This window comes from Cetorhinus maximus, chromosome 13, assembly GCF_964194155.1.
Source record: "Cetorhinus maximus chromosome 13, sCetMax3.hap1.1, whole genome shotgun sequence".
NCBI classification, from domain to species: Eukaryota; Metazoa; Chordata; class Chondrichthyes; order Lamniformes; family Cetorhinidae; genus Cetorhinus; species Cetorhinus maximus.
In genome coordinates this window covers 76,704,162-77,280,877 of record NC_135891.1, presented here as the reverse complement: position 1 = coordinate 77,280,877, position 576,716 = coordinate 76,704,162, and the positions used below count along the sequence as shown (strand labels likewise).

At 42.8% G+C, this 576,716-nt stretch overlaps 2 protein-coding genes and 1 long non-coding RNA gene across 25 annotated transcripts in view; 1 reads left to right on the top strand and 2 right to left on the bottom strand.

Moving 5' to 3' along the window:
- Positions 1–164,298: 164,298 nt before the first annotated feature.
- On the bottom strand, positions 164,299–554,135 carry eps15l1a (epidermal growth factor receptor pathway substrate 15-like 1a). 19 transcript variants are annotated; one of them, XM_078555611.1, is made up of 27 exons: positions 554,011–554,094; positions 546,147–546,273; positions 471,560–471,601; positions 466,812–466,972; positions 456,402–456,493; positions 430,651–430,698; positions 430,472–430,567; positions 427,207–427,272; positions 423,814–423,939; positions 417,730–417,789; positions 411,818–412,048; positions 405,526–405,680; positions 403,789–403,945; positions 396,385–396,447; positions 386,208–386,293; positions 371,986–372,058; positions 369,577–369,738; positions 359,810–360,007; positions 353,258–353,428; positions 351,212–351,338; positions 351,038–351,091; positions 346,287–346,432; positions 337,810–337,864; positions 301,120–301,199; positions 270,777–270,924; positions 207,029–207,234; positions 164,299–165,278 (listed from the first exon to the last, which is right to left on the bottom strand). In XM_078555611.1, the coding sequence occupies exons 4-27, from the start codon at positions 466,954–466,956 to the stop codon at positions 165,132–165,134; spliced, it is 2,892 nt and encodes a 963-aa protein (XP_078411737.1). In that variant the 5' UTR covers positions 466,957–466,972; positions 471,560–471,601; positions 546,147–546,273; positions 554,011–554,094; the 3' UTR covers positions 164,299–165,131. The 19 variants fall into 19 exon arrangements, 18 of the variants coding, with proteins under 18 accessions (XP_078411737.1, XP_078411734.1, XP_078411732.1 ...); XM_078555608.1 differs by lacking the exons at positions 466,812–466,972; positions 546,147–546,273 and adding an exon at positions 552,370–552,445 and having other exon boundaries at positions 456,402–456,491; positions 554,011–554,135; XM_078555606.1 differs by lacking the exons at positions 466,812–466,972; positions 546,147–546,273 and adding an exon at positions 532,379–532,463 and having other exon boundaries at positions 456,402–456,491; positions 554,011–554,135.
- Positions 374,327–489,147, top strand: LOC144688728 (uncharacterized). 4 transcript variants are annotated; one of them, XR_013578466.1, is made up of 5 exons: positions 374,327–374,538; positions 450,625–450,708; positions 456,373–456,547; positions 459,057–460,363; positions 488,723–489,147. It is a non-coding gene; the product is annotated as an uncharacterized LOC144688728 (long non-coding RNA). The 4 variants fall into 4 exon arrangements; XR_013578467.1 differs by lacking the exon at positions 488,723–489,147 and having other exon boundaries at positions 456,385–456,547; positions 459,057–461,816; XR_013578465.1 differs by lacking the exon at positions 488,723–489,147 and having other exon boundaries at positions 459,057–461,816.
- A 22,265-nt stretch (positions 554,136–576,400) lies between the features above and the next one.
- The window catches only part of LOC144688725 (UV excision repair protein RAD23 homolog B-like), a 53,224-nt gene continuing 52,908 nt past the window's right edge, over positions 576,401–576,716 (bottom strand). For both annotated transcript variants that reach the window (XM_078555604.1, XM_078555605.1), the window contains exon 10: positions 576,401–576,657. In XM_078555604.1, coding sequence (XP_078411730.1) covers positions 576,544–576,657 — 114 coding nt within the window. In that variant the 3' untranslated portion in view covers positions 576,401–576,543. The remainder of the gene's footprint in view (positions 576,658–576,716) is intronic.

Below are 576,716 nucleotides of genomic sequence, written 5' to 3'. Positions count from 1 at the left end.
AACTCCATACGGTTAGACAGTGAGTGACCCTCACCCTGAATAATAAACATTCACTCCGTACGGTTAGACAGTGAGTGACTCTCACCCTGATTATTAAACACTCACTCCGTACAGTTAGACAATGAGTGACCGTCGCTCTGATTAATAAACACTCACTCCGTACTGTTAGACAGAGAGTCACCCTCACCCTGATTAATAAACAGTCAGTCCGTACCGTTAGACAGTGAGTGACCCTCACCCTGCTGAATAAAGACCCACTCCGTACGGTTAGACAGTGGGTGACCCTCACCATGCTGAATAAACACTCACTCCGTACAGTTAGACAGTGAGTGACCCTCACACTGATTAATAAATAGTCACTCCATACAGTTAGACAGTGAGTGACCCTCACCCTGATTAATAAACAGTCACTCCGTACGGTTAGACAGTGAGTGACCCTCACCCTGATTAATAAACACTCACTCCGTACGGTTAGACAGTGAGTGACCGTCACCCTGATTAATAAACACTCACTCCGTACGGTTAGACAGTGAGTGACGGTCACCCTGATTAATAAACACTCACTCCGTACTGTTAGACAGTGACTGACCGTCACCCTGATTAATAAACACTTACTCCGTACGGTTGGACAGTGAGTGACCGTCACCCTGATTAATAAACAGACACTCCGTACAGTTAGACAGTGAGTGACCCTCACCCTGATTAATAAACACTCACTCCGGACGGTTAGAGAGTGACTGACCCTCAACCTGATTAATAAACACTCACTCCGCACGGTTAAACAGTCAGTGACCCTCACGCTGCTGAATAAACAGTCACTCCGTACGGTTAGACAGTGAGCGACCCTCACCCTGATTAATAAACAGACACTCCGTGCGGTTAGACAGTGAGTAATCGTCACCCTGATTAATAATCAGACACGCCGTACGGTTAGACAGTGAGTGACCCTCACCCTGCTGAATAAACACTCAATCCGTACAGTTAGACAATGAGTGTTCGTCAACCTGATTAATAAAAACTCACTACGTACAATTAGACAGTGAGTGTCCGTCAACCTGATTAACAAACAATCACTCCGTACAGTTAGATAGAGATTGACCCTCACCCTGATTAATAAACAGTCACTCCGTACAGTTAGACAGTGAGTGAACCTCACCCTGCTGAATAAACACTCACTCCGTACGTTTAGACATTGAGTGACCCTCACCCTGCTGAATAAACACTCACTCCGTACAGTAAGACAGTGAGTGACCCTCACCCTAATTAATAAACAGTCACTCCGTACAGTTAGACAGTGAGCGACCCTCACGCTGATTAATAAACACTCACACCGTACGGTTAGACAGTGAGTGATCCTCACCCTGATTAATAAAAACTCACTCCGTATGGTTAGACAGTGAGTGACCCTCACCATGATTAATAAACACTCACTCGGTACGGTGAGACAGTGAGTGACACTCACCCTGATTAATGAACAGTCACTCCGTACAATTAGACAGTGAGTGACCATCACCCTGATTAATAAACAGTCACCCCATACTGTTTGACAAAGAGTGACCCTCACCCTGATTAATAAACAGTCACTCCGTACGGTTAGACAGTGAGTGACCCTCACCCTGATTAATAAAAACTCAAACCGGACGGTTATTGAGTGAGTGACCCTCACACTGATTAATAAACAGTCACTCCGTACAGTTAGACAGTGAGTGACCATCACACTGATTAATAAACACTCACTCCATACGGTTAGACAGTGAGTGACCCTCACCTTGATTAATAAATAGTCACTCCGTACAGTTAGACAGTGAGTGACCCTCACCCTGATTAATAAACACTCACTCCGTACAGTTAGACAGTGAGTGACCCTCACCATGATTAATAAAATCTCACTCCGCACTGTTACACAGTGAGTGACCCTCATCCTGATTAATAAACAGTCACTCCGTACAGTTAGACAGTGAGTGACCCTCACCCTGCTGAATAAACTGTCACTCCGTACATTTGGACAGTGAGTGACCCTAACCCTGCTGCATAAACAGTCACTCCGTACAGTTAAACAGTGAGTGACCCTCACCCGGATTAATAAACAGTCATTCCGTACGGTTAGACAGTGAGTGACCCTCACCATGATTAATAAACAGTCACTCCGTACGGTTAGACAGTGAGTGACCCTCACCCTGATTAATAAACAGTCACTCCGTACGGTTAGACAGTGAGTGACCATCACCCTGCTGAATAAACACTCACTCCGTACAGCTAGACAATGAGTGACCGTCACCCTGATTAATAAACACTCACTCCGTACTGTTAGACAGAGATTGACCCTCACCCTGATTAATAAACAGTCACTCCGTACAGTTAGACATTGAGTGACCCTCACCCTGCTAAATAAACACTCACTCCGAACAGTTAGACAGTGCGTGACCCTCACCCTGATTAATAAACAGTCACTGCGTACAGTTAGACAGTGAGTGACCCTCACCCTGACTAATAAACCGTCACTCCGTACGGTGAGACAGTGAGTGACCCTCACCCTGACTAATAAACACTCACTACGTACGGGAGACAGTGAGTGACCCTCACCCTGATTAATAAATACTCACTCCGTTCGTCAGACGGTGAGTGACCCTCACCCTGGTTAATAAACAATCACTCCGTACGGTGAGACAGTGAGTGACCCTCACCCTGATTAATAAATACTCACTCCGTACGGTTAGACAGAGAGTGACAAACGCCCTGATTAATAAATACTCACTCCGTACGGTTAGACAGTGAGTGACCCTCACCCTGGTTAATAAACACTCACTCCTTACGGTTAGACAGTGAGTGACCCTCACCCTGATTAATAAACACTCACTCTGTACGGTGAGACAGTGAGTGACACTCACCCTGATTAATAAACACTCACTACGTACGGTGAGACAGTGAGTTACCCTCACCCTGATTAATGAACAGTCACTCCGTACGGTTAGACAGTGAGTGACTCTCACCCTGATTAATAAACACTCACTCCGTACAGTTAGACAATGAGTGACCATCGCTCTGATTAATAAACACTCACTCAGTACAGTTAGACAGAGAGTCACCCTCACCCTGATTTATAAACAGTCAGTCCGTACCGTTAGACAGTGAGTGTACCTCAACCTGCTGAATAAAGACCCACTCCGTACGGTTAGACAGTGGGTGACCCCCACCATGCTGAATAAACAGTCACTCCGTACAGTTAGACAGTGAGTGACCCACACACTGATTAATAAGCAGTCACTCCGTACGGTTAGACAGTGAGTGACCCTCACCCTGATTAATAAACAGTCACTCAATACGGTAAGACAGTGAGTGACCCTCACCCTGATTAATAAACACTCACTCCGTACGGTTAGACAGTGAGTGACCGTCACCCTGATTAATAAACACTCACTCCGTACGGTTAGACAGTGAGTGACGGTCACCCTGATTAATAAACACTCACTCAGTACTGTTAGACAGTGACTGACCGTCACCCTGATTAGTAAACACTCACTCCGTATGGTTGGACAGTGAGTGACCGTCACCCTGATTAATAAACAGACACTCCGTACAGTTAGACAGTGAGTGACCCTCACCCTGATTAATAAACACTCACTCTGGACGGTTAGAGAGTGACTGACCCTCACCCTGATTAATAAACAGTCACTCCGTACAGTTAGACAGTGAGTGACCCTCACACTGATTAATAAACACTCACTCCGTACGGTTAGAAAGTGAGTGACCCTCACCCTGATTAATAAAATATCACTCCGCACGGTTACACAGTGAGTGACCCTCATCCTGATTAATAAACAGTCAATCCGTACAGTTAGACAGTGAGTGACCCTCACCCTGCTGAATAAACAGTCACTCCGTACATTTGGACAGTGAGTGACCCTAACCCTGCTGCATAAACAGTCACTCCGTACAGTTAGACAGTGAGTAACCCTCACCCTGATTAATAAACACTCACTCCGTACGGATAGACAGTGAGTGACCCTCACCCTGATTAATAAACAGCCACTCCTTACGGTTAGACAGTGAGTGAACCTCACCCTGATTAATAAACAGTCACTCTGTACGGTTAGACATTGAGTGACCCTCACCCTGCTGAATTAAGACTCACTCCGTACAGTTAGAAAGTGAGTGACCCTCACCCTGATTAATAAACACTCACTCCGTACGGTAAGACAGTTAGTCAACCTCACCCTGATTAATAAACAGTCACTCCGTACGGTTAGACAGTGAGTGACCATCACCCTGATTAATAAACAGTCACTCCGTACGGTTAGACAGTGAATGACCCTCACGCTGCAGAATAAACAGTCACTCCGTACGTTTAGACAGTGAGTGACCCTCAGCCTGATTAGTAAAGAGTCACTCCTTACGGTTAGACAGTGAGTGACCCTCACCCTGATTAATAAACAGTCACTCCGTACAGTTAGACAGTGAGTGACCCTCACCCTGATTAATAAACAGTCATTCCATATGGTTAGACAGTGACTGACCCTCTCTCTGATTAATAATCACTCACTCCGTACGGTGAGACAGTGAGTGACCCTCACCCTGACTAATAAACACTCACTACGAACGGTGAGACAGTGAGTGACCCTCACCCTGATTAATAAATACTCACTCCGTGCGGTGAGACAGTGAGTGACCCTCACCCTGATTAATAACCAGTCACTCCGTACGGTGAGACAGTGAGTGACCCTCACCCTGGTTAATAAACACTCACTCCGTACGGTGAGACAGTGAGTGACCCTCAACCTGATTAATAAATACTCACTCCGTACGGTTAGAAGTGAGTGACCCTCACCCTGATTAATAAATACTCCCTTCGTAAGGTTAGACAGTGAGTGACCATCAGCCTGATTAATAAACACCCACTCTGTACGGTTAGACAGTGAGTGACCCTCACCCTGATTAATAAACATTCACTACGGACGGTGAGACAGTGAGTGACCCTCACCTTGATTAATAACCAGTCACTCCGTACAATTAGACAGTGAGTGACCCTCACCCTGATTAATAAACAGTAACTCCGTACGGTTAGACATTGAGTGACGCTCACCCTGATTAATAAACAGTCACTCCGTACGGTTCGACATTCAGTGTCCATCAACCTGATTAATAAACACTCACTTCGAACGCTTAGACAGTGAGTGACCCACACCCTGCTGAATAAACAGTCACTCCGTACAGTTAGACAGTGAGTGACCCTCACCCTGATTAATAAACACTCACTCCGTACGGTTAGACAGTGAGTGACCCTCACCCTGCTGAATAAACACTCAATCCGGACAGTTAGACAGTGAGTGACCATGATCCTGATTAATAAACCTTCACTCCGTACGGTTACACAGTGAGAGACCATCATCCTGCTGAATAAACACTCACTCCGTACAGCTAGACAATGAGTGACCGTCACCCTGATTAATAAACACTCACTCCGTACTGTTAGACAGAGATTGAACCTCACCCTGATTAATAAACAGTCACTCCGTACAGTTAGACATTGAGTGACCCTCACCCTGCTAAATAAACTCTCACTCCGAACAGTTAGACACTGAGTGACCCTCACCCTGATTAATAAACAGTCACTGCGTACAGTTAGACAGTGAGTGACCCTCACCCTGACTATTAAACCGTCACTCCGTACGGTGAGACAGTGAGTGACCCTCACCCTGATTAATAAACACTCACTCTGTACGGTGAGACAGTGAGTGACACTCACCCTGATTAATAAACACTCACTACGTACGGTGAGACAGTGAGTTACCCTCACCCTGATTAATGAACAGTCACTCCCTACGGTTAGACAGTGAGTGACTCTCACCCTGATTAATAAACACTCACTCCGTACAGTTAGACAATGAGTGACCGTCGCTCTGATTAATAAACACTCACTCTGTACGGTGAGACAGTGAGTGACCGTCAACCTGATTAATAAAAACTCACTCCATACGGTTAGACAGTGAGAGACCGTCACCCTGATTAATAAACACTCACTCTGTACAGTTAGACAGTGAGTGACCCTCACCCTGATTAATAAACAGTCTCTCCGTACAGTTAGACATTCAGTGACCCTCACGCTGCATAATAAACAGTCACTCCGTACAGTTAGACAGAGTGACCCTCACCCTGATTAATAAAAACTCACTCCGTACAATTAGACAGTGAGTGACCCTCACTCTGAATAATAAATACTCACTCCGTACGGTTAGACAGTGAGTGACCCTCACCCTGATTAATAAACACGCACTCCAAACGGTGAGACAGTAAGTGACCCTCACCCTGATTAATAAACACTCGCTACGTACGGTGAGACAGTGAGTGACCCTCACCCTGATTAATTAAAACTCACTCCGTACAGTTCGACAGTGAGTGACCCTCACCCTGATTAACAAACACTCACTCTGTACAGTTAGGCAGTGAGTGACCCTCACCCTGCTGAATAAACAGACACTCCGTACGGTTAGACAGTGAGTGACCGTCACCATGATTAATAAACACTCACTCCGTACGGTTAGACAGTGAGTGACCCTCACCCTGATTAATAAACACTCACTCCGTACGGTTAGACAGTGAGTGACCCTCACCCTGATTCATAAACACTCACTACGTACGGTTAGACAGTGAGTGACGGTCACCCTGATTAATAAACACTGACTCCGTACAGTTAGACAGTGAGTGACCCACACCATGCTGAATCAACACTCACATCGTACGGTTAGACAGTGAGTGACCGTCACCATGATTAATAAACACTCACTCCGTACGGTTAGACAGTGAGTGACCCTCACCCTGATTAATAAACACTCACTCCGTACGGTTAGACAGTGAGTGACCCTCACCCTGATTAATAAACACTCACTCCGTACGGTTAGACAGTGATTGACCGTCACCCTGATTCATAAACACTGACTCCGTACAGTTAGACAGTGAGTGACCCACACCATGCTGAATCAACACTCACATCGTACGGTTAGACAGTGAGTGACCGTCACCCTGATTAATAAACAGTCAATCTGTACGGTTAGACAGTGAGTGACCCTCACCCTGATTAATAAAGACTCACACCGTAAGGTTAGACAGTGACTGACCCTCACCTTGATTAATAAACACTCACTCCGTACCGTTAGACAGTGAGTGACCCTCACCCTGATTAATGAACAGTCACTCCGTACGGTTAGACAGTGAGTGACTCTCACCCTGATTAATAAACACTCACTCCGTACAGTTAGACAATGAGTGACCATCGCTCTGATTAATAAACACTCACTCAGTACAGTTAGACAGAGAGTCACCCTCACCCTGATTTATAAACAGTCAGTCCGTACCGTTAGACAGTGAGTGTACCTCAACCTGCTGAATAAAGACCCACTCCGTACGGTTAGACAGTGGGTGACCCCCACCATGCTGAATAAACAGTCACTCCGTACAGTTAGACAGTGAGTGACCCACACACTGATTAATAAGCAGTCACTCCGTACAGTTAGACAGTGAGTGACCCTCACCCTGATTAATAAACAGTCACTCAATACGGTAAGACAGTGAGTGACCCTCACCCTGATTAATAAACACTCACTCCGTACGGTTAGACAGTGAGTGACCGTCACCCTGATTAATAAACACTCACTCCGTACGGTTAGACAGTGAGTGACGGTCACCCTGATTAATAAACACTCACTCAGTACTGTTAGACAGTGACTGACCGTCACCCTGATTAGTAAACACTCACTCCGTATGGTTGGACAGTGAGTGACCGTCACCCTGATTAATAAACAGACACTCCGTACAGTTAGACAGTGAGTGACCCTCACCCTGATTAATAAACACTCACTCCGGACGGTTAGAGAGTGACTGACCCTCACCCTGATTAATAAACAGTCACTCCGTACAGTTAGACAGTGAGTGACCCTCACACTGATTAATAAACACTCACTCCGTACGGTTAGAAAGTGAGTGACCCTCACCCTGATTAATAAAATATCACTCCGCACGGTTACACAGTGAGTGACCCTCATCCTGATTAATAAACAGTCAATCCGTACAGTTAGACAGTGAGTGACCCTCACCCTGCTGAATAAACAGTCACTCCGTACATTTGGACAGTGAGTGACCCTAACCCTGCTGCATAAACAGTCACTCCGTACAGTTAGACAGTGAGTAACCCTCACCCTGATTAATAAACACTCACTCCGTACGGATAGACAGTGAGTGACCCTCACCCTGATTAATAAACAGCCACTCCTTACGGTTAGACAGTGAGTGAACCTCACCCTGATTAATAAACAGTCACTCCGTACGGTTAGACATTGAGTGACCCTCACCCTGCTGAATTAAGACTCACTCCGTACAGTTAGAAAGTGAGTGACCCTCACCCTGATTAATAAACACTCACTCCGTACGGTAAGACAGTTAGTCAACCTCACCCTGATTAATAAACAGTCACTCCGTACGGTTAGACAGTGAGTGACCATCACCCTGATTAATAAACAGTCACTCCGTACGGTTAGACAGTGAATGACCCTCACGCTGCAGAATAAACAGTCACTCCGTACGTTTAGACAGTGAGTGACCCTCAGCCTGATTAGTAAAGAGTCACTCCTTACGGTTAGACAGTGAGTGACCCTCACCCTGATTAATAAACAGTCACTCCGTACAGTTAGACAGTGAGTGACCCTCACCCTGATTAATAAACAGTCATTCCATATGGTTAGACAGTGACTGACCCTCTCTCTGATTAATAATCACTCACTCCGTACGGTGAGACAGTGAGTGACCCTCACCCTGACTAATAAACACTCACTACGAACGGTGAGACAGTGAGTGACCCTCACCCTGATTAATAAATACTCACTCCGTGCGGTGAGACAGTGAGTGACCCTCACCCTGATTAATAACCAGTCACTCCGTACGGTGAGACAGTGAGTGACCCTCACCCTGGTTAATAAACACTCACTCCGTACGGTGAGACAGTGAGTGACCCTCAACCTGATTAATAAATACTCACTCCGTACGGTTAGAAGTGAGTGACCCTCACCCTGATTAATAAATACTCCCTTCGTAAGGTTAGACAGTGAGTGACCATCAGCCTGATTAATAAACACCCACTCTGTACGGTTAGACAGTGAGTGACCCTCACCCTGATTAATAAACATTCACTACGGACGGTGAGACAGTGAGTGACCCTCACCTTGATTAATAACCAGTCACTCCGTACAATTAGACAGTGAGTGACCCTCACCCTGATTAATAAACAGTAACTCCGTACGGTTAGACATTGAGTGACGCTCACCCTGATTAATAAACAGTCACTCCGTACGGTTCGACATTCAGTGTCCATCAACCTGATTAATAAACACTCACTTCGAACGCTTAGACAGTGAGTGACCCACACCCTGCTGAATAAACAGTCACTCCGTACAGTTAGACAGTGAGTGACCCTCACCCTGATTAATAAACACTCACTCCGTACGGTTAGACAGTGAGTGACCCTCACCCTGCTGAATAAACACTCAATCCGGACAGTTAGACAGTGAGTGACCATGATCCTGATTAATAAACCTTCACTCCGTACGGTTACACAGTGAGAGACCATCATCCTGCTGAATAAACACTCACTCCGTACAGCTAGACAATGAGTGACCGTCACCCTGATTAATAAACACTCACTCCGTACTGTTAGACAGAGATTGAACCTCACCCTGATTAATAAACAGTCACTCCGTACAGTTAGACATTGAGTGACCCTCACCCTGCTAAATAAACTCTCACTCCGAACAGTTAGACACTGAGTGACCCTCACCCTGATTAATAAACAGTCACTGCGTACAGTTAGACAGTGAGTGACCCTCACCCTGACTATTAAACCGTCACTCCGTACGGTGAGACAGTGAGTGACCCTCACCCTGATTAATAAACACTCACTCTGTACGGTGAGACAGTGAGTGACACTCACCCTGATTAATAAACACTCACTACGTACGGTGAGACAGTGAGTTACCCTCACCCTGATTAATGAACAGTCACTCCCTACGGTTAGACAGTGAGTGACTCTCACCCTGATTAATAAACACTCACTCCGTACAGTTAGACAATGAGTGACCGTCGCTCTGATTAATAAACACTCACTCTGTACGGTGAGACAGTGAGTGACCGTCAACCTGATTAATAAAAACTCACTCCATACGGTTAGACAGTGAGAGACCGTCACCCTGATTAATAAACACTCACTCTGTACAGTTAGACAGTGAGTGACCCTCACCCTGATTAATAAACAGTCTCTCCGTACAGTTAGACATTCAGTGACCCTCACGCTGCATAATAAACAGTCACTCCGTACAGTTAGACAGAGTGACCCTCACCCTGATTAATAAAAACTCACTCCGTACAATTAGACAGTGAGTGACCCTCACTCTGAATAATAAATACTCACTCCGTACGGTTAGACAGTGAGTGACCCTCACCCTGATTAATAAACACGCACTCCAAACGGTGAGACAGTAAGTGACCCTCACCCTGATTAATAAACACTCGCTACGTACGGTGAGACAGTGAGTGACCCTCACCCTGATTAATTAAAACTCACTCCGTACAGTTCGACAGTGAGTGACCCTCACCCTGATTAACAAACACTCACTCTGTACAGTTAGGCAGTGAGTGACCCTCACCCTGCTGAATAAACAGACACTCCGTACGGTTAGACAGTGAGTGACCGTCACCATGATTAATAAACACTCACTCCGTACGGTTAGACAGTGAGTGACCCTCACCCTGATTAATAAACACTCACTCCGTACGGTTAGACAGTGAGTGACCCTCACCCTGATTCATAAACACTCACTACGTACGGTTAGACAGTGAGTGACGGTCACCCTGATTAATAAACACTGACTCCGTACAGTTAGACAGTGAGTGACCCACACCATGCTGAATCAACACTCACATCGTACGGTTAGACAGTGAGTGACCGTCACCATGATTAATAAACACTCACTCCGTACGGTTAGACAGTGAGTGACCCTCACCCTGATTAATAAACACTCACTCCGTACGGTTAGACAGTGAGTGACCCTCACCCTGATTAATAAACACTCACTCCGTACGGTTAGACAGTGAGTGACCCTCACCCTGATTAATAAACACTCACTCCGTACGGTTAGACAGTGAGTGACCCTCACCCTGATTCATAAACACTCACTACGTACGGTTAGACAGTGAGTGACGGTCACCCTGATTAATAAACACTGACTCCGTACAGTTAGACAGTGAGTGACCCACACCATGCTGAATCAACACTCACATCGTACGGTTAGACAGTGAGTGACCGTCACCATGATTAATAAACACTCACTCCGTACGGTTAGACAGTGAGTGACCCTCACCCTGATTAATAAACACTCACTCCGTACGGTTAGACAGTGAGTGACCCTCACCCTGATTAATAAACACTCACTCCGTACGGTTAGACAGTGATTGACCGTCACCCTGATTCATAAACACTGACTCCGTACAGTTAGACAGTGAGTGACCCACACCATGCTGAATCAACACTCACATCGTACGGTTAGACAGTGAGTGACCGTCACCCTGATTAATAAACAGTCAATCTGTACGGTTAGACAGTGAGTGACCCTCACCCTGATTAATAAAGACTCACACCGTAAGGTTAGACAGTGACTGACCCTCACCTTGATTAATAAACACTCACTCCGTACCGTTAGACAGTGAGTGACCCTCACCCTGATTAATGAACAGTCACTCCGTACGGTTAGACAGTGAGTGACTCTCACCCTGATTAATAAACACTCACTCCGTACAGTTAGACAATGAGTGACCATCGCTCTGATTAATAAACACTCACTCAGTACAGTTAGACAGAGAGTCACCCTCACCCTGATTTATAAACAGTCAGTCCGTACCGTTAGACAGTGAGTGTACCTCAACCTGCTGAATAAAGACCCACTCCGTACGGTTAGACAGTGGGTGACCCCCACCATGCTGAATAAACAGTCACTCCGTACAGTTAGACAGTGAGTGACCCACACACTGATTAATAAGCAGTCACTCCGTACAGTTAGACAGTGAGTGACCCTCACCCTGATTAATAAACAGTCACTCAATACGGTAAGACAGTGAGTGACCCTCACCCTGATTAATAAACACTCACTCCGTACGGTTAGACAGTGAGTGACCGTCACCCTGATTAATAAACACTCACTCCGTACGGTTAGACAGTGAGTGACGGTCACCCTGATTAATAAACACTCACTCAGTACTGTTAGACAGTGACTGACCGTCACCCTGATTAGTAAACACTCACTCCGTATGGTTGGACAGTGAGTGACCGTCACCCTGATTAATAAACAGACACTCCGTACAGTTAGACAGTGAGTGACCCTCACCCTGATTAATAAACACTCACTCCGGACGGTTAGAGAGTGACTGACCCTCACCCTGATTAATAAACAGTCACTCCGTACAGTTAGACAGTGAGTGACCCTCACACTGATTAATAAACACTCACTCCGTACGGTTAGAAAGTGAGTGACCCTCACCCTGATTAATAAAATATCACTCCGCACGGTTACACAGTGAGTGACCCTCATCCTGATTAATAAACAGTCAATCCGTACAGTTAGACAGTGAGTGACCCTCACCCTGCTGAATAAACAGTCACTCCGTACATTTGGACAGTGAGTGACCCTAACCCTGCTGCATAAACAGTCACTCCGTACAGTTAGACAGTGAGTAACCCTCACCCTGATTAATAAACACTCACTCCGTACGGATAGACAGTGAGTGACCCTCACCCTGATTAATAAACAGCCACTCCTTACGGTTAGACAGTGAGTGAACCTCACCCTGATTAATAAACAGTCACTCCGTACGGTTAGACATTGAGTGACCCTCACCCTGCTGAATTAAGACTCACTCCGTACAGTTAGAAAGTGAGTGACCCTCACCCTGATTAATAAACACTCACTCCGTACGGTAAGACAGTTAGTCAACCTCACCCTGATTAATAAACAGTCACTCCGTACGGTTAGACAGTGAGTGACCATCACCCTGATTAATAAACAGTCACTCCGTACGGTTAGACAGTGAATGACCCTCACGCTGCAGAATAAACAGTCACTCCGTACGTTTAGACAGTGAGTGACCCTCAGCCTGATTAGTAAAGAGTCACTCCTTACGGTTAGACAGTGAGTGACCCTCACCCTGATTAATAAACAGTCACTCCGTACAGTTAGACAGTGAGTGACCCTCACCCTGATTAATAAACAGTCATTCCATATGGTTAGACAGTGACTGACCCTCTCTCTGATTAATAATCACTCACTCCGTACGGTGAGACAGTGAGTGACCCTCACCCTGACTAATAAACACTCACTACGAACGGTGAGACAGTGAGTGACCCTCACCCTGATTAATAAATACTCACTCCGTGCGGTGAGACAGTGAGTGACCCTCACCCTGATTAATAACCAGTCACTCCGTACGGTGAGACAGTGAGTGACCCTCACCCTGGTTAATAAACACTCACTCCGTACGGTGAGACAGTGAGTGACCCTCAACCTGATTAATAAATACTCACTCCGTACGGTTAGAAGTGAGTGACCCTCACCCTGATTAATAAATACTCCCTTCGTAAGGTTAGACAGTGAGTGACCATCAGCCTGATTAATAAACACCCACTCTGTACGGTTAGACAGTGAGTGACCCTCACCCTGATTAATAAACATTCACTACGGACGGTGAGACAGTGAGTGACCCTCACCTTGATTAATAACCAGTCACTCCGTACAATTAGACAGTGAGTGACCCTCACCCTGATTAATAAACAGTAACTCCGTACGGTTAGACATTGAGTGACGCTCACCCTGATTAATAAACAGTCACTCCGTACGGTTCGACATTCAGTGTCCATCAACCTGATTAATAAACACTCACTTCGAACGCTTAGACAGTGAGTGACCCACACCCTGCTGAATAAACAGTCACTCCGTACAGTTAGACAGTGAGTGACCCTCACCCTGATTAATAAACACTCACTCCGTACGGTTAGACAGTGAGTGACCCTCACCCTGCTGAATAAACACTCAATCCGGACAGTTAGACAGTGAGTGACCATGATCCTGATTAATAAACCTTCACTCCGTACGGTTACACAGTGAGAGACCATCATCCTGCTGAATAAACACTCACTCCGTACAGCTAGACAATGAGTGACCGTCACCCTGATTAATAAACACTCACTCCGTACTGTTAGACAGAGATTGAACCTCACCCTGATTAATAAACAGTCACTCCGTACAGTTAGACATTGAGTGACCCTCACCCTGCTAAATAAACTCTCACTCCGAACAGTTAGACACTGAGTGACCCTCACCCTGATTAATAAACAGTCACTGCGTACAGTTAGACAGTGAGTGACCCTCACCCTGACTATTAAACCGTCACTCCGTACGGTGAGACAGTGAGTGACCCTCACCCTGATTAATAAACACTCACTCTGTACGGTGAGACAGTGAGTGACACTCACCCTGATTAATAAACACTCACTACGTACGGTGAGACAGTGAGTTACCCTCACCCTGATTAATGAACAGTCACTCCCTACGGTTAGACAGTGAGTGACTCTCACCCTGATTAATAAACACTCACTCCGTACAGTTAGACAATGAGTGACCGTCGCTCTGATTAATAAACACTCACTCTGTACGGTGAGACAGTGAGTGACCGTCAACCTGATTAATAAAAACTCACTCCATACGGTTAGACAGTGAGAGACCGTCACCCTGATTAATAAACACTCACTCTGTACAGTTAGACAGTGAGTGACCCTCACCCTGATTAATAAACAGTCTCTCCGTACAGTTAGACATTCAGTGACCCTCACGCTGCATAATAAACAGTCACTCCGTACAGTTAGACAGAGTGACCCTCACCCTGATTAATAAAAACTCACTCCGTACAATTAGACAGTGAGTGACCCTCACTCTGAATAATAAATACTCACTCCGTACGGTTAGACAGTGAGTGACCCTCACCCTGATTAATAAACACGCACTCCAAACGGTGAGACAGTAAGTGACCCTCACCCTGATTAATAAACACTCGCTACGTACGGTGAGACAGTGAGTGACCCTCACCCTGATTAATTAAAACTCACTCCGTACAGTTCGACAGTGAGTGACCCTCACCCTGATTAACAAACACTCACTCTGTACAGTTAGGCAGTGAGTGACCCTCACCCTGCTGAATAAACAGACACTCCGTACGGTTAGACAGTGAGTGACCGTCACCATGATTAATAAACACTCACTCCGTACGGTTAGACAGTGAGTGACCCTCACCCTGATTAATAAACACTCACTCCGTACGGTTAGACAGTGAGTGACCCTCACCCTGATTCATAAACACTCACTACGTACGGTTAGACAGTGAGTGACGGTCACCCTGATTAATAAACACTGACTCCGTACAGTTAGACAGTGAGTGACCCACACCATGCTGAATCAACACTCACATCGTACGGTTAGACAGTGAGTGACCGTCACCATGATTAATAAACACTCACTCCGTACGGTTAGACAGTGAGTGACCCTCACCCTGATTAATAAACACTCACTCCGTACGGTTAGACAGTGAGTGACCCTCACCCTGATTAATAAACACTCACTCCGTACGGTTAGACAGTGATTGACCGTCACCCTGATTCATAAACACTGACTCCGTACAGTTAGACAGTGAGTGACCCACACCATGCTGAATCAACACTCACATCGTACGGTTAGACAGTGAGTGACCGTCACCCTGATTAATAAACAGTCAATCTGTACGGTTAGACAGTGAGTGACCCTCACCCTGATTAATAAAGACTCACACCGTAAGGTTAGACAGTGACTGACCCTCACCTTGATTAATAAACACTCACTCCGTACCGTTAGACAGTGAGTGACCCTCACCCTGATTAATGAACAGTCACTCCGTACGGTTAGACAGTGAGTGACTCTCACCCTGATTAATAAACACTCACTCCGTACAGTTAGACAATGAGTGACCATCGCTCTGATTAATAAACACTCACTCAGTACAGTTAGACAGAGAGTCACCCTCACCCTGATTTATAAACAGTCAGTCCGTACCGTTAGACAGTGAGTGTACCTCAACCTGCTGAATAAAGACCCACTCCGTACGGTTAGACAGTGGGTGACCCCCACCATGCTGAATAAACAGTCACTCCGTACAGTTAGACAGTGAGTGACCCACACACTGATTAATAAGCAGTCACTCCGTACAGTTAGACAGTGAGTGACCCTCACCCTGATTAATAAACAGTCACTCAATACGGTAAGACAGTGAGTGACCCTCACCCTGATTAATAAACACTCACTCCGTACGGTTAGACAGTGAGTGACCGTCACCCTGATTAATAAACACTCACTCAATACGGTAAGACAGTGAGTGACCCTCACCCTGATTAATAAACACTCACTTCGTACGGTTAGACAGTGAGTGACCGTCACCCTGATTAATAAACACTCACTCCGTACGGTTAGACAGTGAGTGACGGTCACCCTGATTAATAAACACTCACTCAGTACTGTTAGACAGTGACTGACCGTCACCCTGATTAGTAAACACTCACTCCGTATGGTTGGACAGTGAGTGACCGTCACCCTGATTAATAAACAGACACTCCGTACAGTTAGACAGTGAGTGACCCTCACCCTGATTAATAAACACTCACTCCGGACGGTTAGAGAGTGACTGACCCTCACCCTGATTAATAAACAGTCACTCCGTACAGTTAGACAGTGAGTGACCCTCACACTGATTAATAAACACTCACTCCGTACGGTTAGAAAGTGAGTGACCCTCACCCTGATTAATAAAATATCACTCCGCACGGTTACACAGTGAGTGACCCTCATCCTGATTAATAAACAGTCAATCCGTACAGTTAGACAGTGAGTGACCCTCACCCTGCTGAATAAACAGTCACTCCGTACATTTGGACAGTGAGTGACCCTAACCCTGCTGCATAAACAGTCACTCCGTACAGTTAGACAGTGAGTAACCCTCACCCTGATTAATAAACACTCACTCCGTACGGATAGACAGTGAGTGACCCTCACCCTGATTAATAAACAGCCACTCCTTACGGTTAGACAGTGAGTGAACCTCACCCTGATTAATAAACAGTCACTCCGTACGGTTAGACATTGAGTGACCCTCACCCTGCTGAATTAAGACTCACTCCGTACAGTTAGAAAGTGAGTGACCCTCACCCTGATTAATAAACACTCACTCCGTACGGTAAGACAGTTAGTCAACCTCACCCTGATTAATAAACAGTCACTCCGTACGGTTAGACAGTGAGTGACCATCACCCTGATTAATAAACAGTCACTCCGTACGGTTAGACAGTGAATGACCCTCACGCTGCAGAATAAACAGTCACTCCGTACGTTTAGACAGTGAGTGACCCTCAGCCTGATTAGTAAAGAGTCACTCCTTACGGTTAGACAGTGAGTGACCCTCACCCTGATTAATAAACAGTCACTCCGTACAGTTAGACAGTGAGTGACCCTCACCCTGATTAATAAACAGTCATTCCATATGGTTAGACAGTGACTGACCCTCTCTCTGATTAATAATCACTCACTCCGTACGGTGAGACAGTGAGTGACCCTCACCCTGACTAATAAACACTCACTACGAACGGTGAGACAGTGAGTGACCCTCACCCTGATTAATAAATACTCACTCCGTGCGGTGAGACAGTGAGTGACCCTCACCCTGATTAATAACCAGTCACTCCGTACGGTGAGACAGTGAGTGACCCTCACCCTGGTTAATAAACACTCACTCCGTACGGTGAGACAGTGAGTGACCCTCAACCTGATTAATAAATACTCACTCCGTACGGTTAGAAGTGAGTGACCCTCACCCTGATTAATAAATACTCCCTTCGTAAGGTTAGACAGTGAGTGACCATCAGCCTGATTAATAAACACCCACTCTGTACGGTTAGACAGTGAGTGACCCTCACCCTGATTAATAAACATTCACTACGGACGGTGAGACAGTGAGTGACCCTCACCTTGATTAATAACCAGTCACTCCGTACAATTAGACAGTGAGTGACCCTCACCCTGATTAATAAACAGTAACTCCGTACGGTTAGACATTGAGTGACGCTCACCCTGATTAATAAACAGTCACTCCGTACGGTTCGACATTCAGTGTCCATCAACCTGATTAATAAACACTCACTTCGAACGCTTAGACAGTGAGTGACCCACACCCTGCTGAATAAACAGTCACTCCGTACAGTTAGACAGTGAGTGACCCTCACCCTGATTAATAAACACTCACTCCGTACGGTTAGACAGTGAGTGACCCTCACCCTGCTGAATAAACACTCAATCCGGACAGTTAGACAGTGAGTGACCATGATCCTGATTAATAAACCTTCACTCCGTACGGTTACACAGTGAGAGACCATCATCCTGCTGAATAAACACTCACTCCGTACAGCTAGACAATGAGTGACCGTCACCCTGATTAATAAACACTCACTCCGTACTGTTAGACAGAGATTGAACCTCACCCTGATTAATAAACAGTCACTCCGTACAGTTAGACATTGAGTGACCCTCACCCTGCTAAATAAACTCTCACTCCGAACAGTTAGACACTGAGTGACCCTCACCCTGATTAATAAACAGTCACTGCGTACAGTTAGACAGTGAGTGACCCTCACCCTGACTATTAAACCGTCACTCCGTACGGTGAGACAGTGAGTGACCCTCACCCTGATTAATAAACACTCACTCTGTACGGTGAGACAGTGAGTGACACTCACCCTGATTAATAAACACTCACTACGTACGGTGAGACAGTGAGTTACCCTCACCCTGATTAATGAACAGTCACTCCCTACGGTTAGACAGTGAGTGACTCTCACCCTGATTAATAAACACTCACTCCGTACAGTTAGACAATGAGTGACCGTCGCTCTGATTAATAAACACTCACTCTGTACGGTGAGACAGTGAGTGACCGTCAACCTGATTAATAAAAACTCACTCCATACGGTTAGACAGTGAGAGACCGTCACCCTGATTAATAAACACTCACTCTGTACAGTTAGACAGTGAGTGACCCTCACCCTGATTAATAAACAGTCTCTCCGTACAGTTAGACATTCAGTGACCCTCACGCTGCATAATAAACAGTCACTCCGTACAGTTAGACAGAGTGACCCTCACCCTGATTAATAAAAACTCACTCCGTACAATTAGACAGTGAGTGACCCTCACTCTGAATAATAAATACTCACTCCGTACGGTTAGACAGTGAGTGACCCTCACCCTGATTAATAAACACGCACTCCAAACGGTGAGACAGTAAGTGACCCTCACCCTGATTAATAAACACTCGCTACGTACGGTGAGACAGTGAGTGACCCTCACCCTGATTAATTAAAACTCACTCCGTACAGTTCGACAGTGAGTGACCCTCACCCTGATTAACAAACACTCACTCTGTACAGTTAGGCAGTGAGTGACCCTCACCCTGCTGAATAAACAGACACTCCGTACGGTTAGACAGTGAGTGACCGTCACCATGATTAATAAACACTCACTCCGTACGGTTAGACAGTGAGTGACCCTCACCCTGATTAATAAACACTCACTCCGTACGGTTAGACAGTGAGTGACCCTCACCCTGATTAATAAACACTCACTCCGTACGGTTAGACAGTGATTGACCGTCACCCTGATTCATAAACACTCACTACGTACGGTTAGACAGTGAGTGACGGTCACCCTGATTAATAAACACTGACTCCGTACAGTTAGACAGTGAGTGACCCACACCATGCTGAATCAACACTCACATCGTACGGTTAGACAGTGAGTGACCGTCACCATGATTAATAAACACTCACTCCGTACGGTTAGACAGTGAGTGACCCTCACCCTGATTAATAAACACTCACTCCGTACGGTTAGACAGTGAGTGACCCTCACCCTGATTAATAAACACTCACTCCGTACGGTTAGACAGTGATTGACCGTCACCCTGATTCATAAACACTGACTCCGTACAGTTAGACAGTGAGTGACCCACACCATGCTGAATCAACACTCACATCGTACGGTTAGACAGTGAGTGACCGTCACCCTGATTAATAAACAGTCAATCTGTACGGTTAGACAGTGAGTGACCCTCACCCTGATTAATAAAGACTCACACCGTAAGGTTAGACAGTGACTGACCCTCACCTTGATTAATAAACACTCACTCCGTACCGTTAGACAGTGAGTGACCCTCACCCTGATTAATAAACACTCACTCTGTACGGTTAGACAGTGAGTGACCCTCACCCTGATTAATAAACAGACACTCCGTACAGTTAGACAGCGAGTGACCCTCACCCTGATTAATAAACACTCACTCCGTACGTTTAGAAGTGAGTGAACCTCACCCTGATTAATAAACAGTCACTTCGTACAGTTAGACAGTGATTGACCCTCACCCTGCTGAATAAACAGACACTCCATACAGTTAGACAGTGAGTGACCCTCACCCTGATTAATAACCAGACGCTCCGTGCGTTTAGACAGTGAGTGACCCTCACCCTGATTAATAAACACTCACTCCGTACGGTTAGACTGTGAGTGATCCTCACCCTGATGAATAAACAGTCACACCGTACGGTTAGACAGTGAGTGACCCTCACCCCGATTAATAAACAGTCACTCCGTACGGTTGGACAGTGAGTGACCCTCACCATGATTAATAAACACTCACTCCGTACGGTTAGACAGTGAGTGAACCTCACGCGGCTGAATAAACAGTCACTCCGTACGGTTAGACAGTGAGTGACCCAGACCCTGCTGAATAAACAGTCACTCCGTACGGTTAGACAGTGAGTGACCCGCACCCTGCTGAATAAACAGTCACTCCGAAAGGTTAGACAGTGAGTGACCCTCACCCTGCTGAATAAACAGTCACTCCGTACGGTTAGACAGTGAGTGACCCGCACCATGCTGAATTAACAGTCACTCCGAACGGTTAGACAGTGAGTGACTGTCACCCTGATTAATAAACAGTCACTCCCGACGGTTAGACAGTGAGTGACCCTCACCCTTCTGAATAAACACTCACTCCGGACAGCTTGACAGTGAGTGACAAGTCACCCTCATTAATAAACAAACATTCCGTACGGTTAGAAAGTGAGTGACCCTCACCCTGATTAATAAACAGCCACTCCGTACGGTTAGACAGTGAGTGACCCAAACCATGCTGAATAAACACTCACTCCATACGGGTAGACAGTGAGTGACCGTCACCCTGATTAATAAACAGTCAATCCGTAAGGTTAGACAGTGAGTGACCCTCACCCTGATTTATAAAGACTCACACCGTACAGTTAGACAGTGAGTGACCCTCACCCTGATTAATAAACACTCACTCCGTAACGTTAGACAGTGAGTGACCCTCACCCTGATTAATAAACACTCACTCCGTACGGTTAGACAGTGAGTGACCCTCACCCTGATTAATAAACAGTCACTCCGTACGGTAAGACAGTGAGTGATCCTCACTCTGATTAATAAATACTCACTCCGCACGGTTAGACAGGGAGTGGCCCTCACCCTGATTAATAAACACTCACTCCGTACGGTGAGACAGTGAGTTACCCTCACTCTGATTAATAAACACTCACTACGTACGGTGAGACAGTGAGTTACCCTCACCCTGATTAATAAACAGTCACTCCGTACGGTTAGACAGTGAGTGACCCACACCATGCTGAATAAACACTCACTCCATACGGTTAGACAGTGAGTGACCGTCACCCGGATTAATAAACAGTCAATCCGTATGGTTAGACAGTGAGTGACCCTCACCCTGATTAATAAAGACTCACACCGTACGGTTAGACAGCGAGTGACCCTCACCCTGATTAATAAACACTCACTCCGTACCGTTAGACAGTGAGTGACCCTCACCCTGATTAATAAACAACCACTCCGTAATGTTAGACAGTGAGTGACCCTCACCCTGATTAATAAACAGTCACTCCGTACGGTAACACAGTGAGTGACCATCACCCTGATTAATAAATACTCACTCCGCACGGTTAGACAGGGAGTGACCCTCACCCTGATTAATAAACACTCACTCCGTACGGTGAGACAGTGAGTTACCCTCACCCTGATTAATAAACACTCACTACGTACGGTGAGACAGTGAGTTACCCTCACCCTGATTAATAAACAGTCACTCCTTACAATTAGACACTGAGTGACCCTCACCCTGATTAATAAACAGTCACTCCGTACGGTTAGACAGTGAGTGACCCTCACCCTGATTCATAAACAGTCACGCAGTACGGTTAGACGGTGAGTGACCATCACCCTGATTAATAAGCACTCACTCCGTACGGTTAGACTGTGAGTGACGCTCACCCTGACTAATGAACAGTCACTTCGTACGGTTTGACAGTGAGTGACCCTCACGCTGATTAATAAACACTTACTCTGTACGGTTAGACAGTGAGTGACCCTCACGCGGCTGAATAAACTGTCACTCCGTACGGTTAGACAGTGAGTGACCCTCACCCTGCTGAATAAACAGTCACTCCGTACGGTTAGACAGTGAGTGACCCTCACCCTGAATAATATACAGTCACTCCGTATGGTTAGACAGTGAGTGACTGTCACCCTGATTAATAAACAGTCACTCCGGACGGTTAGAAAGTGAGTGACCCTCACCCTGCTGAATAAACACTCGCTCCGTACAGCTAGACAGTGAGTGACCGTCACCCTCATTAAAAAACAATCACTCCGTACGGTTAGACAGTGAGTGACCCACACCCTGATAAATAAACAGTCACTCCGTACGGTTGGACAGTGAGTGACCCTCACCCTGCTGAATAAACACTCACTCCGTACAGTTAGACTTTGAGTGACCCTCACTCTGCTGAATAAAGAGTCACTCCGTACAGTTAGACAGTGAGTGACCCTCAACCTGATTAACAAACAGTCACTCCATACGGTCAGACAGTGAGTGACCCTAACCCTGATTAATGAACAGTCAATCCGTATGGTTAGACAGCGAGTGACCCTCACCCTGATTCAAAAACAGTCACTCCGTACGGTTTGACAGTGAATGACCCTCACCCTGATTAATAAACAGTCACTCCGTACGGTTAGACATTGAGTGACCCTCACCCTGCTGAATAAACACTCACTCCGTACAGTAAGACAGTGAGTGACCGTTCCGCTGATTAATAGACACTCACACCGTATGGTTAGACAGTGAGTGACCATCACCCTGATTAATAAACAATCACACCGTACGGTTAGACCATGACTGACCCTCACCCTGATTAATAAACACACACTCCGTCCGGATAGACATTGAGTGACCCTCACCCTGATTTATAAACTGTCACTGCGTACGGTTAGACAGTAAGTGACCCTCACCCTGATGAATAAACACTCACTCCGTACGGTTAGACAGTGAGTGACCCTCACGCGGCTGAATAAACTGTCACGCCGTACGGTTAGACAGTGAGTGACCCTCACCCTGCTGAATAAACAGTCACTCCGTACGGATAGACAGTGAGTGACCCTCACCCTGCTGAATACACACTCACTCCGTACAGCTAGACAGTGAGAGACCGTCACCCTCAATAATAAACAATCACTCCGTATGGTTAAACAGTGAGTGACCCTCACCCTGATAAATAAACAGTCACTCCGTACGGTTAGACAGTGAGTGACCCTCACCCTGCTGAATAAACACTCACACCGGACGGTTAGACAGTGAGTGACCCTCACCCTGATTAATAAACAGACACTCCGTACGGTTAGACAGTGAATGACCCTCACCCTGATTAATAAACAGTCACTCCATACAGTTAGACTTTGGGTGACCCTCACCCTGCTAAATAAAGAGTCACTCCGTAGAGTTAGACAGTGAGTGACCCTCACCCTGATTAATAAACACTCACTCCGTACGGTCAGACAGTGAGTGACCCTAACCCTGATTAATGAACAGTCAATCCGTATGGTTAGACAGTGAGTGACCCTCACCCTGATTCATAAACAGTCACTCCGTACGGTTTGACAGTGAGTGACCCTCACCCTGATTCATAAACAGTCACTCCGTACGGTGAGACAGTGAGTGACCCTCACCCTGATTAATAAACAGTCACTCCGTACAGTTAGACAGAGAGTGACCCTCACCCTGCTGAATAAACAGACACTCCGTACAGTTAGACAGTGAGTGACCCTCACCCTGCTGAATAAACAGACAATCCGTAAAGTTAGACAGTGAGTGACCCTCACCCTGCTGAATAAACAGACAATCCGTAAAGTTAGACAGTAAGTGACCCTCACCCTGATTAAAAAACAGTCACTCCGGACGGTTGGACAGTGAGTGACCCTCACCCTGATTAATAAACAGTCACTCCGTACAATTAGACAATCAGTGACCCTCACCCTGATTAATAAACACTCGCTCGGTACGGTTAGACAGTGAGTGACCCTCACCCTGATTAATAAACACTCACTCCGTACGGTTAGAAAGTGAGTGACAATCACCCTGATTAATAAACTGACACTCCGTACGTTTAGACAGTGAGTGACCCTCACCCTGATAAATAAACACGCACTCCGTACGGTTAGACAGTGAGTGACCCTCACCCTGATGACTGAACATTCAATCCGTCCGGTTAGACAGTGAGTGACCCTCACCCTGATTAATAAACAGTCACTCCGTACGGATAGACAGTGAGTGACCTCACCCTGATTAATAAACACTCACTCCGTACGGTTAGACAGTGAGTGACCATCACCCTGAATAATAAACAATCACTCCGTACAGTTAGACAGTGAGTGACCCTCACCCTGATTAATAAACACACACTCCATACAGTTAGACAGTAAGTGAACCTCACCCTGATTAATAAACACTCACTCCGTACGGTTAGACAGTGAGTGACCCTCACGCGGCTGAATAAATTGTCACTCCGTACGGTTTGACAGTGAGTGACCCTCACCCTGCTGAATAAACAGTCACTCCGTACGGTTAGACAGTGAGTGACCCTCACCCTGATTAATATACAGTCACTCCGTAAGGTTAGACAGTGAGTGACCCTCACCCTGCTGAATAAACACTCACTCCGTACGGTTAGACAGTGATTGACTGTCACCCTGATTAATAAACAGTCACTCAGGACGGTTAGACAGTGAGTGACCATCACAGTGATTAATAAACAGACACTCCGTACGGTTAGAAAGTGAATGACCCACACCCTGATTAATAAACACTCACTCCGTACAGTTAGACTTTGAGTGACCCTCACCCTGCTGAATAAAGAGTCACTCCGTACAGTTAGACAGTGAGTGACCCTCACCCTGATTAATAAACAGTCACTCCGTACGGTAAGACAGTGAGTGACCCTCACCCTGATTAATAAACACTCACTCCGTACATTTAGACAGTGAGTGACCCTCACCCTGATTAATAAACAGTCACTCCGTACGGTAAGACAGTGAGTGACCCTCACTCTGATTAATAAATACTCACTCCGCACGGTTAAACAGGGAGTGACCCTCACCCTGATTAATAAACACTCACTCCGTACGGTGAGACAGTGAGTTACACTCACTCTGATTAATAAACACTCACTACGTACAGTGAGACAGTGAGTTACCCTCACCCTGATTAATAAACAGTCACTCCTTACAATTAGACACTGAGTGACCCTCACCCTGATTAATAAACAGTCACTCCGTACGGTTAGACAGTGAGTGACCCTCACCCTGATTCATAAACAGTCACGCAGTACGGTTAGACTGTGAGTGACCCTCACCCTGATTAATAAACACTCACTCCGTACGGTTAGACTGTGAGTCACGCTCACCCTGATGAATAAAAAGTCACTCCGTACGGTTAGACAGTGAGTGACCCTCACCCTGATTAATAAACAGTCACTCCATAAGATTAGACAGTGAGTGAACCTCACCCTGATTAATAAACACACACTCCATACGGTTAGACAGTAAGTGACCCTCACCCTGATGAATAAACACTCACTCCGTACGGTTAGACAGTGAGTGACCCTCACACGGCTGAATAAACTGTCACTCCGTACGGTTAGACAGTGAGTGACCCTCACCCTGCTGAATAAACAGTCACTCCGTACGGTTAGACAGTGAGTGACCCTCACCCTGCTGAATAAACACTCACTCCGTACGGTTAGACAGTGAGTGACCGTCACCCTCAATAATAAACAATCACTCCGTACGGTTAGACAGTGAGTGACCCTCACCCTGATAAATAAACAGTCACTCCGTACGGTTAGACAGTGAGTGAGCCTCACCCTGCTGAATAAACACTCACACCGGACGGTTAGACAGTGAGTGACCCTCACCCTGATTAATAAACAGACACTCCGTACGGTTAGACAGTGAATGACCCTCACCCTGATTAATAATCAGTCACTCCGTACAGTTAGTCTTTGGGTGACCCTCACCCTGCTAAATAAAGACTCACTCCGTACAGTTAGACAGTGAGTTACCCTCACCCTGATTAATAAACAGTCACTCCGTACGGTGAGACAGTGAGTGACCCTCCCCCGATTAATAAACACTCACTCCGTACAGTTAGACAGTGAGTGACCCTCACCCTGATTAATAGACAGTCACACCGTACGGTTAGACAGTGAGTGACCCTCACCCTGCGGAATATGCTGTCACTCCGTACAGTTAGTCAGTGAGTAAACCTCACCCTTAATAATAAACAGTCATTCCGTACGGTTAGACAGTGAGTGACGCTCACCCTGATTAATAAACACTCACTCCGTACGGTTAGACAGTGAGTGACCCTCACCCTGATTAATAAACAGTCACTTCGTACTGTTAGAGAGTGAGTGACCCTCACCCTGATTAATAAACAGTCACTCCGTACGGTTAGACAGTGAGTGAACCTCAGCCTGATTAATAAACGGTCAATCCGTAAGGTTAGACAGTGAGTGACCCTCACCCTGATTAATAAACACTCACTCCGTACGGTGAGACAGTGAGTCACCCTCACCCTGCTGAATAAACACTCGCTCCGTATGGTTAGACAGTGAGTGACCCTCACCATGATTAATAAACACACACTCCGTACAGTTAGACAGTGAGTTACCTTCACCCTGATGAATAAACACTCACTCCGTACAGTTAGACAGTGAGTGACCCTCACCCTGATTAATAAACAGTCACTCCGTACGGTTAGACAGTGAGTGACCCTCACCCTGATAAATAAACAGTCACTCCGTACGGTTAGACAGTGAGTGACCCTCACCCTGCTGAATAAACAGTCACTCCGTACGGTTAGACAGTGAGTGACCCTCACCCTGCTGAATAAACACTCACTCCGTACGGTTAGACAGTGAGTGACCGTCACCCTCAATAATAAACAATCACTCCGTACGGTTAGACAGTGAGTGACCCTCACCCTGATAAATAAACAGTCACTCCGTACGGTTAGACAGTGAGTGAGCCTCACCCTGCTGAATAAACACTCACACCGGACGGTTAGACAGTGAGTGACCCTCACCCTGATTAATAAACAGACACTCCGTACGTTTAGACAGTGAATGACCCTCACCCTGATTAATAATCAGTCACTCCGTACAGTTAGTCTTTGGGTGACCCTCACCCTGCTAAATAAAGACTCACTCCGTACAGTTAGACAGTGAGTTACCCTCACCCTGATTAATAAACAGTCACTCCGTACGGTGAGACAGTGAGTGACCCTCCCCCGATTAATAAACACTCACTCCGTACAGTTAGACAGTGAGTGACCCTCACCCTGATTAATAGACAGTCACACCGTACGGTTAGACAGTGAGTGACCCTCACCCTGCGGAATATGCTGTCACTCCGTACAGTTAGTCAGTGAGTAAACCTCACCCTTAATAATAAACAGTCATTCCGTACGGTTAGACAGTGAGTGACGCTCACCCTGATTAATAAACACTCACTCCGTACGGTTAGACAGTGAGTGACCCTCACCCTGATTAATAAACAGTCACTTCGTACTGTTAGAGAGTGAGTGACCCTCACCCTGATTAATAAACAGTCGCTCCGTACGGTTAGACAGTGAGTGAACCTCAGCCTGATTAATAAACGGTCAATCCGTAAGGTTAGACAGTGAGTGACCCTCACCCTGATTAATAAACACTCACTCCGTACGGTGAGACAGTGAGTCAACCTCACCCTGCTGAATAAACACTCGCTCCGTATGGTTAGACAGTGAGTGACCCTCACCATGATTAATAAACACACACTCCGTACAGTTAGACAGTGAGTTACCTTCACCCTGATGAATAAACACTCACTCCGTACAGTTAGACAGTGAGTGACCCTCACCCTGATTAATAAACAGTCACTCCGTACAGTTAGACAGTGGGTGACCCTCACCGTGACTAATCAACAGTCTCTCCGTACGGTTAGACAATGAATGACCCTCACCCACCTGAATAAACACTCACTCCGTACGGTTAGGCAGTGAGTGACCCTAACCCTGCTGAATAAACACTCGATCCGTATAGTTCGACAGTGAGTGACCGTCAGCCTGATTAATAAACAGGCACTCTTTACAGTTAGACAGTGAGTGAACCTCACACCGATTAATCAAGAGTCACTCCATACGGTTAGACAGCGAGTGACCCTCACCCTGATTAATAAACACTCAATCCGTACGGTTAGACAGTGAGTGACCATCGCCCTGATTAATAAAAACTCACTCCGTACGGTTAGACAGTGAGTGACCATCACCCTGATTAATAAACAGTCACTCCGTACTGTTAGACAGCGAGTGACCCTCACCCTGATTAATAAACAATCACTCCGTACAGTTAGACAGTGTGTGACCCTCACCCTGATTTATAAACATTCATTACGTACGGTTATACAGTGAGTGACCCTCACCCTGATTAATTAACACTCACTCCGTACGGTGAGACAGTGAGTGACACTTACCCTGCTGAATAAACAGTCACTCCGTACAGTTAGACAGTGAGTGACCGTCACCCTGCAGAATAAACACTCACTCCGTTCAGTTAGACAGTGAGTGACCCTCACCCTGATTAATAAACAGTCACTCCGTACGGTTAGACAGTGAGTGACCCTCAACCTCATTAATAAAAACTCACTCCGTACAGTTAGACAGTGAGTAACCATCACCCTTATTAATAAACAGTCACTCCGTACGGTTAGACAGTGAGTGACCATCACCGTGATTAATAAACAGACACTCCGTACGGTTAGACAGTGAGTGACCCTCACCCTGCTGATTAAACACTAACTCCGTACAGTTAGACAGTGAGTAGCCATCACCGTGATTAATAAACAGTCATTCCGTACGGTTAGACAGCGAGTGACCCTCACCCTGATTAATAAAGAGTCACTCCGTACAGTTAGACAGTGAGTGATCCTCACCCTGATTAATAAACACTCACTCCGTACAGTTAGACAGTGAGTTACCCTCACCCTAATTAATAAACAGTCACTCCGAACTGTTAGCGAGTGAGCGACCCTCACCCCGATTAATAAACAGACACTCCGTACAGTTAGACAGTGAGTGACCCTCACTCTGATTAATAAACACTCACTCCGTACAGTTAGACAGTGAGTGACCCTCACCCTGATTAATAAAAACTCACACCGTACAGTTAGACAGTGAGTGACCCTCTCCCTGTTTAATAAAGAGTCACTCCGTATGGTTAGACAGTGAGTGACCCTCACTCTGCTGAATAAACCCTCACTCCGTACGGTTAGACAGTGATTGACCATCACCCTGATTAATAAACAGACACTCCGTACGGTTAGACAGTGAGTGACCCTCACCCTGATTAATAAACACTCACTCCGTACGGTTAGACAATGAGTGACCCTCACCCTGCTGAATAAACAGTCACTCCGGACGGTTAGACAGTGAGTGACCCTCACCCTGCTGAATAAACACTCACTCCGTACAACTAGACAGTGAGTGACCGTCACCCTCATTAATAAACAATCACTCCGTACGGTTAGACAGTGAGTGACCCTCACCCTGCTGAATAAACAGTCACTCCGTACGGTGAGACAGTGAGTGACCCTCACCCTGCTGAATAAACACTCACTCCGTACGGTTAGACAGTGAGTGACCCTCAACCTCATTAATAAAAACTCAATCCATACAGTTAGACAGTGAGTAACCATCACCCTTATTAATAAACAGTCACTCCGTACGGTTAGACAGTGAGTGACCATCACCGTGATTATTAAACAGACACTCCGTACGGTTAGACAGTGAGTGACCCTCACCCTGCTGATTAAACACTAACTCCGTACAGTTAGACAGTGAGTAGCCATCACCGTGATTAATAAACAGTCATTCCGTACGGTTAGACAGCGAGTGACCCTCACCCTGATTAATAAAGAGTCACTCCGTACAGTTAGACAGTGAGTGATCCTCACCATGCTTAATAAACACTCACTCCGTACGATTAGACAGTGAGTTACCGTCACGCTGCTGACTAAACACTCACTCCGTACAGTTAGACAGTGAGTGACCCTCACCCTGATTAATAGACAGTCACTCCGTACGGTTAGACAGTGAGTGACCCTCACCATCATTAATAAACACTCACTCCGTACAGTTAGACAGTGAGTGACCATCACCCTGATTAATAAACAGTCACTCCGTACGGTTAGACAGTGAGTCACCCTCACCCTGCTGAATAAACACTCACTCCGTACAGTTAGACAGTGAGTGACCATCACCCTGCTGATTAAACACTCACTCCGTACATTTAGACAGTGAGTGACCATCACCGTGATTAATACACATTCACTCCGTATGGTTAGACAGTGAGTGACCCTCACCCTGCTGATTAAACATTCTCTCCGTACAGTTAGACAGTGAGTAGCCATCACCGTGATTAATAAACAGTCACTCCGTACGGTTAGACAGTGAGTGACCCTCACCCTAATTAATAAAAAGTCACTCCGAACTGTTAGAGAGTGTGCGACCCTCACCCTGATTAATAAACAGTCACTCCGTACAGTTAGACAGTGAGTGACCCTCACCCTGATTAATAAACAGTCACTCCGTACAGTTAGACAGTGAGTGACCCTCACCCTGATTAATAAACACTCACACCGTACAGTTAGACAGTGAGTGACCCTCACCCTGATTAATAAACAGTCACTCCGTACGGTTAGACAGTGAGTGACCCTCTCCCTGATTAATAAACACTCACTTCGTATGGTTAGACAGTGAGTGACACTCACCCTGATTAATAAACAGTCACTCCGCACGGTTATACAGTGAATGACCCTCACGCGGCTCAATAAGCAGTTCCACCGTACGGTTAGACAGTGAGTGACCATCACTCTGCTGAATAAACCCTCACTCCGTACGGTTAGACAGTGATTGACCCTCACCCTGATTAATAAACAGACACTCCGTACGGTTCGACAGTGAGTGACCCTCACCCTGATTAATAAACAGTCACTCCGTACGGTTAGACAGTGAGTGACCCTCACCCTGATTAATAAACACTCACTCCGTACGGTTAGACAATGAGTGACCCTCACCCTGATGAATAAACAGTCACTCCGGACGGTTAGACAGTGAGTGACCCTCACCCTGCTGAATAAACACTCACTCCGTACAGCTAGACAGTGAGTGACCGTCACCCTCTTTAATAAACAATCACTCCGTACGGTTAGACAGTGAGTGACCCTCACCCTGCTGAATAAACAGTCACTCCGTACGGTGAGACAGTGAGTGACCCTCCCCCGATATATAAACACTCACTCCGTACAGTTAGACAGTGAGTGACCCTCACCCTGATTAATAGACAGTCACTCCGTACGGTTAGACAGTGAGTGACCCTCACCCTGCGGAATATGCTGTCACTCCGTACAGTTAGTCAGTGAGTAAACCTCACCCTTAATAATAAACAGTCACTCCGTACTGTTAGACAGTGAGTGACGCTCACCCTGATTAATAAACAGTCACTTCGTACTGTTAGAGAGTGAGTGACCCTCACCCTGTTTAATAAACAGTCACTCCGTACGGTTAGACAGTGAGTGAACCTCAGCCTGATTAATAAACGGTCAATCCGTAAGGTTAGACAGTGAGTGACCCTCACCCTGATTAATAAACACTCACTCCGTACGGTGAGACAGTGAGTCACCCTCACCCTGCTGAATAAACACTCGCTCCGTACGGTTAGACAGTGAGTGACCCTCACCCTGATTAATAAACACTCACTCCGTACAGTTAGACAGTGAGTGACCCTCACCCTGATTAATAAACACTCACTCCGTACGGTTAGACAGTGAGTGACCCTCACACTGCTAAATAAACAGTCACTCCGTACGGTTAGACAGTGAGCGACCATCACACTGATTAATAAACAGACACTCCGTACAGTTAGACAGTGGGTGACCCTCACCGTGATTAATAAACACACACTCCGTACAGTTAGACAGTGAGTGACCTTCACCCTGCTGAATAAACACTCACTCCGTACAGTTAGACAGTGAGTGACCCTCACCCTGATTAATAAACAGTCACTCCGTACAGTTAGACAGTGGGTGACCCTCACCGTGACTAATCAACAGTCTCTCCGTACGGTTAGACAATGAATGACCCTCACCCACCTGAATAAACACTCACTCCGTACGGTTAGACAGTGTGTGACCCTCACCCTGATTTATAAACATTCATTACGTACGGTTAGACAGTGAGTGAACATCACCCTGATTAATAAAGACTTACTCCGTACGGTTAGACAGTGAGTGACCCTCACCCTGATTAATAAACACTCGCTCCGTACAGTTAGACAGTGATTGACCCTCACCCTGATTAATAAACAGTCCATCCGTACAGTTAGACATTGAGTGACCCTCGCCCTGCTGAATAAACAGTCACTCTGTACTGTTAGACAGCGAGTGGTCCTCACCCTGATTAATAAACAATCACTCCGTACAGTTAGACAGTGAGTGACCCACACCCTGATTAATAAACAGTCACTCCGTACAGATAGACAGTGTGTGACTATCACCCTGATTAATAAACAGTCACTCCATACGGTTAGACAGTGAGTGACCCACACCCTGATTAATAAACAGTCACTCCGTACGGTTAGACAGTGAGTGACCCTCACCCTGATTAATAAACAGTCACTCCGTACTGTTAGACAGTGAGTGACCCTCACCCTGATTAATAAACAGTCACTCCGTACAGTTAGACAGTGATTGACCCTCACCCTGCTTAATAAACAGTCACTCCGTACGGTTAGACAGTGAGTGACCCTCACGCTGATTAATAAACACTCAATCCGTACGGTTAGAAAGTGAGTGACCCTCTCCCTGATTAATAAACAGTCACTCCGTACGGTTAGACAGTGAGTGACCCTCACCCTGATTAATAGACACTCACTCCGTACGGTTAGACAGTGAGTGAAGAAATCCTTGATTAATAAACAGTCACTCCGTACGGTTAGACAGTGAGTGACCCTCTCCCTGATTATTAAACAGTGACTCCGTACGGTTAGACAGTGAGTGACACTCACCCTGATTAATAAACAATCACTCTGCACAGCTAGACAGTGAGTGACCCTCACCCTGATTAATAAACAATCACTCTGCACTGTTAGACAGTGAGTGATCCTCACCCTGATTAATAAACACTCACTCCGAACGGATAGACAGTGAGTGACCCTCACCCTGATTAATAAACACTCACTCCGTACAGTTAGACAGTGAATGAACCTCACACCGATTAATCAAGAGTCACTCCATACGGTCAGACAGTGACTGACCCTCACCCTGATTAATAAACAGTCACTCCGTACGGTTAGACAGTGAGTGACCATCACCCTGATTAATAAACACTCACTCCGTACGGTTAGACAGTGAGTGACCATCACCATAATTAATAAACACTCACTCCGAACGGTTAGACAGTGAGTGACCCTCACCCTGCTGAATAAACTGTCACTCCGTACTGTTAGACAGTGAGTGACCCTCACCCTGATTAATAAACAATCACTCTGCACTGTTAGACAGTGAGTGACCATCACCCTGCTTAATAAACATTCACTCCGTATGGATAGACAGTGAGGGACCCTCACCCTGATTAATCAACACTCACTCCGTACGGTTAGAACGTGAGTGACCCTCTCCTTGATTAATAAACACTCACTCCGTACAGTTAAATAGTGAGTGACCCTCACCCTGATTAATAAACAGTCACTCTGTACGGCTGGACAGAGAGTGACCCGCACCCTGCTTAGTAAACAAACACTCTGCACAGTTAGACAGTGAGTGACCCTCACCCTTATTAATAAACACTCACTCCATACGGTGAGAGAGTGAGTGACCCTCACCCTGCTGAGTAAACAGTCACTCCATACAGTTACACAGTGAGTGACCGTCACCCTGATTAAAAAACACTCACTCCGTACGGTTAGACAGTGAGTGACCCTCACCCTGCTGAATAAACTGTCACTCCGTACTGTTAGACAGTTAGTGACCCTCAACCTGCTGAATAAACAGTTGCTCCGTACTTTAAGGCAGCGAGTGACCCTCACCCTGATAAATAAACACTCACACCGTACGGTTAGAGAGTGAGTGACCATCACCCTCATTAATAAACACTCACTCCGAACGGTTAGACAGTGAGTGACCCTCACCCTGCTGAATAAACAGTCACTCCGCACTGTTAGACAGCGAGTGATCCTCACCCTGATTAATAAACAACCACTCCGTACAGTTAGACAGTGAGTGACCCTCACCCTGATTAATAAACACTCATTCCGTATGGTTAGACAGTGAGTGACCATCACCCTGATTAATAAACACTCACTACGTACGGTTAGACAGTGAGTGACCCTCACCCTGATTAATAAACACTCACTCCGAACGGTTAGACAGTGAGTGACCCTCACCCTGCTGAATAAACAGTCACTCCGTACTTTTAGGCCGCGAGTGACCCTCACCCTGATTAATAAACAATCACTCCGTACAGTTAGACATTGAGTGACCCTCGCCCGGCTGAATAAACAGTCACTCCGTACTTTTAGACAGCGAGTGATCCTCACCCTGATTAATAAACAATCACTCTGTACAGTTAGACAGTGAGTGACCCTCACCCTGATTAATAAACTGTCACTCCGTACAGTTAGACAGTGAGTGACCCTCACCCTGATTAATAAACAGTCACTCCGTACAGTTAGACAGTGATTGACCCTCACCCTGATTAATAAACAGTCACTCCGTACGGTTAGACAGTGAGTGACCCTCACCCTGATTAATAAACACTCACACCGTACGGTTAGAAAGTGAATGACCCTCTCCCTGATTAATTAACACTCACTCCGTACGGTTAGACAGTGAGTGACCCTCACCCTGATTAATAAAGAGTCACTCCGTACGGTTAGACAGTGAGTGACCCTCTCCCTGATTAATAAACAGTCACTCCGTACGGTTAGAAAGTGAGTGACCCTCAACCTGATTAATAAACAATCACTCTGCACTGTTAGACAGTGAGTGATCCTCACCCTGATTAATAAACACTCACTCCGTACGGATAGACACTGAGTGACCCTCACCCTGATTAATAAACAGTCAATCCGGACGGTTAGACAGTGAGTGACCCTCACCCTGATTAATAAACAATCATTCCGCACAGTTAGACAGTGAGTGACCCTCACCCTGATTAATAAACAATCACTCTGCACTGTTAGACAGTGAGTGATCCTCACCCTGATCAATAAACACTCACTCCGTACGGATAGACACTGAGTGACCCTCACCCTGATTAATAAACAGTCAATCCGGACGGTTAGACAGTGAGTGACCCTCACCCTGATTAATAAACAATCACTCCGCACAGTCAGACAGTGAGTGACCCTCACCCTGCTTAATAAACATTCACTCCGTACGGATAGACGGTGAGGGACCCTCACCCTGATTAATCAACACTCACTCCGTACGGTTAGAACGTGAGTGACCCGCTCCTTGATTAATAAACACTCACTCCGTACAGTTAAATAGTGAGTGACCCTCACCCTGATTAATAAACAGTCACTCCGTACGGCTGGACAGTGAGTGACCCGCACCCTGCTTAGTAAACAAACACTCCGCACAGTTAGACAGTGAGTGACCCTCACCCTTATTAATAAACACTCACTCCATACGGTGAGAGAGTGAGTGACCCTCACCCTGCTGAGTAAACAGTCACTCCATACAGTTACACAGTGAGTGACCGTCACCCTGATTAATAAACACTCACTCCGTACGGTTAGACAGTGAGTGACCAACACTCTGATTAATAAACAGTCACTCCGTACAGTTAGACAGTCAGTGACCCTCACCCTGATTAATAAACACTCACTCCGTACGGTTAGGCAGTGAGTGACCCTCACCCTGATTAATAAACAGACACTCCGTACGGTTAGACAGTGAGAGACCCTCACCCTGATTAATAGACAGTCACTCCGTACGGTTAGACAGTGAGTGAACCTCAGCCTGATTAATAAACAGTCAATCCGTAAGTTTAAACAGTGAGTGGCCCTCACCCTGATTAATAAACACTCACTCCGTACGGTGAGACAGTGAGTGACCCTCACCCTGCTGAATAAACACTCACTCCATACGGTTAGGCAGTGAGTGACCCTCACCCTGATTAATAAACACTCACTCCGTACAGTTAGACAGTGAGTGACCCTCACCCTGATTAATAAACAGTCACTCCGTACGGTTAGACAGTGAGTGACACTCACCCTGCTGAATAAACAGTCACTCCGTACGGTTAGACAGTGAGTGACCATCACACTGATTAATAAACAGTCACTCTGTACAGTTAGACAGTGGGTGACCCTCACCGTGATTAATAAACACTCACTCCGTAAAGTTAGACAGTGAGTGACCTTCACCCTGCTGAATAAACACTCACTCCGTACAGTTAGACAGTGAGTGACCCTCACCCTGACTGATAAACAGTCACTCCGTACAGTTAGACAGTAGGTGACCCTCACCGTGATTAATCAACAGTCTCTCCGTACGGTTAGACAATGATTGACCCTCACCCACCTGAATAAACACTCACTCCGTACGGTTAGGCAGTGAGTGACCCTAACCCTGCTGAATAAACACTCGATCCGTATAGTTCGACAGTGAGAGACCGTCAGCCTGATTAATAAACAGGCACTCTGTACAGTTAGACAGTGAGTGAATCTCACACCGATTAATCAAGAGTCACTCCATACGGTTAGACAGTGAGTGACCCTCAGCCTGATTAATAAACACTCACTCCGTACGGTTAGACAGTGAGTGACCATCACCCTGATTAATAAACACTCACTCCATACGGTTAGACAGTGAGTGACCATCACCCTGATTAATAAACACTCACTCCGAATGGTTAGACAGTGAGTGACCCTCACCCTGATTAATAAATAATCACTCTGCACTGTTAGACAGTGAGTGACCCTCACCCTGCTTAATAAACATTCACTCCGTACGGATAGACGGTGAGGGACCCACACCCTGATTAATCAACACTCACTCCTTACGGTTAGAATGTGAGTGACCCTCTCCTTGATTAATAAACACTCACTCCGTACAGTTAAATAGTGAGTGACCCTCACCCTGATTAATAAACAGTCACTCCGTACGGCTGGACAGTGAGTGACCCGCACCCTGCTTAGTAAACAAACACTCCGCACAGTTAGACAGTGAGTGACCCTCACCCTGATTAATAAACACTCACTCCATACGGTGAGAGAGTGAGTGACCCTCACCCTGCTGAGTAAACAGTCAGTCCATACAGTTACACAGTGAGTGACCGTCACCCTGATTAATAAACACTCACTCCGTACGGTTAGACAGTGAGTGACCCTCACTCTGATTAATAAACAGTCACTCCGTACGGTTAGACAGTGAGTGACCCTCACCCTGATTAATAAACAGACACTCCGTACGGTTAGACAGTGAGAGACCCTCACCCTGATTAATAGACAGTCACTCCGTACGGTTAGACAGTGAGTGACCCTCACCCTGCGGAAAATGCTGTCACTCTGTACGGTTAGTCAGTGAGTAAACCTCACCCTTAATAATAAACAGTCACTCCGTACGGTTAGAAAGTGAATGACGCTCACCCTGATTAATAAACACTCACTCCGTACTGGTAGACAGTGAGTGACCCTCACCCTGATTAATAAACAGTCACTTCGTACTGTTAGACAGTGAGTGACCCTCACCCTCATTAATAAACAGTCACTCTGTACGGTTAGACAGTGAGTGAACCTCAGCCTGATTAATAAACAGTCAATCCGTAAGTTTAAACAGTGAGTGACCCTCACGCTGATTAATAAACACTCACTCCGTACGGTGAGACAGTGAGTGACCCTCACCCTGCTGAATAAACACTCACTCCGTACGGTTAGGCAGTGAGTGACCCTCACCCTGATTAATAAACACTCACTCCGTACAGTTAGACAGTGAGTGACCCTCACCCTGATTAATAAACACTCACTCCGTACGGTTAGACAGTGAGTGACACTCACCCTGCTGAATAAACAGTCACTCCGTACGGTTAGACAGTGAGTGACCATCACACTGATTAATAAACAGTCACTCTGTACAGTTAGACAGTGGGTGACCCTCACCGTGATTAATAAACACTCACTCCGTAAAGTTAGACAGTGAGTGACCTTCACCCTGCTGAATAAACACTCACTCCGTACAGTTAGACAGTGAGTGACCCTCACCCTGACTGATAAACAGTCACTCCGTACAGTTAGACAGTAGGTGACCCTCACCGTGATTAATCAACAGTCTCTCCGTACGGTTAGACAATGATTGACCCTCACCCACCTGAATAAACACTCACTCCGTACGGTTAGGCAGTGAGTGACCCTAACCCTGCTGAACAAACACTCGATCCATATAGTTCGACAGTGAGAGACCATCAGCCTGATTAATAAACAGGCACTCCGTACAGTTAGACAGTGAGTGAATCTCACACCGATTAATCAAGAGTCACTCCATACGGTTAGACAGTGAGTGACCCTCACCCTGATTAATAAACACTCACTCCGTACGGTTAGACAGTGAGTGACCATCACCCTGATTAATAAACACTCACTCCATACGGTTAGACAGTGAGTGACCATCACCCTGATTAATAAACACTCACTCCGAACGGTTAGACAGTGAGTGACCATCACCCTGCTGAATAAACTGTCACTCCGTACTGTTAGACAGCGAGTGACCCTCACCCTGATTAATAAACAATCACTCCGTACAGTTAGACAGTGAGTGACCCTCACCCTGATTAATAAACACTCATTCCGTACGGTTAGACAGTGAGTGACCATCACCCTGATTAATAAACACTCACTCCGAACGGTTAGACAGTTAGTGACCCTCACCCTGCTGAATAAACAGTCACTCCGTACTTTAAGGCAGCGAGTGACCCTCACCCTGATTAATAAACACTCACTCCGTACGGTTAGACAGTGAGTGACCATCACCCTGATTAATAAACACTCATTCCGAACGGTTAGACAGTGAGTGACCCTCACCCTGATTAATAAACAGTCACTCCGTACTGTTAGACAGCGAGTGACCCTCACCCTGATTAATAAACAATCACTCCGTACAGGTAGACAGTGAGTGACCCTCACCCTGAATAATAAACACTCATTCCGTGCAGTTAGACAGTGAGTGACCCTCACCCTGATTAATAAACAGTCACTCCGTACTGTTAGACAGTGAGTGACCCTCAACCTGATTAATAAACAGTCACTCCGTACATTTAGACAGTGATTGACCGTCACCCTGATTAATAAACAGTCACTCCGTATGGTTAGACAGTGAGTGACCCTCAGCCTGATTAATAAACACTCACTCCGTACTGTTAGAATGTGAATGACCCTCTCCCTGATTAATAAACAGTCACTCCGTACGGTTAGACAGTGAGTGACCCTCACCCTGATTAATAAACACTCACTCCGTACGGTTAGACAGTGAGTGAACCTCTCCCTGATTAATAAACAGTCACTCCGTACGGTTAGACAGTAAGTGAAGAAATCCTTGATTAATAAACCGTCACTCCGTACGGTTAGACAGTGAGTGACCCTCTCCCTGATTAATAAACAGTCACTCCGAACGGTTAGACAGTGAGTGACCCTCACCCTTATTAATAAACAATCACTCCGCACAGCTAGACAGTGTGTGACCCTCACCCTGATTAATAAACAATCACTCTGCACTGTTAGACAGTGAGTGATCCTCACCCTGATTAATAAACACTCACTCCGTACGGATAGACAGTGAGTTACCCTCACCCTGATTAATAAACAGTCACTCCGTACGGTTAGACAGTGAGTGACCCTCACCCTGATTAATAAACCATCACTCCGCACAGTTAGACAGTGAGTGACCCTCACCCTGATTAATAAACAATCACTCTGCACTGTTAGACAGTGAGTGACCCTCACCCTGATTAATAAACAATCACTCCGTACGGATAGTCAGTGAGTGACCCTCACCCTGATTAATCAACACTCATTCCGTACGGTTAGAACGTGAGTGACCCTCTGCTTGATTAATAAACACTCACTCCGTACAGTTAGATAGTGAGTGACCCTCACCCTGATTAATAAACACTCACTCCGTACGGCTGGACAGTGAGTGACCCGCACCCTGCTTAGTAAACAATCACTACGCACAGTTAGACAGTGAGTGACACTCACCCTGATTAATAAACATTCCCTCCATACGGTGAGAGAGTGAGTGAGCCTCACCCTGCTGAATAAACAGTCACTCCATACAGTTACACAGTGAGTGACCGTCACCCTGCTGAATAAACAGTCACTCCGTACTGTTAGACAGCGAGTGACCCTCACCCTGATTAATAAACAATCACTCCGTACAGTTAGACAGTGAGTGACCCTCACCCTGATTAATAAACAGCCACTCAGTACAGTTAGACAGTGAGTGACTATCACCCTGATTAATAAACAGTCACTCCTTACGGTAAGAAAGTGAGTGACCCTCTCCCTGATTAATAAACACTCACTCCGTACGGTTAGACAGTGAGTGACCTGCACCCTGATTAATAAACAATCACTCCGTACGGTTAGACACTGAGTGACCCTCTCCCTGATTAATAAACAGTCACTCCGTACGGTTAGAAAGTGAGTGACCCTCAACCTGATTAATAAAAAATCACTCTGCACTGTTAGACAGAGAGTGATCCTCACCCTGATTAATAAACACTCACTCCGTACGGATAGATATTGAGTGACCCTCACCCTGATTAATAAACAGTCACTCCGGACGGTTAGGCAGTGAGTGACCCTCACCCTGATTAATAAACAATCACTCCGCACAGTTAGACAGTGAGTGACCCTCACCCTGATTAATAAACAATCACTCTGCAGTGTTAGACAGTGAGTGACCCTCACCCTGCTTAATAAACATTCACTCCGTACGGATAGACAGTGAGGGACCCTCACCCTGATTAATCAACACTCACTCCATACGGTTAGAACGTGAGTGACCCTCTCCTTGATTAATAAACACTCACTCCGTACAGTTAAATAGTGAGTGACCCTCACCTTGATTAATAAACAGTCACTCCGTACGGTGAGAGAGTGAGTGACCCTCACCCTGCTGAGTAAACAGTCACTCCATACAGTTACACAGTGATTGACCGTCACCCTGATTAATAAACACTCACTCCGTACGGTTAGACAGTGAGTGACCCTCACTCTGATTAATAAACAGTCACTCCGTACAGTTAGACAGTCAGTGACCCTCACCCTGATTAATAAACACTCACTCCGTACGGTTAGACAGTGAGTGACCCTCACCCTGATTAATAAACAGACACTCCGTACGGTTAGACAGTGAGAGACCCTCACCCTGATTAATAGACAGTCACTCCGTACGGTTAGACAGTGAGTGACCCTCACCCTGACTGATAAACAGTCACTCCGTACAGTAAGACAGTAGGTGACCCTCACCGTGATTAATCAACAGTCTCTCCGTACGGTTAGACAATGATTGACCCTCACCCACCTGAATAAACACTCACTCCGTACGGTTAGGCATTGAGTGACCCTAACCCTGCTGAATAAACACTCGATCCGTATAGTTCGACAGTGAGAGACCGTCAGCCTGATTAATGAACAGGCACTCCGTACAGTTAGACAGTGAGTGAATCTCACACCGATTAATAAACACTCACTCCATACGGTTAGACAGTGAGTGACCATCACCCTGATTAATAAACACTCACTCCGAACGGTTAGACAGTGAGTGACCATCACCCTGCTGAATAAACTGTCACTCCGTACTGTTAGACAGCGAGTGACCCTCACCCTGATTAATAAACACTCATTCCGTACGGTTAGACAGTGAGTGACCATCACCCTGATTAATAAACACTCACTCCGTACGGTTAGACAGTGAGTGACCCTCACCCTGATTAATAAACACTCACTCCGAACGGTTAGACAGTTAGTGACCCTCACCCTGCTGAATAAACAGTCACTCCGTACTGTTAGACAGCGAGTGACCCTCACCCTGATTAATAAACACTCACTCCGTACAGTTAGACAGTGAGTGACCCTCACCCTGAATAATAAAAATTCATTCCGTGCAGTTAGACAGTGAGTGACCCTCACCCTGATTAATAAACAGTCACTCCGTACTGTTAGACAGTGAGTGACCCTCAACCTGATTAATAAACAGTCACTCCGTACAGTTAGGCAGTGATTGACCCACACCCTGATTAATAAACAGTCACTCCGTACGGTTAGACAGTGAGTGACCCTCACCCTGATTAATAAACAGTCACTCCGTACTGTTAGACAGTGAGTGACCCTCAACCTGATTAATAAACAGTCACTCCGTACAGTTAGGCAGTGATTGACCCACACCCTGATTAATAAACAGTCACTCCGTACGGTTAGACAGTGAGTGACCCTCACTATGATTAATAAACACTCACTCCGTACGGTTAGAATGTGAATGACCCTCTCCCTGATTAATAAACAGACACTCCGTACAGTTAGACAGTGAGTGACTATCACCCTGATTAATAAACAGTGACTCCTTACGGTAAGATAGTGAGTGACCCTCTCCCTGATTAATAAACACTCACTCCATACGGTTAGACAGTGAGTGACCCGCACCCTGATTAATAAACAGTCACTCCGTACGGTTAGACAGTGAGTGACCCTCACCCTGATTAATAAACAGTCACTCCGTACGGTTAGACATTGGGTGACCCTCACCCTGATTAATAAACTGTCACTCCGTACTGTTAGACAGTGAGTGACCCTCACCCTGATTAATAAACAATCACTACGCACAGTTAGACAGTGAGTGACCCTCACCCTGATTAATATACAATCACTCTGCACTGTTAGACAGTGAGTGACCCTCACCCTGATTAATAAACACTCACTCCGTACGGACAGACAGTGAGTGACCCTCACCCTGAATAATCAACACTCACTCCGTACGGTTAGATAGTGAGTGACCCTCACCCTGATTAATAAACAGTCACTCCGTACGGCTGGATAGTGAGTGACCCGCACCCTGCTTAGTAAACAATCACTCCGCACAGTTAGACAGTGAGTGACCCTAACCCTGATTAATAAACACTCCCTCCATACGGTGAGACAGTGAGTGACGCTCACCCTGCTGAATAAACAGTCACTCCATACAGTTACACAGTGATTGACCGTCACCCTGATTAATAAATAGACACTCCGTACGGTTAGACAGTGACTCACACCCTCATTAATAAACACTCACTCCATACGGTTAGACAGTGAGTCACCCTCACCCTGCCGAATAAAATCTCACTCCGTACAGTTAGACAGTGAGTGACCTTCACCGTGATTAATAAACAGTCGCTCCGTACGGTTAGACAGTGAGTCACCCTCACCCTAATTAATATACAGTCACTCCGAACGGTTAGACAGTGAGCGACCCTCACCCTGATTAATAAACAGTCACTCCGTACCGTTAGACAGTGAATGACCCTCACCCTGATTAATAAACAGTCACTCCGTACTGTTAGACAGTGAGTGACCCTCACCGTGACAAATAAACACTCACTCCGTACAGTTAGACAGTGAGTGACCCTCACCCTGATTAATAAACAGTCACGCCGTACGGTTAGACAGTGAGTGACCCTCACCCTGATTAATAAACACTCACTCCGTACGGTTAGACAGTGAGTGACCCTCTCCCTGACTAATAAACAGTCACGCCGTACGGTTAGACAGTGAGTGAGCCTCACCCTGATTAATAAACAATCACTCCGTACAGTTAGACAGTGAGTGACCCTCACCCTGAATAATAAAAATTCATTCCGTGCAGTTAGACAGTGAGTGACCCTCACCCTGATTAATAAACAGTCACTCCGTACTGTTAGACAGTGAGTGACCCTCAACCTGATTAATAAACAGTCACTCCGTACAGTTAGGCAGTGATTGACCCACACCCTGATTAATAAACAGTCACTCCGTACGGTTAGACAGTGAGTGACCCTCACTATGATTAATAAACACTCACTCCGTACGGTTAGAATGTGAATGACCCTCTCCCTGATTAATAAACAGACACTCCGTACAGTTAGACAGTGAGTGACTATCACCCTGATTAATAAACAGTGACTCCTTACGGTAAGATAGTGAGTGACCCTCTCCCTGATTAATAAACACTCACTCCATACGGTTAGACAGTGAGTGACCCGCACCCTGATTAATAAACAGTCACTCCGTACGGTTAGACAGTGAGTGACCCTCACCCTGATTAATAAACAGTCACTCCGTACGGTTAGACATTGGGTGACCCTCACCCTGATTAATAAACTGTCACTCCGTACTGTTAGACAGTGAGTGACCCTCACCCTGATTAATAAACAATCACTACGCACAGTTAGACAGTGAGTGACCCTCACCCTGATTAATATACAATCACTCTGCACTGTTAGACAGTGAGTGACCCTCACCCTGATTAATAAACACTCACTCCGTACGGACAGACAGTGAGTGACCCTCACCCTGAATAATCAACACTCACTCCGTACGGTTAGATAGTGAGTGACCCTCACCCTGATTAATAAACAGTCACTCCGTACGGCTGGATAGTGAGTGACCCGCACCCTGCTTAGTAAACAATCACTCCGCACAGTTAGACAGTGAGTGACCCTAACCCTGATTAATAAACACTCCCTCCATACGGTGAGACAGTGAGTGACGCTCACCCTGCTGAATAAACAGTCACTCCATACAGTTACACAGTGATTGACCGTCACCCTGATTAATAAATAGACACTCCGTACGGTTAGACAGTGACTCACACCCTCATTAATAAACACTCACTCCATACGGTTAGACAGTGAGTCACCCTCACCCTGCCGAATAAAATCTCACTCCGTACAGTTAGACAGTGAGTGACCTTCACCGTGATTAATAAACAGTCGCTCCGTACGGTTAGACAGTGAGTCACCCTCACCCTAATTAATATACAGTCACTCCGAACGGTTAGACAGTGAGCGACCCTCACCCTGATTAATAAACAGTCACTCCGTACCGTTAGACAGTGAATGACCCTCACCCTGATTAATAAACAGTCACTCCGTACTGTTAGACAGTGAGTGACCCTCACCGTGACAAATAAACACTCACTCCGTACAGTTAGACAGTGAGTGACCCTCACCCTGATTAATAAACAGTCACGCCGTACGGTTAGACAGTGAGTGACCCTCACCCTGATTAATAAACACTCACTCCGTACGGTTAGACAGTGAGTGACCCTCTCCCTGACTAATAAACAGTCACGCCGTACGGTTAGACAGTGAGTGAGCCTCACCCTGATTAATAAACAATCACTCCGCACAGCTAGACAGTGAGTGACCCTCACCCTGATTAATAAACAATCACTCTGCACTGTTAGAGAGTTAGTGTTCCTCACCCTGATTAATAAACACTCACTCCGTACGGATAGACACTGAGTGACCCTCACCCTGATTAATAAACAATTACTCCGGACGGTTAGATAGAGAGTGACCCTCACCCTGATTAATAAACAATCACTACGCACAGTTAGACAGTGAGTGACCCTCACCCTGATTCATAAACAGTCACTCCGTACAGTTAGAAAGTGAGTGACCCTCTCCCAGATTAATAAACAGTCACTCCGTACATTTAGAAAGTGAGTGACCCTCTCCCTGATTCATAAACAATCACACCGTACAGTTAGACAGTGAGTGACCGTCACCCTGCTGCATAATCAGTCACTCCGCACAGTTAGACAGTGAGTGACCCACACCCTGATTAATAAACAGTCACTCCGTACGGTTAGACAGTGAGCGACCGTCACCCTGTTTAATAAATACTCAATCCGTACAGTTAGACAGTGAGTGACCCACACACCGATTAATCAACAGTCAATCCATACGGTTAGACAGTGAGTGACCCTCACCCTGATTAATAAACACTCACTCCGTACGGTTAGACAGTGAGTGACCCTCACCCTGCTGAATAAACAGTCACTCCGTACTGTTAGACAGCGAGTGACCCTCAACCTGATTAATAAACAATCACTCCGTACAGTTAGACAGTGAGTGACCCTCACGCTGATTAATAAACAGTCACTCCGTACAGTTAGACAGTGAGTGACTATCACCCTGATTAATAAACAGTCACTCCGTACGGTTAGACAGTGAGTGACCCTCACCCTGATTAATAAACATTCATTCCGTACGGTTAGACAGTGAGTGACCCTCACCCTGATTAATAAACAGTCACTCCGTACGGTTAGACAGTGAGTGACCCTCACCCTGATTAATAAACAGTAACTCCGTACGGTTTGACATTGAGTGACCCTCACCCTGATTAATAAACAGTAACTCCGTACGGTTTGACATTGAGTGACCCTCACCCTGATTAATAAACATTCATTCCGTGCGGTTAGACAGTGAGTGACCCTCACCCTGATTAATAAACAGTCACTCCGTACTGTTAGACAGTGAGTGACCCTCACCCTGATTAATAAACAGTCACTCCGTACTGTTAGACAGCGAGTGACCCTCACCCTGATTAATAAACAATCACTCCGTACGGTTAGACAGTGAGTGACCCTCACCCTGATTAATAAACACTCACACCGTACGGTTAGACAGTGAGTGACCCTCTCCCTGATTAATAAACAGTCACTCCGTACGGTTAGACAGTAAGTGAAGAAATCCTTGATTAATAAACCGTCACTCCGTACGGTTAGACAGTGAGTGACCCTCTCCCTGATTAATAAACATTCACTCCTTACGGTTAGACAGTGAGTGACCCTCACCCTGATTAATAAACAATCACTCCGCACAGCTAGACAGTGAGTGAGCCTCACCCTGATTAATAAACAGCCACTCCGTACAGTTAGACAGTGAGTGACTATCACCCTGATTAATAAACAGTCACTCCATACGGTAAGAAATTGAGTGACCCTCTCCCTGATTAATAAACACTCACTCCGTACGGTTAGACAGTGAGTGACCCGCACCCTGATTAATAAACAGTCACTCCGTACGGTTAGACAGTGAGTGACCCTCACCCTGATTAATAAACAGTCACTCCGTACGGTTAGACATTGAGTGACCCTCACCCTGATTAATAAACTGTCACTCCGTACTGTTAGACAGTGAGTGACCCACACCCTGATTAATAAACAATCACTACGCACAGTTAGACAGTGAGTGACCAGCACCCTGATTAATAAACAATCACTCTGCACTGTTAGACAGTGAGTGACCCTCACCCTGATTAATAAACACTCACTCCGTACGGATCGACAGTGAGTGACCCTCACCCTGAATAATCAACACTCACTCCGTACGGTTAAAACGTGAGTGACCCGCTCCTTGATTAATAAACACTCACTCCGTACAGTTAGATAGTGAGTGACCCTCACCCTGATTAATAAACAGTCACTCCGTACGGCTGGACAGTGAGTGACCCGCACCCTGCTTAGTAAACAATCACTCCGCACAGTTAGACAGTGAGTGACCCTCACCCTGATTAATAAACACTCCCTCCATACGGTGAGACAGTGAGTGACGCTCACCCTGCTGAATAAACAGTCACTCCTTACAGTTACACAGTGAGTGACCGTCACCCTGATTAATAAATAGACACTCCGTACGGTTAGACAGTGACTCACACCCTCATTAATAAACACTCTCTCCGTACGGTTAGACAGAGAGTCACCCTCACCCTGCCGAATAAAATCTCACTCCGTACAGTTAGACAGTGAGTGACCTTCACCGTGATTAATAAACAGTCACTCCGTACGGTTAGACACTGAGTCACCCTCACCCTAATTAATATACAGTCACTCCGAACGGTTAGACAGTGAGCGACCCTCACCCTGATTAATAAACAGTCACTCCATACCGTTAGACAGTGAATGACCCTCACCCTGATTAATAAACAGACACTCCGTACTATTAGACAGTGAGTGACCCTCACCCTGACAAATAAACACTCACTCCGTACAGTTAGACAGTGAGTGACCCTCACCCTGATTAATAAACAGTCACTCCGTACGGTTAGACAGTGAGTGACCCTCACCCTGATTAATAAACACTCACTCCGTACGGTTAGACAGTGAGTGACCCTCTCCCTGATTAATAAACAGTCACTCCGTACTTTTAGGCCGCGAGTGACCCTCACCCTGATTAATAAACAATCACTCCGTACAGTTAGACATTGAGTGACCCTCGCCCGGCTGAATAAACAGTCACTCCGTACTTTTAGACAGCGAGTGATCCTCACCCTGATTAATAAACAATCACTCTGTACAGTTAGACAGTGAGTGACCCTCACCCTGATTAATAAACTGTCACTCCGTACAGTTAGACAGTGAGTGACCCTCACCCTGATTAATAAACAGTCACTCCGTACAGTTAGACAGTGATTGACCCTCACCCTGATTAATAAACAGTCACTCCGTACGGTTAGACAGTGAGTGACCCTCACCCTGATTAATAAACACTCACACCGTACGGTTAGAAAGTGAATGACCCTCTCCCTGATTAATTAACACTCACTCCGTACGGTTAGACAGTGAGTGACCCTCACCCTGATTAATAAAGAGTCACTCCGTACGGTTAGACAGTGAGTGACCCTCTCCCTGATTAATAAACAGTCACTCCGTACGGTTAGAAAGTGAGTGACCCTCAACCTGATTAATAAACAATCACTCTGCACTGTTAGACAGTGAGTGATCCTCACCCTGATTAATAAACACTCACTCCGTACGGATAGACACTGAGTGACCCTCACCCTGATTAATAAACAGTCAATCCGGACGGTTAGACAGTGAGTGACCCTCACCCTGATTAATAAACAATCATTCCGCACAGTTAGACAGTGAGTGACCCTCACCCTGATTAATAAACAATCACTCTGCACTGTTAGACAGTGAGTGATCCTCACCCTGATCAATAAACACTCACTCCGTACGGATAGACACTGAGTGACCCTCACCCTGATTAATAAACAGTCAATCCGGACGGTTAGACAGTGAGTGACCCTCACCCTGATTAATAAACAATCACTCCGCACAGTCAGACAGTGAGTGACCCTCACCCTGCTTAATAAACATTCACTCCGTACGGATAGACGGTGAGGGACCCTCACCCTGATTAATCAACACTCACTCCGTACGGTTAGAACGTGAGGGACCCGCTCCTTGATTAATAAACACTCACTCCGTACAGTTAAATAGTGAGTGACCCTCACCCTGATTAATAAACAGTCACTCCGTACGGCTGGACAGTGAGTGACCCGCACCCTGCTTAGTAAACAAACACTCCGCACAGTTAGACAGTGAGTGACCCTCACCCTTATTAATAAACACTCACTCCATACGGTGAGAGAGTGAGTGACCCTCACCCTGCTGAGTAAACAGTCACTCCATACAGTTACACAGTGAGTGACCGTCACCCTGATTAATAAACACTCACTCCGTACGGTTAGACAGTGAGTGACCAACACTCTGATTAATAAACAGTCACTCCGTACAGTTAGACAGTCAGTGACCCTCACCCTGATTAATAAACACTCACTCCGTACGGTTAGGCAGTGAGTGACCCTCACCCTGATTAATAAACAGACACTCCGTACGGTTAGACAGTGAGAGACCCTCACCCTGATTAATAGACAGTCACTCCGTACGGTTAGACAGTGAGTGAACCTCAGCCTGATTAATAAACAGTCAATCCGTAAGTTTAAACAGTGAGTGGCCCTCACCCTGATTAATAAACACTCACTCCGTACGGTGAGACAGTGAGTGACCCTCACCCTGCTGAATAAACACTCACTCCATACGGTTAGGCAGTGAGTGACCCTCACCCTGATTAATAAACACTCACTCCGTACAGTTAGACAGTGAGTGACCCTCACCCTGATTAATAAACAGTCACTCCGTACGGTTAGACAGTGAGTGACACTCACCCTGCTGAATAAACAGTCACTCCGTACGGTTAGACAGTGAGTGACCATCACACTGATTAATAAACAGTCACTCTGTACAGTTAGACAGTGGGTGACCCTCACCGTGATTAATAAACACTCACTCCGTAAAGTTAGACAGTGAGTGACCTTCACCCTGCTGAATAAACACTCACTCCGTACAGTTAGACAGTGAGTGACCCTCACCCTGACTGATAAACAGTCACTCCGTACAGTTAGACAGTAGGTGACCCTCACCGTGATTAATCAACAGTCTCTCCGTACGGTTAGACAATGATTGACCCTCACCCACCTGAATAAACACTCACTCCGTACGGTTAGGCAGTGAGTGACCCTAACCCTGCTGAATAAACACTCGATCCGTATAGTTCGACAGTGAGAGACCGTCAGCCTGATTAATAAACAGGCACTCTGTACAGTTAGACAGTGAGTGAATCTCACACCGATTAATCAAGAGTCACTCCATACGGTTAGACAGTGAGTGACCCTCAGCCTGATTAATAAACACTCACTCCGTACGGTTAGACAGTGAGTGACCATCACCCTGATTAATAAACACTCACTCCATACGGTTAGACAGTGAGTGACCATCACCCTGATTAATAAACACTCACTCCGAATGGTTAGACAGTGAGTGACCCTCACCCTGATTAATAAATAATCACTCTGCACTGTTAGACAGTGAGTGACCCTCACCCTGCTTAATAAACATTCACTCCGTACGGATAGACGGTGAGGGACCCACACCCTGATTAATCAACACTCACTCCTTACGGTTAGAATGTGAGTGACCCTCTCCTTGATTAATAAACACTCACTCCGTACAGTTAAATAGTGAGTGACCCTCACCCTGATTAATAAACAGTCACTCCGTACGGCTGGACAGTGAGTGACCCGCACCCTGCTTAGTAAACAAACACTCCGCACAGTTAGACAGTGAGTGACCCTCACCCTGATTAATAAACACTCACTCCATACGGTGAGAGAGTGAGTGACCCTCACCCTGCTGAGTAAACAGTCAGTCCATACAGTTACACAGTGAGTGACCGTCACCCTGATTAATAAACACTCACTCCGTACGGTTAGACAGTGAGTGACCCTCACTCTGATTAATAAACAGTCACTCCGTACGGTTAGACAGTGAGTGACCCTCACCCTGATTAATAAACAGACACTCCGTACGGTTAGACAGTGAGAGACCCTCACCCTGATTAATAGACAGTCACTCCGTACGGTTAGACAGTGAGTGACCCTCACCCTGCGGAAAATGCTGTCACTCTGTACGGTTAGTCAGTGAGTAAACCTCACCCTTAATAATAAACAGTCACTCCGTACGGTTAGAAAGTGAATGACGCTCACCCTGATTAATAAACACTCACTCCGTACTGGTAGACAGTGAGTGACCCTCACCCTGATTAATAAACAGTCACTTCGTACTGTTAGACAGTGAGTGACCCTCACCCTCATTAATAAACAGTCACTCTGTACGGTTAGACAGTGAGTGAACCTCAGCCTGATTAATAAACAGTCAATCCGTAAGTTTAAACAGTGAGTGACCCTCACGCTGATTAATAAACACTCACTCCGTACGGTGAGACAGTGAGTGACCCTCACCCTGCTGAATAAACACTCACTCCGTACGGTTAGGCAGTGAGTGACCCTCACCCTGATTAATAAACACTCACTCCGTACAGTTAGACAGTGAGTGACCCTCACCCTGATTAATAAACACTCACTCCGTACGGTTAGACAGTGAGTGACACTCACCCTGCTGAATAAACAGTCACTCCGTACGGTTAGACAGTGAGTGACCATCACACTGATTAATAAACAGTCACTCTGTACAGTTAGACAGTGGGTGACCCTCACCGTGATTAATAAACACTCACTCCGTAAAGTTAGACAGTGAGTGACCTTCACCCTGCTGAATAAACACTCACTCCGTACAGTTAGACAGTGAGTGACCCTCACCCTGACTGATAAACAGTCACTCCGTACAGTTAGACAGTAGGTGACCCTCACCGTGATTAATCAACAGTCTCTCCGTACGGTTAGACAATGATTGACCCTCACCCACCTGAATAAACACTCACTCCGTACGGTTAGGCAGTGAGTGACCCTAACCCTGCTGAACAAACACTCGATCCATATAGTTCGACAGTGAGAGACCATCAGCCTGATTAATAAACAGGCACTCCGTACAGTTAGACAGTGAGTGAATCTCACACCGATTAATCAAGAGTCACTCCATACGGTTAGACAGTGAGTGACCCTCACCCTGATTAATAAACACTCACTCCGTACGGTTAGACAGTGAGTGACCATCACCCTGATTAATAAACACTCACTCCATACGGTTAGACAGTGAGTGACCATCACCCTGATTAATAAACACTCACTCCGAACGGTTAGACAGTGAGTGACCATCACCCTGCTGAATAAACTGTCACTCCGTACTGTTAGACAGCGAGTGACCCTCACCCTGATTAATAAACAATCACTCCGTACAGTTAGACAGTGAGTGACCCTCACCCTGATTAATAAACACTCATTCCGTACGGTTAGACAGTGAGTGACCATCACCCTGATTAATAAACACTCACTCCGAACGGTTAGACAGTTAGTGACCCTCACCCTGCTGAATAAACAGTCACTCCGTACTTTAAGGCAGCGAGTGACCCTCACCCTGATTAATAAACACTCACTCCGTACGGTTAGACAGTGAGTGACCATCACCCTGATTAATAAACACTCATTCCGAACGGTTAGACAGTGAGTGACCCTCACCCTGATTAATAAACAGTCACTCCGTACTGTTAGACAGCGAGTGACCCTCACCCTGATTAATAAACAATCACTCCGTACAGGTAGACAGTGAGTGACCCTCACCCTGAATAATAAACACTCATTCCGTGCAGTTAGACAGTGAGTGACCCTCACCCTGATTAATAAACAGTCACTCCGTACTGTTAGACAGTGAGTGACCCTCAACCTGATTAATAAACAGTCACTCCGTACATTTAGACAGTGATTGACCGTCACCCTGATTAATAAACAGTCACTCCGTATGGTTAGACAGTGAGTGACCCTCAGCCTGATTAATAAACACTCACTCCGTACTGTTAGAATGTGAATGACCCTCTCCCTGATTAATAAACAGTCACTCCGTACGGTTAGACAGTGAGTGACCCTCACCCTGATTAATAAACACTCACTCCGTACGGTTAGACAGTGAGTGAACCTCTCCCTGATTAATAAACAGTCACTCCGTACGGTTAGACAGTAAGTGAAGAAATCCTTGATTAATAAACCGTCACTCCGTACGGTTAGACAGTGAGTGACCCTCTCCCTGATTAATAAACAGTCACTCCGAACGGTTAGACAGTGAGTGACCCTCACCCTTATTAATAAACAATCACTCCGCACAGCTAGACAGTGTGTGACCCTCACCCTGATTAATAAACAATCACTCTGCACTGTTAGACAGTGAGTGATCCTCACCCTGATTAATAAACACTCACTCCGTACGGATAGACAGTGAGTTACCCTCACCCTGATTAATAAACAGTCACTCCGTACGGTTAGACAGTGAGTGACCCTCACCCTGATTAATAAACCATCACTCCGCACAGTTAGACAGTGAGTGACCCTCACCCTGATTAATAAACAATCACTCTGCACTGTTAGACAGTGAGTGACCCTCACCCTGATTAATAAACAATCACTCCGTACGGATAGTCAGTGAGTGACCCTCACCCTGATTAATCAACACTCATTCCGTACGGTTAGAACGTGAGTGACCCTCTGCTTGATTAATAAACACTCACTCCGTACAGTTAGATAGTGAGTGACCCTCACCCTGATTAATAAACACTCACTCCGTACGGCTGGACAGTGAGTGACCCGCACCCTGCTTAGTAAACAATCACTACGCACAGTTAGACAGTGAGTGACACTCACCCTGATTAATAAACATTCCCTCCATACGGTGAGAGAGTGAGTGAGCCTCACCCTGCTGAATAAACAGTCACTCCATACAGTTACACAGTGAGTGACCGTCACCCTGCTGAATAAACAGTCACTCCGTACTGTTAGACAGCGAGTGACCCTCACCCTGATTAATAAACAATCACTCCGTACAGTTAGACAGTGAGTGACCCTCACCCTGATTAATAAACAGCCACTCAGTACAGTTAGACAGTGAGTGACTATCACCCTGATTAATAAACAGTCACTCCTTACGGTAAGAAAGTGAGTGACCCTCTCCCTGATTAATAAACACTCACTCCGTACGGTTAGACAGTGAGTGACCTGCACCCTGATTAATAAACAATCACTCCGTACGGTTAGACACTGAGTGACCCTCTCCCTGATTAATAAACAGTCACTCCGTACGGTTAGAAAGTGAGTGACCCTCAACCTGATTAATAAAAAATCACTCTGCACTGTTAGACAGAGAGTGATCCTCACCCTGATTAATAAACACTCACTCCGTACGGATAGATATTGAGTGACCCTCACCCTGATTAATAAACAGTCACTCCGGACGGTTAGGCAGTGAGTGACCCTCACCCTGATTAATAAACAATCACTCCGCACAGTTAGACAGTGAGTGACCCTCACCCTGATTAATAAACAATCACTCTGCAGTGTTAGACAGTGAGTGACCCTCACCCTGCTTAATAAACATTCACTCCGTACGGATAGACAGTGAGGGACCCTCACCCTGATTAATCAACACTCACTCCATACGGTTAGAACGTGAGTGACCCTCTCCTTGATTAATAAACACTCACTCCGTACAGTTAAATAGTGAGTGACCCTCACCTTGATTAATAAACAGTCACTCCGTACGGTGAGAGAGTGAGTGACCCTCACCCTGCTGAGTAAACAGTCACTCCATACAGTTACACAGTGATTGACCGTCACCCTGATTAATAAACACTCACTCCGTACGGTTAGACAGTGAGTGACCCTCACTCTGATTAATAAACAGTCACTCCGTACAGTTAGACAGTCAGTGACCCTCACCCTGATTAATAAACACTCACTCCGTACGGTTAGACAGTGAGTGACCCTCACCCTGATTAATAAACAGACACTCCGTACGGTTAGACAGTGAGAGACCCTCACCCTGATTAATAGACAGTCACTCCGTACGGTTAGACAGTGAGTGACCCTCACCCTGACTGATAAACAGTCACTCCGTACAGTAAGACAGTAGGTGACCCTCACCGTGATTAATCAACAGTCTCTCCGTACGGTTAGACAATGATTGACCCTCACCCACCTGAATAAACACTCACTCCGTACGGTTAGGCATTGAGTGACCCTAACCCTGCTGAATAAACACTCGATCCGTATAGTTCGACAGTGAGAGACCGTCAGCCTGATTAATGAACAGGCACTCCGTACAGTTAGACAGTGAGTGAATCTCACACCGATTAATAAACACTCACTCCATACGGTTAGACAGTGAGTGACCATCACCCTGATTAATAAACACTCACTCCGAACGGTTAGACAGTGAGTGACCATCACCCTGCTGAATAAACTGTCACTCCGTACTGTTAGACAGCGAGTGACCCTCACCCTGATTAATAAACACTCATTCCGTACGGTTAGACAGTGAGTGACCATCACCCTGATTAATAAACACTCACTCCGTACGGTTAGACAGTGAGTGACCCTCACCCTGATTAATAAACACTCACTCCGAACGGTTAGACAGTTAGTGACCCTCACCCTGCTGAATAAACAGTCACTCCGTACTGTTAGACAGCGAGTGACCCTCACCCTGATTAATAAACACTCACTCCGTACAGTTAGACAGTGAGTGACCCTCACCCTGAATAATAAAAATTCATTCCGTGCAGTTAGACAGTGAGTGACCCTCACCCTGATTAATAAACAGTCACTCCGTACTGTTAGACAGTGAGTGACCCTCAACCTGATTAATAAACAGTCACTCCGTACAGTTAGGCAGTGATTGACCCACACCCTGATTAATAAACAGTCACTCCGTACGGTTAGACAGTGAGTGACCCTCACTATGATTAATAAACACTCACTCCGTACGGTTAGAATGTGAATGACCCTCTCCCTGATTAATAAACAGACACTCCGTACAGTTAGACAGTGAGTGACTATCACCCTGATTAATAAACAGTGACTCCTTACGGTAAGATAGTGAGTGACCCTCTCCCTGATTAATAAACACTCACTCCATACGGTTAGACAGTGAGTGACCCGCACCCTGATTAATAAACAGTCACTCCGTACGGTTAGACAGTGAGTGACCCTCACCCTGATTAATAAACAGTCACTCCGTACGGTTAGACATTGGGTGACCCTCACCCTGATTAATAAACTGTCACTCCGTACTGTTAGACAGTGAGTGACCCTCACCCTGATTAATAAACAATCACTACGCACAGTTAGACAGTGAGTGACCCTCACCCTGATTAATATACAATCACTCTGCACTGTTAGACAGTGAGTGACCCTCACCCTGATTAATAAACACTCACTCCGTACGGACAGACAGTGAGTGACCCTCACCCTGAATAATCAACACTCACTCCGTACGGTTAGATAGTGAGTGACCCTCACCCTGATTAATAAACAGTCACTCCGTACGGCTGGATAGTGAGTGACCCGCACCCTGCTTAGTAAACAATCACTCCGCACAGTTAGACAGTGAGTGACCCTAACCCTGATTAATAAACACTCCCTCCATACGGTGAGACAGTGAGTGACGCTCACCCTGCTGAATAAACAGTCACTCCATACAGTTACACAGTGATTGACCGTCACCCTGATTAATAAATAGACACTCCGTACGGTTAGACAGTGACTCACACCCTCATTAATAAACACTCACTCCATACGGTTAGACAGTGAGTCACCCTCACCCTGCCGAATAAAATCTCACTCCGTACAGTTAGACAGTGAGTGACCTTCACCGTGATTAATAAACAGTCGCTCCGTACGGTTAGACAGTGAGTCACCCTCACCCTAATTAATATACAGTCACTCCGAACGGTTAGACAGTGAGCGACCCTCACCCTGATTAATAAACAGTCACTCCGTACCGTTAGACAGTGAATGACCCTCACCCTGATTAATAAACAGTCACTCCGTACTGTTAGACAGTGAGTGACCCTCACCGTGACAAATAAACACTCACTCCGTACAGTTAGACAGTGAGTGACCCTCACCCTGATTAATAAACAGTCACGCCGTACGGTTAGACAGTGAGTGACCCTCACCCTGATTAATAAACACTCACTCCGTACGGTTAGACAGTGAGTGACCCTCTCCCTGACTAATAAACAGTCACGCCGTACGGTTAGACAGTGAGTGAGCCTCACCCTGATTAATAAACAATCACTCCGTACAGTTAGACAGTGAGTGACCCTCACCCTGAATAATAAAAATTCATTCCGTGCAGTTAGACAGTGAGTGACCCTCACCCTGATTAATAAACAGTCACTCCGTACTGTTAGACAGTGAGTGACCCTCAACCTGATTAATAAACAGTCACTCCGTACAGTTAGGCAGTGATTGACCCACACCCTGATTAATAAACAGTCACTCCGTACGGTTAGACAGTGAGTGACCCTCACTATGATTAATAAACACTCACTCCGTACGGTTAGAATGTGAATGACCCTCTCCCTGATTAATAAACAGACACTCCGTACAGTTAGACAGTGAGTGACTATCACCCTGATTAATAAACAGTGACTCCTTACGGTAAGATAGTGAGTGACCCTCTCCCTGATTAATAAACACTCACTCCATACGGTTAGACAGTGAGTGACCCGCACCCTGATTAATAAACAGTCACTCCGTACGGTTAGACAGTGAGTGACCCTCACCCTGATTAATAAACAGTCACTCCGTACGGTTAGACATTGGGTGACCCTCACCCTGATTAATAAACTGTCACTCCGTACTGTTAGACAGTGAGTGACCCTCACCCTGATTAATAAACAATCACTACGCACAGTTAGACAGTGAGTGACCCTCACCCTGATTAATATACAATCACTCTGCACTGTTAGACAGTGAGTGACCCTCACCCTGATTAATAAACACTCACTCCGTACGGACAGACAGTGAGTGACCCTCACCCTGAATAATCAACACTCACTCCGTACGGTTAGATAGTGAGTGACCCTCACCCTGATTAATAAACAGTCACTCCGTACGGCTGGATAGTGAGTGACCCGCACCCTGCTTAGTAAACAATCACTCCGCACAGTTAGACAGTGAGTGACCCTAACCCTGATTAATAAACACTCCCTCCATACGGTGAGACAGTGAGTGACGCTCACCCTGCTGAATAAACAGTCACTCCATACAGTTACACAGTGATTGACCGTCACCCTGATTAATAAATAGACACTCCGTACGGTTAGACAGTGACTCACACCCTCATTAATAAACACTCACTCCATACGGTTAGACAGTGAGTCACCCTCACCCTGCCGAATAAAATCTCACTCCGTACAGTTAGACAGTGAGTGACCTTCACCGTGATTAATAAACAGTCGCTCCGTACGGTTAGACAGTGAGTCACCCTCACCCTAATTAATATACAGTCACTCCGAACGGTTAGACAGTGAGCGACCCTCACCCTGATTAATAAACAGTCACTCCGTACCGTTAGACAGTGAATGACCCTCACCCTGATTAATAAACAGTCACTCCGTACTGTTAGACAGTGAGTGACCCTCACCGTGACAAATAAACACTCACTCCGTACAGTTAGACAGTGAGTGACCCTCACCCTGATTAATAAACAGTCACGCCGTACGGTTAGACAGTGAGTGACCCTCACCCTGATTAATAAACACTCACTCCGTACGGTTAGACAGTGAGTGACCCTCTCCCTGACTAATAAACAGTCACGCCGTACGGTTAGACAGTGAGTGAGCCTCACCCTGATTAATAAACAATCACTCCGCACAGCTAGACAGTGAGTGACCCTCACCCTGATTAATAAACAATCACTCTGCACTGTTAGAGAGTTAGTGTTCCTCACCCTGATTAATAAACACTCACTCCGTACGGATAGACACTGAGTGACCCTCACCCTGATTAATAAACAATTACTCCGGACGGTTAGATAGAGAGTGACCCTCACCCTGATTAATAAACAATCACTACGCACAGTTAGACAGTGAGTGACCCTCACCCTGATTCATAAACAGTCACTCCGTACAGTTAGAAAGTGAGTGACCCTCTCCCAGATTAATAAACAGTCACTCCGTACATTTAGAAAGTGAGTGACCCTCTCCCTGATTCATAAACAATCACACCGTACAGTTAGACAGTGAGTGACCGTCACCCTGCTGCATAATCAGTCACTCCGCACAGTTAGACAGTGAGTGACCCACACCCTGATTAATAAACAGTCACTCCGTACGGTTAGACAGTGAGCGACCGTCACCCTGTTTAATAAATACTCAATCCGTACAGTTAGACAGTGAGTGACCCACACACCGATTAATCAACAGTCAATCCATACGGTTAGACAGTGAGTGACCCTCACCCTGATTAATAAACACTCACTCCGTACGGTTAGACAGTGAGTGACCCTCACCCTGCTGAATAAACAGTCACTCCGTACTGTTAGACAGCGAGTGACCCTCAACCTGATTAATAAACAATCACTCCGTACAGTTAGACAGTGAGTGACCCTCACGCTGATTAATAAACAGTCACTCCGTACAGTTAGACAGTGAGTGACTATCACCCTGATTAATAAACAGTCACTCCGTACGGTTAGACAGTGAGTGACCCTCACCCTGATTAATAAACATTCATTCCGTACGGTTAGACAGTGAGTGACCCTCACCCTGATTAATAAACAGTCACTCCGTACGGTTAGACAGTGAGTGACCCTCACCCTGATTAATAAACAGTAACTCCGTACGGTTTGACATTGAGTGACCCTCACCCTGATTAATAAACAGTAACTCCGTACGGTTTGACATTGAGTGACCCTCACCCTGATTAATAAACATTCATTCCGTGCGGTTAGACAGTGAGTGACCCTCACCCTGATTAATAAACAGTCACTCCGTACTGTTAGACAGTGAGTGACCCTCACCCTGATTAATAAACAGTCACTCCGTACTGTTAGACAGCGAGTGACCCTCACCCTGATTAATAAACAATCACTCCGTACGGTTAGACAGTGAGTGACCCTCACCCTGATTAATAAACACTCACACCGTACGGTTAGACAGTGAGTGACCCTCTCCCTGATTAATAAACAGTCACTCCGTACGGTTAGACAGTAAGTGAAGAAATCCTTGATTAATAAACCGTCACTCCGTACGGTTAGACAGTGAGTGACCCTCTCCCTGATTAATAAACATTCACTCCTTACGGTTAGACAGTGAGTGACCCTCACCCTGATTAATAAACAATCACTCCGCACAGCTAGACAGTGAGTGAGCCTCACCCTGATTAATAAACAGCCACTCCGTACAGTTAGACAGTGAGTGACTATCACCCTGATTAATAAACAGTCACTCCATACGGTAAGAAATTGAGTGACCCTCTCCCTGATTAATAAACACTCACTCCGTACGGTTAGACAGTGAGTGACCCGCACCCTGATTAATAAACAGTCACTCCGTACGGTTAGACAGTGAGTGACCCTCACCCTGATTAATAAACAGTCACTCCGTACGGTTAGACATTGAGTGACCCTCACCCTGATTAATAAACTGTCACTCCGTACTGTTAGACAGTGAGTGACCCACACCCTGATTAATAAACAATCACTACGCACAGTTAGACAGTGAGTGACCAGCACCCTGATTAATAAACAATCACTCTGCACTGTTAGACAGTGAGTGACCCTCACCCTGATTAATAAACACTCACTCCGTACGGATCGACAGTGAGTGACCCTCACCCTGAATAATCAACACTCACTCCGTACGGTTAAAACGTGAGTGACCCGCTCCTTGATTAATAAACACTCACTCCGTACAGTTAGATAGTGAGTGACCCTCACCCTGATTAATAAACAGTCACTCCGTACGGCTGGACAGTGAGTGACCCGCACCCTGCTTAGTAAACAATCACTCCGCACAGTTAGACAGTGAGTGACCCTCACCCTGATTAATAAACACTCCCTCCATACGGTGAGACAGTGAGTGACGCTCACCCTGCTGAATAAACAGTCACTCCTTACAGTTACACAGTGAGTGACCGTCACCCTGATTAATAAATAGACACTCCGTACGGTTAGACAGTGACTCACACCCTCATTAATAAACACTCTCTCCGTACGGTTAGACAGAGAGTCACCCTCACCCTGCCGAATAAAATCTCACTCCGTACAGTTAGACAGTGAGTGACCTTCACCGTGATTAATAAACAGTCACTCCGTACGGTTAGACACTGAGTCACCCTCACCCTAATTAATATACAGTCACTCCGAACGGTTAGACAGTGAGCGACCCTCACCCTGATTAATAAACAGTCACTCCATACCGTTAGACAGTGAATGACCCTCACCCTGATTAATAAACAGACACTCCGTACTATTAGACAGTGAGTGACCCTCACCCTGACAAATAAACACTCACTCCGTACAGTTAGACAGTGAGTGACCCTCACCCTGATTAATAAACAGTCACTCCGTACGGTTAGACAGTGAGTGACCCTCACCCTGATTAATAAACACTCACTCCGTACGGTTAGACAGTGAGTGACCCTCTCCCTGATTAATAAACAGTCACTCCGTACGGTTAGACAGTGAGTGACCCTCACCCTGATTAATAAACAATCACTCCGCACAGCTAGACAGTGAGTGACCCTCACCCTGATTAATAAACAATCACTCTGCACTGTTAGAGAGTGAGTGATCCTCACCCTGATTAATAAACACTCCCTCCGTACGGATAGACACTGAGTGACCCTCACCCTGATTAATAACCAATCACTCCGGACGGTTAGATAGTGAGTGACCCTCACCCTGATTAATAAACGATCACTACGCACAGTTAGACAGTGAGTGACCCTCACCCTGATTCATAAACAGTCACTCCGTACAGTTAGAAAGTGAGTGACCCTCTCCCAGATTAATAAACAGTCACACCGTACAGTTAGACAGTGAGTGACCGTCACCCTGCTGAATAATCAGTCACTCCGCACGGTTAGACAGTGAGTGACCCTCACCCTGATTAATAAACACTCACTCCGTACGGTTAGACAGTGAGTGACCATCACCCTGATTAATAAACACTCACTCCGTAACGTTAGACAGTGAATGACCCTCACCATGATAAATAAACACTCACTCCGTACAGTTAGACAGTGAGTGACCCTCACCCTGATTAATAAACACTCACTCCGTACGGTTAGAAAGTGAGTGACCCTCACCGTGCTCAATAAACAGTCACTCCGTACTGTTAGACAGCGAGTGACCCTCACCCTGATTAATAAACAATCACTCCGTACAGTTAGACAGTGAGTGACCCTCACCCTGATTAATAAACAGTCACTCCGTACAGTTAGACAGTGAGTGACTATCACCCTGATTAATAAACAGTCACTCCATATCGTAAGAAAGTGAGTGACCCTCTCCCTGATTAATAAACACTCACTCCGTACGGTTAGACAGTGAGTGACCCTCACCCTGATTAATAAACAGTCACTCCGTACGGTTAGACATTGAGTGACCCTCACCCTGATTAATAAACTGTCACTCCGTACTGTTAGACAGTGAGTGACCCTCACCCTGATTAATAAACAGTCACTCCTTAAAGTTAGACAGTGATTGACCCTCACCCTGATTAACCGTACGGAGTGACTGTTTATTAATCAGGGAGAGGGTCACTCACTGTCTAACCGTACGGAGTGAGTGTTTATTAATCAGGGTGAGGGTCACTCACTGTCTAACCGTACGGAGTGACAGTTTATTAGACAGTGAGTGACCCTCACCCTGATTAATAAACACTCACTCCGTACGGTTAGACAGTGAGTGACCCTCTCCCTGATTAATAAACAGTCACTCCGTACGGTTAGACAGTAAGTGAAGAAATCCTTGATTAATAAACCGTCACTCCGTACGGTTAGACAGTGAGTGACCCTCTCCCTGATTAATAAACAGTCACTCCTTACGGTTAGACAGTGAGTGACCCTCACCCTGCTTAATAAACATTCACTCCGTACGGATAGACAGTGAGGGACCCTCACCCTGATTAATCAACACTCACTCCGTACGGTTAGAACGTGAGTGACCCTCTCCTTGATTAATAAACACTCACTCCGTACAGTTAAATAGTGAGTGACCCTCACCTTGATTAATAAACAGTCACTCCGTACGGTGAGAGAGTGAGTGACCCTCACCCTGCTGAGTAAACAGTCACTCCATACAGTTACACAGTGATTGACCGTCACCCTGATTAATAAACACTCACTCCGTACGGTTAGACAGTGAGTGACCCTCACTCTGATTAATAAACAGTCACTCCGTACAGTTAGACAGTCAGTGACCCTCACCCTGATTAATAAACACTCACTCCGTACAGTTAGACAGTGAGTGACCCTCACCCTGATTAATAAACAGACACTCCGTACGGTTAGACAGTGAGAGACCCTCACCCTGATTAATAGACAGTCACTCCGTACGGTGAGACAGTGAGTGACCCTCACCCTGACTGATAAACAGTCACTCCGTACAGTAAGACAGTAGGTGACCCTCACCGTGATTAATCAACAGTCTCTCCGTACGGTTAGACAATGATTGACCCTCACCCACCTGAATAAACACTCACTCCGTACGGTTAGGCAGTGAGTGACCCTAACCCTGCTGAATAAACACTCGATCCGTATAGTTCGACAGTGAGAGACCGTCAGCCTGATTAATGAACAGGCACTCCGTACAGTTAGACAGTGAGTGAATCTCACACCGATTAATAAACACTCACTCCATACGGTTAGACAGTGAGTGACCATCACCCTGATTAATAAACACTCACTCCGAACGGTTAGACAGTGAGTGACCATCACCCTGCTGAATAAACTGTCACTCCGTACTGTTAGACAGCGAGTGACCCTCACCCTGATTAATAAACACTCATTCCGTACGGTTAGACAGTGAGTGACCATCACCCTGATTAATAAACACTCACTCCGTACGGTTAGACAGTGAGTGACCCTCACCCTGATTAATAAACACTCACTCCGAACGGTTAGACAGTTAGTGACCCTCACCCTGCTGAATAAACACTCACTCCGTACTGTTAGACAGCGAGTGACCCTCACCCTGATTAATAAACACTCACTCCGTACAGTTAGACAGTGAGTGACCCTCACCCTGAATAATAAAAATTCATTCCGTGCAGTTAGACAGTGAGTGACCCTCACCCTGATTAATAAACAGTCACTCCGTACTGTTAGACAGTGAGTGACCCTCAACCTGATTAATAAACAGTCACTCCGTACAGTTAGGCAGTATTTGACCCACACCCTGATTAATAAACAGTCACTCCGTACGGTTAGACAGTGAGTGACCCTCACTATGATTAATAAACACTCACTCCGTACGGTTAGAATGTGAATGACCCTCTCCCTGATTTATAAACAGACACTCCGTACAGTTAGACAGTGAGTGACTATCACCCTGATTAATAAACAGTGACTCCTTACGGTAAGATAGTGAGTGACCCTCTCCCTGATTAATAAACACTCACTCCATACGGTTAGACAGTGAGTGACCCGCACCCTGATTAATAAACAGTCACTCCGTACGGTTAGACAGTGAGTGACCCTCACCCTGATTAATAAACAGTCACTCCGTACGGTTAGACATTGGGTGACCCTCACCCTGATTAATAAACTGTCACTCCGTACTGTTAGACAGTGAGTGACCCTCACCCTGATTAATAAACAATCACTACGCACAGTTAGACAGTGAGTGACCCTCACCCTGATTAATATACAATCACTCTGCACTGTTAGACAGTGAGTGACCCTCACCCTGATTAATAAACACTCACTCCGTACGGACAGACAGTGAGTGACCCTCACCCTGAATAATCAACACTCACTCCGTACGGTTAGATAGTGAGTGACCCTCACCCTGATTAATAAACAGTCACTCCGTACGGCTGGATAGTGAGTGACCCGCACCCTGCTTAGTAAACAATCACTCCGCACAGTTAGACAGTGAGTGACCCTAACCCTGATTAATAAACACTCCCTCCATACGGTGAGACAGTGAGTGACGCTCACCCTGCTGAATAAACAGTCACTCCATACAGTTACACAGTGATTGACCGTCACCCTGATTAATAAATAGACACTCCGTACGGTTAGACAGTGACTCACACCCTCATTAATAAACACTCACTCCATACGGTTAGACAGTGAGTCACCCTCACCCTGCCGAATAAAATCTCACTCCGTACAGTTAGACAGTGAGTGACCTTCACCGTGATTAATAAACAGTCACTCCGTACGGTTAGACAGTGAGTCACCCTCACCCTAATTAATATACCGTCACTCCGAACGGTTAGACAGTGAGCGACCCTCACCCTGATTAATAAACAGTCACTCCGTACCGTTAGACAGTGAATGACCCTCACCCTGATTAATAAACAGTCACTCCGTACTGTTAGACAGTGAGTGACCCTCACCGTGACAAATAAACACTCACTCCGTACAGTTAGACAGTGAGTGACCCTCACCCTGATTAATAAACAGTCACGCCGTACGGTTAGACAGTGAGTGACCCTCACCCTGATTAATAAACACTCACTCCGTACGGTTAGACAGTGAGTGACCCTCTCCCTGACTAATAAACAGTCACGCCGTACGGTTAGACAGTGAGTGAGCCTCACCCTGATTAATAAACAATCACTCCGCACAGCTAGACAGTGAGTGACCCTCACCCTGATTAATAAACAATCACTCTGCACTGTTAGAGAGTTAGTGTTCCTCACCCTGATTAATAAACACTCACTCCGTACGGATAGACACTGAGTGACCCTCACCCTGATTAATAAACAATTACTCCGGACGGTTAGATAGAGAGTGACCCTCACCCTGATTAATAAACAATCACTACGCACAGTTAGACAGTGAGTGACCCTCACCCTGATTCATAAACAGTCACTCCGTACAGTTAGAAAGTGAGTGACCCTCTCCCAGATTAATAAACAGTCACTCCGTACATTTAGAAAGTGAGTGACCCTCTCCCTGATTCATAAACAATCACACCGTACAGTTAGACAGTGAGTGACCGTCACCCTGCTGCATAATCAGTCACTCCGCACAGTTAGACAGTGAGTGACCCACACCCTGATTAATAAACAGTCACTCCGTACGGTTAGACAGTGAGCGACCGTCACCCTGTTTAATAAATACTCAATCCGAACAGTTAGACAGTGAGTGACCCACACACCGATTAATCAACAGTCAATCCATACGGTTAGACAGTGAGTGACCCTCACCCTGATTAATAAACACTCACTCCGTACGGTTAGACAGTGAGTGACCCTCACCCTGCTGAATAAACAGTCACTCCGTACTGTTAGACAGCGAGTGACCCTCAACCTGATTAATAAACAATCACTCCGTACAGTTAGACAGTGAGTGACCCTCACGCTGATTAATAAACAGTCACTCCGTACAGTTAGACAGTGAGTGACTATCACCCTGATTAATAAACAGTCACTCCGTACGGTTAGACAGTGAGTGACCCTCACCCTGATTAATAAACATTCATTCCGTACGGTTAGACAGTGAGTGACCCTCACCCTGATTAATAAACAGTCACTCCGTACGGTTAGACAGTGAGTGACCCTCACCCTGATTAATAAACAGTCACTCCGTACTGTTAGACAGTGAGTGACCCTCACCCTGATTAATAAACAGTCACTCCGTACTGTTAGACAGCGAGTGACCCTCACCCTGATTAATAAACAATCACTCCGTACGGTTAGACAGTGAGTGACCCTCACCCTGATTAATAAACACTCACACCGTACGGTTAGACAGTGAGTGACCCTCTCCCTGATTAATAAACAGTCACTCCGTACGGTTAGACAGTAAGTGAAGAAATCCTTGATTAATAAACCGTCACTCCGTACGGTTAGACAGTGAGTGACCCTCTCCCTGATTAATAAACATTCACTCCTTACGGTTAGACAGTGAGTGACCCTCACCCTGATTAATAAACAATCACTCCGCACAGCTAGACAGTGAGTGAGCCTCACCCTGATTAATAAACAGCCACTCCGTACAGTTAGACAGTGAGTGACTATCACCCTGATTAATAAACAGTCACTCCATACGGTAAGAAATTGAGTGACCCTCTCCCTGATTAATAAACACTCACTCCGTACGGTTAGACAGTGAGTGACCCGCACCCTGATTAATAAACAGTCACTCCGTACGGTTAGACAGTGAGTGACCCTCACCCTGATTAATAAACAGTCACTCCGTACGGTTAGACATTGAGTGACCCTCACCCTGATTAATAAACTGTCACTCCGTACTGTTAGACAGTGAGTGACCCACACCCTGATTAATAAACAATCACTACGCACAGTTAGACAGTGAGTGACCAGCACCCTGATTAATAAACAATCACTCTGCACTGTTAGACAGTGAGTGACCCGCACCCTGATTAATAAACAGTCACTCCGTACGGTTAGACAGTGAGTGACCCTCACCCTGATTAATAAACAGTCACTCCGTACGGTTAGACATTGAGTGACCCTCACCCTGATTAATAAACTGTCACTCCGTACTGTTAGACAGTGAGTGACCCACACCCTGATTAATAAACAATCACTACGCACAGTTAGACAGTGAGTGACCAGCACCCTGATTAATAAACAATCACTCTGCACTGTTAGACAGTGAGTGACCCTCACCCTGATTAATAAACACTCACTCCGTACGGATCGACAGTGAGTGACCCTCACCCTGAATAATCAACACTCACTCCGTACGGTTAAAACGTGAGTGACCCGCTCCTTGATTAATAAACACTCACTCCGTACAGTTAGATAGTGAGTGACCCTCACCCTGATTAATAAACAGTCACTCCGTACGGCTGGACAGTGAGTGACCCGCACCCTGCTTAGTAAACAATCACTCCGCACAGTTAGACAGTGAGTGACCCTCACCCTGATTAATAAACACTCCCTCCATACGGTGAGACAGTGAGTGACGCTCACCCTGCTGAATAAACAGTCACTCCTTACAGTTACACAGTGAGTGACCGTCACCCTGATTAATAAATAGACACTCCGTACGGTTAGACAGTGACTCACACCCTCATTAATAAACACTCTCTCCGTACGGTTAGACAGAGAGTCACCCTCACCCTGCCGAATAAAATCTCACTCCGTACAGTTAGACAGTGAGTGACCTTCACCGTGATTAATAAACAGTCACTCCGTACGGTTAGACACTGAGTCACCCTCACCCTAATTAATATACAGTCACTCCGAACGGTTAGACAGTGAGCGACCCTCACCCTGATTAATAAACAGTCACTCCATACCGTTAGACAGTGAATGACCCTCACCCTGATTAATAAACAGACACTCCGTACTATTAGACAGTGAGTGACCCTCACCCTGACAAATAAACACTCACTCCGTACAGTTAGACAGTGAGTGACCCTCACCCTGATTAATAAACAGTCACTCCGTACGGTTAGACAGTGAGTGACCCTCACCCTGATTAATAAACACTCACTCCGTACGGTTAGACAGTGAGTGACCCTCTCCCTGATTAATAAACAGTCACTCCGTACGGTTAGACAGTGAGTGACCCTCACCCTGATTAATAAACAATCACTCCGCACAGCTAGACAGTGAGTGACCCTCACCCTGATTAATAAACAATCACTCTGCACTGTTAGAGAGTGAGTGATCCTCACCCTGATTAATAAACACTCCCTCCGTACGGATAGACACTGAGTGACCCTCACCCTGATTAATAACCAATCACTCCGGACGGTTAGATAGTGAGTGACCCTCACCCTGATTAATAAACGATCACTACGCACAGTTAGACAGTGAGTGACCCTCACCCTGATTCATAAACAGTCACTCCGTACAGTTAGAAAGTGAGTGACCCTCTCCCAGATTAATAAACAGTCACACCGTACAGTTAGACAGTGAGTGACCGTCACCCTGCTGAATAATCAGTCACTCCGCACGGTTAGACAGTGAGTGACCCTCACCCTGATTAATAAACACTCACTCCGTACGGTTAGACAGTGAGTGACCATCACCCTGATTAATAAACACTCACTCCGTAACGTTAGACAGTGAATGACCCTCACCATGATAAATAAACACTCACTCCGTACAGTTAGACAGTGAGTGACCCTCACCCTGATTAATAAACACTCACTCCGTACGGTTAGAAAGTGAGTGACCCTCACCGTGCTCAATAAACAGTCACTCCGTACTGTTAGACAGCGAGTGACCCTCACCCTGATTAATAAACAATCACTCCGTACAGTTAGACAGTGAGTGACCCTCACCCTGATTAATAAACAGTCACTCCGTACAGTTAGACAGTGAGTGACTATCACCCTGATTAATAAACAGTCACTCCATATCGTAAGAAAGTGAGTGACCCTCTCCCTGATTAATAAACACTCACTCCGTACGGTTAGACAGTGAGTGACCCTCACCCTGATTAATAAACAGTCACTCCGTACGGTTAGACATTGAGTGACCCTCACCCTGATTAATAAACTGTCACTCCGTACTGTTAGACAGTGAGTGACCCTCACCCTGATTAATAAACAGTCACTCCTTAAAGTTAGACAGTGATTGACCCTCACCCGGATTAACCGTACGGAGTGACTGTTTATTAATCAGGGAGAGGGTCACTCACTGTCTAACCGTACGGAGTGAGTGTTTATTAATCAGGGTGAGGGTCACTCACTGTCTAACCGTACGGAGTGACAGTTTATTAGACAGTGAGTGACCCTCACCCTGATTAATAAACACTCACTCCGTACGGTTAGACAGTGAGTGACCCTCTCCCTGATTAATAAACAGTCACTCCGTACGGTTAGACAGTAAGTGAAGAAATCCTTGATTAATAAACCGTCACTCCGTACGGTTAGACAGTGAGTGACCCTCTCCCTGATTAATAAACAGTCACTCCTTACGGTTAGACAGTGAGTGACCCTCACCCTGATTAATAAACAATCACTCCGCACAGCTAGACAGTGAGTGACCCTCACCCTGATTAATAAACACTCACTCCGTACGGTTAGACAGTGAGTGACCCTCTCCCTGACTAATAAACAGTCACGCCGTACGGTTAGACAGTGAGTGAGCCTCACCCTGATTAATAAACAATCACTCCGAACAGCTAGACAGTGAGTGACCCTCACCCTGATTAATAAACAATCACTCTGCACTGTTAGAGAGTTAGTGTTCCTCACCCTGATTAATAAACACTCACTCCGTACGGATAGACACTGAGTGACCCTCACCCTGATTAATAAACAATTACTCCGGACGGTTAGATAGAGAGTGACCCTCACCCTGATTAATAAACAATCACTACGCACAGTTAGACAGTGAGTGACCCTCACCCTGATTCATAAACAGTCACTCCGTACAGTTAGAAAGTGAGTGACCCTCTCCCAGATTAATAAACAGTCACTCCGTACATTTAGAAAGTGAGTGACCCTCTCCCTGATTAATAAACAATCACACCGTACAGTTAGACAGTGAGTGACCGTCACCCTGCTGCATAATCAGTCACTCCGCACAGTTAGACAGTGAGTGACCCACACCCTGATTAATAAACAGTCACTCCGTACGGTTAGACAGTGAGCGACCGTCACCCTGTTTAATAAATACTCAATCCGTACAGTTAGACAGTGAGTGACCCACACACCGATTAATCAACAGTCAATCCATACGGTTAGACAGTGAGTGACCCTCACCCTGATTAATAAACACTCACTCCGTACGGTTAGACAGTGAGTGACCCTCACCCTGCTGAATAAACAGTCACTCCGTACTGTTAGACAGCGAGTGACCCTCAACCTGATTAATAAACAATCACTCCGTACAGTTAGACAGTGAGTGACCCTCACGCTGATTAATAAACAGTCACTCCGGACGGTTAGATAGAGAGTGACCCTCACCCTGATTAATAAACAATCACTACGCACAGTTAGACAGTGAGTGACCCTCACCCTGATTCATAAACAGTCACTCCGTACAGTTAGAAAGTGAGTGACCCTCTCCCAGATTAATAAACAGTCACTCCGTACATTTAGAAAGTGAGTGACCCTCTCCCTGATTCATAAACAATCACACCGTACAGTTAGACAGTGAGTGACCGTCACCCTGCTGCATAATCAGTCACTCCGCACAGTTAGACAGTGAGTGACCCACACCCTGATTAATAAACAGTCACTCCGTACGGTTAGACAGTGAGCGACCGTCACCCTGTTTAATAAATACTCAATCCGTACAGTTAGACAGTGAGTGACCCACACACCGATTAATCAACAGTCAATCCATACGGTTAGACAGTGAGTGACCCTCACCCTGATTAATAAACACTCGCTCCGTACGGTTAGACAGTGAGTGACCCTCACCCTGCTGAATAAACAGTCACTCCGTACTGTTAGACAGCGAGTGACCCTCAACCTGATTAATAAACAATCATTCCGTACAGTTAGACAGTGAGTGACCCTCACGCTGATTAATAAACAGTCACTCCGTACAGTTAGACAGTGAGTGACTATCACCCTGATTAATAAACAGTCACTCCGTACGGTTAGACAGTGAGTGACCCTCACCCTGATTAATAAACATTCATTCCGTACGGTTAGACAGTGAGTGACCCTCACCCTGATTAATAAACAGTCACTCCGTACGGTTAGACAGTGAGTGACCCTCACCCTGATTAATAAACAGTAACTCCGTACGGTTTGACATTGAGTGACCCTCACCCTGATTAATAAACAGTAACTCCGTACGGTTTGACATTGAGTGACCCTCAACCTGATTAATAAACATTCATTCCGTGCGGTTAGACAGTGAGTGACCCTCACCCTGATTAATAAACAGTCACTCCGTACTGTTAGACAGTGAGTGACCCTCACCCTGATTAATAAACAGTCACTCCGTACTGTTAGACAGCGAGTGACCCTCACCCTGATTAATAAACAATCACTCCGTACGGTTAGACAGTGAGTGACCCTCACCCTGATTAATAAACACTCACACCGTACGGTTAGACAGTGAGTGACCCTCTCCCTGATTAATAAACAGTCACTCCGTACGGTTAGACAGTAAGTGAAGAAATCCTTGATTAATAAACCGTCACTCCGTACGGTTAGACAGTGAGTGACCCTCTCCCTGATTAATAAACATTCACTCCTTACGGTTAGACAGTGAGTGACCCTCACCCTGATTAATAAACAATCACTCCGCACAGCTAGACAGTGAGTGAGCCTCACCCTGATTAATAAACAGCCACTCCGTACAGTTAGACAGTGAGTGACTATCACCCTGATTAATAAACAGTCACTCCATACGGTAAGAAATTGAGTGACCCTCTCCCTGATTAATAAACACTCACTCCGTACGGTTAGACAGTGAGTGACCCGCACCCTGATTAATAAACAGTCACTCCGTACGGTTAGACAGTGAGTGACCCTCACCCTGATTAATAAACAGTCACTCCGTACGGTTAGACATTGAGTGACCCTCACCCTGATTAATAAACTGTCACTCCGTACTGTTAGACAGTGAGTGACCCACACCCTGATTAATAAACAATCACTACGCACAGTTAGACAGTGAGTGACCAGCACCCTGATTAATAAACAATCACTCTGCACTGTTAGACAGTGAGTGACCCTCACCCTGATTAATAAACACTCACTCCGTACGGATCGACAGTGAGTGACCCTCACCCTGAATAATCAACACTCACTCCGTACGGTTAAAACGTGAGTGACCCGCTCCTTGATTAATAAACACTCACTCCGTACAGTTAGATAGTGAGTGACCCTCACCCTGATTAATAAACAGTCACTCCGTACGGCTGGACAGTGAGTGACCCGCACCCTGCTTAGTAAACAATCACTCCGCACAGTTAGACAGTGAGTGACCCTCACCCTGATTAATAAACACTCCCTCCATACGGTGAGACAGTGAGTGACGCTCACCCTGCTGAATAAACAGTCACTCCATACAGTTACACAGTGAGTGACCGTCACCCTGATTAATAAATAGACACTCCGTACGGTTAGACAGTGACTCACACCCTCATTAATAAACACTCTCTCCGTACGGTTAGACAGAGAGTCACCCTCACCCTGCCGAATAAAATCTCACTCCGTACAGTTAGACAGTGAGTGACCTTCACCGTGATTAATAAACAGTCACTCCGTACGGTTAGACACTGAGTCACCCTCACCCTAATTAATATACAGTCACTCCGAACGGTTAGACAGTGAGCGACCCTCACCCTGATTAATAAACAGTCACTCCATACCGTTAGACAGTGAATGACCCTCACCCTGATTAATAAACAGACACTCCGTACTATTAGACAGTGAGTGACCCTCACCCTGACAAATAAACACTCACTCCGTACAGTTAGACAGTGAGTGACCCTCACCCTGATTAATAAACAGTCAATCCGTACGGTTAGACAGTGAGTGACCCTCACCCTGATTAATAAACACTCACTCCGTACGGTTAGACAGTGAGTGACCCTCTCCCTGATTAATAAACAGTCACTCCGTACGGTTAGACAGTGAGTGACCCTCACCCTGATTAATAAACAATCACTCCGCACAGCTAGACAGTGAGTGACCCTCACCCTGATTAATAAACAATCACTCTGCACTGTTAGAGAGTTAGTGTTCCTCACCCTGATTAATAAACACTCACTCCGTACGGAGAGACACTGAGTGACCCTCACCCTGATTAATAAACAATTACTCCGGACGGTTAGATAGAGAGTGACCCTCACCCTGATTAATAAACAATCACTACGCACAGTTAGACAGTGAGTGACCCTCACCCTGATTCATAAACAGTCACTCCGTACAGTTAGAAAGTGAGTGACCCTCTCCCAGATTAATAAACAGTCACTCCGTACATTTAGAAAGTGAGTGACCCTCTCCCAGATTAATAAACAGTCACACCGTACAGTTAGACAGTGAGTGACCGTCACCCTGCTGAATAATCAGTCACTCCGCACGGTTAGACAGTGAGTGACCCTCACCCTGATTAATAAACACTCACTCCGTACGGTTAGACAGTGAGTGACCATCACCCTGATTAATAAACACTCACTCCGTAACGTTAGACAGTGAATGACCCTCACCATGATAAATAAACACTCACTCCGTACAGTTAGACAGTGAGTGACCCTCACCCTGATTAATAAACACTCACTCCGTACGGTTAGAAAGTGAGTGACCCTCACCGTGCTCAATAAACAGTCACTCCGTACTGTTAGACAGCGAGTGACCCTCACCCTGATTAATAAACAATCACTCCGTACAGTTAGACAGTGAGTGACCCTCACCCTGATTAATAAACAGTCACTCCGTACAGTTAGACAGTGAGTGACTATCACCCTGATTAATAAACAGTCACTCCATATCGTAAGAAAGTGAGTGACCCTCTCCCTGATTAATAAACACTCACTCCGTACGGTTAGACAGTGAGTGACCCTCACCCTGATTAATAAACAGTCACTCCGTACGGTTAGACATTGAGTGACCCTCACCCTGATTAATAAACTGTCACTCCGTACTGTTAGACAGTGAGTGACCCTCACCCTGATTAATAAACAGTCACTCCTTAAAGTTAGACAGTGATTGACCCTCACCCTGATTAACCGTACAGAGTGACTGTTTATTAATCAGGGAGAGGGTCACTCACTGTCTAACCGTACGGAGTGAGTGTTTATTAATCAGGGTGAGGGTCACTCACTGTCTAACCGTACGGAGTGACAGATTATTAGACAGTGAGTGACCCTCTCCCTGATTAATAAACAGTCACTCCGTACGGTTAGACAGTAAGTGAAGAAATCCATGATTAATAAACCGTCACTCCGTACGGTTAGACAGTGAGTGACCCTCTCCCTGATTAATAAACAGTCACTCCTTACGGTTAGACAGTGAGTGACCCTCACCCTGATTAATAAACAATCACTCCGCACAGCTAGACAGTGAGTGACCCTCACCCTGATTAATAAACACTCACTCCGTACGGTTAGACAGTGAGTGACCCTCTCCCTGACTAATAAACAGTCACGCCGTACGGTTAGACAGTGAGTGAGCCTCACCCTGATTAATAAACAATCACTCCGAACAGCTAGACAGTGAGTGACCCTCACCCTGATTAATAAACAATCACTCTGCACTGTTAGAGAGTTAGTGTTCCTCACCCTGATTAATAAACACTCACTCCGTACGGATAGACACTGAGTGACCCTCACCCTGATTAATAAACAATTACTCCGGACGGTTAGATAGAGAGTGACCCTCACCCTGATTAATAAACAATCACTACGCACAGTTAGACAGTGAGTGACCCTCACCCTGATTCATAAACAGTCACTCCGTACAGTTAGAAAGTGAGTGACCCTCTCCCAGATTAATAAACAGTCACTCCGTACATTTAGAAAGTGAGTGACCCTCTCCCTGATTCATAAACAATCACACCGTACAGTTAGACAGTGAGTGACCGTCACCCTGCTGCATAATCAGTCACTCCGCACAGTTAGACAGTGAGTGACCCACACCCTGATTAATAAACAGTCACTCCGTACGGTTAGACAGTGAGCGACCGTCACCCTGTTTAATAAATACTCAATCCGTACAGTTAGACAGTGAGTGACCCACACACCGATTAATCAACAGTCAATCCATACGGTTAGACAGTGAGTGACCCTCACCCTGATTAATAAACACTCACTCCGTACGGTTAGACAGTGAGTGACCCTCACCCTGCTGAATAAACAGTCACTCCGTACTGTTAGACAGCGAGTGACCCTCAACCTGATTAATAAACAATCACTCCGTACAGTTAGACAGTGAGTGACCCTCACGCTGATTAATAAACAGTCACTCCGTACAGTTAGACAGTGAGTGACTATCACCCTGATTAATAAACAGTCAGTCCGTACGGTTAGACAGTGAGTGACCCTCACCCTGATTAATAAACATTCATTCCGTACGGTTAGACAGTGAGTGACCCTCACCCTGATTAATAAACAGTCACTCCGTACGGTTAGACAGTGAGTGACCCTCACCCTGATTAATAAACAGTAACTCCGTACGGTTTGACATTGAGTGACCCTCACCCTGATTAATAAACATTCATTCCGTGCGGTTAGACAGTGAGTGACCCTCACCCTGATTAATAAACAGTCACTCCGTACTGTTAGACAGCGAGTGACCCTCACCCTGATTAATAAACAATCACTCCGTACGGTTAGACAGTGAGTGACCCTCACCCTGATTAATAAACACTCACACCGTACGGTTAGACAGTGAGTGACCCTCTCCCTGATTAATAAACAGTCACTCCGTACGGTTAGACAGTAAGTGAAGAAATCCTTGATTAATAAACCGTCACACCGTACGGTTAGACAGTGAGTGACCCTCTCCCTGATTAATAAACAGTCACTCCTTACGGTTAGACAGTGAGTGACCCTCACCCTGATTAATAAACAATCACTCCGCACAGCTAGACAGTGAGTGAGCCTCACCCTGATTAATAAACAGCCACTCCGTACAGTTAGACAGTGAATGACTATCACCCTGATTAATAAACAGTCACTCCATACGGTAAGAAATTGAGTGACCCTCTCCCTGATTAATAAACACTCACTCCGTACGGTTAGACAGTGAGTGACCCGCACCCTGATTAATAAACAGTCACTCCGTACGGTTAGACATTGAGTGACCCTCACCCTGATTAATAAACTGTCACTCCGTACTGTTAGACAGTGAGTGACCCACACCCTGATTAATAAACAATCACTACGCACAGTTAGACAGTGAGTGACCAGCACCCTGATTAATAAACAATCACTCTGCACTGTTAGACAGTGAGTGACCCTCACCCTGATTAATAAACACTCACTCCGTACGGATAGACAGTGAGTGACCCTCACCCTGAATAATCAACACTCACTCCGTACGGTTAGAACGTGAGTGACCCGCTCCTTGATTAATAAACACTCACTCCTTACAGTTAGATAGTGAGTGACCCTCACCCTGATTAATAAACAGTCACTCCGTACGGCTGGACAGTGAGTGACCCGCACCCTGCTTAGTAAACAATCACTCCGCACAGTTAGACAGTGAGTGACCCTCACCCTGATTAATAAACACTCCCTCCATACGGTGAGACAGTGAGTGACGCTCACCCTGCTGAATAAACAGTCACTCCATACAGTTACACAGTGAGTGACCGTCACCCTGATTAATAAATAGACACTCCGTACGGTTAGACAGTGACTCACACCCTCATTAATAAACACTCTCTCCGTACGGTTAGACAGAGAGTCACCCTCACCCTGCCGAATAAAATCTCACTCCGTACAGTTAGACAGTGAGTGACCTTCACCGTGATTAATAAACAGTCACTCCGTACGGTTAGACACTGAGTCACCCTCACCCTAATTAATATACAGTCACTCCGAACGGTTAGACAGTGAGCGACCCTCACCCTGATTAATAAACAGTCACTCCATACCGTTAGACAGTGAATGACCCTCACCCTGATTAATAAACAGACACTCCGTACTATTAGACAGTGAGTGACCCTCACCCTGACAAATAAACACTCACTCCGTACAGTTAGACAGTGAGTGACCCTCACCCTGATTAATAAACAGTCACTCCGTACGGTTAGACAGTGAGTGACCCTCACCCTGATTAATAAACACTCACTCCGTACGGTTAGACAGTGAGTGACCCTCTCCCTGATTAATAAACAGTCACTCCGTACGGTTAGACAGTGAGTGACCCTCACCCTGATTAATAAACAATCACTCCGCACAGCTAGACAGTGAGTGACCCTCACCCTGATTAATAAACAATCACTCTGCACTGTTAGAGAGTGAGTGATCCTCACCCTGATTAATAAACACTCCCTCCGTACGGATAGACACTGAGTGACCCTCACCCTGATTAATAACCAATCACTCCGGACGGTTAGATAGTGAGTGACCCTCACCCTGATTAATAAACGATCACTACGCACAGTTAGACAGTGAGTGACCCTCACCCTGATTCATAAACAGTCACTCCGTACAGTTAGAAAGTGAGTGACCCTCTCCCAGATTAATAAACAGTCACACCGTACAGTTAGACAGTGAGTGACCGTCACCCTGCTGAATAATCAGTCACTCCGCACGGTTAGACAGTGAGTGACCCTCACCCTGATTAATAAACACTCACTCCGTACGGTTAGACAGTGAGTGACCATCACCCTGATTAATAAACACTCACTCCGTAACGTTAGACAGTGAATGACCCTCACCATGATAAATAAACACTCACTCCGTACAGTTAGACAGTGAGTGACCCTCACCCTGATTAATAAACACTCACTCCGTACGGTTAGAAAGTGAGTGACCCTCACCGTGCTCAATAAACAGTCACTCCGTACTGTTAGACAGCGAGTGACCCTCACCCTGATTAATAAACAATCACTCCGTACAGTTAGACAGTGAGTGACCCTCACCCTGATTAATAAACAGTCACTCCGTACAGTTAGACAGTGAGTGACTATCACCCTGATTAATAAACAGTCACTCCATATCGTAAGAAAGTGAGTGACCCTCTCCCTGATTAATAAACACTCACTCCGTACGGTTAGACAGTGAGTGACCCTCACCCTGATTAATAAACAGTCACTCCGTACGGTTAGACATTGAGTGACCCTCACCCTGATTAATACACTGTCACTCCGTACTGTTAGACAGTGAGTGACCCTCACCCTGATTAATAAACAGTCACTCCTTAAAGTTAGACAGTGATTGACCCTCACCCTGATTATTAAACTGTCACTCCGTACGGTTAGACAGTGAGTGACCCTCTCCCTGATTAATAAACAGTCACTCCGTACGGTTAGACAGTAAGTGAAGAAATCCTTGATTAATAAACCGTCACTCCGTACGGTTAGACAGTGAGTGACCCTCTCCCTGATTAATAAACAGTCACTCCTTACGGTTAGACAGTGAGTGACCCTCACCCTGATTAATAAACAATCACTCCGCACAGCTAGACAGTGAGTGACCCTCACCCTGATTAATAAACAATCACTCTGCACTGTTAGAGAGTGAGCGATCCTCACCCTGATTAATAAACACTCACTCCGTACGGATAGACACTGAGTGACCCTCACAATGATTAATAAACAATCACTCCGGACGGTTAGATAGTGAGTGATCCTCACCCTGATTAATAAACAATCACTACGCACAGTTAGACAGTGAGTGACCCTCACCCTGATTAATAAACAATCACTCTGCACTGTTAGACAGTGAGTGACCCTCACCCTGATTAATAAACAATCACTCCGTACAGATAGACAGTGAGTGACCCTCACCCTGATTAATCAACACTCACTCCGTACGGTTAGAACGTGAGTGACCCTCTCCTTGATTAATAAACACTCACTCCGTACAGTTAGATAGTGAGTGACCCTCACCCTGATAAATAAACAGTCACTCCGTATAACTGGACAGTGAGTGACCCGCACCCTGCTTAGTGAACAATCACTCCGCACATTTAGACAGTGAATGACCCTCACCCTGATTAATAAACACTCACTCCATACGGTGAGAGAGTGAGTGACCCTCACCCTGCAGAATAAACAGTCACTCCATACAGTTACACAGTGAGTGACCGTCACCCTGACTAATAAACATTCACTCCGTACGGTTAGACAGTGAGTGACCCTCAAACTGATTAATAAACAGTCACTCCGTACGGTTAGACAGTGAGTGACCCTCACCCTGATTAATAAACAGTCACTCCGTACAGTTAGACAGTGAGTTACCCTCACCCTAATTAATAAACACTCACTACGTACTGTTAGACAGTGATTGACCATCACCCTGCTGAATAACCACTAACTCCGTACAGTTAGACAGTGAATGACCCTCACCCTGATTAATAAACAGTCACTCCGTACGGTTAGACAGTGAGTGACCCTCACCCTGATTAATAAACACTCACTCCGTACGGTTAGACAGTGAGTGAACCTCTCCCTGATTAACAAACAGTCACTCCGTACGGTTAGACAGTAAGTGAAGAAATCCTTGATTAATAAACCGTCACTCCGTACGGTTAGACAGTGAGTGAACCTCTCCCTGATTAATAAACAGTCACTCCGTACGGTTAGACAGTGAGTTACCCTCACCCTGATTAATAAACAATCACTCCGCGCAGCTAGACAGTGAGTGACCCTCACCCTGATTAATAAACACACACTCCGTACATTTAGAAAGTGAGTGACCCTCTCCCAGATTAATAAACAGTCACTCCGTACGGTTAGAAAGTGAGTGACCCTCTCCCTGATTAATAAACACTCAACCCGTACAGTTAGACAGTGAGTGACCGTCACCCTGCTGAATAATCAGTCACTCCGCACGGTTAGACAGTGAGTGACCCTCACCCTGATTAATAAACAGTCACTCCGTACGGTTAGACAGTGAGCGACCGTGACCCTGTTTAATAAAAACTCAATCCGTACAGTTAGACAATGAGTGACCCTCACACCGATTAATCAACAGTCACTCCATACGGTTAGACAGTGAGTGACCCTCACCCTGATTAATAAACACTCACTCCGTACGGATAGACACTGAGTGACCCTCACCCTGATTAATAAACAATCACTCCGGACGGTTTGATAGTGAGTGACCCTCACCCTGATTAATAAACAATCATTACGCACAGTTAGACAGTGAGTGACCCTCACCCTGATTAATAAACAATCACTCTGCACTGTTAGAAAGTGAGTGACCCTCACCCTTATTAATAAACACTCACTCCGTACGGATAGACAGTGAGTGACCCTCACCCTGATTAATCAACACTCACTCCGTACGGTTACAACGTGAGTGACCCTCTCCTTGATTAATAAACACTCACTCCGTACAGTTAGATAGTGAGTGACCCTCACCCTGATTAATAAACAGTCACTCCGTACGGCTGGACAGTGAGTGACCCGCACCCTGCTTAGTAAACAATCACTCCGCACAGTAAGACAGTGAGTGATCCACACCCTGATTAATAAACACTCACTCCATACGGTGAGAGAGTGAGTGACCCTCACCCTGCTGAATAAACAGTCACTCCATACAGTTACACAGTGAGTGACCATCACCCTGATTAATAAACATTCACTCCGTACTGTTAGACAGCGAGTGACCCTCACCCTGATTAATAAACACTCATTCCGTACGGTTAGACAGTGAGTGACCATCACCCTGATTAATAAACACTCACTCCGTACGGTTAGACATTGAGTGACCCTCACCCTGATTAATAAACACTCACTCCGAACGGTTAGACAGTTAGTGACCCTCACCCTGCTGAATAAACAGTCACTCCGTACTGTTAGACAGCGAGTGACCCTCACCCTGATTAATAAACACTCACTCCGTACAGTTAGACAGTGAGTGACCCTCACCCTGAATAATAAAAATTCATTCCGTGCAGTTAGACAGTGAGTGACCCTCACCCTGATTAATAAACAGTCACTCCGTACTGTTAGACAGTGAGTGACCCTCAACCTGATTAATAAACAGTCACTCCGTACAGTTAGGCAGTGATTGACCCACACCCTGATTAATAAACAGTCACTCCGTACGGTTAGACAGTGAGTGACCCTCACCCTGATTAATAAACAGTCACTCCGTACTGTTAGACAGTGAGTGACCCTCAACCTGATTAATAAACAGTCACTCCGTACAGTTAGGCAGTGATTGACCCACACCCTGATTAATAAACAGTCACTCCGTACGGTTAGACAGTGAGTGACCCTCACCCTGATTAATAAACTGTCACTCCGTACTGTTAGACAGTGAGTGACCCTCACCCTGATTAATAAACAATCACTACGCACAGTTAGACAGTGAGTGACCCTCACCCTGATTAATATACAATCACTCTGCACTGTTAGACAGTGAGTGACCCTCACCCTGATTAATAAACACTCACTCCGTACGGACAGACAGTGAGTGACCCTCACCCTGAATAATCAACACTCACTCCGTACGGTTAGATAGTGAGTGACCCTCACCCTGATTAATAAACAGTCACTCCGTACGGCTGGATAGTGAGTGACCCGCACCCTGCTTAGTAAACAATCACTCCGCACAGTTAGACAGTGAGTGACCCTAACCCTGATTAATAAACACTCCCTCCATACGGTGAGACAGTGAGTGACGCTCACCCTGCTGAATAAACAGTCACTCCATACAGTTACACAGTGATTGACCGTCACCCTGATTAATAAATAGACACTCCGTACGGTTAGACAGTGACTCACACCCTCATTAATAAACACTCACTCCATACGGTTAGACAGTGAGTCACCCTCACCCTGCCGAATAAAATCTCACTCCGTACAGTTAGACAGTGAGTGACCTTCACCGTGATTAATAAACAGTCACTCCGTACGGTTAGACAGTGAGTCACCCTCACCCTAATTAATATACAGTCACTCCGAACGGTTAGACAGTGAGCGACCCTCACCCTGATTAATAAACAGTCACTCCGTACCGTTAGACAGTGAATGACCCTCACCCTGATTAATAAACAGTCACTCCGTACTGTTAGACAGTGAGTGACCCTCACCGTGACAAATAAACACTCACTCCGTACAGTTAGACAGTGAGTGACCCTCACCCTGATTAATAAACAGTCACACCGTACGGTTAGACAGTGAGTGACCCTCACCCTGATTAATAAACACTCACTCCGTACGGTTAGACAGTGAGTGACCCTCTCCCTGACTAATAAACAGTCACGCCGTACGGTTAGACAGTGAGTGAGCCTCACCCTGATTAATAAACAATCACTCCGCACAGCTAGACAGTGAGTGACCCTCACCCTGATTAATAAACAATCACTCTGCACTGTTAGAGAGTTAGTGTTCCTCACCCTGATTAATAAACACTCACTCCGTACGGATAGACACTGAGTGACCCTCACCCTGATTAATAAACAATTACTCCGGACGGTTAGATAGAGATTGACCCTCACCCTGATTAATAAACAATCACTACGCACAGTTAGACAGTGAGTGACCCTCACCCTGATTCATAAACAGTCACTCCGTACAGTTAGAAAGTGAGTGACCCTCTCCCAGATTAATAAACAGTCACTCCGTACATTTAGAAAGTGAGTGACCCTCTCCCTGATTCATAAACAATCACACCGTACAGTTAGACAGTGAGTGACCGTCACCCTGCTGAATAATCAGTCACTACGCACGGTTAGACAGTGAGTGACCCACACCCTGATTAATAAACAGTCACTCCGTACGGTTAGACAGTGAGCGACCGTCACCCTGTTTAATAAATACTCAATCCGTACAGTTAGACAGTGAGTGACCCACACACCGATTAATCAACAGTCAATCCATACGGTTAGACAGTGAGTGACCCTCACCCTGTTTAATAAACACTCACTCCGTACGGTTAGACAGTGAGTGACCCTCACCCTGCTGAATAAACAGTCACTCCGTACTGTTAGACAGCGAGTGACCCTCACCCTGATTAATAAACAATCACTCCGTACAGTTAGACAGTGAGTGACCCTCACGCTGATTAATAAACAGTCACTCCGTACAGTTCGACAGTGAGTGACTATCACCCTGATTAATAAACAGTCACTCCGTACGGTTAGACAGTGAGTGACCCTCACCCTGATTAATAAACATTCATTCCGTGCGGTTAGACAGTGAGTGACCCTCACCCTGATTAATAAACAGTCACTCCGTACGGTTAGACAGTGAGTGAACCTCTCCCTGATTAACAAACAGTCACTCCGTACGGTTAGACAGTAAGTGAAGAAATCCTTGATTAATAAACCGTCACTCCGTACGGTTAGACAGTGAGTGAACCTCTCCCTGATTAATAAACAGTCACTCCGTACGGTTAGACAGTGAGTTACCCTCACCCTGATTAATAAACAATCACTCCGCGCAGCTAGACAGTGAGTGACCCTCACCCTGATTAATAAACACACACTCCGTACATTTAGAAAGTGAGTGACCCTCTCCCAGATTAATAAACAGTCACTCCGTACGGTTAGAAAGTGAGTGACCCTCTCCCTGATTAATAAACACTCAACCCGTACAGTTAGACAGTGAGTGACCGTCACCCTGCTGAATAATCAGTCACTCCGCACGGTTAGACAGTGAGTGACCCTCACCCTGATTAATAAACAGTCACTCCGTACGGTTAGACAGTGAGCGACCGTGACCCTGTTTAATAAAAACTCAATCCGTACAGTTAGACAGTGAGTGACCCTCACACCGATTAATCAACAGTCACTCCATACGGTTAGACAGTGAGTGACCCTCACCCTGATTAATAAACACTCACTCCGTACGGATAGACACTGAGTGACCCTCACCCTGATTAATAAACAATCACTCCGGACGGTTTGATAGTGAGTGACCCTCACCCTGATTAATAAACAATCATTACGCACAGTTAGACAGTGAGTGACCCTCACCCTGATTAATAAACAATCACTCTGCACTGTTAGAAAGTGAGTGACCCTCACCCTTATTAATAAACACTCACTCCGTACGGATAGACAGTGAGTGACCCTCACCCTGATTAATCAACACTCACTCCGTACGGTTACAACGTGAGTGACCCTCTCCTTGATTAATAAACACTCACTCCGTACAGTTAGATAGTGAGTGACCCTCACCCTGATTAATAAACAGTCACTCCGTACGGCTGGACAGTGAGTGACCCGCACCCTGCTTAGTAAACAATCACTCCGCACAGTAAGACAGTGAGTGATCCACACCCTGATTAATAAACACTCACTCCATACGGTGAGAGAGTGAGTGACCCTCACCCTGCTGAATAAACAGTCACTCCATACAGTTACACAGTGAGTGACCATCACCCTGATTAATAAACATTCACTCCGTACTGTTAGACAGCGAGTGACCCTCACCCTGATTAATAAACACTCATTCCGTACGGTTAGACAGTGAGTGACCATCACCCTGATTAATAAACACTCACTCCGTACGGTTAGACATTGAGTGACCCTCACCCTGATTAATAAACACTCACTCCGAACGGTTAGACAGTTAGTGACCCTCACCCTGCTGAATAAACAGTCACTCCGTACTGTTAGACAGCGAGTGACCCTCACCCTGATTAATAAACACTCACTCCGTACAGTTAGACAGTGAGTGACCCTCACCCTGAATAATAAAAATTCATTCCGTGCAGTTAGACAGTGAGTGACCCTCACCCTGATTAATAAACAGTCACTCCGTACTGTTAGACAGTGAGTGACCCTCAACCTGATTAATAAACAGTCACTCCGTACAGTTAGGCAGTGATTGACCCACACCCTGATTAATAAACAGTCACTCCGTACGGTTAGACAGTGAGTGACCCTCACCCTGATTAATAAACAGTCACTCCGTACTGTTAGACAGTGAGTGACCCTCAACCTGATTAATAAACAGTCACTCCGTACAGTTAGGCAGTGATTGACCCACACCCTGATTAATAAACAGTCACTCCGTACGGTTAGACAGTGAGTGACCCTCACCCTGATTAATAAACTGTCACTCCGTACTGTTAGACAGTGAGTGACCCTCACCCTGATTAATAAACAATCACTACGCACAGTTAGACAGTGAGTGACCCTCACCCTGATTAATATACAATCACTCTGCACTGTTAGACAGTGAGTGACCCTCACCCTGATTAATAAACACTCACTCCGTACGGACAGACAGTGAGTGACCCTCACCCTGAATAATCAACACTCACTCCGTACGGTTAGATAGTGAGTGACCCTCACCCTGATTAATAAACAGTCACTCCGTACGGCTGGATAGTGAGTGACCCGCACCCTGCTTAGTAAACAATCACTCCGCACAGTTAGACAGTGAGTGACCCTAACCCTGATTAATAAACACTCCCTCCATACGGTGAGACAGTGAGTGACGCTCACCCTGCTGAATAAACAGTCACTCCATACAGTTACACAGTGATTGACCGTCACCCTGATTAATAAATAGACACTCCGTACGGTTAGACAGTGACTCACACCCTCATTAATAAACACTCACTCCATACGGTTAGACAGTGAGTCACCCTCACCCTGCCGAATAAAATCTCACTCCGTACAGTTAGACAGTGAGTGACCTTCACCGTGATTAATAAACAGTCACTCCGTACGGTTAGACAGTGAGTCACCCTCACCCTAATTAATATACAGTCACTCCGAACGGTTAGACAGTGAGCGACCCTCACCCTGATTAATAAACAGTCACTCCGTACCGTTAGACAGTGAATGACCCTCACCCTGATTAATAAACAGTCACTCCGTACTGTTAGACAGTGAGTGACCCTCACCGTGACAAATAAACACTCACTCCGTACAGTTAGACAGTGAGTGACCCTCACCCTGATTAATAAACAGTCACACCGTACGGTTAGACAGTGAGTGACCCTCACCCTGATTAATAAACACTCACTCCGTACGGTTAGACAGTGAGTGACCCTCTCCCTGACTAATAAACAGTCACGCCGTACGGTTAGACAGTGAGTGAGCCTCACCCTGATTAATAAACAATCACTCCGCACAGCTAGACAGTGAGTGACCCTCACCCTGATTAATAAACAATCACTCTGCACTGTTAGAGAGTTAGTGTTCCTCACCCTGATTAATAAACACTCACTCCGTACGGATAGACACTGAGTGACCCTCACCCTGATTAATAAACAATTACTCCGGACGGTTAGATAGAGATTGACCCTCACCCTGATTAATAAACAATCACTACGCACAGTTAGACAGTGAGTGACCCTCACCCTGATTCATAAACAGTCACTCCGTACAGTTAGAAAGTGAGTGACCCTCTCCCAGATTAATAAACAGTCACTCCGTACATTTAGAAAGTGAGTGACCCTCTCCCTGATTCATATAGAATCACACCGTACAGTTAGACAGTGAGTGACCGTCACCCTGCTGAATAATCAGTCACTACGCACGGTTAGACAGTGAGTGACCCACACCCTGATTAATAAACAGTCACTCCGTACGGTTAGACAGTGAGCGACCGTCACCCTGTTTAATAAATACTCAATCCGTACAGTTAGACAGTGAGTGACCCACACACCGATTAATCAACAGTCAATCCATACGGTTAGACAGTGAGTGACCCTCACCCTGTTTAATAAACACTCACTCCGTACGGTTAGACAGTGAGTGACCCTCACCCTGCTGAATAAACAGTCACTCCGTACAGTTAGACAGTGAGTGACCCTCACGCTGATTAATAAACAGTCACTCCGTACAGTTAGACAGTGAGTGACTATCACCCTGATTAATAAACAGTCACTCCGTACGGTTAGACAGTGAGTGACCCTCACCCTGATTAATAAACATTCATTCCGTGCGGTTAGACAGTGAGTGACCCTCACCCTGATTAATAAACAGTCACTCCGTACGGTTAGACAGTGAGTGACCCTCACCCTGTTTAATAAACAGTAACTCCGTACGGTTTGACATTGAGTGACCCTCACCCTGATTAATAAACATTCATTCCGTCCGGTTAGACAGTGAGTGACCCTCACCCTGATTAATAAACAGTCACTCCGTACTGTTAGACAGTGAGTGACCCTCACCCTGATTAATAAACAGTCACTCCGTACTGTTAGACAGCGAGTGACCCTCACCCTGATTAATAAACAATCACTCCGTACGGTTAGACAGTGAGTGACCCTCACCCTGATTAATAAACACTCACACCGTACGGTTAGACAGTGAGTGACCCTCTCCCTGATTAATAAACAGTCACTCCGTACGGTTAGACAGTAAGTGAAGAAATCCTTGATTAATAAACCGTCACTCCGTACGGTTAGACAGTGAGTGACCCTCTCCCTGATTAATAAACAGTCACTCCTTACGGTTAGACAGTGAGTGACCCTCACCCTGATTAATAAACAATCACTCCGCACAGCTAGACAGTGAGTGACCCTCACCCTGATTAATAAACAGCCACTCCGTACAGTTACACAGTGAGTGACTATCACCCTGATTAATAAACAGTCACTCCATACGGTAAGAAATTGAGTGACCCTCTCCCTGATTAATAAACACTCACTCCGTACGGTTAGACAGTGAGTGACCCTCACCCTGGTTAATAAACAGTCACTCCGTACGGTTAGACAGTGAGTGACCCTCACCCTGATTAATAAACAGTCACTCCGTACGGTTAGACATTGAGTGACCCTCACCCTGATTAATAAACTGTCACTCCGTACTGTTAGACAGTGAGTGACCCACACCCTGATTAATAAACAATCACTACGCACAGTTAGACAGTGAGTGACCCTCACCCTGATTAATATACAATCACTCTGCACTGTTAGACAGTGAGTGACCCTCACCCTGATTAATAAACACTCACTCCGTACGGATAGACAGTGAGTGACCCTCACCCTGAATAATCAACACTCACTCCGTACGGTTAGAACGTGAGTGACCCGCTCCTTGATTAATAAACACTCACTCCGTACAGTTAGATAGTGAGTGACCCTCACCCTGATTAATAAATAGTCACTCCGTACGGCTGGACAGTGAGTGACCCGCACCCTGCTTAGTAAACAATCACTCCGCACAGTTAGACAGTGAGTGACCCTCACCCTGATTAATAAACACTACCTCCATACGGTGAGACAGTGAGTGACGCTCACCCTGCTGAATAAACAGTCACTCCATACAGTTACACAGTGAGTGACCGTCACCCTGATTAATAAATAGACACTCCGTACGGTTAGACAGTGACTCACACCCTCATTAATAAACACTCTCTCCGTACGGTTAGACAGAGAGTCACCCTCACCCTGCCGAATAAAATCTCACTCCGTACAGTTAGACAGTGAGTGACCTTCACCGTGATTAATAAACAGTCACTCCGTACGGTTAGACACTGAGTCACCCTCACCCTAATTAATATACAGTCACTCCGAACGGTTAGAAAGTGAGCGACCCTCACCCTGATTAATAAACAGTCACTCCATACCGTTAGACAGTGAATGACCCTCACCCTGATTAATAAACAGACACTCCGTACTATTAGACAGTGAGTGACCCTCACCCTGACAAATAAACACTCACTCCGTACAGTTAGACAGTGAGTGACCCTCACCCTGATTAATAAACAGTCACTCCGTACGGTTAGACAGTGAGTGACCCTCACCCTGATTAATAAACACTCACTCCGTACGGTTAGACAGTGAGTGACCCTCTCCCTGATTAATAAACAGTCACTCCGTACGGTTAGACAGTGAGTGACCCTCACCCTGATTAATAAACAATCACTCCGCACAGCTAGACAGTGAGTGACCCTCACCCTGATTAATAAACAATCACTCTGCACTGTTAGAGAGTGAGTGATCCTCACCCTGATTAATAAACACTCCCTCCGTACGGATAGACACTGAGTGACCCTCACCCTGATTAATAAACAATCACTCCGGACGGTTAGATAGTGAGTGACCCTCACCCTGATTAATAAACGATCACTACGCACAGTTAGACAGTGAGTGGCCCTCACCCTGATTAATAAACACTCACTCCGTACAGTTAGACCGTGAGTGACCATAACCCTGATTAATAAACAGTCACTCCGTACGGTTAGACTGTGAGTGACCCTCACCCTCATGAATAAACACTCACACCGTACGGTTAGACAGTGAGTGACCCTCACCCTGATCAATAAACAGACACTCCGTACGGTTAGACAGTGAGTGACCCTCACCCTGATTAATAAACAGTCACTCCGTGCGGTTGGACAGTGAGTGACCCTCACCCTGCTGAATAAACAGTCACTCCGTACAGTTAGACAGTGAGTGACCATCACCCTGATTAATAATCAGTCACTCCGTATGGTTAGACAGTCAGTGACCCTCACCCTGATTAATTAACTCTCACTCCGTACAGTTAGACAGTGAGTGACCCTCACCCTGATTAATAAACACTCACCCCGTACAGTTAGACAGTGAGTGATCCTCACGCTGATTAATAAACGGACACTCCGTACGGTTAGACAGTGAGTGACCCTCACCCTTATCAATAAACAGTCACTCCGTACGGTTAGACAGTGAGTGACCCTCATCCTGCGGAATATGCAGTCACGCCGTACGGTTAGACAGTGAGTTAACCTCACCCTTATTAATAAACAGTCACTCCGTACGGTTAGACAGTGACTGACCCTCACCCTGATTAATAAACACTCACTCCGTACGGTTAGACAGTGTGTGACCCTCACCCTGATTAATAAACAGTCACTCCGCACTGTTAGACAGTGAGTAATCCTCACCCTGATTAATAAACATTCACTCCGTACGGTTAGACAGTGAGTGAACCTCAGCCTATTTAATAAACATCAATCCGTAAGGTTAGACAGTGAGTGACCCTCACCCTGATTAATAAACACTCACTCCGTACAGTTAGACAGTGAGTGACCCTCATCCTGCTGAATAAACAGTCACTCCGTACGGTGAGACAGTGAGTGACCCTCACCCTGCTGAATAAACACTCACTCCGTACGGTTAGACAGTGAGTGACCCTCACCCTGATTAATAAACACTCACTCCGTACAGTTAGACAGTGAGTGACCCTCACCCTGCTGAATAAACAGTCACTACGTACGGTTAGACAGTGAGTGACCATCACCCTGATTAATAAATAGTCACTCCGTACAGTTAGACAGTGGGTGACCCTCACCGTGATTAATAAACACTCACTCCGTACAGTTAGACAGTGAGTGACCTTCACCCTGCTGAATAAACACTCACTCCGTACAGTTAGACAGTGAGTGACCATCACCCTGATTAATAAACAGTCACTCCGTACAGTTAGACAGTGGCTGATCCTCACCGTGATTAATCACCAGTCTCTCCGTTCGGTTAGACAATGATTGACCCTCACCCACCTGAATATACACTCACTCCGTACGGTTAGGCAGTGAGTGATCCTAACCCTGCTGAATAAACACTCGATCCGTATAGTTCGACAGTGAGTGACCGTCACCCTGATTAATAAACAGGCACTCCATACGGTTAGAGAGTGAGTCACCCTCACCCTGATTAATAAACACTCAGTCCGAACTGTTAGACAGTGAGCGACCCTCACCCTGATTAATAAACAGGCACTCCGTACTGTGAGACAGCGGGTGACCCTCACCCTGATTAATAAACAGTCACTCCGTGCAGTAAGACAGTGAGTGACCCTCACCGTGTTTAATAAACAGTCTCTGCGTACGTTTAGGCAGTGATTGACCCTCACCCTGCTGAATAAACAATCACTCCGTACGGTTAGACAGTGAGTGACAGTCACCCTGCTGAATTAACAGTCGATCCGTATAGTTCGACAGTGATTGACCCTCACCCTGATTAATAAACACTCACTCCGTACGGTTAGACAGTCAGTGACCCTCACCCTGATTAATAAACACTCAGTCCGAACGGTTAGACAGTGAGTGAGCCTCACCCTGCTGAATAAACAGTCACTCCGTACTGTTAGACAGCGAGTGACCCTCACCCTGATTAATAAACAATCACTACGTACAGTTAGACAGTGAGTGACCCTCTCCCTGATAAATAAACACTCATTCCGTACGGTTAGAACGTGAGTGACCCTCACCCTGATTGATAAACAATCACTCCGTACAGTTAGACAGTGAGTGACCCTCACCCTGATTAATAAACAATCACTCCGCACAGTTAGACAGTGATTGACCCTCACCATGATTAATAAACAGTCACTCCGTACAGTTAGACAGTGAGTGACCATCACCTTGATTAATAAACATTCACTCCGTACAGTTAGACAGTGAGTGACTATCACCCTGATTAATAAACAGTCACAACATACGGTTAGACAGTGATTGACCCTCACCATGATAAATAAACAGTCACTCCGTACAGTTAGACAGTGAGTCACCCTCACCTTGATTAATAAACAGTCACTCCGTACGGATAGACAGTGAGTGACCCTCACCCTGTTTAATAAACAATCACTCCGTGCGGATAGACAGTGAGTGACCATCACCCTGATTAATAAACAGTCACTCCATGCGGTTAGACAGTGAGTGACCCTCACCTGGATTAATAAACACTCTCTCCGTACGGTTAGAAAGTGAGTGACCCTCACCCTGATTAATAAACAGTCACTCCGTACGGTTAGACTGTGAGTGACCCTCACCCTGATTAATAAACAGTCACTCCGTGCGGTTAGATAGTGAGTGACCCTCACGCTGCTGAATAAACAGTCACTCCGTACAGTTAGACAGTGAGTGACCATCACCCTGATTAATAAACAGTCACTCCGTACGGTTAGACAGTCAGTGACCCTCACCCTGATTAATTAACTCTCACTCCGTACGGTAAGAAAGTGATTGATCCTCACCCTGATTAATAAACTCTCACTCCGTACGGGTAGAACGTGAGTGACCCTCTCCCTGATTAATAAAAACTCACTCCGTACAGTTAGATAGTGAGTGACCCTCACCCTGTTTAATAAACAGTCACTCCGTACGGCTGGACAGTGAGTGACCCGCACCCTGCTTAATAAACAATCACTCCGCACTGTTAGACAGTGAGTGATCCTCACCCTATTAATAAACACTCACTCCGTACAGTTAGACAGTCAGTGACCCTCACCCTGATTAATAAACACTCACTCCGTACAGTTAGACAGTGAGTGACCCTCACCCTGATTAATAAACACTCACCCCGTACAGTTAGACATAGAGTGACCCTCACCCTGATTAATGAACACTCACTCCGTACGGTTATACAGTGAGTGCCACACCCTGATTAATAAACACTCACTCCGTACGGTTAGAAAGTGAGTGACCCTCCCCCTGATTAATAAACACTCACTCCGTACAGTTAGACAGTGAGTGACCCTCACCCTGATTAATAAACAGTCACTCCGTCCGGCTAGACAGTGAGTGACCCGCACCCTGCTTAATAAACAATCACTCCGCACAGTTAGACAGTGATTGACCCTCACCATGATTAATAAACAGTCACTCCGTACAGTTAGACAGTGAGTGACCATCACCTTGATTAATAAACATTCACTCCGTACAGTTAGACAGTGAGTGACTATCACCCTGATTAATAAACAGTCACAACATACGGTTAGACAGTGATTGACCCTCACCATGATAAATAAACAGTCACTCCGTACAGTTAGACAGTGAGTCACCCTCACCCTGATTAATAAACGGTCACTCCGTACGGATAGACAGTGAGTGACCCTCACCCTGTTTAATAAACAATCACTCCGTACGGATAGACAGTGAGTGACCATCACCCTGATTAATAAACAGTCACGCCGTGCGGTTAGACAGTGAGTGACCCTCACCCGGATTAATAAACACTCTCTCCGTACGGTTAGAAAGTGAGTGATCCTCACCCTGATTAATAAACAGTCACTCCGTACAGTTAGACAGTCAGTGACCCTCACCCTGATTAATAAACACTCCGTACAGTTAGACAGTGAGTGACCCTCACCCTGATTAATAAACACTCACCCCGTACAGTTAGACAGTGAGTGATCCTCACGCTGATTAATAAACAGACACTCCGTACGGTTAGACAGTGAGTGACCCTCACCCTTATCAATAAACAGTCACTCCGTACGGTTAGACAGTGAGTGACCCTCATCCTGCGGAATATGCAGTCACGCCGTACGGTTAGACAGTGAGTTAACCTCACCCTTATTAATAAACAGTCACTCCGTACGGTTAGACAGTGACTGACCCTCACCCTGATTAATAAACACTCACTCCGCACTGTTAGACAGTGAGTAACCCTCACCCTGATTAATAAACATTCACTCCGTACGGTTAGACAGTGAGTGAACCTCAGCCTATTTAATAAACATCAATCCGTAAGGTTAGACAGTGAGTGACCCTCACCCTGATTAATAAACACTCACTCCGTACAGTTAGACAGTGAGTGACCCTCATCCTGCTGAATAAACAGTCACTCCGTACGGTGAGACAGTGAGTGACCCTCACCCTGCTGAATAAACACTCACTCCGTACGGTTAGACAGTGAGTGACCCTCACCCTGATTAATAAACACTCACTCCGTACAGTTAGACAGTGAGTGACCCTCACCCTGCTGAATAAACAGTCACTACGTACGGTTAGACAGTGAGTGACCATCACCCTGATTAATAAATAGTCACTCCGTACAGTTAGACAGTGGGTGACCCTCACCGTGATTAATAAACACTCACTCCGTACAGTTAGACAGTGAGTGACCTTCACCCTGCTGAATAAACACTCACTCCGTACAGTTAGACAGTGGGTGACCCTCACCGTGATTAATAAACACTCACTCCGTACAGTTAGACAGTGAGTGACCATCACCCTGATTAATAAACAGTCACTCCGTACAGTTAGACAGTGGCTGATCCTCACCGTGATTAATCAACAGTCTCTCCGTTCGGTTAGACAATGATTGACCCTCACCCACCTGAATATACACTCACTCCGTACGGTTAGGCAGTGAGTGATCCTAACCCTGCTGAATAAACACTCGATCCGTATAGTTCGACAGTGAGTGACCGTCACCCTGATTAATAAACAGGCACTCCATACGGTTAGAGAGTGAGTCACCCTCACCCTGATTAATAAACACTCAGTCCGAACTGTTAGACAGTGAGCGACCCTCACCCTGATTAATAAACAGGCACTCCGTACTGTGAGACAGCGGGTGACCCTCACCCTGATTAATAAACAGTCACTCCGTGCAGTAAGACAGTGAGTGACCCTCACCGTGTTTAATAAACAGTCTCTGCGTACGTTTAGGCAGTGATTGACCCTCACCCTGCTGAATAAACAATCACTCCGTACGGTTAGACAGTGAGTGACAGTCACCCTGCTGAATTAACAGTCGATCCGTATAGTTCGACAGTGATTGACCCTCACCCTGATTAATAAACACTCACTCCGTACGGTTAGACAGTCAGTGACCCTCACCCTGATTAATAAACACTCAGTCCGAACGGTTAGACAGTGAGTGAGCCTCACCCTGCTGAATAAACAGTCACTCCGTACTGTTAGACAGCGAGTGACCCTCACCCTGATTAATAAACAATCACTACGTACAGTTAGACAGTGAGTGACCCTCTCCCTGATAAATAAACACTCATTCCGTACGGTTAGAACGTGAGTGACCCTCACCCTGATTGATAAACAATCACTCCGTACAGTTAGACAGTGAGTGACCCTCACCCTGATTAATAAACAATCACTCCGCACAGTTAGACAGTGATTGACCCTCACAATGATTAATAAACAGTCACTCCGTACAGTTAGACAGTGAGTGACCATCACCTTGATTAATAAACATTCACTCCGTACAGTTAGACAGTGAGTGACTATCACCCTGATTAATAAACAGTCACAACATACGGTTAGACAGTGATTGACCCTCACCATGATAAATAAACAGTCACTCCGTACAGTTAGACAGTGAGTCACCCTCACCTTGATTAATAAACAGTCACTCCGTACGGATAGACAGTGAGTGACCCTCACCCTGTTTAATAAACAATCACTCCGTGCGGATAGACAGTGAGTGACCATCACCCTGATTAATAAACAGTCACTCCATGCGGTTAGACAGTGAGTGACCCTCACCTGGATTAATAAACACTCTCTCCGTACGGTTAGAAAGTGAGTGACCCTCACCCTGATTAATAAACAGACACTCCGTACGGTTAGACAGTGAGTGACCCTCACCCTGATTAATAAACAGTCACTCCGTGCGGTTAGACAGTGAGTGACCCTCACCCTGCTGAATAAACAGTCACTCCGTACAGTTAGACAGTGAGTGACCATCACCCTGATTAATAATCAGTCACTCCGTATGGTTAGACAGTCAGTGACCCTCACCCTGATTAATTAACTCTCACTCCGTACGGTAAGACAGTGATTGACCCTCACCCTGATTAATAAACGCTCACTCCGTACGGGTAGAACGTGAGTGACCCTCTCCATGATTAATAAAAACTCACTCCGTACAGTTAGATAGTGAGTCACCCTCACCCTGTTTAATAAACAGTCACTCCGTACGGCTGGACAGTGAGTGACCCGCTCCCTGCTTAATAAACAATCACTTCGCACTGTTAGACAGTGAGTGATCCTCACCCTATTAATAAACACTCACTCCGTACGGTTAGAAAGTGAGTGACCCTCACCCTGATTAATAAACAGTCACTCCGTACAGTTAGACAGTCAGTGACCCTCACCCTGATTAATAAACACTCACTCCGTACAGTTAGACAGTGAGTGACCCTCACCCTGATTAATAAACACTCACCCCGTACAGTTAGACAGTGAGTGATCCTCACGCTGATTAATAAACAGACACTCCGTACGGTTAGACAGTGAGTGACCCTCACCCTTATCAATAAACAGTCACTCCGTACGGTTAGACAGTGAGTGACCCTCATCCTGCGGAATATGCAGTCACGCCGTACGGTTAGACAGTGAGTTAACCTCACCCTTATTAATAAACAGTCACTCCGTACGGTTAGACAGTGACTGACCCTCACCCTGATTAATAAACACTCACTCCGTACGGTTAGACAGTGTGTGACCCTCACCCTGATTAATAAACAGTCACTCCGCACTGTTAGACAGTGAGTAACCCTCACCCTGATTAATAAACATTCACTCCGTACGGTTAGACAGTGAGTGAACCTCAGACTATTTAATAAACATCAATCCGTAAGGTTAGACAGTGAGTGACCCTCACCCTGATTAATAAACACTCACTCCGTACAGTTAGACAGTGAGTGACCCTCATCCTGCTGAATAAACAGTCACTCCGTACGGTGAGACAGTGAGTGACCCTCACCCTGCTGAATAAACACTCACTCCGTACGGTTAGACAGTGAGTGACCCTCACCCTGATTAATAAACACTCACTCCGTACAGTTAGACAGTGAGTGACCCTCACCCTGCTGAATAAACAGTCACTACGTACGGTTAGACAGTGAGTGACCATCACCCTGATTAATAAATAGTCACTCCGTACAGTTAGACAGTGGGTGACCCTCACCGTGATTAATAAACACTCACTCCGTATAGTTCGACAGTGAGTGACCGTCACCCTGATTAATAAACAGGCTCTCCATACGGTTAGAGAGTGAGTCACCCTCACCCTGATTAATAAACACTCAGTCCGAACTGTTAGACAGTGAGCGACCCTCACCCTGATTAATAAACAGGCACTCCGTACTGTGAGACAGCGGGTGACCCTCACCCTGATTAATAAACAGTCACTCCGTGCAGTAAGACAGTGAGTGACCCTCACCGTGTTTAATAAAAAGTCTCTGCGTACGTTTAGGCAGTGATTGACCCTCACCCTGCTGAATAAACAATCAGTCCGAACGGTTAGACAAGTGAGTGAGCCTCACCCTGCTGAATAAACAGTCACTCCGTACTGTTAGACAGCGAGTGACCCTCACCCTGATTAATAAACAATCACTACGTACAGTTAGACAGTGAGTGACCCTCTCCCTGATAAATAAACACTCATTCCGTACGGTTAGAACGTGAGTGACCCTCACCCTGATTGATAAACAATCACTCCGTACAGTTAGACAGTGAGTGACCCTCACCCTGATTAATAAACAATCACTCCATACTGTTAGACAGTGAGTGACCCTCACCCTGATTAATAAACAGTCACTCCGTACAGTTAGACAGTGATTGACCCTCACCCTGATTAGTCAACACTCACTCCGTACGGTTAGACAGTGAGTGACCCTCTCCCTGATTAATGAACACTCACTCTGTACGGTTAGACAGTGAGCGACCCTCACCCTGATTAATAAACAATCACTCCGTACGGTTAGACAGTGAGTGACCCTCACCCTGATTAATAAACACTCACTCCGTACGGTTAGAAAGTGAGTGACCCTCTCCCTGATTAATGAACACTCACTCCGTACGGTTAGACAGTGAGTGACCCTCTCCGTGATTAATGAACACTCAATCCGTACGGTGATACAGTGAGTGACCCTTACCCTGATTAATATACTGACACTCCGTACGGTTAGACAGTGAGTGCCACACGCTGATTAATAAACACTCACTCCTTACGGTTAGAAAGTGAGTGACCCTCCCCCTGATTAATAAACACTCACTCCGTACAGTTAGACAGTGAGTGACCCTCACCCTGATTAATAAACAGTCACTCCGTACGGCTGGACAGTGAGTGACCCGCACCCTGCTTAATAAACAATCACTCCGCACAGTTAGTCAGTGAGTGACCCTAACCCTGATTAATAAACACTCACTCCGTACGGTGAGACAGTGAGTGACCCTCACCCTGCTGAATAAACCGTCACTCCATACAGTTACAGAGTGAGTGACCGTCACCGTGATTAATGAACATTCACTCCGTACAGTTAGACAGTGAGTTACCCACACCCTGATTAATAAACCCTCACTCCGTACGGTGAGACAGTGAGTGACCCTCACGCTGATTAATATACAGTCACTCCGTATGGTTAGACAGTGAGTGACCTTCACCGTGATTAATAAACAGTCACTCCGTACAGTTAGACAGTGGCTGATCCTCACCGTGATTAATCACCAGTCTCTCCGTTCGGTTAGACAATGATTGACCCTCACCCACCTGAATAAACACTCACTCCATACGGTTAGGCAGTGAGTGACCCTAACCCTGCTGAATAAACACTCGATCCGTATAGTTTGACAGTGTGACCGTCACCCTGATTAATAAACAGGCACTCCGTACGGTTAGATAGTGAGTGGCCCTCACCCTGATTAATAAACACTCACTCCGTACGGTTAGAGAGTGAGTCACCCTCACCCTAATTAATATACAGTCACTCCGAACTGTTAGACAGTGAGCGAACCTCACCCTGATTAATAAACAGGCACTCCGTACTGTTAGGCAGCGAGTGACCCTCACCCTGATTAATAAACAGTCAATCCGTGCAGTAAGACAGTGAGTGACCCTCACCGTGATTAATAAACAGTCTCTGCGTACGTTTAGGCAGTGATTGACCCTCACCCTGCTGAATAAACAATCACTCCGTACGGTTAGACAGTGAGTGACAGTCACCCTGCTGAATAAACAGTCGATCCGTATAGTTCGATAGTGATTGACCCTCACCCTGATTTATAAACACTCACTCCGTACGGTTAGACAGTGAGTGACCATCACGCTGATTAATAAACACTCACTCCGTACGGTTAGACAGTCAGTGACCCTCACCCTGATTAATAAACACTCAGTCCGAACGGTTAGAGAGTGAGTGACCCTCACCCTGCTGAATAAACAGTCACTCCGTACTGTTAGACAGCGAGTGACCCTCACCCTGATTAATAAACAATCACTCCGTACAGTTAGACAGTGAGTGACCCTCACCCTGATAAATAAACACTCATTCCGTAGGGTTAGAACGTGAGTGACCCTCACCCAGATTGATAAACATCACTCCGTACAGTTAGACAGTGAGTGACCCTCACCCTGATTAATAAACAATCACTCTGTACTGTTAGACAGTGAGTGACCCTCACCCTGATTAATAAACAGTCACTCCGTACGGTTAGAGACAGTGAGTCACCCTCACCCTAATAAATATACAGTCACTCCGAACAGTTAGACAATGAGCGGCCCTCACCCTGAATAATAAACAGTCACTCCGTACCGTTAGACAGTGAGTGACACTCACCCTGATTAATAAACAGTCACTCCGTACAGTTAGACAGTGAGTGACCCTCACCCTGATTAATAAACAGTCACTCCGTACGGTTAGCCAGTGACTGACCCTCACCCTGATTAATAAACAGTCACTCCGTACAGTTAGACAGTCAGTGGCCCTCACCCTGTTTAATAAACACTCACTCCGGACAGTTAGACAGTGAGTGACCCTCACCCTGATTTATAAACACTCACTCCGTATAGTTAGATAGTGAGTGACCCTCACCCTGATTAATAAACAGTCACTCCGTACGGTTAGACAGTGAGTGACCCTCACCCTCAGTAATAAACACTCACTCCGTGCGGTTAGACAGTGAGTGACCCTCACCCTGATTAATAAACACTCACTCAGTACGGTTAGACAGTGAGTGACACTCACCCTGATTAAAAAACACTCACTCCGTACTGTTAGACAGTGAGTGACCCTCACCCTGATTAATAAATACTCACACCGTACGGTTAGACAGTGAGTGACCCTCACCCTGATTAATCAACACTCACTCCGTACTGTTAGACGGTGAGTGACCCTCACCCTGATTAATAAATACTCACACCGTACGGTTAGACAGTGAGTGACCCTCACCCTGATTAATCAACACTCACTCCGTACGGTTAGAACGTGAGTGACCCTCTCCCTGATTAATAAACAGTCACTCCGTAGGGCTGGACAGTGAGTGACCCGCACCATGCTTATTAAACAATCACTCCGCACAGTTAGACAGTGAGTGACCCTCACCCTGATTAATAAACATTCACACCGTACGGTGAGACAGTGGGTGACCCTCACCCTGCTGAATAAACAGTCACTCCGTACAGTTAGACAGTGAGTGACAGTCACCCTGATTAATAAGCATTCACTTCGTACTGTTAGACAGTGAGTGATCCTCACACTGATTAATAAAAAGTCACTCCGTACAGTAAGATAGTGGGTTACCCTCACCCTGATTAATAAAAACTCACTCCGTACGGTTAGACAGTGAGTGACCAACACACTGCTGAATAAACAGTCACTCCGTACGGTGAGACAGTGAGTCACCCTCACCCTGCTGAATAAAAACTCACTCCGTACAGTTAGACAGTGAGTGACCTTCACCGTGATTAATAAACAGTCACTCCGTACAGTTAGACTGTGAGTCACCCTCACCCTAATTAATATACAGTCACTCCGAATGGTTAGACAGTGAGCGACCCTCACCCTGATTAATAAACAGTCACTCCGTACCGTTAGACTGTGAGTGACCCGCACCCTCATTAATAAACAGTCACTCCGTACAGTTAGACAGTGAGTGACCCTCACCCTGATTAAAAAACACTCACACCGTACATTTAGACAATGAGTGACCGTCACCCTGATTAATAAACAGTCACTCCGTACGGTTAGACAGTGACTGACCCTCACCCTGATTAATAAACAGTCAGTCCGTACGGTTAGACAGTGAGTGACCCTCACCCTGCTGAATAAACAGTTACTCTGTACAGTTAGACAGTGAGTGACCCTCAGCCAGATTAATAAACAGTCACTCCGTACGGTTAGACAGTGAGTGACCCTCACCCTGATTAATAAACATTCACTCCGTACAGTAAGATAGTGAGTGGCCCTCACACTGATTAATAAACACTCACTCCGTACAGTTAGACAGTGAGTGACCCTCACCCTGATGAATAAACAGTCACTCCGTACGGTTAGACCGTGCGTGACCCTCACCCTCATTAATAAACACTCACTCCGTACGGTTAGACACTGAGTGACCCTCACGCTGATTAATAAACAGACACTCCGTACGGTTAGAAAGTGAGTGACCCTCAACCTGATTAATAAACAGTCACTCCGTACGGTTAGACACTGAGTGATGCACACCCTGCGGAATATGCAGTCACGCCGTACGGTTAGACAGTGAATAAACCTCACCCTTATTAATAAACTGTCACTCCGTACGGTTAGACCGTGAGTGACCCTCACCCTGATTAATAAACACTCAATCCGTAGTGTTAGAAAGTGAGTGACACTCACCCTGATTAATAAACAGTCACTCCGTGCTGTTAGACAGTGTGTGACCCTCACCCTGATTAATAAACAGTCACTCCGTACAGTTAGACAGTGAGTGAACCTCAGCCTGATTAATAAACAGTCAATCCGTAAGGTTAGACAGTGAGTGACCCTCACCCTGATTAATAAAAACTCACTCCGTACAGTTAGACAGTGAGTGACCCTCACCCTGCTGAATAAACAGTCACTCCGTACGGTGAGACAGTGAGTGACCCTCACCCTGCTGAATAAACACTCACTCCGTACGGTTAGACAGTGAGTGACCCTCACCCTGATTAATAAACACTCACTCCGTACAGTTAGACAGTGAGTGACCTTCACCCTGCTGAATAAACACTCACTCCGTACAGTTAGACAGTGAGTGACCCTCACCCTGATTAATAAACAGTCACTCCGTACAGTTAGACAGTGGGTGATCCTCACCGTGATTAATCACCAGTCTCTCCGTTCGGTTAGACAATGATTGACCCTCACACACCTGAGTAAACACTCACTCCATACGGTTAGGCAGTGAGTGACACTAACCCTGCTGAATAAACACTCGATCCGTATAGTTCGACAGTGAGTGACCGAAACCCTAATTAATAAACAGGCACTCCGTACGGTTAGACAGCGAGAGACCCTCACCCTGATTAATAAACAGTCACTACGTACAGTAAGACAGTGAGTGACCCTCACCGTGATTAATAAACAGTCTCTGCGTACGTTTAGGCAGTGATTGACCCTCACCCTGCTGAATAAACACTCCCTCCGTACGGTTAGACAGTGAGTGACATTCACCCTGCTGAATAGACAGTCGATCCGTATAGTCCGACAGTGATTGACCGTCACCCTGATTAATAAACACTCACTCCGTACGGTTAGACAGTGAGTGACCATCACCCTGATTAATAAACACTCACTCCGTACAGTTAGACAGTCAGTGACCCTCACCCTGATTAATAAACACTCAGTCCGAACGGTAAGACAGTGAGGACCCTCACCCTGCTGAATAAACAGTCACTCCGTACTGTTAGACAGCGAGTGTCCCTCACCCTGATTAATAAACAATCACTCGGTACAGTTAGACAGTGAGTGACCCTCACCCTGATAAATAAACACTCATTCCGTACGGTTAGAACGTGAGTGACCCAGACCCTGATTGATAAACAATCACTCCGTACAGTTAGACCGTGGTTTTCCCACACCCTGATAAGTAAACACTCACTCCGTACGGTGAGACAGTGAGTGACCCTCACACTGCTGAATAAACAGTCACTCCATACAGTTACAGAGTGAGTGACCGTCACCCTGATTAATAAACATTCACTCCGTACGGTTAGACAGTGAGTGACCCTCACACTGATAAATAAACAGTCACTGCGTACAGTTAGACAGTGAGTTAGCCTCACCCTGATTAATAAACACTCACTCCGTACGGTTAGACAGTGAGTGACCATCACCCTGCTGAATAAACACTAACTCCGTACAGTTAGACTGTGAGTGACCCTCACCCTGATGAATAAACAGTCACTCCGTATGGTTAGACAGTGAGTGACCCTCACCCTCATTAATAAACAGTCACTCCGTACAGTTAGACAGTGAGTGACCATCTCCCTGATTAATAAACAGTAACTCCGTACGGTTAGACAGTGAGTCACCCTCACCCTGCTGAATAAAAACTCACTCGGTACAGTTAGACAGTGAGAGACCTTCACTGTGATTAATAAACAGGCACTCCGTATGGTTGGAAAGTGAGTGACCCTCACCCTGATTAATAAACAGTCACTCCGTACGGTTAGACAGTGAGTGACCCTCACCCTGCTGAATAAACAGTCACTCTGTACAGTTAGACAGTGAGTGACCATCACCCTGATTAATAAACAGTCACTCCGTACGGTTAGTCATTCACTGACCCTCACCCTGATTAATTAACTCTCACTCCGTACGGTTAGACAGTGAGTGACCCTCACCCTGATTAATAAACACTCACTCCTTACGGTTAGACAGTGAGTGACCCTCACGCTGATTAATAAACACTCACTCCGTACAGTTAGACAGTGAGTGACCCTCACACTGCTGAATAAACACTCACTCCGCACGATTAGACAGTGAGTGACCCTCACCCTGATTAATAAACAGTCACTCCGTACGGTTAGACAGTGAGTGACCCTCACCCTGATTAATAAACACTCACTCCGTACACTTAGACAGTGAGTGACAATCACCCTGATTAATACACACTCACTCCGTACGGTTAGACAGTGAGTGACCCTCACGCTGATTAATAAACAGTCACTCCATACGGTTAGACAGTGAGTGACCCTCACCCAGATTAATAAACACTCACGCCGTACGGTTAGACAGTGAGTGACCCTCACCCTGATTAATAAACACTCATTCCGTACGGTGAGACAGCGAGTGACCCTCACCCTGATAAATAAACAGTCACTCCGCACTGTTAGACAGTGAGTGACCGTCACCCTGACTGATAAACACTCACTCCGTACAGTTAGACAGTGAGTGACCCTCACCCTGATTAATAAACACTCACTCCGTACGGTTGGACAGTGAGTGACCCTCACCCTGATTAATGAACAGTCACTCCGTACGGTTAGACAATGAGTGACCCTCACCCCGATTAATAAACACTCACTCCGTACGGTTAGACAGTGACTGACCGTCACCCTGCGGAATATGCAGTCACTCCGTACGGTTAGACAGTGAGTAAACCTCACCCTTATTAATAAACAGTCACTACGTACGGTTAGACAATGATTGACCCTCACCCACCTGAATAAACACTCACTCCGTACGGTTAGGCAGTGAGTGACCCTAACCCTGCTGAATAAACACTCAAACCGTATAGTTCGACAGTGAGTGACCGTCACCCTGATTAATAAACAGTCACTCCGTACGGTTAGATAGTGAGTGACCCTCACCCTGATTAATAAACAGTCACTCCGTACGGTTAGACAGTGAGTGACCGTCACCCTGTTTAATAAATACTCAATCCGTACAGTTAGACAGTGAGTGACCTTCACCGTGATTAATAAACAGTCACTCCGTACGGTTAGACACTGAGTCACCCTCACCCTAATTAATATACAGTCACTCCGAACTGTTAGACAGTGAGCGACCCTCACCCTCATTAATAAACAGTCACTCCGTACAGTTAGACAGTAAGTGACCCTCACAGTGATTAATAAACAGTCTCTGCGTACTTTAAGGCTGTGATTGACCCTCACCCTGCTGAATAAACACTCACTCCGTACGGTTAGACAGTGACTGACCGTCACCCTGCTGAATAAATAGTCGATCCGTATAGTTCGACAGTGATTGACCCTCACCCTGATTAATAAACAGTCACTCCGTACGGTTAGACAGTGAGCGACCGTCACCCTGTTTAATAAATACTCAATCCGTACAGTTAGACAGTGAGTGACCGTCACACCGATTAATCAACAGTCACTCCATACGGTTAGACAGTGAGTGACCCTCACCCTGATTAATAAACACTCACTCCTGACAGTTAGACAGTGAGTGACTCTCACCCTGATTAATAAACACTCACTCCGTACAGTTAGACAGTGAGTGACCCTCACCCTGCTGACTAAACAATCACTCCGTACGGTTAGACAGTGAGCGACCCTCAACCTCATTAATAAACACTCACTCCGTACGGTTAGACAGTGAGTGACCCTCACCCTGATTAATAAACACTCATTCCGTACGGTTAGACAGTGAGTGACCATCACGCTGATTAATAAATACTTACGCCGTACGGTTAGACAGTGAGTGACCTTCACCCTGATTAATAAACACTCACTCCGAACGGTTAGACAGTGAGTGACCTTCACCCTGCTGAATAAACAGTCACTCCGTACTGTTAGACAGTGAGTGACCCTCACCCTGATTAATAAACAATCACTCCGTACAGATAGACAGTGATTGACCCTCACCGTGATTAATAAACAGTCACTCCGTACGGTTAGACAGTGAGTGACCATCACCCTGATTAATAAACATTCAGTCCGTACTGTTAGACAGTGAGTGACTATCACCCATATTAATAAACAGTCATTCCATACGTTAGACAGTGAGTGACTCTCACCCTGATTAATAAACAGTCACTCCGTACAGTTAGACAGTGAGTGACCATCACCCTGATTAATAAACAGTCACTCCGTACAGATAGACAGTGATTGACCCAAACCCTGTTTGATAAACAGTCACTCCGTACGGATAGACAGTGAGTGACCCTCAGCCTGATTAATCAACACTCACTCCGTAAGGTCAGAAAGTGAGTGAAGTGAGTGACACTCTCGCTGATTAATAAACAGTCACTCCGTACGGTTAGACAGTGAGTGACCCTCTCCCTGATTAATAAACAGTCACTCCGTACGGTTAGACAGTGAGTGACCCTCTCCCTGATTAATAAACACTCACTCCGTACAGTTAGATAATGAGTGACCCACACCCTGATTAATAGACAGTCACTCCGTACGGCTGGAGAGTGAGTGACCCGCACCCTGATTAATAAACAATCACTCCGCACAGTTAGACAGTGAGTGACCCTCACCCTGATTAATAAACACTCACTCCGTACGGTGAGACAGTGAGTGACCCTCACCCTGCTGAAAAAACACTCACTCCGTACGATTAGACATTGAGTGACCCTCACCCTGATTAATAAACACTCACTCCGAACGGTTAGACAGTGAGTGACCTTCACCCTGCTGAATAAACAGTCACTCCGTACTGTTAGACAGTGAGTGACCCTCACCCTGATTAATAAACAATCACTCCGTACAGATAGACAGTGATTGACCCTCACCGTGATTAATAAACAGTCACTCCGTACGGTTAGACAGTGAGTGACCATCACCCTGATTAATAAACATTCAGTCCGTACTGTTAGACAGTGAGTGACTATCACCCATATTAATAAACAGTCATTCCATACGGTTAGACAGTGAGTGACTCTCACCCTGATTAATAAACAGTCACTCCGTACAGTTAGACAGTGAGTGACCATCACCCTGATTAATAAACAGTCACTCCGTACAGATAGACAGTGATTGACCCAAACCCTGTTTAATAAACAGTCACTCCGTACGCATAGACAGTGAGTGACCCTCAGCCTGATTAATCAACACTCACTCCGTAAGGTCAGAAAGTGAGTGAAGTGAGTGACCCTCTCGCTGATTAATAAACAGTCACTCCGTACGGTCAGACAGTGAGTGACCCTCTCCCTGATTAATAAACACTCACTCCGTACAGTTAGATAATGAGTGACCCACACCCTGATTAATAGACAGTCACTCCGTACGGCTGGAGAGTGAGTGACCCGCACCCCGATTAATAAACAATCACTCCGCACAGTTAGACAGTGAGTGACCCTCACCCTGATTAATAAACACTCACTCCGTACGGTGAGACAGTGAGTGACCCTCACCCTGCTGAAAAAACACTCACTCCGTACGATTAGACATTGAGTGACCCTCACCCTGATTAATAAACACTCACTCCTGACAGTTAGACAGTGAGTGACTCTCACCCTGATTAATAAACACTCACTCCGTAAATTTAGACAGTGAGTGACCCTCACCCTGCTGACTAAACACTCACTCCGTACGGTTAGACAGTGAGTGACCATCACCCTGATTAATAAACAGTCACTCCGTACAGTTAGACAGTAAGTGACCTTCACCCTGCTGAATAAACACTCACTCCGTACAGTTAGACAGTGAGTGACCCTCACCCTGCTAACTAAACACTCACTCCGTACGGTTAGACAGTGAGTGACCCTCACCCCGATTAATAAACAGTCAATCCGCACAGTTAGACAGTGAGTGACCCTCACCCTGATTAATCAACAGTCTCTCCGTACGGTTAGACAGTGATTGACCCTCACCTACCTGAATAAACACTCACTCCGTACGGTTAGGCAGTGAGTGATCCTCACCCTGCTGAATTAACACTCGGTCCGTATAGTTCGACAGTGAGTGACCCTCACCCTGATTAATAAACAGGCACTCCGTACGGTTAGATAGTGAGTGACCCTCACCCTGATTAATAAACACTCACTCCGTACGGATAGACAATGAGTGACCCTCACCCTGATTAATAAACAGTCATTCCGTACGTTTAGACAGTGAGTGACCATCACCCTGATTAATAAACACTCACTCCGTACAGTTAGATAGTGAGTGACCCTCACCCTGATTAATCAACACTCACTCCGTACGGTTCGAACGTGAGTGACCCTCTCCCTGATTAATAAACACTCACTCCGTACAGTTAGATAGTGAGTGACCCTTAACCTGATTAATGAACACTCACACCGTACGGTTTGAAAGTGAGTGACCCTCACCCTGATTAATAAACACTCACTCCGTACGGTTAGACAGTGAGTGACTGTCACCCTCATTAATAAACACTCACTCCATACAGTTAGAGAGTGAGTGACCATCACCCTGATTAATCAACACTCACTCCATACGGTTAGAACGTGAGTGACCCTCTCCCTGATTAATAAATACTCACTCCGTACAGTTAGATAGTGAGTGACCCTCACCCTGATTAATAAACAGTCACTCCGTACGGTAAGACAGTGAGTAACCCTCACCCTGATTAATAAACACTCACTCCGTACGGTGAGACAGTGAGTGACCCTCACCCTGCTGAATAAACAGTCACTCCGTACAGTTAGACAGTGAGTGACAGTCACCCTGATTAATAAACAGTCACTCCGTACAGTTAGATAGTGGGTTACCCTCACCCTGATGAATAAACACTCACTCTGTACGGTTAGACAGTGAGTGACCATCACCCTGCTGAATAAACAGTCACTCCGTACGGTTAGACAGTGAGTGAATCTCACCCTCATTAATAAACCCTCACTCCGTAGAGTTAGACAGTGAGTGACCATCACCCTGAATAATAAACAGTCACTCCGTACGGTTAGACAGTGAGTCACCCTCACCCTGATTAATAAACAGTCACACCGTACAGTTAGACAGTGAGTGACCCTAACCCTGATTAATAAACAGTCACTCCGTACGGTTAGACAGCGAGTGACCCTCACCCTGATTAATAAACACTCACTCCGTACGGTTAGACAGTGAGTGACCCTCACCCTGATTAACAAACAGTCACTTCGTACAGTTAGACAGTGAGTGACACTGACCCTGGTTAATAAACACTCACTCCGTACGGTGAGACAGTGAGTAAACCTCACCCTTATTAATAAACAGTCTCTCCGTATGGTTAGACAGTGAGTGACCCTCACCCTGATTAATAAACACTCACACCGTACGGTTAGACAGTGAGTGACCCTCACCCTGATTAATAAACACTCACTCCGTACGGTTAGATAGTGAGTGACCCTCACCCTGCAGAATATGCAGTCACTCCGTACGGTTAGACAGTGAGTGACACTCACCCTGATTAATAAACACTCACTCCATACGGTTAGACAGTGAGTGACCCTCACCCAGCGGAATATGCAGTCACTCCGTACGGTTAGACAGTGAGTGACACTCACCCTGATTAATAAACAGTCACTCCGTACGGTTAGACAGTGAGTGACCATCACCCTGATTAATAAACACTCACTCCGTACGGTTGGACAGCGAGTGACACTCACCCTGATTAATAAACACTCATTCCGTACAGTTAGACAGTGAGTGACCCTCACCCTGATTAATAAACACTCACTCCGAACGGTTAGACAGTGAGTGACCCTCACCCTGCTGAATAAACAGTCACTCCGTATGGTTAGACAGTGAGTGACACTCAGCCTGATTAATAAACACGCACTCCGTACGGTGAGACAGTCAGTGACCCTCACCCTGATTAATAAACACTCCGTACAGTTAGACAGTGAGTGGCCCTCACCCTGATTAATAAACACTCACTCCGTACAGTTAGACCGTGAGTGACCATAACCCTGCTAAATAAACAATCACTTCGCACTGTTAGACAGTGAGTGATCCTCACCCTATTAATAAACACTCACTCCGTACGGTTAGAAAGTGAGTGACCCTCACCCTGATTAATAAACACTCACTCCGTACAGTTAGACAGTCAGTGACCCTCACCCTGATTAATAAACAGTCACTCCGTACAGTTAGACAGTGAGTGACCCTCACCCTGATTAATAAACACTCACCCCGTACAGTTAGACAGTGAGTGATCCTCACGCTGATTAATAAACAGACACTCCGTACGGTTAGACAGTGAGTGACCCTCACCCTTATCAATAAACAGTCACTCCGTACGGTTAGACAGTGAGTGACCCTCATCCTGCGGAATATGCAGTCACGCCGTACGGTTAGACAGTGAGTAAACCTCACCCTTATTAATAAACAGTCACTCCGTACGGTTAGACAGTGACTGATCCTCACCCTGATTAATAAACACTCACTCCGTACGGTTAGACAGTGTGTGACCCTCACCCTGATTAATAAACAGTCACTCCGCACTGTTAGACAGTGAGTAACCCTCACCCTGATTAATAAACATTCACTCCGTACGGTTAGACAGTGAGTGAACCTCAGCCTATTTAATAAACATCAATCCGTAAGGTTAGACAGTGAGTGACCCTCACCCTGATTAATAAACACTCACTCCGTACAGTTAGACAGTGAGTGACCCTCACCCTGCTGAATAAACACTCACTCCGTACGGTTAGACAGTGAGTGACTCTCACCCTGATTAATAAACACTCACTCCGTACAGTTAGACAGTGAGTGACCCTCACCCTGCTGAATAAACAGTCACTACGTACGGTTAGACAGTGAGTGACCATCACCCTGATTAATAAATAGTCACTCCGTACAGTTAGACAGTGGGTGACCCTCACCGTGATTAATAAACACTCACTCCGTACAGTTAGACAGTGAGTGACCTTCACCCTGCTGAATAAACACTCACTCCGTACAGTTAGACAGTGAGTGACCATCACCCTGATTAATAAACAGTCACTCCGTACAGTTAGACAGTGGCTGATCCTCACCGTGATTAATCACCAGTCTCTCCGTTCGGTTAGACAATGATTGACCCTCACCCACCTGAATATATACTCACTCCGTACGGTTAGGCAGTGAGTGATCCTAACCCTGCTGAATAAACACTCGATCCGTATAGTTCGACAGTGAGTGACCGTCACCCTGATTAATAAACAGGCACTCCATACGGTTAGAGAGTGAGTCACCCTCACCCTGATTAATAAACACTCAGTCCGAACTGTTAGACAGTGAGCGACCCTCACCCTGATTAATAAACAGGCACTCCGTACTGTGAGACAGCGGGTGACCCTCACCCTGATTAATAAACAGTCACTCCGTGCAGTAAGACAGTGAGTGACCCTCACCGTGTTTAATAAACAGTCTCTGCGTACGTTTAGGCAGTGATTGACCCTCACCCTGCTGAATAAACAGTCACTCCGTACGGTTAGACAGTGAGTGACAGTCACCCTGCTGAATTAACAGTCGATCCGTATAGTTCGACAGTGATTGACCCTCACCCTGATTAATAAACACTCAGTCCGAACGGTTAGACAGTGAGTGAGCCTCACCCTGCTGAATAAACAGTCACTCCGTACTGTTAGACAGCGAGTGACCCTCACCCTGATTAATAAACAATCACTACGTACAGTTAGACAGTGAGTGTACCTCTCCCTGATAAATAAACACTCATTCCGTACGGTTAGAACGTGAGTGATCCTCACCTTGATTGATAAACAATCACTCCGTACAGTTAGACAGTGAGTGACCCTCACCCTGATTAATAAACAATCACTCCATACTGTTAGACAGTGAGTGACCCTCACCCTGATTAATAAACAGTCACTCCGTACAGTTAGACAGTGATTGACCCTCACCCTGATTAGTCAACACTCACTCCGTACGGTTAGACAGTGAGTGACCCTCTCCCTGATTAATGAACACTCACTCTGTACGGTTAGACAGTGAGCGACCCTCACCCTGATTAATAAACAATCACTCCGTACGGTTAGACAGTGAGTGACCCTCACCCTGATTAATAAACACTCACTCCGTACGGTTAGAAAGTGAGTGACCCTCTCCCTGATTAATGAACACTCACTCCGTACGGTTAGACAGTGAGTGACCCTCTCCCTGATTAATGAACACTCAATCCGTACGGTGATACAGTGAGTGACCCTTACCCTGATTAATATACTGACACTCCGTACGGTTAGACAGTGAGTGCCACACGCTGATTAATAAACACTCACTCCGTACGGTTAGAAAGTGAGTGACCCTCCCCCTGATTAATAAACACTCACTCCGTACAGTTAGACAGTGAGTGACCCTCACCCTGATTAATACACAGTCACTCCGTACGGCTGGACAGTGAAAGACCCGCACCCTGCTTAATAAACAATCACTCCGCACAGTTAGACAGTGAGTGACCCTAACCCTGATTAATAAACACTCACTCCGTACGGTGAGACAGTGAGTGACCCTCACCCTGCTGAATAAACAGTCACTCCATACAGTTACAGAGTGAGTGACCGTCACCGTGATTAATGAACATTCACTCCGTACAGTTAGACAGTGAGTTACCCACACCCTGATGAATAAACACTCACTCCGTACGGTTAGACAGTGAGTGACCATCACCCTGCTGAATAAACGCTAACTCCGTACAGTTAGACAGTGAGTGACCCTCACCCTGATTAATATACAGTCACTCCGTACGGTTAGACAGTGAGTGACCATCTCCCTGATTAATAAACAGTAACTCCGTACAGTTAGACAGTGAGTGACCTTCACCGTGATTAATAAACAGTCACTCCGTACGGTTAGAGACAGTGAGTCACCCTCACCCTAATAAATATACAGTCACTCCGAACAGTTAGACAATGAGCGGCCCTCACCCTGAATAATAAACAGTCACTCCGTACCGTTAGACAGTGAGTGACACTCAGCCTGATTAATAAACAGTCACTCCGTACAGTTAGACAGTGAGTGACCCTCACCCTGATTAATAAACAGTCACTCCGTACGGTTAGCCAGTGACTGACCCTCACCCTGATTAATAAACAGTCACTCCGTACAGTTAGACAGTCAGTGGCCCTCACCCTGTTTAATAAACACTCACTCCGGACAGTTACACAGTGAGTGACCCTCACCCTGATTTATAAACACTCACTCCGTACAGTTAGACAGTGAGTGACCCTCACCCTGATTAATAAACAGTCACTCCGTACGGTTAGACAGTGAGTGACCCTCACCCTCAGTAATAAACAGTCACTCCGCACTGTTAGACAGTGAGTAACCCTCACCCTGATTAATAAACATTCACTCCGTACGGTTAGACAGTGAGTGAACCTCAGCCTATTTAATAAACATCAATCCGTAAGGTTAGACAGTGAGTGACCCTCACCCTGATTAATAAACACTCACTCCGTACAGTTAGACAGTGAGTGACCCTCACCCTGCTGAATAAACACTCACTCCGTACGGTTAGACAGTGAGTGACTCTCACCCTGATTAATAAACACTCACTCCGTACAGTTAGACAGTGAGTGACCCTCACCCTGCTGAATAAACAGTCACTACGTACGGTTAGACAGTGAGTGACCATCACCCTGATTAATAAATAGTCACTCCGTACAGTTAGACAGTGGGTGACCCTCACCGTGATTAATAAACACTCACTCCGTACAGTTAGACAGTGAGTGACCTTCACCCTGCTGAATAAACACTCACTCCGTACAGTTAGACAGTGAGTGACCATCACCCTGATTAATAAACAGTCACTCCGTACAGTTAGACAGTGGCTGATCCTCACCGTGATTAATCACCAGTCTCTCCGTTCGGTTAGACAATGATTGACCCTCACCCACCTGAATATATACTCACTCCGTACGGTTAGGCAGTGAGTGATCCTAACCCTGCTGAATAAACACTCGATCCGTATAGTTCGACAGTGAGTGACCGTCACCCTGATTAATAAACAGGCACTCCATACGGTTAGAGAGTGAGTCACCCTCACCCTGATTAATAAACACTCAGTCCGAACTGTTAGACAGTGAGCGACCCTCACCCTGATTAATAAACAGGCACTCCGTACTGTGAGACAGCGGGTGACCCTCACCCTGATTAATAAACAGTCACTCCGTGCAGTAAGACAGTGAGTGACCCTCACCGTGTTTAATAAACAGTCTCTGCGTACGTTTAGGCAGTGATTGACCCTCACCCTGCTGAATAAACAGTCACTCCGTACGGTTAGACAGTGAGTGACAGTCACCCTGCTGAATTAACAGTCGATCCGTATAGTTCGACAGTGATTGACCCTCACCCTGATTAATAAACACTCAGTCCGAACGGTTAGACAGTGAGTGAGCCTCACCCTGCTGAATAAACAGTCACTCCGTACTGTTAGACAGCGAGTGACCCTCACCCTGATTAATAAACAATCACTACGTACAGTTAGACAGTGAGTGTACCTCTCCCTGATAAATAAACACTCATTCCGTACGGTTAGAACGTGAGTGATCCTCACCTTGATTGATAAACAATCACTCCGTACAGTTAGACAGTGAGTGACCCTCACCCTGATTAATAAACAATCACTCCATACTGTTAGACAGTGAGTGACCCTCACCCTGATTAATAAACAGTCACTCCGTACAGTTAGACAGTGATTGACCCTCACCCTGATTAGTCAACACTCACTCCGTACGGTTAGACAGTGAGTGACCCTCTCCCTGATTAATGAACACTCACTCTGTACGGTTAGACAGTGAGCGACCCTCACCCTGATTAATAAACAATCACTCCGTACGGTTAGACAGTGAGTGACCCTCACCCTGATTAATAAACACTCACTCCGTACGGTTAGAAAGTGAGTGACCCTCTCCCTGATTAATGAACACTCACTCCGTACGGTTAGACAGTGAGTGACCCTCTCCCTGATTAATGAACACTCAATCCGTACGGTGATACAGTGAGTGACCCTTACCCTGATTAATATACTGACACTCCGTACGGTTAGACAGTGAGTGCCACACGCTGATTAATAAACACTCACTCCGTACGGTTAGAAAGTGAGTGACCCTCCCCCTGATTAATAAACACTCACTCCGTACAGTTAGACAGTGAGTGACCCTCACCCTGATTAATAAACAGTCACTCCGTACGGCTGGACAGTGAAAGACCCGCACCCTGCTTAATAAACAATCACTCCGCACAGTTAGACAGTGAGTGACCCTAACCCTGATTAATAAACACTCACTCCGTACGGTGAGACAGTGAGTGACCCTCACCCTGCTGAATAAACAGTCACTCCATACAGTTACAGAGTGAGTGACCGTCACCGTGATTAATGAACATTCACTCCGTACAGTTAGACAGTGAGTTACCCACACCCTGATGAATAAACACTCACTCCGTACGGTTAGACAGTGAGTGACCATCACCCTGCTGAATAAACGCTAACTCCGTACAGTTAGACAGTGAGTGACCCTCACCCTGATTAATATACAGTCACTCCGTACGGTTAGACAGTGAGTGACCATCTCCCTGATTAATAAACAGTAACTCCGTACAGTTAGACAGTGAGTGACCTTCACCGTGATTAATAAACAGTCACTCCGTACGGTTAGAGACAGTGAGTCACCCTCACCCTAATAAATATACAGTCACTCCGAACAGTTAGACAATGAGCGGCCCTCACCCTGAATAATAAACAGTCACTCCGTACCGTTAGACAGTGAGTGACACTCAGCCTGATTAATAAACAGTCACTCCGTACAGTTAGACAGTGAGTGACCCTCACCCTGATTAATAAACAGTCACTCCGTACGGTTAGCCAGTGACTGACCCTCACCCTGATTAATAAACAGTCACTCCGTACAGTTAGACAGTCAGTGGCCCTCACCCTGTTTAATAAACACTCACTCCGGACAGTTAGACAGTGAGTGACCCTCACCCTGATTTATAAACACTCACTCCGTACAGTTAGACAGTGAGTGACCCTCAACCTGATTAATAAACAGTCACTCCGTACGGTTAGACAGTGAGTGACCCTCACCCTCAGTAATAAACACTCACTCCGTGCGGTTAGACAGTGAGTGACCCTCACCCTGATTAATAAACACTCACTCAGTACGGTTAGACAGTGAGTGACACTCACCCTGATTAATAAACACTCACTCCGTACTGTTAGACAGTGAGTGACCCTCACCCTGATTAATAAATACTCACACCGTACAGTTAGACAGTGAGTGACCCTCACCCTGATTAATCAACACTCACTCCGTACTGTTAGACGGTGAGTGACCCTCACCCTGATTAATAAATACTCACACCGTACGGTTAGACAGTGAGTGACCCTCACCCTGATTGATCAACACTCACTCCGTACGGTTAGAACGTGAGTGACCCTCTCCCTGATTAATAAACACTCACTCCGTACAGTTAGATAGTGAGTGACCCTCACCCTGATTAATAAACAGTCACTCCGTAGGGCTGGACAGTGAGTGACCCGCACCATGCTTATTAAACAATCACTCCGCACAGTTAGACAGTGAGTGACCCTCACCCTGATTAATAAACATTCACTCCGTACGGTGAGACAGTGGGTGACCCTCACCCTGCTGAATAAACAGTCACTCCGTACAGTTAGACAGTGAGTGACAGTCACCCTGATTAATAAGCATTCACTCCGTACTGTTAGACAGTGAGTGATCCTCACACTGATTAATAAAAAGTCACTCCGTACAGTAAGATAGTGGGTTACCCTCACCCTGATTAATAAAAACTCACTCTGTACGGTTAGACAGTGAGTGACCAACACACTGCTGAATAAACAGTCACTCCGTACGGTTAGACAGTGAGTCACCCTCACCCTGCTGAATAAAAACTCACTCCGTACAGTTAGACAGTGAGTGACCTTCACCGTGATTAATAAACAGTCACTCCGTACAGTTAGACTGTGAGTCACCCTCACCCTAATTAATATACAGTCACTCCAAATGGTTAGACAGTGAGCGACCCTCACCCTGATTAATAAACAGTCACTCCGTACCGTTAGACTGTGAGTGACCCTCACCCTCATGAATAAACAGTCTCTCCGTACAGTTAGACAGTGAGTGACCCTCACCCTGATTAAAAAACACTCACACCGTACATTTAGACAATGAGTGACCGTCACCCTGATTAATAAACAGTCACTCCGTACGGTTAGACAGTGACTGACCCTCACCCTGATTAATAAACAGTCACTCCGTACGGTTAGACAGTGAGTGACCCTCACCCTGCTGAATAAACAGTTACTCTGTACAGTTAGACAGTGAGTGACCCTCATCCAGATTAATAAACAGTCACTCCGTACGGTTAGACAGTGAGTGACCCTCACCCTGATTAATAAACATTCACTCCGTACAGTTAGACAGTCAGTGACCCTCACCCTGATTAATAAACACTCACTCCGTACAGTAAGATAGTGAGTGGCCCTCACACTGATTAATAAACACTCACTCCGTACAGTTAGACAGTGAGTGACCCTCACCCTGATGAATAAACAGTCACTCCGTACGGTTAGACCGTGCGTGACCCTCACCCTCATTAATAAACACTCACTCCGTACGGTTAGACACTGAGTGACCCTCACGCTGATTAATAAACAGACACTCCGTACGGTTAGAAAGTGAGTGACCCTCACCCTGATTAATAAACAGTCACTCCGTACGGTTAGACACTGAGTGATGCACACCCTGCGGAATATGCAGTCACGCCGTACGGTTAGACAGTGAATAAACCTCACCCTTATTAAGAAACTGTCACTCCGTACGGTTAGACCGTGAGTGACCCTCACCCTGATTAATAAACACTCAATCCGTAGTGTTAGAAAGTGAGTGACACTCACCCTGATTAATAAACAGTCACTCCGTGCTGTTAGACAGTGTGTGACCCTCACCCTGATTAATAAACAGTCACTCCGTACAGTTAGACAGTGAGTGACCCTCACCCTGATTAATAAAAACTCACTCTGTACAGTTAGACAGTGAGTGACCCTCACCCTGCTGAATAAACAGTCACTCCGTACGGTGAGACAGTGAGTGACCCTCACCCTGCTGAATAAACACTCACTCCGTACGGTTAGACAGTGAGTGACCCTCACCCTGATTAATAAACACTCACTCCGTACAGTTAGACAGTGAGTGACCTTCACCCTGCTGAATAAGCACTCACTCCGTACAGTTAGACAGTGAGTGACCCTCACCCTGATTAATAAACAGTCACTCCATACGGTTAGACAGTGAGTGACCCTCACCCAGATTAATAAACACTCACGCCGTACGGTTAGACAGTGAGTGACCCTCACCCTGATTAATAAACACTCATTCCGTACGGTGAGAAGCGAGTGACCCTCACCCTGATAAATAAACAGTCACTCCGTACTGTTAGACACTGAGTGACCCTCACCCTGATTAATAAACAGGCACTCCGTACAGTTAGACAGAGAGTGACCCTCACCCTGATTAATAAACACTCACTCCGTACGGTGAGACAGTGAGTGACCCTCACCCTTATTAATAAAAACTCATTCCGTACGGTTAGACAGTGAGTGACCCTCACCCTGATTAATAAACACTCACTCCGTACGGTTAGACAGTGAGTGACCCTCACCCTGATTGATAAACACTCACTCCGTACGGTTAGACAGTGAGTGACCCTCACCCTGATTAATAAACACTCACTCCGTACGGTTGGACAGTGAGTGACCCTCACCCTGATTAATGAACAGTCACTCCGTACGGTTAGACAATGAGTGACCCTCACCCCGATTAATAAACACTCACTCCGTACGGTTAGACAGTGACTGACCGTCACCCTGCGGAATATGCAGTCACTCCGTACGGTTAGACAGTGAGTAAACCTCACCCTTATTAATAAACAGTCACTACGTACGGTTAGACAATGATTCACCCTCACCCACCTGAATAAACACTCACTCCGTACGGTTAGGCAATGAGTGACCCTAACCCTGCTGAATAAACACTCAAACCGTATAGTTCAACAGTGAGTGACCGTCACCCTGATTAATAAACAGTCACTCCGTACGGTTAGATAGTGAGTGACCCTCACCCTGATTAATAAACAGTCACTCCGTACGGATAGACAGTGAGTGACCGTCACCCTGTTTAATAAATACTCAATCCGTACAGTTAGACAGTGAGTGACCTTCACCGTGATTAATAAACAGTCACTCCGTACGGTTAGACAGTGAGTCACCCTCACCCTAATTAATATACAGTCACTCCGAACTGTTAGACAGTGAGCGACCCTCACCCTCATTAATAAACAGTCACTCCGTACGGTTAGACAGTGAGTGACCCTCACCCTGATTAATAAACAGTCACTCCGTACAGTTAGACAGTAAGTGACCCTCACAGTGATTAATAAACAGTCTCTGCGTACTTTAAGGCTGTGATTGACCCTCACCCTGCTGAATAAACACTCACTCCGTACGGTTAGACAGTGACTGACCGTCACCCTGCTGAATAAATAGTCGATCCGTATAGTTCGACAGTGATTGACCCTCACCCTGATTAATAAACAGTCACTCCGTACGGTTAGACAGTTAGCGACCGTCACCCTGTTTAATAAATACTCAATCCGTACAGTTAGACAGTGAGTGACCGTCACACCGATTAATCAACAGTCACTCCGTACGGTTAGACAGTGAGTGACCCTCACCCTGATTAATAAACACTCATTCCGTACGGTTAGACAGTGAGTGACCATCACGCTGATTAATAAATACTCACGCCGTACGGTTAGACAGTGAGTGACCCTCACCCTGATTAATAAACACTCACTCCGAACGGTTAGACAGTGAGTGACCTTCACCCTGCTGAATAAACAGTCACTCCGTACTGTTAGACAGTGAGTGACCCTCACCCTGATTAATAAACAATCACTCCGTACAGATAGACAGTGATTGACCCTCACCGTGATTAATAAACAGTCACTCCGTACGGTTAGACAGTGAGTGACCATCACCCTGATTAATAAACATTCAGTCCGTACTGTTAGACAGTGTGTGACTATCACCCATATTAATAAACAGTCATTCCATACGGTTAGACAGTGAGTGACTCTCACCCTGATTAATAAACAGTCACTCCGTACAGTTAGACAGTGAGTGACCATCACCCTGATTAATAAACAGTCACTCCGTACAGATAGACAGTGATTGACCCAAACCCTGTTTAATAAACAGTCACTCCGTACGGATAGACAGTGAGTGACCCTCAGCCTGATTAATCAACACTCACTCCGTAAGGTCAGAAAGTGAGTGAAGTGAGTGACCCTCTCGCTGATTAATAAACAGTCACTCCGTACGGTTAGACAGTGAGTGACCCTCTCCCTGATTAATAAACACTCACTCCGTACAGTTAGATAATGAGTGACCCACACCCTGATTAATAGACAGTCACTCCGTACGGCTGGAGAGGGAGTGACCCGCACCCTGATTAATAAACAATCACTCCGCACAGTTAGACAGTGAGTGACGCTCACCCTGATTAATAAACACTCACTCCGTACGGTGAGACAGTGAGTGACCCTCACCCTGCTGAAAAAACACTCACTCCGTACGATTAGACATTGAGTGACCCTCACCCTGATTAATAAACACTCACTCCTGACAGTTAGACAGTGAGTGACTCTCACCCTGATTAATAAACACTCACTCCGTACATTTAGACAGTGAGTGACCCTCACCCTGCTGACTAAACACTCACTCCGTACGGTTAGACAGTGAGTGACCATCACCCTGATTAATAAACAGTCACTCCGTACAGTTAGACAGTGAGTGACCTTCACCCTGCTGAATAAACACTCACTCCGTACAGTTAGACAGTGAGTGACCCTCACCCTGCTGACTAAACACTCACTCCGTACGGTTAGACAGTGAGTGACCCTCACCCCGATTAATAAACAGTCAATCCGCACAGTTAGACAGTGAGTGACCCTCACCCTGATTAATCAACAGTCTCTCCGTACGGTTAGACAGTGATTGACCCTCACCTACCTGAATAAACACTCACTCCGTACGGTTAGGCAGTGAGTGATCCTCACCCTGCTGAATTAACACTCGGTCCGTATAGTTCGACAGTGAGTGACCCTCACCCTGATTAATAAACAGGCACTCCGTACGGTTAGATAGTGAGTGACCCTCACCCTGATTAATAAACACTCACTCCGTACGGATAGACAATGAGTGACCCTCACCCTGATTAATAAACAGTCATTCCGTACGTTTAGACAGTGAGTGACCATCACCCTGATTAATAAACACTCACTCCGTACAGTCAGATAGTGAGTGACCCTCACCCTGATTAATCAACACTCACTCCGTACGGTTAGACAGTGAGTGACCCTCACCATGATTAATAAACACTCACTCCGAACGGTTAGACAGTGAGTGACCCTCACCCTGCTGAATAAACAGTCACTCCGTATGGTTAGACAGTGAGTGACTCTCAACCTCATTAATAAACTCTCACTCCGTACAGTTAGACATTGAGTGACCATCACCCTGATTAATAAACAGTCACTCCGAATGGATAGACAGTGAGTCACCCTCACCTTAATTAATGTACAGTCACTCCGAACGGCTAGAAGTGAGCGAACCTCACCCTGATTAATAAACAGTCACTCCGTACCGTTAGACTGTGAGTGACCCTCACCCTCATTAATAAACAGTCACTCCGTACTTTTAGACAGTGAGTGACCCTCACCCTGATTAATAAACAGTCACTCCGTACAGTTAGACAGTGAGTGACCCTCACCCTGATAAATAAACACTCACACCGTACATTTAGACAATAAGTGACCGTCACCCTGATTAATAAACAGTCACTCCGTACAGTTAGACAGTGAGTTACCCACACCCTGATTAATAAACACTGACTCCGAACGGTTAGACAGTGAGTGACCCTCAACCTTCTGAGTACAAAGTCACTCCGTACTGTTAGACAGCGAGTGACCCTCACCCTGATTAATAAACAATCACTCCGTAAAGTTAGACAGTGATTGACCCTCACCCTGATTAATAAACAGTCACTCCGTACAGTTAGACATTGAGTGACCCTCACCCTGCTGAATAAACAGTCACTCCGTACTGTTAGACAGCGAGTGACCCTCACCCTGATTAATCAACACTCACTCCGTACGCTTAGACAGTGAGTGACCTTCTCCCTGATTAATTAACACTCACTCAGTACGGTTAGACAGTGAGTGACCCTCACCCTGATTAATAAACAGTCATTTCGTACGGTTAGACAGTGAGTGACCCTCACCCTGATTAATAAACACTCACTCCGTACGGTTAGAAAGTGAGTGACCCTCTCCCTGATTAATGAACACTCACTCCGTACGGTTAGACAGTGATTGACCCTCTCCCTGATTAATGAACACTCACTCCGTACGGTGAGACAGTGAGTGACCCTCACACTGCTGAATAAACAGTCACTCCATACAGTTACAGAGTGTGTGACCGTCACCCTGATTAATAAACATTCACTCCGTACGGTTAGACAGTGAGTGACCCTCACACTGATAAATAAACAGTCACTCCGTACAGTTAGACAGTGATTGACCATCACCCTGATTAATCAACACTCACTCCGTACGGTTGGACAGTGAGTGACCCTCTCCCTGATTAATTAACACTCACTCAGTACGGTTAGACAGTGAGTGACCCTCACCCTGATTAATAAACACTCACTCCGTACGGTGAGACAGTGAGTGACCATCACCCTGCTGAATATACACTAACTCCGTACAGTTAGACAGTGAGTGACCCACACCCTGATTAATATACAGTCACTCCGTATGGTTAGACAGTGAGTGACCATCTCCCTGATTAATAAACAGTAACTCCGTAAGGTTAGACAGTGAGTCACCCTCACCCTGCTGAATAAAAACTCACTCCATACAGTTAGACAGTGAGTGACCTTCACCGTGATTAATAAACAGTCACTCCGTACAGTTAGACAGTGAGCGACCCTCACCCTCATTAATAAATGTCACTCCGTACGGTTAGACAGTGAGTGACCCTCACCCCGATTAATAAACAGTCACTCCGTACAGTTAGACAGTAAGTGACCCTCACAATGATTAATAAACAGTCTCTGCGTACTTTTAGGCAGTGATTGACCCTCACCCTGCTGAATAAACACTCACTCCGTACGGTTAGACAGTGACTGACCGTCACCCTGCTGAATAAATAGTGGATCCGTATAGTTCGACAGTGATTGACCCTCACCCTGATTAATAAACAGTCACTCCGTACGGTTAGACAGTGAGCGACCGTCACCCTGTTTAATAAATACTCAATCCGTACAGTTAGACAGTGAGTGACCGTCACACCGATTAATCAACAGTCACTCCATACGGTTAGACAGTGAGTGACCCTCACCCTGATTAATAAACATTCACTCCGTACGGTTAGACAGTGAGTGACCCTCACCCTGATTAATAAACACTCATTCCGTACGGTTAGACAGTGAGTGACCATCACGCTGATTAATAAATACTCACGCCGTACGGTTGGACAGTGAGTGACCCTCACCCTGATTAATAAACACTCACTCCGAACGGTTAGACAGTGAGTGACCTTCACCCTGCTGAATAAACAGTCACTCTGTACTGTTAGACAGCGAGTGACCCTCACCCTGATTAATAAACAATCACTCCGTACAGATAGACAGCGATTGACCCTCACCCTGATTAATAAACAGTCACTCCGTACGGTTAGACAGTGAGTGACCATCACCCTGATTAATAAACATTCAGTCCGTACTGTTAGACAGTGAGTGACTATCACCCATATTAATAAACAGTCATTCCATACGGTTAGACAGTGAGTGACTCTCACCCTGATTAATAAACAGTCACTCCGTACAGTTAGACAGTGAGTGACCATCACCCTGTTTAATAAACAGTCACTCCGTACGGATAGACAGTGAGTGACCCTCAGCCTGATTAATCAACACTCACTCCGTAAGGTCAGAAAGTGAGTGAAGTGAGTGACCCTCTCGCTGATTAATAAACAGTCACTCCGTACGGTTAGACAGTGAGTGACCCTCTCCCTGATTAATAAACAGTCACTCCGTACGGTTAGACAGTGAGTGACCCTCTCCCTGATTAATAAACACTCACTCCGTACAGTTAGATAATGAGTGACCCACACCCTGATTAATAGACAGTCACTCCGTACGGCTGGAGAGTGAGTGACCCGCACCCTGATTAATAAACAATCACTCCGCACAGTTAGACAGTGAGTGACCCTCACCCTGATTAATAAACACTCACTCCGTACGGTGAGACAGTGAGTGACCCTCACCCTGTTGAAAAAAAACTCACTCCGTACGATTAGACATTGAGTGACCCTCACCCTGATTAATAAACACTCACTCCGGACAGTTAGACAGTGAGTGACCCTCACCCTGCTGACTAAACACTCACTCCGTACGGTTAGACAGTGAGTGACCCTCACCCCGATTAATAAACAGTCAATCCGTACAGTTAGACAGTGAGTGACCCTCACCCTGATTAATCAACAGTCTCTCCGTACGGTTAGACAGTGATTGACCCTCACCTACCTGAATAAACACTCACTCCGTACGGTTAGGCAGTGAGTGATCCTCACCCTGCTGAATTAACACTCGGTCCGTATAGTTCGACAGTGAGTGACCCTCACCCTGATTAATAAACAGTCACTCCGTACGGTTAGATAGTGAGTGACCCTCACCCTGATTAATAAACACTCACTCCGTACGGATAGACAATGAGTGACCCTCACCCTGATTAATAAACAGTCATTCCGTACGTTTAGACAGTGAGTGACCATCACCCTGATTAATAAACACTCACTCCGTACAGTTAGATAGTGAGTGACCCTCACCCTGATTATTCAACACTCACTCCGTACGGTTCGAACGTGAGTGACCCTCTCCCTGATTAATAAACACTCACTCCGTACAGTTAGATAGTGAGTGACCCTTAACCTGATTAATGAACACTCACACCGTACGGTTTGAAAGTCAGTGACCCTCACCCTGATTAATAAACACTCACTCCGTACGGTTAGACAGTGAGTGACTGTCACCCTCATTAATAAACACTCACTCCATACAGTTAGACAGTGAGTGACCCTCACCCTGATTAATCAACACTCACTCCGTACGCTTAGAACGTGAGTGACCCTCTCCCTGATTAATAAACAGTCACTCCGTACAGTTAGATAGTGAGTGACCCTCACCCTGATTAATAAACAGTCACTCCGTACGGTAAGACAGTGAGTAACCCTCACCCTGATTAATAAACACTCACTCCGTACGGTGAGACAGTGAGTGATCCTCACACTGATTAATAAACAGTCACTCCGTACAGTTAGATAGTGGGTTACCCTCACCCTGATGAATAAACACTCACTCTGTACGGTTAGACAGTGAGTGACCATCACCCTGCTGAATAAACAGTCACTCCGTACAGTTACAGAGTGAGTGAGCGTTACCCTGATTAATAAACACTCACTCCGTACGGTTAGACAGTAAGTGACCCTCACCCTGATTAATAAACACTCACACCGTACAGTTAGACAGTGAGTGACCCTCACCCTGATTAATAAACAGTCACTCCGTACGGTTAGACAGCGAGTGACCCTCACACTGACTAATAAATAGTCACTCTGTACGGTTAGACAGTGAGTGACCCTCACCCTGCTGAATAAACACTCACTCCGTACGGTTAGACAGTGAGTGACCCTCACCCTGATTAACAAACAGTCACTTCGTACAGTTAGACAGTGAGTGACACTGACCCTGGTTAATAAACACTCACTCCGTACGGTTAGACAGTGAGTAAACCTCACCCTTATTAATAAACAGTCACTCCGTACGGTTAGACAGTGAGTGACCCTCACCCTGATTAATAAACACTCACACCGTACGGTTAGACAGTGAGTGACCCTCTCCCTGATTAATAAACACTCACTCCGTACGGTTAGATAGTGAGTGACCCTCACCCTGCGGAGTATGCAGTCACTCCGTACGGTTAGACAGTGAGTGACACTCACCCTGATTAATAAACACTCACTCCGTACAGTTAGACAGTGAGTGACCCTCACCCTGATTAATATACAGTCACTCCGTACGGTTAGATAGTGAGTGACCCTCACCCTGCAGAATATGCAGTCACTCCGTACGGTTAGACAGTGAGTGACACTCACCCTGATTAATCAACACTCACTCCATACGGTTAGACAGTGAGTGACCCTCACCCAGCGGAATATGCAGTTACTTCGTACGGTTAGACAGTGAGTGAAGAAATCCTTGATTAATAAACAGTCACTCCGTAAGGATAGACAGTGAGTGACCCTCATCCTGCTGAGTAAAGACTCACTCCGTACAGTTAGACAGTGAGTGAAGAAATCCTTGATTAATAAACATTCACTCCGGACGGTTAGACAGTGAGTGACCCTCACACTGATTAATAAACAGTCACTCCGTACAGATAGACAGTGGGTTACCCTCACCCTGATTATAAACACTCACTCCGTACGGTTAGACAGTGAGTGACCATCACCCTGCTGAATAATCACTAACTCCATACAGTTAGACAGTGAGTGACCCTCACCCTGATTAATAAACAGTCACTCCGTACTGTTAGACAGTGAGTGATCCTGACCCTGATGAATAAACACTCACTCCGTACAGTTACAGTGAGTGACCCTCACCCTGATTAATAAACACTCACACCGTACAGTTAGACATTGAGTGACCATCACCCTGATTAATAAACACTCACTCCGTACAGTGAGACAGTGAGTGACCTTCACCCTGATGAATAAACAGTCACTCCGTACAGTTAGACAGTGAGTGACCCTCACCCTGCTGACTAAACACTCACTCCGTACGGTTAGACAGTGAGTGACCCTCACCCCGATTAATAAACAGTCAATCCGCACAGTTAGACAGTGAGTGACCCTCACCCTGATTAATCAACAGTCTCTCCGTACGGTTAGACAGTGATTGACCCTCACCTACCTGAATAAACACTCACTCCGTACGGTTAGGCAGTGAGTGATCCTCACCCTGCTGAATTAACACTCGGTCCGTATAGTTCGACAGTGAGTGACCCTCACCCTGATTAATAAACAGGCACTCCGTACGGTTAGATAGTGAGTGACCCTCACCCTGATTAATAAACACTCACTCCGTACGGATAGACAATGAGTGACCCTCACCCTGATTAATAAACAGTCATTCCGTACGTTTAGACAGTGAGTGACCATCACCCTGATTAATAAACACTCACTCCGTACAGTTAGATAGTGAGTGACCCTCACCCTGATTAATCAACACTCACTCCGTACGGTTCGAACGTGAGTGACCCTCTCCCTGATTAATAAACACTCACTCCGTACAGTTAGATAGTGAGTGACCCTTAACCTGATTAATGAACACTCAAACCGTACGGTTTGAAAGTGAGTGACCCTCACCCTGATTAATAAACACTCACTCCGTACGGTTAGACAGTGAGTGACCATCACCCTGATTAATCAACACTCACTCCGTACGGTTAGAACGTGAGTGACCCTCTCCCTGATTAATAAATACTCACTCCGTACAGTTAGATAGTGAGTGACCCTCACCCTGATTAATAAACAGTCACTCCGTACGGTAAGACAGTGAGTAACCCTCACCCTGATTAATAAACACTCACTCCGTACGGTGAGAAAGTGAGTGACCCTCACCCTGCTGAATAAACAGTCACTCCGTACAGTTAGACAGCGAGTGACCATCACCCTGATTAATAAATATTCACTCCGTACGGGTAGAAAGTGAGTGACCCTCACCCTGATTAATAAACACTCACTCCGTACGATTAGACAGTGAGTGACCCTCATCCTGATTAATAAACAGTCACTTCGTACGGTTAGACAGTGAGTGAAGAAATCCTTGATTAATAAACAGTCACTCCGTACGGATAGACAGTGAGTGACCCTCACCCTGATTAATCAACACTCACTCCGTACGGTTAGAACGTGAGTGACCCTCACCCTGATTAATAAACACTCACTCCGTACGGTTAGACAGTGAGTGACCATCACCCTGCTGAATAAACAGTCACTCCGTACGGTTAGACAGTGACTGACCCTCACCCTGCGGAATATGCAGTCACTCCGGACGGTTAGACAGTGAGTAAACCTCACTCTTATTAATAAACAGTCACTCCGTACGGTTAGACAGTGAGTGACCCTCACCCTGATTAATAAACACTCACTCCGTACGGTGAGACAGTGAGTGACCCTCACCCTGCTGAATAAACACTCACTCCGTATGGTTAGACAGTGAGTGACCCTCACCCTGATTAATAAAGACTCACTCCGTACAGTTAGACAGTGAGTGACCCTCACCCTGCTTAATAAACACTCACTCCGTACAGTTAGACAGTGAATGACCCTCACCCTGCTGAATAAACAGTCACTTCTTACGGTTAGACAGTGAGTGACCATCACCCTGATTAATAAACAGTCACTCCATACAGTTAGACAGTGAGTGACCTTCACCCTGCTGAATAAACACTCACTCCGTACAGTAAGACAGTGAGTGACCCTCACCCTGATTAATAAACAGTCACTCCGTACATTTAGACAGTGGGTGACCCTCACTGTGATTAATCAACAGTCTCTCCGTACGGTTAGATAGTGATTGACCCTCACCCACGTTAATAAACACTCACTCCTTACCGTTAGGCAGTGAGTGACCCTCACCCTGCTGAATAAACACTCGATCCGTATAGTTCGACAGTGAGTGACCCTCACCCTGATTAATAAACAGGCACTCCGTACGGTTAGATAGTGAGTGACCCTCACCCTGATTAATAAACAGTCACTCCGTACGGTTAGACAGTGAGTGACCGTCACCCTGTTTAATAAATACTCAATCCGTACAGTTAGACAGTGAGTGACCCTCACACCGATTAATCAACAGTCACTCCATACGGTTAGACAGTGAGTGACCCACACCCTGATTAATAAACACTCACTCTGTATGGTTAGACAGTGAGTGACCCTCAACCTGATTAATAAAAACTCACTCCGTATGGTTAGACAGTGAGTGTCCCTCACCCTGATTAATAAACACACATTCCGTACGTTTAGACATTGAGTGACCTTCACCCTGATTAATAAATACTCACTCTGTACAGTTAGACAGTGAGTGACCCTCACCCTGATTACTAATCCGTCACTCCGTACAGTTAGACAGTGAGTGACCCTCACCCTGATTAATAAACAGTCACTCCCTACGGTTAGTCAGTGAGTGATTCTCACCCTGATTAATAAACAGTCACTCCGTATGGTTAGACAGTGAGTGACCATCACCCTGATTAATAAATACTCACTCCGTACGGTTAGACAGTGAGTGACCCTCACCCTGATCAATCAACACTCACTCCGTACGGTTAGAAAGTGAGTGACCCTCTCCTTGATTAATAAACAGTCACTTCGTACAGTTAGACAGTGAGTGAAGAAATCCTTGATTAATAAACAGTCACTCCGTACAGTTAGACAGTGAGTTACCCTCACCCTGATTAATAAACACTCACTCCGTACGGTAAGACAGTGAGTGACCATCACCCTGCTGAATAAACACTAACTCCGTACAGTTAGACAGTGAGTGACCCTCACCCTGATTAATAAACAGTCACTCCGTACCGTTAGACAGTGAGTGACCCTCACCCTGATTAATAAACACTCACTCCGTACTGTTAGACAGTGAGTGACCCTCACCCTGATTAATAAACATTCATTCCGTACGTTTTGACATTGAGTGAGCATCACCCTGATTAATAAAAACTCACTCGGTACGGTTAGACAGCGAGTGACCCTCACCCTGATTAATAAATACTCACTCAGTACGGTTAGAGAGTGAGTGACCCTCACCCTGATTAATAAACACTCACTCCGTACAGTTAGACAGTGAATGACCCTCACCCTGCTGAATATACAGTCACTCCGTACAGTTAGACAGTGAGTGACCCTCACCCTGATTACTAATCAGTCACTCCGTACAGTTTGGCAGTGAGTGACACTCACCCTGATTAATAAACAGTCACTCTGTACGGATAGACAGTGAGTGACCCTCACCCTGATTAATCAACACTCACTCCGTACGGTTAGAACGTGAGTGACCCTCTCCCTGATTAATAAACACTCACTCCGTACAGTTAGACAGTGAGTGACCCTCACCCTGACTAATAAAGAGTCACTCCGTACGGTTAGACAGTGAGTGACCCTCACCCTGCTGAATAAACAGTCAATCCGTACGGTTAGACAGTGAGTGACCGTCACCCTGTTAATAAACAGTCACTCCGTACGGTTAGACAGAGAGTGACCTTCACCCTAATTAATAAACAGTCACTCCGTACAGTTAGACAGTGAGTGACCCTCACCCTGATTAATAAACATTCACTCCGTACAGTTAGACAGTGAGTGACTCTCACACTGATTAATAAACACTCGCTCCGTATGGTTAGAAAGTGAGTGACCGTCACCCTGATTAATAAACACTCACTCCGTACAGTTCGACAGTGACTGACCCTCACCCTGCTGAATAAACAGTCACTCCGTACGGATAGACAGTGAGTGACCCTCCCCCTGATCAATAAACACTCACTCCATACGGTTAGACAGTGAGTGACCCTCACCCTGATTAATCAACAGACACTCCGTATGGTTAGACATTGAGTGACCCTCACCCTGATTAATAAACAGACACTCCGTACGCTTAGAAAGTGATTGACCCACGCCCTGCTGAATAAACACTCACTCCGTACGGTTAGACAGTGAGTGACCCTCACCCTCATTAATAAACACTCACTCCGTATGGTTAGACAGTGAGTGACCCTCACCCTGATTAATAAACACTCACTCCGTATGGTTAGACAGTGAGTGACCCTCACCCTGCTGAATAAACAGTCACTCCGTACAGTTAGACAGTGAGTGACAGTCACCCTGATTAATAAACATTCACTCCGTACCGTTAGACAGTGAGTGATCCTTACACTGATTAATAAACAGTCACTCCGTACAGTTAGAGTGTGGGTTACCCTCACCCTGATGAATAAACACTCACTCTGTACGGTTAGACAGTGAGTGACCATCACCCTGCTAAATAAACAGTCACTCCGTAAGGTTAGACAGTGAGTGAATCTCACCCTCATTAATAAACCCTCACTCCGTAGAGTTAGACAGTGAGTGACCATCACCCTGATTAATAAACAGTCACTCCGTACGGTTAGACAGTGAGTCACCCTCACCCTGATTAATAAACAGTCACTCCATACCATTAGACAGGGAGTGACCCTCACCCTGATTAATAAACAGTCACTCCGTACTGTTAGACAGTGACTGACCCTCACCCTGATTAATAAACACTCACTCCGTACGGTTAGACAGTAAGTGACCCTCACCCTGATTAATAAACACTCACACCGTACAGTTAGACAGTGAGTGACCCTCACCCCGATTAATAAACAGTCACTCCGTACGGTTAGACAGTGAGTGACCCTCACACTGACTAATAAATAGTCACTCCGTACGGTTAGACAGTGAGTGACCCTCACCCTGCTGAATAAACAGTCACTCCGTACAGTTAGACAGTGAGTGACCGTCACCCTGATTAATAAACACTCACTCCGTACGGTGAGACAGTGAATGACCCTCACCCTGATTAATAAACACTCACTCCGTACAGTTAGACAGTGAGTAAACCTCACCCTTATTAATAAACAGTCACTCCGTACGGTTAGACAGTGAGTGACCCTCACCCTGATTAATAAACACTCACACCGTACGGTTAGACAGTGAGTGACCCTCACCCTGATTAATAAACACTCACTCCGTACGGTTAGATAGTGAGTGACCCTCACCCTGCGGAGTATGCAGTCACTCCGTACGGTTAGACAGTGAGTGACACTCACCCTGATTAATAAACACTCACTCCGTACAGTTAGACAGTGAGTGACCCTCACCCTGATTAATAAACAGTCACTCCGTACGGTTAGATAGTGAGTGACCCTCACCCTGCAGAATATGCAGTCACTCCGTACGGTTAGACAGTGAGTGACACTCACCCTGATTAATAAACACTCACTCCATACGGTTAGACAGTGAGTGACCCTCACCCAGCGGAATATGCAGTTACTTCGTACGGTTAGACAGTGAGTGAAGAAATCCTTGATTAATAAACAGTCACTCCGTAAGGATTGACAGTGAGTGACCCTCACCCTGATTAATCAAAATTCACTCCGTACGGTTAGAACGTGTGTGACCCTCTCCCTGATTAATAAACACTCACTCCGTACAGTGAGACAGTGAGTGACCCTCACCCTGCTGAATAAAGACTCACTCCGTACAGTTAGACAGTGAGTGACCGTCACACTGATTAATGAACAGTCACTCCGTACAGATAGACAGTGGGTTACCCTCACCCTGATTAATAAACACTCACTCCGTACGGTTAGACAGTGAGTAACCCTCACCCTGATTAATAAACACTCACACCGTACAGTTAGACATTGAGTGACCATCACCCTGATTAATAAATACTCACTCCGTACAGTTAGACAGTGAGTGACCCTCACCCTGATTACTAATCCGTCACTCCGTACAGTTAGACAATTAATGAGCCTCACCCTGATTAATAAACAGTCACTCCCTACGGTTAGTCAGTGAGTGATTCTCACCCTGATTAATAAACAGTCACTCCGTATGGTTAGACAGTGAGTGACCATCACCCTGATTAATAAATACTCACTCCGTACGGTTAGACAGTGAGTGACCCTCACCCTGATTAATCAACACTCACTCCGTACGGTTAGAAAGTGAGTGACCCTCTCCCTGATTAATAATCACTCACACCGTACAGTTAGACAGTGAGTGACCCTCACCCTGATTAATAAAAACTCACTCCGTACGGTTAGACAGTGAGTGACCCTCACCCTGATTAATAAACACTCATTCCGCAAGTTTAGACATTGAGTGACCATCACTCTGATTAATAAAAACTCACTCGGTACGGTAAGACAGTGAGTGACCCTCACCCTGATTAATAAATACTCACTCCGTACGGTTAGACAGTGAGTGACCCTCACCCTGATTAATAAACACTCACTCCGTACAGTTAGACAGCGAATGACCCTCACCCTGCTGAATATACAGACACTCCGTACAGTTAGACAGTGAGTGACCCTCACCCTGATTACTAATCAGTCACTCCGTACAGTTAGGCAGTGAGTGACAATCACCCTGATTAATCAACAGTCACTCCGTACAGTTACACAGTGAGTGACCATCGCACTGATTAATAAATAGTCACTACGTACGGATAGAAAGTGAGTGACCCTCACCCCGATTAATCAACACTCACTCCGTACGGTTAGAACGTGAGTGACCCTCTCCCTGATTAATAAACACTCACTCTGTACAGTTAGATAGTGAGTGACCCTCACCCTGATTAATAAACAGTCACTCCGTACGGCTGGACAGTGAGTGACCCGCACCCTGTTTAATAAACAATCACTCCGCACAGTTAGACAGTGAGTGACCCTCACCCTGATTAATAAACATTCACTCCGTACGGTTAGACAGTGAGTGACCCTAACACTGATTAATAAACAGTCACTCCGTAGAGTTAGAGAGTGAGGTACCCTCACCCTGATTAATAAACACTCACTCCGTACGGTTAGACAGTGAGTGACCATCACCCTGCTGAATAAACACTAACTCCGTACAGTTAGATATTGAGTGACCCTCACCCTGATTAATAAACAGTCACTCCGTATCGTTAGACAGTGAGCGACCCTCACCCTGATTAATAAACACTCACTCCGTACAGTTAGACAGCGAGTGACCATCACCCTGATTAATAAATATTCACTCCGTACGGGTAGAAAGTGAGTGACCCTCACCCTGATTAATAAACACTCACTCCGTACGATTAGACAGTGAGTGACCCTCACCCTGATTAATAAACAGTCACTTCGTACGGTTAGACAGTGAGTGAAGAAATCCTTGATTAATAAACAGTCACTCCGTACGGATAGACAGTGAGTGACCCTCACCCTGATTAATCAACACTCACTCCGTACGGTTAGACGTGAGTGACCCTCTCCCTGATTAATAAACACTCACTCCGTACGGTGAGACAGTGAGTGACCCTCACCCTGCTGAATAAACAGTCACTCCGTACAGTTAGACAGTGAGTGACCGTCACCCTGTTTAATAAACATTCACTCCAGACGGTTAGACAGTGAGTGACCCTCACACTGATTTATAAACAGTCACTCCGTACAGATAGACAGTGGGTTACCCTCACCCTGATTAATAAACACTCACTCCGTACGGTTAGACAGTGAGTGACCATCACCCTGCTGAATAAACAGTCACTCTGTACGGTTAGACAGTGAGTCACCCTCACCCTGCTGAATAAACACTCACTCCGTACGGTTAGACAGTGAGTGACACTCACCCTCATTAATAAACACTCAGTCCGTACAGTTAGACAGTGAGTGACCATCACCATGATTAATAAACAGTCACTCCGTACGGTTAGACAGTGAGTCACCCTCACCCTGCTGAATAAACACTCACTCCGTACAGTTAGACAGTGAGTGACCTTCACCGTGATGAATATATAGTCACTCCTTACGGTTAGACAATGAGTCACCCTCACCCTAATTAACATACAGTCATTCCGAACTGTTAGACAGTGAGCGACCCTCACCCTGATTAATATCAGTCACTCCGTACAGTTAGACAGTGAGTGACCCTCACCCTGCGGAATATGCAGTCACTCCGGACGGTTAGACAGTGAGCAAACCTCACTCTTATTAATAAACAGTCACTCCGTACGGTTAGACAGTGAGTGACCCTCACCCTGCTGAATAAACACTCACTCCGTATGGTTAGACAGTGAGTGACCCTCACCCTGATTAATAAAGACTCACTCCGTACAGTTAGACAGTGAGTGACCCTCACCCTGCTTAATAAACACTCACTCCGTACAGTTAGACAGTGAGTGACCCTCACCCTGATTAATAAAGACTCACTCCGTACAGTTAGACAGTGAGTGACCCTCACCCTGCTTAATAAACACTCACTCCGTACAGTTAGACAGTGAGTGACCCTCACCCTGATTAATAAACAGTCACTCCGTACATTTAGACAGTGGGTGACCCTCACTGTGATTAATCAACAGTCTCTCCGTACGGTTAGATAGTGATTGACCCTCACCCACGTGAATAAACACTCACTCCTTACCGTTAGGCAGTGAGTGACCCTCACCCTGCTGAATAAACACTCGATCCGTATAGTTCGACAGTGAGTGACCCTCACCCTGATTAATAAACAGGCACTCCGTACGGTTAGATAGTGAGTGACCCTCACCCTGATTAATAAACAGTCACTCCGTACGGTTAGACAGTGAGTGACCGTCACCCTGTTTAATAAATACTCAATCCGTACAGTTAGACAGTGAGTGACCCTCACACCGATTAATCAACAGTCACTCCATACGGTTAGACAGTGAGTGACCCACACCCTGATTAATAAACACTCACTCCGTATGGTTAGACAGTGAGTGACCCTCACCCTGATTAATAAAAACTCACTCCGTACAGTTAGACAGTGATTGACCCTCACCCTGATTAATAAACACACATTCCGTACGTTTAGACATTGAGTGACCATCACCCTGATTAATAAATACTCACTCCGTACAGTTAGACAGTGAGTGACCCTCACCCTGATTACTAATCCGTCACTCCATACAGTTAGACAGTGAGTGACCCTCACCCTGATTAATAAACAGTCACTCCCTTCGGTTAGTCAGTGAGTGATTCTCACCCTGATTAATAAACAGTCACTCCGTAAGGTTAGACAGTGAGTGACCATCACCCTGATTAATAAATACTCACTCCGTACGGTCAGACAGTGAGTGACCCTCACCCTGATTAATCAACACTCACTCCGTACGGTTAGAAAGTGAGTGACCCTCTCCTTGATTAATAAACAGTCACTTCGTACGGTTAGACAGTGAGTGAAGAAATCCTTGATTAATAAACAGTCACTCCGTACAGTTAGACAGTGAGTTACCCTCACCCTGATTAATAAACACTCACTCCGTACGGTTAGACAGTGAGTGACCATCACCCTGCTGAATAAACACTAACTCCGTACAGTTAGACAGTGAGTGACCCTCACCCTGATTAATAAACACTAACTCCGTACCGTTAGACAGTGAGTGACCCTCACCCTGATTAATAAACACTCACTCCGCACTGTTAGACAGTGAGTGACCCTCACCCTGATTAATAAACACTCACTCCGTACAGTTAGACAGTGATTGACCCTCACCCTGATTAATAAACACTCACAGCGTACAGTTAGACAGTGAGTGACCCTCACCCTGATTAATAAAAACTCACTCCGTACGGTTAGACAGTGAGTGACCCTCACCCTGATTAATAAACACTCATTCCGTACGTTTTGACATTGAGTGACCATCACCCTGATTAATAAAAACTCACTCGGTACGGTTAGACAGTGAGTGACCCTCACCCTGATTAATAAATACTCACTCAGTACGGTTAGAGAGTGAGTGACCCTCACCCTGATTAATAAACAGTCACTCCGTACAGTTAGACAGTGAATGACCCTCACCCTGCTGAATATACAGTCACTCCGTACAGTTAGACAGTGAGTGACCCTCACCCTGATTACTAATCAGTCACTGCGTACAGTTTGGCAGTGAGTGACACTCACCCTGATTAATAAACAGTCACTCTGTACGGATAGACAGTGAGTGACCCTCACCCTGATTAATCAACACTCACTCCGTACGGTTAGAACGTGAGTGACCCTCTCCCTGATTAATAAACACTAACTCCGTACAGTTAGACAGTGAGTGACCCTCACCCTGATTAATAAAGAGTCACTCCGTACGGTTAGACAGTGAGTGACCCTCACCCTGCTGAATAAACAGTCAATCCGTACGGTTAGACAGTGAGTGACCGTCACCCTGTTAATAAACAGTCACTCCGTACGGTTAGACAGAGAGTGACCTTCACCCTAATTAATAAACAGTCACTCCGTACAGTTAGACAGTGAGTGACCCTCACCCTGATTAATAAACATTCACTCCGTACAGTTAGACAGTGAGTGACTCTCACACTGATTAATAAACACTCGCTCCGTATGGTTAGAAAGTGAGTGACCGTCACCCTGATTAATAAACACTCACTCCGTACAGTTCGACAGTGACTGACCCTCACCCTGCTGAATAAACAGTCACTCCGTACGGATAGACAGTGAGTGACCCTCCCCCTGATCAATAAACACTCACTCCATACGGTTAGACAGTGAGTGACCCTCACCCTGATTAATCAACAGACACTCCGTATGGTTAGACATTGAGTGACCCTCACCCTGATTAATAAACAGACACTCCGTACGCTTAGACAGTGATTGACCCACGCCCTGCTGAATAAACACTCACTCCGTACGGTTAGACAGTGAGTGACCCTCACCCTGATTAATAAACACTCACTCCGTATGGTTAGACAGTGAGTGACCCTCACCCTGATTAATAAATACTCCCTCCTTACAGTTAGACAGTGAGTGACCCTCACCCTGATTAATAAACACTCACTCCGTACAGTTAGACAGTGAGTGACCCTCACCCTGATTAATCAACAGACACTCCGTACGGTTAGACAGTGAGTGACCCACACCCTCCTGAATAAACACTCACTCCGTATTGTTTGACAGCGAGTGACCCACACCCTGATTAATAAACACTCACTCCGTACAATTAGACAGTGAGTGACCCTCACTCTGCTGAATAAACAGTCACTCCGTACAGTTAGACATTGAGTCACCCTCACCCTGATTAATAAACAGTCACTACGTATGGTGACACAGTGAGTGACCCTCACCCTGATTAATAAACAGTTACTCCGTACGGTTAGACAGTGAGTGACCCTCACCCTGCTGAATAAACAGTCACTCCGTACAGTTAGACAGTGAGTCACCCTCACCCTGCTGAATAAACAGTCACTCCGTACAGTTAGACAGTGAGTGACCCTCACCCTGATTAATAAACACTCACTCCGTACGGTTAGACAGTGAGTGACCCTTACCCTGCTGAATAAAAAGGTTGTGCAGCACATAAAGGCACCTTGCAGGTAGATTAAATCACAGGAGAGAATAAAAACCAAAGTGTACAAAACAAAGGGTTTATAAATGATTTTCGTCAGTCAAGTGACACAAATCAATCCCATCTGATATTATGTTTATGCTACATCCGTTGTCCAATGAATATCATTGGCTAGCCACAGGTGTGGCAATACGATTTAAACCACATGTGCTAATTTTAGTAGAAAGCCGCCTCAAACAGTGCAGGTAAACATACCTCCCATTTAGTTCACAAACAGTTGCCACCATTCACTAACCTTGAAGGTAAATGGCATCACAATAATGAAAAAACTACTCACACTCTTCTTCTTACTATTTTACTGATGAATGCTTAAAAAGATGAAAATTCAAATTCAAAGGCCATGGGTGTATGAGCATTGTGATCACAGACCCAACAATGGTATCAATTGCTCATTTTAAAATTTTATAATCAGGAATGGAATTAGCCATATCAGGATTTCTAAGTAGCCAAAATGTGGCTAATATTTAACACATTGGACACCACTGTACTATAAGCAGTTTAACCCATACCAACAGTAGTCACCCTAGGCACCACCTAAAAATGTAACTGTCCTGGCTGAGAATGCCCAGACATATTGTACATTAATGTTGGTTATTGTACATTGATGCAATAGCTGAAGATAAAGATTGCTGCAAAGTGAATCCAAAATCCACAGTGACATATATTTTGGCTGGGGCGGGGGGAGCCTGATCTCCATTAGTGCGCTTGCTAGGTCAAGTTTCAACCCCTCCCCTCCCCTCCCCCACCCCATCCATTTAAATAAGCGAGATGTGAAATGGGAAATGTTGCAATGCTTTGGGGAAAAGGCAGGGGTACTGGGTAAAGTGCTCCTTCACAGGACCAGCACAGACAAAATGGGCCAAATTGCCTCCTCTGTACTGTAACCATTCTGTGAAACCAAAACAAGTAAATGGGGTTAAGATAATCAGCCACAATCAGACTGAATGGCAGAACACAGAAGCAACTTATGTTGGTCATTGTGTTTTAAAAATTCCAAACTCTATTAGGATCTGTACGAAAAAAGAAAGGCCTGAACAGGGAATACCTGCTGGTTACTCTTATGAAAACCGTGTGGTAGAGTTTGTTAAAGGCCCATCAGGAACATGGGTACTACACATCTTAAAACATTCTCATTACTGTTACTCCAACAGTAAAAACCCTCACTGCTTTCTCACCTTTCAACAGCAGTGCACCTTGGTTTTAGCGGAGAGAAGTCTTCACTCTGCTGTGTGCTGTCCTGCCTCGAGGTTAGGTGGTTTGTCAGTGACTGGGTGGGATCTGGGCTGACACTCGGATACAGTACTAAGGAAGATAAAGGATGAGTCAGATGAAAGCACGGTCTCTGTGGCAAATAGGGGGTTTCGGGCATATTTCCAATCATGGAGGGTCTATGTATTGTAGCTTATTTGCCCAGGACAGTTGGTCAGTGCCTTATTTTTGGAAGCCTTTGTCATTCTGAAGCCATTAGTCTGTGTGGGAATGAACTGCCACTTAAAGGGTAAAATGGTTCAGTGTTTAGATTTATTTTGGAGGAATCATTTTCTGACATTATGCTCCCAGCAGTGGCCCTTAGAGCATATAGGAAATTCGGATGCATTGTACAGGGCTTGCCCTGCCATTTAAAATGGTCAGATTATCTAGAAAAGAACAAAGAAAGGTACAGCACAGGAACAGGCCCTTCGGCCCTCCAAGCCTGCGCTGATCATATTGCCTGTCAAACTAAAACATTTTGCACTTCCGGGGTCCGTATCCCTCTATTCCCATCCTATTCATGTATTTGTCAAGCTGCCTCTTAAACACCACTATCGTACCTGCTTCCACCACCTACTCTGGCAGTGAATTCCAGACACTCACTACCCTCTGCGTAAAAAACTTGCCCCGCACATCTCCTCTAAAGTTTTCTCCTCTCACCTTAAATCTATGTCCCCTAGTAATTGACTCTTCCACTCTGGGAAAAAGCTTCTGACTATCTACTCTGTCCATGCTACTCATAATTTTATAAACTTCTATCAAGTTGCCCCTCAATCTCCGTCGCTCTAGTGAGAACAATCCAAGTTTCTCCAACCTCTCCTCATAGCTAAGAACCTCTAGACCAGGCAGCATCCTGGTAAACCTCCTCTGCACCCTCTCCAACGCCTCTATATCCTTCTGGTAATGTGGCGACCAGAATTGCACGCAATATTCCAAGTGTGGCCTAACCAAGGTTCTATACAGCTGCAGCATGACTTCCCAGTTTTTATACTCAATACCCCTGCCGATGAAGGCAAGCATGCCATATGCCTTCCTGACTACCTTATCCACCTGTGTTGCCACTTTCAGTGACCTGTGGACTTGTACGCCCAGATCTCTCTGCCTGTCGATGCACTTAAGGGTTCTGCCATTTACTGTATAATTCCTGCCTGTATTAGACCTTCCAAAATGCATTACCTGGCATTTGTCCGGATTAAATTCCATCTGCCATTTCTCCGCCCAAGTCTCCAACCGATCTATATCCCGTTGTATCCTTTGACAATCCTCTTCACTATCTGCAACTCCTCCAACCTTAGTGTCGTCTGCAAACTTACTAATTAGCCCAGTTACATTTTCCTCCAAATCATTTACATATACTACAAACAGCAAAGGTCCCAGCACTGATCCCTGCGGAACACCACTAGTCACAGCTCTCCATTCAGAAAAGCACCCTTCCACTGCTACCCTCTGTCTTCTATGACCATGCCAGCTCCTCTGATCCCATGCGACTTTGCCTTCTGTACCAGTCTGCCATGAGGGACCTTGTCAAAGGCCTTACTGAAATCCATGTAGATAACATCCACTGCCCTTCCATCGTCGATCATCTTTGTCACTTCCTCGAAAAATTCCATCAAGTTAGTGAGACACGATCTTCCCTTCACAAAACCATGCTGCCTCTCACTTATACGCCCATTTGCTTCCAAATGGTAGTAAATCCTGTCACGAAGAATCTTCTCCAATAATTTCCCTACCAGTGCCGCAAGGCTCACTGGCCTGTAATTTCCTGGATTATCCCTGCTACCCTTCTTAAACAATGGAACAACATTGGCCATTCTCCAGTCCTCTGGGACCTCACCCGTAGCCAGTGAGGATACAAAGATTTCTGTCAAGGCCCCAACAATCTCCTCCCTTGCCTCCCTCAGTACTCTGGGGTAGATCCCATCTGGCCCTGGGGACTTATCCACCTTAATATTCTTCAAGACGCCTAACACCTCTTTTTTGATCTCAACATGATCCAGGCTATCTACACACTCTTCCCTAGACAAATCGACCACTAAGTCCTTCTCTTTGCTGAATGCTGATGAGAAGTACTCATTTAGTATCTCTCCCATTTCTTCTGGCTCCACACACAGATTCCCACCTCTGTCCCTGAGTGGGCCTACCCTTTCCCTGGCTACCCTCTTGCTTTTTATATATGTATAAAAGGCCTTGAGATTTTCCTTAATCCTGGTTGCCAATGACTTTTCATGACCCCTTTTAGCCCTCCTGACTCCTTGCTTGAGTTACTTCCTACTTTCTTTATATTCTCCACAGGCTTCATCTGTTCCCAGCCTTCTAGCTCTTATGAATGCTTCCCTTTTCTTTTTGACTAATCTCACAATATCCTTCATTATTCAAGGTTCCTGAAACTTGCCATACTTATCCTTCATCCTAGCAGGAACATGCCGACCCTGAATTCTTATTAACTGACGTTTGAAAGCCCCCCACATGTCAGTTGTTGATTTGCCCTCAAACATCCGCCTCCAGTCTAGATTCCTCAGTTCCTGCCTTATATTGTTATAATTAGCCTTCCCCCAATTAAGCACCTTAATCCAAGGACTCCTGTTATCCTTATCCACCACTACCTTGAAACTTACTGAATTATGGTCACTTTTCCCGAAATGCTCCCCTACTGAAACTTCGACCACCTGGCCAGGTTCATTCCCTAATACCAGGATCAGTATTGCCCCTTCCCTGGTTGGACTATCTACATATTGTCTCAGGAAGCCCTCCTGGATGCACGTTACAAATTCTGCACCATCCAAACCCATAGTACTAAGTGATTCCCAGTCAATATAGGGAAAGTTAAAATCACCCACAACAATCCTATTGCTTTTACATCTTTCCAAAATCTGCCTACATAACTGTTCCTCAATCTCCCTCTGGTAATTGGGAGGCCCATAGTAAACCCCCAACATTGTGACTGCACCCTTCCTATTCTGGAGCTCTACCCATATTGCCTCGCTGCATGAGCCCTCCGATGTGTCCTCCTGTCGTACAGCTGTGATATTCTCCTTAACCAGCAGTGCAACTCCCCCACCTCTTCTACATCCCTCTCTATCCTGCCTGAAACATCTAAATCCTGGAACATTTATCTGCCAATCCTGTCCATCCTTCAACCAAGTCTCTGTAATAGCAATAACATCATAGTCCCAAGTACTGATCCAAGCTCTAAGCTCATCTGCCTTGCCTGTTATACTTCTCGCATTGAAACAAATGCATTTCAGACCCCCAGTCCCACTTTGTTCAGTAATTTCTCCCTGCCTGCTCTTCCTCTTAGTCCTACTGGCCTTATTCACTAGTTCCCAGTCATTTATTTCACCTGCTGACCTATTGCTCTGGTTCCCACCCCCCTGCCATACTAGTTTAAACCCTCCCGAGTGACACTAGCAAACCTCGCAGCCAGGATATTGGTGCCCCTCCAGTTTAGATGCAACCCGTCCTTCTTGTACAGGTCCCATCTGCCCCAGAAGATATCCCAATGATCCAGATATCGGAAACCCTCCCTCCTACACCATCTGTTCAGCCACGTGTTTAGCTGACTTTCTTCCTATTTCTAGCCTCACTGGCACGTGGCACAGGGAGTAATCCTGAGATTACAACCCTAGAGGTCCTGTTTTTTAACTTTCTACCTAACTCCCTGAACTCCCGCTGCAGGACCTTGTCACTCTTCCTGCTTATGTCGTTAGTACCAATGTGTACCATGACCTCTGGCTGTTCTCCCTCCCCCTTCAGAATGTCCCGTACCCGATCAGAGACATCCTAGACACTGGCACCAGGGAGGCAACATACCATCCTGGTGTCTTCTTTCACGACACAGCTGGCATTGATTCCCTGAGGGAGGGCAGAGTTAGAAAATAACCTCTGAGCTTTAAAAGATATTCTGATAAGAGAGGTCTTTTGTGATTGCTGTGTATTTAATACTGTTCAGTTATTTGTTTCTGTTTTATAAAACTATCAGTAGTTTATAGCTTAAGCCACGGACTGTTAGTGTTAATTCTATCACTTACCAAACTCAAGAAAAACATGTAGGATGAGGCGATATATCCAACAGACCAGAATAAAATGATGCTGTCTCTCTCTGCAACCCCTGGACTTATCAGGTCATTGGGCCAAGAGAAGGCCATTCAGCCCCTTGAGCCTGTTCCATCATTCAATTAGATCATGGCTCTTATATACCTTAGCTCCATTTACCCACTTTGGTTTTATATCCTTTAATACCCTTGCTTTACAAAACTTTTAAATGACCTGATAATTTGTTTTAATGATGGTGGTTGAGGGATAAATATTGGCCAGGAGATTTTCTCTGCTTCTTTAAAAATAGTATCAATGAGTCTTTTATGTCCACCTGAGAAGGCAGATGGGGATTTGCTTTAACATCTCATCTGATGGATACAACCTCTGACTATGCAGCACTCCGTCAGTACCCTACTTAATGAGGCCAAGCAAAAGAAAAACACCTTAATATTACATTTAAATCAAATGTAAGGGACATCAACACTTATAAAGACTAGTATTAAGCACCTTTGTTAATTAATTATTTTTTAATTAGGTAAGCATGTTATGGATCCTCATGAGGTGTTGGATACTTATGGTCTGTGAACCATGTCCTTCTTCACCAGAAAAGGAGTGAGAGCAATGATCGTAATTTCTTCCATTTGAACTTGTGAATGACATATACTTTGGCGTAATGATATGAAGGTGCATAGAAACATTTCCCAACAAAATATGAGAAAAGTTACCTAGGACCAGCTTGGTATATGGAGCAAAATTCTATTGACCTCACATTCTGGAATGCAGTCATGAGAGTCTATCCTTTGGTTCCTCAACTTCAGTGTTTCAAAGTTAAAGGTTCATTTCCATGGTTGACCTTTGGCCCTGTGACTATTGTGAAGGCTGACAAATCTATGGGATTTGCTTTTCACTATTCATAGATCCCCAAGCTCTTCTAGCTGGAAGATCAGCGCCTCATCTTCCAATTAGACATTTTACAGCCTTCTGGACTCAACATTGAGTTCAACAACTTTAAACCATGAACTCTGTCCTCCATTTTATTCCCCCCCCACCCTCCAAGTGCCAGTCTGTATCTTGTTCTCATGTTTTTGCTCTCAGACTGTGCTGACCCCTATTCTGCTATTAAAACCTACTCTGGACCAAAATAATACTATCATAACCATTCCCTTTGTCTTGTGTTCCATGACATCTTTATCATTTAATCTCCCCTGTCCTCTAACCTATCCCTCACTTTTCCCTCTTGTTCCATTTGACTCCCCACCATTTTTCAACAGCATAAAACATTTCTGCCTCTCCCCAGTTCTGAAGAAGAGTCATATTGGACTTGAAACATTAACTGTGTTTCTCTCTCCACAGACATTTCCAAACTTGCTGAATTTTTCCAGCATTTTCTGTTATTATCTCTTCTAGATGGCATTGGCCAACGGGGCTAGTAACATTGATTAAGGTTGCCCAGTCAAAACCCTACATTCAGACCAGCAGCAGTCATTTACTTGAAGCTAACGTGATATTGACTTGATTTGGTTTGCTTTAAGCAGGGCTGCAATGTGGCTACTACTCACATCAGTCATGCTCAAACCAGCACGCAGAACTTTGAAAAACAACTCAAACAAAACTCCACCATGGTCAAAACCTAAGACCATAAAAAAAAAACTTGAAAGTGTTTTGAACTAAGCAGAGAAATTTTATCTGATTGTGGGATCTTACATTGATAAACCAAAGTAAAAGAAACAAGGGTGTGGCCCAAAATAAGACTTGTACACAGAACATCAAAGAGAACAATCACTCCCCACCCCATTGCTACCCTATGTTCGGCATACTTTGCTTAAAGGGATAGTGTCCTCCAGAATATTTCCCTCTCATAGGACAAATGGGAAGGGAAGGCACAGAGTTAGGGTTAGAAAATGAAAACTGGTCACGAGTCCCTGAAGCTGGGAAGAATCTGAGGGAAGAAGGTAAACCACTCACCCAGTTTTAAGGATTTTGAAGTCAGCTTACCATAATGGGCCAGGAAAGTGAATAAAAATGAGGATTGGGGTTACCAACAGAAAGACGACCCCTCCCTTCTACAGTCCTGTATTTTAAATAGTCATCCCCACGCCCCAATCACCGCCAGAGCAGAGAGTTTCTTCTGACAAAGATCTGTTGGCACAAGACTGGTGGCATCTGGATAATTTTAATCCCAGTCCCCCTGAAACTTCGACATAACTCTTGGAAAATCCTGCTTTGTGCCAAGGTTCTGAAATCTCCCCTTAGCTCAATTACTCACCAGTGACCAATAAACTCCAAGAGCAGCTGATTAAATACATCAGCCTCCACGATGATTAACATCACCAAATAACTGGCAAAAGGCAATCTGCACAAAAATATTCAATTTTCAGTTCATTAAATTCTTTAAAATGTCATTAATTTGCAACATATGCTGTGTGAATCAAATGGGAGATTTGGTGAATCTGTGCCTCACCCAAAAACAGACCCATTACCTTCACATTACAGCCAGTTATCTGCTTCCTGTCACAATTCACAGAAAATTATTCCATTGTCATTTTCACCTCGACCAGAAGCTTATTTTATAGGGTTTTTTATCTTCTTGGTCTTCCATGTGTTCAGGCTCAGTGCTGCGTTTTGTTTAAGTCCTACTCAACTGCAGCTCTCAAACAGTGATCACATCAACTTGGACAGTTGGAGAGTTTTGCTGTTAACCAATATCTCAGGGAAGCAGAGAGGGCAGAGAGGGGCGGTTGGGGGGGGGGGGGGGGGGCGCGGGTTTGGGGGCGCGGGGCGGGGGCGCCTGCGGTGCAGATGACGTGACACCAGTGCCTCTATACTCTGGGAGTAGATGGAGATGCAGAGCTGCAGACTTGGTCTAAAAAAAACCTCAAGCCAGATACAACTGTACTCTGGGAGTGGATTGGGTGTAACAGCGTGAAAACCTGGTTCAAGTACCAATATGCCTGAACTTGGCAGTGGATGGCACTCCAATGTTTACTTGGCCTAGAAAGGGAGATCACAAAACCCGTGCAAACAAGGCATGCCTGTCAAAATAAAGAGAGACATATTTAGGATGCTGCACTCACTGATAAGCCTCTTTTTCCTGTTCTCCCTCAAATTGGTCCTGACTTGTGCACTCCTCTTGATCCAAAGCAGCTGCCACTCTCCTTGCAGTCTGAACCGCTGAGGCTCAGTAATAGCACTTTCAGTTCAGAATTCAAAGGTCATAGACTCAAGCCGCATTCCAGGACTTGACCACATGATCTAGGTTGAAAATTCAGTGTAGTACTGAGGGAGTGCTGCAGTGTGGGAGGTGTTGTCTTTCAGACATTAAACGGAGGCGGACTCCACCTGTTCAGGTGGACATAGCATTCCTGGAAAAGCAAGGCAATTTTCTTGGTGTCCTGTACAACATTTATCCTTCGACCACCAAACAAGATTAACTAGACATTTATCTTAGGGCTGTTTGTGGGACCTGGCTGTGCGCAAATTGGCAGCTTGGTTTGGCTCTATAAGTCCTGTACCTGCACAACAACATTGCCCATGATCTAATCAGCACATGGAGAATCATATACTGAGATATCAATTCCGATCAATGTGTGATGTGGTACATCAATCCAATATTCATAGCAGTAGTGCAGCGTGTTGTACATGGGCTACATTAAGTCCATTAAGATGAAAGAAACTGGTGCAATTCACTGATAACACTGCAGTGTTATCTATTCTATAATTAATTTATGACAATGGAATTTGCTCCCTAAACCACTCCACCTCTCTCCTCCTTTAAGATGATCCTTAAAACTTAAATAAAATAATAAAACAAAAAATGCTGTAAACACTCAGCAGGTCAGGTAGCATCCCTGGAGAGAAAAAAGTTAACATTTCAGATCGATGATCTTTCATCAGAACTCTTTGACCAAGTGTTTAATCACCTGTTCCAATGCCTTGTCCTTTGACTTGATAGCAAATTACATTTTATTAAACTCCTGTGAAGAACATTTTATGATGTTAAAGGTGCTATATAATTGCAAGTTGTTGTAGTGAGGCTCCACAATCTTAGTCATCATTGGAAATTTGCAACAACAATCTCAGTAGATCACTGACAAATCAACATAAGGTGTGAGGTCAGGGACAGATGGGGACAGAAATTGCACACTGTCATGTCAGCATGTAAAACTCATTTCCAAACTGAATCCTCCCAAATCCATGACCTCCACAGTCTACAAGGGCAGCAGGTGCATGGGAACAGCATCACCTCCAAGTCAAACACCCATCCCAACTTGGATCTAGATCACCATTTCTTCACTGTCACCGGATCAAAATGCTGGAACACCCTGCCTAACAGCTCATTGGTCTTTCACCACAAGGAATACAGCAATACACGAAGACAGCTCAACCGCCATCTTTTCATCTAGGATGGGCAATAATTGACTGCCTTGCCAGCGACACCCACATCCTGTGAATGAATTAAAAAAAGAATTTGCAAGCACAGCTGTAGAATAGTTTTTCTTTAATACTTAAAGGGTTTGCCCAATTGGACGTCACCAGAATTTCTCCCCTAACAATGAATTACTCCCAAACCATTTTGAAAGGTAAGGAACCCCCAACTGGTAGAGGCACCTTCCCACACAGGGGTCTCGCTCACTTTGCTGTACCCTAAAAAAACACACTCAGGATTCACCAAGGCTGCTAAAGCTTATGCTCAGGGCACAGCCAGCCACAAGAGACCCCATTTGTCAGGAGCTGGCTTCACCGTCACGGGTCTCGTGAAATACACGAGCTGCTTTAAGAGTAAGCAGGGTTTCAAAGTTTGCAACAACTACATGTGGCTTTCATAGCAGGAAACAACAGCTTACACATGGTTGGGGAGGAAGTGTGTGAGTGCCTGCAGTGTCTGTGAACAGAATTTACTTTATTTGAACAGGTTATATAAAAAAAAAAGTAAAAGTCAGGGATGAGGAAAAACAAGGTCAAGCTCCAACGTGCCCCCTAGCCACATGTTCAACATTCCCTCATGATTTTGCCACCACTCCCACCCAACACTTGCAGCTCCCTGACAAATTATTTCAATATGTTCACACCCTTTAAGATTGACTTGCCACATTTGCGGCAGTGATTTGCCCACTAATTACAAGCAGGTCGTCCCCTGGTCTTAATGGATGGAAAATCACAAGTAGCGTGCCCATGATTCCAAAATGCATGGCTGTCAGGTGAAACACATTCCCACCACTTAAACTGCAAACTCGGTGATTTCCCCACTTTGGGTTAAGAAGTTCTCGAATTTAAGTTTAAAATCTCTGAACCTACTTTCATAAATTAACTTTAAGGGCTGCATCTTCCGGTCAGCGAGTGGGGGAGCGGGGCCCGCTCACCGATGCGTAAAATGAAGCGGGCAGGTGCCCCGACGTCACCCCGCATCATTTCCATTTTCAGGCCGGCAGGGGCACAGCTGAGTCAGCTGCTTGCCCGCTGACCTGTCAATGGCCTATTAAGGCCATTAAAAAAATAATTAAAATCATTAATAGATCTGCCCGTCCAACCTTAAGGTTGGCGGGCAGGTCGGGAGCCCTGGTGGGCTTCTGAAAAAACATGAAACCTCATCCACTTTTGAATATCCTGAGGATACAAAAGGCACTATATAAATTACTTTAAAAAAAAATCTGGGTTTACCTTATGCATAATTTACAATTCTACGTAAAAAAAATGGTGGAAATAGCAGGTCTGACAACATCAAGAGAAACAGAGTTAACGTTTCACGTCAATTAGTTTGCATCAGAACAGATTAATTTTTTGTATATTATTTGAATTAATTTCATATTCTTTAATAAACCCTCTAATCTCAAGAACTTTTATTTTTATAGCCGTTTTCACAACCATAGGAGATCCAAAAGTGTTCCAGTCAATTAATTACGTGTGAAGTGTAATCACTATTAAAATGCGGAGAAATACAGCACAGCAAGATCCCACAAATAACAATGAGATAAAGGACTAAATAATCTGTTTCAGTTATTGTAATATTGACCAGCACATTGGGAAGAATTGCCCTGCTCCTCTTCAAATGGTTCCATGGCTTACCTTACATACATGAGGGGGCAAAGGGGGTATCTGTTCATTGCCACATCTGAAAGATGGCACCTTTAACAGTGCACCACTAAGCCCAGCTTGATGAGTACTGCCAGACAGCACATGTACTTAATTCAGAGAATCTGATGAGTGAGGGAAATTTACACAGGGATGCTGTTCTGGTCTTTAACAGAGAAAGATGTCCGAGAGAGGTCCGAGAGAGAGAGAGAGAGAAAGCAAGAGAGAGAGAGAGATCCGAGAGCTGAAGTTCAGACACATTAACCAGGTAAGCAGGTAGGTGATTGCTTCGTGAGTTTTAAGCTTTGAAACTTATTTTTCTAAACTGGGATAGTTGTTTAAACTAGTACCGGGGAGATACAAGTGCTGTATTAAATTTATAGCTTAGCCAGTTAAACTATTTGACATAACTACCAATAATCGGAGTGAAATTTCTAAACTTGAACTGTAATTATTTAAATAAAATACAATACAGAAGATAGGGCAGGTGATGTGTTGCAGCATTAGCAGGTGGGAGCTGGTGGACAACAGCCTAATCCATGGCAACCATATCTGCAGTGTGTTTGAAGATCCAGGAACTTGGTTATGGAGTACACTGTGATGCATCAGAGAGGGGCAAGTTACCTGGAAACTTTATTCTAGGGAGTAGACACACCCCTTAGGCTAGACACTTAAGGTTTGGTCTGTAGTCAGGAAACAGGAGGATGTGCCTACAGATGAGTCAGGAAGTGAATTCAGAATATGGCACTTGAGGAGCAGCAGCTCTTCTGGTTGTCCAGCAGGTTCGAGGTTCTTGCAACCTGCGTGGATGAAAGCAGGGACTGGAGGGAGGATGAGCAAACTGACCTCAGCATCACGGGGAACCACTCAAGTTGGGGGAGTTAGAAATAGTGTAGTTGTAGTGTAGGACAGTATAGTTAGGGGGATAGATACTGGTCTCTGCAGCCAAGAGCACGAGTTCCAAGGGCTGTGTTGTCTGCCAGTTCCAGGGTTAAGGGTATCTCCTCTGGGCTGGAGAGGAACTTGGAGTGGGAGCTGAAGGATCCAGTTGCCATGGTCCAACTGGGTACCAACGACATAGGTAGGACGAAGAAAGAGGTTCTGCTGAGAACATATGAGTAGCTAGGGGCTAAATTAAAAAGCAAAGTCATAAAGGTAATGCTCTCTTGATGACTATCTGAGCCATAAGCAAACTGGCATAGGGTAAGATCAGAGAGTTGAATGCGTGGCTTAAAGATTAGTGTGGGAGAAATGGGTTTTGATTCACAGGGCACTGTCACCAGAAATGGGGAAAGAGGGAGCTGTACCGTTGGGACAGCCTTCACCTGAACCACACTGGGACCAGTGTCCAGGCGAATCATATAACTAGGGTTGTTGAGAGGGCTTTAAGCCAAATGGTGAGGGGTGGGGGAGGCGTTCACATGAGGGTCGATTTAAAAAGCTAACAAGAAAGTACAAGGAAATAGTGCAGGGTAGCAATATGGAGAATGATAACCAGTGTGTGATAGAAAGAAACAGAGCATACAAACATAAGAGTGCACCACGAAATAAGGCCAGAGCAGGGGAAAATCGTAAAAAGACAGAAATAAAGGCCCTTTATTTGAATGCATGCAGCATTTTTAACAAAATGCATGAATTAATTGCACAAATTGAAAGAAATGAGTATGATGTCATAGCCATTACAGTGATGTGATTGCAATGTGACCAGGGCAGGGAGCTGAATATTCAAGGGCATTTGACATTTTGGAAAGACAGAAATAAAGAAAAAGGAAGTGGAATAGGTCGGTTAATAAAAGATGAGATCAGTACAGTTGTGAGAAATGACCTTGGGTTGGAAGTTCAAGGTGTTGAATCAGTTTGGGTGGAAAAAAGAGCAATGGAATGGGGTCACTGGTGGGAGCAGTTTATAGGATTCCTAATAGTAGCTACACTGTAGGACAGAGTACACATCAAGAAATAATGGGAACTTGTAAGAAAAGCACTGCAATAATCATGGTCAATTTTAATCTTCATATAGATTGGAGAAATCAAACTGGCAAAGATGGCATGTTGGATGAGTTCATAAATTCCATTCAGGAGTGCCTTAGAAAGCTACATTCTGGAATCAACTAGGAAACAGGTTATTTTAGACCTGGAAATGTGTAATGAGATAGGATTAATTAATGATCTTATATTAAAGAATCATTAAGGCAAGAATGATCCTAAATGCTAGAATTTCACATTCAGTTTCAAGGTGAGAAACTTGGGTCTGAAACTGGTGTCTTAAACTTAAATAAGGACAATACAAAGGAATGAAGATAGAGTCGGCTACAGTGGACAGGGAAAATAGGTTCAAAGGTAAAATGGTAGATAAACAGTGGCAGACATTTAAGGAGATATTGCATAACTCTCAAAAGTGTTATATTCCATTGACTAAGGAAGGCTCTATGGGAAGGATGCATTATCTGTGGCTAAGGATAGTATCGCAGCAAATTAAAGAAAAGATGTACAATGCTACATAGATTAATGGTAGGCTAGAAGATTGCGAAAATTTTAGAAACCAGCAAAGGATGCCTAAAAAGAGGGAGAAATTAGAATGAAAGTGAACCAGCAAGAAATATCACAAGAGAAACAGTACAAGAAAAACTAATGAGACTGAAGACTGACAAGTTCCCTGGACCTCATGGCCTGCATCCTTAGGTCTTAAGTGGCTACAGCGATAAGGGATTCATTGGTGTAATCTTCCCAAATTTCTTCAATTCTGGAAAGGTCATAGCAGATTGAAAAACTGCAAATATAACACCACTTTTCAAGAAAGGAGAAATAGGAAACTATAAACCAGTTAGCCTAACATCTGAGATTGGGAGATTGTTAGAATCCATCATTAAGGAAGTAATAGCAAGACATTTAGAAAATCATAACACTACCAAGCAAAGTCAACATGGTTTTATGAAAGGGAAACTGTTTTGACAAACTTATTACCGTTCTTTGAGGATGTAACAAACAGTAGATGTAGTCCAAAAGGGATTCAATAAGGTGTCACGTAAAAGGTTATTATACAAGCTAAGAGCTCATGGTGTTGGGGTGATATATTAGCATGGATAGGAGATTGGCTAATAGGAACAGAGAGTCAGGATAAATGCATAATTTTCAAGTTGGCAAACTGTAACTCATGGAGTGCCACAGGGATCAGTGCTGAGGCCTCAACTATTTACAATCTACATTAATGACTTTGATGAAATGACCGAGTGCACTGTAGCCAAATTTGCTGGCGATATAAAGATAGGTAGGAATGTAAGTTGTGAAGAGGACACAAAGAGTCTGCAAAGGGATATCAATAGGTTAAGTGAGTGGGCAAAATTTTGGCATATAGAGTGTAATGTGTGAAAACTTGAGGTGGTCCACTTTGGCAGGAATAATAGAAAAGCAGAATATTATTTAAATAGACAAAGGCTGCAAAATGCTGTGGTACAGAAGAATCTGGGTGTCCTCATACATGAATTATGAGAAGTTAGTATGCAGGTACAGAAGGTAATTGGGAAGGCAAATGGGATGTTGGTCTTTATTGCAAGGGGTATGGAGTATAAAAATAGAGAAATCTTGATACAAGTCTACAGAGCATTGGTGAGACCACACCTAGAGTACGACATACAGTTTTGCTCTTCCTACTTGAGGAATGTACTTGCATTGGAGACAGTTCAGAGAGGGTTCATTATGTTGATTCCTGGAGGGAAGGGGTTGTCTTATGAGGCAAGGTTGACCAGATTGAGCCTATTCTCATTGGAGTTCAGAAGAATGAGAGGTGATCTTCTTGAAACATAAGATTCTGAGGGGTCTAAACAGGGTAGATGCTGAGAGAAATTTTCTCCTCATTGGGGAATCTAGAACTAGAAGGCAGAGTTTCAAAATAAGAGGTCTCCCATTTAAGACAGAGATGAGGAGGAATTTCTCTTCTCAGATGGTTGTTAGTCTTTGGAATTCTCTCCTCCAAAGAGCAGTGGAGGCTGGGTTATTGAATTCAAAACTGAGTTAGATAACTGTTTTGATCTACAAGAGAGTCAAAGCTTCTGGGGGCAGGCAAGAAAGTGGAGTTAAAGCCAAATCAGATCAGCCATGATCTTACCGAATGGGGGAGCAGGCTTGAGGGGTCAAATGGCCTATGCCTGCTCCTATTTCTAATGTTCCTTTAGAACTAGATCATGTGCTCAAATGTCAGGATTGGTGTTTAAACCCACGACATTCTGACACAGGGCCAAACGAGAAGACTAAATCCATAATTAACGTTGCTTTAAAAGAAAGAGTCTAAACACTAATTCCACTCCCACAAGGGAATCTTCTCAATACCGCATCTAAAACTCCACATTCAAAATTTTTAATAAATTTATATCTAGCCTCTTGTTCTCAAAAAGACTCACATTTATATAATGTTTCTCACAACCGCCAGATGCCTTAAAGCACCTTACAGTCAATGAAGTACTTTTTTTTTTGAAGTGTAGTCACTGTTATAATGTAGAAAATGTGGCAGTTAATTTGTGCTTAGCAAACACCCACAAACAGCAACATGATAATCACCAGATAATATGTCTTTTGTATGTCATTGAGATAAATATTGGGCAACACACTGGGGACAACTCATTTGCTCCTCCTTGAAATAATGCTATGTGATCTTTTACATCCACTTGTGCAGGCAGAGGTGGCCTTGGTTTAATATCTCATCCAAAAGATGGCACCTTCAACAGTACCGCACTCTCTCAGTACTGCAATGCAGTGTCAGCCTTTATTATTGTGCTCAAGCCCTAGAATGGGACATGAACCCAGAACCTTGTGAATCAGAGGCAAGTGTGCTACTAACCAAGCCATGGCCAACACACAAACTTCTCTCAATTCCAAAAGCTTTCAGTTATTCATGTGTAACTTCTGTAAAAAGTTAACTAAAAATTCAAACAAACTAAAATCAACTTCATTACAGGAGCACCCCCTTGTAAAGTATGTTATTGTAAAACAAATTGTCCTGAGCTACTTCTCCACCAAGCCTTTAGAATGATGTCCAATAATGTAACTATTACAGATGGGCCTATAGTTACCTGGGTTCCATCTTTTGTGAAATAGGTACTCCTTTCACTTCCAGTGAATGTACCCGTGTGAGTTTCTCTCCCCCTGCCCCAAACCAACCATGTGATTTGCTTTGTCCTTCGGATGGAATCCCAACTTGCAGCTTTACAAAGAGGCTTAAATGGTTTCTTCTGCATCTTTGGTCTCCTGCCCATTCCCAGAGACTCAGCATTTATAAAACAGGAGTCAAAAAAATTCCTCCACTATTCTGTGGGAAGAATGAGTGTTCCTTAAATACCGTCCATCCAACTGATTTTGACAGGATTCTTGTTTGCACTTGTCATTGAAGCTCCATTTTGAGGCATTTTCTTCCCTTATGCTTTCCAGTCTCTAAATGGAGATCTCAGGCCATAGCCAGCACTACTAGGAAACTCTGCAGCAGGAGTTTGCTGTTAACTGTTTGGAGTGGCTTTTCCTTTCTGTCAGGAAGTGTCTGATTTTTCACTTCATTCCATTGCTAGCAAGCCCAAGATCAGCAACTGTGTGGACCAAATGGAGATGGGAAGTCAACACAGGGTGATTTTTATCTATATATTATGTGTGTGTGTGCGCAGTGTTCCAGCCCAAGCTGAAGATAAGCCTCTCAACAACAAACAACTTCATAGACCTCCTTTGCTGTAATACAACATTCCAAGGTGGTTCATTATAAAACAAAGTATGACACCAAGCTACCAAAAAGGAGATATGTTAGTTGACCAAAAACTTGATCAAAAAGGTAGAGGTTTTAAAGATTGTCTTAAAGGAGGAAAGCAAGGTTGAGAGGTGGAGAGTTGAAGGGAGAGAATTTCAGAGCATGGGGCCGAGGCAACTGAAGGTGAGGTCACTAATGATGGAGCGATTAAAATTAGGGATGCACAGGGACGAGCGCAGATATCTCAGAGGATTGTGGGGCTGGAAGAGATTACAGAGATAGGAAAGGGCAAGGCCCTAGAGGGATTTGAAAATAAGGATGAGAATTTTAAAATAAAGACATTTCTTGACCAGTGTAGAGTCAGTGAGCACACAGATGATTTGGAAACGGGTCTTGGTGTGAGTTAAGACTCGAGCAGCAGAGTTTTGGATGACCTCAAGTTTAAGGAGACTCAGTCACTAAGTGGGGTTAAATAAGGTGGGCAGGAGTCTTCAGTATCAACATGAACCATATTTCTCCACTTATTTCCTACAGATGGTGAATTATTTATTGTATCCAGAACCACAAGTGCCCCCAAGACCTAGCTGGCAAAGTTGAGGAAATGTTTGAAGTGCCAAGAGAATGGGAACTGGCAAACCCAAACAAAGAGAGCTTCGCTAATTTATTTTAAGAGGAGTATACATTAAAGCAGGCTACATTTTAAAGCTGGCCATTTATTTCACTGTTGTTTGTGGGAACCTGCTGTGTGCAAATTAGCTGCTGTATTCCCTACAACACTGACTTCACTTCACAAGTAATTCATTGGCTGTGAAGCACTTTGGGATGTGAAAAGGGCTAAATAAATGCAAGATTTTTTTCTGGAGGTTAATGGGTGCCTTATTAAATAGTGCAAACAAGGCAAAGTCAGAATATTTTATTTTGAAAAGTTAGACTTTACATATAACCCAAAAAGTTCCAAACCCTGATTCCCCCAGTTTTCAGCCAGGTGGAGTGCAGCTATTTCAAAAGTATTTCATTAGGTGTAAAGCATCTTGGCCCATTCCAAGGTCCTGAAAGATGCTAAATAATTGTAAATATTTCTTGTTTCCCAAAATGAGTGAATCAAATAAGTCTGTTCCCACAGCTATAACATCACCTCAGTGGTCATCCTTCATGTGTGTGTTGACAGAGAGAAACAGCAGTGCATGAGAAAGCCCTAGAAAGTTTAAGAGATTTAAGAGCCACCAAATTATGACAAACAGCAAGGCTGGGAACATGTCAGGAACATAGATGGCTCTCCCTCGCCAAAATTTACAAAACTAGACCTCCAACAACTTGCATTCATATAGCATCTTTAACGTAGTAAAATGTCCCAAGACACTTCACAGGGGCATTAGAGACAAAAATTGACACTGAGCCACCTAAGTACACTGAGCCACCTAATACTGTCCATCGAACTGATTTTGACAGGGTTCTTGTTTAGACTTGTCATTGAAGCTCCACTTTGAGGCATTTTCTTCCCTTATGTTTTCCAGTCTCTAAATGGAGATCTCAGGCCATTGCCAACACTACAAGGAAACTCTGCAGCAGGGGTTTGCTGTTAACTGTTTGGAGTGCCTTTTCCTTTCTGTCAGGAAGTACCTGACTTTTCACCTCACTCCAATGCTAGCGAGCCCAAGATCGGCCTAGACAGCGACATTCATATCCTGTGAAAGAATATATGAAAAAAATTATGGGATTCCTCGTTAAGTCTAGCCTTTTGCACTGTTCATCTAAAGATTTCAATACAATATGTTAAAATCAATTTAATTACTATTATTGCATTCAATTATCTTGCAAATATTACAAACTCTTCAAAAAAACTCCAATTCTACTCAACAGCTGGCACTGTATTAGTGGACAAACATCTCCAGCCACTTCACAGAGGCACAAGGAAAAACTGAGCCAGAGAAGCAGAGGAGAAGGGATAACTAAAAGCTTGGTCAAAGGCATTGGCTTTAAGAATCAGAGATGGAAGGGAGACTTTGATATGGAGAGGATATTGGATTAGAAGCTTGATTCAGATTCAACCAGGATGCTGAAGTTACATGCAGTCTGGTTTAACCCACAACTGTGGCCAGGGACCGGGACAGGGGGTCAATAGAAGGGTATGGAATTTGTGGCTGCGATCAAAGACTGAGGAGAGGAAGCCATATGTCAGTTAAGAAGAATGCCAAAAGAGAAGTTGGACAGTTCATTTAGTGGGATCAGGGCTGAGCGAGCAGTCAGTAGGTAGAACAGGTTAATGGGAGAGAAAGTAGAAATGTGAGAAATCACGTCTATTGTGGAAAGAGGACTAGGGAGTTTGACTTCAAAGGCAATTGAACACATGGTCTCTATCCTGGTGAAGAAGAGATCTATGAGCTTCTTGCACTTGTTATTTGTTAGAGGTGAGTGTTGAGGGACAGCTTAGAGGGTTTTAAGGAGCTGGTGTGTTAGAGAAAAGGTGTTTGAGCTCTACTTTGCCTTCTAGGATGTAATGGGTGTTTTTAGCAGAGGAGAACAAGGTCCAGTAGAACTTGAAGTGGTCAAACAACATCTGATGATGGATGGTTGAACCAGCTATGCATCAGGGAAAGTCAAGTTCGTGCCTTTGGACTTGAAAGGGTGAAGATGGGAACTGCACCCAGAGAATGGCTGGACTGCAAGATGTGAAGGGTTTGCTGGGAAAAGGTATTGAAAGTAATAAGGGAAGAAGAAATCAACAGAAGTATCATGATGAACGAAGAACCAAAAATTAGGTAGTTTGAGAGTTTGGAAGTACAACTTGGGGAGTGACTTTTATCCCCACGCTGAAAGAGGGGGAGATGGCCTGAGCAGCAATCATGTCCATGGGAAAGGCAAGACTGAGGAGGTGGACATAAAAATAGGTACAAGAGTTTATATGTGGTGGAAGGAGAAATCTGGGAAGGACAGGAGCTGAGATGAAAATTGAAGTGTTCAAGGGTTTAAGACCCATTTAGATGGATAGTAATCAAGATCTGAGGCATGTTTCTTGGAATTGTCACACAGGGTGGCTTAAATCTTGATGTTGAGCAGAAGGGGTTATGGTCATGCAATCAAAGTTTGCTGTCTAAATAGCATCACCATGGATTCCCCCACACCAAAATCTTTAATCTCTTAAGGCAGAAGAAAACCTCCACACAGAGCTAAGTGTAAAATCTCTCCCAGCTCATGAAAAGTATTAAGCAAAACTATTGCATTGATGCAATATTAAAGTGGATATGAAACAAGCCTAACTGGGTGTATTATGTAGATGTTATACCCAATGGTCCAAACCGGGCTGGATTCATAGTATTCCAGCCAGCGTTTCACTTGAGCTAAATTCTACCTGTGCTAGTGTAGAAACACTAACGCTGTGGGAACCTTGAAACCTAATAGAACTTTAAAAATTGCTACAGACTCCAACACAACAGATTCAAGAGATGACATTTGCATACCATTGAACACTTCCCATAGTGCTTTAACTTAAAAATCAAACAATTTGAACCTCTACACCAACTGCAACCTTGCATTTTACAATTAAGATCCTTGGTGGGTTCGGGTCTGTGTGATAGGTTAAAACTATATGCACTAACAGTAAAAGACAGGCTGGAAGCATCAAGCTCTCAAAAGCAGAGATGCCAGAATAGATTACCACAAGTTTGATCATATCCATGTGTCACCACATCTAGAGTTCCTTCAAATATCTTGTGTATTATAGATAGAACATGCCAACACCAGAGAGGCCAACTGAGGGTTGCTGTATTTCAACAATCAGGCCATGATTCTGGCAGTGCCATTGTGGAGACTGCCCAGCGGAGTTGACACTTGCCCACAGTCATGGGAAGGATGTCACAGAATCTTACAGCACAGGGAGTGGCCATTCAGCTCACCATGTCTGTTCTTTGAAAGAGCTATCCAATAAATCCCAAACCCTTGGTGTTTCCTCGTAGCCCTTTCACACAGATATATCCATTTCCTTTTGAAAGATAGTATTGATTCTACTTCCACCACCCTTTCAGGCAGCGCATTATTCCAGGTCACCTAGGCCACTCCCTCTTTCTTGCTCATAGGTATTAGCATAGGTCTGACAAGGAAGCTGATGAAAAGTGAGAAAATAAAACAGCATGCCAGAAGCAGCATCGATTATGCCTAAAACTAAGGTGCCAACCTTGTGAAGCTACAATATGGGACCACATGTATGTTTAACAGAAGTAGCATTCAATGGACAGAGTTAAGCAATCCTACAACCAATGGATTAGATCAAAGCTCTGCAGTTCTGCCACATCTAGTCGCAAATGATGGTGGACAGTTAAACTAACAGGAGGAGATGGCTCTGAGCACATCTCCATCCTCAAGTGATGGAAGAGCCGCAGCATGTTAGTGCAAAAGTCAAGGTTTGCAACCATCTTCAACTAGGAGTGCTGAGTGGATGAGCCAAGTCCTGCCCATAGAAAGGTGAAATCCAGTCTGCCAATTATTGTCAGTCCACTCTCTTTCATCAGCAAAGTGATAGAAAGAATAATCAATAGTACTATAAAACAGCACTTTGTTATCAATAGCCTGCCCAACAATTCTCAGTGTGGGTTCCAGCAAGGCTACTCAGATCCAGACTACTGAATTCCAGAGAAGAGGTGACAACAATTGCCCTCGACATCAAAGTAGCATTTGACCAAATGTGGCATTAAGGAGCTCTAGTAAAATTGAAATCAAAGAGAATCAGGAAGAAAGCTTTCCCATTGGCTGGAGTCATACGTGTCACAGAGAAATATGGTTTTGGCTGCTGGAGGCCAATCATCTCAGCCCCAGGACATCACTGCAGGAGTTCTTCAGGGTAGTGTCCATCAAATCATCTACAGCTGCTTCATCAATGACCTTCCTTCAATCATAAGGTCAGAAACGGGGATGAACACTGATGATTGCACAGAGTTCAGTTCAGTTCAAAATTTCTCAGGTAATGAAGCAGTCCCTGCCGCATACAGCAAGATCTGGACAACATTTGGGCTTGCGCTGATTAAGTGGGCAAGTAACATTCGTGCCACAGAAGTGCCAGGCAATGACTATCTCTTACGAGAAAGTCTAACCACCTCCCCTTATATTCAATGATAGTACCATAGTCAAAGCCCCCACCATCAACATCCTGGATGGTGGTGATGATGCGGGGGTAGAGGGTGTTGCAAGGTGGGGTCAGCATTGATCAGAAAATTAACTAGATGAGGGGCATATATATTGTGGCTAGAGCAGGTCAGAGGCTGCAAATTCTGCTGTGAGTGTCGCACTTCCTGATTCCCCAAAGTCTGTCCACCATCTACAAGATAAGTCCATAAACTGTGAAAGGCACCCAAACAGAGCAATTACAATTCTGTCAAGCCTCGGATATGTCTGGTGAGAACACTTGGAGGTGTATGTGCATATAACAGTGTGACATACTGATGCTGGTGGGAGAAGTTTTCAGGTGATGGAATTAAAGATATCCAAAAGAGGCTTATTGGTCAACATAAGTACGTATATAAACAATTTTCATGGCACTTAAACCTAGTTGGTGTGATGGAATACTCCCCACTTGCCTGGATGAGGGCAGCTCCAAAAACACCCAAGAATCTTGACACTATCCAGGATAAAAGAACTGCTTGATTGGCACCCTATCCAACACCTTAAACATTCACTCCCTCCACCACCAGCACACAGTGGCAGCAGTGTGTGCCATATACAAGATCCACTGCAGGAACTCACCAAGCCTCCTTCAACATAACCTTCCAAACCTGTGATCTCTTGAAGAACAAGGCAGTGGTTGCATAGGAACAACACCTCTAAGTTCCCCTCCAGGTCACACACCACCCAGTTTTGAACACTGCCATTTTATGATCGTCATTGGGTCAAACCCTGGAACTCCCTATCTGAGAGCTCTGTGGGATTGTCTTTACCACACAGGTTGCAGCAGCTCAAGGAGAAAACTAAACAACACCTCAAAGGCATTTAGGGATGGGCAATAAATGCTGCCCTTGTTAGTGATGCCCATATCCCATAAATAAACACAAAAACTGGAGAAGCAAAACAATATTGAAGGTGAGAAGGGAGTTGGGAATAAACAATTAAATTAAAAAACCTACTCTATGTAAGTCATGCAGAGTAAAATAGAGGCATCAGACAACTTTTAAGGCTTAAAATTAAAACAATAAATAAATCAAAAACAGCCATGCCCGTTTTGATGAGTCCTCAAAAAATGGTGCTGGCACGAAATGGATCTAGTCCAGCCTGTTCCCAATATTGTGCATGAGTCACACCGAATGTGAAGAGATGTTGACCCTTATATAGAGTCCATGAAGAGAACCTGCCTCGGCAAGCCTCTACACATTCTGCTGCTAGCACGGACCACTCTTATGATAAAATAATTTCTGTAAAAGTGTCATAGAGCAAACGGAATAGAATTCATTTAGCGGCAATTTATCAACATTATACAGGTCACATACACACACAAACCACAGAATCAAGTGGGAGTGAAGTACCTTTTAACATGAAGAGGACTGTAAGATATATACAAAGGAGATTCTGGATCATCACCTTTTACCAAAATTGGACAGGATTTGAAGTACATGGTTGTCACTAGCATTTCAGCAATGTGTAATAGGGGATGGAGGAAAATCACTGCACAATGTCCACAATCTGTGAAAGATCCCTACCAGTGTAATCATAATCCTGCCAAACTCTGGCAATGCCTGATGAGTACACTTGCAGATATACGAGTATGAAGTGGTGATGCTGGTGGGATAAGTTCTCAGTAGGTGAATTAAAGACATTGCATAATAAGCTTATCAATCAACATAAAAGTGTATATATAAACTGCAACAATTTTCATAGTAAATGCTTAAACCTAGAGACAACATTGGCCACACATGAACGAATTGTTACCTTCCCTTCAGGTAGAATTCACCAAGGCTCCTTAGACAGCATCTTCCAAACCCACAACCACTATCATCTGCAAGGACAAGGGCAGCAGATAGATGGGAACACCACCACCTTCTCAAGGGCAACTCCAAGTCACTCACCATCCTGACTTGGAAATACATCGCCGTTCCTTCACTGTTGCCGGGTCAAAATCCCGGAACTCCCTTCCTAACAGCACTGTGGGTGTACCTACACCACATGGACTGTAGCGGTTCAAGAAGGTAGCTCGCCACCCCCTTCTCAAGGGCAACTAGGGACGGGCAATAAATGCTGGCCCAGCCAGCAAATCCCGTGAATGAATAAAAAAGGCAGTAACTCACAGGCAAGTTTTAAAAACATTTGCAGCACTCCTGCTTGCCCCACTGTAGAGGCGTGACACCTGCTGTATTTCCAACGTTAGCAAGCTGTGGTACATATGCCAAGGCCTAGTAGTAATTAAACAAATGGCATATTCATACACACATATATTGTCACTCAGTAACGTGGATGCTTAGCAGCCCAGCTGCTGAACTGCAACAATCTATTAAAAAATGGTCAAACAAGGATTAACCAACAACACAAGTGATTAAGTGACAGGCTGAAAATATTTACATTGTTAATAATCAAGTTCATTGGAATCGGAATTCTTTGTAACTGTTTATAAAGCCTATCATTATTTACTTCACACAACACAAAGGGAAATGTTTTCACTAAAATGTAAAGGAAACCATTCTGGCAGCATTATGACGTGTTCTCAGTGCCGGGCAAGTACATATTGTCACTTTTTGACAGCAAGAGGAATCCATCAAAAATTAAGCTGGAAGAAAAATATTAGTACAAGGTCACATCATGCATGACAAAGGGCAATGTTTTGCATAGGATGCATTATATTCAGACACTTGTTAAATGACACAGATAGCACATAGACTCAAATTGGTTTCATTCCACTTGTGCAGATAGTTTAAACGCAATGCCATACCTTCCCCCTTTTAACTACCTCTAACTGCGGTTCATTGCAGACTATTCCACCTTCTGCACAATTCACATTTAAGTTCCTTCTGTCTCCTAGCAAAAGGTTCAAAATTCGAGGCATATGACATCAGCATGTGAAGTTTTGCAAGAAAAGAATCTGCACAATCTTATCAGAGGCTACAAGAACACACAGGACAGTGAGAGAACTTGGATACCCTTTACATATTTTCATTGTACTACAATCAAAAAATACTGAAACAGTAGGAGCGCGCTGCATTGTCCAGTTGTACAGGAATGTCTCCACACATTTATTATATTAAAGAAAAGCAATGTGCAATGAGTTAAAATCTGATAGATTTTTAAATTACACAACATTCTATTGGACAAATATAACTGACATAATGTACAAGTCCTTACAGGTTAATAAGCTGCACTAAACAGGGTGGTTTCCTGTCCAGGATTTTTAGTTTACTGCAGTCTCACAGTAACACTAAGGCATGTTTGATGGGGAGGTATGGGTGGGTTGTTATAAAACATAAGACAGGACACTGTACATTTAGAGTTTGCAAAAACACCACTTCGGCATTTTGCATCACAAAGAGAATAATAAACTGGGCAGTTTATATATATTATGCATTTGTTTCCTTTAGGAGAGAGGGTGGAGGGGTTTGGCTTTGCTTCTCTCCAATACCGCATTAAAGTTAGTTAGCATCAGTATCAAAGCTTTCAAGTCTTTCATGTGCATAAACACAAGAGCTGAAATTGCTGATTCACTGAGAATGATATAGGTTTCTCTCTCCTTTTTAACTACACACAACATTCTTTGTGCATCACCTCCTGCACCCCCAACGGAGTCCATGCAATTTATTCCACTGGTCCATAAAGTGATTGTTTAGATGCCATCTGGAGAGGAAGGGGGTTTTGTCCAGTACGTTCAGAATATCCAGTGTCCAACCATTTTCTCTTTCCTTCCCATTTCTTCGGCCCTTTAATTTGACAGTTCACATGCCTTTGATTCAGTGGGCCAGGGCACTATTTACACATTTGACATTTCTGCTTTGCTGAGTGCTATGGCTAGCTCTAGGTCCTCTTGTTCTTGCCTTTGTAACCGCTCCAATCTCTCACGTTCTGCTCTTTCACTCTCCCTTTTCGCCCATTCCAGCTGCTGCTCTTCATTACCAAACTGAAAAGAGAAAAACAGGAGAAAATATTAATGCGCATTTAAGAAATTTCCCTCGTGATGTAAACATGCAACATCCCCACCCATCAGCTGAAGCAACTGACAAACACCTGTGTGAAAAACACCAACACTAGTTGAGAGACATTCAAAGTGAAATAGTAGCATCAGAGCTGACTGATGGATTGGCAGAGCTACCCCACCCAGCCTCACTCATTTTTATTGAGCTGTTCAGAAACTATTTAATTAGATAATTTAAACTAATTAAATTAAATAAAAAGACTCTGAAACTAATTTAAAAACATTGTTTTTAATAGCCCAGTGACAGTATCACTACACCACCGCCTCCCCAGTCGGTTGTTGTGTTCTAGCATTTGGCTGTTAGCACTGTACATAAGAAAGGGGAATTCAGCCTATGAAGCACACTTTGCTAGATTGTACAATTTGCCCTCAAACCAGGTAATACCCAGCCCACTTTACTATTGCAGTCAGCCAACTACAATTGATTAAGTTCTCTGAGTTGACTAAGATCTGTAAGCTCTTTCTGACACTTAAACTAATACAAATCCAGATTTTTTTCAACCTTATTTCAACTTTGTGGGGCCTTGCTATGCGCAAATTGTTTTTTTATTCTTTCATGGGATGTGGACGTCACTAGCAAGGCCAGGATTTGCTGCCCATCCCTAATTGCTCTTTGAACTACGTGGCTTGCTAGGTCATTTCAGAGGGCAGTTAAGAGTCAATCACATTGCTGTGGGTCTGAAGGCCAGACCAAGTAAGGACAGCAGATTTCCTTCCCTAAAGGACATTAGTGAACTAATGGTGATGGGTTTTTACGACAATGGTTTCATGGTCATCATTAAGACTTTTTAATTCCAGATTTTTATTGAACTCAAATCTGCTGTGGTGGCATTTGAATCCAGGTACCCAGAGCATTACCTGGGTCTCTGGATTAATAGTGACAATACCACTACACCACCGCCTCCCCAGTCGGTTGTTGTATTCCCCTCATTACAACAGTGACTACACTTCAAAAGTACTTCATTGGCTGTGAAGTGCTTAGGGATACCCAGAGGTAACAAAAGGTGTAATTAAAAGCAGGATTTATTTTCCTTATAACTCTCACCACTCAACTGAGGTAAACAAATACATTCCACCGATTTCTCATACATGGTACTTGACTCTTTCACCACCTCCCCTTTTTTATATTAATGAAACAAACACATTAACTCATATCACTAAGATTTAAATTTGCATATCCAATATTCTGCAGGCTGGGGAAAGAGGGAGGCTCAGTTGCTTATGGTTGATTACATTTTCAATTTGTGATCTGCATCCCTGCAATCAAAAGTCCTCTTTTGATTTTCTTTTCTCAAGTTCAGTTGTTTGCATCACTCTAAATAATGGCCTGAGTGCTAGAATCCTACTGAGCATGCTTTTCTGGACTCCTTGCAATGTGCTTGATTGAACTTAAGTAGCCAAAATCACACATGTACAACTTAAGCATGGTAATGAGTATAACAGGGTTAAAATTACCCTGTAACTCTCATATCCTTGAGGGTCACCCATAATAATGACAAAGCAGCTACATGATTACAGGAGGTTGTCACATGAAACAATGACCTAAAACAGTTATCGATTCAGAGACCATGGGCTCAAATACCAACATTTCCATCTCACACAACCAATGGCTGTGTCCAAAGAAAAGAAATATTGCAGGTTTTTAGTCAAAATAGAACCCATTTAATAATTGTCCAGGTTTCATGCATCCTGATCTAATGTGTAATTACTAGTGTTAAGATCTAGCCACCACACTCTATTCTCACCATTTAATCCTACAGAGTGTCATCAATCTCCCTTACAGCAGTCTAAAGGCAAAATACTGCGGATGCTAGAAATCTGAAATAAAAACAGAAAATGCTGGAAAGCTCAGCAGGGGTCTGACAGCATCTGTGGAGAGAGAAACAGAGTTAACGTTTCAAGTCCATACGAAGAAGAGTCATACGGATTCGAAACGTTAACTCTGTTTCTCGCTCCACAGATGCTGTCAGAACTGCTGAGTCTTTCCAGCATTTTCTGTTTTCATCCCTTACAGTAGTCACCTGGCAACACAGCTTGGTGCCATCAAACTTTGAGTTATTAAATATGTTTGCAATTCAAATATGCATTTGCTTCTACAAATCGCTTCAATACAAGGAACATTCAACTCATGAAACAATAACTGTATAATGATACTTATCCAGCTTTGTTATCTCAATACTCATCTATTTCCATTCTTTGGCTGGCCTTTCAACCTGCATACTCCATGAACATGAGCTCATCCCAATGTCCGGTTCACTCATTATCCCTGTGCTCACTGACCAGTCTGGCAATGCTTAATTTTACAATTTGTTTGATAGCACTCTTGTGGAGCAACTTGGGGCATTTACTACGTTAATAGCATTATATAAATGTAAGCCTTTATTATTGTTATTAAGATGCACATACCAAGTCCTTGCAACCATAGTGACCAGCACCCAAAAGTTTATTCACTGAACTCTGGGTACAAGTGCTCACTCTCTGCTAATACAGCTGCTGTACTCCAATTTTACTCTGGACTGTACACATTTTAAACATGTCACACCTGCGTTCAGTGGGTCTCAGGTAACAGCTTTGGCTCAGTGGTAGCAGCCCTGTCTCTGAATCAGAAATTTGTGGGTTCAAGCTCCACTCCAGAGAATTTGAGCAACTAGGGGAGTGCTACACTGTCAGAGGTGCTGTCTTTCAGATGGGTCGACCCTCTCAGGTAGATGCAAACTATCCCACAATACTATTTTGAGGGAGAGAAAGGGAGTTTTCCCAGTGTTCAGCTCAATAGTTATCCCCCCTCTTAATAGTAAACCATACTTTCTGGTTATTAATCTGTTTGATGACCCATGCACAAATTGGCTGCTGTGTTTCCATCCATTACAACAAAGACTACACTTTAAAAGCATTAAGTGGCGGTGAAGTGCTTTGGAGCAGCCCAGGATTGAGAAAGGCAGGATTAAATGCAAATTTTTCAGTCCCTTGCCAAAGCTATGTTATTTCAGGTTTTCCTTTACTGTTTGGTCAGACAGCTGAGTTCTGATAAACTGGTTTGAGAGATTTTCTTTCAGCCAATATTTTAATAAAAGTGAAGCAGTGAATCCGAAATTTCTTCTAACATCCTCATATAAAACTAATCATCAACCATGTGCAAAGTTGAAAGTTGTTCTAAATATATTTTATGGACTTATTTTGAGTTAATATAAATGAATCATTTGCTACAGGAAATTTTGTGATGAATTCACTGAATTTAATGCTGATATTTGCCAGGATACATTTACTTAGGAATGTGATGCAAAGGGAAAAAATGGGGCAAGACTTGAGACACTGAAAGTCAATGCATGGAAATCAAAGTGCATGGAAAGAGGGCATGACTGTGAGTGAGTAGGAAGGGTTTTAGTGCATTGCAAGTCCATTCAATGGGAACAAATGAGAGAGCATCTGGCCCCTGCAGCTCTATACACTGAGTTATTCAATATTTGAATTAGGTATTCATTCGTCTAAAATTAACTGGAGCAAATTTTAATTCATTATCATTCGCTTTTGCAAATTAATTAAGAAGTAAAGAATGCTCCCGGTCCTGACATTAGAAAGGACAAATTACTGTTAAAGAGTAAATTTAAGATGTAGGTATGCTCATGATCATTCAACATTCTGATATAGATGAATACGCCATTACCCTAAAACAGGAAACCACTGAGCTGCTGTTCCTTGTGTGGTGACATGAGAGAACCATACTGGTCATGTGGTCTTTCTTCTGTGTATGCTGTATGGTGGGTTCCATTCGCGATTATGCCTCAATTCTTTCAAAAGCTTAACATAACCAAGAATTTAAACACACGCACGTTAGGAAGCTAGAAGCACACTATGGAGGCCAAGGCAGAAGGACACTTGTAAATTACAAGAATGAAGGGAACCACCTCTCATGGAGTTAATTATTGCTGTCATTCAATCTCCAGATATAATGAATAATGCAAAATACAATGCAGGAAATAGTGCAGTAGGTGCTGTGACTTAGCATGGGCTAATTGGAAGCTTTGTAGCCCCAAAGTACTTGCTACCAGTTTGAACTGACATGTTAAGACAATGTTGTTGCACAAAGATATCCGAATAGGATCAAGTGAAAACCACTGGATACTGGGTCCCAACATGGCTGCAGTGTGACTATAGCCGTAAGTTTCTTCTGTAGGTGTTGGCTTGAAGGAGGTAAGTTCAGCTAAGGTTTTGTTCCTAAATGCTACAAGATACCAACATGGGCTTAGCTGATTCTACAGGGAATATTCAGGCTCTGTAAATATCAATATTTTGCTAACGGGAAATCAGAGGAGGAAACTTACAGTTATAGTCACACTATAGTCATGTTGGGGTCCTGTATCCAGTGGTTTTCTCTTGATCCTATTTGGAGATTTTTGTGTAACAATATTGTCTTAACATGCCAGTTCAAACTGGCAGCAAATATTTTGGTGCGACAGAGCTTCCAGTTAGCCCCATGCTAATTGACAGTGCCATGATATCTTAAGGAAAGCCTTGGGATAAACTCCAAAACACCTTGTTGTAACATCAAAGGGTAATCTTCTGTTACCCTTGAAAGAACAATGAACATTGCAATGATTAACACTTCAGACATTAGCTCAGACCTTCATAACTTGTGTCAGCAGAGGCAAAGTATTGCAGAGGGGCTGAATTCTTAGAAGGATTGTACATCTACAGTTGTTCCATCAATATCCATTTGCCTTGAATGATAAAACTGGGTGAATCTGAAGTGAGGAACATGGTCACATTAACACAAGTTGTGAGATTACAAGAAACCAGAGGTTTAAAGAGAGGCTGATAGGAGTTTGTGCAAAACATGATTTAAATCCCAAGGTGTCATTTCTGGCGGTACAAAATGTTTAATTTTCCACCTGCTTCTCACAAAACTTTGTTGCTATTGGAAGTTTACCAACTGAATAGGTTAGAATGAACCAGTGGTCATTACTACAGTTATGCAAGGGCAGAATGAGGTTAAACATTAAGAAGTCCTTCTTTTCCCAGAGAATGGAAAACCCGTGGAACAGATTGCTGGTTTATACGGTGGAGACCAATTCTCTGAATTCCCTGTGCAAGGGATGGGTCTCCTGTAAAGTTAATCAGTATCAGGGTAGTGTCCTGGACTAACTTGTTTGTTGAGGGCTTTGGAGAGGAACTTTCAGATTTTCATATTCATAGCACCCCCTGCCCTCCCCATAGGTGAGGTTTTATTTGGTTTTTGACTCTCTTGGGAGATTTCATAGCTCTGGGTAAGCTGGGGAGTGTAGATATTGTGATTCCCAAGGCATTGCAGTTGTGTGAAACAAGGCTGGATGGAGCAGAGGGTCTTTTTCCTGTCCTTTCCTCCAGTAGCCCCAAGCAGTTAATAAACCTTAAAGACTAAATAAGATCATCAGAGTGCCTCACTTTTTATCTTGGCGTGAGTGAAAAGACAATTTATGTAAGTTTACATAGTAATCACACTGGTCAGGCCTCTTTGTTTGCTTTACCTCCTCCCACAAGGATTCCAATTTTGGTGGTGTACAGTGCTACCTTGACCAATTGGTTCCCTCAATGTATGAACCTAGGCTGAGGGTGTCAGCAAGAGAGGGGGCATCACAATGATGCCTGCCTCTCTTGCCCAACTCCCATATATTTACATTTCCTTGCTTCAGGAACGGGAACCACAAACGATTTTCTCAACCCGCCCCCTCCCCCCACCTTTTCAGGATTTTTCTTAGCATCACACTGGATGGTGCATCTATCCAGAAACCACTAAAGGAACCAAAACCACCATTTAGATCACTGGTTATCTCATAATTGGTTTCAATGTTCTGGAAAAATCAACTGCCTCTTGAAGTGTGATAATTGTGATAAGCTGAGCAGCACCCTGCATCAGAAATTGGGCTGTTATGAGCCCCAAGATCTACAATTATTGTTGGAGTTCAGGATTCTGTGCCTTGCTTCATCCTAAATCTGACTACTGGCAGAAAGATTATTCCAAACACTATTTGCAGTCATCACCCATGAATGATGGATCCTAAATGAGGAAGCGGTACCTTCATTATAAGATCAGACTTGCTGACCTAAAGTCTGTGTCACATCTGAACTTGAGGGGCAAGGCAGAAAAACAAGTCATTTAAATTGGGGTCTGCGAGAGGAATCCCAGGATGGTGCAAGGTAAGATGTTTGTTTGTCTGGGTCAGGCAAACCACACACTATAAGGAATGTCTCAACAATTCTGTATTCCATATTTTCAGAACTTAAACTTTACTGTTGCTGATGAAAATGTTTTCTGTAATGAGGGTAGTATTTTCCTTCAGGTAGTTGGCACAGATTTTCATAGGTTAAGACTGGGAGTCCATGGGGTTGTGTCAATATTCGAAGGGCAATGACCCCCACTCCCTAAACTGCCTCCATGTAGGAAACTTTGAAAACTAAACAAACGTACATACTCCAAATCGATGCTTTACATGATTGGACCTTTGGCATTTTTTTGTGGATATCTAGCATCTAAATCTTGAAGTATATTCCCAAGATCTATCACTGCAAATTTATCTCCCTGTTATACATTGTTTTTCTGAATGGAGATCAAAACATTTATATTTTTTAAAACAACAAAGAAGCAGGGGCAACATGTAATTTTCCTGACCTAGGGAAGCTTTCTGCACGCACTGGGAAAACCAAAGTTTTCCAAATCTCGGAAATGGAGTATCAGCCTTAGACAATCTCCCCTACCAAATTCTGACATCATAAAGTCCAGCCCAATAAGGGGAGGCAGTGAGATAGTGGTAATGTCATTGGACTAGTAACCCAGAGGCTCAGGCTAATGCTCCGGGGACATGGGTTCACAGCAGCTGGTGGAAAATAAATTAAATTAACTTCAATTCAATTAATAAAATCTGGAATGAAAAGCTAGTCAGTTACAGTGACCACAAAACCATTGTCATAAAAGCCCATCTGATTCATTAGTATCCTTTAGGAAAGGAAAACTGTCATCCTTACCTGGTCTGGCCTACATGTGACTCTAGGCCCACAGCAATCTGGTTGAATATACAAATTAGGAGCAGGAGTAGGCCATTCGGCCCCTTGAGCCTGCTCTGACATTCAATAAAATCATGGCTGATCTGAAAGTAACCTCAACCCCACATTCCTGCCTACCCCCGATAACCTTTCACCCCCTTGTTAATCAAGACTCTATCTAGTTTTACCTTAAAAATGTTCAAAGACTCTTCCACCACCTTTTGAGGAAGAGTCCCAGAGACTCATAGCCCTCAGAGTACAAAATTCTCCTCATCTTTGTCTTAAATGAGCGACCTCTTATTTTTAATAACAGTGACCCCTAGTTCTAGATTCTCCCACAAGAGGAAACATCCTCTCCACATCCATCCTGTCAATGCCCCTCAGGATCTTAAGTTAAGTCGCCTCTTACTCTTCTAAATTCCAGTGGATACAAGCCTAACCTGTCCAGCCTTTCCTCATAAGACAACCCACCCATTCCTGGTATTAGTCTAGTAAACTTTCTCTGAACTGCTCCTAATGTATTTACATCTTTCTTTAAATAAGGAGACCAGTACTGTACACAATACTCCAAATGTGGTCTCACCAGTGCCCTGTACAACTGAAGCATAACCTCCCTACTTCTGTAATCTATTCCCCTCACAATAAATGATAACATTCTACTAGCTTTCCTAAATATCTGCTGTACCTGCATATTAGCCTTTTGTGATTCATGCACTAGGACACCCAGATCCCTCTGAATCTCAGAGATCCTCAATCTCTCACCATCTAGATAATAAGCTTCTTTTTTACTCTTCCTACCAAAATGAACGATTTCACATTTGCCCACATTGTACTCCATTTGCCAGATCTTTACCCACTCACTTAACCTATGTCACTTTGTAGCCTCCTTACGTCCTCTTTACAATTTGCTTTCCTACATATCTTTGTGTCATCAGCAAATTTAGCAACCATTCCTGCGATTCCTTCTTCCAAGTAATTTTATATAAATTGTAATAAGTTGAGGCCCCAGCACTGAATGCTGTGGCACACCACTCATCACATCCTGCCAACCAGAAAAAGACCCATTTATGCCATCTCTCTGCTTCCTGTTAGCTAGCCAATCTTCTAGCCATGCCAATATGTTACCCCCTACACCATGAACTTTTATTTTCTACAATAACCTTTGATGTGGCACTTTATCAAATGCCTTCTGGAAATCCAAGTATAGTACATCCACCAGTTCCTCTTTATCCACAGCACATGTGACTCCTTCAAAGAACTCCAATAAGTTGGTTAAACATGATTTCCCTTTTACAAAACCATGCTGACTCTGCCTGATTGCCTTGAATTTTTGCCTTGAAGTGCCCTGCTATAACACCTTTAATTGTAGCTTCTAACATTTTCCTTATGACAACTGTTAGGCTAACTGGTCTATAGTTTCCTGCTTTCCGTCTCCCTCCCTTTTTGAATAAAGGAGTTATATTTAGTGTTTTCCAATCTAATGGCACCTTACCCATTCTAGGGAATTTTGGAAAATTAAAACCAGTGCATCAACTATCTTACTAACCACTTCTTTCAAGACCTTAGGGTGAAGTTCATCTGGACCTAGGGATTTGTCAGCCTATGGCCCCAACAATTTGCTCAATACCACTTCCCTGGTGATTGTAATTTTCCCCGAGTTCCTCCCTCCCTTTCATTTCCTGATTTACATCTATTTCTGGGGTGTTACTTCTATAGTGAAGGCCAAAGCAAAATACCTGTTTATTTCATCCGCCATCTCCCTACATTCCATTATCAATTCCCCAGCCACGATGCCTTCACTAGGAGGTTATCAATTAATCCTATCTCTTTGCTCAATACCAGGTTCAGTATAGCCTGCTCTCTGGTTGGCTCCAGAACGTGCTGTTCTAAGAAACTATCCCGAAAACATTCTACGATCTCCTCACCTACGCTACCTTTGCCCATTTGATTTTTCCAGTCTATATGTTGATTAAAATCCCCCATGATTATTGCTGTATCTTTCTGGCAAGTTCCCATTATCTCTTCTTTTATACTCTCTACTGCTGTGTAGTTATAATTAAGGGGCCTGTATACCACTCCCAGAAGTGACTTCTTACCTTTATCATTCCTCATCTCAATCCAAACTGTTTCGACATCCTTGTTTCCTGAACTTGGGTCATCCCCCTCTAATGTGTTAACACCATCATTAATTAACAGAGCCACCCCTCCACCTTTTCCTAACTTCCTGTCCTTTCCAAATGTCACATATCCTTCAATATTCAGGTCCCAATCTATGTCATCCTGTAGCCATGTCTCTGTAATGGCTATCAGATCGTACTTGTTTATTTCTATTTGCGCTATCAGTTTTGTTTTGAATGTTAATTGCGTTTAGATACAGAGCCTTTAGTTTTTTCCTTTTATTATTTTGTAGCATCTAGCCTTATCTGCTTATTTACTCTTAGATGTGTAATCTCTGTCCCTTCCTGTCAAAATCTGTTTATCATTTCCCATATTAATACCTGTCTCTCTTGCCTTATCTCTACTCTTTGGTTTGGCACATCTTCCCAAATATGATCCCTTACCCCCACTATTCAGTTTAAAACCCTACTTACTTCCCTAGTTAGGCAGCTCACGAGGACACCATCCCCAGCACGGTTCAAGTGTAGACTGTCCCAACAGTACAGATCCCACTTTCCCCAATACAGGTGCCAGCGCCCCACAAATCGGAACTCCCACATCAGTCTTTGAGCCATGCATTCATTTCTCTAGTCTTATTTGTCTTATGCCAGTTTGCACGTGGCTCAGGTAATAATCCAGAAATTACACCTTTGAGGTTCTGCTTCTTAATTTGGTGCCTAGCTCATCTCACTGACTATGCAGAGCCTCCTTCCTCACCCTGCCTATGTCGTTGGTACCTACACATGACCACTGGATCCTCCCTATCCCACTGCAAGTTCCTCTCCAGCCCTGAGCAGATGTTCCAAACCCTGACATCGGGCAGGCAACAAAGCCAACTGGACTCTCACTCTTTGTTCCAGAGAACAGTGTCAATCCCCCTTGCTATAATGTCCCCTACTACCACTACATTCCTTTTTGCTCCCCCCACTTGGATGGCCTCCTGTACCACAGTGTCATAGTCAATTTGCTCATCCACCCTGCAGCCCCCATCCAAACAAGCTGAGAGATCCTCAAACTTATTGGTCAATTGAAGAGGCTCACATTCCTGCTCTCTGGGTCCCCTTACCTGCCTCACTTGCAGACACACCCTCCTGTCCCTGGCCACTGACCAAATCAGAAAACCCTATCCTAAGTGGTGTGACTGCCTCCTGGTACAAAGCATCCAGATAACTTTCCCCCTCCCTGATGTATTGCAGTCTGCAGCTCAGCCTCCAGCTCAATGAATCTGAGCTGAAGTTCCTCAAGCCACAAACACTTACTGCAGAAGTGTTTTCCCTGGATCACAATGTTATCCAGGAGCTCCTACATGCTGCAGCCTTGACACATCACCTGTCCTGCCATCCTTAATGTGTTTTAAATAATTACATAATTATATAAATCACTTATTTATATTGCTTTCTTAGATGACTTATTAACTTTACACCAAATTATGTACTATTTTAAACTGTAGGGATAGAATAGAACTTACCCACTTACCAGATACTCACCAAACAACTAGCTCCTTTCCCTGTAGTAGAGCAAGAACCAATTTCTATGGGGTGAGAAAGATAAAAAGAAGAAACTAACAACTCCTTCTCCCCCTTCACTGAACTCCCCTCTCACCAAACTCCAAGTCTTCACTCAGTTAGTTGACTGCACTCCGCTTGCCAAGGCTGCACTAAAGAGCCCTGAATTTATAGTAAACTGAACTGGGACTACAGTAACCAGATTCAACCAGTTAGCTAATTAACTAGTCAGATCCTACAGCTGAGAGTGAGTTTACCCTGTCTAAACTGCAAGAAAGAAAGGATGTAGCCCGCTTACACAGTACTTTCCAGTTACAGCTAAATACAGACTAGATTAGACTTTAAGAGCAAAATTAACACTTAAATTTCCCCTCTCCCCAAACTCCACGTCTACACTCAGTTAGTCGGCCACACTCCGTTGACTCTTAACTGCCCCCCAAAAGGGCCTAGCAAGCCACTTAGTTATATCAAAGCGCTATGAAGTCCAAAAGGAATGAAACCAGATGGACCAACCAGCTTCAATCTAGATACCAGAAAGGACAATGGCAAACACAGCCTTGTTGACCCTGCAAAGTCCTCCTTACTAACATCTGGAGTGTTGTGCCAAAGTTGGAAGAGTTGTCTCACAGAATAATCAAACAGCAGCCTGACATAGTCATACTCACCGAATCATATCTTACAATGTGCCAGACACCACCATCACCATCCCTGAGTATGTCCCATCCCACTGACAGGACAGACCCAACAGAGGTGGCGGTATACAGTCGGGAGGAAGTTGCTTTAGGAGACATCCACATTTACGCTGGACCCCTTGAAGTTTCATGGCGTCAGGTCAAAAATGGGCAAGGAAACCTTCTGCTGATTACAACCTACTACCCTCAGTTGATGAATCAGTACCACTCCATGTTGAATACCACTTGGAGGGAGCACTGAGAGTTGCAAGGGCACAGAATGCACTGGATAGGTGGGGGACTTAAATGTCCATCGCCAAGAGTGGCTGGGTAGTGCCACGACTGACCAAGTTGGCTGAGTCCTAAAGGACATAGCTGCTAGACTGGGTCTGCGGCAGGTGGTGAGGGAGCCAACAAGAAGAAAAAGCATGCTTGACCCCATCCTCACCAGCCCTCATGACATTATTTGTAGGAGTGACCACTGCACAGTCCTTGTGGAGATGAAATTCCACCTTCACATTGAGGATACCCTCCATCGTGTTGTGTGGCGCTACCACCATGCCAAATGGGATAGATTTCGAACATATCTAGTAACTCAAGACTGGGCATTCATGAGGCGCTATGGACCATCAGTATTGTATTCAAACACAATCTGTAACCTCACAGCCTGGAATATCCCCCACTCTACCATTACCATCAAACTAGGGGATCAAACCTGGTTCAATGAAGAATGCAGGAGGGCATTCCAGGAACAGCACCAGGCATACTTAAAAATGAGGAGTAAACCTGGTGAGCTACGACACAGGACTACTTGCATGCCAAACAGCAGAAGCAGTATGCAATAGTCAGAGCTAAGGAATCCTACAATGAATAAATCAGGTCTAAGTTCTGCAGTCCTGCCACATCCAGTCGTGAATGGTGGTAGACAATTAAACAACTAACTGGAAGGGAAGGCTCCATAAATATCCCCATCCTCAATGATGGGAGAGCTCAGTGCAGAAGACAAGGCTGAAGCATTTGCAATCTTCTTCAGCCAGTAGTGCCAGGTGGATGATCCACCACACCGCCTCCAGACATCCCAGCATCACAGATGCAGTCTTCAGCCAATTCAATTTACTCCGTGATATCAAGAAACGACTGAAGGCACTGGATACTGCAAAGGCTATGGACCCTGACAATACTCCAGCAATAGTACTGAAGGCTTGAACTCCAGAACTAGTCGTGCCCCTAGCCAAGTTGTTCCAGTACAGCTACAACACTGGCATCTACCCAGCAAGTGGAAAATTGCCCAGGTATATCCTGTGCACAAAAACCAGGACAAATCCAACCTGGCCAATTATCACTCCATCAACCTACTCTCAATCATCAGCAAAGTGATAGGAGGTGTCATCAACAGTGGTATCAAGCAGCAAATACATTAGCAATGACCTGCTCACTGACACTCAGTTTGGGTTCTGCCAGAGCCACTCAGCTCCTGACCTCATTACAGCCTTAGTCCAAACATGGACAAAAGAGGTGAGGTGAGAGTGACTGCTCTTGACATCAAGACAGCATTGGACCGAGTGAGATATCAAGGATCCCCAGCAAATCTGAAGTCAATGGGAATCAGGAGGAAATCTCTGCACTGGTTGGAGTCATACTTAGCAAAAAACAAGATGGTTGTGATTGTTGGAGGTCAATCATCTCAGTCACAGGATATTGCTGCAGGAGTTCCTCAGGGTAGTGTCCTAGACCCAACCATCTTCAGCTGCTTCATTAATGACCTTCCCTCGATCATAATGTCAGAAGTGGGAATGTTCGCTGACGATTGCACAATGATCAATGCCATTCACAACTCCTCAGATACTGAAGCAGCCCACGTCCAAATGTAGCAAGACCTGGACAATATTCCGGCTTGGACTGAGAAGTGGCAAGCAACATTCGCGCCACACGATGGTCAGGCAATGACCATCTCCAACAAGACAGTATCTAACCATCTCCCCGTGACATTCAACAGCATTACCATCTGTGAATCCCCCATTATCAATATCCTGGGGGTTACCAGTGGCCAGAAACTGAACTGGACTAGCCATATAAATGCTGTGGCTACAATAGCAGGCTAGAGGCTGGGAATTCTGAGGAGGGTAACTTGCCTCCTGACTCCCTAACGTCTACAGGGCACAAGTCAGGAGAGTGATGGAATACCCGCGATTTGCCTGGATGAGTGCAGCTCCAACAACACTCAAGAAACTCGACACCATCCAGGACAAAGCAGCCCGCTTGACTGGCACCCCATCCATGACCTTAAACATTCACTCCCTCCACCACCGATGCACAGTGACAGCAGAGTGTACCATCCACAAGCTGCACTGTAGCAACTCACCAAAGCTCCTTTGACAGCACCTTCCAAACCCACAACCTCTACCAGCTCAAAGGGCAAGGGCAGCAGATGTATAGGAACACCACCACTTACAAGTTCCCCTTCAAGCCACACACCATCCTTACATGGAACCTTCACTGCCAATTGGGTCAAAATCTTGGAATTCCCTTCTTTACCGCACTGTGGATGTTCCTACAGCACATGGACTGCAGCAGTTCAAGGAGGCAGCTCACTGCCATCTTCTCAAAGGCATTTAGTGGTGGGCAATAAATGCTGGCCTAGCCAGTGACCCCCCACATCCCATGAACGAATGAATTAAAAAAAGTTAGCTGTAAAATGGATGGGTTTACCTAACAATCCTTGGGGCAGTACTGGTTATAACTCACTATCCAGAGTGTCTTTCTTCTATTTAAATTGCTTTCTGTTTATTTAAATCAGGATATTATTACTCAGGAGAATGAATAAATACACCTCATCAATATCAGAGGTAGATCCGGCAGGAAAAAACAGAAATTTTGGAGACTAGTTTTAATTTGAGGGTGCCTATGCATCAAGTGTCTCCATACTTAAGCACAGCATGGCCATGAGTTTTCTGAACAACCTTTCATTGAGCACTAAGCTCTTAATTACTTTTAGTAATAGGGGTCTAGCTAATGCTCATCAGATAAGAAATTGATTTTTCCCAGGATGTAGGATCTCTGAAGTCCTGCCACAATGAAAATATGGTAATACTGGGTTTCCTCCATGGGAATCTTCCACATGCTCTCAAGATGGATCTTGGCAAATTTGGCTGAAACAGTTCCAAGAATTCCCAGCAGGATGTGGTTCAAGTTCGAGACCATCAGATTTACAAAGACAACACAACAAAACCTTTGAAAGAAAGGATTGAGACCGTCGAATATGATACCAATGTTAGTGCAGATGAGAGCCTTGGTTACAATGCTGATGCAGGAATTAGATGCATATCCTATGATACTTGGTGTGTCAATGTGACTCCATTTATAACTTGTAAATCACAATATTGCCAAGCATCATCTCTTTTATTTTGATCTTCAGTCCTCCTCTTTAGATATTTTATAAGTGCTCAGTTGGGAGTATTTTCATCCCTGGCTCAGAAAGCACTGGTTCAAACCCAACTCCTGGACTTTTCACATTTGAACACAGTACTGCATTGTGGAGGATCTATCCTTTGAATGGGATGTTCTGAGACCCTGTCTACCAGTTAAAGATTCCATGGGGAGAGTACTCATGATGATGTGGTCAATATTCAACATCCACCACAAACAGTTGTACTGGACATTCACCTCATTTACTGTTGTGCACTTTGTTGAGCACAGATTGGTTGCACTTCACAAAGCAACTAGTTAGCTGTGAAACACTTTGGAATATCCTGAGACATAAGGTGCAATATTACTTTTTTCTAGTTTTGCTGTAGAGATGTGTTTTTATTCACCTCTCCACCTGCCTTTGTTTCTGGTCTTTAGCTTTCCATCTACAGCCAAACTGCTCTTGGTACTTGCATGGCTGTGGTGGGAGCTCTGACCATTTCAGCACAACTCTCCGTTCTGTTCCATGTAACAAAACAAACTTGAATTTGTACTGACTGGAAAGCCAGCCATCCCTCTCAGAGGACTGAATGTTGCTCCTGAAAATCTAGCATTGGTTTAGCCAGAGGCACTCGTTTTGTATGACTTGGAAAATTTCTCTTTTAAATTATTTTGCTTCTAAGAAGATAAAGTCTTCTTACGGTGAGGAATACTAAAAATGAAACACCCTTTCACTTTTTGCATCAAAAACTTCAAATTCAGCAATAGCCATATGAAGCTAAGTGCTCGCTAGCTTGTCCTGCAATATGCCTTGATTGAAGCCTCGGAGCATCTCCCTTTTGAATTTAAAGGCCACTTCCACGTCAGCTTTCCTTATAATCTCAAATCACCACCCCACCCCACCCCCCACACAAGCAAGCATAGCAATTCAAATGCTCATTAATGATGTTACAATTAGTCAAGTTTGAAGGACACAGACTCAGTACATACAGTGCAATCGTGGCACCAATATATGAGGTCTATGTTTTATGACTTGTTGAATGAAGAATGTTAGGACTCCTCTAGGAATTTTAATGTCAGTTTCAGGGTCACTTTGGGAGTACTCATGGAAATCAAAGCTAAGAAATTTATTGTGAATTTATAAGTCCTAAACCATATTTCAGACTGTTCTATTTAAACAAATAGCCAAAACAGCATAATGCAATTAATGGACGATGACTGATTTCATAATTTAACAAGCAATGTTGTGTACACTATAACAACAGTAGAGCGCTACAATAAGTAAACTTGCATTTATATAGTATCTTGCACATCCCCCAGATGTCACAATGAAATGCAGTCACTGTTGCTTTTTGGACAAACGCAGCACCCAATTCGCACACAGCAAAATATATTTAACCTTCTTTGGTGGTGTTGGCTGAGGGCTAATTGTAGGACAGGACACAGAAACCACCCTTCCGCCACCACCCCCCCCACCATGTTTTTCTTTGGTCTTTTATATCAAACTGAGCACGCAGGTTGGGTTTAATGTCTCATTTGAAAGGCAGTGCCTCCATAACATTCCATTCCGGAATGTTCCAGCAGCATTCCATCAGTACCGCACTGGAGTGTCAGACTAGATGATGTGTCTAAGTACCTGAAATGTGGCTTAAACCTATGATTTTCTGACTCACATTTGAGTGCTACAAACCGAACCAAGCCAACATGCAAGATGTGATGGTTGTGTTAAATAGACCCCAATACTTTTGTTGTTTGCAGTTTGACTAATTCTTATTTTAATAAAAAATGAAACTTCTGAGTGTCAAAGCATAAGTGCAATACAAGTTGAAATTCCCTGTCCACTAGTTCAGTTGTGACAGGCAATCTTCCTATGCCACCCCCACTTTTCCAGCCCAATGTGAAGTTTCGTGAATGGTCATTAGGATGAGGTGCTCATGGATCAGTGCCCCAAGCAGCCAGCTAACTGTCAGTTGGGAAAGGAATCCAACTGCAGAGACAGAAGTAATTCCTTGGTGTCACAGGGGACTTTGATGTTGGAATTTGCAGGACTTATATGGAATGGCTGGGAAATTTAATTCAAACTGTATTAAGGAAAAGTGTGTGGCAGTACAGCAGTTATGTTTCTGGACGAGTATTCCAGACAACAGGAGGTCAAATTCTACTCTGGAAATTTGAGAAACTGAATTCAGCTGAAATGAAATGTGGAAATAAAAAGGTTATATCAATAAAAGTGACCAGGAAGATGGTGAGGTTGTTGTAAAAAACCAAATGATTCACTAATATCCTTTAGGAAACAAACCTGCCATCCTTACCAGCCTCTTGGCTCTAGCAAACTGAGAGTTCAGGGCAACCAGGGATAGGAATACATGTCAGATATATCCACATTCCAAGAATGAATTAAAAAATTTAAAAAGCTATTACACAAGGTATTGCTTACCAAGCTAAGTGAAAACAGGCATCTACATATCAAAGTATTTTGCTCTTGACAAAGATTGGATTTACAACTACACTAGTACTGGCATGAGTAATGAAGGTAACAGAACTGCTTGTGAACGAATGCGATACAACTCAGGTCTAGAGTGATGGTGTGTTCCATTTTCTATATTTAGCAGTGGCGTACAGTTATGAATGATACTGGTTGGAGGTGTGATTGCAAGTGAGACTCATTGGATGTCAACATTATGAAGACATTATAGTTTCTTTTTAACATTTGCTGTGAGTGGATGTAAAACTTCAGGGTTCTATGTTGGTCACCTGGAGGACAATAAACAAAAACATTGAGCAGTGACCTTAGGGTCAAGGGACGCTATAAAGATTTCCAAGAGCTGATCACTATCCAGTGTCCAATGCACATGTACATTTATTTGAATTGGGGACAAGACCTGGACTGGCAACAGCTGTGAGACTATTGTGATTGTATAGTTTACTGACACATTCAATTTGAACTCACAATCAACAGCTACCCTTCTCTTCAAGGTGTCAGCCATGGCTTACAGTAACACTCCTGTATTTGAGTCTGAAGGTCATGGGTTGAAATGTCACTTCAGAAACTTGAGCACATAATCTAGGCTGGTCTTAGGTGTTACCCTTCAGATGAAATGTTAAAATGACGTCCTCTCTGCTCTCTCAAGTGGATGCAAAAGATCCCATCCCAGAATTTCAAAGAAGAGCAGGGCAGGCTTCCAGTATCCTATCCAATATTTATCCCTCAACAAACATCACTAAAGTACAGTTTATCTGGTCATTAATTTCATTATTGTTTGAGACTGCCACAAAACCCTACTTTAAAACAGTGACTACAATTCAAAAGTACTTAATTGGCTGTGAAGCCCTTGGGGATGTCCTGAGATTGTGAAAGGTGCTACATAAATGTAAGTTCTTGCTTTTAAAATGTTCTGAATGCCAAGTTTGCCAAAAAAACTAGTTATAATTTAAAAAAATAGTTTCCACTGTGCCCCACGCTCCCAGCCACTGTTGGGAACTTGAACCGCAATGCGCATTATAAATGAGTCAGTCTGAAGTCACAAATGTACATAACAGTCTCGAGTCACCAAGGATAGATATGTACTTATCTCTAACCACCTCACTGCATAGTGTAAACACCAAACTTTCATGCAAAAGATGGCTTGTGTCATATCACAATGAGGTTGTACAGGTATTACCAAATATCAGCTGTATTCTACCACTAGTCCTGATATAAAAATATACATTAAAATTAATTGTCCATAAAGAAGTGGAGAGGGGAGGGAAAGATTAGAGCTTTTGTTTTAATAGATATCAGTGAAGAAAATATTTCAGCCCTCTCCAGCCATTTCAATTTTTCTGTAAACATGGAAAGCCTAAGAGAGAGGTCATGTACTACATAAATTCTTAAATATGCAAACAGAATTTTTTTAACAGTCAGATGTGATGGGTGGGGAACAGTTTGGCTTGAATCCTGAGCAAGTCAAATCTATGGGCTCAAACCTGGACAGACTGCCTAAAGATTTTACCTAGGGGTGTTTGAGGGGAGGCCTTTTTGCTAACCCTTTCTTTCCAGGCAAAAGTTTCGACTGCACTGTCAAGTCACAACAAAAGTTTTTATTTATACAACCATTTACTTCAATATCTTACACATCCTATTAGCCATAGAAGAGATGACAGGAGTCAACTAAGGCAGACATTGAAACTCAGATTGCATTTGTCATAGTCTAATCTACCGTTAATAAAACAGAATTTGTACTATTGGTGAAATGTTGCTGTTATAGACCTTTGAATGTGCAAGATATTATTTTTATTAGTTTAAAACATTGCTCCAATGGCTGTTGCTCCCCCAGCAGTAGTGTATGAGCCCACAGCATGTGGCTTAGTTTAGCACATGGCCACCGTCGTAACCTTACGGAGCAGCACTGTGTGTTACCACACTAGACTGTGGTCATGTGGCCTAATCACCAAACAATTGTGACTTCCAAATGAGATAACAATGACTACGGCCTACAGCAACACAGGAACAAGCTCCAAATATTCAAAGCAAAAACAATGATAACAGATGTATCACTGCAAATGCTGGCCTTTTGTGTAATGAAAGTTCACAAATCTTCTACACACTTGGGTCCTCTAAGCTCATGATATTCCACTGTGTCCTTGATTCCAGCTACTTATATAGGTAAAGTTTCTGGGGCACGGACGATCAAGCTTTGAATTATCGTCACTCACTGATGTGCAAAAAGCGCCCTCGTTGAATTATTCATAGGAACATAAGAGCTGGAGTAGGCCATTCAGCCCCTCGTGCCTGCTCCGCAACTAGATCATGGTTGATCATCTACCTCAATGCCGTTTTCCTGCACTATCCCCATATCCCTTGATAACTAGAAATCTATCGATATTTACCTGGAATATACTCATTATCTGGCCTTCACAGCCATCTCGGGTTCAGAATTCCAAAGATTCATCACCCTCTGAGTAAAGAAGTTCTTCCTCAGTCCTAAATAGTCCACCTCTTATTTTGAGGATGTGTCCCCTGGTTCTCGGCCTCACAGCCATGGGAAACATGCTTCCTATATCTACTCTGTTGAGCCCTCTATGAATTCTTGTCTGCTTCAATGAAATCATCTCTTTTTCACAGTGCTCAATGCGCTAACCATGTATTGATCCTTTTCATGTGGTGGTGGGAGGGCTGAGAGAGAAGGGCACAGATTAATGCCTCCAAAAAAACTTCAATACTCACTTTCTGATAAGGTAAAAAATTCATTGATAAAAATGAGCCTCTAATTTTCCAAGTTTGTATATTCTGCTAGCTGATAAAAATGTACCTTTTGCACACTGTCATTAATGCAAACAATTCTATCAAAAGTATTAGGTGGTAAGAAAAGTTCATCTGAATGAAATTAGCTTGTGAAGCTAATCTTAGCTTCTTATCTTCTAACATTAGACCATAAAACGTACGAGCAGAAGTAGGCCATTCTGCCCATCGAGTCTGCTCTGCCATTCAATGAGATCATGGCTGATCTGTAAATCCTCAACTCCACTTTCCAGCCTTTTCCCCATAACCCTTTGATTCCTTTACTGATTAAAAATCTATCTTAGAATATATACTTAACGGCCCAGCCTCTACAGCTCTCTGTGGTAAAGAATTCCACAGATTAACTACCCTCTGAGAGAAGAAATTCCTCCTAATTTCTGTTTTAAATGGGCACCCCCTTACTCTGAGATTATGCCCTCTGGTCCTAGACTCTTCCATAAGGGAAAACAACCTCTCAGCATCTAACCTGTCAAGCACCCTAAGAATCTTAGCTGTTTCAGTAAGATTGCCTCTCATTCTTCTAAACTCCAGTGAGTCCAGGCCCAACCTACTCAACCTCTCCTCATAAGAAAATCCCTCCATACCCAGGATCAACTTAGTGAACCATCTCTGGACTGCCTCTAATGCCAGTACATCTTTCCTTAGATAAGGGAACCAAAGCTGTTCACAGTATTCTAGGTGTGGTCTAACCATTGCCTTGTATAGTTTTAGTGACACTTCCCTATTTTTATATTCCATTCCCTTTGAAATAAAGGCCAACATTCCATTTGCCTTCCCGATTTCCTGTTGAACTTGTGCAACACGTAACTCATGCACGAAGACCCCAAATCCCTTTGTGCTGCAGCTTTCTGCAGTCTTTCTCCATTTAAATAATATTCAGCTCTTCTATTCTTCCTGTCAAAGTGCATAACCTCACATTTTCCCACATTATATTCCATCTGCCAAGTTTTTGCCCACTCATTTAACCTGTCTATATCTCTCTGTAGACTCTTCGTGTCATCCTCACCACTTGCCTTCCCGCCTATTTTTGTGTCATCCGCAAACTTGGTGATACTACATTCATTTCCCTCATCCAAGTCATGAATATATATTGTAAATAATTGTGGCTCCAGCACTGACCCCTGTGGCACTCCACTAGTTACAGGTTGCCTTACATTAGCTTTATGAAGGATCTAAAACTTTGGGGAAATCCTTACTTCATTGTTGTAAAGCTCCACTCAAAGGCTTGATACTTCCTCATGGAAACTGTTCTCTGGGACAAAAATGGGTCTAGTATTTTAGATCCACAATTTCTATAAGAAACTACATACATGTGCAAGTGTGAACTGAAAAACTTGCATTAAAGTGTTAATAAATCATCTACAGCTCACCCAATGATTCATCATGGACAATAGAACGTGACAGAGTTTCAAAAACATGAAACATCTTATAAAATTTGAGTTACTTTTCTTCTGGTGCAATGGTGAACAAGGTAGTAAATCAAAGTTATACCAAAATTGATGTAAGAAACTTTGTAGCTCTGAGGTCTAATATATTCTCTGTTATGATATTAAGCTATACAGGTTCAAAGTTCAACTCCAATCTTTGTTAAGCTGGCTGATCTCATTGGGGTAGCTTTAGAACTGATACAATTAGTCTCATCACCCATGGGAGAAAAAGGTTAGTATTTCTGGTGTAGAATGCTATCCATCAACCTGTGCTAATAAAAAGTATATGCAAAGAACTGGGTGCAGACAAAGTTCAGCAAGTCTTGGAAAATTCCATTTCACCAAGGGTCACTTATTGATGGCCTGTTGGGGATACAGTGCTTAGTAAACTGTACTTAGTAACCTTCAGCAGATTCAAGTCTTTTTTTTGGTGGGCGGTAAAAAAATTCCTCCTCAGTCTTAAATGGCCCACCTCTTATTCTGAGGGCAGTGAGAACTGAGTATTTCAGCACAATTAATAAGCTTTAACACGTTGAGAAAACTTGCGCATCCATGATTCCCATTGCCCCACAACTGGTGCCCGTGCCTTCAGTTGCCTAAGCCCAAAGCCCTGGAGTCCCCTCCCTAAAACTCTGCACCTCTCTCTCCTCTTTTAAGAAACTAAAGGCTTTTAACCATGCGTCCAAATATCTCTCCATGTGGCTTGATGTCAACTGCTAACACTCCTGTGAAACGCTGTAGGACGTTTTACTTAAAGGTGCCATATAAATGCAAGTTGTTGTTTGTTACCCATAGATTGCACAACACTTGCTATTGAAGGGTTCCTGTGTTTTTGGACATCCTTTTGCATACTGCCAATGTACCAAGCTCTCTCTTCACCGGACATTTCAGCAGAACTGAGTTCCTCTTGCCATTGTACTCATTATACTGCACACTCAATCAACACACCTAAAAAGACTGATACAGATTACATCCATATCCACAATGATACTTTACACCCTTATCTGTGTTACATTGTTTCACTCCTGCTGCCACAAACAAAGGTAGATCTGTCTCAGTGAGGCAGAGGGGAAGAAAAAATATATAATTCCAAATTTTGAATTGTTGCTAGCAATCCCACAGAGTCAAAAAACACACTTAGTAACTACATATACCTGGGATTTGTTTGTCTCAGGAATATACAGATATTTGACTGACAAGGTACCCAAACTTTTTGTCTTCACAAACTGCATAACTGTGTAAAAAAGGCACAAGTGGAGGTCCTGTGATCTTTCAATATGTGCTCCCATTGTATTTATTGTACAGCATAGAAATATGCCATTCAACCCACCAGATCCACACTGGGTGTTTATGCTCCACACAAGCCTCCTGCGAGCCCTCAGCACATCCTTTTATTCCTTTCTCATGTGTTTATCTGGCTTCACCTTAAAAGCATCTACGCTACTTGTTTCAACTATTATTTGTGAGAGCAAGTTGCACATTCTCACTATTTTCTGGCTAAAGAAGTTTCTCCTAAATTCCCTTTTGGGTTTATTAGTGACTATCTTGTATTTATTGCCCCTAGTTTTGGTTTCCCCACAAGTAAAATCATCTCTATGTCTACTATTAATTTGCACATATTTCAAGCTGCTGATATTAATGAAGCTTGTTGTTGTTACTCAGGATTTACACACCAATGAAGCAACAGTACTTGGGTGAAGTCCCTTTTGAACATTCAGCCTCAAGAAATTCAAACCCAAAATAAGCAATACAAGCTGAAATAGGATTGAACAGCTTGGGCTTTGAGGTCAGGATGTGTCCCACAGTTAGACACCCCATACTCTATGTAAACTAACCTGCAAGTCCGTTCAATTTTTATGGTGCATATTTCCTAGGGTAGGAAAGAGGGAATGCACTTGCAACTGCTTTTCTAAAAAAAAGCTCAGCACTTTTGACAAGAGGAGACAGATTGATTCCAAGTATATGACTTGTAAGACAAAAATGAATGTAGAGTCATTGTCCTTACGGAGCTGAAACTACAGTAAGAGTTTAGATACATTCTCTCCCTGCAAATCAATGTTTTAAAAACACTACATTAATAAGTAACAAAATGCATCAACTAGGAAACCTGCATTGTCTATGGTCAAAAATATTGCAGAATATATTAGAAAAAAAGAGGGCTTTTAAGGGTATTAAGTGTTATGAAACTAAGGTGGCAGCTGGAGTTAAGATACAGGTCAGCCATGATCTAACTGACTGGGACAGCAGGATCAATGTGTTGAATATACTATCCCTGTTCCTATATTCATCCCATGATGTGACTCAGAAAGCAGGATTTTCATTACCCAAGGAACATGCAGCGGAGAATGAGGATATTTGGGACCAAACCGCAGCATTGCATAAGTGGATAAATTTGTAGAAATTGTCATATGGTTGTGTATTGCACCCAATCACTTACCTGAAATGCTGTGAAGTCCCACTCCGGTTCCATAAATAGGAATATATTAAAATTTAGTAACTGGACAAGGACACAGAAGTTTTAAATTCCCAACTAAAATTGTCAAACCATCTAAAATTCTGACAAATAATGGGTTACTTATTAACAAAATGTTCAAAATTTTAGATCTTGATGCCAAATATCTGCTGCTCCCCGTGATCCCAGGGGATTAATGCTCTGGTGAGGTCATGGGTTGAATCTCTGTTCAAGCTCATTGCATCATTCAGTGGAAGTGTTAGCATGAAGAGAACATTTTGTTAAATTGAATTTAAGGGAGGATTGGATTTCTGGATGCTGGATTTTAATATGAAACCCATCAGCTGCTGGAATTTTAAAACGCAAGCCACTTGCGATGATCATAACCAGGCTCATTGCTTAATGCCTCACTAGGGTATCACACAGATTATCTAAACTACATTTTCTACATGTCAACATGCACAAACATTCTTAACAAAGAAAAAGCCCCTGACTTTCAAGCATCTAGGAAGAAATTCTTCAAACAAAAACGTTAACTAGAAAAGTGCACAAATTTAACAAGGCTTACAGACTGAATGGAATCACATCCAATTAGTAACATATTGGCCCAGTCCAAAAAAAGAAAATACAAGCCATCAGCATGCTGAGGAAGGCGTGAAGTTTTCTTTTCACCCTTTCAATCAGTTATTGCCCAGCAGGTAGCAAAACAGCTGAAGTTCAGATCAGACCTCCCACCTTCACTTTCTCACCCCTCCACCCCAATTGTTTTTTCCCCTGTTTGTTGAAGGATTTTCTCTTCTTTCTGGGTCTTTGTTGCCTCATGCTTTCTGCTGAGGAACAAGGTAGGTCAATGTGCTCTCAGGACCCTATCTATATTCTTTTAGCACAGGCTACTGTGAAAAACTTGCTTGCTTTACCCTTTCAGCTTTGGATGAATCTTGACTGTGCTCAACAGCTCCTGAGGCAATGTGTGACCAAGGATGCTGTGAGTGCAGGATCATGGGTATAAACTCATTTCTTACACTGACACGCCTTGGTGTAGCATTTTATGGTCTGGCTAAAACTCTCCAGCAGCACCTTGTGCATTATCAATTAAGAGAATTATGTAGCTGCTCTTAAATTTGTTGTAAGGCCCTTGTGAAGTGGGGATTTTGTATATTTCTCACTCAGAGTGTCACACATTTAACTGTGAATCCCTCCCTGCTGAATTGGATAATACAGATTGAGCCATTTCTGATATCAGCTGTTAAAACATTCCATACAAAAGTGAAGAAACTAAAACATATCTTTTTAAAAACCAAAAGAGATTTGAGAAACTTTCCCTTTTGAACTTGGCCATACTAGCTACAGCAGAGATGGATCCAGATTTATGTACAGTCACAGCCAGATTAATGTCGCCCAGGAACCAGATGAAACAACAAAAAATTCTACTTCTTTAAGCTAGCTGTTAAGTCGTGGACCAGCCATGATCTCATTGAATGGAGGAACAGGCTTGAGGGGCTAAATGGCCTCATTCTTCAAACTTTTAGTTCTTTAGTTTCTACTTCTTTAGTTTTCCCCACTCCCTTTCTTTGCCTGAATCAGTTAAAATACAAAGTTAAATTTTAAAAATGACAGCGTGAAATAGAAAATCCATCTGAAGGGTGGGTCAGGCAGATCAGAACTCACTCATCCTCACAAATACGTATTCCCAAAAGCAGTTTCCTTTCCAGCAACTGTCTCTCTTTAGGAGAGAATATACAGCAAGAAGCTTTTTGAAAGCACAAGCTTGAAAGAAATTATATCAAATAATTTTTCTCACAGATGTACAATAACAGTCGAAGTCTATATCCCTCTCTCTTCAATTATCCTTATAAACAGCAAAACATTTCAGCTGATTTACATATCAAAGCTGACAAATATGGCATAATCCCAAGGACAAACTCACAGCATGAAATTAGTACATTGGGGAGGGGGATGTGTACAGATGGATGATGTAGCTTTTAGGGAAGAAGAGACAAATGGGTAATTGCAAAACAGTGATGAATAATGTGATCAAATCAAAACTCTGTCACTGGTGGAGGACATCTGAGAACTATAGTGTGCAAATGATGCACAAACTTATAAGACAATACAAACAGTTGTGGTGTACGCAGAACATACGTATTGGACTCTCATGTTTCGGCCAAGTTTATCTAGTGAGTAGTTGAGCCATATAAACTAGAAAGGCCCCAGGTTTGATGTCCATGCTATGTTAGCTGATCATAAGAACATAAGAAATAGGAGGAGTAGGCCATTCAGCCCTTTGAGCCCACTCCGCGATTCAATGAGATCATGGCTGATCTTCCACTTCAACACTATTTTCCTGCACTATCCCCATATCCCTTGATGGTTTTAATATGTAGAAATTTATCAATCTCAGTCCTGAACATACTCAATGACTGAGCCTCCACACCCCTCTGGGGCAGAGAATTCCAAAGATTCACCACCCTCTGAGTGAAGAAATTCCTCCTCATCTCAGTCCTAAATAACCTTCCCCTTATTCTGAGACTCCCTCTCCTGGTTCCAGACTCCTCAGCCAGGGGAAACATCCTTTGTGCATCGACCCTGTCAAGTCCTGTAAGAATTTTGTATGTTTGAATGAGATCATCTCTCTAATCATTCTTCTACACTCCAGAAAATAAAGGTCCAGATTATTTAATCTTTCTTCATATGGCAGTTCCTTCATCTCAGGAATTAGTTTGGTGAACCTTCGTTGCACTCCCTCTATAGTAAGTATATCTTTCCATAGGTAAGGAAACCAAAGCTGCACACAATACTCTAGGTGCGGTCTCACCACGGCTCCATATAATCACGGTAAGACATATTTACTTCTGTACTCAAATCATCTTATAATAAAGGCCGACATACAATTTTCCTTCTTAATTGCTTGCTGTTAGCTTTCAGTGACTCAGGAACAAGGGCACCCAAGTGCTTTTGAAGTTCAACACTTCCCAGCCTCTCACCATTTAAGAAATACTCTATTTCTGTTTTTTTCTACCAAAGTGGATAACCTCACATTTCTCCACATTGTATTCCATTTGCCAATTTTTTGTCGACTAATTTAGCCTATCCAAATCCTCTTGAAGCATCTTTGCATCGTTCTCACAACTCACATTTCCACCTAGCTTTGCGTCATCTGCAAACTTGGCAATATTACATTTAATCCCCACATCCAAGTCATTGATATAGATTGTGAATAGCTGGGGCCTAAGCACCGATCCTTGCAGTACCCCCACTAGTGTCAGCCTGCCAACCTGAAAATGACCCATTTATTCCTGCTCTGTTTTCTGTCCATTAACCAGTTCTCAATCCATGCTAGTATATTGCCCCCAATCCAGTGTGCTCTAATTTTGTTTACTAACCTCTTGTGTGGGACCTCATTAAAGCTTTCTGAAAATCTAAATATATCACCTCCACTGGTTCCCCCTTACCTATTCTGCTAATAACATCCTCAAAAAACTCCAACAGGTTTGTTAAACATGATTTCCCTTTCATAAATCCATAGTGACTCTGCCCAATCCTACCATTATTTTCTAAGTGCCCTGTTATCACATCCTTTATGATAGATTCTAGCATTTCCCTACTACTGATGTCAGGCTAGCAGTTCTGTTGAAGAGTCATACGGACTCGAAACGTTAACTGTGTTCCTTTCTGCAGATGCTGCCAGACCTGCTGAATTTTTCCAGGTATTTTTATTTTAGGTCTGTAAGTTCCTTGTTTTCTCTCTCCCGCCTTTCTTAAATAATGGGGTTACATTTTCTACCTTCCAATCTAATCAGCAATCAAAATGAATTTAACCCAGATAATTAATTTAACCCACTTATGACAGTAACAATTGAGTGAACTAGGCTTTTCACTGCAGAGAAAGTGAATGCAAATGCACACATAATGGTGTACACACTAATAATTTTGTATTTTTCTCCCCCTCTTAAATTCTCTTCTTCTGATGCAGAAAGTCAACCCTACTGAAGTAAGTTGCCAAAGTCCTTCAGTACCTGGGTCAACTGCCAATGCTTCATGTTTGAACATAGACAATAAACATCAGCAGGTTATTTGACAACTGAAAACATCACAGCCAAGAACACTCCTGTCCTCAAACACAGTTTACGCACATTGATGTTCCAACAAGGTTCACTGGACAGTGATCAGGGGTTTGATCCGTGATTGTTAGCAGAGAGATCAATTGCAGCACTCACAACAGCTGCCTGGCTGAGAGCAGCAATCATAGACAGGATTGAGGTTGGGACCTTTTGATCTGTATGCCTTAGTACTACACTAACTTTACCAAGTAGGTCATTGTGGGAGCTACTTGAAAGTTCTATTATTCTAACCCTTGATGTAGAATCCCTAACATGAGTGGACACCCTTAACATGGTATGCAACTATTTTCACAACTGCATATTGACTCACTTGAGAGAGCTGTAGTCTTTAAACGAACATCAAGCTGCAATAATAGAGTATCTCTGCAGTATTATTGTTACAATGGCTATTAAACATTTGGACTAGAGCCTAAATTGGATGGATAGAATGAAGGGTGTTCAGTAAAAACAACTTTTAATAATGGCATATTTATTTCCACAGGTTTGAGGTGTTATATAAAACTTTTTAAAATTGAATCACGGAACAAAAAATACATTTCTCTTGAATTGCTCAATATGCCTGCAGTCACTTTAGCAGAAGCTGTAGACCAGCTGTAGTCTGTCATTCTCTCCGTGCTCTCAGCTGAAAGGCAGCACATGTACTGAGGCCGCTTGAGAACACCAGAATGCAAGTTTGGGGCAGGGGTTGAATCTTAGATTACCCTATTGCTGGATACATTTCCTCACTCACTGAAAGATGTTCAATTTGCACATATAAACAGGTATTGCCATCATCCCATGAGAGGTTGGGCACAAGAAGTTTGGGCCACCATATGGCTGTTTTGTTACATGATCTTCTTCCACTCCACTGGGTGCAATGGTTTTACTCATAACTGCCTCAGTTCTTTTACTAGAAGAAACAACACTGAGACCAGCAGTGAGACATAGAGCAATTGAATAAAACTACGGCAGCACCAGGTCAGGGAACAAAGAGTGGCAGACTGGAAGAAGACTTTCAAAGAACAAGGAAGGTCATACTTAACGGCAGATAAATGAATATTCTTCCTAGTTTTGTCAGCCTCCAGGTATTGTAACACAACATGCAAAAACCTGACAATAGAACTCAGACCAGCTTGAGGCACAGTGACAAAGGACTTAAGTGGTCATATCTCGAAAATATGATGGTAAAGCATGAAAGTTAATGGAGATAGCTTTATAAGAAACCCTCCACACTGGTTCAAGAGGTACCCACAACATAACTGAAATTGGCTTGAGCTTTCCCTGATGAATCTGCTCTGCCAAGGAATAAAATCAATTCCACACGCTCATCTCCATTTCGCAATGAGTTTGTCAGAGGTCTATTCCTTTTGAAAGGAAGAAGTTCCCCTGGGTGTTGGAAACATTTGGTTTTATCTACATAGAAAGCTAAAGATCTGTGCATAACAAGGCATGACTTGTCTCTGTGGAGGAAATGAGATGCTGGTAAAACACTGGTACCTTCTTGAAGGCGAGTATAAATTCTGGAGATAAATATTCAGTTATAATTTTCAACAAAAGCAATAGTAGATGATGTCTAAAAAATATTCAACTGGTTTTTTGAACAAAGTATGGTGGGATCAAAGTTTACAGTTCTTTAATCCTTTGCACCAATAGAATGATAGATTTAAGTGTAATTACCACATAAGTTTCAAATGCATGAAGTTACTCGAGGTACAATTCAAAACCAAAATGGAACAGCTAGCTATATGAGTAGACAACAAGAGGAGATGTGAACTTTCAACAAGCTGAGTCAGTCCTCTCCATGCAGGCAAAAATCATTGGAATTTCATAGTGTACAGATTTTTTTTCATTATGCAGGATAAACCTTCAGAGTTAAGACTCTTCTGAATCACTGCCAAGACCATGTATGAGAAATCTTGCTACATCTCATGTGCTATACAACTGGGACCTTATAAAAAGATAGGCCCTGTTCTAACAGTAATTAGGTTTACGGTGAAACCTAGCCTGTGCATGCAGCTCATGGTGTGCTGGATGGTTGTCATGACAGAGAGGTCCACAACTAGCCAGTCATCCACTTGAAGTAAACGTATAGTTCAAGGAAAAGCTCATATGGTATTGTCAGAGACCTGAAATGCTGGAGAACACACAACTTTAAATCACAGGACAGGTCCCAAAACATTGGAAAACAGAAACCAGTTCTTCCCTTGCATTTGGTTTAAAGTCATTAAGTATTGCAATTTGTTTCTGGCCATTGCATCTTCCTCCAGTCCCCGGAGAAGATTAATACAGGCCATATCTGTGTGGGTGGCCCGAACCGCTCAGTCTGGAGGCTGACAAAATGGCAGCCTCTGCTGGCAATGTTTGGAATATACTTGACGTTGATTCTGAAGTCCTCGGAGGCAACAGTGCTGCACTGTAGCACTGTAACTGCAGTAATGCTAACACAGTGCAGGTAGAATAAGAAAAGTGACAGCTGGTTAACATCTAGTCTGCTAATGCAATCAAGAGGTCATAAGCTGAATGTCAGTGTGTTCTGGGACATAGACTCATAGTTCAGAAGTAATATCAACTAGTACAAGGCATCATCATCATCATCATGTATATCCCGCCCAAAGGCAGGTCCTTTGCTCATAGTAGTCTTTCCATGTCTCTCTATACTGTGCCGGTCTTTTCATTTGCCAATAAGCCAGCATTGATATTCTCTTCCTTCCTCTTCTTTTTTTCCAAGACAGATACTGGTAGTGCTGGAGCCCTGTTGCCTGTGTCAGCAGGTCACCTTCCCTTCCCCATCTACATTCGAAAGGCTCCAGATGCAAAGGATCAGTTTGAGGCAAATCAGCACCACCTTTGTGTACTATAATTAACAAAGCTGCAATGGCTGACACTGGTGCTAGGATGAGGTTCATGTGGGTCATTGCTGCAGCTCATTTAAAAATGAGACCTTATGGTACTCATCCTTTCTTAAAAAAAAATTTGATCAGTTGTTGGGGGTGAGAGAAGAATGGTGAATGCTGTTCATGCCGAGTAATGGAACACCTACAGGGACTTGGATGTATAGCACAGTTCGATGCAAGGTTTAGCAGCTTCCTCTATTCTGCTTCCAGCAAAATGTTTTTGCCCCAAACTTAGAAGAATGTCCATTGCTGCATCTATGTACAATGTTAATTTCCCATCAGATGACTTCTGAGTGAATTTAACATCAAATTAAGGGCCATTTTGTGCTGTAGGACACTTACAACAAGATGACTTTTGTCTCAGCAGTTCTGGCCTAATTCAAAGCCTGGTCCCAGAGCTGAAAGGCCACGGTCTAAAACACTGCACCCACCAGAAGCCAAATTGAAGCTCAAAGGACACTATATGACAGCAGATACAGCATTCAAGAGGAGAAACCAGAGTCAAAGTCACAAGGTGGAGAATTAAACAGCCTGACCTGATCCTTGCTTGATGTTGGTTGAATTGCCCATTGCTACTTGAGCCTGTGCCAATACCATGTGTCAATGATTGTATCAAAGACAGTGATGACAGCAGTGGAGCACTGGTGGAGAAGTGAGCTTGATCAAAACTGCCATCAGGCAACAATGGAAGTTAGGAGAATGCTGCCATCGAACTGGTCAAAATTAATCCTGAAAGAAGTATAATCTTCCAGAAATCACAAATTGCTGCTCAGTTTACGTGACTTCCCCAGAACATTGTCATAAGGGCTCCATACTGAAACTCAATTATTCCCCAATTTCCAGCTGGTGGTCCATCATAAGGCAAACACGATGAGTAGTGCTGTGCCCGCACTCAGCTAAATTGAGTTTGACTGAGCTTGTCCTCACTGGAAACCTCTAGCAAAGGAGAGGATGGGTGCAATAAGCCTTTTTGCTAAGTTTAGAGTTGATTTCACAATTCTGCAAATTGTGCAGCAGTTGAAGACACTGTAAACAGGTGCTACATGCTGTGTTGTAACACAAATTCCAAAACCACCAGCTTTGACGCAGGCCAAATGTGAGTTGAGCAAAAGCAAACACACCAGGAAAGCTTTAATGGGCTGTACTGCAGCCTGAAAAGTTATCAGCCAAGGCAAATGCACTAATAGGTAAAAGAAAATTCACGAACTTCTCAAAGAGCTTTCTAGGATCACCAGAACTGCACTGATTTACAGTGACAATACTGACAAACTAGTTTTTAAATGATACCATACACAATGAATAGGACCAATGGGAGAAATAACAAGAACTTATTCAGAACATTGCCTCCTAAACAATTAAAATGGGGAAGGGCATCTCATTAATATGGCAACACAGTGAAACTAAAGTCTTTAAATGTGTCTTCAGGTGATTGCTTTTCTCTGTGCCATAAGTTAACTGCAATTCTTACTTGAATGAGGTTGAATAAATGTGGAGGACCCAGAGTTTTTGTTGGTGAGGGAAAAATGAGGTTTCTCATGAACTTTACAAGTCTGGGGCCTGTTTCACTGATGTGTTCACAAATTTAAATAAGGGTATCTATGATTCCAGAGTCTACAAGATGACAGTACTATGTCAAGTAGGTTGGAAAGATGGGGACGTATGTATCACTGCTATAGGAAACTTGGTCTAATAGCAAAGTTGGGAGAATCATGTCATGTGAACATACCCTTTCCCCTTCATTTTTGCATCCTTAGGCTGACTGAGACAAAAGAGCCTTTGGTTCTGTGCACATTATTCAGTGAACACTTTCATAATTCTTATCTAGATTCCTGAAATTGAGTAAACCAGACAATTAAAACACTGATATCTGCTGACAATCAGAAACTAATAATTGAAAATTGAAAGTCAGATTAACAGGAACACATCCAAGATGAAAGATGAGAATGTTAAAAACAAACGCTGCAAATGCTGTGGAGTGGCTTAATACGCTTGTGAGTTCCCAATATTGGTAGCATCAGGAGGAATGTTAAAACAATGGCCAGGTGCTTCACCACAGATCCAGAAGAGATGATTAACAAGGGCCCTTCTCTCAAATGTAAAAAGCAATAAACCCTGGAGCAGCATCGGCAGAGATTCTATGACAGGATCATCTTTCTTTCCCTGCACCTCCTGCCTCCAACCCTTCATGGTTTAACACAATTTTTTTTTAAATTAAAGTGGAAGGAAATTAACAGTCAACTATGTAAATCAGCAGTAATTGGCAAACTTGTTATTGCGTTATCAAACGGTTTCTTTTAAACTGCCCTACTTGTGTGCTGTGAGGTTAATCTGTTGGCTGTTATAAACAGTCCCAACTGCTTTCTCTGATTCTGATCAGGGATCAGAAACACGTCAAGGCTCTAAAAGTCAACCGATTCCCTTTCACTTCAACTTATGCATATTTGGGTTTATTGTACAGAGCATGAAGAATGGAAAAATACAAATAAAATCAGCCTCTAACTGAGCACAACAAAGAAGAGTTTAGTTTTTACTTGCTTGTTTCAGGCCTGCCACACCCAGAGATTTGGTTCCCAGGTAGCTGATGTGGTTACCCTGAAGTAAAAAACCTTTCATGCAAAGGGCAATGCTTCGAAATTTGCAGAAAACACAGGCAGGCCAAATCAAAGCATCTTAACTTTGATCTGTCAGCTCAGCAGTTTGAAAACCATATTTCATTATCTTGTAAACACCTTACTCAGGAAATCTCTCCCCTCCCAAAATACCATCCTTTAAAATTAGGCTGAGGTAACTCCCTCGAAAACTCCAGTGAATGATAGTAACCAAGAATCTTTGAGGTTGCATCATCAATCTGTTTTTTGTGTTACCTGATCAAAGCAGGAATAGCAAAAGGGGTGCTGTAAATGGTCTTAGTGCTTGTAATTTGGGAGAGAAAGCAAGGGAAGGAAAGAGAAAAATGCAATGACTCAGATGATTTATTATTATCCAGTGACCATTTGCTGCAAAAGTCTGCAAGTCAGCAGTGTTTTGGATGTCAGCTATGATGCTGCCTCTATTCTGCCCTTGCACACAGCCAAAAAAGAAAACGTGCTTCAATGAGCTGCCAAAGGGAGTTCGCTACTGTGTTCTGATATGAAAGATTCTCGGAGAGGAGATGGAGGAAGCAAGTCTGCATTATCGTTAGACTTTCACGGCCAATACCTGGATTACCATCTTGCTGATTTCAATAAGTAATGAACCTAAAGCATAATCAATTGAGTAAGAGAACAAGTTGGGTTGGGTATTGTTCGTTATCTATTTAGAACTCACATGAAGCACCAAATATGTAAAAAAGACAGAGGAGTAGATTTTAAAATCATGTTATGTTATAATTAACGTGAACAAGAAGAACTATTTTCAAAAGACAAACACAACTTTCTGAAGAATTTTGGCCTGTCAGTTTCTTATTTAACAGTGGAAATATTTGAAGAAGCTTCTATCTACACTATAGGGCGCACAAATCTGATAAGATCAAATCTTTGCTGGGATCCACCTTTGCTTTGGTTAAAACAGAGTTGATCTCATGCGCTCCTATGTAGGTCTGCACACACTTTGAAAAGTATTTCTTATTACATTTTCATGTCTTCCAAGAAGCATAACTGAATTAAATACCATTTCCTGTTGATACATCAGCCCCAGGGAAATAAAAAAGGCCTGTATATGTTTCTTTTTTGCAGGGGGTGAAGGGGACAGAGGAGCCAGGCATGTTTGGCGCATCAGATAGAGAGCAGGAGCAGCTAGGGATGGAGTGAGCACGGACTGCCTGGCCTAATCATAGAATGACATAGTAAAGAAGGAAGGCATTCAGCACCATTGTGCCTGTCCTGGCTCCTTGGTGCAACTACCCAATTAGGGCCAAACTCCTGCTGACCTTTCCTCATAGCCCAGCAAATTTTTCCTTTTCAAGTATTTATCCAATTCCCTAATGACTGCATTGAGGGCCTGGATCCATTTAGTATTTTCATTAACGTATTACTGAAAATAAACTGCGCAGTTCAGAACCCCAATAAACATGTCATTATTGCCTTTAATGCTTAAACATGCATAAGAGGATGAAGGCTTGTTAGACTGTGATCCAGCACAGAATCAGCTGTGGCAGCACAGCCTTCTAAAACTTACACAACCATGTCTTTGACAACAGAGGTCTCCATAAGAGATCAAAGGCTTCAGTCTACAACACTGTTGTTGTCACCACCCTTCTATATAGCAGTGAGACTTGGGTCATCTACCAAAGGCACCTGTGCAGGCTGGAGAATTTCCACCAGTGTTATCTCTGCAGGATACTCAAAGTCAAGTGGAAAGACAAGCGAACAAACTCCAACATCCTCACTGAAGCCAATTCCTCCATCATCACAACCATGACCATGTGAAATCAGCTCCACTGATCCGGTCACTGCACCCGCATGCCAAATAATTGGCTTCTGAAGCAGTTCCACTTTTCATGACTTAAGGATGGCACCCGATGTGAAGGAGGACAGAGAAAATATTTTAAGGTCATCCTAAAGACCTCATTGAAAATTGGTGCCTGGGAGGAGCTTGCCACAAACCATACCATGTGGTGGCCCCTCATCCAACAAGCTGCAACACTGTCGGAAACCGACTGCATAAACTCTGCTGCGAAGAAGTGACGTAAGCGCAAAGAGAGAGCAGAGCTCTGGCTTCAGAACCCTCCTTTCCTCAGGGCTACTCTTGTTCTTGCTGCCCAAAGACCTGTGGCTCCAGGATTAGCCTGCTGAATCACCTGAGGATCCAAAAATCACAAAGCCTGGCTGACGTCATCCTCTTCTCAATGGACCGACAACAATGAGAAGAGGCTACCCAACCACATGCTAAACAAAGCTCCAATGGTTACACGCTGTTCAACTTTAAATCACCTTTGCAAATAAAGTCCCTGTTTTCCTTCAACGAGACAGAAAGAGAGATCCTCATTCCAATAAGCAGTGGTTGTCATAGGCAGGTGAAGCCTTTAGAGATTAGCCCAAGGAGATTACATCAGAAGAAATTATGCACAGGAGAACTTTTCTTGGAGATGAATTGAGAAGTTAACAAGAGAAAGTTAACCATCACTCTGTAAAATCTTTGTCAACCATCAGGAGGGGCAGATAGGACCTTTCAGCAGCTCACAAGGCACATGCTGCCACCAACCATGCAATAGGGTAAAGGAAGAAACAATTGTAACGTACTGCTGAGCATCAGTCTCTTCAAATCACTTTCTGCTGACACAACTAATCTAATGAAACTCCCAATGTCCCAAGATGACCAGATAAAAGCCAACATAGTTTCTGCACAGCTGTTGTAGGTATAACCAGGGAGACAGATAGTGCAGCCAGCGAGTTGTTATTACGAGTCAGGACAGTAAGTATTGACAAATATTCCAGTAGAGGTGGGATGACATTAAGAGGTATAAGGCAACATCATAGCCAAGCTTGCTGCCGGACTGTCACCACCTGATAATTACTATCGCTCTCAAAATGTCTTGATCTTCCTCGCATATAGTCCCACAGGGATTACTATATAACAATCAAAAAAAAACACCGACTGACTTTTCTCTCTCACCTCCATATATTGAGGGTCCAAATGAAAACAGCCAACAGAGCGAAGAGTCAAACAACAACTTAGGTTTATACAGCACACAATGTAATGAAATATCTCAAAACACTTCACAGGAGCATCATAAAACAATGATACCAAGCCTCATAAAGAGATATTAGGTCAGATGACCAAAAGCTTGGTCAAAGAGGTTGGTTTTAAGGAGTGCCTTAAAGGAAGAAAGTGAGGTAGAGCAGCGGAGAGGTGTAGGGAGGGTATTCCAGAGCTTGGATCTGGGCAACTGGAGGCAAGCCAACCAATGAAGGAGCAAAACTGTGAATGCACAAGCAGCCAGAATTAGAAGAGTGCAGGTATCTCGGAGGTTTGTGGGGTTGGAGTAGATTACATAGATATGGAGGGGCAATCCATGGAGCGATTTGAAAATAAGGGGAACTTAAAGTCAAGACACTACTTGACCTGGAGCCAATGTAGGTCAGTGAGTGCAGGTGTGATTGGTGAACAGCGTGTTAAGGCAGGTCCAGCAGAGTTTTGGATTACCTCAAGTTTATGAAGGTAGAATGTGGGAGACCAGGCAAGGAGAGTTGGAATAGTCAAGTCTAGGAGGTAATGAAGGCATGAATGAGGACTTCAGCTGCAGATGAGTGAAGTCAGGCAATATTATGGAGGTGGAAATTGGCAGTCTTTGTGATAGTATGAATATGACATCAGAAGCTCATCTCAGGACTGCAGGACAAGATTGTGCACAGATTGGCTTAAACTCAGACTGTCGCCAGGGAGAGGATGGACTCAGTAGCTACAGAATGGAGTTTGGAGCAGGGACTGAAAACAATGGCTTCTGTCTTTTCAATATTTAATTGGAGGAAATTTCTGCTCATTCAGTGCCAGAATGTTGGATAGCCAGTTTTATAATTTAGCAACAGTGGAAGAGTTGAGAGCGTGGCGAGGTAGAGCTGGGTATCATCAGCATACACTATACCTTCAGATAATGATGCTGAAGGATAGCAAATAGATGAGAAATGGGGTGGGGTGGGGTGATGTGGGCAAGGACAATTTACTCACTTCTGATCAGTATGGTTCAAAGTCATATCAAATGGTGCACTTATCCACAAAATACATCTAGGTCTAACTAAAATCAATATAATTAGCTCAGCATCCTTCTCCTCTTCTCATTCATGTTGACTCATCTTTCCATGGGAACTGGCCAAGTGACCTTAGTACATCTGTGTGCCTGGATCACAACTTTTAGCAGGATGTTTGTGCATGCATATGTTTTACATGCACAAGTATGTTTCTATTTGTTGAGATGTTGGCAGCCCTGCCAATTTGCATACAATGCCTGCCCCTAGTTGCACTCAAGATTTGATGGTGGACCTTCTTCTTAAAGCGTTGCAGTTCATGTGGTGATGCTGCTTGCATGATGACGTTTGGTAGAACAGTCCAGGATGTTGACTCTAACAATGATAGAGGAACAGCAGCACATGCCCAACTCTGGATAGTGTATGACTGATAGGAGAACTTTGAGATGATGATATAGTCCCATGATGTTGCTGCCCAAGGCACTGTAGATGATCCATACAGAAGTCACAGAACACCATAGATGGACATTGAAAAATGGAATTCATTAGCAGTGGTTTCAATCAAGCTGACTGACTATCCTGAATAGGGTTGAGCTTCTCAAGTGCTCTTGTGGCTGCATCTAATCAGGTAAATGGTGAGTATTTAATCACACTCCTGATTTGGGTTTTGTAGATGGTGGATAGGAAGTGAAGGGTTAGGAGATGAACTACTCATTGCAAAGTACCCACAATCCTCACTACTTGCAGCCACAATGTTGATATGGCTGGAGCAGTTCAGCTTCTGGTTAATGGCAACCCCTAGAATGTTGATAGTAATGGATATAGTGGCGATGTTTCATTCAGGTCAGACAAAAGTGGTTAGACCTTTGCTTGCTAGAGATAGTTATTACCTGGCACATATGTGGCACAAATGTTGCCTGCCATTTGTCAGCCCAAACCTGGATATTGCCCAGGTTCTGCTCTAGACTGCAATGTGCTTTTTTCAGGATTTTGGAGTCGTGAAAGATGATATACATAGTAATTTTTTTTAGCAAATAGCCCCACTTTTGATCTCAATACAAAGGGAAGGGCATTGGTGAAGTAAGTGAAGATGACTAGGCCAAGGACATTGTCCTCAAGCTCCAGGAGTGATGTTCAAAGCTATGAAGATTTATCTCTGATAACCAGTCAATCACTAGAATGCTTTTCATATGACTTCTCAGTTTTGCTAAGGCTCCTCTATGCCACACTCGGTTGAACTGTGCCTCTATGTCAAGGATAAATGCTTTCACCCCCTCTTGTGTTTAGCTTGTACCTGTGTCTGATTCAAGACCGTGGCAAGCCTTAGAGCTGAGTGAATCTGACAGGTTCTTTCCACCACTATGGATTATGGAGAAGAAGCCAATAAAGCAGCAATTGGCCAAGTTAAATGTATTTTTTTAATGCCAGGACATAGCTAGGCAACATCGTCAGGCAGATGCCAATTTCATAGCCATTCTGGAACAACTGGAGTAGATCTAATGCACAGATCTTCAATCAGATATAATCAAGATCCTTGTCTTCACACAGTCCATGTATTCAGCTACTTTTCATCTAATTTCTCTTTGTTTCCCATTATGTAATCATTGTTTTAGGCCACTTCATAACATACTAAATGTCAACCACATCCTGTGGGACTGATTTCAGATGTTGGTCAGGTCACACAAGGGCAGCCTGTTCTCTTCTTTGAAGGACATCACACTCAGCTAGGATTTTACAACAATTGATCAGCTTTCACTTACATTTTCTGGGGTTAGCCCACAAATGACCAGATTTATTGAATTCAATTTCATAACTTGCCATAGTGGGATTTAAACTCAGCCACTAGGTGACTAGGTTCATGCGGATGGGGTGTCCGGTTAAGTTAGTTGAAGAAAAGGCCAAAATTAAGAAACAGTTGGTTGCTGTGATAGAATAATTAGGATTTTTCTGGATTTACTTTATTTGCTCTCAGGACATGGTTGACACTGGCAATGCTGCATAATTTGCCCATCCCTAGTTGCCCTATGGTGGTGGCGGTGGTGGTGGTGGCGGTGGGCCTTTAGTTTGAACAACTATATTTATTGTGCTGATGGTGCTCTCACAATGCCGTTAGGAAGAGAATTCCAGAATAATGATCCAGTGATTTTGAAGTAATAGCAATATATGTCCTATTCAAGATGATGCTTGATTTGGAGTCAATGGTGTTTAAAGACATTGCTGCTTGATCTTCTCAATGGAAGGAGTTGATGTAACCATGGTAAGTTACTACAGCGAATCTGTAGATTGCACACTTTCCAGGCATAGTGTGTCTGTGGTGTGACAGGTGATACTGCATCCAGTAGGAAGCTAACAGTTATCTCCATCTATAGCTATCTTGCGCATAACTATATTTGCCAATGATATATCCACAGCAAAATAACCTACCTCCACTCATTGGCTAAGCTCGGACATACAGATTATTGATATTCATAGATCTGCAGCCCAGCATTTTACTGCCTTTAAAAAAAATGGAAGAAAAATTAGAAATTTATAAGAGGGCGGATGAGGCCATCAGCTGTCAAGATGATCATATTTTAAACTTTCTGAAAAAATGGGAATACCAGCACATCCCAGGCTAAAACTGCTGACTGAAAAAATACTCATCTGCCATCTGAGTTGGCCCTCGGCTCCATTTTGCACACCGTTGTTTAGGATGTTAGAAAGGAAGCAGTACCAGGCATAAAATCTAAGGAGAGCAATTTGCTTCCTTTTCCTGACATCACTACCTGCAGAGTTACATCTCTCATCTGTCAAAGGATATTTCTTTGGGAGCTGTTGTGCACCAATCAAAAACAAATCAAGCAAGCAGGTAATGACGAATGAAGACTTCTCTTTTAGGACAATGCGTTCAATGCTTGTGTTCAACGTTATAATGATATATCATTTATTTTGTCTGTTTGCCTTTTTGTTAAACTTTTGACAGCATGTAATTCAACAAACAAACCACAAAATGCAGCAAACACTACGCTACTGGAACACAGAGCATGCTCTAGAAACTCTGAGGAAAGACAACCTCCAACTAAATGGCAAACATTACTAATAAGTAAAATCTCTTAAAAGAAACAGAGGTACTGAGAACACTTGCAATGACTGAACCAACGTAAAAACATGGCAGGAAATGTCAACAGGAAGGTTTGCATTAGCCTATTGCTGAAGAGCATATAGCAGGCCTAAACCCATTGATGCCTCTCCCATATTTTTCATTGGCTTGCTTCAGTTCATAGTTCACTCATAACATTACACGTTCAACAACTTTATAAACTTAAACATATACAAAGGGGGGACACTGGTGCACACTAAGTTCACACACAATACACTCAGGACTGAGAGCTGAGTAGTGATACTGTTGACACAGGTTAATAAAAAATCCAATTTATCATCAATGCGTTGCATGCACCAGCTGAGTATTACAGGATGAAATTGTACTGAAGTAGAATCAGGTCAATTGCCTCAAGTAGTGCATGGTGGGGAGATGGGGGAGGGTGCAGGGAAGAGGGGTGGGGGATAAGAAAGAAATATTAACACCCAGCCACCAACTAAAGTATGTCTGGCCAAAGACCTTGGTGATACATCTATCCTGGTTGAAGTTTATTTGGAAAGGATTGCCACCTTGGACAGAACCAAAATAAACACTTCAATCCCAGTCTATGACACCCTCAGAACAATCACCATATCCAGCTTAATGCTGTCAGGAATCAGTTAGCCCCTTGCCAATGTACAATTGGTCAGCTGCCAAATGATTACGGAATTACTTTCCCCCCTATGTTCACCTCAAGAATTTTATCTTTGGAAAGGCTGCTAGCTGTCATTGTTCGGTTGGCCACTGGTTAGAAGAATTTTTTTTCTCCACTATGTTAGATAGAAATTGAGGAAAGGGCAAGAGGTATTTAAGAGATCAGTGTTATCATGGAGAAATGGCTAGCATGATTTTCAAAAGAATGGCAAGAGAAGCTGGTGAGGTGTCCAGTTTAGGCTTTTTAGTAGAATGATCATACTAGCACAGATTGGGAGAGGGGGACAGGAGGGGGTGATTGTGGACAGAGAGTATCACTGATCTCAACTTACAGAGCTGAAGTCTGCAAAACCCAAAGAAGAGTCTTTAGAAGTTTTACTTGAGGAAGTAGGCGTGAAGGGATCTTTACCGCTGAATGGGTCACCGAGCCCCTTTTTACTTTGAAACGGGTCACCGTCATCAGCGCCAAAGGGCTGGAAAGGATCGTGGGACTTGACAGAGTCGGCCGAGCCAGGCCTGTTTACAGGGGTACTTTTACCTGGAAAGTTTAGAAAGAACAGAATTATTTCCCACCAGGAGATAAAGTCAGCCTTTAACCCCTTCACCAAATGCACAAGATTCTCATTACTTATTTTTTCCGAGGGGTGCGGGGTGGTGAGATGGGCCTTTGGAATTAGCTGCGATAGACATTTTAGAATTTAGCTACAATTCTGAGGATAAGCAATTCTAAGAGCGGACATAGGCACATTGGGTTGAATGGCCGCTTCCTGTGCTGTATGATTGGTTAAGTGCAGCGCATTGACACTCTAGTGCACTGTGGCAGTGGGATGCAGGTTCAAAACCCCTGGTCCCAATCTCAGCTGTGTGAAACACTAGGCAGAGGTCACAAGTAAGTACACAGGCCATCTTTTCTCCACAGTCTGTTTCTGCACACCTCCTGGTCACTGATTCACAGCAACGTTAATAGAGGGATAGGAATGATCATTGCAGATTATGCAGGAAATCCATATGGAGAATGCCACACAAACACAGAAAATCTTTACTCTTAATGCAAGTTAAAGGGGTTGGGGAAATCACACTGTAAAGCTGATCAGTGTGATCCAGATAGCACATTGTTAAAATGGCGGTGAAGAGGTTAATCTGTCTTTTAGAAAATGGAACCACAGGAAATGTTATTTCCTATTCGATCATACCTAGAAAAATACACCATTTTTAACTGGCTAAATGTTAAAGTTTGAATGGTGATTGCCTGGAGGCAACATTTACATTTTGCACTATGCTACTTCCAGCCAAATCTCACAAGATAACATCTTGAAGACAGCAGTAACTTTCTCTACTGACTTGCTAACTAGAATAGTAGGAATACTGCTAATTTGGAAAGGTATGATCGAAAGGCAATGACATAATTGCACCTGTACTGTAGCAGAGAGAGTGGTCAGCCTACCCATGATTCTCTAGTGCAGTACAGCCAGGCATATGTTATTGCTCGAATCATTCAGCATATCACTTCCGCCAAGATAATGAGAGAATGGGTTCTTACAGCATTTCACACAGTTAGAGAGCGCATGGGCTCTTAGAGGATTCAACACAAGATAAGTGGTGCATAGACTCCTACAGGATTAAAAACAAATTGCGAAAGCGTGGGAAATTACAGAATTAAAAACAGAGAGGACATGGATCCTTATGGATTAAAAGGACCTGGATTCATACAAGATTAAACAGAGAAAGGGAGATAGGACATGGGTTCTTGGGGATTAAATATAGATTGAGGGGCATTGATTCTTACAGGAATAAACACAAGATAGAAAGGGCATGGGTTCTCACAGAATTAAATACAGCTAAGAGAGGGTATAACTGATTCTTACAGGAAGAAATACAAAAAGAAAGGGTATGGGTTCCAAAAGGGTTAAAAACAAGAGAGAAATTTGCACATGTAACTAAAATAATGCATTTTGAAAATACTAATTATCAGCAGGGGCCAAAAGGTGTTAAGTGGATCAATTTCCATTTCCATCTGTTTCACCATCACATGGGCCGGTAGATTCCATCCTTTAAGAGCATTACATTATTGCCAGGGTACACAGCACCATGATAATTCAAAGAGTTGAAATCAGCGAGATCGTCCCAAGTGAGTTACTGCCTGGAATCAAAATGTGCAGCGTCAAAAGAATGAGAACCTCACATACCTCACTTTGGCAAAGGAAGCGACAGTTCTTTTCTACGACAGACAGGAGGGTTATTTAAAAGAAAGAAAAATGACAACACAAAAGAACAGTAATCAACATATTTTGGCGTGAAGGGACCGAGTGTCAATAGGTATGGGCCAAGGTGCTCATCTGCGACATATCACCCAGCACAGGTGAAATGCAGAGGCCAGGGGCTTCCTCCAGTGAAGGGCAAGTGGATGGGGATAAAGTCAGGGGGAGTGATCATGGATGACTCTTATGCATGCCTGCCCCAGTTCAGGAGCGGTCTTACCAGTGGTATACCCAAGCTCCAAATGAAGCTTTGTTGAGCGTTATTGTGGGTAGCTGTGGAATAAATTCTTTAATAAATAATCCTATGTTCTTCTGGAACTTTTAAAAACGAATAGAAGCATTCGCCCAGGCAAGAGTGAGAATTAATTCACTCCCTCAAATGCCCAACAAGTTTATCCAGCTAGTGACTGATGCATAATGAGCACCAAAGTCCAAGGTTCAGTGCCCAGTCAATGCTGATATAGCTGATCTAAGCCAGGGCTACAGTAGGTGCTCAGTGGAATAGGGAGTAAAAAGGCAAGGTCCCTGCACCTGATGGTCAAACAACAACCCCTGCCCTGTGGACACTGGGTGGAGACACGATGGTGCTTAGCTATGAAGGCCCAGCAGTTTAACAGCCTGCTGATGCTCACTGTCAAGGGTTCTAATGTGATTAGCTGTACCACAGAAAATCAACTCCTTCAGGACAGAAGGAAGCAACTTGACAATAAATAATATAAAAAACATAAAAAGTGTGAGCACTGTCATGCTACCTGTGATGCCATGGTATTGGAGACCACCTTTAGGAAGGCAACTGCTATTCACAGTCAGAGCTCTATGGCAGTTTCTATAGTGTCAGAATATTATGGCCGTTGTATAGAAAGGAAGCTCCCAATCATTTTAACAGCATCTTTGAGGTTGCTTTGTCAGGAGTGACTCATTTTGAAGCACACTTTCAGAGAAATTTGTAATGGGGGAAGCAAAACTCAATAAAGAAATGAACAGTTGTTGGGCAAAATGGGTTCAAACAGCCAACAAAGGCTAACCAAAGAAAACAGTTTCCACTTGCATGTGCTCTAACTTTGTGGTCTAATCCTGTCGGCTCAGAGTAAAAACATAGCAAAGATCAATAAAGTTTTACAAGCATTAGCCCACAGCAGCTCAGACACTTAAAGCATGACAATGTACTGACTGATTGCTTTAACTCAATCATCAAACAAGAGTCATTCAGAAAGGCAACATGCAGCTAATGACACACTTAAGTGTTGCTTTTAAAACCAGCCATCTTCATCTACTGCAAGGGGGGAAAATGAGTCCTGGGTTTCTCCAGAAGTCGATCTGTGGTCAACAGTTGCAGAGCCAAAATAATCATGGACAACCATTGCAAACACACAGGGAAATTAAGAGGGTACGATTACCAAACTTGTAACATATTGCCTTGTCATCACAAGTAGGAACACTTCTGAAATGCCAATTGTCTGACTTTTTTAAATTGCAACACAGACTGAACTTGAGCAGATTGCACAAGCTGGAAGTAGCACAAAACATTCAACAAATCCTTTAATAAACTGTGTATTTGTAGATCAGAAAAGAATCATTACTATTTCCTTAGCAAATGAAAGTAGCAGTATTGAGGTTGAATGGTACTTATAGTACCTAATGTAATGTTATAAAGCTGCAGGTAGTTTTAAAATCTCATTGTGAAAGTGGTTAAACTGCTACTGCTTTTGAACTGTGCATAACACACTAGAAATGCAGGTATTCTAAAATAGATAATTTTACCTAATATCACGTTTTTAAACACCAGCCAGTGAAAACAGTAGTAGGAAATATTGTTTATTCAGATCGAAAGAGAAAATTCTGTTAAGATTTTGATTTTGCTCAGTTCTCCACACAGTATAACAGATTAAGATATGACACTTGATCATGAAGGATCATATGGGAGAATGTACTGGTTCAACTTTCTGTTAAGAACCATGCTACAGTAAACACAAGCATTTAACTCACACAGAAAACTTTTTGCATCAGTGAATTTAGACTACAGATCTACAGTTGTTTAATGAAAAAAACTGTTTAAAGCTAACTCTGTAATGATTATTAATTTCTGGTCTCCAATTAAAGTTTAATGTTTAACATGAAATTTAGAGCAAGTTACCAGGGTCCCATCATTGCACATCAAGCTTTAGTAACTTTTTGTAGCTCACTCTGTAAATATCAAATAGCTACTGCTGATTAAAGGACCTAACTCTCCCAGTAACTCAGCAAGTTTTAAATTGGTCTGAGTTAGGGAGGAAAATATTCCGATCAAGTTCCCATTACTGACCTATATTTGATGGCTCTGGCTCAAAGTGCAGATGATTGGACATTGAGTAAGGTGAGATTCACACTCAGTTGGGATGACCCCATAGTCTATAAATACTTACGGAAAAGGTTTCCACATGAATTGGCATCCAGCACTGATTTATCTGTACCCCAACAGTAAGTCAATAATTTCATAACAGGAGAGGGGGGGGGAAGAAAATTAGTTGGGTGGGGAGGGGGGTAATGGGGGAAGAGATAGTGGGGAGAGAAAACAAAATGGCAGGTTTACAACAAAAAAAACAGTTTGTATACAACCCCCTGTAAGACTCACTGTAAGCATGGGTGTATAAGTCACAACATGACACTTTTTTATGATTCTTAATCATTTATACACCTGAAGTCACAGGAACTTTTAACAAAATGCCAACAATTAAGGCAACTTATACACCAAAAATGCCTTGCCCCCAAATGACAAATACTGGGTGAATATGCTAACACCTTGCAGATTGTTCTTTCCTGTACGATTTGCAGATATGGGTATGGGCCCCACTTTGATAAGAGAATGGATCCCAAAACAGTAATGATTTGTTTAGTTAAACAATACAAATCCTCTAATGTGGGCAGCTCCCCAACCTGATTTCTGGCTTTCCAGGTGCATGTGTGTACTCGAGATGAGACCCGAGTGGTGTGCGCACCTACCTGGGTCATTTAAATTTAGGGATGTACCCTGAACCTGTGCATTTTGATCAGTGAAGGTGCCACCTGGCACATCCTGGCATTTGAGCTGGAGTAGGTTTTCACTCCCAACCCCAATAACTCTATATCAGTATTTCCTAATTGTCGTGCTGCTCAATTTGGCACCTTTTATACGAAGTGCCTAGAGACACTTATTTTATTAAAGGCAAGCTACACATTGTTGCAATAGGACAGGAATTTGAGATATATAAAAGATATGAAAGGCAAGACCAACTGGACTATCCCTCTAGTTCCAGCAGAGGTCACAGCAGGATGCACACAATGCATTTTTGCAAGGAATCATTTTGATGAAAGCTGGATGAAATGAGACACACAGACAGTTATTCAGTTTTTATCTTCAATGGTTACAACATGGTGTCACCTTCACTTTGGCCCAGAAAGCACTGCAAGCTCTATTCAAATGCAAACCAGTATCACTGAGGCTGTAGAGACAAAATGAAATACGGCAATTACGTGGAAATATCTAATGTGATAAATGACCATAATTGTGTGGCTTAAAGAGCCAAGAAATATTTTTCTACCAAATACTAGGGCCATTAAATGGTATTATTATCTGTGATGCTGTCTTCAGTTTGTCCCTTACGGACATACCATCGCTAAGAGAAGCCAAAGCTAAGTAGGTCATTGTGTGGTTAACTTTGGTCACCAAGTATCTTGACATTGTCGGAGCTTAAAAGACTTGGTTAACCAATTAATTGGAACACTGCCCTTTAGTGTTGAGATTAAGCTCAAACTGATAGGATGGTCCCATTCCACTGGAAGCAAGAGGTCCAAGGGAAATGATTTTAGACATTCTCAACCTAGCACCATACTGCAAAATGTGTGTAGTGTGCCATATTGATGGTTTGGTATGGGAAATATGAGTGTACAGTAAGGGATACGCCTGAAAGGCTTGGCAGAGGGTGGTTAAGACATTTTGCCAAGTTATATTAGAGGAAACTTTACTTTATTTAACCTGTGCTATATCATGCACTAAGGCAAACAAATAGGGAAGTAATTCATTCGCAGCACATATGTCATGGGCAAAGGAAAAGAAAAAATCACTTCCAAATAAGTATAAAAAGAAGCAAAATATGAAGAAAGCACCTGTGGAGGCATTACCCACCAGACATTTTTATCTTCAATGCCAGTTCCCAATGTGCTGCTAACCAAAGGTAGAACTGATCTTAGGAGCCATCATCACTGCCTCTCCAAAATTCATCGAACACCCACTACCCTCAAACCTGTCTAACAACCCTCACCCAAATAACACCACTGCCTAAAGCCATTCAACCCTCACTGCCCAAAGCCATTCAACCCCCAACCCAATGCTCAAACCCATTCAACCTCCCCTCCACCACTGCCCAAACCCATTCAAACCCCCCCACTGCCCAAACCCATTCAAAACCCCCACTGCCCAAACCCATTCAAACCCCCCACTGCCCAAACCTTTTCAACCCCCCCCACTGCCCAAACCCATTCAAACCCCCCACTGCCCAAACCCATTCAAACCCCCCACTGCCCAAACCCATTCAAACCCCCCACTGCTCAAACCCATTCAAACCCCCCACTGCCCAAACCCATTCAAACCCCCCACTGCCCAAACCCATTCAAACCCCCCACTGCTCAAACCCATTCAAACCCCCCACTGCCCAAACCCATTCAAACCACCACTGCCCAAACCCATTCAAACCCCCCACTGCCCAAACCTTTTCAACCCCCCCCACTGCCCAAACCCATTCAAACCCCCCACTGCTCAAACCCATTCAAACCCCCCACTGCCCAAACCCATTCAAACCCCCCACTGCCCAAACCCATTCAAACCCCCCACTGCCCAAACCCATTCAAACCCTCTACTGCCCAAACCTATTCAAATTCCACGAGTACCCAAACCCATTCAACGAGTACCCAAACCCATTCAACTCCCACTGCCCAAGCAGATTCAAGACCCCCCCACTCCCAAACCCATTCAAACCCCACCACTGCCCAAGCCCATTCAAACCCCCCTCACTGGCCAAACACATTCAAACCCCCCCCACTGGCCAAACACATTCAACCCCGCCCCCCCTTCCCCAACACTGGCCAAACACATTCAAACCCCACCCCCACTGGCCAAACCTATTCAACCCTGACTGCCCAAACCCATTCAAACCCCCCACTGCCCAAACCCATTCAAACCCCCCCACTGCCCAAACCCATTCAAATCCCATTCCCCAAACCCATTCAAACCACCACTGCCCAAACCCATGCAGCCCCCAATTCCCAAACCCTCCTCCAAACCGCAATAAACTTCCCTCTTCAAACCCAGCTAAACTCTCTTCCTCCAAATCCATCTAAACTCCCTTCCTCCAGACCCACCTAAATTCCCATCCTCCAGACCCAACTAACCCCCCACCCAACAAACTGCCCCCATCTAACCCCTACCTTTCCCAAACCCATCCAACCCCTTCCACCCCCTAAAAACATCCAGCCTCCCTTCCCCCCAAACCCATCTAACACCCCAAACCCTGCCAACCCTAATCTTCTCCAACCCTTTTCACTCTCTTCCTCCAAACCTGTCTAAGCCCCCTTTCCCCCCAAACCCATCAAGTTCTCCTGTCTCAAATTTATCTATTTCCTTCTCCCCGAGTGGTCTAAATATAGCCAGCAAAAACACCGTTCTATTGGCAATGTAATTGCGATCAAACATAAGAATCTTTTGGATTGCAATTTGATGGTTCACAGGTAGACAGGCAGCATGCATTGCAAGGTAATGCTCTTGAAAACATGGGCAGTAATATAAAAGCACCATCTGCAATGCAAGAGTTATGAAGAACACCAGAGTTACATTCCATCATGCACTGCAGTGTAAAATGTGGAAATATAAGTCTTTTGTTCGGCTACTGCTAGCTTTGTGTTTGATATGGGCTAAGCCCTATACCTGTTTACATTTATCTCTTAGTGAGGCTGTGAAGGATTCTGTGGTGAAAATGGTTCCAAGGCAGTTTGAGACAGTCTATACTTGTTTGGTGCTTCAGAGAATGCCTGGACTAACTCCAAGCAAACCTGAAAACTTCATCACTGCATTCCCATCAACTCCAGAAGAATACACATCTTGGCCACTGCACAGTGGCTGAAAGTTCAGTTTGGAACCCACCTTTGTCCTCTATTATATGTATTAATAAATACAGAGCCTCATACAAATGAACTCCAACTACGTGGAAAAACAACTTACCTTCTCAAGAAATTGAGGTGTGTGGCTGAGGCATACTTGTGCTCAGAGGCTCAGGCACTGCCCTCTCTGAGTTGAAGTTGGCTCCCATTTGAGATGATATTAAGTGTGTCATTTTCTAAGGCTTTGTCCGATTTCCTTTCAACCTCCATCAGCCCCTCCTCAAAGAAATCCATTCTTGATCCTTTTTGTTCCCAATACTGTCCCATCTCCAATCTTCCACGTGCTGTCACTTCCAGACAGTGCTCATCTCTGCCATAAAACACTGTTTGAATGCTTCCCGCAGCACCAAATAGCTCTAACTAAAGTCTCAAACAGCATATGCTGTGGCTTTGACTATGAAACAGACTATGATTTGGCGGGGAGGCAATGGCGTAGTGGTATTGTCGCTGGACTAGTGATCCAGAGGCCCAGGATAATGCTCTGGGGACCTGGGTTTGAATCCTGCCACGGCATAAATAAAAATCTGGAATTAAAAGTCTAATGATGATCATGAAACCATTGACGATTGTTGTAAAAACCCATCTGGTTCACTAACGTCCTTCAGGGAAGGAAATCTGTAGTCCTTACCTGGTCTGGCCTACACGTGACTCCAGACCCACAGCAATGTGGTTGATTCTGAAATGGCTTACCAAGTCACTCAATTGTAACAAACCGCTACAAAGTCACAAAAAAGGAATGAAACCGGACGGACCACCCAGCATCGACCTAGGCACCAGAAATGACAACGGCAATTGCAGCCCTGTCAACCCTGCAAAGTCCTCCTTACCAACATCTGGGGGCTAGTGCCAAAATTGGGGGAGCTGTCTCACAGGCTAGTCAAGCAACAGCCTGACATTGTCATTCTCATGGAACAGATAATGTCCCGGTGATCACCATCACCATCCCTGGTATGACCTGTCCCACCGGCAGGACAGATCCTGCAGAGATGGCGGCACAGTGGTATACAGTAGGGAGGGAGTTGCGTTGGGAGTCCTCAACATCGACTCCGGACCCCATGAGGTGTCATGGCATCAGGTCAAACATGGGCAAGGAAACCTCCTGCTGATTACCAAGTACCGCCCTCCCTCGGCTGACGAATCAGTACTCCTCCAGTGTTGAACAGCACTTGGAAGAAGCACTGAGGATGGCAAGGGCACAGAATGTTCTCTGGGTGGGGGACTTCAATGTCCACCACCAAGAGTGGCTCGGTAGCGCCACTACTGACCAAGTTGGCCACATCCTAAAGGACACAGCTGCTGTAGCAGGTGGTGAGGGAACCAACAAGAGGGAAAAATATACTTGACCTCATCCTCACCAACCTACCTGCCACAGGTGCATCTGTCCACGACAGTATTGGTAGGACTGACCACAGCATAATCATTGTGGAGAAGAAGTCCCACCTTCATGCTGAGGACACCCTCCATCGTGTTGTGTGGCACTACCATTGTGCGAAATGGGATAGATTTTGAACAGATCTAGCAACTCAAGACTGGGCATCCATGAGGGTGCTGTGGGCCATTCGTAGCAGAATTGTACTTGAACACAGTCTGTAATCTCATGGCCCAGCATATCCCCCACTCTACTATTACCATCAAGCCAGGGGATCAATGACGAGTGCAGGAGGGCATGCCAGGAGCAGCCACAGGCATACTAAAAATCAAGGACTACTTGCTTACCAAACAGCATAAGCAACAAATGATAGACTGGGCTAAGTGATCCCACAACCAACGGATCAGATCTAAGCTCTGCAGTCCCGCCACATCCAGTCGTGAATGGTGGACAATTAAACAACTCACTGGAGGAGAAGGCTCCTCAAATATCCCCATCCTCAATGATGGAGGAGCCCAGCACATCAGTACAAAGATAAAGCTGAAGCATTTGCTACAATCTTCAGCCAGAAGTGCCAAGTAGATGATTCATCTCAGCCTCCTCCGGAGGTCCCCAGCATCACAGATGCCAGTCCAGTCAATTCAATTCACTCTTTGTGATATCAAGAAACGGCTGAAGGCATTGGATACTGCAAAGGCTATGGGCTCTGACAATATTGCAGCAACAGAACTGAAGACTTGTGCTCCAGAACTTGCCGTGCCCCTAGCCAGGCTGTTCCAGTACAACAACAACACTGGTATCTACCCAGCTATGCAGAAAATTGCCCAGGTATGTCCTGCACACAAAAAGCAGAAGATAAATTCAACCCGGCCAATTACCACCCCTTCAGTTTACTCTCGATCAACAGTAAAGTAATGGAAGGGGTCATCAACAGTGCTATCAAGTGGCACTTGCTTAGCAATAACCTGCTCACTGACACCCAGTTTGGGTTCCGCCAGGGCCACTCAGCTCCTAACTCATTACAGCCATGGTTCAAACATGGATAAAAGAGCTGAACTCCCAAGGTCAGGTGAGAATGACTGCCCTTGACATCAAGGCAGCAGTTAACACAGTGTGGCAATCAAGGAGCCCTAGCAAAATTGGAGTCAATGGGAATCAGGTGGAAAACTCTCCACTGGTTGGAGTCATACCTAGCACAAAGGAAGATGGTTGTGGTTGTTGGAGGTCAGTCATCTCAGCTCCAGGACATCACTGCAGGAGTTCCTCAGGGTAGTGTCCTTGGTCCAACCATCTTCAGCTGCTTCATCAATGACCTTCCTTCCATCATAAGGTCAGGAGTGGGGATGTCCGCTGATGACTGCACAATGTTCAGCATCATTCGTGACTCCTCAGATACTGAAGCAGTTTATGTCCAAATGCAGCAAGACCTGGACAACATCCAGGCTTGGGCTGACAAGTGGCAAGTAACGTTTGCACCACACAAGTGTCAGGCAATGACCATCTCCAACTACTGCTCCTTGATGTCCAATGGCATTACCATCACTGAATCCCCCACTATCAACATCCTGGGGGTTGCCATTGACCAGAAACTGAACTGGACTAGCCATATAAATACTGTGGCTACAAGAACAGGTCAGGGGCTAGGAATAGTGTGATGAGTAACCCACCTCCTGACTCCCCAAAGCCTGTCCACCATCTACAAGGCACAAGTCCAGGAGTGTGATGGAATATTTCCCACTTGCCTGGATGAGTGCAGCTCCCACAACACTCGAGAAGCTTGACGCCATCCAGGACAAAGCACTTGATTGGCGCCACATCCACAACCTTTCACTCCTGCCATCACCGATGCACAGTAGCAGCAGTGTGTACCATCTACAAGGTGCACTGCAGGAATTCACCAAGACTCCTTCGACAGCACCTTCCAAACCCACGACTACTACCATCTAGAAGGATAAGGGCAGCAGATAGATGGGAACACCACCACCTAGAAGTTCCCCTCCAAGTCACTCACCATTTTGACTTGGAAATATATCACCGTCCCTTCACTGTTGCTGGGTCAAAATCCTGGAACTCCCTCCCTAACAGCACTGTGGGTGTACCCACACCACATGGAGTGCAGTGGTAAAGAAAGCAGCTCACCACCAGCTTCTCAAGGACAACTAGGGATGGGCAATAAATGCTGGCCCAGCAAGTGAAGCCCACATCCCATGAATGAATTTAAAAAATCATCCCACCCCTATAACTCAGCCTTTTGCACAGTTGATCACACCATATTTCTCCACTATCTATGCTCCATTAACCAGCTTTGTGGGACTGACCTGTTTTCAGTTACAATCTCACCCATCTAGCCACAGCCAGAGCATCTCCAGCAATGGCTCTTCTTCTCACTCCTGCAGAGTCACCTCCACAATCCCTTAAGGATCCATTCTGCACCTCCTCCGCTTCCTCACCTACATGCTGGCCAACAGCTTCATGTTGAAACAGTCTATTCACAACCATAGTATTCTAAGTGACTCTGAGTGAGCCTCTGACACTATATTATCTCCATCACAAAGATAGCCTACTTCACCTTGGCAAGCTCTCCTGCCTTGGCACTATCTTAACCCATCTGTCATTGAAACCTTTATGTATGGGTTACTATAATGCTTCTGTCTTCCCATCCTGCATGAATTTCAACTAATCTAAAGCTCTTCTGTCCACATTCAATCCCACAGCAAGCCTGCTTGCTAACCCCCTCTGTCCTTAGTCACTCACATTGGTTTCAAGTCCTCCAAGGCTTCAAATTTAAAATTCTCATTTTAGTATTTAAATCCCTCCGTGGCCTCGCTTTTCCTTACCTCTGTAACTTTCTCCAGACCAACAGCTGCCCTCAAAAACTCATTCCTCTCCAGCCTCTCTCTCTGTCTCACGACATGACAGTCATGCCTATAGCCACCTCAGTCACACACTTGAATTTCTTCCTGAGATCTCTTGACCTCCCTTTCCTTCTTAGATCCTGATTCTGTGACGAAGGCTTTTATTATTTTGCCTAATCTCTCCTTCTTTGGCTCAATGTCCACTCTCCATTCACCTCTATGAAGTTCCTTGAGCATTTTTTTTGTGCCATATAAGAGCAACGATTGTGTTGAAAGGGTGCCATCTTGCAGTGCTTAAAAGTGGTGCTAAATCAAGGTTCCATAGAAGTACAGTAAAAGACTCCATGGTCACTATTTCAAAGAACAGCAGGGGAGCTCTCCCAGTGTCCTGGCCAACATTTATCTGCATAAAGAGGTTATCTGGTGATTATTGGAATGGTGGTGGATGACTAATCAACAAACAGGAGGAGATGACTCCACAGATATCTCCATCCTCAATGATGGAGGAGTCCAGCACATCAGTGATGGGGGGGGGTCCAGCACATCAGTGCAAAAGACAAGGCTTAAGCATTTGCAACCATCTTCAGCCAGAGTTGCCAGGTGTATGATCTACTCGGCCTCCTCCTGTTCCCAGCATCATTGATGCCAATCTTCAGCCAGTTCAATTCACTCTATGCGATATCAAGAAACAGCTGAAGGCACTGGATACAGCAGAGGGTTTCGGCCCTGACAATACTCCGGCAATAGTACTGAGGACTTGCGCTCCAGAACTAGCCATGACCCAAGCCAAGCTGTTCCAGTACACGTACAGCATTGTCCACAAAAAACAGGATGAATCCAACCCAGCTAATTACCGTCCCATCAGTCTATTCTTGAGCATCAGCAAAGTGATGGAAGGTGTCGTCATCAGTGCTATCAAGTGGCATTTGCTTAGCAATAACCTGCTCACTGACATTCAGTTTGGGTTCTGCCAGGGTCATTCAGATACTGACCTCAATACAGTCTTAATACAAACATGGGCAAAAGAGGTGAACTTCAAGAGATAAGGTGTGACTTACTGCCCTTGGCATCAAGGCAGCATTTGACAGAGTGTGGCATCGAGGAACCCCAGCAAAACTGAAATCAGTGAGAATCAGGGGAAAACTCTTCACTGACTTGAGTCATACCGAGCACAAAGCAAGATGGTTGTGGTTGTTGGAGGCCAATCATTTCAGTTCTGGGACACCTCTGCAAGAGTTCCTCATGGTTATGTCCGAGGCCCAACCATCTTCAGCTACTTCATCAATGACCTTGCCTCCCTCATAAGGTCAGAGTGGGGATGTTCGCTGATTGCACAATATTCAGCACCATTTGTGACTCCTCAGATACTGAGCAGTCAATGTCCAACTGCAGCAAGGCCTGGACAACATTTAGGCTTAGGCTGATAAGTGGCAAGTAACATTCATGCCACACAAGTGCCAGGCAATGACCATCTCCAACAAGAGAGAATCCAACCATCTCCCCATGACATTCAATGGCCTGACCATTGCTGAATTCCCCACTATCAACATCCTAGGGATTACCATTGACCGGAAACTGAATTGGACCAGTCATATAAATACTGTGGCTACAAAAGCAGATTAGGGGCTGGGAATTCTGCAGCGAGTAACTCACCTCCTGACTCTCAAAGCCTGACCACCATCTGCAAGGCACAAGTCAGGAGTGTGATGGAATACTCTTCAATAGCCTAGATGAGTGCAGCTCCAACAACACTCAAGAAGCTCAACACCATCCAGGACAAAGCAGCCCTCTTGATTGGCACCCCATCCACCACCTTCAACATATATTCCTTCCACCATCAACAGACAGTGACAGCAGTGTGTACCATGTACTGAAGAAACTCACCAAAGCACCCTCTACCACATTGAAGGACAAGAGCAGCAAGCGCATGAGAACACCACCATCTGCAAGTTCTCCTCCAAGCCACACACCATCCTGACTTAGAACTATATCGCCATTGCTTCACTGTCGCTGGGTCAAAATCCTGGAACTCCCTTCTTAACATCACTGTTGGTGTACTTTCACCACATGGACTGCAGCAGTTCAAAGAAAATGGTTCACCACCACCTTCTCAAGGGCAATCAGGGATGGGCAATAAAAGCTGGCCTTGCCAGCAACGAACACATCCCATGAATGAATGAATTTTAAAAATTATTACATTGCTGCTTGTGGGGGACTGTTGTATGCATATTAACTCCTGTATTTCCTACATTTACAACAGTGACTACAATCCAAAAGTACTTCATTGGTTGTAAAGTCTTTTGCAATGCTCTGAAATTGTGAACTAATTTTCTATTAATAAAGGGAGTAATAGTGAAATGGCAGCCATTGCAACAACAGTGTCTATTTGTTGGGCTCACATGGTATCAGATAGAAAAAGACCCAGGTGACTTAGAGTCATTGTTTGCAATGAGATTCACTTTCAAATACATCTGTAGCCTTTAAAAAGAAAACTTAATTCCAGCAGTTACTGCCTGCTGCCTAGGACCCTTACTGTGGGATTGTTCTACTGAAGGGCATCTGTGACTTGTGATGTCCTTCCTATAGGTTGACCAAGAAATGGTCAGAAATGGCACAAGTTAATGCCAATTGGAACATATTAATTCAGGTTAGAGGCTAATTCTTAAGGCAACAGTACAGACACTGCATTAAAGGCCAAACCAAAGAGACTGCAAAATCAAACTCATGGCACTAACTTCCTAAATACATTATTTAGACTATCCTTAAGCACTTCGCACTTAAGAGTGAATGGTATAGAGAACGGAAATGTCACACAAGACTTCTTTGACAGTTCAGTGGATATAACTATAACCCCCTTCCCACCCCCCCAGTGCAGTAGTGAGCCTTTCAGGCTAAAGATATTCCAGCTTCAAGCCCTGGTTTATTCCAAATTAACCCTTCAATTACAGTAGCATCATTGGTACCAAAATTTGCATCAGTGTCCCTGCCTAGTTGTGGTGCCCATTCCGAATTGGTATCCAGTGACTTCTCCTGCAAACCGCATATGTGGATGCGAGGTCATGATGGTACTCCTGCTGGGAATGTCTGCATAGATGCAATTTGAGGGCAATGTCAGGTTCAGTTGTGATACCCATCAAACAGCCTACTGATGTCCACTGTTTAGGCTGACACATTAAGAATGACCACTAGAAGAGGTTTGAAATGCAGCCATGTTTGTGCAATTGTGCCTCAATGTAAAACAGCAAAACGAAGAGGGAGAGAGAGCTGGAGAAATGGGGGAAGAACAGCAAGGGAAAATAAATAAAAGTGCTGCCAGGGAACTGTCACCTAGATCATTCTGGCATTCATTTTTGATTAAAAAGAGACTCCAGTATACAATGATTAATTCACAATCACTATTTACACCTACAGATATGTTGCCAACCATTTTTTGACCGATATACATACACAGGAACCATTCTTGGCTGCTCACCAGCTGCTAATGCAGCATTTATGTGCTAACAATCTGGTATAAATGTATCATATTGTCACATCACAGCTGAATTTAATGGGGTGGTTCATGATCTTTGATTACGCCTAATGCATTTTCAGATCAACATGTGGTAGTTTTTTTCCCCCAAAAAATATCCTATTCCTTGGAAAATCTTTCGAGTTACCAACAGTCACAGATTGCAACTTCTTTCGAGTACAATCACAGTTCTTGGTTTTCCGGGAGTGGGACATGAACCCACAACCCTCTGATTCAAAGGAACATAAATTAGCCAATGGGAGAAATGGTGGCTTAGTGATAATATCACTGGATCAGTAATCCCAGGCCAAGGCTAATGCTCTGGGGTCTTGGGTTCAAATTCAACCACAGCAGCTGGTGGAATTTAAATTCAATTAATAAAGCTGGAATATAAAGCTAGTCTCAATAATGGTGACCATGATAACCATCCCCAGTTGTTCTAAAAACTCATCTCATTCACTAATGTCCTTTACTTACCTGGTCTGGTTTATATTTGACTCTGCCCACAGCAATGTGGTTGACTCTTAACTGCCCTCTGAAATGGCCTTGCAAAGGGATGGGCAACAAATGCTGGCCTTGCCAGGGACACCCAGATCCCATTAAAGAATAATGAAAAAAAAGTCACTTGTAACATCAGCCAGATCTTGGAAGACACAAACCACCTTGAAGCATTTAGAGAAAAAAACTATTTGGTGTTAAATGCAAGCTATGCTCATGAAAAACGACACCCTAGACCATTTCATTTAATTGTGGTGGATTGCAACACGCTTTTTGTGAAACAGTCCAAAAAGCACATAGAATGTTAATACAACTTTGAAGAGGAAAACAAAAAAAAGATACAAACGTTTGAGATTGTGAGTACATCAGTACTTCATCGCCCCATGGTTTGATGACAAAGATAACAAGATGATAAGCTGAGAAACCTGGTGTCAGCCTCCCGCTTAATGACAGTGTTTGTCACAAACCAGTGCTGAGCTCTTTCCACAGTAAAACAAACAGCAAAGGGGTATGGTAGCATAGTGGTTGTGATATCGGACAGTAATCTAGAAGCCTAGACTAATGACATGAAACCCCACCACGGCAGCTGAGGAACTTCAAACTTAATTAAACAAAATCAGGAATTAAAAAATACTAATATACGTAATGTTAGACATGAAACTAGTAGAATGTCATGAAAACCCATCTGGTTCACCAATGCTTTTTCGGGAAGAAAATCTGCCGTCCTTACCCGGTCTGACCTATTTGTTGTTAATTGGACAATTAGGAGTTAATTGGTTTCAGGTGGCGGGCATTAACTGGGGACTAACCTGTGCTCACAGGTACAGGAATGGGCTGAAAGTGTGGTTGTTGATTGCAGGTGCATGTTATGTATTGTGTTTCCAGTCTCATCCTTCACTGCCTAACTACCTATGTTGTAACATATGTGACGCATAAAAATGTAGCTTAACTCTTAACTGCTCTTTGAAATGGCTTATCAAGCCACTCAATTCTTTGCGAGACAACTGCTCACCACCACTTTCTCGAGCAACCAGGGATGGGCAATAAATTCTGGATTTACCAGCGCCACCCACATCCCATGAATGAATAAAAAAATGTGCCCAACAAGTACTTTTCATCACAGGGCTGCATTTCTCACTACTTTGAAACAGCAGCATAAACTTCACTGGGTGGCACATGCTGAAAAAGCCAGAGAATGCAACGGCACAGAGGGAAAGCACGCAAAAGAAGATAAGCATGAGGAGCAAGGCGGCAAGTGGAAGAGCATTTCAGGAAAGCAGAGGTTGCAAGTGAGAAGAAAATGTGAACATGGGAATCCAGGAAGTTGAGGGTAGATACACAAGTGAGAGAAATGACAACAACAATGATGCAGTGGGTGTGTGAAACAGCAAAGAATTAAAAAAACAGAAGTGGCCACAGTGGTGGCGATTCTCACCCTGTAGCCGACAACAGAAGTAACCCTCCCACCCTTATTGTTCCTCCCTTGCTCAAAGAGCAAGTTGAGAGCAGTGGATCACACTCCTGAGAGCAGCAGCACTCCCTTGCAACAAGTGGCAACTCTCGGTAAAAGCCTGCATTCAGCAGAAGTCTTGTGAACTTCAATGACTGCAGCTCTTCCACCACCCCTCTCCTCCCCGCCCCCCACACCACCCCCACCCCTTCCACAGTTGCTGCAGCTCAGGTTGCAGACTTTGCAGTTTTCTTACTCTGAAGCACATCAGATGCTGGACAAGGACGACATCTCTCAGAGGACATGGGTACAGCAGGTGAAATTTTCATAAAATCTTTCCTGAAAATTATTTTTAAAAAACATACACACCTCTTAAAAAAAACCATCAGGAAAACAGGGGTCATTGAAAAACAAAAATAAAACAGTTACACCAGCTATCTTCAAATTGAAACTTGTCAGTTAGTTGAAAATATTTGCCACAAGCTACTGCCATGAAAAAACAATGCTTGTCGCAAACTTAGCTGAAACATTTTATTCAGTGCACCTACCCAAATACCCCGAAAAGCCACAGCAGCTTTTAACCCATACCGTGTTGGTACACCAAAACCACAACTGCCAGGGTTTCATGTTTTAGTGCAGAAAAACATTTTGAAAAAGCAATAGATTCTTTGGCTCCATTTTTTAAAAATGTGGTACCTTGATTGCTCTCAGTAACAGCCACTAGGACAGTTTGTTTGAGACAATGGGTGGTAGACACAATTGACACTGCATTAAGGGGGCAGCTGCTGAAGTTTTAATTCAGAAATTTATTGCCTGGTTTCTCACAAAGGGGAATTCAAATTATCTACCATCAGAACATGTCGCTACTACATCTCAAAGAATGCAATATATCATTGTACAGTACCCCAGTACAGACAAATTAGCAAATACACATCAGCGAGAGATGGTAGTGGTAGTTAAGAAAGAGGCAACCCCAGACTACCAAACAGGCCTGAATCCCAATTGAGTGAGACAAGATGTGGGGGTATATGACAGTGGGGGGGGGGGGGACATGATAGGGCGCAGCAGAAGCAGGGGAGCCCATGAAAGCGGAAGCATGACAGATAGGAGAACCAGGGTGGGGGGTGTGCTGGGGGCGGCGACAGAGGAGGGAGCCGCGGCACGGTGGGGTGGGGTGGGGGGGCGCGTTGCGACAGAGAAGGGGGCCGCAACAGAGGGGTGGGCTGCGACAGAGAAGGGGGGGTGGTGACAGAGAAGGGGGGGTGGTGACAGAGAAGGGGGGGTGGTGACAGAGAAGGGGGGGTGGTGACAGAGAAGGGGGGGTGGTGACAGAGAAGGGGGGGTGGTGACAGAGAAGGGGGGTGGTGACAGAGAAGGGGGGTGGTGACAGAGGGGTGGGTTTCTAAATTTGCTGATGACACAAAGATAGATAGTGAAAATAAGTCGCGAAGGGGGCATAAGGAGGCTACAAAGTGACATAGATTCAGTGAGTGGGAAATAGAGTATAGTGTGGGCAAATAGGAAATTGTCCATTTTGGAACTCCCTTTCTCAAAAGGCAGTGGAAGCAGAGTCTGTGAATGTTTTCAAGGCAGAGGTAGATAGATTCTTGATAAACAAGAAGATGAAGGGTTACCTGGGGTAGGCGGGAGATTACAGTAAGATCAGCCATGATCTTATTGAACGGCGGAGCAGGTTTGAAGTGCCGAGTGGCCTACTTCTGCTCCTAGCTCGTATGTAACAATACTATGATACTGCTCGGAGAGCAGGCAGTTTTCCCCATGGTTTAGCCAACATTCATCCCTCATCCAACTCCATCAAAAACTCTAAGATAAAAGCAAAATACTGCGGATGTTGGAAATCTAGAACAAAAACAAAAATACCTGGAAAAACTCAACAGGTCTGACAGCATCTGCAGAGAGGGATACAGTTGACGTTTCGAGTCCGTATGACCCTTCATCAGAACTAAGACATAGAAATGAGATTTCTATATTGTATGTAGAATATATTGTATTTCTATATTCTATATCTCATTTCTATATGTCTTAGTTCTGATGAAGGGTCATATGGACTCGAAACGTCAACTGTATCCCTCTCCGCAGATGCTGTCACACCTGCTGAGCTTTTCCAAGTATTTTTGTTTTTGTTCCACCAAAAACTCATTTGGTCATTCATTGTCTGTTCATGAGACTGCCTGTGTGGAAATTGGAGGAGACATTTACCTACATAACAGTGACTCACTCCCCATATCCTTTAAAAGTAACCCACTGGTTAAAAAAGGTTTATGAATGCTCTAAGAATGTCAAAGTTACTATTAAAAAGGCAGAATTCTATTGCTGTCAGCTTGATGAAACAGCACAAATCCAGTCTCTGAAGTCGCATGCATGTTTCAAACTTCCATGAGAGGTCCCAAGAATGTTCTGATGTTGTGTATAAACCATAAGCAAGCAGGTTGTAACCACCTCCATGTTACTGTGTGATCGGAATATCAAAAATGAGGTGGGTCTTCAGTGCTATATGTGTGAACACTTATCTGTGAAGTAACCCTGTATCTAGTTTGTGAATGCTCAAACTGCCACAATGTAGAGAGAAACAAATGTGAGCAAGTGAGAGCATACGAATGTACGTGTTAGAGTGAGAGCATATGACACAATATATATTCAGAGAGCAAGAAAGCAAGTGAGTGTGGATTTGAGAGCCAGAGTGAAAGTCTGGAGAATGACAGAAGACCCTGTGAGAGAGAGCAAATGTGTATGGCAAATCATGGGAGACTACATATGGTTGAAAGAGAGCGTGCGTGTGCGCGTGAGTGAGAGAGAATACAAGAGAATGAAAACTTTGAGATACTGCAAGTGTGAGAGCATGAAAGGGGGAGAAGGGTAATGAGGCCTATTTACTAAAACATTAACCTCGATTAGAGGGCTGAATAGAAAACAAGGATGTAGGAGTTGGGGGAATTTGTAATAGAAGAAATTGCCTTGTGTTCAAGTTTGGGATTGAGGGAAGTGATGTCTTGAATAATGAAGCTTTCACATTGGCAAAATTCAATATAAACATGTTGATATTTTTAAATCTGTCTTGTCTAATTTAAGGAAAAAGTGTTAATATTCTTGTTATTTTCCCTGTGGTTATACTAATAACTTGCTCATATTTTTCCCCAACCTAAACAATGAAAGGCAATTAATGTAAACTACTCCAGAATTATATTCTTCTACTGTTAGCTTTTAAATTAGAGACATCTCAAAGAATTTATTCGATGATGTACGAATTACGAATGAGTGGGAGTAAGGAGGTCAGAACTTAGTTGAGGAGCTTCAAAAAATTTCAGAAGCCACAGAAGCAAAACGGGTGGTTTATGGTTATAACCTGAACCCCTCAATTAAACAATAGTTGAGCATTCACTCTCTCCTCTACCAATCACTTGTTACCCTCCCACCATCAATGGTACTGATGGCTTCAAATTTACCGGAGACCAAGAGACTATTGCAATGTTATCATTGCAGAAGAACATTTGCTTCATAGGAGGTATAAAAATCAGTTTATCATTCTGAAGTAGCTTTTTACTTGCACAGCGATGCTCAGAGGCCCAGGTTGTCACTTGCGGACAGCACATGCAGCCAGTGGGCCGAAGGGCCTCTTCTGCACTGTGATTCTGTGACATTTAAGAAGTACTTGGATATGCACTTGAAGTGCCATAACCCACAAGGCGTTGGACCAAGAACTAGAAAGTAGGATTAGGCTGGATACCTCCCAGCCAGCACTAGGGAAATGGAGGGAAGTGGCAAAAGTGTGTGTGAACACAGCAGCGCACACAGAACCGTGTGTACACAAGTCACCCTCCACAGACTTCTCCACCACATCCAGTCCTCTTAAACCCCTCTCCATTTTCTCCAACTCACTTCCAACAAGTGCAAGGAGCTCATGGAATTATCTCTTACTAAGCCTGACACTGTCTGATTCAGCTGTCTTTTGCCACTTCCCTCCATTTCCCTAGTTCACCGAGCCAAATTTCCTCAAAGGTTCCCTTCCCACTGCCCTAGTCCTGAACTCGCATAGAATCCTAGAAGTGTACTGCACAGAAAGAGGCCATTAGGTCCACTGTATTTGTGCTGGCTGGGAGATATCCAGCCAAATCCTATTTTCTAGTTCTTGGTCCATCGCCTTGTGGGTTATGGCACTTCAAGTGCATATCCAAGTACTTCTTAAATGTCACAGAATCACAGTGCAGAAGAGGCCCTTCGGCCCATCGAGTCTGCACCGACACATGAGAAACACCTGACCTACCTACCTAATCCCATTTACCAGCACTTGGCCCATAGCCTTGAATGTTATGACCTGCCAAGCGCTCATCCAGGTACTTTTTAAAGGATGTGAGGCAACCCGCCTCCACCACCCTCCCAGGCAGTGCATTCCAGACCGTCACCACCCTCTGGGTAAAAAAGTTTTTCCTCACATCCCCCCTAAACCTCCTGCCCCTCACCTTGAACTTATGTGACTGACCCTTCAACTAAGGGGAACAGCTGCCCCCTATCCACCCTGTCCATGCCCCTCATAATCTTGTACACCTCGATCAGGTCGCCCCTCAGTCTTCTCTGCTCCAACCTCTCTTCATAACTTAGATGTTTCATCCCAGGCAACATCCTGGTGAATCTCCTCTGCAACCCCTCCAGTGCAATCACAGCCTTCCTATAATGTGGCGACCAGAACTGCACACACTACTCCAGCTGTGGCCTCACTAAGGTTCTATACAACTCCAACACGACCTCCTTACTTTTGTAATCTATGCCTCGATTGATAAAGGCCATTTTCACCACCCCACTAACATGCCCCTCTGCCTTCAGAGATCTATGGACACACATGCCAAGGTCCCTTTGTTCCTCAGAACTTCCTAGTGTCATGCTGTTCATTGAATACTTCCTTGTCAAATTACTCCTTCCAAAGTGTATCACCTCACACTTTTCAGGGTTAAATTCCATCTGCCACTTATCTGCCCATTTGAACATCCCATCTATATCTTCCTGTAGCCCAAGACACTCAACCTCACTGTTAACCACCCGGCCAATCTTTGTGTCATCCGCAAACTTACTAATCCTACCCCCCACACAGTCATCTATGTCGTTTATATAAATGACAAATAATAGGGGACCCAGCACAGATCCCTGAGGTACGCCACTGGACACTGGTTTCCAGTCGCTAAAGCATCCTTCTGTCATCACCCTCTGTCTCCTACAACTAAGCCAATTTTGAATCCACTTTATCAAATTACCCTGTATCCCATGTGCATTTGCCTTCTTTATAAGTCTCCCATGTGGGATCTTGTCAAAGGCTTTGCTGAAATCCATATAAACGACATCAACTGCACTACCCTCATCTACACATCTGGTCACCTCCTCAAAAAATTCAATCAAATTTGTTAGGCATGACCTCCCTCTGACAAAGCCATGCTGACTATCCCTGATCAAACCTTGCCTCTCCAGGTGGAGATAGATACTCTCCTTCAGAGCTTTCTCCAATAGTTTCCCTACCACTGACGTGAGACTCACTGGCCTGTAGTTCCCTGGCTTATCTCTACAACCCTTCTTAAATAGCGGAACCACATCAGTTGTTCTCCAGTCCTCTGGCACCTCCGCCGTGGCCAGAGAGGAATTAAAAATTTGGGTCAGAGCCCCTGCGACCTCCTCCCTTGCTTCCCTCAGCAGTCTGGGACACAAATCATCCGGACTGGAGATTTGTCCACTTTTAAGCCTGTCAACACCTCCAATACCTTGTCACTCCCTATACCAATTTGCTTAAGAACCTCGCAGTCTCTCTCCCCGAGTTCGATACCTTCATCCTCATTCTCTTGGGTGAAGATGGACGTGAAGTATTCATTCAATACTCTAGCGATATCCTCTGGCTCCACCTATAGATTGCCTCCTTGGTCCCTTATGGGCCCTACTCTTTCCCTGGTTATCCTCTTCCCATTGATATACTTATAGAATATCAGTGATGAAGATTTCTGCCTCTACTACCCTTTCAGGCACAGTTCCACCCTCTGGGTGAAAAGGTTTCTCAACTCAGCTCTAATCTTATTTACCAATTAATTTAAATCTGTGCTCCCTGGTGATTGACCTCAAACGGAAATAGGTCCTTCCTATCCACTATCTCGGACACTCATAATTTTATACACATCCATTAAATCTCCCCTGAACCACCTCTGTTGCAAAGAAAACAACCCCAGCCTATTTTGCCTGCAGTTATATTAATAATTTGCTCCTAATTTCTCCAAGCAAACAATGGAAGGCAATTAGAGTTATAGAGTAATTTATGGCACAGAAAGAGGCTATATGACCCATCAAGTCTACGTCAGCTCTCGACAGCGCAATCCAGTTAATCCACTCCCCTGCTCGATCCCTGTAACCCTGCAAGTTTATTTCATTGAAGTGTCCATCCAATTTCCTTGCGAAATCATTGTCTCTGCTTCCACCATCCTCATGGGCAGCGAGTTCCAGGTCATTACCACTCACTGCATAAAATTGCTGTTCCTCATTTTCCCCCTGCATCTCTTGCCTAAGACCTTAAATCTGTGTTCCCAAGTCCTTGTACTATCAGATAACAGGAACAGTTTTTCCTTGTCTACCTTACCTAAGCCTGTCATAATCTTGTACATCTCTATCAAATCTCCCTTCCTCCAAGGAGAAAAATCTCAACTTTTCCAACCTAAGCTCGTAACCAAAATCTCTCAACCTTGGAACCATTCTGGTAAATCCTGCCACTGAGTCAATTTTTGATCCAACTTACCACTTTCCCTTAGCTCCCATGGGTTTTTACTTTTCTGAGATGTCTGCCATGTGGGACTAGGTCAAAATCCATGTCAACTATATCAAATGTTTGATCCTCATCAGCCCTCCTTGTTACTTCCTCAAAAAATTTAATCCAGTTAGTCAGACATGGCCTTCCTTTAAAAATCCCTGCTGACTGTCTTTGATTAATTTGTGCCTTTCTAAATTATGATTAATACTGTCCCTCAGGAGTTTTTCCATTAATGTGCTTACGATCAGGGTTAGACATCTTTCCATGGTTTCTCTCTCAGCTTGTTTCATGTGCTCTGAGCTTATTTTGTCCATGAGATCTACCTCCTGTGCCTATTCAACATTATTAAACTGCTGGCCACCCACCCCCCTTCCTGGTCCTCAACATTACCAATATTGTTAACAGTTCTCTCCCCTCCAGTACTGTCCCTTCTCCTCCAAGTCAGTTGCCATCACCACAATCCTCAAAAAAGACCCTTTGACCCCTGCTTGTCCTTGCAAACAACTGCAACCTCAATTTCCTCTCCAAAATCCTTGGAAGTACTGTCACCTTCCAAATCAGGCACCACCTTTGCTGGATTAGTGTTTGAATCCTTCAAATTGGGTTTCCAACCCTGCCATAGTAATGAAATGGCTCCTATCAAAGTCACAAATGACAACCCAAGTGACTCAACTATCCGTCCTCATACTTCTCCACCTGTCAGCAGCCTTTTATGAGATTGACCACACCACTGTCCTCCAACATCTCCCCACTGTTGTCCAGCTGGGTGGGATGGCACTTGTCTTGTTCAATTCTCATCGATTCAGTCATAGCCAGAGAATCACCTGTTATGGCTTCTCTTCCTGCTCCTGCACAATAACCTCTGGTATCCTTCATGGATCTATCCTTGTCCCCTATCTCTCACCTATATGTTGCCTCTCAATGACATCATCCAAAAATGTAGCATCAGGTGCCACACATACGCTGATGACACCCAGCTGTACCTCACCACCACCCTCAATCCCTCTACCATCTCTAAATTCTCAGACTGCTTATCTGACTTGTAATACTGGATGAGCGGAAATTTCCTCCAACTACATTATAGGAAGACCGAGCTATTGTCTTTGATCTCCGCCATAAATTCTGTTCCTGAGCCAACTCCATCCCTCTCCCTGGTTGAAGCAGATTGTTCGTAACCTTGATGTCATGTTTGATGTCGAGATGAGCTTCCGACCACATAGCTGCACCAAGACTATTTCCACCTCTGCAACATTGCCTAACTCCATCTCTGTTTCAGCTCATCCGCTGCTGAAAACTACATCCATGCCTTTGCTACCTCTGGGCTTGACTATTCCAACATGCTCATGGGCGGCCTCCCATGTTCTTACCTCCATAAACTTGCCTGTTTCATAACTCGCACAAGTTCTATTCACCCCTGTACCCACAGACTGACATTGGCTCTCAGTTAAGCAATGCCTCAATTTTAAAATTCTCATACTTTTTCAAATTCCTCCGGTGCCTCAGCTATGAAATCTCCTCTAGTCTTGCAACCCTCCAAGATTTCTGTGTCATTCCAATTCTGGCTTCTTGAGCATCCCTGATTTTAACTGCTCTTTTGGTCTTCTGCCCAAATATTTTCTTATGTGGCTTGGTGTCAAATTCTGCTAAACCTTCGATTGTTTTACTATGCTCAATGAAGCTATATAAATGCAAATAGTTGTTGTGCACATACAGTACACCCTGCGCAAGTTCCAGTGTGTACACAAACACACTGTACAGGTTCCAGTGTGCACTCCAGTGTGTTGTCTCTGTGGTGATACAGACTGCATGCACAATGACAAGGCATTGAGATGACGGCATCTCAAACTCAAGATACATTATTTCCTGTCAGCACCATCCAATCTGTATTACTTTATTTAACCAATAAACAAGGATATAATGGGGACTGAACCAATCCATTCCTGATAGGTACATTTGTCATCAGCTAGCCTGCTAGTGGGCAATGGGTTTCAGTGATTTTAGTACTTATATGGGACTGTAATATTATCATCCATTAGTTTCAATGTTGGATCATCAGCTTCAGAAATCATATAGTTCCTATCTTAATGAGCTTGAGATCCCCGATTCCAGCTCCAAAACTGTTCAGTCATTGACACAGATCCAAGCTTTTTAAACTAAGCCTCTGCACTCCACCAATTCTGGTCTCTCGCGTATTCGCCAAGGTTCTGGAATTCCCCCCCTAAACCCCTCTGCTTCTTAAAACCCACATATTTGACCAAGCTTTTGGTGATCTTTCCTAATATCTTATGTGGTTAATTTTTGCCTGATTCAGTATTGTGAAGCACCTTGGGACATTTTACTATGATTAAAGTGCTATAAATGCAAGTTGCTGTTATATTTTATAAACCTATGGGATTTGATAGATGATTGCCTAGTTTTCTTACCACATGATAAATTAAATTTCATGACAATTTTTCTTGCACTGTTAAAAGTGGAATAACAGAAGCAAACATGGAGTGAAAAGCCTCCACTCTGTATTCGCACTGTCAGTTGAACTTAATGAGCCACATTTACCAATATTTTAAAAAGCGGTTAATTCTGGTATGACTGAGCAGTAACACGTGGTGGAGGGTTTCAACCTAAGGCCCACATGCTTGTTGTTACTAAGGTAACTTTTAAATACTCAAGGACTGTGCCTGCTACGTCAGCAGATTTCCTCCAAAAGCAGATTAAGATCATTTTCCTTCACTTCTCCCAAGCCGCACACCATAAACTAACCAGTAGGATACCTCGCCCAAGAATATGCCAGCACAATTCTATGTCAGTTGCTGGAACTCCTGTGCAAGTTGCATATGTGGCTCACAAACTGCAAAAAGGAAATTTCACATCTCCTTAGAAGTCTTTATTGCCTTCATCAGAAATCGAACAGAAGTAGAGAACTCAATATATGGGAAATCATAAGTACAGAGCTGTGAATTAACAATCCAAGAAGCAACTTGTTGGTACATCACCGTGTGACAGCACCATACTGACATCTCATCTTAACAAAATTTTGGGCAAAAATATTATAGCTGGAAAGTGACAATAATTTAGGTTATTTCTTTGGTAATCTCTCTCTGTCTTCCTCTCAACCCTGCCCTTATCTCTGGTCTCTCCCTTCTTCCATTCTCTCTACTCTTGACCTCAAGTTCATTTGTCAGAGGCCTAACTGCTAACTCTTTTGATCCCATTTCCTCTAAACTCATAAACCAACTTTGCTGATGGAACCAAAAGCCATCTGACATGACTTTCACTGACACTGTCCCCACCCCACCTTTCAAATCCACCATCAAATACAACACTCAAAAAAAAAGTCAACCCTTCTATCCTTGTTAACTATTGCTCCATCCTGAAACTTTCTCGCCTGTTCAAAGATGTAGCCTTGCCCATCACTTGAATCACTCCAACATGATCGGAATAGTTAGCCACATATTTCTCCTCCAACAGCTTTCCTCTGCCGCTTATCTTAATGGAACTGTCCTTGCTTGGTTCCATCCTTAGCTCTGATTGTAGGTAAAATATAAGCTTCACTCCTCATCTTGGATGCCACGTTGGCATCTTCAAGTCCTATTCATGGTGCCATTTCCTTCTCATTTGTGACATCATTAGAAGATACCATGCCAGCTTCTAGATATAGGCCAATTACATCCAGCTCTACCTTTTCACCAATGTTCCTAACCTCTCCATTGCCTCTTTTTCTATCAGATAGCTTCTCTGACAGCTAGTCTCAGATAAAGTTTAACCCCCTCCTGCAAAATTTCGGGAAGACTGAAGCCATCATCTTTGGCTGCTGCCAGAATTTGCTTGCTCACTACTAACTCCATCAACGTCCACAGCCACTGTTTGAAAAACAGCTATCCACAGACCTGCTGAAACATTGATTAATGCTTTTGATGATTTGACTATGCCAATGATCTCCTAACTGGCCTCCATTATTTCTCCCTCCACAAACTGGAGCTTGAACGAAACTCAGCTGTTCCAATCCCATCCACCACCAATTCCACTTTCCCATTACCCTGCCCTCAGTGACCTACGTTGTCTCCTGTTCCTCCAATGGCTCAAATTTTAAATTATTGTTCCTACCTTTAAATCCCCACATGACCTTATTCCTCCACCAGCCAACATGTCCCTGAACTCCATATTCCATTGATTCCAGCCTTGTGTGTCTTCCCTTTGCCTTTCATTGGAGGACCTACCTTCAGTCACCTGGGTACAACTTTCAAATTTCCTCACTAAACCCATCCCTCTTCCTTCTCCAACCCCTTAACATTCCCTCTCTTTGCCCTAACCTTTGGACACACTTCGTAATCTGTCTCTGTTCAAATTTATCTCTCACCAACGCCTCTTTGAAGCGTCTTTGGAATTTTATTTTATGTTAAATATGCTATATCACTACAAGCTGCTGTTGTAGCAGGTCAACTGACAATTGGTTGCATTGTTTGAGGATTCTCCTCTTCCCTATTCAATAAGGTTAGCCATCGCAATCTGAAATATCACAATATTTCAGAGACCAGTGGGTTTAATTACTCTAACTTTATTAAGGTCCACCCATTAACTCCTTCCAAACTCCTATTTAATTGAGATGTATAAATTATTAAAGGCTGAGATGGATCGGGTATGATTAATCTTTCTTCAATTCACAAGCAAGTCAATAACCAGGGACATATATTTGAAGTAATTGATAAAAGGATCAGAGAGGAGTTGAGGGAGCAATTTCTAAATTTTTTTCTACCCAGAGGGCGGTAGAGGTCTGGAACACTCTGTCTGAAAGAGTGGTCAATGCAGAAACCTTCATCCCACTTAAAAAATACTTAGATATGTGTCTGGGGTGCTATAACCTACAGGACTAGTGGCCAAGAGCTGGAAAGTGAGATTAGGCTTCTTCACTCTTTTTGAACTGGTAGAGACATTACTTCCTTTGGTGCTGTAAATTTCTATGATTCTAATAACTATGCTATTTTAACAGAGATTAAGCCTAATTTTAAATGAGTTAATTCTAAAAAAAGAGTGCTGACAAGAATGCTTTCCACTGATAAGTTAAGATGTAGGCTAAAAGCATGGCAGAAAGGGAATTAAATCCTTTGCCAGCCAGCAGAAGGCTGACATCCTTTAACAGAACCAGTGACAGGTTTTCTTTATTTCATACACTAGTTCACATGTCACCCGAAGCCCCATCTTACTTTGCCCAACCCACCAGATCAGCTTGAGATTTATATCCTGATAGAGGGCAACTGTCTAATTCACGGTTGCTTTGCTTGATAACGATTATTTTCTCACAGAGTGGATTTTGTTTTCTTTGCAGATTTTGTTTTTCTGTGGTGTGTTGTTTCCTCTGAAAATAAAAGCAGCATCAGAAAGTGCATGTTTCAGCATGCAATTCCTTGCAGAAAGGGAACTCTGTTGTATTGAGCTCTTTTATACAGAAATTAGCAGAAATATTCACTGTATAAGATGGAATGATATTGTTCACCAACAGGTTCTTGAAAATGTTGTCAGGCTTTAAATAGAACAGAATGCAGAAAACCTAGCTTCAAGCTCAGTATTACTCCAATACCACTGATAGAACCTCAGGTCCCACCCAATACAAGACCCCAAGACCACTGCTCAAACCTCAACTTCTTACCAAAAGAAGACCGCAAGGTTACTGATAAAGTTCAGCTTCTTCCGAAAATCAGAGTCTAAGGTCACTGACCAAAGTACAGCTAAGTGCAAGGTTGGCTTCCTTCTTTTTGCTGATATGGATTCCTACAACTTACAATGATCTATGGAGCTTTCAGTGTAGTTTAACCAACAAATGTATTAAGATAATAACATATAGAATAAGAATGAGGAGGAGAAATGAAAAAAAGCTGGGGTTGTGATCAGTGGTCAGTGCCTGCACTGAGAAAACGTGTTAAGAATGTTCAGCACACAGTGGGAGATGGTGGTGTAGTGGTAATGTCACTGGACCAGTAATCCAGAGAATCATGCTAGTGTTCTGAGGACACAAATTCAAATCCCACCACGGCAGCTGGTGGAATTTATATTCAATTAATGTAATAAATCTGGAATATAAAGCTAGTTTCAGTAACGGTGACCATGAAACAGATCATTGATTGCCGTAAAAACCTTCGACAGCACCTTCCAAACCCACGACCTCTACCATCTAGAAGAACATGCAACAGATGCATGGGAACACCATCACCTGGAAGTTCCTCTCCAAGTCACACACCATCCTGACTTGGAAATATATCACCGTTTCTTCATGGTCAATGGATCAAAATCCTGGAACTGCCTTCCTAACAGCACTCTGGGTATTCCTACAACACATGGACAGCAGTGGTTCAAGAAGACAGCTCACTATGACCATCTCAAGGGCAATTAGAGGTGGGCAATAAATGATGGCCTAACCAGTGACGCCCACATCCCATGAATGAATTTAAGAAACCATCAATTCACTAATGTCCTTTAGGGAAAGAAATCTGCCATCCTTACCTGGTCTGGCCTACATGTGACTCTAGTCCCACAGTAATGTGGCCAACTCTTGACCTAGCAAGCCTCTCAGCTCAAGGGCAATTAGGAATGGGCAATAAATGCCGGCCTTTCCAGCAACGCCCATATCAAATGAAAGATTTTTTTTAAAGTTTACAGAAGACACATTCCCTACCAACAATCAGTATCTCAATGGCTGCAAAATTGGATCACATTTGACAGCGAATTTGGTGGTTGCAATTCACCAAGTCTGAGTTGAAGACCAGAGGAATATACTACAGTAGGACATTCCTTTAATGTTATTTCCTGAAACCAATTTTTCCCCACACAGGTTGTAGTGCCTGCTGGTGTCAGTTGCTAATCTTGACTGATAGGAGCAAAGGAAACAGCTAACTCTTAAATCTAGTTATTTATTGGCTCATCAAAACAGACACATCTCATTCTAATGATGAGAGAAGCTTCTCAGCAAAATACCTTGTAATTTAATAGCCAATGATGTTTTTATGCCTGTGAGACTGTTACAATTCTTTAAGTTGACTTTATCCATCAAACTCGATCTGTGCATCTCCAGTGAGCTTCTCCAGTGCATCAACCTGAGGCAGCATCACAGACTGAGCAGCACACAAACCCAGCTAACGTGGACCCAACCAATACCGACTGTTCCACCACAAGACCCCACCAACACCAGGTGAGCCACACATGAACCCAGACAGCAGCATGGACGAGCCACATACAAACCAGTTAAAAACCACAGACTAAGCCGGGAGTGCACAGAACACATGGTTTACCAAATTGAGGAAGTGCAGGGATTGAGCTAAACAGTATATTAAGGGATTGCATGGACTAAACCTTGCACTAAACCTGGGGCTGCATGAAAGACCAAGGCATGCATCTGCCCTGGGCAGTGTCACAGATCAGCCATGCAAATAAAGCTAAGTATTAACAATTGAACTGCACAGACTGAACAGCGCATTATAGAAGAACGTGACTGTGTGCACTGACTGAGACCTTTTACAGCACAGCACTGTAAAGTGAGGAAAGAGTTCTAGGTACCAGACAGCACACAGCATAGCAAGGTGGCCGATGTAACTCAGCACTGTCACATGGAAAAGAACTCTGGGTTTTAAATGAGTTACAAAGTGGTTCCACTTACTGAATAACCAGTGACTCAAAAGAAAGTTATTTTTATAGGTAACAAATCTACTTCTTGAGAAACGATATCTATAAATTTTACGCTGGGAATAGGTTAATGCTCCATTTAAAATGAAACCTTTAATTTTCCCTAGAAGAAAAAGGTCCATGGCCTGTGGAAAGCAGCCGACTGGTGCGTTAAACCAATTTTGGGTTTGTACACTGATCTTTATTTTGGCAAAATGAATGATTTTTCTTTTACACTTGAATTAATTGTTCAAATAAAGAACACTTAAAATGTTTTTAATACAAACTTTAAAAAAGTGAAGTGAAAATCAAACTGTCACGATCTCTAGAACATAATGGCGCAATGTGAAAATTGGCAAAAATAGAACTGGCTGATGAACGATGTGAGCCGTTAACCTGTTCCTCAAATTTTGTTTGCTATGAAATTATGATGGAGAGCCACCATTTTAACCACATATGCACCCATCATGCAATTTTGTCATTTGCTGCTCCCGCTCAACATAGCCATATGGAGTGGTAAATCTCTAGTTCAATTCCAAAGTCCATTTGGAGTTAGTTGATTTCAAGCTGGAGCACTAACTCAGGCACTACAATTGGTCTGAGTGTAGTGACTGGTACGGGGTTAAGTCAAAAGAAGTCAAGCATTTTGTTTTAGATTATTATTGTAAAAACTGCGCATATAGTGAGAGAGGACTCGCAAGAGAATGCACGCAAGGGAGTGAATGGTGAGTGAGTGTTCAAGAAAGGCCAGAGAGGGCTAGCAGCATTGGAACTGCAAGAATCAGCATAGAGGAGGGGCAAAAAAAAGTTCAATATGAAAGCAGTGCTCGTCATCTGCCCACAAATACAGCTGAGAGCGATTGTTTTTTTGAAGTAAGGTCTAACCTCATTTGAAACTTGCACCAACTCTTCCAACTCCCCAACAATTTTTTTTTCCAAATTTGATGGATGTTTAACAGGGGCAAAAGGTCACTGCCACGGGTGGCAGTAAATACTCAGCAGCATAAAGGTGAAAGGCTGGTCAGTGGTGCACACTTCCACCAAGTCAGCAGCAAGCGGCATACCGAAAGCCACAGGGAGGAAAGTTTGCTGGTACACAGAGGAAGTGGATTAGGGTGGAGACTTGCAGATGGCTCCAACTTATCAAAGTACCATTGCACCCACTTCTCCTATCATCAATCACCAACACCTACGCTGAGAAAAAGAAAATCTGTTATTTAACATAACCAGACATTTAGTAAACAGTTTACTCGGAAAAGCTGACAGAAAATGATTACAGTTTAAGCTGGTTTTGGTTGTTTTTCATTAATTGACTGTCCTTTGTACCTATTAAAACCTTTAATTTTTTTTTTGGTTGGCGGAGGTTGATGCTGTTGAGGAATAGATTGTTTCCCCGCCTTCTGCGGGGAAAACAACCTCGCAACACCACTCCCACATAGGGCTAGGGCACAGGCTTCACCCACTTTCTCTAATCTAAATTCATAACACAACTGCAGTTTGATTGATGCCAGTCACTACTGGGTAAACTGCCTCACATCTGCTTTAATATTGTATAAAGCCAATGCTAGTGGTATCGACTAGTAAACTTGTTAGGACTCTCTAAAGCTGAGAAGATCCAGTAAAAAAAGATTTCCACAGTCACCTGCTCTTGTAGATCTGGGCAAGTATATTTTCAAATTGCAACAGGCTGAGAGATTCAGGAGTGGTAGTTTTTGTCCAGGTCTCAGCACAATATAAAAACAATTCTAAATTGTTAAATTTTTGATCAAATCTTTTTTGAAGTTGAAAATCCTAATATCAGGTGGTTAGGAGAGTCCTCAGTTTGAAACCACGTTAGATATTTGAAAGATGTGGTGAGATGCTACATATGTGTGTGCTTCATTCAGAAATGGTTTGTTTAAACAGTATACCCCTCAACAAGGATTTTTTCCAAACCTATAGTCTTTAATAGGTCTTTGCTGTAGCAATCTATTACATTCTTGAAACAGTACTACTTTGTACTACTGTTTCACTTGACTGAAGTTAATTTTACTTATGATCCCAAGTGTATTTTGAGTGTTAGTATGAAGTGTTAAACTCCCTTGGGAGGATATCAATATGAACCACCATATACAGAACAATGTCAAAGGGTTTGGCAGGCAGTTAAATTAAGTTATGCTGGTATTATGGGATCAAAAATGTTAAATATACTTACCAGGGGATTTGTAAAGATTGGACGCTATTGCAATGTCTATTCTATTGGCAGCACTGTCACATTTAAAGTTAAATTCTTAGCGTTTTTGTTTTTAGATACATTGCTAGTTGGCATTTACCGATTTGTAACTTAGGGTGAGTAATGTTAGTGCTTGGAATGGAACATTACACACAGGGTAAACATTCCGCTACTCACTGCCTTCAAAACAGCTTCAGAACATTCCCTGCCCCACCCAGAGTGTGGACTACTAATAGTTCCCTACATGACAGAAAGCAAATAGGGTGATCACAAATGCACCCATTTGACTACATTGATAAATCCTGCTGTGGATATTAGCAAATACGACAGAAGCAAAGATATCTGACCATTAAATATTACAGATTTAGAGAGATTTCATTCTTGCTTTGGATACTGGGATAGCCTCATCTCCATGGCTGTCTCTTGGCATCCAGGGAGGGAAACCACTGAAAGGAAAATGTGACCTGCGCACTAATAGAGACATTGGACAGGGTTTTAATGCAAACTAAGCATGGAGGAAATATGAAATATTTAAAATCACAGAGGTTAGAAAAATGGAAATACAGAAAAGGGGGAGTGAGGTGGGGGCAACAGCATTAGAGAGAAAAGAAAGGAAATGACTAGTAATGTTCATGTGAGCAACAGTTTTAACACTGACAGATCTGCCAGCATGACTTTTTTATACCAGAGCGGCATAGCCAGGTTGGTAATAAACCAGCTCTGCACAAATTCCAGCTTTGTGTCTTAGACTCATGTTGTTTGGAACTCAACATGACTGCTCAAACTAATCTCCCAAAGAACAACAGAGACCCAAAGAGGGGGCACGTGAAGCCCATATAATCTGATTTTACTGGATCACAATGCACCGATACCATCAGTATATTGCTTATCTTTGAGGCATGTGCACAATCAACCTGCTGTGTTAAAGCACTTTTATATTTGGGGTCTCAGCGGGCTGAGTTGCAGCTCACCACCACTTTCTCACGGCCATTTAGGGATGAGCAATAAATGCTGGCCTTGCCAGTGCACCCACGAATGATTAAAAACAAAACTGATTCAATTTCATTCTGTCCACCCACATTTACAGATAAGAGCTGGTGTCGCTGATGTCAGGTAGCCTGTAACTTGCATGTGTGAGACAGCTAACATGTTACAGCAACTCATGCCAGTGCAGGTCCTCAACATTCACCAGCAGTTTCAGTTCTATGCAAGTAAACACATTACCCACAGTAGCACTGAGTCCCAGGCCACAAGTGTCCAAACTTAATCCTGGGTGTACATCCTCAGTGCTACCAAGCATGGGAGAGGGGTTGACACGGATGATAGTCAGCTGGGGTTCCTGCTCTAGAATGCATGAGAAGATCCAGTAATGACATGATGAAGCTCTGCCAAAGCGCTCCCAAAATTAATAAGCTTTCTCAACATTCACTGCAGAGGCTCACCAATCAACAAATGCTAATTTGATACAGGAACCCTTACTTCAGAATAAGTCATTACTTCCACAACAGGAGGGTGATCGAGGGGATAAAAAAAAAACTGTTCTAAGGTTTCTCAAAACCAAATGATATTTTTGTAAATATCCTACATGAAGTTGAAAGAAGGGGCATGACACATCAATGTGTTTTCTCACGCTTATCTAAACTCGGGTATTTCTGGATGAGTGCAACACTTCGAGACCTGTGCTATGATGTAAAATATTGAGAAATGATTTTATTGCTTAAATACTCTTAGCCGTATTTAGACATTGCAGGGCAAATCCTCATAGAGCCTAACTTCTGTTGCAACAAGCTTAACTCTGCACAAACCCGTTCCAAAGTCACATTCAGGGTCAGCTGGTTCACCAACAGAGTACGTGCCCGGTTTTCCACACAAGCTCCTGAATCTAAATCAAGCAGAAGGAAAGCATTGAGGGGTAAGAAGGGTGGAAAAACTAACATATTTCAGAGTGAGTCAGCCCCCACTATATTCTGACACCTTCTAGTGGCTGACAGGGAAGTAGCAGGGGACACTTGGGATCAGGCTGCTTGCCTGTTTTCTTTGTCAAAGAATAGCGACGGGTAGGGGCAATAACTTATAAGTAATATTTCATATAGTAACTTAATTGTTTCAAAGGTCAAAGCCAAAGCACCATTAAAGTCTTCAGCAAACTTTGGGATGATATGTGCTTGTTTATATTTACATTAACGAGACAGCAGGCTCTAGGGTAATTCTGAATTTTAGAATTTTAGGGCAAAAAAGCCAAAATTGTTCCCACTGAGCACAGGAAGTACCTGGTAGCGTCAGTAATTCTAGGATGCATTTTTTTTTACAATGTGTGGTAAGCAGCAGCACTCTGGAGAGGACCCAAACCTCAAAAAGGACTGATAAGAACTTCAGCACCTCTCTTAACAGGCAAGCTCATGCGCACTTGCAATAATCACATAATACAGAAATGTATGAAATCTAAATACTATAAAACTGTTACTATCTACAGAGTGACAAACTAAGGAGGGGAGGTGTCGCTCCCATCTTTAATAATGCATTCAAAAAGTCAGTATTTGCTGTAGGTTGGTGTCTAGTACACACTTAAGCTCTTTACATTTTCATAACAATTTTTATGCTGTGACCATGGATACTCTCCACTTCTTCTCTATCCGTTGCTTCCTGTGACCCCCGCCCCAACACCCACCTTCCTCCTGGTTATTTTGTTCATTTATTATTCATCAAATCAGATTACAGAAAATCTTCCTCTTCAAATTCATTTTTCTCCCAACCATATTCTAAGAACAAAAACCAAATTTTAACCATTCCTATTAGAGAATTAAAAAATTTCTCCAGGATGCCATGACAAACTCTACACATCTCCTGGCTGAGGGAAAGGTTTTCATAGCAGCATTGTTTAAAATATAGGGAACACTATGATAAGTAGATTACCATATGCTCTGAATACTAAAGTCTTGGACAATTTGAAACTCCTGTTATAGGAGGCAGGAGGCAGATGTACAGATGTCTGGGTCTCCACAGGCATTGGTCATGAATAGTTGCACATCACTCTACACCAGTTCCATCTGTATTAGCTTTATTTTAAAAAAAAATTCTGAAGCAAATGTACCCATCTTCTCAACAGCCAGCCTTGCTACATGTACACCATAAAGCTTAACATGAAACCATTCTTCACCCTAAGCCTCAGGAATGTCCTTCACCCTCTCTCTGGACTCACCTCTCCCATTCGATGGTCCTACTACAGACAAAGCTCAATCTTCTCCTCAGTTCCAGGCTACACCATAGGAAATCTGCTAATATATCTAAATTTATTTTCCTTAACCCATACTTTGTTAAATGCAGTGCAAAATATTGAGATTATGTTAACTCTTTTTCTATGGCTACATTATTCAGCTACAAAGCTTTTTCTTTGACTGAAGCTGTCTTCACGACAAGTTTCCATTATGGCTTGTAGATGGTGGACAGGCTTTGGAGAGTCAGGAGGTGGGTTACCCATTGCACTATTCCTAGTCTCTGACCTGTTCTTGTAGCCACAGTATTTATATGGCTATTTTAGTTCAGTTTCTGGTCAATGGTAACCCCCAGGGTGTTGAGAGTGGGGGAATCAGTGATGGTAATGCCACTGAATGTCAAGGGGTGATGGTTGGATTCTGTCTTGTTGGAGATGATCATTGCCTGACACTTGTGTGGTATGAATGTTACTTGCCACTTGTCAGCCCAAGCCTGGATATTGTCCAGGTCTTGCTGCATTTGGACATAGACTGCTTCAGTATGTGAGGAGTCACGAATGATGCTGAACATTGTGCAATCATCAGCAAACATCCCCACTCCTGACCTTATGATGGAAGGAAGGTCATTGGAGAAGCAGCTGAAGATGGTTGGGCCGAGGACACTACCCTGAGGAACTCCTGTAGTGATGTCCTGGAGCTGAGACGACTGACCTTCAACAACCACAACCGTCTTCCTTTGTGCTAGGTATGATTCTAACCAACGGAGAGTTTTCCCCCTGATTCCCATTGACTCCAATTTTGCTAGGGCTTCTTGATCTCAAAGGCAGTCACTCTCACTTCAACTTGGGAGTTCAGCTCTTTTCTCCATGTTTGAACCAAGGCTGTTATGATGTCAGGAACTGAGTGGCCCTGGCAGAACCCAAACTGGGCTTCAGTGAGCAGGTTATTGCTAAGCAAGTGCCGCTTGATAGCACTGTTGATGATCCCTTCCATTACTTTACTGATGATCGATAGTAGACTGATGTGGCAGTAATTGGCCAGGTTGGATTTGTCCTGCTTTTTGTGTACAGGACATACCTGGGCAACTTTCCACATTGCCGGGTAGATGCCAGTGTTGTAGCTGTACTGGAACAGCTTGGCTAGGGGCACAGCAAGTCCTGGAGCACAAGTCTTCAGTACTATTGCCGAAATATTGTCAGGGCCCATAGCCTTTGCAGTATCCAGTGCCTTCAGCCGTTTCTTGATATCACATGGAATGAATCACCTTCTCAAGGGCAACTAGGGACAGGCAATAAATGCTGGCCCAGCCAGTGAAACTCACATCCCGTGAATGAATTTTTTTTTAAAATCAGTTGCAGAGTAAAGCTCCTTCCATTCTGCCTCAACAATGTGGCTTAGTGTCAACTCAAAAAGCTGGTTTGTTCTGTACTAGTGCAACATTTACAATCTGCACCAAGCCTCCTTGACTATGACAGCTATTCCAAAATTAGGCATAGCTCTGTGGACACAGAGAAGCTTTTTTGTAAGCAGTAAGTCAAGAGGATGCTTCAGGCTGCTCTTCCTTAAATTTAAACCCAGGCCACAGAGGTGCATAAAACCCACTATGTAGCTTAAAATTTGGCTTTATGATGGGGTGTTTGGGACTGTTTCAATTCTGACCAATATGTTGATTTGACATTGCACAAAGCAAACCTAGGACTGGCATAGTACAATATTCTAATTCATCAAAGCACCTAACTGTTAAGCTATCACCATTCTCTCCCCTTTTTAAGCATTTTGTAGACTGATTTAAACAGCAGCCTTCTACCAGGGAATGGAGGATGAGGACATGGTGGCAAGTATGGTAGCATAGTGGCTATGTTGCTGACTAGTAACCGAGAGGCCTGGGTTGAAATCCTACTATGGTAGCTATGGAATTAAATGCAGTTAATTAAATATATCTGGAATAAAAAGCTAGCATCACTAACATAACCACCATCTGGTTCAGCAATGTCCTTACCCGGTCTGGTCTAAACCCAACTCCACACAACAATGTGGTTGACTCTTAACTGCCCTCTCAAATTGCCTTGTAAGCCACTCAGTTGTTTCAGACTGCAACGTAAAACTACAAAGAACAAAATCAGCTGGCCCACCCGGCACCAACCCAGGCATGGATTCTGACATGACAGAGGTGCATTGCAGGGAGATTTACTAGTACTATCGGACAGGGTTTAAACTAGCTTGGTAGGGGGAAGAGAACTTGAGAGAGAATTCAGATAGGAGAGAAGAAAAGCTGGTAATGGTAGGAAGAAAAGTAGTAAGTGAAATTCGAAGGCAGCAGAAACAAAGGCCAACATTAACTAGAGTCAAAATGAGGAAAAATGTTAAAAAGGCAAAATTAAAAGCGCTCTGAATGCATGCAAAATTCGCAGCAAGGTAGATGAAATGACAGCACAACTAGAAGTAAATGGGTATGATCTAATTGCCATTATGGAGATGTGGCTGCAAGGTGATGATCCTTTAGGAAGGATAGGCGAAACTGAAAAGGAGGTGGGGTAGCACTGTTAATAAAGGATGAGGTCAGTACATTAGTGAGAGAGGATTTTAGATCAGAAGAGAAAGATTCGAATCAATTTGAGTGGAGCTAAGAAACAGCAAGGGGCAGCAAACATTGGTGGGAGTTATTTATAGGCCACCTAACAGTAGTGGTAATGTAGGGCATGATATAAATCAGGAAATTAGAGGCACACGTAACAAGGATAGCACAGTAATCATTGGGGATTTCAATCTACATAGAGACTGGGTAAACCTAATTAGCACTAATGCTGTGGAAGACAACCTCCTGGAATGTAAACATGAAGGTTTTCTAGAACAGCATGTTGAGGAACAAACCAGAGAACGGGCCATTTTAGATCTGATATTGTGCAATGAGAAAAGCTAAGAATAATCTTGTTGTAAAGGAGCCTTCAGAGAAGAGTGACCATAACACAGAGGAATTTTACATTAAGTTTGAAAGTGATATAGCTCAATCCGAAACTAGGGTCCTAAATCTAAATAAGGGAAACTACGATGAGAGGCAAGTTGGCTGTGGTAGATTGGGAAACTACATTAAAAGGTATGATTGTAGACAGACGATGGCTAGCATTTAATGAATTAATACATAGTTTACAACAAATATACATTCCTTTGAGGCACAAAAACCCAACAGGAAAAGTGTTCCAACCATGGCTAACAAGAGAAGTTAAAGATTGTATTAGATCAAAGGAACAGGCTTATAAAGTTGCCAAAAATGTAGTAAACTGAGGATTGGGAGCATTTTAGAATTCAGTGAAGGAGGGCCAAGAAAGTGATAAAGAAAGGGAAAATAGAATATGGGAGTAAACTTACCCAGAAACATAAAAACAGGCTGTAAAAGCTCCTATAGTATGTAAAAGGAAAAATATTAGCAAAGACAAATGTGGGCCCATTACAAACAGAGACAGGAGAATTTATAATGGAGAAAAGGGAAATGACAGAGAAACTAAACAAATTTTTGTGTGTCTGTCTTCATGGAAGAGGATACTAAAAACCTCCCAGAAATACTAAAGAACCAAGGAACTAGTGAGAATGAGGACTGAAAAAAATTAGTTTTCATAAAAAAGTACTGGAGAAATTAATGGGACTGAAAGTTGGTAAAATCCCTGGACTTGATGATCTACATCCCAAAGTGTTGAAAGAGGTGGCTGTCGAGGTAGTGCATGCATCTAAAATTCAATGGATTCTGGAACAGTTCCTGCAGGTTGGAAGGTGGCAAATGTACTCCCACTATTTAAGAAAGGAAGAAGAGAGAAAATGGGGAACTACAAACCTGTTAGCCTGTCATCAGTAGTAGGGAAGATGCTAGAATCTATATTAAAGGACGTGATAGTTGGACTCTTAGAAAGTAATGGTAGGATTGGGCAGAGGCAACATGGAACTATGAAAGGGAAATTATGTTTGACAAACCTGTTGGGAGTTTTTTGAGCATGTAACTAGCAGAACAGATAAGAGTAAACCAGTAGATGTGGTGTATTTGGATTTTCAGAAGGCTTTCGATAAGATCCCACACAAGAGGTTAGTAAAAAAAATTAAAGCATGTGAGATTGGCGCCATGGATTGACAATTGGTATAATGTGGAAAAATGTGAAGTTGTCCATTTTGGTAGGAAAAACAGAAATGCAGTGAATTTCTTAAATGGTGAAAGATTGGGAAGTCTTGATGTCCAAAGGATTATGTGTGTCCCTGTTCATGAGTCACTGAAAGCCAACACGCAGGTGCAAAAGCAATTCGGAAGGCAAATTAAATGTTGTTCTTTATTGCAAGAGGATTTGAGTACAGGAGAAACAAAAACAGAATTACCTGGAAAAACTCAGCAGGTCTGGCAGCATCGGTGGAGAAGAAAAGAGCTGACGTTTCGGGTCCACATGACCCTTCAACAGAACTGGCAGTACAGGAGTACAGCTGTCCTACTGCAAATGTATAGGTCCTTGGTGAGACCACACTTGGAGTACTGTGTACAGTTTTGGTCTCCTTATCTAAGGAAGGATACTGTTTCCATAGAGAGAGCGCAACGAAGGTTCACCAGGCTGGACAATCCCGCCATCCCAGGAATCAGTGAGAAGGGTTTGAGGAGAGTGGGCCTGTATTCTCAAGAGTTTAGAAGAATGAGAGGTGATCTCAGTGGAACTTATAAAATTCTTACAGAGCTTGACAGGGTAGGTACAGGAAGGGTGTTTCCCGTAGGTGGGGGATCTAGAACCAGGAACGCAGTCAAAGAATTAGAGGTAGTCCATTTAGGACTGAGACGAGGAGGAATTCCTTCACTCAGAGGGTGGTGAAACTTTGGAATTTTCTACCCCAGAGGGCTGTGGAGGCTCAGTCATTGAGTATATTCAAGACAAAGATCAATAGACTTCTATATATTAAAGACATCAAAGGATATAGAAATAGCGTAGGAAAATGGCACTGAGATAGATGGATCAGCCATGATATAGTTGAATGGTGGAGCAGGTTCAATGGGCTGAATGGCCTACTCATGCTCTTATTTCTTATGTTCCATCATGTTGTGTGGCACCACCACCACCATAATAAATGAGATAGATTCACAACAGATCAGCTGCAGCTGAAGAATTGTATACCATCATGATCTATAATCTCACTCTGACATTACCATCAAGCCAGGGCATCAACTCTGGTTCAATGAGAATGCAGTAGAACATACCAAGAGCAGCACCAGGTGTGTCAAAAATAAGGTGCCAGCCTGGTGAACCCACAACTAGATGCACACTGAACAGCTGAAGCAGGATAGTGTGCTATATATCAGGGGTGGGTAAACCTTTTGGCGGGGTGACCAGGTCCAGGAATGGAAACTGTATGGGGTGCAGCCATAAATACCCAAGAAACAAATAATTATAATAAAGATCAATTTTGGCACAAATAAACATGAAACCTTAATTATAATAATTATACCATCATTATGATGCATTTCATACCATAACAAAACCAAATGCATCCTCTTTTTCCACACTCTATTGGTTTAATTTCATCCCTCTCTCCACAAATGCTGTCTGACCTGCTGAGTAGTTTCATCCTTCTTTGTTTTTATTTCACATTTCCAGTATCTGCAGTATTTTGCTTTTGTCCTGCCAATATAAATGTTGTTTTACTGTGATCTACAATATGATGTCGCAAGAATCACCAAGGGAAAGGACACTAAAGAAAAGAGAAAGAAACTGTCGATAAGCCAAAAGCATCTCAGCTACAGTTACCACGTCCTGTGGAGAGTACAATGATCTGTATCCTCTCTCTACCTCTCATTCCTGGAGCTGGGATGTAATAACCTCACAGCACAGTTTCAGAGAGGTGCTACCAAGTGCATCCTTAGTCTGTTCCACATTTGTTAGGGAACAAGTTCCTAATTTTCAATTTTCTCAAAACACAAAATCCTGACCTAAAACCACAAACTCTTCACTTTCTATTACATTTATCATCCTTCTAAAAATCTAAACCCTAGCTGCTTTTTGCTTTTTCAGTTCTAATTTTCAGAAGTGCATAAAAAGCTATTCACTGAGATGTCCATCTCAAAATGTTAAACTGAGATTGCTTGTGGAGACCTTTGTCATACATGTCTTGAGACTCATTGCAGCTAGTAGCACTTATGCTTTGATATTCCCTTGTCCACCAGTAGAATTGTAGATCAAATTTTTGCTTGGTCTACAAATCTGCTGCTCTCTGGTTCTTTTCCTTTGTCTTAAATTTTTATCTTTGGACACTGACCCTTTTGCCGCTAGAAACAGTTTCTCCTTATTTACCTAATCAATACCCTTCATGATTTTGAACACCTCTGTTAAATCTACTCAACTTTCGCTGCTCTAAGGAGAACAACCCCAGCTTTTCTCATCTCCCCACTTAACTGAAGTTCCTCATCCCTGGTTCCATTATAAATGTGGCTTTCGGAATCAAAATTGTAAAAAGCTGACAGGACTTACGCACAGATGCAAGATTTCTTAAATAGATTATAGATATATAACCATTCTAGTGCGTGAAGGCTCTCTTCAGTGTATTACAATGCCAATGCAGACCTGAAGGCCCCAGGTTCAAATCCTGGACTGCCAGCACCCCTGACACCAGACCTCAGTAAGAATCAGCCCCTTCAGTGAGGCAATGAGAAAAATGAGGCAACTAAACTATATAAGGGTTGACGACTTTTTATAGAGTATTAAAACTGAAGTGTAAACTAAATTGAAGTTTTGAAATTATTGTGTATATGCTTGCAAATCAAAAGAGCAAATCAAAACTGCAGTAATCTAGTAAGTAATCTTAATTGTACATTCACCTTGTGCTGCTCTTATGCTGTTCCACTTGTGTTGCGCCTTTAACTCCGGCCACCAATCATTGGCCAACCTCAACTTACCTGGAAGTACTTCTTGAAGCACTTGGCCCTGAAATACTTCCCTTGAAGCTCGCTAGGATCTGCATTTTATTTTCACTTTAACTCCTGACACGAATCAGCTAGGCACCAGGAACAGTTGCGTACGCACCTCGTGTGCTTTCCCTCCTGCGGCCGCAATCCAGATTGGAAGCTCTCGCAGGCCGAATTTTGCCCAGCTCTGCTATAGAGCTAAGAAATCTCATAACCAATGGATCAGATCAGAATTCTGCAGTCCTGCCACATCCAGTCATGCATGGTAGTGGACAATTAAACAATTTACAAGAGAAGGTGGTTACATGAACATCCCTATCCTCAATGATGCCCAAGCCCAGCTCACGTGCAAAACCAAGGCTGAAGCATTCACAGTCACCTTCAGTCATAAGGTCCTCATGATGACCTCACCACCAGAGAAGCCAGTCACCAGCCTAGTTGATTCTCTCCCAGTGATTTCATGAAAAGGCTGAGAAAACTGGATGCTGCAAAGGCTCAGAAAATATTCCAGATATACTGTTGAAGACTTCTGCTCTGGAAATAGCCATGCCTTTAGCCAAATTGTTCCAATACAACTACAACACTGGAACCTAACCAACAAAATAGAGAATTACCAGGATATGTCCTAGCCATTTAACAAAAAGGCAACTTCAATCCAGTCAGTTACAGCCCCATTAGTCTACTCTTAATCATCAGCAAAGTGATAGATGGATGCTATCAAGTAGCATTTATTAGCCAACAGCCTGATCACCAATTTGGGTTCTGCCAGATCTCATTGCAGCCTTGATCCAAACATGGCAAAAGAGCTGAACTTCAGAGGTGAGGTGAGAGCGACTGCCTTTGAAGCATGGCAACATTCGACCAATTGGCATCAAGAGCCCTACTAAAATTAAAGTCAATGGTGTTCCGACTGGTCCCTGGGCGAGGTTCCCCCAATTTGTTACGCTTCTGGGTGAGGAGGGATGAACTGGCTCCCCTTCTTTATTCAACCCCTTCGGTTGGTTGCAACAAGATTAATTTATAAAGGATCCCTTCCTTCGTGGATACCCTTTCCCAGTCCAAATGTATTTGTGTTTTAAAAAGAGCCAATTTAACCAGGCTTTCTTGAGTCAAAGAAAGAGTGAGTTTATTAGCTACTATAGTGTGAGAAAAAAATAATAAAAACGCAACACACACACAGATTAGAAATGAGAAGTGAGTCCAAAAATTAAAGTTAAAAAAGATATATGAATCAATTTTTGGCTTGTCCGTGAGGAGTAGATGGTGAAAAGTTGCAGCTGTCGAGTTGAATGATTCCGGTAGAGTCGACTTTGGCAGCTGAGCAGTTGGCTTGGAGATTCTTGGTTCTGCAGGTTAGCTGAAAGGAGTTATCCTGTTTACTTTTCGACTGTGGCTTTGCGACTTGTTACTTGCTTCCAGCAATCAGAGAGGAAGGACATTTTTTTTAACTGCAAGGGCAGGAGTGCCTAGTTGATTTTCTTCAGCTGTGATCTTCACAGCATACCCTCACATACCAGGTCTGGAACACCAAAACTAGCACACCAAGATCAGGGTTACAGTTGGCTTTTAACCACTTTTCTTGTGTATATATGAAAAAACAAATGTCTTTCACCCAGATCTGCTTTCTTTTCAACTCACATCCTGTCCACAGTCTGGGATTTAATTTACAGGAGATGTTTTCTGCTGAGATGGTAATCAGCCTTCATTATCTTCTCAACCACAGGAGATTGCAGTTCAGTTTTTGCATTGCATCTTTTCCTTTGAAGTGTCTCTGTCTGAAGTAGACCCTGACACCTTTTTTAGGTGCAACATTCTGTTCCATGAACTAGTTGGTCAAGTGTAATCCACATAGGAATTTTCTAGGAAGTGGTTACTTTACAGTCTCAGCCAGGTTTTGCTCATATGTCATTATTTTTACTTAAAAGTTCATAATGTCCCTAAGTAATTCGAGGCTATCATCGGTGGTCATGACAATGGGGAGCAGAAAACAGTCCACTGGCTGGAGTCATACCTAGCAGGAAGGAAGATGGTTGTGACTGTAGTAGGTTAATCCCAGGACATCACTGCAAGAGTTCCTGAGGGCAGTTTCTTAGGTCCAACCTTCAGATGCTTCATCAATTACCTTCTTTCTTTCCTTTATAACGTCAGAAGCTGGATGCTCGCTGATGATTGTATAGTGTTCAGTTCCACTTGAAACTCCTGAGATAATGAAGCAGTCTATGCCTGCATTCAGCAGGACCTGGACAATATTCAGGATTAGGCTGATAATTGGCAAATAACATTCACTCCACAAAAGTACAGGGCAATGACCATCTCCAGCAAGAGAGAATCTAACTATCTCCCTCATCTTTCAATGGCATTCCATTGTCAAATCCCACTCAATCAACATTCTGGGGTATCACTACTGGCCAGAAATTGAACTGGATCAGCTGTACAAATACTATAGCTACAAGAACAGATCGAAGGTTGGAAATTCTGTGGTGAGTGATTCACCTCCTGATTCCACAAAGCCTTTCCGCCATCTACAAGGCAGGAGTGTAATAAAATACTCTACACTTACCTGGAGCTCCAACAATAATCAAGAAGCTCAGCATCATCTAGATCAAAGCAGCCACTTTGATCAGCATTTCATCCACCACCTTAAACATTCACCCCCTCCAGCACCAGTGCAACGTGGTTGCAGTGTGAACTATCTTCATCCAACTGTGCTGTTGTGTCCTTACTCGCAACAAAGTCCCATTCGTCTATCACCACTAACCTACATTGGTTCCCCATCAAGCAACACCTTGACTTTAAAATTTTCATCCTTGTTTTCAAACCCTTCCATTACCTTGTCCCTCCCTATTCTTGTAATCACCTCCTGCCCCACCACCTGCCAAGACATCTGTGCTCATTTAATTCTGTCTTATTGAGCATCCGTAATTTTAGCTGCTCCAGCCTTGGTGACCATGCTTTTAGCTATCCAAGTCAAAAGTCCTGGAATTCCCGCTCTAAACCTCTCAGATTCTCTACCTTTCTTTCTTCCTTTAGGATGATTCTTAAAACCTGCCTAAGCGTTTGGCCATCTGCTCTAATATCATATTATGCGGCTTGATACCTAATTTTGCATTATAACACTCCTGTGAAGCATCTAGGAAGATTTTATTACGTTGAAGGCACTTATTTAAACATAAGAATTATTACCTACAAGTTGCTTCTTCAAAAGCAAACCTCGACCTCTACCACCTAGAAGGACAAGGGAAGTTGGTGCATGGGAGCAATACCACCTGCAACTTCCCCTCCAAGACAAACACCATTCCAACTTATTGACATTCCTTCATGATCACTGACTTAAAGTTCTGGAATTGCCTTCCCAACAGCACTGTAGGTGTACCTACGCCATATGGATTGCAGTGGTTCAAGCGGCGGCTCACCACCACTTTCTCAAGGGTAATTAGGGGTGGGCAGTAAATGCTGATCTTGTCAAATGAAAAACAAAAGGTCTTCAATCCACCTGACACCTCAAAGTACATTTGAGAGATGCAAGAAAAGGGCATTTACCACTTTCTGATTTTTACTAGCTAAATTATAACACAAGGAAAGCCAATGGTTCAGTACAAGAATGTGGTGGGCAATGTTAAGTTAGAATAGGTTCTCCCGGTCGGCAAGCTCCCCATCTCAAGTGGAAGCACAGATGAATCAACCAGTAATGAACGTACACACCATTCCCTTGCTCAAGAGGGTGTGAATAAAGACATGGGCAGAAATCACGGGGCATGGGAACTTAAGGAGCAAGAGAGGTAAAAAGCTTGTATATCCTCCCCTAATATTTAGTAAATGTAATACTTCTGCTAGAAAAGCCTGCAGCAGTAAAAGATAATTCTGATTCATTAAGCAAACAGCATCCTCGTATGATGGACTTTCCTCGCCCAAACCTTACCTAGTGATCATTAAGGAACACCAAGCTCTTTCACCCCTCTTTCTTAAATATTATGTAGTGGAGTTAATATTTCTATAAACTACAATCCCTCTTCCCAGCAGCTATGAAGAGTTTCAGGCCAATACAGCAAAAGCAGACACCCAGAGTTATAAAAAATAGAGTCCATACCAAATCCTGCTTGCCGACTACCCTTCTGGCAGGAGGGGTGGAAATTAAGCTGGCCACATATACGTCAAGTCCCAGCCAATTTTTGGAATTCCTGTGGGGCAACTTTGGATGGACCATCCAGCAACTTCTTAATGCTAAGTGGCATTAGAATAGGCCAGGCTATTGTGAGGATCTTCAATGACCTTGCAGCAGGCTGGGACAGGTTTGGCAGTCACTACAACCAGTAAGAGGCAACATGCACATATCGAGAGGGCACAGATTTAAAATAATTGGCAAAAGAAGCAAAATCGATATAAGAAAAGCTTCTTCATGCAGCAAGTGGTCTGGAATGCACTGCCTGACAGTGGGGTGGAGGCAGGTTCAATCGAAACATTCAGAAGGGAACGAGACTGTTATCTGAAAGGGAAGAAAGTGCATGGTTACAGGGGAGGAGGCGGGAGAATGGCACTAAGGGAATTGCTCATTCAGAGAGCTAGTGCAGACACAATGGGCCGAGTGGCCCCCTTCTGCACCGTAACAATTCTGTGATTCTGTAATTATAATCTCTCTGTTGTGTTATCTAACATCTCAATTTCTCTGACTCCATTCTTCTGGATATTCCTCTCTCCCTTCACCTCGGTGGCAGTCATGCCTTCAGCCACCAAGGTACAAATCACTTGGACTCCTTCCCTAAACTTCATCATCTCCCTCTCTTCTTTTGTGACCTTCCTTAAAATCCAAATCTTAAATCAAGCTTTTGGATACCCCTAATCTTTTCCTTTGACTCGGTGTTGCACTTTTCCTCATAAAACAGTGAAACGTGTCTGGACATTGAAGGTGTTACATGAATGCAAGTTGTCATTTGATCTGGCCTGTTTATCTCCAACACGGTGGCTTGGGGTTACCACATTAATACCCTCCACAATATAATTTAACAGGTCATAACAGCGTTATGACTGCTGCAGGCTTTTAACTGGTATGCACTATGAGGTGCCAGTTACTCTATAGCAGTGTTTTTCAAAGTGTGGTCCATGGAAACCATACAAGAGATCAGGCAAGCACCTTTGTTCCCCACCAATCGCATGACACTACACAACCAGACTGGCTCCCGGGTGTACGGCACTAGTCGCCATAAGTGCGAGCAACAACAATGTAGTTTTATAAGATTTGTGTTACTGTTATAACTTAAAACTGCGAGATTGGATTTTCAGCATTTGTTGGGCTAAAAAAAAAAGCGGAGGAATCAGCTGAAAATGGTGCCTGACATGAGACTGAAGCCCTCCAGCTTAGAACCTGACATCAATTAATTGGTACCTCATCAAAAGCAGCTGGTAGGTGGTCTGCAGTATCTTCTGTCCTGCCTAAGTGGTCCGGGGTTAAAAAACTTTCAGAACTGCTGCTCTAAATGCCAACATAAATGTAGCTGTAATACTTGCACTTCATGCTCAAAGAGCTTGATCCAGCTCCTGCACAAATGAAGAGGCAGTTGTAGTTTGTTACATGGGCCTGAAATTCTGGACCATCTCGAGACTAACACCTAATTTTTCTTGTTTGTTGAAGCTTGTCAAATTTTTAAGTGATTCACCTGATGTTTACACAGCTCTCCCTTAGCCAGCCTTGATTACCTTTATTGTTACTGGCACATTTATCCATGCAGATAGTATTGCCTATGCTACTGGGATGTGAGATGACCACGGAATATTTCAGTGGTTATTTTGGCTGTGTTCAAATGGGATTCTTTAAGGTTTTCAACTCACTAGCCATGTTATCACAACCTGGATAAAACTTAATGTAGAAAATAAGGCTTCAATACCCAATCGGCTAAAATTGAGCAGGTTGTTAAAACGTGGTCACCAATTCTAAAACCTTAAAGATCACTTTAATGTGTGGCCAAAACCATGGATGTTTATATGTCTTGGTTGCCAAAGGAAATACTATTTGCATAGGCAATGTGCCAAGAGCAATAAAGGTAATTGAAGGCACTATGTGATGAATAAGCCTGCAAAAACATCAAATGAAGTGAAGAGTCCAATGCTACTTTTATGTTGGCATCCAAAACAAGAGTGGCAGTTTCAATGCGCAAAATCCTGCAGCATTTGTATCACTGTGCAACTCAAGCCAGCCAAATTACAATTAAAGGTCACAAAAGCAGAAATTTCATTTGTGACCTCAAACTATCACAATGGCGTTCTACACCATCATTGCTTGGAAACAAAGTAGATTTGAGAATTCCTCTTACAGCATAGTTTATACTGTGAGATTATTAGTGTGAAACAGTCAGCCAGCCTGCCTTGCTTAGAAAATCACTGGGGATTCAGCGTCTTCCCAGTGAGTACTGGATAACCTTGGAGGCTGAATGGGCTGGGACTCAAAAGCTGGGCAGGTAGTGGAAAGCTTTCTTATAGCCTGCTCTGGTAATCTGTGTGGCTTTAGTCAGCAAAGCCCTCACATGCTTTATAAAGGTCTCTAAATCCTTTATCTGCTAAACAAAGCCTCAGCTCGTTAGCTCAGAAAAATGCTGCGCACTGCTACAGGGACAACGTACAAACTTCATTATTCTCAAACAGTAACGCATTGGAGTTTTCAACTGCTTGGTCTGGAAACTCTGATGGGCTGCCAAGCTGCTTACCCCCCACACACCACCACCATGCACCCACAAAAGAAAACAGCCAGAGTATAAGTAGGAATGGCTCAAGGTAAATTACTTTATGTTCAATTTCAGGATATAGACACCATTAGCAAGGTCAACATTTATTGCCTGACCCTAGCTACTCTGGGAAGGTGGTGCTGGGTCTTCTTCTTGAACTGCTGTGCAGCTGTTTGATGCAACTGAGTGGCTTGCTGGGTCACTTCAAGAAGGCAGTTAGAGGTAACAACACTCGTGTGGCCTGGAATCACATATAGGCTAGACTTGATAAGGGCAACAAGCTTCCTAAAGTACATTAGCAAATCAGTAGGATTTTTACAATAATTTGATTATTTCACAGCTTTTACTGATTTTCTTTTTTCCTGGCTTATGGCTGGGCCTCTGGATTGCTGGTGCAGTAGGATGACTGCTATCCAAATTAACCCCTTGATATGGTAGATAACTGGCATTTATTCTATTAAGTTTGGCAACGAGCATGAGTATTTTCTGTTACGACCCACCTTTGTTCCAACATAGCTCAGATGAAGCTAGTGCCCCAGCCCAGTTCCAGTGGGGGCAAAGCAACCAAAAGCACCAAAAAAGCATAAATGTATAGCAATTCTAGCAAGACAAAACTGTAGGCAGGCCAAAAGTTAACAAAAGTAACGGATAAAGACACACCCATGACTAGTGCAGTTCAGTGTGAGCAGACATATGCTCTGGTCTGGACCGCAGAAAGCGCATCCTCATCTATTACCAGAAATGCAAAATTAGCAACCTCATCCAGGCAGCATCTGCAACCACATAACATCACTCAGCCCTCAATCTGAAATAAGTGGGAACTTGATAAGATCACCCCAATTGCTTACTAAGGGGGGGAAAAGAAATAAATATGATAAACACACAATCTTAGCAAAAATTTGTGACCAATTTAAATGCATTCCGACAATGGGTCATTTCTCTTCCAAGACCCGTTCTTTCCTAATACTTTTGTTCCAAGCGTTGTAGCCGCTTTCCTCCAGGACAGAAAGCTGCTTTTACCAATCAAGGCTTAAAGTACAAACTACATTTGTAATTTGTGTATTATTACAACTTGTAATAGACAACACTTAGGTATTTTGGAATATGGCTTTCTGCTTGTAATTACATTAAGTTACAATTTGGCTCCCAGAGTTGATCAAGGGCGTGTGCTACATGTGAGAAATGCCCCAAATGTATTCCAATAAAATGGATCGAGTCAAACAACGGTTGCACACCAACACCAGCAATCCACCTGAGACAGCTTCAGGTTTTTTTTTAGGACATTAATGATCAGGAGATGATTAACTGGTTATTTACCCTCTCTGTATATTTTGGTTAAGTTTTCACTTTGTACTTTTATAAAATATCCTTTCCTCATCCACTTGGTCCAAGCCTTCAGGCTGCTTTCTGCAGCTGCAAGCCATTAACACCTGGACATCGCAGGCACTACAATCCCCTCCAATTTTCCTTTGCTTCTCTCACCCCCTTACCCGGTACTGTCTGTGACAAAGTCCTTCATTCTGTGACATTGCAATTACACCACCCATAAAGTCATTTTCAAATCAGTATCAAACTTCGAGATTAGTGCTTTGGAATTTACTGTATTATTAAAATATTTAATAAGAATGATAATTAAGTTGTTGACTAATCATGGCACATAATCAATCTCTATCAGTTAGTGTACTAGAAAGCCAGGTATGACACAAAAGAAACCCCCAAGTGTTGGAGAACTTTGGGAACCATAGGTCCAAAAACACCTGTCCCTTCCAACTAGGCTATGCTTACGTCATGTCTCAAATTATTCATGTATGAGTCGCAAAATATATTTTTCTGAAAGCATTCTAAAAATGAAACAGGCAAGTAATTTGGATTTTATGACATATACATGCAAGCTTTCAGTCTTGTGTTAAATGAAGGGGGGAGAAAGGGGGTAACTATCCTGCACATTTAGTCACATTTCAAAGTAATTCATATCACACTTCCAGTAGAAGGAGAAATACATAATCAGCATGCCTGGCTGGGATATCAATGTGGTATAAAAGTGACCGCAAATCTAAGGGCACCATCTAAAACTGGGCCACCTCCGTTCACTGTGCTGTAGCTGCTGACATTTGAATTGCAAGGGGAGTGGGTAGGAGGCTGTTAGCAACTTATCATAGCCTGGGATACTGATGGAGTAAGGCTGTCAATTCTATTGGAGGCATTGCTGGAGATTTGATCATGTGATGTTCTGACCACATGATGACAGACCACATGACATCCAATCACATGGCTTCTATAAGCGTTACTGAATTTACCTTATAAAAGTTGGCTTCCCTATAATTGAGAATCTTTATGGTTTTGCAGCAGCAGCTGTTATGCGAGAAGTTCCAATAATCAGCAGGTCACCCAATAGCAGGCAATGAGAGGAGAAATGGGGGAATCATCTCACCCCCATCTCTGCCCTTCCAGTCCCCAGCTCCCCTAACTCAAGCATGTCCCCAATGCAAGTTCATGGCCCCTGATCCCCAATTCCTCACTCCTTCCCACCTGACCATAGTTCCAGCTTTTGTGCAATGAAGATCATTTTACCTAGCATCCACGGTGACAGAGATATGCAGTGCAACCAATCGGTCCCAAGGAGAGCGCCGTGTAACCATTCAACCAGAGAGGGAGAGCAGTGTAACCAATCAAGCCCAGAAATAGAGCAGTTTTTCTACTCTTACGTATGCTGGGTTCCAAAGCTCACACCCTCGTCTGAGCAATAATTAAGAAAGGGTTGATCAAAACAGGATGAAGTGTGGTGGGACTCCTTATATCCTGGGCCGCTTCAATTGCCATGAAGGTATGTTGGGATCCCTAGAAATACTCAGCAGACGGGGCTCTGGCAAACAAGTCCTCAATGGCAGAACAGGTGGAGGAAGATGTGTCATCTGGAATATCTCAATAGCATTTCTGGCAGATGAAGGCTGCAGCAGAACAAAACCTCCAATCATCTGGGTTTCCTTGCCACTGGATTAAAGTTTTATTCTATCAAGACATGTGTGGAAGCTGGTGTGCAACGGTTCCTTCACACTAAAAGATGTCACACACACAGGTGTCTTTCTTTCCGATCACATCTCCCAAGCCCTTCGCAGACTAGCAAATGGTGACAGGAACAGAATTGTGTTGTTTGGAATCTTCTAGTCATGATCAGGTGTGCAGGCAACAGTTACAAGATGGTTATCTAGCATTCAGATGAGGCAGGGGTGCCTTTTGACAGCTGTAACTGTGACTGATCAGCCCTCTTTAGGATCCGCTTTGCTCACCCCTTATTGGGGAGGGGGCTAGGAAAGGTGCCCTTAACATAATCTGCCTCACCTCTCCCGACTGGATAGCCACGTCCAGGGGGACTCGTAGAAACACACAAAAGATACAAGTTGTAAAGTTGGGGGCCTGGAATGTTAGGACCCTCATGGACACACCTGCAAGTGAACCCAAAGCGTCGCACTGCGTTTGTCACCCAAGAACTCCAGTGATATGACATCGACATCACTGCTCTGAGTGAGACCTGGCGAGCTGGAGAGGGGCAGCTCAAGGAATTCTGAGGCAACTATACTTTCTTCTGGAAAGGGAAATCTGAAGAACAACACAGAGTTCAGAGATGGATTTGCCATCAGGAATGAACTTGTGAGTTCCCACTTGGAAGAAACACGCGCCTCTTGGCTCTTTGTCTCAAATTGGCATGGAGCAATTCGCCACTCTGATCCGTGCATATGCCCCAACTCTGAATGCCAACGAACCAAGGAAGGTTTCTATGCTAAAGTTGACCAAGCTCTCCGTGGGGTTCTGAACCAGTACAAGCTTATGCTTCTCAGAGACTTCAAAATCAGAGAGATTCCAATCTCTGGAAAGGAACTACTAGCAGGGAAGGAATTGCAAATGTCAACTCCAGTGGCATTCTTCTCCTTACCAAATGCGCAGAACATGGGCTTATCATCACCAATCCCCTGCTCTGCCAGAAGAACACGTACAAAACATCATGGGAACACCCATGGCCCAAGCACTGGCACTTGATCAATTACATCATCGTCAATGCCTGGAATCGCAAAGATGTCCACAACACCAGAGCAAAGACAGGGGCTGATGACTGCTGGACCAATCACTGACTTATATTTGCTCAATTACGTTCATTGAACTGGCTCCTAAACGATGAGTGCAACCGAAGAAATCAACATCGAAACTCTGAAGGATCCAATCAAAGGAGACCGATTCCAATAATCCCTTAGGGAAAATACTTCAATCAAGAACAGAAGAAGAGTATTCACATTGCTTGGGATGTCCTTAAGTCCAATATCATCAATGCCTGCAAAGAGACACTTGGACTCTCTGTCAGGAAACATCAGGATTGGTTTGATGAAAATGATCAGGATATCAATGGACTGATTGATCACAAGTGCAAGACTTTTTGCACCTGGCAGAAATGACCTGAACTCAAAGTAAAAAAAACTGGTTTACTGACAAATAAAGGCCGAGGTAAAGGGTGCACCCACAACAGAAGAACATGTGGTGGACAGACGTGGCAAAGGAAATTCAACATCTCACTGATATAAATGATATCTGTGACTTCTTCACTGCCACAATAGCCATTTATGGCCCAAGTGTTCAAGGACTAGCTCCTCTGAGGCTTAAGAATGGGGGAGATCTGATCAAGGAAAGAGAAGCTATCAACATCCATTGGAGGGAGCATTTTGAAGATTTTTTCAATCAAGAAACAACTGTTGACGAGTGTGTTTTCAACCCTATCCCACAACACCCAGTTAGAATTGAGCTCAGAACTCCGTCAACACCTATGGAGGTGATGAAAACCATCACACAAATAAAGAACAACAAAGCAGCAGGTGGTGTTGGAATACCCGTTGAAATCGTTAAGCATGGAGGAGATAAACTAACAATAAAGCTCCATGCCCTTAACCTACAGATCTGGAATGAATAGGAAGTCCCAAATGATCTCAAGGATGCCATGATTGTGACAATCTTCAAGGAAGGGGGTGAATCCAACTATGGAAATTAAAGGCATGCATCTCTCTGTTTTCCACTGCAGGAAAGATCATTACAAGAATATTAATGTGGGTTTAGGCCATCAAGAGGCACGGCTGACATGATTTTTACAGCTTGCCAGTTACAAGAAAAATGTCGTGCATAACATCAACTTCTCTATATTGCATTCTTTGACTTGACAAGACTCTAAATCTTGAGGCACTCTGGAAGATTCTGCTGAAGTTCCAAAATTCGTTACCATCCTTTGCCTGCTTCATGATATGGGAGTGGTGATCCTTAACAGATCCATTACAGACACTTCTGTGGTTAAGACCAGAGTGAAACAAAATTGTGGGATCGTTCCAACTCTTTTTCGATTTCCTTGCTGTCATGCTCCAGCTGTATAGCGACCAGCTCCCTACTGGAGTACACCTTATTTACTGAATGGACGGTAAACTACTAAATCTCAGACAACTCCAATCAAAAACTAATACCACCCGACCTCAGTCATTGAGCTCCAATGCAGTAATGATGCAACAGTAAGTGGTGTGTTGGAAACAGAAATCCAGAGAACTGTCGACACATTTACTGAGGCATACAAGAAGATAGGACTTACACTCAACACTAAGTCGATCAAAGTCCTCCATCAGCAAGCTCCAAATGCACACAACCCAGCCCAATGATTAGGCCTGGACTGCCTTTCACAGAGGTTGACATTGATGAAGAAATCCAACATCACCTGAAAGCTGTTGATGCCTTTGGCCACCTGAAGAAGCGATTGTTCGAAGATCATGACATCAAAACTGAAATAAAAACATAAAATGCTGGAAAAACTCAGTAGAGTTATACAAACTCGAAACGTTAACTGCTTCTCTCTCCACAGATGCTGCCAGACCTGCTGAACTTTTCCAGCATTTTCTGTTTTTATTTCAGATTTCCAGCATCCACATTATTTTGCTTTTACATCAAAACTGAAACCAAGTTTATAGACTACCATGTAGTGGTGATCCCTTCCTTACTGTATGCAGCTGGAACTTGGACAAAGTATAGAAGGCATCTCAAAGCACTGCAGTCACACCATCAATGCTGCCTGCGGAAGATCTTACATATAAAGTGGGAGGACAGATGCACCAGCCATGTCCTCTCACAAACAGCACTGCCACTTCATACATACCTGTATGTCTAATGGTTTAAGTTGTAAATGCATTTAGTGCATTGAAGGCTGCTCCTGGTTCGCAATTTTTAATTGTTCAAAGTTTCAAGGGGCAGTAAGTATCTATTATAATGTAAGTTAATTGGGATTGTCAGTATTTGTTTTTTGTAGCTTTGTTTCTACGGGTTTCAATATATTTCATCTCTCACCTGGCAACAAAGATCATTAAGAAAAGCAGGCTGTGCCAATCTGAAACTGTGTCTAAACCACAGAACTCATCTCAATTCTGCATGAAACAGTATTAAATAGTGAATTCTATCAAACCTGGAGTTTTAATGGCAGCATTTAATGACAGCATACTGTGGGTATACCTGCACCGGTTCAATAAGGTTGCTCATTAAAACTTTCTCAAGAACAATTAAGGATGGGCAATAAATGCTGGGCTTGCCAGTGACACGCACATCCCATGAAAGAATAAAAAATGATAAGCATGCCCCATTCCCAACACCGGCGCCCTTCACTTGAATGAAAACAATCATTTAAAAGATTAGCAATTGGCTTCAAATAACATTTCTACAATGAGAGATCCTCAAGGCAGCTGATGCATGGGAACATCAACACCTGCAACTTCCCCTCCAAGCCACACACCATCCTGACTTGGAAATATATCGCCATTCTTTCACTGTCGCTGGGTCAAAATCCTGGAACTCCCTCCCTAACAGCACTGTGGGTGTACCTACACCATGCGGAATGCAACAGTTCAAGAAAGCAGCTCATCACCACCTTCTTGAGGGCAATTAGGGATAGGAATAAAAACGTTGGCCTAGCCAGTGATGCCCACATCCCGTGAAAGAGTAAAAAGTGTACTAGGCCCAAACAACTTCAGTTGCTTCATCACTGAACTTCCCTCCATCATAAAGTCAGAAGTGGGAATGTTTGCTGATGATTGCACAATGTTCAGCACCATTCATGATTCCTCAGATACTGAAGCAGTTCATGCCCATATGCAGCAAGGCCTGGACAACATTCAGGTTTGGGCTGATAAGTGGCAAGTAACATTTGCGCCACACAAACAGTCAATGACCATCTCCAACAAGAGAGAATTTAACCATTTCCCCTTGACATTCAATGGCATTACCATTGCTGAATCCCCACTATCAACATCCTGGGGGTTACCATTGACCAGAAACTGAACTGGACTAGCTACATAAATACCGTGGCTACAAGAGCAGGGCAGAAGTTGGAAATTCTAACACACCCCGACTCCTCAAAGCTTGTCCACCATCTACAAGGCACAGTCAGGAATGTGATGGAATACTGTCTACTTGCCTGGATGAGTGCAGTTCCAACTACACTCAAGAAGCTTGACACCATCCAGGGCAAAGCAGCCCGCTTGATTGGCACCCCATCCACCACCAACACACATTGACAGCAGTGTGTACCATCTACAAGATGCTCTGCAGCAACTCACCAAGACTCCTTCGACAGCACCTTCCAAACCTACGACCTCTACAACCCAGAAGGACAAAGGCAGTAGAAGCATGGAAACACCACCACCTGCAACTTCCTCTCCAAGCCACACACCATCCTGTCGCTGGGTCAAAGTCCTGGAACTCCCTCCCTAACAGCACTGAGAGTGTACCTACACCACATGGACCGCAGCGGTTCAAGGCGGCAGCTCACCAGCACCTTCTCAAGGGCAATTAAAATGCTGGCTTAGCCAGCAATGCCCATATCTCACAAAAGAATAAATAAAAAATATTTTGAGGGGCTTCAATGCCCTCCTCCTCAAATGGGTTGTCCCAACAAACACGAAGAACTATGCTCCCAAATGCAAACTCAGATTGCTTTTTTTGATAACACAAATTAAGAAGTCAGCTCATCATTTCAAAATTTCTCAGATTCAAAAGTTTCTATAAGAAAGCATTGAACACGACATTGCAAAAGAATAATAAAAGAATACAGCACTTGGTTCATGTAGGAAAGTGTTTAGAAGCAGTTACACAAAGCATTTGTGATCATTTCGCACTTTTCTTTGGGAAGCATATTCTCATTCACACACAAACACAAGGTTTCCCCTTTCACATCCCTTTTCCAATTTCGTTTTAGCAATGCCATTCTATGCCCATTTCCGTTCTCATCCCCAAACAAGATTTGAAAAAGGAACACAACTTCTAACAATAGCAGGATATAAGATCATTGCAAAACACTGAGCATATTAGAGACTATTGATGAGAATCTAACAGGTAATGAAGTTTTCTGTTGCTATAACAGCATGGCAGTATTTGGAAATGGGCAGAAAGCAATATGAGCCAAATCATGTTGCTGACCTTAGATACACTTGTTGGCCTCTCAATGAAAGCAGCCAGTGACTAGCTCAGAAAAACCACAGGCTACTCTTAACCAACTCTTAATGACTATCTCAGAGCAGCATTAGCAGAAGCCTAGGAATGATGGGAGACAAGGGCTAAAAAAAGAGGATTGATACCATCACAAGTTGTTTTCCTTTATATTTTGAGGAATTCAGAAGAAAAGTAGGCAATTATCTGAAAAGAAAAAATTTGCAGGGCTATGGGGAACAGGCGGGGGAATGGGACCAGATGAATTGTCCGTCCTGGCTTTCTGCAAGGACGTGATGGGCTGAATGGCATCCTTCTGTGCTGTAACCATTCTATGATTCTATTTTCAATTTGAGGGCACGGTATAGCAAATATGTTGCTATATTTCACTTTTTGAAAATCTGAAGAAAATGAATTATGTTCCCTTGCGATTATGTGTTTCCAAACTAAAGCTTTCGTTATTCACTCCCATATGACATCAGCACTCACAGCTTTCATTGCTCAGAATCTTCCTCTTATGACAGCTAATTTATCATGGGGAAGGCTTTAAAAAAGCATTTACTTTTGTGCATCGATATACAGCATTCACCAAATGATAAACAAAGCACCGGCATGATGGGATATAAATGTAAAGAGGTCAGTGATTTGTCATAGGGTGTGAGGGAGCAGATTGTTGTGACCTGGATTGCACCGCTTGAATGGGTGGTGAACGCAGATTCAATAACATTCAAGGGGCTTGGATGTATATTTGAAAGGAAAAAAATTACAGGTTTAAGGGGAAAGATCAGAGGAGGACGACTAATGGGAAAGCTCTACCAAGGACCCGGCACAAGCACAATGGGTCAAATGGTCCATTGTGATATACGATTTGATTAATCTATAGTGCCAACTGGCTCAGAAGTGCCATTGGCAAGTACTGAGGAACACGCTGAGTTGGATTTTCATGAAGGAGACAGGTATCAGGAGTTGGGAAAGTTCCTGGCCACACAAACCTGTCTCCATTAAGGAGGCCTCTGCCCACCATAGTTTTGTTCTGGGGAAAGGGGAGGCAGGAGGCAGGATGGAGTAAGGCCCACTGCCTCCACAGGCAAGCCCAAAACAGGTGAGCGGATGGCAAGACCGGCAGGCTGGAACATCCACCTCAGTTTACCGGGACATCAGTCCAGTTGTAATGTAGACCGTCAGGCCCTCAAAATCTCACCCCTCACACCCCACATGAATAGCCCCCGTCAATGACCCTCCATATTCCCAATGGTCCCTCAGATACCCCATGCCTTCCATGCCCCTATCCTCTCATTTCCTATGCCCCCTCATATCCCCAAATATGCCTGCCAGTCCCCTCATGTCTCCCATGCCCATCCATCTTCCATATCCACTCTACAAAATCAATTAGCCATTGGCAAGGTTAGCAAGTCTTTGAAATGATCCTGAAACTGACACAATAGGCAGAGACTTTGAAAAGATCCTTTGAAAACAATGGCTAAGCTTACAACATCTCACAAGTATCAATCAACCACAGTCTTTCGTAGTATCAATGTCAGAAGGTTTTGTGCATTTCAGACCTCTTAAACTGGTGTAAATAAACACTCAGGCATTTAAAAAACTCTTCAAAGAAACAGCAAGTTTTCAAAAATGTGCAAAAATTCTGCATTCAGAATTCAACTCGAAGGAATTCCATAATTCTTCTGCCACTCTCCGAAACACACATAAACCTTCTAGGATCAAGCTGACAAGGCGTCTCAAGCATATCTGTTGGTTATATTTGAATTTGGTAATTTTGTTTTGGTTTTAATAATCTCTCCAATTCTTGTAATATCAAATGTGATCACACTCTGATTACTGGTACATAAGCCGAATCCATCTTTGTATTGGAGATTTGAGCATCCCTATTATTCAATCAAATCCAGGATATTTTTTGCCCTTCGTTGGCTCTTTTCCAAACGAGTCTCAAAATAGTCTTCCATTAACTCTAGAAATTTTTTCTGTCTTACCAGTAGAGAAATTATTGTACCAATTAATACTGCTAAATTGAAATCTCCAATTACCATAGTTGATCCCTTACTAATAACTTTCCTCATCTCATCCCACAAAGGCTTTTATTTGATTAGGGTGTCTGGTGAATGCTTCTAGTTTACATCTGTCATCATCTACTAATTCTACTCAAAGTAGAATTGAAGGATTTGATAGAGTAGATAGAGAGTTCAGAGCAAAAGAATATAGCCTTAAAATTAGAGCTAGGCCATTCAGTGCCATTTAGGCATCAGGAAGCACTTGGCTTCATGCAGGTAGTGGAGATCTGGAGCTCTTTCCCCACCCCCGCCCCCTTAAGCCCCTGCCCTCCAAAAAGAGGTGTTGAGGCTAGGTCAATTAAAAATTTCAAAATTGAGATTGATAGATTTTTGTTAGGCAAAGATATTAAGGGACATGGAACCAAGGTGGATAGATGGAGTTAAGATATTGATCAGTCATGATATAACTGAATGGCAGAGTGGGCTTGAGAAGTTGAAAGGCCTACTCATGTTCCTATAAAGTGATTCAGTGCTTGCCCCTTTTTCTCACTTGTGCCTCAATTGTGGAGGTTATATATGCTGCACTTCATTTACTGCACTGGATAATTTAGTTAACATTACCTGGTACACGTGAGCTCTAATCTTACTCAAAGATACTTCACAGAATTACACAATGACACAGAATTACACACACCATCATGTGCATACTTAACTATCCAATTAGTCTCATTCTCCTGTCCTTTCCCATAGCCATGTAAATTGTGTTCCTTCAAGTATTTATCCAATTACCCTTTGAAAGTTTTTGGTGAATCTGCTTCCATCACCATTTCCAGCAACATATTGTAGATCATAACAATTTGCTGTGTAAAAAAAATTCTCATTGGGCTTCTGTTTCTTTTGCTAATTACCTTAAATTAGTGTCCTCTGGTTACCAAAGCTACTGCCATCGGAAACAACAACTCCTTAATTACCCTCCATAATTTTGAACAAATGTTAAATCTGCCTGTAGTCTCTCCACATAACTGAAACTTAGGGCATTTCTAATAATGAAGTGCTATACAAATGTTTTCTCTTTGGACCAAGTGTTCAAGCATCACTAAGAAGACACTTTCAACTTTATTTCCTTTCTTTCTGTGGGGAAGTGTCCAGGCTCTACTAAGAACTTTGCATGTCATGAGATAGCAGTTAACCCTAGGAGAAATCATCGATGGAAACATGCATCCTATCACGTTGCCCCACTCAGAATTAGTGCCAAAGTCAACAGTGCACTCATGTGAAAGTGGTTACAAGAAACAGAAGCATGAACAAATATAATTGAACAGAAAAGGAATGACAGTTGAATTTCTACTTTTGTTGATTTATGGTATTCTCTTATCCTATCTAATAATAACACAACATTTTTGTCTGTCCGGACTGTTTTAATTGGCCAGTTTAAAGGGTGGGGGGCGCCTGTTAGTGTGTTTATTTGGTGGGTGATGCCTGGGTATATTCAGTAACCAAATGTCACAATGAAGTTTTAAAATATATAATTAACCAACTGCCATCCCACAGGTGGAGAACAAGAGATATTTGCAAAACCACCTCACCGGACATAAAGCACTCTGCAAAGGCCAAGGGGAGGGTGGGATGGCATGGGGGAAGGGGCAGCATGGGAGGAGGCAATATTGGTGGGGCACAGGGAGGTGGGAACAGGATAGGAAGAAAGGGAGGGATGGAGACGATAAGAGGGATGAGTACAGCATGAAAAGGATGGTATAGGAAAGATGGAATGACATGGGATGAGGATTTAAAGAAGTACTGTTGCAATAATGATACTAATTGCACTGCAAATGTTTTACGGACCTCTGCTGGTATTTATTTAAATAGAAGTACATTGAACAGGTAAACAAACACAGCAAATGGTGTAAAAAAAAACAAGCTAATAATGCTAATACTGGGGAATTATTCAAATACATACTTACCCATGAGGCAATTCAACTTACCACTAGGGGGTGCTTTAGGCCGTGGGGGTACACTTTTCTTTGGGGGCAGTGCTGGTGTATCCTGTTTACTTTGAAAAGGGTCATCAGTGAATCCTTGCCCTCCAAACTGTCCCGAGCCAGAAGCACCAAAAGGATCTGAATTTGAGGGCTGTAGATACAGTGCAAAGAACAAATGGTCAATCCTACTGTACCTTCCAGGGTCTGGTTTATATATTAAAAAATCATGTTGGATGCTCAATCCTCCTAAGAGCAAATATGGGGAAAGAGTGATCAGTGGAATTCAATTTGTCCAGCAACAGTGATACCACTCCACACCCAGCTGGCAGGAAACAAGGATGTACCTGAAGTCATGCACCACTGCACTATAGCTGGGGGTGTGGGGGGGAAAGGTGTGAAGGGAATGCAGACGGAAGGAGGGGGAGGAGGAGAGAGGGAGAGAACGGCAGAAGAGGAGAGGCTTTCCTCCCTCAGCCTCTGCACTGATCAGCTTCTCATCCTTGGTGATTTCACCCTTCACCTCAACTCATCACGTTCTCAGAGTTCATTGCCCACTTACCCTCTCTAAATCCATCCCTCCATGTAAGTTCCCCAATCCATATCCACAGCCACTCCTTGACCTTGCCATCTCACGTTTTACTAATCCCATTATATCAATCATGGCCATCTCTGATCACTTCCGTGTAATACTCACGCCCACATCCCCCTTCCTCACCCCAACTCTAACTTGTTCTGTATTTTTCCCTGGAAAAAACGATTTCCAATTCACTTACAACTGCATTTTCAAATTCACAACTCTTGGCCTTCTGTTCACCACAACATTTCTGCAGCTACTGATTTGTTCAACCCTCACCTCTACCTCTGTTGCATTACTCTCTCTCACCATTGCCATTCCCCCAGTATGGCTCTCATCTGCACTCCCTTAAGTTCAAGTGACATGATCTGAAAGGAAATGATGATGGACAACTGATCCAGGTCTGGCTGGGCCTCTTAAAACACTAGCGGATCCTGCTTTCCTCTGCTAAAACTGTACACTATTCTAGGATCATCCTGGAATGCAAAGACATCCCCTAGCTTCTTTTCTCTACACTTCTTAAATCCCTCTCTGCTGTTCACTCCAGTCTCACCTCCAAGCTCTTGGGCTGCTTTATCGCTATCATTGAGACAATCCAATTAGCTGCTGTTGCTGTGTCCCTCCCACCTGGCCAAGCTTCCTTAATGTCTGCACTCCCCACCCCCCACCCCCTAGCCCTGAACTCACATCTTTCTCTACTTTCTCCCTTATCCCCCTTCATACCCTCTCTGAGCTCATCTTGTCCATTAGACCCACCTCCTGCTTCCTTGATCCCATTCCCACTAAACTGATCACCCAACTTCCTCCCCTGGTCCCCACGTTAGCCAATATTATAAATGTTTCTCTCTTCAGGTTTTGTCCTTTTCTCCTTTAAAAGTGCCACTATCATCTCTCCTCAGAAAACCAACCATTGATTCCGCCATCCTTGCAAACTACAGTTCCATCTCCATACTCCCTTTCCTTTTCAAAGTCCTTGAATGGTTTGCCGCTTCCCAAATTGGTTCCCAACTGTCCTGAAACTCCATTTTCAATCCCTCCAATTAGGTTTCTATCCTTGCCACGGTACAATACAGCTCTTATCAAAGTTGCAAGTGACATCCTTTGCAATTGTGACAAAGGTGAACTTTCCCTCCTCATCCTTCTCGACCTTGACCACACCATCCTCCTCCAACATCTCTCCACTGTTATCCAGCTCAGTGGGACTGCTCTCACATGGTTCCATTCTTATCCATTTAATTGTATCTAGAGAATCACTTGCAATGACATCTCTTCCTGCTCCCGTTACCTCTGGTGGCCCCACCCAAGGATCTATCCTAGGCCATCTCCAATTTCTCACCTACATGTTGCCCCTCAGCGACATCATCTAAAGGCACAGCATTAGTTTCCACATGTACATTGACATCACCCAGCTCTACCTCACTACCCTCTCTTTCTCAGCTCCTCCACAGTTGCTAAGTTATCATTTTTAAAAATTCATTCATGGGATGTGGGTTTCGCTGGATGAGCCAGCATTTATTGCCCATCCCTAGTTGCCCTTGAGAAGGTGGTGGTGAGCTGCCTTCTTGAACCTTTGCAGTCCATGTGGTGTAGGTACACCCACAGTGCTGTTAGGCAGGATTTTGACCCAGCGACAGTGAAGGAACAGCGATATATTTCCAAGTCAGGATGGTGAGTGACATGGAGGGGAATTTCCAGGTGGCGGTGTTCCCATGTATCTGCTGCATTTGTCCTCCTAGATGGTAGTGGTCATGGGCTTGGAAGATGCTGTCTAAGGAGCCTCGGTGAATTCCTGCAGTGCATTTTGTAGATGGTACACACTACTGCTACTGTGTGTTGGTGGTTGAGGGAGTGAATGTTTGTGGATGTAGTGCTAATGAAGCAGGCTGCTTTGTCTTGGGTGGTGTCAAGCTTCTTGAGTGTTGAGGGAGCTGCACTCACCAAGCTAAATTGGAGTATTCCATCACACTCCTGGCTTGTGCCTTGTAGATGGTGGACAGGCTTTGGGTAGTCAGGAGGTGAGTTACTCGTCACAGGATTCCTAGCCTCTGACCTGCTGTGGTAGCCACAGTATTTATATGGCTAGTCCAGTTCAGTTTCTGGTCAATAGTAACCCCCAGGATGTTGATAGTGGGGGGATTCAGTGATGGAAATGCCATTGAATGTCAAGGGATGTTAGTTAGATTCTCTCTTGTTGGAGATGGTCATTGCCTGGCACTTGTGTGCATGACTGTTACTTGCCACTTGTCAGCCCAAACCTGGATATTGTTCAGGTCTTGCTGCATTTGGACATGGTTGCTTCAGACTGCTTATCCAGTACTGAATGAGCAGAAACTTCCTCCAATTAAATACGGGGAAGACTGAAGCCATTGTTTTTGGTCCCCCCTCTAAACTTTGTTCCCTAGCTACCAACTCCATCTCTATCCCTGGCAAAAGCCTGAGATTAAGCCTGTCTATTTGCGAACTTGGTGTCACATTTGATCCTGAGATAACCTTTGGGCCTCGTATTCATGCCATCACTAAGAATGTCTATTTCCACCTCCGTAACATCGATCAACTGCGCTCTTCCTCAGCTCATCTGTTACTGAAGCTCTTATTCGTGCCTTTGTTACCTCTAGACTTCATTATTCCAATGAACTCCTAGCTGGTCTCCCACATTCTACCTTCGGTAAACGTGTCATTATCCAAAACTCTGCTGCCCATTCTTAACTTGCACCAAGTCTCGCTCTCCTCTCACCACTGTGCTCACTGACCTACATTGGCTCCTGGTCAATCAATGTCTTGATTATGAAAATCCCAACCTTGTTTTCAAATCCCTCCATGGCCTCACCACTCCCTATCTGTGTAATCCCCTGCAGTCCCAAAATCCACCAGGATACCCATGCTCCTCTAATTCTGGCTTCTTCTGCTTCCCCAATTTTAATTGCTCCACTATTGGTGGCTGCACCTTCAATTGCCTAAGCTCTGGAATATCTTCTCTGTTCCACCATTGGTACCATACCTTCTTTTTAATGTTCCTTTCAAGTGCCTTGGTTTCTTAACGTTAAAGGCGATTTATAATATAAGTTGTTGTTGAAAGGGGAAGAAGGAAATACTGGAGGGGGGGTGAAGGCAGGGCGGGGGGAGGGGGAAAGGCAGGGCGGGGGGAGGGGGAAAGGCAGGGCGGGGGGAGGGGGAAAGGCAGGGCGGGGGGAGGGGGAAAGGCAGGGCGGGGGGAGGGGGAAAGGCAGGGCGGGGGGAGGGGGAAAGGCAGGGCGGGGGGAGGGGGAAAGGCAGGGCGGGGGGAAGGTAGGGCGGGGGGAGGGGGAAAGGCAGGGCGGGGGGAGGGGGAAAGGCAGGGCGGGGGGAGGGGGAAAGGCAGGGCGGGGGAAAGGCAGGGCGGGGGGAGGGGGAAAGGCAGGGCGGGGGGAGGGGGAAAGGCAGGGCAGGGAGGGGGGAAAGGCAGGGCGGGGGGTTGTGGGGGAGGCAGGGCCAGGGGGAGGGGAGGGAGGATAGACAGGGCGGGGGGAGGGGGGAGGGGGGAGGGGGGAGGGGGGAGGGGGGAAACCCCTTTGCAATAAAGGCCAACCTGCTGTTTGCCTAATTGCTTGCTGTACCTGCATGCTAACTTTGTGTATCTTGTACGATTACACCCAAGTTCCTCTGAACATCAGCGTTTACAAGTTACACACCTTTTAAAAAATATTCTGCTTTTCTATTCTTATGATCAAAGTGAATAACCTCGCATTTCTCCACATTTTACTCCATCTGACACCTTGCTGTCACTCACCTAACCTATCTGTATCTCTTTTCAGCCACTTTGTGCCCTCTTTAGAAAGTACATAAGGCTGAATGGAATAACACTGGTGGCAGTCAAAAACTTCTCCATTATGAGGAGTTTCTTCAGGTGCCAATAGCAGCAAAACCAAGGTCTTTTAGGAACCAAAATAATGCTACATTGGGTCCCAATATTCTTACTCCTGACTCATATCTTTCCAAATGGCAGGATCCTATCGATACACTTGATTTGTCAGTCTCTCTTCTTTCAGTGCCCTAGGTGAAATCATTCAGCCAGTGAAGGTGTTTCTCAAGAACAGTTTGCACAAACATTTCCTTAATATTCAAAAGGGTCTGGCTTAATGCAGAACGCTGGTACTGTTAAATAGGGATCTCCTTTAGACAATGCATTCACAATAACCAGCCCCCATAACAAGCCATGGCACTTGAGCCATGGAGATCCACTCTTGGCATTTGTCTCTGGAGTAAGAATGTTTAAGATCTCAAAATAACAATGTCTGTTGTACATAAAGACACAAGTAAGGTGTTATGACACAGCCGAAGGTAAATGCTGAGTTGTTCAAATCCCAAAAGGAAACTTGAAGCAACTGCCACAACTTGTTTTGCAGTTTGTATAAATTTCAAGATGTGTACCTTGAATTCAGTAGTAATAACACCACCAAATCTTATAGGTTTTACAAAACTAGGTTAAATGTTTATTAATAAGAGAAATAGTTTTTAAATACATACATAGTTTTAGGAACCAAAATAATGCTACATTGGGTCCCAATATTCTTACTCTTGACTCATATCTTTCCAAATGGCAGGATCCTATCGATAAACTTGATTTGTCAGTCTCTCTTCTTTCAGTGCCCTAGGTGAAGTCATTCAGCCAGTGAAGGTGTTATAATAGTAGTACAAATTACTACTATTATAACTTCTAAATTCCCCTAGCTCCCAGTTACACTTTCGTTAAGGCAATAAAAGACACATAGATTTTACAAGACCCAGGCAAAGAAACATGATACCCTGAACAAATCAAATTCAAAGTGAGTTTTCTTAATTTCAGTCCTTTGAAGACAGCAGCTTGAGGCATAGACGCTGAGGGCTTTTCACACTTGTACGATCTTAAAAATAAAAACAAAAATACCTGGAAAAACTCAGCAGGTCCGGCAACATCTGCGGAGAGGAATACAGTTAACATTTCGAGTCCATATGACTCTTCAACAGAACCAAGGAAAAAATAGAAGAGAGGTGAAATATAAGCTGGTTTAAGGGGGTTTGGTGGGGTGGGGGGGGTTGTGTTAGGACAGGTAGAGCTGGATAGAGGGCCAGTGATAGGTGGAGATAACCAAAAGATGTCACAGACAAGAGGACAAAGAGGTGTTGAAGGTGATGATATTATCTAAGGAATGTGCTAATTAAGGGTAGAAAGCAGGACAAGCAAGGTACAGATAGCCCTGGTGGGGTGGGGTGGGGTGAAGGAATCGAAATAGGCTAAAAGGCAGAGATAAAACAATGGATGGAATACATTTAAAAATAATGGGAATAGGTGGGAAAAGAAAAAGCTATATAAATTATTGGGAAAAAAGGGGGGGCATCGGAAAGGGGGTGGGGGTGGAGGAGAGAGTTCATGATCTAAAATTTATATAGATTTTTCTTTTCCCACCTATTTCCATTATTTTTAAATGTATTTCCATCCATTGTTTATCTCCGCCTTTTAGCCTATTTCGATTCCTTCACTCCACCCCACCAGGGCTATCTGTACCTTGCTTGTCCTGCTTTCTACCCTTAATTAGCACATTCCTTAGATAATATCATCACCTTCAACACCTCTTTGTCCTTTTGTCTATGACATCTTTTGGTCATCTCCACCTATCACTGGCCCTCTATCCAGCTCTACCTGTCCCACCACCCCCCACAAACTTAAACCAGCTTATATTTCACCTCTCTTCTATTTTTACTTAGTTCTGTTGAAGAGTCATAAGGACTCGAAACGTTAACTGTGTTCCTCTCCGCAGATGCTGTCGGACCTGCTGAGTTTTTCCAGGTATTTTTGTTTTTGTTTTGGATTTCCGGCATCCGCAGTTTTTTGCATTTAGCTAAGATCTTAAAAATGCCTTTCCTTAAAGTCTTCTTTCCTTTATACATATTTTCCTCTTTGAATGCAAATACCCATTCTTCACTATGTCTTTGGACTCTATCTTCCTGATAATAAGAACCTCTCATAGCACTAAGTTTTACCAGTAATCTTTGGGAAAAATAAACACACTCTTTCTAAACTTCACCTGGCTAGGTGACACATTTCACCCCTCCTTTGAAAACAATCTAGCCTGGTTTATTTAAAAATGCAAATATTCCCTTGACGCCTATGTTTCTAATCTTCCCCATGTTTACCTAATTAACATTTCAAACCTAACTTCTCTTCTTACATCAAAGCACCCAGAATAGCTGCCTCTGAATCAATTAAGTCTCACCCACACACACACACAAACACATATAGACACATCCCACTATTACTCTATTTTACAATAAATTCCAATAATATTATGAGCATTACATCTTCCTGACATGAGGTTTCTGTTTACACAGGTACACAAGTTTTAATTGCAAACTTTTCCTAAAGATTAAAACTTTGTGATTTAATAAAATCAGCTTCTTAAATTTAGAGTCCAAGGCGCTGCCCACTTCAACTCAATGAGTTCTGGTCAACACTAAAGCTGCTTTTATACTGTTTTTTAGCAGCTGATCCTATACTATAGGTCTTGCAAAGCCTGAGATTACATCGAAATCAGCCAATCAGATTTTTCCAAACAGGGGCCAGTATGACTCTTCTTTTACTGGTTCCTTTTGGGACCAGTGAAAATGCTGCTATGACACTTATTCCCTCTGTGACATTGATTCAATGTTCGTACGTTACTACAGCATTGACGTGTCACAGACAATCAGAATATGCGTGGAATCTCAGAGCACCTGAATGCAGCTGACATACAGGATGGCCTGTAAGTATGAGAGTGAGGTACAGTTAACTTACTTCACAGAGATCTGACTGCAATGTAGCAGCGCAGGGCAGACTCAGCAGTTTTTTGGGCGGAGAGGTTGAGGGGAGAGAAAGGTGAAAATGGGCCTAGGTAGTACTATAATACTAGCGTTTCTTAAAGGAGAAAATAAAATGTGTACACACAGCACAAGGTTCCTATAAACTATTACTAATTCCTCTTCAAACAACCCATTACTTTATATGCAGGAAGATCCACATGCTCAGATCCATCATGCACAGCACCACAAGATCCAATCATACATTTGAAATCCTGCATTTGTGAGCACTCCGTCATATCCCTGTTGTTGCAATTTTTTGTAATTTACAATTGAGATGGCCCATGTAAACATCTAGAATGGCATTTTCCTATGTAAATAGTGGTCTGTCACCATGTAATTGCAGGTTCCAGCCACTAGATAGCACTGTGACTCAAGTCCCAGCCCTTTCCTAACTCCATCGGTGATTTTGTTTTAACCAATTTTGTCCTCTGTGCAAGTTGAGTTTTATCTTAAGCATTTTATCAGTTTTTAACCCTTAACCTGGTTTCAACCATTAGTCCTTAAAGCCCCGCTGCAGTTACCTCACTTCAACGATGGGCCTCCAGAACCTCGACCACACTCACAAACAACCAGGCTGCAGTGCGCCATTAAAAAATAAAATACATGCCTGTGGTACAAGCATCAGATCTCCAGAGAAAAACCATACAAATTCCAAAGCACAGGACCCATCCACATTCAGGCACAGACGTACCATGCATTATAGGACATATCTAATGTTTAAACACAGACCTACACACTACGAGATATCCCTACTTTTTTAAATTTATTCTTTCACGGGGTGTGGGCATCGCTGGCTAGGCCAACATTTATTGCCCGTATTGCCCATCCCTAATTGCTCTTGAGAAAGTGGTGGTGACCTGCCATTAAGAGGAAAGGAAAGGCATTGACAGCTAGAGTTGCTGATAACTGAAGACATAGATTGAAATGAAACAGAAAAAGGAGGCTTTTAAATGTCAGGTTCGCAACCTCGAGTAACTCACCTCCTGACTCCCCAATGCCTGTCCACCATTTACAAGGCACAAGTCAGGAATGTAATGGAATACTCTCCACTTGCCTGGAGGAATGTAGCTCCAACAACACTCAAGAAGCTTGACACCATCCAGGACAAAGCAGCCCGCTTGATTGGCACCACGCCCACAAACAATCACTACCCTCCACCACCGACGCACAATAGCAGTAGTGTGTACCATCTGCAAGATGTACTGCAGGAACTCACCAAGGCTCCTTAGATAGCACCTTCCACACCCACGACCACTACCATCTAGAAGGACAAAGACAGCAGACACATGGGAACACCACCACCTGCAAGTTCCCCCCCAAGCCACTCACCAACCTGACTTGGAAATATATTGCTGTTCCTTCGCTGTTGCTGGGTCAAAATCGTGGAACTCCCTTCCTAACAGCACTGTGGGTGTCCTACACCACATTGTCTGCAATGGTTCAAGAAGGCAGCTCACCACCACCTTCTTGAGGGCAACTGGGAGTGGGCAATAAATGTTGACCTAGCCAGCGACACACACATCCCATGAAAGAATATTCTTTAAAATTCAGCATGGAGCCAAGCTGAATTTAGAAAGTAGAGAGGAGAATTGAAGAAGCAAGAGGCAAAGAAAAAGCATGAAATAGATTAGCAGGTAACGGTAAAAAGGCATTTAAAGGAAAGGCTAGGACTGTTGAGGGGCCTTATGGAGGCAGAGGACATGACCAAGGATCTAAATGAGTACTATGCATCTGGCTTTACTAAATAGGATGCTGCAAATATCACAGTCCTGAGATAGTTGCGATATTGAATAAGGTAAAATAAATAAAGAGGGGCTACATAAAAGGTTGGCAGTTCTAAAGTCACCCAATCTGGATGGGGTCCATACTAGTTTCTAAGGGAGGTTTTTTAAAAATTCGTTCTTGGGATGTGACTGTCGCTGACAAGACCCACATTTATTGCCCATCCTGAAAAGCCCTTGAGGAGGTGGTGGTGAGCTGCCCTCTTGAACCACTGCAATTCTTATGGTGTAGGTACACCCACAGCATTTTGTGGTGGTTTAATACAATTGAGTGGCTTGTTAGGCCATTTCAGAGGACAGTTAAGAATCAACCACATTGCTGTGGGTCTGGAGTAAGGGTGGAAATTGCAGAAACTTCGGCCGCAATCTTTCATAGGTATGTGTGTAGCGCTAGAGGATTGCAAATATTACACCCCTGTTTAAAAAAGAGGAAAGGGATAAATCCAACAACTAGAGAACAGTCAGTCTAATATTGGTGGCGGGAGACCATTTAGAGACACAATTCCAGTGCAAAATTAATTAGGATTTTAAAAGTATGGGATAATAAATGAAAGCCAGTATGGGTTTGTTAAAGGCAAATTATGGTTAATGAATTCAGTTGTGTTTATTGACGAAGTAATGGAGGAGGATTGATGAGGATAATACGTTTGTCTGTGGACTATCAAAAGACATTTGATAAAGCTCCACATAATAATCTTGTTAGTAAAATTGAAGCACATGATATTCAAGGGTCAATAGTTATGTGAATAAGAAATTGACAAAAGCGTTAGTAATGTTGAATGGTTGGAAGCGTACAGTGATGTCCTCCAGGGGGTGTTGTTAGGACCACAGCTCTATATAAATAAATGAACTGTACTTGGACATAAAGGGGATAATTTCAAATTTTGCAAATAACATGAAACTCAGAAACACAGTTGGCAGTGAGAAAGGTAGTAGGAGACTTCAGGAGGACACACAGGCAGGCTAGGTAGATGAGAAATTGGAAGGGGTCCAGGATGGATCTTTGGGGTCATCAGAGGTAGCGTTGCAGGAGTGGGAAAAGACGACATTGCAAGGTGTTTCTCTGGCTATGATTAGATAGATAAGAATGGAACCAAACATGTACAGTCCCATCAGCTGGGCGACAGTGGAAAGGCATTGGAGGAGGATGGTGTGGTCAACCATGTCAAAGGTTGCAGACAGGTCTAAAAGGACAAGGAAGGATAAATTATCCTTGTCACAGTCACATAGATACCACTTATGACTTTGGTAAGAGCCTTTGATAAGAAGCTTGATTGGAAAGACTCAAACATGGATTTCTGGTGAAGAGTATGGATGAAATAAACTACAAGGGCATATTGCTTCAACTACAGACAGAAATCAATGCAACAGATACTCAACATAGCAAATATTAGACACATCATAGAAAGATACTAAGAAACAGCAGATACACACTACAACGTAATGCCAAGACCAATAAATAAAACAAAACTTTACATGATCACATTAAGCAACAAAAACTGATATCATCATTGAATAAAAGCAGACACATGCATCACACAGCAACACACATGGGCTTCAGACAAATTAACACAAAATACCAGTAGCTTAACTAGGTCAGCCACATTAACACAATGGTTTCAAGAACATGGCAGATATGGAAATATTCCTCACATCACTTCATGTCTCCTCAAAGACACTTCACCAGCTGCAACACTCAAATTAAGAGTCTGATGTAATATTCATAACCTGCTTGGATGGGTGCAGCTGCAACACCACTTGGGAAGCTCTCACAATCCGCAACAGAGCTGTTCACTGGGCTGGGACTTGGGTTAATAACCACCCCTCTATTACTGGTGTACTGTGCCTGCAGGATGCATAAGGTAACTCACTAATGTTAATGTGACAGCATCTCTCTTCTTTGTCACTTTTACCACCAAAAAAAAACAACAGTAGAAAAGGTCATTGGAACATCAACTCCAAGTCACGTAGCATCCTGCCTTGGGCATTCATTGCCATCTCTTCATCGGCACTGGGTCAATATCTTGAATACCTTACTGAGCACCATCATGAAGCACATCAGCTGTTCAAGAAAGTCCATTCAAGAGTCAGGGTTCGCAGCACAAAATTGCCCATTAAGGGCCATAACGGCTGCTTGGTGTCAGTAGTTAAAAAAATTCACACTAGTTCAGTCCAGGGTTACTGTGAGAATAGGCAAGAACATAAGGAGCTACAAATTTTACCTGGCCAGTGTTGTGCCAAATGACTTGACACTGGGTTACAAAAGCTGAAAAAAAAAATTCTGTCTGACTGCACCAGATTGCTCAGTTTGATGAGCACAAAATAATTCATCCCAAAAAAAATCATGAACTCTTGGGCATACGGTGTAAAATTTGCAATGTCACTAAATCAGCAGAGCTTTCCTTTTGATGACTCTAGTAAAATGTTAAATAATTTATTTTGCTACAACCACTAGAAAAGGTGAATTTTGCTACATTAAACATGTCTACAACATAAAAGAGAAAACTCTTAGAATTTAGATATTCCAAACCTCTATCAATTTGAAGTTAAGCTATATACTCTTTGAGATGTTAAAACTCCACTAGTCATCGAGATGGTCGTATGGCTGATATGTTGGGGCACCAATATCCGGTGTTGTGGCAGTGCAGCCACAACCTTCAAACCACAGGACACCTCGTGGCCAATCTCAGCTATGCTGCTATGTCAAGAGGCATGTACCCAAACCCTGAGGTGATATCGCACATGAACTTCTAGTGCCTGGCTTGGAATCCTAGAATTGAACCACAGTGTCTTGGGATGGGAAGGAGTGGGTTTGGGGGTGGGGGGAGAAACCAAAAAAAATTAAATTTAAATTTTCATCAGCCAGTTTAATTCATGTCAAATGCATTTTTTAAAAAATCACCTGTATGCCCATAGCATGGTTTGGGAAAAATATGGAGTAGGTGATGGTAATTCTGTGTTAAATTTAGATGTTAGAAAAATGTTACTTAGCATCTGAAAACCCCCAAGATTTCTAGAAATCTATAGTTTGCAGAATTTATTAGCTGGTGCTGCATTTGCTTGTGGTTGAAACATAAAAGGTGCATCTGGGCCTAAATTAGGCAAAAAAAATTAACACGACAGTTTTTTGTTCCTCCTTAATTTAATGACATATCTAAGATTGAAATAATTCATATAAGACTTTTTTGTAAACATATTCATCAATTGTGAAATCAGAATTCCATTGTCTCTACCGGACAGGTTGACTATGAAGCTGTCACAGCACACCGGCAGAGTCTCTGTTTATTCACTCACAGGCTTGCTGATGTCTTTAATTTGGCTGCTTTTGGGGTCCCTCATAAACTAAATGTTCTTGACAGCCTGTCACCTCCCTGGACTACTCAGATGGCAGCATGTATAGAACACCAAACTGAACTGCAAATGTTGAAAATCACCATGTGGTCTGTGCACCATTCCCAATCTGCAATTATTGTAATGTTGTTGGTCTTCATTGAATCATAGAAACTTATGGCACAGAAGGAAGCCATTCGGTCCATCATGTGTACGCCAGTCAAAATAGCAGCTCTCCAGCCTAATCCACATTCCAGCTCTTGGTCTATTGCTTTGTAGGTTACTGCCCTTTAAGTGTATATCCAGCTACTTTTTAAATGTGATGAAGGTTTCTGTCCCTACCACCCTTTCAGGTAGTAAGGTCCAGAACCCCCAAGCTCTAGGTGAAAAATGCTTTCTTCAATTTCCCCTCAAACTCTTCTTACTTTAAATCGATGCTTCTTGGTTATTGACTTCTCTGCTAGCAGAAATAGACTTTTCCTATTTGTTCTATCTAGGCCCCTCAATTAAACGTCTCCTCTGTTCCAAAGAAAACAACCTCAGCCTATCCAATCTTTTCTCACAGCTAAAATTCTCCATTGCAAAGTCCCTAATTGAAAGATGAGGTGCTGGTCCTCAAGCCTGAGATTTACAACCTTCTGAATTCAACATCGAGTTCAACAGTTTCAGACTGTAACCCCATTTTGTTTCCTTTTCTTTGCATGTTTTGGCTTTTCTCTTATTTTCACTATCTGACACAGCACATCTCCTCTAGGCACACTCTGTTTCTTTTCTTGTCCCATCACCATTCCCATTGATCCTGTAAGGCTAACTCTTCTGTTATTCAACCTCTCCTGCCTTCTAGTCTACTACAGACCTTCCTTTTGTCCTTGTCCCACCCACCCACCCCTTGCTCAAAACCTATTACATCTCTAACTTTTCCCAGTTCTGATGAAAGATCCTTGACCTGAAACACTAACTCCGTTTCTCTCTCCACAGATGCTGCCAGACCTGCTGAGTTTTTCCAGCAATTTTTGTTTTTGTTCCAGAATAACCTCCCTGCTCATATAGTCTTTGCCTCAGCTGATAAGGGAAAGTGCCCCGTATGCCTTAGCCATCTTATCTATCAATTCCATCACATTTCAGCAAGGCTGACTAATGTATTGATATCTTCCTGCAGTTTACAGCTTTCTTCCTCATTATCAATCACATGGTCAATTTTTGTATCATCTGCAAATTTCTTAATCATGCCCCATTTATCTAAATCATCATTATATACCACAAAAAGCAAGGAAAGCTAGTACTGAGCCCTTTGGAACTCAATGAGAAACAGTCTTCAGGTTTCTAAAGAACACAAAAACACAAGAAATAGGAGGAGTAAACCATGTGGCCTGTCGAGCCTGCTCCGCCATTCAATATTACCATCTTGGGCTTCAACTCCATTTTCCCGCCCACTCCCCATATTCCTTAATTCCCTGAGAGGCTAAAAATCTGTCTATCCCAGCTTTAAATGTATTCAGCAAGGTGCTTCTCTTTCCACTGTTAATATGGCAATCTATCTTCCTGTGGAGCTAATGCCAATGGGATTCTTTCTGACCTTGAGCTATTGGGGATGGGTGGGGGAATCAGCTAGGGTTCCCAAGCATCTCTGCTATTGTGCAACCGCCACCGAAAAATGGGTTAAAACAAAATGGGGCTCTGATCTCATGCACTGCCAAGTTAAATATCTTGCCAATTCTCCTCATCTAAGTTTACAGATGAAGAATCTCATTTCACTAAGGTAATTGATGGCTGTTGGTGCACAAGTGTCAGCACCTTGAGCTTTAGAAAGCTTGAAAATAAAAATAAATGTTTAAATGGAAGAAGAAACAGAACTTCTCAGATGCATTTTTAACAATGAAGATCCATCAGAGGAAATATGATGCCAAGAAAGTCCATGGGTGAAGGACACTAATGGTGTAGTCAAATAAAGTGCTTTTTGACTGTTGAACATAAGAATATTTTTTTAAAAATCAAGATAGATCTGAATTTGCCTCACTGAAGGGCATCAATAAGATTTAGTAATTCAACCATTTTGCTGCAGGAAGAAAGTAAGGATGTGTTCACTCAGCACAAAATGTTTGAAACAAGTTGATGAACTGAAGGTTAAGAACATTTGAAATAGGAGGAGTAGGCCATTTGGCCCCTCAAACCAGCTCTGCCAGTCATTAAGATCATGTCTGATCTGATGGGCCTTAACTCCGCTTTCCCATCCCCCATAGCCCTCAACATCCTTGTCAATCAAAAATCTGTCTAACTCAGCGTTGAATATAATTAATGATCCAGCCTCCACTGCTCTCTGGGGGATGGAATTCCAAACACTAACGAGCCTCACAGTAGAAATTCCTTCTCATCTCCATCTTAAATGGGAGATACCCATTTTGAAACTGTGCACCCTAGTTCTAGATTCCCCAATGAGGGGAAACATACTCTCAGCATCCTGTCAAGCCCCCTCAGGGTCTTATATATTTCAAAAGATCACCTCTCATTCTTCTAAACTCCAATGTGTATAGGCTCAATCTGCTTAACCTTTCCTCATAAGACAACCCCTTCATTGAGTTGAGTTGCCAGAAAAAAAGTTGATATGGCTGGATAATGGGGTGAGATAATTAATTTTTAAAAATGGAGGAAGAGAAGGGAGCCCTGGAAAATCATTAATTTATATGGCAAAAGACTCAGAGGAAAATCTACTGACTGCAGTAATTTGAGACAAAACTGAATAGCCAGGGACATTGCTATGGTAGGAGAATGCACAATGATAATTTGTTTAGAAGTATAGCACCAGACTTGACAAAGGCTTCAGAAATATCCATGGTCTTTATAAATGATTCTCCAAACTGTTAGAGGGGACAGCTCCAGGGTGCATATCATCAGAAGGATGATCAATAGTGAAAACAAATTGGTGGTCACAGGTCAGGCCACATCCTGCAAAGTGATGGTGGATTCAGAGCTAGTAGCAATTATTATTAACACTGAAAAATACAGACATAAGGGCAATATGGTGGTAGTTGAAAAGGTAAAAGGTCAACAACAATGTGCATTTATATAGAGCCTGCAAAGTAGCAAAACATCCCAAGATGCTCACAGGAGCATTATCAAATAAAATTTAATACTAAGACATATAAGGAGATATTAGAACATGCAATGAATACTATGGTCAAAGAGGTAGGTTTTAAGCAGAGTTTTAAAGGAAGAAAGAGTGTTAGAGAGACAGAAAGGTTTATGGAAGGGTTTCCAGCAGTTAGGGCCCAGGCAGCTGGAGGCGTCACCACTAGTGGTGCAGCAATGAAATTCAAGAATTGCAAGAGGCCGAAACTGGAGGAGCACAGTGATCACAGAGGATTGTAAGGCTAGAGGAGGTTACAGAGATAAGAAGAGGACAGATTTGAAAACAAGAATAAGAATTTCAAAACTGTGTTGCTGCTGACTAGAAGCCAATATAGGTCAACGAGCATAAAGGTGATGGATGAATGGGACTTGCAAAGTATTAGGATATTGGCAGCATATCTTTGGGTGAACTCAAATTTATGAAGCGTGCAAGGTGGGAAGCTAGTTATAACATTTAATGTTGTATTTTTCACTTCTCAATCACGGTCCATATTGCTGTTCCATTCTCTCTATTAAATCATGCTGTAGCCTCTATTCTAATGAAAATAGCGGATCTTAGCTGAGGTAACAGCAGGCTGCTAAAATAGTCCTTGGAGTTTCAGAACAGGGTGGGAAAGGGAAAGAAAATATCAACTGATATTCAGGTCCTATATGGAAACAGGGAGAGAGAGAGCAGGTTGGCTTGGATGTGATGTTTTCGCGGATAGAATGGACCATCAACATTCATCGTCAAGGTTCACATATAAACATTGGCTACATAGACAAGTTATGGGAGCACAACCAATGTCTTTGGAACTGTAGCCCCAGACATGGCCCAAGAAGGGGAGAAATATAGCCATGGGACCACCACTGCAGATTTGATTACTGTGAATGTGTTATTTGTTCTCAGATATAGGTCATTGGAAATGTCATCCTCAGTGGCCCAGCCAATCTAGGTGTCATTAATAACCTGCCATTGGCTTGTAGGTTAACCCCTGAATAACACAAATGAGCCAGTAGTTTGTTTTTCTTAAAATGGCCATTCTTTTCTGGAATCAGGCTACAAATGACTGGACCTATTGAATTTGTTTTTGTAATCCATCATGGTGGGATTTACACACTCAACTTTTGAGTTGTCAGTCCTGTACCATAACCACCACACACCCAATTCTGACCATTATTGAATAAAACAGCTCCCATTTGTGTATTTTTCGGACACACATTAAACAATAAAATGGATATACAAACTGATGCCCTTGAACTTCAGATTTCTGAACACTTTAATGTTTGCTCTAATAGTTCATAACATTGAAAATCCTTTAATGACATTAGAGTCTTGTGGGTACACCCAAGGATCTTCTGTTAATTTCAGATTCCAAATTTCACATACTAAGTTTTAAAACCACTATTTACAGTAATGACACTGATAGAACATATTTAAATCCTGCAACTCTCATCCAATTGGTAACTTTTTCTTGTTCATAAATATTACATCAACTCATCTTTTGAGTTAAGACATTAAACTGAGGTTCTTGCTAAAATGGGCATAAAAATTCATGTTTGAAGAGGAGAATTCACCTGGTACGCTGGCCGATGTTCCTCCCTTAATCAACATCATTATAAACAGAGTCTGAGAGACTCTGGGTGTGCAAATTAGTTTCTACATGTGCCAATGGCTGCACTTCCAAAGTAATCCATTATAACCTGCCATTGGCTTGTAGGTTCACCTCCTGAATAACGCAAATGAGCAGATTTATTGAATTTGTTTTTGCAACATTCTATGGTGGGATTTACAAAGTGTTTTGAGATGTCTTGGGGATGAAATGCTTTGGTGGGTATCTGCTGAAACAAAGGAAACTGGCAACTGACAGAAGAACAATAAAGCCTCTCTATATAACAGTCAGCTGCAGGGCTGTATGGTGCCTGAGGCTGTGCATGAACAGAACATGATTGCAGCATAAAGTGAATATGATAGATAGTACAATGGAGTGGGAGAGATGTGCTAAAACCAATAGGAAATCCTGCTCTATATTATCTTCAGGGCAAATCTGTGATGTGACAATTTCACCTAATTTTAAACTTTCATTAGTGCTGGGAACCTGTACCACCCAACACTCACACATACGACTATTAATATCGGGACTCGTATTTAACTTTCCAATTACCAACGTGAAAATTGAAAACACTGCTTTCAGAGCTCCACCTACCTCTGCTGAATTGGAAACAAGTCACACTTTGCATACTTGTGAGAACTGTTTCTCAAAGTCTTTTTTTTACTTTGCGCAATGTGGTAAATCATTAGATGTAGGCAAACACCGGTATAAGTTATTTTAAGGCACAAATTTCAATCAGCTTACTTCAGGTAGGATTAGCCCAGGTTAATGTGGGCAGACAAATTTAAAGATATACATACGTGGCGGATACAAGTGCAAGAAGTAATGGCATTTAAGTCATTGCAATAAGGATTGGCATGAAGACTGAGAGAGAGAGAGAAGCCAGGAAATTATGAACCTGCTAGTCTAACATCTGTTGTGAGGAAATTATTGGAATCTATAACTAAGGACAAAGTGACTGGGCACAAAGAAAAATTTAGCTGATCAGAGAGAGCCAACATGGATTTGTAAAGGATAGGCTATGTCTACTGAACAATTTTAATATTTTGAGGAAATAACTCAGGCAGGGGAATGTCTATGGATGCTGTTTCTATGGTCATCCAGTAGGATAACTAATAAGATTCCACATGGAAAACTGTTAGCTAAAGTTAAAACTCATATAATTGAAGGCAAAGTATTGACTTGCTTAGGTAGTTGGTTAGAAGACAGAGAAAAGAAAGGTAGGGATAACGGATATGTAAATGAATCATATGGAAGTGACTGGCAGTGTCCCACATGGATCTCTGTTGGTGCCTCAACTATTCACTACATGCATTAGTGACTTAGATGACACAACTGAGAGTCTTTTTTCCAAGATAAAATCAAAATACTGCGCATGCTGGAAATCTGTAACAAAAACAGAAATTGCTGGAAAAACTCAGCAGCTCTAACAGCATCTGTGGAGAGAAAAACAGAGTTAACGTTTTGAGTCTGTATGATCTTCAAACAGAGTTAACATTTCGAGTTCGTATGACTCTTCATACAGACTTGAAATGTTAACTCTGAAGATCATACAGATTCAAAACGTTAACTCTGTTTTTCTCTCCACAGATGCTGTTAGGCCTGCTGAACTTTTCCAGCATTTTCTGTTTTTGTTTCAATCTTTTTTCCAAGTTTGCTGATGACACAAAGGTTGATGCACAGTAAGTAATGCAGTAAGAGTGGTTGAAAGAGGACATGGAGGTAGTAACCACCACCAAGAAGAGTGGGCAAAAAGAGGACCCAGCAGAAGTCAGCAGCACTGAGAAGAATTGGAAAAAAAGGACCTGGAGGCAGTCAGCAGCACCTAGAAGAGCAGACAAAAAGAGGATCTGGAGGCAATCAGCAGCACCTAGAACAGCGGGTGAAGAGAGGGCCCAGAGGCGGTCAGCAGCCTTGGTCAGAAGAGCTGTCCAATCCAGTCCAGCCTGTAGCTCCAGGGCAGAGCAGCCACATTGAGAAAAATCAAATGTGACTTCACAGGAAAACAGATAAGTGGTTGGTTGGTGAATATTTTGCTATTTATCTTCAAAACTTCTTCATTTTATTAGTTGTAGTAAGGTTTACTAGCATTGCTGAAAAATGACACACATCGAAGCTTTTCATCTTGCACTCATTAGGACAATCATAAGAATACCAATATAAGGGGAAACAACAATTTATACTGTGTGAGAGGAGAGTGCTGATTAGTTGGCGAGTGGCCTCTGATTGATGGAGGCATTGCCATGCAGAATGCACCAGTGATGGTGACTGACAGTTAACTGCCAAACATTGTTTGAAATTTAAACCAGGCAGCTTGACTGTGATTGGTCAAGGCATTGCCCAGAGGAATGAGTCAGCAAATGGCTCTCCCTTTTGTTTAGCTGAAACTGGCGCAATGTGTGTACATTCTTTCTGTCTGCAAAGAACAGGGGCCTGTATATTAATATACGTAGCTTCCAGTATATGCAAATGCACCACACTGCAAGCCCTTAAATTGGCTGTCAGTGTAATTTTTAGCACAATGAAGGCTATTTAGCAAATGTTGTCCAATCGCGGAATCACATCTAATGTTGGACACTGTGTTTTGAGTTTTGCAAGCACGGGTTGGTTGGGTATGGTCTGTACCTTGTCCACTGCGAATAGTGATGGGGAGATGCTGTTTGATATGATCCGCCAGTCTTTGGGATGTATGGCCTACATAACTAGCATCACACTGACACTGAAATTCATATACCACATTACTCATTTGTGTGATAGGCAGAACATCTTTTTGGTTTGACGACAGCATCCTGTTAGTGGCGAATACCATTTGTGTTGCTACTGCATAGTAGCAGCGTGAAACAGCTAGCTTTACCTGTTGCTCAAGTTTTTGAGATACCTTGCCCTTCCAGGGTAATCTGAGGTAGACGGGGCGCTTTTTAGGGATGAAAGTGACGGCCTTAAGCCCGTTCATGAGTGTGCGTGATACAGCATAAAATGATCTGGTCAGGGTAGCCATTATTCCACAGGATGCCTTTGATGAACCCTATTTCAGCATCAAGCTTGTATGGTGAGCAAATGGTTTGGGCTCTATTTACAAGGATGTCGATAAAACTAATCTTATAGTATGTGAAACTTTAAGAATCCCAACACGTATATTGAATAGTGAAGGTAGACCGTGGTAGAGAACCCCTGGAAGATTTCTCAACTAGTACATCAAGGAAAGGGAGTTCATTTGACTGCTCCATTTCAAAGGTGAATTTGAGCACAGGATGGAGCCCATTAAGACCTGTAAGGAAATTATTACATGCAGCTGCAGATTTAACTATGGTGAAAACGTATCATCCACATTTAGGAAATATGTGAGGGGTAGGAGGTTAAGTGTCATTCCATCGAAGACACGTTTCTCATGGAACCCAACAAAGAATTTTGCGAGAGTTGGACCTAGAGGGGATCCCATGGCAATACCATCTATTTGGGCATACATGATGTCATTAACTGAACTAAACTACGTGAGCTGCCGAGTTCATAAGTTCGGTGAATACTGATTCACACAATGGTGGCGGGTCTAGATTGCCATGACATAGTGCTGCAGCACAAATATCCATGGCTTCCTTAAGTGGAACATTGTTGAATAGGCTAGCAATATCAAATGAGCACACGGACACAGCATTACTATCGGTGTGCATGTCCTGTATGGTCTTCACAAATGTGATGGAATCCTTCCACTTGTATGTGGAAAAATTGCTCAAAACTGGTTGTGACAATTCGCCCAACCGTTCGGCCAATTCATGTCGTGCAGAATCGGTCATAGATAAGGTAGGGTGTAAAGGGACATCACTTGTGTGTCTTGAGCAGCCCGTACATATGCAGACAAAGCCAGGCGTGAGGACGAACCCTGTCATGTATATCACGCGGCAGCTCATCGCTCTTACATAAGTCCAGCAAGCATTTTCTTAAGCTTACTTTCAAGCAAGGCTGTCCAGTCTTTTTTAGCAGCAGGTTCAATGGACACAAATTAGGATCCATCATGAAGAAAGGTGCGCATTTTGTTGATATAGTCACACTTGTTAAGCACGACCATTCCCATCCCTTTGTCAGGTTTACTGATGTGTATGTCCGGGTTGATCTTTAGGCCTCACAATGCTGTAAGACATTGGCGTTGCATATGAAAGTCAGACAAGTCATTTGGACTCCCTTAATATGCGTGCACTAGATCAGCTAGGCATGCTTTCAAGGATTCAGTGTCTTCAGTTGGGAGGATTTCAGCAGGATAGTTGGGAGTAGAGGCGTTCAAACTCAGCAAATATCTCTTGTTTGATTTGGGATGAAGGCACAGCGAAATTTGCACACCAAAAGTTTATTAAAAGTAGTAAAGGTTATAGGGAATAGCAGTGTTAATTATAAATTAATTAACACACAATAAAGATGGCAGGACAAGTGATGTGTTGCAAGTGCAGAATGTGGGCATCTTAGATGTTGGTGTGATCCAAGGCAAATATGTCTGCAGTAAGTGTCTGCGGCCTGAGATGTTTTGGCTCAGAGCTGCAGACATGCGATGCATCAGAGAGGAGGAAAGTTACCTGGACACTTTGTACCAGGAGGCAGTCATACCCCTTAGGATAGGTTTTCTGATTTGGTCACTGGTCAGGGCAAGAAGGGTGTGACTGCGAGTGAGACACATATGGGGACCAAGATGAAAGAAGTGGAGGAGCCACAGCCTTTGCAATTGTCTAACAGATTCAAGGTTCTTGTAGCCTTCTTTGGGTGAAAGCATTGGCTGCAGGGTAGATGAGCAAACTAACCATGGCACCATGGTACAGGAAGCCATTCAAGTTTAGGGGGCGGGGGGGTGCAGTTAATGAGAACTTTGTGGTAGTTGGGGACAGTATAGTCAGAGGGATAGGCACAGTTCTCTGCAGACAAGAGCGGGAGTCCAGGCGGCATGGGAAAACTGGTTTTTGATTCATGGGGCACTGACACCAGTACTGGGGAAGTGGGAGGTGCACCATTGGGATGGTCTTCACCTGAACTGTGCTGGGACAAGTGTTCTGGTGAGTCGTATAACAGGGGTGGTAGAGAGGGCTTTAAACTAAATTGGGGTAAGGGATCAAGTTTGGGAATAAGGGGAATGATTATCAGAGCATGGCAAGAACAGGCAGAGTGTGCAAACTTAATAGTGCACCAGCTGGTAAGGCTAGAGGTCACATAAACAGTAAATAGACAGAGCCAAAGGCTCTGTATCAGAATACACTCTGAATTAAAAATGATGTGTGATGAACAAGCTCTTGGGCAATGCGGCAATCAAATCCTAGCATGAACAGCAACCTTAAAGAAGGAAAACAGATTGCTCCATACAATATTAAGTTTCAATTGACCACAATCAGTTTGCCATATGTATCTTTGTATGAACGTCCAGCGCAAAGGGCTGCTGGAGATCTGGTACTTCACAAGTGCTGAGCTTTGTATTTTACCCAAGCGCACACTCTTGAATGAAAACTGGAAAATCCCACATTTCCTGCTTATCAATGCAATCTGAATGATTGCTGCACCCTGTAGCAAGTACAGTGAGCCTTGCAGGTTTATTTAAAATGGCAGCAGCCATATTTTATACCTTCTTTGTAGACAGTGCAGAGTACAAGCTGCTAAACCTTTGAAATAAACACCATCACACAAGTGGCTTTGAAAAGACTCTCTGCACAGGTTATGCAGAGTCAGAGGATTTTTAACATTTGCTATTAACCAACATACCCGGATTAAAGACTCACTTATCGTGTGCTGTGCCTCAAAGGGAAAAACTATTTGGAATTGGGCTAACTTATGACATTTACCACCTCCCTTATGGTCCTGTGCTGTTGGGAATCTCCCATAGAATTGCTATAAAGGCGCGTAATTGATAGCTACCTCGATGCCAAAGGTGATTGATCTTCACAACATAAATGCAATATTCCCTGAGCTAAATAAATTGAGCTGGTACTGGGGCACTCTCCTCACAGACTGTGTAAGCTCTTCCCCATATACATTAATCATTTACAGGCATAAAGGCTTTAAAATAAAGATTTCTTGAACACAACTTCAGAAATAGTTACTGTACATGCATTCTAATAATATATCCAGAAAAGTATTTTCTAAAACTAAATTGCAACCTGCACAGGAGTCCTGGAAAAGTTAGTTTCGTACAGTGCTACTCCTTGACTTTTAATAAATAGACCATACAGTTGTTTTATATATAAAATGGCGCAGAAATTACACTGAAACAGTGTAAGTGTCAAATAGTTACACAGAGTGGATTCATTGTAAACAGTGTGTAAAAGTTGAAAATTTACTGAGAGTGCAGAGGGGAAGGGAGGTGTTGCTTTTTGTGTCCATTACTTGTAATGATTCATATAAGCTCAAGGCAGTGTGCATTTAAAAGTTTTTTCTAGTGTTTTACTGCTTAGTATGTGAAGTAGTTATAAATAATCTAGACCAAGCTATGGCACAGCTGGTTGAGAGTCTGGACTGCAGTTGTGGACAGCGAGACTACAGTGAGCAAACACATCTGCAGTAGCTGTCTTCATCTCTAATCTCTCCTGCTCAGAGCCATTGAGCTGGATTGCGAGTTTGGGACACTGCAACGCATAAGGGAGGGGCAGCAGTATCTGAAACGTTTGCTCCAGACCTTGGTCACATTTCATAGAGAGCTACAAGCTCTGAATGGGGTTGACATGAACAATAGTGTACAGAAGACCAAAAGCCAAGTAAGATATATAACTAGGACGTGCAGAAACCATTGCTATCCAATGAGTACAAAATACTTGCTACCTGTACAAATAAAGACTGTTGGTACAGACAGCTACAATGCTAACCATATGAGGTGAGGGGAGTGTAATGTGCAGTTGTAAAGGATTCAATAATTTGGTGGATGGTTAGCATCCTTTCCAAAAGGGATGGAGGGTCTCACATGGTTTGTTGACAGCCTGGTGTCAAGATGAGCAACATCTCAAAACAACTTGAAAGGATATTGGAGGGGGAGGGAAATATCCAGTCATTGTGGAATCAACAAGATAGGGAAGAGTAGGCAAGATCCTGTTGAGAGCACCAGAAAATGGAGCTAAATAACAGGACTGCATTATAATCTCTGGGTTATTACCTGAACCACGTGCAAACTGACATGGGAATAAGCATATTGGGGAGGTGAACATGTGGCTGTAGCAGTAGTGTATGAATAGAAGGGTTCCATTCCATGAGACGTTGGCACCACTACTAGGACAGGAAGGAAATGTATCGGTGGGACAGGCCCCATCTAAACTGGGTTGGGATGGGGGCCCTAAAGGAAAGGATACTAGGGTGATCACAAAGGCTTTAAACTGGGGATTGGAGGAGGGGGAGGGCACAAGTGAAAACTGTAGTGTAAATAACAGTTCAAAAACAAAAAGGAAAGTACAGTAACATACAGAAATCATGCTTTAAGTGCTACAGTTTGAAGCAAAAACTAAAAGATGTAAAGTTATTAAACTAGGATAGAAAAATAAATAATGTATGAGTAAAGAAGGGCAGGTTCAAGTATGTGATTGAAGTAAGTGTTCCTTAAACAAATGTACTGAACATATGGAATGAAGTGAATGAATTACAGGCACAAATTTAACTTGAAGAATATGACATGTTAGCCATAACTGAGAAACGGCTGCAAGATGTTCAGGACTGGGAGTTAAATGTACCAGGTGATTTGGCCCAAAGGAAAGTTGGGGAAAATGGTAGAGGGGCAGGAATAGCCTAACTGATTAAGGGTCAAATCATTTCAACAGTAAGAGAGAACATAAAAAGGGGTAAGCAGACAGTGGAGAGTTTATGGGTAGAATTAAGAACTAAGAAAGGATTAAAAAAAGAGTGGATGTTGTATATAGGTCCCTTGAGAACAGCTGTAAATTAACAATGTATAAATTAGAGATTAGCCAAGCACGTAGTAAAGGCAGGGTGATTTTAACTTTCACATAGCTTACAATAGCACATCAGAAAGGCAGTGAGTGTGTGTGTCTGTTCAGGGTAGTTTTCTACAGCAATATAACCTAGAACCAACAAGGAAGCAGGCCATACTAGATTTAGTAAACAGCCAGTTTAGCTAACAACCTAACAGTCGTAAACATTCATAATATGATCATAATATGATGTGTATGAAGCATAAAATTATCAAGAGCAATGAGGAGATTAAGTAAATGGACAAAACTGTGGCAAATAGATTTCAGTGTCAGCAAATGTGAGGTCATCTACTTTGGGCCTAAAAAGAATAGGACAAAGTGCTTTCTAAATGGTGAAAACCTAGAGACACGTGGAGGTCCCTAAAGACTTGTGAGTCCATATACATGACCATTAAAATGTCATGAACAAATATGGAAAATAATGAAAAGATTAACAGAATGCTGGCCTTTATAACTAGAAGATGAGAAGACCACACCTGGAGTACTGCAAGCAGTTCTGTGCACTACATCTCAAGAAGGATTTATTGGCCTTGGAAGGAGTGCAGCATAGATTTATCAAAATAATACCTAGACTCCAAGGATTAAATTACAAGGAGGGATTACAAAAATTAGGGTTACAATCCCTGGAATTTAGAAGTTAAAATGTGATTTGTTCTAAGTATTCCAGTTCCTCAGGGTAGTGTCCTAGGCCCAACCATCTTCAGCTGCTTCATCATTGACCTTCCTTCCATTATAAGGTCACAAGTGATAGTGTTCGCTGATGACTGCACAATGTTCAGCACCATTCAGGTTTTATTAATAGGGGTATTGAGTACATGAGCAAGGAAGTCACGTTGAACTTTTATAAGACACTAGTCAGGCCTCATCTGGAGTACTGTGTCTAGTTCTGGGCACCATACTTGAGGAAGGATGTGAAGGCACTGGAGAGAATACAGAGGAGATTCACAAGAATGATTCCAGAGATAAACAATTGTAGCTATGAGGATAGATTGGAGAGGTTGGGTCTGTTTTCCTTAGAGAAAAAAATGCTGAAGGGAGACTTGATAGAGGTATTCAAGGTCTTGGGGGGTATGGACAGGGTAAATAGTGAGCTGTTCCCACTCAAGAGTACATCAAGAACTAAAGGGCAGAGTTTCAAAATAATGGACAAAAGGAGTAGAAGTGATGTGAGGAAATTTTTTACCCAGAGGGTTGTCGGAGTCTGGAATGAACTTCCTGAAAGGGTGGTGAAGGCAGGTTCGATCAAGGTGTTCAAAAGGGAATTGGATTGCTACCTAAAAAGAAAGAATGTGCAAGGTTACGGGGATAAGGCAGGGGAGTGGGTTTAGCTATAATGCTCCTTCAGCGAGCCAGTGCTGATTTGATGGGACTAATGGCCTGCTTATACACAGTAAAGGTTCTGTGATTCGTGACTCCTCAGATCCTGAAGCAGTCCATATCCAAGTACAGCAAGATTTGAACAATATCCAAGCTTGGGTTGGCAAGTGGCAAGTAACATTTGCACCACACAAGTGCCAGGCAATGACCATTTCCAAAAAGAGAGAATCTAATCATCGCCCTTGACATTCAATGGCATTACCATTGCTGAATCCCCCACTATCAACATCCTGGGGGTTTACCATTGACCAGAAACAGAATTGGGCTAGCCATATAAATACTCTGGCTACAAAAGCAGGTCAGAGGCTAGGAATCCTGCGGCGAATAACTCATCTCCTGACTCCCCAAAGCCTGTCCACCATCTACAAGGCACAAGTCAGGAGTGTGATGGAATACTCTCCACTTGCCTGGATGAGTACAGCTCCCACAACACTCAAGGAGTTTGACACCATCCAGGACAAAACAGCCCGCTTGATTGGCACCACATCCACAAACGTTCACTCCCTCCACCACCAATGCACAGTGGCAGTAGTGTGTACCATCTACAAGATGCACTGCAGAAACTCATCAAGGCTCCTTAGGCAGCACCTTCCAAACCCACAACCGCTCCCATTTGGAGGGCATGGGCAGCAGATGGGAACACCACCGCCTGGAAGTTTCCCTCCAAGCCACTCACCATCCTGACTTGAAAATATATCGCTGTTCCTCTCTGTCACTGAGTCAAAATCCCAGAACTCCCTCCCTACAGCACTGGATGTGTACCTACACCACAGGGACTGTAGCGATTCAAAAAGGCAGTTCACCACCACCTTCTCAAAGGCAATTAGGGATGGGCAATAAGTGCTGGCCTAGCCAGTGACGCCCACATCCCGTAGATGAATGAAAAAAAGGATATTAAGGGGAAAGGATAGGGCAGATGAAGACAAACACTCTCTGGTGTTTGGGAGTGTAGGACTTGGGGGCATAGTCAGAAAATTATGAGTTGGACATTCAGGAGCAAAATTAGGAAAATTTCAAGGATAGTAAAAGTTTGGAACTCTGCTGCAAACAGTGAATATTGATACCAGGCCAATTGTTAATGTTAAATCTGAGACTGATAGATTTTTGTTAACGAAAGGTATTACAGGAAATGGGGTAATGGCAGTATATGGAGTTAAATTACAGATCAGTCTTGATCTCATGGAATTGTGGAACAGGTTTGAGGGGCTAAATGGTCTACTCCTGTTCATATGTCACTAATCTGTAGAAGAAGGTGCTCAAAGGAGTGGTGTCACATGACTTTTTTTTAAATCACTAACTAAGTGGAACAGAATACCGAAGTAACTTCAGGGTTTGGTATTTCGAAAAGCTTCTTTTCAATAATTGAAAACAAGACCTGAATTTTAATATTTAAGCAAGTCCATCAGAATCAAATTAAGAAATGGAAAACACAAATCAGAGTTTTTACACCCTACAAGGAGGGCCATTCAGGCTACTGTGCCTGTAGCAACCCTCTAAAAGCTGTCCACTTTACCCCATTCCCCTCATTTAATTTTTTTCAAATATTTATCAAGTTCCCTTTTAAAAGCTATTGAGCATTCTGTATCCAACACTATTTCTGGTCAGGCAATCCATGACATAACAACCCACTATGTAAAAAATAATCCCCAGTCTCTTCCTTTGTTTCTCATTTATGGTTTTATAATTCCATTCCTTTCTCAGTTTCCCTGTCTCCACCACATCGGACTCAACTTTCAGCACAATCTGCTGTAATGTCTTTTTGATATTTCATCCCCAATTTTTCACCCCTTCACTGTCTCCCCTTCACCCACCATTCTCCACACCCTCACACTAAATGCCTATTCTATCTTATTCTCTAACATTATCATTAAAGCATCCTCCTTTCAAAAAATATGGTCCCTTCTTGCTCTCAACGGTCATCCCACTAAACTTGTTATCTGCCATTGTTACATTCTTGAATTACCATGATCCCACTACCAACCACATGTTCCTCTGCTTTCTGGGGGTCTTTCCTTCCATGATACCATAAAAACATAAGAAATAGGAACAAGAGTAGACCATTCGGCCCAAGCCTGCTCTGCCATTCAATAAGATCATGGCTGATCTTCTTGTGTTTTGATTTCCACATTCCCATCTAAGCCTGATAACCTTTGATTCCTTTCCCTGAGAAGAATCTACCTACCTCTGCCTTAAAAATATTCAATGACCCCGCCTCCATTGCCTTCTGAGGTAGAGAGTTCCAAAGTCTCACAACCCTCAGTGAAAATATTTCTCTTCCTCGATATTCTAAAAGGGCGGCTCCTAATTTTAAAACAGTGCCCCTTAGTTCTGGACTTACCCACAAGAGGAAACATCCTTTCGACATCCACCTTGTCAAGGCCGTTCAGGATCTTGTACGCTTCAATCAAATCACCCCTCACTTTTCTAAACTCCAGTGGAAACAAGCCCAGTCCGTCCTTGGCCTGCTGCAATGTTCCAGTGAAGCTCAACGCAAACTGGAGGAACAGCACCTCATCTTCCGACTAGGCACTTTACAGCCTTCCGGACTGAATATTGAGTTCAACAACTTTAGATCATGAACTCTCTCCTCCATCCCCACCCCCTTTCTTCCAATAATTTATATAGATTTTTCTTTTCCCACCTATATCCATTATTTTTAAATGTATTTCCATCCATTGTTTTATCTCTACCTTTTAGCCTATTTTGATCCCTTCCCCCCACCCCACCCCCACTAGGGCTATCTGTACCTTGCTCATTCTGCTTTCTACCCTTAATGTCACCTATTAGCACATTTCTTAGATAATATCTCCACCGTCAACACCTCTTTGTCCTTTTGTCTATGATATCTTTTGGTTATCTCCACCTATCACTGGCCCTCTATCCAGCTCTACCTGTCCCACCGCCCCCCTTAAACCAGCTTATATTTCACCCCTCTTCTATTTTTCCTTAGTTCTGTTGAAGAGTCATACGGACTCGAAACATTAATTGTATTCCTCTCCACAGATGCTGTCAGACCTGCTGAGTTTTTCCAGGTATTTTTATTTTTGTTCCAGTTAACCTTTCCTCATAAGACAACCCACTCATTCCAGGTATCAATCTAGTAAGCCTCCTTTCAACCACCCCCAATGCATTTACATCTTTCCTTGTTCATTATTCCATCACCCTCATATGCTGCTCTTCCTTAGCACATCCCATACAAATGTAGCAAACACAACATTTTGCTGGTTTGCACACCATTGCCCAGAGCTCTCAACACTCCATACGAGACAGTGATTTGTGTGTACTCCTTCCAATCTAGTACGCTGTATTCAATGCCCATGAAACTGCATAGGCAGAATCTCTCTCTCCACCATGCCCCCCAACCCATGATGTGACAAGACACTGAGTGCTTTCTCAAAAAGGTTGGAAAATTGCAGCCTGCTTCACAACCAGCTTGGGAAGGCTGTCTGTCTCTCAGTCAAGGGAAGGTGTATCATCCTTCCAAAACATATTAAATTTGCTGTGTATATCAGACATACCATTCTAGATGGTACCACAAAAATAATGTCGAATTATAAAGCTTCCCATCACTATCACACCTGCACACATTTACCACTAGATGAAAGTTGATTAGCTGTCAATCTCCAAACCATTACCTACAGTATCACTGCTGCACTCTGAGAGGAATTATCTTCATTCTGGCTCTCTGTGACCTCCTGCAAGGGAGATTAACTGATTCAAGTACAAAGGAGTTAATTCAATAAGTACTCGTACTTTGGGACCCAAACTATATATTACCTTGGACATCTGGGTGAAGTCTGCAAAACCTCCACTCCCAAAGGCACTACTTCCAAAGGGGTCCAACGTCCCAAATGGATCTGTAAGCAATTACAACAAACCCGTTACAAATTCTGTCAGCAATACTAAATATCTTTATTTGAATTTGATCCCCAAAGTGTAAATCTCTCCAATTTGAGGGCTTTAAACAAAAAAAAACAACTATAATATAAACTTTGTATTTTCTAATCAGTTTTTCACTCATCATAAGCAGGGCATAATGCTGTTTTATATTTATACTGTGCTCCATAAAAATGTATCAATAGCCCAGCAGAAAATGTATTCAATCTTACCATTGAGTAAATAAAACCAGTATTAAACAAAATTCTCAGGATAAAATCTCAACCATTTGTTTAATTTAATAGAGTTAGAGTTCGAGCCACTACTCAATATTTTTGAGTGATAACAAAAACCTCCCACAAACTACCTCATTGTGACTGATTGAAAAACCTCATTTCTATTAGTAATTAAAAGCTATTCCCCAACACTGTAACACCCCACCCCCAGAAACATTAAATGTGAAAACCTCTCATGCTTTCACACGGCTGGAAAATTCACCATTTCAGTTTTCAAAAATAAACTTCTCATTTAGGCTCTGCAACTGCAGCTGTAACCAGGACGTGAACACTCGCCTCAGTTTTGCCCATTGGCGAATCGATCAAGCACACAAGTAAGTCACCAGAGGTAGGATGAGAAGCATTTCACAGGTTTTCAATTTAAAAATTACCAAAAAAAACTCTCACTAATGAATTGCAGTGAGGAAAAAATAAATCATGGGGAGAGAGGATTTATGGCAGTAAAACCACATCTTATGAGTCCAGCCTTCAACTCGGTGCTTACAGCTGTCACTCAACAACAGTTTACATTTATATAGCGCTTTAATTTCATTCAGTGCACTGTCACATAGACCATCATGCAAATTTCTGCAACAAAAATATTTTTTAAACTTTTTCAACTCTGGTGCAAAACAGTGTTAAGATCCTACTCTCAAGAAACCTCTACTGAAAAATTGAACAGAAAGACACTAGAATGTTACTAGCCTATAATTAGGCTAGCGTTGTTCTCATTCCTTTATTGTATAATTAATCTCACAGCAGCTCAGCCTTCCATAAATGAACACCATATGTAACAGAGGTAGCTCAACAAACAGAATCCACATTTTTAAGATAAAGTACAGTGCTTTTCCTGTTATTGTCACATTATGCTCATCACTGCTTTCAGTTTCTCAGCCAAAAGAATTAAGGGTATGCACAATAACAATTCTTCACTGTGTTGTACAGCAATCTGGCAGTTTCTACTCAGAACAAACCATTTTACAATTACACTGCTATTAAAGTTACATTTAGCTGTTTTTTTATTTCCTTGATAATCTTACTGCAGTTTTGTAGTGATTATAAATCAGCCATTCTTTCAGGCGGAACAATGTGAACATTCATGATTTGTATGATAGGAATAGGATGATAAAACAGAGCATGGCAGCACTAAAAAGTACAAGTATAGAAATAATCAAATTATGTTTTTAAAATATTGTTTCAAAGCTGTGATTTAATCCTAGATGCAATAGGCGATTAGATGATAATATGTGGAGTTCTCTATTTAAAATAATTGTTGCACTCGCACTGACCAATAATGAGTATCATTTTCAGGTTTGTCAGCTTTGGCTCCGTGGTAGTACATTCATCTCTGAGTCAGAAGGTGGTGGTTTCAAATGCCTCCACACAAAGTCTCGGCTGACTTCACTAACACAGGTGCCTTCTTTCAGATGAGAGGTTAAAGCAAGGCTCCATCTGGTAGACACAAGGTCCTACAGTACTATTCAAAGGGCATGGAAGACCTCCAGGGTACCTTGCCCAATTTTAATACCTAAACCATTAAAACACATGCACTGGTTATTTATTTCATTAGCATGTGTGACCTTGTGTACAAATTGCTGCATTTCCTACATCAAAACAGTGATTTTATTTCAAATATACTTAATTGGCTATAAAACATTTTGGGACTTCTTGAGGTTGTGAAAGATACTATATAGATGCAAGTGATTTCTTTTACCGGTACCACAAGTGTATTTCAAATCTTTTGTAACCAATTTGCAGCCTCAGTATCTTTAGCTGAGTAGCCAATTGCTCAGCATCTGCACTATCATACTGCTTTCAGGTTTACCCTGTTACATTTAAAAGTGCTGGCAGCAGCAAGGATACACTTACAGGTTGGTCAACACAGGACAGGAGGCGTTTCTTTTTCAGAAAAAGTTGGTTTACAAAAACATAACAGCACTTATTTAAAGTTAACGATTCACAACTCATCCCCAGACCGAAAAGGTAGTCTCAAGAGTAAGCTGAACTCAAGAATCCCAAAACAACACAGAACTTAAAGCTAGCATTTTCTTGTCCATTGCTAGTTGTCTTGAATCACTCTAGTCTATGTGAAAAAGGTGTTCCCACAGTGCTGTTAAATTAGGAATTCCGATAACATTAAGGAATGGTCATGTATGTCTAAATTATGATGGTGTGCTGGAGGGGAAACCAGAAGGTGAGAATGCTACCATGCAATTGCTCTGCTTGTCCTTCTAGGTGGTAGGGTCCCTTTGGTATGGGAAGTGCTGTCGAAGACACCTCAACGAGTTGCTGCAATGCATCACGTTGAAGATGCACATAACAGCTACAGTGTGCCAGTAGTGGAGGGAGTGGATGCTTAAGTTGCATGGGGTGATGGTCAAGCAAACTGCTTGCTTAGGGTGGTGTTAAGCTTCTTGAGTATTATTGCAGCTGCACACAGCCAGGCAAATAGAGAGTACTCTTTGCAGGTTTCCCAAGGCCACTGGGGGGAAATCAGATTGTGAGCCACTTGCCCCACAATACACAACCTCTGAACTGTTCTAGTCACCATGGCATTTTATGTGGCTGTCCAGGTGAGCAATCCGGTCAATGGTGATCCATAGGATGTCGATGCCAAGGACACACTATACTTAACAAAAGCAGCATGTATGGGGAGGAGTATCATTATGCATCAGATAAGAATGAAAAGGAAGGAATCAATATGGTCAAATGGACTTTACTCAACAAGTTCAATAATATTGGATTTGTTTTCGTACACTAAAGTGGCACTCAGTGCAGAACAAGAACACTGGGGACAGAGTGTAAAGCCGGGAGTTTGATGAGTGAGGGGATCTCAAGGGTTAAACTCTCTCTAAAGTGTAGTTTTTCTTTACATTTAGCAATTAACTAAAAATTACTGTTTAAATTAAGATGTAAATCAAGTTTCTTCCAGTCTTAAACTGGGATTTACAAGCTCTCTGAGAGCAGCTGTAACTAGTTAATTAGGTAGCTAGCTTAAATTGGTTTCTGAGCTTTAGCAGAACTGATTCACCTTTGTTTTTCAGAGAATATGAGATACAGGGGTCATTGAGTGCAGTGTGTGAAGCCGGGAGTTCGGTGAAGAAGGGAACTATAAGTTAAGTAAATAATTAACACAATAAAGATGGCAGGACAGGTGGTGTGTTATGGCTGTGGCATGTGGGAGCTCCTGGATGCAGATGGAATTCATGGCAACCACACCTGTCCACAGAGATTGCAAAATTAAGAGTGTGCCAGCAGATCGGGCCAGAGTTTACAAAAAACGTTAAAAACTGAATTAAGGACTCTGGATCTGAATACCCACAGCATTCACAACAAAACAGATGAATTGTCAGTTCAAATAGAAATTCATATGTATGACCTGATAGCCAGAGACATGGCAACAAGGAAACCAAAGCTCAGACCTGAATATCCAAAAGTATGTGACATTCAGGAAGGACAGGAAACTGGGAAAAAAAATGGAGTAGCAGCTCTGTTAATTAAAGAGGGCATTAGTACTCTAATGAGAGATGACATTTAATTCTACGTCTTGATCTTTAGAACTGTTTGGGTGGAATGAAGAAACTATACGGGGCAGAAAACATTGGTGGGGGTTGTTCATAGGCCACCAAACAACAGTTTGTAATGTAAATCATAGTATAAATCAGGAAATTTGAGGTGTGTGTAACAAGGGTAATACAGTAATCATGGGAATTGCAATCTACATATAGATTGGTAAACCTAATTAGCACTAATGTTGTGGAGGACAAATTCCTGGAATGTATGCAAGGTGGTTTATTAGATCAGTACGCTGAGGAACCAATTAGGAAATGGGCTATTTTAGATCTAGTATTATGCAATGAAAGTGGGCTAATTGTTAATCTTGTTGTAAAGGAGCCTTTAGGAAACAGTGACCATAATATGATAGAATTTTGCATTAAGTTTGAAAGTGACGTAGTTCAATCAGGATAACTGAAGGTATGAGGGGCAAATTGCTATGGTGGTTGGGAAATATTAAAAGGTATGACAGTAGACAGGCAATGGCTAACTTTGGAAGAACTAATTCATAGTTTACAACAAAAATACATTCCTTTATTACACAATAAACCAGCAAGGAAAGTGAGAGCAGAAGAATGGTACTAATTGGTAACTCTTTCAAAGAACCAGTAGGCATGATGGCCCAAGTGTGCTCCTTTTGTGTGTCAAGTTAGAATTTGAAATTTTGATCTCTGCATTACTAACCCAGTACCACAATTACACTATTCTACTAAGTCGAAAGAAATTACGCACAAAATGGAGAACAAGGGAAAGACCATCTAGTCCATCAAGTCTGTCCCATCTAGTAAAGGGTGAAGCCTCATACTCAATAAACCCAACCCTATGCAATGCTATCCCAGGAAAGGCAAAAAAAAGGGAGGAAAATGCCTGTGTCCAATTCAGAAAGAACTCGAAAATTCCTCTCCAACACTATAAAACAATCAAAGCTCCTGGAGACTGCAGTGGCTTCTGACTCATTACAAATATGGTTAACTAGAAAGAAGCAAGACTTACATTTATATAGTGTCTTTCATGACACTTTATAGTCAATGTATACTTTTGAAATGTAGTCGCTGTCGTAATATAGAAGCTTACTCCCTGTCCAAGTTTCCAGTTACACATCCCCTCTTCCAACCTCCTCTCTACACCTTCCACCACCACCTCCAAGGTTGGGTATTTCTGCATGTTTAGTGAGCAGGTACTCTTCATTATTTTGTGAAAGTTACACAAATAGAGCAAAATATTTGACACTAAAAAGATTCTATGGCTGAGCCACGGAGTAAATTGTACAAAAGGAATAACATTTCTAGTGATAAATTTCTGTGAACTCAATAATAAAATAGGTTTCCACAGAAAAGGAAAGCTGTACACTGGAAACCTTTATTCTCAAAAACCTGTCTAATTCCCATTTGAAGGGCTTTAATAATCCTACATTCACTATGTGACAGCACTTAATTCAGCACAGACCAAGGTGGAACCCTAACCATCCTGGTTTGGAGAGTATGTGTAATATTTTAAAACTGCATTTCCCTCCTCTGAACAGACCAGAGATTATATAAAATTACAGGATCCATCCCAAGTACTACATCCAGAAATCAAACTTATCTCATCAAATTAGAAATGAGATCTGAAATAAAATAATCAAAAACGATCTATTTGGGCTCTAATTTCTAACTAATTATATGTTCTTAAAAAATCAGCCAATTCAACAGATTTTGAAACTTCTAAAAGCTTTTGTACAAATTTCTTAATTATCTTTGTGAATTGAGGCAAAAGGCCTTCTTACAAAAGTTATGTTTGGGAGAAAGAGTATAATTCTATAATTCAGAAAGCCAATTGCAGAATTAAAAGGAGGAGAACAGCTACCCCGCACACTGCAGTGCACAAATTAGACCACGTGTTTCTGAGTGACGTTTCAAACACATTGCACAGACCTCAAAAAAACAAAGAGATCCAACATCACATAAAACTGTCACATTACTCTTTTTGAGCTGGGTTCCAAGAATGGTGTGAATTGAAGAGGCTTGCTGGCCTTGTGAATTTTCCGCAGAGCTACTTTCTAATTTTTAACATCAAGTGACAAGAGAGACAATGACAAAAAAGAAAGATCATGAATAACCAATCTATGCTCAGAGAACAGAAACAGGAGTCCCAAGCCTGCACCCACATTCCTTATAACTTAAATTTTGCCCAAGTTTCCAGTTACACATCCCCTCTTCCAACATCCTCTCTACACCTTCCACCACCATCTTCAAGGTTAGGTATTTCTGCATGTCTAGTGAGCAGGTACTATTCATTATTTTGTGAAAGTTACACAAATAGAGCAAACCATCTGACACTAAGAAGATTCTATGACTGAGCTACGGAGTAAATTCTACAGAAGGAAATGGAAATGAATTGCTTTCAGGTGGTGGGTATTAATTAGGAGCTCACCTTTGCTCGTTTATACAAACAGCAGACTGAAAGAGGGGTGACTGGAGGTGCACAATATGCAATGTATACCTCTGTACACAAAAGTTTCTAAGTGTATAAAGATTAAGTTCCAGTGTTCTATCCTTCACTGTCTGGCTGTCCTAGTTCTAATACCAGGCCAGTGAGTGAGCCTCAACACAGGGTGTTGGTAAATTCTCTGAAGGCAGGGGCATCACAGTTGGGACAAAAACAGAAAATGCTGGAAAAACTCAGGTCTGACAGCATCTGTAGAGAGAAAAACAGAGTTGACATTTCGAGCCTGTATGACCCTTCTTCAGAGCTACAGAGAAGCAGAAATGTGATGAAATTTATACTGTTTAAGGTGGGTGGAGCAAGTGAAGCTGGATAGAAGGCCAGAAATAGGCAAGGCAAAGGAGAGATAGATAAAGATGTCATGAACAAAAGGACAAAGGAAGTGTTAATGGTAGTGGTAAGGGCTAAATAAGATGCTGATAGTGGCAAAGATAAGAAAACAGAATGTGATAATAGCAGAGCAGGGGTAAGTACTCTGAAAAGAACAACATGAACAAGTAACAAATGGCCCTTTTGGGGGTGGTGGGGGAAAAAAGGATCGAAAGTGGGATAAAAAGGGGGGATAAAACAATGAATAAAAATAAAAATAAGTGGATAAAAAATAAAAATGAATTTTGAAAAAAAGAGGATTAAAAAAGGGTGAAGATGGAGGAGAAAGTTCATGGTCTGAAGTTGTTGAACTCAATGTTAAGTCCAGAAGGCTATAAAGTGCCTACTTGGAAGATGAGGTGCTGTTCCTCCAGCTTGAGTTGGGCTTCACTGGAACATTGCAGCAGGCCAAGGATGGACATGTGGACATGAGCGTAGGATGGTGCATTGAAATGGAAAGCAACAGGAAGGTCTGGGTCATGCTTGCGGACAGACCAAAGGTGTTCCGCAAAGCAATCACCCAGTCTGCGTTTGGTCTCTCCAATGTAGAGGCCGCCGCATTGGGAGCAGCGAATGTAGTAGACCACATTGAAGGAGGAGCAAGTGAAGCGCTACTTCACCTGAAAGGAGTGTTTGGGCCCTTAGTCGGTGTGGAGGTAAAGGGGCAGGTGTTGCACTTTCTGCGATAGCATGGGAAGGTGCCGTGGGAAGGGTATGAGGTGTTGGGGGTGATGGAGGAGTAGACCAGGGTATCCCGGAGGGAATGATACCTACAGAATGCTGACGGGGTGAGGGGAAGATGTTTTTGGTGGTGGCATCATGCTGGACTTGGCAGAAATGGCAGAGGATGATCCTTCGAATGAGAGGCTAGTGAGCTGAAAAGTGAGGACAAGGAGGACCCTATCATCACAGTTGAGCTTGGTCTTGTCTTCATTCACCATCTTTGGATTGCAAATGACTGTAAAAGGCCATTTTAGCCCATTTGGGCAGCAATCAAGAACCAGGGCATTGAACAGTTTTTCCCTGTCCCGATTCAGGGCATTTTTTTTCTGTGGGTTGTATGACTTTGGAACACTCTCTCAGAAGGCGGGGACATTGAATATTTTTGAGGCAGAGGTAGATAGATTCTTCTTAGGCAAGGGAATCAAAGGTTATTGGGGGTAGATGGGAATGTGGAATTCGAAACACAAACAGATCAACCATGAGCTTAATGAATGGCAGAATGGGCTTAAGGGGCCGAATGATCTACTTCTGCTCCTATTTCGTACGTTCATATGAAACTAACTGTAGAAATAAAATTAGCTACGCTAATGATCCTTGCTCGCAAAGTGCCTGCCAGTAAATGTCAGGTGAGGATACAACTGAAGTTGGTATAATGCACCAGAAAGGAACTTGTGCCCAGAGAGCAGTGTCCCAGTCTTTGTGGCGGACAATTTACAGTAATTACATTCAAATAAATACGACTTAGAAATAGTCGCTTGGTAGTACAAAACTTGAATAATGCTGTAAAAAAGAGAGATGTTGTCAAAGCTTTTCATCTTCCACTCATCAGGACAAATGCAAAAATGCCAAATTTCAAGGGGAGCAACATGAGAAAAGGGTGCTGATTGGTTGACAAGTCAACTCTGATTAGTCGAGACATTGCTATGGAAAATGCACCAAGAGAATATTGTCCCCCATGCTTTTATTTAATTCAAAAAAGGCGCAATGCTTGGACATGTTCCTTTGGCCAGTAGAGGACAGGTCCCTGGTATGGATATATGTAGCTTCTAGTAAGCATAAGTGAGCCACATTGCAAGTTCAACTGATAATCTTAACTGGTTGTTAGTGTAATTCTTAACACACTCAGCATTGTTCAGCAAGTGCTGCCCCATCACGGAATTACACCTAACATTAGGCATTATGTCCTGAGTTTTGCAAGCATGGGTTAGGTTGAGTACGGTCAGTACTCTGCCTATTTTGAAGAGCCAAAGGGTCATGCTGTTTAATACGATTCTCCAGTTATAGGACATTCAACCTACGTATCCGGCTTTGCACCAGCATTGAAATTCATATTCTCTATTACTCATTTGTGTGGTAGCCAGAACGCCTTTTGAAGGGGCTACAATTGAAGTGTGGCATTCTTGGACCTGTGCTGATGAGTGCAAGACAAAAAGCTTTAACAGCATGTCTCTTTTTTCAGCAATACACTACTTAAAATATAGTGTGCAAAATTTGAGCATTTAAAAAATAATTTCTGGAAAATACTAATTTTGTTCTGCTTATCCCAAATTCACTATGTATGACCTGTTTTACATTCTTCCAACTGACCACAAACAGAACATTGAATCTGTGGAGGACATATATCACAAGACAGCTAAGTTAGCTCTTTGTTGTGCAAACCTAAATAAAACAGAAACTTATCCTGCACAGCAATAACCTGCAAATGTGTACCTTCCTTAATATCCCTTAAGGAGATTCACTAAAGAGAAACAGGCACAACAAGCAGTGGATGGTTAGGTCGTGTGAAAAAAAGCAAAAGCAATGCGATGAGGTTTGAGAAGGCTTTTGAATATGGGAAAAGACGCAGCAAGGTGGAGAGGGTTAAGAAGGAAGTTGAGTAAAGAGCCAACACAGTTGAAGGACCTCCACTGATTGTGAAGTGGAAGGATGAATGGGAAAATGAATAAGAAACCAGTCAGAAGGATGATGGAGCAGAGAGAGGTTTACACCAAACATAACTATACATAAATTGCCATATTGTGAAACTGGATTTGAGATAATTAACGTTAAAACAGAAGTAAGTTACATTGGTACATTCCATTGTGATCAGAACCATAATGCTTACCCTTATACAACTTGCATTGAAGTGGATTCTAATTTTTCTTTATAACAAAACTCTTCCATCAAGAAAGCCAACAGAATCCCAAAACAAATTGCTATGTAAGTTCTTACTTTTAAGGTGTTTATATCAATGAATTGCAATACAACACCTTGATAACATCTCATGAATTGTGAAGACTTGACCTCATGAGTATGAACCACAGTTTTAATATTATACTTAATCCTCACGAAGCATGGCTGCAAACATGGCTTTCGCCATTCTACTGCATACTAGAAAGTGTGAACCACAAGAATTCGTGACAGTTACTAGCCGTATCTAAGAGTATTACTTTCAGTCAACCGAAAGAAAATGCCGGTGTGAAGATACAATGCTGGAACAGAGCATTGAGGTTTACTCTCTATCCAGCCCATGTTACACCCAACCTCAAAATGCCTGTTGCTGACAATGGGGCAAAATGTAGATAGCATTCTAATTTCTAGCCTCAAAAGCCCTCGCATTAATTAACATAAAAATGGCCCAAAAATGAGTCTTAAAAATTGAGGAAATAGTAAAATAAGTTTAGAGAAAGCACTGTTGATGAATGGGGATTTGTGAAATTCATGGTATTCTCAAGTCTTGAGAACCAGATCAGTTCTTAATTCATTTTTACATAGTCAAAATGTTTCTGTTGTGGTATTGGGGTCCATCGCCCAGGACTCTGTTATTCAGCAGTTATTATGGATTATGTTTACATTCCAGCACATAGAGAGCCTGGTAATACATCTTCAGAAGCTGTTGCCTTAAAACTAATTTTGAAACATTTCAGTATTCACCTACCACATTAATGCTTTCATTAGTGAGAATTAACATTAAAATGGAAACAGGTTATAGTGTCAGGGTCAGTTAAGGCAGGCAGGGTTCATGCAAGGGTTCTGCAACCTCCTTTCAATAGCTATTTCAGTGCTATATCACGTTCTAGGCACTGGGACTCTACCAGAGAGTCCAATGAAATGCTGCTAACATTTGGAACAGACCTTCCAGCATCAATAGTAATAAGTTCAGCCCTCTGATGAGTCCACTAAGTCTCCACAGCTTTGCCATCAGTGAAATTCCCAACTTCGGTGCAGTGCTGTAAACAAAATGTAGAAGCACCACCACTATACAACATGGACGTAGCTGGCCACATCATTGCCAAAAGGAGAGGCTGCCATCACTTCTGGTTGCACTGTTTACTCAGTACATCTACATAAGGGTAAGAAATAGGATTCTTCTCCACCCCGCACCGAGAAGAAGTTGCATTCATATAGCACCCTTCATGGCCTTAGGATATCTTAAAACACTTTACAGTTAATTAACTACTTTTGAGATATTGCCGCTGTAATGTAACAAAGTTAACAGCTAATTTGCACACAGCAAGATCCCACAAGTAGCAATGAGGTACTGACCATATGATCTACTTTAGCAATGCTGTTTGCAGAAAAAGCTTTTATCATAACACCAGGGAGAATAACCCTGCTCCTCTTTGAATAGCGCTGTGGGATCTTTCATCTCCACCTGGAGGGGCAGGCGGGGTCTTGATTTCACACCTCATCTGAAAGACAGCACCTCCAACAGTAGAGCACTTTCTCAGTATGGCACTGGGAGAGTCAACCAGGATTTTGTGTTCCAGTCTTCAGAACAGGACATGAACCCATGACCTTCTGACATAGAGTGCCACAACTAATCCACACCTGACACAGTGCCACATTATGGCTGTCAGCCATAAAATCAATGCATAAACCACAAGTTTAAAAACGTCATAATATAAATTGAGCTGACTTCACCAAGTCCTTTAGTCAGAAACAAAGTGATCAGTAATGTGAATGCAACGCTAGACTTCACCTTCCACAATAATGATTCCTAAAACTAGAGTGCTACCTGCACTTCATTCTGTAAGTAAAGAGTGAAACATGTGCAATGTAGGCGAAACTACTTAAATTCTTTTGCAACCCTTCAAAACACTCCAAACTTGATAATAAACTATTTTTGCTGGTATAGGTGTCAACAGAGGTAACATTAGTCAGATTTCAACTGCTTCAAAATGTGCGCAAAAGGCAGGAAATATTTTCCACATTTCTGCATAACTAGATGAGAGCAAAAAATAGTTGAAGATTATTGCTCCATAGTCCATTTGAGAAAACACTATGTACAGTAGGGAACCAGAACACACACAGACCAACACCAAAATTATTCTGGTTCTACTTTTAAAAAGCCTGTACCAAACATTTTGAGGCAAATTTTATTACGTATAAAAAAAAAGTTATGCTTGAATTGCCTACTCCTGTTCCTAAATGACGGATTCGAAAAACACAGACATTTAGTAAACACTGCGACATAATATGTGGTGTTTTTGCAAACAATTTTACATGATTTGCAGATTTATTCAGTATTGAAAATTACATACATCATCTTTCTCTTGGTCAAAATACTTCCAATAATATGCAGTTCATTCTCGCACATAAACATCTGAATTATCCATCAACTTTAAATTAAGCAGCTGAAACAAAATGGTACTGAAGGGTTTTTCACGCAGTTCAAATTATCCAGAAGTTTAAATTAAACAACTTTTGGGAACAGGCCATGCATGTTAAATTCTTATAAACTGGCAGAGGCATATTAAATTCTTATATGTCTTAAATAGATGAAGTTTCCATACCAGTTTTGCTTTACCACCAGTAGAGGAGGAAAGAGGAAATTGAAAATGGCTGTTAGATGTTAACAGGTACTTCTCAGGGAGAGAAGAAATGGTTCAAATTCTCCCACTCACTGTATTTAAGGAAATCCAATATGTTCATACATTCTGGCATTGATGACTTTATTATGTTCGTCTCAGTGTGGTTATTTTTAAATTGGATTGTTTTGATCAAAAGCATTCAAACTGCTCCATTAAAAATGAGTATGAAATTATATTTTTCTAATAGAAATACTATTTACCAATATTCCATCATTGCAAAACTGTTCAAAACACACTCAGTTTCATTCTAATTCAAAATACTACTATACCAAATCAAAAGTACCTTCTGCGTGGAATTTTATATTGGATGCCTGTGTGTAGTTAAAGGCCACAATAGACCAATTATTCAAAAGCAGAGACTGCTCAGGAACTGCATTTCCGCAACACTGAAATTCATGAACTTGAATGGATGCTCTGGACAACACAAATCTTTGTACAGTCAGACTGCTTTTCCTGTCAATTGCACATCAGGCCAGGAAAATGGCAGAAATATCAGTAACAGCCTTGGTGTAAATGGCTTTCCCAAGGTTCCCACGTACAATGCGAGAAAATGTACACAGTGGTATGTGCCATCTTTAAACCAAGTCACACCTGTGAACATACAGTTATCACAAAATCTGGTGACTAAGAATAATAGATTATATACAGTCTATTTTTCAAGAAAAATGTAACGATTTAATACTCTGCAAGGACCCTTCAATGATCCTTCAGTGGGTTAATAACACTCAATTATATGTGGCTTTAAAATTAAACCATTTTCCGAAATTTAAAATATTTAACTGAAAACAATGCAGGGAGTCAACAGGCAACTTTTCAACTTCTCAGGGTTTATCAAAGCATAAACCATCTCATTGTATTACGAGAACCCCAAAATGAAGTGGTGTTCTAAACCCATAGTCAGCTTTAGTGTTCTTTAGATTGTTTGCACATTCCCAAACTTACTTTGATGAAAAAAAATGCCATTGTGCAAAATCAACTGTGCTATGCTAAAAAATAAACAAAATAATATGCAGCTTGAATGTGTATAGCTCCTTCCGTAGCAACAGTCACTCTGTATTTTGTATTCTACTTTATAACATTAAAAATCCTCCCTCTGTGTGCACTTCCTGTCTCCAAACCCTTATTTCCTCTATAACGTTTATCACACTTCTATGTGTACTTTTCTTCACTATAAATTCCTGTCCATATTTATAATGAAAATTACTGGTGTAAACAAGTCTCTATGTAGTTGAAATCCCTCACCAGTGTTGTCACTGTGTGCTTCACTTTGTGCTCCCAGTTCCTCAGCCTGTACTGCAGCTACTATAGGAACATAGGAGCAGGAATAGGCCATTCAGCCTGCTCTGCCATTCAATATGACCATGGCTGATCATCCACTTCAATGCCTTTTTCCTACACTATACCCATATCCCTTTACATCATTGACATTTAGAAATCTGCCAATTTCTACTTTAAACATGCTCAGTGACTGAGCTTCCACAGCCCTCTTGCGTAGAGAATTCCAAAGATTCACAACCCTCAGAGTAAACAAAAATTGTCCTCATCCTTTAGTTTGAAATAGTGTCCCCTGGTTCTAGACTCTCCAGCCAGGGGAAGCATCTTAATTAATAACCCTGTCTATCCCTTTAAGTATTTTGTAGGTTTCAATGAGATCACCTCTCATTCTTTGAAACTCTAGAGAATATAGGCCCAGCTTCCTTCTCCTTTGGACAATCCTGCCATCCAGGGAACATGTCTGGTGAACCTTAGCTGCACTCTCTCTATGGCAATAATATCCTTCCCAAGGTATGGGGACCAAAACTGCACACACTACTCCAGGTGCAGTCTAACCAAGGTTCTACACAATTGAAGCAAGACTTCGCTACTCCTGTATGCAAATCCTCTTGCAATAAAGGCCAACATACCACTGACCTTCCTAATTGCCTGCTGTACCTGCATGTTAGCCTTCAGTGACTTATTGATGAAGACATCCAGGTCCCTTTGTACATCTACACTTTCTAATCTCTTACCATTGAGGAAATACTCTGTGCATCTGTTCCTCCCACCAAAGTGGATAACCTCACATTTTTCCAAATTATATTCCATCTGCCATGTTCTTGCCCACTCAGTAAGTCTGTCCAAATCCTCTTGAAGTCGCTTAGCATCTTCCTCACATTCCCACCTAGCTTTGTGTCATCCATGAACTTGGAAATATTGCATTTGGTCTCCACATCCAAATCATTGATATATATTGTGAACAACTGGGGCTCAAGTACTGATACCTGCGATATCCCACTAGGCACAGCCTACCAACGCGTGAATGACCCGTTGATTCCTACTCTGTTTTCTGCCTGTTAACCAATCCTTAATCTATGCCCGTATATCGCTACCATGCTCTGACTACCTTTCAAACTAATGCAAGCTTTAATATTTAATTATAAGTAATATAAAATCAAAGTATATCTAACAAGAGCAAAATGTATGACTTTAAACTGGGGACTGAATTACGTGCATATTCCTTGGTCCAATTTTGCCTCGCCATTTATGCACATGTATATCTTAAACTTCATTTATGCTACATCGGGTCTTCAGATGTCACACTTCTAATTGGTTGATAGTTTTTAAAAATCAATTCTTTAACTACAATACACACAAAAATCTATCCACTATGAAACAACCAATTCAAAATAATCTTTCACCTTTTCATTCCTAGGTCCACTATGGGTTCAATATAAGATCACCAATGCAATAAATATTTTAAGTAATATATTTAACAATAACACCATAACTTAACTATTGTTGAGTATCTTCAATAAAATTTTATTTGGAAATTTCAACCTCTCCAACGCCTGTACATTTCAGTTCAGGTTAACAAGATAATTCAAAAATCTGAAGACAATGCCCAAATTAAAATCTCAATGGCCCAGCATTCCTTTGAATATTTTTTACAGATCAAGAGACTCCCAGGTTCAACCTGTGGACTTTATTCAACTATATGATGTTATCTGGGGTTAAGCATCCCCAAGCTTGAGTGAGCAGAGTTCCCAATCTTGATCATTATCCACTGTCAACTGCTGGAACATGTGCTAGCTGGCTGAGGACAGAACTGGATTTGACTGTGATGCCTTAACAGACAAATATTCTGCACTACCTAAGGGAGTATGGCCACTGAGGCAAAACAATAGAGTACCATCAGTGGTAACCTTTGACCCAGAAACAGTACAGTAAGGAAAAATTGTAATTTAAAAAAATGTGTATTGAATCTGCAGTTGTACTTAAAAAATGTTTACGAAGTACTTGAGAGTTTACATTAATTGTAAGGGGATCAATTGTAATTTTCTTGAATAATAAGAAATGCTGGTCCATGTGACTTGGCAACCCTTGACCCTGAGTTCCTCAGGGTAATGTCCTAGACACAAACATCTTTAGCTGCTCCATCAACGACCTTCCTTCCATTATAAGGTCAGAAGTGGGGATGATTGTTGATGATTGCATAATGTTCAGCACCATTTGTGACACCTCAGATACTGAAGCAGTCTGTGTTCAAATGCACAATATCCAGGCTTGGACTGACAAATGGCAAGTAACATTCGCACCAGACAAGAGCCAGGCAATGACCGCCTCCAACAAGAGAGAATCTAACCATCGCCCTTGACATTCAATGGCATTATCATCACTAAATCCTCCACTATCAACATCCTTGGGGAGGGTTACCATTGACTAGAAACTGAACTGGGCTAGACATATAAATACTGTGGCCACAGCAGGTCAGAGGCTAAGAATCTTGCGGCAAATAACTCACCACCCGACTCCCCAAAGCCTGCCCACCATCTACATGGCACAAATCAGGAGTGTGATGGAACACTCTTCACTTGCCTGGATGACTGCAGCTCCAACAACACTCAAGAAGCTCGACACTACCCAGGACAAAGCAGCCCACTTGATTGGCACCCCTTCCACAAACATACACTCCCTCCACCATCAATACAAAGCGGCAGCACTATGTGCCATGTACAGGATGCACTGCAGGAACTCACCAAGGCTCCTTAGACAGCACCTCCTAAACCCACGGCTGCTACCATCTAGAAGGACAAGGGCAGCATATACATGGGAAAACCACCACCTGGAAGTTCCCCTCTAAGCCACTCACAATCCTGACTTGGAACTATATCGCAGTTTCTTCACTGTTGCTGGGTCAAAATCCTGGAACTCCCTCCCTAACAGCACTGTAGGTGTACCTATACTACATGGACTGCAGCGGTTCAAGAGGACACTCAAGACCACCTTCTCAAGGGCAATTAGGGATGGGCAATAAATTATGGCCTAGCCAGCGACGCCCACATCCCATGAATAAATAAAAAGAAATCTGGTAGCAGCGTCAACAGGAAGGAAGTTAAGATACAAAAAGCTGTGCGGTCAGTCACAGAGAAGACAAAGAAGCTACTGCTGCAAAGAACAAAGGAAAGTTGCAGCAGAGGGGGGACAGAAAAGGCACATTTACAGCTGTGTATGTGTGTGTAATATTGTTGAACAGAACAGAAAACTGAAGACAGGGTTAGAGCAGGGGTTGTGGATTAGACAATTTTACTGCTGCTGCTGCTTCAGTTTTGCCAGAGCTGACCAGACCGTTTAACAATGTTTAGAAAAAGGATACAATAAAGGAATCTCTAGAGAATCTGTGCCATCAAGACGTGAACCTAGCTAAGGAGGTTCTGCAAGAGCGTGCCGTTTGGAAGCTGATCCATTTCTGAGGGTACCAAATAAAACTTGAGCATGTCCCGAGGGCCAAATTGATTAAGTGGGAATGTGAGAGATTCTAGTCACCAGAGGCCGAATTAGAGAACTTTGAAAATGCACATCTTGCCACATGCCTGCACTGCATGATGCAAGTGCATGTGATTTTGTAAGACTTATCTTTGTTGTATCAACTATTTAAAGTGAAATGTACCTTTTCATTTGAAGTATCATTTGCCCGTTAATTCATATTTAATTGACATCGATTCTGATTCATGTTAAAGTAAAAGTTACAAAAAGAGAAATATTGTTGTAATTTCTTCATTTGGGGGTCATTCAGTAAATTTGACTATCTTGGCTTACAATTTCCCCACAGGCATCGTAACAGCCTACAGACATGGAATTCTACATCTCTATCCAAGTTACAAGTCAATACAATCAAAATTTAAATAGCAATTAAACAGCACCTTTCCCAATCTCAGGATGTCCCAAAGCTGTATCAATTAAATAAGTTGAGTGTAATCAATGCTTCGAAAATGTGGCAGCCAAAGTGCATACAAGCAAGATCCTACAAATGGTAATGAGAGTGTGGGCAGATAATAGAATCAGAGAATGTTTACATCACAGGAGGAGGTAATTCGCCTTGTTGAGTCTGTGCCGGCTCATTCCAAGAACAATTTAGCTAGTTCCACCGCTTTCTCCCTTAGTCCTGCAAATTTTTCCGTTCAGGTGCTCATCCAATTCCCTTTTGAAAGCCAAGATTGAACCTACCTCCACCACTCTTCAGCCCTTTCTGCTTTTAGTGGCGTTGCTTGAAGGTTAAATATTACCCAGGGCACCACAGAGAAATCCTCTGCTCTTCTTCAAAATAGTGCTATGGGACTTTTTTTTCTGTTCACCCAAGAAGGTACACGGGGGTTTAGTCTATTGACTCATGCAAAAAACAGTGCAGCACCCTCAGCATTGAAATTTCATTGAAGTATCATCCTAGATTTTGTACTCCAGTATCTGATGAAGAGTCATATTAGACTCGAAATGTTAACTCTGTTTCTCTCTCCACAGATGCTGCCAGACCTAGTTTTTTCAGCATTTTTGTTTTTATTTCTGTGAGAGCTACAGTTCAGTGCCTACGGAGCAGCAAGGTGAAGGTTCACATCAAAGATTTTCACACAGATAGTGCCTTTTTGTGTGTGAAAAAAGTGCATTGGAAGCAGACACAAGTTCTCCTTGAAATGGCATAGCAAGCCACTTAATTATGTCAAACTGCTACGAAGAATTTACAACCGTTTAATGAAGCAGTGCACCACCAGCAACCTACGGCAAATAGGGAAGTGCAACTCTGTCAGCCATGCCAACAATGCCCACAGGGGAGATGGTCAAGTAGTGGATTACTGGACTGGACAGAGGCCCAGGCTAATGTTCTGGGAACACGAGTTCAAACCCTGCCACAGCAGGGTGGAATGTAAATTCAATCAAGTAATAAAATATGGAGCTGAAAGCTAGACTCAGTGATGGTGACCATGAAACTAGCATTGATTGTTATTAAAAACCCATCTAATGCACTAATGAAGCAAATCTGCCATCCTTATCTGGTCTGGCCTATATGTGACTCCAGGTCCACAGCAATGCAGTTGACTCTTAACTGCCCTCAAATGGCTAGCAAGCCACTCAGTTCAAGGGCAATTAAGGGTGGGCAGCAAATGCTGGCTTTGCCAGCGATGCCCACATCTCACGAAGGATAATAAAAAAAGACACAGCCACTATGGAAGATGTGCATTTACGTGTCACGTATGAAATGTGCAAGAAGGCTGCTCACTAGATTATCAGTTAATCAGAAAAAAAAACAGCAGTGGCTTCAATTCACACAAAGACAGGCATTTATGAAAACCCTGTTTGCTCAAGAACCGCCTCCAATCACTAGAAGTTCCCAGCACACCCAGTTTTTGAAAGGAGCCAGTTGTCTTAAGAGGAAGTCGCATAAAACTTATTTAAAATCTAATGAATTATTTTTAGCGCACTGAGGGGGCAACAAGCAATGCATACACAGAAATCATCCTTAGTCACACTGGCCATTTCCTTAATAAATTACAGACCTTATGGGAAGCTTTTTAGGGGGGAGGAAACTATAAGCCTAGTAACAGTGCATAATGATTCAAATCTGTTTTCTGTTATCAGCAGGCACTGTGTTTATACAAGTGCAATTCACAATGATTGTTAGAATGAACAGGTGCTATGAACATACTTGAAATACTGCCACTCCCATCACACATTACTCCACTTAAAACATGTAATTCACATTGCGGCACAGCTTCACTTATGCCACCAGCCTTCTAGGGTCTCACTCAAGTAGTTATTCTTCATGTTTGAAATACAATATCATGGAGGGTATCACATCACTGTTGCCCTCACTAAGCATTTGTACTAGTTAAATCTTTCCTGAATAAAATTAGGAGCGGGACCTGCACTGACATTGTCCTCTGTGCACAGAAGCATTTTAGAAAACCCCTCAGGATGGGTGGTAGAAAGGGAGTTGGAAAGCCAGGCCGATAACAGATACGTTACTTCAAGCTACAGATAGCAACCGGGGTGAGAAGGCGCAATTTCACCACTTGGTAAACCCATTAACGCAGCACAATTGCTCACCCAATCCATCAATTTGAACTAGAAGGTCTAAGTTTGGAGACTCCTTTGGAGTGAGTTTTCAGTCAGACTGACAGTAGGTATGTTCATCACATGGCTGTGTACAGAAGAAGTACCAGGGAAGGTTACCACTAGAAATTATAGAAACTGTAACTACGTTAGGGCAGGATTGGGCTCCGCTGCAGTGTCATAACCCACTCCACCACCCCTGCCAACAGTCCTCTGAGATGATGTAAACTAAGGCATTCCAGAGAGGGTGTTGTGGAACCATACAACTGTAGGGGGTGATCTCTTCAAAAGAAAATTGGAACAAGAAGTGGCCTTTCGGTCCCTGGGGCCTGTTCCCTTATTCAATTAGATTGTTATCAGCCAGGTTGTTATTGATTATCAACTAAACTGTTCCTCAATTCCATTTACCCACCTTGGTTCCATATGCCCTTATACCCTTACACAACAAAATTCTTCAAATCTCAGTTTTTTTTGAAAGTTTCAACTTACCCAGCCTTCAACTGCTTTTTTTTGGGGAGGCAGTTCCAGATTCTCGCAAGCCAAGGTATGGAAAAGGTGCTTCCTAACATCACCCCTAAAATGCCTAGCTCTAATTTTAAGGTTATTCCATATGTTCTGGACCCACACCAGTAGAAAAGTTTCTACCTCTCTCAACAATTTCTTTCAAAGCCGTTAAAAAGCTCAAATCATCATTAAACATTTATAGTCCAAGGACTAAACGTCAGGTTTATGCAATCAATGTTCACAAGTTAACCCTTTTAATTCCAGTATCATTCTGTTGCATCTGCTTTGTACCCTGTTACGAACAGGTGAGGAGGATGAACTGAATCCCCACCATTTATTAAACACAAAACCCAAGAAAAATAATAATAACGCAACATCAAGCATTCATTTGGACACACACAAACACAGGTATCAGAAATAATGGGAGTTAAGAGTCCAATAAAAAAAATGGTAAAAGAATGTATGGTTAAGTCCTTTGATTGTCCCTGAGGCGTAGATTTTAAATGCTGCAGCCGATTTGGGTTAGCTGATTTCTTGGATGCAGTGAGATGTGGAAAATGTTACAATTATCATGAGATCTCAGTTCGCTGGTAGGTTTCTGGTAGAGTTGGCTTCTTGAACCAGGTAACACATTTATTCCAAAAGAGAAAGAGGGAGAGAGAGTGACCTTCAGCCTGTTTCCTCTGCTGAAGACTTCCTTGACACCACCTGTGTGGCTTGCAATCTCTCTCTAGTTGCTGGGCAGCCTTGCCTTGAAATACCTGTGTATTTCATTGCGTATTTCCGAGAGGTTTTGGGTGTGTTTCTCAGTGGCAGCCATTGTTTCAATATCCAGTACCTTGCATTTTTAACATCTTTTCCCTAGACAGTTACGAGTTTTGATGGGCGTCTGAATTATAGGAAATGTCTTTCTCTTCACACTCCCGGGACGGTGATTTGTTTATTTCTCACCTTCACCTTGGAATGTGGCCTTGCATTTTTGAGCAGTTTGCTCTGTTTCAGTTCAAATTACAAAATTTCCAGTCAGTTGACAGTTGAAAAATCATATTTTCAAACATAAGGGAGCTTAGCCTTGTGACAACCCCACCAAATCAACATATTCTTCCTTAGGTACAATGCCCAGACATGAACACTCCAGATGGGCCTAACCAGGGTTTTGTGTAACTGAAACATTACTTCCACTCATTTGCATTCCAGACCCTTTAAGATGAAGGTCATCACTGAATTTGCAGTTCTCTGACCTTTTGTGCCTGTCTGTCCATTAGTTTTTCTATTGGACACCTAAATCTATCTGTTTCTTCACAGCTCCTAGCTTCACACCATTTTGAAAATACTCTGATCTATCATTCTTTAGGTCCAAAGTAGATGACCTCACACATCCCTACACTGAACGCCATCTGCCAGTTTATCCCACACATTTAATCTACAGACATCCCTTCAAAATGTTTTGCTCCCTTATAAATTATTTACTAGATCAACTAACTTAAGAGTCTTCAGCGAACGTTGGATATACAGCTCTCTATTCCTTCAGCCAAGTCACTAATAGCATATTGAAAGGCTGGGTGAGCCAAATGGCCTGTTTCTGTTTTGTATATATTTCGTGAGTGGTGGTGGACAATTAAACAACTCACCGGAGGAGGAGGCTCCACAAATATCCCCATTCTCAATGATGGGGGAGCCCTGCACATTAGTGCAAAAGACAAGACTGAAGCGTTTGCAACAATCTTCAGCCAGAAGTGCTGAGTGGATGATCCATCTCGGCATCCTCCTGACATCCTCAGCATCAGAGGCCAGTCTTCAGCCAATTCGATTCACTCCAAGTGATATCAAGAAACAGCTGAACGCACTGGGCCTTTACAACATTCCAGCAATAGTATTGAAGGCTTGTGCTCCAGAACTAACTGCACACCTAGCCAAGCTTTTCAGGTACAGCTACAACACTGGCATCTACCCAACAATGTGGAAAAATGCCAGGAATGTCCTGTCCACAAAAAGGAGGACAAATCCAACACGGCCAATTACCACCCTATCATTCTACCCGCGATCATCAGCAAAGTGATGGAAGGGGTCATCAACACTGCTATCAAGCAGTACTTACTCAGCAATAACCTGATCACTGATACTCAGTGCCCCTGGCGGAACCCAAACTCAGTTTCTGATCTCATTACAGCCTTAGTTCAAACATGGACAAAAGAGCTGAACTCCAGAAGTGAGGTGAAAGTGACTGCCCTTGACATCAAGGCAGCATTTGACCAAGTGTGGCATCAAGGAGCCCTAGCAAAACTGGAGTCAGTGGGAATCAGGGGGAAAACTCTCCATTGGTTAGTCATACCTAGCACAAAGGAAAATGGTTGTGGTTGTTTGAGGTCAATCATCTCATTCTCAGGACATCACTGCAGGAGGTCCTCAGGGTAGTGTCCTAGGCCCAACCATCTTCAGCTGCTTCATCAATGACCTTCCTTCCATTATAAGGTCAGAAATGGGGATGTTCGCTGATGACTCCACAATGTTCAGCACCATTCATGATGCCTCAGATGCTGAAGCGATCTGTGGCCATACGCAGCAAGATCTGGACAACCTTCAGGCTTGGGCTGATAAGTGGCAAGTAACATTCGAATTACGTAAGTGCCAGGCAATGACCATCTCCAACAAGAGAGAATTCATTAATCTCCCTGTGACATTCAATGGTATTACCATCACTGAATCCCTCACTATCAACATCCTGGGGGTTACCCATTGACCAGAAACTGAACTGGACCAGTCATATAAACACTGTGGCTACAAGTGCAGGTCAGAGGCTGGGAATCTTGCAGAGAGTAACCCACCTCCTGACTCCCCAAAGACTGTCCACCATCTACAAGGCACAAGTCAGTAGTGTGATGGAATATTCTCCACTTGCCTAGATGAGTGCAGCTTCAACAACACTCATGAAGCTCGACACCATCCAGGACAAAGCAGCCCGCTTGATTGGTACCCCATCCACCACCTTCAACATCCACTCCCTCCCCACCGATGCACAATAGCAGCAGTGCTACTGCATTGCAGAAAAATGCACTGCCGAAACTCACCAAGGGATCTTCTATCTCCTTAAAGGACAAGGGCAGCAGATGCATGGGAACACCACCACCTAGAAGTTCTCCTCCAAGTTGCTCACCATCCTGACTTGGAAATATATCACCATTCTTTCATTGCCGCTGGGTCAAAATCCTGGAACTCCCTATCCGCACTGTGGGTGTATCTACACCACATGGGCTGCAGCGGTTCAAGAGCACAGCTCATCACCACCTTTTCAAGGGCAATTAAACAGGGGCATTAAATGCTGGCCTAGCCAATGACGTCCACATCCCATGAAAGAATAAATATATATATAATATATATATTAATGCTGGATAATTCAGGAAGTGGCCAATAAGCTTGAAACCACAATCTGGGTAATTTTTTGCCTAAATAAATAACTGTATTAAGTTTGCGTATCAATGCAGAATTTTTTTCATTCTGGGGTGTAGATGTCACTGGCCGGTCCAGCATTTATTGCCCATGCCTAATTGCTCTTGAGAAGGTGGGGGTCAACCACCTTCTTGAACTGGTGCAGTCTATGTGTTGTAGGCACAGTTTACCATTTATGCTGCAGTTATAATTATTTAAGTTAAATTACTAAAGCATTAATCAAGTTGCTTGCACGAAATGACTCAACATACTAGATCTGCCTTCAGTTATTAATTAAATAGAACAGGGTGTTGGGAACCAATCAGTTCTGAATGGATGACTCAATGATTGGTGAGGGGAGAGGGACGGACAGTAGCCTGCATCCACCATCGTACTTTGCAATTTTAATTTAGGAGTGAGAATGTTTCTATATCATTGTGAAAGGGGGTTTTACCTGGTGCTGACTCAGTTTACTGTTGTGGGTAACCATCAGCTTGGGAACGCTATTAGGTTCTTTTAGTTTAGTTTCAGAATGAATATTTAGCCCGCTTAAAGGCTTCTGGGGTTTATTGAAAAGCTTTTGTTACAGAATTGTATTCCTCCTTCTTTCAGCTTGTACTTAAATGTGTGTTTGCTTATTTACATAATTTAATAAACCTGTATATAGATGGCCGAAACATGAAGCTTGGATGGAAAATGTGTTTTAAGAGACCCTCTGTTCTCAGAATGCTACCCTGTTGCGAAAGGCTGCTTGCTGTTTGAAATGAAGAAACTACCATAAGTGATTAGGTATTAATACAGTGATTGTAGCCAACCCAAGGGATAAAATGAATGGTGTGTATATTTGGGGGAAAAAGATAAATAATTAACAAAGCTCATCTTAGCTCAGTAGCAACACTTTCACCTCTGTGTGAGAAGGTTTAAGATCCAAGTCTCACTCTGGGATTTAAGCATGCAATCTAGGTTGATACTCCAATGCATTACTGAGGGTGTGCTGTACTGTTGCATATGTTGTCTTTTGAATGTTATGTAAATTGAGTCACTGTCTGCTCTCTCAGATAGGTGTAAAAGATCCACCAACAGTATTGGAAGGGTTGGGGAGTTCTCCAGTGGCCTGGCCAATATTCATCCCTCAAACATTGCTACCCCAAAAACAGAATAACTGATTGTTTGTCTCACTGTTGTGGCACTTCACTGTGCATAAATTGTCTGTTTTTGCTGACATTAAAACTATGACTATTTCATTGGCTATGAAACACTTTGGGACATCCTGACGACCTGAAGTAATAATGAATTTTTTTCTGTCTGAAATCAGCTCCATCATGGCCATGGAATTTAAATATAACATGTATGATTGAGCAAAAGTTAAATACCTTCAATTGAAATTTAACTAAAAGTAGGACTGTAGAATTTTTTTTATATATTCATTCATGGGACGTGGGCATCACTGGCTGGGCCAGCATCTATTGCGCATCCCTAACTGCCCTTGAGAAGATGGTGCTGAACTGCCTTCTTGAACCACTGCAGTCCATGTGGTGTAGGTACACCCAGCACTGTTAGGGAGGGAGTTCCAGAATTTTGACCCAGTGACAGTGATATAGTTCCAGGCCAGGGTGGCGTTTGGCTTAGGGTGGAACTTGCAGGTGGTGGCATTCCTATGGATCTGCTGCCCGTGTCCTTCTAGATGGTGGTGGTTGTGGGTTTGGAAGGTGCTGCCTAAGGAGCCTTGCTGAGTTTCTGCAGCGCATCTTGTAGGTGGCACACACTGCTGTAGAATTCAGAGTACTGTAGTCAAATAATGAAATGGCCATCTAGAAGTGTGTTGGAACAGCCAAGTCTAGAGGTAACAAAGGCCTGAATGAGGATTTGAGCAGCAGATGAATTGAGGCAGGGGTGAAGGCGGGCGGTGTCAGAGGTGAAATAGGCAGTCTTAGTGATGGCCCATATATGTGGTCAGAAGCTCATCTAGGGGTCAAATTTGACATAAAGGTTGCAAACAGTCTGATTTAGCCTCAGGACAGTTGCCAGGCAGAGGAATGGAGTCAGAAGCTAGGAAATGGAGTTTGAAGTAGGGATCGAGAACAATGGTGTTGGTCTCCCCAATATCTAATTGAGGGAAATTTCTGCTCATCCAGTGCAGGATGTCAGATAAGCAGTCTGATAATTTAGAAACAGCGGAGAAGCCAAGAGAGGTAGTGACGAGTTGGCTGTCATCAGCATACTTGTGAAAGGTTGCACTCTACTTTGGGATGATATCGCTGAGGGACATCATGAAGATGACGAATAGGAAGGAGCTACAAATAGATCCTTGGCGGAGACTAAAGGTAACGGTGAGAGCGCAAGAAAAGAAGCCTTTGCAAGTGATGGTTTGGCTACAATTAGATGGATGAGAGAGAGAGAGAGAGAGAGAGAGAGAGAGACAACACTTGAAGAAAGAGAACTGTTAACAGCATCAGTTAACAAGGGGACCAGAAGGGGGAGTCGGGTTGTCAGCCATTTAGCAGGATTAGGATCAAGGGAGCAGAAAGTGTGTCACTGGAAGCAAGTCAAGCAGCTTCATAGATACAGCAATCTGGTACTTCATCAGCTAACAGTACTCCAGGCTGCTGTTCCATAACCAATAGTCAACTTGCTCGTTAATGATATTTGGAGAGGTAAACCTGTCACGGGGGTAGAATTTTTCCAACTGGTTTCAGTTACCTGACAAGCCAGGGAGTGAGCCTTTGGTAGCATTCCTGCCTGAGTCAGAACATGTAGGGGGTTCAAACTCCACTCCAGTCAGGCAATTGCAGAAAGGAGTTCCAATTCTGAATTCTGGGTTGACATTAATATTTGTACAACATCTTTAACATAGTTAAGCATCCCAAAGCATTTCACAGGAGCAATCATCAAACAAAATTTGACACCAAGCCACATATGGCGCCATTAGGATAAGAAGAGGAGGAAGGGTTTAGGGATGGAATTCCAAATCTTAGGACCTAGGCAGATGGACGTACAGCCAGCAACGGTAGAGCAATAAAAGTTAGGGATGTGCAAGGGGTCAGAATTGGAAGAGCAGAGCAATCTGAGGGTTGTAGGGCTGGAAGACATCACAGAAATAGGGAGGGGTGTAATGACAGAGGTATATGAAAACAAAGATGAGAATTTTTTAATTGAGATATTGCTGAATCAGAAGCCAGTGTAGGTCAACGAACAAATAGGTGATGGGCGAATGGGACTTATTTCCAGTGGGTGTGAGTGGCTGCACACACCCTATGTCCCCCTCCTGCTCGCTGATCATCATCTTGGTTATAGGAGCCCTTAAACCTTCCTGCCGTACAGTACTACCCATGGTTACAGCCATGGAAAGAGCATTAATCAGCCAGTGAATCCTTCTACTACTTCACACTAATTTCTTAAAGAGAAGAGCATAACCTGGCAGTTCAAAGCCAATGTAATTAGAGTGATCTTGGATGGACAAGCAGCTCTGGTAAATTAGACAATTTTAGTTACTTAAACTCCAGACACCTGAGAGTGCCCAACCCTCAGCTCTAGTAACCTGTACTTTAGTTCTCCAAACTTGGTGGGTGGGAAGTATCCATACAGGAGAAATGTGCACTCCATATCAGGCAAACAGAAGCTCTGATTCTGTAATAACTTGATTTAGAAGGTGTAAATCATGGTGATTGTTTTCTGTTTACATTGAACATTGAGCTGACCAAAATAAAGAAGTAATATTATATATTATATTAAAGTAAGTGCAATATTACACAGAAACAAGGCATAGAGAGAAAATGATAACATAAAATAATAAGATTTAAACTGTTCATAGGGAGTTAAATACACTTTCCTAGATATTCTTGCACTGTTCATTACCCGATTAATTTTGTTTTGTTTGGATAAAAGCCTTCTATAAGCCTTTATAACAAAAGGGGATGCAAAAGTCTGGCCACCTCATGGAATATGGATATCAATTCAGTACGGAACTAAAGTTAAATAGCTAGCGCTGTGATTCCTATCTAAGTCTTCTATGTTATTAGTTTACACTCTGAAGGCCAGCAACTCAGCAGTTCAACAACTTTTGCAGGAACATAAGAACATAAGAAATAGGAACAGGAGTAGACCAATCGGCCCCTCGAGCCTGCTCTGCCATTCAATAGGATCATGGCTGATCATCTTGTGTTTTGATTTCCACATTCCTATCTAACCCTGATAACCTTTGATTCCCTTGCCTAACATGAAACTATCTACCTCTGCCTTAAAAATATTCAATGACACCGCCTCCACCACCTTCTGAGGCAGAGAATTCCAAAGTCGCACAACCCTCAGAGTAAAAATTTCTCCTCATCTCCGTCCTAAAAGGGTGACCCCAAATTTTAGAACATTGCCCCCTAGTTCTGGACTCAGCCACAAGGGCAAACATCCTTTCGATATCCATCTTGTCAACGCCATTCAGGATCTTGTATACTTCAATCAAATCACCCCTCACTCTTCTAAACGCCAGTGGAAACAAGCCGAGTCTGTCCAACCTTTCCTCATGAGGCAACCCACTCATTCCTGGTATCAATCTAGTAAACCTCCTTTCAACTGCCTCCAATGCACTCACATCCTTCCTTAAATAAGGAGACCAAAGCTGCACACAGTATTCAAGGTGCAGTCTCACTAATGCACTGAATAACTGAAGCATAACATCCTTACTTTTATGTTCAATCCCTCTCGCAATAAAGGATAGCATTTAATTAGCCTCCTTAATTACTTGCTGTACTTGTATACTAACTTTTTGTGACTCGTACTAGAATACCTGGATCCCTCTGCACCTCAGAATTATGTAGCTGTTCTCCATTTAAGTAATACTCTGCTTTTTTGTTCTTTCTGCCAAAGTGAACAACTTCACATTTTCCCACATTAAACTCCATTTGCCAGATCTTTGCCCACTCACTCAACCTATCTATATCCATCTGCAACCTCCTCATGCCCACTTCACAACATACTTTCCTACCTATCGTTGTGTCATCTGCAAATTTAGCTACCATGTCTTCACTTCCCTATTCTAAGTCATTGATGTAAATCGTAAAAAGTTGAGGCCTCAAAGTCTGAGTACAGACCCCTGTGGGACTCCACTCATCACATCCTGCCAATCAGAAAAAGACCGATTTATGCATACTCTCTGCTTTCTGCCAGCCAGCCAATCTTCTATTCATGCTAATATGTTCCCCACTACACCATGCACTTTTATTTTCCGTAATAATCTTTGATGTGGCACCTTATCAAATACCTTCTGGAAATCAATGTACAGTACGTCTACAGGCTCCCTTTTATCCACTGCGCATGTTACTCCTTCAAAAATCTCCAATAAATTGGTTAAACATGACTTTCCTTTCACGAAACCATGCTGACTCTTCCTGATTGCCTTGAACTGTTCTAAGTGCCCAGTTATAACCTCCTTAATGATCGATTCAAATAACTTCCCCACAACAGACGTCAAGCTAACTGGTTTTCTGCCTCCCTCTCTTCTTGGATAGAGGGGTTATATTTGCTACTTTCCAATCTGATGGAACCTTTCCAGAATCTAGCGAATTTTGGGAAATTAACACCAGCATCAGAAACTCTTGCTATCCGTTTTTACATTTCTAGCTAGCTTCCTCTCATACTCTAATTTCATTCTCCTGACTAACCTTTTAGTCATTCTCTGCCATTCTTTATATTGTCCTGCCACTCATCTTTGCAGAGTTGTATGCTTTTTCCTTAAGTGTGATGCTTTCCTTAACATCTCTAGTTAACCCTGGATGCTGGGTCCTCCCCTTAGAATTTTTCTTTATAGTAGGAATGTACTTATTCTGAATATTCTGAAATATCTCCTTAAATGTCTGCCACTGCTTCTCTATTGACTTATCCTCTAGCCTAGTTTCCCAGTTCACTTCAGCTAGCTCAGCTTTCATCACCACACTGTTGCCCTTATTTAAGTTTAAGATACTAGTCTTAGGCCCACTCTTCTTCCTTTCATACTGGATGTAAAATTCAATCATATTGTGGTCGTTGCTACCTAGGGGTGCCTTTACTCTGAGGTCATTAATTAATCCTGTCCTGTTACACAATACCAAGTCTAAAATAACCTGCTCCCTGATAGTTTCTTAGAGCAGCACGTTCTGGAACCAATCTTGAAGGCATTAAAGAACTCCTCATCCAAGCTTCTCCTGCCAATCTGATTTTTCCAGTTTATATGTACTGATTAAAATTCACCATAATTATTGCCGTCCTTTATCACAAGCACACAATATTTTCTCTTCAATGCTTTGTACTACATTGTGGCTTCTGTTAGGGAGCCTGTAGGCCACTCCCACTAATGACATTTTCCCCCTACTATTCCTCAGCTTCAACCAAATCAATTCTACATCCTGATCTCCTGAGGTCATCTCCAACTACTGCACCAATGCCCTCTTTGATTAACAGTACTACCCCTCCACCTTTACCAGACTTCCTATTCTTCTTGAACGTCACACACCCTTCAATATTAAGGACCCAATATTTGTCATCCTGCAGCCACTTCTGCATAATTGCTATCAGATAATATTTATTTACTTCAGTGAGGGCCATCAATTCATTTATTTTGTTGCGAATGCTACGTGCATTCATATAGAGAGCCTTCAGTTTTGTCTTTTTATTACCTTTGTAACATCTAGTCATGAGTGTTGATATAATCTTAGGTTTTTTTCTCGGTCCCTTCCTGACATTCTCATTCCCTCATTTTTCGTATTACTATTTTGCTCTCCTGTCTTGACTCTACACCTTGAATTGCTATCTCTACCCAAACTTGATCCCTTGCTCCTCTTGTTTAATTTAAAGCCCTCTCTGCTTCCCTAGTTATGCGATATGCGAGGACACTTGTCTCAGCACGGCTCAGCTGTAAACCGTCCCAATGGTACAGCCCCCACGGTCCCCGGTGCCCAACAAGCCGGAACCCACTTCTCCCACGCCAGTCTTTGAGCCACACATTGGTTTCTCTGATCTTATTTGTCCTATGCCAATTTGTATATGGCTCAAGTAATAATCCAGATATTATTACCTTTGAGGTTCTGCTTCTTAATTTGGTAGCTAGTGCCTCATACTGACTTTGCAGAACCTCTTCTACCTTGGTACCTATATGGACCACGACAACTGGATCCTTCCCCTCCCACTGCAAATTCCTCTCCAGCCCTCAGCAGATGTCGCAAACCCTGGCACCGGGCAGGCAACACAGCCGTCTGGACTCTCGGTCTTTGCTGCAGGGAACAGCATCACTCCCCCTCACTATACTGTCCCCTACTCCACTACATTCCTTTTTGCTCTCCCCGCTTAAATGGCTTCCTGTACAACAGTGCCATGGCCAGCCAGCTCATCCAGCTGTTAAGATATCAACCATTTTCCTCAAAGCACCTGTCTTGGTGATCCGGTTATCTCAGTTAACTAAGTCATCAATTCCCAAGTCTGTCAGCCCCAAAAATTAACATTTCAAAGACAGACTTCCTGTGTCACCAAGCAACCTGAGGCCTAATTAATATAGGCCAGCCAACTCCCATTGCATATGAGAGTGGGCATGATCAGTCATGTGTGTTGGCCACTCAGCTGTCTCTGTACAGGTGGCTAAAAAGAAATAAATTCTTCCTAAAGTAATATAACGGATAGTTCTCTTCTCAAGTCCTTTCTGAGCTAAAATCTGACATGCTGTTGCACTCTGTCCAAATTCATTGTGGGGCTTAGGGCACTCTCACTCCTCTTCCTGATGCATACAAGGCCAAAACCACTTCAGATTTGGCACAAATTGGCAATCTTATTTGGAGGAGATGCCAGAAAAAGGGAGGGGTGGAAAGAAGTGGGAGGAGTTTGAAAATAGGGAGGGGAGGGGGAGGTGGAGGTGGAGGGGAGAGGGAGCAGGTGGGCTAAGAGGGGAGAAGGGGGTAGGGGCATAGGAGGCTGAGAAAGAGGGGTGTGGGAGGTTGAGCAAGGGGCAGATGAGGGCTGAAGGGGAGTGGATGGGAGGAGGTGGGGGAAGGAGGAGGGCCTGTAGGGGAGTGGGTGGGAGAGAGGGGGGGAGGGGAGGTTGAGGCACAGGCAAGGGGGAAGTTGAACAGGGAAGGGATGGTGGAAGAGGGGCGAGTGGAAGGGATGGCAGAAAGAGTGGGATGAAGTGGAGGATGGGGAAGGGGGAGGAGGGGGGAGGAGGGAGGAGGAGGAGGGAGGATGGGGAAGGGGGAGGAGAGGGGAGGAGGAGGACAGCGAGTTACTGCTAAAAATCATTTTCATGATCACAAATTTAAGCTTCCATGAACCAGCGAAATAGGGTAGAAAATAATTGTTCATTTTTTAATCTTTCAATAAAAAGTACAGCGAAACCTGTGTAAACAGACAGTGCTTCTCAGCTGGCAACCAGAAATAATAGCAGAAAATGCTCAACATGCTCAGTAGGTCAGGGTGCACCTGCAGAGAGAGAGTGAGTTAGGACTAGGAGGCCTAGAAAGGAGGTTATGCTGAAAGAGTTTGAACAGTTAAGAACTAAATTAAAAAGCAGAACCTCCAAGGTAGTAATCTCGGGATTACTACCTGAGCCACGGGCAAACTGGCATAAGGTAAATAAAGTCAAGGAGTTAAAGGCTCCAAGATTGGTATGGGAGGAATGGGTTTCAGTTCATGGGGCAATGGCACCAGTACTGGGATAGAAGGGAGCTGTTCAGGTGGGATAGGCTTCACTTGAACTGTGCTGGGGCCAGTGTCCTGGCAAATTGAATAACTAGGGCTGTAGAGATAGCTTTTAACTAAATGCGGGGGGTAGGAGGGAGGGAGGGTTCTGGAGAAGAGATACGTAGGCCAACAAAGCAAAAGGATATGGCAGCATTGCAGGGTAGCTATTTAGGTAATGATTCCCAGAGTGTGACAGAAAGGAACAGAGTGTACAAACATTAAAAAAAACAGCAGCAAATAGGGTCAAAAGGGGAAAAAATGGTAAAAAGGCAAAATTAACGGCTCTTTACTTAAATGTACATAGTATTCGGAACAAAATAAATGAGGTTAATAGATATATTCTTATAGCCATTATGAAGACAAGGAGATCAAAGCTGGGAACTAAATATTCAGCGGTATGTGACTTTTCGAAAGGACAGGCAAGAAGGAAAGGGTGGTGGAGTAGCTTTGTTAGTACAAGATGGAATAAGTACAATTGCAAGAAATGATCTTGAATCAGAAGATGTAGAATCCATATGGGCGGAGGTAAGAAATAACAAGGGGTAGAAGACACTGGTGGGAGTAGTCTATAGGCTCCCTAACAATAACTATACTGTAGGACAAAGAATAAATCAGGAGATAACAAGGGCACTTAAAAAGGCAGTACATTAATCATGGGTGACTTTAATCCTCATGTCGATTGGGGAAATCAAATTGGCAGAGGTGGCCACGAGTAAGAATTCATAAAGTGTATTCGGGACAGTTTCCTGGGACAATATGTTGTGGATCCAACCAGGGATCAGGCTATTTTGGATCTGGTAATGTGTAATGAGGCAAGTTTAATAAAGGATCTCAAAGCAAAAAATTCCCTAGGAAATAGTGACCATAACATTGTAGGATTTAGCATTCAGTTTGAGAGTGAGAAACTTGGGTCGGAAATGACTGTGCTAAACTTAAATAAGGGTAATTACAAAGGAATGAGGGCAGAGTTGGCTGGAGTGGACTGGGAAAGGAGTTTAGCAGAGGAGAAGGTTGATGAACAATGGCAGATGTTTAAGAAAATAGTTCATGACTCACAACAAAGATATATCCCAGTGAGAAAGGAGGATTCTAGGAAGGGGATGGATTAATCATGGCTAACCAAGGAAGTTAAGGATTGTATCAAAGTGAAAGAAAAAACATACAATGTGACAAATTGTATAGGATTGGGAAAATTTTAAAAACCAACAAAAGATGACTAAGAAAATAATAAAGCGGGAGAAAATAAACTTTGGGGGTACACTAGCAAGTAATATAAAAACAGGCAGTAAGAGCTTTTTTAAATATATAAAAAGGAAGAGAGGGGCCAAAGTTAATATAGCCCTCTTACAGAACGGGGCTGGGGAAATAATAATGGGGAATCAGGAAATGGCAGAGAGGTAGAATAAATACTTTGCATCAGTCTTCACAGTAGAAGACACTTATAGCATTCCAAAAATACTAAATAATCAAGGGGCAAAAGGAGTGGAAGAAATAAATACAATAACTATCACTAGAGAAAAAGTACTAAGGAAACTAATGGGGCTAAAGGCCGATAAATCCCCTGGACCTGATGAGTTGCATCCTAGGATATTAAAGGAAATAGCTACACAAATAGTGGACGCACTGGTAGTAATCTTCCAAGAATCAGTAGATTATATAAAATTCTCAGAAGATTGGAAAACTGCCAATGTAACACCCTTATTCAAAAAGGAAGACAGACAAAAAACAGATAACTATCACAGAATCACAGTGCAGAAGAGGCCCTTCAGCCCATCGAGTCTGCACCGACACATGAGAAACACCTGACCTACCTACCTAATCCCATTTACCAGCACTTGGCCCAGAGCCTTGAATGTTATGACGTGCCAAGTGCTCATCCAGGTACTTTTTAAATGATGTGAGGCAACCCGCCTCCACCACCCTCCCAGGCAGTGCATTCCAGACCGTCACCATCCTCTGGGTAAAAAAGTTTTTCCTCACATCCCCCCTAAACCTCCTGCCCCTCACCTTGAACTTATGCCCCCTCGTGACTGACCCTTCAACTAAGGGGAACAGCTGCCCCCTATCCACCCTGTCCATGCCCCTCATAATCTTGTACACCTCAATCAGGTCGCCCCTCAGTCCTCTCTGCTCCAACAAAAACAACCCAAGCCTATCCAACCTCTCTTCATAACTTAAATGTTTCATCCCAGGCAACATCCTGGTGAATCTCCTCTGCAACCCCTCCAGTGCAATCACATCTTTCCTATAATGTGATGACCAGAACTGCACACACTACTCCAGCTGTGGCCTCACCAAGGTTCTATACAACTCCAACATGACCTCCCTACTTTTGTAATCTATGCCTCGATTGATAAAGGCAAGTGTCCCATATGCCTTTTTCTCCACTCCACTAACATGCCCCTCTGCCTTCAGAGATCTATGGACACACACGCCAAGGTCCCTTTGTTCCTCAGAACTTCCTAGTGCCATGCCGTTCATTGAATACTTCCTTGTCAAATTACTCCTTCCAACGTGTATCACTTCACACTTTTCAGGGTTAAATTCCATCTGCCACTTATCTGCCCATTTGACCATCCCATCTATATCTTCCAGTAGCCCAAGACACTCAACCTCACTGTTAACCACCCGGCCAATCTTTGTATCATCCGCAAACTTACTTATCCTACCCCCCCACATAGTCATCTATGTCATTTATATAAATGACAATAATAGGGGACCGAGCACAGATGCCTGTGATATGCCACTGGACACTGGCTTCCAGTGACTATAGGCCAGTTAGCTTAACATCCGTCACTGGGAAAATGTTAGGGAGTCTATTAAAAAGGATGTAATAGCAGAGCATTTAGAAATACATAATATAATCAAGCAAAGTCAGCATGGCTTCATGAAGGGGAAATCATGCCTGACAAATTTATTAGAATTCTTTTAGGAGGTAACAAGCAGGACAGATAAAAGGGAACCAGTAGATGTAATACATTTGGATTTCCAAAAGGCATACAATAAGGTACCACACAAAAGGCTACTTAATAAGATAAGAGCCCATGGTGTTGGGGGGTAATATATTAGCGTGGATAGAGGATTGGCTAACTAATAAAAGACAGAGTTGGGATAAGGAAGGCATTTTCAGGATGGCAACCTGTAACTAGTGGAGTGCCACAGGGGTCAGTGCGGGGGCCACAATTATTTACAATATATATTAATGAGTTAAGTGAAAGTACTATCGTCAAGTTTGCGGATGACACAAAGAGTCTAAAGCATGATATAAACAGGTTAAGTGAGTGGGCAAAAACTTGGCAGATGGAATACAATGTGGGAAAATGTGAGGTTATGCACTTTGGCAGGAAGAATAGAGGAGCTGAATATTATTTAAATGAAGAAAGACTGCAGAAAGCTATAGCATAGAGGGATTTGGGAATCCTTGTGCATGAATCTCAAAAAGCTAACATACAAGTTCAGCAGGTAATAGGGAAGGCAAATGGAATGTTGGCCTTTATTTCAAAGGGAATGGAGTATAAAATTAGGGAAGTCTTGCTAAAACTAAATAAGGCACTTGTTAGACCACACCTACAATACTGTGAACAGTTTTGGTCCCCTTATTTAAGGAAAGATATACTGGCATAGGGGGCAGTCCAGCTAAGGTTCACTAAGTTGATCCCAGGTATGGAGGGATTTTCTTATAAGGAGAGGTTTAGTAGGTTGGGCCTGTACTCATTGGAGTTTAGAAGAATGAGAGGCGATCTTACTGAAACATCTAAGATTCTTAGGGTGCTTGACAGGGTAGATACTGAGAGGTTGTTTTCCCTTATGGAAGAGTCTAGTACCAGAGGGCATAATCTCAGAGTAAGGGGGCCCCCATTTAAAACAGAAATGCGGAGGAATTTCTTCTCTCAGAGGGTAGTTAATCTGTGGAATTCTTTACCAAAGAAAGCTGTGGAGGCTGGGTCGTTAAGTATATTCAAGGCTGAGATAGACAGTTTTTAATCAGTAAGGGAATCAAAGGTTGTGGGGAAAAGGTAGGAAAGTGGAGTTGAGGATTATCAGATCAGCAATGATCTTATCGAATGGCAGAGCAGACTCGATGGGCCGAATGGTGGAGCAGACTCAATGGGCCGAATGGCCTACTTCTGTTCCTAGGTCTTATAGTCTAATGTTTCAGGTTGTGACCTTACATTTGAATTGGCAAGAAGGTCATCAATCTGAGGTGTTATTATCTACTTCTCCCTCCATGGATGCTGCCTGGCCTGCTGAGTATTTACATTTTCTGCTGATTGTTGTACCAGGACTGATGGAATGTTCGTTGCCAGTTAGACAATCATTTTACAATATAACGGGCAACAACTCACCTGGGCCCTTGGATGCTGCCGGTGCAAAAGGGTCACTGCTTCCAAAGGGGTCAGCCTAAAATTTAAACAAAAGTTAATGAAAACATTGCAAGATATCAATTTCTTCACAATCTTAACCCAACCGTTGATACTACTAGATTCAGCTTAACATGGCATTGATCATCTTAAATTATCCGGGTATATTAAATAATGAACAGGTAAAAGTAACTGCCACTAGAAAGCCAAATTCAAAACACATTAGTGTTTCACTGAGTCTGAAGTCTTCTCAGCATCCGCAGAGTTGTAAGCAGCTCTGATATGTGACAGTGTTGAATTTGGGTGAAGCAACGATGAGCAACAAATACTCAGCAACTTCTGCGATACAGAGAGAATAATTGCTTAAGTAGTGCTAACCATTCTCCTATTGAGATTTAATTTTATGCATTGTGGCTCAGCCCCATTGTTGACAGCCATGGCTCAATGGTAGCATGCTTGTCGGAGTCAGAAAGTTGAGAGTTCAAGTCCCATTCTAAGACATTATTGATGTTAACATTTCAGTGCAGTACTGAGGAGATGCTGCACTGTTGGGGGCGCTGTCTTTCAAATAATATTTTAAACTGAGGCCCTGTCTGCCCTCCCAAGTGTGTGTAAAAAGATCCCACTTGAAGAGCAGGTGAGTTCTCTTGTGTCCTGGCCAATAATTATCCCTCAAACATAACAAAAACTGATTTCCTCGTCATTGTCATATCATTGTTTGTAGGACCTTTTTCTATTACATTAGTGTTTATGAGATCTTGTTGTGTGCAAACTGGCTGCCGTGTTTCCTACATTACAACAGTGACTTCCAAAGGACCCCACAATGACACCTGATAACCACCTCATTTGTGGCACTTGTAGCAGAATCTGCCTCTCTCAGGCTGGTCTCTTCAGCCACCAGCAAAAGCGCACCATGTGAAACTATCCCATCACCAATCGATTTGCTGCACGTTCATCATCTCACATAGATGAAAAGATGCCAACGATAACAATGCTACTGAAACGCTCATCTGTACCTTTGTCACTTCCAGGTTCAACTATTCCAATGCTCTCTTGACTGCTTCCAACGTACCCTCTAATTTTTTTTGCTGTACATTTCATTTAAGCATTCACAACCTTTTAAATTTTTTGGATGCTTGTTATGTGGCTTGCACAGTAAGTCTGTGTTACTGCATAGACACTCAGGTGTGCAGCTTAAAAGGATAGTTGCTGGTTTCCCATTCTCCACCTCCTGTAGCCCTTAGCTGATTCAAAACTCTGCAGACCGTATTCTCTCCTGTAACACCACCAGTATTCTTCCTGCTACTGGACACAGGCTTCTGGTCCACCAACATCTCATTTAAAATTACCACCATTGCAATTAGATATCTCTTTGGCTTCGTCCTTCTTACTTCTGCAACCTTCTCCAGCCCTACAAGACTTCACCTCAAATTCAGCACATGGTTCAACCAATTCCCTTTCACTCCACTAGTGATGGCTAGCCAGCTGGAACCCATGCTATGACATTTCCTCTCTAACTCTTAATTCTCTCCACCTCCCTGACTTCCTTCACAACCCTGCTAAAACCAACTTTTTTGACCTTGGTTGTTTGTCCCAAAAACTCCTCCTTTCACTCTTAAAATTTCCCCTCCATGAAGCTCTTTGGGACATTTTTCTACATTAAAGGCAAGTTACTGTTGTTGTACGTAGTGCTCATTGATAATAATATAGAAAACCAGTTGGAGAAGGATAGAACTGAGTCAACCTTTACATACTTTTATAAGCATTTATTTACAGATACACACATTAAAATATGAACCAGTCTGCTTCTATTTATAGGGGCACAAGTGAATCCCAAGCTAGTAATACAATTAATATACAATTACCCTCAACAAACTGCTTGTCACAGGCACATCAATCCATGATAACACTGGCAGCAGTGACCACCACATAATTCTGGTGAAGACAATGTCTCGCCTCCTCAGTGAAAACAAAATCTAGGCTGACGTTCCAGTGCAGTATGGAGGGAGTGCCGTCTGTTAGATGAGACATCTGTTCAGGTGATGTAAAAGATCAAGAGTAGAGGAACACACCCGGTGCCCTAGCCAACATTCATCCTTCAAGCAACAAGCCCAAAACAGGTTAACTGGTCACATCTCATTTCCTGTTAGTGTGGCCTTGTTGTGGGTAAATTGACTACTGTTTCTCCCTACAGGGCAATGACTGTACTTTAAAGGTAATTAATTAGTCGTTGCTTCCTTTAAATATAATGTCTTGAATGTCAGAATATCTCAATGTTCTTGCAGGAAAGGGAAGAAAGAGGAAAAGCTCAATTAAATTGAAGTCTAACCAGAGAAAGCATGATGCCTAACCCAAACACCACCCAGTCCCACAAAAGGGTCTCCTTTTGAATAATCAAAAACCGCTTCTGCATTTTTAAACTGTGGTTCAGGCAGCACATGGTGATAATGTAACTAATAGATTACGACAGATCTGTATTTTATGGGCAGGTTTAGGTAAAATTCCAATAGGCACAAGCACATGCAAATGAGATTGGACTATCAGGGCAATCTGAATGATCCCTTGTGGTTTGATGGCTGATCATAACGATGTTCTAATGCCTGTAAAACTAACTTTGCTGAATTTGAACAGGGTTGCCAAGTTTACAATCCAGAGAATCAAGGGTATTCTCACCAATTTATCAGAATATTTGGAGTGGCTAACCCAGGATAATGCAACAATTATGCACAAATCACTCCGCCTGTATAAAATAACATGGTCACATGTAACAAAAACAGAAAATGATGGGTGGGGGGGAAGAAACATAAAGCAGAATCAGTCCTTTTCACAGATGCAGACAGATCGCAATATGTTTACAGCTTTTTGACTTCTTGCCAGATTTCCTGTATTGCTCTTTTTGCCCTTTTTATGTAGTTATGTTCATGGGTTATACCAGGAATCTCTCCGCCTTGCAGGGCTCTGTACGTGAGTATTTCACAAAATTTATTTTTAACTTGTAGTTTTCATCACACTTACCACTGCTTGCACGAATCAGTTCTACATATCTACAGATGTGGCCATCTGGAGCCTCACATGGTAACTTAGTATTAAAAGGTCAGGTTTTTTTATATATTGCTTTCAAATCCTCCACAGTCTTGACCTACCCAACGACAGTGCACTCCCCGACCTTTCATCTCTGACATATCCTTCACTCATTTAACACTGTAATGCAACTCCTTGTTGCCTGGCTCCAGCATTTGCAGTCATCTTAGCATGTATAATCTTATCTGTTCAAACTCTTTGCTTTATCTGATGTGCCTCCTCGCCACTCTACCTTGCAAAAGTCTTCTCAAAACCATTTTCTTTGATATTGGCTTTGCCCCACTGCCAGCCCTGTCCATTATTCCTTTTTCCCTTCCTGCTCTATATTGAGCGTTTCCCCCTGCCCCTCAATGTAAGGGAAGGTGGTCACCAATGCAGGAATTAAAGATTCATCTCCCTCCAAGAATTAATGACTTATCTCCTGATGCTACTACAAGAAACCCAGGAAATACATCATAGCAGCATTTTTTTTTTGATTTTCTTTGAACATTTTTGTTTATTAGTTATAAAGACATTGAAAATTTGGTGCAACAAACATTTTTTTAAATATTGGTGGTCCTGCATTGCAAAACGAAGAGGAGAAAGGAATGGGGCAAAGGTTTTAATTATCTTAAAAGCTATTTTAGGAGCAGCACTGCAGAGCTCTGAAGAGCATGGATCAGGGCTGGAGCAAGCCAGCAGGAGCGGGCTGGAAGTAGTCCCTGAGGTGAAATGACAGACGCAAGGCTGGATGGTGCCACACTCCAGAGAGATGATGGGAAGGTTGGTAGCAGTGACCAAGAATAGGAGGGAGAATTAAACTTTTTGGAGGTCAGCTGAACTGTGGGGAGGTTATTCAAATCTTGTGAATCACTGACCTGTAGGTTCCTTCCCTGATGGAAAAGCATCTATTCACTCACAATCAATAGATGCCTTGGAGTTGTTCGATGGATCTGGCCTTCAACATTTAAAGTTGTTTCTCGGATTGTCAAACAAAAGAAAGCCAGGCAAAGAGTGAGGAGCGGGTATCAAAGGAACTGGATCTTCATGTTATTTCAAATAGTTGAGAGATTAGACCAAGCTTGGAGGGTGAACTGATGTGGCACAGGGAAACATTTTACTTCTTTTATCTCAGAGACATGGACCGTGGTCTTGATGGAGTCACAAACATAAATATTTTAGTTTTTGAGTGTGAGCGAAGAGGGAGACCTGTCGGGCAATGGGGATTAGGGCTGTTGGCCCAAAGTTAATTTTGTTTATACAAAGGAAAATAAAATGTAAAATAAGTCAGCCTGCAGGAGATGTTCCAGACCCAAAGTATATTGTTTTTAAAGTCACTAGTAGTAAACATATTTCCAAGCTTGACCAAAATATCAGCATCCTCCAGAACAGTAAGCATTTTGGAACAGGTAAATGTGACATTTCGACTCAATACTTAACAATGAACTTCTTATCCAAATGCCACCTTCTGGCATCACTGAGAAATGTAACCCTAATCTTAATATACGTCATCCCACAAGAAAGGCTAACATGGCTTTCGAATGGGGTGCACTGCACAGATGTTACATTAGAAAACTATTGCTGTGTTTACCATGTTCCTCTCACTCACTGACATGATGAATCCAATAGTCAGGGCCTGAATGAATGCCGAGTGCAACAAAAGCCTTGGAAAGGCTTCCCAGGATAAACAAAAACTATTGCTTTCAACATTACTAGTGTGTGCTAGAAAGTCTTCTGTAGCCCCCTTTAAATGCATTCCATCAGTTCTATAATTCTCTTTCTGATTAAGTGACAAACATCAGTAATTATTCATGCAACAGCTCTTTAGAAAAGACAACACATCTCAAAGATGACTGCAGGCTGCCCCACTGAAAATCAGAGCCACTCGGTAATCTACCTTTGGATCACAGAAGTGAAAATACTGAACAGTCAAAAGGTCAGTTTAGCTTCAAAGCAAATGTTGAGGTTTCAACCACTTTTACACAGAGGTTGGTTTCAGTCAAATTATAAGAAACAAACTTCTGTAATCCAGATGGATATATTGGTCTTGGAGGGAGTGCAGTGCAGATTTACCAAAACAATACAAAGGCTAAAAGGATTAAACTTTAAGAACAGGTAAGTTTCCAATTTCTTGGCCCTAACCGGCACCTCTTCACCAAGGGCATCCAATTTCTCTGTACCTCCATCCCTCACTAGGGTGGTCTGAAGGCACTCCAATTTTTCCCCAAAAGGAGGCCCAACCAGTTTCCTTCAATCACCATCCTCCTCCGCTTGTTCCCTCATTGAACAATTTTTCCTTTACTTCATCTCACTTCCTCCAAATAAAAGGTGTTGCTATGGGTAGCTGTATGGGTTTTTTTGTGGGGTATGTGGAACATTTCTTGTTCCAGACCTATCCAGACCCCCTCCCACAACTACTTTTCCAATGCATTGATGACTGTATTGGTGACATGTCCTGCTCCTGCCCTGAATTGAAAAACTTCATCAACTTCGCTTCCTATTTTCACTCTTCTCTCAGACACATGTGGTCCATCTCTAACTCTTCCTTTCCTTGACTTCACTGTCTTCATTTCTAGTGATAGGTTATCAACTAATGTTCATTATAAGCCCACTGACACCCACAGCTACCTTGACTATACTTCCTCTCACCCCTCACCCCGTAAGGATTCTATTTTATTCTCCCAGATCCTCCATCTCCTTTGCATCTGTTTCAAAGATGCAACCTTCCACATCAACATTTCTGATAGGTCATCCTTTTTCCTCAACTGAGAATTCCCGGCCACTATGGTTTACAGGGCCCTCACCATGTCTGCCGCATTTCTGCTCTCACCCCTTCCCTCCCTCCCAGAACCACGATAGCATTCCCCTTATTGCCACCCCACAATACAAAAGTATTCATCATTTTCTGCCATTTCCTTTACCTCCAGGGTGGTGCCTCCACTGAACATACATTCTCTTCCCCTCCCCTTTCAGCATTCCAAAGGGACTCCCTGGTCCACTCCTTAATCACCCCCTACATCCCTGTCCCCTTCCCACGCAAACACAGGAGATATAACATCTATCCTTATACACCCGCTCTGCTCACCATCCAAGGCCCCAAACACTCCTTCCAAGTGAAGCTGCAATTTGCATGTACTTCTTCTAATTTAGTCCACTATATGCATCGCTCAGAACGTGGTCGCCTCTACACTGGGGAGACCAAAAGCAGGTTGGGCGACCGCTTTGTGGGACACTTCTGTTCAGCCCACAAACATGACGCCGAACTTCCAGTGGCCTGTCATTTTAATTCTCCACTTTATGCTATGTTGACATCTCTGTCCTTGGCCTACTGCATTGTTCCAGTGAAGCTTAACATAAGCTTGAGGAACAGCACCTCATCTTTTGATTAGACACTTCACAGGCTTCTAGGCTCAACATTGAGTTTAACAATTTCAGACCATAAATTCTGTCCTCATTTAATTTCATTGCTTGTTTCGATTTTCCTCATTTTTGCTTTCAGACAGCAAAACAGCTGCTTTAGACACATCTTTGGTTTCTTCTTTTGCCCTATCATATTCCCTTTGGCTCTGTAGGACTAACTCTTTGGTCTTTCAATCTCTCTGGTCTTCCACCCTATCACAGACCTTCCTTTGTCCTTCAGACACCCCTTGCTCAAAACCTATTGCATCTCTGTCTTTTCCAGTTCTGATGAAAGGTTCTTGACCTGAAACATTAACTCTGTTTTGCTGTAAACTGATGCTGCCTGACCTAAGTATTTCCGGGACACCCTGGTCCACTCCTCCATCACCCTCTACACCTCAACCCCCTCCCACGGCACCTTCCCATGCAACCGCAGAAGGTGCAACACCTGCCCCTTTACTTCCCCTCTCCTCACCGTCCAAGGGCCCAAACACTCCTTTCAAGTGAAGCAGCATTTCACTTGCACTTCCCTCAATTTAGTCTACTGCATTCGCTGCTCCCAATGCAGTTTCCTCTACATTGGAGAGACCAAACGCAGACTGGGTGACCGCTTTGTGGAACACCTTCGGTCTGTCCGCCAGCATGACCTAGACCTCCCTGTCGCTTGCCATTTCAACACTCCACCCTGCCCACATGTCCGTCCTTGGCCTGCTGCAATGTTCCAGTGAAGCTCAACGCAAACAGGAGGAACAGCACCTCATCTTCCGACTAGGCACTTTACAGGCTTCCGGAGTGAATATTGAGTTCAACAATTTTAGATCATGAACTCTCTCCTCCATCCCCACCCCCGTTTTTCCAATAATTTATATAGATTTTTCTTTTCCCACCTATTTCCAATATTTTCAAATGTATTTCCATCCATTGTTTTATCTCTACCTTTTAGCCTATTTCGATCCCTTCCCCCCCACCCCACCCCCACTAGAGCTATCTGTACCTTGCTTGTCCTGCTTTCTACCCTTAATGTCACCTATTAGCATATTCCTTAGATAATACCACCACCTTCAACATCTCGTTGTCCTTTTGTCTATGACATCTTTTGGCAATCTCCACCTATCACTGGCCCTCTATCCAGCTCTACCTGTCCCACCACCCCCCCTTAAACTAGCTTATATTTCACCTCTTTTCTATTTTTCCTTAGTTCTGTTGAACAGATATTCGGACTCAAAACGTTAACTGTGTTCCTCTCCGCAGATGCTGTCAGACCTGCTGAGTTTTTCCAGGTATTTTTATTTTTGTTTTGGATTTCCAGCATCCGCAGTTTTTTGCTTGTATCTAAGTATTTCCAGAATTTTCTGTTTTTATTGCATAGGCTAGGTTTGCTTTCCCTTAAGTATAAAAAAAATTAACAGGTGATCTAATTGAGGTGTCTAAGGTGATTAAAGGATTTGATAGAGTAAAGATAGGAAGTGATTTCCTTTGGTGGAGCAGTCTACAACAAGGGGACATTACTTTAAAATTAGAGCTAGGCCATTCAGAGGTGAAGTCAGAAGAAGTTCTTCACACACAGGCTAGTAGAAATCTCCTCCAAAAGCTGCTGAGGCTGGAGAGGAGTTAAAATGAAACTTTCAAAAATGGGATTGATAGAATCTTGTTAGGCAATTGTATTATGGGCTATGGAATCAAGGTAGGCAGATATACAAGGAAGTTAAGATATTGATCAGACATGATCCAACTGAATTGCAGAAATGGCTCCAACGGTTGAATGATCTCTTGCTCCTATGTTCCTAATCTAGTTCCTCTTGTTTACACTATTAAATCTGGCTCTCATATTCCAGCAACAGATTTATAGGCTCAAAAGCAACACAAAATCCAGATTTAGCAATATAAATATGGGGAGACAGCAAATGGATACATAGCTCTGAGGTCTCTGAAAACAAGTACCAACATTAAAGTAGCTTTTCCATTGCCTCCTGCAAGATTCAACACTTCAAAAGCGCACTTACTTTAGGTGGCACAGTGGGCTCTCTGCTGAAAGGGTCAGAAGATGATGATGTGAAAGGGTCACTCTTTGGAGGCTTTTTGAAGAACTCATCAGATGATACGTTATGGAACGGATCGCTTTCTTTAAATGGATCAGCACCAAATGGATCTGTACAGAAAAGCAAGGTCAAAAGGAGCCAGATTTAGCACATGACCACAGAATGTAAGGTAAAAAGAAAGATGAAAGACTGAGGATTTTTAATGGGCAAATATGCAGATCATCAGCAGTTATTGACTAAAACGGAAGAAAAATATTAAGGAAGCTGGAAATCTGGAAACATTCAGTAGTTATGTGAAGAGAAGACCAATAAATGCTTCAGAGCAGGCCTGATATAAGCTCACTGACATGAAACGTTAACTCTGTTTCTCTCTCCACAGATTCCATCTGACCTGTTGAGTGTTTACAGCATTTTCAGGTTTTAAGTTAAGAGTTATTGACCAAGTTAAATCCACTTAGACTTAGCTTAGTTATGCCATTGTACCTGAAGCATTGACATCTACAGTAACACCTGGAAAACAGCTGAAGAGAAGCCACATGGCTGATCAATTACATAGAAACATAGAAACTAGGAGCAGGAGTAAGCCATTCGGCCCTTCGAGCCTGCTCCACCATTCATTATGATCATGGCTGATCATCCAACTCAATAGACTGCTCCCGCTTTCTCCCCATACCCTTTGATCCCTTTCGCCCCAAGAGCTATATCTAACTCCTTCTTGAAAGCATACAATGTTTTGGTCTCAACTACTTTCTGTGGTAACAAATTCCACAGGCTCACCACTCTCTGGGTGAAGAAATTTCTCATCTCACTCCTAAATGGTTTACCTCATATCCTCAGACTGTGACCCCTGGTTCTGGACTCCTCCACCATCAGGAACATCCTTCCTGCATCTACCCTGTCTAGCCCTGTTAGAATTTTATAGGTTTCTATGAGATCCCCCCCTCATTCTTCTGAACTCCAGCGAATATAATCTTAAACGACTCAATCTCTCCTCATATGTCAGTCCCGCCATCCCAGGAATCAGTCGGGTAAACCTTCGCTGCTATCCCTCTATAGCAAGTACATCCTTCCTCAGATAAGGAGACCAAAACTGCACACAATATTCCAAGCGTGGTCTCACCAAGGCCCTGTACAATTGCATCAAGACATCCCTGTTCCTGTACTCGAATCCTCTGGCTACGAAAGCCAACATACCATTTGCCTTCTTTACCACCTGCTGCACCTGCATGCTTACCTTCAGCGACTGGTGTACAAGGACACCCAGGTCTCATTGCACATTCCCCTCTCTCAATTTATAGCCATTCAGATAATAATCTGCCTTCCTGTTTTTGCTACCAAAATGGATAACCTCACATTTATCCACATTATACTGCATCTGCCATGTGTTTGCCCACTCACTCAGCTTGTCCAAATCACACTGAAGCATCTCTGCACCCTCCTCACAGCTCACCCAGCTTTGTGTCATCTGCACATTTGGAGATATTACATTTAATTCCCTCATCTAAATCATTAATATATATTGTGAATAACTGGGGTCCCTGCGATACCCCACTAGTCACTGCCTGCCATTCGGAAAAAGACCACTTTATTCCTACTTTTTGATTCCTGTCTGCCAACCAGTTTTCTATCCGTCTCAATACACTACCTCCAATCTCATGCGCTTTAATTTTACACGCCAATCTCTTATGTGGGACTTTTGTTGAAAGCCTTCTGAAAGTCCAAATAAACCACACCCACTGGCTCCCCCTCATCAACTCTACTACTTACATCCTCGAAAAATTCCAGTAGATTTGTCAAGCATGATTTCCCTTTCATAAATCCATGCTGACTGTCCGATTCTGCCACTGTTTTCCACATGCTCAGCTATTAAATCTTTTATAATGGACTCTAGAATTTTCCCCACTACCGACGTCAGGCTGACTGGTCTATAATTCCCTGTTTTTTCTCTGCCTCCCTTTTTAAATAGTGGGGTTACATTAGCTACCCTCCAATCTGTAGGAACTGTTCCAGAGTCTATAAAATCTTGGAAGATGACCACCAATGCATCCAATATTTCTAGGGCCACTTCCTTAAATGCTCTGGGATGTAGATTATCAGGCCCCGGGGATTTATCGGCCTTCAATCCCATCAATTTCCCCACACCATTTCCCTACTAATACTGATTTTTTTCAGTCCCTCCCTCTCACTAAACCGTGTTCCCCAACATTTCTGGTATGCTATTAGTGTCCTCCTTTGTGAAGACAGAACCAAAGTATATATTTAGTTGGTCAGCCATTTCTTTGTTCCCCATTATAAATTCCCCTGTTCCTGACTGTAAGGGACCTACATTTGTCTTCACCAATCTTTTTCTCTTCACATACCTTTAGAAACTTTTACAGTCAGTTTTTATGTTCCTTGCAAGCTTACTCTCGTACTCTATTTTCCCCTTCTTAATCAATCCCTTGGTCCTCCTTTGTTGAATTCTAAACTGCTCCCAATCCTCAGGTCTATTGTTTTTTCTGGCCAATTTGTATGACTCTTCCTTGCATCTAATACTATCTTTAATTTCCCTTGTAAGCCATGGTTTGGCCACCTTTCCTGTTTTACTTTTGTGCCAGACAGGAATAAACAATTGTTGCAGTTCACCCATGTGCTCTTTGAATGTTTGCCATTGCCCATCCACTGTCATCCCTTTAAGTAACATTTCCCAATCCATCATAGCCAACTCGCGCCTCATACCATCGTAGTTTCCTTTATTAAGATTCAGGACCCAAGTCTCAGAATCAACTACATCACTCTCCATCTTGATGAAGAATTCTATCATATTATGGTCGCTCATCCCCAGGGGGCCTCGCACAACTAGATTGCCAATTATTCCTTTCTCATTACACAATACCTAGTCGAGGATGGCCTGTTCTCTTCTTGGTTCCTCAATGTATTGGTCCAGAAAAACATCCCTTATACACTCCAGGAATTCCTCCTCTACAGTATTGTTACGAATTTGATTTGCCCAATCTATATGCATATTAAAGTCACCCATAATTACAGATGTTCCTTTATTATATGCGTCTCTAATTTCCTGTTTAACGCCATTCCCAACATCACCACTACAGTTTGGGGGTCTATATACAACCCACACTAACGTTTTTTGCCCCTTAGTGTTTCTCAGCTCTACCCATACAGATTCCACATCGTCGGAGCTAATATCTTTCCTCACTATTGCGTTAATTTCCTCTTTAACCAGCAATGCAACTCCACCGCCTTTTATTTTTTGTCTGTCCTTCCTAAATACTGAATACCCCTGGATGTTCAGTTCCCATCCCTGGTCACCCTGCAGCCATGTCTCCGTAATCCTGACTATATCATGCCTGTTTACATCTATTTGCGCAGTTAATTCATCCACTTTATTGCGAATGCTCCTCGCGTTAAGGCACAAAGCCTTAAGGCTTGTCTTTTTAACATTACTTGTCCCATTCCCACTATTTTTCACTGAGGCCCTGTTTGATTCTTGCCTTTGATTTCTCTGACTATCACTTTTCTTATTCCGCTGTCTTTTGTTCTTGTCTTTGATTCCCCTTCCTCTGACTCCTTGCATAGGTTCCCATCCCTCTGCCATTTTAGTTTAAACCCTCCCCAACCACTCTAGCAAATGTTCCCCCTAGGACATCAGTTCCGGTCCTGCCCAGGTGTAACCCGTCCAGTTTGTACTGGTCCCACCTCCCCCAGAACCGGTCCCAATGCCCCAGGAATCTGAAACCCTCCCCTTCACACCATCTCTTCAGCCACGTCTTCATCCAATATATCCTGCTATTTCTACTCTGACTTGCACGTGGCACTGGTAGTAATCCTGAGATCACTACCTTTGAGGTCCTACTTTTCAACTTACTTCCTAACTCCCTATATTCTGCTTTTAGGACCTCATCCCTTTTTTTTACCTATGTCGTTTGTACCAATGTGTACCACGACCACTGGCTGTTCAGAATGTCCTCTAGCCGCTCTGAGACATCCTTGACCCTAGCACCAGGGAGGCAACATACCATCCTGGAGTCTCGTTTGCGGCCACAGAAACACCTATCTATTCCCCTTACAATTGAATCCCCTATAACTATTGCATTCCCACACTTTTTACTCCTCCCCTGTGCAGCAGAGCCAACCGTGGTGCAACGAATTTGGCTGTTGCTGCTTTCTCCTGAGAGGCCATTCCCCCAAACGATATCCAAAGCGGTATATCTGTTTTGCAGGGGAATAGCCACAGGAGATTCCTGCACTGCCTGCCTAGTCCTCTTGCTTTGCCTGGTGGTCACCCATTCCCTTCCTGCCTGTGGACTCTTAGCCTGCGGTGTGACCACCTCTCTATACGTGCTATCCACGTATTGATTCCCATTCAAAGGCTCAACAAATTTTGCGTTCTAAATCTGCCTGTCACTCAATCACACTTGACTTCTCTGTACGATGGATGCTATGTAGAACCAGGAGGCTCCAGCTGACGGGTTCAGAGAAACTCTCATCGGCCCAGTGCCGAATTCCAACATCTCTAGGATGTGATGGGGAACCATATTTAGAAAAGGAACAAAAAAGGTAGTCCCGCCCATATCAGAAGTCAGAAAAGAACCTTGAAATGTGCATAGCAATGAAACAAAATGGTTGGAGGCTGGGGATTAAAACGCCTTTCTCCCAGGGAGTGGGCGAATCACAGACACTGGAAAACAGGGAACAAGGAATTCCAAATATCATACCTGTTGAAACAGCTGTCTGCTGTTGGGCGAAAGGGTCATTTTGGAATGGATCACCTGTTCAGGAAACACAAGTGCACAAATAAAGCTTAGATAAATTGAATGAAATTCATTTACACAGATGGTTAGTAAAAATACTGTCACCAAATCTTCAGTTTCAAAGTGCAAGCTACTCACTATCTTTGAAGGGATCAGCCCCTTTGAATGGATCTGTCTTGAAGGGGTCTTCTGACTGGAATGGGTCTGTGTGCAGTTCTTGAACATTATTATTGAATGGTGATGTTTTGCCCCTGAAGGGATCATCCTAAACACAAAATAAAATTCAATCTATTTCCAGTGCATAAGTTCACTGATTACCACTATATAAATATATTGCATCCTCTACTCTATACACCAAGGCTGGATTCTACATCAAATTTAAAAAATTATTTTGTCTAAATTGAATGGTTCTAAAAACTCAGGCCTCTATAATGTCTTCTTGCGTATTCCCTGCTTGCCATCAGCGTCTCACCTGCTTCTACTCACCTCTCCCTATGCAGGTAGATGTCTCTCAGTAGGATTAAGACTGTTAATTCTAATCAACTGGAGGGGCGCAAATAGTAGAATCACCTGGGTCAGGGTATTAGGGCAAATGATCAACATCTGCATATTACAGAAAAAATTTGTGATTTCAATTAGATGATCTCTAATGACTGTAGGAACAGAGGGACAAGATGTTGGATGAAAATTAATGTGAAGAAACCTAAGGTGATACATTTTAAGAGGAAAAATGAGAGGACATATGCACTAATAACAAAGCTTTAAAAGGATTACGGGGAAGACAGACTTAGGAGTGCCACCTTCAAAAGTGAGAGGCAAGATGAGAAAGTTTTTTTTTAAAAACTGACCCAGATGAAATCCTAAGCTTTAAACGCAGAGGTGTAGAGTACAAAAGCAAAGAGGTAATACCAAAGCTAGAAAAAGTCTCGGGTTAGGCTGTAATTAGAATAGTGTCCAGATATGGGCATCTTACTTTAGGAAGCTTGTCAGGGCCATGAGTAGTGCGCAGTAGAGATTCCCCATGATGGTCCCAGGGATGAGAAATTTTATTTTACAGGAAAGACTAAAGAAACTGGGACTCTCATCACTAAAACAAGAGAAGATTGCAAAGAGGGACACAAATGCTGAAGAGTTCTGATGAGGTAAATTGGGAAAATCTATTTCTACTGGTCAATGGGTCTGCAACGAAAAGCATATATTTAATATTAACATCAAAAATTCAAAGGGAAAGATTGGAAGGAATACTTTTCATTAAAGAATGCAAGCACTATTTGGCATGGAATGTCCCATTAGAAAAAGCGGAGAAGCAAAATCTATAATTTATCCATCTTATCAAAATTCTTATGGTTGGACACAAATTCTTGTCTACAAAACCTTTCTTCATGTATTCATGTAGTTCTGTCACAACTGTATAATTCCTATGTTAACCTTTGTAATGGAAACAGAGTATGTTAATTTATCCTTGTAGCAGTGGTGCAGCTATATCACCTCAGTGTTACATTCCAAGCTCAGAAAAATTCTTATTTACCAAGCTGACTTTTTTGTTTCCAACTTGCCCTAAGTTTTCCTATTTGGCTATAAATAAAATTAAAATATTTCAAGGACAGAATGTATGACTAAGATGGACAGTAAACATTTGTATAATACAGTGATCTGTAACTTACTAAAAATCTTACTTCAACACACCTGAGTAAAATTCTCTCTCATCATCTTACCCTGCTTTACACACAAAGTCAAATCTTGAGGCGAGTTGCAAGAGGTCGGCTAGCAACTTTCAAAAGGGGTAAATATTGGAAAAAGGTTTAGAAGGCTGTACGAAAAGGCAAGTGAATGGGCCCAAATGAATCTGTCTTTCAGACAGGCTGTACAGATATGATGGGCCAAATGATCTCCATCCAGATTGTTAAATTCTATGATTAAATATTGTTCTGAAGCCAACTGGGAGCCAAGAGGCCTGGAAGGCCTGCTTGCTGGGGTGGGAATGGTGCTCAACACAGGCCAATAAATAAACACTTCAAATGAACCTACTGGAGTTCTTCTGGCCAAAAAGACAAGTATCTGCTTTAGCTGGCCTGCTCCTTTGCAGGAGATTTCTTTAGGTGGTGAGGGGGTGGTAAGGTAGGAAAGAGAAAAGGAGCGAATGATGCCTCTGAAATGACTCCATAGCAGTATTTCCCTACCCACCATTGTTGCAAAGCCGCTGTCTCTCTCTGCGATGCCATCACTCATGTCTGCCAGGTTAGTCATGCTTCCGCCATGATCAGTTAACGAGCCATTCAGTGCATTGCTGTACTGGTCAATGTTTTTACTAACTTCCTGCTGTGAGTCTTGCAATTGGGAAAGTTTATTTCTTGCCTAGAGTTATGAAAGCAGAAGTGATCACATTAATGAGTTAGCATAAGGTGTTCAAATTAATACAATATTTAAGAGAAACAAAAAGATTTACATTTATATCGCACATTTCATGAACACTGGATGTCTCAAAGCCCTTTAGAACCAATGATGAACTTTTGAAGTGTAGTCACTGTTGTAATGTAGGAAACATGGCAGCTAATTTGTGCACAGCAAACTCCCATAAACAGCAATGTGATAATGACCAGATAACTCCCATGCGCATCTTTGAAATAGTTCCCGGCACCTTCTACAGCACAGCACTCCCTCAAGTACTGCACTGGAGTGTCAGCCTTGATTTTTGTGTCCAAGTACTGGAGTGGAACTTGAAGCTGAAATCTTGTGACTCAGAGGTGAGTGCGCTACCAACTGAGCCATGGCTGACACTCACAGCAGATGCATAGATAGGCCAGAAGCCCATTGCTATCCTCTGGTACTTGGGAAGAGTAGTTCAGCAGGTAGCAGGTAAAGGCAACTAATCTATACCAGCACAGCCCATAAAGATTCGTAAAGTGTGTAACACCATCCATAAAAAATAGAGATCTTCAGCTTGTAGTAGAGGAGAACAGGTATCAATATACCGAAGCGTTACAGTCACACACTTTACTGCCCTAGTACCCCTCATGTAAAAGACTAATAATTTGAAATAATTTCATGTAACATTACATAAGCAGATTATGTAATGCAAATTGCTGAAGCAATTCTGCCTCCCAGTGCTCACTTTGCATTATTACATATTTGAAGACAATGTCAGTTATCAGCTAGTCTGGATCTAAACCGTGTCAAACACTCTAAGGCTGAGATCTCACACAAATTAGGAGCAGGAAAAGGCCCTTCAACCCCTCAAGCCTGCTCAGCCATTTGATAAGATCATGGTTGATCTGATCTGATCTGATGCCCTATAACCTCTTAAACCTTTGTTAATCAAGAATCTATACAACAGTCTTAAAAATATTCAATGACTCTGCCTCCACTCCTCTGGGGAAAAGAATTCTATATGCTAATGACCCTCTGACGGAAAAAAATTTCTCCTCATCTTCGTCTTTCCCACAAGAGGGAACATCCTCTCGGCATCCAGCCTGTCAAGTCCCCTCAGGGTCTTATATGTTTCAATAAGATTACTTCAGATTCTTCTAAACTCCGATGGGTATAGGCCCAACCTGTCTAACCTTTCTTCATAAGATGCTCCTTTCATCCCAGAAATCAGTCAAGTGAACCTTTTCCAGCTTCTTCTAATGAAATTATATCCTTTCTTAAGTAAGGAAACCAAAGCTGCACACAGAATTGAGCTACAGATGTCGTCTCACCAAAGTCCTGTACAACTGTAAAACATCTCTACTTTTATAATCTATTGCCCTTGCAATAAATGCTAACATTCCATTTGCTTTCCTAATTATTTGCTGTACCTGTATATTAACATTTTGTGATTCATACCTTATAGACAATGTTCCAGGCACCACCATCACTATCCCTGGCTATGTCCACCAGCAGGACAGACCCACCAAGGGCACACACACCAGAGGTGGCAGCACAGTGGTATACAGTCAAGAGGGAATTGCCCTAGGAGTTATCAACATCGACTCTGGATCCCATGAAATCTCATGACATCAGGTCAAACATGGGCAAGGAAACCTCCTGCTGGTTACCAGTAGCAACTCAAAACTAGGCATCCATGAGGTGCTGTGGCCATCAGCAGCAGAATTGTATACAACCGCAATCTCTAACTTCATGGTCCAGCTTGTCCCCCACTCTACCATTACTATCAAGCAGGGGGATTAACCCTGATTCAATGAAGAGAGCAGGAGGGCATGCCAGGAGCAGCACCAGGCATACCTAAACATGAGATAGTAACCTGGTGAAACTACAACACAGGACTACTTGCATGCCAAACAGCAAAAGCAGCATGCAATAGACAGAGCTAAGCAATGTCGCAATCAACGGATCAGATCTAAGCTCTGCAGTATTGCCACATCCAGTCATGAATGGTGGATAATTAAACAACTAACTGGAGGAAGAGGCTCCACAAATATCACCATACTCAATGATGGGGGAGCCTAGCACATCAATGCAAAAGACAAGGCTGAAGTGTTTGCAACAATCATCAGCCAGAAGTGCCAAGTGGATGATCCATCTCGGCCTCCTCCTGAGGTTCCCAGAAGACGCCAGTCTTCAGCCAATTCAATTCACTCCACGTGATATCAAGAAATAGCTGAACATGCTGGATGCTGCAAAGGCTATGGACCCTGACAACATTCCAGCAATAGTACTGAAGACCTGTGCTCCAGAACTAGCTGCACCCTTAGCCAAGCTGTTCCAGTACAGCTACAAAACTGGTATCTACCTGGCAATGTGGAAAATTACCTAGGTACGTCCTGTCCATAGGACAAATCCATCCAACCAGTTATCGCCCCATCAGTCTACTCTCGATCATGAGCAAAGTGATAGAAGGGGTCATAGACAATGCTATCAAGCAGCACTTACTCAAAAAGAACCTGCTTACTGACGTTCAGTTTGGATTCCGCCAAAGCCACTCAGCTCCTGATCTCATTACAATCTTGGTTCAAACATGGACAAAAGAGCCGGACTCCAGAGGTGAGGTGAGAGTGACTGCCCTTGACATCAAGGCAGCATTTGACCGAGTGTGGCATCAAGGAGCCTGAGCAAAACTGGAGTCAATGGGAATCAGGGATAAAACTCTCCGTTGGTTGGAATCATACCTAGCACAAAGGAAGATGGTGCAGTTGTTGAAGGTCAATCATCTCAACCTCAGGGCATCATTGCAGGAGTTCCTCAGGGTGGTGTCCTTGGCCCAACCATCTTCAGCTGCTTCATCAATGGCCTTCCCTCCATCATAAGGTCAGAAGTGGGGATGTTCACTGATGATTGCACAATGTTCAGCATCATTCGTGACTCCTCAGATACTGAAGCAGTCCGTGCCCATATGCAGCAAGTCCTGGGCAACATTCAGGCTTGGACTGCTAAGTGGCAAGAGTCATTCATGCCACACAAGTGCCAGGCAATGACCAGCTCTAACAAGAGAGAATCTAACCATCTCCCCTTGACATTCAATTGCACCCATCGCTGAATCCCCCACTATCAACATCCTGGGGGCTACCATTGAACATAAATACTGTGGCTACAAAAGCAGATCAGAGGCTGGGAGTTCTGCAGTGAGAAACTCACCTCCTGACTCCCCAAAGCCCAACCACCATCTACAAGGCACAAGTCAGGAGTGTGATGCAATATTCTCCACTTGCCTGGATGAGTGCAGGTCCAGCAACACTCAAGGTCGACACCATCCAGGACAAAGCAGTCCGCTTGACTGACACCCCATCCAGCACCTCCAACATCCACTCCCTCCACCACCAATGCACAGTGGCAGCAGTGTGTACCATCCACAAGATGCATTGCAGCAACTCACCAAGGCTCCTTCGACATCATCTTCAAACCACTGGAAGAACAAGGGCAGCAGATGCATGGGAACACCACCACCTGCAAGTTCCCTCCAAGTCATACACCATCATGTCTTGGAACTATATCACTGTTACTTCACCGTCATTGGGTCAAAATTCTGGAACTCCCTTCCAAACAGCACTGTGGGCTTGGCTAGACCACATGCTCTGCAGAATTCAAGAAGGTGGATCATCACCGCCTTCGCAAGGTCAATTAGGGATGGGTAATAAAAATGTTGGCCTAGCCAGCAATGCCCACGTACTGTGGAAGAATAATAAAAAAGTACCAGGACACCGAGATCCCTCTGTACTGCAGAATTCTGCAATCCCTCTCCATTTATATAATACTTAATTTTTCTATTCTTTCTGCCAAAGTGGACAAGTTCACTTTTTCCCACATTATACTCCAACTGCCAAATTTTTGCCCACTCACTTAACCTGTCTATATTCCTTTGCAGACACCTTATGTCCTCTTCACAACCTACTCTCCTACTTATTTTTCCCTCCTACCTGTCTCGTTCTGTGACATGTTTATTTTCCTGGGAATTTTTATAATTGCAAATTAGATCACAATAGATTCTTAGACATCTAACTGTTGAACACAACAGCACATCAAATCTCTGCAGCAAAATTTTAAAAACTCACCACACAGTAAAATATAAGGTTTATAAAATATGGAATTTTATTACTATTAATTTTGGTTCAATCTCTGCCTCCCAATCTGCTCCCCAGTTTTTTTTTCAGCTTATTCTCTTATTTCTTTCCATTGCGTTTTCACCTCCTACATTCCTTTCTACCACACATCTTCCTTCTTATCCTTGCTTCTCCAATTCCACTCAATTCCCTTAATTCAAAACTTATCTACATCCCACGCACTATAGCATCTGCACAATATGACTTAATTGATCCGTTTGTTTGCCCTTATGGAATAATTCAGCCCACAGAAACATTACTTTCACAACTTAAACACTTTGCACAAAGAAAATAAACTATCGTCTAAACCAAACACTACAGAGCTCCAAGCGCACAACTTACCCAGCTTTCTGCACTCTCTGTTTTGCTAACTGCATTAAAGCTGCTGGGTTCACTTGTTTACAGTGTAACAGTAGAACAACACTTATTTGGTGCCTTTGACACAGAAAATCCTTCAAAAGCTTCACAGAACAGGGGACATAAATTGCAATATAAAAGGGGATTAAAAAAGACAGAGACATGGCCAAAAGCTTGGATTTGGTGAATGTTCTAAAATGGGGCGGGTGGGGCGGAGGGAGCCAGAGGTGGGAGCTGGAGGCGGGCAGGGTAGGTCAATGAAGATCAGAAATGACAGTCTGATTGATGAGCAAGGTCTAAGCTGGGGCAAAATATAAGGGCTGGGTTGCAGGGGGAAGGGTTTTGGAAAGTAGTGGGTGTGGGCTGTTGGCATGGAGGCTAGAGGAGAAAGTGAGGCTAGACAAAAATATAGGCAAGGGTTTCAGCTCCCAAGGTAGAGAAAAACCCAATTAATGCTGTGGGGCCAGTGTTGTATCTTCTATTGAATTACAAACCAGTCACTCCAGAGCACAAAAATCATACACATCTCCATAAAATCACTGGGTTGTATTTCTTTTACCGATCACATTGACTATATGTTACATAATCAAATTCTGCCACATAACACACAAAACTTACAATATCACACACACGAAATAAAGTCCTGCACTGCTCCATATTATTAAACTATTAAAATATCTGCATACTTAATATCTACATGGTAATAAATGAGCTCCAAAGCTGAGGCATTGACTTAGAGGCAGATTGTTTTAGTTTAAAATGAAGTTCTGCTCCAGTATCAATATAAATAGGGATGTTAGGCAATGGAGAGCGCCCACCATTTATGAGATCACTAACACAGAATCAAAGGACTAGAGCAGAGAACTTTCAAAATATACACCCTGAGCATTGCCAAAGACACCAGGCAACAATCTGGTTGGGGGGTGGTAAGAGAGAAATCGGGAGGGAGGGAGGGAAAAACAAAGCATGAACCAGGAATTGAAATACAATTGCTTTATTGTTACTCATTGAATCATCTTGTTCTTCATCAAAATGCCAAAGTGTTAAATGAATATGTTTCATAATTAACCTCTGCCTTATCAGATTACTAGCAGGCAGATTTTATAATCTGCTATATTTTTCAAAAAGGGTTCCCACTGGTGATCTTGTCTATAGTAATAATATACTCTATTCACACCTTTTGCTTTATCTAGCAGTGTAGGGTGTTGAGTGAAAGCCACCAGAGACCCAGATGAATGATCTTGTGCCTGAGTGACAGTCAAGCTCCTTGATATCAACCCTTTAGTCACTAAGACTTCAAAAGCTGATAAAAAAGAGTAACAGGGAGATACAGACACAAGTCAGCAAACAGATGCCTAACACCATAAGCTGGTTCCCATTCTTCCTCCAGGATGAGTGCACCCCAAGGACCAACCTCTATGTCAAATCATGGCAAAGTTATTCCACAAAGCTGTGACTGACATAATCCTGACCATCAGCTTAAAACAGAGACAGTAGTGTCAGGGGATGGTGAACGCTTTTCTGGTTGTCCATGGGAGTTGAAGGCTCGGAATTAAACTTTCAGATGTCAAACAAAATCTTTAAGGATACAAAGTCAATTTGTTAATTTCTACACAGAGCAAAGCTATGGGGTTGAGGGGGAAAGAAAGCTGGTTCTTCCTGCCCCCACCAATTTAGGAATCTGAACCTGAAATCAATGGTTCTTTCAAAAATGCATTTCTTCTGTAAATTTGTAAAGGCATGAATGATTTCTTAATCCTCCCTTTAAAAATCCAACTGAGACAGAGGGAGACACAGAGAGGCGGAAGTACAGGGAACAGCAACAAATATATACAGTTCTCACCTGATTAATTTCATCCTGGGTAGATTTCAGTGATTTAATGATAGTCTCGAGTTGGGCTTTACCAGCCTCAATACTCTGTTCTAATTGCAATTCCTCCTGTTGCAGTTTATTCAGCTCTCCCTTGGCTTTGTTTAGCTCCTCTTCCTGGGATTGCATGTCTGACTCCTGATTTGCAATCTGCGTCTTCAGTGATGAAATCTGTGCCACACAAATTCAATAGGATTAAATCACACAACACCAGCAATGTACCAATTGTCAAGAAATCCTGAAAAAATACAGTACACATTATGCATCGTTCAAACACAGCATTCAAAGATCTCATTATGTCTGAGGCTTAGTCACATCACATGTAATGCCTATTGGCTTCAAAAAAAAGATGCACTATTTTCTGGACAATAGAAGCTGCAGTTACAGCACGTCAAGTGGAGCTTATATAATAATGATTCACCCCCATGCATTAGTCACTAAAAACACCTTGAACACAAAATCAGCTAAGACAGGCTTACTTGATTTAAACACAGCAATATGCAAAAGATGCTGTGAGGGCTCAAAGGATACAAAATATTAAACGATTTGAATAATTTGCAGGACAAAGACAGACACACACACACACACACAGACACTCTCCCAGATCTCCCATGGCATTTTTCCTGGTGATTCAGATAATATAGCTGTTTTGAATTCCACATACAGCATATGTATGGACCATTGATTTGTGATGACTGAATAGGTCAAATTTGCTTTTATTTCATGGAAATCAATTTGTGTTAAGCTTTAGGAATTGTATTCAGCAATTCTGCCATGCCACCCCACAAATCATAAATCAGCAACCAACCTTTTAATCAGTCTCCCCTTTTGGCCTGAGTCAGTTTATCTCAGCCTTTCCTGAAGTTGTTTTATGTTGTTAAACCTTACCTCAAAAAAGGTTCTAAAGTCCATGCTCCCGCTTGTTGTGAAATTATTTGAAACAGTAAACTCAATTATTGTTACAGCTTGAAAAGTCAAGTTGCAAGAATTGCTTGAAAGTATCATAGTGATCCTGCCAAGAAATTCTCCACAGAGCACATGCTCAAATTGTGTCACACTACAAACTGGATGCACAAGTGGAGTTGATAATGCTCTCAACTCAGCATGATCGCTCTATGAATGAGCTAAAACATAACCTGGATTTTGCTGTAACTACTGCGAAATTGTTTGCATTCGTGGTCATATTCCTCTGAAACTGACAACAGCTTGTGGAGTATGCACATGCGCAATTAAATGTGGAAATGCAGAAGTTATCAGTGATTCTATGCTTCTCCCTAGGGTGTACTACTTGAAATGCACCAGAAATTAGAAATCACTGAATTTACGAGAACAACTTCTTCCACATTATTAATCTCGCTGTAAGACATTTGAAAAAGTTGCACCTTGTTGAATAAGGTTTTTTATTGGCATACTAAGTTCTTAATTACTACTGAAAAACCTATCTGGCCTTGAAAAACTAATTTTATATTTGTGGAATGTCAAATTTCTCCATGATAAAATAATTTTACATTTTAACCTCCTACCTTAATCCATATGTATGTCCCAATCATTTGTTTTGCTCTTTGTAACACTTAATTAAAAGTAATGGAACATCAGTGCATTTTACTTCCCGGTTTACTGTTTGTGAATATATTTCTGTGTGGTTGGCTGCTTACCTTGTATAAGGACATTACTGTTGACTAGATGCCTGGAAATCCCCTTGACTTGGTACCAGATTCAAACCAACATCAGGAATGGGGAAATCCACGGCACAGAGATTGCTAGATCTTCTTGAAAAGCTTTCGTTGAGGTCAGCAACGAGAGCTATTGCTTCACCGCTGACAGCAAAGTCCAAACGAAAGACTTTGAGCACTCTTTTAAAAGCAAAAGGAGAGTATTTTTGCACATTGGTAATAATTGAGTTCGGATTTGTTCTGGCCTTCCAAAAAGATTTAAGCACTTTTTTCTGTTTAATTTTCATCACTGCTTAAAGATCTGGTCGTGAAGATTTTATGAATTTGAAATTTGAGTCAATCACAAAGTATAATGCTAGCAGTGAGAGACAGTAAACACACATTATATATTAACAAGTGGTTGTCTGTGGTGCTGCTCATGGAAAGGTAGATCTGCAGTTTATAAGGAGAGTGCTCAGGCATTTAGCCTGAGCTGATGGAGGTATGAAGCAATGAAGGTGGATGGGTGAGGGAGCAGTTAAGGCCAGGTGTTTTTTTTTTAAAAGAGAGTGGATATTGAGAGAGCTATGAAGGACAGTAGCAGCAGGGAATTAAAAAATAGTTTTCATTTGATAGGAGTGCTATGAATTTACCAAGAAGCAGCAGGGCACATGGAAGTATTTGGAAGTCAAAAAGTATCAAATCAACGAAAATAAAGTCATGAATTTTGCTCACTGTCATAGTTGAAGCTGTTTTAAGAATATGACATCTGACTTAATCAGCAGCAAGAAATTTGTATATAAACATGACCTTGGAGTTTGACGAGAAGTGTGATGTGATGATGGGAGAAGCACAGAGTTTTAAGAAATTCTACATGCTAGTGGATTTCCTGTACTCACATTGGCCCAAATCTTCCTATATGGACGCTGAAGCTCATCAGAACCCTGAGGAAGTCCAGACCACATGCACATCCGTGGTACTTACATGAGAAGTTTCAACTTCCCATTGCCAGTTTTACCCCATCTAGACTGCTCTGCGATTCCAACAGCAGTGGGATCAGATGGCCATAGCCACAAAGACTTGGGCTATTTTGCCCTATACTTACCCTGATTTTTACACAGATTTACTTAAAGCTTTTCATAGCAGGTATAAAGCCAGCGTAACGCTAAGTAAATTGGTTGGAGTGCCAAAGTACCAGCACCCCAACCAATGTTCACCCCCTGCCACTAACCAACCCACCCCCCCACCCTCTGTTAGCAATGTTCAGCCCCCATCCTGGAAGCGTTCAGCCCACCAGCCCTCCCACACCCCCTCTCCCAACTCACCTTCCGGAATCCTTGGCTCTTGTCCGGCCAATGTTGGAATAGTCAGCATTGTCGTGGGTGCGGGGGAAGAGATAGGGTGAGCACTGTCAGGTGTGGAAGGGAGCGCGCATCGTCGGGGGTGAGGGAGGGTGAGAATTGTTGAGCTTGAATATTGTTGGGGTTGATAGTGGGGGGCAGAGCATCATTCAGGTGAGGGCAGTGAGCATTGTGGGGTGTGAGCTGGGCAAAGCATGTCGGCACTATCTGTGAGGGAAGGTTGTGCAGTGTTGGCGTTGACAACTCAATTTAAAATAATGTTATAACAATGTTTAAACAATGTTCAAAACAAGACCTTAAGGGGCAAGTCTTCAGTTCTTGAAGAGAAAAGGGGGTGAAGCTGCGCTGGAGTTACAAATCCCTGCTGGAGTAGGCATCAAAAGTTGCAAAAGCTCTGGCATAAAATGATAAGTGGGCAGTTTAAATCGGAGTCAGAGTCTGACAAACTGTCTCCGAAGCTGGCCGGAACACCTAGGCCATTAAGTCAGACAACTGCCCTTTATAAAGACAGGAGCATTAAATGTAATGCATGATAAATTATTCTGCTCGCAAGGTCAATTTGTGCCCCCAAATGTCACATAAACATAAGAAATAGGAGTAGGCCATTTGGCCACTTACACCTGCTCTGCCATTTAGTAAGATCATGGTCAAACTTCTACATTCAATGCCACTTTCTTGCCAATCCCAGATCCCCTGATTCCCAAACATCTGGTGATTTTAGTCTCGACTATACTCACAGACTGAACATTCGCAGTTCTGAGGTAGAGAATCTAAAATTTCATAACCCTCTAAGTGAAGAAATTTCTCATATCAGTCATTAGTTGGCTTACGCCTTATCCTGACACTGGGGTCCCCAAGTACCAAACTCTTCAAATAAGAAAAATAGTCTCTCAGCATCTATCCTGTCACCCTTAAAGAATTTTGTAAGTTCCAATTATATCACCTCTCATTCTTCTATATACCAGAGTATAGGCCCATTCTGCTCAATCGCTCTTTATAGGACAACCCCCTCATCCCAGGAATCAGTCTAATGAACCTTCATTGCACCTCCCTCTAAAACAATCCTTCCTTAGGCAAGGCGGCTAAAATTGTACACAATACTTCAGGTATAGTCTCACCAAAGCCTTATATAATTTCAACAAGACTTAATTACTCTTATACTCCAAAGCCCTTGCAATAAAGGTTAACATGTCATTTCTGCTCCTAATTGCTTGCTGCACCTGCATGTTTCAAAGTATAACTGTTGATTAAACATAGTTTATTCAGAATGTAATTGCTTATTAGCTGTGGGTCAGAAGCCTGATTTTAGCTGATTTTCAGGCTGCAGATATTCTGACTCTGGTGTTTTCTGTTCCTAGAGAATTCAAGTGTGACAACATTAGTGTAACATGCACGACAGTAGAAATGTAAAGGATTCAATGGGCTATCTGGATACAAGAATAAATTGCAGGTTGTACTCGCCATGACAAGCAGGCAGCACATGATACCTTCATTATAAGGCATTCATGGGAAGAGTAGGAACAGGGCTCTCACTAAGACCTGCATTATTATGAGCAAGTCTTGCAGTGGACTATGGCACAAACAGGTAACTGTAGCACAGGGCAACATTGGGCAACTGCAATAACTATTACAGACTACTGTGCAGACAAGTTAATGCTCACAATCTAGTGGGTCTACACTAGAATAAGGGGCAGGAAGTTAATTAATATCAAGATCAATAACGAAGAGAAATCGGCCATCCATCTCCTATTGTATATGCTCTTGAATAGCTGGGTATGCTATTCTAAAGGAAAGTTTCTTTCAATATATTAAAAAAGACAATGTATAAAATGTTAAATGTAATACAGTCTGTTGGAACAGCATTTTTGACCTCTGGGAACTCAGATCAAATTAAGCTTAATATTGCACCGGTGAACGGAATCAAACTGAATTGAGTTTGGAGCAGATTCAAGTGGGCATGAGCATATGCCAGACAACAGAAATCAGCCAATCTCTCATGGTGGACATTGTGTTGTGAAACAAGGGATGCGCACTCTTCTCAAATTATTTGTAAAGGCAGAAAGTTGGACAACAGTGAGCTTCACCCTCCGGCTCACTCTGTCTGAGTGTGTTTGGCACTGACTAAATGGCAAAATTTGAAAATATTCCATTTTCTCAGCCCTGACATTCTTCAACCCAATAAGAACAAAATTTACAATAAGAAAAATAGATGAGTAAGAATTCTGTGCACAGTCTGGGTCAGTCCATGACATTCCAAAGCAACCAGTAACTTTGATTATACTCCACCATCTTGCAATAGAGTCAAAAAAATTAATATAAAGAGAATGTTCAACACTACAGGGAAAATTCTTCAAACAAGCTGAAATATGTGCACATATTTTTTGGAATCATGTAAAAAAAAATGCAATACTCCAAAGGTTTATCTGGGAACACAGCCACAGCACTGAGAGTTAATGGTTGACATTTAGAAAAACATTTGTGCGAGGGAGTGGTCTGCCTCGTGGGGAAAGACAAACTGGCTGACAGGCAGGCACTGAACAGCACTGATGGTGGCCGTGTAGAAAGCGGTGCTGACCTGGACCACCCTACCCCATCTTTCCAGCTCACACAAGCTGCCTATAAAGACAGAGGCCAGATGGGAATGATACTTTGAAAGTAAATTACAAACCTGATGATTTATTGGAACATTATTTCTGGCATGCTCAGTGATAACGTGCAGCCGCACTGAACTGGAAGGAAGGATACAGGGGCGAGTTGTTTTCTGCAGAGTGTATGGTAATTCTATACAACTGAACAGCTGGCTGGAGGAATTACTTTGCTATAACACTCTCTAGGGATTCAGACAATAACATAAACCACACAACTGGACCTTGAGCGGCTTACACAGTCATTGGAACCAGACTCATGATGCAATGCTGATAACTCCCAAACAACTTTTTCTTTCCATTCTTATTTTCTCTCTTCCCATCTTAAAACAATATAGAATCAGTTTGGGTAGAGCTAAGAAACTGCAAGGGGCAACAAACATTGGTGGGTGTTGTTTATTAGCCACCAAACAGTAGTGGTAATGTAGGGCACAACGTAAGTCAGGAAATTAGAAGTGCACGTAACAAGGGTCATACGCTAATCATGGGGACTTCAATTTACACATAGTCTGGGTAAATTAGCACTGATACAGTGGAAGACGAATTCCTTGAATGTATACAAAATGATTTTCTAGAATAGTTTGTTGAGAAACCAACTAGGGATGCCCTATTGCAGATTTAGTATTGTGCAATGAGAAAGACTAATTAATAATCTCTTTGTAAAGGAGCCTTTAGGGAAGAATAGCCATATTATAATAGAATTTTACATTAAGTTTGTAAGTGATATAGTTCAATTAAAGAATAGGGTCTTAAATCTAAACAAAGGAAATTACACAGATATGAAGGGCAAGCTGGCTGTGGTAGATTGGGAAGCTACATTAAAAGGTATGATGGTAGATAGGCAATAGCTAGCATGTAAAGAATTAATACATAGTTTGCAACAAATGTAAATACTTTTGAGGCACAAAAGCCCAACAGGAAAAATTATAACCATGGCTAACAGGAGATGTTAAAAAGATTGTACTGGATAAAAAGAAGTGTATAAAGTTACCAAAATAAAGTAGTAAGCCTGAGGATTAGGAGTTTTTTAGGATTCAGCAAAGGAGGACCAAGAAACTGATAAAAAGAAAATAGAATAGGAAAGTAAACTAGCCAGAAACATACAAATGGAATGTAAAAGCTTCTGTAGGTATTTAAAAAGGAAAAGGTTGGCAAAGAGAAATGTGGGTCTACCAAAGGCAAAGACAGGAGAATTTATAATGGGAAATAAGGAAATGGCAGAGAGAGTAAAGAAATACTGTGTGTCTGTCTTGACAGGAGAAGGTACAAAAAACCTCCCACAAATACTAGAGAACCAAGGGACTAGCAAGAATAAGGAACTGAAGGAAATTAGTATTATTAATAAGTGCTGTAGAAATTAACGAGACCAAAAATTGACAAATCCCCTGGACCTGATGATCTACATACCAGAGTGTTGAAAGACGTGGGTGTAGATGTAGTGGATGCATTGGTGGTCATCTTCCAAAATCGTACAGGTTCTGGAAAGATTCTTGCAGGTTGGAAGGTGGCAAATGTAACCCCACTATTTAAGAAAGGAAAGGAGGGAGGGAGAAAATGGAGAACTACAGACCTGTTAGCCTGACATCTGTAGTAGGAAACATGCTGGAATCTATCAGAAAGGATGTGATAACTGAACACATTAAATAATGGTATGATTGTGCAAAGTCAAATAGATTTTTAAAAGGAAGATCATGTTTGGCAAAACATGTTAGGAGTTTTTTGAGGATGTAACTAGCAGAATTGATAAGGGGGGTTATTATTGGTGTATTTGGATTTTCAGAAGGCTTTTAATAAGGTCCCACACAAGATGTTAGTAAGCAAAATTAGAGCACATAGGATTGGGGATAATATATTGGCACAGATTTAGAATTAGTTAAGGGACAGAAAACAAAGAGCAGGAATAAACAGGTCATTCTCAGGTTAGCAGGCTGGGACTATTGGGTTACTGCAAGGATCAGTGCTTGGGCCCCAGCTATTCACAATCTATATCAATGATTTGGATGTGGGGGCCAAATGTGATATTTTCAAGTTTGCTGATGACACAAAACTAGGTGAGAATGTGAGTTGTCAGGAGGATACAAAGAGCTTTCAAGGGGATTTAGACAGGGTAAGTGAGTGGGAAAGAACATGGCAGATGGAACTTAATGAGTAACATGTCAAGTTATCCATTTTGGTAGAAAAAACAGAAAGACAGACTATTTTTAAATGATGAGAGATTTGGAAGTGTTGAAGTCCAAAACAATCTGGGTGTCCTTGTTTATGACTCACTGAAAGCTAGCAATCAGGAAGGTAAATGGCCTTTATTGTAAAAAGTTTTGAGTACAGAAGTAAAGATGTCTTGCTGCAATTGTATTGCACCTTGGTGAGATTGCACCTGGAGTATTGCGTGAAGTTTTGGTCCCCTTACCTAAGGGAGGATAGTCTTGCCATAGAGGGAGCGCAACCAAGGTTCACCAGTCAGTTTCCTGGTATGGCGGGATTGCCCTATCAGAAGAGACTGAGGAGACCGGGACTGTATTCTCTAAAGTTTAGAAGAATGAGAGGTGAGCTCATGGCTCAGTTTTCCAAATTAGAAAGTGTGCTCACCAACTAAGCTTTGGGGGGCAGCTCCACCTTTAGCCTTATTTCCAATCTGTGCCATTCAAATTTGTATCTTTAGTCACCAATTTATCCACACTCTTACATTTGCTAAGCCACTCTACATCACATGACAGTAAAAGGAGTTTTACATATCTAGAGCTCAATCACAAGGATTTTATGTGAAAAAAAAACTTTTACTAAGTTTATCATAAACTTTAAATGACAATAATAATGTTCAAACTAAAAAATCTGAACATGGCAAATCATAGACGGAAATGCTGGCAATGGGGAAAGCTTTGTATTGAAGAGAAAGCAAAATTCAAAAGGGTTATAGATTCAAGGTTTCAACTTACGCTTTGGAGGCCAAGTGACAATAATAAAGATCGATCCATTTAGCAAATTCCTAACCACCTATTATTCTGTTTATAAAAATAAATCAACCACTGATTTTCTGAATTATCACGTGTTTTACAGCCACAATACATCCTTGTAGCAGCTCCAACTGAAACCAATAAAGACACGTCCCCTGTGCTGAACAGGGGCAGTTTTGCACAATGAAAGTTTAATCAAATCAACCCAAACTGACACACAATCCTTTTCTCACTTCTTGAGTCTCTATATAGCTTTCATTCCTGAGACTCGATCGGTCCTCTCTTATTCCTCCTAATCTGTAAATACCTGATCTTACATGCGCTTCCTCTTCCATGCATCTTTACTGTGTCAAAATCAAATCCTATTGTACTGCTTCTTGCACTAATTCATTGTTTCTCAGGGTTCCAAACTCAATCCATTGACACAATTGGGCTGAAGTTTTAAGAAAATGCTTCTACTGTTTCAGAAAATCAATAACATTTTCAAATTTATAAACAAAAATAGGTGGCTGCAGACATGTTGAATAAATGCAAGTCTTGGTTATAGTCACCTGATCCTCAAGCATGAGTTAGAGTCCTGAATTTGTGATCACAATTTACTTTTGTATAACCCTTTTGGATTTTGCCCCATTTTCCTTCCTACAAATTACTCGAAATTATCACCTGATCACCACTTCTCACTATAATGGGCCCATTATTCTTTTTCAGCTTTGCTGCTATTATAGGCCTGTCCCTTAGATATATATTTATATATATATAGAAAAAATAACATAAACCCTTACAGCTGTAGAAAATGCAGACTTTCAAGCCATCAACACAAATGATTCAAGTACAGATCCCAAATTGAAAGGATGCACCACACTATTCAAACGCTAAACCAATCTTGAAAAGAATTTCAAAGATGTAGTACATTTACGGGTCTTAGAAGTGAAGGTTCACTGTTGTCACAGAAGTACAAGAAACCTGGAATGTAGAATAGGGCTCCTAGATAGTTCAGATCAGTGCTCGATTTTATTGCACACCTCTTAAAAATGTCATGTGACAACACAGTTGTGAAAGAACCTGGTATTAAAAATCTCACCCACTTCAGTTGTTTACAGTCTCTTGGTCCAAGGTTTCACCTGTTCTTACCGTCTGGTTCTCCTCCTGACACTTCTGCCGGATGTCACTGAGCATGTCCTCAAGCTTGGCCTTCTGCTGGTCCATTTCATCCAGCCTGTCCTGGGCAGCCTGCTTCTGGGACTCCAGCTCCTGCAGATTATTGTTTTCTCTGTCCAGGTCATTCTGTAGTTCCTGCCAACACACACAGAATCGACCTTTGATAATACAATCATCTCCAACAATAGAACACTCTACCCCAGACTTAAAAACCTGCTTTAAAAATGTGAATTATGTTCTCTATTGCTGATTTATACCTAGCAATTCATTGAATATTCCAGAAGGCCTCAGTGGCTTTATTCAAGTGAAGTGATTTAAAAATCACAGGCTTTGCCCACTATAAGAAAGCACACCACACACTTCAAGAGTGAACATATAATGTCATTTCTACTGGTTAACTGTGTTGCCTTATTCCCCACTTGAGACAGATTCCAAGAGAAGCTGCAATGAATGCCCAGCCTCCTCGCAGCCTGACCAATATGTCTTCAAGATACGGAATTTCAAGATACAGAATTTCAAGTTAAGATTTATTTTCCTCTAGCACCGCCCACTCAAATATTTCTTGGTGCAATGATCAATAAAATGATTCCCAGAGTATGAGTGGAATTGTTTGGAATGATCTGCACATTTCACGCTTTGCGCACAGAACTGAAGCCAATAACACATCTGATGTTTCAGCCTTCTAAAGGCAGACCACTCTCTCTGCTCTTGTCAGCTTTCTATCAGTCCACCATCAATTTAAAGAAGAAACCCAGCTTCAGCTGAACTCTGACTAGAAGTCAGGTTTAAAACTAACTGATGAGATGATCTGTTTCTGGCTGTGTTGAAACTGGCCAGGGCACCAGGGAAACTGCCTGCTTTCCTTTTACAGCCATGAGATCTTTTATATCCACCTGAAAAGCTCACAAACTAAGGAGAAAAGAACTGCAGCCCAGGGAAATATGAGCTCAGGGGATGGAGGCCTCATTTGGACAATCCCAGATTATTAGATACACCATTATAATTTTGCTTGCCTGTAAAAAGTCACAGGATTTGTAGACAGCATGACATGGTCGATAGCACATCTGTGTCAGAAGGTTGTGAATTCAAGCAGCACTACAAACTTTAGCATATAATCTAAACTAATACTTTAGGGCTGAGGGAGTATTGAATTCTGTTGTCTTTTAAACAAGATGTGAAATTATGGCCCCGCCTGCCAGTATAATTGAATTTAGAATGCCGCATGGCATTATTTCAAGAGGAAGGAGACCCCTTATGTCTGGGCCAACATTTATACTCAACTGACACCAGTAAAAACAGAATAATTAGCCAATCATTCATTACTTATTTGTGGGGCCTTGCTGCATGCATTTTGGCTGCCATAATTGTCGATGATTTTGCACTTCAGAAGTAATCTATTAGTTAGTACATAGGATTTATGGAACAGAAACAGGCCAATCAGCCAATGTGGTCCACATCAGTGTATATGCTCTACATGAGCCTCCATCCACCTTACTTTATCTAACGCTATCGGCACATCCTTCTATCTACTTCTCCTTCATACTTATCTAGCTTTCTCTTAAATGCATCTATGCCTTTCTCAATTACTTTTTATGGTAGTGAATTCAGCATTTTAACCACTCTGGCTGAAAAACACTTCCTTCTGAAATCCCTATTGGGTTTAGTGACTATCTTATATTGATGGCCAGTTTTAGACTTCCTTACAAATGGAATCATCATCTTTACGTCTAACCTATCAAACTCTTCACAAGGTTATCCCTCAGTCTTCTCTGTTATAAAATGCCCCTAGCCTGTTCAGTCTTTCCTGATGGGTGTAACCTCTCAGTTCTGTATTATCCTTATAAATCTTTGCTGCACCTTCTCTAGTGCCTCTGTACCCTTTTTGTATGGAGGATGGAATTGTACACAGTACATCAAATATAGTCTAACCAAGGTTCTAGGTTAAATTTAACATAACTTCTGTTTTTCAATTCTATTCCTCTCGAAGTGAACCTCAATGCCTTGTTTGCCTTTTTATAGCTTTGTTCACCTGCATAGCTACTTTTAAAGATCTGTGAATCTATAACCCTTGATTCCTTTGCTCCTCTAGCCCATTTAGACTCTTATCTTGCAAAATGTAGGTGGTCTCTTACTCCTATCAAAAATTCATCACTTTGCACTTGTCTACAGTAAAACCTGTATAATCACTTACTGACAGTCTCAGATAATTTACATTTTAATAGATACAAACTGCACTTTGAAACAGACACTCACAGATTATGAAGTATGGATAGTCTACAATGTACCAGGCTACTGTAGGCCTAAAACAATGCCCTATTATTCTATCATCACTAGTACACCAACAAATGAAGATATTAGGATTTGTGTAGGCAACACACATACCTGTACCTCATTAGTTTTCTGCCTGATGGCCTCCTCTTTCTCTCGGATGTCCTGTTCCAGTCCATACTTCTCCCTGTAACAAACACACCATCATGAAATCTACATACCCACAAGCACATTTGAAAAACAAACACTTTTTTGAAAAGAATACACAATAGAGAGATAAGATTAACTGGTTAATCTTCTAAGAATCATATTGGGCTCAAAATTAACTCTGTTTCTCTCTCCACAGATGCTGCCGGACCTGAGTTTCTCCAGTACTTTCTATTTTTATTTCAGATTTGCAGCATCCACAGTATTTTGCTTTCAATAAATGTAATAATTGCTGAAACGACACCAGAAAATAACAGCAAAAGCTGTTGCATTGCGTCACAAAATCACAATATGATTAGGTACAGTCAGCATGGATTTATGAAATGGAATTCATGCTTAACTAATCTATTAAGAGTTCTTTGAGTTTGTAACTAGCAGGGTAGTTAAGGGGGGGAACAAATGGATGTAGTACATTTGGATTTTCAGAAGGCATTCAATAAGGTGTCACACAAGAAGTTGTTACACAAGATTAGGGATTGAGAGTATTATATTAGCATGGGATAGAGAATTAGCTATAAGACAGAAGACAGAGTAAGGATAAATGGGTCATTGTTGAGAGGCAGAGTGCAACTAATGGAGTGTCACAAGGACCAGTGCTTGCACCTCAGCTATTCACAATTTGTGACTTAGATAAAGGAATGACTTAGATAAAGAGACCAAGTATAATATGTTCAAATTTGCTGATGATACAAAACTTAATGGGAAAATAAACTGTGAAGAGGCAAATAGGCTGCAAAGGGAAAGAGACTGGTTAGGTTATTGGCAAGAAAGTGACAAATGGAGTATAATGTGGGGAAGTACGAAATTATCCACAAGAACATTTTTTAAAAGGTGAGGGGTTAGTAAATGATGAGATTTGGGTGTCCTTGTACACAAACCACAGGAAGTTATCATGCAGAACAGCAGTTAAGAAGAAAAATGGTAGGTTATCCTTTACTGAAAAGGGGTTGGAGTATAACAGGAGGTCTTGCCGCAATTATACAGGGTTTTGGTGGGACCACATCTGGAATACTGTGTAGTTTTGGTCTCATTACCCATGGAAGGGTGTACTTGCCTTTGAGGGAGTGCGGCGAAGGTTCACCAGATTGATTTCTGGGAGGAGGGGATCGTCATATAAGGAGAGATTGCATAGACTAGGCCTATATTCTTCAGGATTTAGAAGAACAAGAGGTGGTGTCACTGAAACATATAAAATTAAAGGCCTTACAGGGTAGATGCTGGATGAAGAGTCTAGAACTAGGTGTTCATAGTCTCAGGATAAGGGGTTGTCCATTTAGAACAGAGATCAGGAGAAATTTCTTCATTCAGAGGGTTGTGAATTTTTACAATTCTCTAACCAGAGGTCTGTAGATGCTCCATCGTTGAGCGTATTCAAGTCTGAGATTGAAAGATTTTTGGAACTAAGGGGTGCAGGGATACAGCAAGAAAGTGGAATTGATGTAGTTCAGTCTTGATCTTATTGACTAGCGGAGCAGGCTTGAGGTGTCATATGATGTACTCCTCATTCTATTGAATATATTTCAAGAAAAGGAACCTGTCACCCCTATCTGATCTAGGTGACATGTAACTCTAGTTCCTCAGCATGCCATTAATGCTGAATGCTTTTGCACACCAATGAATGGCTTTGCCAATATCATCACATCCAAAGAATAAACATTATTTCAAAATCTATAGTGCCTGGTGATTCTACCAGTCAGAAGCATTGCCCAATAAACAGTGCCAACCTCATCCTATAAAAATTCATCCCACACAAATAATTGAAAATGAATGATGGTGTCAATCAAAATTCAAACTCCTGTAAAAAATTATCTATTATGCTACCATCAACATGGCCTGCATAAAGAGCTGCTGAAGCTGTACATGTTCAACTGGTGAAACCACCATTCAATGTCCATGGCATGGCAACGGGTACATATGGTGAGCTGCATTGCTCTGGGTTAAAGTTGGCTACAAGATGACAAGACAATGGGAGATTGGTACAGAGTCAATCCGCTGAGGTATGCACAGGATACTTGAGCCAGAAAGGTCCTTCATACTACAGTAAAGTTCCGCCATTCATGGGGCTTATGTTCCCACAAAATCTCACAAACGGCGAAATCGCGAATGGGGAACATGTTTTGAATGAATTAGATAGGTTCCAGTCATACGAGGGGAGTACTGGACTCTCCAGCAAAACTGTGCTGCAGTACCTACATAAGACAGAGGGGGGAGCCTCTGAGCAATACATTGGTGAAGATTTAAAATTGAATAGAGCCATTATTGCAGCTCTGGACCAAACAATTCTGACATTTCCAAGTTAATCCCTTCGTTTGGCTGCACTTCAGCTGAAACCATTTCAGTCTCTGCTCCGTCAAGGCTGCCCTCTCCACGGGACAAGAATAGAGAAAGAGAAAAGAAACCGTGGATAAGCGAACATTGCTCATGCGATGGGCGATGCTGTATACAAAGTACAAAGATCAGGTAAGTGAAAACACAAAAAAGGAAGTCGCAAATGGTGGGACTTTACTGTATTGACTAACCAATTTGACCCGTACACAGAATCTGGAAGCATAGACCTGCCACTGGGGCTGAGATCCTTCCACCCAGCTCTGAATAACTGCAGATCAATGCCTTAACGGAGCGGGTGGTCCCAGTGAAGCAGCAGCAACAAGTTTGCAGGTTCATGCTGATGAACTGTAGTTTTAGTTGGTTACAGAATCACACAATTGTTACAGTGCAGAAGGAGGCCATTCGGTCTATTGTATCTATAGCGGTTTTCCAAATGAGCAATTCACTTAGTGCCATTCTGCCCCCTTCTACCTGTAACCCTGCACATTCTTCCTTTTCAGGTAATAGGCTAATTCTCCTTTGAATGTTTCAATTGAACCTGCCTCCACCATACTGTCAGGCAGCATCCCTAAATGGAGTGGGGATTGCCTTACGTTTTTGCAGCCTAGTTATGTGGGATGTGTCATTAGGTAAATGTGAACTCTAGTCATACGGATTTCTCAGTAGTTTAGTTCAGAATCTCTTAAAACACAAGTTTTCAAGTCAGATACCTAACTTGATTAAAAAGCACCACCTATTTAAGACCTGTGGACTTAACATGTCATTCATCTGCACCCTTCCAAGGAACTGATCTTCAGATAGCAGATGAACAAATTTCTAACCCAATCCAAAAATTCCTGAGAAAGGCAATTTAAATCTTCCAGAAAATCTGCACTGGGAATATCTTTCTATAAACACTTTTGTAAACTTACACAAATAAGCCTGGGTCCTGAACGCCAAATGGTGCACTTGTCCAGTCATTAGGGAAGCTTACATGTTTGACATTTATCTGCACACATTAACATTTCAAAACAGAGTCCAACAACAAACATGTTTGTTTCCAAATGCAAACAAGGCAACCTACTGTGGGTCATGTGGCTCACACCACACTGGAACACAAGAGCAGCTCAGTCAGTTGTGGTTTCTGTGGTTCTTGAGCTCACAGAACTCGTTTACAAGAAACTCTAAATGAACCATATATAACTACCAATCACCAGAATCTAGTCACTGTGTTAGTTTTGTTTTTAAATTAAAAACATTTCTCAACCAAACTGAATGCCCTGCTGACTGCAACTCCACCAGTCAGGGTCGGCTGAAATTTTTTGGAGTTTGCAAGAGGTACGATACGTACAGATAAAGATCAGACCTGGCTAACTCAACATTAAACTGCAGGCGGTGACTGTGATTGTCAGCCTCCTTGTAACTGTTTCTCCAGCACTGCGAATGAGAATGTTGGAAGAGATTAACTTGCTTTGGAGCTGACAGGCCTCATTGTCCCCACAAACCCAACTTCATATCAATGCTAGACACTTCCAGGCCTGTACCCATTTCACCCCAAGCAGCAAGAAGATGCTATCTCATGCTGCAGTACAACCGAACAAACATGGAAAATCATGAAAAACACTTGTACATCCCTGCACATAATGCATGATTGTTTGCAGAGCTGTGGAAATATCTTTCCCCGTCATGAAGTCCCGTTCTCAGCTTCCATGTAGATCCCTATCTCAGTTCCTATAAGTATCTAACTCCAGTGCAGCATTAACCACTGACCAGGATCAATTCTGACCTCATCACTGAGTATTGCTATTTGAATATGTGAAACTGCATAATACTCCCAACAGATTTTTCTGCAAGTACTATGTAATGCAATTTGTATTCCAGATTTCACCAGGACCCAAGAAAGTAACATTGGTAGCACACAATTTTTAACAGAGGGGCCCTGATGCCTCTATTAAATTGCTGTCACACAATGTTCCACCTTTCTCACACAAAGAATGACCATTTGGCTAATGTGCCAGGGGACTACCAACATCCATGAAACTAAAAATTGTGCACTGATAGCAAAGCAAGCAGAGAGCATTGGAGAAGATAAACAAAGCCTGCACTCCGGCAAAGAATTTCTAACTTATTAACTCAGATTTCATACAAGTCAAGGTTATTGTGTGGTAATGTGTTTCTCTGCTGCACCAACCATAAGATTTCAAAGTGTGATTTTAGCATAGCACTGTCTAGTATTTGTAACAATATTTGGGCTATATGATTTTCAAGTTCTTACAAATTGCAATCACACCCTCTTCTGATTAGTGTAAATACCACAGCCTTCCCTTTTCCTGATTGAGAGTGTACCAGAATGATTCATGGCCTTTAAAATTGAACAATTCCTGACACGAACGAGCAATATTCAATGGAGAAACTCTTAAGCAAAATCTCCCCTAAACTGCATCCCTTCCATCAAACCTTGATATTTTTCTTCCTGTACAACTTACAAGAATTACATGCAAACAAAATGGAGGGTTTACTTTATGTAAACAATGTTGCATGCATCAAGCTCCTGAAGGTGAATTTGCAGAGTTAATGGTTGCATTCAATGTTCACCTTCCGGTTTGAATTTATCTTTTTTTGCACAACTTCAAGTCAAAAAAAATCAGGTGCTGGAAAATACATACTTTTTCAGGTCTTCTCAAAACAGGATTTACTACCAATCTAAAGCCTCAGGTTTTATCAACATTTTCGGGAAAATGTTAATGATTTTTTTTCAGCAAACAATTTTGAATGGAATAAAACAAATCAACAATAAATATTTATAAATGCCTTCACAGAAGAATGGTGTTAGGAGTTAAACAGTATCATCAGCCGCAAGCCAAAGCATGAAGGTTGATAATCTCCATCTGTAGAAAGAGATGACTGGTTTCAAGCCAGGAAGAGAAAGGGAACAAGTGGGCCAATTGCATATAAATAAAAAGTGCATTTTCTCCATAACAAACATTACGGGACTCTATTAAAATAAAAAAGTTTGGTGTAGGGGACACAATTTAAAGGAAACTAGTTGATGTCTTATGGCATTACTGGTTCACAATTTTTCTTTTAAATTTGTCTCTTGACACCAGCAGGTACCATAGAAGTGATCATCTGGTTACCAGGGGCCAAAAAGCTGACATTAACAAAAGACAAATAAGATTTTACAGTCATATTCTTGCCAGAGATCAGTCACAGTATTCAAAACCAACGAGCAGTGGCTGCCATATAAATGAGGTTACTGGCAACGTTCAGCACTAGATAACAGATTAGTAATGACAGGTGACCTTTCCAGTCACACTGCTCCACTTGGACCAATCACCGTACTGTAAAAAAAAGATGGCTGTGATTAAAAGTGACACTAAAAAAAAGCAATGACAGGTAATATAATTTTTTCTCATGCTTGCAATGTTGCTTGCTACTCGGACAGCTGTTTAAATTCAAATATCACATTGGATGCCAAATCATCGCATTGTGAAGACCATTTAAAGAATGCAAGGTTTCAGCTCTTAGAGAATCTGAAAAATTGGAGGACATCATTAGGTAATATTTGAATATTGCCTTCTGGTTGGTACACCACCATTAGTACAGCCACTTGGAAAAGAGAGAGAAATTGCAGGCTTCTCCACTTCCCCAACCCATGCCAGCCGTCTTTGAGAGGTCAAGAATGTGGAGTGGAAGGCAATCAGTTTTAACAGAAGTGCCTCTGTTCTGCAGTGAGTTAGCATCTTCAGGAGACACAAAGAGAAAGAAGGAGTGGATTTAAGGCAAGTCTGGGAGAGAAGAGGGGGCTAATCTGGAGAGATGGGAAGAAAAAGACTTAGAATTGCTGAAAAAAAGAGAAATGCTGTCAAAGCTTTTCATCTAGCACTCATCGGGGCAGATTCACAAGAATACCAATTGTAAAGGGAACAATTTATACTGCATGAGAAGAGGATGCTGATCGGCTGACAAGTAGACTCTGATTGGTAGAGGCATTGCCCTAGACTTAGGGAGGAACAACTCCTGAATATCTACCTAATCAAATATCCCAGGCCAGTCAACTCCTTGGCATAACATGCTCATGGCTCAAAACAGATCAGAAACCATCATTTCCACAATACTCACTACTCACCATCTGCATTCATCTCATCAACCCTTGATCCTATTCCTATCCAAATAATTATCCTTTTTCTTTATAATGCATATACATAATGCAGTGGTTTTCAAACTTCTCATCACAAATACTGACACGCTCCTTCAATCCCCTGCAAATAGATACTATCACACCTTAAAGACAACATCAATTACCCAGAGAAAGAACAGTACTATCACTACTTACGACATACTAGAACAAAGGTGCCGCTGAATTGAATTCAAAAAGTTTCACAAGTCTGACATCTTCACAGAAACGTACAGTTTGAGAATTTTAGTTTGAAAGCCACATATGAATTTATCATTCTGTTCCCACTGCCTTTAATTCAACTGATCCCACCAAATTTTAACAAATGCTTCTCTGTTTTTATAATATGAGAGTATTAATTTTTTTATGGTATTTGCTGTCCAAAGGGGAATCCAATCATCAAATTAAACCTGGTCCAGCCTTATTATCCTGTTATTACTGGGAATCCATTCATGATACCTACAATCCTCATCATGTAAAACAAAACAAAAAATGCTGCAAACCTGAAAGGAAAACAGAAAAAATACTGGAGAAACATGGCATCTGTAAGAAGAGTCAAGTTAGGGTTTCAAGTGTATCCTTAATCAAACACATCTCTGCCCAAGAGTCTCACACAAAAACTTTCAGATCTTTGCTGGCTGACTTGCTGTATATTTCCAGTATTTTTTGGTTTTACACCTTACTTGGAGAAGTGCAATATATACTCCCGCCCAGTACCTTGCATTCACGGTCTGTAAACAATCTTTCCTCTACATTATCCACTCCTATTAACGTTTCATACAAATTGAATATTACCTCCCAAAAAACCAAAAATAACCATTTAACTTCCTAGAATCTGTCCTCATTAATAAATCCTTGAAATCTGCAATCTCTGCTGAACCTTGCACAATTGTATCAATGTTGGTCTGAAGATTGGAATCCAATACAACACATAACATTCTAATTGTGGCTTCATCACTGACTTAGAACAGGTTAGGACAACCTGTTTTGGCTAATAGTCTTGGAAGTGCTTTAGATTTTCAACTGGGGGAAAGAGAGAAGTTTAAAAAGGGAATAAAACAGAAATCAGAAGAAGGAATTATAACATTCAAATGGCTGAAAACAACTAGGCTGGTTTCCTGCTCTAGATATTCAGATGTCAGAAATTTCACAAATATGGGAACAAATTGATCGATATGTCTGTTACAGAACAGATTTGGATCTTGCCCTCCAAACCAATGCTGCTCGCAAAGGCTGCATCTCAATACGTCAGAGAGAAAAACTTGGCGCCGGGATCATTAAGGCAATTGCTTCACACAACTGGTGTCACAACCTTGAGCAATGACCGAAAATCAAAGCTTCCACCTCTTGCTATGTGATAAATGAAGGTAATCAAGAGTCCCGAGTGTGCGCTAGGAAGGAAGAGGAAGATGTGCAGACCTATTGAATGAAGGTTGGGCATATGGACTCTGAACTCTACTAGGAATGTGTCACAGGACTATTAAACACTTTGAATAAGGGATGCTCTTTAAATTTCTGCAAATGTCATTAAAAAAACATAAAGGACACAAGGAAAGATAGACTTTTAAAAAGGACAATATTGATAAAACAAACCAATTCTTTTCAACCATCTACAATTTTTCACAGGATAATCTCTATCCAAACTATATTTGGTAGCATTCTCCATCCACTCAAAAGGTTGCGGTTTCAACTGTCTTTCCAGCAATTGAACACACAATCCAGCTCAGTTCTCCAGTGAAGTACCAAATACGGGCAACATTGTCGGAGGTATTAATTGGGTCATGTCTGTCTTTTGAAATAAACATTTAAGATCCCATAACACTATTGGCGGAGCATAGAACTCTCCCACATCCTGGCTAACATTTCCCCCTTAGCCACAACTGAAAACAGATTAAATGGTCATTCATCTCATTGCTGTTTATCAGATGTTGTTAGATGAAGTATGGTGGGAGAAGACTCCCGTGAAGCACAAACATCAGCACTGATCAGTTGGACAAAATAGCCTGTTAGCGCACTACAAATTCAATTTAATCGTGCTGCGTGTGCAACGCAGCTGCAGTTTCCTACTTAACAGTAACTGCACTTTTAAAATTAATCCACAGGATGTGGGCATCATTGGCAACACCAGACTTTATTGACCATTCCTAACTGTCCTGAAGAAAGTGGTTGTGAGCTACCTTCTTGAACTGCTGCAGCATGTAAAGTGAAGGTACTCCCACAGCGCTGTTAGGTAGGGAGTTCCAGGATTTTGACCCATCAATAGTGAAAGAAAGATAATATATTTTCAAGGCAGGAATGATGTGACTTAAAGGGAACTTGCAGGTTTGGTGTTCCCATGCGCCTGCCGCGCTTGTCTTTCCAGGATTAGAGGTCATGGGTTTGGGCATGCTGTCAAAAACCTTTGCAGTGGTTGCAAGGGAGTTATAGTAGTATCTTACAGTGAATGTTTCAGGGTGTGGAAGGGCGGCAGCAGGCTGGGGGCACAAATCAAGCAGGCTGCTTTGTCTTAAATGGTGTTAAATTTCAAGTGTTATTGGAGCTGCACTCATCCAGGCAAGTGGTTGAGTATAGCAAGTACTCCATCACATTCTTGTCTTATTCCTTGTGGATGGTGAAAAGGCTTTGGAGGGTCAGGAGGTGAGTCACTCACAGCAGAATATCCAGTCTCTGCTTGCTTCTGTAGCTACAATATCTGTGTGGCATTGATGCTCGCCCTCTCCTACCCCCTCCAAGATGCTGGGGGTAAGGATTGGTGATTTTAATGCCGTTGAATGTCAGAGGGAGATGGTTAGGTCCTCCCTTGTTGGAGATGGTCATTTCCTGGCACTTAAGTCGCAAGTAATATTCCTGCCAAACATCAGCCCAAACCTGAATGTTGTCCAGGTTTTGCTGCATATGTGCAAGGACTGCTCCATTACCTGAGCAGCTGCAAACAGAACGGAACACGGTGCAACCAGTCAACATCCCCACATCTGACCTTATGAAAGGAAGGTAGGTCATTAATGAGGCAGCTAGAGATGGTTGGTTTTAGGACACTGCCTTGAGGAACTCTTACAATGGTGTCCTGGGGCTGAGATAATTATTTAATTCCAATTATCATGACTTCAATTTTACTAGGGCTCCTTGATGTAACACTCGGTCAAATGCTTCTTTGATGTCAAGGGTAGTCACTCTCACCTCACCTCTGGTATTCAGTTCTTTTGTTCATGTTTGATCCAAGGCTGTAAGAGGTCTCTAAGTGGTCCTAGCAGAAGCCAAACTGAGCATTGGTGAGGAAGCGGCATTTGATGGCACTGTCAACAACATCTTCCAACACTTTGTTGATAATTGAGAGTAGATTGATGGGGCAGGCAATTGGCCAGATTAATTCTGTCCTGCTTTTTGTGGACAGGGCATGCCTGGGTAATTTTCTACTTTGTTGGGCTGTACTGGAACAGCTTGGCTAGAGGGTACAGCTAGTTCTGGAGCGTATGTCTTCACCACAACAGCTGGGATGTTGTCAGGACCCATAGCTTTTCCTGCATTCAGTGCATTCAGTCACTTTTTCATGTGACATGAAGTGAATCAACTGGCTGAAGACTGACATCTGTGATGGAGAGGATCTCAGGAGAAGGGCGAGAGGGGGCTTCCACTTGGCTCCTCAGGATTAAGATGGTTGAAAATGCTTCAGGCTGTCTTATAATAAATTACTTCAACAAAAATTCATCATAGACCAAAGACCATGAGATTGGTCCAACACAAAAGATTCGATACAAATTAAAGATTTTCATGTTATTTAATTTAACTTATTTAATCTCATTAGGAAAGCTTCTGGGGAAACTGAACTGGCCCAGCCATATAAATATTATGGCTACAAAAGCAGGTCAGAGGCTAGGAGTTCTGCGGCAAGTAACTCACTTCCTGACTCCCAAAGCCTGTCTGATATCTACAAGGCGCAAGTCAGGAGTGTAATGGAATAGTCTCCACTTGCCTGGATGAGTGCAGCTCCATTAAGACTCAAGAGGCTTGACACCATCCAGGACAAAGCTTGACTGGCACCCCATCCACCACCCCCAATATTCACTCCCTCCACCACCAACACACAGTGGCAGCAGTGTGTACCATCTACAAAATGCAATGCAGCAACTGGCAAAGGCTTCTTCATCAGCACCTTCCAAACCCGCGACCTCTACACCCAGAAGGACAAGGGCAGCAGATGCATGGGTACATCGCCACGTGGAAGTTCCCCTCCAAGCCACTCACCATCCTGGCTTGGAACTATATTGCCGTTCCATCAATGTCGCTAGGTCAAAATCCTGGAGCTCCCTCCCTAACAGCACTGTGGGTGTTTGCTACATTACAGGGGCTCGAGCGGTTCAAGCCACCGCCTTCTCATGGGCAACTAGGGATGGGCAATAAAAATGCTGTTTAGCCAGCGATGCCCATGTCCCATGAACGTACAAACAAGGAGGAGTAGGCCATTCAGCCCCTCGAGCCTGCTCCGCCATTTAATAAGATCATGGCTGATCTGATAGTAACCTGAAATCTGCATCCCACCTACTGCCGATAACCTACCACCCCCTTGCTTACCAAGAATCTATCCACCCCGCCTTAAAAATATTCAAATTCCACTATCTTTTCAGGAAGAGAGTTCCAAAGACTCACGACCCTCTGAGTGAAAAAACTTCGCTTCATCTCTGTTTTAAATGAGCGACCTCTTATTTTTAAACAGTGACCCCTAGTTCTAGATTCTCCCACAAGAGGAAACATCATCTCCACATTCACCCTGTCAAAACCCCTCAGGATCTTATATGTTTCAATCAAGTCACCTCTTACTCTTCTAAACTCTGGTGGATACAAGCCTTGTCTGTCCAACCTTTCCTCATTTTTGCTACGATATTGAAAAACGAAATTACTATTGGCGGCCTGCACATCCAAAATGTTTTGTGCTCCAGAAATTGCTGTATCCATCTTGACAAGCAACCCAATGCATTGTGGGGCTTCTCCTCAGTTGTTCTGCATCACACATGTTCAGGGTCAGGTGGGGTCACCACAAGATGCTGTTAGCCTGCACTCCCCTGGTTGTTTGGGTGCCAAGAACAGGGCATCTCGATAAAGTCAGTGACAGTTGAAAGTTTGGATCACTGGCGTAAGATGAGTTTGCTCAGATAGGATTTAAAGCTGGAGCGACGGAGTGAAGTGGCAAAAGCAGTTGCAAAGCTGAAGGGAATGGTAATGGGTAAAGATGTGTCTAGCGAAGATATGAATACCACTGCACTGCATGATACTTGTTTAAATCCTATACATCTCTAATTTTCCCCAGTTCTGATGAAAGATCATTGACCTGAAACATTAACACTGTTTCTTTCCCCATAGATGCTGCCAGACTTGCTAAATGTTTCCAGAATTTTCTGTTTTTATTATAAAGTATTGTCGTTTGTCTGGAAGGTTCCATACCAAGAAATTAACAGATGTACAGTGAGTTATAGTGAACAGCGTGTTAACGCAATTTGCCCAAAAAGTGGTGGATACGAAAACCAAAAGGTAGTAAATTAAATCTGTGAGTAACTGCACTTTTAACTGTTAAAAGCAGCATTCAGAATTTCATCACTAAAGAATTGCATTTTAAAAAGTTTGGAACCATACTGTCACTATGTGATCAGAATGCAAAGTTCAGTATTACTGTCTGAAAAAACTAATGCATATACAAGATCGGAGAAATTACAGAAGATGCTGAATTCCATTGGAGAGAATTCTACATTCAACCCAAAATTATTCTTATAGTATAATTGACTCATTACGTAATTTCTCACTGAATTTTTTAAAAGTATATTGTGCTGCTTTGGCATTTTGCCAATTTTTGTGCCTCATGTAATAGACGTTCATATTAGGAGGTGGGTTATAGAGTTGCACAGAATACTTGCTAGACCTACAAGTGATGCTGTGATTGTGAGTTAAGCAATTTGAAGCATCACATAACATTAGGTCCCTAAAAAATAGCTGCCATCTTAAACTGGTGCTTTGAATTTGCATATAGTTCCACATCTTGGCCAGTGGGTGGATCTGCAACTGTTCCAAGCTCAAACGGAATTCAGAAATCCAGAATGAGACAAACAGAAATAATTAGAGGATGAAACAAATAGAAAGACAGATAGAGCAGTGCCAGTAGATATCATGTGATGTATAATTTGGATACCGAATGCAACCGATACCATCAAATGACCCAAGACAGGGTGAGAAAGAAAATGAATATCACACTAGACCATAGAGAAATATTGTGTAGGTTCCTTTAAGAAGATAAGACTTCAGGTTTTTCTGCAAAATGGATACAGAGTGCCTCATTATAGTGAATCACAGAATTGTTACAGCACAGGAGGTGGCCACTTGGCCCATCGTGTTTGCACCGGCTCTCCGAATGAGAAATACACTTATACTCTCCCCCTTCTACCTGCAACCCTGCACATTCTTCCTTTTTAGATAACAGTCCAATTCCCTTTCGAATGCTTTGATTGAACCTGACTCCGCCACACTCTCAGGCAATGAATTCCAGACCTAAACCACTCGATTCATGAACAAGTTTTTCTCATATCACTTTTGCTTCTTTTGTTAATTACTTAAAAGCTGTGTCCTCTCGTTCTCGACCCTTTCTTGTCTTTTAATATCTCCTGCCCTTCACCCTATTACAGACCTTCTCTTATGTCCCTTTTCCACCTTCCCCCCACCTTTCACTTGCTTAAAGCCTATTACATTTCTAACTATTCCCAGCTCTGTTGAAAGGTCATCATCCCAAAACTTTAACCCTAATTCTCTCTCCACAGATACTACCTGACCTGAGTATTGCCATCATTTTCTGTTTTTATTTTCAATTTCCAAACTCCGTAGTATTTTGTTTCAGCAGAGGCAATTCAGATACGTTAATGTTGGCCTTGCCACTGACATCCACATCCCATGAATGACTAAATCTCCAATGTCTTAAATTCAAGGGACATCGATCTGAACATCTTTGGTGGACAACTGGTTTAACCATCAATCTCCAGATCTGGTTGGAATGCCTAAAGCATTATCAGACCCTGCTCTCCATCACTAAACTACCCACTATTCAAAGGTCATCCAGTGGCACAAAGGGTAACCTCTGACTTCTCCTCTCCAACACAAACCACCTTCTTCAACCACCCACCCCTCCCTCACCTCAAACAGGGAGCTCAGACTTTTTTGTTACCATTCGTTCAGCTGCACTGGGAGTCATTATGTGGCTACAGTTTGACTTGGTTAAGGCACAAACTGCCGTTGAAGAGTTATCTGCCTGTTAATCCGCTATTTTGTGCTGGAAAATATATAATCTCTCCGTGTACCTCACCCGAACAACCACTCTACATATATGAGTGAGTGAGCACTGGCAGGTCAACCCAGAAATCAAACTTGGGACCTGCCCAGTCTATGTAGCTCAGTACCACACCACACAATGCATTTACCTAATGACTTTGGGGGAACCTCATGAGTTGCTTTTAAAATCCTGTAATAATTCACTTGAAAGGCACATGAAATCACATATCAGTAGATTTGTATTTTGAGTAGCTGTGCATTTTATGTGATTGCTTGATCCTAAAGCTGAGAGAAATGTGTCCCCAATCTGATCGGCTGCTGTTGGCATTAATGAAATACTCACCTTTGCAGTTCGCTGATTTCATTGCTGATGGCATCCAGCTCTTTGATGCCAGTGAAATCTCCCGAGCCGACCGAACTTGTGCTATCCTATTGGGAGAACAGAGAAATGGAAAAGTCCATCATAAAGGAGGTTAAAAAAAGACTAACTATTTCAGAGTTAAAAACATAAGTTCACTAGTAGCTGAACAACTATTTTGAATAAAAACAGAAAATACTGGAAATACTCAGCAAGTCAGGTGGCACCTGTGGAGAGAGAATCCGAGTTCACATTTTAGGTCAATTGAAACATTAACTCTGTTTCTCTCTCCACATGCTGTGAGATCTGCTGAGTATTTTCAGCATTTTCTGTTTTTATTTCAGATTTCCACAATCATTCTGCTTTTCAACTATTTTGAGTAGATAAGTGATTCTGTGAAGCCTGAGATGATGAATACAGGTCTGCTTGGTGATGGGCTACTGTGGTATCAGCTTTGTAATGCTACAGACTCCCAATGAGTTACTTCTGCTCAAGAGCTCCTTCTGATGGCAAAAAGTAGGGACTGCAGCCTCACACTTCAAAAAGAGACACCTTTAATTATTTTGCAGTTTAGGCCTTGTCTTGTGTAATTCTCAAACTTGTGAACTTAAAAATAACTGCATTTGACTATTAGTTTCATAAATCCAGACCAACAATGCAAAAATGAGTAGTGCATCAACTTTAATTACAGGTTAAGCTGAAAATGCTGAAATAGATGCTCATTTCTCAGGATCTGGACAATTTGGCAAGGCTGCAATTTTTGCCCATCCTTAATTGCCCAGAAGGCAGTGTGAGCCTTTGTCCTTCAACCTCTGCAGTCCTTGTAATGATTAGGCAGGAACCCAGTGATGATGAATGGTTATACATGTCTATGTCAGAATGACATGCAACTTGGAGGTGATGGTGTTCCCACGATTTTGTTGCTATTGTTCTTTTCAGTGGTAAAGGTCACGGGGAGAGAGGGTATTGTCAAAGTAACCGTGGTGAGGTACTGCCATGTATCCTGTAGATCATACACACCAGCAGCCACAATGGGCGGATGATGAAGAGAGTGGATTTGAGTTCAGTGGCAGATGCTCCAAGTGGACTCCTGTATCCTGGATGGTGCTGGGTTGCTTGAATATTGTTCCAGCTGCATCATCCAGTAAATAATAAATATTTCATCACGTTCCGGACTTGAGCCTTGGAGAAGCTTCAAGGGCTTCAGAAGGTAAGTCACTCAACACAGAGTTCCCAGTTTCTATTCTGGCAGCCACTGCATTGATATCATGGCTAGTTCCGTTCAGTTCTTGGTCAATAGTGACTCACCAAATTCTTGGTGGGAGATCCAGCGATGATGTGGCATCAAGGAGAGTTGGGTGGGAAGGAGGAAACAAAATATCAGAGGGTGTGAAACAGAAATGTGGTAAAAGATTGTGTACTGGCCACATCCATCCACACAATGGAACAGCAGCTGAAAAGGTGATAAAGTGGTTATCATGACACATCTGCCACTACAGACAACGCTTCCTTTCAGGAAGAACCAAGTGCCAAGATGGCTCAACAGATAAAGTACTACCCAGTGTGAAACCACTCAGAAGTTCCACCATCAATCCCTGGTCTGTGCCATGCTACTTTGAGGTGGCAGTAGGTACGCTATTGTTCGTCTAAGCACTCCTGACCACCATGAAATTAAATAAATCAGCCTATTCTCAACCCAATGGCAAAAATCTTGCAGGTGTGACAACAGGTTATGGAAAGGTTTTGGCTCAGCTGTAATGACCTCATGACCAAATACAACAGAATGTCTAAGCTCGCATAAGGAACACAATTGGCAAGGTACCTGATGACGAACACCTGTGGAACTGTACCCAGCGTGACTTCATGGTTCCAGGGAAATATAGGAGGCATTTTTAATGAAACAGAAAGGAAACTCAATAGTTCAGCACAATTGCATGTTTGCTTTCATCTGGACTGAAGCCAGTGTGGTACTGTCAATAGAGAAGACTGTTGATCACCTACTCAATTCAGTGTTTCGATTTGATACAATTACTGCTAATGATTTTAAAACAAGTTACCTTTTTGCAAAGGAAACATCTAGTTGAGAGGGCAAATAAACACCTCACTGAACAGATTCCAGAAGAAGATGCAATTATACCAAGGTCACTGCTCTATATTTTGCTCACTGTGCATATTTTCCGGTACATTGTGCAAGCACACAAGTCTGATAAATCAATATCCCAGTATCATCAGGGAATGCTTTAGGTCAGTGTACAATCTGCCTTTCAGCTTTCTCTCTCATGCTCACAGCAATGCAGATTATTGCAGATGCAGCTCTGTTTAACTCTAGACTCTGTTTGGACCACATATGTTAAGCCACATGGAGCTCAGCCCTGATTAATGTCTCTATAGGTGCTATGGGCAAGGGGTATTTTCTTTAGACAATTAGCACCATTTATATTACTCTTCAATTTGCTGTCTTACCGGCACTAACCTATCTTTCAGCCAAAACCATCACAGCAGTCAAGTTTGGCCTGGACCAGTGAAGATGAGCCATTGCAGCATGGGATGGGGTTGCCCAGTCCAAGGAAGTCAACCAGGCTCAATACCAATCTGTCCTACGTTAAGGAATGGCAATCACGTAGCATGACACATACTGACATTTACGCCACTCATGCAAAGCAAATCCAATACTACTGCTCGTAAAGGAAGCTGTGCCTCTGATTTACAAGGCAGCATTTGTGCAGTAAGTTCAGCACTGCAGTGATGTTTACTTGCAAAACAGGAAACTGACAAAAGTCTTTAAATAAAATTCCAAACAAGGGAAAAAGATAAATTCATGAATGAGAACAAAGAGCGCAGAAACTGAGGTAAACAAATGCATAAAGCGCAGACTGCACAATAATCCTTCAAAATTCCTACAATCTCCCACGTAAACTTGCTAAATGCATGATGTATAAGCAGTGACTGACAGGTGCTTTCCCAGAGAAAAAGAGAAAACTGGAAGAAGGTTAAAGAGAGAATTAAGAGATGTTCAAAAATTAGTGAGAGATTTAATAGAGTAAAGAGAAAGAATGACAGGAGGGTTGGTAACCCGATGATACGGATTTTAAGATTATTGCCAACCAAAGTCAGGGAAACAAACAATTTTTTTTTTACTCTCGAGTTTTTATGATCTGGAATGCATTGCCTGAAAAAGTAGTGGAAGCAACAATAACTTTCAAAGGGGAATTGTGTATACACTATAAAAGGAAAACATTTGCACTGCTATGGCGAGAGCAGGGGTGTGAAATTAAGTGGTAGGTATTTCAGACAGCAGGCACAGGGATAAATGGTCTCCTTCTGTACTGTTTGATTCTAAAACAATCAGGTCCTTTAGCGGTCAGTTTCACCGCATTTCATTTGTCATATCTACAATCCGTTCTCTACATCAACAGCAGTATGCAGTGTAAGAAGCCCCAAAAAGGGAAAGGTAGAAAAATATGTTTTCCTCACAAAACAAAGTTGTTAAGGGCGAGGGCTTTTATCTAACATTCAAAACAAAACCTCTGATTTACAAGCTGTGAAGAAATCAATCATAACATTACATTTTAATTCCCCTTAAAGATCACCAGTGCATGTGTATGCTGCTGTGCATTTAGGGTGATAACAGCATGGTCAAGCTGACCTTTAGACTATTTCCTGTAGACACTGATTTTAATCTGTGGAAAGCCAGGATCCAGAAAGCACTGAGCAGAGAACAACACACACAATGCTGCAATGGATCATCAGTAAACCACTGAAATCAAACTCCTTTAGCACTCAATTTAAAGCAGGATGCAAGCAGCCAAGTGTTTTGTAGTGGCCTTTTCCAAAATGCTAAAGCATGAATAATGTTGTATTGAATAATACAGCCAAACAACATTAAGCATAGATTCAAGCTAATTCAGGTATCTATGCAGAGGTACATCAGTAAGTAAATCCAACAAGCATCTCAGGCCTCTGCATTTGTATAATACAGGCTACACATGTAAATGGCTCCAATGCTAGCAGTGCAATAGAGCATTCAGCAAACTAGAAATTAATGACTCATTAATAAATGCGCAATCAATTACATAAGAAGAATAAAGATTGGAAACTTCTAAACTACATTTTCTCTAAATCTGTATGAAAAGTACTCCACCCACACACACACAAACACTTAAACTCTGCAGTGCATTTGAAGAATAGCACCCAGTTTGAAGTATCTGGGTTTTATGATGCATATCACCAAAGCTGCAATGTAGTGTTGTGTCTTGGGAACAAGATCTGACCCATTCACAATTCATGCCCAAAGTAACCAATTCACCAGAGATAATCAGGTTTGCACTAACCCTCTGCATTGTCGTGGGAAACCTACAACAGAAATGGACGTGATAGTTAGGATAGGTTCAAATTGTTCCTCAAAATTGCAAAGTTCTCCTCTAACCCATTGTAAAAGTTAGCTTTTACTCCAGAGCATCTTTGCAACATCTAAACTGAGGCTTTATTCAACTCAAACTTTCAATTTAAACTAGAATGGCAGGGGGATGGGAACCTGAACAGAGAGACAGGGGAGGGGGAACTAAGATTGCACTGAAAGACAGAAAAGTAAGAAGCAAAAGTGGAAGGCAGAAAAAACAAGGGCGAAAATAAATGGGATCATAGTGCAAATAAAGCTAAGACGGCTAACAGGGTTAAAAAGACAAGTCTAAAGACATTGTATCTTAATGCACACAGCATTCACAATAAGGTAGATGAATTAACAGCGCAAATAAATATAAAGTTATGATATAGTTGCAATTACAGAGACATGGCTGCAGGGTGACCAAGGATGAGTACTGAACACCCAGGGGTATTCAATATTTAGAAAGGACAGACAAATAGGGAAAGGAAGTGGGGTAGCATTGTTAGTAAAGGAGGAAATCAGTGCAATAGTGAGGAAGGGTACTGACTTGGAAAATCATGATGTGGAATCTGTTTGGGTGGAGATAAGAAATACCAAGGGGTGTTGGTGGGAGTTGCCTATAGGCCCCAAACAATAATGGAGGTGTAAGGGAAGGCATTAAGCAGGAAATTAAAGATGCATGCAATAAGGGTACAACTATAATCATAGGTGACTTTAATCTACATATAGATTGGACAAGCCAATCTAGCAATAATACTGTGGAAGGGGGTTCCCTGAAGTGTATAAGTGATGGTTTTTTAGACCAATACGTTGAGGAGCCAACTAGAGAGCAGGCTACCCTAGACTGGGTATTGTGCAATGAGAAAGGATTAATTAACAATCTTGTTGCGCCTTGGGGAAGAGCAACCATAAAATGATAGAATTGTTCATTAGAATGGAGAGTGAAGAAGTTGATTCCGAAAGTAGGGGTCTGAATCTAAATAAAGCGAACTATGACTGTATGAGGCATGAGTTGGCAATGATGGATTGGGGAATCTTACTAAAAGGGTTGACAGTGGATAGGCAATGGCTAATATTTAAGGAACTTATGCATGAATTACAATAATTATTCATTCCTGTCTGGCACAAAATAAAACAGGAAAGGTGGCTCAACCATGGTTTACAAAAGAAATTAGGGATAGTATTAGATCCAAAGGGGAGACATATAAAATTGCCAGAAAAAGCAGCAAACCTGAGGATTGGGAGCAGTTTAGAATTCAGCAAAAGTGGGCAAAAAGATTGATCAAGAAGGGGAAAATGGAGTATGAGAGCAAACTTGAAAGGAACATTAAAACTGACTGTAAAAGCTTCTATAAATATGTGAAGAGAAAAAGATTAGCGAAGGCAAACATAGGTCCCTTACAGTCAGAAACGGAGGAAGTTATAATGGGGAACAAAGAAATGGCAGAAGAACTGAACACATTTTTTGGTTCTGTCTTCGCAAAAGAGGACAGAAATAATTTCCCAGAAATGTTAGGGAACCAAGGGTCTAGTGAGAGAGAGGAATTGAAGAAAATTGGTATTAGTAAAAAAAGAACATGGTGCCAAAGAAATTAATGGGGTTAAAGGGCTGAAAAATCCCCAGGGCCTGATAATCTACATCCCAGAGTGCTAAAGGAAGTGGCCCTGGAAATATTGGATGCATTGTTGATCATCTTCCAAAATTTGATAGACTCTTGAGCAGTTCCTACAGATTGGAGGGTGGCAAATGTAACCCCACTATTTAAAAAAGGAGGGAGAGAAAAAACAGGATTACAGACCAATTAGCCTAACATCAGTAGTGGGGAAAATGCTAGCGTCTATTATAAAAGACATGGTAACAGAACACTTGGAAAGCATTAAAGGGATTAGAGTCAGCATGGGCTTATGAAAGGGAAATCATGTTTAACTAATCTACTGGAGTTTTTTGAGGATGTAACTTGTAGAATAGATAAGGGAGAACCAGTGGATGTGGTGTATTTGGATTTCAAGAAGGCTTTTGATAAGGTCCCACATAAAAGGCTAGTGGGCAAAATTAAAGCACATGGGATTGGGGGTAGTATACTGGCATGGATTGAGAATTGGTTGACAGACCAGAAACAGAGAGTGGGAATAAATGGGTCTTTTTCCAGGTGGCAGGCAGTGACTAGTGGTGTACCACAGGGATCAGTACTTGGGCCCCAGCTATTCACGATATATATATATAAATGACTTAGATGAGGGAACCAAATGCAATATTTCCAAGTTTGCTGATGACACAAAACTGGGCTGGGTTGTGAGGAGAATGCAAGGAGGCTTCAGGGCGATTTAGACAAGTTGTGTGCGTGGGCAAAACAATGGCAGACGCAGTATACCGTGGATAAATGTGAAGTTATACTCTTCGGTGTGAAAAACAGAAAGGCAGAGTATTATTTAAATGGTGATATATTGGGAAATGTGGATGTATAAAGGGATCTGGATGTCCTTGTACACCAGTCAATGAAAGTAAATAGGCAGGGGCAGCACGCACTTAGGAAGGCAAATGGTATGTTGGCCTTCATTGCAAGAGGATTTGAGTTCAAAAGTAGGGATGTCTTACTGCAGTTATACAGGGCCTTGGTGAGACCACACTTGGGAGTATTGCATGTGGTTTTGGTCTTCCTACTTAAGAAAGGATATACTTGCCATAGAGGGAGTGCAGCGAAGGTTCACTAAGCTGATGCTAGGGGTGGCAGGACTGTCGTATGAGGAGGAATTGGTTCGACTGGGCTTGTATTCACTAGAGTTTAGAAGAATGAGAGGAGATCTGGTTGAAATTTATAAAATTCTAAGAGGAGATCTGGTTGAAATTTATAAAATTCTAACAGGACTAGACAGATTGGATGCAGGGAAGATGTTTCCTCTGGTTGGGGAGTCTAGAACCAGGGGCCACAGTCTCAGGATATGAGGCAAGCCATTCAGGACTGAGGTGAGGAAAAATTTCTTCACTCGGACAGTGGTCAACCTGTGGAATTCTCTCTCACAGAGGGCTGTGGAGGCCAGGTCACTAAGTGTATTCAAGAAAGAAATTGAGAAGTTTTTGGATATAGGAGCATCAAAGGGTATGGAGAGAAAGCGGGAATATGGCATTGAGAAAGAGGATCGGCCATGATTATATTGAATGATGGGGCAGGCTTAAAGGGCCGAATGGACGACTCCTGCTCCTGGTGTCTATGTGTCTATTCTAACTCAGCCACACAAAGTCTCTGTTTTTTAACATTAGTAACATTTATACTATACAAATTTAAGGGGCAGAAGCTAAACTGTAAATGCATACCAGACACCTCACGGGATCTATGGGCATCAGTACAAAATAGCCATGCTATCCTTTCTCAAAGTGCACACCTAGAGAAGGTATTCTTGTTTGGGAATGATGATTACACTTTACAGGAACAAGAATGGGTCACTGAGCCCCTAGGATCTGTTTCATCATTTCATCAGATCATTGCTAATCTGTACCTAATAGAACAACACAGCTGGTTGCATCTCATCTACCCTCAATAGATATGCACCAGAGGATTATCCACAAGGAGGAAAAGATAGAGACTGATGTTGAGGCTCACCAATAAGATGCTTTCACGTGGCTTTGACCAGCAACACTGGCAAAACATATTTCTCCACTGACTTTCTTCAAAAACCACAACCACAGGGACTCATATCAAGGAATCACGATGTTAGAGGATCAAAACTTATCTTAAAAATAATGACTATATGCGGTCTCCAATGCATATGGTGGGTGCACTTGTGCGGATGCAATTTACCCCCTATACACAATGACAGGTGCAACAGCTCTGGTCAAAGCCCCTTAGTTTTAATTGGGAGTGTTCACTATTACGCTGAACATCAGGACAGACATACCTGCATAGGGATTACTATCACGCCCAGAACAAAGGGGACGATAGCGATCCTCATGCGAGATTCCTGTGAATATGCGAATTTTTAAAAATTCTTTCGTGGGATGTGAGCGTCACTGGCTAATCCAACTTCTATTGTCCATTCCTAATTGTCCTTGAGAAGATGTTGGTGAGCCGTTTTCTTGAAACGCTGCTGTCCATGATACACCTGCAATGCTGGTAGGGAGGCTGTTCCAGAATTTTGATTCAGTGACAGTGAAGGAACGGCAATATAGTTCCAAGTCAGGATGTTGTGTGGCTCTGAGGGGAAGTGGCAGGTGGTGCTAATCCCAAGTGTCTGCAGCCCTTGTCCTTCTAAGCGATAGAGATCGCAGTTTGGAAGGTGCTATCAAAAGAGCCTTAGTGAGTTGCTGCAGTGCATCTTGTAGATAGTACACACTGCCACTGTACATCAAAGGTGGTGTAGGAAGTGAATATTTAAGTTGATGGTGCTAATTGGGCATTGCCCTGGACGGTGTCGAGCTTCTTGAGCGTTGTTGGAGCAGCATTCATCTGGGCAAGTGCAGAGTATGCCATCACATTCTTGACTTGTGCTTGTAGATGGACAACAGACTTTGGGGAGACACGGAGGTACTACTTGCCTCAGAATTCTCAGCCTCTGACCTGCTCTTGTGCCACAGTATTTATATGGCTGGACCAGCTAAATTTCTGGTCAATGGTAATCCCATGATGTTGATAGTTGGTGAGTTCAGTGATGGTAATGCCACTAAATGTCATGGGGAGATGTTTGTTGGAGATGGTCATTGCCTGGCACTTGTGTGGCATGAATATTACTTGCCACTTATCAACCCAAGTCTGAATGTTATCCAGGTCTCGTTGCATATGGATATGGCCTGTTTCAGTATCTGAGGAGTTGTGAATGGTGAACATTGTGCAGTCATCAGCGAAAATCCCCACTTCTGACCTTATGATAGAAGGGAGGTCATTGATAAAGCAGCTGAAGATGGTTGAGCCTAGGACACTACGCTGAGGAACTCATGCAGCAATGTCCAGGGACCAAGATGATATCCATACATATACATAGACCACTATACTAATGTACTATATAGATCACAACTGAAGAAATTAAACAACATTGCAAGCAATACAGCCGGCTTTATTTAAATTACTGACTTATCGAAAGCTCTTGCTATCAGTGCACCTAAACAAGGTGTGAACTGGTGAGTAAACACAGCTGTTTCTGGGCAAAATAGAAGAGCACTTAGGACGCGATAAGCAGCAACTTTGAAATGTATTTTAATCCAATGATTAATGGCTATTATCACTTTTTAGCCGGTATAAGTGGCTGCCAGTTTAAATATGAATGTTTTAAGTAGTGGGGCCTGTATTTACATTACGTTATACAAACTCCTTCACTTAGTCATCACAGGATTACATGTCAAAACTAAAACTACACACAGGTTTACACCCACAAAGCAGACAGTGAGCGACCAAATCATTTCTGAAACAAAAACAGAATTACCTGGAAAAACTCAGCAGGTCTGGCAGCATTGGCGGAGAAGAAAAGAGTTGACGTTTCGAGTCCTCATGACACTTCTGTTGAAGGGTCATGAGGACTCGAAACGTCAACTCTTTTCTTCTCCGCCGATGCTGCCAGACCTGCTGAGTTTTTCCAGGTAATTCTGTTTTTGTTTTGGATTTCCAGCATCCGCAGTAGTTTTTTGTTTTTAAATCATTTCTGAGCTTGATAACATCCAACATGCACAGGCTCACAATAGACGTAACAACTAGATGAGGTTCATTAGAGGCAATGGGAGGAAAAGGCAATGGCTAGCTGAATGTTTGAAGCAGGCAGTTCCTGTTAACATGTGCACAATGAGTTACTCACACGCCTCATTTCTGTTAGTTGCGAAAGCTCAGGCCCAACAGGAGTCATGAAGCCTGAGAGGCTCTACAGAAAGAAAGGAATAAAGTAGGTCCACAGGTACATGCAAAATATGGTTATTGTACAAACATCAAGAACTTTAGCATCAGGTTCGCTTAGAGAAAACAGAGATTTTAACTTGGGTCATATTCAGTGGGATCAAGTGGCCAATAAAATAACAAACGTGGTTAAAATAAAAAACACCTGTGCAAATTGAACATCATATGGAATCAATTGATTCTGACTGTGATCTCTTGAACGTTGAAGTTTATATTGGTCAATGATAGTTACATCTGATCAACACAGAAATTTGCTGAGCTAAATCCAAACACAGTGAAACCTATAAATTACTGACACTTCAGGGGCTGAGGTCCTTATTTTCAAAATAATCAAACTGAATGCACTGCAAGCATTTGCAATAGAATGAAAAGTTCTTTATCCCGCACTCATCAGAGCAGAGTTCACTCCCTCGGGGTAAACCCATTTAAGCATTCAATCCCAGAGGTGGAACTATCTCTGCTGCTGGATGGAGCTCCCCATTCCACAGGAGCTGTTTCTTTCACAAAATCGGCTGCTGCCATGTGCTGACCTATAGACACTGGCCTCATAAGAATTCGGGGGCAGGAAGGAAGCAAGCTGCAAGGATAAGTGCTGGTGATCTCAACTCAGTGAAAGTTTCTGAGACTAGCTTTACAACAGGCTGTCCTATGTTTTAAGCTGTAAAAGGTTTGTCGCATTGAAGGCTGCCCATAGTCTGTGAGTATCCATGGTTTCAGAGTGCCTCACATTTTAGTATGCCCTTTAATAACAAAAAACACAGGGAATTTAATTGGACGAAGTCGCTGTATTATACAGGGAATTGTATATTGTGTGACATGTGCTAATGCTCCAGAGCAGAGCATAGCCTCCAATCACCTTGGAATCCACTTGGATTCCAACTCTGTTGAGACAGGCATCTGCCACTCATCAAAATGAAGTTTGGAATCTGGAACGTCAGGATCCTCATGGACAAGCCCAACAATGACAGATTTGAGTGCCGCACTACCATCATAGCTCGGGAACTCAGGCACCTTGACATCAACATTGTCATGACAAGATCAACAAAAGTAGCAAGGCAGCAGATACACTTTTTTCTGGAATGGCCTTTTCCTTCATGGGATGTGAGTGTCACTGGCAAGGTGAACATTTATTGCCCATCTCTAACTGCTCTTGAACCAAGTGGCTTGCCAGGCCAGTTAAGAGTCAACCACATTACTGTGGATCTGGTGTCACATGAAGGACAGACCAGGTAAGATTGGCAGATTTCCTTTTCTGAAGGACATTAGTGAACTAGATGGGTTTTTATGACAATCAAAGATAGTTTCATGGTCACCATCGCTGAGACTAGCTTTCAATTCTAGATTTTTATTAACTGAATTTAAATTCCACCAGCTGCCATGGTGGGATTTCAACCCATTAGCCCAGGCGTCCAGTGACATTACCGTTACACCACTATCTCCTCCACAGGTGGGCTTTTCCATCAAAAATGAGTTTGTCTGGCACTTCAGCGACTCCCCCTGTGGGATAATCCTAAGGAGGAATCAATATGTCATTGTCATCACCACATATGGTCCTACACTTGAGGCAACAGACGAGGGCAAGGAGGGATTCTATGACAACCTTGAGCAATCTCTAACCCAAGTCCCTGCAGGTGACAAACTGATCCTCCTTGGAGATTTCAACACTGAGTCAGGGAGAACATGATTCTCTGGAAGCGTGTGATTGGCAAGGAAGAAGTAGAGAAAGCAAACTCCAAAGGTGTCCTCCTGTTGTTGAAATGTCTAGAACAAATCCATGTCATAAACAACACCGTTTTGCCAACGAGACAAGCACATGACCACATAGCAACACCCACGGTCCAAACACTCGATGATCGTTCAATCAAGGATCTGCAAAGATGTCCACATCACCCACGCCATGGCAGGCACCAACAACTGCTGGACTGATCACCACCTTATCTAAGCTATCATCTACACAAGCCAGGCCCCCAAACAACAGAGGCAACAGAAGCAATGCCACAAGAAAATTAGCATCAAAGATCTCAAAGATCCCACCAAGGCAGCCCTTCTCAGTCTGTGCCTTGCTGCTAGCCTCTCAACCGCCAGCCACAAGGGGTGACTGTGTGACCATAGTGTGCCTGGTAAACACTGAAGTCCACCATACCAAGCACCTGTGAAGAGGTCCTTGGCTTCTCTACCTGTAAACTTTGTGACAAAATAACCAAGAGATACAGGATCTAATCAAGCCTAAATGGAAAGCTCTCTCAGACTGGAAACTTCATTGGAACTCGAGAAAAGCAGCACTCCTACAGGCATCTGAAGGCAATGGGACACCATAAAACCCAAGGTATAAAGAACAAACAGCAGGCAGAAAGAGTGCGGGAGATCCAACAACTCGAGGCACCAATGACCTGCACAGTTTCATTAGCGCTATCAAACCAATCTACGGCCTAAGCACTCAAGGGTCCACACCGCTAAGAGCCAAGCATTGAGGGAAGCTCATCAAGGACAGGCAGACAGGCAATGCTCGATGAAGAGAACATTAAAGGACTTCTCAACCAAGACTCTGACTTGAACGCCCTCAACTCCATTCCTCAATATCCCATTCGGCTGAAAAGCAATTCAATCGCTGAAACACAACAAAGCCTCTGCAGCAGATGGAACCCCTGGCTAAATCCTGAAACACAGTGGAGACATACTCCTGGCATGGCTGCATAACCTGATATCCCCCATCTGGGAAGGACAGTGCATGTCGGGGAATCTCAGGGATGCTGTGATCATGACTATATTCAGGGAGCGAGACAGTCTGATTGTAGTAATTACTCCCTGCTATCTGACACAGGGAAGATCATTGCAGGGATCTTCTTCAATCACCTCTTCCCATTTGGCAAAGAGCTCCTTCCAGAGTCCCAGTGCATTTTTTGCCCATCGAGAGGCACCACAGGTAAGATCTTCACTGTGCGGTACACCCAAGAAAAATGTAAGGAACAGCATCAACTGTTGTACATGGTCTTTATCAACCTCACGAAGCCTTTTAATCTGTCAGCCATGAAGGCTTATGGAGTATCCTCTTCACATTTGGCTGCCCTGAGAAATTTATCATCATTTTCCACCTACTCCACTATGACAGGCAACCTGTGATCCTACCAACAGAACCACCACAGAACCCATCTCAATTAAAACTGTGGTCAAATAAGGCTGTTTCATCACACCAACCCTCTTCTCCATCTTCCTTGCTGCAATACTGCACCTCACCTCCAGGAAACTACCAACAGGCATGGAGATATTGAACAGACAAGGAACTGTTGAACCTAGGTCACCTTCAATCCAAAATAAAATCACTCCAACTTCAGTCATTGAGCTCCAGTATGCAGATATCACTTGTGTGTGCACTCACTCAGAAATTAAGCTCCCCAGTCACTGTCAACTCCTTCTCTGAAGCATATCAGAAAATGGGCCTTTCACTAAACATCCAGAAAAACTACATCAAGGGATATGGGGATAGTGAGGAAAAATGGCACAGGGATAGGTGATCAGCCACGATCTGTTTGAATGGTACAGCAGGCTGAATGGCTTTCTCCTGCTCCTATTTCCTATGTCTCATTCCCAGCTCCAATGGGCAGGACATGTTATTCATATGCCTGACACCAGACTCCAGAAACAACTGGCCTACTCAAGAGCAGCGGGCAGGAGACGCCCAGAAGGACAGCAGAAACGCTTTAGGGATGTACTTAGGGCATCCTTGAAGATCTCAAATGTTCCCATCAACTCATGGGAGTCCCTGACTTGTAATCGACCAAAATGGAGGAGGTTTATCCCAGAAGGTGCCAAACACATCAAGAGACTTCATCGCAAACATGCAGAGGTGAAGTTGAAGCATCAGAGAGAGTGCACAAACACCCAATCCTCCAAGCACCACCTCCCCTGCATGTGGCAGAATCTGTAGATTGTGCATTGGACTTAGCAGCCATCTCAAGACCCATCAACCAGAGTGGAAACAAGCCATCTTCAATCCGGAGGGACTGCATAAGGAGGAGATAACTGCAAAGTTTGCAGATGATATGAAACTCAATAATGTAAGACCTAGACAGAATGGTGAAATGGAGAAACAAGTGGCAGATAAGTTAGAAGTGTGAAGCAATAGATTTTGATAGGAAAGATGAGAAGTAGTAATATGAATTAAATGATATAATTTTAAAGGGGATGCAGGAGCCTAGAAACCTGTGGGTGTATGTACACAAATCTTTGAAAGTGGCAAGATAAGTTGAGAAGGTGCTTAATAAACTATATGAGGTCCTTGGCTTTATCTATACAGGAACAGAGTACAATAATAAGAAAGTTAGGCTAAATATTTATAAAACACTGGTTAGGCACACTTTAGGAATGCTGTTCAGGCCTTAGAGAGAATGCAGAAGAGATTTACTGGAATGGTACCAGGGATGAGGGACTTCAGTTTTGGAAGATGCTGGAGATGCTGTGGATGTTCTCTTTAGAGCAGAAAGGTTAAAAGAAGATTTGATGAAACTGTTCAATATCATGAATGGTTTTGATAAGAGTGGATAGGGAGAAACTGTTCCCAGTGGCAGAAGCATTGATAACCAGAGGACAACTTTAAGGCAAAGAAGCACAGGCAATATTTTTTTCAAACATAGCACGTTGTTCTGATCTGGAATGCACTGCCTGAACAAGTGATGGAAGCAGATTCAATAGTAATATTAAAAAGAGAATTGGATAAATATTTGCAGGGGAAAAGATTACAGGAACATGGGGAAAGAGCAGGGGAGTTGGAATAATGGACAGTCCAGCAGAGAGACGGCACAGGCACAATGGACTGAACTGCCTCCTGTGCTGTATCATTCTATAATTCTACAATTCTAACAGATCCTTCAATAAAAGTATGTGTTTTGCAGGCTAAAATTTCTTTGGGAGTGTCTATTTATACAGGTTTCACTGTATACTGAAAAAAAAATGATACTTGAATGCAAGCAACATAAAACCAACAGAAGCACTGAATTCTACTCTGAACTGCTCAAGAGGATGTCCCCTCATTTCAAGTATTTCCATTAACCAGTACAAAGCAAAAATAACAATGTGTATTTATGCAACTCCTTTAATGCTCTTTACATTTAGCATTTAGAGACAGACACTGATTCAAGAAGGGAGAACAAAGGAGTGACCAAAAGTTCAGTAAGAAGTTTTGAAGTTTTGGTTTTAAAGGGAGAGGAGCAAAGAGCTTTAGGAAATCTATTTCAAGAAGAGGTTGAAGGTTGACATCAATGATGGGGAGAATGGAGGAGAATGATTTATAAGAGGGCACAGTCATGGGTTGTGGAGAGGACTGGAAGAGGTTGCAGGGATGGGGTGAACAGGGGTGATCACTTAGCAGGACTTTGGAAAAGAAAGAATATTGTTACGAATACAAAAAGTTCGTAAAATTGCTATGTTTAAACTGCCTTTGTAATTTAAGGTAAAACAGAATAACCGGGAAAGGTGGTTGTAGGAGGTTATATCACTCTGCCCGGCAACAGACCAGGTGGTCTGGTTATCATGGGGACAGTTTGGGACTTTGTGAGCAAGGTGCAAAGTTCTCACACCTGAAACATAGGCAAGAGTACCTGAGTAGGTTGAGTAGGTTTCCTATCTCCAATATTTCGGACAGAAAGAGAGAGAGAGAGCATGTCTTACAGAGAGACAAAAGGCTACAGTTAGTGTGTGGTCAGCAGAGAGGAGAGTGTGTCCTTTCTGTGGCCTACCAGGCAGGAAGGAACATGATCTCTGGTTAAAGAGGTGCATCCCATGAAGAATCACAGTGTTTGGTGGTGGTGGTAGTTTAGGGGGTGAGAAAAGACGTGAATCCATTGGAAGCTGGGGTGGCTGTGTACTATTCTCTATAAAGACTGTAAGCCTGTGGAGAGCATGTTGTAACGTATATGTATGCGGTGTGGGGTTATCAGTCACATTAAAGCATCAGTAAGGGTTAACTTTTCTGTAGTTTTGAGTATTAGTCACCTAGAAAGTGCTTAGTTGATGTAGTTTTTAGTTTGTTCGTTACAGTGAAAGTCTTCAAACTTAAAATCTTGTTTTGTGACCCTTCTAGTCGGTCACTGGAAATTCAAATCCCTTGTGTAAGGTTATTTGTCTCGACAGAGATTATAATACTGAGAGCTAACTTTTAGCAATTTGAAACATTAAGCATTGGGCTTGGAGGCTAAAAACTTGGCATTAATCAAAAGTCTGGGGGTGAAGTTAGGTGCAAAAGCTTCATTAGCAGAGGTTTTGAACTAGCAGTAGTTGCTGGTAATGCTGCAGAGGTGAATCTAAATGGTCTATGAAATGGAGATGACATGGTCTCTGAACTTCATCTCAAGGTTAGCATGTTACAGTAATCAGGGAAAGGGATGTAACCATGGGAGTGGCATTTGTGGCAGGAATCAAGACCTTAGACTACCCATTGCTGAGCTGCAGAGGAAGTTATGACTTCCCCAAGATGGGATGTTGGGCAAACAGTGGCAGCACAACAGCAACAGAGGGGTTGAGAGATGCAATTTGCATCATTTTGTTTGTGTTCCAGCACAAATGTGCCTCCTATCCTATATGAACCAAAGTCAAAGACCCCTGAAAACACCTCCAATTCAAGTTTCCAATTCAGCCTTACAGGCACAGGAATTATTATTCACCATTCTCATGACCTTTGGTGTAGGACTTGCTGAATCTGAACTAAAAATAACACACTTCTAAGCTAGTAAGTTTTTGATGTTGTGCAATACACTTCTTGTATGATACTTTTACTTACATCACCTCAAACTATTCCTGCCACTTCCAGTGACAGAACTGTACCACACACTACCTGAGTGTTACATTGCTTAAAATGTTCTCTTCAGTACAATCTCTGATTGAAAGGACAGAAGGTGTACTTGCTTCACTGTGTTTCACAGTTCAAATGGACATTGTATATAAACATTCAGGCAGCCACCAGTATGCTACTGAAATCCCAATGGAGACATTTACTGTATGCTACCATTGGCCGATTGAGTTTTGAGCTTTGGTCTTCAAACAAAAAGGCCAATTGCTGATACATTATGCTGTGTTAATGTAACATGCCCGCAATTACAACATATGATGATGAAGAGGTCAAAACAAATACTGCCATACTATTCAACATACCTAATTTTTCTTTCGTACCAATTTTCTCACCTTTGCTCCCACTCTCCTGATGTCGTGTTGAGTCTAGTTCCACAGGTGCTGAGCTTACACTGGGGTAACCAGCCCAATCTAAAGCTAACTGTACCTAAGGAATTCCTATAAAGTGAGAGTTGCATCATGTACTTACTGACACTGGTGTAGTCCTCTCTGATGGTGGGATCATTTCTGGAGTAAGCATCTGTGGAGGGTCAGTTCCTTTGCTGACTTTCTGCTGGATCAGATACATTGCTAAAGCAAACTGTTCCCTGTTCAGCTTCCCCATTTGTTTTGTATCAGCCAGTGCCCTGATGAAAAATAATTTACTAAATAAATGCAGGCTCAATATTGCAACTACAGCAAAACCATGCCAATAGCTATGTTTAATATCATAACAAACCAATAAAGGTAGGTACGTGTTGACACAGCAGCAATGTAATTTAGTGGAGAGGTAAACAATCCAGTCGTAGTTGCAGTAAAGAACATACAGCAGGTGACTTGGGACAAAGTGGAGAAACCATCTGGAAATGGCTCCCAGTTTTAGCTGCACTGCTGTGGATTAGTATCTCCCCACAAGAGGAGGTAAAGAATCTGGAGGTACTGCTGGGCTGGTGGCAACAACCTCCCAGCAGTTGAAGGATCATGCAGGCACAGTTCAGGAGGGCCTGCTAGAAATTAAAAATCAGTGAAACTGACTCATACCCACATGGCTTTTTTTTAAAAATCTCTCATACAAGATAAATTGGTACATGTGGTACATAGCACACTTCTATTCAGTGCATTTCTTTCTATACAAAATAATAGACTATTTTTGAGACTAACCGCAGCTTAAGTACACTGACTGAGTACGGACTGTTCCCTCAACAACATTTGACATACATTGACCAATTTGGTCAATGAAGGACACGTTATTAAAACATTGTTCTAGCTCATGGGAATTATGATGATGGTTTTATTACTTTCATCGTGCCCCTTCACCCCCCCAGCATAAAAGTTTATGGGGTGATATAATTCAGCTTTTTAAGATGATTAAAGGAGTTGATAAGGTTTCCTTCTGTTGAGGGTAATTCAAAACTAGGGGGGCATTACCTTATAATTAGAGGGAGGCCTTCGGGGTGAAGTTAAGAAGCAATTCTTCACACAACGATTAGTGGAAATCTGGGAGCGCTCCCCAAAAAGCAATTGAAGCAGGGGTTCAATTGAAAATATCAAAATTCATATTTTCAGATTTTTGTCAGGCAAGGGTATTAAAGATTAAGGAAATATGGCAGGTAGGCAGAAGAGTCTCAAGGAGCTGAATACCTTCTCTGATTCCTTCCATTGGCATGATATAGGGTGTTATCATTGGTTGCGAAGTCCACTAACCTGAAGGTGCTTTTATCTTGCATCAGAACCTGCGTTTGGATCCTGGGAGATTTGTAAGTGTCACTTACCCAACTGTACACAACTAACCAGTTCTGGCTCGAAAATTGGAAACCTGCTGCCTTGCATGTTCAGGTCCTTTATTTCAGCACTCTGGCATTTTCTTAACTCACATAAGGGACGTTTGCTGATATTCCAAAATAATGGCAGCCTCATAATGTTAGCACACTGACACACTGAACTCAGTTCAGCATATTTCGAAGCCCTCAGTGAGGCCATAGGTCAGAGGTAGGTTAGCAAATTACAGAAATCTGCTGGAGTTAAGGTTGGGTTATTTTACTTAGCCAGTACTGCTACCTGCACAAGACAAAGGTGGTAATAGCATTGACAGAAGGCTAGAGTGTCTTCAGTTTTGTTGGAAAATGGCCATTTATCATTTATGAGCTAAGTTGTCCCAAATACTGACTATGACTCGCTCATAATACATCAGCTGAGACACTCAGCATCCAAATTCTACAACTCTTACCATATATGAGCCAAGAGGTTCTGATGAAGCGCAGATTGCATGAAGATATCTTTGACTTCCAAGCCACTGACATACCCATCCATATCTAAGTCTATTTTGAGGAAGATGTCATCGTATCGCATCTTGTCATTAGATGGCACAACCCAATTTACTGGCTGCAACAAACAAGATTTTTCCAGGTCATTGCAATTGCACAACAGTAAATTAAAGTAACTCAGCAAAAAGGATCACAAATCATCTGAGCCTGGAGAATAGCGCTGACCTTATTCATCAACTGAACCAAAAGTGGTAAGGGACAACTTAGTGTAATATCCAGTCAGTATCTGTATTTGCAGTGGATGAAATATAGTCAAATGTGTTCATATAAAAGGAGTCATCCAGTCCAAACCACATGGATTTCAGAATTACACTAGTATTTTCCTTGTAACACTGTGCAGTGAGGCACCAGTCATAAATTTATAGATCATTGTGTCACGCACACTGAAATCCTGGTAACTGCTACCACAGAAATTAAGGTTCACCATCCAGGACTACTTCTCAACAACTCAGCAAGAAAGATCCATTCATGGCTTACTATGGAGATTAAGGATCATCCTAGATTAATCTTATAATGTTGCAAAGAATAGTAGCAAGCCTGAGGATTGGGAGTGTTTTCAGAAACCAGCAAAGGGCCACCAAAAGGTTGATAGACAGGGAAAAAATAGAATATGAAAGCAAACTAGCCAGGAATATAAAACAAGATTGTAAGAATTTTTACAAGTATATGAAAAGGAAGAGAGTAACTAAAGTAAACAGTGGTCCCTGAGAAGCAGAGACAGGAAAAATTATCATGGGGAATGAGAAAATGACACATTTTAACAAATATTTTGTGTCTGTCTTCACAGTAGAAGCCCAAGATACATGCCAGAAATAAAGGGTAGTCCAGTAGTTGATAAGAGTGAAAAAATTAAGGTAATTAATATCAGCAGAGAAAAAGTACCAGGCAAACACAAGAGACTAAAATTCAACAAATTCCAAGGATCTAATGGCCTACATCTTAGGATTGTAAAAGAGATAGCTGCAGAGATAGGTGATGTGCTGGCTATGATTTTCCAGAATTTTCTAGATTCTGGAACAGTCCCAGGAAGTTAGCAAATGTAACGTCACTACAAAGAAAGGAGGGAAAGAGAAAACAGCGAACTACAGGCCAGGTATCCTGACATCAGTCATCAGGAAAGTGATGGAATCTATTAATAAAGACTTAACTATGAATACACTTAGAAAAGCAAAGCATCATTAGAACAAGTCAACGTGGTTTTACAAAAATAACATTTATTAAGAGTTTTTTGAGGATTTAATAGAAGGATAGATAAAGGGGAACCAGTTGATATAGTATACTTGGATTTCCAAAAGGCACTCAATAAGGTGCCACACATAGGGTTATTATACACGATAAGGGCTCAAGGGTTGGGTGATCTATTAGCATGGATAGAGGATTGATTAACAGGCAGACAGCAGAATGTAGGGATAAATCGTGCATTTTCATGTTGGCGGGCTGTGACTGGTGGAGTGCCATAAGGATCAGTACTGGGCCCTCAGCTATTTACAATCTATATTAACGACTTTGACGAAGAGACCGAGAGTAAAATACCTAGGCTTGCTGACAATACAAAGCTAGGTCGGAATGCAAGCAATGAGGAGGACACAAAGAGGCTACATAGAGATGCAATAAAAACACAAAATGCTGGAAAAACTCAGCAGATCTTGCAGCATCTGTGGAGAGAGAAACAGAGTTAAAGTTTCAAGTCCGTATGACTCTTCTTCAGAGCTAAAGAGTAGAAATGTGATGGAATTTATACTTTTTCCACTTTTAAAAAATGTATTCTTATTTTATATTTATTTTCATTTGTTTACATTTTTTATACATCCTTTTCCCCAACCATACCACACCCCTGTCAACAGGGCTGCCTGTCACTTGTTCCCATGTTCTTTCAGAGTGCTGACTCTTGTTCTGCTATTAACACATTCTGCTTTCTTACCTTTATGCCACTATCAGCACCTTCTTTGGTCTTCACCACTACCATTAACATCCCTTTGTCTTGTGTCCATGACATCTGTCAATTTCTCCTCAGCTCCCACCTATCCGACCTTCTATCCTACTTCACCTGCTCCACCGCACCCCCCTTTAGACAGTATAAATTCCATCACATTTCTACTTCTCTTTAGCTCTGAAGTAGTTACACGGACCCGAAACGTTAACTGTTTCTCTCTCCACAGGTGCCGCCAGACCTGAGTTTTTCCAGCGTTTTCTGTTTTTATTTCAGATTTCCAGCATCCGCAGTATTATGCTTTTACAAAAGAGATACAGACAAGTTAAGCGAGTGGGCATGCACAATGTGGGGAAGTGAGAGGGAAAGTGGAGTTGAAGCCAAAGATCAACAATGATCATGTTGAATGGCAGAGCAGGTTCAACAGGCTGTATGGTCTTCTCTTGATCCCGTTTCTTATGGTCTTAGTTAACAACTTGAATTTATATAGCACCTTTAATGTAGTGAATTGTACTAAGGCACTTCATAAGAGTGTTATCAAAAAAAATTGGACTCCAAGACACAAATTTTCAAGAAGGAAAGAGTGGCAAATAGGCTGTGAGGTTTAGGGAAGCAATTCAAGAGTTTACAGTTCAAGTCCCACTCCAAGTCTTGAGCACTAAATCCTGGGCTGACACTCTACAGCAGTACTGAGGGAATGCTGAACTGTCAGAGGTGTCACCTTTCATGTGAGATGTTAAAACAAGCCTCTCTCAAGTGAATGTAAAAGATCCCAGTGCACTAGTTTGAAGAGGAGCAGGGAACTTATCTCCGATGTCCTGGCCAATATTGGCCCCTTCAATTAACATCACAAGAAGTAGGTTATCTGGTCATTCTCACATTGCTATTTGTGGGATCTTGTTACGTGCAAAATGGCTGCCACATTTCCTACATTACGACAGTGACTATGCTTCAAAAGTACTTGGGATGTTGGTTGGTGTGAAAGGCACTATAGAAATGCAAGTCTTTCTCAAAATATGTGCACGTATATGGATGTGAGCAAGAGCTTTTGACACAGAGAGGTAGTGACCTGGAACTCACTCTGAGGGTGATGGAACTGGAGACAATGCACGAGTCCAAAAGGAAATTGGATGGGCACTTGAGGGAAATAACCTTGCAGGGCTACAGGGATAAAATGGGAGAATGGGCCTGCCTAGATTGCTCTACAGAGAGTCGGCATGGACTTTCTTCTGTGCTGTACTGACTCGAGGACAGCTGGAAGAACAGCCATCAACAGTGGAGCAATTAAAACCAGGGAGCTTGTAAGGTCTGAATTGGAGGAGCACTGATAGCTCAGAGGCTAGAGGAGATTACAGAGACAGGGAGCAGAGAGTTCATTAAGGGATTTGGGAACAGGGATGAGAATATTAAAAATTGAGGCATGCAGACTTCAGAACAGTATTGGCAGAGTTTTGAAAGTAAATCGCCATAAGGCCCTGTTAGATATCTGAAGAAAACATCAGTGATAATCACAAAACAAAAATAAAAATACCTGGAAAAACTCAGCAGGTCTGGCAGCATCTGCGGAGAGGAACACAGTTAACGTTTTGAGTCCGTATGACTCTTCAACAGAGCAGTTCTGTTGTTCTGTTCTGTTGAAGAGTCATACGGACTCGAAACGTTAACTGTGTTCCTCTCCGCAGATGCTGCCAGGTGTTTTTATTTTTGTTTTGGATTTCCAGCATCGGCAGTTTTTTGCTTTTATCAAAGTGATAATCACAATCATTCTTGGGACAAATCATAATTCAGAGCCATTGTATTGAGATTGTAATGTTATATTTGTTTTAATGGCACAGTGCAGCTAACCCATGTTGCCACCTCATTATAAGTTCTAGTGTAGAAGTCTAACTTTAATTCAGGTTCATAATTATCCCCAATAGTACAATACTGACTCTTACACTGCAGGAGTGATAATCAAATGAAACAACTAGTTTAGCAAATATCCATGGCCTCACTACAACTGGGCATTGGAGATAAACGCATATGAAAGGATGGAAGAGGAGAAAGTCATTCAGTTCAACTTTATTTAATCACAGACTATTAGAATGTCCCCCATTGCAGAGTGTGTGAGCTAGTATTCTGATAAGAGGTAGGCAACCAACCAAAAGTAAAACCTGCAAAAGAAATTGCTCACAAAGTCAATGGTGTGAAATATTAATTCAACCTTACAATGCATATTCCCAATATTCAAGCTGTGGACTCCACTGCTACCTCAAGCAGAGCTTCAGCAGTCCCAGAAGCACTGTGTTCCTTGGAGAACACACCCATCCGTGTCTATTGTTAATGGTATGCTAATATTGTTAAGATATGCAAGTGTATGGCATTATTTAATTAAATAATTACAACACTTATATAAAGAGACTGCTGGGACACTGGATTGGTAGCTAGGAGGCAAACATATGGAATGCTGCAGTCCGTAAATAAACAAAACCATCAAGAAAAGGACAAATGCAAAATATTGCTGACGAAAGAGACATGCTATCCAAGTTTTTTGTTTTGCATTCATCAGGACAGCCTCGCAAGGTAAACCAACAGTAAAGGGAACAACAATTTATACTTCATGAGAGTTGATTGGTTGGCAAGTGGACTCTGATTGATAGAGGCATTGCCATGGAGAATGCAGCAGAGAACAGTTAACTGCCAAACTTTAGTTTCAAATTCAAACTAGGCAGGTCAACTCCAATTGGTCAAGGCATTGCCATGGGGAAATGAACCAGGGAATGGCATCCGCCAAGCTTTTGTTTAGTTGGAAAAGGCAAAATGCATGGACATGCTCCTTCTCTCTGCAAAGGACAGGGCCCTGTGTGTGAATATATATGGCTTCTAGCATACATATGTGAGTCACGTTGCGAGCCCGACTGATAATCTTAGATTGGTTTTCAGTGTAATTCTTAGTAAAATCAGGATTGTTTAGCAAGTGTTTTCCAATTGGACACTACGTTTCGAGTTTTTCAAGCACAGGCTTCTTGGATATGGTCAGTACTTTGTCTGTTGCAAACAGGTATGTAGGCCATATGCCCCAATGACTGACAAATTGTATCAAGCAGCATATCTCTTTGGCAGTTCACATACTAGGTCTCTTTTGTCAGCAATACTCAAGTTCTGTACTATGAAACAACTAAAAGCAAAATAATATGGATGCTGGAGACCTGAAATAAAAATAGAAAATGCTGGAAAAACTCAGCAGGTTTGGCAGCATCTGTGGAGAGAGAAACAGAGTTAACGTTTCAAGTCCGATATGACTCTTCTTCAGAACTAACATCAAGAAAAGGGTTTGCATCTAGTTTCATACTTCGTCAACTGGCTTGAGGTTCATTTGTCATCTATCAATATAGCTTACAGTCCCATTTTTAAACAAATGTATATGTGGTTCACTTAAACTGGACCTATACCACTAGCTTGGTTGGGAGCCCATTCTAATTAGCTACAACCCTTGGAGAGGGTAGACCCTATAATCACTGTCTTGAGGTTCAGTGCTTTTATCCTGTAACCCTCCAGCTGTGTGATCATATTCAATGTACAATAAGTTTGATCCATTTTACTTATATTCCTCATGTCTGAGCATTAGAAAGACATACAGGTGCTTATTAACTGAATACTTGACTTATCAAAAAGCACAAGATTTAATTCTGTGGGATAGGGTGAAACATGGGAGGAACACAATATGCTGAAGCCATTAGAGCTGACATTAATCCACTATTTTCAGGTACCTCCAGCTGTGTCCAGAAAACTCACCACACCCGAGAAATATGAATGTGAAAACGATTAAAGACCAGGGTTCTAATCCAAGTGTCTCAGGTGAATAAAGAATGCATTTTAATACTACATGCTATTTTTTTAAGTTCTACACAAAGGTCTCAAATAAGGTCAACTCAAAATTAGCCAAATTTCAACTACCAGTCACATGCACACTAACGATAGTACTGTAGAAGCAACTCAACCTCCAGAAGGAGGACAGCGTGCATGCATATTACTTAAGCAACCCAATGTGAAGAACAAGAGTGACAATGATCAAGCATACAGCCAATTTCCAAAGAAACAAGATTCCAATCTTAAGCATGCTGTTGGGAGCGAAGTGACACACTGAATGGACGGGCAGAAAAAATAGGCAAATCGCTGAGCTACTCTTGTAGTAGTTTGGGCCTATGTATATTCTCTCACCAGAGACTAAGCCGTGACAATGCAGGTTATCTTAGCAAGATGTACAGTGATTCCCATCTCATCACCTGTTTGATGTGTTTTGGAGAAATGCTGCCCGTGCTATTTAAACTGTTAATACTGCCATGTGAAGGAGTAGATCGCAGGCTATCTTTAGGTGGAGGGCTGGCAGGTAGCACTGGTACAGAACCAGCTAGTGCTGGCCCTTGCTTCTTCCTCTTGGACGGTGGCAGAAGCGCAGCTGGCAGAACAGAGGGAACTGGCTCCTTTTCCAAAGCTCTGTAAACAAGATGCATCGCCTGCAAATAAAACAGTAAAGGGCTAGTCAGTCTGTGTGCATATTTCAGAAGCAGAAGTAGCTCCACTTGTGTAATCTGAATGCTCCTTTTAATTATTCCTAATAGTCTCTTTATCTGTAATTATAACAGAGATCAGTTAGTTACCTTTCTTAAGTCATATTTTATGTGCCTGAAAGTGAGGAATGTCACATTTGGGAAATTAAACTCTTTACCACCTTTGGCTCCCAGAATAGAGCTCCAGAATCGAGCAGGGCCTGAGTAAAGATTCCCCTATGTCGCCCAACAACCTGCCTATATCCCAACTTCAGGAGCAGTGTATCCATTTGCCACACCAGCCCCATATCCTTTCAAAATGGGAACAGTTTAATGTCAAGTAATGCTACATCATAGGTAAGTGGTGCAATGGAACTTAGACTGTCACTAATAAGACAAACTCTCATTTCCTTCATTAGCTTCAACTAATGGGTGCGGACACCCCTCTAGAACTTTCTTCCTCTCTACTTCCTTCTGACCTTAATCCTTCTTTTAATCACATCTCTTCCTGTGTATTCAGGATACCCCTCCCACTTGCCCCTTTCTGACCCCCACAGTCTGTGCTTAAGGCCTCAACTTCAGCCCTTTACACCCCCATCTCAATGAATTTCGAGATCAATATGACGCTGAGCTCTTCTTCCATTGCCTTCGCCTCCATGTCCACTTCTTAGGCCAAGAATCCTCCCCCTCCGCAGCGACCCTTTTATCCATCTCCAATATTCTCCCTCACTTCTACCTCCTTCTCAAGGTCCACAAACAGGATTGCCTTGGTAGAACCATTGTTTCAGCCTGTTCCTGCCCTACTGAACTGATTTCTTCCTATCTCAACCATTTGTTCTTCCTACCTAAATCTCCATTCACCACCACCCTCCTCTACCTAGGCAAACTTGTTCTTACATTCAACAACTTCTCCTTTAACTCCATTCACTTCTTCCAAAGAAAAGGTGTTTCTACAGACACTCACATAGGCCTGCCTTTTTGAGAGACACGTGGAACATTGCTTGTTTAGCCCTACTTGGGTTCCCTCCCTTAACTCTTTTTCCAAGAATTTGATGACTGTATCAATGCAGTTTCCAACTCTCAATATTTCAACTTTTACAGACTTCCAGAACTCAACAATGAGTTCCTAAATTTCAGGCCATAATCATTGCCCCCAATTTCTTTCCTTTTCTTTGAAGCTTTCAGTTCCAGTCTAGTTTTTCCTTTGTTTCTGCTCTCAGATGGCAGCTGTTCATCATTCTGCCATTTACACCTCCTGTAGACATCTTGTCTTTACTTGTCCCATTACCACTCCCTGTGGCCCTACACCACAAACTCTTTTGTCATTTAATCTCTCAGAATCGTTACAGTGCAGGAGGCGCCCATTTGGCCCATCATGTCTGCACTGGCTCTCTGAAAGGGCAATTGCCTTAGTGTCATTCTCCTGCCTTCGCCCTGTAACCCTGCACATTCTACCTTTTTAAATAAGTCTAATTCCCTTTCAAATGCTTTGCTTGAACCTGCCTCCACACACCCTCAGACAGTGCACCCCAGACCTTAATCACTCACTGCATGAAAATCTTTTCCCTCATGTCACTTTTGCTTCTTTTGCCAATTACTTTAAATCTGTGCCCTCTCATTCTCGATCTTTTCCTGTCTTTTAATCTCTCCTATCCTTCATCCTATCGCAGGCTTTTTCTTGTGTCCTTTTCCCACCTTCCCCCTTTCACTTGCTTAAAACCTATTACATTTCTAACTTTTCCCAGCTCTGATGAAAGGTCATTGACCCAAAACTTTAGCCCTAATTCTCTCTCCACAGGTACTACCTGACCCGAGTACTGCCAGCATTTTCTGTTTTTATTTTCGATTTCCAAAATCCGCAGTATTTTGTTTTTGTATAGGCAATTCAGATATGTTAATGCTGGCCTTGCCATGATGCCCATGTCTCATGAACAAATAAATCTCCACTGTCTTAAATTCAAGGAATACTGATCTGAACATCTTTGGTGGACAACTGGTTTAACCGTCAATCTCCAGATCTGGTGGTGACATCTTAAGCTTTATCAGTTCCTGCTCTCCATCACTAAATCACCCATTATTCAAAGATCTCTGGTGATTTCCTTCTGCCCCTTCGTTTCTTGAGTTTTTCTTCAGCTCAGAATGCTTATTTGATTTTTTTATTCTGCTTTCCAGGATTTTAATTTTCTTCTGCAGTCTCTGTGAGATTTTGAGTTATTCCATTCGCTGCCCCCATGTTTTAAGGTGTTGGGTGAAGTTCGGTAGGTCTATTAAGGTATTCATAGTCTTAGGTAGTTCAACAGTTAGTATTTATTAACTACTAGAAACCATATACATCGGTACAGTGAAGGTCCAAGTTAGGAGCTGTCTCGAAACCTGCTTCTACACACGGCTCTGTCCAACACTGCACTGACCCCTGGGTGAAGGTCATCTGTTCTCTTATCTCACTGCGTGGATGGTACTGTACTCAGTCCCATGTTAACTCTTTATGTGCCAGACTCTTATACTACAGATTGAACTCAAGTTTTTCTCTAGATTCTATCCCATCGCCTGCATTGCTCTCTCCAGGCTCATCTTGCCCATGAGGCCGAACTCCTGCTCCCTCATCCTATTCTGGTCAAACAATTGATCACCAACTTCACTTCCCATTTTAGCTGATATTGTTAATGATTGCCTCTCCACAGATACTGTTCCATCCACCCCCATCCTTTCAAACCTGAAGTCATCACCCCTTTCCTAAAGTAGTGCATCCCAACCTGTCTCATTGACCTACCAATCTCTAACCTTCCTCTTTCTAAAGTCTTTGAATGTGTTGACGCTTCCCAAATCTGTGTCCCTATTTCCTGTCATTCCATGTTCGAATCCCTCCAATCAGGTTTCCGACACTGCTACAGTGCTGAACCAGCCCTCATTAAAGTCACAAATGATATTCTATTTGATTGCAATCATGATAAATTACCCCTTCTTTTCCTTACATTTTCAGTTTTCAACAGGTCGACACCATCCTCCTCCAATTTCTCTCCTCAATCATCCAGCTGGGTGGCTCTGCCCTTTGTGTGGTTCCACTCTTTTCTATCGAGTCATAATCAGAGAACCACCTGCAATGGCTTCCCTTTCTACTCCTGCATTTCTGGAATCTCTCAAGGATATAACCTTAGCTCCCCTGTATTTCTCATCTACATACTAGCCATCAGCAATATCGAAAACCATATCATCACATGTACACAGATGACACTGACCTGCATCTCATCACCATCTCTGCAGACCCTGCCACCGACTCTGCTGTGTCGCACTGCTTGTCCAACATCCAATATCGGATAAGCAGAAATTTCCTCTAACTAAATACTGGAAAGATCGAAATCACTGTTTAGTCCCTACCACAAACCCCATTCCCTAGCCACCATTTACATCCCTCCCTCTGCTATATGTCTGAAGCCAAGCCAGACAGTTCACAACCTTGCTGTTGCGTTTGACCCCTAGATAAACTTCTGACCAAATATTTGCTCTATCACCAAGACTGCCACTTTCCACCTCCGCAATATCACTCGTCTCTAACCATGCCTCAGTTCACCCACAGTGAAAACCCCCATTCATGCCTTTGTGTCTCTAGATTTAACTATTTCAATGCTTGCCTGGCTTTCTGTCTTCCACCTTACATAAACTTATGCTCATCCAAAACTCTGCTGCCCATATCATAATTTGCTCCAAGTCTCATTCACCAATTACCACTGTGTTTGGACCTACACTGGCACCTGGTCTAACTATACCACAATTCTAAAGTTCTTATCATTATTTTCATCTCCTCCATGGCCTCACCCCTCTCTATCTCTGTAATCTCCTCCGGTCCTAGAAGCCTTTGAGGTTCCCAAATTCAGTTCTCTTACACATCCCCAGTTTTTATCACTTCAACACTGGCAGCCATGCTTTCACCTGCTTGGTGCTAAACTCTGGAATTCTCCCCAGAAACCTCTCTACCTCTCTCTCATCTTTTAAGATGCTCCTTAAAACCTACCTCTTCAACTATGCTTCTGGACATCTGTCAAGATACCTTCTTCTGTGGTTCAGTATCAAAATACTTTTATTGATATTGCTCTTATTACATGCCTTGGGACATTACAGTCGATTAAAGGGGCTACATAGATCTATGTTGTTCTTATACCAGTATTTTGAAACTATCCTGAGCTCATTTTACATGGGACTCTAGCAACCAACAAAAAAAAAATGACTTTTCTGATAGATTAACCTTCAAAGCTATTGAATTATCCAGTCTCCCTCAAAACTCAGGTGATCAGGAGATCCTTAGTGAACTACTGAATTCCTTTTCTTCTTGCCTGGCCCCCACCTTGGCAATACTCCATTAGTTACCATATGATTAACATGAAGTGCAACATGTGTGACTCCCCAAACTCTGGGCTGCCAAGACCAATACTAAACGTAGGTCATTCGGCTACTGATAGGAAGGCACACATTCCAATAGATTCAAATGCATGTAATAAGAGTATGCAAGTCAACCATACACCTAGGCATCAACAGCACCTACAAAGCAGGGAATGTTGAGACAATAGTGAACTAAGAGGGCTAAATGGGGGAGGTGGAGGAGCAGGAAAAAGTGAAAAACGGTGGGTTCAGAGTAAAAAGGGAAGGGAGACCCAGAGTAAAGATGGGCAGAGTATCCTGGGGGGGGTGGGAAGGCAGGAGGGCAGAGTAAAGTGTGGGGAGAGGGTGAGAAAAAAGTGGGGGGCAGGGTGAGAAAAAAGTCGGGGGGCCAGGGGCACAATAAAAATGGGGAGGGGGTGAGGGGGCACAATAAAAAGGAGGGGAAAGGGCGGCATGAAATTCCTTGACTTACCTCATAAATATGGAACTTGCCAGATAAATTAGGGCTTGTCCAATCTAGTGTAAGTACCCTTTAAACACAGTGGTAAATCTTACTTACTACCAAACAATCTCTTTGGAACTGAAAATTGACTTGATATGTGTTGCGTCTAATTCCTTAAACTTTAAATTATTGTTAGAGGTTTTAAAAAAATAAACTGCAGATTAAGCTTTTTAATTTTTTAAAATCTATTTTATCATTCCATCTTAATCCAAACTATCTTTCTCTCGGTTTCATTCTATACATGATTTGACATTAAATTCAATATTCTTACTGACACTTCCTGGTTCTTCAATCTGATTGGCTAAAGAGGCACAATTGCTAGCCAGATTCCCTGTAGAGGGTGCTGCACTTTTTGAATGGATGGCTGACAGGAACTTCCAGTGCATAAGTCCACAGAAAGTCTACGGGTAAGCTCAAGTCCTGAAAAATGCCATTCAGTGGCCAGTAGGAGCAAATTTAGGTCCACAACCTTCGACAATCCCGGACTACCTCATTACTGAACTAAAGGATCAGCATAAATTATGTGAATTTCCATAGTTGAGATTTAAGCCACAGCCCACTGATAAAGGTAAATGTGTGACTAACTAAACTAAGGAGAAAAAAATGGCAAAAAAAAGTGTAGAGAGTTGCGAGTTTCTGTAAACAAATTTTCATTCAGATTGGTTCATTTGCATAGTGACTCTCAAAAATCAGGTCTTGGACTTTAGATCAATATTTTGATCCTAGACACTCTATGTATCTTCCTGCAACCAAAGGTAGTAACAAGACTTACCACTGCAAACTCATCTCTGTCCAGGTGGCCATCCTTATCAACATCGCTAAGGTCCCAGACCTAATGAGAATAAAATTTGAAATCAAGGAATTAAACAGCCTCAGCCAGGAAAGGGTTAAGGGGGTTTTGGTGAAATGAATCCAAGTCATAGAATAGCAAATGAACACAGCCAAGATGCCAACTATGTTCAATATTGATAAAAGCGCCCAATCAAGATTGAGAATTTCATGAATTTCTCTTTATAAATCCCACTTTCCTATCCAGTCACAGGTGACAGTCCAAGGCTGTACTGAGCTGTCGCTCATTAGTGACACCCATGCACTTCGGAAATCTGTTGTGTGGTTGCCCACACTTCGTGGCTAAACATAATGCAATGAATCAAAAACATTAAACTCACTCATAACATTAGCCATTCAACATTATAAGCACCTTCAGGAAGTTCTCCTGGACAGACATGTCCCTTATTTCTTCTCTGGCACTTCATCTGGGCAAGCTTCAGGTACACAATGCAAGCTGGATAATATAAATCTCAAGTCCCAAATTAGCTTAAGTTTTTTCACATGTAGAATAGCTCATTGAATAGGTGAGTTTAAAATTTTTCTCAAGAATTATCAGATTTCTTAATATATTATGAATGTTATTAGCCACTCAAAGGTTTTGAGGAAACAAGATGGATGCTCAAAGCACAAGAACTTTTTATGGCATGCGAATTGTTGGTTTCTCATAGCAGTTGGTTCCTAATTGGAAGTGGTGCTTTTCCGTCCATCTACTTACAATCAGATATTTCGGCAAACCAGAATAGTTAACTCAAGAAGCAGTGGTTCTTCATGCCAATCAGAAACATTAAAAAGTGTGACAGATGTGGTAACAAGAATTTAAACTTCGTTAGATACCAGTAGCTACTAGTTTAAATATATTTGAGGTGTTATCTTTTCCCTTTTGTGCTCTTCTCGGGGTGATTTATAGGACTGTGATTTAATATTGGAATGGTCAAGTTGTGGAGAGATTGAGGTATTTTTGTGGGGCTATGTTCTGGACTCTATTATGAATTCACATTCTGGAGGTACAACACATGTTGCAAGTATCGTTCATAAGAAGAGTCCCTATTTCCATTCACCTACAGAAGGTCTTGTGGGGTAAAAGGACTGTTCCTCCTACCATAGTGCAGAATGTCAAACTTTTTGCCTTTATTCTGAGACTTCAGATCCTCTTTTATCCCCCCTTCAACCCAACTTTAAGTTTTGCCTGTATGACCAGTGCCTCAGTCATGCAATCATATTTGTATATATAAGTACCTTTGGTTCAAAAAGTATTTGTGGTTTCCCCTATAATCACTAGTTAAAAATAAGAATGAAAATTCTAGCAAAGATAGGCAGTTTGGGAACTAATGTTTCTCTTGTTCAAGAAACTAATTTGATAGATAAGGCTCAGAAATTGAAATGGGGGTGGGTGGAAGCTTTTTATACTTCACAAATTTGAGGAGGTTATAAATTGATCTTATGGGTATACAGGGCAGGATGCTTATGCCTAAAGTTGAAGATTAGTGACCAAATATTTGTTTCTGCTTGCTAATTATGTGCTCACTCAATCTCAGTGGATTTACCTGTCGAGTTTTACGTCCAGCAGTTTATGGCATTAGGAGAGGTTTAAAACATCATTTCAGATGCAGTTCTGCACAGATCCAGGCTGAGCATAACAGAAAGTGATTGTGTGTTATTATAGCTCAGCATCAGTAACACTGGATACTCTATGCCCAATTGTGTGTTTTTTTTTTAAACTGGTTACAAGTTGAAGGATTAGTAAATAAGAACAGGGGTTGTGGAAAAGTAGTCTGATGAAATCTCTCAGGAACTAGAGATTAAAAGGTACAGAAGCTGGAAATAGCGATAAAGAATGTAAATGTTCAGTATTTTTTTAATCTTTATTTGTTCATGGGATATGGGCGTCGCTGATTAGGCCAGCATTTATTTCCCATCCTTAACTGCCTTTGTTCAGAGGGCAGTTAAGAGTCAAGCACATTGCTGGGGTCTGGAGTCACATGTAGGCCAGACCAGGTAAGGGCAGCAGATTTCATTCCCTAAAGGACATTTAGTGAACCAGATGGGTTTTTATAACAATCCAACAATGGTTTCATGGTTATCACCAGACTTTTAATTCCAGATTTTTACTGAATTCAAATTTTACCATCTGCCATGGTGAGATTCAAACCCGGGTCCCCAGAGCATTACCCTGGGTCACTAGAATGCCAGTCTAGCGACAATACCACTATACCACTGCCTCCCCCGATGTGCAATATTATGACCACAATATGGAACAAATTGAGCCCTTCAAGATCCAAATCAATTTATTTGAAGCGTGCTGATCACCAAGAAATCAATTGTTTTTTCGAACCATAGTCAATTATGAGGAAAAGATATTAGCCTCTGCAATTCATAAGGGTTAGGTAGATAACCTTCTACTCTAAGGATATACATTGCTCCCTTATATTCCTCCAAAGTTTATCTTCTGAAGAACCAAAATGATTTTTAAGGATTAGAATTCATCATTATCCCAAAAGCTTCTGTAATATTCTTTTCAGAAAAATTTCAAAAGCTAGTCTAAAGAGAGCACTGAATGAAGAAATGTATTACTAGTTTCACTGGTAGTGGATAAGGTGCTTTATGGGAAATTGAGCTACAGCTGTTTGATTTATATCCTGCACTGCTACTGCGTGCAGTCCAACAACTGTGCTGTTCCATTTAAATAATTGACCTTTGCCTTTGAACAAAATATGTATTGATCTAAGCTGCATCTCAAATATTTTTGATCTAACAATCAAAATCTCAAACAAAAACAGAATTACCTGGAAAAACTCAGCAGGTCTGGCAGCATCAGCAGAGAAGAAAAGAGTTGACGTTTCGAGTCCTCATGACACTTCGGCAGAACTGAGTAAAGTTAGGAGAGGGGTGAAATATAAGCTGGTTTAAGGTTGGCGGGCGGGGGGGGTTGTAGGGACAAGCAAGCAGTGATAGGAGCAGATAATCAAAAGATGTCACAGACAAAAGGAACAAAGGAGTGTTAAAGGTGGTGATATTATCTAAGAAAATGTGCTAATTAAGCACATGTGCTTATTCTTCGTCTCATCCGATGCCTCAACAAGAAACTTTTTCTCTTTCTCTCAAGTGCTAAGGAACGCAAGCTCCAACAACTCATCGACACCAACACCCATCTGGGACCCTCCACCCCTGCTTGTCCCTCCGTCCCCACCCCATCTTCCAATCCCAGCCACGTATTCACTATACCCCCTGACCTTCCCCTCTCCGGTGCTGAACGTTCAGTGCTCAGCAAAGGACTTAATTTCATACCCTTACGCCCTCATCTCAATGAATTTCGGGCTCGGCACGATGCTGAACTCTTCTTCCACCGTCTTCGTCTCCGTGCTCACTTCTCTGGGCAGGAGTCCTCTCCCCGTTCAACGGATCCTTTTACCCACCTCCAATATTCTCCCTCCACCTGGACCCCTCCCTCTGGATTCTTACCTTCTCTTGATCTTTTCATTGAGAACTGTCGGCGTGACATTAGCCGTCTCAATTTCTCTGCTCCTCTCACCCATTCTAATCTGTCTCTCTCTGAACTTACTGCACCCCGTTCTCTCAGGTCCAACCCCAACATTGTCATCAAACCCGCTGACAAGGGTGGTGCTGTTGTTGTCTGGCACACTGACCTCTACCTCGCGGAGGCTGAGCGTCAACTCGCAGACACTTCCTCCTACCTCTCCCTGGACCATGACCCCACCACTGAACATCAAGCCATTGTTTCCAGGACTGTCACTGACCTCATCTCCTCTGGAGATCTTCGTCCCACAGCTTCCAACCTGATAGTCGCCCAACCTCGGACGGCCCGCTTCTACCTCCTACCCAAAATCCAGAAAAAGAACTGTCCCGGCAGACCGATCGTGTCAGCCTGTTCCTGCCCCACGGAACTCATTTCTCGTTATCTTGACTCCATTCTCTCTCCCCTTGTCTAGTCCCTTCCCACCTACATCCGTGATTCCTCTGACACCTTACGTCACATCAACAATTTCCAGGTCCCTGGCCCCAACTGCTTCCTCTTCACCATGGACGTCCAATCCCTCTACACCTCCATCCCCCACCAGGATGGTCTGAGGGCCCTTAGCTTCTTCCTTGAACAGAGGCCCGAACAATCCCCATCCACCACTACTCTCCTCCATCTGGCTGAACTTGTTCTCACACTGAACAATTTCTCCTTTAACTCCTCTCACTTCCTCCAAATAAAAGGTGTGACTATGGGTACCCGCATGGGCCCTAGCTATGCCTGTCTCTTTATGGGGTATGTGGAACATTCCTTGTTCCAGTCCTACTCCGGCCCCCTCCCACAACTCTTTCTCCGGTACATCGATGATTACTTCGGTGCGGCTTCATGCTCACGTCGGGACCTGGAAAAATTTATTAATTTTGCTTCCAATCTCCACCCCTCCATCATTTTCACATGGTCCATCTCTGACACTTCTCTTCCCTTCCTTGACCTCTCTGTCTCAATTTCTGATGATAGACTGTCCACCAATATCCATTACAAGCCTACCGACTCCCACAGCTACCTCGACTACAGCTCCGCACACCCCGCTTCCTGTAAGGACTCCATCCCATTCTCTCAGTTCCTTCGCCTCCGTCGCATCTGTTCTGATGATGCTACCTTCAAAAACAGTTCCTCTGACATGTCCTCCTTCTTCCTTAACTGAGGTTTTCCACCCACGGTCGTTGACAGGGCCCTCAACCGTGTCCGGCCCATCTCCCGCGCATCCGCCCTCACGCCTTCTCCTCCCTCCCAGAAACTTGACAGGGTCCCCCTTGTCCTCACTTATCACCCCACCAGCCTCCACATTCAAAGGATCATCCTCCGCCATTTCCGCCAACTCCAGCATGATGCCACCACCAAACACATCTTCCCTTCACCCCCCCTGGTGGCATTCCGTAGGGATCGTTCCCTCCGGGACACCCTGGTCCACTCCTCCATCACCCCCTACTCCTCAACCCCCACCTATGGCACCTCTCCATGCCCACGCAGAAGATGCAACACCTGCCCCTTCACTTCCTCTCTCCTCACCGTCCAAGGGCCCAAACACTCCTTTCAAGTGAAGCAGCATTTCACTTGCATTTCCCCTAACTTAGTCTACTGCATTCGTTGCTCCCAATGCCGTCTCCTCTACATTGGAGAGACCAAACGCAAACTGGGTGACCGCTTTGCAGAACACCTGCGGTCTGTCCGCAAGAAAGACCCAAACCTCCCTGTCGCTTGCCATTTTAACACGCCACCCTGCTCTCTTGCCCACATGTCTGTCCTTGGCTTGCTGCATTGTTCCAGTGAAGCCCAACGCAAACTGGAGGAACAGCACCTCATCTTCCGACTAGGCACTTTACAGCCTTCCGGGCTGAATATTGAATTCAACAACTTTAGATCTTAAACTCCCTGCCCCATCCCCATCCCCATCCCGTTTCTTCCCCTTCCCTTTTGTTTTTTCCAATAATTTATATAGATTCTTCTTTTCCCACCTATTTCCATTATTTTTAAATCTATAACTGTAATACCCTGTCGTCAGTCTTTCCACCCCACCCCCACTAGAGCTGTACCTTGAGTGTCCTGCCATCCATTCTTAATTAGCACATTTTCTTAGATAATATCACCACCTTTAACACCCCTTTGTTCCTTTTCTCTGTGACATCTTTTGATTATCTGCTCCTATCACTGCTTGCTTGTCCCTACAACCAACCACCACCCCCCCCACCAACCACCCCCCCACCCACCAACCACCCCCCCAACTTCTCTCCCCCCACCCCACCCCCCACCTTAAACCAGCTTATATTTCACCCCTCTCCTAACTTTACTCAGTTCTGCCGAAGTGTCATGAGGACTCGAAACGTCAACTCTTTTCTTCTCCGCCGATGCTGCCAGACCTGCTGGGTTTTTTCAGGTAATTCTGATTTTGTTTTGGATTTCCAGCATCTGCAGCAGTTTTTTGTTTTAATCAAAATCTCAAGATTGGTTTTGCACTAAAAATAATCATGTGATTAGATGTAACATGCTCACCCTTCCCAAGACATCCAGAGGTAGGTTTGAGTTTATCAACACAGGTTTGACCTTGTCACCCGAAAGAAGGCCGTTTAGTGGAGTCAAGCTTTCAAAAATTCCATCAAATTTAGCTCGCTCTTCAGGCTGTGGGGAGAGGCAAGGCTGGTTAGCGTATTCTATTAGCGAGATTCTGAAAATACAATGAAGCTGCTCTTGAAGACAACTTGTGTAAACATTCATCCCAGCATTAGACTTGAAAGTTCTGGCCTTTCTCACAATTACCACAATGGCTCTCAGCTTGGCCATTCCACTTATTATGTTAGGCATCTTTGAATTTCTGTTCTTACACATTTTGATAGTCACTTGACATTGCCGTGACATCTCCAACACTTCTAGCACTAGACACATTTCAGCAAGTTGTCATCCATGGCCTTTCACCAAAGTAAAGTTCATAATTACCTAACTTTCCCTCCAAATGCCCAAAGCCATATCAATAGCCCACTCCAATCATCATTAAACCCTGTTGCTTCTGATTCTACTCTAAATTCATCAATCTCCTTCACAGCACAAATCCACTACAGAAAACTTCTATCACACAGCAATGGTTAAAAGAATTGATCAATTCTACATCATCCAATGAGACAATGAAAATCTGATTTCTTTCTATTCTTCATTGTTTGGATTGCCTCATTCAGTTCTACTTCACACAGATAACCTGGACCATGCATTTGCTAAATAGAACTCCCATATCTCTTCCGAACTTTTAAGTTGTCTAAGACAGTTCATTTTTCGCATTCATGTCCAGTATTTCCTTTCCCCAAAAATCAAGTCTAACTAAGTCTTGAATACCTTTCATACTTCCAGAAAGGATACAAGATGCTTCTCATCTGATCCTTCTCTTATTTCTGAAGTTCAACCTCTTTTTTTCTACCTGTCCTCCCCCTTCCACCTGTCATTACATAAGAAGATAGGAAAATTAGGAGCAAGAGTAGGCCATTTGGCCCCTCAAGCCGGCTCCACCATTCAATAAAATCATGGCTGATCTGATTACTGCCTCAATTCCACTTTTCTGCCTGCTCCCCGTAACCCTTGATTCCCCTTTCTTCAATACTGTTGACACTAAATATCTACCAGAGTTTTTCTCATTTACAAACTGTTGCAAAACCAGAGGGGACTATAAAAACTCACATTATAACCACAATTTTCAGTACTCCTCAGAATCCTCCTTTATTACTTTCCCAAATTTTTAAATATGATCTTAATCCTCATCATAACACTCCCTTTCTCTAACTCATTCCGTCCCAAACCTCAAAACTGTTGCACTTCAATCCATTTTGATCTTTTACTTAAAACTCAAATCCGGCAGCAACCGACTGACTACTACTTCATTCACATCATCTAATCATTTCAACCTTGATCCTATCCAACATTATGGGCATTTGGCCCTTCATCCAGATTTTCTCACAGTAATGTTCCTACTTCCCTTGTCTATCATCTGCTAAGCACCTACCTTTATCACATTAACAAGTTAGGAATTCACTAAACAGTGAATTGAAGATGCAAAGCTGTACACTACTTCTTTGTCACAGTTACAATGGCTTGTAACGATGTACTGCCCCTAAAATATTACAATAAAAATAGAGCATTTCCTTCTAAAGCAGGTGTGAACTTATGTCTGGGTCTGGACAGAGCATGGTTTGTATCACCCAACGGAAAATATTAAGGCACTTCTTGCTCTTTTAATAGTCATAGGAACATAAGAATAGGAGGAGTAGGGCATTCTGCTCCTCTAGCCCTGCTCCACCATTCAACTAGATCATGGTTGATCTTCTATTTCAATGCCATTTTCCCGCACTACACCCCCATATCTCTTAATATCTCTAATAACTAGAAATCTATCAATATCTGTCTTGAATATAGTCAATGACTGAGCCTCCAAAGCCCTCTGGGCTAGAGAATTCCAAAGACTCATCACCCTCTGAGTAAAGAAATTGCTCCTCATCTCAGTCTTAAATGACCTACCTCTTACACCGAGACTGTGTCCCCTGGTTCTAGAACCCCCCCCAATTTGGGGAAATACCCTTCTTGCATTTATCCTGTTGAGCACTAAGAATTTTCTATGCTTCAATGAGATGGCCTCTCATTCTTCTAAACTCCAAAGGATACAGGCCCAGTCTCCTCAACCTCTCCTCAAAGACAATCCCACTGTCCCCGGGATCAGTCTGGTGTACCTTCGTTGCATTCCTCTAAGGCAAATATATCCTTCCTTAGGTAAGGAGACCAAAAACTGTATACAATACTCCAGATGCAGTCTCAACAAGGCTCTAAACAACTGCAGCAAGAATTATTTACTCCTGTACTTAATTCCTCTTGCAATAAAATAGTCGCCAAAAATTGGTGCAGAATTTAGTCCCAATGCAGGATATCCTATCCATTAATTTTAATTCATTAATTTTCACATACCTAGAATGACATAGAATATACAGCAAAAAACAGGCCATTCAGCCCAACTAGTCAATCTCTCCCATTATATCTACTTCACCCAGGTCTTTTAGCACATCTTTCCATTCCTTTTTCTTTCATGTATTTGTCCAGTTCACTTTTGAAAGCATCTAAGCTATTTGCCTCAGCCATTTCCTTTGGTAGCAGGTTCCACTTTCTAACCACATTCCCTATTGGATTTTTTTGGTCACCACCTTGTATCTATGGTCCCTAGTTTGGATTCTCCCACAAGAGAAAACATTCCCTCAACGACAACCCTGTCCAACCCATTCAGAATTTTAAAGATCTCGCTCAGATCACTTCTCTAAGTCTTCTTGATTTGAATTTGGAAAATGCATCTTCACAGAGAATCATTCCCAACCTTTCGGATAGAGAGAGGAAGATAATGAAAATAAAAACAGAGAATGCTAGAAATACTCAACAGGTCTGGCAGCATCAGTGGAGATAATGAAAATCTTTGTTGCAAATCGAGGTTCCACCAGCCACAGCATCACACTTTATACAGCTCACCTTGAACTCACAAGCTTTATTCTAATCACCTTTAATGAACATTGTGCTCATCAGGCACTCCGCATTAGGATCACATATTCCCAGGTCAAGTCGAACATACTTAAATACTGAATAAAACTCCCTTTACTCCCTCCCGACAGCACTTTTGCAACATTGCTCCATCTCCCTCCACCAGATATCCTTGGTGACTTTGAGTAATGTCAATTTATTGCCAAATCAGAGCAACTTTGGACAGTGAGCTTATTCTCAATAGAATTAAGTTGAGGCCATCCAAGTAAATTGCTCATAGGGCCATTACAGCAGTGGCTTTCAATTCATCCAATCTGGGCTGAATTTGAACAGTTATCAAAGATGAACTCTAACCCATTTTGATCGTATGAAGTCAGTTATCCAACTCACCCTTACAGCCCAGTGCGTGTCTGAACAGGGAGGAGGTGCTATCAGTGAGGGACTACTGCTGTCGTGCTGCCAAAAGATAAAAGGTAATTAGTAATAAAGTACACACAGGTTCTGCATAGTGAATTCTTGAAATAAGTTAGACCTGCAAATATTTACATGTTCACAGAAACCAGCAATGAAATAAGAACAGCAAATGGTGGGGCAGTTAAGTCGACTAATTTTAGTTAAGAAACAAAATTTATACATCTGTGGTGAGTTCCATGGGAACACCACCACCTGGAAGTTCCCCTCTAAGTCACTCACTGTCCTGGCTTGGAAATACATCGTTCCTTCACTGTCGCTGGGTCAAAATCCTGGGACTCCCTCCCTAACAGCACTGTGGGTGTACCTACACCACATGGGCTGCAGCGGTTCAAGAAAGTAGCTCACCACCACCTTCTCAAGGACAATTAGGGATGGGCAATAAATGCTGGCCTAGCCAGTGATGCCCATATCCCATGAATGAATAAAAAATTAATTACTTCTGACTTACGATTGATGAAATCATAGCCCAGTGAAGTGACAAACCCAGCAACAATTCACAGAGAATGGTCATATCTAATGCACCACGGCTGATTTTCCTGGACCACAAAGTACCAGTGAACATCACAAGTGATTCTCTCACACAAAGAGCACCAGCACACACCATGACTAATCCTTCTGCAGCACACAGAATAAGTACACACCAGGACTGAAACTCCCAGACCACAGCACCAGTACACACCACGACTAACCTCCTACATTAATACATGCCACAACTAAATCTTTATAAACTGGTCTCAGTTGAAATGGTGTGTTCAATTATGGACACTGCACTTAGTAAGGATGTCAAGATCTTAGAGAGGGCCATCAGAACAATACCAGCAAAGAGGGACTTCAATTATGTGCAGAATTAGGTGGTGAAATTAGGGCTCCTTCTGGCAGAGAAGGTTAAAAAGAGATTTGATAGAAGTATTCAAATTGGAGGCGATGGCATAGTGGTATTGTCACTGGGCTAGTAATCCATTACCCAGGGTAATGCTCTGGGGATCCGGATTCGATCCCACCACAGCAGATGGTAGAATTTGAATTCAACAAAAATCTGAAATTAAAAGTCTAATGATGACCACGAACCTATTGTCGATTGTTGTAAAAACCCATCTGGTTCACTAATGTCCTTTAGGGAAGAAAATCTGCTGTCCTTACCTGGTCTGGTCTACATGTGGCGCCAGACTCACAGCAATGAGGTTGACTCTTAACTGCCCTCTGAACAAGGGCAATTAGGGTTGGGCAATAAATGCTGGCCTAGCCAGCAATGAATAATTCATGGTGTTGATGGAGATAATAAGGAGAAACTGTTTCCAGTGGCAGAAGCATCTGTAACCAGACAACAAACCTTAAGGCAATTGAAAAATGAACCAGAGGCGATATGAGGAAAATATTTTTTTACACAGCAAGTTGTGATTGGGAATGCACAACCTAAATGGATTGGAAACAGATTCACTAACAACTTCCAGAAGGTAACTGGAAAAATACTTGAAGGGAGAAAATGTGAAATGCTATGGGGAAAGAGCAGGGGAGTGGGAATAATTTGATAGCTCTTTTAAAGTGCCGGCACAGGCACGATGGGTTGCATGGCCTCTATCTATGTTGTTTTAAGAATGACTTCACACCACCATACCCAATCAACCAGCACACACCATGATTAATCCTCCTGTATCACACAGCACAGAAAAGAATTGAAAGAAAGAGAAAAATGAACAAATGAACTGCATTGATTTAACATTTCTAAAAATGGCAAGGTTTCACTGCCAGTGTACTACTTTGGAGTATAGTCACAGATGTAATGCAGGAAACAGAGTACCAATTTGCACGCAGCAGTGTCTCACAAACAGAAATTAGATAATGGTCAGAAGATCTGATTTTGTCATGTTGGCTAAGGTAAAAATATTGACCAAGTCATTCAGAGAACTCCTCTGCTCTTCTTCAGATAGGGTGATGGGATCTTTATGTTCAGCTGAAAGGGCATACGGGCCTTTAGTTTAACGTTGGGGCCAAAAGATGGTATCTCTGTCAGCGCAGCACTCCCTCAGTTATGTACTGGAGTGTCAGTTTGGACCATAGAGTGGGTTTGAACCAATGACTTTCTCACTCACAGGCAAAGTACTACCCCTGAGACAAGGCTTAAAGCACTACACTGATCCTTCTGTACAACACAGGATCAGCAATGATGTGCGCTGGGGCTAAGGAGACCAGATTTTTAAAAGTCAAAACTGGGACACATTAAAAAGCCATGGGAAGGTGGGGCTCTGTGATGATTGACATGTTGGGTGACCAATGGCAAGAGTCGGGGTTGGGGTGGGGCAGTTGAAGGTGGGAGGTCATGTCATATGATGATGTCTCCTGGAATACCTCCAACCAGAGTTGGCAACCCTATTCCGTAGATCATTTAAAAGGTGCATCAGCCATGGAGCCGTCGGCACCGAAAAGGGAGTGGCAACTCTCTTGGAGACATCAAGGGGGTGGTGGGGGAGGGATAGAGGTCCACTGCATGCAATGCAATGCGATGTGATGTGTGTTTACATGATGAAGGACAAGATTTCACACAGATTTTCTCCCCCAGGTCCAGTTTATATTTGACAAAAAGGGAAAAAGTGAAAACTGGGACATTTGAACTATTTTGTAGGAAATTGTAGAACAGAACATTTAATGAAAAACTGGGACTGTTCCAGCAAAACATGTTTGGTCACTCTTATTCATCCTCAAATAGCAGACAACTCTTGTGCACTGATCTTCCATACAAGAAAATGCCATCCAACTTCCACAGAATTACAGCCTTCATATTTTACATCCTATGCCATTGTTGAACCTCAAGGAACAGGCACAGAGCAACTAATCCAATGTGGCAATACTGTAAGTGAGTAAGTATTTGATCGCAGCAGCAACAAAGAAAGCTCTATTCTACATATTTTCAATCATAAGCACGGGGCTTGCCAACAAGCAATTTCACCTGGCTAGTATAGAAAAATTAAGGAAAACTAGCATGCTCATTATATTTCAAGTTGAAAATCAACACAAATGGAATCATGCAACTTTATGAAGGCAGGTCAGTTGAAAATACTGCTGTGTTAAATCAAATTAGGCAGTGAGTGTAAATTAACAACTGTGAGTCCTACTGCACAACTTTAATGACACACCAGTCAAAATACACCGATTTAGACTTTTGTTTAGAGGTTTAGACACTTACAAATTTGGGCGGTGGCAGTGTCACATTTAGACTGCTCAGGCTAACATCATGGCCATTCTGTGCACACGCTACCAGGCGTAAAGCCACATAAAAGCCCTAAAATGTAAACAGAGGGTTAAGTATGAGAGGAATTAGTGAAAATCAACAGATTAGAATTAACAAAAGCATGACTCACATACCTGTTTATCCAGGTAACCTTTGCCTTCAGGGTCTGCCAAATCCCAAATCTGCAAAGACAAACACAAAGTTTACATGAAGACTACTCAGAGACCCTCGCCTATCCCCGACAAATTCAAGAACAGAGATAGGGATTTAACTGCACCGAGATCGGACAATCATTCTATTCATGACAGCAATTCATAAGTGACTTAAAGAGCCTTGAAGGCTATAGAAATGTTAAAGATGGCAAGAGTTGCCACAAGTTTCTACTTAATTATTCTATACTGCCAACTTCAGCACTGTACAAAATTGAATCACTGTCACATCTATTGGGAATGGTATCAGTCCAGGCAACCTCAGCACAGCAATAGAAACAGTCCAGACACTTTTCAGTAAACAAAATCAAGCACTTCTCTAAAGCAGTGCAGTGTCATTTCTACAAACATTAGCACCCAGAGACTTTCAGAGCTGCACTTGCAGAGAATAGCAGTCTAGAATATACTTGTACAAACTGCAAAGCCGCAATGGTTCACAGAGTTTAATTGCAAAAGCATCTGAATCATAGAAGATTAGGATTTGTTTCCATCTGCAGTGTTTGAAGATCACAGCCTAGGCTGCAGTCAGACTGTCACAATCGGTCTTAGTGCCTCTGGGTTATGGAGCAGGAATTCTGGTAGCAGTAATGGTTATATGGCCTGTCAACTAGGGTTTCCAACCCTCCAGGATTGGCCTAGGGTTTCCTGAGATTGAAGATCAATCTCCACTGTTGTGTGCAACCCTGGAGAAAAATCATTAGGACATTAAAAAAGATTGGTTTTTTTTGTTGTTTTCTTTAAACATTTCTCTTTGCCAGATATAAAAATATTGGAAATGGGAGAATAAAGGCTGTTTGGCTGACAGTCAAGCATCATCCAATTGGGTAATGAGTCTTTTTGTTTCCCAATTGGCGCAGGAAGGCAGTACATCACAAGAATGGATGTGTTGCCGATGTACAGTTAGAGTGTGGGTCAAGTCATGTGATGAAACATCCAGGAGTACATTTAGTTGGCAACCCAACTGTCAACATGTTTCGTCAAGTTTTATAGACTTGGGCAAGGTGGTAAAGGATGGCCGATACCCATGGAACTATGCACCAGCAATGAGTTAACACAATTAGGAGAAAGAGAGAGGAGCAGCCAATTATAATAAAATTGTATAAACTATGGGCAACTCTACTTCCTGTCGAGATATCAAAATGTAACTAACATGCAGGTGACACAATCGTAGATTTTTACTACCATCCTAGATACTTCATTGGAAAGTTACTGACTAGTGTCATATTAGGAAGTTTGAATCCAAGCTTATTTTTGGTGAAAGAGAAATTGCTGCAAATAATAATTGTGATAATAATAAAGATAATAAGTGGATTCATTTTCACCAAAATTCAAACTGAAATAACGGCAGGTATCTGTGGGGAGGTAGAGCCCAAAAATAATTCAACAAAGTGGCAGCTTTCAAAAGCCAACAACATCAATTTGAACTGTAAGACCATGGAAAGGTGTCAAGTGCAGGTCCAGCTTCCTCCTCAGGGAAGAGGATGAAACATTGGTCTAGAACCCTTTGGGTTGTTTCCGAAATCCTCTGTGTCCAATTTCTTATCACTAATTGCAGAGACTGAGAAAGGCGAGAAAGTCAGCCCACTCCTTGTGGAAAGCCGAGAAAGAAGCAGGAGTTAGCTAAACACATCTTGCCTCGGTTATATCACAAACAAATTTGCAGAAACCCTAGTGCTAGGTCTTCATACGTAAACAGTGAGCATGGAAAACTATTTCACTACAGTGGACTCACAGCCAAATTCTCATTTTCATCTACATTCAAACACGCAGTTTCCAACAGACGATCTGGTGCTCAGGGGCATGATAGCAGGCTGATTTACCTCCCTCCCTAGCAACCATGGGCACGACACAGAGGGCAATTCTAGCAGTCCTTCTCCCACCCCCGTCAGATCAACTAGCTCAGCAGACTGGTATCAGCTCTCAGACTTTATATCAGTAATCATTTTCACTTAATGACAGGACCAGCAGTTACACACATTAGCCATATCAAATTAGTGAATGGCTGTAGAGGATGAATATATCTTACACAATAGCTCTGAAAAAATGCTATTCAGTCAAATTATTTTACAAATCTTAGAAAACAGGAACAAAAATATGATTATAATCATAGGCCAAACACAGGACAAGTATGGAGGTGTGGGGAGACAGGTTCACAGAACCAGGAATTATTCAGAGATATACTTCAGAAGTTTACTCACGATCTTAAATGGATTAAAACACATGTATTGTACCACAATTCCCACATCTCAATGGTCTAACTGCCCCAGGGTTGTGCAATATTCACTTTATCTCCTGTTAATTTAGTACAATACCTCAGTATAGAGCCCTGCAAATAGGACAGGATAACAAGGACAAAGCTGCAAGGTTTGTGGGCCTTACATATCCATCCTCTTTAACGTCACTAACATTCTAAGGTGCAAGAATATTGAACACCAGATCATTCAGGTCTCTCTGCAAGGAGATGATAACTACATCTATTAGATAGCAGATTCAAAACAAATATAAACACAGGTTTTATAAACAATTGCAAACGCAGCAGTGTGTAAGGTTGAAGATGGTCACACTGGAATATTTTGGTAAACAAGGATTAGTTATCTGCCCCAAATTTCAGTGACTGCCTTCCTGGCTTGTTTTTCTGCATTCATAAACTAATAACAGGCTGTAGTAAATGTTTTGGTGAATACTATACTCACACAGCGTCTACTGAAGGGCAGCTCAGTGTTTAATCAGCTGTCTCCAGCTGTAAATGCACTGCAGAGTGTGGTGCTGATCCATTTGGACACGAAAGGTCCTCATTTCAATCAGGGAGTTAATGGATCTCAGTTGGGGCAGTGGTAAAGGGATTAAATTTGGCTCTGTAAAAAAGGGGAGAGAATTTTTTTAAGGCAGTGAGTTATGATGGTCTGGAGTGCACTTCCTGAAAGCATGACGGCAGGTTCAACATTAAATATTAAATTTCAAAGGGGAATTGGATAAATACATTAAAAGGGAATGCTTGTTTAGCTTAAGGGGAAGAGCAGGGGAGTAAGACTAATTGGATAGCTCTTTCAACGAGCTGGCAAACATGATGGGCCGAATGGCCTCATTCTGTGCTGTACCATTCTAGGAAGAGGAGAAGCAAAGAAAGGACAGAAAAGAAAGGAGAGAGTATGAGACCTTGAAAGAATACAGCAACTTTGGAGTTGAAGCCAAGTACTTAAATCTTCTCCTTGCCCAAAATAAACATGATGGAACAATCATTTTGATGCAATTATGAAGCTGTAGCAGCTAAACTTAAGGAATGCTGACTTTATCCCCATTAATGCCTACTCCATCAGCCAGCATTCAATAATCTACCGTAAACGGCTTCCTGTTAAAGGAATACTAAGTGCGCATTTAGTATTCACTAAAGTATCTTTCACAGGAGGCTGACAGGTTGTAGCTATTTTATGCCATTAGTCGATTATTGCATAGGTCAGCCATGAAAACCTCAGTGTTCTGTCCTTTATTGACTGATTCATGATATTTGGTGCAATATACAAGCTACTCTCTCAGCAACAGACTTTTCTTAAAAAACGAAAACCGGTAGTGTAGTGCAATTTAATTCAGAAAGTCTCATATAGTGTAGGTTTCTCCTTGAACAGCATCTCTGTCTCAAACAGTAAGCACTGACCAGACCTCTATGGTAATCATAAGACAACTGTGCTTGGCCATAACAGATGTACAGTGAGCAATTCTAAGCACCACACCTTAGGGAGGAAATCTTGCCCATGGAGGCAGCACAGATTTACCAGAATGATACCCAGACTCCAAGAATTAAATTACAAGGAGCGATCATGCAAACTAGGAATAAAAAAAAAATGCTGGAAATACGCAGCAGTTCTGGCAGCATCTGTGCAGCAAAGCAGTTAACGTTTCAGGTTGATTTTCAGATAAAGATGAAGTTTCTGTTGAAAGGTCATCAACCTGAAACATTAACTCTGTTTCTTTCCACAGATGCTGCCTGACCTGCTGACTATTTCCAGCATTTTTTGTTTTTATTTCAGGTTTCCAGCATCCAAAGAATTTTGCTTTTGTTATACAAACTAAGATTGTATTTGCTGGAGTTAAGATGGTTATGGGGTATTTGATTGACATTTCAAGAAATTAAGGGGAACAGCAAGGTTATACAGAGTGAAACTAGCTCCACTGGTTGGGAAGTCTCGAACTAGGGAGCATTGTTTAAAAGTTAAGAGCCATGCCTTTCAGCAGTGAAAGGAGGAAATATTTTTTCACACAAGGGGTGGTAGAGGTTTGAACTCTCCCATAAATCCCCACAAATTTTCTCTCTTCATGTGCCTATCCAATTCCCTTTTGAAAGCCACAATTAAATCTGCCTCCACCACACTCTCAGGCAGCACATTCTAGATGTTAACCACTCACAAAAAAATATTCTCTCATGTTGCCTTTGGTTCTTTTGCCAATCACTTTAAATCGGGGTGTCCTCCAGCTCTCGATCATTCTGTCAAAAGGAATAGTTTATCTCGACTTTGTCTAGATCCTTCATGATTTTGAACACCTCCATCAAAATCTCCTCCCAACATTCTTTTCATTAAGTTTCTCTAAGATATCCGTGTAGCTGACATCCCTCGTCCCTGGAACTATTATCATAAAGCTTGCCAGCACCTTCGCGAATGCCTTCACATCCTTCCTAAAGTGCAGTGCCCAGGAATGTACTCAATTGAGGCTGAACCAAAGTTTTATAAAGGTTCATCATAACTTCCTTGTTGTTGTACCCATTGCCTTGATTCATAAAGCCCAGGATCCCATATGTCTACTTAACCACTTTCTCAACCTGACTTGGCACTGTCAATGATTTGTGCATATATATTCCAATGCGTCTATTCCTGAATCCTTTAGCTTATATTTCCTCTCAGTTTCTTCCTACCAAAGCGTACCACTTCATCTTTCTCTGCGTTAAATTTCTTCTGCCATGTGTCCACCCATTCCTCCAGCCTATGTTCTCTTGAAGTCCATCACCATCATCCTCACAGTTCACAATAACGTACTTTCAAGCTTTGTGTCATCCGCAAATTTTGAAATTGCACCTAGTGCATCCAAGTCTAGGTCATTAATATATATATCAACAAAAGCACTGGTCCTAGTGCTGACTCCTGGAGAAACTGGTGTATGCCTTCCTCCAATCCGAAAAGTAACCATTTACCACTACTCTGTTCCTGTCACTCAGCCAACTTTAGGCCACTCTGTTCCTTTTATTCCATGAGCCTCAACTTTGTTGACATGCCTTATTTTGTGGCACATAATCAAATGCCTTTGAAAGCTCATATCCAACATTTCAACAGCATTACCCTCACCATCTCTCCCTGTTGCCTCATCAAAAAACTCAATCAAGTTAGTCAATCATGATTTGCCTTTAACAAATGTGTGTTGGCTTTCCTTAACTGACTGAAATTTGTTCCAGATTATCGCTTCTAAAAAGCTTTCTCAACACCAGGGTTAAACTGAGTGATTGTAGCTACTGTGTTTATCCTTACACCCTTCCATGAACAAAGCTGTAACATTTGCAATTCTCCAGTCCTCTGGCACCATCCCTGTACCCAAGAAGGATTGCAATATTATAGCCAGAGCCTCCGCATTATCCACCCTTACTTCCCCCAGCATCCTCAAATCACCAGGACTGGATGACATGCATCTATCAACTTTAATACAATCTGTCTTTTTAACACCTCCTTTTTCATTATTTTTACCCATCCAGTATCTCAGTTACTTTCTGCTTCTCCGTAATTTACTCATTTGGTAATAGAGGACGTGAGTATTGCTGAAAAAAGACATTTTGTCGAAGCTTTTAATCTTGCACTCATCAGGACAATCACGAAAATACCAACGTCGGGGGAAGCAACAACTTTATACTGCATGAGAAGAGAGTGCTGATTGGTAGGCAAGTGGACTCTGATTGGTAGAGGCATTGCCATGGAGAATGCACCAGTTAATGGTGACTGACTGTTAACTGCCAACCATTGTTTGAAATTTAAACCAGGCAGCTTGACTCTGATTGGTCAAGGCATTGCCCTGAAGAATGAACCAGCAAATGGCTATCACTTATTTTGTTTATCTGAAACAGGAACAATGTGTGGACATGTTCTTTCTGTCTGCAAAGAACAGGGCCCTGTGTATTAATATATGTAGCTTCCAGCACACGCATAAGTGCCGTGCTGCGAGCCCAACTGACAATCTTAAATTGGTTGTCAGCATAACTCTTAGCACATTGAGAATTGTTTAGCAAATGTTGTCCAATCGCAGAATCACATCTGATGTTGGACAGTGTGTTTTGAGTTTTGCAAGCCCGGCCAGTCTGTACCTTGCCCAGTGCGAACAGTGGAAGGGACATGCTGTTTGATACAATCCACCAGTCTTTGGGGTATACGGCCTACATACCTAGCATCACACTGGCACTGAAATTCATATACCACATTACTCAATTGTGTGATAGGTAAACATCTTTTTGGCTTCACGGCAGCATCCTATTAGTGGCGAATACCACTCATGTTGCTACTGCATAGTAGCAGCGTGAAACAGCTAGCTTTACCTGTTGTTCAAATTTTTGAGCTACCTTGCCCTTCCAGGGTAATTTGAGGTTGACTAGGCACTTTTCAGGACTGAAAGTGACGGTGTTTGGCCCATTCATGAGTTTGTGCAATTTACATCGCAAAATGATCTGATCAGTGTAGCCATTATCCCCTAGGATGTCTTTGGTGCGTCCTATTTCAGCATTAAGCTTGCATGGTGAACAAATGGCTAGGTCCCTATTTAAGGGATTGCCAATAAAGCTAATCTTATAGCGCAGAACTGTAAGAATCCCAACATGTGAATTGACCAGTGAACCTACCTTCACTTTATGCTAGTTGCCAGTCTCTTCCCATATTCTCACTATGTCTTTATTTCCTTTTTCACTCCCCTCTGAACTTTCTATGGTAAACTTAGTTCTCACTTGTATTATCAAACTGACATTTGTCATATGGCCCCCTTTTCTGCTTTACTTTACCCTAGCCCTTTTATCATCTACAGCACTCTAGCTTTGTTGTCCTATCTGTGGAAAAGTACTTCAACAGTATCTGAATCATCTCCTCTTTAAAGGCAGCCCATTGCTCCATTCTAGTTTTGCCTGTCAATCTTTCATTCTAATTTAACAAGGACAGGTCTGTTCTCAACCCACTGAAATTGGCCTTCCTCCAATTAAGTCTTTATATTCTAAATTGCTCTTTGTCTTTTGTATGGAGGTAGGTCCCAGCTCAGCCATCATCTCATTGAATGGTGAACAGGCTGAAGGGGCTAAATGGCTACTCTTGTTTCTATGTTTCCAATGTTCATTCTTTTTCAATTCAAGCAATGCTAATAAATTTGTCCCTAACAGAATGGGTGCATTTCATCTGTGCAAACCAACGATCTTAAGTGGTGAGAGACAAGAGGAACAAAGGCCAATTCCTTAAACATCAAATGTATAACTATAACATAGAAAGCGGGTAACAAAAACAGAATTACCTGGAAAAACTCAGCAGGTCTGGCAGCATCGGCGGAGAAGAAAAGAGTTGACGTTTCGAGTCCTCATGACCCTTCGGCAGAACTATGAGGACTCGAAACGTCAACTCTTTTCTTCTCCGCCGATGCTGCCAGACCTGCTGAGTTTTTCCAGGTAATTCTGTTTTTGTTTTGGATTTCCAGCATCCGCAGTAGTTTTTTGTTTTTATAGAAAGCGGGTAAGTGTTTTTAAACTAAGCTTGGAACCAATCAAAAAAAATTCCATAAAATTACTTCACTACATCTCTCAAACTTCGACCAGATCCTCCAAATCTCAGTTAAATCAACTAACTTATTTTAATGAAGCTGGAGAAAGCTAGTCAATGAGGTTTGGGTTAATGTCACAACCTGCAAAAGCAGTGTTTTAAATTAGTCCCAAATTAGTTCCTCAAAATCACTGTACATATTTTTATAATTTACATTACAGCAATGATCCCAGGTTTCGTTTTGCTTTATTCCTTCTGACAGCAATCAGGGTGAACTCAAATAATGCACTTTGTCTCACAGCTGTGAAGAATTTCACACATAAAAGACCAAGGAGAAGTCTGTTACCATAGAAGTATCAGGAAATAACCTGCTGTGGATTCCAAGAAAAATGTGTTTTCAGTTTATATCACACAACGCTTGTTTGGCCACAGTGGCCTCAGCGATTGATTACTCTGGCATCTTAGGAGCAAGGTCACTGATTTCACAAAATCACAAATGTGCTCAAAATTACCCCTTACATTTCTAAGTATAAATGCAAGCATTCCATTCTCAGGTCCTTAAAACATTATTATAATAATCCAAATAAATACCCTATTACAAAAAGTAACTTTGCTTTGACATTTATGGCAGACTGCTAAATAACCCACATTACATTTATGCTCCCAATCACAGGTGTGCTTTGAGATTCCTCAATACATTTAAAAATGTATAACCTGCTAACGCCACTAGAGGGCAGACGCCATGAACCAGATAAAGCAGTCACTACCTGTACTCAAGGCAAAGGTAGAATATCCCAGGATACAGCCTGACCTACCATGATTTTATACAAAAACAAAAATACGTGGAAAAACTCAGCAGGTCTGGCAGCATCTGCGGAGAGAAGCACAGTTATTTATCCTTGTATTCCCAAGGGACACAACATTGGTGTGCAGGATATGAAAAAAAATCGAGTCTGTGGGGTTTTTTTTGCAATACATTCACAGTTATTAGTTTAAATTTAGCATGAAAAACAGCTTCAGTTCTCCATCTGCTGCCACTGTTCATGGTTGACTATGACTGTAAACTTGCTCACCCATTCATTTTCAGAATGCTGTGGCACATTAAAGGAATAGATGGGGATGGTGCAGGACTGCTGCACACCAAGTTCATACTGTATACACCAATGAGCTGAATTACAACTGTTGAATCCAAGTCAACAGTTCTTTCATGTGTTGTATTCCAGCTGTGAACGTCATAGATCTGAAATCTCGACTGTACCTTCGCTTCTCCACAGATGCTGCTGAGGGTTTCCAACAATGTTTTTATTTCAGATGTCCAGCAACTGAAATATTTACCTTTTGTCTTTCATTTTGAGGTGCATTAACTAAACATGTAAATGTACAGTAACAGCATTAATAAGAACATAAGAACCTAAGAAATAGGAGGAGTGGCCATTTGGCCCCCTCAAGCCTGCCCCGCCATTCAATAAGATCATGGCTAATCTGCCCAAGGCCTCAACTCCTCTTTCGTGCTAGCTCCTCAATTACCTGACATTTCCAAAATCTATCTCCTCCTCTTTGAATACATTCTGTGATCTAACCTCCACAACTCTCTGGGGTAGAGAATTCCAGACATTCACTACCATCTGAGAGAAGAAATTCCTTCGCATCTCAGTTTTAAATGAGTGTCCCCTTATTCTGTAACTATGCCACTAGTTCGAGATCCCCCCACTAGTAGAAACATCTTCTCAACATCTAAAACAAAAACAAAAATAAAAATACCTGGAAAAACTCAGCAGGTCTGACAGCATCTGCGGAGAGGAATACAATTAACGTTTCGAGTCCGTATGACTCTTCAACAGAACTAAGGAAAAATAGAAGAGGGGTGAAATATAAGCTGGTTTAAGGGGGGGTGGGACAGGTAGAGCTGGATAGAGGGCCAGTGATAGGTAAAGATTGCCAAAAGATGTCATAGACAAAAGGACAAAGAGGTGTTGACGGTGGTGATATTAGCTAAGAAATGTGCTAATAGGTGACATTAAGGGTAGAAAGCAGGACGAGCAAGGTACAGATAGCCCTAGTGGGGGTGGGGTGGGGGGGAAGGGATCGAAATAAACTAAAAGGTAGAGATAAAACAATGGATGGAAATACATATAAAAATAATGAAAATAGATGGGAAAAGAAAAATCTATATAAATTATTGGAAAAAAGGGGGATCGGAAAGGGGGTGGGGATGGAGGAGAGAGTTCATGATCTAAAGTTGTTGAACTCAATATTCAGTCCGGAAGGCTGTAAAGTGCCTAGTCGGAAGATGAGGTGCTGTTCCTCCAGTTTGCGTTGAGCTTCACTGGAACATTGCAGCAGGCCAAGGACAGACATGTGGGCATGAGAGCAGGGTGGTGTGTTGAAATGGCAAGCAACAGGGAGGTCTGGGTCATGCTTGCGGACAGACCAAAGCTCAACGCAAACTGGAGGAACAGCACCACATCTTCCGACTAGGCACTTTACAGCCTTCCCCAGTTTTTTGCTTTTTTCTCAACATCTAGCCTGTCAAGCCCCCTCAGAATCTTGTACATTTCAATAAGATCACCCCTCATTCTTCTAAACTCTAATGAATAAAAGCCTAACCTGTTTAACTGTTATTGATAAGTCAACCCCTTCATCCCAGGAATCAGCCGAGTGAATCTCTTTTGAACTGCCTCCAATGCCTGTATATCCTTTCTTAAATACGGGGACCAAAACTGTACACAGTACTCCAGGTGCAGCCTTACCAACACCCTGTACAGTTGTAACAAGACTTGCCTATTTTTAAACTCCAACCCCCTAGCAGTACAGGTCAAAATTCCATTTGCCTTCTTAACTACTTGCTGTGCTTGCATGCTAACTTTTTGTGTTTCATGCACAAGAACACCCAGATCCCTCTGTACTGCACTTTTTTGGAGTCTCTCTCCATTTAGATAATAGAATGCCTTTTGATTCTTCCTACCGAAGTGCATGACCTCACACTTTCCTACATTAAATTCCATCTGCCAAGTTTTTGCCCACTCACTCAACTTATCTACATCCCCTTGCAGATTCCTTATGTCCTCATCACAACATGCCCTCTCACCTATTTTTGTATCGTCAGCAAATTTGGATACTTTACAGTCTGCCCCCTCCTCCAAGTCATTAATATAGATAGTAAATAATTGAGGCCCTAGGACTGATCCTTGTGGCACTCCACTAGTTACACCTTTCCAACCTAAAAAAGACCCATTAATCCTGACTCTCTGTCTTCTGTATGTTAACCAATCTTCAATCCATGCTGATACATTACCACCAATACCATGAGTTCCTATCTTGTGCAATAACCCTTTATGTGACACCTTATCAAATGCCTTCTGGAAATCCAAATACACATCTACTGGTTCCCCTTTATCAATTCTATTTCTTATATCATCGAAGAATTCTAGCAAATTTGTCAAACATGATTTTCCTTTCACAAAACCATGTTGACTCTGTTTGATTGCGTTAAGCTTTTCTAAATGTCCTGCTATATCTTCTTAGTATTGGACTCTAGCACTTTGCCAACAACGGATGTTAGGCAGATTGGCTTATAGTTTCCTGCTTTTCGTCTCCCTATCTTCTTCAACAGGAGCGTCACATTAGCGATTTTCCAATCCGCTCAGACCCTCCTGGAATCCAGTGAGTTCTGGAATATTTCGACCAATGTCTCCACTATCTCTGCAGCCACTTCCTTTAAAACCCTTGGCTGCAGGCCATCAGGTTCTGGCAACTTGCCTGCCCTTCATCCCATTAGTTTGCCAAATGCTTTGTCCCTCGTGATAGATCTTTCCTCCCATTATCTCCTTGCTTATCTGATATCTTTGGGGTGTTTATTGTGTCCTCCATCGTGAAGACCGATGCGAAATATTGGTTTAAATTATCTCCAATTTCCCTGTTCCTGTTATCAACTCTCCAGTCGCATCCTCCAAGGGTCCCACACTCACTTTAGCCACTCTCTTTTTATACACTTTCACAATCAATTTTCTCCCCCTTTATTAGCTTTTTAGTAATCTGCTGCTGGTTCCTAAAAAAAATCCCAATCCTCTGGCCTACCACTAGTTTTCGCCACTTTGTATGCCTTAGTTTTTGATTGGATACTCTCGTTGACCGCCTTTGTTAACCACAGGTGGTTCATCCTTCTCATTGAGTCCTTCTTTTTGACCGGGATAAATTTTTGCAGAGCGTTATGAAATATCTGCTTAAATGTCTGCCATTGATCATCCACTGACCTTCCCCTTGGTCTATTTTCCCAGCTCACTTTAGACAATTCTTTCTTCATACCTCTGTAATTGCCCTTATTTAAGTTGAGGACACTGATTTGAGATCAGAGATGCACTCCACAAATTCGTCTTCCATGTTACCCTTGCCAATCTGATTTGTCCAGTCAATATGCAGATTAAAATCACTCATGACAATTGTAGCACCCTTCTTACATGCCTCCATTATTTCCTGAATTATACTTTGTCCTACAGTGAGGCAACTCTTCAGGAACTATAGATGACTCCCACCCATGTCTTCTTCCCCTTGCCATTCCTTATTTCCACCAAGCTGATTCTACATCACCATCTTTTGCACCTATATCACTACTTACCACCACCCTGATACCTTCCTTTATTAACAAAGCTACCTCACCTCCTTCTCGCCTATTTTTTCGGAATGTCGAATATCCTTGAATATGAAGTTCCCAGTCTTGGTCACACTGCAACCACATCTCTGTAACAGCTATCAAGTCATGTTCATTTATTTCTATTTGTTCCATCAACTCGTCTATCTTGTTAGAAATGCTGTGTGCATTCAGATAAAGAGGCTTAAGCTTTGACTTTTTACCATTATTGTTCATTCTGGTTCTGATTTCTGCTGCACTCTTCTGCTTATATTTTCTGGCCCTTCCTATCACACTTTATCGTGCGCCTCTTCACTATCCTGCACCTCTGCTCTCTCATTTCTTTTTGATATTTTAAACTTTCCTTCAATTGATCCCTCCCCCCACTAATTAATTTAAAGCCCTATCTCTGTCTTTGCTGCAGAGAACAGTATCTAGTCCCTTATCTATGCTATCCCCTATTACTACTACATTTCTCTTTTCTCCCACAACTTGAATGGCACTCTGCACCATGGTGCTGTTGTCAGCATATTCATCCTCTCTGCAGTCTGTGCCCTCGTCTACACCGGGAGCAAGAACCTCATACCTATTGGACAAGGGCACTGGCTGAGGCTCCGCCAGAGCTAAATTCTGGATCCCCAAACCTGCCTCACTTGCAATCACACCCTCCTGCCCCTGACCATGGTCCAGATTTGATGTAATTAATCTAAAGGGGTGTGACTGTCTCCTGAAACACAGTGTACAGGTAATTCTCCCCCTCCCTGATGTGTCGCAGTGCACGCAGCTCAAACTCCAGCTCATCAACTCTGAACTGAAGTTCCTTGAGCAGCCAACACTTGCTGCAGATGTGGTCACCGTGGATCGCACCGGCGTCCACCAGCTCCCACATACTACAGCTTCAACACATCGCCTACCCAGCCATCTCTATTCTATTTAATTAATTAATTTGGATGTTAAATATATTAAAAGTGAACTTCACTAACTGTATTCTTCAGCTGTAATAACGTCTCCTGATTTAAACCACTTGGCCAATCAAATAAGACATGGACGAGATACCCACCAATCACCTGTTTTCCTTTGACGCCACTCTGACAGGTAGAAACAGGTCCTCCTCTTGCACTCTCTTCTAGGTGCTGCTGATTGTCTGTCCCAGGGTCCCCCTCTTGCACTCTCCTCTAGGTGCTGCTGACTGCCAGTTCCAAGGTCCTCCTCTCTCACTTTCCTCTAGGTGCTGCTGACTGCCTGTCCCAGGGTCCCCCTCTCGCACTCTCTTCTAGGTGCTGCTGACTGCCTGTCCCAGGGTCCCCCTCTCACACTCTCCTCTAGGTGCTGCTGACTGCCTGTCCCAGAGTCTTCCTCTCACACTCTCCTCTAATGGGCATAGTAAAGCCACTACAAACTTATAAACACAACAACCAATAAATTATTAAATTAACTGGGATATACAGGGGAAAGATTGCATGAACAAGCATGACACTGTCTTCATTTTTAAATTTGGAGAAAGAAAAGACAACAGGAAATCCTCTTTTAAAGTACAAGGTTGGCACCGCAACATAATAATGTGTCCCACTGCGAGCACCACCTCTTGTTGGATAAGGATGAGGACTCTCACAGCCTGTGCTTCAGGCTCACAGCTGGGGAAGCTCTAGCAATTGCCTCTTACCATTCCTGGCTGGTTGCACTCAGTACAGACACTGGGATCAGAAAATAAGGGTTCCCAATCCCCCTTCCCCAACTCCTCATCCATCATTTTTCTCATGTTCACATATGCGCACAAACACACCCCAAATTATAAAATTAGTGCAACAGAAATATTTTTGCTAATATATTTAGGCAAATGGTGTTCCTCCTTGAAGAAGTCACTGTAGCAGAAGGCATCAAAAGCACAGGTAAACCCGATAATGCCAGCTAGCTTAGAACTTTAAATACCAGTCATACTGCCTGAACAGAACTCCCAGGTTTTGGCAGCTCAGTGGATTGCTGCAATGATGAGTTCCAGGCTAAATTCTCCGTCAGACAATTCCCAATTTGCGCATCGCTGAGTAAAAGTAGCTCAATCAGAAATATACAAAAGCTGCATAATTTCTCAACTTTGGGTTTTAAATGTGAACTGTTTCCATACCAGGGAGATGTCAGAGTCAAAGCAACATTTCTCAAAGTGACGTTCTGGTGTGAATTCAGTCATCACACTGTGTTGACAGAAACAAGATTTATCCAGCAATTTTTATGGTAATGTTGGCCCTTTTAAAGGAAGGACTCATTCAAGTTGTTAGTACTCGACAAACATTGTTACTATAGTTTAAGGATTCACTTAAAGCTGACATGAACACTTTACACTGTTGGTATGATGTTGCTAGCAGGTATCTAGTACTCCCACCACTGAAAGCACCATTTAATGTAAGGGACACCGCTATAGTCTCAACTATATCTGCTGCTGCGTGCTCTTCAATTGCCTGCAAATGTACAGAACTTGACTCCGCTGCCTTTCAGCATCAATCACTGGTCTCCTTTAAAACATAACTTTCCAGCAGACTAGGGCAGCAGGAGGAAGCAAAACAAATAGGCAGAGTAGCATACACATTGGTTAGAGGTCTCCATTTCCACCTGGGGTGACTACAGTTCAGCCACTTTGCTTTTAATTGCAAAGTGGAATATCTATTGATCACCCTCTCAGACAAGTGTATAAACAGGCATACTTTGGGCACCAATAACTCAGCAATTTCCTTCTAGAGGGTCTGGATGGCAGATATAGAAGAAACAGTTCTAATCCTAGTGCCATTAGAATTCCTCTCTCAAAGCTACCTTTTTAAGTCAAGCTACCAAGGCAACATAGGGTCAAGGCGGAGATATCAACTACTGGAGAAATGTTCCCTACATTCCTCCGAGAACTTTAAAGTTCCTCCAATTGTGGCCCCTTGCGCTTCCCAACTTCTTTGCCCCACCACTGACCACCATACCTTCAGATGCTTTAATTTTTGTAAGTTCAGTAGTCTAGTTAAAAGGTTGGTAAGGTAACTGACTCAGCTGACTGTGCGACAGTTAACTGTCAATCACCTGAAGCCTGATTAGGGGTTAATTACTATTTGAAGCTTAACTAGTGGTGAGTCAAGTCAGCTCTATTTAAGAAAGGGACGATCTGGAAGCAGACTACAGTGTGCTCGCACACAAACAGGAGAGCAAGCACATCCTGAGTGGGGCACAGCCAGAGTGGGTATTCGGAATTTGGTGCAAAGCGGGAATTCGGTGCTTAGGGGATGAGGTGCTCTTTGCATTTTTTCCTTGCTGTCCAACTTCTTAAACCTTCAGAGCATCAGCAGTAGAGGCTACAAGGGAAAGGAATCACTGGTAAGTAGTGGGTAAGGTATTTACTACTTTAATCGCTTGTAGTTTAAGGTCTTTTTGTGGTTTACAGTTTGTATATTCTGCAGTAACGGGGATCAGGAAAGAAGGGCCCTAGAGTAATTGACTAGGTTTGATTTAAAGGGATAAGTCAAGGCAGGAGCGCTCAAAGATGTGGTGTGCTCCTTGTGCTCCATGTGGGAAGCTGGGGACATTTCCAGTGCCCGGGACCAGCATGTGTGCAGGAAGCGTGTCCAGCTGCAGCTCCTGGAAGCTCGGGTTTCAGAGCTGGCACGGTAGCTGGGGACACTGTGGAGCATCCGCGAGTCTGAGAGCATCGTGGATAGCACGTTTAGAGAGGTGGTCACACCTCAAATGAAGGGACTTGAGGAAGGAAGGGAATGGGTGACCACCAGGCAGTCTAAGAGAAACAGGCAGGTAGTTCAGGAGTCCCCTGGGGTCCCGCTCGCAAATCGGTATTCCGTTTTGGAGGCTGGTTCCTCCAGGGAGTGCGGACAGAGTCAAGCTTCTGGCACCATAAGCAGCCTGTCTGTACAGGAGGGGAGGAAGGGAGGAAGAGAGGAAGAGCAATAGTAATAGGGGATTCTATAGTCAGGGGAACAGATAGGTGCTACTGTGGCCATCAACGTGACTCCAGGATGGTGTGTTGCCTCCCTGGTGCCAGGGTCCGGGATGTCACTGAATGGCTGCAGGGCATCCTGAAGGGGAAGGGTGATAAGGCAGAGGTCATAGTACATGTTGGTACCAATGACATAGGTAGAAAGAGGGATGAGGTCTTGCATCAAGAATTCAGGGAGTTAGGCAATAGACTAAAAAGCAAGACCTCTCAGGTTGTAATCTCTGGATTACTCCCAGTGCCACGTGCTAGCAAGCTCAGAAATAGGAGAATAGCACAGATGAATAGGTGGCTTAAGAATTGGTGCAGGATGGAGGGTTTTAGATTCTAGATCACTGGGACTGTTTCTAGGGAAGGTGGGACCTGTACAAGCGGGATGGTCTACATCTGAACCAGAGTGGGACTAACATCCTTGCGGGCATGTTTTTTAGTGCTGTTGGGAGGAGTTTAAACTAATTCAACAGGGGGAGGGGACACAGAATGTTAGCAGAATAGGGACACATCATAATACAGTACAGAGGGAGTACAGCTGCAGTAAGCTTCAAGGGAGTAAGGCAAGGCTGGATGGCCTCTACTTTAATGCCAGGAGTATGACAGGTAAAATGGATGAGTTAAGGGTGAGGATTGACATGTGGAATTGTGATATAGTAGCCATTACTGAGACGTGGTTGAGGGAAGGGCAGGATTGGCAGCTCAACATTCCGGCATATAGAATCTTCAGGCGAGACAGGGGAGGGGGTAAAAGAGGAGGAGGTGTTGCATTATTCGTTAAGGAGTCCATTACTGCAGTAAGGAGAGATGATATCTTGGAGGGGGCATCGAATGAAGCTTTGTGGGTAGAGCTTAGGAATAAAAAAGGGGCAACCACATTATTAGGTGTTTATTATAGACCCCCAGATAGTCAGCAGGAAATTGAGGAGCAAATACGTGCAAATTGAGGAGCAATTTGTGGAGGTGTGTAAAAACAATGACAATAGGGTAATTATATTAGGTGATTTCAACTTTCCCAACATTAATTGGGATACACACAGTGTTAAGGGCTTGGATGGAGTGGATTTCTTGAAATATATACAGGAGAACTTTTTAGGTCAATATGTAGAGGGTCCAACAAGGGACGGCGCGTTGCTGGACCTAATTCTGGGGAATGAAGCCGGACAGGTGGCTGAGGTGGTGGTGGGCGAGCATTTTAGTGATAGCGACCACAACATGGTACAGTTTAAGTTTGTTATGGACAAAGAAATCGACAAGTTGCAAAAAAATGTTTTGGATTGGGGGAAGAGTGGATTTTAGTAAAATAAGGCAGGATCTGGCCAAGGTAGACTGGGAACAGTTACTAATGGGGAAATCTACAGAGGAACAGTGGGGGGTGTTCAAAAAGGAAATGGGAAGGGTACAAGCTCAACATGTTCCCTCTAGGGTGATAGGAAGAAGTAACAAGCCCAGAGAACCATGGATGACCAGAGATATTCAGGTTACAATGAGAAGGAAAAGAGAGGCTTTTAGCAGGTACAAGGGAAGCAAATCAGCAGAGGCATTAGTGGAGTACAGAAAGTGCAGGATGGAGTTTAAGAAAGCAATTAGGAGAGCAAAGAGGGGATATGAGAAAGCTCTGGCTGGTAAAAGTAGGGAAAATCCCAAGATATTCTATAAGTATATCAATGGGCAGAGGATAACCAGGGAAAGAGTAGGGCACATAAGAGACCAAGGGGGCAATCTATGGGTGGAGCCAGAGGACATCGCTAGAGTGTTGAATGAATACTTCACATCCGTCTTCACCCAAGAGAATGAGGATGAAGGTATCGAACTCAGGGAGAGAGACTGCGAGGTTCTTAAGCAAATTGATATAGGGAGTGGCAAGATATTGGAGGTGTTGACAGGCTTAAAAGTGGACAAATCTCCAGGTCCGGATGATTTGTGTCCCAGACTGCTGAGGGCGGCAAGGGAGGAGATTGCAGGGGCTCTGACCCAAATTTTTAATTCCTCTCTGGCCACGGGGGAAGTGCCATAGGACTGGAGAACAGCTAATGTGGTTCTGCTTTTTAAGAAGGGTTGTAGAGATAAGCCAGGGAACTAAAGGCCAGTGAGTCTCACGTCAGTGGTAGGGAAACTATTGGAGAAATTTCTGAAGGAGAGTATCTATCTCCACTTGGAGAGGCAAGGTTTGATCAGGGATAGTCAGCATAGCTTTGTCAGAGGGAGGTCATGCCTAAAAAAATTTGATTGAATTTTTTGAGGAGATGACCAGGTGTGTAGATGAGGGTAGTGCATTTGATGTAGTTTATACGGATTTTAGCAAAGCCTTTGTCAAGGTCCCACATGGGAGACTTATAAAGAAGGCAAAGGCACATGGGATACAGGGTAATTTGATAAGGTGGATTCAAAATTGGCTTAGTTGTAGGAGGCAGAGGGTGATGACAGAAGGATGCTTTAGTGACTGGAAGCCAGTGTCCAGTGGCGAACCTCAGGGATCTGTGCTGGGTCCCCTGTTATTTGTCATTTATATAAACGACATAGATGACTATGTGGGGGGTAGGATTAGTAAGTTTGTGAATGACACAAAGATTGGCCGGGTGGTTAACAGTGAGGTTGAGTGTCTTGGGCTGCAGGAAAATATAGATGGGATGGTCAAATGGGCAGATAAGTGGCAGATGGAATTTAACCCTGAAAAGTGTAAGGTGATACACTTTGGAAGGAGTAATTTGACAAGGAGGTATTCAATGAACGGCATGGCACTAGGAAGTTCTGAGGAACAAAGGGACCTTGGCGTGTGTGTCCATAGATCTCTGAAGGTGGAGGAGGCATGTTAGTGGGGTGGTGAAAAAGGCATATGGGACACTTGCCTTTATCAATCGAAGCATAGATTACAAAAGTAGGGAGGTCATGTTGGAGTTGTATAGAACCTTGGTGAGGCCACAGCTCTGTGCAGTTCTGGTCGCCACTTTATAGGAAGGATGTGATTGCACTGGGGGGGCGGTGCAGAGGAGATTCACCAGGATGTTGCCTGGGATGAAACATTCAAGTTATGAAGAGAGGTTGGATAGACTTGGGTTGTTTTCATTGGAGCAGAGAAGACTGAGGGGCGACCTGATCGAGGTGTACAAGATTATGAGGGGCATGGACAGGGTGGATGGGGAGCAGCTGTTCCCCTTAGTTGAAGGGTCAGTCACAAGGGGGGGCATAAGTTCAAGGTGAGGGGCAGGAGGTTTAGGGGGGATGTGAGGAAAAACTTTTTTACCCAGAGGATGGTGACAGTTTGGAATGCACTGCCTGGGAGGGTGGTGGAGGCGGGTTGCCCCACAACCTTTAAAAAGTACCTGGATGAGCACTTGGCACGTCATAACATTCAAGGCTATGGGCCAAGTGCTCGTAAATGGGATTAGGTAGGTAGGTCAGGTGTTTCTCACGTGTTGGTGCAGACTCGATGGGCCGAAAGGCCTCTTCTGCACTGTGATTCTGATTCTGCTCACACTCTAAGCTCTGGAATGCCCACTTTAAACTGCTCCAACTCAATATCTCTCTCTCCTTTAAATGTCAAGGATCCTTCAACATCACCTTCCAGACCCGCAACCTCTATCACCTTGAAGAACGAGAGCAGCAGACACATGGGAACACCACCCTCAGTAAGTTCCCATCCAAGTCACACACAATCCTCACTTAGAAATTCTACCACTGTCACTGAGTGAAAATCCTGGAACGTCCTTCCTAACAGCACTGTGGGTGTACTTGCACTGCTTGCAGTTCAAGAGGCGACTCAATACCACCTGCTCAAGGGCAATTAGAAATAAGATTTCTTTTTTAAATCAATTTTTTCAAAAGAGCGGGGAGAGGGCGGGGAGACTTCGCTTCAGAAAGGGCGGGGAGACTTCGCTTCAGAAAGGGCGGGGAGACTTCGCTTCAGAAAGGGCGGGGAGACTTCGCTTCAGAAAGGGCGGGGAGACTTCGCTTCAGAAAGGGCGGGGAGACTTCGCTTCAGAAAGGGCGGGGAGACTTCGCTTCAGAAAGGGCGGGGAGACTTCGCTTCAGAAAGGGCGGGGAGACTTCGCTTCAGAAAGGGCGGGGAGACTTCGCTTCAGAAAGGGCGGGGAGACTTCGCTTCAGAAAGGGCGGGGAGACTTCGCTTCAGAAAGGGCGGGGAGACTTCGCTTCAGAAAGGGCGGGGAGACTTCGCTTCAGAAAGGGCGGGGAGACTTCGCTTCAGAAAGGGCGGGGAGACTTCGCTTCAGAAAGGGCGGGGAGACTTCGCTTCAGAAAGGGCGGGGAGACTTCGCTTCAGAAAGGGCGGGGAGACTTCGCTTCAGAAAGGGCGGGGAGACTTCGCTTCAGAAAGGGCGGGGAGACTTCGCTTCAGAAAGGGCGGGGAGACTTCGCTTCAGAAAGGGCGGGGAGACTTCGCTTCAGAAAGGGCGGGGAGACTTCGCTTCAGAAAGGGCGGGGAGACTTCGCTTCAGAAAGGGCGGGGAGACTTCGCTTCAGAAAGGGCGGGGAGACTTCGCTTCAGAAAGGGCGGGGAGACTTCGCTTCAGAAAGGGCGGGGAGACTTCGCTTCAGAAAGGGCGGGGAGACTTCGCTTCAGAAAGTTTTTTTTCTCTCTTTGTTCTCTAGTTTATTAAGTATAAGATCGATACTGTTTTTAAAAAAAATAACTACAATAAATTATAAAGAGCGGGGTGGGGGGTTCTTCAAGCGTAAAGAGCAGGAATACTAGAGTAATTAGTTAATAAATTAAGTAAAATGCAATAGCGACAGCTGGGCAGGTGATGTGTTGCTGCTGCAGCATGTGGGTTCTGCTGCACACCAAAGTGATCCAGAGCAAACAGATTTGTTCTAAGCGTTTGCAGCTCGAGAAGCTTCAGATCCGAATTGAGGAGCTGGAATCCGAGCTGCAGACACTGCGCCACATCAGGGAGGGGGATGTTACCTGGACACTTTGCTCCAGGAGGCGGTCACACCCCTCAGATTAGGTCATTCAAATTTGGTCTGTGACCGGGGACAGGAGGGTGTGAATGCAGGTGAGGCAGCTATGGGGACCCAGGAGGTAGCATTCAAGGAGCCTCGGCCCTTGCAATTGTCCAACAGTTACGAGGTTCTTGCAAGCTGTATGGACAAGAGTGGGGGCTGCAGACAGGATGAGCGAACTGACCATGGAGCTGTGGTACAGGGAGCCATTCAAGTGGCGGGAGGAAATAGGAACACAGTAGTGGTAAGGGACAGTTTAATTCATAGGGATAGATACTGTTCTCTGTAGCCGTGAGCGTGAGTCCCGAAGGCTGTGTTGCCTGCCTGGTGCCAGAGATAAGGACATCTCCTGAGGGTTGGAGAGGAACTTGGAGTGGGAGGGGAGGGATCCAGTTGTCATCGTCCATGTTGGTACCAACGATATTGATAGGACTAGAAACGAGGTTCTGCCGAAAGAATTTGAACAGTTGGGAGCTAAAAACAGAACCTCCAAGGTAATAATCTCAGGATTACTACCTGAGCCACGGGCAAACTGGCATTGGGTAAAAGAAGTCAAGGGGTTAAATGCGTGGCTCAAAGATTGGTGTGGAAGGAATGGGTTTCAGCTCATGGGGCACTGGCACCAGCGCTGGGGTAGAAAGGAGCTGTTCCGGTGGGACCGGCTTCATATGAACCATGCCGGGACCAATGTCCTGGCGAATTGAATACCTAGGGCTATAGAGAGGGCTTTCAACTAAATAGAGGACGGGAGGGCTCTGGAGAAGGGATACGTAGGCTTACAAAACAAAAGGATATGGCAGCACTGCAGGGTAGCTATTTAGGTAATGATTCCCAGAGTGTGACAGGAAGGGACAAATATAAAAAACAGTAGCAAATAGGGTCAAAGGGGAAAAAAATGGTTAAAAGGCAAAATTAATAGCTCTTTACTTAAATGCACATAGTATTCTGAGCAAGATAAATGAATTAACGGCACAAGTAGAGGTTAATGGGTATGATCTAATAGCATTACAGATACATGGTTACAAGGCGATCAAAGCTGGGAACTAAATATTCAGGGGTATGTGACTTTTTGAAAGGATAGGCAGGAAGCAAAGGGTGGTGGAGTAGCTTTGTCAGTACAAGATGGAATAAGTACAATTGCAAGAAACCATCTTGGATCAGAAGGTGTAGAATCCATATGGATGGAGGTAAGAAATAACAAGGGGTAGAAGACACTGGTGGGAGTAGTCTATAGGCCCCTTAACAATAGCTATACTGCAAGACAGAGAATAACTCAGGAGATAATGAGGGCATGTAAAAAAGACAGTACATTAATCATGGGTGGTTTTAATCTTCATGTAGATTGGTAAAATCAAATTGGCAGAGGTAGCCACAAACAAGAATTCATAAAGTGTATTCAGGACAATTTCCTAGAGCAACATGTTGTGGATCCAAACAGGCATCAGGCTATTTTGGATCTGGTAATGTGTAATGAGGCAGGTTTAATAAATTATCTCAAGTTAAAAGATCCCCTAGGAAACAGTGACCATAACATGGTAGAGTTTAGCATTCAGTTTGAGGGTGAGAATCTTGGGTCGGAAACAACTGTGTTAAACTTAAATAAGGGTAATTACAAAGGAATGAGGGCAGAGTTGGCTGGAGTGGACTGGGAAAAGAGTTTAGCAGAAAAGACGGTTGATAAACAAAGGCAGACGTTTAAGAAAATAGTTCATGACTCACAACAAAGATATATCCCAGTGAGAAAGAAGGATTCTAGAGAGAAGATAAACCAACCATAGTTGACCAAGGAAGTTAAGGATAGTATCAAATTGAAAGATAAAACATACAATGTAGCAAAAATTAGTGGTGACCCAGGTGATTGGGGAAGTTTTAAAAGCCAACGAAAGATGACCAAAATAATAATAGAGGGAGAAAATAAACTTTGAGGGTAAACTAGCAAGTTATAAAAAAAATGAACAATAAGAGCTTCTTTAAATATATAAAGTGAACATAGGCCCCTTAGAGAATGAGGCTGGGGAAATAATAATGGGGAACCGGAAATGGCTGAGGAGTTGAGGAGTTGGCATCAGTCTTTACGGTAGAAGACATTAATAGCATTCCAAAAATACTAAATAATCAAGGGGCAAAAGAGGGGGAAGAAATGAATACAATTACTATCACTAGAGAAAAAGTGCCAGGGAAACTAATGGAGCTAAAGGCCGATAAGTCACTTGGACTGATGGGCTGCATCCTAGGATATTAAAGGAAGTAACTACTCATATAGTGGACGTACTGGTAGTAATATTCCAAGAATCCTTAGATTCTGGAAAAGTCCATGAGGATTGGAAAACTACTAATGTAACAACCTTATTCAAAAAGGGAGACAGACAAAAAATAGGTAACTATAGGCCAGTTAGCTTAACATCTGTCATTGGGAAAATGTCAGAGTCTATTATAAAGGAGGTAATAGCAGAGCATTTAGAAATGCATAATATAATCAAGCATGGCTTCGTGAAGGGGAAATCATGCCTGACATATTTATTAGAATTATTTGAGGGAGTAACAAGCAAGATAGATAAAGGGCAACCAGTAGATGTAATATATTTGGATTTCCAAAAAAATGTTCGATAAGTACCGCTCATAAAGCTACTTAATAAGATAAGAGCCCATGGTGTCGGGAGTAGTATATTAGCATGGATAGAGGATTGGCTAACTAATGGAAGACAGAGAGTTGGGATAAAGGGGGCATCTTCAGGATGGCAACCTGTAACTAGTGGAGTGCCAAGGGGATCAGTGCTGGGGCCACAATTATTTACAATATATATTAATGACTTGGATGAGGGAAGTGAATGTATTATTGCTAAATTTGCAAATGACACAAAAATGGGAAGACAAGTGGTGAGGATGACACAAAGTCTACAGAGGGATATAAACAGTTTAAGTGAGCAAGCAAAAACTTGGCAAATGGAATATAATGTGGGAAAATGTGAGGTAATGCACTTTGGCAGGAAGAATAGAGGAGCTGAATATTATTTAAATGGAGAAAGACTGCAGAAAGCTGCAGCACAGAGGGGATTTGGGAGTCCTCGTGCATGAATCACAAAAAGTTGCATACAAATTCAGCAGGTAATAGGGAAGGCAAATGGAATATTGACCTTTATTTCAAAGGGAATGGAGTATAAAATTAAGGAAGTTTTGCTAAAACTATACAAGGCAATGGTTAGGCCACATCTAGAATACTGCGAACAGTTTTGGTCCCCTTGTCAAAGGAAAGATGTACTGGCATTGGAGGCAGTCTAGAGAAGGTTCACTAGGTTGATCCAGGGTATGGAGGGATTTTTTTATGAGGAGTGGTTGAGTAGGTTGGGCCAGTACTCATTGGAGTTTAAAAGAATGAGAGGCGATCTTACTGAAACATATAAGATCCTTAGGGGGCTTGACCTGGTAGATGCTTAGAGGCTGTTTCCCCTTGTGTGAGAGTCTAGGACCAGAGGTCGCCCATTTAAGACAGAGATGAGGAGAAATTTCAGAATGTAGTGAATCTGTGGAATTCTTTATCGCAGAGGGCTGTAGAGGCTGGGTCATTAAGTACATTCAAGGCTAAGATAGATAGATTTTTAATTAGATGGGGAATCAAGGGTTACGGGGAAAAGGCAGTAAAGTGTTGAGGATTATCAGATCAGCCATGATCTCATTGAACGGTGGAGCAGACTCAATGGGCCGAATGGCCCACTTCTGCTCCTATGTCTTATGATCTTATTAAAGATGGTCAATAAATGCTGGCCTTGCCAGCAACACCCACATTTCAAGAACAAATAATTTAAAAATAATTGCTCCTTAAAATCTACCTCCTTGACCAAGATTTTGGTCATGTTCCTACTGTGTACCTCAGTGCCAGTTTTTCTCTAATTACACCCCATTTTACTAAAGACACATAAAAGCAAGCCGTAGCTGTTCTTCTTTCCCACATTAGTCATATCTACCTTAATCAGCTCACAACTCACAATATCCAACGGTAGAAAGGAGTGCGAAATGCAATATCAAACTTTCCTGCCTCTGTGGAATTTGCAGCAGTATTAACCAGCTTCCACTAGGTTTTGCAACAGGTCATTATTAAATAAATCCACAGCATTAATTTATGAAGATTGGATACAAGCTCAAAAATGTGCTTGGAAATGGGTACAATACTATCACCCTGATTCTATGACTTGCGATCCCAGCACACACCATTTTCCACAGAGCACATAAAACTTGTCTACATAACTCTGCCGCAATTAAACGTGCCTTTCATTGTTTAATATTTCCATCACAGTATCCTATACTACAGGATGATTTCATGGTCTTGTAAGCTTCTTTTGCAGGGATTGCTGTTTCATACCTTTCCTAGGATAACGTCAGACAGGCCAGATTTCTTCAGGAACAATGCTGCCTCATTGGGCCCAACTTTTCCTGTATGAGCTGGATCAACCTATAAAACAGAATCACCCATTCAGTATACATCAGTCAATCACCGAACAAACTCAGGTAAAATCTTCCGTACAAATTTTTACTGAAATTCAAAATGCAAAATTTAATATGATGTAAAATAAATTTAAGTGTCACCCTTGGCTCATTGGTGGCATTCTCATTCAAATCAGAAGGTAGTGGGTTCAGGACAGGAGCAGTAAGGTTATGCTGGAACTATATAAAACATTTCTTAGGTCACAACTTGACTACTGTGTGCAGTTCTGGTCACCTTATCACAGAAAGGATGTCGAGAAAGTACAGAGGAGATTTATGAGGATGTTGCCAGGACTGGAAAATTGCAGCTATATGGAAAGATTGGATAGACTAGGGTTGTTCTCCTTGGAACAGAGGAGGCTGAGGGGAGATTTGATTGAGATGTACAAAATTGTGAGGGGCCGAGATAGAGTGGATGGGAAGAGCCTATTTACTTTAGCAGAGAGGTCAGTGACTAGGGGACATAGATTTAAAGCGATTGATAGAAAGGTGAGAGGAGAGATGAGGAAAATATTTTCACCCAGGGAGTTTTGGGGTTCTGGAACTCACTGCCTGAAAGGGGAGCAGAGGCAGAAACCTTCATCCCATTGAAAATATGTTTGGATATGCACTTCAAGTGCCATAACCTGCAGGGCTATGGATCAAATGCTGCAAAGTGGGATTAGGCTGGTTGGCTTGTTTTTCAGCCAGCACAGACATGATGAGCCAGGTGGCCTCTTTCTATGCCATAAACTTTCTATGATTAAAGACAAACTTTCGAGATTTGAGCACATAATCTAGGCTGGCACTTCAGTGTACTACTGAGGGAAAGTTGTACTGTACTAAGGAGGTGCTGTATTTTGAATGAGACGTTAAACTCAGTCCCTGTCTGTCCTCCCAAGTGGATGTAAAATTTCCCACAGTGCTATTTAAAGAGAACCAGGACATCCTCCTGCTCTCTTGGCTAAAATTTGTCCTTTAACCAACACTTAAAACAAATTATCATTTATTTCATTCCTGATTGCATGACCTTGTTGTGCACAAATTGGTTACAACATTTCCTATAGTATAACATTGATTACACTTCAAAGTACTTCATTAGCTGCAAAATGCTTTGAAGCATCCTGAGATGGTGAAAGACACCATAAAAATGGTATTTATTTTTTAAGCTGTTTATAACAAACTGAGATTTGAAAGAGACTTAACCTGCTATGATTTTTGCTGTATCAGGTTTACCTGGTTTAGCATTATTTGACAGCATTTTGCAGTCACCTCCAACCAACCAAACAAATGCTGCTCTGCCCAACTGCAACCCAATGTTCTGGAGCTAAAAACACTTAATTGGAGCCTTACACGAAGTGTCCAAAATATCTCCAAATCACAGAGTCATCAAAACTTGTTGGGTTGTAATAAGCAAGACTTTATTTTAACCAATTTCATTAAGGTTCACCCTGTCTGCCAAGTCGAACAGGAATAAAGTCCATGCACAATTACTTTGCTACGATGATGGCAGAATTTTGAAGGTGTCTGTTTCAGACCTCTCAGTCAAGGCAGTTGCAGTCATATCACCATGAAGCAATTGCAGGAATGTGATGACATTTCTTGGACATCCAAATCTTTGGAGCACAATCCAAAGAGCTTCACAATTTACTGGGTCAAATGCTTTGATCCAGTTGATGAACGCAGGTGTTATTCTTGGATTTGACTGGCAACAAAGGCCATGTTGGAAGTTCTAAAGCCACATTGTATCTCTAGGAGGATTGCCTCAGCTGCAGGAAATGGGTGATTCAGGAGAATGCGTGTCAGGACTTTCCCTGCTATGGACAAGAGGGAAATGCCTTGATATTTTCCATGATTTATCTCTCTTCTTGAAGATGGTTACAGTTGCTGCATTCCTGAAGTCAGGGTGGGTGGGGGTGTTCTTTTTCCTCCAAATTCATAGGATTAATGCACCAGCTTTGAAGGCCTCAACTGGAATATCATCAGGGCCACAGGCTTTGTAGTTTCTCATCTGTTTGATTCCTTGTTGCAGCTCACCCACTGATGGTAATTCACCAATGGATTCTACCACAGAGTATCAACTGCTACTGTGGATTCACTTTTTTTAAAATATATTCTTTCATGGGATGTGGGTGTTGCTGGCAAAGCCAGCATTTGTTGTCCCTCCCCAAATTGCCCTTTTACTGAGCATCTTGCTAGGCCATTTCAGAGGCAGTTAAGAGTCAACCACATTGTTGTGGTCTGGAGTCGCATGTAGGCCAGACTAGGCAAGGGCAGCAAATTTCTTTCCCTACAGAGAAGGGAATAAAGGTCATGCCCATACAGGGCATTAGTGAACCAGACAGGTTTTTACAACAATCAATGATGGTTTCATGGTCACCATTACTGAGACTAGCTTTCAATTCCAGATTTTATTAATTGAATTTAAACTCCACCAGCTGCCATGGTCGGATTTAAACCCATAACACCCTGGGCATTAGCCTGGGCCTCTGATTACTAGTCCAGTGACATTACTACCTGCCTACTCATGAGTTGTTCAAAAAATTCCTTCCAGCTTTGACGGATAGCATTGTCACCCTTGAGAAGAGAAACATCAAGCTGGTCCTTTAAAATCCGGACTGAGGTCAAGCAAGGCTATTTTCAATCTAACTGACAGTGGCTCTTCACCTCATTAAAGATCAGTATTAAATACTGTCCAGATGGAAAACTCTTGAACCTCTATCACCTCTGTGCTAAAACAAAACTGACCGCCATAGATACACATAATCTACAGTTTGCAATGACAGTGTCGTTGTCCACTCTGCAAGAGATTTGTAAACCACTCTTGATCTCTTCAATTCTACTTAAAAGAAACACAGTCTGTCCTTGAATGTTGCCAAAATAAAACTCATTTCAACCCACAGCTGGTCAGCCAAATATTCCACAGCCCATATATGTTGAAGGAGGGACTCTGGAACATGTTCAGCACTTCCCATTCTTCGGCAGCCACCTCTCTCAAAAGGCCACCACTGATGAGGAGATCCAACACCAGATTGATCAGCTGCACCAACTCAGCCTTCTGCAAACTAACGCAGCAAAGACCTCCACAAATCAACAGAAGTCCTAGTGTACAGAGCAACTGTTGTCACCACGCTCCTCTACTGCAGTGAGACCTGGACTGTGTTTCAGGGACACATAAGGGAGCTAGAGAAATTCCCATCAGCAATGCCTCCTCTGCATTCTCTGGAATAAGCAGGAACAAACGTTACTGTCCTTCTTGAAGACAACTCCACAAGCATTCAGGTAAACTCCTGTATAATCAACTTCGACGGACTGGACACTGTGTCTGGATGGCCGAAAACTGTCTCCCCCACCAGATCCTATTCTCTCAATTCTCAAATGGCCAAAGAAAATACTTCAAAGGTACTCTGAAGCTCTCCTTGAAGTCATTAATGACTGGAAGGAGCTTTCTACCAATTGGTCAGAATGGAGGCAAGTCCAAAAAGTTGCATTCTGCTTTGAGTCACAATGTCTTAATGATAAGGCAGAGGGCAGCAGAGAGGGAAAGAAAAGGAAGCAAATGCTGCACTCCCATTCCCACTACCTTGTGGGACATCCTACCCAATGTACCCAAAGATCTGCAGGTTGAGAATTGGCCTGTTCAGTCACATGAAAACCCATGGCAGAAACTCATGACCCCGAATAGGGGTCATTCTTGAATCAAGGGACAGCTGATGATGACGATGGCAGATTCTTCACAAGCAATGATCATGAAAAGGCTTGTCTCTGTGGTAGTTGGCATGATCATTGGTGACTGAAGAGGCCAATTCTTGATCTCTTGAGCAGTTGGGGCACAGGAATCGCTAGCTTGGAGGCATTCTGGTATAAGGAGGCTCCTTCCGTTGTCTGCGTCTTTTCTTTAGCAGCCTTGTATGTTTGTTTCAAACTTGTAGTTTGCTTTCCTGATTGTTGTGCGCCTGCTGTCTGTCAGCTGCCTCCTGTTCCTATACCCGCACCCACACACTGCCATTATGTGATTTTCGTTATAAATAGCTTCTACAAATCGATGATTTGATTCGCAATTGGAAGGAAGAAGGAATGAAGGTTGGTATAATTGATGGGAAAGGTCGTGGTGTGATGTCCACAAAACCTTTTCAACGTGGAGAGTTTGTGGTGGAATACAATGGAGACCTCATTGAATTTAAAGATGCAAAGAGCCGAGAGGCTAAGTTTAATTTTCAATTTTCGCCCTGCACCAAACCATCATTTTTACAATGGTTCACAAACCTCTGAGTGAAGACACTTCCCATTTCAGTCCTGACAATGATGTAGGGTGGAATGAGGCTATTGAAGCATTTTTAAACAAGATGAGGATTGTGAATTCAGTGCATTGGAGATGAGTCAAAGATGGTCAGCCATTTAGAATTCTTGCAAACATCAAGACAAAGATCAGTAGTCCAGTTATCGGATGGTGGGTGAGGAGATTATTGAGGGAGCAGGATATATAGCCTGTTGAGAGCTGGGAAGAAGCTGCACAGTGAGATTTGTTCTCTGCCCCCACTTCTAAGGATAAGAATAGGGGCAGAAGTGAAGATAGAAAATGTATGGATAGTCTCAATCTTTGACACAGTAAGTAAAGGTTCCTCATATTTTGCAAGGATGAAGGAATTGGGGAAGAGGAAAGGGGAGCCATCAGGGAGAGAAGTCAATATCCAGTGATACTCAGGGAATGGTTTGGCCATTGACAAAGACCCAGTACTGTTAGAAATGTCAAGCCAGGTCTGGCAGTGGACAATCAGGATGATTTTGCAACAGATTTACTCAAAACTGCAGGGTTTATGAAGTGGAGAACTAGAGAGAAAAGAAGTGAATGCCAGATGTTGGATATAATGAGTCACTTGGTGGGGCAAAAATATCAAATGCAGAACCAAGCAAGTTAAACAGTTCAACTGTGACCCAATGGCAAATTAAAGGCCTGAAACTGGGGAGTTGCAGCATGTGGTGAGGATGCTAGGATTGCAGGGTCATTTTATTTCAGGTATGCAGGTCAAGGGGGCAGGGGCAGAAAAAAGAAATGAGGAAGTGATCAGAGATAGCCTCGTCAATGATCAAGAACTGTACATGAGTCAACAAGTGACAAATGACACCACAGTTGTAAAAAAACTCCAACACTAAGGAAAATGCAAATACAGGAAAATAAATAGCACAAATGTGAAATATTTTGTTTCAACCTTTTTCAAAAACCTCAAATGATGTCTGACCGCATCTGGTGCTGGCTATCAATTTAATTCTAGATTTTACACAGTAACTCTGCATTTTTATTCGAGAGGTCAGGAGGATAGTGAGTGCGTGGCCCTCTGACAGGGTAAGAAGAGGCAGGTCGTGCTAGAATTCACCTAGAATGGGGCCCCCTCAAACCAATTTTCAGCAATACCAATTGTGTAGCACAAATGTTTCTGCAACATGTGTCATCTAGATAATATTCATGGTAGTGTAGGATAAATAGCTACACAGGGTGACACAGCCAAGTACAGAAATACAGTGGTCATAGTGGATTTGATGATCAGGGGATGGATTGTCAGGCATCTCTACAACCGCGACGAGTCCTTCATGATGTTACCTACCTGATCCTAGAGTAACAGAGGGTGCAGAATATTTTGATTGGGGGGGAGGGGGAGGGAAAGAAGAGAGGTGGAAATAACAATTGTATTTATATAACACCTTTAACTTAATAAAATGTCCTAAGATGCTTCATAGGACTGTTATAAAGCAAAATTTGACAACAAGCCACATAAGAAAATATTATGGTAGAGGTCATAATCTTGGTCAAACAAGTAGGTTTTAAGGAGCATTTTAAAAGGGGAGAGAGAGAGAGATGGAGAAGTTTCAGGAGGGAGTTCCAGAGTTTAGGGCCTTTGCAGCTGGAGGCAAGGCTCAGCCACCAATGTGGAGAAATTACATCAGGGATGCTCAAGAAGCCAGATTTAGTGGAATACAGATATTTGTGGCTGGAGGTTTTTGTGGCTAGAGGAGTTTACAGAGATAGGGAGGGGCAAGGCCATGAAAGCATTTGAAAACAAGGATGAGAATTTAAAAATTGAGGCATTGCTTAACAGTGTGGGGGGATGGGCAGCAATGTATGTCAGTGGTCACAGAAATGATGCGTAAATGGGACTTGATGTGAGTTAGGACAAGAGCAAAGTTTTGGATGACATTAAGTTTATGGAATATAGAATATAGGCGGCCAGCCAGGAGTGCATTGGAGCAGTCAAGTCTAGAGGTAACGTAGGAATGGTCAAGGGTTTCAACAGCAGTTAAGCAGAAGCAGGGAAGAATTGAAGGATATCACAAAGGTGGAAACAGGCAGCCTTACTGTTGGCGCCAATATGTGGAAGGAAGTTCATCTTGGATTAAATATGATACCAAGGGTGCCAACAGGCTGGTTGAGCTTCTTTCAGTTGCCAAACAGAGTTTGTAGTCAAACAGCCAGAAGTCATGGTCCAGGTTCGAACCAATGAAATAGGAAGGCATAGGTTTGAGATGCTGCAGGCAGAGTTTCAGGAGATAGGAAGGAAGTTAAAAAGCAGGATCTCAATTGTACTCATCTCTGGATTACTTTTAATCCACACATTTGTGAGCATTGGGATAGTAGGATAAAACAGTTGAACATCTAGCTGGAGAAATAGTGTAGGAAGAGGCACTTCAGATCCAAGGGGCATTGGGACCAGTTCAGATGCAAGAGGGACCTGTTCAACATGGATACCTCAACAGAGCTGGGAACAATATCCTTGTGGGAAGGTTAGCTAGTACCGTGGAGGAAAATTTAAACTAATTTGGTAGGAGGGGTGGCAGCAGGATGAAGCATTAGAGAAAGTGCACAATGGACTGGGAAGCACAAATAGCACTAGAGTAAAGAATAGTTCAAGAGAGATCAGACAGCAGGCAAATGCGAGGCATTCAAAGTAAAGTGCATGCGTATAAATGCACAGAGCATGATTAATAAGATTGGTGAGCTACAGGCACTAGCAGGCCACATGGAATTACAACATGGTACCAATAACAGAGGCCCAGTTCAAAGGAGATCTGGGGGCTTATCTTTCCTAAATACCTTGTAGCTGGGTAGATTATGGAAGGAGATAAAGAAAGTGGGGTGGTAGTATTCATCAAAGAAATTACTATAGCACTGGTTAGGGATGATATAGTTGAGAGGTGAAAGACTGAATCTATTTGGTTAGAATTAAGGAACAATAGAGGAGCTGTTGCACTACTTGGTGTATACTATAGGCCACCAAATCCAGGGAAGGACACAGAGGAGCAAGTTTACAGGCAAATTATAGGAGTATGCAAAAACTACAGAGTAGTGATAATAGGGGATTTCAATCAATCTAATATAGACTAGGGCAGTAATACTGTTAAGGGGAAAGCGGGGAGGAATTCCTGAAACATGTACAAGAGAACTTTCTTGATCAACGTGTTCCCAGTCCAACAAGTAAGCAAGCAATGCAAAGGCAGATTGGTTTTAATGGTTAATTTTAACTTTTATATAGATTAGGTTAAGCAGATAACCTCATGTAAAAACAGTAGAAAATCTCAATTGTGTTCAGAATACTTTACTTTTCATTCACTGGATGTGTTCATCATTGCCAATGCCAGCATTTTTTGCCTATCCCTAATTGCCCTCGAAAAGATAGCGGTGAACCACCTTCGAGAACCACTGCAAACCTTGTGATGAAAGTACTCCCACAATGCTGCTGGACAAGGAGTTCTAGGATTTTGATACAGCAACATTGAAGGAAAAGCAATATAATTCCATATAGGTATGAGGTATCCATGTTGAACAGATTCCTCTTGCATCAGAACTGGTTCCAATGCCCCATGGATTTGAAGCCCTTCCTCCTACACTATTTCTCCCGCTAGACGTTCAATTGTTTTATCCTACTATCCCAATGCTCACAAATGTGTGGACTAGAAGTAATCCAGGTTTGCAACTTGGACAGATCTTGCAAGTGATAGTGCTTCCATATGCCTGCTGCTCTTGTTCTTCTCAATGTTAGAGGTCTCAGGTTTGGGGACCTTAACCAGTTGCTGCAGTGCATCTTGTAGATGGTACACACTGCAGGCACACTGCACTCATGATAGAAAGATAGATCAAGGTGGAGAGTATTCCATCACACTCCTGACTTGTAGTTGGTGAAAAGGCTTTGGGGAGTCAGGTGATGAGTTACTTGCCATAGAATAGCCAGCCTCTGACCTGCTCTAATAGCCATAGTGTTTATGTGGTTGGTCCAGTTATGAATTTCATCAATAGTCACCCCAGGGTGTTTATGGTGAGAAAGCTGACAACGGCAATGTCAATAATATTAAGAGGTGGTGGTTTGGATTCTGCCTTGTTGGAGATGGTCATTGCCTGACTATTGTATAGTACAAATATTACTGCAACAGTATATCCTAGAACCAGAAAGGGGGCAAGCCATATTAGATTTCATAACGAGTAATGAGCTAAGCTTAGTTAACAGCCTAACAGTGGGCAAACATTTATCTAATAGCGATCATATGATGATCAAGTTTAACATCGTATCTGAAAGACAGTTATTTATATTCTAGATTTAAGTAAGGCTGGCTTCAACAGGATGAGATGGAGACTGCACAATAAACTAGGTAACTTGACAAAAGATCAGTGGATGATGTTCAAAAAATAAATTAATGTGTCACAGAAGTAATTTATACCCTTAAGGGGTAACAGCTCGAGTTGCCAAAAAAGCAGTCATGGATGACTAGAGGTAAGAGACAAAACTAAAGAAAAAGCATACAAAATGAAAAAGTAGCATAGATCCTGGCAAATGGTAGACATACAAAGAACAAAAGGTGACAAAATAGATGGCAAGAGCCTCAAAAAGGAGGTACAAAACAAACTTGCAAGGGATATCAAAATCATCACCAACACTTCTTTCAATTATGCTAGGAAGAAGAGGATGGACAAAAGCAATGTGGACTTCTAAAAACTTATTGTGGTGATATTGTAAATGAAAATAAGGAAATGGCACACATGCTGAAAAATATTTATAGTAGAGGAAGTAAGTCAGACATCCCAAACAAACCAATACTGAATCAGGAATGGGGATTGACAAAAATTAACGTAAACAAATAGCAGTAATGAAGATGATAATGGCACTAAAGCATAACAAGATGATTTACATCACAAGGTTTAAAAGGGAGTATGTGAGAACATTGCAGATGCCTTAGCTATAATCTCCAAAGTTCTCTGGATTCAGGACTGTTCCCTTATACCGGAAAATTGTACATATCACTTTGCTATTTAAGGAAGGTGAGAGCGCGAAGCCAAGGAATTGAGGACCAGTTAGCCTATCATCTGTTGTTGGTAAATTTCTAGAATTTAAAAATATGGATAACGTTACTGAACACCTTGAAAATTTTCAGTTAATCACAGAGAACCAGCATGGATTTGTAAAGGATAGGTCATGCCTGGCCAATCTGTTTGAAGTTTTTGAAGAGGTGACTGAAGAAGTGGACAGGGGAATGTTTATGGATGTTATTTATATGGACTTCCAGAAGGAATTTGGTAAAGTCCCTCATAAGAGCTTGTTAGCTAAAGTTGAAACTCATGGAATTGAAGGCAAATTATTGATTAAGAAACTGGTTGAGCAGCAGAGACAGAGTAAGGACAGTGGGCAGGATCACTGGTGGTGGCCCACAGGGATCTTTGTTGAGGTTTCAACTATTCACGGATTTTACTAACAACTTAGATGACGAGGTAGAGGACCAGATATCCATGTTTGCAAACAAGCATGATAATCCCTGGAAGTTAGAAAGTTAAGAGGTGATTTGATCAAAGTTTTCAAAAAAATAAAAGGGGAACAGATAGGGTACATAAAGAGAAACTATTCCCATGGTTGGTTAGTCTAGGACTAGGGAACATAGCCTAAAAGTCAGAGTCAGGCCTTTCAAGAGTGTAATTAGGAAACTTTTCTGTATGCAAAGGTTCAAAGACGTTTCAAATCTCTTCTGCAAATGGCAGTTGATGCTAGGTCAATTGTAAATTTGAAATCTGAAATTGATGAATTTTCATAAACCAAAGGTATAAGAAATACAGGGCACAGGCAGGTATGTTAAGTTAGGTCGCAAATCAGCTATGATTTCATGGGATGGCAGAACAGGCCAAATGGCCCGTTCCAATGGATCTAGTTCTGGGGAATGAAGAGGAGCAAGTTTCAGTCGGGGGGGCAGCATTTGGGAACTAACTATCATAAAATCAGGTTTAGAATAGTTATGAAAAAGGACAAGGTATAATCAAACGTAAAAATACTTAACTGGAGGAGGGTTAACTTCAATGAGTTGAAAAGGGATCTGGTCCAGGCGAATTGGAATTCAAAATTGGTAGGGGAAAACAGCAATTGAACAACTGGGGGCCCTCTTGGGAACAGACAGTTTCCAAATGAGACGGTAAGGAAGGGCATCCAAAGCTAAAGCTCCCTGGATGATTAAAGATATAGAGATTAAACTGAGAGAAAACAGCTTATGACAGTTGTGAGGTTCATAATACGGTGAGCTGAGCACAGAAAGTAGCATGGGAAATATAAAAATGTGAACAAAAGGTGCAAAGACAGAGCCTGAGATTAAACAAGCAACTAACATAAAAGGGGGCACAAAAGTTTAGTTATAAACATTAATAGTAGAAAGATGGTTAAAGAAGGGGTGAGGCTGCTTAGGGACAAAGAGGAGATCTTTTTGTGCAAGCATGGGGAATGTCTGAGGTACTAAATGAATACAGTGCAGACCAGAGAAGAGGATGCAGCCACTGGTGCAGTAAAGAAGAAAGCACTGGGGATATTGGATAAGATGAGGACATAAGAAATAGGAACACGAGTAAGCCATTTTAGTCCTTGGAGCCTGTTCAACCATTCAATAAGATCATGGCTGATCTTCTACCTCAGCTACAGCTTTATTCACTGCCCTGATATCCCTTCTATCCAAAAATCTGTTGATCTATGTCTTGAGTATACTCAATGACTAAGCAAACACAGCTCTCTGTGGTGGAGAATTGCAAAAGTTCACAATCCTATGAGTGAAGAAATTTCTCTTAAACTGAGTCCTAAATGGCAAACTCTTTATTCTGAGACTATGCCCCAGTCAGGGGAAAAATCCTCCCAGCAGCAACCCTGTCAAGCCCCTTAAGGATTTTAAATGTTTCAATGAGATAATCTCTCATTCTTTCTCATCTCTCCCTCATCAGGTACTTAGGGCACTAAGAGAGTATTGGCAACAACAGACTTCCATGTGTTGGTCCATGATTATGCTTGGCAAGGTACTAACTGGTTTGCCATTGCTTTCTGCAGGTTCTGGCTGAACAGGAAATTCTCCTGCCCTTACTTCCTGCCATGAGCACACTGGAAGGATCGGCAGGTTGATAAACAACCTGTTTGGCCACATTATGAACATACCTTCTGTGGCCATTAAGTCCTGCAGTGGAACTTGAACCTGGAGCTTCTAGCTCAAAGGTAGTGAAAAGATAAAAGCAAAATGCCGCGGATGCTGGAAATCTGAAACAAAAACAAAAATAGCTGGAAAAACTCAGCAGGTCTGACAGCATCTGCGGAGAGGAATACAGTTAACGTTTCGAGTCCGTATGACTCTTCATCAGAACTAAGGAAATATAGAAATGAGGTGAAATATAACCTGGTTGAGGGGGGTGGGACAGGTAGAGCTGGTTAGAGGGCCTGTGCTAGGTGGAGGCAAAGAAGAGATTGCCAAAGATGTCATAGACAAAAGGATAAAGGGGTGTTGACGGTGGCGGTATTAGCTAAGGAATGTGCTCATGGTGACATTAAGGCTAGAAAGCAGGGCGAGCAAGTAACAGATAGCCCTAGTGGGGGTGGGGTGGGGGGAAGGGATCGAAATAAGCTAAAAGGTAGAGATAAATCAATAGATGGAAATGAATTTAAAAATAATGGAAATAGGTGGGAAAAGGAAAATATATTTTAAAAATTTTTAATTATTGGGAAAGTGGGTGGGGATGGAGGAGAGAGTTCATGATCTGAAGTTGTTGAACTCAATGTTAAGTCCAGAAGGCTGTAAAGTGCCTAGTTGGAAGATGAGGTGCTGTTCCTCCAGTTTGCGTTGAGCTTCACTGGAACATTACAGCAGGCCAAGGACGGACATGTGGGCATAAGAGTAGGGTGGTGTGTTGAAATGGCAAGCGACAGGGAGGTCTAGGTCATGCTTGCGGTCAGACCGAAGGTGTTCCGCAAAGCGGTCACCCAGTCTGCGTTTGGTCTCTCCAATGTAGAGGAGACCGCATTGGGAGCAGCGAATGCAGTAGACTAAATTGAGGGAAGTGCAAGTGACTACATCTCCTCACACCCTGCATCCTGTCAGGACTCCATCCCATTCTCTCAGTTCCTTCGCCTCCATCGCAGCTGTTCTGATGATGTCACTTTCAAAAACAGTTCATCTGACATGTCTTCCTTCTTCCTTAACTGAGGTTTTCCACCCACGGTGGTTGACAGGGCCCTCAACCGTGTCCGGCCCATCTCCCGCACATTCGCCCTCACACCTTCCTCTCCCTCCCAGAACCATGATAGTGTCCCCCTTGTCTTCACTTATCACCCCACCAGCCTCCACATTCAAAGGATCATCCTCCGCCATTTCCACCAACTCCAGCATGATGCCACCACCAAACACATCTTCCCTTCACCCCCCTGGCGGCATTCCACAGGATCGTTCCCTCCAGGACACCCTGGTCCACTCCTCCATCACCCTCTACACCTCAACCCCTTCCCACGGCACCTTCCCATGCAACCTCAGAAGGCGCAACACTTGCCCCTTTACTTCTCCCCTCCTCACCATCCAACGGCCCAAACACTCCTTTCAAGTGAAGCAGCGCTTCACTTGCACTTCCCTCAATTTAGTCTACTGCATTCGCTGCTCCCAATGCGGTCTCCTCTACATTGGAGAGACAAAACGCAGACAGGCTGACTGCTTTGCGGAACACCTTCAGTCTGTCCGCAAGCATTACCCAGACCTCCCTGTCGCTTGCCATTTCAACACACCACCTTGCTCTCATGCCCACATGTCCGTCCTTGGCCTGCTGCAATGTTCCAGTGAAGCTCAACATAAACTGGAGGAACAGCACCTCATCTTCCAACTAGGCACTTTAAGCCTTCCGAACTTAACATTGAGTTCAACAACTTCAGATCATGAACTCTCTCCTCCATCCCCACCCACTTTCCCAATAATTAAAAATTTTTTAAATATATTTTTGTTTTCCCACCTATTTCCATTATTTTTAAATTCATTTCCATCTATTGATTTATCTCCATCTTTTAGCCTATTTTGTTCCCTTCCCCCCACCCCACCCCACCCCCACTAGGGCTATCTGTCACTTGCTCGCCCTGCTTTCTAGCCTTAATGTCACCATGAGCACATTCCTTAGCTAATATCGCCACCGTCAACACTCCTTTATCCTTTTGTCTATGATATCTTTGGCAATCTCTTCTTTGCCTCCACCTATCACAGGCCCTCTATCCAGCTCTACCTGTCCCACCCCCCTCAACCAGGTTATATTTTACCTCATTTCTATATTTCCTTAGTTCTGATGAAGAGTCATACGGACTCGAAACGTTAACTGTATTCCTCTCCGCAGATGCTGTCAGACCTGCTGAGTTTTTCCAGCTATTTTTGTTTCAAAGGTAGTGATGCTACCCACTGTGCCACAAGACCTCATACCCTTCTAAACTCTAGGGAATATATTTCCCTGGTCTACTCAACAAAAATAGATAAAGAGGATGCACTTAATAGGTTGGCAGTCCTCAAAGTAAAAAATCACCTGGTCCAGGTGGGTTGCATCTTATTGAGGGGAGTAAAGACAGAAATTGCAGAGGTTCTGCCAATCTTCCAATTCTCCATGAAAGTAGGGGCAGTGCCAGATGACTGGAGGATTGCAAGTATTACACCCCTGTTTAAAAAGGGGAGGAGGGATAAACCCAACAACTACAGGTAAACCAGTCAAGGTGAGGATGCTTTTAGAGACAATAATCTGGGACAAAATTAATTGGTATTTGGAGAAGTGTGGGCTAATAAATGAAAGGTTTGTTAGCAATTAAATCCAATGTGATTAAAGGGGCAGAAAACTTTTGAGTTTTGGTGGTAATTATTTTTCAGGTTGGAGGATAGTATACAGTGGTGTTCCTCAGGGTAGTTTGTTATATATTAATGACCTGGACTTTATAATTTCAAAGATTGCACATGATATCAAACACAGTAATGTAGTAAGCAATGAGGAGGATAAAAAGAGAGATTTCAAGAGGGTATGTAAGAGGACTGTTAAAATTAGCAGACAGATGGCAGATGAGATATAAAGCGGAGGAGTGTGAAGTGATACATCTCGGTAGAAAAGAGGAGAGGCAATATGAACCATAGGATTCAATTTTAAAGGGGGTGTCGGTACAGGCACATATACAAACCATTGAAGGTGAAAGAAAAGCTGAGATCACTATTAAAAAAGCATATGAAATCCTTAGTTTTATTAATAGAGGAATAAGAACACTAAAATAAAAGCAAAATACTACGGATGTTGGAAATCTGAAATCAAAACAAAGTGCTGGAAAAACTTAGCAGGTCTGGAAGCATCTGGAGAGAGAAAAATAGAGTTAACATGTTGAGTTAACAAAATGATTCTGAAGTACAGTAATATTTGATTCAAAATGTTAACTGTTTCTCTCTCCACAAATGCTGCCTGACCAGCTGAGTTTTTATAGCATTTTCTGTTTATATTATACAAATTAGGCAAAAGTAAGAAAGTTATGCTAAACTTTTATAAAGGTTAAGCTACAGCTGGTGTCTTGAATTCAATTCTGCGCACCACACCTCAAGGATGTCAAGGCCTTAGAGAGGGTGCAGAGGAGATTTACTGAAATGGTATCTAGAATGAGGAGGCATCAGTTATTCAGAGAGAATGGAGAAGCTGGAATTGTTCTCCTTACAGCAGAGGTTTCAAAAAAAGATTCAATAGAGATGTTCAAGAACATGAATGGTTGAGATTACCGCAGTAAAGCAGCTCACCTGACGATAATAGGTTTCATACACAGGGTTTCCACTGGAAAGCTGAGGGAAAGAAGAACATCAATTAACATCTGTCATTTCATAAACATCTGTCAGTTGATCAAATTAATTGTAGATGACCTTCCATGCTTATCTTGTGAAACACATTCCTAAGTGACAGCTTTTTATTCAATTATAGCACTCTGAGCCATAAGGACATCGATCCAAGCCAGGATGCAGGACATCATCTAGGCTGACACTTAAATGTAGTTTTGAGGGAGTGTTAACTTATCAGAGGAGTCATCATTGAATAAGACATTACACCAATGTCTACTGAAATGTAAAAGATCCCATGCCTTTATTTGAAAAGTGCAGGATAGTTCTCCATGCTGTCCTGGTTAACATCTATCCTTAGCCAACATCACTAAAACAGATTAACTAGCCTAATGAAGATCGCCGACCTGAAACGTTAACTCTGTTTCTCTCTCCAAAGATGCTGCCAGGCCTGCTGAGTATTTCCAGCACTTGCTGTTTTTATTTCAGATCTCAGAGATTATCTCAATTTATAAATTTTGGCATTTGCTCAAAATTTTGAGTACCCACTGTTAAAATTCAGGCTCTCTCCCAATTCATTAATCATATCCATAACAAAAGTCTCATTTCCAACAGCAGACTGGCTTCTCCTAGAATCCACCTTAGGCACACCATGACTGGGACAATCAGTTTAACCACACTATTTGGCACTTGGGATTGTCCAAGTTTCACATCATACACTCCAGTCACTCCAACAGAGGGAAAACTACCAAACTGTCCAATCATATTGTTTAGGTTAAATTTACTAGTGAAATTTATTTACAAGGGTTATTCCTTGGAGCAGCGAAGGTTGAAAGGGGACCTGATAGAGGTGTATAAGGTTATGAGGGGCATAGATAGGGTGGGTAGCGATCACTTTTTCCATTAGTAGAGGGGTCAATAACCAGGGGGCATAAATTTAAGGTATGAAGTAGAAAGCTAAGAGGGGAGTTGAGAAGAAATTTTTTCACCCAAAGGGTGATGGGAGTGTGGAACTCACTACCTGAAAGGGTAGTTGAGTCAGAAACTCTTGTAACATTTAAGAAGTATTTAGATGTTCACTTGCGTTGCCATAGCCTCCAGGGCTATGGGCCAAGCGCTGGAAAATGGGATTAGTGTAGTCAGATCTTTGTTGATCAGCGCAGACACGATGGGCCGAATGGCCTCCTTCTGTGCTGAAGACGTCTATCATCCATAAGCAACAGAACATAGCAACTAATTAGCAATGCACTTCTTGGTCTGCACAATATTTTAAAGCAAGGCTGTCAAAGCTTTTTGTCTTCATGCACTACAGATATGTGGTATCTCAGAGACCATAGGTAGAACTTATACTCATAATCCCATTCATTTGCCCGCATCTCAAATTCTTGATATCCTGAATTGGGATTTTTCTACCACTGAAGCAACAATGCTGAGAACAGCCCTTGTATATCTCGAGATCCACGATATTCTGAAAGGGCAAAATGAGCAACAACTAGAAGCGCAAATAAAACATAGTTTCACAGGATTCGAGGGCTGGGTTGTCAAGACTCAGGGTCCAACGTATGGGCCGCAATTTAGATACTCTTGCTTTAAACTGTCTTAAAAAGAGTAAGTCTCAACTTAAAATCCTTTCCAGAGTCTTCTGACTGAGTGTTCAATGAAAGTAACATAGGTTTTTCAGTTTCACAGAGCTCCTCCCACTACCATAACACAGGGAAATAGGGGAACTCAATATCCCCAAACTGCTGCCCAGATATACTTTATGACTTTCTTTTAAGTTGAGGTTGGCTTATTTGAAGTAAAAGTATAAGAGATCTTGGAATTTGAAGCCAGGTGAAATTCAGTTTGTTACAGTCAGGGACCAGTAACTTCTTATTTAAAGTAGACAAAGTTTGAAATCCCAGCTACCCACTTGGCGAATAAAGCCACAAGATTCCATGGTTTAAAAAAAACAAAATAAACTTTACTATACAAAATTAGAAAAAAAGAACAATTTACAAATCTATCTTATACTCTAACATTCAGAATTAACATGAGATAAATGTACAGGAGGGGAGGAAGAAGAAAGAGCAATAGAGATAGGGGATTCATTGGTTAGGGGAACAGACAGGTATTTGTGGCCGTAGACATGACTCCTGGATGGTATGTTGCCTCCCTGGTCCCAGGGTCAAGGATGTCACAGAGGCTGCAGGACATTCTTCTGGAGGAGGGTGAACAACCAGTGGTCGTGGTCCACATTGGTATCAATGACTTAAGTAGGAAGGGAGGTGTGGTCCTGCAATCAGAATTTAGGGAGCTAGGTAGAAAATTGCAAGTAGGACCTCAAATGTCATGATCTCCAGATTATTCCCAATGCCACATCCCAGTGAGTACAGAAATAGAAAAAAAAATCTGCAGGGAAATTACAGAGATGCAAGCATTATAGATTAGTTATAATGGGTGATTTTAATTACCCGAATGTAGACTAAGACAGTAGTAGTGTAAAGGGCGGAGAGGGGCAAAAGTCCCTAAATTGTGTTCAGGAGAATTTTCTACAGCAGTATGTGTCCAATCCAAAAAGAAAAGATGCGCTGTTAGACCTGGTTCTTGGAAATGAGGTGGGCCAAGCAGATTAAGTGTCAGTGGGGGAACATTTAGGAGATAGTTATCATTGTATTGTACATTTTAGGATGATGATAGAAAAGAACAATAGGCAATCCAAAGTAAGGATAATTAACTGGACGAGAGCCGGCTTCGATGGGGCAAGAACACCGAGCTGGGCCAGACAGACTGGAATGAAGGATTGGTGGGAAAATTTGTAGCTGAACAATGGGCTACCTTCAAAGAAGAATTGGTTCCGGCACAGTCAAGGTATATTACATCAAAAGAGAAAGGTAGGGCAAACAAATCCAGAGCTCCCTGAATGAAAAAAGAGATAGAAATTAAGAAAAAGTGTGCTTATGACAGGTGTCAGGTAGAAAATACAATTGAGAACCAAGAGGAATACAGAAGATTCAGAGAGGAGATGAAAAAGCATATAAGAGAAGTGAACATAAAGGTCCCAAAGTCTTCTATAAGCATGTAAATAGTAAAACGGTAGTAAAAGGAGCAGTAGGACTGATTAGGGGCCTAAAAGGGAATTTACATGTGGATGAAGGGGCCAAAGCTGAGGTATTACATGAACACTTTGCATTCATCTTTAACAAGGAGGTAGATGCTACTCAGGCCATGGTGACAGACGTGGAAACTCTTGTCACTAGAAGGGTTCAAAACTGATAAGGAGGAAGTGTTGAATAGACTGTTGGTACTTAAAAGTTGACAACGCACCTGGACCGGATGAGATGCATCCAAGGATATTGAAGGAAGTGACAGCAGAAATTGCAGGGGCACTGGCCACAATCTTTCAGTCTTCCCTAGACTCAGGGGAGGTACCAGATGACTGGAGAATTGCAAACATTTCACCCTTGTTCAACAAAGGATAAGCCCAGCAATTACAGACCTGTCAGTTTAACTTCAAAGGTGGGCAAGATCCTAGAAACATTTGGGATAGAATTAGTAATCACATGGAAAAATATGGGTTGATAAGGAAGAGCCGGCATAGATTTTTAAAGGGGAAATCGCGTTTAACTAACTTGCTGGAGTTTTTTGAAGAGGTAACAGAAAAGATCAATGAGGGCAATGCTGTTGATGTGGTGTACATGGACTTTCAAAAGGCATTTGATACAGTGCCACACAACAAACTTTGAGAGAAAAGTTATTGCTCGTGGGATAAAAGGGACAGTAGCCAACATGGTTACAAAATTGGCTGAAAAGTAGGAAGTAGAGAGTAATGGTCAATGGATATTTTTCGGGCTGCAAGAAGCTTGTAGTGGAGTTCCCCAGGGGTCTCTATTGGGGCTCTTGCTTTTCCTGATATATATTAATGATCTAGATCTTGGTGTGCTGGATACAATTTCAAAGTTTGCAGGTGATACGAAGCTTGGGAGTGTAAACTGTGAGGGAGACAGTGTAGAACTTCAAAAGGACATAGACAAGTTGGTGGAGTGGGCAGATAGGTGGCTGATGAAGTTCAATGCGGAGAAGTGTGAGGTGTTGCATTTTGGTAGGAAGAACATGAATCAACAATATAAAATAAGGGGTTAATTTTGAAGAGGGTGCAGGAACAGAAAGACCTGGGTGTATATGTGCATAGATCATTAAAGGTGGCAGGACAGGTGGAGAGAGCAGTTAATAAAGTATTTGGTATCCTAGGGTTTATTAACAGGGGCACAGAGTACAAGAGCAAGGTGGTTATGATGAATTTATGTAAGACCTCAGCTGGAATATTGTGCACAGTTCTGGGTGCCACATTATAGGATATGAACACATTGGAGAGAGTGCAGAAGAGGTTTACAAGAATGATTCCAGGGATGAGAAACTTTAGTTACAAAGATAGATTGAAGAGGTTGAGACTGTTCTCCTTGGAGAGAAGGCGGCTAAGAGAAGATTTGATAGAGATGTTCAAAATCATGAGGGGGCTGGACAGAGTAGATAGGGAGAAGCTGTTCCTGCTCATAAAAGGATCAAGAACAAGAGGGCACAGACTTTAGGAGATTTGCAAAAGAAGCAAATGTGACATGAGAAACAACTTTTTCACACAATGAGTGGTTCAAGTCTGGAGTGCACTTCATGGAAGTGTGGTGGAGACAGGTTCAATCAAGGCATTCAAAAGGGCATTAGGTGACTATTTGAACAGAAACAATGTGCAGTGGTACAGGGAAAAGGCAATGGCACTAGGTCATATTGCTCAATTGGAGAGCCAGTGCAGACATGATGGACCAAATGGCCTCCTTCTGTGCCATTAAAATTCTGTGATTCTGTGAAATATGAATTAACAGGCAAACTGTGGTTGAACTCACCACACTGCACATTAAATGGAAAATGTAACCAAGATACTCTCATAGATTCCTCAGCAACCCAGCCAGATGTTAATGATCAATGCAAGTCACAATATCTCGTTAAAACTCTGTCTCCCTCCTAAGGGATTTTCAACTCTTCACATTCAAAAGATCTAGCCTCTGAGTACCCTCTAAAGCTGCTCCGACTTGGACTGCTTCAACAACTCTCACCTCCCGATGGTTCAATCTCTCCTCCTGAGACTGCGTTCCATGTGATTCACAAAGCTGTACTCCCGCCTCTAATTACCGGCTCACTTCCAACTCTATCAAAGACTGCTAGCTTCACTAAGCTGCCACTGCCCGTGTTTCTCTGAACTACAGTCTCCCGCAGCACCAAACTATAAATGGCACGGAACCAATGACCTTCTACCACCCCAGGACTTTGTTTAGCCTTTAATGTCTGGAGCCTGATAACAGCTCCCAGGGCTTCTCTGCGAGCTCCGAACCACAAAAGGTCCAGGTTACAACCAACCAGCTCCCAGGGCTTTTACTGAGCCCTAACTGCCTGGAGCCTGCCAACAGCAGCACTCTTTTGGTATAGCCTCTTCCCCTGCTGCAGAACACTCTCTCTCCCAGCAAACAGGGAGTTAAATTGAAACCAGAGAACCTTTTTAAGTTCCATCCATCTCCATGATGGTGTGGCCTTTCAGGGTTTATTGAATGCTTTTAAACTAATTTAGTCCCAATTCCTAAACAAAACATCGCTCTGGACTGCACTTCTTTGCAAACAGTGTAGACATCACATCTCCAGCTATGTAAGCCCACTTGCCTTTCTAGCTGTTAGCCCCTTACACCAACATGGCCCCAACCTTTTAAGTGTAATAATTTCCAAACTGCTTTACTTGCACTTATCCCATTTTCTACAGTTAAACATTAATCTTCCCAGAACTAAACATTACCTCTAAAATACTAACATGAACCACAAACAAAGTATTCATCACAGTTTTACATCCCACCAGCTAGACTATTATTGCTTTCAGGAAAAGTTGCATTTTTGAAATCATGCTGTATTTTAACTGAAATCTCAATTTCTGTTTCCTAAATAGCTATCAAATAATAAAGTTCAACTAAGACTAGGATTTCATACACATTAGACCCAATTCCTACAGTATTTTAAAATACAGATGAGTAATATGAATGTAAATTATAACTTAGAATGTTATTTGGAGTTACAGCTTAAAGGCTTTTACTCCCCTTGCTTTTGAAATGTACAAAAAGTGAACATCCAGTGTAACGAAGGTTCGCCAAACTAATTCCTGGAATGGGGGGATTGTCCTATGAGGAAAGGTTAAATACACTGGGCCTTTATTTTCCGGAGTTTAGAAGAATGAGAGGTGATCTCATTCGAACATACAAAATTCTTACAAGGCTTGACAGGTAGATGCAGGAAGAATGCTTCCCCTGGCTTGAGGAGTGGGCGGGGGGGAGGGTTGCGGTACCAGAACCGGGGGACACAGACTCAGAATAAAGGTTAGGTTTTAGGCCTGAAATGAGGAGGAATTTCTTCACTCAGAGGGTGGTGCATCTGCCCCAGAGGGCTGTGGAGGCTCGGTCGTTGATGATGTTGAAGACTGAGATCAATAGGTTTCTACATATTAAAAACATCAATGGATACAGGGATAGTGCAGGGGAATAGTGTTGCAATAGAAGATCAGCCATAATCTCATTGAATGGCAGAGAGGGCTTGAAGGGCTGAATGGCCTACTTCTGCTCCTATTTCTTATGTCCTTATGTAACTTCAAAAGTGCCTGAAACACAATGCTAATAACTTCATTGTGGGGCTTAGCTGGGCTAAATTAAATTACTGGGAAAACTCAGCAGGTCTGACAGCATCTGCGGAGAGGAACACAGTTAACGTTTTGAGTCCGTATGACTCTTCAACTGTTCTGTTGAAGAGTCATACGGACTCGAAACGTTAACTGTGTTCCTCTCCGCAGATGCTGTCAGACCTGCTGAGTTTTACCAGGTATTTTTGTTTTTGTTTTAGATTTCCAGCATCCGCAGTTTTTTGCTTTTAAATTAAATTACTGATTGTGAAAGATGAATTATCAGCAGAGATAGTAATTAATGTGAACTATTTTGATGATGTGTTCATTACAGCTTAAAGCATTATTTCAACGCCTTAGTACTACCAAATATAGTAACTTACCATCCCTACAATAATTAGAAAATTAATACATGTCCAACAGATGAAAAACAGAATCATTACAATTTTTAAAAAGGAGCCCTAAAGCAACAATATGCATCTAATAAATAAAAAATCAAGTCTCTCATCAACTGAGTCCCTGAGGCACTGAGCTGGAGATAGGTCAAGTTTAAAACTATGTACCTTAAGAGGAAGGCGAACAGTGTTGTCACAGTTAAATGGAGGATCAACATGCAAACAATGGGGAAAGAAAGTTACCTCAACATCCCAATTTGCAATTCTCAATCTACGGCACTTAACAAATCATGTACAGAAGTTAAAATATAGAATGTCAATCATAAGTTTACATTTAGTTTACCAATGTTATAATCCACAGAAGGATCGCCACAGCTTTTTGCTCAGGCCTTCCACCCTACGTAACTCCGCCAGAAACTAATCCAACACTAACTAAACAACTAGGGCACAATGGTCTAAAATATTGTAACAGCAAAAATAAAAGCATCTTTCCACTTCCTCGAGATGCACTTAGATTGCACTGCATTCAGCAAAATCTTTACAACTGGAAGGTCTGAAGGTGGATAAATCACCTGGACCAGATGGTTACACCCCAGAGTTCTGAAGGAGATAGCTGAAGAGATAGTGGAGGCGTTAGTGGTGATCTTTCAGGAATCACTGGAGTCAGGGAGGGTCCCAGAGGACTGGAAAATCGCTAATGTAACCCCCCTGTTTAAGAAGAGAGTGAGGCAAAAGACGGGAAATTACAGGCCGATTAGCCTGACCTCGGTCGTTGGTAAGATTTTAGAGTCCATTATTAAGGATGAGATTTCAGAATACTTGGAAGTGCATGGTAAAATAGGGCAAAGTCAGCATAGTTTCATCAAGGGGAGGTCATGCCCGACAAATCTGTTAGAATTCTTTGAGGAGGTAACGAATAGGTTAGACAAAGGAGAGCCAATGGATGTTATCTACTTGGACTTCCAGAAGGCCTTTGACAAGGTGCCGCACAGGAGGCTGCTCAGTAAGATAAGAGCCCATGGTGTTAGAGGCAAGGTACTAGCATGGATAGAAGATTGGCTGTCTGGCAGGAGGCAGAGAGTGGGGATAAGGGGGTCCTTCTCAGGATGGCGGCCGGTGATTAGTGGAGTTCCGCAGGGGTCAGTGTTGGGACTACAACTTTTCACTTTATACATTAATGATCTAGATGAAGGAACTGACGGCATTCTGGCTAAGTTTGCAGATGATACAAAGATAGGTGGAGGGACAGGTAGTATTGAGGAGGCGGGGAGGCTGCAGAATGATTTGGACAGGTTAGGAGAATGGGCAAAGAAGTGGCAGATGGAATACAACGTGGGGAAGTGTGAGGTCATGCACTTTGGTAGGAAGAATAGAGGCATAGACTATTTTCTAAATGGGGAGAGAATTCAGGAATCTGGAGTGCAAAGGGACTTGGGAGTCCTAGTCCAGGATTCTCTTAAGGTTAACTTGTAGGTTGAGTCAGTGGTTAGGAAGGCAAATGCAATGTTGGCATTTATTTCGAGAGGACTAGAATATAAAAGCAGGGATGTACTGCTGAGGCTTTATAAGGCTCTGGTCAGACCACATTTAGAATATTGTGAGCAATTTTGGGCCCCGTATCTCAGGAAGGACGTGCTGGCCCTGGAGAGGGTCCAGAGGAGGTTCACGAGAACGATCCCAGGAATGAAAGGCTTAACATATGAGGAACGTTTGAGGACTCTGGGTCTATACTCGATGGAGTTTAGAAGGATATGGGGGGATCTGATTGAAACTTACAGAATACTGAAAGGCCTGGGTAGAGTGGACGTGGGGAAGATGTTTCCATTAGTAGGAGAGACTAAGACCCGAGGGCACAGCCTCAGAGTAAAGGGAAGACCTTTTAGAACAGAGATGAGGAGAAACTTCTTTAGCCAGAGAGTGGTGAATCTATGGAATTCATTGCCACAGAAGGCTGTGGAGGCCAGGTCATTGAGTGTATTTAAGACCGAGATAGATAGGTTCTTGATTGGTAAGGGGATCAAAGGTTACGGGGAGAAGGCGGGAGAATGGGGTTGAGAAACTTATCAGCCATGATTGAATGGCGGAGCAGACTTGACAGGCCAAATGGCCTAATTTCTGCTCCTATGTCTTATGGTCTTAAGTCTACCCCAGTCAAATGAAATTTCAGTCTCTACTGTAAACAATGGGAATTATTACACACTTTGAGTTTGCTTTCTACCTTAACAGAAGACAATTCAACTGCTGTCTTGTCTCATACTCTAAAGAATCGTCTACTACAAATATACCACTAAATAACACTGTTTCTCAATGATCAGCCTACCCTCCCTACTGGGTGGTAACCCCAGCTGCAGACTACATAACAAATTTACTCCGTCTATAAAGAACAGACATGACAGAGCTGCTCTGACACAGTAAGTGAGTCAGATGCATTCTTGTCTTCTTTGACCAACATGCAGTCCTGCAAACAGCCTGAGGAAGGACAACAATTAAATATGTACACTCCAAAAGTAAGGTTTGCTCCGCTACCATTCTTTCTATAACAGTCTACCCACATTAAACATTCAACATGACATCAAAACTGATAGCCCTTTGGCAACTGTTACCAGTTAAGTAACTCAACACCTTTTTGTCATTACACTATATGCCCCAACAAAATAATTTCATATACTGGCAGCCAAGACAGACATTGTAGAAACTGCAAAACAAAAACAGAATTACCTGGAAAAACTCAGCAAGTCTGGCAGCATCGGCGGAAAAGAAATCAGTTAACGTTTCGAGCCTTCATGGCCCTTCGGCAGAACTGGAGCATAGTTAGAAGAAGGGAGAAATATAAATTGGTTTAAGGTGGGTGGGGTGGGGGTGGTGGTTGTGGGGGGGGGGGGGGAGAGAGAGAGAGAGAGAGAGAGACACATTGAGGGTGTGGTGTGGTGATTGTGGAGATGAGCAGATAATCAAAAGATGTCACAGACAAAAGGGTCAAAGAGGTGTTGAAGGTGGTATTTGTCTGAGAAAAGTGCTAATTAAGAATGGAAGACAGGATATTCAAAGTACAGCTCTAGTGGGGGTGGGGTGGAAAGACTAAAGGTTTTAGTTTTAGATTTAAAAATAATGGAAGTAGGTGGGGAAAGAAGAATCTATATAAATTATTGAAAAAAAAGCCGGGGGGGGGGGGAGAAACGGGGTGGGGATGGGGGGAGGGGGAGTTTAAGATCTAAAGTTGTTGAATTCAATATTCAGCCCGGAGGGCTGTAAAGTGCCTAGTCGGAAGATGAGGTGCTGTTCCTCCAATTTGCGTTGGGCTTCACTGGAACAATGCAGCAAGCCAAGGACAGAAAAGTGGGCAAGAGAACAGGGTGGAGTGTTAAAATGGCAAGCGACAGGGAGGTTTGGGTCTTTCTTGTGGACAGACCGCAGGTGTTCCGCAAAACGGTCGCCCAGTTTGCGTTTGGTCTCTCCAATGTAGAGGAGACCGCATTGGGAGCAACGAATGCAGTAGACTAAGTTAGGGGAAATGCAAGTGAAATGCGGTCTCCTCTACATTGGAGAGACCAAACGCAAACTGGGCGACCGTTTTGCGGAACACCTGCGGTCTGTCCGCAAGAAAGACCCAAACCTCCCTGTCGCTTGCCATTTTAACACTCCATCCTGTTCTCTTGCCAACATGTCTGTCCTTGGCTTGCTGCATTGTTCCAGTGAAGCCCAACGCAAATTGGAGGAACAGCACCTCATCTTCCGACTAGGCACTTTACAGCCCTCCGGGCTGAATATTGAATTCAACAACTTTAGATCTTAAACTCCCCCTCCCCCCATCCCCACCCCGTTTCTTTCCCCCACCCCGCTTTTTTTTTCAATAATTTATATAGATTCTTCTTTCCCCACCTATTTCCATTATTTTTAAATCTAAAACTAAAACCTTTAGTCTTTCCACCCCACCCCCACTAGAGCTGTACTTTGAATATCCTGTCTTCCATTCTTAATTAGCACTTTTCTCAGACAAATACCACCACCTTCAACACCTCTTTGACCCTTTTGTCTGTGACATCTTTTGATTATCTGCTCATCTCCACAATCACCACACCACACCCTCAATGTGTCTCTCCCCCACCCCACCCCCACCCACCTTAAACCAATTTATATTTCTCCCTTCTTCTAACTATGCTCCAGTTCTGCCGAAGGGCCATGAAGGCTCGAAACGTTAACTGATTTCTTCTCCGCCGATGCTGCCAGACTTGCTGAGTTTTTCCAGGTAATTCTGTTTTTGTTTTGGATTTCCAGCATCCGCAGTAGCTTTTAGCTTTTTGTTTTTATCATTGTAGAAACTGCTGTGAACTATGGATATCGTAATCTTTCTACTAAGCTATTTTTTAAAAAAAAGATATCTCTACAATTATTCTGGACAACGTTAGTAGTTTTTGAAGTAGGATATTTTGAGGAACTATAACCAAATACCGAGCAGAGGGCCAGATGATGTGCAATTACTCTTCATCCTCTTCTACAATATGTTCTATTTTTCTATGGTGAAATGGGTCCAAATGCAGCATGGCATTACATGCAAGAAATTTCCATGAAAATTAACTTGAAAAGTTAGACAGGTCTTCCTCTGCAGGGCAAAGATGTAGGAGGCTGCACCTTACACATGGAGGATCAAAGCATGGATCTATTTGATCACAAATCTGATTCACAGTAAAATGTTTTAAAGGTGAAATTATTCCATGGCCTTACAGGAAGAGGTTACAGGTTATTTGGTCATTATGACATTGCTATTTGAGAGAGCTTGCTGTGAGCAAATTGGCTGCCACATTTCCTACATTACGACAATGACTGCACTTCAAAATGCATTTCACTGTCTATAAAGTGCTTTGGAACATGCTGAGGAGATGAGGCACTATATAAATGCAAGTCTTTCTCTTTAGGTGATAACGGACTGAAGAGAAGGTGAAAGCAGCAGGAGCTTTGTGCCTCCAAATGGAAAAGTAAATTGGTTGGGAGGGGGTGGAGGGCAGGAAGTCATTTTTATGTTGCTCTCTCTCGTGTCCTGGGGAGGTGCCTATTCTGGCAGAGGACTGAGTGATACTGATGTAACTTGAGCAGAGCACTAGCATCTTAAGTGCTGTATACCACAAATCCATCTTTGAACATTTTAAAAAGTAAAAATAATTTCACAAGCACAAGATAGATTCTAATAAAGGAGGCCCCATTAGATTTCGTATTTCCAGAATACAAACCCATTACAGCTTTAATGTTCACCCAAACTAAACAGAACTTTGATTGTCCAAAGTATTTTCCATGTCACACAGGTCATGACAAACAAATGCCAGGCTTCTACCAATGTCATTCTATAGCCAGCCACAAAGATGATTCTCTCCCTTCCCTGTCCCACAGCTAAGGTTAGGAACATTGACATGAATGATTACACGCATATTTGGAAATTCAAACTTGTCCACGGTGAACCACTGGGAACACAGGAACAGTCGGAGGCTTGGCCCATCAGCCCACAAATCTGTTCTGTCAGTTAATTAGATCATAGTTGATCTGTACCTCAATTCCATTACTCTATATTCCGCGATACTCTTGCCTAACAAAAGTCCAACGATCTCGGGCTTGAAAATTTCAACTGACCCGTTGACTGGGCTATCACTGTTCAAAATTTGAGGTGTCACTTGTGATTATGAGGAAGTACTATTAACAATACTGATTGTGACACTAATTCCAGTACAATATTAATGGCATCTTTCAGATAAAATATTGAATTGTGGGCCTACATAGGTGGACATAAAATATTAAGGGTAACACTTGAAGTAGAATTGGAGAGTCTCTCCAGTGTGCTGGCCAACATTTGTTTCTTCAATCAACATGAGAGGTGAGTGTCTGGATGTTTATTTCCCTGCTGCTCATGGGACTGTGTGCCAATTAGCTGTATCAATTGCTTATGTTACAACAGTGACAGCACTTCAAAAGTATTTCATTGACTATGAATCAATCTGGAAATCCCCCAATCTATGTGCTTCTTTCTTACTTTTTCGGAAAAATGTCAGATAAGTAGGTCTCATTTCATTAGTTAAAATATGATCAACAAACTCATAAAATTTTTAAATTGTTTGTCCATAAACATGGCAGTTTACTCACATATTTACCATTTCTCTTGTATGCAGGATCTTTAGCTTGCAAGCCCAATAACTCTAACAATAGAATTCAGAAAGACAGATCTGCAGTGTCTATTCCTGTTAATTCAAAGTAGATTTAAGCACTAAAAATGAAAAATATTCAATAATATGAATAAAGCAATTTGGATAGCAAAGTGGAAATTCAATATCAAGAAACTGAATCTGAAAGTTTTACTTAAGCAACTCCTGAATTTAGACTATGTAGCACATCAAAATTCTTCAAAGCAATTCATATAAAATTATTTTAAAGTACAGCGACTTAAGTAGGCAAACATGATGGCTATTTTGTGCAAGGGATCCCGTAAATAACACTGAGGTGGATAACCAGATAATCTGTTTTTAGTGGTGTTGTTGGAAAGTGGAACATTGACCAGGCCACCAAGAGAACTCTACGCTTCATTTGAATAGTGCCAGCGGTTCACAGTTTAACATTAACAAATGGCATCTCCAACAATGCAGTTCTCCCTGATACCATACTAGAGGTATGGTCATGCAGTCAAGCAGTGGACAAAACTTGGCTTCCAACTCTGATTTAAGCGGTGAAGTGCTACCAAATCAGCCAAGCTGAGAAACCACAGAAGGGATCTAAAAACATATCCAGATAAAGCCAACACTTGAAACAACCTCAATGTTAATATAAATGTCAGGGTTATCACCACAATAAACATGGATTCCTACTTTGCCACTATGTTTAAGTCTTCATGTAGTTTGCTGTAAATACGTCACCCTTTGCTTTCTTTCCTTCCTTATGAAGGTCTCACAGGAAACCCTATTTCAAATTATCAATCATTTCTGTTCATAGGAAAAGATCTTTCCACAAGGATGTGTTTTGTCGAGCCATTTGAATTGTTTTAACTACACAAGAACTGCAAAACAACATAAAAGCCACAGGCACAACAATCCCACAGGAATTCACTACACACCACTACCTATGTGCTGAAACAAGCATCATCCTGCGGAGGGCTGTGGCAGTTCTTCTAAAGCTGCATAAACAGAACACTGAATACTATAGAGGGAAATGCAAGCTGGTAATTCAATTAAGAGATTCTAAGGGTGTCAAACTGAAAAGCACAGCTAATAAGTCGCACCTCCCAATTAAAATATTTTGCCAGTAGGCCCAGGCATCAGCAGTTTGCCACACTTCAGACAAGTTACAATAGAACTGTAATATGTCATAATAGTGAGGACTCCCCACTCCATTTTTAGATAATGGAATTACCAGGCAAAACTCCCAATTGTGATATTATAAATATGGTGCAGCAGACGACCTAGATTATGGGGATGAACGAATTACAATACAAATAATGGAAACATTATGACCCTCATTCACCAAAGTAAAAAAGAGAGATGAAATACAAATAAGCAGCTCCAGAATGAGGCATAATCTTCCACTTGCTTTGTCGCCTATAAGCTATAGGGATACAGATAAAGAATGTCAACACTACTTTAATACGCTGTTATGTCATATTATTAACACTTCACAATCACTTAAAGTGGATCGTTTTGTCTGCTCTCTCCATTAAATAAATTGACAGCATTTATCCCCCACCCTAAACAAAATGTGATGCAAGCTCATCAGTCCAGGAGCAACTTGATACAAAAGTCAGAACCTCAAGGTTCAAATATGATTTCTAATTTCTTCCATGGCATCACTGTCAAGATCACCAGAAGGAATGGAAGTATTGAGGACCCAGTGTCTATCATTCCCAAATCAGATGTAGAGTAAAACGCCCTCCATTGTAGAACATTGCCAGACACAGAGCAAAGTGTCCTCTGTCTGCTCACAATGCTGACTTATTCCACTCTTAGACAATCACCATAACCGCACCAGTATCCTAAGCCAGCCATCCTTACCACTCTATGAATTGTTCATGTAGTCCCAAATTATGGGCAATTTCTACCCCAGTTGAGTAAGAGTTGATTTAAGACTGCCTAAATTACTTTCAATGAATATTCCTACATTCACCAGAGGAATTTCCATTTCATCAGCCTAATCCATGTCACATAGATGGAATGACAGTGTTGTACCTGCGATACCACCTCAGTGTTTCCTCCCTTCACCCAAAATTCATGCAAATTTAGCAAATTTTTCAACTCTTATTTGTTCTTGGTATTTTGATTTGAAAATAAACTCATCCTCTGCCCACACTTTTTCTTTAAGCAGCTCTTTAGAGTAAAACGATATGGAAAAATCTGCCTTAGTAACCACAGCAATAAGATAAAACACTAATGAAAACCTGAGTCACATCAGCTGAGGTAATCCTAGAGAGAACATTCCACTGAAAGTTTCTACAATGTAAGCTGCTATATAAAAACGAAAATAGAGTTCAAACTTGCTAAACAAGGAGACGAATACAAAGTAATCACCCACTGACCTGAGTCAAAGCAACGGGTCAACTCATTCAGCGGCCCTTTTTGCTGGATCTGTCAGAACTATGCATCGACTTCAGGTTAGTGACTGTATTGCTGCACGAGTCACAAAACACTGCGATCTAATCTACACTATAAAGGACACAAAGACACAAGATTCTGCAGGTAACAAAGATTACACTAAAGTCCCAATCCCTCATGTCAGATATCATATGTAATCATAATTTGAGTTATTAGTCTTTAAAGTAAAAGTTATCTTCACTTGAGCTCTTCAAATGCTATTTTGTGGTTACTTTATTTCCTCTCTCCAAGCTGCATACCATTTGAGTTTGAGGGACAATAACACTAGGGAATCTTGATATTAATGGTCTTATTATTCCATAACAAGATGTTATGGTCACTTATACTGAAGGATGGGACAATATCCCTCATTACTGCACAGTAAACCTAGGGACAGGGTGGTGTCGAAGGACAACACAATCTTCCATCATTTGTAGAACAGTGGTTCAGGCTGGCAGGATGCCAGCTGGAAAGTCCTATAGAATGAGAGTTTGAGGTCATCTCAATTCAATTTCCAGAAATGTGGCTTCATTGCCTTCAAACTGCTGAAATTCATGTGTTCACACAGAAAAGCTACAATGGAAGTGTCAGACTGGCATCTTCTAAGGTTGCAGTTAAGGTACATCAATGGAGTGGTGAAGGTGGTCAAACATTTCCCTGTATTCCACCTTCCATGCTTGAATAGGAGTGCCTCCAGCACCAACCTTCCTTGCCTTGAAGGTAACAAAAAAACCTCTGCAGTGTGAACTTGTTTTGCTTTATTAACAGTTGACAAAATCAGGTCATATCTTGCATTTGTTAAGAGTAGCTTCACAGTTCATTAGAGTTGCATGCTGTCTTAAGAGGTCAAGTGCAAGTTTAAAAATGTGGCAATCATAATAATTATATTACATCAAAACTGAGAACGTACAACAGGCAGACTGTTGGTTGCAGGATACTGATGAGGAGGGAGTGCAACAAGGATCTACGCTGTCAAATACACTGCAGAATTAGTAAACTTGAGAGGAAACAGATTAAGCAGCTGTTTATTGGGACAAAACCATGTGCAAGACAGACACATGGAGGAATCCTCGCAATTTCTAGAGTTGCGCACATTGTATAAAGCAGATACTCAACTTACTTCAGCAGCCTTTTTCTGACATCTGATACAGTTTGTTATGTACAAATGTTGGAAGGAGAAAAGAGGAGAGGTGAGGAGGAAATCATTATGATTTCAGGTTAAGAATTGAAGACGCTTGTGATCTCCATCCACAGCAACATAATGCAGATCATCAGCTTTCAACTCTTTGAGAAGGCAACCTGCATATTCATCCTTTAAATGTTTCCACACTTCAATTAGTTAGAAAGTGGATTTGGAGAGTAAGAACTTCGTGCCTAGAAGATAAAATCATGTTGAAAGAATAAGGAAAACCAAACCAAAACTTCAGTAAGTTCCCTTATTTCTTTGTTTATGTTTCAGAAGTAAACCAAACTGTGTCAAGGAGATAACTAAGTTCACGTTCAGATGTTCTCAAAAGCTGAAACTTGAATAAGATGTGCCCTAACAGTGATCAAGTAAAGGTGTAAGGACTCCTGCATTAGTTACTTTATGAATCAAGGAACTTAATGAGACTACAGGTTGTCTAGAATTAGTTTTGTGTGTTGTGAATCTCCTCAAACAGGATAGACATCTAACATTGTCTATCTGAGATTTAATTCCTATAGGGTTTAGTTACCCCCTGCTTCAACCCTCAACTTTCATCTTTCTCTAGCTTCTCTCCAATCTCCTGTCATGCCCTCTCTGAGCTCTCTTGTCCATGAGACCCACCTTCTGTTTCCTCGATCCTATTCCCATTAAACTTCTGACCACCCACCTCCTTCTACTGGTCCCTATGTTGGCTGATATTGTTCACTGTTTACTCTCTTCAGATGCTGTCCCCCTCTCTCTTGTCATCATCATCCCCTCTTCAAAAAACTAACCCTTGAACCAATCATCCTTGGAACCTACTGCCCCATCTCCAACCTCTTTCCTCTCCACAGTCTTTGAACATGTTGCACTTCCCATCTTGCCCGGATTGCCATGTCCAAATCCTTCCAATCATGTTTCTGCCCCTGGCACAGTACCAAAACAGCTCTTATCAAAGTCAAAAGCAATGTCCTGTGTGTCTGTGACAAAGGTACCCTATCCTTCCTTGTCCTTCTCAACCTGTCTGCAGCCTTTGATATGGCTGACCACACCATCCAATATTTCTCCGCTCATCCGGCTGAATGGAACTGCACTCACCTGGCTCTTAGCTATCTAATCATAGCGAGAAAACACATGCAATTGTTTCTCTTCCTGCTCCCACTGTGTTACCTCTGCTGTCCACCTCAGCACCACCTCTCTCAATCCTCCATTGTTGCTAATTTATCAGACTGCTTCTCTGACATCCAGTACTCGATAAGCAGAAATTTCCTCCAATTAAATATTGAGAAGACTGAAGTCATTACTTTCAGCTCCACTCCAAAAATCCATTGCCTCGCTTCCAATCTCATTCCTCTTCCTGACAACTGTCCGAGAGTAAACCACATTGTTCGTGACCCTGGTATCATATTTGAACCTGAGATGAGCTTCCAACCAGATAGCCGCACCATCACAAAGGTCGCTTATTTCCTTCTCCATAACATCACCCCTGCCTTAGATCACCTGTTGCTGAAACCCTCACTCATGCCTTTGTTAACTCTAGATTTGACTATTTCAACGTGCTACTGGCTGGCCTCCCACCTTCTACCCTCTGTAAACTTGAGGTCATTCAAAACTCTGCTGCCCTATTCTTACTCACCCCAAGTGCCATTCACCCATCACCCTTATGCTCACCCCTATGGTCCCCAGTCAAGCAATGCCTTGATATTAGAATTCACAGCCTCGTTTTCAAATGTCTCCAAGGTCTCACTCCTCCCTATCTCAGTAATCGCCTCCATCTCCCAGAACCCTCCAAAATATCTGCGCTCATCTAATTCTGGCATCTTGAGCATCCCCGATTTAAATTCCTCCTAGTGGCCATGCCTTCATTTGGCTAGGTCCAAGCTCTGCAATTCCTTCTCTAAACCTCTCCAATTCTTTCTCTCTCTCTTTCTTCCTTTAAAACCGACCTCTTTGATCAAGCTTTGGGCATCTGCCCTAGTATCACCTTGTGTGGCTTTTGGTCTGGTTTTGCTTATAGGGCTCCCGTGAAGCACCTTGGAATGTTTTATTGAGTTAAAGGCACTACATAAACATTATAAAGAACACATTTTTTATTTTTTGGACTGTGGCTTTAAGACCAGACTGTGGCTTTAAAAACTACCATGGCTGCAGTTTAAAAGAGATCTTCACTAGAGCAGGATGAAGAAAATCTGCTATGTTGCTATCTCCTGGAACAGAAAGGTGCTGGAACGGAGACCTGGTTTAAGAAGGAACTGCCTAGCGACAGCTTTTTGATTAGCTCCTGACCAAGTGGCCAGTTTCGGTGTGAAGGTAGTGCAGTAGACCAGCTCCTTGCCTGAAAACAGGAAAGGCCTGAAGCTTCTCTCTCCTGTGTTGTGTAAAACTCCAATAATCCTGCCATAATCCTGCCTTAGCTAGCTGGCTATTCCTCACATCACTGTATCCTACTTTCTTTGAGAAGCCCCAGTCAGGAGGAAAAGGGGAAAAATCACCAGTAGAGACATTAAAAGCAAGTTTCAACCCAAGAACCACAGGCTGCAAGTCTGGGAGACCACCTCGTGTCAGTCACAATAACCTGCGAGAAACTTGGAAGAAAGCAATCAAAGTCAACCCATCTAATCCTGAATTCTGGATTGGTGCTATTGAACTGTTTTACCACACCCTTAAGATCCATGTTTTGTGGTGTGTCTGTGTGTGTGTGTGTGTGTGTGTATATAAAGGGGTTTAAGAAGGGGTGGAGTTTAAATTATAGAATTACAAGTTAGCAACTCACATTTCTTTCTTTTGCCACTGGTTACAGGCAATTTGTTTAATAAACAGTTATTTACTTGTTACGTTTACGACCCAGGTGCTCGTATTCTCTTAACCTAAATTAGACAGTTAAGTAGATTTGGGGCAATTTGGCAGTCTAATCAAACTTCTCACATTTGTCATGGCTCAGGGAGTAGTGGGCTTGATTCTACAGCGCACTATCCCCATTGAGTCGTGACAATATAAACTGATTTAGTTTAATTGCCAAGTTAAAGTGAACGACCAGGTCTATGTAACTCTATGTCAGAGTAACTTGTCATGTTACTTTTATGTCAGAGCTCTGAAAGACAGTGATAACAGAACCTGTATCTGCAAGATCGTGGCATAGTGATAATGTCACTGGGCTTGTAATCCAGAGCACCAGGCTAATGCTGTGGGAACATGGGTTCAAACCCCACCATGGCAGCTGGTGGAATTTAAAGTCAGTTAATAAATCTGGAATTGAAAGCTAGCCTCAGCAATGGTGACCATGAAACTGTCATTGACTGTTTTTTTTTAAAAAACCATCTGGTTCACTAATGTCCTTTAGGGAAGGAAATCTGCCAGCCTTACCTGGTCTGGCCAACATGTGACTCCAGATACACAGCAACATGGGTGACTCTTAACTATCTTCTGAAATGAAATGAAAACTATCAAGCCATTCAGTTCTAGGACAATTAGAAACGGGCAATAAATGCTGGCCTTGCCAGCAACATCCACATTCCATGAAAGAATTTTTTTTTAAATCTCGCCTTCGAGGGATGCAGTGCTGGAATGAACTCAAGTCTCCCAGGCAAGCTCAGACGTTCCCATGTAAAGTTTTCTGAAGAAGCTTAGGCAACAAACATCAATTTAAAGACCATGGCTTGATGCAGATGGCAGAATTTGCAAAATCTAAGCACAGCCCCATGTAAGGATTCAAAGCAAAATACAATACTCTGAAACAGAATCATACTAAATACCGAAAGTCAACTCAGAGAAGGGAAACACAAAAATAATGCAAGTTGGAGCCAGTCAATTCCCAAACAGAAAAAAGTTTCCCCCCCACCAAGAACATCACTTTCTGAGATAGCAACAGCAAAACACTTGCCAACAGAAAAAGAACAGGAACACCTGATGATCCTCGTGGATCTTAGGAAGTAGAGGAAGATCATGCAGCTTACATGGCATGTTAGTGTTCCATTAATTCTTTGTTGCTGGCTTATCCAAATACAACATTTACATAATACCTTTAAGAGTAAAATGTCTCAAGGCACTTCACAAGGTTGTAATCAGATAAAAATTCACACCAAGCCAAAGAATTTATAACCTAGTCAGCTGAAGGCACAGGTGCCAATGGTGGAGTGAATGAAGCAGGGTATGCACAAGAGGCCGAGGTTGAAGGAACACAAGAATTCTGAGGGTTGCAGGGCTCAATTAGATTACTGAGGCAGCAAAGGGTGAGGCCTTGGAGGAATTTCATTACGAGGATTTTAAAAAAAGGAAGACCAGAGCCAATGCACCGTAGATTAGCGAGCACAGGCTTGGTGGATGAATAGGACCTGGTGAGAGTTGGATAGGGGAAGAAGGGTTTTGGACAAGCATGAGTTTGTGGAGGGTAGATAAATTCTGAACAATAGGAAAGCAATATGTTTGCACAATTAGTTGGTAAATCTCAAAGAAGTGTGGATACCGCCACACAACAAACACTGCACACAGTTATCAATTCTCACGTGGCCTACCAAGATGGACAGCAAGAAAGGTAAAACAAGGTAGTTTACACTTTCCCACACTGGCCCATATCCTTCGGCATCCAGAACATATCCATCTCGGACTTAAATAAACTCAATGACTGAGCATCGACAGCTCTCTGGGGCAGAGATTCATAGGGTGAAGAAATTTCTCCTCATCTCAGTCCTGAGTAACTTGTTCTGACACTGTGACCCCTAGTTCTAGACTCCAGCCCAGGAAAACATTCTCCCAGTATCCACCCTATCAAACCCCTTAAGGATTTTTATGTGTTTCAGTGCAACGCCTCTTACTGTTCTAAAACCCAGGGAATGCATTTCTAGTCTATTCAAAATGTAATGTAATTCCTATATTTAAGAAGGACAGAGCATGTCCAGGGAATTATAAACCAGTCAGTGCACCATCAGTGGTAGGAAAAATAATGGAACCATTAGCAGAACTGAAGAACTAGAAACAAAAAATATAATAATGAATAGTCAACAAGGATTTCAAAAGAGAAAATCTTGCTTGACCAACCTTACTGAATGCCTGAGGAAGTAACCAGCGGAAAGATGGCAGAATGTATTACTAGCTGGCTTCAAGACAGAAAGCAGAGAGCAGATAAAGGTTGTAAGAGTGGTAGAAAGTGGGAAGTGGTGTTCCACAAGGGTTAATGCTGGAACCACTGCTGTTTACAATTTACATTAAGAATCTGAACTTTGGAATCAAAAACACAATTTCTAAATTTGTGAATGACACCAAATTGGGGGACAGTTAATACTGAGGAAAGCAGCAACATTAATAAACTTGCAGTATGGGCAAAGAATTTTATTTATTCCCATACAATTCACACACAATACATATGATCGTGGTCACAGCATGTACGTCAACCGCAACATTCAAATATATCAGTATATATGGATTGTTGTTATATGTTTGTGTGGAAGAAGGAAGTCCTAAGCATTTGTTTAAAGGTTAACTCCCCTCAAGGGAGAGAAGGGGGAGAAAGAGAGAGAGAGAAATGTGTCATGGCTTATCAATAAGAAAGAAAGCCAGAAAGCTGAATCCTCATGTTATACACTGAGATAATTAATTAATTACCATACATGAGTTTACACATTTACAATGGGAGAGTGCTGATTCAAAAAGGAGAGCAAGAAGGACAAGTGTTGAAAGCAGTACTTGAGATTATCTTAGAGCATAAAAGAATGAGAATGATATGAGAGGCCGATGGTCAGATATTTGCTAATACATTATTAAGAATATCTATCAAGGAGAAATTTTTCACTTCACACTTGAACAAAAGTTTTGCCAAACAGATTAATATGATTAGGGGTATTGAATTCCACACATCTAGGCCAGTGCATATTGATTTATGAGCTAAAAGTAGTTTTTGGATTGACCAGATATGCATTATAGGAATTTCTGGTAGGGTAAGTTGAGTGGCAGAATTCAATTGAAACATCTGTTGAAAGATGGCAGCAATTGATTGGAATGAAATCGAAACCATAGGGAGAGCAGTCTGTAAAAAAAAATGTAGATCTTCAATTTTCAAAGTCTTAAAAAAAATGGGTCAGTACTGTCAAAATAGCCTTTTGCCTGTTCAAATTGCTATGGCTTTCTTCTGTAACAGAAGAATAGGATGTGTTTTTGATTGGCGGTATGCCCACAAATTATTAGTCGGTTATACACATCAAAAGAAAGGAATTATATACAGTGTAAGTTTGAAGGAATTATTTAGGTATATGTTTGAACTGGCAAATGACATCTCAATGTACAGAATATTCCTATGCAACAAGAAATATTTTGACACTTTTGTTATTTGTTTATTCCAAATCAAAAACTCATATCACAACATCTAAGAATGTTGTAGTCTTCGTTTCCTCATTATCTACTCATTCTATCTCAATTCCAAATTGAGAAGCAGTCAGTAGTAGTTTTTCAGATCTGAAGCAAATAAAATGTGTCTTTTGTAAACTTTGGGATAGTCTAAATTAGCAAATGAAAGTTGTGCCACAGCTTAGCAAGCCCATAAAAAACAGACCAGGCACTAGGTTTTATTTAAATAATAACAAAAAGCTAAAAGCTACTGCGGATGCTGGAAATCCAAAACAAAAACAGAATTACCTGGAAAAACTCAGCAGGTCTGGCAGCATCGGCGGAGAAGAAAACAGTTGACGTTTCGAGTCCTCACGACCCTTCGGCAGAACTGAAGTAATATTAGGAGAGAGGTGAAATATAAGCTGGTCTAAGGTGGGGGGAGAGAGAAGTTGAGGGTGGGGTGGTTGTAGGGATAAGCAAGCAGTGATAGGAGCAGATAATCAAAAGATGACACAGACAAAAGGATCAAAGAGGTGTTGAAGGTGGTGATATTATCTAAGAAAAGTGCTAATTAAGAATGGATGGCAGGACACTCAAGGTACAGCTCTAGTGGGGTGGGGTGGACAGGCTAACAAAGTATTAGTTGTAGATTTAAAAATAATGGAAAAAGGTGGGAAAAGAAGAATCTATATAAATTATTGGGAAAAAAAAGGGGGAGGGGGAAGAAACGGGGTGGGGATGGGGGGAGGGGGAGTTTAAGATCTAAAGTTGTTGAATTCAATATTCAGCCCGGAAGGCTGTAAAGTGCCTAGTCGGAAGATGAGGTGCTGTTCTTCCAGTTTGCGTTGGGCTTCACTGGAACAATGCAGCAAGCCAAGGACAGACATGTTGGCAAGAGAACAGGGTGGAGTGTTAAAATGGCAAGCGACAGGGAGGTTTGGGTCTTTCTTGTGGACAGACCGCAGGTGTTCTGCAAAGCAGTCGCCCAGTTTGCGTTTGGTCTCTCCAATGTAGAGGAGACCGCATTGGGAGCAACGAATGCAGTAGACTAAGTTAGGGGAAATGCAAGTGAAATGCTGCTTCACTTGAAAGGAGTGTTTGGGCCCTTGGACGGTGAGGAGAGAGGAAGTGAAGGGGCAGGTGTTGCATCTTCTGCATGGGCATGGGGAGGTGCCATAGGTGGGGGTTGAGGAGTAGGGGGTGATGGAGGAGTGGACCAGGGTGTCCCGGAGGGAACGATCCCTACGGAATGCCGCAAGGGAGAGTGAAGGGAAGATGTGTTTGGTGGTGGCATCATGCTGGAGTTGGCGGAAATGGCGGAGGATGATCCTTTGAATGCTGAGGCTGGTGGGGTGATAAGTGAGGACAAGGGGGACCCTATCATGTTTCTGGGAAGGAGGAGAAGGCGTGAGGGAGGATGCGCGGGATATGGGCCGGACACGGTTGAGGGCCCTGTCAACGACCGTGGGTGGAAAACCTCGGTTAAGGAAGAAGGAGGACATGTCAGAGGAACTGTTTTTGAAGGTAGCGTCATCAGAACAGATGCGACGGAGGCGAAGGAACTGAGAAAATGGGATGGACTCCTTACAGGAAGCGGGGTGTGAGGAGCTGTAGTCGAGGTAGCTGTGAGAGTCGGTAGGCTTGTAATGGACATTGGTGGACAGTCTATCATCAGAAATTGAGACAGAGAGGTCAAGGAAGGGAAGAGAAGTGTCAGAGATGGACCATGTGAAAATGATGGAGGGGTGGAGATTGGAAGCAAAATTAATAAATTTTGTCCACCAATATCCATTACAAGCCTACCGACTCCCACAGCTACCTCGACTACAGCTCCTCACACCCCGCTTCCTGTAAGGACTCCATCCCATTCTCTCAGTTCCTTCGCCTCCGTCACATCTGTTCTGATGACGCTACCTTTAAAAACAGCTCCTCTGACATGTCCTCCTTCTTCCTTAACCGAGGTTTTCCACCCACGGTCGTTGACAGGGCCCTCAACCGTGTCCGGCCCATATCCCGCGCATCCGCCCTCACGCCTTCTCCTCCTTCCCAGAAACATGATAGGGTCCCCCTTGTCCTCACTTATCACCCCACCAGCCTCCGCATTCAAAGGATCATCCTCCGCCATTTCCGCCAACTCCAGCATGATGCCACCACCAAACACATCTTCCCTTCACTCTCCCTTGCGGCATTCCGTAGGGATCGTTCCCTCCGGGACACCCTGGTCCACTCCTCCATCACCCCCTACTCCTCAACCCCCACCTATGGCACCTCCCCATGCCCATGCAGAAGATGCAACACCTGCCCCTTCACTTCCTCTCTCCTCACCGTCCAAGGGCCCAAACACTCCTTTCAAGTGAAGCAGCATTTCACTTGCATTTCCCCTAACTTAGTCTACTGCATTCGTTGCTCCCAATGCCGTCTCCTCTACATTGGAGAGACCAAACGCAAACTGGGCGACTGCTTTGCAGAACACCTGCGGTCTGTCCACAAGAAAGACCCAAACCTCCCTGTCGCTTGCCATTTTAACACTCCACCCTGTTCTCTTGCCCACATGTCTGTCCTTGGCTTGCTGCATTGTTCCAGTGAAGCCCAACGCAAACTGGAAGAACAGCACCTCATCTTCCGACTAGGCACTTTACAGCCTTCCGGGCTGAATATTGAATTCAACAACTTTAGATCTTAAACTCCCCCTCCCCCCATCCCCACCCCATTTCTTCCCCCTCCCCCTTTTTTTCCCAATAATTTATATAGATTCTTCTTTTCCCACCTTTTTCCATTATTTTTAAATCTACAACTAATACTTTGTTAGCCTGTCCACCCCACTAGAGCTATACCTTGAGTGTCCTGCCATCCATTCTTAATTAGCACTTTTCTTAGATAATATCACCACCTTCAACACCTCTTTGATCCTTTTGTCTGTGTCATCTTTTGATTATCTGCTCCTATCACTGCTTGCTTATCCCTACAACCACCCCACCCTCAACTTCTCTCTCCCCCCACCCCCCACCTTAGACCAGCTTATATTTCACCTCTCTCCTAATATTACTTCAGTTCTGCCGAAGGGTCGTGAGGACTCGAATCGTCAACTGTTTTCTTCTCCACCGATGCTGCCAGACCTGCTGAGTTTTTCCAGGTAATTCTGTTTTTGACTAGGCTTTATTTCTAGTATTATGACACAGCCGATGGTAAAGGCTGAGTTGTTCAAATCCCAGGAGGAAACTTGGAACAAATGTCATAACCCATTTTTGCAATTTGTATGTTTCAAGATGCAGGCTTTGAATTTCAGTAGCAATAAGACCACTCAGTCTCAAGAGGTTTTTTATAAAACAAAATTAACCATTTGTTAGTACAAGAAAGATTATAAACGCATACATACATCAAAAAATTACTACTACAATAACAAAAATCCCCTAATTAATCTGACTCTCAGTTACACCTTCGTTGAGGCAACAGTAAAACTCATAGATTGATCAGACCTCTGGCAAAGCATACCCTGGACAGACACATTCAAAATGAGTTTCTTTCAGCTTTGGGTCCTTGCAGACAGACTTGAATCTTACAGGCTGGAGGCTTCTCACGCTTGTTGGATCTTAAACCTTACACACAATCTCCTTTCTTCTTTATATATATCTTTCTCTTTGAATGTAAATTTTCCATTGTATCACTACCTTTTTTGACAATAACATCCTTTCATCCCACCAACCTGAAAAAATAAACACATTGCTTGACGTCTTCTAGCTAGGCGTAAGATTCCACCAGCAGTCTTTTTAACAAATGCAAATTTACACTTTACCTTCTACCCTCCTTACGTTGGCCTAATTAACATCTCAAAACTACTATACATCAAAGCACCCAGACTAGCTGGCTTTAATCCAATTAAGACACACACAGACACAACCATAGGCACAGACCTCACTAGAACACTACTTTAAAAAATAATTTCCAATAACATTATTATATCTTCTTGACACTAGAGGGTTGGGATTGAAAAGTAGGGAAGTTATGCTAAATCTATATTCAATGTTGGCTACCCCACTCTTAGAATGCTGAGTGCAGTTCTGGTTGACATATTATAAAAAGGATATAAAGGCACTGCTGGGAGCTTTTTACAAGGATGATATGAGAAATGCACTAGTATATATAGCAGGAAAGGATTAACAAGGCCAAGGGGGTGACCTAATCAAAGTATTTAAGATTATGAAAAGTTTTGATAGAGTGGATATTTCTCTTGTGGGAAAAGCATAACTAGTGCCCATCAACATAAGACAGTCACCAAGTAATCTAATGGGGAATTCAGAAAAAGCTTCTTTACGCAAAGAGTGATGAGAACGTGGAACTCATTACCACAGGAAGAGGTTGAAGCAAATAGTTGAGATGCACTTAAGGGGAAGCTAGGCAAGCATATGTGGGAGAAGGGAATAAATGGTGATGATGATAGATTTAGACGGAGGAAGATGGGAGGAGGCTCCAGTGCAGCATGGACTGGTTGGACCTGTTTCTGTGCTGTATATCCTATGCAATCTCCCTTCCTAGGGTAACCTCCTCATCCCAGGAAGCAATCTGGTGAACCCAGTTACTGAACTGTGATTAAGGAACTGAGGAGTCATTTTCGGGAATTCAGCACTGGCCTATTCATAAACATACAACAGAACAGATACATTCAAAGCAGGAAGGCAGAAAAGATCTGCAGGTATGTTTCTAATTTAGTATTAGAATAAAAATTCTGCGATTTTCTTTGAAAATACATCTTTCCTTCAGGCAATGCAGAAGAGAAAAGTCTCTCTATCAGTAAGGAATGATGTAAATGTTTGAACTGGCAATTGGTATCTCAATTTTTACAATATTCCTATGCAAAGGAAACCCAGTAGAACATGACATTGATATCAGGCTGACAAAATTGAGTTTAAACACAAAATGCATTAGGAGCAAATGTTGGTCACAAACAGATATTCCACAGTTTCTATAAGTGGGTGATATCGAGCTTCAGAATCAAAACATGTCGTCAAAGAAAAAGCATCATTATTTTAATGACAGCAACAGTAAAACCACACCCATCAATATGTAAGTTATGATGATTTAGAATGCACTGCCTGAAAGGGTGGCGCAAGTAGATTCAATAGTAACTTTCAAAAGGGTGTTATATAAATACTTGAGGGGAGAAAACTTACAGGGCTATAAGAAAAAGCAGGGGAATGGGACTACTAGTACAGGCATGCAGGGCCGAATGGCCTCCTTCTGTGCTATATGATTCAGTTAACATCTGATGAAGGGAGGGAAAAACAGGAAGGAGAGAGGCTAAAGGTCTTCCTCTTCACCAATCTTTTTCCCTTCATTCCCCTTGCCTTCTTCTAGGTATATGCTAGTATATCTCATCCAAGCCCTAATTCTTCACAGATGAGACACAGAGGAGTTACGAAGGCTTTTGGCCTTAGGAGGCACCACATCTGCTTTCACCCTCCATCTACATAAATATATTTCCCAAAAGGAGTCAATAACTTTATGCTCTCCACCCCATGAAGCGGATGCCAATTTGCAGCACCCCTACAGAAGTGAAGACCAGCTAACTCCACAATACTAACAAACAAATGTGGAATCTGGTGGATTTTATGGGTCAGTTGCATCCTACCTTACAAACTCAGCCATTAGAAAAGCTCAATTTTTCCTATTCAAGGTACTTTTCCCCCACTACCGTACGGCAGCCTGCAACTTGACTCCTGCTAAAGCCACTCTGAACACACGCATTGTACACAAAGAAAAGAATGTTTCCTCAGATTTGCCTTTCTTTCACCTTCATTTGGAGCCTTCCTACAGCAGAGTTCTTCAATTTTTAAAAATTCATTCTTGGGATATGGGCATTGTTAGCTAGCCAAATCTTTATTGCCAATCCCCAGCTGCCCACGAGAGGGCAACTTCTGAAAGTTGTTCTTGAACTGCTGCAGTTCATGTGGAGAAGGTATTCCAGGATTTTTACCCAGTAATGATGAAGGAATGGTGATACATATCCAAATCAGGATGGTGAGAGATTTGGAGGCGATAATGTCTCCATGAAGCTGCTGCCCTTGTCTTTCTAGATGTTGAGGTGGCAGATTTGGGAGGAGTTGTCAAAGATGTCTTGACAAGTAGCATTCATTCAGGATATAAAGAATTACAGTCCAAGTCGTTGATCCATTTCCTGGACTATTTTTACTATTTTCTTAAATGAAACAAAGAATTTCTTTTTCGGAATTACATTCTTCTTCTCTTCCTCAAACCAAAATAATTTTTTTTAAATTACGAAACACATGGTGCAAAGCGAGTATAGTAATTTTAGTTCGAAAGAAATTGCCCATTATATTAAATCCAGTATGTTTCACATCCTCCTTATTTGGGCATTACACTGGAACATGAGGAATCATGCGCAGCTGGGTTCTTCTATCCCTAGCTAGAGTTTCACAAGCTCCACATGCCCATGCCCACTACAGGCTGAGTATCCATTAGCCAAAATCCTCAGGATCGATCGTGTTTTGGATTTCAGATAATTTTGGTTTTCAAATACCACATATAAGGCTAGGCCTACTTACAATGCAATAGCCTAAGCCTAGGCTAGTTATAGTCTAAAGTTAATAAAATGGCTAGAAAAGTAAGATGTATCACTGAATGATAAACACAGGGTACCTGTAATAAGTTCCCACCCGTGGCAATATCTGTGATTCTGCTTAAAGGAGAGAGTTGTGTCAATATACTCTGCAGGGAGGCATTCTTGCATACTTTTTCCAGCTTCATCTGGCTCAGGAGCGAAGTTCACATCAAGTGCAGAAAAACAACTAGATTTCCCAAGCTAAAGGTCAGGTGTGGTCGGCGAGGTTCACGTCGGCTCAGGTCAGGGGCTTCTTACGCTAAAGGTCGGGTACAGTTAGTGAGGTTCATGTCGGCTCAGGTCAGGGACTCCTGCGCTAAAGGTTGGGTGCAGTTGGCGAGGTTCATGTCGGCTCAGATCAGGGACTTCCTGCGCTGAAGGTCGGGTGCAGTCGGCGAGGTTCATGTCGGCTCGGGTCAGGGAATTCCTGCGCTATAGGCCAATGAGGCTCAAAAAAAGCGCAGTTTTTAAGACGTGTTCAGTTTTCGGATAAAGGACACTTGACCTGTACAACACAAATTCACTAAGATAAATTCTGTTTGCAACACTGAGATGGCGTCTGTAGTGCAGCAATACCAGAATATGCCACACAATCCATCTTCTGCTGAAATGCTAAATGCAACACTCCACATTACCATAACCAGCAAGTATGAAAACGGTCAACATTGAGCAGAATCCAATGAAGTTCCTTGCCATTGAGCACCAAGCCATTCCATCTGGACAAAAATATTGTTTTACTGGTCACTTTGACCAACAAATTATTTCATACATTTCATATATGTTATCTCATACATGTCAATACAATTACCTCTTGCTATTTCTAAGTGTGTGCTTATTTATCATTTGCCACCAGAGTAATATTTTGCAATGTCAAGTCCACCTCTGTAACATCACCCGGATGTCTCAGCTTATCTGCTGCTGAGGCCATAAATCATGTTTCTGTTCCCTCTAGGGATCTATGTGTGTGGATATTTTTTTCCTGGTTGGTCTAGAGCTAAACAAGGGGAAGAAAATCACTAGCCCTGTGCAGCTGGGGCTTGGAGAAGCCCGTGGAGGAGCTGGGGCTCAGAGAACCTCAGGAGCAGTTGATAGCTCCGTGATGCTGAGAAGTTGGGGTCAGAGAAGCCCAGGAGCAATGGCAGCTCTGTGCAGCTGCGGATTTGGGGCTCAGAAGCCCTGGAGCAGTTGTCAGCTCAGTGAAGTTGGTTTTAAGAGTCATAGAGTTATACAGCACAGAAACAAGCCCTTCAGCCCATCATGTTCATGCCAGGCATCAAGCACCTATCTATTCTAATCGCATTTTCCAGCACTTGGCCCATGGCCCTGTATGCTATGGCGTTTCAAGTGTTCATCTAAATACTTCTTAAATGTTGCAAGGGTTCCTGCCTCTGCCACCCCCTCTTTCACGGGATGTGGACGTTGCTGGCAAGGCCAGCATCTGTCGCCCATCCCTAATTGCCCTTGAACTGAATTGACTGAGGGCATTTAAAAATGAGTCAATCACATGGCATACAGGGAGGGATGGCATAGTGGTATTGTCGCTGGACTAGTAATCCAGAGTTCCCGGGTAATGCGCAGGAGACCTGGGTTCACATCCTGACATGGCAGCTGGTGCAATTTGAAATCAATAAAAAAATCTGAAAGTAAAAAAATCTGGAATTAAGTCTTTTTTTTAAGACTTAAAAGTCTAGTGATGACCATGAAAACATTGTCGATTGTTGTAAAAACCCATCTGGTTCAATAATGCCCTTTAGGGAAGGAAATCTGCCATCCTTACCTGGTCTGACCTACATGTGACTCCAGGCCCACAACAATGTGGTTGACTCCTAAATGCCCTCTGAAATGGCCTAGCAAGCCACTCTGTTGTATCAAACTGCTACAAAGTCTCAAAAAAAGAATGAAACCTGACGGACCACCTAGCATCGACCTAGGCACCAGAACGACAACAGCACACACAGCCCTGTCAACCCTGCAAAGTTCTCCTTACTAACATTTGGGGGCTTGTGCCAAAATTGGGAGAGCTGTCTCAGCAAGAGCCTGACATAGTCATCCTCATGGAATCATATCTTACAAACAATGTCCCTGACACCACCATCACCATCCCTGGGCATCTCAAGTCCCACCGGCAGGACAGACCCAGCAGAGGTGACGGCACAATAGTATACAGTTAGGAGGGAGTTGCCCTGGGAGTCTTCAACATCAACTCCGGACCCCATGAAGCCCCATGGCATCAGGTCAAACATGGGCAAGGAAACCTCCTGCTGAAACCACGCACCACCCTTCCTCAGCTGATGAATCAGTGCTCCTCCATGTTGAACAGCACTTGGAGGAAGCAGTGAGGATGTCAAGGGCACAGAATGCACTCTGGGCAGGGGACTTCAATGGCTCACTAGCAAGACTACTGACCAAGCTGGCCGAGTCCTAAAGGCTGCTAGACTGGGTCTGCGGTAGGTAGTGAGGGAGCGAACAAGAAGGAAAAACGTACTTGACCTCATCCTCACCAACCTGCCTGCCGCAGGTGCATCTGTCCATGACAGTTTTGGCAGGAGCTGCATCACACAGTCCTTGTGAAGACAAAGTCCCATCTTCACATTGAGGATACCTTCCATCGTGTTGTGTGGCACTAGCACCATATTAAATGGGATAGATTTCGAACAGATCTAGCAACTCAAGACTGGGCATCCATAAGGAGCTGTGGGCAATCATCAACAGCAGACCTGTATTCGAACACAATCTGTAACCTCATGGTCCAGCATATCCCCCATTCTAACATTACCATCAAGCCAGGGGATCAACCCTGGTTCAATGAAGAGTGCAGGAGGGAATGCCAGGAGCAGCACCAGGCATACCTAAAAATAAGGTGTCAACCTGGTGAAGCCATACCACAGGACAACTTGCATGTCAAACAGCAAGTGACAGACAGAGCTAAGCAACGGATCAGATCTAAGTTCTGCAGTCCTGCCACATCCAGCTGTGAATGGTGGTGGACAATTAAATAACGCACTAGAGGAGAAGGCGCCACAAATATCGCCATCCTTAATGATGGGGAAGCCCAGCGCATCAGTGCAAAAAATAAGGCTGAAGCATTTGCTACAATCTTCAGCCAGAAATGCCAAGTGGATGATCCATCTCGGCCTCCTCCAGAAGTCCCCATCATCACAGATGCTAGTCTTCTGCCAATTCAATTCACTCCACGTGATATCAAGAAACTACTGAAGGCACTGGATACTGCAAAGATTAAGGGCCCTGACAATATTCTGGCAATAGTATTGAAGGCTTGTGCTCCAGAACTTGCTGCGCCCCTAGCCAAGCTGTTCCAGTACAGCTACAACGCTGGCATCTACCCAGCTATGTGGAAAATTGCCCAGGTATGCCCTGTACACAAAAAGCAAGACAAATCCAACCCATCCAATTACTACCCCATCAGTCTACTCTTGATCATCGGTAAAGTAATGGGGGTGGTCATCAAACAGTGCAATCAAACGACACTTGCTTAGCAATAACCTGCTCACTGACGCTCAATTTGGGTTCCATCAGGGCCACTCAGCTCCTGACCTAACTACAGCCTTGATTCAAACATGAACAAAAGAGCTGAACTCCAGAGTTGAGGTGAGAGTGACTCCCTTGACATCAAGGCTGCATTTGACCGACTGTGGCATCAAGGAGCCCTAGCAAAACTGGAGACAATGGGATTCAGGGGGAAAAATCTCCACTGGTTGGACTCATACCTAGAACAAAGGAAGATGGTTGTGGTTGTTGGAGGTCAGTCATCTCTGCTCCAGGACATCGCTGCAGGAGACTCAGGGTAGCGTCCTAGGCCCAACCATCTTCAGCTACTTCATCAATGACCTTCCTTCCATCATAAGGTCAGAAGTGGGGAGGTGGCTGATGATTGCACAATGTTCAGCACCATTTGTGACTCCTCAGATACTGAAGTCCATGCCCAAATGCAGCAAGACCTGGACAATATCCAGGCTTGGGCTGACAAGCGACAAGAAACGATCGTACCACACAAGTGCCAGGCAATGACCATCTCCAACAAGAGAAAATCTAACCATCGCCCCTTAACGTTCAATAGCATTACCATCGCTTAATGCCCCACTATCAACATTCTGGGAGTTACCATTAACCAGAAACAGAACTGGACTACCCATATAAATACTGTAGCCACAAGAGCAGGTCAGAGGCTAGGAATGCTGCAATGAGTAATTCGCCTCCTGATTCCCCAAAACCTCTCCACCATCTACAAGGCACAAGTCAGAAGTGTGATGGAATACTCCCACTTGCATGGATGAGTGCAGCACCCACAACACTCAAGAAGCTTGACACTGTCCAGGGCAAAGCAGCCTGCTTGATTGGCACCGCATCCACAAACATTTACTCCCTCCACCACCAACACATAGTAGCAGCAGTGTGTACCATCCACAAGTTGCAATGCAGAAACTCACCAAGGCTTCTTAGACAGCAGCTTCCAAACCCACAACCACTACCATCTAGAAGGATAAGGGCAGCAGATAGAGGGGAACACCGCCACCTGTAAGTTCCCCTCTAAGCCACACACCATTCTGACTTGGAAATATATCGCCGTTCCTTCACTGTCGCTGGGTCAAAATCCTGGAACTCCCTCCCTCACAGCACTGTGGGTGTACCTACACCACATGGACTGCAGCGGTTCAAGAACGCAACTCACCACCATCTTCTCAAGGGCAACTAGGGATGGGCAGTAAAAGCTGGCCCAGCCAGCGAAGCCCAAATCTCGTGAATGAATAAAAATAAAATTACTGTGGATCTGGAGTCACATGTAGGCCAGACCAGGCAAGGTTGGCAGATTTCCTTCCCTAAAGGACATTAATGAGCTGAATGGGTTTTTAAAACAATCGAGGATAGCTTCACGTTCACCATTACTGAGACTAGCTTTATACTCCAAATTTTATGAATTGAATTTTAATTCCACCAGCTGCCAAGGTGAGATTTGAACCCATGTCCCAAAGCATTAGCCTGGGAATCTGGATTACTAATTTAATGGCTTCACCACTATGCCACCACCCAACCCCCACCGCTCCATGTAGCTGGCAGCTGGAGCAAAGAGAAACCCGTGGTGAGCAGTGGTTGCCTGCTCAGTACAGCTAGATAGCTGGAATTGTGCAGGTGGTTAGATGCTGGTGTGCAGCCCAGCCAACTCAGTGGGTCGCAGTCTAGGGTAAAGTGATTGATGGGCTGGGAAGTGAGCAGTCGTTGGGGCAATTCAAGCTGGAGTCCTGTTACCTAACAAACTCATTGCACCCAGAAGAAGCAAGAGGGCTTCCTGGCTGAGTTAAAAATGCTGTTGAGGGAAATCAGAGGCTATCTCCTCGAAGGAGAAGAGCTGAAATCCCTCATGCGGGAGACAGGATTTTTGTGACTCTCAGGAGATCACTGGTGTCCGAATGAGCTGCTGAGAAAGTTTGTCAGATCTGTCTTGGCTGTGTCTGCCATTTAATATGCAATTTACAGTATGTTCAACCACAGTTTACTGTTAATTCATGTTAATTCCAGATATTAGATTATAAGATAGATAGCCTTGTTGACTTACGTACAGTAAAATACCTTTGGTTTGTTTAAAATCGTGGAATCTTGTGGCTTTATTCTCTTAGTAAATATCTGGGATTTCAAATTTTGTCTACTTTAAACAAAAGGATACTGGTCCCTAACCAAATTGTAACCCTGTTCCAACACACTCCTGACTGGTCTCCCACATTATACCCTCCGTAAACTTCGGATCATCCGATATTCTGCTGCTCATAGCTTAAATCGCACCAAGTCCTCTTTCCCTACACTGACCTACACTGGCTTGATTTAAAAATTCTCATGCTGGTTTTCAAATGCTTCATTGCAGACATGGGCTAACTATGGTCCACAGGCCACAGCTAGCCTGCGAGATCATCCAATCTGTCCCACAGCTGCAGTACCGGCAAACGCTGTATGCACTAAGTGTGCATGCGCCATTGCTCCAGGCACCTGGCTGATTGGCATCCGGAGCAGCGAAAATAAAATGCTGATCCTGGAGAAACTCAAGGAAAGTATCAGAGTTGGAGGCAGGTTTTTCTCAGGAAATGCAGTCGCCATGTTAAAAGGGTAGGTGCACGTGGAGAAGAGGTGAAGACAACACAAAATAATTGTAAATGTAAGATTGCTTATTAGATTACTGCAATTCTGATTTACATTTTGGTTTTGTGATTATTTAAACTGTAAACTGTAATTCTCAAACTCCAACTTATTTTACACTTAAGTTTTCATACTCCTAATGAAAAATCAAATCAACTCTCAGTTTTGCTGCCTCATTTTTCTCATTCCCTCACTGAAGGGGCTGAGTCTTGCTGAGGTCTGGTGTCAGGGGTGCTGGCAGTCCAGGGTTTGAACCTGGGACCTTCAGATCTGCACTGGCATTGTAATACACTGAAGAGAGCCTTCACGCACTAGAATGGTTATATATCTATAATCCACTTAAAAATTCTTGCATCTGTGTGTAAGTGCTGTCAAAGTTTTATATTATAAATTCTTAAAGCCACAAGTATAATGGTACGAAAGACAAAGAACTTCAGTTAAGTAGGGAAATGAGAAAAGCTGGGGTTGTACTCCTTCGAACAAATAAAGCTAAGGGTAGCGTTAATAGAAATGTTCAAAATCATGACGATTAGGTAAATAAGGTCAAATTATTTTTGGTGGTAGAAGAGTCAGTAACTAGAGGACACAGATTTAAGTTGGAAAGGAACCAGAGCAGCAGACTTGTAAACCCAGGAAATCCTTGATCTTCAATTCTACTGATTGTCAAGGGAACATCAAAGCATAAATGCTGCCAGCAGCAATGAGACCCAACACATGTATGACAAAGGTCTCCACAAGCAATCTCAGTTTAATATTTTGAGATGGATATGTCAGTAAGTGGTTGTTTATGCACTTCTGAAAATAGGAGCTGAAAAAGTAATTTCTATTCCAGACAGAAGTGCAGCTAGGATGTAGATTTTTAGAAGGAGGGTGATAAATATAACAGAAAGTGAAGAGTTTGTGGTTTTAGGTCAGGATTTTGTGTTTTGAGAAAATTGAAAATTAGGAACTTGTTCTTTAACAAGTGTGGAACAGGCTAAAGATGCACTTGGTAGCACCTCTCTGAAAATGTGCCTAGAGTTATTACACCCCAGCTCCAGGAATGAGGGGTAGAGGATACAGATCACTGTATTCTCCACAGGATGTGGTAACTGCCTCTGAGATGCTTTCGGTTTATCAACAGTTTCTTTCTCCTTTCTTATGTGTTTTTCCCTTGGAGGTTCTTGCGACACCATATTGTAGATCACAGTAAAACAACATTTATATTGGCAGGACAAAAGCAAAATACTGCAGATACTGGAAATGTGAAATAAAAACAGAGAAGGATGGAAGTACTCAGCAAGTCAGGCAGCATTTGTGAAGCGAGACACACAACAGGATTTCAATGTCATTGTGAAGAGGGGTGTCCAACTACATTTTTTATAATAAGCCAAGAGTGTGAAAAAGAGGGTGTATTTGGTTTCATTATTGTACGAAATCACAGAATTGTTACAGCGCCGAAGGAGGCCATTCAGCCCATCATGTTTTCAGCCCTCCAATTCCCTTAGTGCCATTCTCCTGCCTTCTCCCTATAACCCTGCACATTCTTCCTTTTCAGTTAACAGTCTAACTCCCTATCAAATGTTTTGATTGAACCCGCCTATACCACGCTCTCAAACAGTGCACTCCAGACCTCAGTGCATGAAAAGGTTTTTTCTCATATCACAGACAGACCACCCGGCATCGACCTAGGCACCGGAAATGACAAAGGCAAACTTAGCCCCTGCAAAGTCCGCCTTACTAACATCTGGGGGCTTGTGCCAAAAATGGGAGAGTTGTCTCACACACTAGGCAAGCAACAGCCTGACATAGTCATACTCACAGAATTATACCTTACAGACAATGTACCAGACACCACCATCACCATCTCTGGGTATGTCTTGTCCCACCGGCAGGACAGACCCAGCAGAGGTGGTGACAAAGCGGTATATAGTCAGGAGGGAATTGCCCTAGGAGTCCTCAAAATTTACTCCAGACCCCATGAAGTCTCATGGCATCAGATCAAACATGGGCAAGCAACCCTCCTGCTGATTAGCAAGTGCCGCCACCACCGTGCCCACCACCCCCCTCAAACCACAACTGATGAATCAGTGCTCCTCCATGTTGAACAGCACTTGGAGGAAGAACTTAGGGTGGCAAGGGTACAGATGTACTCTGGATGGGGAACTTCAATGTCCATCACCAAGAGTGGCTCGACTAGCACCATTACTGACCGAGCCCTAAAGGACATGGCTGCTAGACTGGGTCTGCGGCAGGTGGTGACGGCACCAGCAAGAGGAAAAAGCATACTTGACCTCATCCTCACCAACCTGCCTGCCTCAGATGCATCTGTCCATGACAGTATCAGTAGGAGTGACCAGTGCACAGTCCGTGTGGAGAGAAAGTTCCCGTCTTCACAATTTGAATACCTTCAATCGTGTTGTGTGGCACTACTACCATGTTAAATGGGATAGATTTCAAACAGATCTAGGAACCCAAGACTGGGCAACCATGAGGCGTTGTGGACTATCAGCAACAGCAGAATTGTACTCAACCACAATCTGCAACCTCATGGCCCGGCATATCCCTCACTCTACCATTACCACCAAGCCTGGTTCAATGAAGAGTGCAGGAGGGAATGCCAGGATCAGCACCAGGCATACCTAAAAATGAGGTGTCAACCTGGTGAAGCTACACACATGATTACTTGCATGCCAAACAGCAAAAGCAGCAAGTTATAGACAGAGCTAACCGATCCCACAACCAATGGATCAGATCTAAGCTCTGCAGTCTTGCCACATCCAGTCATGAATGGTGGTGGACAATTAAACAACTCACTAGAGAAGGAGGCTCCACAAATATCCCCATCCTCAATGATGGGGAGCCCAGCACATCAGTGCAAAAGATAAGGCTGAAGCATTTGCTACAATCTTCAACCAGAAATGCCGAGTGGATGATCCATCTCGGCCTCCTCCAGAGGTCCCCAGCTTCACAGATGCCAGTCTTCAGCCAATCCAACGCAATCCATATGATATCAAGAAACGACTGAAGGCACTGGGCTGGATACTGGAAAGGCTACGGGCCCTGACAATGTTGCAGCAATAGCACTGAAGACTTGTGCTCCAGAACTTGCCACGACCCTAGCCAAGCTGTTCCAGTATAGTTACAGTACTGGCATCTACCCAGCAATGTGGAAAACTGCCCAGATATGTCCTGTACACAAAAAGCAGGACAAATCCAACCCAGCCAATTACTCCCCCATCTGTCTATTCTCGATCATCAGTGAACTGATGGAATAGGTCATCAACAGTGATATCAAGTGGCACTTGCTTAGCAATAATCTGCTCACCTAACGCTCAGTTTGGGTTTCGCCAGGGTCACTCAGCTCCTGGCCTCATTACAGCCTTGATTCAAACATGAACAAAAGAGCTGAACTCCAGAGGTGAAGTGAGAGTGACTGCCCTTGACATCAAGGCTGCATTTGACTGCGTGTGGCATCAAGGAGCCCTAGCAAAACTGGAGCCAATGGAAATTAGGGGGAAAACTCTCTGCTGGTTGGTGTCATACCTAGCACAAAGGAAGATGGTTGCGGTTGTTGGAGGTCAATCATCTCAGCTCCAGGGCATCACTGCCGGGGCTCCCCAAGGAAGTGTCTTAGGCCCAACCATCTTCAGCTGCTTCATCAATAACCTTCCTTCCATCATAAGGTCAGAAGGGGGGGGGGGGTGTTCGCTGATGATTGCACCATGTTCAGCACCATTCGCAACTCCTCAGATACTGAAGCAGTCCATGTCCAAATGCAGCAAGACCTGGACAACATCCAGGCTTGTGCTGACAAGTGGCAAGTAATATTTGTGCCACACAAGTGCCAGGCAATGACCATCTCCAACAAGAGAGAATGCAACCATCTCCCCTTGACGTTCAATGGCATTACCATCGCTGAATGCCCCACTATCAACATCCTGGGGGTTATCATTGACCAGAAACTGAACTGGACTAGCCATATAAATACTGTGGCTATAAGAGCAGGTCAGAGGCTAGGAATCATGCAACAAGTAACTAACATCCTGACTCCCAACAGCCTGTCCACCATCTACAAGGCACAAGTCAGGAATGTGATAGAATACTCTCCACTTGCCTGGATGAGTGCAGCTCCAACAACACTCAAGAAGCTTAACACAGTCCAGGACAAAGCAGCCTGCTTGATTGGCACCCCATCCACAAACATTCACTCCCTCCACCACCAACGCACAGTAGTAGCAGTGTGTACAATCTACAAGATACACTGCAGAATCTCACCAAGGCTCCTTAGACAGCACCTTCCAAACCCTCGACCACTACCACCTAGAAGGACAAGGGCAGCAGATAGATGGGAACACCACCACCTGCAAGTTCCCCTCCAAGTCACTCACATCCTGACTTGGAAATATATCGCCATTCCTTCACTGTCGCTGGGTCAAAATCCTGGAACTCCCTCCCTAATAGCACTGTGGGTATACATAAACCACATGGACTGCAGCAGTTCAAGGCTGCAGTCCACCACCTCAAGGGCAATTACAGATGGGCAATAAACACTGCCCTATCCAGCGAAACCCACATCCTTTGAATGAATAAAATGAACCTTTGCTTCTTTTGCCAATTACGTTAAATCTGTACCCCATCACTCTCGATCCTTTCACAAGTGGGACTAGTGTCTCTCTATTTACTCTGTCCAGACCCTTCATGATTTTGAATATCTCTACCAAATCTCCACTTAGCCTTCTCTTCTCCAAGGAAAAGAGTCCTAATTTTTCCAATCTCTCTTCAAATTGAAGTTCCATATCCCTGGAACCATTCTCATGAATCCTTTCTGCACTCGCTACAATGCCTTCACATCCTTCCTAAAGTGTGGCGATCAGAACTGGGCACAATACTCAAGCTGAGGCCAAACAAGTGTCTTATCAACTTGGCTCTTGTACTTTATGCCCCTATTAATAAAGCCTAGGATACTCTATGCTTTATTAATTATTCTCTGAACCTCTCCTGCCAACTTCAATGACTTATGCATATATGCGGCCAGGTCCATCTGCTCCTACAACCCCTTTTGAATTGCACTCCCTAGTTAATGTATCATTATGATGGCACTGTTATAATGAAGGTTTCATGTTTATTTCTACTGAAATGTATCTTTATAATTGTTCATTTCTTGGGTGTTTAAGGCACCATCCATTCCCCACAATACAATTGCCATACCTAGATGTGGCCCTCTGGCCAGGAAGTTTGCCCACCCATGCTCCATGGTTCACCCCTACCTGCCATCTCCTCCAGCCCCACAACCCTCCAAGGTGTCTACATTCCTCTAATCTAGCAATTTGTGCACCCACAACTTCAATCGCTTCATTATTGTTGGCTGCATCTTCAGTTGTCTAGACTCCAAGCTCTGGAACATCCTCCCAACTTCTCTCTGCTTCTCTATCTCACTTTCTTCCTTTAAGACATTTCTTAAAACCTAGGTCCTTGACCAAGCTTTTGTCATCTGGCCTAATATCTCATATGGCTCAGTATCATACTTTTATTTATAATGTTCCTGTGAAGTACCTTGGGACGTTTCATTACATCAGAGGCACAATATTAATATAAGCTGTTGTGTAGTGGCATTATGGCGCAAGTTCATTAAAACGCAAGCACCATCACATTACCAGCATTAGTTTCTCCATATAGGGCATCCATTTTATTTGGATAGGGTTTAACAGTCATGGCAAGTAAGCAGTCTGTATACCCTTATCTGGCAGGAATATCACTATCCTCACGATCTGGTACACAGCAAACATCAGATCTTGAAATGATGCAGCAATCAACAAATCTCCCAAAAGCCAGCCCAAAAGATGTTGGGCATTTCCAGTAATTTTCATGCATCAGGATCATTGCCAAAGGAGCTTCTGTTTTGAACAGGCTTCACAAATTGAACGGCTGACCCCTGACCCTTCCCATGGGAGTAAGTAAGTATGAACATAAATTACAGTACCACTTTTAACCTCCAACTCAGCTGGTCTCAGCATGTTTTCACTTCCACCAATTCTGACCCTATTAACTTATCAGCCACACTTTGCAATTAAAGAAACAAGTTGCACATTGCTCACAAGGTCGAATTCACAGTTTAGCTCAAGATAGCAATGACACAAAAGGTTGGTACTGTACTATCAAGCAAGCAATCAACTTGCAACAAAAGCCTTAAGAATCAAAGCATAGCTAAACAGCAACAGAATATCAAAACTGAAAAGTCACACTGACCCCATCAGCAAGATTTCCATGATGGCTGGAAAACTGATTTTAACACCATCAGCAACAGAAAAAGATGGAGTTAGAATGGGAATAACAAATCCCACCACTGATTTTGTTTTTTCTGAAAAGAACTACCATCTTATGTCTAAGCTTTCTTGCAAAATGAATTCAAAGAGCATCAAAATGCAAGTTACCATGCTCAAAGCAGGCTGAAATTGTTTTCTTGCCAATTGGAGGAAAAGGGTGGACTGCAAACAAGGACACATTATCCCATGGCCACTTCAACGAGATACTTTCATGGCTATGTAAATATTATCCCCACTGGCTAAAGAGTCAATTTAGTGGTAAAATATTTTGGATTGTGGGGAGGTAGAGAGAAGGTCCACCACTACTGTAGTGTATCATTGCTTCCAATCTCTACCTGGTTTGACAAAGCATTAAGGATTGACTTGATCACACCTTCCATCATGCCACAGTCAAATCTTCCAAGTCTAGATTTTGGTGAGACACAAAAATGAGCTGCTGTTGAGAGTTTCTAAAGAAAAAATGCCCCATTCTCCAAACGAGACAGTAATTAAAAAGGTATTGAAATCCTTTTTTACATCAAAATTTTGAAAGGTTGAAATGTATTAGAAAAGGAATGGATGGAAAAATAGGGATGGTAGGAAGAACAAAATCAAAGCCTTTAAAATATATTTTTACCTAAAATCCTGTCTCAAGTACTTTTTCATAGTTCTGTGGGGTTATTACAGAAACACTATTGCTAATAGGACTGCTAAACTACTGTTTGTTTTTGCCTCACGTATCAAGATGCTGAAATAAACACTATTAGACTCCTCAAGGAGATGTGAATCTTTCTGGAGCAGTCAGCAGGGTTGCAAGTGGTTCCACCCATTATTCTCGGCAAGGACAAAAATGATTGCCGAGTCAATCACTCCTGCAGATCTCACAGCTTTAAGTGACTGGGATTTATTTTACACATATCATTTATATGTATCTATACTCCACTTACTGGTTATTTCTATAGCAAAATCTAATTTACATCAGGCAACTAACCCACCCCATACAATGCATTTTACTGGATAAATCATCTGGAGACATTCCTGCAATTTTAATCATTGAGTATATTCAAGTCAGCTTTTTGATAGACTTTTGAATACTAAGGAAATCAAGAGAAATGGGGATAATGCATGTGGAAAGATGTAGCTAAGGCAGATGATTAGTCATGATCTTACTGAATGGCACAGCAGGGACTGAATAGCTTACTCCTGCTCCTATTTCTTATGAATTATGTTTCCTGTAGTTTGTAGAGATTCTTTAAATAGTCTAAAGGCTGTTTGCTGTATCCTGTATAAGTTCCACCCTGCCGCCAACTGCCGACAGTGGTGTCAACAAACATTCTGCTCACTGAAACCTACCTGATGCTGTTCAACTCATAATTAAAAAGGAATGCAAAACATATTTATTCAGTCATTTTGCTGGAACTTGAGATCATCAAGAATAAATTAAGTGGCCCTCAGGCAATACTTCGCCACAAGGCTTCCCATCACAGCCTCAGGCACTAAGGCCTAATGAAGCACTCCACATTTTGAATTAAACATACTTCAAATTGTACTTTCAGACCTGACACAATCAATAATCTAATTATTTTGGTTTCCTTTCTCTTCATCTCTTTAAGCCTTTAGTAAAACTGCTTGAAGTTACTCCAATACGCACAATCTAGCAGTGACTTTCTAGGTGAGCATGCACTTGGGTTCCATTCAGCACTTGCTGATCACAAATGCTAAGACTACGATATCAATGTGTGGGGTGATCAGGCCTCTCCACAGTGCAGTAAATTGACACTCCAATGTGCATAGCACCATCTTTACAGACAATAAAAGGAAGGAACTATTGTAAGAAAGAAATAAGAAAATAATCTACAATTATATAGCAGCTTTCCTGTTCTCTTGATGTTACAAAGAGCTTCACAGCCAATGAATACACGTCAAATGTAGTCACTACTGTAAGCAAGTGAGAGCCAATGTGCAGACAGCTAGGTGCAACAAACAGCAATGATCAGATAATCTATTTTGTTGGTGTTGGTTAAGGATTAAATCTTGGACAGGACTCCAGGAGAACTCGCCTGCCCTTTAAATAGTGGCCTGGGATGGTGTGTATTCGCTGAAGTAGAATGACTAAGCTTCAGGTTAATACCTTAACTGAAAGATGGTACCTCTGACATTGCAGCACTCCATCAACGTACAGTAGCACTTCAGTGCAGTACTATAAGCTCAAAACCTGGAATGTGGCTTTAACCCATAATTTGCTGATTCAAAGGCAAGAGTACTACCACTCAGTCAAGACCATAAGGCACCAGGTCATCAGTTGCAGTAATTATCTGAAAGATTTCAGTTATGTGGAGAAACTAGAGACGCCGTGATACTTCTCCTAAGAACAAAGAAGTGAGATTTAATAAATGTGTTCAGAATTATGAAGGGTTCTGATAGAATAAATAAGACTAAACTATTTCCACTGGCAGGAAAGTTGACAGTGACTGCCCTTGACATCAAGGCAGCATTTGACCAAGTGTGGCATCAAGGAAAACTGGAGTCAATGGGAATTGAGGCAAAATTCTCCACTGATTGGTTGGAGTCACACCTAGCACAAAGGAAGATGGTTGTAGTTGTTGGAGGTCAATCATTTCAACTCCAGGACATCACTGCAGGAGTTCCTCAGGGTAGCATCCTAGGCCCAACCATCTTTAGCTGCTTCATCAATGATCTTCCTTCCATCAGAAGGTCAGAAGTGGGGGTGTTTCCTGATGATTGCACAATGTTCAACACTATTCGCGACTCCTCAGATACTGAAGCAGTCCATGTCCATATGCAGTAAGGCCTGGACAATATCCAAGCTTGGGCTGACAAGTGGCAAGTAACATTTGCGCCACACAAGTGCCAGGCAATGACCATCTCCAACAAGAGAGAATCTAACCATCGCTGAATCCCCCACTATCAACATCCTGGGGGTTATCATTGACCATAAACCGAACTGGGCTGGCCATATAAATACTGTGGCTACAAAAGCAGGTCAGAGGCTAGGAAACCTGCCACGAGTAACTCATCTCCTGACTCCTTAAAAGCCTGTCTACCATCTACAAGGCACACGTCAGGAGTGTGATGGAAAACTCTCCACTTGCCTGGATGAATGAAGCTCCAACAACACTCAAGAAGCTTGACACCATCCAGGACAAAGCAGCCCACTTGATTGGCACCACATCCACAAACATTCACTCCCTTCACCACCAATGCACAGTAGCAGCAGTGTGTACCATCTACAAGATGCACTGCAGGAATTCAAAAAGGCTATTTAGACAGTACCATCCAAACCCACAACCACTTCCATCTAGAAGGTCAAGGGAAGCAGCTAGGTGGGAATACCACCACCAAAAGTTCCCCTTCAAGCCACTCACCATCCTGACTTGGAAATATATCGCCGTTCCCTCACTGTTGCTGGGTCAAGATCCTGGAACTCCCTCCCTCACAACACTGTGGGTGTACCTACACCACATGGACTGCAGCGGCTCAAGAAGGCAGCTCACCACCACCTTCTCAAGGGCAATTAGGGATGGGCAATAAATGTTGGCCTAGCCAGCGACACCTACATCCCATGAATGCATTAAAAAAAGGAGAATCCAGATTTAAGATAGTTGGTAAAAGAACTGAAAGGATGAGATTTTTTTTTTTTAAATGCAGCAAATGATGATAATCTGGAATTCATTGCCTGAAGGGGTGGTAGCAGATTCAATAATACCTTTCAAAAAAAGAATTGAAAAGGAAGCAAAACAGCACTACAGGGAAAGGGACGATGGACCAAATGGCTTCCTTCTGTTCTGTATAATTCCATGAATATAGGTTTGAATGGTGAGATACAATTATAAAGATGCAAATAAAAATCAGCGAAGCAGAAATGCAAGTATTAACAATTCCCAAACCGATTGTCAAGCAAGAATTAAATCTAACGTTGTATATCAACGTAAGACAGGAAAGACATGAGGCAAGACATTTCAAAACATCCCTGGTTTCTATCTTCCGTTATCAATAATTGCCACCATTAACTTCCTGACTTGACTTTGTGTCATGACAGGAGGAAGGGCCTTTTTAAAATCACCACATTATATCAGTCTCAGTTAACAGGAAACAAAGCACTTTTGAGAAGTAGCACTTCTGTATATAATATTGCTTCATGCTGCTCTACAATATATAAATATCTCACAGGCACTATTACCAATCCTACAATGTGCAACTTTGAAAAACAGAAAACCACTTGCGTACAACTTAAGTATGATCAATATTAGGGACCATTAATATGTGATTGCTAACTTGGGGAAGGCAATATCTGTTCTGCTTGCCTCGCCTTGTCTGCAGAAAGATTAGAATCATCAGCAATTTCCTCTTGGAACACTCCGTTACAGCCTGATAAAGGAGAACACACAAATATCTTCTGTTGCAGAACCAAAGACACACAGCCATCTGCAGAGAGAACAGTACAAGAAATAACCACAAGCACAGTGGTAATTAGCTAACCAGCCTATGTTAAAACACAGACCTCAAAGTGTACATTTTGCCCAACATTTGCACTGGAGACTGAATTTCCTAAACCAGGAAAACAGAATTATAAAGAACAACAAGGTCTGTACTTCATATGATGTTAAGTGCTTATGGGTTACAATTATTTTATTCATTCACTGGATGCAGGCATTGCTGGAAAAAGCCAGTATTTACTGCCCATCCATAACTGTGCTTGAGGTGGTGGTGGCGAGTCACCTTCTTGAACTGCTGGAGAAATCCACATGGTGTAGATATGCTCACAGTGCTATTAGGTAGGCAGGTCCAGGATTTTGACCCAGCAACGATGAAGGAACGGTGAAATATTTCCAACTCAGAATGCTCTCTGACTTGGAGGGGAACTTGGAGATGATGCTGTTCCCATGTGTCTCCTTGTCCTTCTAGGTGGTAGGAGGCATGGGTTTAGAAGGTGTTGCTAAAGAATCCTTGGCAAGTTGCTGCAATACGTCTTATACATGTTGCAGCCATGGTTCACTGGTGGTGGAGGGAGTGAATATTTAAGGTGGTAGATCGGTGAAATTAAGTGGACTGCTTTGTTCTGAGCTTGAGTGGTATTGGTGCTGCGCTCATCCAGGCAAGTCGAGAACATTCCATCGCACTCCTGACTTGAATCTTTTAGATGGTGGAAAGACTTTGAGCCAGGAAGTGAATTAATTGCCACAGAATGCCCAGCCTGTGATCTGCCCTTGTAGCCCTAGTATTAATATGGGTGGTCCAGCTAAGTTTCTGGTCAATAGTGACCCCACCGGATGTAGACGGTGTATTAACCACTGGTAATGCCACTGAGTGTCATGGGGAGATAGTTAAGACTCCCTGTTGTTGGAGATGGTCATTGCCTGGCACTTGAGTGACATGGATGGTATTTAACATTTATCAGTCCAAGCAGGAATGTTGTCCAGGTCTTACTACATGTGGACACAGACTGTTTCATGATTTGAAGAATTGCAGAGGAAAGTGAACAACGTACAGTGAATGACCTCATCATGGAGTGAAGGTCAGTGAAGTTGTGCCTTCGATTGCTGCTCTAAGGAAACCCAGCAATGATGTCCTGGGGCTGACATGATTGGCCTTCAGTGACCACAGGTACCTTCCAGAAAGGAACTGCACCATTGGACAGGCTCTACCTCAACCAGGCTAGAACCAGGGTCCTTAAATAAAGGATAAATAGATCTGTCACAAGAACTTTAAACCAGTAAATAGGGAAGTTGGGTTGGGGGAGGGGCTGTGGGGGAATTGGCACTCAGATGCAAAAGGTAGCGTTAATATTTCAAAAACAAGCAAAAGGGGAGAGAATACAGTAGCAGTCAGAAATTATGCCTTCGGCAATACAGGTAAAAGGAAAACCAAAAGACTAACTAAATATGTAGAGGGAAAAGAAACAGTTAAGAAAAACATTAGAGCTGAAGACAGGTTAGGGTGTGTGGCCCAAATAAGCCTTCCTTATACAGTACAAACACACAGAGTATGAGGAACAAATTGCATGAATTGCTGGTGCAAGTTCAATTTAGAAGGTATGACCTGGTAGCCATTAGAGAGACATCGCTGTAAAAATGGTCAGGACTGAGAACAAATCAGGTTGTAAGGTCTATGTGAAAGATAGGGGAAATTGTCAAGCAGAGGGGTAGCCTTAATGATTAAGGATGAAATTACTTCCAAAACAGGATATAAAGAGAAATGGACACATAGCGGATAGCTTATGGATAGAATTAAGAAGGAGAAAGGGATTTAAACCTGTAGTGGGGGTTATGTATAGGTCCCCCGGTAGCAGCTATAAATGGTAATTGCATAAATGCAGAGATTAGATAAGCATGTGGGAAACATGGAGTGGCTCTAATGAGGAATTTTTACTTTCATATCAATCGGGTCAAGCAGGCTAGCACATCAGAAAAGTAATGGATTTCCTGAATGTATCCGGGATAGCTTTCTGCAACAGTAGGTCCTAGAACCAAAAGAGGAATGCCATATTAGGTTTAGTAATGAATAATAAGCAAGTATGAAAAGAAAGTTGCAACGGATATCAAAAAGCAAAGCATTTTTACAATTATATTCGGGGGAAAAAAAGAGGAAGGTCAGGAGCAATTTGGGGCCCTTGAAAATTGATAGAGATATTGTCAATGAAACTAAGGAAATGACAGGCCTAAGTAATTACTTTACTTCAATATTTCAGTAGAAGAGCCTAGCACGTCAGAAATCTCAAGAAAACTAATACCGAATAGGGACAGTCACTCACCAAAATCTACATAAGCAAAATGATAATAATGAGAAAAATAATGGCACTAAAGATTGACAAATTTCCAGGACCAGATGGTTTCCATTCCAGGATTTTAAACAAAAGAGGTGAGAACATTGCAGACCTAATATAATCTCCCAAAGCTCTCTCAATTAGAGAACCATTCCTTCAGATTAGAAAATTGCGCATGTCACTCCTTTTTTCAGAAAGGTTGGAGAGGATAAGCAAAGAATTATAGACCAGTTGTGGGAAATTACTAGAGTCTATAATCAAAGACAGAGTAACTTTATATTTCAAAAATTTCCAACTGTTCAGACAGAGCCAGCATGAATTTGTAATGGTTAAGTCATGCCTGATGAACCTGACTGAATTTTTTTGAAGGGGTGACTAAAGTAGTGAACAAGGGAATGTCTATGGGTTTTACTAATATCAACTTCCTGAAAGCATTTGAGAAAGTTCCTTATAAGAGACTGCTAGCTAAAGTTGAAGCTCATGGAATTGAAGAATTATTGACATGGTTAGGAAGTTGGCTGAGCGGCAGGAGATAAAGAACAGATATAATGGGAAGGTACTCTAATTGGCAGGATGTTCTGCAGTGGTGTTCCGCAAGGATCTGTGCAGGGTCCCCAACAATTTACTGCACATAGATGATTTGATAGAAAGCCACATATCTAAATTTGTGTATCCTTCAACATTGGTGACATTGTTAGCAGTATAGATGGAAGCATAAAATTATAAAGAAATATTGATTGATTAAGTAAATGGGCAAAACCAAGGTAAATGGATTTCAATGTAGGCAAATGTGAGGTTTTCAACTTTGGAGCCAAAAAGGATGGAACAAGGTACTATATAAATGGTGAAAAGCTAAAAATAACAGAGGTCCAAAGAGACTAGGGTTTCCAGATACATGGATCATTAAAATGATCATCATCATGAACAGCTAAACGACAGTCAAAAAGGCTAATGGAATGCTGGCATTTACACCTAGAGGACACTCTGGCCACCGCATCCTCGTGAGGATATATTGGCATTGGAGGGAGTGCAGCGTAGGTTCACCAAAATGATACCTGAACTCCAAGGGTCAAATTATGAGGCGATATTACACAGAGCAGTGTTGTATTCTCAGGAAACAAAAACAGAAACTGGAAAAATTCAGCAGGTCTGGCAGCATCGACGGAGAAGAGTACAGTTGACGTTTTAAGTCCTCATGACCCTTCAACAGAACTAAGTAAAAATAGGAGAGGGGTGAAATATCAGCTGGTTTAGGGGGGGGGTGGTTGTTGGGACAAGCAAGCAGTAATAGGAGGAGATAACCAAAAGATGTCACAGACAAAAGAACAAAGAGATATTGAAGGTGGTGATATTATCTAAAAGAATGTGCTAAATAAGAGTGGATAGCAGGGCAAGCAAAGTACAAGTAACTCTAGTGGGGGTGGGGTGAAATAAGGCTAAAAGGGCATAAAAGGTATAGATAAATGATGGGTAGAATACATTTAAAAATAATGGAAATAGGTGAGAAAAGAAAAATCTATATAAATTATTGGAAAAAATAAAAAGGAGAAACGGAAAGGGGGTGGGGATGGAGGAGGGAGTTCAAGATCTAAAATTTCCGATGCTGCCAGACCTGCTGAGTTTTTCCAGGTATTTCTGTTTCTGTTTTTGTTTTGGATTTCCAGCATCCGCAGTTTTTTGTTTTTATCTTTGTATTCTCAGGAATTTAGATGATTAAGGGGTGATTTGATGGAAGCTTTCAAGATATTAAGGAGAACAGATAGGGTAAATAGAAGCTATTTCCACAGGTTAGGAAGTCTAAGGTTAGAGAACATAGTCTAAAAATCAGAGCCAGGCCTTTCAAGAGAGAAATTAGGAAACACGAAACAAGTACTGGTAGAAGTTGGAACACTTCCACAAATGGCATCTGATGCTAGGTCAATTGTACTTTTAAAGCCTAAGATTGATGGTTATCCATAACTATTATAGGATATGGGGCAAAGGCAAGTATATGAAATTAGCCATGATCCCATTAAATGGCAGAACAGGCTCTCAAGGGGCTAAATGGCCTAGCCCTGTTTCTATGTTGTACCAGGTATGACTCCAGTCATTGAGAGTTTTCCCCTGATCCCCATTAACTTTAGTTTTACTAGGGTTCTTCAAGGCCGCACTTGGTCAAATGCTGGCTTAGCTACAAGAGCAGTTACCCTCATCTCACCTCTGGAATTCAGTGCATGTCTATGCTTGCTTCCAAGAGATTCCAGAAGAACCCACATTGGGCATGTAAGGAGGTTACTGGTGCCACTTGGTGGCATCTTCCATCACTTTACTGATGATTGAGAGTAAGCTGATGGGGCACTAATTGGCTGGATTGGATTGAAACTTCCCTGGGAATGCAATCTGTTCTAGAATTTTATTTTAGCCATTGTCAGCCCCACTCAGTTCATAGACCTAATTACAGTGAACTAAAAACCAAGTCCACTCAATCATCTTTAAATAAAAACACTCATCTCAGCAGGATTTGTGGCAAACAGGAAAGCCTCAGATTTCATCCCCAATCTACGTTGTGTTAGCTTTTATCAGTTGCAACGACAACGGAAAAACAGTCCTCCCTCATCTTTGGGCATTATATGTAACTACCAATGGAAACAGGATATGTGCAACAGAATTAGAATTTGCTCTGATGTACCATATATTTAAATAGCCGACTGATGCTCTCTACCCAGGATTATAAATTAAGAATGGAACTTGGGTGATTGGCCATTAGAATTTGTACATTAGCTTACATCATCCCCGGTGGGAGAGATGGGGAGAAAATTGGGAGGAAAAAGGACAGGCATGCTGTTTCAACTGAACCCATTTAAAATCCAGAGTACATTAATACAGTTGACTGAGTTATTCCCATCTATGTCAGCTTCACCAACAACATCTTGCAGTTAACATAATAAAAAGTCCTAAGGCATATACTGAACCACAAGATATCACAAAATAGGCAGACTTTAAGGAGTGTATTAAAGGAGGGACATATCAAAGAAGGAGAGGCAGAGAGGCCCAGGCACATAATTCCAGAGTCCATGGCCCAGGCAGCTGAAGACAGGGCTGCCAATAATGCAGTGATTACAACAGGGAATATACAAGAGACCAGAATTGGAGGAACACTGAGATCTTGAGAGGTTGTAGGACTTAAGAACCTTACAGAGATAGGGAAGGGCGAGGCTAGGGAGAGATCTGGGAGCCAGTAAGCTTAGGGGTGCAGAGTCAACAGGACTTGGTTCAAATTAGGATATTGGCGTTAGAATTTTGGATGAGTTCAAGTTGATTCAAGGTAGATGATGAGAGATTGGCCAGCAAAACAGTGGAATAGTCGAGTCTAGAGGTAACAAGCCTCGTAAACTGGATGAATACAGCTCATAAAAAGATGCCCCACACCTCCAGAGCAAGATTAACATGGAGGTCCACGGTCGCCAACTTCCTCTTAAGGCATGGTGCCTTAAGAGAGAGAGAGCAAGAAAGAGAGAAGTAACAAAGGAATGGACAGTGGTTTCAGCAGCTGACGAACTGAGTCAGGGCAGAGACAGTCAATGTTATCAAGGTGAAACAAGGTGGCTTTGGTTAGAGCAGTTATGAGGTCAGAAGCTCATCTTACGGTTAAAGAGGGCGGCAAAGTTGCAAACGTTCTGGATCAACCTTAGTCAACCACCAGGGAAAGAGAGGAAGCCCATGGCTAGGACTTCATGGTAGGGTTCAATTACAATGGCTTCGGGCTTGCAAATATTTCATTGGAGGAAATTTCTGCTCATGCAGGGCCGGATGCTGGTCAAGCAACATAATAAATCAAAAGCATTGGAGGGGTCAAGAGAGGTGACAGTGAGTTAGAGCTGGGTTTTGTTAGCATACATGTAGAACCTGACACTGTTTTCGGATGATGTCACCAAGTGGCAGCATGAAGATGAGGAATAGGAGGGAGTCAAGGATAGGTGTACTTGTACAGAAAACAACTTAGGAAGAAGAGTCTGGAGGACAGGAATAAAATCAAATGGAGTAGTTACAAAGCAGAGAAAAAACTCAAGCAAAAATTAGGTGACAATAAAAGTCATGGGAAAAGGAGTCATGTTTAACAAAAGTAAAGAAAAAGTTAAAGTGCATGTACTGTAATGCACAAATGTGGAAAACAAAGATGAAGTAAAATCTAAGCCTAACAGAGGGACAACGTAGATTAGAAAGGGGTTCAGACTGAAAAATTTTGAATTTTTTTTATTCATTCATGGGATGTGGGCATTGCTGGCTAGGCCAACATTTACTGCCTATCCCTAATTGACCTTGAGAAGGTAGTGGTGAGCCGCCACCTTGAACCGCTGCAGTCTATGTGGTGTAGGTACACCCACAGTGCTGTTAGGATGGGAGTTCCACGATTTTGACCCAGTAACAGTGAAGGAACAGTGTGTGAGTTGGAGGGAAACTTGCAGGTGGTGGCGGTCCCATACATCTGCTGCCCTTGTTCTTCTAGGTGGTAGAAGCTGTGGGTTTGGAACGAAACTTGGTGAATTGCTGTAGTGTATCTTGTAGACGGTACACACTGCTGCCACGGTGCGTCAGTGGTAGAGGGAGCGAATTTTTAAGGTGGTGGATGGGGTGCCAATCAAACGGGCTGCTTTGTCCTGGATGGTGCCAAGCCTCTCCAGTGTTGTGGGGGCTGCATTCATCCAGGTAAGTGGCAAGTATTTCATCACACTCCTGACCTGTGCCTTGTAGGTGGTGGACAAACAGTGGGGAATCAGGAGGTGAGTTAGTCACTCAGAATTCCCAACCTCTGACCTGCTCTTGTAGCCACAGTATTTATATAGCTAGTCCAGTTCAATTTCTGGTCAATGGTAACCCCCAGGATGTTGATAGTGGGGGATTCAGTGATGGTAATGCCATTGAATGTCATGGGGCGATGGTTAGACTCTCTCTTGTTGGAGATGGTCATTGCCTGGCATTTGTGTGATGTGAATGTTACTTGCCACTTATCAGCCCAAGCCTGAATGTTGTCCAGGTCTTGCTGCATACGGACACAGACTGCTTCAGTATCTGAGTCGTCGTGAATGGTGAACATTGTGCAATCGTTAGCCATCATCCCCACTTCATTTCACTTCTACCATATGATGGAGGGACGGTCATTGATGAGGCAGCTGGGAGATGGTTGTGACTACAACACTGCCCTGAGGAACTCCTACATTGATGTCCCAAGGCTGAGATGATTGCCCTCCAACAACCACAAACATCTTCCTTTGTGCTCGGTATGACTCCATCCAGCAGAGCATTTTCCCCCCCGATTCCCACAGACTCCAGTTTTGCTAGGCCTCCTTGATGCCACACTCGGTCAAATGCTGCCTTGATGTCAAGGACAGTCACTCTCACCTCACCTTGAGTTCAGCTCTTTTGACAATGTTGGGCCAAGGCTTAATGAGGGTAGGAGCTGACTGACCCTGTGGAACCCAAATCAAGCGTCAGTGAGCAGGTTATTGCTAAGCAAATGCTGCTTGATAGCACTGTTGATGACACCTTCCATCACTTTGCTGACGATCGAGATAGACTGATTGGTCGATAATTAGCCGGGTTGGATTTGTCCTGCTTTTTGTGGACAGGGCATATCTGCACAATTTTCCAGATAGCCGGGTAGATGCCAATGTTGTAATTGTAGTGGAACAGCTAGTCCTGTAGCAGTACTACTGCTGGAATGTTGTCAGGGGCATAGCCTTTGCAGTATCCAATACCTTCAGCCGTTTCTTGATATCATGTGAAATGAATTGAATTGGCTAAAGGCTGTGATGCTGGGGAACTCAGGAGGAGGCAGAGATAGACCTAGCACTTCTGGCTGAAGATTGTTAGGAATATAAAAACATTGGAGAAGGAGTAGGCCATTCAGCTTGTTGAACCTGTTCCGTCATTCAATTAAATCACAATCATCTACTTCCATGTCACTTTTCTGCACTATCCTCATACTCCTTGATGTAATTGTCTGTAAAGTATGATTCAGTGAGTATGACTATGTCAAGCTGTTTTGGGGCAGCTCTCCCAATATTGACCAAAGTCCCCAAATGTTCGTAAGGAAGACTTTGCAGAGTCATTTGTTGTTTCTGGTGCCTAGGTCAATGCCAGATGATTCATCTGGTCTCATTCCTCTTAAATTTCATAGTTTGATACAACTGAATGGTTTGCTAGACCATATCAGCCATATTGTTCTGGGTCTGGAGTCACATGTAGGCCAGACCAGGAAAGGAAAGGAAAAGAAGGAGATCAGTGAGCCAGCTGGGCTTTTAATTCCAGCTGCCATGGTGGGATTTGAACCCTGTCCCCAGAGCATTAGCCTAGGCCTCTGGATTATTATCCAGTGACATTTCCGCTACACCATTGCCTCCCTTGATTACATTAATAGGGATATATTACATTTTGATGTAAGTCAATGACTTGGGAGTTCCAGGGCACAATTTTGAGGAAAAAATGCAGCGATACAGGGAAAGAGACAGGGAGTAGAAGTGACTGGAATACTCTTTGAAAGAGCTGGCACATAAACAATGGGCCAAAAGACGTTCTTCTGCTCTGCACTGTTCTATTATATATGATTAAAGGTTGTGGGAAGGAACTAGATGTAGAATAATGCAGTCTGATTAGAGGAGGAGGAACAATAAAATTCTGGTTCTGGGTAATCCACTTATCAATTGGATATTAAATATTTTCCTAAAAAGACTATCAGAGAGGAAGTGAATCCTCCCATTTAGAGAACAAAACAGTGATAATATAACGAATAAAAATAAAATCTTAGATAAATTATGCAACTAATGGAAGATAAAGAGCTAGAGTGCAACAGGATACATCCAAGGAAGCCAAGGGAGATGAAAGAGAATTTCTGAGGCCCTAGAATTTACATTTCAAGTTGCTATTCAGTGTAGCTACGTGTCAGAGAATTGGAGAGTGGCCAATATATTAGCAATTTTTAAATGGAGGTAAAGCTAATCTGGGCAATGATAAGCCAGTGAACTTAATATGTATAATATGTATAATAGTGGAAATTTTTTAGATCTCCAAGACTGAAGTTACAACATATCAAGAGAAAAGGGAAAATAGTTGAAGTTGCCGACTCAAATTTCATAAGGAAAAATAGAGATGGTAGTGCCCAAAAATCCTCAGAATTTTGGGTGAGGTAAAGAAATGGTAGGCGGGGGAAATGTAGATGTAGTTAGCATACATTAACTTTACGGAAGCCTTTGACAAGGTACCAAATGGCATATTACAAGAGGCAACTAAGGGTTGTGGCATCAGGGGGACAAAGAAAACTGAATCAAAATTGTTTAGAAGGCGGAAAACAGGCTAGGGAGTTCAGGGCAATTTCTCCAGAGTGGCTGGAAGTGGATTGCTAGGTGAGTTCGGGGGTCACTCCTGTTCAATATGTATATTATGAAATAGGCCTTAAGGCAGTTAGTGTCAAAATTTGAAGATAACAAAATAGAAGGTAGTTAAATCAGAAGACCAGGGGAAGCAACAAAGGGGTTTTGAAAAAAATTATGGAATGGGCTAAAAAGCAGATCAAATTTAGTGTCGCCAAGTGTGAGGAAATGAACATTGATTTAAAAAAAGCAGTTGCGCTCTGAATTGAAGCAGACTTATATTTAGGTAAGCAATTCAAGCTAAGGGCCAAGGCACTGAAAGTATGGCCACCAACAGTGGGAGAAGGTAACTCCATGACAGTGCAGCAGTCCCTCATTACTGCACTGAATTATCAACCTATATTATGTGTTTAAATATTAGTCATGCTTATTGTTGGGACCTTGTACACAAATTGGCTTCTGTGCTTATTTACAATAGTACTACACCACATTGTTGTTGTATTCATTGGTTGTAAACTACTATGCTGTGTCCTGAGAACATGAAAAGCTCTACTGAATAAACAAGTTCTCTCTTTATTGCACCAGTAACTGTTCAGCCCGACACATTTAAAAGCAGCAATCATCCACAAAATCATACCCCAACGTGAATCACCACCATCAGGAAAAGATAAAAGGGAGAATATTTTTTAAGTGTGAAAGGAAAGAAGTTACCCATGGCTCAAAATAAATCTTCATCTAACCCTAACAGCTAACATCAGCAGCATGAGGCTAACCTGTCATGTATTATCATTTCCACATGAAACAGAACATGTAAATATTTACTCTCCTCACAATCACCAGTATTTTCATCCCCAAACTTAATTTACTATGTCAATTGATGATTAGAAAATACAGAGTAGCAAGAAATGGAGCTGTCAAACTGAGAAAGTCACAGAATGAAAGAAAAGACGGCACAGCACTGGACATTTATTTTACATTATAACCATAACAATCCAGCCACAAGTCATCTGATTCAACTCTCGCCAGCTGACTGCCACTGCAATCAGACTGAAATAATAATTGTGGGATTCTTGAAGTTAAACTAACCACATTGTAATGTGCTCTCTTGGGAGCTGAAATAAATCATAGAATCATAGAAAGTTTATGGCACAGAAAGAGGCCACTTGGCCCATCGTGTCTGTGCCAGCCAAAAAATGAACCACCCAGCCGAATCCTACTTTCCATCATTTGGTCTGTAGGTTACGGCACTTGAGATGCATATCCAGACACCTTCTAAATGAGTTGGGGGTTTCTGCCTCTATGACCATTTCTGGCAGTGAGCTCCATTCACCCACAAACCTCTGGGTGAAAACAATTTTCCCCATCTCCCCTCTATTCTTTCCACCAATCACTTTAAATCTATATTCCCTGCCACTTACCTCTCTGCTAAAGTGATTTTTTAAAATTAATTTACAGGATGTGGGCGTCGCTGGCTAGGCCAGCATTTATTGCCCATCCCTAATTGCCCTTGAAAAGATGGTGGTGAACTGCCTGTTTGAACCGCTGCAGTCCCTGTTGTGTAAGTACACCCACGGTGCTGTTTGGGAGGGAGTTCCAGGATCATGACCCAGGGACAGTGAAGGAACAGCAATATATTTCCAAGTCAGGATTGTGAGCAGCTTGGAGGGGAACTCTCAGGTGGTGGTGTTCCCATGTGTCTGCTGCCCTTGTTCTTCCAGATGATAACGGTCATGGGTTTGGAAGTTGCTGCCTAAGGAACCTTGGTAAGTTTCTGCAGTGCATCTTGTAGATGGTACACACTGCTGCTACTGTGCATCGGTGGTGGAGGGAGTGAATGTTTGTGGAAGGGATGCCAATCAAGCGGGCTGCTTTGCCCTGGATGGCACCCTTCCCAATCACTCTATTCAGGCCCCTCACACATCTCCTGTGCACTTTATTCTTGTGCCTAATGCCTGTTGTTTCAGATCTGTACATTAATTGGTAATTGCCCAGAATGCCATCAGTAATCACTGATTAAATATTTTATCACAATGACTATTCAGTTGGTTTTCTGGAATGTATTACTTGGCATTTATTGCTAAAGGAAGAGAGTATAAAAATAGGGAAGTGTTGTTGCAACTGTACAAGGCATTGGTGAGACCGTGTCTGGAGTACTGTGCACAGTTTTGGTCCCCTTACTTAAGGAAGGATATAGTTGCATTGGAAGTGGTTCAAAGGAGGTTCACTAGGTTGATTCCAGAGATGCGGGGCTTGTTTTATGAGGAGAGATTGAGCAGTTTAAGCCTATACTCGCTAGAGTTTAGAAGGATGAGAGGAGCTCTAATTGAAGTACATAAGATGCCAAAAGGGACAGACAAAGTAGACGTGGAGCGGATGTTTCCCCTTGTGGGGAATTCTAGAATGAGAGGTCATAGTTTTAGACTAAGGGGTGGTAGATTTAAATCAGAGATGAGGAGGAATTACTTTTCTCAAAGGGTCATGAATCTGTGGAATTCACTACCTCAGAGTGCAGTGGATGCCGGGACGCTGAATAAATTTGAGGAGGAGATAGACAGATTTTTAATTAGTAACAGGTTGAAAGGTTATGGGGAGAGGGCGGGAAATTGGTGTTGAGGCCGAAATGAGATCAGCCATGATCGTAATGAATGGCGGGGCAGGCTCGAGGGGCTGAATTGCCTACTCCTGCTCCTAGTTTTCATGTTCTTATGTCCTCAAGGGAGGGTTATATCCACCAGGGCTTTCTCTCCTGAATCCAGTGATTCCTAGCATAAATTCCTGGTGAGTGGACGGTGGATGAGAATAGGTTGACTGCCACTCTGCATCCAAATGTCTCAGCAGAGTCACTACCTTGAATGAATGATGTGGAAGTGAAGAATTGAAGTACAATACAGACAAAATTGGATAGAAAGTGTAGCATTTTAATAGGATATGAAAGCACTCCCTATCAACTACAATACGAAGACTACTATAAGTTATCCACATAACAACTAACAAGTGTGAATTTTCTACTAATAGCTCAGTTTCCTACAAAAATAAGTTTGGTGAATATAGGCATTAGTCCATTTTCTGGAATCAATTTTGCAAATAACAATTCATGTAATAAAAGCAGAGCTTCCTTTCAGTGTTTTTCTTCATAGAATCATAGAATGGTTACAGTACAGAAGGAAGCCATTCAGCCTGTCATGTCCATGTCAGTTCCCTTCAAGACCTACTCAGATAGTCCCACTCTCCTGCATTTCCATGTAGCCCTGCAAATTTCTCTTCAGATATTTGTCCAATTCCCTTTTGAGAGCCATAATCAAATCTGCCTCCACCACACCCTCAGACAGTGCATAAAAAGCCACTCTCCATAAACAGCTTTTCCTCATGTCACATTTGTTTCTTTTGCCAATCCCCTCAATCAATGTCCTCTGGTTCTCAATCCTTCTACCAACGGGAACAGCTTCAACCTGTACTTTACTAAAGAGTTGCTTTTAGACCAATAAGCCAAGAAGCTACCACTTTTAATCCATTGGCTATTCACTAATTTCTCATCTCTTTGCATATTTCGATTAACAAAGCGGTTATCAAGTTCTCACAATAGTGAAACCATTTTAGTTGTGAGCCACTGAGCCAGAGACCACCAGAAGTCCCCAGATTCAACTTTCTGTCAGTACTCAGTTACACTATCCCAGCCAAGGCAACAGTAAGAACACAGTAATTAGCCTCAAGGCCACTGGGATAGGGTGAGGATAGCTAAATAGGGTTTCTACTTAAGAATTTTTTTCTTATGTTTTTCGTGAGATGTGGGCCTTGCTGACAAGGCCACCATTTGTTGACCATCCCTAACTGCCCTTGAACTGAGTAGCTTGCTTGGACATTGCAGAGGACAGTTAAGAGTTAACCACATTGCTATGAATCTAGAGTCATACATATGCCAGACCAAGTGAGGATGGCAGATTTCCTTCCCTAACAGACATTAATGAACCAGATGGGTTTTTATGACAATCGATGATAGTTGCATGGTCAACATTGCTGAGGCTAGCTTTCAATTCCAGATTTTATTAATTGAATTCAAATTCCACCAGCTGCAGTGGTGGGATTGGAACTTGTGTATCCAAAGCATTAGGCTGGGCCTCTACGAGTCCAGTGACATTACCACTACACCACCATCTCTTTCCTCCCCCTCCCCAAATATTCTGAATAGAATATAAAGAATTGGGAATCCTGCTAAAAGTGTGAAGACATGAAAATTGTGCAAGGACAAGTCTAGGCTTAACTATAAGAATGGTCATAGGAGACAGCAGCATAATAATAATGTCACTGGAACAGTAATCCAGAAGTCTGGGCCACTGCTCCAGAGACATGCTCAAATCCACCACGACAGCTGATGGAATTTAAGTTCAATTAACAAATCTGGAGTAAAATGCTAGTCTCATTAAAAATGATCATGAAAATACTGAGTTGTTGAAAAAAAACCTCTGGTTCACCAATGTCCTTCAGGGGAGGAAGTCTGCCATCCTTACCCAGTCTCCAGGTCCACAGCAACGTGGTTGACCCATAACTGTCCACTGAAATGATACAGCAAACCATCAGTTGTATCAAAACCACAAAAGAACAGTACTGTGGATGTACGTGCACCACATGGACTGCAATGGTTCAAGAAGGCGCTTCACCAACACTTTCTCAATAACAAGTAGATTTGGGCAATTAATGCTGGTCTTGCCAGTGATGCTCACGTCCCAAGAACAAATAAAAAACAACAAAACCCTTTATGGTCAGCTAACCTGTTAATAATCACTCTTTAGGCTCACAAAGCAGTGCCAATGAATAGGGGAGGTGGTGATGTTGTGTTAGTGTCACTGGGCTAGTAATCTAAAGATGCAGGGCAATGCTCTGGGGACCCGGGTTCAAATCCCATCTAATCATGACCATGAAACCATTGCGAGTTGTTGTAAAAACCCATCTGGTTCACTAATGTCCTTTAGGGAAGGAAATCTGCCATCCTCACCTGGTCTGGCCTACATGTGACTCCAGATCCACAACAAAATGGTTGACTCTTAAATACCCTCTGAAATGGCCTAGCAAGCCACTCAGTTGTATCAAACCGCTAAAAAATCAATATAAAGGAGTGAAACCGGACAGACCACCCAGATCAATCTAGGCACTGGAAAAAGCAACAGCAAACTCAGGCCAGTCGACCCAGCAAAGTCCTCCTCACTAACATCCGGGTGCTAGTGTCAAAATTGGGAGAGCTGTCTCACAGACTAGTCAAGCAACAGCCTGACATAGTCACACTCACGGAATCATATCTTACAGATTTTGTCCCAGACACCACCATCACCATGCCTGGGTATGTCCTGTCGCACTGGCAGGGCAGTACCAGCAGAGGTAGCGGCACAGTGGTATAAAGTCAGAGGGAGTTGCCGTGGAAGCCCTCAACATCAACTCCGGACCCCGTGAAGTCTCATGGCATCAAGTCAAACATGGGCATGGAAACCTCCTGCTGACTACCACGCACCGCCCTCCCTCTGCTGATGAATCAGTACTCCTCCATGTTGAATACTACTTGGAAGAGAGGATGACAAAGATGCACTCTGGGTGGGGGACTTCAATGTCCATCACCAAGAATGACTCGGTAGCACCACCACAGACCAAGCTGGCCGAGTCATGAAGGATATAGCTGCTAGACTGGGTTTGCAGCAGGTGGTGAGGGAACCAAGAGGAAAAAAAAAACTCGACCTCATCCTCACCAAACTGCCTACCACAGATGCATCTGCCCGTGACAGTATTGGTAAGAATGACCACCACACAGTCCTTATGGAGACAAAGTCCCATCTTCACACTGAGGGTACCTTTCATCATGTTGTGTGGCACTACCACTGTACTAAATAGGATAGGTTTTGAACAAGTCTAGCAACAGGAGCAGCACCAGACATATCTAAAAGTGAGGTGTCAATCTGGTGAAGCTACAACACAGAACTACTTGAATGGCAAACAGCATAAGCAGCAAGTGATGGACAAAACTGAGCGATTCCACAACTATTGGAACAGTTCTAAGCTCTGCAGTCCTGCTACATCCAGTCATGAATGGTGGTGGACAATTAAACAACTCACTGGAGGAGACGACTCCGCAAATATCCCCATTCTCAATGATGGACGAACCCAGCACATCAGTGCAAAAGATAGGGCTGATGTATTCGCAACAATCTTCAGACAGAAGTGCTGAGTCCATCTCAGCCTTCTTCTGGAGATCCCAAGCACAGATGCCAGTCTTCAGCCAATTCGATTCACTCCGCATGATATCAAGAAACTGCTGAAGGCACTGGATAATGCAAGGGCTAAGAGCCCTGACAATATTCCAGCAATAGCACTGAAGACTTGTGCCCCACAACTTGCCACATCCCTAGCCAAGCTGTTCCAGTACAGCTACAACACTGGCATCTACCCAGCAATGTGGAAAATTGCCCAGGTATGTCCTGTACGCAAAAAGCAGGACAAATCCAACACAGCCAATTACCGCCCCATCAGTCTACTCTCCATCATCAATAAAGTGATGGAAGGGGTCATCAACAGTAATATCAAGCGGCACTTACTTAGCAATAACCTGCTCACTGACACTCAGTTTGGGTTCCACCAGGGTCACTCAGCTCCTGACCTTTCATAGTCTTGGTTCAAACATGGACAAAAGAACTGAACTCTAGAGGTGAGGTGAGAGTGACCGCCCTTGACATCAAGGCAGCATTTGACCAAATATAGCATCAAGCAGCCCTAACAAAACTGGAGTCAATGGGAATCGGGGGAAAATTCTCCCCTGGTTGGAGTCATACCTAGCACAAAGGAAGGTGGTTGTGGTGGTTGGAGGTCAATCATCTCAGTTCCAGGATATCACTGCAGGAGTTCAAGTCCTAGGCCTAACCATCTTTAGCTGCTTCATCAATAGCCTTCCTTCCATCATAAGGTGAGAAGTGGCGGGGGGAATGTTCCCTGATGATTGCACAATGTTCAGCACTATTCACGACTCCTCAGATACTGAAGCAATCCATGTGCAAATACAGCAAGACTTGGACAATATCCAGGCTTGGGCTGACAAGTGGCAAGTAACATTTGTGCCACACAAGTGCCAGGCAATGGCCATCTCCAACAAGAGGGAAACTAACCATCACCCCTTGACATTCAATGGCAGTACCATCGCTGAATTTCCCAATGGCTACCATTGACCAGAAACTTAACTGGACCAGCCATATTAATACTGTGGCTATAAGAGCAAGTCAGAGACTAGGAATCCTGCGGCGAGTAATTCTCTTCCTGACTCCCCAAGGCTGACCGCCATTTACAAGGCACAAGTCAGGAGTGTGATGGAATACTCCCCACTTGCCTGGATGAGTGCAGTTCCAACAACACTCAAGATCTTGACAGCAGCCATGACAAAGCAGCCCGCTTGATTGGCACCCCATCCACAAACATTCACTCCCTGACACATAGTAGCAGCAATATGTACCATCTACAAGATGCACTGTAGAAACTCGCCAAGGCTTTTAGATACAGCACTGAGTGAAATTAGAAAAAAAAGAAAAATACACAGCAAGTCTTGGAATGTCCTCCTCTTGCAACATTTTTTTCATTCATGAGGTGTGGGCATCTCTGGCACGGCTATCATTTATTGCCCATCTCTAGTTGCCTTTGACAACTAAGCGACTTGCTAGACTTTCAGAGGGCAATTACGAGTCAACCACATTGTGGTGGGTCTGGAGTCACATCCAGGCCAGACCAGGTAAGCATGACAGATTTCCTTCCCTGAAGAACATCAGGGAACCAGATGGGTTTTTACAACAATCCGGGAGTTACATAGTCACCATTACAGGTCGTAACTTTTCATCCCAGATTTATTTAATTAACTAAACTTAAATTCCCCAAATTCTATGATGGGATTTGAACTGACATTTCTGAATTATAGCAATAAAGGTGCTAGGATTGTGGCAGAAGCAAACTCTTTCTTGAGGCAAGAAAAGTTTTTTTATACTTAGCCAGTTTTATTTATTACAAAAAGTGAATATAGAACTGAAGTGCACAGTACAAAAGGAGGCCATTTAGCTCAATGTGTCTCCTCTGATTGCTACAGCAACCCAAAATTAACCCCAGCCCCCACATGGCTCTGCATCTTCCAGCTGTGTCAATATTATCCAGTTTTCTCTTACAAGGTACAACTACTATGTGCCTCAACCGCTCCTTGCAGCATAGTATCCATGTTCCAGCAATCCTCTACATCAAGAAGTTTTTCCCAACTTCATCTCACTAAGGGTTTTAAATTCATGTTCCATCACAAAAGCCATTGCCAAATCTCCCATGTTTAGTTTTCTGCATCGATAGCCTGATGTAGCTCTTCCCACTCCCAATAACCAGCTCCTCAGCAAGACTGAATGGTGCCTCTAGTTAACTTTTTGGAGTTCATTTTATCAGAGTTTATGGACAATATTTTTTAAAATAGCCTTATCTGAAAGGCACCAAAGAAATACAATATAATAGTTCACCATGTCTTACTTTTAAAATCCAGTGGATTGCTAGATTGTGCAGGTTATGGGCTAGAAGGTGAATTTGGAAAATTACAAGAATAATGTAGTCAAAGGGTTGAAAGGGCAGTATAAACAATATAATTTAAAAAATCAAATTAGTCTGATCAAACAAATAATATTGGTACAGAAAGCAGAATGCAAGCTCCATAAGAGTGTTACTCTACAGTTTAGGAGATAAAAGCTCAGAGCATCACCAGAGATCTACTCACCATGGCTATCCCTGAACAACATAGGCAAAATCCACCTGCTAAAGTTCAGTACAATTCAAACACCCAAGGCAAGACAATTCAACTCCTCTGCCAAACTGTCATGCAATGTGAAACATCAATTATCTTATATGTGTATTCTACCTTTGACATTATGTATGTTCCAGTTTGATAAAAACCTTGCAATTCAATTAAGATATATCTATGTCCCAGGTTCAATCCCCTATCTATACTGAACTAGTTTTAAGCCATTCCTGCAGTAGCAGTGTTACGAAAGGCCTATGCACCTCTTACTTAGCAAGGGAGGGGAAAAGTCAGCCAGAGTTAGTACTCCTGATCATTATCCAATGATCTCTCTAGGAAAGCTGTGCATTTTAGGGCAGATCTGGATCTAGTTAAGCTATGCTGTTCAAATAGCTTGCCAATGCTCAACTTCACGGCAAAGTACTGGAGGAACACCAGTAATCATGATGGGAGCTTAATGGGAGTCAACATTTGCACACAGTGCAGGGAGACAGATGAACTGCACACATTTTCATTCTTTTGTATTTTTAGACATTACCTATTTTTAGTTCCATTGTGATGGTCTACTCAAAAATCTGACAACAGTAGAAAGTTAAACAAAATGATTTATTGAGTCAGTGCAATTTCCAAGCTCCATTACAATCTCAATCCAGAGTCAGTTTTGCCTCAAGTGCAAAAAAACACTATTTTCCAATGGAACAAGTAACTACATTAAAAACTTATTAAACTGCATTACTCAATAAGTTACTCTAATTAGACAATAACCACCAATTTATGAAAAACCTAAATGAAAGTAATTTAAAGTGTATGCATGTATATCGCAAAGTTGGCAAAACGTGCCCTTCATTCTTCAAGCCCTACAATGCAAATGTAAAACTATGTTTGCTTGACAAAGATTGGCAAAGCTTAAGACAACAGAATTATATTGCTTACACAGCCCCATTATCGTCAATACCCAAAAAGGAGTTAAAAGGCATCGACCTTATGATCATGAACATTCTGTCAAATGCTGCTGTGAGTCGGCTAATGGGCCTTTGGCAACAGATGTCAATTTTGGGACAGAGACTAATGCTGCTCTCCTACAACCTCGCCTCCTGGAATTTTGCCAAGCACAGATCCCATGTGAATTGCAATAGTCAGCATCATTCCATCAGCACACAAACGGGATACTCAAAAAAAACTGTTGCCTCATGAAAGCCCAACACCCATACCCACCCACCCAAACTTTCTATTCCTCTGTCTCCAGGCTTTTGTGCATATCCTTGTCCCATCTCCTCAGTTAACAGATAGGAAATAGCCAGCTGGCCCATCAAGTTCATCACACATCATCATCTTTGGCTTGGCGTCAGTTTTATTCTCATAGCTCCGTGAAGCATCTTTGGCTTCTTTTCTATATTTAAGAATTCATACAAATGTAAATTGTTACAGGTGCTGTTAAATAGCAGTGCAAAAAATTGAAACATTGTTAAAATTATAGAGAAATCAATCACATATATTTGCCTATCATACATCAGCTAAGCTTTGCAACCAAGACTCCAATTCCAAACACAGTCATTTCTTTCACACAGGCAAAATAGTACAAGTACAAGGTTAAGATCCTGCAATTTAATCAAATTAAACACCAAAAGTAGTAGACGATGAAGGAGAGAACTGAAGGATGTTATTCAGCCTCAGGGATTCTGCTAACATTCACAACTGTGAGCCTGCAACTTCAACTGAATTGCTTGATTGAATTTGTCCACTTCCCCTCTGCACAGTATGCAACAGTCTAATAATTACAACACCCTTATAAAAGACTAGACTTTATGCTGAAATCACCTCCATGCACTTCAGTGTTCAGCACCCACACTGCAAATCTGTAAGGGGCAATCTCCTTCCGCCAAGTGAAAATTTAAAACAAAGACTTTTTTCTTTAACTCCTGCATTGCACAAACAGGAACTGCCAAAGGTCATCAAGAAAAATGCAATAACTAAAGCTTTAATAGTTGACTTGAGTTAGACACTAGTTAGGATTCTTGAGTAGCTTCTGTTCTCGATCTGGTCAATGACCTTGATGGAATTCACACATCATTACCACAAGTTTGCTTACCAGTGGCTTGAGCATGCTGACAAGTAACCTTGAAAGCCAAATTTTTTTGCCCAGAAGTGTTGACTGCTAAGGACAATATTTTAGAAGTAAGTCATGAAAAATGTGGCAGGTTATTATAAGTGGAGGTGCCAACAGCAATTGCAGCAAAGCAAACATGAAAGGCCATGAACTGATCTCAGTAACATTGTCAGATAAAACATTGTCCAGTGGGATTCCACAGGGATCGGTGTTGGATCCCTTGCTGTTTGTGGCATATATAAACGGTTTAGACTTGAATGTAGGAGGGTTGATCAGTAAGTTCGTGGATGACACGAAAATTGGTGGGGTGGTAAATAGTGAGGACGATAACCTTAGATTACAGAAGGATATAGACAGGCTGGTCAGATGGACTGATCAGTGGCAAATGGAATTTAACCTGGATAAGTGAGAGGTGATGCACTTGAGCAGGACAAACAAGGCACGGGAATACACAATGAATGGTAGCACCCTGGGAAGTACCGAGGATCAGAGGGACCTTGGTGTGCATGTCCACCGGTCCCTTAAGGTAGTGGGACAGGTAGATAAGGTGGTTAAGAAGGCATATGGGATACTTGCCTTTATTAGTCGAGGCATAGAATATAAGAGCAAGGAGGTTATGCTGGAACTGGATAAAACGCTGGTTAGGCCGCAGCTAGAGTATTGCGTGCAGTTCTAGAATCCACAATATAGGAAGGATATGATTGCACCAGAGAAAGTCTAGAGGAGATTTACCAGGATGTTGCCTGGGCTGGAGAATTTTAGTTATGAGGAGAGATTTGATAGACTGGGGTTATTTTCCCTGGAGCAGAGGAGATTGAGGGGGGACATGATTGAGGTGTATAAAATTATGAGGGGCATAGATAGGGTAGACAGGAAGGTGGAGGGATCAATAACCAGGGGACATAGATTTAAGGTAAGGGGCAGGAGGTTTAGAGGGGATATGAGGAAAATTTTTTTCACCAGAGGGTGGTGGGAATCTGGAACTCACTGCCCGAGAGGGTGATAGAGGCAGAAACCATCATAACATTTAAGAAGTATTTGGATGTGCACTTGCGATGCAATTGCATACAAGGCTACAGGCCTAGTACTGGAAAATGGGATTAGAATAGCTTGTTTGACTGGTGCAGACTTGATGGGTCGAAGGGCCTTTTTCTGTCCTGTAGACCCCGATGGCTCTAACAATCTGAATATAGACCTATGACTTTGGGCCACATCAGTGGTCTGAGAGCAAGTTATCATCCAATCTTGCCCCTCTACCGGGGAAAGGTGCTGATGGGTTGATAAACTAAAAAGAAAAATTCAGCAGTGCCCAGATCAAATTTTAGCATCAAATTCTAAGTATGTTAACCAAAATTAGGATAAAACAGTTGTCAGAATCACAAGCCAGAACCAGATCTCAGTTAGAAGTGGTGTAAACAACTACCAGAGGTACTGAATAATTCCACTTCACACTAGCTGTGCTTGACTCAGCATATAAACATCCTCAACTAGACACTAGTTTTTCAAATCAGTAACCAGTGCTACACTGAACATGTAAAACCGGTTTCTGCTCCCTTAAACCAGAAGCGCTTCGATTTTGGTAGCAACGTAGTAGCCTCTCTCTCTCTCTTTCTCTCTCACTCAGTGTCCCAGCTTGTTTTTTTAAATCAAAATTAGCTTTTTCATGATGATTTGATTTTCTTGGTTCTCTCTAAAGTTCTAAAAAAGAGTTTTTTTTTGCAACAATGGTCAGAGGCTCGTGATCAAGATCAGAAACCCTAGCTGATATCCCACTTCCCTCCAGCCCTGGGACACAAACTACACCCTGGCTATCTGGACCCAAGAAGCAGGATTCAAAATGAAACCTTCCAGCTCTGGATTATTCAGCGCTGGGCTTTTGCCCAATGAGTTCCGGGAAGCTTTAATTTTTTAAAGCCTGATTAGAGTTGATGGGTGTATTTTTATATATAAATCACACTGACACCAATGATTTATCAGCTTTTGGTCTTATGGATTAACTCCGAATAGTTTCATCATCACACTGGCACCAACAGGAGGCTGACTCCAGAATCACACTGTACCTGTGTTTTTGTTGCTGCAACATATTGCATTTATAAAACATCCCCAGGCACTTCACAGCAGCACAATTAGACAAAAAGTGGCACCAAAACAAAGGAGGCATTAGAATCAGTGGCTTGGTCATAGAAGTGGATTTAAAGCTGCATGTTAAAAAGGAGAGAGGGATGAAAAGGCATAGAGACTTAAGAGGGAATTTCAGAGCTTCAGGCTTAGGCAGTGGAGGCACAACTGCCAATGATGGGGCAAAGGAAGCTGGGGATTTAAAGAAGGTCAGGATTGGAGGAGCACAAAGATTTGAGATATACGGTTGGTGGAGGTTAGAGGTAGAGAGGAGCGAGGCCATGCAGAACTGAATACGAAGATGAGAATTTTTTTAAAAACAAGGCATTGCCAGACCAGGAGCTAATGTATATCAGTATGTGAATGGGATATGATATGAGTTAGGATACAGCCAGGAAAATTTTGGATGAGCTCGAGCTAATGAATGGTGTAAGATGCAAGAGTGGACAGCAGAGTATTTGGAATAGTTGGGTCAGAAAGCTGGCAAAAGCTGCAAGGTTTACTTTCAATGGAGCAGCCTCATACTTGTGTCAGTGTTATCTGCCCATCCTACAGATAAATGCATTATAATTTAACTTGTGAAGTTATCTAAAACTGCTACATAGATTTTGAAAGCATTTACATCTCAGAGGCAAAGAGCAGTTATGCCCTCAAAGCCCAAGCCCCACTCACCCCACTTCTACCTGATGCTCTCAAGTTGTTCTCTCCATGTAATACATCCGTTGCAGCCTTTGATTTGTGTGCTACAGGTCTGAGGTGATTTGTATTGGTTACAGGAAGTATACCATCTGCTATCACCACGTTTTGTCACCAAGAAATTAAAGGAATGCTCAGCTGCTGTGATCAAAATAGTATCAATAGAAACCAAATCCAAGTGAAGGACATTGACTTATTCCTGGTAGAGTGCATAAAAAGGGTCAAATATTATCCCATAATATTTTTAAAATCAGGAAGTTAGGGGTACGGCAGCAAGTCAGATGGAGCTTTTCCAACAACAGGTAATACAGTTGTGAAATAAGTTATCAGGAAGACCACTGAAACAAGAGTTGCTTTCCAAGATGGGATTTACCCATGAAAATAAGCTTAATGGGCTTCCTGATTTTTACCCAGATCCTAAATTTCTTACAGCACAAGAACTTTTAAGCCAAAAGAACAGATGTTCAGTTTGGTATAAAAGCAGCCGCTGAAAGCTGTACCCCAAAAACAGAGAAGTTGCTACAAATGCATTATGCAAAACTGACAACAAATATGAAGTAATAGGCACAATGGAAGACATTAATGTCAATAATATCAGTGACACAAATACCTCAATAATATTAAGGAAGATCAATCAACCTGTACAACTAGCTTGAGTTGATGATTAGCTATTAACCTAGCGAATGGAAACAGTGCTTGGACAGAAACGTGGGACGCACCAAGTACTTCCTCACAATGTAGAAATGCAATCACCCCGGGTTACTTTTGGGCATATTCTACAAGAAGTGGTCAGAATGGAGCCAGAAACATCTCTGATTCAGAGTTTTGGCTAAAGAAAGTGCACTACACAAGATGACTCCATGAAAACACACAAATACATTCAAGCTACTGGGAATTTGAGAGTAATGTGTACTCTCAGGAGATCAAGGCATTAATGTCAATAATATCAGAGATGTTGCCATAGGTACTTTGAATTTTACTGCATTCTAGTCATCTCTTGCGCTGCTCGGGCATTAATTATTTACATCCTTGTAAAACGTTATGATAAAAAGAGGAAATTCAGTCCTAATAATTATCAATTTTCATTCAGGCACATTTTCACTGTAATCTGGGATAGCCCCCACTGATTCTTATCAATTCTGGATTTGATATTCAAATAGATTGAGGCAAAGTGCTTAAGCATAAATACTTGCAGTAATGTACTATTTAAAATACTGGAATAAACTGCCACCTAGCACACAGTGAATACAAATTCAGTTGCATAGAATGTTCACCATAGAAACAGGCCATTTGGCCCATCAGCTCTATGCCAGTGTATATGGTCCACACAAGCCTCCTCCTTACTTCATCTAACCCTGTCTGCATATCCTTCTAGTCCTTTCTTCCTTATGTACTTACCTAGCCTTTCCTCAAATGCATCAATGATATATTAGAGTTGATCAAATGAAAAGGGTCACGCTGTTCCTGACTCAACAGGATAAAGAGTTTATGTAGAAAAGCGAGAAGTTCATGTCCCAATAGAAGCTGGGTCAGTGGCCGAGTTGTACAAGGGAAGTTGCTGCAATATTTTGCCCTCATGAACAACATAAACATTAGACAAGTTGGGAGTCAAACACCCAGCAAATAAACTAATCACAATTAAACCCACATCAACCACAACACCTGCTGTAGAAAGTGTGCTCAAGAGTAACAAATGCTTTTACTGCACTATAACTGTTCAATTTGGCTGTCTTAGATCTGATATTCCATTCATTCATATGTTAACTTTACTGACACACAGAAAAAGATGAGAAATAATCACAGGAGTAAGCCAGATAGCCCCTTAAGCTTGCTCCATCATTCAATAAGATCATGGCTGATCCTCAACCTTAGCTCCACTTTGCCACCTGAACTCCATATCCCTCAATTCCCTGAGGGACCAAAAATCTACTGATCTCACTCAATGACTGAGTATCCACAGCTCTCTGGGGTAAGGAACAGGAAAAATTCACAACCCCGAGTGAAGAAATTTCTCATCTCCGTCCAAAATAGTCGTCCCCTTATTCTGAAATTGTGCCTCCTAATTCGAGACTCTCCAGCCAGGGGAAGCAGCTTCTCAACAGTTATCTGTCAAGCCCTCGAAGAACATAAGCAATAGAAGCTGGAACGTGGCATTTGACCTTTTGAGCCTGCTCCGCCACTCAATAAAATCATAGCTGGTCTTCTTTCTCACAATCGCCATATCTTTTAGTTCCCTTATCCAAATCTCTGTCTTGATTATATTCAAGAACTGACCATTCTCTGGACTACAGAGTTTCACAACCCAAGTCCTAATAGCCGACCCGCTATTCTGAGACACTTTGAGTTCTGGACTCCCCAGCCAAGGGAAAGATGTTCCCAGTATCTTCCCTGTCAATTTTACATGTTTCAATTGGATCACCTCTCATTCTTCTGAACTCCAGGGAATATAGGGCCAATCTGCTCAATCTCTCCTCATAGGACAATCCCCTCATCCCAGCAACGATCTAGTGAACCTTTGTTGCACTCCTTCTAGGGCAAGTATATCCTTCCTTAGTTAAGGAGACCAAAACTGCTCACAGTACTCCAGGTGTAGCCTCACCAAAGCCCTATATAATTGTAGTAAGATTTCTTTACTCTTATAATCCAAATCCTTTGTAACAAAAGCTAACTAACAATTTGACTTCCTAATTTATTGCCATACCTGCATGTTAACTCTTTGACTCACAAACAAGGGCACACAGGTCCTTCTGAATCCAAACATCTCCCAGGCTATCAAAGTGGATAACTTCACACTTCAACAGATTGTATTCCATCTGCCACGTTTTTGTCCACTTAACCCAACCCATCTATACTCCTCTGCAGCCTCCTTGCATGCTCCACACCACATACTTTCCCACATAACATTGCATTTTCAGCAAACTTGGATACATTACACTAAGTTCCCTCATCTAAGTTATCAATACAGATTGTAAACAGCTGAAACTAACGCATTGATCCTTACAGCATCCCACTAGTCACAGCTGCCAATCTGTAAATGTCCCACTTATTCGTCCTCTGGTTTCTGTCTGCAACCAATCCCTTGAGTCCTAATTTTGTGAATGGTACATCGTTGAATGCTTTTGGAAAATCCCAATACACTACATCCACTGGTTTCCCCTTTACCTATCTTTCTAGAAAGAAACTCTAATGTATTTGTCAAACACAATTTTCTTTTCATAAATCTGTGTTGATTCTGATGAATCATATGATTTCCTAAGTGCCCTGTTATCATGTCCCTAATAATAAATTCCAGCAACTTGACTCCTACTGATGTTAGGCTAACTTTTTTTATTTGTTCATGGGATGTGGGCATCGCTGGCTAGGTCAGCATTTATTGCCCATTTTTAAATGCCCTTGTTCAGAGGGCATTTAAGAGTCAATCACATTGATGTAGGTCTGGAGTCACATGTAGGCCAGACCAGGTAAGGACAGCAGATTTCCTTCCCTAAAGGACATTAGTGAACCAGGTGGGTTTTTTTTTAACGACAATCATCAATGGTTTTGTGGTCATCATCAGACTTTTAATTCCCAATTTTTACTGAATTCAAATTTCCACCTGCCAGGATTCAAACCCGGATCCCCATTGCATTACCCTGGGTCTCTGGAATACTAATCTAGTGACAATACTAATATGCCACCACCTGCCCCCTAACTGTTCCATAGTTCCTCACTTTTCTCTTCTTTCTTTCTTAAATAACAGGGTTATTTTGCTACCTCCCAATCCTTGGGAACCGTTCTAGAGTCTAAGGAATTCTGAAAGATCAAAACCAATGGATCCGCTCTCTTTAACGGTACCTCCTTTAAAACTCCAAGCTGCAGGTAGTCAGATCCAGGGGATTTTCCCTGTCTCTGCCTCAAATGGGCCTATATTTACTTTCATTAATCTTTCTTATTTACATACCAAAGCAAATGTTTACAATCTGTTTTTATACCCTTTGCTTGTCCATTCTCACATTCTCTTCTCTTTCCTTATCAATTTCTTGGTTCGCCTTTCCATGCATTCTAAAATCCTTCCAATCCTCAGGCTTATTACTCTTCTTAGCAACATTATCAGCCTCTTTCTTTGATCTACTACTATTTTTAACCCTTCCTAGCTACATTTGAACCACTTTTATGTTTCAATACGATCACCTCTCCTTCTAAACTTCAAAGTATAGGGTCATTCTACTCAATCTACTGTTCTCTGATACTTCTTCTGCCAACACATTTATTTTTGATTGAGAGCATTTTTCCTCTTAATTATTATTTTACCCATAGCTTCCACACACTCCACCCAACCAGGACCACCAAGGTACTCTAGGCCTCTACATCAGTTAATGCTGCTCTCCATCATGACTGCTAGAGAAGAGCTGTGCTTGTTTGGTTCATTTCTCAACTAATTTCAGCAAAAGATTGAGGATGCAGAATTAAACAAGTTAATTATAATAACTCTTCAGTTTTTTTTATTTTTTAAGGTATTGGATGCATAAGCAGTTCTCACTTACTCAGAATAGTGGAACTATAGAACAGGTCGCCAGGTCATGCAGTAAACCCTGATTTGAATTCTTTCAAGCGAGAGCTGGACCTGTTTGTGGCTTGGGTGAAGATCACCTCGTCCAAACGGTAAGTCACCTGTAATGCAAAACAGAGCCAATGCTATCTCCTGGACTATGTTGATTGCCTAAGGAGGCTGGAGAGGAATTTTCCAATTTCTTTCCCTCTCCCAGGAGATTGCAATGAATGCAGTGTGTACATATTGTGGTGCACTAGTGATCATCAATGTGGGACAAGCTAGACAGACTAGCATGTATTTTCCCATACATCGTTTTCATATGTTTGAAAATTCAATTTAGATGGGCAGGCAATATTTCCCGCATGGAGGATTACAGAATCCCCAAGCAGATCTTTTCTGGAGAATTGTCTCAGTGGAAACAACATCAAGGTGGTCATAAAAAAGAGCTTTACAAACTTCTGCACTGCGGACCACTCACCTTGGGAAAACATTGCAGCTGACTGGCCCACATGACAAGCATGATTATTTACAGACCATCTACACCAGACTCACAAAATCTGAAATGCCTGGAAGGATGGAGGTGGCACAGCTGCAGAGGCTCCCCCAAGCACCAACTACAATATAAACTGTCAGTTCTGTGGACGCCCATGCTGATCCTGCATCGAACTCTTCAGTCACGAGAGGCCTCAAAAAAGACGATTAAATTGTTTACAACTTGGACACACTCAAACAACAGGGAGTGTACCACTTTAGTTACTGATGGATAGAATCAGTTCTAATTACATTTCACCATTCTGAAAAGACAAAACCTGAAACACTAACTATTTCTCTCTCCACGGGTGCTGCCAGATGTGCTGAGTATTTCCAGCATTTTTTTAAATTTTTTTATTTCTAATTGCATTTTACTTGCCTCAAATATAACTAAGATGTCAGAAATAAAGCAAATATCACATTACCAATTCAAATCACACTCAAGATTGTTGGGGGGGTTAGTGGGAGAGGGGTGGGGAGAGAGGCAGAGGTGTAGAATCATGAATATTCAGCTATAGGACATGACTATCTCAAGAGCACTTCAGTTAGCACTGTAGCATTGCAGATCAGGTTTCTGGCATTAGAAGGCCATCATTTGGTTCAGTAGTGACAAAAATAGATCTTGCAGAGAAATTTATTCACTGATCCTGGGAACTGCAAATGGATAAATTCTGTACAGCAGAATTTCAAACATGAGCCAAGACTTGAGAACAATCAGCCTTCTGCTGTCCGTACATGTTCTTTCATTAGTACTGGGCCAATATCCTACTAATACCATTGAGGAGCACCATCAGCACAACAGACTGCAGCAGTTCAAGGAGAATGCCCACTTGCATCTTCTCAAGATAACCCTTAGTTGCCTTGGCAATTGACACTGACCTTTCCAGCATTGCCCAAATTCCCAGGACAAATAAAGACACACTAAGAATTTTGGTTACAGCATGACAATTGGCAACAAAGCTCCGAACAAATCAGACACTCACTTCAGGAAATATAAGCAAACAGGAAAAAGTTATGACAATGTCACTGGTGCCAGGTTTTGAGGAGTTATTTCTGTAAAGGTCAGATCACTGTGATTCAAAAAAACACTGAAATAATCTAGAAATGATGAGGAGTGGACTACTTCTTCCTCCTCAGACCACAAACACAAGAGGTCAATATCTATTTCCAATGAACCCAAAACAAATTATATCACAAAGACATCCATCACTTGAAACTAAAGCAAACTTAACAACTGGAAAAACACTATTCCCACATAGCAAGTTTGCAATCTCCATTTGATTATCACAAAATTGTGAACAAAGTGTGGCTCATTGGTTGCTTTATTTACCTGTCCAGCTTATGCTCTCGTTCCCTTGTTGAAGAGTCATTCGGACTCGAAACGTTAACTGCATTCCTCTCCGCAGATGCTGTCAGACCTGCTGAGTTTTTCCAAGTATTTTTATTTTTGTTTTAGGTTTACAAGAATGTTGCCAGGGTCAGAAAAGTGTAGCTACGAGGAGAGATTGGATAGGTTGGGGTTATTTTCCTTAGAACAAAGAAGGCTGAGAGGTGACTTGATTGAGGTATACAAAATTGAGGGGAATAGTGTGGACAGGATAAAATTGCTTCCCTTGATGGAGAATTCTAGAACCAGAGGACATAGATTCAAGATAAGTGACAGAAGGTGTAGGGGGGCCATGAGGAAGAACTTTTTTTACGCAGAGGGTAGTGGGCGTCTGGAATTCATTGCTCAAGTTGGTGGTAGAGGCAGAAACTTTAAACTCTTTTAAAAAGTACCTGGATCTGCACCTAAAGTGCTGTAAGCTGCAGGGCTATGGGCCGAGTGCAGGAAGGTGGGATTAGAAAGGGCACATGGGTGTCCTTGGGCTGGCATGGACAAGATGGGCCGAATGACCTCCTTCTGTGCTGTAGCTTTTCTATGGAATGACATGAAGGGGCAGAGTGTATTGTCGCCAAATTTGCTGATGATACAAAGATAGGTAGGAAAGCAAGTTGTGAGGAGGACACAGAGTCTACAAAAAGGATATAGATAGGTTAGGTGAATGGGCAAACATTTGGCAGATGGAATATAATGTGAGATAATGTGAAGTTGTCCACTTTGGCAGGGAGAACAGAAAAGCAGAATCTTATTTAAATGGGGAGAGACTTCAGAATGTAGCAGTACAGAGGGGATCTGAGTGTCTTTGTAAAGGAATCAAAAGGAGTTTGTATGTAAGTGCTGCAAGTAATTAGGAAGAATAATGGAATGTTAACCTTTATTGCCACAAGAATGGAGTATAAAAGTAGGGAAGTCTTGCTACAGCTGTAGTGTATAAGTGAGACTGCACCTGGAGTACTGCATACAACTTTGGTCTCCTTACTTAAGAGGGATATATCTCCATTAGAGGCAGTTCAGAGAAAGTTCATCATGTTGATTCGTGGAATAAAGGGGTTGTCTTATGAGGAAAGATTGAACAGGTTGGGCCTGTATTCATTGGAGTTTGGAAGAATAAGAGGTGATCCTATTAAAACACAGGAGATTCTGAATAGGCTTGTAGATGCTGAAACAATGTTTCTCCTCATGGGGGAATCTAGAACGAGGGGCCACAGTTTCGAAACAAGGGCTCTCCCATTTAAGCTAGAGATGACAAAAATGTTTTTCCTTTTGAGGGGTGGTTAATCTTTGAAATTCCCTACTCCAGGCAGCAGTGGAGTCTGGGTCATTGGATATTTTCAAAGCTGAGTTAGACAGATTTTTAAATCAACAAGAGTCAAGGGTAACTGGGGGAGGCGGGGTAGTGGGGGTGCGCAGGCAGGCAAGTGGAGTTAAACCCAAAAGAAGCAAGATCAGCCATGATCTTACTGAATGGCAAAGTAGGCTCAAAGGGACAAATGGCCTACTCTCTTATTTCTTATATTATGTTAAGTTCACTTTTTTTTTTAAGTCTCAAAAGTTTACAAAGCAATCTGGGGCTTGCTGATGACAAGATGTCCAGTACCACCTGGTGGGCTACTGAACACAGAGACAAGAAAGGTCTTAACTTCAATTCCTAAGCTGTTAGTTAATTTCACCCATAACAATACAGGTCTATCATCAGACTGACTACCAGTGAATAAGGAACAGAGGGAAAATGTCAGTGTACCCAATTTCATCTCTACCAAGTGACTTTGGTGTACATACATTTACTTCAGGTAAAGATAGGATGAGACTTAGCTGTGATGCCTCCAAACAGCCAGTCTATACGGGTATTTATGGAGAATAGTTACTGTAATATGAGTCAACGCATTCAGGAGAAATGAAAGGGAGGGGGGAAAAAAATCAGAGTGATATTCTCGTTTCAGTTATTTTTTTCCCTCACAAAAACACCAGTGACATCAACCTGCTCCCAGGCCTCTGCCAGTGCCAGTCTGAATCATTAAGCATAGACAGCTAACCTTCCAACAGTCAAAAACTGAAAAACAGTACACTGACAGAGACCGCTACAATAGACTATACTCACTGACAAAATATGCCAACATGCTGTTTCCAACTACTTGCTTGAAATGTGGATCATACACCTTTATTCCCTCATGTTTTTGCATTCTCTTCCACGTTCCTGTTTGTTCACCCTCTCACCATCTCTCAATCCTCTCTCACTGTCTCTCATTCTCTCCCTTTAATTAATTCTCCCTTATGTTTCTCTCCTTTCCCTCCTTATTTGAAAATATACTATCTCAATTTAAATGTACAGCCTGCACCACAACACCGTAAATTTCTAAAACATTACCTATCTCCTGCTCACTTCATGAACAATTAATAGATACTCACACTGCTAGGATTTTACTTCACCTAAGTATGGCAAAAGTATAAATGAAAATATTTCTTAAAACAGTTCAACATGAAAGTCAGGGAAAGATCCAACTGCTAAGTAAATTTTTCTTCCCCTCCAATGCTGAGTAACTATCATATCAAGATACAGTTTCCTTTCCATTCCTGCTTGGTTGCATTGATATTATTTCAACCTGAATTAAACACAAAGCAGGAAGATTACTCAACACACCTCTGCTATCAAAGTAACAAACTAGCCAGCCACAAATGCTCAGTAAAAAGAATTTATGTGGTTTGTAGCAGTTCCTCATCAATTCAGTTAACAAAATGGTATGATTTTTAACATTTACCTAACTGAATTTGCAATCTTTACAAGTTCAGCACAATCTGAACATAGGAGTTGCTGTACTCTCACGACAAGAGTTCTTTGAATGCTTTAACTGCCAAGCCTTTGTTTGCAGTCCCTAAAGATGCAGATTGTTTTCTTCAATTTTCTGCACCTCTCACATTATGAGTATAAGAGCCAAGCAGCTAAACAAAGAAAAACATTTCAAGAGATAATGAATTGCTCACATTATCGCCATTATCCACTTTTATGCTAAGGGTTGCACATGCACGACACCCCTTCCCTGTAAATGGGTGCTAGCCTCTTATACGATGTCAAATGACACCAATAGGGATCCATTGCTCCAACTACAATTTAGTATTTGCAGGGAAAATACCAAGTACATGAAGGATCTTAAAGCCATTAAGTGAGGTGGGGCCTAATGCGATATATACAACATTGATGGCTTGGTATCATGTTACTGGATTTTCTCAGCCGAGAATCAAACATTTATGCTTCATTCACCACAGAACTTTCAATATAACAAGGGATGCACATCTCACATGAATCATTTAAATAAATTAAGATCTCCAAAACATATTATAGTAAAAGTTGCCACTTTTGTAAGCAGTGTGAAACCATGTCAAGAACTTCTAAATGTCAAAAACCCACCAAAAAAGGTTGAATTTTCAAAAAAGTCAGGTTTCTTTGACAGCAGCAGACAGTAACTAAAGTACACATTGATTTGCTGCTACGCGCTGAAACCAATTCACTTCCAATGAGTACTCCTAATGTTGATGAGTTAAGCCAGTAAACTAGTTAGACCAGTTTTTGTATTAATACAAATTTCTGTGCCAGAGGAATGTTGCACATTACAAGAGATATAACTGTGAAATCATTCTGGAATAAACTGCTCCTCCTGCTCACAACTTGCCTTTGCAGTTTAATCAGGTTTTACTGCTGAAACTGTTACCCAAGTTTTAACAAAACTGATTACTTCTCAAATTTCATATTTGAAAACAAACAAACAGACTCAGAAGAAAACCAGGGGGCGCATATACATATCACTATGAAGTGCTGCCTATATTCAGTAAAGCCCTTTTATGGCAATGTAAACATTAGTCTCAGAGTGAGAGTGTGTGTGCGCGCGCACAAAGTGCTAATAAAGTCCATTCCACTCTCATAGTGACAGTCCTGAGAAACATTTATGTTGAATGTCCCATAACCTTGAACATAACAGATAAAGGGCCAAGCCCTAACGATGTTAAAAAGATCTTAGAACTGAGAGCCTTACAAAATAGTTAAATCTGCTAATTCTTTTCCAGAGGATGACAAAGATTGCACCAGACTGGAGGTAATATTTGCCGCCAGAAAACAGGAATGATGTCAGTGAAAGTAAAAAGCAACAGAGGTAAGTCATTATTGGTTGCTATATCTTTTTGGCCTCAGAACTCTATAGTTCACATAAATAATCAATTCACAATACTTTCATCTTAAAAACAAAATACCCCTTTGACAGTATCTACTTCACAGGTGGAGAGAAAAAAAGCACAAAAATCTTTCATGTACCAGGGTTGCCTCCAGCACTGAGGAAATCAATCTCCTACATTGATACGAAAAACAAAATAATATGGATGTTCGAAATCTGAAAAACAGAAAAGGCTGTAAACACTCAAAAGGTCATTAGCCTAAAACGTTAACTGTTGCTCTCTCCACGGATGCTCCCTAACCTGATGTTGCCAGCATTTTGTTGTTATCTGACATTGATATTTAGCCAAAGGTCCAAAAGCTTCACTTTATTACCTGTTCTCCATAACTTCTTACACACCAACTACTTCAAACACCTACACATATTCATCAGTATAAAGTACGGTCATAACCAATATAAAATGATAACCACACAGTGGATCCTGCACATCAAAATGTGACACCAGTATATTCATGTGCACAAGACTGCTCCCGTCTCACAAACCAGCAAGACCAGAAAGAATCTGTGTAGATTCAGGACACAATGCACTTATAGCACTGCCACAATACAAATGATATTGCTTTGCACAGGCCCCGTTTGCAGCAATTACAAAGTGCAACATTGTATACCTGAGACCATATCATGCTGCTAGCCTGAGCCAGATATAAAATGTTATAACATTTCTTGTAAGCAGTACTTTCTCAACAATGCCTACCTTCTCACACTAGCAGCAAACTGCCCTTCTGCCCGATATCTAGAGAGAAAGTTCCCAAACCGATATAACATAAATCAGAGTAGTGATGGGAGCTACTAGAATTGATCCAGCCAAGCGTCAGATTAGTCTGACATTCGTCAGATTTCCTGATCCTCACAATTATCCAGTGACCCCTGCTGGTTGTTTGTACTTTATATGGGTTTTTTTTCATATATGGATGTCAGGCACAGTTGTGAACACCCTGCCACTGTCAAATAGTATAGCAATCACCAATAAGGCTTTCTCATTTGAAGAATGGCCACTTGCAAAGTCATTTGAAGGGTTAATGCCTGTGAAGCGGTACTTCAGGAAGTTATCACATTCAGGATCAAGGGATTCAGCTGAAAATAAAACCTTCTGGGCCTTATATTGTGCTTTCTGACCATATACAAATTCTCAGTAAACTTCAGCTTCTTACACTGCTCTCTGGAATGAATAATGAGACAGGCAATCACAACAGCAGGGAAACTCCAGTTCAAGATCCCAATCTGACAGGAAGGCGGAAAAATCTATTGGCATTTTCTGGGGACATCAGCCTTTCGGAGCATCTGAGGAACTAGGAACCTGAGAGAGAAGGGATGCGAGGCTTCCGCCGGAAATATTGACAGACCCTGGGACCGGCCGAGCCTCTAGACAGCGGGCGGACTGTAAACAAGCTGGCTGCAGATGGAGACCCCATGCTAATGGACGACTGTAAAGGGTGGGGGAGGGACACGACATGCTGGGCATTCACAGCCGAGGCTCTCCGCTGAGGGGACCGGACCGGCCTGGGGGGGACGGGGGGCTGCCGCTCAACCCCATCCAGCCTCTCGCCCACTTCCACGCACTCCGGCTCTCCCCAGCTGCGGCCTAGCTGCCTCTCAATTACCCGCTCTAGCCGCTTTTGATGCACGCTCCAGGGGCTTTGGGCCTCAGTGGAGGGCGGGTGCCGCTCCCCGGACTGTCCCTCCGCCCCTTCCCCTCTCCCTCCCCGCATCGCTCTCGGTACCTGAGTAAGGGAGACAAGCGCCGCCATCTTCCCCGCGGAGGAGCAGCCGCGCAGAGACCGCGACGGGAGGTAGGGAACGCGCGCGCACACGGTTGCGTCAACACGCCCATCTCGTGCGGTACATTGCACGCATGGCTGCGTCAACACGCCCACCTCGCGCGGGACCGCGTGTGCTGAACGAAAGACGCGTGTGTCGCGATGGACTGCGTGAAGTGTCTGACGTCATCCCGCGTACGGGAGTGCGCACGCAATAGGAACTTGAGGCATTGGCTCTATCCACGTGTTGGCAAAGGTTACCATCAATAGCATGGAACAATATTGGCTGAATAACTTGTCCCCCAGTGCTGGTGATACATCACTCACAAAACCAGTTAAAAAACACAATAAATTGTACAGAAGCAAAATAACTGCGGATGCTGGAAATCTGAAACGAAAACAGAAAATGCTCAGCGGGGTTCAACCCGAAATTTAACACTTTCTCGCTCTCTAGCCTGACCTGCTGGGTATTTCCAGTAAACTGTCCAGCACGGTGGTTGCAAGTCATGGAGACCCTATTGAGGCTTCGAGGGGTGTATGCACCACCATCTCTACAACTTCACCCACTATGCTGACTTGCACATATAATCAGTGTCACAGATTGATTGTTTATCTGGAAACTCTCTGCTTAATACCATTGTCACCACAAGGACTGCAGCAATTCAATCAGAACGCCCACCAGGGCAGCTAGGGATGAATATGACCGAAGATGATGTTCTAAAGAAAAGTCATTGTCGATTCAAAACATTAACTCCTCTTTCCATAAATGATGTCAAACCTGCTGAGTTTATCAGCACTTCTTGTTTTTAATAGCAAAAACTGTAGGTTTCATTTTCAACCCTCTGTTTTATTTTGGTCAGCCCAGAGCCCTCAAGCACAGAGACTCAAGTTTACACCAAACTTTTGTTGCCGGGGTTAGCATTTTGGAGCCACCACAACTCTACAATGATCCGTCCTTCCAGTTAGGATAGTTACTTTTTGCATTGGTACTATCAGCCATAGCTCAGTGGTAGCACTTTTGCCTCTCAGCCAAAAGGTTGTAGGCGCAAGTACTTTTCTAAGATTTATGTCAACACTGCACTGGAGTGTTGTACTGAGCAATAGAGGTGCTGTTACAGATGAGAAATTAAGCAGAGTCCTCTCATGTAGGCATAAAAGATTCCATGGAACAATTTCAAATAAGAGTAGGAATGTTCTCCCTGGTAACCTAACTAATATTTATTCATAAACCAACATCACCAAAACAAATGATGTGGTTATTATGATATTGTTGCTTGTGAGGCCTTGCTGGTGCAAATTGGCTGCCAAGTTTCTTTTAACAGTGATCATACTTTTTAAAAGTACTTAATTGGTTATGGAGCACTTTAGGACATCATGAAAGGTATATAAATGCAAGTCTTTTTGTAATCTTCAATATTTTTCCCCAGTTTGCCATGACCCCTAATTTGGTATAATCAGAAAACTTCATTTATCTTATGCCAATATCCAAATAACACATATAAATGGAAAACAAACCAGATTAAAGCATAAATCCTTGGGACACACTCCCATCCCATCAACCTAAAAAAAATTCCTTTTACTCCTACACTCTACTTTCTCTTTAGCCCCTATAGCACAGCTACCCATCAAGATCATAAACCACAATCTTAATAACAAGTCTCTAATCCAGCACCTTATCAAACGCTTTGAGAACCATATACGCATACCCTCTACATTTTCTTTAGTTGCTTAATAGAGCAGAACATGAGTATTGATGAAAAAAAGACATGCTGTCACAGTTTCTCATCTTGCACTCATCAGAATAAGACACAAGAATACCAAATCTCAAAGGAAACAACAATTTATACTGCATGAGAAGAGGGTGTTAATTGGTTAGCAAGTGGACTCTGATTGGTAGAGGCTTTGCCATGGAGAACACACCAAGGAACAGTTAACTGCCAAGCTTTTGTTTAAATTAAAACCAGGCAACTCAACTCTGATTGATCAAGGCATTGCCCTGGGGAATGAACCAGGAAATGATTGTCCCCAAAGCTCTTGTTTAGTTGAAAAAGATGCAATGCATGGACACGTTCTTTTTGTTAGCAAAGGACAGGGTCGTGAGTGTGTGAATATATGTAGCTGCTATCACAGGTAAATAAGCTACACTGCGTGCCCGACTGATAAAATTAAATTGGAATTCTTAGCACAATTGAGATTGTTTAGTAAGTGTTGTCCAATCACGGAATCACATCTAATGTTGGACACCATGTTCTGAATTTTGCAAGCATGGCTGGTTGAGTACAGTCATTACTTTGCCTGTTGCAAACAGCTGAATGGACATGCTGTTTGATATGATGCTCGAGTCGCTGGGAAATACGGTCTACATACCCGGCATCACACCAGCACTGATATTCATATACCACATTGCTCATTTGTGTGGTCGACAGAATGTCTTTTTGACGTTGCACAATAGCAACATGAAATGACTAACTTCACCTGTTGCACAGATTTTTGAGACACCTTACCCCTACGGGGTAATCTGAGATAGACTGGGCATTTTTCAGGACCAAAAGTGGCGGCCTTAAGCCCATTCATGAGTTTCTGTGATATAAGTGAGCAATTATCTGCTCGGGGTAGCCATTATCCTGCAGGATAGCTTTGATGCGACCTTATTTCGGCATCAAGCTTGCACGGTGAGCAATTACTCAGGCCCTATTTACAAGACGGCTGATAAGGCCAATCATATAGAGCGTGGAACTGTAGGAATCCTAACACGTACATTGACCAGTGAAGGTGGACATGAGGTAGACAATAGTAGAGAAACCCATTGGCAGATTTCTCAACTGACACGTCAGGGAAAGGGAACTCATTTGACTGCTCCATTTCAAAGGTGAATTTGAGGACAGGGTGGACCCCATTAAGTGTGTAAGAATACATTTTTGTTGTCTAAACACCGATTGCCATGTAAAATTTAATACATATGCTAAATAATCCACAGTGTGCTAAAAATTACGCTGACAACCAATTTAAGATTGTCAGTCAGGCTCGCAGTGTGGCACATTTGTGTGTGCTGGAAGCTACATATATTAATAAACAGGGTCCTGTTCTTTGCAGACAGAAAGAACATGTACACACACTGCACCTGTTTCATCTAAACAAAATAAGTGGTAGCCATTCACTGGTTCATTCCTCAGGGCAATGCCTTGACCAATTAGAGTCAAGCTGCCTGATTTTTAATGTCAAATAATGCTTGGCAGATAACTGTCAGTCAGCATTAACTGGTGCATTCTCCATGGCAAACTCTCTACCAATCAGAGTTCACTTGCCAACCAATCAGTACACTCTTCTCACACAGTATAAAATTGTTGCCTCCCCTGATATTGATATTTTTGCTATTATCCTGATGAGTGCAAGATGAAAAGCTTTGACAAAATGCCTTTTTTCAGCAATACTCATGTTCTGTACTACCAAATGTCTAACTTTAATAAAATTAGTCAAGCATACCTTAACTTTTGCAAATTCATGCTGACTCAACTTAAACAGATTAGATCAAGTTTCACCTCAAAATAGCATGAAAATTGACTTCCACAGCCCTGATAGCTCCATTGTGACCCCACTCAATTTTCATGGGTCCCACCACTTTCATAATTGCAACATTTTGTTTCTGGGCTTCCAGTGTTATTTGCACTGCTGTTGGGAAAACTCTGGTGCTCTAGAAGCAGTCAATTGACTGCAACAGGAGAAAGAATGCCAGCAGCATATTTACTGAGGTGGTAGAAGCAACAGAAGAGATGTAAGAAATAATTTACAGGGTTATAGAGCCCCAAAATGTCCTGAGCCCTCAGTGCTGGACCTGTTGACAAAGAATGGGTGAGGAAAGCCATGATATTTACAAACATTGAAACTGGTGGAAAGGAAAAAGGACAGTAGGTCAACTTTTACAATCATGTTGTAATGCCCTCACTAATAGCCACGTAAACTTAGAAAGGAAATTTAAAAACTAATAAAACATCTTGGCCAAAAGAGAGGAAAAGTATTCACTTTCCAGAGCCTCTGTATCACTCACTAATTAAAGGGATCAAAAACAGGATATGGTATTCCCACCAGGATCTTGTACAAGAACATGTGTGTACTTTGCTTTATATTGGCTCAGTTTAGCAATGCATACTAATTCTTATTTGTTTTATTTGCTTTAATTTGTTTTTGTTATAGACTCATAGACCTTTTAGAGTTTCATACCCTAAAACACTTAGGTATCCTTCCTGCTCAACAGACTTTAGTTTGGAACCCTGCATGGTACACACAATCTTGGTGTTAGCCCTATCTACAAGCATAATATTACAATGAACATTAAATATCATATGCTTGACACTGACCCATTCCCCCCTCATATCCAGAGCTGATAGAAGTCTTTCTTTCTAAATCTTTATGTCATCCATGTCTTGCAGAGAATTCATCAAAAATCTCCATCCAGATCATTAATATAGAGACAGTGGAGAATAAAAGTTCTAACATCTATCCCTGGCAAAGTCTACTTGTAACTGGTCTCCAAACAAAATGTTTGTACCATTAACAACCCTTGTACCCTTTGTCTATAAGAATGCAACCAATTCTTTATCCAGTCCAGGATCTGGCCACAGAAATCTCTCATAAATTGAACTATTTTGTAGTACGTTGTCAAGTTTTTTGAAATTCCAAGCATACAACATAAGCCAGGCGACTATCTTCCACCAACCTGGTAACATCCTCAAAATATTCAACCAAGTTTTTGAGATGTGAACTTCCTTTCCAGACTAACATCTCTCTGTCCAGGTGGTCATACAGAGTAATGACCCCTTCTAGAAAATTACCTATAGCCAAAGTCAAGCCAATGGACTATAATAAGTTTTGCCTTGTTATATATTTTCAATATTGGTACCACATGGGCTTCTTCCAGACCAAGGGAACAGTCCCAGATCTGAGACCCCTTATTTGTTCCAGGATTATATCTGCATCCGTTTTAGCACTTACAACTTTAGTGTAAACCTTACATTGCATTGTCAACTGAACATAGTCCATTAGCATGAAAATTGGTACGCTAAAGCCTTCTGCCATATCCTAGGAGTTTTTCTGAATTTGCTTTGATAAATCCTTTAACAGCCCTATACAATTCTTAATAGCCTTCTGAATCCACACATTAGCTTAAAAAAGATTTTGCTATTACCACCTCAGTTATTCATTTTTCCGAAGTTTTTGAGTTACCAAGGTAAAATAGGATTGTTCCTCTATTCAGTGTTCTGATCAATATTCCCTAGCTCACTGTGGATATCCTGAGACATCTCTTGTAGCAAGGTCACTGGACTCTTTTGGCTGCTCTTATAACAGCTTTTGTTGCCTTTAACTGATATGGATACCTATCTCAGTTATCTCCAGAGTCATTTTATTTTAGTGTGTAGAATTAAGAATTGAGCAGTATTTTTGCTTAAATCTATTTTGCCCTTCTACATGACTGGTTAGCAACATTGGCTTTGTCCCTATGTGCCTTTCTTTACATTCTAAGGAAAAAATTGTGTAATTTTACATTAGAAAGATTTTAAAGGTATTCAATTGTCTTCCATGTTGTAATTTTCCTTGCATGATTACCCAGCTGACCTGATTCATTCACTGCCATTTTTGCAAATTTAGCCCTCGAGGCCTAGAGCATGTAATTTGGCACAGAGGAAAGGAAATTTGTGAAGTTAATAATCCAACTCCGACATTCCTTGAACAGTCAGACAATGTAGAAAAAAGTTTACTGACCTTACTGGGTCAATAGAGATAAGAGATTCACAAAATCTTTAAAACAAATAGTTGAATGCTTGTGTACCAGTGCAATCCACCTTGCCCGCTCCCCCCACCAACCTATGTTCCACAACATCTTAAGGAAGCATAAGACCATTCACACCCTTGTCCTTACTCTGCAACTGTCCATGTCAAGCTCAGATGTACAGAGGATAGGAAACCTTCATTGATCTAGCATCTGTAGCAACTCCCATTAAGGACTCCTTCCTTAACTTGGGTCAAATTCCTTGTGAATGGCGAACAAAGTGAATTCACACACTTTATCTTCCTCTTGAAGGAGAAGATTGGGTTCAATGCCGTGAGGAGTGCCAGCAAGGGAGAACACACAAGTCATTGGGTGCTCACCATATGAAAAGATGCTGAGCAGGCAAATGGGGGAACCCATGTAAAACAGAGTCATGCCCAGATTGGGGACCCCAGTAAGGATATCATATTCCTAACTTTCAAGATTCAGAATTCAGTCAATGTGGACTTTTCAAAAGTAACTTTAAAAAGTAGTCAAAATGCTGTCCAAGATGGCCACAGAGTCAGGTGACCTTTTGTGCTTTCCAGAGCGACAAAGGATTAACTCATATCTGAACATGCTTCTTGAATGCTCTCCCTTGAATAGATATTCACAATGCGAAACCACTTGTGGTTTTATACCTATTGACTGGGTATTTACTCAAAACTCAAGCCCAGGCTTCATGTCTCCAAGTTTGAAGCTCAACAAAAAGAGCTGTGAAGAAACAGTTCATCATAAGTAGGTGTGAATAACTTGCCTATTTTCTCCATTGTGTAGCAATAGCTTCAGACTTCCAAGTCATCCTGGATGGACAAAAGAAGGATTGATCATGTGACTGAAACTGGCTACAGGTAACAAATCTTTTACTCTAAGCACCAGGGAGAAACAAGTCAGTCTGGAACCCATCAGAACAAATGAGGCCATTCCTTCAGCCAGGAGAACAGAACCCTGCCCGACAATCAGTTACAAGGGGGACTAATTTATTTCCACCTGTGAAGATTTGCCTCTACAGAAACTTAGCCATAACCTAGTCTGTAAATCCTGGGACTTCCAATTTCCATCAATCTGCAAAGAATCATGAGAGAGCTCCTATCCAGGCCTGCACCATGTACACCTTAAAGGACTCAATCTGAATGTGATTTGCTTCTTGTAGTCTGTTAATATTCTAGCTGCATGCTTTGGTCTCTAGAATCCATCTTTACTTGTGTGCATTTGTCTGTGTGCATGAGGCATGAGGGAATGAGTGTTTTTCATCGCGTTTACATTTTGGAATGGTGTGCAAATAAACATCATCTTTCCTTCTGATTTAAATTTACCCGAAAGCCTGTTTTGTGCCTATTACTAAAAGTCACAACACTAAAAAGATAAAACACTTCCTCTAAACACACAACTTGTTATGGACAACTGAGAGGTGAGGAGAAAGGGGAAAAGTTATCCAACCATCTCTCTCCCAATCCGTAACACAGAAGTAGATGATGGTGTGGCGACTGCAGATATATCTCCTTACATCTGTCTTTAACACCACTTTCCAAACCTGAGACTTCTACCATCTAGAAGAAGGCAGCAGATGCATGAGAAAACCACCATCTGCAAGTTCCCCTCTAAGTCACACAACATCCTAACTTGGAAATATATCACTATCCCTTCATCACTTTTGGATTAAAATTCTGGAACTTCTTTCCTAGCACTGTGGGAGTACTTGCACCACATGCACTGCAACAGTTCAAGAAGGCAGCTCACTACCATCTATTCCAGAGCAATGAGGGATGGGCAATAAATACTGGCCTTGTCCGTGACACACACATCCCAAGATCAAATATATTTTTTTTAAATCCTGTCTCAATTACAAGCTCCCAGCAGAAAATCCTCAATTGTAACTTGTTCAGAAAGTGTTTTTTTCCCCCCTATTTGATGGTTCAATCACCCTGCCCTGTATTTGTTTCCTTCTAGGGGAAATCAGCAACACTGAGGAGCACATCCATGGGAACCATAGACCCTCATCCTCCATTCTCCCCAAGCAAATGTCCCCAACCCCACTTTTGCTGTTCCCTAAGGATTGTGTGACTAGACACCTTGAAAATTTTCAGCTGATCATACCTGATGAACTATAGAATCACAGAAGGGTTACAGCACAGAAGTCCATTCAGCCCAGGAGCCCATGCCAGCACGCTGCAAACACAGTTTAGCTAGTTCCACTCCCTTTATCAAATTCCCTCTGGATTTAAATAATGTTTATTGAATCTGCCTCCAGATTGTAAACGTTTTCATACAGCAAATGGGTTTCCTTATTTCTCCTTTGGTTTTTTCAATCACTTTAAATGTGTCCTCTGGTTCTTGACCCTTCCGCCAATGGAAACAGTTTCTCTCTATCTACTCTGTATAATTTGAATTTTTTGAAGCGGTCAGGGGAATATCTATGGATGTTAATTATATGGATTTCCAGAAGGCACTTGATAAAGTCCCTCAATAGGGACTGTTATCTAAAGTTGAAAGTCATGAAACTAAGGAAAAATAATTAACCTGGTGAGGAAATTGGTTGAGCAGCAAGGGGCATAGAATAAGGGCAATAGAATAACGGACAATACTCTATTTAGCAGGATATGACTACCAGCATCCTGCAAGGATCTGAGTTGGGACCTCAACTGTTCATCATATTTATTAATTATTTGGTGATGGGATAGAAAGACAAATGAATTTGCCATAACACTAAAGCGGCATTGTAAGCATTGCCAAATAGATTTCAATGTAGGCAAATACAAGGTCATCCACTTTGCATCTATAAAGAATAGAACAAGGTACTTTCTAAATGGTGAAGAGATAAAAATAGTGCAGGTCCAGAGATGTGGTGGCTCACAGGTACACAGATCATTAAAATATCACAAACAGGTACAGAGGATAGTCAAAAAGGCTAATGAAGTGCCAGCCTTTATATATAGAGAACAAGAATACAAGCTGGTAGAAGGCAGATTTCAGCCATATGAGGTTTTGATTATACTACATCTGGTGAACTGTGAGCAGTTCTGGACAGTGCAGCTTTACCAGAATGATCACTGACCTTCAAGAGTTAAATTATGAGGCAGGGTTACAGAAACCAGGGTTGTATACCCTGAAATTTAGATGGTTAAGGGGTGATTTGATTGAAGTTTTCAATATATTGAGGAGAAAAAGTAGAGTGGGTAGAGAGAAACTATTTCTGCTGGTTAGAAAGTCTACAGGAGGACGCACAGTCTACAAACTAGAGCCATGTCTTTCTGAGGTGAAATTAGGAAATATTTTTACAAACTATGGTAGAAGTTTGAGGTTCGCTTCTGCAAATGGCGATTGATTTGACTGAGGTTCTGGAGATTTTGAAATGAATTGACAAGATAAATAGGAGAAATTTTTTGTGCTGGTGAGGGTGTCTGGGACAAGAAGACATAACCTGAAGAACCAGGCCATTCAGGAGAGGGATTAGGAATCATTTCTTCATGTGAAGGCTGATAGAAGTGTGGAACCCTCTCCCACAAAAAGCAGTAGACGTTAGCTCAATTAATAGTTTTTAAATCCGAGATCAATTGTGTTTTACTAGACAAAGATATAAAAGGATGTGGGGCCAAGGTTGGTGGATGCAGTAAATATATAGATCAGCCTCATTGAATGGTGGAATGATTGGAGGGACTGAATGGCTGACTCTTGTTCCATTGTCTCTTTTTGGTGGCAGTTCCAAAGCCCAGAAATCAGATCCCAAGCCGAAATGACCGCTCTTTATGGATGAAGACAACAGGTAGTAGTTATCAGGCAATTGAATTATGGCAGCAGCATAGCCCTAACCCATCCAGTTCTCACTCATGTCCACAAAACAAACAATTCTGGCAGGATTCATTGGATAGTAACCAGGAGTTAGTGGCTCAGGTGGCCCACTGAGTACAGGGAGGACTGATATAATTGTAGCCTCCCAACTGTTTAGTTGACTGGAACCAATGCCCATAACACAGCCTGGGAATTAGGGCTGAAGTTCTACTGTTTGTTTGGTCCCATATGCAATGCGCATTTACCGGGGTGGGGGGTGGATGTCAGCTGTGGCTAAGTGGGTAGCATTCCCTTTCTGACTCAAGTGGGTGTAGGTTTACATACCACTCCAGAGACTTGAGAACATAATGTAGGTCAATATTCCCAATACTAATTCCCAGTGCTAAGGGAATGCTGTACTGTCGGAAGTGCAACCTTCCATACAATATTAAATTGAGGTCACATCTGCCTTCTCAGTTTGACATAAAAAATGTGACAGCACAATTTCAAAGAAGAACAGGGGAGTTCTCCCTGGGTCCTGGACAACATTTTCTCTCACTAACATCACAATCAGATTATCTGATCATTATCACATTGTTGTTTGTGTGACAGTCATTACAGCACAGATGGAGGTCATTCAGCCCATCAAGTCCATGCCAGCTCTCTGTAACACAAACCCTTCAGTCCCATTTCTCTGGTCTTTCCCCACATCCCTACAAGCCTATTTCCCTCAAGTGCCCATCCAGTTTCCTTTTGAAATCATGGATCAACTCCACTTCCACCACCCTCATAAGCAGCAAGCTCCAGGTCATTACCATTTGCTGCATAAAGAAGTTGTACCACACCCCCCTTCCCCAGATCTCTTGCCCAAAACCTTAAATCTGTGCCCACTAGCCCTTATGCGATTAGCTAATAACAGCTTTTCTTTGTCAACCTTATCTAAACCTGTCATAATCTTGTATACCTCTATCAAGTCTCCTTTGCTGCAAGGAGGACAACCTCAGCTTCTCCAATCTAACCCTGCAGCTAAATTCCCTCATCCCTGGAACCATTCTGGTAAATCTCTTCTGCTTCCTCTCAAGGAACCTCACATCCTTCCTAAAGTGTGGTGACCAGAACTTGACAAAATACTCTAGTTGTGGCCTAACCACAACTAAAGATTCAGCATAACTTTACTGCTTTGTACTCAATACCTCCATTTATCAATACCAAGATCCCATATGTTTTGATAATTACTTTCTCAATATGCCCTGCTACCTTCAAAGATCTCTGCATGAGCCCTCAGGTCCCTGTGTCCTTGCACACTCTTTAGAACTGTGCCACTAAGTCTGTATTGCCTCTACCTATCTCTTCTGCCAAAATGTATCACCTCACACTTCTGTGTTAAATTCCACCTGCCACTTGTCTGTCCATTCTATTAGCCTTATTCCATGAGCCTCAACTTTGTTAACCAACTGGTTATATGGTACTTCGTTATACACTTTCTTTAAGCACATATAGACAACATCCATTGCATTTTCTTCATCAGTCTTCTCTGTTGGCAAATTAGCTGCCATGTTTCCTACATTACAACAGTGACTACACTTTGTAAGTGTTTCAATGACTGTAAAGCAGTCTGAGATGACATAAGGTCACGAAGGATGCTACAGAAACAAGTTTTTTTTCTTTTGAACTTGACTTACATCACTGCTAAGTGCTCTTCTGAACTTCAGCTGCTAGTTCAATTATTTTTTTCACTTGTTCATGGGATGTGAGCATTGCTGCCAAGGCCACCATTTGTTACCAGTCACTAATTGTTCTTGAACAAATGCAGTCCACGTAGTTTAGGTACATCCACATGGCTATGGCTGGCGGGGGGGGGGGGGGGGGGGGGGGTGAGAATTCCAGGTTTTTGACCCAGTGACAGGACTGGTGATTTAAATAGTCATTTGGTAGTACAGAACTTGAGTATTGCTGAAAAAAGACATGTCTAAGCTTTTTGTCTTGCACTCATCAGGACACTCACAAGAATACCAATAAGGGGGAAAACAACAATTTGTTCTGTATATGAAGAGAGTGTTAATTGGTTGGCAAGTGACATTGCCATAGAGAATGCACCACTGATGGTGATTGACAGTTAATTGCCAAGCATTGTTTGAAATTTAAACCAGGCAGCTTGACACTGACTGGCCAAGGCATTGCCCTGAGGAATGAAAGGCCGTCACTTATTTTGTTTAGATGGAACAGGTGCAATGTGTGTACACGTTCTTTCTGTCTGCAAAGGACAGGGCCCTGTTTATTAATAAATGTAGCTTCCAGTACACAAATGAGCCACAGTGCGAGCCCGACTGACAATCTTAGAATGGTTGTCAGTAGCATATTGAGGATTATCTAGCAAATGTTGTCCAATCAGGGAATCACATCTAATGTTGGACATGGTTTCGAGTTTTGCAAGCACGGACTGGCTGACTACGGTCTGTACCCTGCCCATTGCGAACAGGGGTTGGGACATGCTGTTAGATACGATCCGCTAGTCTTTGAGACATATGGCCTACGTACCTAGCATCACACTGGCACTGAAACTCGTACATCACATTACTCATTTGAGATAGACAGAACATCTTTTTGGCTTGACAGCAGCATCCTGTTAGGGGTGAGTACCACTTGTGTTACTACTGCATAGTAGCAGCGTGAAACAGCTAGCTTTGCCTGTTGTCAGTGTTCAGTATCGTCAGCAAATATCTCCACTTCTGACCAGATGATGAAGGGAAGGTTATTGATAACGTAACTGAAAACGGTTGGGCCTAGGACACTACCCTGAGGAACTCCTGCAGATATGTCCTGGGACTGAGATGGTTGGCCTTTAGCAATCACAGCCATCTTCCTTTGTGCTAGGCATTTTATTCATTTATGGGATGCAGGCATCACTGGCTGGGCCAGCATTTATTGCCCACCCCTAATTGCCCTTGGGAAGGCGGTGGTGAGCTGCCTTCTTGAACCACTGCAGTCCATGTGGTTTAGGTACACCCACAGTGCTATTAGGGAGGGACTTCCAGTATTTTGACCCAGTAACAGTGAAGAAATGGCAATATATTTCCAAGTAAGGATGGTGAGTGACTTGGAGGGGAACTTCTAGGTGGTGGTGTTCCCATGTGTCTGCTGCCCTTATCTTTCTAGATTGTAGTGGTCATGGGTTTGGAAGGTGTCATCTAAGGGGCCTTGGTGAGTTTCTGCAGTGCATCTTCTAGATGGTACATACTGCTGCCATTGTGCCTCGATGATGGAGGGAGTGAATGTTTGTGGATGGGGTGCCAATCAAGGGCTGCTTTGTCCTGGACGGTGTCAAGCGTCTTGAGTGTTGTTGGAGCTGCACTCATCCAGGCAAGTGGGGAGTATTCTATCACATTCTTGACTTGTGCCTTGTAGATGGTGAACAGGCTCTTGGGAGTCATGTGGTGAGTTACTCGGTGCAGGATTCCTAGCCTCTGACCTGTTCTTGTAGCCAAAGTATTTATATGGCTAGTCCAGTTCAGTTTCTGGTCAATGATAACCCCCAGGATGTTGATAGTGGGTCATTCAGTGATGGTGATGCCATTGAATGGCAAGGGGCGATGGTTGCATTCTCTCTTGTTGGAGATGGTCATTGCCTGGCACTTGTGTGGCACAAATGTTACTTGCCACTTGTCAGCCCAAGCCTGGATATTGTCCAGGTCTTGCTGCCTTTATGCATGGACTGCTTCAGTATCTGAGGAGTTGTGAATGGTGCTGAACATTGCACAATCATCAGCGAACATCCCCACTTCTGACCTTATGATGGAAGGAAGGTCATTGATGAAGCAGCTGAAGCTGGTTGGACACTACCCTGAGGAACTTATGCAGTGATGTCCTGATGATGATTGATCTCCAACAACCATCTTCCTTTTGCTCGGTATGATTACAACCAGCAGAGTTTTCCCTGATTCCCATCAACTCCAGTTTTGCTAGGGCTCCTTGATGCCACACTCGGTCAAATGTTGCCTTGATGTCAAGGGCAGTCACTCTCACCTCAGAGGTACACATCTTCTGTCCATGTTTAACGTAATGGCCCGAGCAAAACCCAAACTGAGCATCAGTGAGCAGGCTATTCCTAAACAAGTGCTGATTGATGCACTGTTGATGGCCCCCTTCTATCACTTTATTAATGGTCGAGCGCAGACTGATGGGGTGGTAATTGGCCAGGGTGGATTTGTACTGCTGTGTGTACCTGGGCAATTTTCCACATTGTCAGGTAAATGCCAGCATTGTAGCTATACTGGAACAGCTTGGCTAAGGACACAGCAAGTTCTGGAGCGCAAGTCTTCAGTACTATTGCTGGAATATTGTCAGGGCCCATGGCCTTTGCAGTATCCAGTGCCTTCAGCCGTTTCTTTATATCGCGTGGAGTTGTATTGACAATCAGAATTCTGAGGAGTTCCAACTCCTCCAGTGAGCTGTTATCCCCCAGTGAGCTCAAATAGGATCTGGTCCTGTAACAGTATAACACTGAGGGTAGGGGTGGGCACAAGGGCAGTGTTCCCTGAGGCATCAAACCTGCACTAAACCTGATTTGGGAGTGGCAGAATAACATTTACTGGGAGGGGAACATTTTTTTTTAAAAAGGCAACTGAGTTTGTTAATGAATAGAGCAGAAGAACATAGGTTATTAGGGATGGGCAACAAATGCTGGCCTTGCCAGGGGCACCCATATCCCATGAAAGATTACAAAAATCTTCAAAATGCTCGGAAATATAGGCCATCTAGTCCATCTCCTCATAGGACAATCTCCCTATCCAAGGCATCAGTGTAGTGAACATTTGTATACTCCAGATGTGACATCACCAAGGACCTTTATAGTTACCATAAGTCTTCTTTACTCCTGTACATCAATCCCCTTGTAATAAAGGCTGTACCTGTACCGTTGGACCAGACACTGTTCAGATGGCCGAAAAGAAACCCTCTTGCCAGGTCCTGTTTTGGCACTAGTCTCAAATGACTAATGTTCCAGAGGATGACAAAGAAAATACTTCAAAGACACTTTGAAGCTCTCCCTGAAGCTTGACATTAATGACTGAGAGGTGCTTGTTATCATTCGTTCAAAATGGCAACAACTTGTCCATCAAGGTGCATCATGTTTTGTTTTGTAACATCTTAATGATGGGGCAGAGCAGGGGCAGAGAAGGAAAGAAAGTAAATCCTGCACTCCAGATTCCACCATCTTGTAGAACATCCTGCTCCATGTGCTCAAAGATCTGCGGGTCAAGAATTGGCCTGTTGAGTCACACAAAGACCCCAGGCAGAGACTTGCGATCCTGAGTAAACGTCCCTCGAATCGATGATGTACCTGTATGTTAACTTTCTGTGATTCATGTACAAGGAAAATTAGATTCCTTGGACTCTTGCAATATTTAAAAAATATACTATTCTATTTTTCTTACCATGATAGCTTCACACTTCCCCACATTATACTCCATCTGCCATATTCTTTCCCACTCAATTAACTTGACTATGTCCCTTTGCAGCCTCCTCATAACTTACTTTCCCACCTAACTTGCAGTCAGCCAACTTGGATACATTACACTCAGTCCCCTCATCCAAGTCAATAACAGAGACTAAATAGCGGAGGCTTAAGCACTGATCCCTGCCACATTCTGCTAGGCACAGGCTGCCAACCTGAAAATGGCCATTTATTCCTACTGTTTTCTGACAATTCACCAAACCTCAATCAATGTCATTAGCACCAATCCCACGAGCTCAAATTTTATGTAGTAACCTGTGTGGTATCTTATCAAATGACTTTTGAAAATTCAAAGATAACGACGCTTATATACCCTGCAAATCAAAAACCTCAAAAAACTACATTTTTGCAAACACAATTTCCCTTTCCTAAATCAGTGGGGATGCGGTGGCATAGTCACTGGACTAGTAATCCAGAGACCCAGGGTAATGCTCTGGGGACTTGGGCTTGAATTCCCCCATGGCTGATGGTGGAATTTGAATTCAATAAAAATCTGGAAGTCTGATGATGACCATGAAGCCAAATGTCGTAAAGGCCCATCTGGTTCACTGATGTCTTCTAGGGAAGGAAATCTGCCATCCTTTCCTTGTCTGGGCTACATATGACTTTAGACCCACAGGAATGTGATTGACTCTCAAATGCCCTCTGAACAAGGGCAATTAGGGATAGGCAATAAATGCTGGCCCTGCCAGCAACACCCACATCCCATGAATGAAAAAAAGTCAGTGTTGATACTGCCAAATAATATGATTTTCTAAATGTTCTGTTATCATGTCCCTAACTAATGGATCCCAGCATTTTCCATACTATTGTCAGATTAACTTGCCTAGAGTTCAGTTTACTCTCCGTCCTTTCTTGAATACATTTGCAACTTACAGTGTACAGATATCTAGTGAATTCTGGAAGATTAAAACCAATGTGTCCACTATTTCTGTAGCCACTTCTTTTAAATCCCTAACATGTGGGCCATCAGGTGCAGGCAGTTTGTCAACTTTTAGTCCCATTAATTTCTCCAGTGCTTTTTAAAAAACTAATACTAAGTTATCCACCAGATCCTTCGTTTCCCCATTATTTCTAGAATGTTTTTGTGCCTTTTATGGTGAAAAAGTATTTGTTTAATATCTCCGTCATTTCCTTATTCCCTATAATTTCACATCTCTGGCTCTTGTCACAACAACGGGAAATTGTGACTAAGTGAGATCTACCGATAGCTTCACCAGCTAACCAAAAACATTGAACTGTTTAAAGAGGACCCGTTTTCTTAAAAAAATGGCTGCCACAAGTCATCCAATGTCTGGAATTGTGAGTTGACCACTTTTCTGAAAAGTTCCTATATGGATTGCACTGCAGACCTGCCCTGACATATTGTATGGAATTTCACACCTAGGTGGTGTCAAGGTCCACTTCAAAAACAGACTCTTGAAAAGAAGGCATTAAAATACAAACTGTTGGACTTGAATCGACTGTAATTCTGTCAAGGCAATGGAAACTGCTAACTAGCCTGACGCCCAATGGACATTCCAAACCCTGTGGAGGATGAAATAACCCCATTTCTACTACTATCTTGAAATGTGACAGAAGCAAAGGACTTAATCATGTATTATTTTAACCTTGTTTCGACTCTTTTCCTACTTCCGAGATGTGTGTGTTGTCGCGTCTTTTATTATTTTTCCTTGGGTTTAGTAACTGATAAACGTACTCATTCTTTGACTCAGGAAAGTCTGGTTTGATTGGCTCCTTATTAAAAAGTAGATGTATTTGGATTGGAAAAGGCATCTACAGGGAAAATAAATTTTTAAAAAACCTTTGTTGTGACCAACTGAGGGGCTGAATAAAGGGGAGCCAGTTCACCCCTCCTCACCCGGATGTAACACTCTAAGGGGACCCAATGTTTGCTTTCTCTAAGCTCTTCCTTTTTACATTCTTATAGAAGCTTTTGCAATGTTTTTATGTCACTTGCTAGTTTACTCATTCTATATTTTCTATCAATTTCTTGGTCACCCTCTGCTGAATTCTAAAATCCATTATTAGCCTGTTCCTTTAAATCTGATACAATCTTCACTTCTTATAGCCACAGTTGGAACACTTTTTCCATGGGGTGTGTATTTAAAGTATATTTTTTGTGAATTATGAATTACTTTTTTAAATGTTTGCCATTGCTTATCTACTGTCATATCTTTTAGTCTAGCTTCCCAATCTATCGCAGCCAACTCATCCTCATATGTACATAGTATGCTTTGTTCAGATTTAAGATCCTACTTCCAGTCTTATCTATATCATATTCAAACTCAATATAAAATTCATTATGATAAGTCTAGCCGAGAAGCTCCTTTAAGGCTAATTAACTATTTTTCATTGCATGATGGTAGATCTAAAATAGCCTGTTCCCTAGCTAATTTCTCAACTTACTGATTTAGAAAACTATCTTGAATGCATTCCATTAACACTTTCATGCAACCTTTAGACATGGCAAATCAGATTTGCCAGAGATTAAAGCCCCCCCCCCCCCCCCCCCCACCCCGATTCTTGCGTTACCCTTGTTACATGCCATATTTCCTGAATCATACTCTGCCCGACATTATATCAACTGTTAGGGAGCCACCAGTATTTTCTGCTCCTTATTTCTTACCTCCAGCCAAGCTTGAGTTTCCAAGCTAAAATCTTTTCTCTCTACAGTTTTTACCCTAGGGTTTAACTACCCTAACCCTCCCCTTTTCCATTTTGTCTACCTTCTAAAAGTTAAATATCTTGGAATGTTTATTTCCCAACCTATTTCTATCTGTGCTATTATCTCATCCAAGCAGAGAATAAACACACACACACATCCACTTTCCAACAGGAATCATTGGATAGTGATCACAAGGAGAAATTCCACCCCTAACCCAGGCATGCTGAGGTCAGTTCTGCTGTTCCTCAGCAAGCTGGTTAAGGGACAACAGCGTAAGCCAGGTTAGTGTGGCCTGACACTATCTCAGGCATGGATGTAACAAAAAAACCCCACAAATTTGCAGGAGGTACCATTTCATGTAAGCCTACACTGACAGAATCAAAATAATATACCTGACTGTAGGAGTGCAACTGGTTTACATATTGATTTTTAAATGGCATTTTTTTGGGTAATTTTTGTTTCAAACAAATGCACTGTAAAACTTCCTTGGCTTTCATGATCTATGTTACAAACTCAGAAAAGCTGCCCTACCAGAGCGTCATTTTTCCATATCAACTTTCTTTAGTGAAATTGCTAATTCATCCCAAACTAGGTCCATACCAATTAGAAATAGAAACAGAAAATTTTGGAAATACCCAGAAGGTCAGGCAACATCTGTGGAGAGACAAACAGTTAGTGTCTGAGGTCGATGATCTTTCATCAGAAAGCATGTCAATAGAAACTGAACTGAACTGAACCAAACTCATTTCATGCAAGATCTTCACAGCCAGAGGAGTCTTCCATTCACCTGGGCCAGAAATTCACATCCCAGATATGAGAGGTTGATGTCTTACAAACAGCTAAGTAATTTAGTTTCAGTACATTGAGTAAAAGTCAAAATGATTAAAATATATTCTGAATGCAGAGAAAGAAGCAAACAAATATAATAAAGCTTTGTAAAAAGCCTTTATTGTAGTTAACACTGAAACATTGTGAATCCCAGGAACATTCAGCAAATCAGCTCTAATGTCAAAGGTACCTGATGCAAGACTGGGGTTTATAATTCTTTCTGACTCAAGAAAGTATTAAAAGGGCAAACTGAATCATAGGCTGTAGTTAAGAGGTCAACTGCAAAGATCACTGGTGTAAAAATGTGAATTGTGGTTGCATACTGGTCCAGTGAATCAATCCAATATCAGAATGAGAACAATATAAATGAAACAACTGATCAGCAGAGGGGTCTGAGCAATAGACCGAATGCACCCCATTCAAGTCTTGGGCTGTGTTGCTCTCCAGCAGGTTAGCTTTTCTTGGAAAAAAAATAACTCTGGAGAGTTGAAGAAGGGGAATGAGACAAGCAGCAGGCACAGAAATGTGCCCTTGTGCCTCAGCAAATGTGGACTAATAAGGTCTGTACCATCAAACTAGTGGACATTGGGGTGGGGGTTGCAGGCTGGAAAAAGGGGGTAAACAGCACCAGTACTAAATATATGCTGCATTTCCAATTATCTTTCAGAGACAAGCTTCTGGCTTTGTACTGATATACAGAGGAGTTTGCAAAGCCTTTAAAACGAACAGCACTGAGCTGTATTGTACTGGGCTTTGCGTTATTCAATTCTAGTGTTCCTGGATCTATCTTAGTCAGCAATGGCATTTTGGGAAAGGTTGGGTAGAGAAGGCTGTAACCAGCAACCATAATTAGTTACTGTTCACCTGTTGAGTTGAGAATGAACAACCTACCATTTCAACATCCAGCCTTGCCACCGCCCCCCTCCTACTCCAAATCATCAGCAGGCACAAAATAAACCCAGCAGGAAAATAACAAAAGAAAAATCAACTTAGTGCTGACCCTTTCCAATCCCTTCTACATTATGGCATAAACAGCAAAATTGCAGAACAGAGGGGTTTCTAATGTCCCATTAAATTAAGCACTGAGCCTGACTACCAATGACTACTCCCCCCACCCCACTCTTCATTTTATTCCAACACTCTGGGCTGCACACACTCTTTGGTCACAAATTTTGCTGACTAGCCCCTAAGCAAACCACATTCCTGGGCTAAATTGCTTGAAAACTGAAACAATTAGAAGGTAACAATTGAATGGATTTCAAACTAGTTCATTCTTAAGCCAGGTGGTTTCAGAGTGGGTCACTTCAATAGGTAAGTTATGGTACAGATTATCAAGCTTGGCTCAAGTATGAGCAGATTCTAAATAATAGAGGAGTAAAAGCTTGGCACTAAGAAAAGGAAGGGGATGAAAAGGGGATAAAATAATGAGCTTGGATGCTAAACGTGGACTTACAAAGGATAAATAGACTAGAGGGGTTTTCAGGATCTCATTGTTAGCTTATATCCTTGAAAGGTAAAGTGCATCCTGTATACATTATGAACAGTTATAAGTTGTTAGAAAGTTTGTAAATGACAGATTTGATTAGTGACTTCAAGTCCCTTCAGAAAGCTAACCATAAAATAGCAGAAGGCTTAAATTAAAAACTCACATAATATCCACTTGGTGAACAATAAAAGCTTTTTTGCCATTTTAAACTGCCAATGATGGGAGGTTATTGTCAAAAGCTTGCATTTGAACGTATTTCTCAATAACCCATAAGCGGTAATTTTTTTTGCTCCTTTTAAAAAAATTAGACAGTATCACTTCTCGTCAGACTATTCATGGGAACAATTCAAGGTGTCAAAGATGAAACTTATGGAACTTTTTTTTTTAAATGTTTGACAGATTATATACAAAATAAAATCAACTTCAGTGGTCAAAAAAGTCAGGGTTCCATTTATGATTCCCAAGGCATCAGTCAGGTAACTTCAGTGAAACTGTAAGGTTTCAGCTATCTGCCTACTAGGTGAGAAAAAGGTATTATTTTACCTCAGGCAAGTAAACCCAGCCAATATTGTTCAAACATAATTGAATCAGCTCAACTGTGCCTCGCGAAACTCTGCAGAAAGTAATGGCGTTAAGATTCCAATGATAAATGCTCACATACAGCTACTGAGTTCAGAGGGAAAATATGCAGGTAACTGGATTACAGGTAGAGGAGAAATTGCAAATAGTGGTAACTGCTCAGGACAGCCCATTAGCAGAGCAATGGTTCAGCACAGAGAGAAACACCTCAAAGTTAATCTTTTAAGTATCAATTGATGCAAACTGGAATTTATTACAAGAGACAGATTTCCACTTCTGTTGTGTGTCTCAATGATCAAAGCCATTTTCCTGATAATGCCTATAGGCATTGAATCAGTGATGGAACAATTATTTCAGCCCTTTAACTATAAATAGTCACCTCTCATCTGAGAGAATGGAAGCAAAGCAAAAATCATGACAAGCACCACTGGGACCCTAGAAAAAAAAAATCACCCCCTCGATCAACTTATGACTAATCCCCTCCTTATCCATTCAGAAATGACACTTCATTGTGATTTACAAAGATGCTTCAGCACATCATGAAAATAACCATTCAACCAATATGTGCACCTCAAAAAATGTTACTCAACTCCTGCATCCAGGACAGGTACATAATCATTTTCTATAACCTGTCCTGGAGACAGCTATGCTCTTTCTTCCTCACCGCCTAACATCCCAACCCCGACCAAATTTAAATGAACATGAATCTGCTGCATTCAATAGTGTGTGGGATGCATCAATGTTGCGAAGGCTGTTCTGATCGCCCTTCCATGCCTATTGCTATGGAATCATTTTGATGTGTTGCCCTTGGTCAAATCTTTAGATTATCTATTTGACTCACTAAACTGGGGCCAGTTAGTGCTATTAAGAATATTGATTCCACAAAGTAGTTTAACATTAAGAAACAGCTACGTGCAGTATGAGAGTGAGCTCTAAAACTTAAACTGCTGCTACTTACTCAGACAAGCTAAGGATTCTTGCAGTGATTGCAAGCTGCTGTTTAATACCGTGCTTCATTTTTTTTTTAATAAAGATACAGACCGCAACACACACTTTCTAAACAGCAATGCAAGACAGGTTGCTTTTTAAATACAGCAGTTTTCAAATGTGGGAAACTTTTGCATTTTTAATATTTTTTTTAAAAATGCTGCCTTACGATGGGTATGTTTGCATTTCCAGTAGTTGGCAGACATAAACCAGGCAATATCTTATCAGGCATCACAACAGCGGCCAGCTTCATTCCAGAATGGCAATCTCACGTCTACTACTTAATGATTGTATATTTCTGTCCATACCAGCCCCGCCTCGACACAAACATACAAGGAAAAAAATCTACTGAAAATTCTGATTGTAGGCAAGTTTGAAACATTATGCTGCAGAAGCACTTTGACCTTCAGTCTCTTCCACACAGGTTCAGGCCCATATTCACAAAAGGCACAAATGCAAAAAAGTGTTATATTTAAAATTCAGGGGCTAGGGACTTTTTGGCGCATGTACTGCATAAACTTTTGTGAATACAGGCCGTATCAGCCCCTGCCCCACCACCCCGCCCCAACCCCACCCCCCCAACAACTCGCCAACACTGGCTAGTCTTAATGAGCTGTCAAATGTCACCGAGTATAGACTGACTAAAGGGATACTGTATCTGATTTGTTTAAATACGTGCTTTCCAGTGCTGCACTTCACAATGTTGATACGGCCAGGTAATACACACTAGGCCTGGCCTCACCAAAAACCACCCACTGCAGATACAGAAAGTGAGCTGGGTTCTGGAAAGAAGCTTGGGAGGGAGAAGTGGGGTGGTGGTGGGAAAGGTAAGGAGAGAAAGAGGAGGGAGGAGGGAGAAAAAAAAATCATTCATCATCAAAATTCTGCTGGAGAAGGAAGTTTGCGGCGAGGTTTTCATTCTTCTCACAAGCGAAGTAGGCCTGAATGACAAGGCCCTCAGGGAAACCCAGCGCCTTTAACTGAAACAAGAAAACAAAATATTAACTGTAGCAAGTTGTTGATTTTTTTCCCCCTCCCA

Bases quoted from the DNA above. Each gene is read 5' to 3' on its own strand.
- eps15l1a (XM_078555606.1), bottom strand. From the start codon at position 554,120: ATGGGCGTGTTGACGCAACCGTGTGCGCGCGCGTTCCCTACCTCCCGT. The intron at 423,940-427,206 runs GTGAGTTGGATA...CTCTCCCCACAG, and splicing joins ACACGCACTGGGCTGTAAGG to CCTGAAGAGCGAGCTAAATT. The intron at 403,946-405,525 runs GTAAGAGTTGTA...ATTTTTCATCAG, and splicing joins AACCTCTTGGCTCATATATG to GGCACTGGCTGATACAAAAC.